General features: G+C 44.6%; 1 protein-coding gene across 2 annotated transcripts; it reads left to right on the top strand.

Moving 5' to 3' along the window:
* The first annotated feature begins 133368 nt into the window (after positions 1–133368).
* Positions 133369–486251, top strand: ATP2A3 (ATPase sarcoplasmic/endoplasmic reticulum Ca2+ transporting 3). Of its 2 annotated transcripts, XM_069226687.1 has the most exons (22): positions 133372–134941; positions 212520–212537; positions 225851–225933; positions 282265–282369; positions 283874–284012; positions 294951–295031; positions 303244–303329; positions 320763–321227; positions 387109–387197; positions 413200–413302; positions 416394–416525; positions 420415–420540; positions 434006–434224; positions 436685–437020; positions 439288–439508; positions 446229–446431; positions 450894–450979; positions 465338–465471; positions 467080–467197; positions 467430–467547; positions 471500–471575; positions 480788–481003. In XM_069226687.1, the coding sequence occupies exons 1-22, from the start codon at positions 134824–134826 to the stop codon at positions 480864–480866; spliced, it is 3135 nt and encodes a 1044-aa protein (XP_069082788.1). In that variant the 5' UTR covers positions 133372–134823; the 3' UTR covers positions 480867–481003. The 2 variants fall into 2 exon arrangements, with proteins under 2 accessions (XP_069082789.1, XP_069082788.1); XM_069226688.1 differs by lacking the exon at positions 471500–471575 and having other exon boundaries at positions 133369–134941; positions 480788–486251.
* Positions 486252–576716: the final 90465 nt, after the last annotated feature.

Here is a 576716-nt window from a genome sequence, read left to right as displayed (position 1 = left end):
AATGAACTGTCTCCTTTACCACAGCTCACGCTGTCAAATACCAAAGTATACACTTGGACTGCTTCGATACCCATGAAAAGTAAAGGTTCATTTGTAGTGACAGTGAACCATAAGAAAAGAAAAGTACAAGCAGTGATCTATGTACTCCAAGATACAACGGCAAATACCTACTTGCTTAGTTTGAGCACAGATGCTGACACAGGACTAATTTCAGTGAAGTACAACATGAATGCTCATCACAAAATAGAAGTCAAATCCCTTCATTGTTTCAAGATTCAGAAAGTTAAAGACCATGAAAGTAAAACTGCATATCAATGAGGATGTCCATTCTGTTGCTCAGAGACATAGATGAGTTGCTTTTCATTTAGAAGAAGCTGTTGAAAAAGAACTTGAATCATTACTCAAGCATGGCTTTATTGAACATTTCATTGGTCCAGCACCATGGGTTTCTCACATAGTAGCAGTGGCCAAAAAGGACCATGAAGGAGTTGTGCACATATGCGTTGACATGTGGCAAGCAAACAAAGCGATTCAACGAAAGTGACATCCAGGGCCACACATTGCTGACATAATCACGCAATTAAATGGTGCCAAAATCTTCTCCCAACTTGATGTGAATAAACGTTATCATCAGTTAGAACAAGAAGAAAACGGTAGATATTTTACAACCTTTGCTACACAAGTTGGTTAGTTTGGGTAAAATAGACTTAGGGCCTGATTTAGATCTTGATGGTCTTACAACCAAGCTGCACCAGCAGCAGACCCGAGAAAACCGTCAAGTTGACGGTCTTCTGCCCACCATACTTAGATGGTACAGCTCTGCAGGTGTTGTACTTACGGCAGATTGCTGACAGAGGGAGATGGCAGCTGGACCCAATTGACTTCATACAATGGCATGGGCTATGAATAGAGCGAAGGTACTCACACACACACCGTACCTTAGGCATATGTGTCCCCCTGCACTACAAACTACACAACACACCACATACAACCACCATCCATTACAATTCCAACACAATACCAGTGTGTTCCTATCCATGTCTGACACACTCGTGTCCTCGACATATGCATGTCACAGTAATTTAAATAAATTACTGTGACACGTATGTCTGCAGTGGTCCCGAGCCAATGTGCAGTGTCTCCCCAATGTACACAGCCAATGTGGGTTCCCTACCTTCGTGTCCAGCGATGGGGTGGTCTTGTTTTCTCCATGGGCGGGAGGGTGTTGTCCAGTCCTGTCCTTTTGAAAATGGGAGTGGAATCGAGATAAAAGGTGAGTTTTCACCCCTTTTCCCACCAATCCGCCAAATGAGGCTTGGCGGTCGGACCACCTCTTTTTGTTTCTTGGTGAGGCACATCCAGATCTGCACAGCGGTAAGTGTGGCTGGAGTCCCGCCACCAGCCACTACTTCCTCTGGTGCCGTGGCAGGGGATGGGAATCCTTGGCGGACTTGGCGGGACTGGGGCGGTCTTTCGGCTGTGTTCCCACCAACATCTACATCTGGTGGGCAGACCGTGGAGCCGGCAGATGGGGTTTCTGTCTGGAAAATTTTGGCGGACCTGTTACTGCCAAGATCTAAATCAGGCCCTTAGTTTTGGTGTGTCATTGGCAGCAGAACTTTTCCAAAACCTCATATGACAAATCACATAACCTGTTCTGAATGCCTTTAACTATTGCAATGACATACTGGTTTTTAAAGGTTGTTGGATTTTTTTTCCTTATGCAGGGTCATCCCCAATCTTTTAGCCTCCTGCCTCCTATTTTTTCTGATCTGTTGTTGTTGGCTTTTGAACTCTGAGCAATTTACCACTGCTAACCAGTGCTAAAGTGCATATACTCTCTGTCTTAATTGTATTGTTCATTGGATTTCCATGACTGGTATATTTGATTTACTGGTAAGTCCCTAGTACAGTGCACTAGAGGTGCCCAGGCCCTTTAAATCAAATGCTACTATTGGGCCTGCAGCACTAGTTGTGCCACCCACATTAGTAGCCCTGTAATCATGTCTCAGACCTGCCATTGCAGTGTCTGTGTGTGCAGATTTAACCTGCCACTTTGACTTGGTACCCACTTGCCAGGCCTAAACCTTCCCTTTTCTTACATGTAAGACACCCCTAAGGTAGGTCCTAGGTAGCTCCATGGGCAGGGTGCAGTGTATGTTTAAAGTAGGACATATACTAATGTGTTTTGTATGTCCTAACAGTGAAATACTGCCAAATTTGGTTTTCATTGTTGCAAGGCATATTCCTCTCATAGGTTGACATGGGGGTTGCCTTTAAATATGATTAAAGCGTAGATTCCCTGTGGGAGCAGATAGACATGTGGAGTTTGGACTCTCTGAGCCCACAATTTCAAAATACAAATTTTAGTAAAGTTGATTTTAAGATCGTGTGTTTGAAAATGCCACTTTTCGAAAGTGAGCATTTTCTTGCTTAAACCATTCTGTGACTCTGCCGGTTTGTGGATTCCCTGTCTGGGTCAGTTTGACTGTTGGGCTGTTTGCACCTCTCCCTAGACAGTGACACAAAGGGAGCTGGGGTGTAGCCTGCATATCCTGATGAGCCATCTGTCCTAGGAGGGAAGGGAGGAGTGGTCACTCACACCTGAAAGGGCTGTGCCTGCCCTCACACAATGCAGTCTCCAACCCCCTGGTGTGTGTCTGGGGCCTGGCCTGGGCAAGGCAGGATTTCACAAACAAGAGAGACTTTCCTTTAAAGTAAGCCTACTTCAAAGGCCAAAATGGGTAGAAGAAGGGCACCCAAAACCACAGACTTTAGATCACTTCTGGAAATCAAGAGGAACCTCTGCCTGGAGAAGAGCTGAAGAGCTGAGGAGAAGTGCTGCCCTGCCCGGGACTGTGCTTTGTGGAGCTATCCTGCAAGTGCAGTTGCTGTTTCTGCCTGGTGAAAGGGGACAAAGACTGGACTCCTGTTGTTGAAGTCTCAGGGCCATCAAAGACTTCCCCTGCCAGCACCTGGACTCTCTGCTGAGACTCCTGCTCTGCCAAGTAGTGCCCTTTCCAGTTCCTGGGGCCTTGACAGGTGAAGTTGGCAGACCAAGATTGAAAATCCACGCACAGACTGCCGTGCGAGGAAATTCCTGACGCAACTTCTGAGATGCAGCTGGAGAAACGACGCGCCCGCCGGTTTCGCGGCTGAAATCAACACTGGAAGATTGACGCATGTGGGTGGAGAAATGATGCGCCACACCGCTAACAGAGGCTGGTAACATCGCAACCCACACAGTGCGGTTTTGCTGATACCGTGCGGCAGAACTTTCGACGCAAACCTTGCTGGGCATGGAAAAACGATGCAACATCTGCCTGGACCCGAGTGCTTGCCCGGATCGACTCGTCGTTCTCCTGCGGAGAGGAAAAACAATGCACGCCGACCCGACTGGGGTAGCAAAGCTACCAAAGGGGTGAGCGTGGTTAGCTGAGGGTGATTCTCCTTTACACTGACTAGAGTGAGGGTCCTTGCTTGGACAGTGGGTAACCTGACTGCCAACCAAAGACCCCATTTCTAACATTGGTGATCAACGGTTGGGATTGGACTTGTATTTGTACTTGACATACAGTGATTAAGTGTACACTCCTGTTTTCAGTCCAGACCATTACGTGACCACATACAGTTTTTCTTTTTGTTCTCAGATGTCGTCCTGGATATATTGTTAATACTTGGACTCTTGTTAGGGGGTTGCACCTGTGAGGCCTTGACAGAATGGAAATCAACTTCTGGCACCTATTGATCTATACAATGAGGGAGCTAAAAGTATTCTGCAAGGAAAGGGGACTGGCTGTAAAGAAGAGGTCCAGAAGGAAGGCTCTTGAGTCAGCCCTGTTTTGTTATGAGTTGAAAAGCTGGCAGGCAACACTACCAGATAATTCTGAGGAGGATGACTACTCTGAGGAGGAGGGCAGTGGCCCTGAGAGGAGAACAGAAAGCGATGAATGGCGTCTAGCTCAAGAGCAGTGGCTGAGAGAGCTAGATGAAGAGCTTGAGAGGGCTGAGGCAGAGAGAGCCCTAGCCCTGGGAAAAGAAATGTTTGCAGCTCAAGAGATGAGCTGTGAAGAGCTGAAGCTGGAAGCCATGAGGGCTGAGTCCAGATCAGATGCTGGCAGCAGAAATCTTGTATCCAGTGCAGATGAAGAAGTGCACATGCCCAGAGACTTGGGGCCAGATGTAGTAAAGGTTTTTACCCATTCTGTGTCTATGGGAAAAAGTGTTCGTACCTATGGCCCTTGGTGCCCAACTTGAAGGAGGGCGTTGACACACACCAGGAGATTCAGGGGTATGAGGTAGCTCCAGTGATGCACAGGGTCCCTGAGGTGGATTGGGGAACTGGCATGGGGAGTCATATTCCTACTGGTGGGAGGGACACTCTACTGGCTCTAGGTGAGAGCCACAGGGAGAGGGGTTCCCCCCAGGTAGAAGTCCTGGTTATGGAGTGTGGAAACATCCCAGAAGAGTGTGGGTTGAGTGTCAGGGACAGTCAGGTATTGTCTCACCAGTCTCAGGAGGGTGATGTTGGGTACTTTTTCAAGGCTGAGTCACTGGATGGTTGGGTGAAGGGTAGTTTGGTTAATTCATGTGAGGGGCTGGGTGATGTAATTGCTGAATAGCATATGTCTAGTTTTATGCCAACACCCAGTGGAGTGTGAGTTCTCTGACCCCAGGGAACTTACACTGGAGACAGGCCTCTGGGTAAGTACCAGAGAGTCTGAAGAGGCATTTGGGGGTGCTCCTGAGGAGAGTGGTTTAGGTATTTCCCAACCAGGTGAGGTAGGGAAGGATTGCAGTGTCCCAGGTAGGTCCCAGTGTAGTGGGATGGGTGAGGGAGCCCATGTGCAGTCTCAGAGGAGAGGGAAAGGAGATAGGCTGAGGCCCAAGGTGCCCGAGATTCAGTCTCAGGTCCTGGAGGGTTCCATGAGGGAACACCATGAGGGGAGCCTAGCCTGTACTGTAGGGCCATCTGCTGAGGAAGACCCCACAGAGTCAGCAGAACTTGGTGGGGACTGGCAGTACCACTCCTAGTGAGGGGGTGCAGTAGTCCAGTCAGAGGGTTGAGAGGGGGTTGCAGACCCCAGTGGAGAACCTGGAGAGTCAGGGATCAGCTCTGAAAGCAGAGACCCCAAGGAATGACCTTGGTGAGATCATTTCTGGGTTGGGGGTAATCCAGACTCTGCCAGATGGGCAGGGGTCAGGAGACCTGTGCCAGCAAGACTCTTGTGTGGCCCTTGGGGATGGTGTGTCCCTTGTGGGGGGTAAGTGTGCTCCCCAGGAAGTCCTGGTGCGCCAGGCAATGGTTCAACCGCAGGGTGGTGCCTCTGGGTTTGATGGTCAGGTTCAGGGGTAAACTCCGACCTGATGGGGAGTAGGTGTGCTCCCAAGGAAGTCATGGTGCGCCAGGCAGTGGTTCAACCGCAGGGTGGTGACTCTGGGTTGGATGGTCAGGTTCAGGGGTTAAACTCTTACCTGGTGGGGGGTCGGTGTGCCCCCAGGAAGTCCTGGGTTGCCAAGCAGTGGTCCAGCCTGACGGTACAGACTGGACTGGAGGATGAGGTGCAGGGGGTAAACCCTGGCCTGAAGGAGGGGCGGTTTGCTCAATCACCCCCCCCGGTGTGATTTCCAGGGGTACTCTCCATAATGGGTGGTGCAGAACCCTGGGAGAAGGGGCAGGGGAGGGAGAGATGCACCCCTGACCCCAGTTCAATCTAAGGGTACAGACCCTGGATTGGAAGGCCAGGTTCAGGGTGTCCCCCCTGACTTGGAGGGAGGGGCTACTGCAAACAGTGCCCCTACCATGTTGTCTTCTGGGGGGCCACTCCTAGTTTGGGGGTGCAGGACCCGGGAAGGAAGGGCAGGGGGAGGGAAGCCTCACCCCTGGCCCAACCTGAAGGTACAGACCCCAGGTTGGAAGATCAGTTGCAGGTTAACATCCCTTCACTGGTGGGAGAATTGTGCAGGACTGCTTCTACAAGCACCCTGGCAATTCTGGTCTCTGGGGGTGGCACTCCTAGACGGAGGGTACAGAGCCCCAAAGGGGATACCAGGGTCAGGCTGTCATCCCTGACCTGGTGGAAGGGAGAGTGGTCAAAGGGTGCCAGGCACCTGGGGCTACTGCCCCCCAATCACCACAGTCACAGTGGTTGGAGAGCTTTGAGAGGCCTGGGGCCTGGCTTTCATCTCTGACAGCTGTCAGTGGCCACTGTGGTTTGCTATCCTTGTGGACAGAGTTGCCCCTGGCAGGTGGAACAAGAGTCAAAACCCGAGGGTGGAGTGGGCCGCACCACTGTGTTGGCCCTAGTGGTACTATCTATACCCTGGGATACCTATGTGAGCAAAGTAATGTTAGCTGCTGCACATATGGTATCTGCAGATGAGGAGAAGGGTTCCGCATGCGTTAGCTTATGGGGACCTGAGAGTATGGACAGAGGGATCCAAGTGGAGTCAGGAGGGCGTAGAACTGTAACATGCCCCTGCTGTTGTGGGCCTGGGTCCCTGTTCTGTCGCCCCAATCAGGTAAGTCCGTCAAGGTATTGGTTGGTCTCCCCTGGCTTTGGGCTGGTAGGGGGTCGTGTTGGACTTTTTTTTTCCTTATGCAGGGTCATCCCCAATCTTTTTGCCTCCTGCCTCCTATTTTTTCTAATCTGTTGTTGGCTTTTGAACTCTGAGCAATTTACCACTGCTAACCAGTGATAAAGTGCATATACTCACTCTGTAAATTGTATTGCTGATTGGATTTCCATGATTGGTATATCTGATTTACTGGTAAGTCCCTAGTACAGTGCACTAGAGGTGCCCATGGCCTGTAAATCAAATGCTACTAGTGGGCCTGCAGCACTGGTTGTGCCACCCACAGTAATAGGCCTGTAATCATGTCTCAGACCTGCCACTGCAATGTCTGTGTTTGCAGATTTAACCTGTCAATTCGACTTGGCAAGTGTACCCACTCGCCAGGCCTAAACCTTCCCTTTTCTTACATGTAAGACACCCCTAAGGTAGGTCCTAGGTAGCCCCATGGGCAGAGTGCAGTGTATGTTTAAGGTAGGACATACACTGATGTGTTTTGTATGTCCTAACAGTGAAATACTGGCAAATTCGTTTTTCACTGTTGCAAGGCCTATCCCTCTCATAGGTTAACATGGGGGTTGCCTTTAAATATGATTAAAGCGTAGATTTACTGTGGGAGCGGATAGACATGTGGAGTTTGGGGTCTCTGAGCTCACAATTTAAAAATACATCTTTTAGTAAAGTTGATTTTAAGATTGTGTGTTTGAAAATTACACTTTTAGAAAGTGAGCATTTTCTTGCTTAAACCATTCTGTGGCTCTGCCTGTTTGTGGATTCCCTGTCTGGGTCAGTTTGCCAGTTGGGCTGTTTGCACCTGTCTCTAGACAGTGACACAAAGGGAGCTGGGGTGTACCCTGCATATCCTGATGAGACATCTGTGCTAGGAGGGAGGGGAGGAGTGGTCACTCACACCTGAAAAGGCTGTGCCTGCCCTCACACAATGCAATCTCCAACCCCCTGATGTGTGTCTGGGGCCTGGCCTGGGCAAGGCAGGATTTCACAAACAAGAGAAACTTTCCTTTGAAGTAAGCCTACTTCAAAGGCCAAAATAGGTGTAAGAAGGGCATTCAAAACCACAGACTTTAGATCACTTCTGGAAATCAAGAGGAACCTTTGCCTGGAGAAGAACTGAAGTGCTAAGGAGAAGTATTGCCCTGCCTGTGACTGTGCTTTGTGGAGCTATCCTGCAGTTACTGCTTCTGCCTGGTGAAAGGGGACAAAGACTGGACTTTGTTGTGCATTCCTGCTTGTGAAGAAATCTCCAAGGGCTTGTCCTGAGCTTGCCTCCTGTTGTTGAAGTCTCAGGACCATCAAAAACGTCCCCTGCTAGCACCTGGACTCTTTGCTGAGACTCCTGCGCTGCCAAGTGGTGCCCTCTCTAGTTCCTGGGGCCTTGACAGGTGCAGCTGGGAGACCAAGATTGAAAATCCACGCACAGACCGCCGTGCAGGGACATTTCCGAGGCAACCTTCGAGACGTGGCTGAAGAAATGACACGCTGCTGGCTTCGCAGCTGAAATCAACGCTCCACAAGGAGTGCAGCTGGAAGATTGATGCACGCAGCTGGAGAAACAGCGCACCACACCGCTAACAGAGGCTGGTAACATCGCAACCCACACGTGCGGCAGGATTTCGATGCAAACCTTGCTGGACACGGAAAAATGATGCAATGCATGCCCAGACCCGAGTGCTTGCCCGGATCGACCGACCCGACCGGAGAAGGAGAAACAGCGCACGGTCTTGCTTGCTGGTGAGAATTCGATGCATTGCTAGCCCTTTTCAACGCACACTCGCCAGTGCGTGTTATTTTTTGCTTTTAAAATTAATAACTTGTTTTGTGTATATTGGATTTTTGTCGTTTTGGTCTTGTTTTGTTTAGATCAATATTTCCTTTTTTTCTAAACCTGTGTTGTGTCACTTTGTAGTGTCAAACTGAGTTACTGTGTGTGTTGGTACAAATACTTTACACCTAGACTCTGAAAATAAGCCTGCCTGTTCGTGCCAAGCTACCAAGGGGGTGAGCGAGGGTTAGCTGATGGTGATTCTCCTTTACCCTGACTAGAGTGAGGGTCCTTGCTTGGACGGGGGGGGGGTAACCTGACTGCCAACCAAAGACCCAATTTCCAACAAATCTACAAAGAAGGTGCGCAATAGAGCCCTCACACAATTACTCAATGATGCAAGTTTGACTTTTTATGCAGACTAGTGTGAGTTCAGTAAGACAAAACTGAAATTCTTTGGCCAAATCTTTTTTGATGGGGGCATGACACCTGATCCTGCAAAAGTACAAGCTTTGACAAATGCTGATGTATGTTCTTCCATTGGAATGGCCAGTTACTGTTCACGATGCATAAAGGACTTTGCCACTGTTAATGCTCCGTTACAAGTTAACAAAGAAAAGGTTTCTTTTAAATGGTCAGAAGAATGTGAAAAGAGTTTCAAGACAATCAAACATGCCATAGAAAATACTGCAGAAATGGCATACTTCAATCCAAAACTCCATACTGAGATTGTAGTTGACGCTAGCCCCATTGGGTTAGGCACTATACTTTCACAGCATATTGGACACCCAAATGCAAGACAACACATTGTTGCCTTTGTTAGTAGATGTTTATCTCAAACAGAATGTACTTACTCACAGCCTGAAAAGGAAAATTAGGTCGAAGTATGGGCTTGTGAACATTTCCATGTATTCCTGTACGGAAGGCCTTTTACACTGGTGACTGATCATCAAGCCTTGTGGACCATCTTCGGCAATCCAAAAGCCAAGATGCCTCCTCAAACTGAACAAGGGGGACTACAATTGCAAGTGTATAATTATACAATGGTGATTGCCCAGGAAAGGATCAAAATCCTGCTGACTACTTTTCGAGAGTGCCCTTTCATGTTCCTGGTACTCCTTCCAAAGCATCTGAGGCGTACATCAACTTAATTGTCAACTGAAGTACACCAACTGCTGTATCATTAGCCCAGATTGTCACTGCTAAGAGTCATGATAGTGACCTACTCAAGTGAAAAAAAATAATTACACATCAGTCATGTAACCAACACGCTTGACCTCTCAGTAATCTTGGTGAATATCAAAAGTACAAGAATGTCATAGATGAATTGTCCATAACTCAGGAGCGAGTTATTCTGTGAGGATCAAAGAGCCTGATTCCAGAAAGTCTATGTCAGTGGTTCCCAACCTTTTGACTTCTGTGGACCCCCACTTTATTATTATTGGAACCCGGGGACCCCCACTGAATCATTATTGAAATCCAGAGACCCCCCACTGAGTCATTATTGAAAGCTGGGGACCTAATCTGTTAATAATATTTAATTTTCTGGGCAGTTGCGGATCCCCTGAGGAGGCTTCGTGGACCTCCAGGGGTCTCCGGACCACAGTTGGGAACCACTGGTCTATGCCAAAAGGTGATAGAAGTGGCTCAGAAAGAACATAGTGGTATTGTTACTACAAAGAGAGCTCTCCAAGACAAAGTTTGGTTTTCATACTTAGATGAAAGAGTTGAAAAGGAACTCAAGACCTGTCACAAATGCCATTGCCTGTCAACCAAAGTTACTCAACATACTGTGAACATGTTAGAACCCCCTACGCATGCCTGGGAGTGAAAGCCATTGATTTATTTGGTCCACTTGACAATGGACATCATGTAATGGTGATAATAGATGATTATTCATGTTTTCCTTTGGTTGAAGATCTCTCATCCGCAACACATGAGTGAGTAATCAAAAAACTTGATGGCATATTTGCAACATGGGAGTTTGCAAATATGCCATATGAAATCTGACAATGTTCCATCCTTCAACAGCAAAGACTTTAAAGAATATCTGGAGCATCTGAACATAAAGCATCAAAAGATCACACCCTTGTGGCCACAGGCCAATGGACGTGTTGAGCATTTTATGAGTACACTAAAAAATCAGTGCAGCATGCAACTCTTGACAAACTCAGTCTAAAAACAGTGATGAACTCTACTTTCTGAGCTTCTCATTCGACACCCACCTCGACCACAGGTGCAAGTCCTGCAACTTTGATGTTCGTGAGAGCAATGGCAACCAGGATACCCCAATGGACCACCTAAAAAAGAGAGTAATGAAAACCCGATTCGTACAAGGGACTTGGTTCAAAAACAAAAAATGAAAGTCTATACAGACAAGAGGCGACATGCGAAGGACCTCTTATTCAGAAAAGGAGATTTGATGATCGCTCAACAGCTATGGAAAAGAAAATCTGATGTTCCTCACTATACTGAACTTTTTCAAGTAGTGGGAAGTCCCTTACCAGAGACTCTTCTCACTTCATGCTGTGTTTCATCGGTCTTCAACTTGAGATGGAGAAAGAAAGACTGATTTTGAAAACTCAATGATTGTTGCTGATTCATTACCATCATTTGCAATTTCTGACATTGAAGACAACCATTTACAGCTTCTAGTAACTAGATGGGGTCGACAGATCAAAGCGCCAAGAAGATTAATTGAAGAGATATAGTTGTACATGTTTCTATATATGTCGATATATGTGCCTGTCTCATAATTTTATTTCAAAATTGTTCATTTAACAGAGAGGGAGATGTAGTGTCTTGCATGAGTTAGAATGAAACCTTTCTAGCTCTCTGAGGATCCCGTATTGGCGTGTGACGTAATTGCTAGAATTGAATGTATGAAAGCTTGCTTTAGAATGTTGGAGTTCACTGGTACACACAGAGGAATAAAGACATGTGATTAACAGCTCCATGTGTGGCCTAGTCATTCAGCAGGTACCAGGCTGGGAAAGACGCTAAAGTTTTAAACTTTTGTTTAGTAGTTGATGATGGAACAGTTAACAATGGATGTGGCTACTTTTTTTATATGTTCTGTATTTTGTGGTCTTTTGCTCATTACAAGTCAATAATGTATGTTGAGGCTCCATGGAAAGTGTTCTTGCATTGCGGCGCAAACCATTTTCTGTCAGGCCCCATGTTGTATAAAGTCTTCATTGTTCCCTTTTCTTGTTAAGGGTTAGTTGACAGATTTTGTGCTGTCATATTGTGTTTTCTTTATTGCAAAATATTATCATTGGTTAGAGTGAGTCCCAACATCTTTGTTGTAGGTACATTTGCATATTGCACTATGTGCTGTTTAACTGGTGTGTGCATATGTCTGTTTCCATCTTGCAAAGAAGCAAGCAAATGCTGGCCAACCTTGAGTGACAGCACAGAAGGGCCACTGGGAATCAGAAGGCGTTCACATGGACACTGAGGAACCCAATGGCACTGAGGATGAGGAGTCTGGTGATAAGCCCACCTCCCTATTTTGAGGGCTCTGACTCTGGCCAGTCATTTGTGGTGACAGCTAAAAAATCAATCAGTACATCTGCACCTGTGATCACCATCCCTACCACTACCACCAGCACCAGCCTGGCTCTGCATACTCCTATACCAAGGCAGCACCCAGTCAGAACATGGACTGAGGTCTCTGTACCCTGGGCACCTATCCCCCTGCTCCTTTCCCACCAGCACTGGTGCCAGATGAGGCACTGAAGTTTCTCTGTGGGGTAGATGGCATTGCTGAATGCCGCCCAGAGTGTTAATCAGCAAATGGACACAATGATTGGCATTGGAGGGGACATCTACTCTGTCTTGTCTTCCTTACAGAGATGTTTTGTTTTGAAAGCACGAGTGGCTCATAAGGCACCAATGGTTCTGGTGGGACATCTGCCCCAATACCTTGGCCTGCCTCATTCCTCCACCTTAGCCAAACTCCGTCATGGCTGGTCCCAAGTCCAACTGTGAAAGGAGGAGGATTGTACATGGGGCTACCTATCACACCATGTAATAAAATAATCCTAGCTACAAACAAATGTCAACCAAAAGATCAAAAGCCAACCAGGCCTTGGGGAGAGAGGAATCCCTTCCATGGAGAGCTATGATGCTTTGTAGTGAAATCCAGAGAACCCTAGATGCCACAAAGCTGATCCACCTGCTTTCGACCAAGACCATCACCATCGGGACATGGAATATGAGGACCATGGCCTGGACAGGTAAGACAGCCCAAGTGTCAGTAGAGATTCAAAATACAACCTTGCCCTGCTTGGCATCAGCGAGACCAGGTGCACACAGTCCAGACAGAAAGACTGGCTCCAGAAGGAATGCTGATATACTCTGGACAAGAGTAGGAGAATGCCCCACATAGTCAGTGAGTAGCACTGATGCAGCAGCCAACAAAGATCTGATTGGATGGGAAGCAGACGGTGCCAGATTCATCACAGCGACCGTCCACACAAAGAAAAAGAGGATCAACATGAATGTTATCCAGTGCTATGCACCTACAAAAGACAGGCAAGAAGAGGAAAAAGAAGAATTTTACAACAGACTCAAGTCCATCCTGGAGACATGCGTTGAAGAAAGACATCACTATACTGATGAAGGACCTCAGTGCCAAGATTGGAAGTGACAAAACTGGTACAAAGACCTCATGGGCAACCATGGTGACACGAACGAGAATGGTGAAAGGCTCACAGATCTCTGTGCCCTGAGAAGTCTGATGATAGGCTGTAGTGTATTTACACACAAAAGAATAGAACACACAAGGCAATGTGGGTGTCACCAGACCATTCAACAGAAATTCATATTGACCCTGTCTGCATTGTCAAAAAGTTCTGGAAGTCCCTGCAGGATGTGAGATTGTTGAGAGAAGCGGATGTGGCGTAAGAACATCACCTTGTCATTGCTAGCCTAAAGCTTAAGCTGAAGAAAGCATGGAAACAACTGTCAAGACGATGCCAGCTATATAACACCACCCTCCTCAAAGATGCACAAAAACAAAGTGAAAACTCAGTCACCCTCAGTAACAAGCCCTGCAAGAACTAGAGGACGACAGATACCCAGTAAAAAGTCAGTGGGAGAAGATCAAAGAAACAGTGATATCAACCTGTCGGAAGGTACTGGGACCCAAGAAACATCAGCATAAAGAATAGATATCCATTCACAATCCTTGCAAAATACAAGTGAGAAAGCAAAAGAAAGCTGCAGTCAACACCAGCCAAACAAGAGCAGAAAAAGCAAATGCTCAAGGTGAATATACGAAAACCAACAAGGAAGCAAAGAGAAGCTTAAGAGCACATAAGCAAAGATTCATCAATGGTCTTGCCACAGAAGCCCAGGAAGCAGCAAGTCATGAAAACATGAAAGAGCTCTATAATAGAACAAGGAAAGTCTCTGGAAGACACAGCAAGCCAGACAGGCCCGTTGAAGACAAAGCTGGGAAGACAACCATGGATAACAAAGGCCAACAATGAAGATTAATGGAGCACTTTGAAGAATTGCTGAAGCAGCCCGTGCCACAGTTTCCACCAGATAAACAGCCACCTGACAAGGACTTGTCATTTGACAGCAGTAGACTATCCAAGAAAGAAATACAGCAAGCCATCAAACATCTGAGAAATAGGAAGGCAAAAGGAACTAACAACAGTCCTGCAGAGGCACTGAAGGCAGACATTTGGACATCAGTAAAAGGACAGAGAAGAAGAAAAGGTGCCGTCAGATTGAATAAGAGATGCCTGATCAAGATCCCCAAGAAAGGTGACTTGAATAACGGCGCAACTAACTCTTCTATCAACCCCAGTTAAAAACTTCAACAGAGTCATTCTGAACAGAATGAAGGAATAAGTCAATGCTCAGTTGTGAGAGTCCAACAAGCTGGCTTTTGCAAAGATGGATCCTGCACAGACCAGATTGCAGCACTGCACATCATCGTTAAGCAGTCAAAGGAATGGAACTACTCCCTGTATATCAACTTCATGGCCTATAAGAAAGCATTTAACAGCATGGAAAGAGAGACCCTTTGCCACTCCACCACTATGGTGTGCCAGATAAACTTGTAAGAATTATCAGGAACTCTTACTAGGAAATGACGTGCAAGATAGACCATGGAGGACAACTCATGAAAGCCTTCTAAGTGAGGATTGGAATCCGCCAAGGATTTTTGCTCTTGCCTTTTCTCTCCCTGCTCACCATAGACTGGATCATGGAGACATTCACAGCAAGGGGAAGAAATGGGATCCAGTGGACTCCTTCGATGCAGCTCAACAACCTGGAATTGCTGATGACATGGCCCAAATGCGAGAGAAGACTGACAAAGTGGCAGCCACATCAGCACAACTTACCCTCATCATCCACAGGGGGAAAACCAAGATCCTGAAGGCTAAGATGCCCAGCACAACTGCAGTCACTCTTACATGTGATTCACTGGAAGGAGTTGAGACCTTCACCAACCTGGGTAAGGACATAGACAAGCAGGGCAGCACAAACGCTGACATTAATCCAAGAATTGGCAAAGCAAGGGATGCCTTCAGTCAGCTACAGAAAATCTGGAGCCCCAAGAACCTAACGCTGCAAACCAACATCAGGTTTTTTAATACGACGTAAAACCTGCCCTTCTGTATGAAGCAGAAACTTGGAGGACAACAGGGACCCACCTGAGGAAAATCTTCTGAATTCGCTGGCTACCCACCATCAGCAACAACGTCCTATGGCAGCATACTTTCTAACTCCCTGTTCATGAAGAAATCATGAAAAGACCCTGGTTCTGGATAGGTCACACCTTCTGGAAGTCCACATCAAACACCACCAGGCAAGCCATCACCTGGAACCCACAAGGGAAAAGGAAAAGAGGAAGGCCAAGAAACACCTAGTGTCAAGGCCCTGAGGCTGACTGCAAGGAGATGAGCTACAGCTGGAGTCAGATTGAAAGAAAATCCCAGGATAGAGATGGCTGGTTGATGGCCTATACCCCAGGAGGGTGGTAGGCATAAGTAAGTAGAATGAGTCAGGACATCTTTGTTATAGGTGCATTTGCATATTTCACTATGCACTGTTCAACTGATGAGTGTCTAAGTCTGCTTCCAGCTTGCACAAGAAAAGGCAAATGCTAGCCAGCCTTCAGTGATATGGCAGGAGGGTCACTGGGAATCAGAAGGCACCTACATCGACAGTGAGGAACCTGGTGGTACTGAGGATGAGGAGGCTGACGACAAGCCCACCTCCCTAGTTTGAAGGCTTCGACTCTGGTCAGTGCCATGTGGTGGAAGCTGCAACATCCATTAGTACACCTACACTTGTGTACGCCATTCCCACCACTACCAACAGCATCACCCTGGGCCTGCCAACCCTTCAGATACCAAGCCAGCACCCAGTTAGAAGATGGATTGGGGTCTTCTTTGCCTTGGGCAGCACTCTCCCTGCTCCCTTCCCACCAGCACCGGAACCTGATAAAGCACTGAAGGTTCTCCATGGGATAGATGGCATTGCTAGATGCCATCCAGAGTGTCAATCAGCAAATTAACACACATCTACTCTATCTTGTCTTCCTTACAGAGATGTTTTGACAGCATTAGTGGCTCCCCAGTCAGCAATGGTTCTGGAACGCCTGCCCAACACCTCCACCTGCCCCACCCCAATCACTGTAGCTACTCTGTGTCGTCCTTCCCCAGAATTCCTAGCCCCTGTTGGTTCTGTCTGAGGAGGGAGAGGCCTTGTATAATGATTGGAGACAAAATCTAATTCACCATTATTTTTATTTTTTTATTAAAAAACACATTTGGACTGTGATAGGACAGTTTATCATCCCTCGGAGGCTTTGGATTTATTATTATTTTGTAATTGTTGTGGACATTATTTTTTTAATTCCCAGAGGATGATGATTGATGCTGTTTTTTTTTTTTTTTTTAAATAAATTCACATAAACGTATTTACTTTACAAACTTTGTGCTGTTTGGTGGTACCTTGTCTTGATTAAAATGTTATGTGATTGTGTTTTTGAAAATATTGCTTATGATAACCATTTGATTTGATTTTCAGTTATTGTTATTTCCTAGTGATGCATTGTAGGAGATGTCGTACATTACCTTTGTCATGTAAGGCATTCACAATGGGAGTGGTGGTGTGTTGGGATACTGTGTATGGCAAGCAGAGTAAGGGCGTGTATGACATCATTTAGCATTAATATTTGGGTGATGACTTGGAGGTACACCATCAGGTGTAGGTTTTCATGTTGAGTATGTCATACATTTAGTGTGTATACACCTAAGTTTATTATAATTTCAGGTGGATGTGTAGCCTGCCATTGCTTTTATGTAAAACATTTTAACACATAATATATCAGTCAGTGGGTTATTTGTACATGGTTATTTCACATGGTTGGATTGTGTGAGGTTTGTCCATAGACAGGAATTCAAGGGGAGCCTCATATTAGGTGTGTTTTGTAATTCAAACATGTCTCTTTAGAGCCAATACAAGTGTACTTAAACTTGAAAAAATATGATCAAGTAACGAATTTCTTATTATATGTTGTGTTACATGTTGTTATATATTTGGCTTCCCATTTACATTCCAAAAAATGTGAGGTACATTAGAGATTCGGGGGGGTGAATAGCAAAACTGTGTTTGATATGGGGGTATTGTGAGGCATCTGGGCAGAGTGGGAAACCGAGGACATTGGTGCTACGGTGAAAATAAAAGATTGTGCTTTAGAAAACCTTTGCAAGTTGTACTTATCTTATATTTTGTGCAGATAAGGCTGATGATGAGCCAGTTACGAAAATGAACTGGATTTAAAAAACATCACAAATGATTTCGTAATTTGCACAACTTTTGTCGGCAAACTATAGATTTGGAATACAATATTTATTAAGCGTTCAGTGCCAACAGTGTGGAGAGCTGATAAGTATAGTGGGGTCACTGTACCAACTGCACCATCTAGGAGAGTGTGCTCTTTTCCCTGTCCAAGACAGGCATCCAGTGTAAGCTGGAAACCTCCCTGGTGAAGGCCTAGTGGCCCATGTCTGCCCTTCCAAAGAGTGCAATCTGCTATCACCCACTCGTCCTGTGGCTGGGCACAGGTCCACTACCCTTACTGTTCTGTTGGAATTAAGGCAGCGGACTCGTCCTCAGGCCCTCAATGTGCCTGATCAACAGAGAGGGATCCATCTAATCCATAGGGAAGAAAGCATCCATTCTATATATGTGTCTAACCGTCATTCACTACTCAGAGAAGGCCAGCGCTGAGCCCCACTGATCGATCCCCTTGTCTACAAGATCATATAACTTCTCCCTGTTCCTCAAAGCAGAGTATTCCTCTAAGGCCTACAGCAGATTTCTTCCTAATTGTTTAATATGTTCGTATCTCAACAAGGTCCGATGCCAAAGTATTAAACAAGCCAGGCACTATACGCTTTCTGAGCTACCTTGATTTGTTACCTAGCCTAGTAGTTCAGCACTTCCAATGGTCATGTTTTCACAAACGTGCAGTTGTTTTTTTTTGGTCAGGCATACATTACCACAGGGATACGACTGGGCCTCTATATCCCAGTTATGACTATCCTTTACTACCCAACAGGCGGGGGCACTGTTTAATAGCTTGCTTTAGTTCCTTTGGCACCCTTGGTACTTCTTTGGCTACTGTTTACCTCAAAATTATTGCATCTGGAAATATTGGGTCAGATTCACAAAGCCCTGATTCAAAATAAGTCCTCCTGCGTTTCAATTATATTTTCAACTTGTTGGACATCCACAGACATCTCTTCAACTAATACTTGAAGTATAGGGTGGTTATGCATTTTGGGGAGTACCTTAGCAACCGATATTCACTCTAGACTACGTGTCACTGAAATTAGTATCTGCTCTTCATTTTCTTTTGCTTTTTACCTCAACAGGCAAAACCCTTTTCACCTTGGAGAGAAAAGTTCCCTCAATGAAAAAATGTGGCTGTACCACCCATTTCACCAAGGTATCTCAATGTGTTAGAAAATATGTGTAACTATCCTTAAAGCTACAATGGTTTTCCCACTTTCGTAAGTGCCTTAATGATTCTAAACTCCACTTACCCTGATACTGTGACTAAGGATATGGAATTTGGAATCACAAATGCCTATTTATGTGCACTTATGCTGGACCTGGGCGCACAAAAATGTTTGTTAAACAGGCCCAACATTTTAAAAATGCCAAAAGTACAAAAAACTTCGACATTGTCAGATTGCATAACATGCAAATTTTGTTCTTTTGTGACTCTCTGGTAAATTAAAACATGTCCGGATATTCAGGTAAAATCACTAGGTGCATTAGAATTCCTCGCTTTTCAATAATCACATATAGAGTTTGTACTGTTGTTTGGGTATGGCCATGCTGTGGCTGGCTCCTATATATATCACACACAGAACACACATGGGATTGGCACAGTGTATTGTGCACTTGCTTTTGTGTTGATTGCAAAGTTAAGTAAAACATAAATGTCAAAAACCTGTTTACATACAAAAAAAACAGCTGACCCTTTAAGAAAACTACGATGGATATGTGTACATAATGCAGCAGATGTTGCTTTGACGTCACTAGGGTAGGCACAGCTAGCAAAGGTAGAAAACAAGTAAAGCATCTGTTTTCAGAAGCCATCAATGAGAACGAAACCAACTATAAAAGAACATTGTGTGACGTGGCAAGATAAACAATATTGTTCTTTCATGGAGGGGTCCGAGTGGAGGAACACGATATACACAGAAGTATCCTCTTCTTATGATAGTCATTGCTACAAAATCAATATAGACACGTTAATCTACATGCTGTATCGGTATCTCTAAGCAAATATAAGACAGACATCACATAGAGGATATCTTTTGTGCAAGTCACATTTTTCAGACATTTTCATATATCGCTATGCAAATAGCTGATATATAAGTATATAGGACCTATGCCTCCATCTACAGTATAAAATTGCATATCGTCAAGCTAACATCACATACAAACTTGGGAAGAACTAATTATTATTATATAAATATATATACAACATATACCTTGAGGTACATACAGTATTATCTACATATACAGGGCCGACAGTTTTATGTCTAGTGCATTTCCCGAGGAAATGCCATACTTTGAAGTCTCCAGTCGTGTCACCTATACGGTAAATTAAACTACCACTAAACATTCTCCAGGGCTCCAGGTTTATCACAATGAGAAAAAAATGTTTAGTGACATATGAGCATGAACAGAGAAAGCAGGTTTCCGTATATGATTACAAATGAGATAACCCTTCTCAAGTTACAGAAGCCGCGATTTCCATCGGTAAAACGAAACATAAATCTCTGATGCTTCACACTCTGGTTGTGCCTCTATTTCATGGGTACTCACAAACTTTTTCTCGGGGGCCAAAATTGCAGTATGGTTTGCGGCCGAGGGCTACACTGAAGTGACAGCGGGGGGGGCTTAGAGGGGGAACAACCACCCGACCCCTTTTTCAAAACATTGCTAAACAATGCTGCATTTTGAATCCAGGTATAACTACAAACCTACAAAGAGGACATTTTGAAAAACATTTTTATTATCAGACAATAGTAATCTTAAGAGGCATGGCATGGTAATTCTTGTGAACAGGATATTCAGCACAGGCCCAATGCAGCACAGTTTTCTCTGAGTCTGGAAAATAGGTATGTCAAAGGAAGACATACTAAGAACTTATTTTGCACTTCATGTATCTTATTAGTGTTCTGTAATCTGGTATTATGTCTGAAACGGCAAGCCTTAAGAGCTGATCCAGATGTAAGTCTGTTAGCTTATTTCTGAATTTACTCTTCAAAAGTCCCATTGTGGAAAACTTTCGCAAACATATGTTGACCCAAACATACAAATAATTTTCTGGGCCACTGTAAAAAGAACAGGAAATTTGTCAGAAGGCACAGTGTTCCAGAATTCTTCTGGTGCCTGCCCCAAAAAAGATGCTTCGAGAGCTGAGTTGTGCTTGCGGTCTTTTCACGCCAATAAGTTCAACAGCATCAAGATTTCGTGCACTCACCATCCAGGGGTTTTCAACCAGCCTGAACAGGGGGGTGAGGGTTCTGAATTGAGAAAATCGCCTTTTGATCTCCCCAGAAATTTCCTCAAGACATGCACCAAGATTTAGCGTTGGGCAGCATTTCTTGTGCATTTGGAAACCTCTGAGTCACAGCCAACAGTTTTGGAAAGTGGGTGAAGTCAGCAACATCCAGTTGTTCTTTGAATAGCACAAGCTTACTTTCAAATGAGTAAATACCATTCATCATGGGCCACACAAGCTGTTGTTTGCCTTGCAGCATCAAATTAAGAGCATTGAAGTGTGCAAATAGATCTGAAAGAAAATGGAGCATTAAAAGCCATTTCACATCCTTTAGTTCTGGGAATGTTTGACCTCTGCTGTTTGTAAAGTGTTCAATTTCAGGAAGCAAAGCAATGAACCGCTCCAGAACTTTCCCTTTGCTTAGCCATCGCACTTCAGTGTGCATCAAGAGGTCTGTACTGTATATTCAGCTTCAGAATCCTGCAGCATAGCCTTAAAATGTCTATGGTTAAGGGCTTTGGCACGAATAAAATTAACAATTTTCACTGCGAGTTTTAGGACGTTATTCAGTTCTCCATGCTTTAATTTTGCACACAGAACTTCCTGATGAATAATGCAGTGGTAGTCTATTACAGGCTGTCCAGTGAGCTTCTTTTTAAGCAAAGATACAAAGCCTCTGTCATGGCCTACCATAGCAGACGCGCCATCTGTTGTGATGCTAACAAGACTGTCCAGTGGTATGTGATGTGTTTCGAAGTAGTTGCAGATACTGTCCAGAATATCTTCTCCTCTTGTGTGCCCGTGCAGTGGTAGAAGGCACAGGAGCTCTTCTTTGGGATGAAGCGATTGGTCCAAATACCTCACCCAAACTAATAACTGGGCCACATCGCCTATATCTGTGGACTCATCCATGGCAATGCTGAAGAACGGTGACTCTCTGACAGCTTTGATCACCTGCTCCTGGATATTTTCACCCATTGCCTCTATTCTGCGTGCACAAGTGGAATCCGATAGCTGTAATGCACCAATTTCTTTTAAAATGCTGGATTTGTTGCTATAGTTTTCAAACAAAATTTCAGCTGCTGAAAGGAAACATTTCTTCACCAGCTCTGCCTCCGTGAATGGCTTCTTATGTTTGGCAAGCAGGTAGCATATTTGGAATGATGCTTCTGTAACAGCCTCAGATTCCTTCATTTGGCAAAGGAAGAGCATCTGCTGGGAAAGAAGTGTTTGCTTTAACGATGCCACTTTTGCTGAACGCAGTTGTGAGTGCAATGGGAAGTTCTCACTATAACTTGCGTGTCGAGTTTTGTAGTGCCGTTCCAGGTTATATCTCTTAGGAACATTTACTTTCTCTTTGCAAAGCAAACAGGTAGCTTTCTCCTTTGGCCATTCAACAAACAAGTACTCTTCTTCCCATGCTGCCTGGAATGATCTGTGTTCACTCTGTATGGATCTGGGTCGTTTGCAAGGCTTGGTAACTGGACTGTAGGCCATTGGTCTCAGCGAGTTTGTGCAATGATTTTCAAGGGTCAGGAATCAGATTTTCCCCTCACAGCTAAAGGACCGACACCACTTCACGACCGACAACACTTCACGAGCGACCGATGGACCGACACCGCCTCACGACCAATGGACCAACACTGCGTCTCGCTACAGACCTCTGTGCACAACACCAAAGTAATATAAAGTGATGTGTAAAAGGAAACAAAGCATACCGTGATCTAACAATTGGCAACACACATGCTGGCCTTTGCCGATTCCCAGAGGACCATGTTATAAAAAGTATTTTTGCAATTATGCTTGCAACCTGCTAGGCATACTAGAGTGATAATGAGGCCAATGAATGTTATACGGGCCCCTTTTTAGAGACTGTTTTCTTTCAGCATGCTGGGTCACACAGCAATAGAAATCAACTGTGCACGAAATGCCAGGGGCCAGATAAAAAAAAGTGTATTATTGTAAGACATTTTCAACAGCCCTGGCTCTAGTAGTATATTCCTACACTAATCACAAGAGCCAAATGGGAATGTTCCAGAGTATATCCCTATCCTAATCACAAGAGACATTTAATTAGATGCAGCAGCAATTTATCAACCGCACCCCTGGGCCCATCACACAAAGTGTACCCCACTGGACACTTCACAAATGGTTTGATTTATATTGGGATTGTCATCTGATTTTTGGTAGTTTTCATGGGTGGGTGGTTTCTCTCTGGCTGTACTGGGTTGGTGGGTATGGGTTATAAAAGTAAGCATTATTGTTTGGAGGTCGCACAAACAAAGGTCTAACTTGGTGCCTAAGCATTACAAGACAAAGATACAGCAGCACAGTTCTTACCCTTGCAGGGTCCGGTCTATCACACACAGCGCCATCTGCTCTCACCCCTATCGCCATCTGCACACAGCGCCATCTGCACACAGCGCCATCTGCTCTCACCCCTACCCCAGTAACACACACTGCGCCATCTGCACACAGCGCCATCTGCTCTCACCCCTACCCCAGTAACACACACAGCGCCATCTGCACACAGCGCCATCAGCACTCTCCCCTACCCCAGTAACACACACAGCGCCATCTGCACACAGCGCCATCAGCACTCACCCCTACCCCAGTAACACACACAGCGCCATCTGCACACAGCGCCATCTGCTCTCACCCCTACCCCAGTAACACATACAGCGCCATCTGCACACAGCGCCATCTGCTCCCACCCCTACCCCAGTAACACACACAGCGCCATCTGCACACAGCGCCATCTGCTCTCACCCCTACCCCAGTAACACACACTGCACCATCTGCACACAGCGCCATCTGCTCTCACCCCTACCCCAGTAACACACACTGCGCCATCTGCACACAGCGCCATCTGCTCTCACCCCTACCCCAGTAACACACACAGCGCCATCTGCACACAGCGCCATCAGCACTCACCCCTACCCCAGTAACACACACAGCGGCATCTGCACACAGCGCCATCTGCTCCCACCCCTACCCCAGTAACACACACAGCGCCATCTGCACACAGCGCCATCAGCACTCTCCCCTACCCCAGTAACACACACAGCACCATCTGCACACAGCGCCATCAGCACTCACCCCTACCCCAGTAATACACACAGCGCCATCTGCACACAGCGCCATCTGCTCCCACCCCTACCCCAGTAACACACACTGCGCCATCTGCACACAGCGCCATCTGCACACAGCGCCATCTGCTCTCACCCCTACCCCAGTAACACACACTGCACCATCTGCACACAGCGCCATCTGCTCTCACCCCTACGACAAAGCCCCGTAAAAGTTAGCTGCAAGCGCTGACTTTTATGGGGCTTTGGCTTCCAGGATCGTCACGGTAACGCCATAAACAATGGCCGCCGTAAGTAAACATAGAGGAGGGCCGCGGGAGCATGCGCAAAGAAGCCACTGTTGCGCATGCTCCCGCGGCCCTCTTCTATGTTTACATACTGCGGCCATTATCATATGGCGTTTGTTGTGCGTCTCGCGGGCCGCCAAGGTAGGTTCGTGGGGCCGCTGGCGGCCCGCGGCCCGTACTTTGAGTAACGTCGCTCTATTTGGATGGGAGGAGGAAAAGACTTAGCGCAAAAGAATATTCCGCATTTAATGGTTTTAAGTAAGACGCAAAGATGAAGATGCCACGTAGAAGGTAATTGTATAAGTACTGTCAGTGGAAGGCCAATAGAAGTAATATAAAATGGTACTAAAAAATAAGAACAAAGCTTAAGATGACATCCTCTGGAAAGTATACAACGATCAGATAAATACACCCTGTGACCTACAGAATACTTCAGTCCAAGACATTTGGGGTGATCAACCTGGACTTTCATCTGAATCTGGGCTGCTTGTAAACTCTCTCTGACTTTATCACGGACCTGTTCGATGTATGGAACAAAAACTGAAGCCAAAGATACCTAGGCATATGCCATGAAGGAATTATCTCAGGAGTTATCCTAGGTGAAAAGAAAGCAGATGTTTTGGTAGATCTATGTGCATCATGCAAACTGTTCCTAGAGCAGCAAAGAAACCGACTTATGATCCTATAATGACAGGTTAATTACAGAAGCTGTGTGATTCATACATTCTGTCATCTCAGTTATCTGAGGATAAAACCATAAACCCTAATGATAAAGTCCTTGAAATTCCTACAGAAAAGTGCAGCTTTCTGGACCAGTTCTAAGAACGAGGAAGTCGTAAACTCAAACTCAGTTCTGATACCAATATATGTTAAGGAATATAGGCCCTCATTACAAAATTGCCTCCCGGCAAGTTGTAACCGCTGTGCGGCCGCCAATGCGGCCTCACTCCCGCAGTGCCCATTAAGACATCCCCGCTGGGCCGGCGGGAGGAAACAGAGTTGCGGCCGTGCGACGGGTGCAGTTGCACCCGTGGCGCTTTTCACTGTCTGCAGAGCAGATGGTGAAAAGACGCATGGGGCCCTGTCAGGGGGCCCCGCGACTCCCCGTACCGCCAGCCTTGAACCGCCAGGAAAAGGCTGGCGGTAGGGGGACTCGTAATCCCCTGGGCAGCGCTGCTAGCAGCGCTGCCCTGGCGGATTACTACCGCCGGGGCCATTGTGGCGGGAAACCGCCGGCCCCGGCGGTGCGACCGCGGCGGAATGACCCTGGAAGCACCGCCAGCCTGTTGGCGGTGCTTCCGTCATTTCAGCCCTGGCGGTCCTGTACCGCCAGGGTTGAAATGACCCCCATAGACTGGAATTACTGAATGATGCAGGATAAGGCATCACGTAAAGTGTTCCCAAAACCTGTTATAAAGTGAGCAACACATTTGAGTTGTGTAAAAAAGTAAACCCACTGGGTCTGATGGATGCTCTTGGCTTAAAATTCTGCCTCCAGATTTATGTAATTGTTTTTTATTTCAAATGGATGCTAGCCCCCTCAAAAGTAAATGTCTCCATAGTGGACGAGCTTCTTTCCTGGTCAACAACGCTACTTCTGTTCTGCTGAAGTCAAGATGCAGGTATTGTAGAAAATAACATGATCTAGATTATCTTCGTCTTGCAATTGAACATGTGCCATTCCTACATCATTCTCAGAAGTGTTTGTGACCACTATGAATTCTTCTCTGGATTAGTGTGTTTTATACTAAGTGCTTATGTAAAAGTCTTCTTTGATTCTTGAAAGGCAGTTTCTGCTTTCTGATGCCTGGAAGTCTATCTTTCAGATTCTGTTATTTAAAATCTGGGGGAATGGGAATGGAATAGATAGAGGAATTCTTAATTAATTTCCCGTAAAAATGTCCACCCAAGAAAACACTGGATTTATATAATAGGATTCAGTGAAGGCAGGCCAGCCCACCACAACTGCAGGGTCCATTGTAAATCCACCTGGGTTTAGAAAAATATGCGAATATTCAACTTCAGGTCTTTCAAACTTTAGTCATTTATCAGGTTTGAATATTAACTGATTTGAACTTTAATGACATGTCTATAGTAATCACAAACAGATCTGGAAAATACCAATATATTGTACATATCAGAAAAAAAAAAAAATCATAAACCTTTACAGCACTGCAAGGGCTTTGCTTAGGCTGAAAGGCATCACTCTATATTTAAAGTGGCTGAAAGGAGTACAGAAGGCCGCCTTCCACTAGTCGTAATCCTTAATTAGGAGCAGGTGATAAGCTCCTTCTAGGTCTGACTTGGTGAATACTCGAGCTTCTCTAACAGATTCCAAATTGTCCGTAATCAAAGGCAGAAGATAATGGTTCTCGATAGCAATTATTCAGTGTGCTATAATTTATGCAGGCTGTTAACTTCTTGGATTTCTTGGGCACAAAGAATAGAGGAGCTCTAACCAGGGATGTCAACCATTTTAATGATCAATTTTCAAGTGTTTCATCAAAGTATTGTCTAAGAACCTTCCTTCAGATTTGGAAAGTGAATATGTTCTCCCATAAGGAATCTTGAACCAGATTGACCCTTGGTTTCTCAAAGACATCTTTAACCACATGAGATGGTTCAGGAATGAAAAAGAGAGGCACTAAAGTTGCTTCTGATCTGGAAGACCTTGTCATTTTGTGCTTTGCTATCTCGGATTCAGTTTCAAGACAGTTCTTGTAATAGTCTCCAAATTAAGGAAAATCATCCTAGTCCTCCGATTCATATAAAGATTTTGTCGATTTAGCCAGGGAATACCCGAAAGGTTAACTAGGTGCAATGAAATCAAAGGATAGGCTTTCCTGATTATTAGAAATTGCAACCTATAAGGCAATGGTAAATTCATTGACTGGACCAGATGCCAATAGAGTTCCACCTAGAGTGATGACCATATCTCCTCTTTGTTTAATCAGTTTATTAATCTCTTTCTTTTTGGCCCACTGATGCACCATATAAATCCTGGTTGCTCCACAAGTATAGGCTTGATCGCTTCACGACTGTTTGTTAGGTGTAACTGCATAATGTGGAGCCATTTGTCCTCTCTCTCCACAGTATAAGAAAAGACCATCAGTATTTCACTTCTCTTCCTCTTTTAAGGGCCAATAATGTTCTTTCAGCTCAAGTGGTCTCTTCAGCAGGCCACACAAGAAGGTCCATCCTGAGTTTGTACAACGCTTCTTCTGCAGAATTCTGTAAATCAGGCCTCTCAAATATGTGAAAAAAGCTCAAAATGAAGTGGCATAATCATTTTGACAAAAATACTTTTAACTTATTGGGATTGCCATCCTATCTCAAATTTCCAAATGGAACTGGTGGCAATTCAAGGACACTTGTGTTCTGAGTTGTAATCCTGTTTTCTCACTTCGTAAAGACTTTAACTTAACATTTTGTTGTTAAATGGTATTCCCTTGTTAATATTGGATTAATTGATATCAATGAAAACAGTGATGCCTTTATATACACAAACAAAGACATATCACCATAGTTAGATTACCCTGTCATGACCTCTCTGTCACCCCCAGCACGTAGATGCGTGGTCAGGCAGGCTCTGAGACCTAGGCCTGAGGTTAATGACTGACAGGTCACAGGTGGGGTAACACTTAGCAAGCAACCAAATGCACAAACAAGAAAAACTTAGATGAGATCCCACAGATAGGCAGAAGCACCACACCGGTCCCAATAAAACACACATGGCCAGAGGGATGCATGCATTCCCAAAATCATCATAAAGTTAGATATCACATGTAGTTAGATACACTTAGCCAGTCAGAACACACCACACGAAGTGACCTTGTGCCCCTCAGATTGGACACCTGGACACGTACTAGCTGTCCCACATTGTGTCCACGCCAGGTCGAGGCCCACCTGCGTCCCCTATCTGGAAGTGCATTTACGACTCCCTGACAGCTGTTCTCATTTTAAAAAAATAAAAGAATGTCTTTTATGGTTTTATTGCACTCAGAGAAATATATAAAAACTTGCTTCAATTCGATGTACAATGAGAGACAGTCCTCAGGCTCCGGTTTTGTAACTGCTCGCCCGGCCGTAATGTGTAATTAACCAAACCGTTCCTGTTTTGAGAGATGCCTCTTGTCTTTTGTTTTTTTAAAGTAAATTCTCAATCGAGCAACACCATAAATCTTTGACTGGATCCATTAAGAATTTGGATTCAGAACTTTATTAGCATTGTAATCTCTCAAGCACTTGATGTGTGTTGTTCTGATGGTTATTGTTTTGAAGACAGGGCAGTCACTTTTAAAATCACTTTACCAGCCAGTGTTCTAACACAAAGCTAGCGAGTGTCCCCTTCAAAATGCCACCAAGTTGGAGGAAAAGGCCTGAGACATAAAAGAGCCTCTAACCTGGAGATGATGAAGGCAATAGCACTTTGGTTGCTGCAGAAGGTAGCCGAACTGACCACAGGAATAATGCACCAACCCCAGGGAAAATGTAGACATGAGAAAAGGAATCCTATACATAAGGTCACTGACGCAAAATTCAGAAGCATAATATACTAATGAGGATGGGGGAGGAGAAGTTTGAGAAATTTAAAGGCCCACAGTACAGCCTTCCTTGAACATTATGAAACAAAATGTAAGTTGACCCTGTAGTGACAAGCATTGGTGAAAGTCTGTCAGTCCACTCAGATGTAGTCCTTTTTTCAAAGATAAATAAATAAAATAAAATAACATTCTGATTCTTGCATTCACAAACAGAGGAAGAACAAGAGGAAATTATTAACCCAGGACTATGAAATAAGACATTGTTTCAACCCACATCACAAAGTATCCTATAAGAGTTTTCACATATGAACAAGTGGTTATTAAGGAGGTGGAATCCCTAAACAGAATAGGGACCCACACCTTGAACAATTTTTTGAGAGAAAAAAGATGGCCATATGCAAAAACACAGAAATAATAATAAAACCTCAGAATCTGCTTATAAGAATGAATGAGTCAGATCATGGAGTATGACTCTGCAGAGCGCCTAATTTCAGAGATTAAATCTATGGTCAAAGAAGCAGAAGCTAAGGGGTAAATCACTAAGAAGGAGACAGACTTCTTCACAGCAAAAGACCACCAAACACAGTAGTTTCATACACAACCACCAATCCACACACCACAGTGTCCTCCATTGGGCCACTCTATATTCTTTGTCACTGGCTTTGTCTTTGAAACTTTGTCCAAAGTCTGTGACTGTTTTTTTAGACCTTTGGTCACTTCTATGCTCTCTTATCTTAGGGATGCACTAAATATTTTGAACCTGATTTAAAATGAAAATTTTGACTCCGTTACTGAAAGTATTATTAGTCTCGACATCAAATCACTGTACACAAATATACCACAGGAATAAACCATGTGTTCATTGAGGATCCTCTCATCAGCAGTTCCTGGTCACACAGAACACCAATACAATTTGTGACACACTAAAACTCACTTCATGTTTGGAGGGATAATTTACCATCAAATCCATACGACATCCATGGGAAGTACATTTGCCCCAGTCTAGCCTGTCTACATGTTCACCACATTGAGGCAACAACCATTTCTATAGATATAGTAACCCCTGCAAAAACTCATACACAAGTAGCATATACACATTGATGACATCTTCATCATTAGAACAAGCAACAAAGATATACCTCTCAAATTCTTTACATGGCTCTACAGCAGTGGTCTCCAAACTTTTTAATGCCGCGCCCCACTGTTGAAAAATAAAAATCATCGGGCCCCCTCAGAATTTTTCACAATTACTTTATAAAGATGGCAATGTTTAAATATGTCTAGACCTATTTAAACATTGCAGTTAAGTAATGTTACCCTTTTAAAAATACAATAACATGCCTCTGCTTCAAGCAAAGGCCTGTTATTTGTAGAATACTGCTTCTGGCCAGAGTCTGGAGCCCCACCTGGGATCAATTTAGGACCCCCTGGGGGGGGGGGGCACCCCCCAGTTTGAAAACCTCTTTTCTACAGCCAAATGCCCTAATTTAGAGTTTGTTATCTGAGTAGTCTGTCATAAACAAGTACTCTGTCCACTTTATTACCAGTGCCTTATATCATAATGCACTTGTAATAATACAGACAGGATATCTGCCACGTTGGTGACGGACTACTTGTCCCCCAAACCTCTAACTCAGGCCTTAAATCTCTTTCTCAGGGTCACACACACTATCATCAGTGAGGAACTTGGGGCATATTTATAAGCCCGTAGCGCCACCTTGCGCCACATTAGCGTAATTCTTTTTACAGTAATGTAGCCCAACGAGGCCAAAACCCTCACGACATATTTACAAAGTGGTGCAATGCATGCAAACCTTTGCGCTACATTATGCCTGTGCCAGGCATAATGTATGCAAAGGTGGCGTTCCCCCATTAGGGGGGGCTGAAAAAATGGCGCAAGGAAATCTAAGGGATTTCCTTGCATCATTTTTTATGGCACTTTTAACGCCTGTTCAGAACAGGCGTTAAAAGGGGGCTTCCATTATTTACAATGGGCCCCTACGCACTCTACAGGAGAAGCAGCAATATTGTGGCGCTACTCCTGCAGAGTATATCAATAACATCAATAAAAATGATGATTTTGTCCCCTACCCTGCGCCATGGTGTGATGCATCTTAGATACAGTGCACACATGGTAGCAGTAGGGGGCGCTAGGGGGCGCAAAGAAAGTGGCGCTGCACTGTGTGCAGTTCCACTTTCATTAAATATGCCCCTTGGTTTCTTATTTCTAAAGTTCGTGTCAGGCATTGGGACACTGCCCACTGACTTTTATCACAAACCAATCTATAAGAACAGCCTTTTTGATTTTGACTGTTTTTATCCTGAAGCCGTCTGGGAAAAAGTGTCCTTTCAACAGTTTTTATCACTGAGGCAAAATAGCACTAAAATGAATTATTTAGATTTCACTAGTAAACTAGAGAACAGATTACACACCCTAAAAATAATAATAGATAAAGCAAGAAAGTGAGCACAAAATAACAATCATGAAGTCTTGCTAGAAAACCACCTTCAGGCAGAGAATGATGCAAGGATCATTACCAACACGTTTTGGCACATTCTCAACATAGAATCCTTAATAATGGAAAGACCACTTTTTCCCTTTAAAACAGGCATCAACTTACTTGTCATGTCTGTTCATTTCTGGATATCTGGCCAATTAAACCTAAACCAGAACCGGTAACGTCTACCCTACAGGGACTGCCTCCAGTATCTGGGCATTCTCCATCTGGAAGATGCAGTGTCTGTCAATTCACAAACCCATAAAGGAAGTGGATCTTAGTTTAACCATACCTTTACGTCTAACAAAACATACAAACTGCAGTTCAGGCAACATTGTTTATATGATCACATGCCACTACAGACCCAACTATATTATGCAAGTCACACATCAGAATCATTGAACACAAAAGCAGTTTTAGGTGCCTATGGATCAAAAGCCACAGCCAAAATGACATTAAATAGTTAGTACTGGAAAAGTTTAACATCTTTGGTGGGTCTGTCAATTCCTAAATGATGATTACTACAGAAGGCAAAAAGAAGGGTCTATAAGCCACAGACACTTGTTGTGACATTAAACAATGACATAGCACAGGGCCAACTTAATTCTCTGTAACCAGGCACTATGACCAATTGCCCTTGTATATAATGCATTCCTCAATCATTCTACCATATACTTAACATAATTTATCCCTTAATACAATGTTTGGTCCTTTTTACTTTGACTGCCCTATACAGTACAATCTCTCTACCGGGGTTCTCCAGTATCAAACCATAGAGGTGAGAGAATCATAGATATTTTTTTCGATTCAAATATGCAGAAATTTGTTACACCTTTTCCTTACTACTAATAATTTAGACCCAATCTTTTTTCATACACATTTATGTCACTTCCCTCCAGCACTTCCTAATATATATTATCTCCCAATTGACAATTAGATATCTACTACAATAAATCTAGACTACAATTCCTATAACATCTTGGTTTGTTGCCTAATATCTTCAATAATATTCCTAACAGTAGCAGTTACGAGGTGAATTTTTCTTTCATACTCCGAGGTGGAGTGTCGCACCATGCACAGCGAGTGCCTCACGTCACATGCATGCAATGGCTTACGTCATGCTATTGAATAGTTCTGGCTTAGTAAGGGCAGTGAGCTCCACTCCGCTGGTGGAGTTAACAGATTTTTTGGCAGTTTGGCCAAAAACTCTGCTCACCCCTGCAGCATAGCATAGCTCACCAGCATGTCTGCGCACTAGTCTGCAGCCCAGTTATGGGCCACACAGTGCAAGCGCAGACAGTCTGCGCCTGCGCTGTGTGGCCTATAACTGGGCCGCATGTTACACTCGGCCCACAACATTTGCCCCACTACGCCCACAACAGACTCCGCTTTGTGCCAGTGGGCGTGGAGCTTCTACAAGCTGCTGCTGACGGGCTGCACCAGTGCCAGCTTTGGATCCAGACCTCCCTCCTTTCATTGTCCTCAGCAGCGCGGGAGCAGGGGGCAGAGGAAGGCAGAGCCAGGCCGCTGGCAATGGGAACCATCCTGGACCCAGGCCAGGCCAGGCCCTTGTTTCGCTTTCTCTTCTGTGTGCACAGGACCTGGGCATGGACAGTATTTGCATATGGGGGGGCTGTGCTTGGAAAAAAGGAAAACGTGCAGTCACAGCTCTACTTGAAAAGAACCTGTCTCCCCAGAGTACCTGGGAAAGGAAGTGGTGTTATGGGGTACGATGTTGAGGCCAGCAGAGAGAACTGGAGACGGGGGAGCATCAGCTGCTGAGTGGTAGTCCGGCAGCCCCCACCAGATAGAGAATGTGTTGCCTGAGAGAGTGCCTTAGAGCCCAGTGGCAAGCCAGGCTAGGCACTTTGTGAAAATACCAGGCTGCTGGCAGTGAGCTGGTTTGCTGCTGCTAGTGCTGGGCCCCAAAGAAAGGAAGGTCTGAGGCTATGTGTAAGAGCAGAGGAAGCGATTGCAAGGCTGGTGCAAGACAAGGGCTGTGCTTGGCCCTTCGTAGCAAGTTTATGAAGGAGGGCAGTTGGTGAAGGGAAGTGTGCAGGTGTGGAGAGCAGCAGGCTCCAGGCGGGTGGGTCAGAGGTCAGTACAAGTGGCCTGAAACTGCAGCACTTGCTGCCTACAGCATACCACCCTGGGCTGAATGCACCTGATCTCGGAAGCACTAAGAAGGGGCAGGACGCCCGACTCGGCTTAGTGCTTCTGAGATCGGGAGCATTCAGCCCAGGGTGGTAGGGCAGGCAGCACTCCACTGTACGCAAAACTCTGCTGAATTCGACTGAGTTTGAGCCAACTCCACAGAATTCCGCAAAGTATGACTGCGTGAGCTCCACCGACCCCTAGTTCTGGCATTATGACTTCCCATTCCCAACTGTTAAATAACTTTGCTTTTATACTTCTATCACCTTAGACCACTAACCAAGCATATGTTTTTTCTTTAGGGCACTGCGGCCATACCAAATCTAGCCCTCTTCTGATAAAACTTCCAAAACAAATGGCGAGCTTTTAAGGAACCTGATTCCCAAAGAATATTCTATATACTGAGGGTCGGGAGGGGAGTAATGCCTTATGGGTATTTTTTTACAATACCACTATTCATCATCATACCTTATGTTTCTCTTCATAATTTTGTTTCTCTGGAGATGGGCCCTGTTCTGTTTTAGTATTTGTGTCTGGTACCATACTGGGATGTTAGCATCCACTTAGCTCTCATTAGTTCATTACACTGGGTTACACATTCTACTTTTTACTCCTGGTTCATTATTATTACTACTCCTGACCTTGAGGAACTAACTTGTGGTCCACCTCCCCAAATAAAAGTGAGAATATGACACAGCACAACTGCATTTATTATTGGGTATCAGAACTCCAACATACAATGTTTAGCAAAGGCAAGACAGCAGGCTATGTCTGAGGAGGAGTTGTTGACACCGCAGAGCCATTGGATGAAATTTCAGTGAAGCCGTCAACAATGGAAGTAAAAGCTCCAAAAAGGAAAAGCTGGATTTCCAGGCCGGCCGAGGATGTCATCATTAGTGAATAGCTGGTCATTGTCAAGCTTTTGGTCTTAGACAACGTTTTGGAAGTTGAAAATCTCTAGCTGGACAAAGCTGCAGACTGTAGCTGAGGAGGGCTCCAAGAGGCCGGATACCATCACTGGGAGATCCAGCTGAACAGGATTTGCTGCTGCAGTGAAGACCATAGCAGGAACATCTGACCGGCAATGCACTTTGGTGGATTGGCTGGCAGGTAAGTCCAGGTCTTATGTTGGTTCTCTAGGAAGGTTTTGTGGAAACATTTTCCAACTCCCAGTTTTTGAAAAAGTACCACCAACATCACTACCAAGGGCTTATGACCTGGGGGGGTCACCACTTTGAGGTTTAGGACTCACTCTAGCAGAGGCTAACATCAGGTTCAAGGCCTCAGGTGCTTGTTATGTCTCTGCAGTTCACACAGGAGGCCAGTCAGATAGCCCTGTTGGAGTCACTTCTGGTGGTCCTGGGTTCAAAGAGATGGTCCAGCTCTCCTTCAAGCAGCAAGGAAGCCCGTCAAGTAGCAAGACACTCCTTCTGAATCTTCCACAGGTCCAGGAGTGTACTGAGGAGAGGTTCTGAGGGATCAACATTTCTACCCAGTGTCAGACTGTGGAGTTAACACCCTGTCCTACCCCCATATCTTGTTCTCGATAATTCTTCCCTTTCCCTTCTAAGGTTTCAAAAAGTCTGGGGTGACAAAAGTCTGATGTCTGGGTCTTTTGCATGTGCTGCAGGCAAGCCCTTTGAAGTACAAATAAGGCAGGGCATAGCTCCGCCCCAACCATCTCAGCAGGATGGCTCATTCTGTCACAGCTAGTTCACTTTGTGCCACTGTCTAGGAGGAACACACAAACCCCAACAGCAGAGCCATTCACAGTCATGTGACCCAGGACACTGGCAGAGCCACAAAATGGTTAAGAGAAGAAAAAGCCAGCTTTCTAAAAGTGGCATTTGTAAAATTGTGGATTTAAATCTGACTTTACAACTAAAGAGGATTTTAAAGTACAATTCATTTGTGTCTCAACATGACATCTCTACCTGGCCCCAATTCAAAGTTACTTGTTTAGCAACCCAGTGTTAGTCAATGGGAGAGGTGGGCCTTACAGTAGTGAAAAGCGACTTTAGGAGTTTTTGACTAAAGTTGTTTTTCACTACCATGACATATAAAACCTAAACCTACATGTCCTAAGTTTTACATACAATATACCATACCCTGTGAGACTTTAGGGCCTACCATAAGTGTGACATATATGTATTAAGAAGGAAGGTTTAGGCCTGATAAAATGTTTATTTTGCCAGGTCAAAATAGCAGTTTGAAACTGCAGGGCTTAGAGCAGTCTGTTCAACACCTCCACTCAATGAAGCATAGACCTCGTCATTCTAGGGTAAGGCAGGAATAATCAACTAACACAAGTGTGTTTTGTTTTTTTCTCACATTTTTGTGATGTGTGCGGTGGTGCACTTGGGTGCAGTGTGCTGGATTTTTGGATTACAGAACAGATTTTCTAATGATGTGACCATATCATCCTGCTCTTTTTATGTACTATTAGCTTGTAGGAAGTCTTTTTTATTCTTGGAAAAAAATATTGTCATTTTTACTACTATTTTTATAATTTCAACCTTGAATATTGCCTCATATATTGTGATTATCTTTAGGTAAACCTCAGAACACACTACACCACATACATTGTGAAAAAATCTAGGGACCCTAAGGTTCTGAGAAAGGCTGTAGACTCAGTGCGAGTTCCTTGTATATCGCCATGGATGTTGACCAGTGGATGTGGGGATTGCTAATATTCCAAAAATCCCCAATTCTTCTTCTGCTCTAAGTCTTACCAGGTCAATTTCAATAAATGCCAGATGGATTGATGCCAGATATTCTTATGTCACACATTACTTGTTGGATCCCACCTGGCTTCTCCTGCAAATCCTCTTTTTAGTAAATGTGGAAAAAGGATTTCCCTAACAGCTCTGATTAATAGAAGCCCATTCAGACAGGTATGATGTCTGAGCTGAATGACGAGGGAACCCTATGATTAAGCATGCCACCAATGGTGAGTGAAGGTTTCACCTCCTATAAAAGGACTTTCTCAGAGTCGACCAATAGATTTTTCCAGTGCTTTTCAGCATGGGAGGGTCCTTCGTGATGGCGAAGGAGTAATGCCCCACTGGCCAAGAGTCAGCAACTGAAAAATAAAACAATATTTTGTTTCATTTTTCAGCTGCTGGCTCAACTGAGCCAGTGTGTGAAGGGAGGGGTGGGGCTGGGCCATGGGAGGGGGGAGGAGGAGTGGAGTGAGTGCACTAAGTGTGCCGGTCAGTTTGGCCGTTCGTTTTCAGCCAGCCAAACTGACATGCCCACTCAGGTTTCTCCAACCCAGCTGTGTTGCACAGCTGGGTTGGAGAAACTGCACAGACTCCCATGCAGTGTCTGAATGGCAGACCAAGCTGCTCAATTAATCCTGGTGCTTCTCTCATGCTGCTCTCATGCTAGCCATAGCATGAGAGCAGTATGAGAGAAGCACCAGGATTGCTGGGGAGCCTGTGCCGGTGTCCCATCAGAAGAAGACGTCTGGCAGCGTTGAGACAGGTGTGTTTTTTAGTATTATTAATCATTTGTAAGTGTTATTTATTGTCCCCTCTCCTGCCCACCCCTTCCATTGAGATTTGTGGCGACCGACGCTGCTTTTCAGTACAGCTTTCCCTAACTTCCAGAACAGTACGCAGGGAGTGAATTAGCAAAATTCACACCAGAATAAAACATAACTTGAAGCCTTCCAATGCAACCCTTGATGTGTGTAGCACCTTAACTGCTTCAAAACAGGAACTGAGGCCCAGAATGCCCTTGAAGGAAAAAAAAGTCGTAATGAGTTTTCATAAAACCACTGCAAGAGACTACAAGAGTCAATGGAGCAGAGGTCAAGTACACCAAACAGGTTATTCCAGTTAAAGCTTTTACCTCTGGGTTTTGTCTTTATTTTGGAGATAAATGTGTTCCAGGGATTTAAGCTCAAAGGCCCAAGTTGGTGGGGGGTACCGTGAAGTCAGATATGTCATCATCGAGTTCCAGTTGAAGCTACTGGCTTTAACGCCCCACATGTCAGTGATCAGCAGGGTTTCTAAGGTTCTAGAAAGATTACAAAAACAGCATTGAGAAGTTTTAATTTAAGGCCAGGGTATACTGGTTTATGGTGGCAGGGGCACAATGAGTAGCAAAACAGCTACTCAAGGGTGGGTCTTCTGTGTCACGAAAGGCAACAGCAGTATTTAAACCCTTTTAGGAAAGCACTGGGCAGCTGCTTATCAACTTTCTGTTGCACTGGCTTTTCACTGTAACTAGTTAGCCTACCACTCCTTTACCTCACCTTATTTGTTTTCTCCTTTTATGGTTCCTCAATTTCCTTGACCTCCGTTCCTATGTACACTGGCCTTTTTCTTTGGATTCTGTTTGGCTTTGGCTTCTATGTCTCTTTGACACTTTCACTGGTTTGGTTTTGTCTTGGGCATTTTACTGCACGTTTACCTGTGCGACTCTCTGCCCCTTTTTCCCCTGTTATGCTGACCTTGTTCTTTGGAATCTGCTTTGGCTTTCCCTTCTCGCTGTGTTTCTCCCACTCCCTTTCTCTGCTCAGGCACATCTTAAATACTTGCCTTAGTTTGGGGCTTACCAGCCTTACGTCCTCCAGACTTAGGTTTATTGTCGTCTGTCTTTCAGAAGCAAGTGTACAAGCATGCTTGGTATATGCCTGTTTCAAATAAAATGTACTTCTGGCTATCACTAAGATATTGCCTGTAGCTTTTTCAACTAGTGAGTCATACTACCTCCTGAGAGTTTTGGTGAATACCTGGAATGTGACCAGAGACGTAACACCAGAGAAAGCCGTACCAATGATGAGTTGGGTGTGCCGCTTGACCCTCTCTCTCCTTCATTCAGAGGTCCCGTGGGGGGGGATCTGAGGGGCACAACGTGCCCATGCTTTATTAATTATAGAAAAGTAGTTCCCCTTCTTTTTGTGAAAAGAAGGCCACTCTAGGTGGTTAATCCTGAGAGAGGAAATGCTTCAGCCGAAGCGTACATCAGGGGTCTGCTGTGAAACAAAGGGAGGGGCAGACAACAACACAAGCCTTCTTGCCAGGTGCCTGCTTGCCTGAAAGAAATGTTATTGTGTGTAGCTGGTCAATTTGCAAGGGTGCTTGGAAGGGTGATTGGCTTTGATTAACAGACTCACTTGAACTTTCCTCCTGACACATATTTATTCTTTTGAGAGGTATTATAAGGGAGACTCCAGCTAAGCTGTGAAGTATGTGCTTTTAATAGACAGTTACAAAAAAACGTTGCACTACATACATTCTGGGTATTCCTAGAATCTCTATTTGGAAGCACCTTTTTATCTTCAGCCTTTTAGCGCATTTTGTAGCACCCTCTTATACTGTATGTAATGTAAGCTTAGAATAATGACTTAAATATTCACATTGCTTTCTGTCAAAGACAGTGACCTTGTAGCACTGAATATAGATGAGCCACTATTCTCTACTGCACCAACCAGGAGTCAGTTCTGTGGCCCGCTGGTGCAGTGCATTAACTCACAAAGCTTTCGTAATGTACGATAGTGCATTTCCCACTCATTAATACAACTGGCATTTAATTTTCATTTAAGCTGTATGATATTTTATTTGTAGTTACCTGAAGGGAAAAGACCGAAAATAATTACCAGAATATTTTGTTTTTCAGCCATGCCTTTGACCACGCCCCCATGCTCACTCACTCAGCCCCCATTGGGTGTAGCATCACAGTTTCCATACTTTTTTAATGCACTTCAACCTCCGCCTTCATTCCACTACCTCTCCAGTGTCTGATCCTGTGTGTTGCTGTCTTATTACTACACACAGGGATACATTCTGGAAAATGAGACCTATTAGCTTTGGATGGAACTAAGCTAATTTCTGTAGTTGCCCAGATCACTTTGCCACTGTACTAGATTTAGCTCCACACTCTGGTCCAAGGTTTTACTTCAGATTCAGCCACATTTTTGGATCTCACCCTGGTCCTAGGTTTAACCTCAGATTCTGCAGTTTTTAGTTCTCAAAATACTGCTGGAAGCAATAGCTGGTTTATCCTCTATAAGGCCAGATACCCTTTCATTTGGGGCCAACAGAGCCCATTTTAACTGAGGTAAAAAAAGTCAGAACGGGCAAACCCAACCATATGTTGCATGTGTATTTGTGTGTTAGGTCTGGGAGGATCTTGCAGGCTTTACTGCAGCCATAGGTTCTGAGGAAACCCATAAAAACAGCAAGTATCAGGTGAGATACCACACAAAAGAGTTAAAACATACCATTTGAAGGAGATGGAGAGAGGGGTCACAGAGGCTACAGTCAAGGAGGACACCAGCCTCAGGGTAGGGTCTGAAATAGCAGAGGACCGGCAGCTGACTTCCAAGTCAGAGAGAGCAGAGGCCTATAAACAAATAAATAGAGGGGACCCCACATAATATTGATACATCACACTTGTCGCACAATGTTTATGTGTAGGAAACAAAGTTTATTAACTTATAGATTTATACAGAGTAATGACATTATATTAGGCTTCTCCAGCAAGTAGCATGTGATATACTGGTAGCCCTCTATCTACCTTTAACTAGTTCTCCAGTGTGCAGACCAGCTTCCTAAATTAGAAGCGTTTGCTTCATTGAATTCAAATGTGTATACCAAAATTGAGAAGCATGCTTATGAGGTAAAAACGTGTGCATTATTAGAACTTATAAGCTGACATGGAGAGACTTGATGCTAAAATGATTACCTTGGTGCCAGAGGCATTTCTGCTGCGGCTGTTATGTACCATCACATAAAGGCAATCTACATTGACAAAGCCTTGTTTACATTACTGCTGGTAATCATATCAGATGAGCTGATGTGCTAGCTGCTAATAATCTTACATAAGGTGGCCACTAATGTAATCTTTTCTGATGTGGTCACTATTATATTTCTAATAATATCAGAAGCTCCAGATCATTCTCATTGAAAACAAGTAGCTCTTATTACAGAAAATGTTGGAGACCCCTGAATTATATACATATGGCAACCATAAATCCATCTGATTCTTATGTTTATTTGCCACAGAACACAATGTTGCATAAATTCACTATTCAATATCCAAAAGTGATCATATAATGACCTTTGTCCAGAGGTAGTAAATACACTCCTGTGAGTCATATTGTTTTTGTGATGCTGCAAACGTGATCGCTTTGTCATGGAGTGGCATAAATACGAATTATTCAATTACCCGCAAATGAACATTTGAAGTGTTTTGAGGCTGCACCACTGAGTGAGTTATATTGCATATAAAGTTGTTTTCATAGACTAGGCTCACTACTAGATCAACTATATGGAAACATCACTTTTTGCATGTAATTACTTGTTTTGAATCAGACGAACATAAAGCAAAACACATGCTAGATTAGCCTTGCAAAAGTGAAGTGAGATTGTACCTGTGAAACAGGTTTCGGCTGTCACTTTATATGTTGTTAGATTTGACTATTTGTTAAGATAATTTCTGGAATTTGAATCTTAAACCACAAGATCTTCTTTCCTGCCTTTGGACAATCGTCATGAAATGATCAATTTTGGATATTGGATAATGAATTTATACAACAGATTGTGGTGAAGAGTCAGTTGTATTTATTGCTCCCATATGTATATAATGGCATGACTGTCTGTATAAATCTATAAGTCTAGTAAATGTTGTTCTCATGTACATATAAGTTGTTCTACAAGTGTGATACATCACTATTAGGTGGGGTGCCCCTCTGATTATTCAATTAATTTGCAACTTTGAATAACAGTGGGTATGTGGTATTAGAGGTGTGCACCCAGATGCCGGGCCTTATAACCACCTTACCCAAATTACATTTTAAAGCTGTACAATGGGTTAGTAGTTGCAGAAGACGGTCTCTGACAACATTGATTGCTTTGATTCCCTAATTTGAATTTACAATTCACACCCATAATTTTGGTCCCACTCTTTTGTTGTTTTTCTCCTTTGACGGTTTCATTGGTCTCTTTTCTCCCACTTTCTTATATTGATCTCTGTATTTGTTTTTGGATGGTTCTGGTGTTTTAACTCGGCTACTATTTTTTGATAATGCTCTATTTGTCCACTGTATTTTACTTAGTCGACTATGAATGTGTTTTTGACCTGGCTTTAGATTTACCCTTTTGGTTAGTGACTCCTTTCAGCTCTCCGGTGGAGGGAAGTACTGTTCATCTTCTTCGGTTCATGGGCAAGTTTCTGAGCTAGCCTGGTACATAGTTATAGCGGCGCTTCACCGCACACCAGATAAGCTACCTCATGTATTTCTATATTACTTGCTTATTATAGGAACTTTTCTTCTGTTATCTGATACTCACAGCCAGAGAGTCCAGCCCCAAGTCTTCTACCAACCACTCAGCACTCTCTAATCCCACACCCATTCATCCTCATTTTACAATCAGGTGTTTTCTACTTTCCTGGAGTGTGATACCGGAGGTAGCACCACCTAAAAGGGGAAAAAGGGGAGTTCCATTGCTGTCCTTTGGCCTAATTTGCAAGGATTGTGACAAGATGACAGATTTATGACCAATATATTGAAAAACGAATAAGCACTAAGGGAAGAGGAACAAACAAACATAGAAGAGTGACTAGATATAGACAGCAAAGAAAAGACTATATATACAAAAAGTGAAGAAGGACTGCACCCTTGTTGACAAGAATGAACAATTTAATTTCTCTGTTGATGCCAACAAGGATGCGGAGGCTCCCTAGTAGAGAACCCCAAGGTCCCAGTCCCAGATGCTGCCTTAACCTGAAGTTTCCTGAGCCTGAACTGGGCACAATGGGAAGGCTGACAGCAATAGCAAGGAGCATGTGGACTCTGAGGAGGAAGAACTGGATGATCCTTGGAGTAAGGGGAGAAAGGAGTGGTGGCACTCTCCCACCAGTTAAAGCCCTCTACCCTACCACAATCCAAGAAAAAACATTGGTAACCTGAAATGGGTAGAATAATGGGGAAGAATGCTGGTTTAAAAGCCAGCAAGTGATAATGGGTCTGTTGGTAAACAAGGATTATTTGACAAGTCAAGACATTTTTCTTTCATTTGACACTTTTGACAGAGCACTAGCGTAGCTTTAGTAATGCCTTTTCCTTTATATGAGAAGGCTCTTTTCTTGTCGCAGTGGAACTCTGAGGAGACAATATTATCAAGTTTAAAGAAGAAAAGAGAATGAACAACAGAATTGTTACGTGTATTGAGAATAATACAAGAAAAACACCAAGAAGGAGAAGGGATTTCACACACAACAAGCAGTAGGGGGAGACATCTATTAAGGAAGGAATAAAAAATGAACAGATAAAAAGATGAGCACTTTAGTTACTCTCAGGTAGCATGTTGTTCTCTTTTTTATTTTTACATTTTTGTGAATACTTAGGTAGTTTTCTTCTGTGGAGGAAATATTGCTGGTGGAAAAGAGGAACAAAAAAGGAGGTTTCCTATTCTCGGAAGCCTAGAAAGACAAATAGGGACCAATTGTGAGAATCCCCTTTCTTACGTATTCCTTCTAACCCAATCAGCCTGCTATTTAAAATTAATTATACTGTGATATGTTATGAATTATCATTTAAATACTCATAATATTCTTCCAATTCACTGGTGCTTCCTATCCAAATCATAATCACTATGCCAATGTACAATACACAGTAAAATATGTGATTTGTTGTTTATCCACTGCTGGGGACCAGACATGCCCCATCTATAAAAAAAAACATAAAATGTTTGGCATAGTACGGGCAAACCTGGACCCCAAAGGAGTACCCTATGTTTGGTGATACCATTTATTAGCATTGAGGAAGTATGCAGAAAGACACTATGGTGTCTTCCATGTTTATTAGCATTATGGCATGTGATGCGCTTCTTGCTCTTTGGTTTACTCTTCTTGTGCCCAAATAATGATCCATTGCTAGTAGGTCAAACTCTGATTTAACTTCTGTATAGAGACTGCAAATGTCCATTGTGACAAAAGTAACTTGGAGTTCCTATTTTAAATTTCTGGGCTTGCTTATGATGTCCTAAGTACCTTGTATGAAAGAAGGTAGTTTACACATTAATTGAGGATATCTATTAACATTTTCTGATAGATAGTCAGTGGCAGAACACATCCCTGAAGGTATTTGTCTCTCTGGTGGAAAAGGGGCTTCTGAAAGATCCTTAATAAGAATATGAATGCAGGGGTATCTAGGGTTAAAAACATGAACCTATCAGAATTCTAAGTCTGAGATGGGGGCCTTCAATCACCAGAGAAATTACTTTTTCTTTCATTTCAGTGATATTTGTGTGGATTGTCCATAGTAAATTGTGTGAGATGTTGTAATCATTAACATGTTCCTCTAAACACTAGATCCTATTCATTTCTGGGGCGGTCTATGTAGCTGTTTCTTACAAAGTCTGTTTTCATACAGTTAATTTCCTTGGATACTACTATCAAGAATTATATGTATTTACATCACTACCTAGCTTGAAAGACGGAATGAATCCAAATTTGTGTTGGAGGCCTCTGCCATCCATCAAATGTCCAAGTATCTTAAATTCAGACAAAACAATAGTGAATTCTTTAACTTTCAGTTTCTTGTTTCAGAGATAACATTGTTTGCCTGTTGCTGACATATCCTGTAATGTGTTTAGAAAGTGTCTCAGCCACATGCGAGAATGGCGGGAGTGTATTTATGCATCAGTGTTTATTTGATAAGACCTGTTTATAATATTACAATAACGTACCTCCCTTGGGTTTACATGCAATGTTTTTGCATCTTGCATTCAAGATGTTTAAGTAGCGCAAATAAGTAGGATACATGGTGAAGGCAATGTGTTATCACTAACGAACAGTTAGTTGAATGAGCACATTTAAGAAATAGAATAGGCAATGACCTAAAACAATTGTTATAACTGAGAGAATTTAGCCAGTAGCCATGGTTCTTCCATTTCTTAAGATCACTGAAAGGACTGTAAAACAGCAGAGCCTGTCTGTGTCAACTGTGAGGTTTGTTCTGTAACAGCAGGTGAGAGACTGCACTGATCAATTTGTAGATCACCTTTCTTTAAGCTTACATTAGGCCAGGAGGCTGTGCTTTTTAAAAATATGATTCAACAAAAAAAGAATGAGACTCATTAGAAAGCTCATATTCAAATCATAATAGCAAATTGTGATAACATTTTAGTTACTTTCCCTCAATAGTTTTCAAATAACACATTTATCAACTGACTTTATTTTTTCATATTTAGCATTTAAAGTAATGCAGCCCTAACTCAAAGGATCACCTGACCTCTTTGAAGAAACCATTTTTATTTAAGCAGGTGCTACCCAAACACAACATGTGCACATAGAGAGGCAATTAGTTTTTAGTATAGAGACTGTAATACAGAAATCGAGATATGTTGAGGGGAAGGACGGGAACATATAAGTGGGTATTTATAACACATCACTTTCATATTACACAGTTCTATATTGCATTTAATATGTACCACAATACAGGGTCAAATATCTAAAACACCTCCTACTTCTGAAATGCAGAGTCCAGCCACAGAGTACATAATTAATTCTCAAGCCTTTTCCTAATTTAGATACTGAGGGGTCATTATATTAATTAATATTTCACATTCTATCATGCTTTAAAAACTTGATATGCTTTGCTATTAAACATATATGTTTATCCATCCCTACCAAAACAAAGGCTAATATTTGCTCTGTATCCCCAAGCACACATGTATTCTAATTTTGTCAGGAAAAGTCATTTAACCTTTGGGCTTATACAGACCTCCACTGCACTATGTAAGCCCCCCTCAACAAAGAATTTCAGTGAGGTGTGGAACAACATTAATTCATCATACCTAATGGAGTGCAGATGGTGTATTTCTATACTGTTGTGATTAGTGTGCCTGCTAAAACAATCAGAGCTGCAAGGGCTCACTCAAAACTTTGGGAGAGGAAATGCATAATTCTGGTAGCCCATTCCTTTGACCATATGGAGTTTCCCGTAGTATTTAATTGAGCATATTTGTTTAAACATTTGAACAAAATCCTTGTTTTAAAGGTGCAGAAATAGCAGGTAACCACTTTGTATCTCTCACAACATTAGACACTAAGGCGGTCATTACAAAATTGGCGGTAAAAGCCGCTTACCGCCGTGCAGAAGACCGCCAACACACCGCCGCGCCGCAGAAATCCGCCACAGCTATTATGACCCACAGCACGGAATCCACCAAAATTCAGACACCCACACAAGTCCGCCACACCAAAGGTCAGTGATAAACTGGCGATAACAAAACCTCCACCGTCACGCCAACGGAAATACTCCCACACTATCACGACCCACGAATCCACGCGGCGGTCTTTCAACTGCGGTATTCCATTGGCGGTACACACCACTGCGCTCAAAATACACACACATATAGAAAACACAGCCACATTGGACAATTCCAAATACACACACCTGATACACATACACACACCACTCCCACACATCCAATACAATATAAAACACACACCCACATCACCCACAAACCCTTACGACCACAAATCACGAACGAAAGCCAGAGAGAGACACCACCAGCAACAACACTAGCATCCACAGGCACACAACACCATCACCCACAGAACTGCCACGCACCTCACACAACACCCCACTACATATAGGCACACTTATCACCACACACACCACCCCACACATCCCCTACACCACCCCATGGCACGGCAAAGACACCCCAGGTTCTCGGAGGAGGAGCTCAGGGTCATGGTGGAGGAAATCGTCCGGGTAGAGCCACAGCTATTCGGATCACAGGTGCAGCACACCTCCATTGCAAGGAAGATGGAGCTATGGCGAAGAAAAGTGGACAGGGTCAACGCAGTGGGACAACACCCAAGAAATCGGGAGGACATCAGGAAGAGGTGGAACAACCTACGGGGAAGGTGCGTTCCGTGGTCTCCAGACACCACCTCGCGGTTCAGCGGACTGGCGGCGGACCCCCACCTCCTCCCCCACAACTAACAACATGGGAGCAGCAGGTCTTGGCGATTCTGCATCCTGAGGGCCTCGCAGGAGTAGGTGGAGGAATGGACTCTGGTAAGTCAAAGATTTACTATTACATCACCCACCCTACCTGCATGCTATCACATACCCCCACCCTTGCCCTCACCCCCATCACTCCTACTCCTCACAAATGTCCCAACATCACAAACCACACATCCCAACACCAAGCCCTGCATGCAACAACAAAGCATGGACACCCATCACCAAAGCATGCCCACTGCACATACCCATACACCCCCCTAAACCATCATCACACAAGGTCCCACACAGGAATGCAAGCACTGGGGTACACGGTCACCCACCCATTGCACACCTTGACACACACAGATGCAATAATCATGCCTTTATACCCCTGCAGGACCCCTACCCAACGTCACCGGACAGGAGGGTCCACACATGTCCACACCACCAACAGAAGAGGCCCACAGTGATGACAGCACCTCTGTCCAACTAGATCTAGATGACCAGCCCGGCCCATCGGGGACCTCGGGACAGTCGATTCCCCTGATACAGTCACAGGCCACCACAGAGCTTCCCCCCTCTGGAAACACCAGAGCAGCACCCACCCAGCGGGCCCATACCTCCGTCCCCAGGACACGTCATTCAGCAGTGTGTCCACCACTACAGGGAACCCAGGCCAACCCACCAACCCAACAACAACAGGGACCTGGGGGCAGTGGTAGTGGGCACACGGTCCAGGGGACGGAGGCCCAGGAACACAGGAGAACTGGGAGGGCTGCTGTGCGACAGGTGGGCAGACAGGCCCAGGAACCCACCATCCACGAGGCCCTCTCCTTCATCATGGGAGCATACCACCACTCCCAGGAGATGATGGCAACGGTACTGGCCAAGTTTCAGGAGACCCAGCGCATGCAGGAGGAATAGTATATGGGCTTCAGGGAGGAACTCAGAACCATCAATTCCACCCTGGGCACCATTGTAGGGGTGCCAAAGGAAGTACTCAACACCAGGAGGGACACTGTGGCACTACAAGGGGCCCCTGACACTAGCCTGGACGATGAACTGCCCACCACCTCCACCGGCACTAGTGGACAGGAGGCATCGCCACAGGACCAACACAGCAGCATTCCACCCCCTGCAGAGGGAGAACCACCTCGCAAACGGTCCCTGAGATCCAGGAACAAGACAGAGAACGATGCCAAGACCCGTGCCAAGACATGTCATCCTACTGTCCCACTTTGTCACCCTGTCCATCCTTAAACTGCTCCAGGTCCACTTCCTATGCCCATTTGGGCAATGCACCTGTGAGACTAATAGACTGGACTCTGCCATGGATATTCTCCCGCCATCACCCCTCACCATTTTGCTTCCCCCTCCAATTTTGAGCACTAAAATAAACACCCTTAAAGCACAAAACAATCTGGAGTCTGTCTGTGATTTCGGAATACTGTATTAGCAATAACTGTGGCAAAAAGCTCTTTCATTTGTAGTGTCAACATACCTATGTCACACAGCTCTAGTCCATGAGGAATCAAAGCAGATGTCACACAGTGGGACCCACATCTGTGAAATCGTAAGGGAAAGTGACAACTCAGTGACCATACACTGGGTGAAAAAGACAGACAGTAGAGAGGTAGTAGTGTTTAAGTACATGTAGTAGGCAGGTTTGTATTCTTACCTGTGTCTCACTGGAAATATTGCTGGATCACTGAGTCCCTGTTGTCCATGTCTTCTTCCTCTGTTTTCTCGTCTTCACTGTCCACAGGCTCCACAGCTGCAACAACACCACCATCTGACCCATCCTCCTGCAGAAAAGGCACCTGTCATCGCAAAGCCAAGTTGTGAAGCATACAGCAGGCCACGATGATCTTCTTTGGGGAGTAGAATAGGGATCCACCTGTCATATGGAGGCACCTGAACCTCGCCTTCAGGAGGCCGAAGGTACGTTTGATTACCCTCCTAGTTCGCCCATGTGCCTCATTGTAGTGTTCCTCTGCCCTTTTCCTGGGATTCCTCACTGGGGTCAGTAGCCATGACAGGTTGGGGTAACCAGAGTCACCTGCAAATGGCGAGGGACAACTGTTAGACACACACTAACCTGGAGGGATATCCCCAGACCCAGACAACCATTCCCACTGACTAGCTTCCAGGTGCTCACCTAATAGCCACACACAGTGCCTCTGGAGTTGACCCATCACATAAGGGATGCTGCTATTCCACAGGATGTAAACGTCATGCACTGAGCCAGGGAACATGGCATTCACATGGGAGATGTACTGGTCTGCCAAACGTACCATCTGAACATTCATCGAATGATAACTCTTCCGGTTTCTGTACACCTGTTCACTCCTGTGGGGGGGGACCAAAGCCACATGTGTCCCATCAATGGCACCTATGATGTTGGGGATATGTCCCAGGGCATAGAAATCACCTTTCACTGTAGGCAAATCCTCAACCTGAGGGAAAACGATGTAGCTCCGCATGTGTTTCAGCAGGGCAGACACCACTCTTGACAACACGTTGGAAAACATAGGCTGGGACATCCCTGATGCTATGGCCACTGTTGTTTGAAATGACCCACTTGCAAGGAAATGGAGCACTGACAGCACCTGCACTTGAGGGGGGATTCCTGTGGGATGGTGAATAGCTGACATCAGGTCTGGCTCCAGCTGGGTACACAGTTCCTGGATTGTGGCACGATCAAGCCTGTATGTGATTATCACGTGTCTTTCCTCCATTGTCGACAGGTCCACCAACAGTCGGTACACCGGAGAATGCCACCATCTCCTCACATGTCCCAGCGGACGGTGCCTATGAAGGACAACAGCGAGCACAGAGTCAAACAACTCAGAGGTACATACCCACAGCTTACACAGAACACCATTCATACACAAAAAGTGGCCTGTATGTGTTTTGAGTCTAGGCCTAGGTATGTGTGACGCAGTTGAAAATGAAGCCATGCGGGCCCCTGAAATGATGGCTGCCTGACCTGTAAAGTGGGACAATGGGATGTGAGGTAACTGCGCTGGCGTTTTACACCGTCACGGTAGGCGGTCGAAGACCGCGGCGCAATGCTGCATTGGTTAACATTGGACCCTATGGGTCCCAGGAGCCAATGACGATGTACGCCGGCGGTGACGGTACGCACCGCCGCGGACGTGACCACCATTTTCTATCTGTTCAATCACTCGATACCTGATCTTCGACAGGAGAGGACCTACACTGCATGTGCTGCTGTGACCTCGGTCTGGAAGACACAATGGCTCGAGTGTCTGGGGAAAGGGCCCCTGCCTTCACCTTGGAGGAGTTGGAGAAACTCGTGGATGGGGTCCTCCCCCGGTACACGCTACTCTACGGTCCTCCAGACAAACAGGTAAGTACACTGGGAGCATGCTGTATGGGCTATGCCTGTGTGGAGAGGGGTGGATGTAAGAAGGAAGGGGGGAGAGTGCGGCATGCATGAAACAACGGTGAGTGCATGTGCCACATGGCAAGGGTAGGGATGGGGGCCAATCACTTTGACGGTGCAGTTGGTAATTACTTTCTCTTCCCCCTGTACAAATCATGTAGGTCAACGCCACCAGAAAAAAGATATTTGGCATGCCATCGCCAAGTACGTCCAGACCCTGGGGGTCTACCACAGACGGAGCACCCACTTCCGGAAAAGATGGGAGGACATTCGCCACTGGAGCAAGAAGACGGCGGAGGCTCAGCTGGGGATGGCCTCCCAATGTGGGAGGGGTGCCCGTCGCACCATGACCCCCCTGATGTTCAGGATCCTGGCGGTGGCGTACCCAGAGTTGGATGGGCACTTGAGGGCATCACAGCAGCCACAAGCGGGTGAGACACACTCGCATTCTGCTGACTTTGCGCGCAGTGTAGGGGTCTGGGTGAGGGAGGTGGGCTATGGGTTTCCCTAGGCCAGGGCGAGTTCCGTAGGCAAGGTCTCTCCGTAAGGCAGGCCATGTGGCACCCCAGCCCACCTCTGTAGAGTGCCAAGTACACCTAGTCATGCCCCCGTGTCATCTATGTGTGCAGATGTCGTCCTTTGCCTTGTAGGCCATTTCCCAGGAATTGAACAGTGGAGCCCAAGAGCGTGGCGTAGTGCAGGGGGCTTCTGTGTCTGTCGTGTCCGCCAATGGTAGCAGTAATGCACGCACTCAACATGTCTTTCTTCTGTCGTCCCCACCCTTTTTGTGGTCTCCCTGTTCTTGTGTGTATTAGCATCACCAGGCGGAGGAGCAGTGGCACCGGAGCACGAGGAAGCTGCATCCCACATGGCCATGGAGGGCCACACTACGGACTCGGAGTTCACCAGTGGGACGGGGTGCTAGGGGAGCTCCACGGCGGGGACAGGAGCTGAGACCAGTGACACGGACTCGTCCTCTGATGGGAGCTCCCTTGTGGTGGTGGCAACATCTGTGCCCCCCCCATCTACAGGTACAGCCGCCACCCACCCTTCCAGCACCGCCCTCCCAGCAGCCCCTCAGCCTTCGCCCCGTGCCCGCTCACCCAGGAGGGTGGGCATCACCTTTGCCCCAGGCACCTCAGGCCCTGCCCCAGTCAGCCCTGCTGCCCTCAGTGAGGAGGCCATTGAACTCCTTAGGTCCCTCACTGTAGGGCAGTCTACCATTTTGAATGCCATCCAGTGTGTAGAAAGGCAGTTGCAACAAACAAATGCATTCCTGGAGGACATTCATTCTGGTCAGGCAGCCCTTCAGCGAGCTTTTCAGACTCTGGCCTCAGCACTGATGGCAGCCATTGTCCCTGTGTCTAGCCACCCCCTTCCAACTTCCTCCACCCCAACCCAATCCCCTGTACCTCACCCTATCCCAAGCACACCTACAGACCAGCATGCACACACGCCAACACACAAGGTAAGCTCAGGCAAACATAAGCACCACACATCCCACAGGCACTCACGCAAGCATCACACACATGCAGACACACCAACATCCACTGCCTTCACTGTGTCCCCCTCCTCCTCCTCTCCTTCCTCCCTCCCTGTCTCGTCTACACTCACACCTGCATGCACTACCTCTACAGCCACTACGTCCCTCTCCAGCACACCCACCACCACACCCCGCTCACGTACAGTCACCACCCCCACTACCATTCACACGTCCCCTGTGTCCTCTCCCAGTGTGTCTGTGACGCCCCCTCCAAAGATATACAAACGCAGGCACACACCCACCCAACAGCCATCCACCTCACGATAGCCTCCAGCGCATGCACCTTCACCCAAAGTCAGCAAACGAACACCTCCTACAACGACAACCTCTTCCTCCACTCCCAAAACCCCTCCAGCTACCCTTCCCAGTGTGTCAAAAAAACTTTTCCTGTCCAACCTTGACCTCTTTCCCACACCTCCCCCACCCCGTCCGTCTGATAGGTCCCGAACTAGCACCTCAGCCACAACATCTCAGTGGTGCCTGTGGTCACCGGAATCTGGAGTGCACCGGCCACCAGGGCAGCCAGTGTGGCACGGAGCCACAGCACAGACAGACCCCCACCTGTGAAGCATCAGAAGTTGGCCAGTGCCTGGCGGGAGAGGGGGAAGACTCCAGCCACCAAAGCCGCTCCCAGGGGTCCCGGTGGGAGTGTGGAGTCAGCTCTGACACCTTCCAAGGTGGGGAAGGGCCACAAGAAACCCGGCAAGTCTAGGAAGAGCAGCACGTCTAAGACCGCCATCATCCCCGCTGCCCAGGAGGCCACTGCCAGAACAAGCCCAGCTGCCCAGGAGGCCACCGCCAGCACCAGCCCAGCTGCCCAGGAGGCCACCGCCAGCACAAGCCCAGCTGCCCAGGAGGCCACCGCCAGCACCAGCCCAGCTGCCCAGGAGGCCACCGCCAGCACAAGCCCAGCTGCCCAGGAGGCCACCGCCAGCACCAGCCCAGCTGCCCAGTAGGCCACCGCCAGCACCAGCCCAGCTGCCCAGGAGGCCACCGCCAGCACAAACCCCGCTGGGCCATGAAGGACTGCCCGCAAAAGCCCCGCTGGGCCATGAAGGACCGCCCTCAAAAGCCCCGCTGGGCCATGAAAGACCGCCAGCAAAAGCCCCGCTGGGCCATGAAGGACCGGCAGCACAAGTCCCGCTGGGCCATGAAGGACCGCCAGCAGCTGAGTCCCTGCAATGGAGACCGCCGTCTCAAGCACCGCTGAACAGGGCATCGCCGCCTCAAGCACCGCTGAACAGGGCACCGCCACCTCAAGCACCGCTGAACAGGGCACCGCCGCCTCAAGCACTGCTGAACAGGGCACCGCCATCTCAAGCACCGCTGAACAGGGCACCGCCGTCTCAAGCACCGCTGAACAGGGCACCGCCACCTCAAGCACTACTGAACAGGGCACCGCCGTCTCAAGCACCGCTGAACAGGGCACCGCCGCCTCAATCACCACTGGCTCATGAGCGCCAAGGGCACTGACGCTACTGAGTCCGTCAAGGGCGGAATGAAGCACTCTGGGCACAAGGTCCCCTCCAGAACCAGTGGAGAGATACATCCACTACCTCTGTCCTTAGCAGGATGAAGCACTCTGGGCACAAGGCCCCCTCCAGAACCAGTGGAGAGATACATCCACTACCTCTGTCCTTAGCAGGATGAAGCACTCTGGGCACAAGGCCCCCTGCAGAACCCGTGGAGAGATACATCCACTACCTATGTCCTTAGCAGGATGAAGCAGTCTGGGCACAAGGCCCCCTCCAGAACCAGTGGAGACTGTTATCAACTTGAGAGACTGTGGCTTTGCACTCCCCAGGATGGAACAGTGGGCAGACCACCCACTGTGGAGACTTGAGAGACTGTGGCTTTGCACTCCCCAGGATGGAACAGTGGGCAGACCACCCACTGTAGAGATTTTAGAGACTGTGGCTTTGCCCCACTGTAGAGACTTGAGAGACTGTGGCTTTGCACTCCCCAGGATGGAACAGTGGGCAGACCACCCACTGTAGAGACTTGAGAAACTGTGGCTTTGCACTCCCCAGGATGGAACAGTGGGTAGACCACCCACTGTAGAGACTTGAGAGACTGTGGCTTTGCACTCCCCAGGATAAAGCAGTGGGCTACCCACCCACTGTAGAGACTTGAGAGACTGTGGCTTTGCACTCCCCAGGCTAAAGCAGTGGGCAACCCACCCACTGTAGAGACTTGGGAGACTGTGGCTTTGCACTCCCCAGGATTTAACAGTGGGCATGTGGCCCCCTTGTGGATTTGGCGTTGTGCACTCAACCGGCATACTGTGTGGGCCCAGTGTTCCACGGACTTAATTGGAGCACTACCTGGACTACTATGCTTGGTATATATTTTGTAAATGGTGTATATATATATTTTTGCCTACTTGATTTGAATATATTACAATGGTTACACTCATTTTCTACTGTCTTTGCATTTTTCCGGGGGGTTGGGGGGTGTAACTGTGATGTATTAATATGCATTAGTGTGTGTGTTGTAGTGGGTGAGGGTGGTGGTGTTGCATGTGTATGTCCCTGTTTTTTCCCTCCCCCCTCCCCTGTGTCGTAGGTGAAGTACTCACCGTGGTCTTCGCCGCTGGCGTTCGTGCTCCTGGTAGAGGAGCAGGAAGACTATCGCAGGTAGAATTTGGAGTTCCGGGTCCATGGTGTCCTCGTTCCTCGTGGGGTGTGTAGAGGTGAGCGTTTTCCCTTCGAAATTCCCGTTTCCGACGTGTTTTTATCCGCGGTGAATCCGCCCCGGAAAAGGTGGCTGATTGGCCTGTCATAATAGTGTGGGCGGTACATTGTCTTCCGCCTGTCTGTTGGTGGTGACCGCCGCGCTGTTTGTTTGTACCGCTGTGGCGGTCGGAGTGTTAAAGTGGCTGTCTTTGTTGGCGGTTTCTGCCACGGTCGTAATTGCAAAATGTTTACCGCCGGCCTGTTGGCGGTCTTACCGCCGCTTTAACACCATCCGCCAGGGTTGTAATGACCACCTAAAAATGCCCATAGACATTATTTGACTTGTGACATGACTGAAATAGAGAATACATTTTTTAATTTAGTGGAGGAAAGAAGGAGAGATTTAGAGTCTAAGGGGGTCATTCTGACCTCGGCGGTAAAAGGCTCTTACCGCCGGTCAGAAGACCGCCATTCTACCGCCGCGGCAAACCGCCACGGTCATTCTGACCAACAACTGCCAAGCCGCCAAAAACCCGACATCCACAGAAGGCCGCCTCATCAGCGGGCAGCGATAAACTGGAGATGACCAAACCTCCACCGCCACGCCAACACAAACATGCCCATGCCATTACGACCCACCAATCCACGTGGCGGTATTTCAACCGCGGTATTCCATTGGCGGTACACACCGCCGCGGTCAAAATACACACCCAGGCTCCAAAACCCAGCCACATTGGACAATTTGAAATACACACACCTGATACACATACAAACACCACCCCCACACATCCAAGCAACTATAAAACACACACCCACATCACCCACAAACCCCCACTAGTTGGAAATCGGAGAGAAGGTGAGAGAGAGCGAGCGAGCGAGCACAGCAATCGAAAACCCCAACACACACAGGAACCCAACATCATCAACCACACCACATCTACGCACACATCACCACACACCACCACTCACATCACCGCAAACACCACCCCACACCTCATCCACACCACCCCATGGCACCCCAAAGACACCCCAGGTTTTCGGACCAAGAACTCCGGGTCATGGTGGAGGAAATCATAAGGGTAGAGCCCCAGCTCTTCGGCACACAGGTGCAACACACCACAATAGCCAGGAAGGCGGAGCTATGGCAGAGGATTGTCGACAGGGTCAACGCTGTGGGACAGCATCCCAGAAACCGGGAAGACATCAGAAAGCGCTGGAACGACCTACGGGGGAAGGTACGGTCGATGGTCTCCAGACACAACATCGCTGTGCAGAGGACTGGCGGCGGACCCCCACCCACCCCTCCTGAATTCACAGCATGGGAGCAAGAGGTCCTTAACATCCTGCATCCTGCGGGCCTCGCTGGAGTAGGCGGAGGAATGGACTCTGGTAAGTCTAGTCTCAACTACTCCCCCCCCCCCAACCACCAGCATGCCAACCCACCCCCCCACCCTCACCCTCACCCCAAACCCCCCAGCACACAGCCTCCCTGCCAATGTCTCACCAGCACAACCCACCCAACCCAAAACCAAACCCTGAATGCCAACACAAACCATGGACACCTATCACCTATGCATGACCACTGCACATACCCATCCCCCCCACAAACCACCCTCACAACTCCTGCCACAAGGGGATGCCAGCACTGGGGGACAAGGGCACCCACAAATCGCACACCATGGAACACACAGAAGCAATAACCATACTCTTTCACCCCTGCAGGGCCCGAACGCCAACACACCGGCCAGGAGGGTCCAGATATGTCCATCCCACCCCCAGAACAGGCCCGCAGTGAGGACAGCAGCTCTGTCGACCTGGAACCTGATGACCAGCCCAGACCATCGGGGACCTCTGGACAGTCGGTTCCCCACACACAGACACAGGCCACAGCAGACCTAACCCCCTCTGGGAATATCAGCACCGCTCCCACCCAGCGGGCCCATGCCTCTGTCTCCAGGACAGGTCAATCAGCGGTGTGTCCGCCACTACAGGGCACCCAGGCTGACCCAACACCCCAACAACAACAGGGACCTGGGGGCAGTGGTAGTGGGCACACCGTCCAGGGGACAGAGGCCCGGTGAAACAGGGCAACTGGGAGGGCTGCAGTGCGACAGGGGGGGAGGACAGGCCCAGGGAACCGACTCTCCAAGAGGCCCTCACCACCATCATGGGAGCATACCACCGCTCCCAGGAGACGATGGGGACGGTAATGGCCAGGTTCCAGGAGATCCAGGCACAGCAGGAGGAACGGTACATGGGGTACAGAGAGGAGCTCAGGAACATCGTCCAGGCCCTGAACCTAATAGTCACCACATTGCGGGACCATGTGGCACCCCAAAGCGCCCCTGTCACCAGCCCGGACCAGGAACAGCCTACCACCTCCGCCGGCGCTAATGGACAGGAGGCCCCCACACAACGACGGGCCACCAGAACCCCACCTCCTGCTGAAGATCAACCACCCCGCAAGAGGAGCCTGAGATCACAAAGGAAGACAGAGTAGGATGCCAAGACCCCCGCCAGCCTAAGATCCCCCCGGATGTCATTCCACTGTCCCACATCGTCACCCTGTCCAACCTTGAACTGCCCCTGCTCCATCCTTCCACAGGCATATGGACAATGCACCTGTGCGACCGAGAACTGGACTCTGCCATGGACATCACTCCGCCCCCACCCATCACCGTTTTACTATCATGGACCTATATGCAGCACTTTAAATAAATCACTTATTGCACTAAAAACACTCAGGAGTCTGCTTGTATTCTTAACAAATGTATTACACATAACGGGTCAAAAATGTACAGTTACATTGTGATGACAACATACCAATGTCAATTTGCTTTACTCCATGGCCGAACAAACCAGAAGTCACGCAGTGGGTCATACAGCTCTGAAAAGGGAAGGGAAAGTCACAATTCAGTTGAAAGGAACTGGGGGGAAACCCAGAAAGTAGAGATGCAGGAGGCCAGAAGTACATGTAAAATGACGTGGGGGATTCTTACCTGGGTGCTACTGAAAATACTGTTGTATGACCGTGTCCCTGTTGTCCGTGTCGTCACCGTCGTCTTCCTCCTCTTCACTCTCCACAGGCTCCACAGCTGCTACAACACCACCATCTGGACCATCCTCCTGCAGAAAAGGCACCTGGCATCGCAATGCAAGATTGTGAAGCATACAGCAGGCCACGATGATCTGGCACACCTTCTTGGGTGAGTACATTAGGGATCCCCCTGTCATATGCAGGCACCTAAACCTGGCCTTCAGGAGGCCGAAGGTCCTTTCTATGATCCTCCTAGATCGCCCATGGGCCTCATTGTACCGTTCCTCTGCCCTGGTCCGGGGATTCCTCACTGTGGTCAGTAGCCACGGCAGGTTGGGGTAACCAGAGTCACCTATTAGCTACACACGGTGTCTCTGTAGCTGTTCCATCACATAGGGGATGCTGCTATTTCGCATAACATACGCGTCATGCACTGACCCCGGGAACTTGGCATTTACATGGGAGATGTACTGGTCAGCCAAACAGACCACCTGGACATTCATCGAATGGTAACTTTTCCTGTTTCTGTACACCTGCTCATCGTCTTTTGGGGGTACTAAGGCCACATGGGTCCCATCAATCGCACCAATGATGTTGGGGATATGTCCAAGGGCATAGAAGTCAGCCTTCACAGTGGCCAAATCACCCTCCTAAGGGAAAATAATGTAGCTCCGCATGTATTTCGTCAGGGCAGACAACACTCTGGACAAAATCTTAGAAAACATAGGCTGAGACATCCCTGATGACATGGCCACTGTTGTCTGAAAAGACCCACTTGCCAAGAAATGGAGGACTGACAGAACCTGCACCAGAGGGGGAATTCCTGTGGGTTGGCGGATGGGGGACATCAGTGCTGGCTCCAGCTGGGCACACAGTTCATGTATAGTGGCTTGGTCAAGTCGGTAGTGAAGTATTATATGACGTTCCTCCATTGTCGACAGGTCCACCAGCGGTCGGTACACGGGAGGATTCATCCTTCTCCTCGCAAGTCCCAGCGGACGGTGCCTAGGAAGGACAACATGGAGCACAGAGTCAAACAACCCACAGGTACGTAACTACAGCTTGCACAGTACACGATTGTCAATGCATTGAATGGCTTGTATGAGTGGCAATGCAAGGCCTAGGCCTGTGTGACGCAGTAGTAATTAAGCCCTGTGGTCCCTTGTAATGGCGGCTGCCTGACCTGTGAAGTGTGACAGTGGGATCTGAGGTCAATGCGCTGGCGTGACACACCGTGGCGGTAGGCGGTCGAAGACCGCGGCGCAAAGCCGCATTGGTTAACATCGAACCCTATGGGTTTCACGAGCCAATGACTAGCTGCGCCGGCGGTCGCGGAACGCACTGCGGCGGTACGCACCGCCGCGGGCGTGACCGCCATTTTCTATCTGATTAATCACTCGAGACCTGATGATCCACAGGAGAGGACCTATACTGCAAGTGCTGCTGTGACCTCGGTCTGGGAGATACAATGGCTGCTGCCACTGGGGAAAGGGCCCCTGCCTTCACTACAGAAGAGTTGGAGAAACTTGTGGATGGGGTCCTGCCCCAGTATGCGCGACTCTACGGTCCTCCAGACCAACAGGTAAGTACACTGGGTGCACGTTGAATGGGCTATGCCTGGGTTGTGTATGGTGGATGTAAGATGGTGGGGTGGGGGGACAATGACGAGTGCAAGGCACGACAGATGAGAGCATGTGCCACATGGCAAGGTTGGGGAGGGGGGGCCAATCGCATCTATCATGCGGAAAATTGATGATATTTCAATTTCCACCCTGTACATGTCAAATAGGTCAGCGCCCATCAGAAGATCGACATTTGCCGTGCCATCGCCAAGGAAGTCCGGAACCTGGGGGTCCACAACAGACGGGGCACCCACTGCCGCAAGAGGTGGGAGGACATCCGCTGCGGGACCAGGAAGACCACCGAGTCACTGCTGGGGATGGCCTCCCAACCTAGGAGGGATGCCAGTCGTACCCTGACCCCCCTGATGTCCCGGATCCTGGCGGTGGCCTACCCCGATTTGGATGGGCGCGTGACGACATCACAGCAGACACAAGGGGGTGAGTACCAGCACATTCAGCTATCTTTACGCGCAGTGGAGGTGCCTGGGTGGGGGAGGAGGGCTGTGGGTGACATTAGGCCAGGGCGCTTTCTGTAGTGTAGTCCTCTCCTTTAGCCATGTCCCTGTGCCCCCGCCCCCCACCTCTGTACGGTGCCAGGTACAGCTAGCCATGGTCCTGCATCACCCATGTGCGCATTTGTTGTCCCTAGACCTGTTGGCCCAGTCACAAGTACTCAGTAGTGTATCCCGATTGCGCGGCTTAGTGCATGAGGCTCCTGTGTCTGTCCTCTCCGCCAACGGTGTTGACAATGCATGTACTCAACCTTTTATTATGTCTCCCCCCACCCTTTTTCTTTATCTTCTTGTGCATGTGTGCTTCAGCATCATCAGGCGGAGGAGACTTGGCACCGGAGCACGAGGGAGCTGCGACTCACAAGGCCCCGGTGGGCCATGGCACAGACACCGAGGCCACCAGTGATACGGAGGGCGAGGGGAGATTCACAACGGGGAGCCGTGGTGAGACCAGCGACACCGACACGTCCTCGGAAGGGAGCTCCCTAGCGGTGGTGGCAACATCCGTGCCCCCCGCCTCTACAGGTACAGCCGCCACCCAGCGCACCAGCTCTGCCCTCCCAGCAGACCCTCAGCCTACGCTCCGTGCCCGCTCGCCCAAGAAGGCGGGCATCTCCTTCGCCCCAGGCACCTCAGGCCCTGCCCCTGTTACCCCTGCTGCCCTCAGTGAGGAGGTCATTGACCTCCTGAGGACCATCATTGTTGGGCAGACTACCCTTTTGAATGCCATCCAGGGGGTAGAGAGGGAGGTGCATCGTAGCAATGCATACCTGGAGGGCATTCATTCGGGTCAGTCTGCCCATCAACGATCGTTCAATTCTCTGGCCTCAGCACTGACGGCAGCCATTGTCCCTGTTTCCAGCCTCCCTCTTCTAACTGCCTCCACCCTGTCTCTGTCTCCTATTCCTCTGCCTATCCCATCCACACCATCAGACCAGCCTGCACACACCTCAACACCCAAGGGCAGCTCATCCAGACATAAGCACCACAGATCACACAAGCATTCACCCAAGCAACACCCAGATGCAGACATGCCAACAGCCACTACCACCTCTGTGTCCCCCACCTCCTCGTCTCCCTCCTCCCTCCCTGTGACGTTTACACTCACACCTGCATGCACACCACCAACAGCCAGTACACCCATCACCAGCACACCCTCCAGTACAGTCCGCACACGTGCAGTCACCACCCCCACTGCCGTTTACACGTTCCCTGTGTCCTCTCCCACTGTGTCTGTCACCCCCTCTTCCAAGACACACAAACGCAGGCAGCCACTCACCCAACAGCCAACCACCTCACGACAGCCTGCAGCCCATGCACCTTCACCCAAGGACAGCACACCTGACTCTCCTACAACCACCTCCTCTTCCTCCACTCCCATAACCACTGCACCTACCTTTTACCTTGGTCCTAAAAAGTGTTACCTCTCCAATCTTGACCTCTTTCCCTCACCTGACCCACCCCCTCCATCTGCTAAGAGTCCCAAGAGCACCTCAGCCACCACCAGCCCGGGTTCACGTGTCAGCGTAGTCCATGGATTTTGGAGTCCCCCCTTTGCCAGCAGTGAGACATCGGTCAGCAGCAAGGGGACAGCCAGCCCCCCCCCCTGGAAAGAGGACCCGGAAAGTGAGGGGCCGCCGCGGGAGGAGTGCCACGGCTGCCCCCAAGGACCAAAGTTCGGACACTTCACCTGCCACAACATCCAGGGGAGGCAAGGCCCAGAGAGCCACAGCGAAGGAGGGCAAGGGCAGCAGGGCGGAGAAGACAGGCAGCAGGAGCGCGGACCAGGAGGGCCCCACAAGCCCCATCCCGGGTGTGAGGGAGGACACCCAAGGGCCCAGGACACCGTCACCGAAGGGTCCAGCAACTGCACGGTCAGAGGGCGACTGAGCAGGGAGTCCTGCCCAGGTCTGACTCCCTGGTATTACAGGACAAACACCGCTGAAGAGGGCCCCGCCGTCCAGAAAGGCACCGCTGAAGAGGGCCCCGCCGTGCAGGAAGGCACCGCTTGAAGAGGGCCCCGCCGTCCAGAAAGGCACCGCTGAAGAGGGCCCCGCCGTGCAGGAAGGCACCGCTGAAGAGGGCCCCGCCGTCCAGAAAGGCACCGCTGAAGAGGGCCCCGCCGTGCAGGAAGGCACCGCTGAAGAGGGCTCCGCCGTCCAGAAAGGCACCGCTGAAGAGAGCCCCGCCGTGCAGGAAGGCACCGCTGAAGAGGGCCCCGCCGTGCAGGAAGGCACCGCTGAAGAGGGCCCCGCCGTCCAGAAAGGCACCGCTGAAGAGGGCCCCGCCGTGCAGGAAGGCACCGCTGAAGAGGGCCCCGCCGTCCAGAAAGGCACCGCTGAAGAGGGCCCCGCCGTGCAGGAAGGCACCGCTGAAGAGGGCCCCGCCGTGCAGGAAGGCACCGCTGAAGAGGGCCCCGCCGTCCAGAAAGGCACCGCTGAAGAGGGCCCCACCGTGCAGGAAGGCACCGCTGAAGAGGGCCCCGCCAAGACAGGCCCCGCTCCGCTGGGCCCTTCATCTCAAGCACAGCTCCACTGTGCCCCGCCGTCTCAAGCACCGCTCCGCTGGGCCCTTCCTGTCAAGCACCGCTCCGCTGGGCCCTTCATCTCAAGCACCGCTCCGCTGGGCCCTTCCTGTCAAGCACCGCTCCGCTGGGCCCTTCATCTCAAGCACCGCTCCGCTGGGCCCTTCATCTCAAGCACCGCTCCGCTGGGCCCTTCCTGTCAAGCACCGCTCCGCTGGGCCCTTCATCTCATGCACCGCTCCGCTGGGCCCTCCCTGTCAAGCACCGCTCCGCTGGGCCCCGCCGTCTCAAGCCCCGCTGGGCCAATGACTGTGCCGGTTCTGTGTCGTGCCAATGTTCACGCTGCACTCGGCCCACCCTGCCTCCTCCATTGCCTTTGGAGACTGTTATCCACTTGATGGACTGTGACTTTGCACTCCCCAGGATATGACAGTGGGCAAGCCACCCATTGTAGAGACTTGAGAGACTGTGGCTTTGCACTCCCCAGGATTGGACAGTGGGCATGGTGGCCCCTTCTTGGATCTGGCGTCGTGGACTCATGTGGCTGTGGTGCCCCCCCTTCCCTTCCCCCTGAGGTGCCTGTAGTTTTGTCATCTGATGCCCCTGCAGTGTTCTCTCCAACGGACTCAGGTCTCCTGTGTGGGCTTTGCCCATGTGTTGATACACTTCGGCCCACGGACATTTGCAATTTCTGTGACTGTGCGGGACTTTCTGCCTCTATTTCTCGGTCACGCAATGTTTACATTTGAAATTTTTTCCATCATTTTCCTATTTTGACATGTCTTCAATGAACCTATTTTGTACATAAATGTTGTTTCTCACTTGAATCATATCTTTTCGTTATTCCGGGGGGTTTGGGTGGGGTCACTTTGACTTGGTGCTCTGCATTGGTGTGTAGATAGTTGGGGGGTGGGTGTGATGCGTATGTGTGTGCCCGTAACCCTTCCTCCTCCCCCCTCCCCTGTGTCGTAGGTGCGGTACTCACCGTTGTCGTCTGCGCCGGAGTTCGTACTCGTGGTAGATGAGCAGGTAGACGAGAGCGGGTAGGATGTGTAATTCGGGCTCCATGCTGTCCTCCGTCCTCGTGGAGTGTATAGAGGTGAGCGTTTTCCCGTTCGTAGTCTGTTTCTGCCGTGGTTTTATCGGCGGGGCTCCCGCCCCGGATGAGGTGGCGGATTGGTGAGTTGTGATAGGGTGGGCGGACATTGTCTGCCACCTGCCTGTTGGCGGTGACCGCCGCGCTGTTTGTCTGTCCCGCCGTGGCGGTCGGAGTGGTAAAGTGGCAGGCTCTGTTGGCGGTTCCCGCCAGGGTCAGAATTCCATTTTTTGAACCGCCAGCCTGTTGGCGGGTTGGCCGCCGCTTTATCACCGACCGCCAGGGTCAGAATGACCCCCTAAGTCTGAGTCAGATAAAAACCTTAAAAGACAACATAGGTGGAATAGAGAAGAAATTGAACATCAAGTGAAGGGAAACCTACCAGCGTTAGCTTAAGATTGGCAGCATAAAGGAAAGTTGTGTATTCAAATTGAGTAAAGCTATTTGGATCTATTGCTTACTGGAAAGAGTGAATGTGAACACACATTTAAGGTTAGAGGAAAGAGTGAATTATATTTAGATGGAAGAGATTCCGTAATACCTGGAGTATACTTTATTTATGGAGAGAGTGTGTAAGGGGTGGTATGGTACATGTTATTTAGGTGTAGTATTTCTGAAGATTTATCATGTGTAACATTATGATGATCCTGTATGGAAAACAAAACCTAGAACTAAGAGAGGTGTAAGTTCTGGAGAAGTAGTGGTAAATATTTTTGGTTAATTGATTCTATCTGTAGGTGTAATTCTGAATGATTTGAAAATTAGAAGCTTGTCTACCATAGTGAATAAGCTGGCAGTGAGTACAGACAATTCCTTGTTGCTTGTAAATACTGAGATGGTAGCGATAAGATCTACGGTGTGGCAGAACAGACTTCTATTAGACCTTATTCTCGCAAGTGAGGGGGGAGTCTGTGGGATGTTAAAAGTTCAGCAATGTAGTACTTACATCCCAGATGAAAGTATGTATCTAGAGAAATACATTCAGAGCATTACTGGGTTGAAGAAGGATTTGAAGGAATTGGAAGCAACAGGTGCATGGGAGGCTATTGGGAATGATTTGCTGCTGTAGGCAGACGGATTGGAAATTTGGGAATTGGAATTGTGGGTTCTATTCTGAACCTGTTGTTGTTTATTGCCATTTGTGCAATAATAATAGTTGTGGAAGAGAATCAGTGTAAATATTATGATGACATTAAGTGTCTGGAGGAGGTTAGATGGAAACTGTTGAAAACTACAAGGATCTAGTCAGTCTCATTAAAGGATTTTATTATGATTGTGATGACTTAACTCGTCATCAGAAGGGGACTGGGAAACGCATAACTTTGGTTGCACCATCATGTGTTACGGAAGTGCCATAACCATATAATTGACAATACATATATTGTGTGATTTAATGTTACTAATGTAAAGTGGAGTCCAAGAATGTATTACTAAAGGTGTATTCACAGTAGAAAATTTGAAGTTCATTTATATGTGTGTTCTAATATTTTATTTTAACCTTCTGAATCGTAATACTTATTCATGTACATTTATACTTGTTGAAATGTAACATGGTGTATCTGCCTATAATCATGTTTCATTTATGATTCTTGTTTCCATTCATAATTGCAAGGTGCACTAATATTCATGTATTTTGAATGTGCCTTATTAAGTTAGCATAATTGAAGGCCTGAAACATTTGATTTCTTGTATTTAACCTCAACATGGAGTTTTGCTCGTATTCCAATTTGTTTTCTTTGCAGGAACGTTTGTGCAGGCCTACAGTTAATGAAAGGCAAATTGTGTATTTGAGATAGTGAGGTACTGGAGGATACTTTTGCAAGGAAAAGGAGTGCCAAGGAACTGGGAAGAAAAGACTCCTGTTTGTGTACCAGACACCAAGAGACACTCAAGGTTGTCCTGATGTTCAGTTCATGGGATGTGAGGTTCCATGGGAGTTGCGAACTTCAACTGTGCAAGGAAGATGGAAAACTACTGGGATTGATTTTTTTAAAATCTGTTTATTGTTTTACATTAGTAACCAAAGAAAGAAGCCATACATAGGATACATTGCATGTCATGGGAAATATACCATACATAAATGCATCAATCATCATTACAATATTTGATACAGTATAGAGCATCATGTTGAATGAAAAAAAAGACAAAGAAGGTATGTAGCTTCAAAAGCCCCAATTCCATGTGATGGCAGGGGGGATAAAATGAGAGATGGGGGACTAGTAGCAACGTGAGTGTGTCATCTGCTTTGGCTCATTGCAGTAATGTATTTAACCATTTGTGAATGTCTAAAGCCATTGAGGTTTCCATTGCATTGCAATCTGTCTTTTAAGGAGGACAAATGCTAGGTTAATGTAGTGGTGCAGGTGTTCATCACCCTTGGCTCGGGGTGAATGCCCAGGAGGCAGGACCCTGGGTAGGCTCCAAGGTGTGCTCCGATGTTTCTAACACTATGATCATGATTTTAATCCATGTACAGTTTAAGGTGGGACAGCCTGCACTATATGATAAAGCCCAGCATCTGCCAGCTTACATCTTGGGCATTCCGGCTTGGAAGTGGGGTATATTTTTCTGATGCATAGGGGAGGGAGATATATTTAATGTAAACAGTTACGCTGTGTATAGTGGAAATGTGGATTCTAAGAGTCTTCTTTGACGCCCTGGAGCAATCACAACCAGTCCATGTTAGACAGTGGTTGATAAAGTACCTCATTCCAACAAGGCAGTGATTTGCCTATGTCAATCAAGCTGTTAGACAACAGAACCTCGTATATAATTGAGATGGCCCGGCGCATGCAGCTGTATGTGAGCAAAATTTGGAGGGAGAGCAAGTGAGTTGGTTCTGTTGTGCCACTGCTCCATGTGGTTCTTATTACATGTTTGATTGCTTGATATGTTAAGAAATGTCCACTGCCATTTGGTATGTTTCCTTAATGTCCTCAAATACATTAGAACGTCATCCTGAAAAAAATCAGCTAATGAGTCAATTCCCTCATCCCTCCACGGCGTCCAATCATGTTGACTAGCTATGTCTTGTATACCTGGAAGGTGTATCAAGAGGATCGCTGGCGAGTATGGGATGGTAGGTGTTGGGCCATAGATGTATGCCTGCAACATAATTGTGTCATCATCATCAAACTCGATCCCTTGTGAGGCAGACAAGGGTGATCCTTTTAACCAGGTATAAACACTCAGTGCGCCTAGTGGGTGATCGGTTGATCATCCAGCCAGCACAGAAGCCATTGTAACAGGACGTCTGCATAGTATAATTCAAAATTAGGATGCCCATTCCCCCTGCAAGAAGTGGGTGCTTTGCCATTCCTAGGGCCCCCTATCGGTGTCTTGTACCCAATATTAGGTCTGATAAAAGTCCATGGAATTCCTAGAAGAAACTTTTAGGGAGTATTATCGGCAAGGAAGCAAAATAATACAATAATTAGGGAAGAACAAACATTTTGGCAATCGCCACTCTTTCCATTGGGGGCAGTGGTAATAAGCCCTTATCGATCTCTCCACCTTCCTTAAGTTACCCTCCTCTTGTGCCCCATTAGTATAGTAAATCTGGACTCCTAGATATGTCCATGTATCATAACACCATTGTAAGTGATGTTCTGGAGAGGGGTCCCTGTAGGGTTCCGGGGTGGATGTCAGAGGGGATACACAAGTTTGGGCCAATTGACTCTGAGACCCAATACAGCTCCAAAGTCATATAGTGAGCGTATCAGCTCCAGGGGTGAGGTTGCAGCATCTTGCAAGTAAACCAGAGCATCATTTGCATATAGCAAGATAATGTGCTGTACATCAAGTTTCGGGATTCCCCATACCCACGCTCGCAATCATAAGTGGCAAGCCAATAGCCCGATCGCAACTGCGAAGAGCAATGAAGGCAGTGAGCAACCTTGTCTTGTACCTCACAAGATCGGAATACTATCTGAAATCAGTTGCCCCATTCATACCCTGATGACAGGTTCGGAGTATAAAGCACCCACCCAATGAACCTCTCACCAAAGCCCATACGGTGTAGTGTGGCTATTAAAAAGCCCCTGCATATGGCATAGAAGGCTTTTCAATATCAAGAGATACCGCAACCCTAATATACGCTTCTGGGGGTATGTCCTGAATAATTAGCAATAAACGCCAGATATTAGGGAAAGTGCTGCGACCTAGTATAGCGCCCGATTGGTCCTCCGGGACCAAGGTCCCCAATATGGGAGCAGCCTATTGGCTGATGTCTTACCTAGGATCTTACAGTCTAGGCTCTGTAAGGATAATGGACGATAAGACTGTACGTCCCAGTTTAGGCAGGACCACTATCAGTGCCTCAAGTAGTGAGTTTGGTAGCTGACCTTAAGAATGGGCCTCATTTAGCACCTCCAGGAGGGGTTGAGCCAAATGTGTTGAAAAAGCAGCATAATATTCAATGGGCAACCCATCCGTGCCAGGGGTTTTGTTTATAGCCATCTCAGTGATAGCTAATTGAATTTCAGATAATTTAAGTGGTTCTTCCAGTTTCTCTCTTTGCAGTTGGGATTAAAACGGCAGCGTAATATCAGATATGTCTGTAGTAAATCAGGGTTAGTTGAAGTAACATCCCCATAATGTGCGCAGTAATAGTCACAATACACATCATCTATATCCGTTAGTGACATGGCCAATGCGCCGTAGCCCCGTCAGATTGCACTGATCGGCTGTTGCTGCTGTGTGTCCTTGAGTAGCAATGCCAGCAACCTGCCCGATCGGTCACCCTCTGCATGTTGTCTAGAAAGATGGTATTTGTAGTCATGCTTACCCAGTCTCGTCTCTGTCTCTACATGTGAAGGTCATGGACCAGTGAATAAAAAGAGAACTAACGTTCCAGTGGGTGGCCCAGTCTCCACACATCATGGAGCCTACATTGAGTCAACCACTAGTTGAAGTGTTGTGTCACCTTGATTCCCTATGTTTCGCAGGGGAATAGTAGGAGCTATTTAACTTCTAGAACGTGGAGCCCTTGCTTGACTTTGGAGTAGGATACCCGGCGGCACTGAACCTCCATTGTGTAGTCTTGTATGCTGTGATTGTGGCATTAGCAAACAAACACAAATGATGGACGGAATGCAGAACCAATCAAACATTCACCAATAGTCACAGATCTGGGATAAATCCTTTAATTCTTTTGCCTACCATGCCACCCCAGTTTGGACCCAGCCATATGCAAAACAGTCTTGACCCTGTTCCCCATGGGAACAGCCCAGCCTGAACTGCCAGGCCAGGTCCTCTCTGGGACAGAAACAAGCATCCTGGGACCAGTTTCAGGGTATCACCCTTCATCAGCCAGGCTAGCTTGAATCCAGTGGCATAGTGAGCCCGGTACCCACCTCTGGGCATACCAGGTGCACTTAGGGCAGCAAATGGAAAAAAACACAAATGATGGACAGAATGCAGAACCAAATAAACATTCACCCCACAATCACAGATCTGGGTTTAATCCATCAGTTCTTTTGCTCACCATGCCACCCCAGTTTGGACCCAGCCATATGCAAATCAGTCTTGACCCTGTTCCCCATGGGACTGTACAGCCCGAACTGCCAGGTCCTCCCTGGACCTGAAACAAGCATCCTGGAACCGGTTTCAGGGTATCACCCTTCAACAGCCAGGCTAGCTTGAATCCAGTGGCATAGTGAGCCCGGGACCCACAGCTGGGCATACCCAGCGCACTTAGGACGGCAAAAGCAAAAAAATACAAATGATGGACCGAATGCGGAACCAATCAAACATTCAACCCCCAGTCACAGATCTGGGTTTAACCCATCAATTATTTTGCTCACCATGCCACCCCAATTTGGACCCAGCCATATGCAAATCAGTCTTGACCCTGTCCCCACTGGAAAAAAGTCCAGCCTGAACTGCCAGGCCAGGCCCTCCCTGGACTGGAAACAAGCATCCTAGGACTGGTTTCAGGGTATCACCCTTCATCAGCCAGGCTAGCTTGACTCCAGTGCATTGGGAGCAAGGGACCCACATCTGGGCATACTCTTTCCACTTGGGGTGACAAAAGCAAAAAGAACCAGTGATGGACGAACTGCTGAACAATTTCAAACATTCACCCCTAGTACAGAGATGTGGGCTTAAATCCATCGTTTTTTTGCTATTTCACCAAGATCGGCCTTCCATATCTTCTGCTCTGCGGTGAAGGTGGGCTACCTCCTTCTCCACCCCCTTCGGTTTCTCCTGTAGTTCTTGCACTGTAGGCCGTGTTGTGGCCAGTGTGTATTACGTGTCATGTACTCTGTCCATTAGTCCGATGGTCAGCTCATAGCAGGTTCACATCGAGCAAGTCAGTATCAATCCGGGCCTCCAAAGACATTTTTGTGTCCAAAATAGCCTGCAATATTTGGTAGAGTGAGCTTGGAGAGTTACTTCGAGTTTTTGTAGGCTATCAAGGGTTCTGGCTGAAGTTGGGGTGGTAGTCTTTGCCTTGCCATTGGCCAGTGAGTTAGTGGTCCTAGATTTCCCCATCATGGTGGGTCTAATTGAGTGATTCCAGGTGCGTCTGATGAGCGTCGAACATAGTTAAGGCTTGGTGATCGTATCTAAGATGTTCAGGGTCAGTTTCACCAGTGAGGGTGGCATCAGGCCAATTTAGCTCGAACACCTACTGGCTGAGGCTCCAATGGTCAGAGGCAGCCAGAGCGAATTGGGTGGCTGGGCGTTTAAGTGGGAGGCCAAGTCGGGAAAGGACCCCACAATCTCCCCCAGGCTGCAAAACAGGTGATGAGCCTCTCTGTGTGTTGCACGGGATGGAATTGGGTCGCCAATTTCTGCTGGTACTCTCGCAATGGCCCGGTGTAGATGTTGATACCTGGGTACTCTGTTTGTATAGGATAATCCCCAGGGTATAGTTATAGCACTACCAGGCAATGTGTAGCAGTTTGGTTTCATATGTGTACGTTTTAAATGAAATCAAATCACCCCGTGACGCTCAGCACCTTATGTTCCACATCAGTTGGTGATTCAGGGAATGATTTCCAGCTGGAGAAGCAGGAAATGATCTCATAAATGCACTTCACAATGACAGTTCACCCTAGTAGAACGGCGGTACACCCCATCTCCATCTATCATTTATGTCCTTTAGTTGATGAGGAAACCTAAAGCAACGTCTTGGTAAAATAATGCTAGGCCAGGTCTCTCAGGTAGTGAAGGATAACTTAACCATGCACTGAATATCTATGTTGCAGCAAAATAACAATGTTGGGTTTAAGTTCATATATATGTAGTAGCCCATCAGGGAAAATATTTTAAGGCAGATGTAGTTTAGGCGAGTAATGTGCAGGGAAAAAAACATCAGAATTAATTAAAGGGTGTCATTTACACTCCCCTCCTGCGCATTTCAACTCGTAGGGCTCAGAAAGGCGCTGTGCAGGCAGGACAGGCTCACGTCCTATTTGGAGTGCTGTGTGGGCAGCAGCCTCAGACAGCCATAGGGATCCCAAAGAAGTGAGGGCTGCTTAAGAGGGGACTGTAACAGATGGACAGGCCACGGCCTCTGTGTCAAGCATGCGGGAGGGACATTTTCCCCTGTGTTAACTCGCTCCTGCCTCTGCGTTTTCTGTTGTGCATGTCCCTCGGTGCCCGGGCTTCCTGCATCTTGGGGGATGATTCCTGCTTTCAGGCTCTGAGCGTGGTCCCCCTAAGAGGAAGGGGGATCCCCTTCGCTTCCACAGTCTAGACTGGAAGCATCCGATCTCACAAGTCTCTGTCCCCTGGAGAGTCAAGTAGGCAGTGGCCTCCGAAATATGCGGGTATGCCCCTGATGGCTGAATCAGTCTGGGCTGGGATGAGTCAGTTAAGTAGGCCACGGCGCTCGAGTTACGCATGTAGGAAGGCTATTTCCCCGTCCACGCTCTACTTTGCCAGCTGTGCTCATCCCCCGATGCTTGGATCCACTGCATCTCGGGGATGATTTTCTCTCCCAGGTCCAGCGATTGGCTCCTGTTCAATGGCAAAAGCTCCTTATCGTGAAATCGGTCAAGAGGGGAGATGTCCGATCCTGTCAAGCTGTCGCAGGCCCGGATTGGAGTTGTCCACTGTCAGCTTTAGTCCTCATTACAACCCTGGCGGTAAATCCCGCGTACCGTCGTGCACAAGACCGCAAACACACCGCTGCGGCAGCGGAATTCCGCTACAGCTATTACGACCCACAGCTCGGAATCCGCCAAAATCCAGACACCCTCACAAGTCCGCCACACCAAAGGTCAGTGATAAACTGGCGCTAAGAAAACCTCCACCGTCACGCCAACAGGAATACGCCCACACTATCACGACCCACGAATCCACGCGGCGGTCTTTCAACCGCGGTAATCCATTGGCGGTACACACCACCGCGCTCAAAATACACACACATATACAAAATACAACCACATTGGACAATTCGAAATACACACACCTGATACACATACACACACCATTCCCACACACCAAATCCAATATAAAACACCCACCCACATCACCCACAAACCCTTACGACCAGAATTGCGATAGAAGGCCAGAGAGAGACACCACCAGAAACAACACTAGCATCCACAGGCACACAACATCATCACTCACACAACATGCACGAACCTCAGAGAACACACACAAACACATCCCCTCACACATCACAACACACACCACCCCATACATCACCCACACTTCATCATGGCACCTCAACGACACCCCAGGTTCTCTGACGAGGAGCTCAGGGTCATGGTGGAGAAAATCGTCTGGGTAGAGCCAAAGCTATTCGGATCACAGGTGCAGCACACCTCCATTGCAAGGAAGATGGAGCTATGGCACAGAATCGTCGACAGGGTCAACGCAGTGGAACAGCACCCAAGAACTAGGGATGACATCAGGAAGAGTTGGAACGACCTACAGGGGAAGGTGCGTTCCGTGGTCTCAAGACACCAGATTGCACTACAGAGGACTGGTGGTGGACCCCCACCTCCTCCCCCACAACTAACAACATGGGAGGAGCAAGTCTTGGCAATACTGCATCCTGAGGGCCTCGCAGGAGTAGCAGGAGGAATGGACTCTGGTAAGTCAAATCTTAACTATTATATCCCCCACCCTACCTGCATGCCATCACATACCCCCACCCTCACCCTCACCCCCATCACTCCAACACCTCACACATGTCCCACTATCACAACCCACCCATCCCAACACCAAGCCCTGCATGCAACACCAAAGCATGGACACCCAGCACCAAACCATGTCCACTACAGATCCCCACACAGACCCCAAACCAAATATCACACAAGGACCTAGACAAGAATGCAACCACTGGAGTACGGGGTCACTCACCCATTGCACACGATGGCACACACAGATGCAATAATCATGCCTTTACACCTCTGCAGGACCCCTATCCAACGTCACCAGACATGAGGTTCCAGACATGTCCACTCCCCCCACAGAAGAGGCCCACAGTGATGACAGCAGCTCTGTACAACTGGACCAAGATGCCCAGCCCGGCCCATCTGGGGCCTAGGGACTGTCGGTTCCCCTGACACTGGCACAAGCCACCACAGAGCCTCCCCCCTCAGGAAACACCAGCACAGCACCCACCCAGCGGGCCCATCCCTCTGTCCCAAGGACACGTCAAGCAGCAGTGTGTCCACCACTACAGGGAACCCAGGCAAACCCACCACCCCAAGAAAATCAGGGACCTGGGGGCAGTGGCAGTGGGCACACGGTTCAGGGGACAGAGGAACAGGGAAACAGGGGAACTGGGGGGACTGCTGTGTGACAAGGGGAGGACAGGCCCAGGGAACCCACTCTCCAGGAGGCACTCCCCAACATCATGGGAGCTTACTATCATTCCCAGGAGATGATGGCAACGGTACTGGCCAACTTTCAGGAGACCCAGCGGCTGCAGGAGGAACACTATCTGGGGATCAGGGAGGAACTCAAGTCCATCAACACCACCCTGGTCACCATTGTAGGGGTGCTGAAGGACCTTGTCAACACCAGGAGGGACACTGTGGCACAACAAGGGGCCCCTGACACTAGCCTGGATGATGAACAGCCCACCACCTCCACCGGCGCTAGTGGACAGGAGGCACCGCCACAGGACCACAACACCAGCACCCCACCCCCTGCAGATGGAGAGCCACCCCGCAAACGGTCCCTGAGATCCAGGAACAAGACAGAGAACTTTGCCAAGACCCCGCCAGGAAATGAGACCCCCCTGAATGTCATCCTACTGTCCCACTTTGTCACCCTGTCCATCCTTAAACTGCCCTAGCTCCACTTCCTATGCCCCTTTGTACAATGCACCTGTGAAACAAATAGACTGGACTCTGCCATGGACATTCCTCCACCATCACCCCTGACCATTTTACAACCCTCTCCACTTACTAGCACAAAAATAAACACACATCATTCACAAAACAATCTGGAGTCAGTCTGTGCTTTCACAAAGGTCTATTTTCAATAACTATGGAATATAGCAATGTCAATTTTATTGTCAACATACCGATGTAACACAGCTCTAGTCCATGAGGAAATATAGCAGAGCTCACACAGTGGGACCCACATCTGTTAAATGGAAAGGCAAAGTGACAAGTCAGGGTCCATACACTGGGTGAAAGTGACAGATTTAGGATAGGTCAAACAATAGTATGAGATGTGGGAGGCAGTGATATCTTCTTACCTGTGTCTCACTGGAAGTATTGCTGGATAACGTTGTTCCTGTTTTCGATATCCTCTTCTTCTGCCTCCCCTTCTTCACTGTCCACAGGCTCCACAGCTGCCACAAGACCCCCAGCTGGACCCTCTTCCTGCAGAAAAGGCACCTCTCGTCGCAAAGCCAGGTTGTGCAGCATACAGCAGGCCACGATGATCTGGCACACCTTCTTTGGTGAATAGTAGAGAGAACCACCTGTCATATGGAGGCACCGGAACCTGGCCTTGAGGAGGCCGAAGGTCCTTTCTATAATCCTCCTAGTTCGCCCATGTGTCTCATTGTAGCGTTCCTCTGCCCTTGTCCTGGGATTTCTCACTGGGGTCAGTAGCCATGACAGGTTGGGGTAGCCAGAGTCACCTGCAAATGTCGAGGGACAACTGTTAGACACACACTAAACTTTAGGGACAACCCCATACCCAAACACCTATGTTAACTGTGTTGGAAAAGGAGTACTGACAGGACCTGCACTAGAGGGGGTATCCCTGTGGGATGGCAGATAGTTGACATCAGGTCTGGCTCCAACTGGGCACACAGTTCATGGATTGTTACACGATCAAGTCTGTAGGTGACTATTACGTGTCTCTTTTCCATTTGTCGACAGGTCCACCAGGGGTCTGTAAACCGAGGCATGCCGCCATCTCCTCACCTGCCCCAGCGGACGTGCCCTATGGCCGAGAACAGTGAGCAGAGAGTCAGCCAACAATGAGGTATTACAAAATGTCATTAGCACACATAAATTAATCCGCAATGTGCCAGTTACTGTCTGTATGCAAGGCCTAGATAGGTGTGACACAGCTATAATTAATGCCATGTGGGCCCTGAAATGGCGGCTGCCTGACCTGTAAGGTGGGACAAGCGGATATGAGGTAACGACGCTGGCATTCAACACCGTTGCGGTCGAAGACAGCGGCGCAATTCTGCATTGGTTAACATTGGGTCCTATGGGTCCCAGGAGCCAATGACGATGTACGCCGGCGGTGATGGTACGCACCGCCGCGGACGTGACTGCCATTTTCTGTCTGTTCACTCACTTGATACCTGACCTTCGACAGGAGAGGACCTATACTGCAAGTGCTGCTGTGACCTGTGTCTGGAAGCGACGATGGTTCATGTGTCTGGGGAAAGGGCCCCTGCCTTCACTTCGGAGGAGTTGGAAAAGTTAGTGGATGGGGTCCTCCCCCAGTACACACTATTCTACGGTCCTCCAGACAAACAGGTGAGTACACTGTGAGCATGCTGCATGGGCAATGCCTGTTTGGAGTGTTGTGGATGGAAGATACAAGGGGGGTAGGGGGACTGAGGCCTGCATGAGCGGACGGTGAGTGTATGTGCGTCAGGGCAAGGGTGGGAACGTGGGCCAATGAGTATGATGGTCCGGATGGGTAAAGATTTTCCTTTTCCCCTGTACTATTCCTCTAGGTCAGCGCCCACCAGAAGAAGGATATTTGGTGTGCCATTGCCAAGGATGTCTGGACCCTGGGGGTCCACCACAGACGGAGCACCCACTGCCGAAAAAGATGGGAGGACATTCGCCGCTGGAGCAAGAAGGCGGCAGAGGCCCAGCTTGGGATGGCCTCCCAATGTGGGAGGGGTGCCCGTCGCACCATGACCCCCCTGATGTTCCGGATCCTGGCGGTGGCGTATCTAGAGTTGGATGGGCACTTGAGGGCATCACAGCAGCCACAAGGGGGTGAGTACAGTAACAATCATCTGAGTCTGCACGCATTACGAGGGGTCTGGGTAGTAGAGGTGGGCAGTGGGTTCCCCTAGGCCAGGTTGAGCTTGGTAGGCAAGGTCCCTTGTGAGGCAGGCTCAGTGGCACCCCAACCCCACTAGTGGTTAGTGCCATCTACACCTAGTAAGGCTCCTGTGACTTCCATGTGTGCAGCAATCGGGCATAGGCCTTGTACCCCATGGCCCTGTGAATAATCTAGGAACCATAAGTGCATGGCGTAGTGCAGAGGGCTGCTGTGTCTGTAGTGTCTGCCAACGGTAGTGGTGTTGCATGCACTGAACATGTCTTTCTTCTGTCTCCCCCCGCCCCTTTTTGTAGTCTCCCTGTTCTTGTGTGCAATAGCATCATCAAACGGAGGAGCATTGGCACCAGAGCAGGAGGGAGCTGCATCCCACTTGGCCCTGGAGGGCGAAACAACAGAGTCTGAAGCCACCAGTGGGACGGAGGGCGAGGGGAGCACCACGGCGGGGACAGGAGCAGAGACCAGTAACAGTGACTCCTCCTCTGATCGGAGCTCCCTTGCGGTGGCGGGCCCCTTTGTGCCCACTGCATCAACAGGTACAGCCGCTACCCCCCCTACCAGCACCATCCTCCCAGCAGCCCCTCAGCGTCTGTCCCGTGCCCGCTCACCCAGGAGGGTGGGCATCTCCTTCGCCCCAGTCACCTCAGGTCCTGCCCCAGTCAGCCCTGCTGCCCTCAGTGAGGAGGCTATTTACCTCCTGAGATCCCTCACTGTTGGGCAGTCTACCATTCTGAATGCCATCCAGGGTGTTGAGAGGCATTTGCAACAAACAAATGTATACCTGGAGGGCATTAATTCTGGCCAGGCAGCCCAACAGAGAGCATTTCAGGCTCTGGCCTCAGCACTGATGGCAGCCATTGTCCCTGTGTCCAGCCTCCCCCCTCCAACTTCCTCCACCCAGACCCAATCCCCTGTACCTCAGCCTATCCCAAGCAAACCATCAGACCAGCATGCACACACATCAACACACAAGGGTAGCTGAGGCAAACATAAGCACCACACATCCCACAGGCACTCACACAAGCATCATACCCATGCAGACATACCAACATCCACTGCCTTCACTGTGCCCCCCTCCTCCACGTCTCCCTCCTCTCTCCCAGTCTCATCTCCACTCACACCTGCATGCACAACTTCTTCAGCCACTACCTCCATCACCAGCTCGCCCATCACCACACACCACTCACGTGCAATCACCACCCCCACTACCATTCACACATCCCCTGTGTCCTCTCCCAGTGTGTCTGTGAGCCCTCCTCCCAAACTACACAAACGCAGGCACACACCCACCCAACAGCCATCCACCTCACAACAGCCTCCAGCCCATGCACCTTCACCCAAATTCAGCAGACTACACCTCCAACAAGCACTACCTCTACCTCCACTCCCAAACCCTCTCCATCTACCCGTCCCAGTGTGTCTAAAAAACTTTTCCTATCTAATATTGACCTCTTCCCTACACCCTCCCCATCCGTCCCCTGGGGCCAGGATTTCAAGGTCCCAACCCAGCACCTCAGCCACCACATCCCCAGGCACAGTGGTGCCAGCAACTGCGGGCTATTGGAGTGCGCTAACCATCAGGGCTGCCAGTGCGCCACGTAGTGAGGGCAAGGACATTCCGCCACCTGCAAAACATCCCGGAGGGAGAAGCAAAAAACACCTGCCACCAAGGGCTCAGGGAAAACGAAAGGCGATAGTGGCAAGACAGCTGCGCCACCATCCAGGGTGGGGAAGGGCCAGACGGTGAAGGGCAGGTCAGGAGAGGGCATGGTGGGACAGACTGAGTGACCAGTGTCACACCTTCTGTCCCCGTCGAAGCCAACCTGTACGGCGGAGAAGACCGCCACCTGCACCGCCACCTGCACTGCCACAGAGCCCGCCACCAGCACCGCTGCCACAGAGCCCGCCGCCAGCACCACTGTCATTGAGGCCACCACCTGCACCGCGCCACAGAGCCCGCAGCCAGCACCGCAGCCACAGAGCCCGCTGCCAGCACTGCTGCCACAGAGCCCGCCGCCAGCACTGCCGCCACAGAGCCCGCTGCCAGTACTGGTGCCACAGAGCCCGTCGCCAGCAACGCTGCCACAGAGCCCGCCGCCAGCACCACTGCCACAGAGCCTGCCGCCAGCATCACTGTCATTGAGGCCACCACTTGCACCGCCGCCACAGAGCCCGCAGCCAGCACCGCTGCCATAGAGCCCGCCGCCAGCACCGCTGCGACTGACACCGCCGCAAGCACCGCCAGCGGCCCCGCGACATCCTGAGCCAGTGGCACCACCGCAGACATGGCTGCCATCCCCAGTGGTAATTCGTCCGATGAAGCACTGTGGGCACCAAGTCCCCTCCAGAACCAGTGGAGTATCACACCCACTACCTCAGTCCTTGGCAGGATGAAGCACTCTGGGAACAAAGCCCCCTCAAGAACCAGTGGAGAAAGACCTCCACTACCTCAGTCCTTGGCAGGATGAAGCACTCTGGGCACAAAGCCCCCTCCAGAACCAGTGGAGAAAGACATCCACTGCCTCAGTCCTTGGCAGGATGAAGCACTCTGGGCACAAAGCCCCCTCCAGAACCAGTGGAGTATCACATCCACTACCTCAGTCCTTGGCAGGATGAAGCACTCTGGGCACAAAGCCCCCTCCAGAACCAGTGGAGAAAGACATCCACTTGAGAGACTGTGGTTTTGCACTCCCCAGGATAATCCAGTGGGCAACCCACCCACTGAAAAGACTTGAGAGACTGTGGCTTTGCACTCCCCAGGATGCAGCAGTGTGCAACCCAGCCACTGAAAAGACTTGAGAGACTGTGGCTTTGCCCTCCCCAGGACGCAGCAGTGGGCAAACCACCCACTGAAAGGACTTGAGAGACTGTGGCTTTGCACTCCCCAGGATAATCCAGTGGGAAACCCACCCACTGAAAAGACTTGAGAGACTGTGGCTTTGCACTCCCAGGATAATCCAGTGGGCAACCCACCGATTGAAAAGACTTGAGAGACTGTGGCTTTTCACTCCCCAGGATAATCCAGTGGGCAACCCATACACTGAAAAGACTTGAGAGACTGTGGCTTTGCACTCCCCAGGATACATCAATGGGCATGGAGTCCCCTGGTGGAGCAGTGGCGTTGTGCCTTCATCAGGCTGAGGTGCCCCCTCTCCCCCTGAGGTGCCTGTTTATTTTCCATCTGATGCCCCTCCAGTGTTCTCTCCGTTTGGAGTCAGGTATCTAGTGTGGGCCTCGCCATGCATTTTGGGCCCAGTGGTCCACGGACAATGATTTGGGCACTATCCGGACTTGTGTAGTTGGTCTGCATACTTGTATATACTGTATTTATAGTTTTGACTACTGGATTTTCATTGATTACAATCGTTCAAATCAATTCCTTTTGTCCTTGCGTTATTGAAGGGGGGGTGTATGTGGGTGAGGGTGGGGGTGGGGGTGTTGCGTGTGTGTGTCACTCTCTTTTCCCTCCCCTGTGTTGTAGGTGCAGTACTCACTGTGGTCGTCGCCGCCGTCTCTTTAGCTCCTGACAGAGGAGCAGGAAGACGAGTGCCGGAAGGATCTGCAGTTCTGGCTCCATGGCGTCCTGGTTCCTCGTGGGGTGTGGAGAGGTGAGTGATTTCCCCTTCTGTGCACTGTTTCCGCCGTATTTTTGATTGCGTTGGTTCGGCCCCGGAAAATGTGGCGGATTTTCATCTTGTGATAGGGTGGGAGCTACATTGTCTTCCGCCTGTCTGATGGCGGTTACCGCTGCGCTGTTTGTTTGTTCCGCCGTGGCGGTCGGAGTGTTAAAGTGGCTGTCTATGTTGCCGGTTTCCGCCGTGGTCGTAATTCAATTTTTTTTTCCGCCGGCCTGTTGGCGGTGTTACCGCCGCTTTAACACCGACTGCCAGGGTTGTAATGAGGGCCTTTGTGTTTCCCTTTTTAGGTCAACCATTGCAGCACGCATGCACTGCTTTTCCGATGTGTTGGTGTGTATCTGGGCTTTTAACAATGCCCACCTCACGCCCATCACTACCACTCGTTCGTGGGCTTGCCCTTCAAAAATCCTTTGATTACATTGGTAAATGGTTTACCTTTGTCCCTCCGTGGGGAGGTTTAGTTACCGCCTTGGCCATCGCCCCTGTTACATGGCTAGTTACACTTTTGCCGATAAGTTTAATTGCAAGCAAACTTTTTTTCCTTTTGTGTATCTCTTCGCGCTGATGCTCATGGCGGCCGTGGCACTGTGGATCGGCTCCTTTATGTGGAAGTGTTTAACTTTCAATTTTGATTTTATGTGGCATGAAAAGTCGGGTTAGGAGTTTATAATGCTAATAGCTCTGACTGGAGCAGATGCGAGACCCATTGCATTGCAAATGCTTGTTTACAATCAGCCGCTACACCTCAGTGCTGCTCAACTTATATATTTGCATTGCCTTCATGGAGGATAAAGAGAACTCAGCCACAAACTCCCCTTAAAGAGTCATTTTTTCAAGGGCATGTACTTGTGGTGGTGCAGATTTATCCTTTTTTAGTTGAATAGCCTTTCACTCCCTTTGTCCATCTCTAATTTGACAATGGAAAATAGATTAAATTAAATAAGGAAAGCAGACTGAAGAAGACTTCAGTTCCTCATATGAGAAAAACTGTATAAGAGAAACATTTTTGAGGATCCAGGCAGAGCAAGAATAACTGTATCAGAGTAGTTGCTGCAAAAACAGGAACTAAGATGTAGCTTCAGAAAACAGGAGCTGGAAAATCCTCTGATGGAGCAACGAGCTGGATCAAACAATGTTGTGATGCACAAAGGTGATTCACCAGCCACTTTTTATACACCTAAACTAGAAGGAAATCAGCATAAAGCAGGACACAATTTGCCAACAGATTGGATTGGCCATTAGGAATAGTGGGCCTGATTCACAAACTGCATTTTTGAGTAAGTGTACACTTTTGAGTAAGTTTACTACTCTTTGGTATTCACAAACTGCACTTTTGTAGCAACTTACACTTTTGTGGTATGTCCTGCATGACACATGACCAACCACTGGCACTGCAACACTCACCCATAGATAATAATGAAGGTAGGAACTTGCAATAAAAACCCATAGGAAATAATATTAAATTAACTAAAATATTTAAAATAGTTATAAATATCAGTATAAATAAATGTTAAGAAAATTCAGATACACCAAATATTTCATTGCTGGCTGCAGCGGAAATAACCTCGGTGGGACAAACATGGATGGCACTAGCTCTTGAAGCAGAGTTTGAGATCAGCCGTTTGGACTTAAAAAATCTAACACATTTAAAAAAGGGTGGTAATAAAGCATTTTCTGAAAAATGGCACATGACAGGTTCCATCCACTCCTTTGCTCCCCTGCCCCATTTAGAAGGGAAGGAACCACTTCTTTACAACATATGAGACTGAGCAGACCTTGCCCACAAAAACTATTTCAGGGCAGGCATCCACCATAGACTCTCAATACAATACAAGGCATAGAGCTGATGAACAGGAAAAAACACAGCGATATCCCTTGTGCCATTGACGAAAACTCCAAGCACGTCAGAGACATTGCATGTTTGTTTTTCAGAAATAAATCCCAACTTTGGTGGTTCCCTTATTGTGACAGCACACATTATGCACCCGGTATACAATGTAGCAATATTGCTCATGTTAGCATTTCATTATTGTTAGAAATGTGGTCTTTGGTTGGCAGTCAGGTTACCCCCTGTCCAAGCAAGGACCCTCTCTCTAGTCAGGGCAAAGGAGAATAACACTCAGTTAACCCCCGCTCACCCCCTTGGTAGCTTGGCATGAGCAGGCAGGCTTAACTTCAGAAGCAATGTGTAAATTATTTGTACCAACACACAGAGTAATACAGTGAAACAGTACAGAATGGACACCACACCAGTTTAAAAAAATAGGTAACATTTATCTAAATCAAACAAGACCAAAAAAACAAATATTCAACATACACAAGTCAAGATATGAATTTTCAAAAGAATAAGAGGCTAATTCCTCTCTGGCAGGACGCAATGAGTGAGATTCGCCCCATACCTCGCAGAACCCACACCCACCACCTGCGGAGTACCCAAAGGATCCTCCCTCAGCCCCAAGCTGTTTAACGTCTACATGGCCCCGCTAGCCACCATCATCAGAAGCTTCGGAATAAACATAATCTCCTATACCGATGACACCCAACTCACCCTCTCCCTCTCCAATGAACCAGACAAAGCCAGACACAACTTCCACAAGGGCATGAAAGCAGTCACCACAGGATGAGAGATAGCTGCCTTCAACTCAGACCGAGGAACTCATCCTGGGCCCCCAACCCAATGCACAGAGCAACTTCTGGTGGCCACCCACCCTCGGTAACCCACCCACCCCCGCCAGCCACGCCCGCAACCTCAGAATCATCCTGGACCCCGACCTCAGCATGAACCATCAGATCAACGCAGTCACCTCCACCTGCTTCCGCACCCTCCGCCTCCTACGCAAGACCTTCAAATGGATCCCCCTTGAGCACAGAAAGACCGCCACGCATGCCCTCATCACCAGCAGACTGGACTACGGCAATGCAATCTATGCTAGAATCAACAAAAAACTCACCCGCAAATTGCAAAACATCCAGAACGCCGCCACCAGATTGATCCTCGACCTACCCCGACACTGTCACATCTCACAACAGCTACGCACACTGCACTAGCTCCCTATCGAAAAAAGAATCACTTTAAAAATTCTCACCTATGCACACAAAGCCCTCCACAACACCGGACCTGCCTACCTTAACCAGCGACTCAACCTCCATGTTTCCCACAGGACCCTACGCTCAGCCCAACTCACCCTCGCAGAAGTACCCCTCATCAGGAAAAACAGAACAGGATGATGCTCCTTCTCCTACCTCGCCGCCACCACCTGGAACACCCTACCCATCCACATCAGACAAACCACCTCCCTCCACAGCTTCACGCAGGAACTGAAGACATGGCTTCTCTAATCCACCTTTGGTACATGCTACACTCCCACCCCCAGCGCCTTGAAATCCTAACAGGCGAGTAGCTGCGCTCTACAAAATCTGATTGATTGATTGATTGAATCCTTAGAAAACAGTGAAAAAGGCTGTTGTTACACAAAGTACCTGATTAGTGTAAAAAATTAAGCTGCACGGGTGAGCGTGCGCCAGAAAAGGGTAATGATGCCTCGATTCCTTACTTGCAAGTGAGGCCATGTGTTGTTTCCTTCTCTGGTCAGGTCGGTGATGCGTCGCAAGAGTGCAATGCATCAATTTCGGGTTGACTTGGACGCTCAGGGACGATGCGTGGAAAATCCGGTTGCATGGTATCAGAAAACCGCGATGCGTGGGGTTCGCGTCATTATCCGCCTCTGTAAGCGGTTGTTGCATGTCGTTTCTCCAGCTGCGATGCGTCGATCTTTCAGCTGCGATGCAGGTGGAGTGTCAATTTCAGCCGCGAAGCCGGCGGCGTGTCATTTATCAGCCGTGTTGCGGAAGATGCGTCAAAAATGTCCCTGCACAGCATTCTGTGCATGGCTTTTCAGTTCTTGTCTGCCAACTTCACCTTTCAAGGGCCCAGGGACTGAATAGGGCACCACTTGGCAGGGCAGGAGCCTCAGCAGAGATTCCAGGTGCTGGCCGGGAAGTCTTTGATGGCCCTGAGACTTCAACAACAGGAGGCAAGCTCAGTTCAAGCCCTTGGAGATTCTTCTCAAGCAGGAGTGCACAACAAAGTCCAGTCTTTGTCCCCTTTCACAGGCAGAAGCAGCAACTACGGGATAGCCCAACAAAGCACAGTCACAAGCAGGGGCAGCACTTCTCCTCAGCAATTCAGCTCTTCTCCTTGGCAGAGGTTCCTCTTGAATCCAGAAGTGATCTAATTTTCAGGGGTTTTGGGTCCAATACTTATACCCATTTCTCCCTTTGAAGTAGACCTACTTCAAAGGAAAGTCTCTGTTGTTCACAAGATCCTGTCTTGCCCAGGCCAGGCCCCAAACACACACCAGGGGGTTGGAGACTGCATTGTGTGAGGGCAGGCATAGCCCATTCAGTTGTAAGTGACCACTCCTCCCCTCCAGCCCAGATGGCTTATCAGGATATGCAGGCTACACCCCAGTTCCCTTTGTGTCACTGTCTAGAGGAGAAGTGCAAAAAGCCCAACTGTCAAACTGACCCAGACAGGGAATCCACAAACAGGCAGAGTCACAGAATGGCATAAGCAAGAAAATGCCTACTTTCTAAAAGTGGCATTTGCAAACACACAATTTAAAAACAACCTTTACCAAAAGATGTATTTTTAAATTGTGAGTTCAGAGACCCTAAGCTCCATATTTCTATCTGCTCCCAAAGGGAATCTGCACTTTAATGATATTTAAAGGCAGCCCCCATGTTAACCTATGAGAAGGATAGGCCTTGCATAGGGAAAACCGAATTTGGCAGTATTTCACTGTTAGGACATATAAAACACATTAGTATTTGTCCTACCTTAAATATGCACTGCACCCTGCCCATGGGGCTACCTAGGGCCTACCTTAGGGGTGCCTTATATGTATGAAAAGAGAAGGTTTAGGCCTGACAAGTGGGTGCACTTGCCAAGTCGAATTGGCAGTTTAGAACTGCACACACAGACACTGCAGTGCCAGGTCTGAGCCATGTTTACAGGGCTTCTCATGTGGATGGTACAACCAGTGCTACAGGCCCACTAGTAGCATTTGATTTGCAGGCCTTGGGCACCTCTAGTACACTGTACTAGGGACTTACTAGTAAATCAAATATGCCAATCGTGGAAAGCCAATTACACATACATTTTACATAGGAGCACTTGCACTTTAGCACTGGATAGCTAAAACAGAGTCCAGCACACATCAACAACCTGGGAAACAGAGGCAAAAGGTTAGGGGAGACCATGCTAAGGATGCCAAGTCTAACAATTATTTATTTAGGTGCTATGTAAAGTGCCATATTTTCCTCTTGTAATACCTTTGGGAAGTGGTGCATCCAGAAAGAAAGGAACAAACATTTACACTAAATTTATGGACATGCCCTTAAAGTCCAGTTTGTTGTGAGTCACTTTGTGCCTGTGTATCTTTAGAAGTGCAGTTTGTGAATAGCAATGTGCTTACTCTGTTATAGGTGGGTGCATATCGCTCCCTAAACCTCTCCTTAAACTTCCCTAAACCCTTCCTGCTATTGTAGTACTACTAAACGTCCTGCAAAATGCAGTTGTGATTAGGGTTATCAGTAGACCCAACCAGGCTGATCTGTGACTTAATTTGTATTTATTTTCTTTGTGTTACTAGATTGCAAACAATACTGAACTCCATTGTGACTGGACTAGGGAGTACATGATATCCTAAACACCATTGTGCCTGGACGAGGGAATACATGAGGGAGAAGTGATGATAACACTTTCATAGTCCAACTTACCTTGCAAAGATGTATTTTGTAATTATGTAATTCCTCTTTCTCTACTTCCAAGGCACCACCTCCAGTCCAGGACTGGTTTCTGTAAACTATTGCACCATGGCATCTCATCCAAACAGGATTGGCTCCTCTGCTAGGGCAGAGGAGCGTTGCCCCACTGCCAGCAGCGGTAGCAGCAAAACCTTTACCAGAAAACGATAATAAACCGAGTTTTTTATCATTTTCTGGTAAAGGGGTGGGGCCATGACGAAGATGAGTAGTGCGGGGGAGTGCACATCACTCCCTCTCACTGTGCATGTATGTTTCACCAGCTGTCTCGGGCCGGCCAAACACACATGTGCAGTAGACTCTCTCCAGCCTAGCAAGGAAGGCTAGGAAGAGCCTGCACAGGCTCTCAGTCTGCCTGGGAGCACCCTGGCTGGGTAGCGTCAGGATTGGCCGAATGACAGACTGGGAGCCTGTACCTGCAGCCTGTCTGGAGGGGAGAGGAGCAGTGTGGTAACGGTGGCAGCGACGATTCAGGTGAGTTTATTTTTTATTATAAATCCACCCCCTTTAACCCCCCACCCACCCACGTGCCCTTCGTCCCTCGTTTTCACCACGAGGCGCTCCTGCATCCAAACTGGTATTCTTTGCTAAATCACTGGGTTTTACGATTGAATGCTTGCTGCCTCACATCACAAAACTAGCAGAGCTTAATATTCTCCCCATTAACTTCAGAGCAATAGTCCAGACTGTGGTCCTCTCACATCTTGTGACAGGCAACACATTGGTTAGGCCTCCTTCAGTCCACTTTCATCCCCAAGCCATTCTCCATGAAGCAGCACATCAGATGTGATATAAATCAGACTACGTCAATCCAGTTTTCAGAGACCATCCCTATTGTCCTCTTGAAGCCAAAATTTACTTCAAAATGACAAACTACACACCTCAGGAACAGAAAGAGAGGCTAGAGAAAAACTTACCTCCTAATAAAATTTCAACAAACATTGCAATGCCAATAGGTTTGGCTCATAACTAAAAGTGTGCCTTCAGTCGTTTATGAGTTATAAGTATCATACATGCACTGTGTCACTCATCCTTTCACTCATGCATCCATTCATCCATACCTTGAGGCATTCTGGCATTCGCCCACTTACTGATCCACCACAAATCACATACACAAATTCAAAAGGTATAATAAAGGTTAATTAAAACAGTAAAAGTAAACAACACAAAAGCATGCCTAAACCTGGTGGCATATTCTTAAAATAAATATTAAATCTATACACAACAGTGGGCCGACATTTTGCAATGGTTTTGTACATAGTGTAACTTTGTTTTCAAGTTCTAAGCAGGCCGCAGGGTTTGAAAGCAATGCATTGGTTTTCTGATTTCACATTAGGAAATTCACCACTAGATGACTACCACTTTCTCTCCTTTTTAACACCAAAACTTTATGCTTTTTTTGGTGCAAGATGGTGGTAGGCAGAAGCCACATTAAAGCTCAGCTCGTTTTGGGCTTGAGGGTCCCAGAAATCCTCAAGCTAAGCCAGAGCCAGGCCTCTAACTCTAGCCTAGCTCAAGACTTTAGTGGCTTGCCCTCCTCTAGCACCATGTTTAAAAGTAGTGTCAGTGCTATGTGGTGACTACAGATATAATGAATGGCAAGCAAATTGCTTTGTCGCACTGTCTAGAAAGCTGCAGAATTATGTCATAAACACAATTAAAAAAGGAAAAGAAAGAAATTAAAGGTGGTCCGTTAAAGGAGAAAATTGAAAACTAAAAGACTGGCCTACCAGGCCTGGTATTGAAGCACACTCAGTTTGAGGTGATTGGGCTTATGCGATCAGCCAAAATGCCATCAATCATCAGGCAATTCAGCGAATGGCTGAAATATGCTGACCAATTGCCCCATTGAATATGCTTTTTATGGATAAGAACAGGATTTAGCTTCACCCCGATGTCATAACTTCAACTTATATGTACACTAGACATTTCATATAATGTGTGTTCTAGCATTATTTATGTAAAGTGTTGCACTCTATTTCAGTAACGAAGTGCATTCACAGTAGAACTTGGAAATCATATACAGTGTGTGCCTTAAACATTAAATAAAATGTAATCATTTGAAGTTAATTAGAAACCATCTCTGCATTAAAGAAGTGTAAAAAAAGGAATTTCTGTAGACGTGAGCACTGTTTTACAGCTCAGTGAAAGAATGTAGCTCTCAATCGCATTTATGTTCATGTATTCAGATGTAATGCATTTATTCTAACTGTAACATGGAGTTTTGTTTGAGATCATGTAACTGACATTTATTTTATTTGAAGTCAAATGTGAACACAATTAACACAACTTTAAATGTGAATTTGTGAATAATATTCTAAGGTTGACCTAACAAGGCCTGTATTTCTTTCAACGTGTGAAACTGTTTTCCATTTCAGCTTGTGTGTCTTTTCTTTGCAGCTGCATTCACATGAAATGTTAGTTTGAAAATAGATGTACCATTGTGTTAGTAATAGAGAGCTTGGGAAAGAGACATTGATGGAAGAACATGGAGAAACTGTGTGAACTGACAGTCTCTTGTTCAAATTTGTTACCAGCGATGTCCATATGACAAAGTACAACATAATTCTCAGGACTTGTCTCTTAAACACTATGAATGTTCAGTTTACGTGAGACTAGAAAAGAGAATGGAGCTCCTGATGGCGTGATGATGGGTGTTACCTAACTGATTTGAGTGACATTAACCAGTGTTTTCACAGGTTGATTTCAGACACTATCCCTTTAGACTTTGATAGGTATCTGACTTTCTCCTTGTCCCTATGCTTTGCGGAATGTGGCTTAGGGTAACACTTAACTCTCTCTACAAGGCTCTTGACCAGGCTTCTGATTTGCTGACACCTTCTACTTTTTCTTATTTGCCTATGCATATATTTTTCTCTTTTTGCCATAATTTCTTGACTTTTTAAAAATTTTCCCCATTACTATATAGATTATCGGCCGGGGGAGGAGGGGTCACGCGACTCCCCCTCTAAAACAATTATATTATAAAAGACTGGGCCCCAGGGAATGGGGTCCACAGGGCTGAAATATAGATATTAAGGCCTCTGGGACCTGGCCATCTCTCCTGGGTGCCCTGCAGGGTACCCAGTGTGTAATGGGACCACAGGGTGAGCCGAAGGCCTCGACAGTCCACTTCCTGTGGGAGCCGCCATTGCTGTCACAGAGCGGGAGCTGCTTAAGACAAAGCTTCCTCTCTGTGTGAGCAATTGTTGCCTATGTATCCCTGCATCTTTGCAGGGAGGGTAACAGAGGAAACCTCCGCTTACAGCAAGTGTGAGTGTGTGCTGCAAGTGGAGTGTTTGCTATGACTTGGTGAGAGCTGTATGTTCTGAGGGGGCACCCTAGAACATAGGTGGAGCAGGCCCTGGGGGGTAGCGGTCCCCAGGGCCATTATTGACCCCTTAAGGGCCCCTCCCCTCCAACATATAACTTTGCCCTGGGGAGATGGTGGTGCCTCGGTCCAGAGGTCCACAACGGACCACCTTGAATCTTTTATTGTGACCCTGGGGATGTGGCGGTCCCTGGGGTTGTTTGGGGAGGTGCAGCACAGCCCTCCCTCTATTGTACTAACTTGCTGCGGTCCCCAGGGCTTAGGGAGCCCACACAGGCCCCCTCGCACAAACTTGATTTTTAGCCTCAGGGAGGTGGTGGTCCCCGGGGCTTTTGGGGGAGGCCGAGTCTAGGGGCTCAGGGTGACCCTACCCTGACACCTTTTCTTTTTTGTTCACTTTTTTATGGGACGTGGTTGAAGCCGAGTCCCAAGATGGCTGCCAACACTTCCTTATTGAAGTGGTGGCAGCCAATCAGATATCAGCAAGGGGACAGTTGGATCCACAGAGGATCCGCTTCCCTAGATATCTATATTTTTTAAACTCTAACATCTCCAAAACTACTGAATGCACTATGAAAAACACGCTTTCTGGACCAAGAGCTGTCTTTCTGCCAAATTTGGTGTAATTATGTTCAGCGGTTTGGGCAGAAGTTGTGTTTAAAAATTTGAAAAATCCCATTGGCGTACAATGAGTAAAAAGTGTTTTGGGGCCCCCCTTTTTTCTTGTACCTTGCTTGACAGATCACCCCAAAACTTTCAAGACAGCAGCTGAATTGACCAAAGTATAAGTTTAGAACATATCGTGAAGTTTTGTCAAACGGTGCCAAAGTTATTGGCAAAACAAAAAAACGCTCTGGCTATGGAAAAAAATGGTCCTAACTATAACTATCTACTAGTGACCAAAATATATATATATATATATATATATATATATATATATATATATATACTCAAACACATTTCTCCAACAGAAGAGATATGCCAATACGCCAATTTGCAGCATTGAGAGGCACTTTATTCACAAAATTCTGACAAAAATTACCAGCGTTCTTTCCTTTCCTGAAGCGTTTTGGCTATCCACAAAAAGCCTTAATCATAGGTACTTGGTTTAGTCAGATTTGGAAAACAACCACGTGGTGAGATGCTGAAAAATGCGGAGAGCCTGTGTTGGAATTATATATATATATATATATATATATATATATATATATATATATATATATATATATATATGTATTTTTTATGAATTGAAACTTGGTAGAAAACTTAATTTGTGAGGCCACCCTAACACGTTTTAACAAGCATTTGCAATGCAATGGGTCTCCCGTTTGTTCAAGTTAAAGCTATTCTGGCTTGTAGTCTTTATTATTAGTTCATCAGTAGGCTGTTGCCTACTTTATTGTTCATACATTTGTCCACAAGACGAAGTACAGGCATACATACATTTCAATTATGTACAAAATAGGTGGCAAAATAATTTACAACTCCTAAGGCAGCATAATAAGAATCGTCATAGTGAAATCTTCTATCCCCAAGGTTTGTCAGAGGACGTAACCAACACAAAATACTCTTGCCTCCTACAGTAATCTATGAGATTCATGTAACAAAATGCTTGCCTACAGACCTTAACACAGACTAATACCAATCTACCTTTAAAGGCACTTCACATGTGTTTTGCACTATTACTTAGCAAGGCCTCTTGCCTTTGTTGTATCTTTTCTTAATAAACAGATCAGAGCTATGGCATCAGACAAACAATCTAACAAGCATTCTAACAATTCTTCCTCCAGGATTTGTCAGAGGGGGTAACCAACAAATGTTACTTGTGAGATTTCATATAACAAAATATCTGTCTGCAGGCTGTAACACAGTATAATTACAATCTCTCCATAAATACCTATTGGCCTTAGCATGTAGTTTTCACAAAAAAGAATTCACTCCTGCTGCCTTTGCTGTATCTTTTCATAATGAACAGTTTAGGCCTGTAGCCTTGATCATTAGCTTGTCACCATAACCTACGCATTCCTGCTATATTGAACACAAGATTTCCAGCTTGGCAAAAACTGCGATACAAGCATGAAGTACACAACGTTTGCCCAATCAAATGCTGTACTCAGGAACATCAACATGTGAGTGAAGCAATAGCCCTCTCTAAATAATGTGTCTTAAAGCTCTTTTTCTGCTGGCCACATATGGTCAGGTGGACAGCTGCACTATGAAGCGAGACTTTAAAAAAAACAAAAATACTCCAAGACCGTTAATCAAGTGGCAGAAACGTTCAACCAATTCTCTAATTATCTCAGCCTCAACTCAAACCTGTTGGTATTTTGAAGGGACCTAAAAACTCACCTTTTTTAACATAGCTAGATATCTAAAACTGTTCTCTTATTTGTAGTCTTTGCACTTATATTTACCTCTATTAATTGTGAAGCCTTCTGTTGTTCGTGCTTCTTGATATGAGCTAAACATTAAGTAAATATATTTCATGTGTATTCTGTGTATAATTATTCATTATTCATTCTATATTTAAGTTCTGTAATAAATATTTTATAAATATTGTGCATTAAATTGCATTTATTTTTAATTAACACGTGCTAGACCTGGCATCCTTGGCGTGGTCTCCCCTATCTTTTTTGCCTCTGCTTCCTATGTTTTGACTCTGTGCTGGACTTTGTTTTTGCTGGTTTTGGTATTCTGGGATCTTTACCACTGCTGACCAGTGCTAAAGTGCAAGTGCTCCCTGTGTAAATTGCATGTGTAATTGGCTTTTCCGTGATTTGGCATATTTGATTTACTAGTAAGTCCCTAGTAAAGTGCACTAGAGGTGCCCAGGCCCTGTAAATCAAAAGCTACTAGTGGGCCTGTAGCACTGATTGTGCCACCCACATGAGTAGCCCTGTAAACATGGCTCAGATCTGCCACTGCAGTGTCTGTGTATGCAGTGTTAGACTGCCAATTCAACCTGGCAAGTGTACCCACTTGCCAGGCCCAACCCTTACCTTTTTATACATATAAGGCACCCCTAAAGTATGCCCTAGGTAGCCCCATGGGCAGGGAGCAGTGTATGTTAAAGGTAGGACATGTGCTGGTGTGTTTTTACATGTCCTAACAGTGATATACTGCCAAATTTGGTAATCATTGTTGCAAGGCCTATCTCTCGTATAGGTTAACATGGGGGCTGCCTTTAAATAACTTTTAAGTGCAGTTTCCCTATCTATGGGAGCAGATGGAGATATGGAGTTTGGGGTCCCTGAACTCACAATTTAAAAATAGAACTTTTGGTAAAGTTGTTTTTTCAATTGTCAGTTTGAAAATGCCACTTCTAGAAAGTAGGCATTTTCCTCCTTAAACCGTTCTGTGACTCGTGCTTGTGTATTCCCTGCGTGGGTCAGACTGACAGCTGGGCTGTTCGTGAATCTCCAGTAGACAGTGACTCAAAGGGAGCTGGAATATAGCCATCATATCCTGATGGGTCATCTGGGCTAGAGTGGAGGGAGGAGCTGACACTTAAACCTGAAAGGGCTATGCCTACCTCACACAATGTAGTCTCCAACCCCTTGGTGTGTGCAAGGAGCCAAGCATGGACAAGGCAGTATCTTGTCAACAACAAAGGCTTTCCATTGAAGTTTGCCTACTTCAAAGGTAGAAAGGGGTATAAGTATTGGACCCAAACCTCAGATTTTTAGATAACTTCTGGACTCAAGAGGAACCTCTGCCAAGGAGAAGAGAAGAAGAGCTGGAGGAGGAGTACTGTCCCTTTGCCTGCTACTGTGCTTTGTTTGGTTGGCCTGCAATTTCTGCTTCTCCCTGAAAAGAGGACAAAGACTGGACTTTGTGGCATATCCCTACTTATGATGTGTCTACAAGGGCTTGGACTGAGCTTGCCTCCTGTTTTGAAGTCTCAGGGCCATCAATGACTTCCTCTGCCAGTACCTGGACTCTCTTGCTGAGACTCCTACCCTGCCAAGTGGTGCCCACTCCAGTCCCTGGGCCCTTGAAAGGTGAAGCTGGTTGAACCAAGACTGAAATCCATGCACAGGAGCCGTGCGGGGAAACATTTAATGCACCACCTGCAACCCGGCTGTAAAAACACAGACCACCTGAATCGCGGCTGATGATTCGACACACCACCTGCATCCAGGCTGGGAAATCGACGCATCACCTGCACTGTAGCTGGAAAAGCAACGCAACACCCGCTTGCAGCTGCTGAAATCAATGCAAGCCCCAAGCAGCACCCGCTTGCAGCTGCTCCCCGTGTGGCTGGATTTCGCATGCATCATCGCTGGGTGTCAACATCAACGTGAACCTGCCCGGACCCGAGGTGCCCGTCCGGAAATCGACGCATTGCTCTTTGCAGGAGAGGAAAACAACGCATTGCCTACCCGACCGGAGAAGAAAACGACGCAAGGCCTCACTTACATAGCTGACTTTTTTGATGTACGCTCACCCGTGCAGATTTATTTTTGACGCAAACCAGGTAATTTGTGTAACATCAACACATCCATTATTTTCTATGGTGTAAGACTCTTTTTAATATAAAATTTTAAATGTAAAATTCATAACTTTAATTGTGTATGTTGGATTGTTGTTGTTTTGGTCTTGTTTGATTTAGATAAATATTGGCTATTTTTCTAAACCTGTGTGGTGTCCATTTTGTGGTGTTTTCACTATATTACTGTGTGTGTTGGTACAAATACTTTACACATTGCCTTTGAGATAAGTCTGATTGCTTGCCAAGCTACCCAGGGGGTGAGCAATGGTTATCTTAAGTGTGTATCCCCATTGCCCTGACTAGAGCGAGGGTCTCTGCTTGGACAGAGTGCAAACTGACTGCCAATCAGAGACCCTGTTACTAACAACAGGTTTGCGCAGCTTTCACATATTTCCATTATGCAATAATTGGTGGTTATTTTCTGCATGGTTTTTATACAGTAACTATTTCTGATCTATTCTATGCATTTTTTTTTAATAGACCATGGTGTACATAGTTTGGTGTTAGGATCCAGACACACAAAGTCTCACTGATTGCTCTCTTGGCCACTGGGAATGACTCGCTGATGTGAATGGGATCTCACGCCATAGTTTTCCTGTTTAAAACATTTGTTTTCAGTCCAAAGTAAACCCCTAACTTCTCTGGACTGTGGGATGTTGGGCACTGAGATTCCTGAGAACCCCACTTGAGTTTGTAAGTGCACAGAAAAGAAATGCCCATGGTTGTCCTCATCCTCAAGTTTACCACTAGCCATAGGTCTTGAATGTCCAGCAGGGCTGAAACAGCTGCCAGAGGTCATGTCTTCCCACGTTTGTGTAAGTAACACAGAGAACACAGACCTGGGGAAGTTTAAAGTTCTGTAAACTAGAAACAGACATCAACAAACCACAAAGACGAGCTCTCGCCACACTGCAGTCTCTGCTTTCGGGAATTACCTTAGGATGAACGACTGTGATTCATGCATGGGAAAGTTCATGAGTGGTGCACCTCAGCTTAAGCACATGGGGTAATGTAAACATTTGCATTCTTGGGCTCAAGCTGCTGCTTTGCAGTTGGATTATACTTCTGCTTTCCTGCTGCTGTCAGTAGCTGCTGTTTGCAGAGTTCACATGTTCACGTGGAATGTATTTTAACCTTGATTTGCTTACCAGACATTAACACCCACAGATTGGAAACATTTGTCTGCTCCTCATTTAGGTACCTAGGCCCTGTTTTATACTTTTTTTGCACCGCATTAGCGTCATTTTTTGACGCGAAAGCAGCGCAAACTTACAAAATACAATTATATTTTGTACGTTTGCACCGCTTTTGTGTAAAAAAATGATGCAAATGCGACGCAAAAAAGTATAAATCAGGGCCCTAGTGCACTGAGGGAAAAAGGTCCCTGAAGGAGAAAGTGTCCCCAGGGCGGCCGGTTCTCTCCAGCCAATACCAGTAAAAAAAAATGTTTTAAAAACCCTCCCCCCAAAATACACACCACAAGCTCACACTCTCTCTTTATCTCTCAATCTCTCAGTTTCTTACTTCACCATAACATTTCAAACAGTTGCGTTTACCATAGCGCGTTTTGCCAGGTATGTGGTTGAGATTGTAAGAAGAATGGAAGTGGAGGTGATGGTGTGTGTTTCGTCTCGTGGAGCTAATTTCTTTATTAGATTTCTTTTTTTTTTACAGTTATGTATAATGTGACGTTTGTCCATGATGGCATCAGAATACATATGCGGAGGTACAAAAATCATCTACTTATAAAACATTATCACCAGTGGTTGAAATATATCGAGCCAAGGGCTTGGGAGCAGCCTTCTCTGTTTTGGGGCAGATCCAACTAGTTTTGTAAGATTTTCCCTACAACAGGATTTTGGTTTAAGACTTACAGCACATGTTGCAAACCTAAGACCTCTTATGTACTGGTTGAGACTATGGACAAGTGACCAGTTGGATCTCACTTCAGGAACTGAAAGAAATGGACAATCCTATCAGTTTACCTTGGTGTAGGTATGTGAGATCTTGAGAATGTGGGCCAGATTTACAAGAAAGTGGCGGATCAGCTGTGATACGCCACTTTTCTTGTGCCCCCGCACCCCTCTTAATGAGACCATATGTGCGCCGTATTTATAACCTTGGCGCACATTACGACAAAAGCATCATAATTTATGACGCTATTGTGTTACTTTGCAGGATTAGTGCCATAAATTGTGGGGCTAATCCTGCAAGGTAAATGGAGGCGCATTGAAAGTAATGGGGGCGTCATTTTAATGCCTGCACTGAGCAGGCACGTTAAAAATGATGTTAAAATGGTGCAGTGAAATGTTGTAAATTTCCTGCACCATTTTTATGGGCCTCCCGGCCCCGGAACACCCCCCTTGCATACATTATGCCTGACACAGGCATAATGTTGCGCAAGGCGTTACAAAGTGGGGCAATGCAAGCATTGTGCCACTTTGGAAATATGGTGGAGAATGGCTTCCTTAACATCACATTAGCGTAAAACAAATGTGTGGCACTTAGAGGCACTACGGCCTTGTAAATCAGGCCATATGTGTTTGGTTTTCCTGAAATTTAAGATGGACCAGAAACTATCTCAAAAGATCTTAAGCCAGTGATTAAATCTAACTATTAACAATTTGTAACTGATAGGTAGCTCGGAGTATAACATCTGGAGGTTTAACCAAGACGTTTTTGGACTTTAAAATCGCCACGGAGTTTGAAATATTTTTAGACAAAATTGAGGCTCCTGAAGTAAGAACTCTGTATGTGAAATTTAGGACTGGGATATTACCAGTAGATATTACCTTTTTTTGTAGTAGATGGCGTGTAGCCCCTACAAATTGTTACATTTGTCCTGTTTGTAAAACTGGTGCAGAAACAGAAGATTTGTTATTCTTTTGTGCTACGTATTACCATATAAGATGGAAATATATTGTTTCCGTTTGCTGGAAATTGGCAATTAGGTATCATCATTCAGTGCAGAGGATATTTAAATCAGACAATAAAGAATTGATAGTTTTTACATTGTCTGTATTTTTTATTCATCAAGCGTTTAAGGCATAAGGTAAGCACAGAAGTCTAGAGTTTCCAGAATGTACCTTAATGTAATGTCTCGTGAATATAATGCTTGTGGTCATATGTTTTTACTTTTTTATGATGACCTCTCCTGCTTGCTTTTATGAATTATGTATTTTATGTATTTTTGTATTTTTACTGGGGGTTTCCACCGAAATAAAAATAAAAATGAAACAAGTAAACCTATATACAGAGTCCTTTGGACTCTGCTGGTGGGGTGTAAAGTAGGTGCAAGTGGTATTTAGATCTGTTTTAGCACTGTCCCCCACTATGGAGCCCACTGCAAGCCCACCCCCCCTTTAATAAAAGGAGCTATCAGGTTTTTGAGAAGATGTACAGGTACAATGTGGATCCATTCTGCTTCACTCCAGCTGGTGAAAGGAGCTTCAAGATCTGGGTTAAACATAATTGGGGCCTGTTATTGCCTGGAATAACCTCTCCCACTCATAATTCTATATTTCTCAGGGAAACCTCAGAGCTCCACATGTAATGTGGAACTCTGAGGTTCCTCCGCTATCAGTAACTTTGAGGATGTAGAATTACTCCCTAAAAATCTGAGACACTTTTAATGGGTCCTAAAGAATTTATCACAATTTGTTCTTGGTGTCTGTTTTTACAAACTCCTAAAATCAGCTCTTAGCTAGTGAAAGAATTCAGAGATAAAAAAAAAAAACTTTGTGTATGTTATTCCCCACTAGCCTAATCTGGTACAAAACTCTCACACGCCGTGCCCAGCGCGCTTTTTGCACCAGGTATTAACAGAATCATTGAACTGAAGTAATCCAGATACACCTTTTTGCGACTGCTATACAGACCTTGTGCAGGTCCCCTTCATGGAGTGTAAGATCAGGGCCGCTGAATTAACTATTCATGGCTTGGACCACAGTACACCCTTAGTTATGGATCAAATGGCCAGATGTACTAAACACGTTTGTGCTTGCAAATCCTGCAGTTAGCAAAATCACAGGCTTTGTGAGCACAAAAGTGTAATGTACGTGTGCTAAACCCATTTTGTGAGTCGGAAAAGACATGCCCAACTTATAAAATTGATTCTGCAATCCATTCCGAACCACAACTATTAGGGTGTGAAAAAAGGGATAGCCCCTTCTGGTTGCGAGCCACAGCGCTATTTATCAATGGTTGCGACCACAATTACAGACTTAAACCATTGATAAGTTACTGACACCTTGAAAGAGGTAGTTTGCTGATTTTGAAAGGGAAAGGTGCGTCCCCTTGTGACTACTCCCCCCTTTCGGATCATGTTGGGCGATCTGTTGTGCAGCAGGTAGTAGCCCAATGAACCACTGCCCGCTTCACCCAATCTATTCCCAAATGGAAAACATTTTTTAAAGCAGCACTCTTTCCTTTAGGGAACACGTACTACCATTAAAAAAAAAAAATGTTTCCCGTTTACTAATGTAACCATGTCGATGAGGGTCTGCTGTTCCTTGCAGGCCACCATCCATGTGTGTGTAGCTAATCGCAAGGGGTTCCAAATAGCGACCTGCCTAACTAATATTCGTTAGGCAGGTTGTACTGCGATCCTCTTTGACTGAGGCTTTTGCGACAAGATCTATCATTACATAGGTTGCATCTCAAAACCAGTGGCAGGCACAAAAAGGCAATTCGCAGTTTGCAACCACTTTTTACAACTTGTCTCTAAGCACAATAGGCCCATAATGTGCTCTCCCGAGAGCAGATGCAAACTTTGACAGTTAGAGTTTGCTAACACCACAGGAAAGCCGCACCCTTCAGCACCAGCAAAGAGATGGTTCTGACTCCACACACAAATGCGGAAAAATTCATGTGGAAACGCTGCTTTTGCTAGTTATCTCCATTTAGAGGTCGAGTTATGGTAATGCCATGCATATAATTTAGGGTAATTCAACCAATCTGTAGGTAAATTTACCACTGATTTTCGAAATGTGGAGACTGACTGCAATTGTTGGAGCAGCCAGGTTTACTAATAATCCCAGAATGAGTCCCAGCAACCTCCCCAAAATGTACTGTTTGTGATGCTGGTAAGTATACCCTAGAGCGGTCCTGAAGTATGTAGACCAGACAGCGTGTGTTGCACACTGCGCATAAATATACCTCACCTAGTCAAGTGCTTATGCTGTTAGTATCCGGCGTGCAACTGCTGAGCAGCCGTGCCTGATGCTTTTTATTTGCCACTGTACGCAGGTATCACAGGATGACCCCTGCCACTGCCTAGGAAGTCCCTCCTTAATTTTAATTAAACAAAACATCACAAAATCAAACACTTCACATGCATGAGCATATCAGGCTGAATGCATTCTGCACAAAATAGGCATTTAGACTAGACAGTCTTTGAGTCGGATGGATGGCGCCAGATTGCTTCTCAGATGGTATCTCGTGCGATCCCCCGGTAGCCTGAGTCTTGTTGAGATGAGATAGATGTATGACCCTTGTCGGAGAGCCCACTGGGGGTATCTGTGGATGTCGCTAGTGGATCCTTGGAGTCCTCATCCTGTGCTGATATGTTGAGTGGTGAGAGCGTGGGGGTATCACCTCTGAGTACAGAATAGGCAGACATGGGGTGTGTTTGAATATCATTAAAGTCTCCTCCTGCTGGACTGCAGAATGAGACGTTTTGGGTGGTTTCCTCGTCGTGTCGCCTGGCTGTGATCATGATGCCTCTTCGTAACGGAGTTTATTAAGGAAAATCAGGGCCAGACTGACCTGTTATGGTGATGTTATTCGATTTGTCTTCAGGGTTCGATACTGTTTCCCATTCCATTTTGCTTAACAGACTCAAGGGGATTGACATCAGAGATGAGGCTCTGCTTTGGCTAAAGTATTTCATCAAGGACCTCTTTCCCCCTTTTACTTATTCCTCCAAGCCAATTGTGTGTTGCATGCCTTATGCTTTGGTCCCCTCTTTAATATCTATCTGGAGCCACCTGTAAAATTAGTTGAGGCATGGGGTGTGTGGGAGGTCTCCTGTGCAGACGACACCCAGATCTTTTTGGATTTCCAAGAAAACGTGCTAGTAACTCTGAGTTCCTTTAAGCTTTGGTTGGAGGCAGTGGTTTAATGGATAAATCTTAGCTGCTTAAAGCTTAATTGATTAAAAAATGAAATTCTCTATTTTAGCACTAAGGCATCTCTGGATCCCAGTCATCGAAGGCCGACAGAAATGGGTGCCCCCTCTTCCAGGTTCCTATGTTAAGAAACCTAGGTGTGACATTTTATTCTAATTTTTCACTTGAGCCCCAAATCATGGATATCACTCCCACTTGTTGTGCCATGCTTAAGTCACTAGAAAGAAAGCTACACCTTATTCCAGAAGACTTTTGCAAGATGATTATCCATGCTTTGGTTACGTCCAAGCTGGAATATGCCAATAGCTTGTATTTGGGTTTGCCAGCATACCTACTTCAATCCTTACAAACAATGCAGAACTCCCCTGCTCGCTTAATCCATGAGTTTTGGTGTCATGCCCACTACACCATCTTCAGTGGCTTCCAGTCTTCAAGAGGATCCAATTTGTTTAAGGCCCTTATATCTCTTTTAGGGCCTTTATGCAAAAAAGGTTTAAGACCTATTGTCAAGTCAGATTCCAGAAATCTGATTACCTCAAACTGCTTCAACTGCCTCACATTCGTAAAGCTGGAAGAGGAAACAGATCTATTGCCTTTCTCGCTTCTAAACTGTGGACTGCCCTATCTAGAGGGCATTTAAGTCTTTGGCTATTACTCTTTCCCTTTTTCTGACCCCTTTCCCTAGCGCCGGGATGCCTCTTCGGAGGCAGCTGTTGTATTTGTTGTGTAGAACCCAGGGATGTTGCTTGAATGGCAGTCTAAATTTGCTTCCTGAATATTAGTCTTTAACTAACACCATGTCTCCAGGGCGAATGCTGGACTGGGAAGCTCTTTGAATAGCACTTGCTCTTTGATTGGTGCTTGTTCTCTTTTGATGGGATGTGGAGTCCATGCCAGGTGATGTGGGATTGTGTCGGTTACAGCATGCCACATGCTAGCATGTCCTGGGGCTTGCCCTATGATAGAATGGGGAGTCTGCAGATATTCCGTTAGGAATGCACAGATGGCTTTTTTCATCAGCTAGTGTTTGGCATGGGCGATGTGTATTAGTTTATTAAGGGTGCACATAATACGCTCAACAACCCCATTGACTTAGGGCCAGCGTAGAGGCACTTTTCAGTGGTGGATACCCCAAGACTGTAGCTAGTTGGTGAACTCTTGACTCTGAAATGGCGGTCCAATGTTAGTTTTGGGTGGGTGGCTATAATTTTCTCTATCTTGGGGATGATGTTGATTGCAGCTTGAGAACCTACCAGCTATATCTCTGGGTACTTGGTATAGTTGTCGATCAGAACAAGGGTGTAGTGCCTGTCGGGAGACACCCAAAGTCCAGGCTGGCATATTCCTAGGGCTTTTGGGGGCCTGGTTTAGTGAGTATCGAGACTGGTGCCTCCAGGGGGCCTGAGGCTTGGCACCATTTGCAAGATCTTATGGTAGTCTCAACTGTCTCGTCCATCCGTGGGAGCCAGTGTTTTGTTCTGAGGCGGTTCTTCATTTTTACTATGCTTTGGTGGCTACGGTGGGCAAGCTGCACAGCTTGCTCTGCCAGGCTGGCAGGGATTACCAGACAGGGTCCTCATAGGAAACACCTGCTCGAGTCGGTCATGAGCTCATTGCACATGTTCAACATTGAGTCTAGAGTCTTCACCTCAGGAGTTGTGTGGAATCGGTGTTCTTTGAGTGAGTGTCACCTGCCTGACTAGATTGCTGCGATGGCCAGTTGTAGGCACTCATATGTTTCTGTTGCGGTGCAGATGGCATACAGAGACAGAGGCAGTGGTCTTGATCTCTACATAACATATCTGACATACTCTTAAATGTCCTTGTCTGTCCTCTGGGTCCTTGTCCTTGTCTTTCTTCTGGGTATGGCAGCACATGGGTGTTGGGACAAGTAGTCTATGGGATTGTTGCCACCTGGTTGCTATTCCACCCAACAGTAATACTCCTGCAAATGGAGCATCCCCTTTTCTATGCATGGTGGGAGTTTGGATGCAGAACCTTGGAACAGGGGTATGAGGGGTTTGTGCTCAGTGGTTACAATGAAGGGATGGCCATAGATGTATGAATGAAAATGCATGAATGCCCAATGTATGGCAATAGCCTCCCTTTCAATTTGCAAATACCTCAGTTCCATGGCAGTGAATTACTGACTGGCATAAGCCACAGCAGGTCAGTCTCCCTGGTGCTGTTGTTGTGTGTGGATGGCTCCTGGCCCTTTCAGGCTTGCGTCAACTGTGATGGTGGTTGTCTTTAATGGGTCAAAGTATGACAGGGTGGTATCCGCTGAGAGTGCCTTCATTGTCTGTTGGAAGAATTATTCCTGTGCAATGCCCCATGTCCATGGGGTTGTGCCCTTTCTGAGATCTCAAAGAGGCTGTATGAGGCCTGTGAGGTTAGGTATGAACCACCTGCAGTAGTTAACCATCCCTAGGAAGCTCCTTACTTTTGATACATTGACTTTCACTTTCTCCGGCTTTCACTTTCTCCGGCTCCAAAGCCATTCCATCTGCAGAGAAGGTGTAGTCAAAAAAGCTGATCTGTTGCTTTAGGAATTTGCACTTTCTGTGGAGTGTGAGTCCTGAGCTGCTGATTCTTTGGAGCACCCTTTGCAGGCACTCATGATGTTCTCTCATAGATTTGGCGAATATCGGGATTTTGTCAGTGACAATGATGACGCCAAGTAGCCCCATATGCAGCTCATGATTGTATTCTGGAATATTTTGGCTGTGCTTGATATTCTAAAGTTGAGTCACTGGTAGCGCTGGAGGTCCATGTGGGTGGAGAACATGGCTATGTTACTGGTGGTACCCCAAGCACAGATCTACTTTAAAAAACCATTGTGACCATCGTCAACAGTGGGAGTTAAATGGTGCTCTCGCTTGATTGTGACATTTGGAAGCCACATGTCCACACAGATGCTGATTTCTCAGGCTGTTTATGCTTCTTTGCTACTACTATCGGTGATAGCCAGGGCATGTTGCCGGTGACTTTTTCGATGATCCCGGCACCTTCTAATTTGTCCAAATCCTCCTTCACCTTGGGTCTGAGGTGGAACGTGATGCGCTGATGTTGTGGCGCCACTGGCTATATGGAAGGTCAAAGTGCAGCTGCACAACTTTGTCTTTCAGACAGCCAATTTCTTTGAATACACTCTCAAATTCCACCAGTATGTGTGACTGCTCCTGGAGTTGCACACCAAACAGAATTGACATTAGGTTCATTGTTTCAGCAGTGTGGCCACTCACTAGAATGCCATGACCTCAGTCTGCCACATAGATGGTGGTGTTGATGCTTACGTCCCCGTGGCACATTGATGACTTGAAACTCCCTAGCATGGGCATTGTCTGACCATATGCAAAAACTCTGATTCTGGCTTCTCCATGCATTGCGAGATTTGGCAGTGCATGATAGGTGTCAGTTAATATGAGGTCTTTGGAGCATCCGGTGTCAATAGTCGCTGTGACTGTGTGTTGACCCACTTGGAGTTGGCACTGTGTGAGTGGTCTGCATTTCACCATGTTGAAAACAGTATGCACTGTGTACTTGGCAAAATCATCATCCATATCTTGTGATTTGCACATGGCTTCGACACCTGTGTGAACTGTTTTCTTCAAGGGTTTGCATTTGGGGGATTGGCTGTATTTTCCACATGCTGTACATTTTTGGCCGCTAGCAGGATAGACACTTCATTTGTAAGGTTCTCCTCCCCAATATCCACATCTTGCTGGCATTAGGTGGTCTCTTCAGGGGCTTGCTACTGCATCGTGGTTGGATTGTGTTGACAGGCTCTGTCTTGATCACCCTATAGAGAGCAACATCCATATACGAGCCTTTGATAGTTCTTTTGATCTTCCTAGTGTAAGGACGTCTTGGAGTGATTTGCCAGACACTTGCAGTATGGCTTCTCTCAACTTGGGGGACATGCAGCCTTGAATATTCTGGCCTCTGATCACCTCTTGCTTGTCATGGAACCCAAAGGTGCTCACGAGTTCTTTGAGTCTGCCAAGAAAGACGTCAAGCGACTCTTCGGTTCTTAAACTTCGCACTTGTATAGCGCACTACTCATCCGTTAGGGTCTCAAGGCGCTGTAAGCATACCGCTGTGGAACCCCTCCTGGCTTTTCCCTGTGAGGTGCCCACTCCTGGGCACCTCCAGGCATCCAAGCACTGTCAGGGCCGTTGTGGAGATTAAGCAAGCTATTGCCCAGAGTTACAGAGTGGGATCCATTAATTAGATTAGGCACCAAGTTGAGAATTATCTGTTCCAAGGGAATTGGGCCCAAGACCCGCTGAGGCGGGAACTGAACCCTGGTCCAGGGCCAGATTTCTGCATCTGGGTCTGACACCCTAACCATTGTGCCACACTTCTCTTGTCAGGCTTGTCTAGAAATGAATTTCTCGTAGTCCCTGTTTGCCATTGGCCGCATTTTGGCTGTGACGAGTGTGGCATCCGTTTTGGGCATCGCCTCTGTGAGGGTTTTATACACTTTCTGGATGTCTTTGCCTCTTAAGTGTAGCAGGAGGGTGTGGTGACATTCTGCTGCTATTTCTGAGTCTTCAAAGTAGAACTGGAGGCGCTCCACCCAATCTCTCCTCTTGGGCGCTTGTGAGGAGGGTGTGCCCTCAATGATGAATGGCTGTATGGTGGGGATGGCGGACATGCAGAGTGGTATTAGTGGTATGCGCCCGTGCAGTTGACCCTCATGGGACCAGTAGTCAGAGGGAGAACACTGCGCGGCACAAGCAGTATTTCCATTGAGGATGCGAAACAGACGCCTGGTCAAGGGACAGAGGGCAGTCTATGTGTCAAAACAGGCTTCCATGGAATCCTTGGCATGTATAGCATTACGTGGTCATGGCGTAAATGGTGTCTGAAGGGGCACGTACTACAGACATTCAAGACACACCCATGTCCCAGATGTAAGGTCACCAAAGTTTTTAGAGCATCCACCTTGATTTTAATGGATGCCTTGGCAGTGTGCAGTGGAGCTGACGGTGGGGCCTGCCAGCCTGGGGTTCTCTCAGCAGGTGGAAGTGCCTGGTTGTGCACAGCTCGGTTGCCACCATCACCCCTGCTGTTGATTGGGAAGTTAACAGCACCACACTGTTGACGATATTTCTCTAAACGCTTCATTTTCAATAGCATCCAGCTATATAGCCTGCCTTTGGTTCAGCTCAGACGTATGAAAGGCAAAACCAGCCATAAAGGATATGTGTAGATGCCTGCAGCAGGCGCCCAAACCACAGAGGTGTCTCACCAGTTTACATGGAGCTCATTTATTCCTTCAACCCAAATAATGTCTTCTGCTAAAAGTCTTTGCTGTGGTAACCGGAAGACGTCCGTGGTTTTCTCACGAGATTGAAATGCGCGATATTTAATTGGAGGAGCCATGAGAATGTTCCGCTGGTGTCCTTGCAGCAGAACAGGAAGTCCGACTGGATTGTACATTATATAATTCTAATCTTGCAAAACATATGACGCTGTGTGTGTGTGGTCAGGGCCCGAGGAGGGAACTGAGGTTCCAAGAAAGTCGTCTCCAGAGGTATCGCTGGTGACAGAGGTTCTCTCCATTACGGCGGCTGTATTTGGACAAACTTTGTCTTGCTTGTGGTGCGCACAATGCTGACAGGCCTTCAAAAGATAGCTCCTTGACTTAGCAGCTCACACTGGACCGGTGTTAAACTTTTATGCATTTGTTTTCGTGTTTTGCCTTCAGACTGCAAGAATACGAGGGAGATGTTTTACTTACAACACAGCGAATGTCTATCACCTCGGTTGCACCAGCTTTGTCTCTAAATGACATGTCAGCAGTAACCATGTGGAAGATGGGGCACGAATCAGACCTATAATATATAATGTTCCTTAGTTTACAAGTTATGTAGTTACAACATCCTTAATTTAGTGTCATCTCATTGAATCTGGTGCTAAATTTTTAAAATAGAAACCTTCTGAAAACAGACTCAAGTCCAGGGCTAGACTGGGGAAGCAAAAGCAGTCCTGGGAAAAATGCTCAAACCATCCCCTTTCCCTTCCTCTTCTCGCATCCATTCTTTCTCTCTCTCTGCCCCTCTCCCTTCCTCTTCTTGCAGCTCTCACGTCTCCCTCCACCCCCGCTATCGCTGTTTTTTTTAACGACGGCAAAGTTTGATGAAGTACCCAAGTTTGATAGATTAAATTCACATCGGCCCAAGCAAAGATTTCTGCATAGTTACATATACATTTACTGTAAACCACATTGCTTGATAATCGCACCAGGCCATGTTGGAGAATGTGTAAAAATGTTTCCGCTGTAAGTTTACATTGTGGAAAGCTTTTCTAGGAACAATGGCAAAATAATTTAATTTTTCTTTGCAAATTTACTTCTGCAGAACCTTTACATTTATGCACCGAAAATAACACTCACTGTTGTCTGCAAAGTATATGTCACAGAGAACCATTTTATTAAAGTTAAATAAGAGTATGTGAAACATAATTTACTGCAAAGGTCAGGACTTTTACATAAAACTACAAATCAAAAAAAACATGTTATCCCTTCATAAAGATGCAAAGCTTTGCATAGATTTTTGTGTAAGATGCTAAAAAAGATTTTAAAACTTTTAATGATGTAATCAGGCCTGCAGGTGTCTTGAATGCATCCCTTCTCATACTGGAAGGCTGTATAATGTTACTTTATGTTATCTATATATTTATAGTGTGCTAATGACTTGTATCACAATGCTTTTAACAGTCCTGTGGGGCCCGCTTGGTGGGCTTACTGGAAAAGCCCAGGTCTTCAGTGTTGGAAAATTGCCCTCTCTGAAGGGTCACCCAAAACTTTCTGCCTTGCTCCTCCTCTTTTTCTGACCTCGTTTTTGTTGGCTTTAGGACTCTAGGCACTTTATCACTGCTTACTAATGCTAAAGTGCATCTGCACTCTCACTAAAACATGGTAACATTGGCTCATACCCAATTAGAATATTTAACTTAAGTAAGTCCCTAGTAATGCCCACTGGATGTGCCCAGGGCCTATAAATTAATTGCTTCTAGTGGGCATGCATCACTGATTGTGCCCCCCACATAAGTAGCCCCTAACCCTTGTCTCAAGTCTGCCACTGCTAGGCCTGTGTGTGCAGTTTCACTGCCACTTTGACTGGCAATTACAAATAATTGCCAAGCCTTAAATTCCCCTTTACGTCCATATACTTATAAGTTTTACATGTCCTGGTAGAGAAAAATGTCCAAAGTTGTTTTCACTACTGTGAAGCCTGCTTCTCTCATAGGCCAGCATTAGAGATTCTCTTATATGCTTCTAAGTGGCAACTTCTGATCTGAGAGGAATAGACTTTTCGTATTTGGTATGGTTGGAATGGTAGTAAGAAATCCTACATACTGGTGAAGTTGGATTCTATATTACTATTTCAGAAATGGCACTTTTAGAAAGTAGACATTTCTCTGCTGCACTTACTGCCATCTGTGTCTTACAGCCTGTCTCCAATCCACTTGGTCTGTGCTGGTTGACAGCTCTCTCTGTGCATTCCACCCAGAGAGCCGTAAACACAGGGCATTCAGCTGCATCTGCATTCATCTGCATACAGATGGGTTTCCCTGGGCAGGAAGGGTGGAGAGACACTCTCTTAAACTTCAAAGGCCAGTGACCTGCCCGCACACAAAGGATTGATAATTCCCCCCAGGGCTCCTGTGAGATAGGGCTAGGCTGAAAGAGGAACTTGTGCACTTCAAAACCAGTCTTTGAAATTTCCTCCACTTCAAAGGCACTTTTGGGTACATATACTGAGTCTGTGACCTCCCCATATCAGACACGTCTAGACCTAAAACTGGACTCTATAAGAGAGACTGCCTGGCTGCCCAAAGGACTCATCTGGACTGCTTTGCAGGAAGGACTGCTGGCCTGCTTGTTGGTCTACTGAACCCTGACTCTGCTGGAAGGACTCAGTCTTCCTCCTCAAGTGCTCTGTAAGGATTGAGCTTGCCTCCTGTTCTGAGGTCTCAGGTCTATCAAAGACTTCACCAAAGAGAAGGAAATCCAGCACGTCGGAAAATCAACGCAACACCTGCAAAATTCGATGCAACACCTGCAGGTTCGATACAGCACCTGCTCTGCAGCTGAAAAATCACTGACTCACCTGCCAGATAGATACAGCACCTGTTGACTCTGCTCAACGTGTTCTGCGTTTCCACACATCGTCCCTGGGTGTAAAAATATCCCTGCATCGCACTGAGGAACCAAGGCTGCACGCATTGCCTTGCAGCATTGAAAGAAACATCACTTTTGCCACACCGGAAAAATCAACGCATCGCTTTACTTTTCTATGCATCTCTTCCTCTGCGGCCCCTCTGCATCATTATTCTTGATGCATCCTAGGTACAGTGTGTTAAAAGGATACAACCACTGATTCTTAAGGATTGAGACTTATTTAAACCTTTAAAAAGTGATATTTTGACTTGTGCATATTGGATTTTTGTCATTTTTCCTAAACTGGTGTCAAGAACTTTTTGTGGTGTTTTTACTGTGCTACTGTATGAGATATTGCACAAATACTTTACACATTGCCTTTTAAGTTACGCCTGCATGCTATGTGCCAAGCTACTGGATGGTGAACAAAGGAAAATTTAAATTGTGTTGAGACTTACCCTGACTAGACTTGTGGTCCCTACTTGGACAGGGTGCCTACTTCTGCCAATTAGAGACCTAATTTCTAACATTCATCACCTTGCGGAAGAGAATGAGGCTCTAATGTGTTATGTGAGGGGCAGAGCTGAGGTTTCTGGAAGGATTTTGGAAATTGAAATTGTAATTATATGCCACTAACTACCCCTGATGAGTCATTGAAGTGCTTTACAACCCAAAGTGAGTAGTCAGTCCATTTGGGTATTGGAGTTAGTTGTACATGCTAATGCAAACTATTCCATGCATTAGTTTCTTTGTGGTACATTAGTGACTTAAAAGTGATCATTAGAGGGGATTATGTGAGAAGCAAATGATTTAAAAAAACTCTTGAAGACAGACAGTCTTGAGATTTAAGAGTAGTTTATTTAAAGAAGAGGCATATGAAATAAGCAGAGGTACATTCAAAATAAATGAGGGAAATAGTAATTCCTTCAAGTCCATGCAAGATTTTAAGGAATACAGCAGGTATTTTTTTTTTGCGACAGGATGCTATCTGTATATGTAAACCTGTGTAAAGAAACTTTTTTAAATGATGCTCTAAACTAAACTGACTTTTTTAAAGACATGGCAGCTACTCAATGCAGTGCAAAAGCAAGCCCATCCATGCTGAGATCCCTATACCAGCAACCGTGTGACATTGAACAGCCTGGTACCCATAATTACTATTTGACAACACCGTCATCGCTCCACTGTATGCAATGCATGCAATATTTTCAAACATAGGGCCTGATTTAGATCTTGGCAGAGGGGGTACTTTGTGATGGATATCCCGTCTGTCGAAATCTAAATACCATAGAAAGTATTAGTATTTAGATTCAGCGGATGGGATATCCGTCACCGTTGCAACGGAGTAACCCCCTGCTGAGATCTAAATCAGGCCCATAATGCAAACTACAGTAGTATATTTAATACCATAAAGTACAGTTACAGTTTATGCAAATCACATTACACCATACATAATTACACATACAAACATGTTATATATAACACCCACCAACCTAAAAAATAACAAGGCAGCTGATAAACACATTACAGCAATCAAAATGTAGTCCATGGTTATGTAACCCATTCAATACCTGGTTCAAAAGGTGCTGTGCCCTGCGTCCACCTGAAGAGTACCCCCACAGAACAGACATGTCCAGTAGAATAGATGGGTCCAAGGTCACCTTGACTCTCAAGCATCCACCCTCCCCGTACCTAAAATAAAATCTTAGACAACCCACCACTTGGAAATGCTACATGAAATACATGTTTGCTTGCTTTCTTTTACGGTGCATACATTTGTTTACTGTGGTAATTTAAAAAACAAAACAATAGACCAGTTTTATGTACTCATATGTTAGAGAGTGTTCAGCTCCCTCTGAAATCCTTCAGCTCCTTGCAATATTTAACATTTTATGTAATGAAAGTGGAAACTATGTTTGCTTTTTTGGGAAATGTAATGAAATTATTTTACAGAGTGGTGCAACATTAAAATGTTTGAAGACCCTCTAGATGGAGTTTCTTGAAGTTCATCAGTATTTTTGATTATCTCTACTTCCATGGAATGGGTGAACTTAAAGAGGAGAGCAGAACTCTGAGGATCAGATAGGAGCTTCCTGAGTTTCAAAGGGTTTTGTTTGGGGATTTTGGACCGACCTGCCTCTGTTTTGATGAGAATAGATCATTGCACCACCTTCAGGGAAGATAGTATGTTAGAAATGGGATCTCTAGTTGGCAGTGGTTTGCACCCTGTCCAAGTAGGGACCATCACTCTAGTCAGGGTAGAGAAGCTACACAGCTAAGATAACTCCTGCTCACCCCCTTGGTAGCTTGGCACAAGCAATCAGGCGTATCTCAGAGGCAATGTGTAAAGTATTTGTACACATACACAGTAACATAGTGTAAACACCACAAAAGTACTCCACACCACAAAAGTACTTCACACTAGTTTAGAAAAATAGCCAATATTTATATGAGTTAAACAAGAACGAAACAACAAAAACCCAACACACACCAGCAAATATATGAATTTTTAAAGATTAAGGGGGTCATTACAACCTTGGCGGGCGGCCACACTCCTGCCGCGGCCATAATGAGATCCCCGCTGGGCCGGCTGGGAACTCGGCCGCAACACAGGAGCCGGCTCCAAATGGAGCCGGCGGTGTTGCGGGTGTGCGATGGGTGTAGTTGCACCCGTCGCGCTTTTTTTTACTGTCTGCACAGCAGACTGTGAAAAGCTGCACTGAGCCGTGGCAGGGGTGGGCAGTGCAGGAGCCCCCAGGGGTCCTGTGACTTCCCTTTCCATCAGCCTTTTCATGGCGGTTCTTACCGCCATGAAAAGGCTGGCGGGAGGGGGACACGTAATCCCCTGGGCAGCGCTGCAAGCAGCGCTGCCCTGGTGGATTACTCCCGCCGGGACAAAAGTGTCGGGAAACCGCCGGTCCCGGCTGTGCGACTGCGGCGCTTCCGCCGCGGTTGTAATCCCCCCTGGAAGCACCACCAGCCTGTTGGCGGTGCTTCCTCCAAAACAGCCCTAGCGGTCGAAGTCCGCCAGGGTTGTAATGACCCCCATAATCTCAGTAAAGTGGTTAGAAACACAGATGTTCCAACTATGGCTATCATAATGTTTTGATGGAGTTGTTCCCAACAGTCCAACGTCACTCATGAGGGAGTGCAAGCCGGACACAAAATCGCATGGATCCCGGGTACAGTATCTTTGGAAAGTGAGGAAACAAACACATTGCAGGGAGTCGGGGAAGTGAGGCGTTGCCGGTGCAGCGTCAGTTCCTTACTGCTATCGGGGGGGGTCAGGTATCAGTGCCTTTACTGCTAGGCAGGGGAGGTGAGGAGTTGGTTCCTTACGGTTGCAACGGAGGTGATGCAGCGTTGGTGGCGAGACGCCGTTTCTTTATGATTTGGCGGGGTAGATGAATTCAGCAGGTCAAGATGCAATGCATCGACTTTGCGGTGTCGCAATCACACTGTGGGGCCACAGGTGCTGCGGCAGAGTCGCTTGTAATAGATGTTGGTGACACAGAACTTAGGACTCACACTGTGGCAAGACTTCGGAGGTGGTGCAGCGGCATCGGGTCTGCAACTTCTGTCACGGTCTTTGCACTCAGCGGGTACCATGGCTCCGGTGCAGGCAGCGGCAAGGAGTCAGACATCAGTGCCGGTTCCGAAGTCGCTCTGCAGTCGATGTACTTGGTTTCTTCTTAGTTACACCAGAACTCACTCCTAAGGGCCCAGGAACTGGATTTAGCACCACTTGGCGAGTCAGGATTCTCAGCAAGAGAGCCCAGGTGCTGGCAGATGAAGTCTTTGATGCCTCAGAGACTTCTAACAGGAGGCAAGCTCAGTCCATGTCCTTGGAGAACCTTTGGAAGCAGGGTGCAGAAAGCAAAGTCCAGCCCTTTCACTCCCAGGACAGAAGCAGCAAGCAGCAGGCCAGCACAGCAAAGCAACAGGCAGAGTGGCAATCCCCCCTACAGCATCTACCTCTTCTTTCTGGCAGAATGTCCTCAGTCCAGAAGGATTCTAAAGTTGTGGTCTCAGAGGTCCAATACTTTTACTAATTTCTGCCTTTAAAGTAGGCAAACTTCAAAGACCCTGCTTTTCCAGCCCTGGTCCCCAGACACACTCAAGGGGGTTGAATACTGCTTTGTGTAAGGACAGGCACATCCCTGTTCAGGTACAAGTGTTAGCTTCTCCCACCACTCTAGCCCAGGAAGACCCACCAAGATATGCAGGGCACACCTCAGCTCCCTTTGTGTGACTGTCTAGTGTGAATTTACAAACAGCTCAACTGTCATCCTGACCCAGACGTATATTCCACAGACAAGCAGAGGCACAGAATGGTCAAGCAAGGAAATGGCCACTTTCTAAAAGTGGCATTTTCAAACTTACAATTTAAAAACCAACTTTATCAAACTATGTATTTTTAAACTGTGGGTTCGGAGACCCCAGACTCCACAGTTCTGTCTGCTCTCACTAGGAAATTATACTTGAAAGATATTTCAAGGCAATCCTCATGTAAACCTATGGGAGAGATAGGCCTTGCAATGGTGAAACACGAATTTAGCAATATTTCACTATCAGGACATGTAAAACACACCAGTACATGTCCTACCTTTTAAATACACCGCACCCTGCCCATGGAGCTGCCTTGGGCCTAACTTAGGGGTGACTTACATGTAGTAAAAGGGAAGGAAGGTTTGGGCCTGGCAAGTGGGTGCACTTGTCAGGTTGAACTGGCAGTTTAAAACTGCACACACAGACACCGCAGTGGCAGGTCCGGGACGTTTACAGGGCTCCTCTTGTGGGTGGCACAAACAGTGCTGCAGGCACACTAGTAGCATTTGATTTACAGGCCCTGGGCACAGATGGTGCGGTTTACTAGGGACTTACTAGCAAATCAAATATGACAATCATGGATAAATAAATCACAATACCATTTAGACAGAGAGCACTTGCACTTTAGCGCTGGTCAGCAGTGGTAAAGTTCCCAGAGGCCTAAAGTCAGCAAAAACAGGAGGTCAGAAGCCAAAAAGACAAGGGAAGCTTCACCAAGAACTGACAGGTCTAACAAGTGTCCCCCCTCAGCTGAAAGTGGGAAGAACTACCCACCTCTTCGGAGTTCTCATCACTGAAGCGGAAGAACCTGGACAGACCATCAGCACTGGCGTGTTCTGTGCCACGGCGGTGTTCCACAGTAAAGTCCATTTCCTGTAGGGAAATGGACCATCTCAACAGTTTAGGATTCTCACCACTCATCTGCATTACCCATCTGAGGGGCCATGCGGTCTGTCTGAACCTTGAAGTGAGTCCCAAAGAAGTAGAGTCTTAGCTTCTTCAGTGCCTAGACCACAGCAAAAGCTTCCCTTTCTATTCTGCCCCACCTCTGTTCCCGGGAAAGTAAGCTCCTACTAATGAAGGCAACCGGTTGATCTAGGCACCCTCTTTGGTTAGCTGTGAAAGCACATCTCCCACACCATGCTCTTGGGCACCTGTCTGCATCACAAATTTCTTTGAGAAGTCAGCAGCCTTGAGCACGGGTGCTGTGCACATGGCCTCCTTCAGGGTGTCAAACCCAGTCTGGTACGCCTCTGTCCAGATTACCTGACTGGACTTCTTCTTGGAAGTCAGTTTTCTCAAGGGGGCAACAATGGTGTCATACCCCTTGATGAATCTCCTGTAGTATCTGGTGAGACCTAAAAAGGCTCTCAGCTCTGTCTGAGTCTTGAAGGATGCCCAAACTGGAATGGTTTCAATCTTAGCTTGTAGGGGCACCACCTGGCCGCTCCCTACATGGTGTTCCAAGTACACCACAGACACCTATCCTATCTGGCACTTACTGGCCTTGATAGTGAGACCTGTACTCTGCAAAGCCCTCAACACTTCCAGGAGATGGTACAAGTGGTCCTCTCTGCTAGAGCTGAAGACAGTAATGTCATCCAGGTAGGCGGCACTAAAGTTCTCAAACTCAGCCAGGTCCTAGTTGACCAGCCTCTGGAATGTGGCAGGGGCGTTCCTCAACACAAAGGGCATAACACAGAATTGGTAATGTCTCTCTGGCGTTGAGAATACCAACCTCTCCTTGGCCCCCGTGGTTAAGGCAATCTGCCAATACCCAGACGTTAAATGTGCTGAGGACCTTGGCAGCTCCCAACCAGTTGGTGAGCTCATCAACTCGGGGAATGCAGTGCGCATCAGTCTTAGTGACAGCACTGAGCCCCCGGTAGTCAACACAGAACCTTAGTTCAGGGGTGACACTGGCTGCAGCAGCCCTGGGGACCAGAACCACTGGGCAAGACCAGGGAGTGTTGGAGTGTGCAATCACCCCTAACTCCAGCATCTTAGAGACTTCCTCTTTGATGTTTTCTTCACTCTATCAAACACCCTGTAAGACTTGTGGTTAACAGGTAGGCTTTCCCCATTGTCATGAGTACACCATTGGGTGACTCCTGGGGTGAGCGAGAACATAGAGGCGAACTGTCCCAGTAACTGGTGACAGTCCCTCTGCTGCTCTAGGGTCAGAGCAGGGGAGAGGTTCACACCTGCCACTAAACCATCATGCTCTTTTGAATACAGAGGTCAGGGAGAGGTTCACTCTCCTCTTCCACCACATCATCCATGACCAACTGCATGGTCCACTCAGACCTCCTGAAGTGCTGCTTGAGGTGGTTCACGTGCAGGACCCTCAAAGGGTTCGTAGGAGTCTGCATGTCCACCAAGTAGGTGACATTGCTCTTGCGCTTCTTCACCTCTAAAGGCCCAGACCAACAGTCTTTGAGAGCACAGGGCTTTACTGGGGCTATCTCCTTCAATTTATGGCCAGGTTGAAACTCAATCAGAGTAGTATTCTGGTTGTACCAGCGTTTCATGTCCTTCTGGCTAGCTTCAAGATTCTCCTGGGAAAGCCTCAGGAAGCGGACTGTCAGATTCGTGAAGGCCAGCATGTAACTGAATACATCTTAGGGTGCCTTCTTGGAGCTTGCTCCCAGCTTTCCTTTACCACACTGAGAGGCCCTTTCACAGGGTGCACATACAGAAGTTCAAAAGGGCTGAAGCCAATCCCCATCTGCGGTACCTCCCTGTAGGCAAACAACAGGTATGGTAATAGGAAGCCCCACTTCTGCTGCATGGGTTCTGAGAGACTCATGTTCATGTCCTTCAGGTTACGGTTGAAACTTTCAACCAACCCATTGCTTTGGAGGTGGTAAGGTATGGTGAACTTATAGGTAACACCACATGCGTTCCACGTGGCTTTCATGTACAATGTCATGAAATTGGTACCTAGGTCAGATACCACCTCCTTGGGGAAACCCACATGGGTACAGATCTCCACAAGTGCCCTGGCCACAGTGGGTGCTGTCACTGTCCTCAGAGGGATAGCTTGCAGACACCGGGTGGCATGATCCACCAAGACCAGGATAAACTTGTTGCCCATGGCTGTCTTGGTCCCACAATGTCAGTGCCCACCCGCTCAAAAGGGATGCTCACAACAGGGAATGGTTGAAGAGGAGCCTTGTACCTCTTCCCAGGTTTGCCACTTGTCTGGCAGGTTTGACAGGTCCTGCAGAATGCATCTGAGGCCTTCATCATTTGGGGTGAATAGAGGTGTGTGTGTCAATCCTGTCAAAGATCTTGTCCTGCCCCAAATGACCTGCCAGTCGCACATCATGAGCCAGATCCAGTAGGAAGGCTCTGAATCACTGGGGTACCACCAACACACAGGCTGCCCCAGGCTCAGCAACCTTAGGCTTGCTATACAGGAGAACATTCTCCCAATAGATCAGGTGAGATCCAGAGGTGTCAACGGCTGCCTGGGACTTGCCCTGCTTCCGAAGGCCCTCAAGAGTGGGGCACACCTTCTGCGCTCTGCAGAACTCCTCCCTGGTGGGGCCTCCTTCCTGCTGCCAATGGCTCAGCTCAGGTACGTGCCCCAGTTCGGCCACTTCCTCCCCTGGAGGTTCCAGGCATCCCCCTCAGGTTCAGCCTCCTCCCAGGCTGTGAGAATCTCGGGAGTGTATTTCCCCCACTCCTTGCCCCTCCTCCTTCTGGCAGGCACCTGGGCCACTGTTTCAGGCTCCATGTCCTTCTGATCACCCTCCCTGGCAGCCATAGACCATGTGGTCATGCATGCGCAGCCTTGCAATCCTAAAATCTACAAGTGCGACCTGAGCTCCACCTCCTTTCAGGCGGCATGCTCCAAGTCATTCCCTAGCAGACAGTCAACAGATATGGATGGACTCACAGCTACCCTCAAGGAACCTGAGCTAATCCATTGACAGCAGGAAGGAGGTCCCATTCAAACATTGACGCTGACTGTTATCTACTGCCATAACGTGGTGGACCACATTAGGGGTTACCTGCTCCTGAGACACAAGATGACAGTGGACAGTTGTCATACTTGCTGCTGTGTCTCTCAGAGCCTCCACCCTCCTCCCATTGATGGTCACCCGCTGCCTGTACTTTTTTAGTGTTGTCAGGCATGAGGGTTCTCTGGACCACCTCACCCTCACCCATGGATTCTAGGGTTAACTCAGCTGGCTCCTAACCACCAACTGGGGCCAACTATTTCCCAAGCGCTACACTTGCCACCCCTAGTGTCTGCCCATCAGTGGGGGACTGTGTCTGCCTGGGACACTTAAGACTCCCTGAAACGTTCTTCCTGATTACAGGTGAAGCACTTGAGGGGCCACTTCCCTGCAGGCTTAGTTGGAGGGAACCAACTTTTCTTTTCAGTAGGGGGTTGGGAATCCTTATCCTGAGAGCTGCTTTGGGGCCCTTTATCCTTGTCTCCTCCCTCCTTTTTCTGTTGGGGACCCTGCCCAACCTTGGCTGAGTCTCCCACATACAACTTCTGTTTGACCCTGGTGCTGACCCAGCAGTCCGCCTCCTTGGCAAGCTTCCTGGGATCAATGAGCTTGCTGTCAATCAAGTGCTGACGCAGCTCTGGAAAACAACAACTAGACAAGTGCTCCCATGCAATCAACTTCTACAGCCCCTGATAGTCTGTTACCTCACTGCCATTCACCCAACCATCTAGTGCTCTGCAGAAATAATCAACATACTCCACCTAAGTTTGAGAACCAAGTTTAGTACTCTCCCTAAAATTTAGCCTGTATCTCTCTAGGGTGAGACCATACCTCCTGGTCAGAGTGTGTTTCACGGCACGGTACCTTATCTGATCTTCTGCTTCTAAGGCCATTAGCTGTCCTTGCCCTCCACTGAGAAATACTTCCACAGGCCTGCCCTCCAGTCCTTCTCAGGGACCCTGTGCACTCTGAGTACCACCTCATAATCCATGAACCACTGCTCTATGTCATCCCCCACAACAAAATCCTTCACCTCATCCTTGGGTATATGTACCTTCCCCTCAGATTGCACTAAAGAACTGCTGCCGCCATCTGTGCTGGATCTGCTTTTTAGATTCAGCGCCTTCAAGCTCAGCACCTGAGATAAAAGCAATTTATTTTCTTCCATGGTGATTTTCTCTTTCTCTACCTCTCTTTTGAACCTGGCTAATTCGAACTAAAGCTCCATCTCATGTTTCAGCTTGAGCTGCTCCAGCTCCATTTGGAACCTCCTTGCCTCCCCCTGTCATCCAGCTCCTCAGGTGTCAAAGCTGTTGAGGAAACACTGCTGCTTCCTCCCAGGCAGATCCTGATTTTCCCCAAAATCATCCTGCAGGTGTTACGCCTCTCCCTCTACAATAGCATTCTCCTCCCCTGTGCGCTCATCAGCCTCCTTTGATGCCAACCAGGCCCTCAGTGCCTTTTGCAGCTCCTCCTTTTTAGTGAGGCCTTTAATGGGACATTTGAGCTTCTTGCAGAACTTTATGAGCCTCCCCTGCTCAAACACCATCTCTGCAGCTCCCACTGATGGCTCACCAGACTGAGACATGATTGTGACTCAGACTTAAAAGTTGCAAAAAAGAAAAAATCAAACCAGTATTTTGTGGTATATTTGTCTGCGATATGGGAGTAGTGTACACCAATCACTGTATGTCAAGTACCAATATAAGTCCTATCCTCAACGCTGATCACCAGTGTTAGATATGGATTCTCTAGTTGGCAGTGGTTTGCACCCTGTCCAGCTAGGGGCCCTCGCTTTAGTCAGGATGAGGGAACTACGCAGCTAAGATAACCCCTGCTCACCCCCTTAGTAGCTTGGAATGAGCAGTCAGGCTTATCTCAGAGACAATATGTAAAGTATTTGTACACACACGCACACACACAGTAACACTGTGAAAACATCACAAATGTACTGCACACCAGTTTAGAAAACTAACCAATATTTATATGAGTTAAACAAGACCAAAATGACAAACATCTAACATACACAAGCAAATATATGATTTTTTAACAATTAAATCTCAGTGAAGTGCTTAGAAACACAATGGCAGCAACGGGGGGCTGTCATAACATCTTGACAGAGTAATTCCCAACAGTCTAACGCCACTCACGAGGGAGTGCAGGCCGAACATGGAGTTACACAGACCCCAGGTACAGTACCTTTGGAAAGCGAAGAAACAAAGATGTTGCATAGAGTCGGGGAAGTGAGGCGTCGCCAGAGCTGGTGCGGCATCAGTTCCTTGCTCCTACCAGGGAGGTGAGGCGTCGGTTCCTAACTGCTAGGCGGGGGGAGGGGTTGGTTCCCTACGGTTGCAGCGGAGGTGATGTGGCATCAGTGGCGAGGTGACAGCTCCCTACGATCCGGCGGGGTCGATGAAACCAGCAGGTCAAGACACAATGCATCAACTTCATGGTGTTGCATTCCCACCATAGGGCCAAAGGTGCTGCGGTGGAGTCGGGTGTCACGGGCATCAGTGACATGGCACTTGGGACTCACGCTGTGGTGGATTTCAGAGGCGCTTCAGTGACGTTGGGCCTGCAGCATCAGTCACAGTTGTTGCACTCAGAGAGGACCACGGCTCTGGTGCAGGTAGTGGCACAGACTCGGACAGCAGTTCCAAAGTTGCTCTCAAGTCAATGTACTTGGTTTCATCTTGGTTACACCAGAACTCACTCTCAAAGGCCCAGCAACTGGATTTCACACCACTTGGCAAGTCAGGACTCTCGGAAAGAGAGCCCATGTGCTGGCAGACAACGTCTTTGATGTCCCTGAGACTTCTAACAGGAGGCAAGCTCAGTCCAAGCCCTTGGAGAACTTTTGGAAGTAGGATGCAGAAAGCAAAGTCCAGTCTTTTCACTCCCAGGACAGAAGCAGCAGGCCAGCACAGCAAAGCAACAGGCAGAGTTGCATTCCCTTCTACAGCCTCGAGCTCTTCTTCCTGGCAGAAGGTTCTCAGTCCAAAAGAATCCTAAAGATGTGGTCTCAGATTTCCAGTACTTATATTCATTTCTGCCTTTGAAGCAGGCAAACTTCAAAGGAAAATCTTTATAGTGCACAAGACCCTGCCTTTCCTGCCCTGGCTCCAGGGGGTTGGAGACTGCTTTGTGTAAGGACAGACACAGAATTATTCAGGTGCAAGTGTCAACTCCTTTCCACCACTGTAGCCCAGGAAGACCCATCAGGTTATGCAGTAGACACCTCACCTCCCTTTATGTGACTGTCTAGAGTGAATTCAAGAACAGCCCAACTGTCATCCTGACCAGATGTGCATTCCACAGACAGGAAGAGGCACAGAATGGTTAAGCAAGAAAATACCCACTTTCTAAAAGTGACAATTTCAAACTTACAGTTTAAAAACCAACTTTAACAAAAGATATATGTTTAAATTGTGAGTTCAGAGACCCCAAACTCCATATTTCTGCCTGCTTGAAGGATATTTCAAGGCAATCCCCATGTTAATCTATGGGAGGGATCAGCTTTGCAATAGTGAAAAACAAATTTAGAAATATTTCACTATCAGGACAACACACCAGTCCATTTCCTACCTTTTAAATACACTGGACCCTGCCCATGGGGCTACCTTGGACCTACCATAGGGGTGACTTACATATAGCAAAAGGGAAGGTTTGGGCCCGAAAAGTGGGTGCACTTGCCAGGTCAAACTGGCAGTTTAAAACAGCACACACAGACACTGCAGTGGCAGGTTTGAGACATGTTTACAGAGCTACCCTTGTGGCTGGCACAAACATTGTTGAAGGCCCACTAGTAGCATTTGATTTACAGGCCCTGGAGACACATGGTGCACTATACTAGGGACTTACTAGCAAGTCAAATATGCCAATCATGGATAAACCAATCGCCAGTACCATTTGCACTTTAGCACTGGTCAGCAGTAGTAAAGTGCCCAGAGTCCTAAAGCCAGTGAAAACGAAGATCAGCAAGGGATCAAAACAGGAGGTCAGAAGCCAAAAAGAAAGGGGAGGTCTAACAGAGTGGAAAAGTGATGTAAACTTTGCACATTTCTTTGGCAAAGTTACCTACTTCTGAGATTCTGACTTTTCCTGGTCAGAACAAGACATGCTTGTAATGCCTATGTTGTATGAGGCATGCAAACTTGTTAGAGGGAATTTGGGATTTAGGCCAGTGTCTTATTAGTGTATAACCCACTCGTTTCAGATGTTGATGATCAATAGATTTTGTTCGAGGCATGGAACATGAGTTCGCCAGTATCATGAGTGTTAATGGTCAGTGAGGCATTGTTGTCTTCCGCACTTTGGTGACAAGCAGCAAAACTCCTAGCTTTCCCAGTCCCAGACATCTGTAAAATTCCTGGTAGATTTAAAGCTAGACTTGTCTATGTTGTGTGTGTCAAGCCTTTTAAGGTCGAGCGAGGCACTAAGCATGTTCTGTCTGCAAGACATGCTGTATTGAGTCTATGGGCTTTACCTATGTGCACTATTGCAATTTGTTCTTTGTTGTGCTTCTCTTAAATACTTCCTTTTTATTGGTGCATGTTTCTAAATGCTCCTCCTTTGTGTGCTTACTTTCCTCCCAGGCAGTTTCACTAAGAGACCATTTTTGTTGGCCATCACACTACATCACGTGCGTTCACGCTTCCTCCTCTTACAGCATGTGATGGCTCCTCCTCCCTCCTCCCATCTGGGCATTGCAGCCTTAGTGTTCTTTTGGTTGTCCATGGCAATGTGCTTACACCACACCAGTGAAAACACTGTGTTTAGAAAGGCACTGAAGGTTTCAAGTTTCATTTGTTCTTGTGCCTCTGCTCGGGTGCTGCCAACTGTTTCTCTGGTCCTAGTGGTAATTCCTCATTTTAAGTTCTCTAGTCAGTGCGGCTAGCACCTTCTCAGGTCCCAGTAGTAATTCCTCATTCTAAGTCCTCTAGACAGTGCTGCTAGCTGCTTCTCGGGTCCCAGTGGTAATTTCTCATTCTTAGTTCTGTACATAACGCTGCAGCTGTTTTTACGGTCCCAGTGGTAATTCCTCATTGTAAGTCCTGTAGACAGTGCTGCAGCTGCTTCTCTGATCTCAGTGGAAATTGTTCATTCTTAGTCCTGTAGACAGTGCTGCAGCTGCTTTTCTGGTCCCAGCGGTAATTCCTCATTCTTAGTCCTCTAGACAGTGCTGCTAGCTGCTTCTCTGGTCCCATTGGTAATTCCTCATTCTAAGTCTTCTAGGCAGTGCTACTAACTGCTTCTCTGATCCCTGTGGTAATTCCTCACTCTAAGTCCTCCAGACAGAGCTGCAGCTGCTTCTCTGATCGCAGTGGAAATTCCTCATTCTTATTCCTCTAGACAGTGATGCAGCTGTTTCTCTGGTCCAAGTGGTAATTCCTCATTCTTAGTCCTCTACAAAGTGCTTCAAGCTGCTTCTATGATCCAGTCGGTAATTCCTAATTTTAAGTCCTCTAGACAATGCTGCAGCTGCTTCTCTGGTGCCAGTGTTAATTTATCATTCTTAGTCCTCTACAAAATGCTTCAAGCTGCTTCTATGGTCCCAGTGGTAATTCCTCATTCTAAGTCCTCTAGACAGTGCTGCTAGCTGTTTCTCTGGTCCCAGTGGTAAATCCTCATTCTTACTCCTGTAGACAATGTTGTTGCTGCTTTTCTGGTCCCAGTGGTAATTCCTCATTCTACATTGTCTAGACAGTGCTGCAGCTGCTTCTCTGGCCCCAGTGGTAATACCTCATTCATAGTCCTCTGGGAAGTGCTGCTAGCTGTTTCTCTGGTCTCATCTGTAATTGTTCATTCTAAATCAGTGGTTCCCAACCTGTGGGCCGGGGACCCCTGGGGGTCCGCAAAGCCTCCTCAGGGGGTCCGCGACCGCTTAAAAAATGTAATAATATTAGGTCCCAGCTATCAGTAATGACTCAGTGGGGGTCCCCGTGTTCCAATAATGATTCAGTGGGGGTCCCCGGGCTCCAGTATTGATAACATGGGGGTCCCCAGAAGTCAAAAGGTTGGAAACCACTGTTCTAAATCCTCTAGACAATACTGCAAGCTGCTTCTCTAGTCTAGTTGGTAATTCCTCATTCTACGTCCTCAGGGCAGTGCTGCTAGCTGTTTCTCTGGTCCCTGTGGTAATTACTCATTCTAAGTCATCGAAACAGTGCTGCTAGCTGCTTCTCTGGTCCCAGTGGTAAATCCTCAATCTTAGTCCTGTAGACAATGCTGCAGATGCTTCTCTAGTCCCAGCGGTAATTCCTCATTCTAAGTCCTCTACACAGTGCTGCAGCTGCTTCTCTGGTCCCAGTGGTAATTCCTCATCCTTTGTCCTCTAATCAATGCTGCAAGCTGCTTCTCTGGTCCAGGCTGAAATTCCACATCCTAAGTCCTCTAGGCAGTGATGTTAGCTGCTTATCTGGTCCCAGTGGTAATTCCTGATTCTAATTCCTCTAGACAGTGCTGCTAGCTTCTTCTCAGATCCCAGTGGTGATTTCTCATTCTAAGTCCTCTAGACTGTGCTGCTAGCTGCTTCTCTGGTTCCAGTGGTAATTCCTCGTGTATAGTCCTGTAGACAATGATGATGATGCTTTTCTAGTCCCAGTGGTATTTCCTGCATTCTAAGTACTCTAGACAGTGCTGCAGCTGCTTTTCTCCTCCCAGTGGTAATTCCTCATTCTTAGTCCTCTATGAAATGGTGCTAGCTGCTTCTCTGGCCCCAGTGGAAATTCCTCATTCTACTTCCTTTAGACAGTGCTGCTAACTGCTCCTCTGATTCCAGTGGTAATTCCTCATTCGTAACCCTCTACGAAGTGATGCTAGCTGCTACTCAGGTCCCGCCATTATTTTCTCATTCTAAGTCCTCTAGACAATGCTGCAAGCTGCTTCTCTGGTCGTTTTAGAAATTCCTCAGTCTAAGTCCTCTAGGCAGTGCTGCTAGCTGCTTCTTTGGTCAGAAGTGGTAATTCCTCATTCTAAGTCCTCGAGACAGTGTTGCTAGCTGTTTCTCGGGTCCCAGGGGTAATTCCTCAGTCTTAGTCTTGTAGGTAATGCTGCAGCTGCTTCTCTGGTCCCAGTGGTAATTCCTCATTCTAATTCCTCTAGACAATGCTGCAGCTGCTTCTCTGTTCCTGTCAGTAACTCCCCCATTCTAAGTCCTCTAGGCTGTGCTGCAGCTGTGTTTCTGTTCCCAATGGCGATTCCTCATTCTTTGTCCTCTAGGCAGTGCTGCAGCTGCATCTCTATTCATACATCCACTACGCTCCAAACCAAAACACATAGGTAAAATACATTGTCATTTACACTAACTCTCACAAAAGCTAAATATATTGCATTGCAAATGCTTGTTTCACATGGTGGTAAAGACTGGTTGACAAGGAGGCCCAATGAGAAATTGTTTAAAAGGAAGGTGAAATAACAAATGAGTCAGGAATAGAGCATAAGTCACAGACAGGATCATGCACGTCCCTACTTCAACTAAATGCTTGTTCACTGCCCAGGGGGAAGGTGTGATACATTCCTGAGTTGCCATTAAGAATGCTACTCCAGTCGAGTAGTAGATATATCAATAACATAAGCTAGTGTCTAACAGAAGACCACAAGGGCCAGAATGAGTGAGATCTTGTATATGGTTCCTTGAATGAGTACGTTGTGTCTCATTGGTGATGCATCTTTAAGGAAGTTAAAATAATGTAAATCAGATTATCTGTGTAGCCAGATGATGGGCTACAACCCGCTCTGTTTGGCCTAGAGGGTGGGACTTAATCAGTCCAATGTGAATGTTTGCTGGTGTATGGTCTACATCTGCTGGACTCCTGGACCCTGGTAACCAGGTGACTGGAAGAGTAATATAACATGTTAGGTAATAAATAATGCTGGACGTTATTGCCAGAATGCATATAGATGAAAGAGCTCTGTGAAGATGCTCCCCTCCACACAGCAAAGTAGGAAATGTACCAGCTCCTGCATGGGTTAACTCAAACCAGAGTACTGTCCGGGGGTGTCTACATGGAGAGAGGAGCTTCGGTTGTGCTATGTGCTCAGTTAATGCACCTCACAGTACTGCATTACTTCCCTTTCATGCAGGCAGTGATTTCAAGCATATTGACACCACGAGCTGTGAGATCATCACATCAGAGAAGGACTCTACTCCAATGCTTTTACCAACCTAATGACAACTGTGTTACAGGACAGCAGGTTCTAGTTCATTGCTTCCTTCTAGAAACCGCGGTCATCTAGAACTGCACTTACAGAACCAGCCGAAGCAGAGAGAAAACGCTGTAGCTGTGCTGGAGAGTAGCTTAAACTCCAAAGCAGGTTTCAAAAAAATCCTAAGACTGCATTTTAGAAGCATTAAATAATAGGAAGACTTTGTCAGCAACAAACTCTCCGGGTATGTACAGGCTCGGGGTTGGGTGGAGAGGGCTCACGATTCCCCAGGCCTTGCACTTTATGAGAACCCCCTGCTTATACTGCCAATTATATTTATACATTTGTAAGTAAAGCTGCGCTGTTTTTAATACAGAGGCAGCTAACTTGGTTAATGGCACTTGTTTTGTTTTGTTTTTTTAAGCTTTGAAACAGGTCCTCGTCGCATGAAGAGCTATGTTTCAGTCTATCGACCCGGACCCCACAACAACTTCTGAAATGCTTGCGTACTTGCTATGCTATGCCATATACAGCACCTATCTAAACATTTGAATACATATGTCTTTTTTTATCTCATTTTGCTTTTCAGATCTCCCATTCACCTCTGGCTGGGTCCAAAGAGCTCAGCTTCCAGATCTCAGGTACTCCACAAATAACACTTACACCACAGTATGTATCTTCTAAGCAAAACTTTGCTTTGTGATCTCGTGCAATCTTGGATCCATTCAGCATTAGGAGGTGGTAGTGTGTGAACACTTCAATGCTGTAGTAGTGTCTGTGACAATGAATGCAGCTGTTCAGATGAGCGGGCCAGTGTTGTGGAGTGTGTTGTAGGTGAGGAGTTTTAAGTGTGCGCTTGCGTATTGGGAGCCAGTGGAGTTACCTGAGGTGTGATGTGGGCGAGGCGTGGGAGGTTGAGGACTAGTTTATTTGCTGTGTTCTGAACGGCCTGAAGTCTTCTTATGAGCTGGTTGGTTATTCCTATGCACCAGGTGTTACCACAGTCCAGTTTGCTAGTGATAAGGGCATGTGGAATTATTTTCCTTGTGCTGTCCAGTAGTCACTTGAAGATTTTGTTCAGCGTCCTCAGGGTGTTGAAGCAGGAGGAGGGAACTATGTTGATGTGGGTGACCATTTCCAGTTTGTTGTCTACAGTAATTCTGAGGTTTCTTGCTTGTGAAGTGGCCATGGGTGTGGGTCCAAGGTCTGTAGGTCACCAGGTGGGGTCCTATGGAGGGGTGTATTTCCCGAAGACCACCACTTCAGTCTTGTGTTCAGTCTGAGGCAGTTGGACTTCATCCTGGTGGCCACTTTGGTCATGCATGTGGTGAACTTGTTCCTGGTGTCGGGTGTTTTGACCAAAGGGGACAGCATAAGTTGTGTGTCTTTGGCATATGTGAGAACGTTTATGTTGTGAGTCCCGACAGCATCTGCCAGTGGGGCCATGAATATGTAGAAGAGCTTACATAATGTTACCACCCTTACCAACTCTGGTTCAAAGTGTGCTTAGTTCTGCTAGGCCCTATGCTATCTATGTGGTGGGGGTTTCACCTGCATGTTGTTGATACACAGATTGACTTAGAACCCTGGGAGGACATGAAAACCAAAAACAAATCAATGCCTGCTTGTCATTCCCAGGCATGGATGCACCAGAGCATGTTTTGCCTGAATACTCATCACATTCCTGAAATCAGTGATTTTTTTCCCTACTGTAAGCCCTTTCAAAACGACCGTTTTGCATCGGGTTCACTCTCAAACACTCCTGAGGACCAATTGCCTATAATCTTCTGTGACTTAAGTGTTAATGCATTTTTTTGTCTCTCTATTTCCGTGGACTACTTTCTTGTGGAGGGCATCATCATGAAAAAGTACTGATAACTGTGGGACTCTGTCTCAAAATTATTTTTAACAAATACGTTGTAATCACCATCGCCTAACCTGCTTGATTATTGTGGGGATCATTTTCTGTAGCCAAGTAGGAGATGTCCATATGGCAACTCATCTTTGCTCTTATGGGCAATTATAATGGGACGTATTTTTGGTGTTTTTTCTGTGACCTCGTTTTCATTTCGCTTTGTTGTGTTTATTTACGTGCTTTTAGTCCTTTTCCTTCCTAACAGTTTGCTCTAGTCCTTTGTTGTTATTTTTTTCATTTGAACCAGTCCACACAGCAAAGTGAAACAATTTTAGGTTGGGCAGAAAGAGTGTGTAATTAAGTTAGACAAGCAATGAAAGAAAATGAGAATTTAGTAGCTATCTGTTCTTTAGATTGGGATAACTCTACTCGTGACATGGGTGGTTGCAGGCTCTGCCAAGCCCAGTTTATTTTTCCATTAAGTAAAGCATGACTAATTAAAAGCCTTGATTGGTTCAGGCTGCCTGAGAGCTTCACATTTTCAGGTCATATTTCCTTGCACTGGCTGGCACATCATTCCACCTGAAGCGTACAGAGCTGGCTTGGCGCTGGATCAAGCATGACATCAGGAGAGAGCCCCTGCCAAGTGACAAGAATGCCTTAATACGGGCAATAGGAGCATTTTAGACAGAACGCCTGACTCCACAGCAACGCAGCAGCTGTGTCAAACCACACGGGCCCAGCTCTTCCTGTTGCGTTGGTAAAGACGCGCTTCAGAAGGCATGTGATCAACAGTTGCAACAGCCTGCAAAGTTGTGAACAAGGGCCCGGTTCAGAAAAAATATATACATTCGAAGATGTAATCTCCTCTTGAAAATTATTTTACGAATTGTCAACAGCACCCTGGAATACTGTGACAGGCACGCATGTTGAGGGCGTCCCCTCCCAAGAAAGGTTTTTGTGAATTACGTTGTTGTCGTTGGCACTTCTGACTGAACAAAGTGGGATTGTAAATAGATTACAACGGTTCTGTGTCAAACGGCAGCAGGTTTGTGCACAACTATTTTTTTTCTTTTCTTCACCTTACGGGCAAATATTTTAACCCATGGAAAAACGTGCTCCCTCACACCCCCACGAAGATTTGAAGCCTTCCATTCTCCAATTGGCCCCAGGGGGCGGGTGTTGGTGGAGGGGGGGCAGGACCAAAGGCATGGCTAAAACAATAAAATGTTCTGTAACACTTCTACTGGTCTTTCAACATCAAGTAACTACATATGAAATGACACACCTTAAATGAAAAATAAATGAAAGTTACACTAATCTGTACAGAAATGAATTCTGGTTGGTACAGTGGGGAACAGTGATGACCTGTTGTTAGTGTTACGAGATCCCAGCCTATGACAGTAACGGTGAATATGTATCTCCTTATTGTGAAATTTACATTGCACGCGGTTTAAGACAGGCTGCTGCAAAGATAGATAAAGTGTTTCCAAAATATAGATCTGAGTAACATGCGCACTGTACCAAGTGCTTCATTTGTAAGTGAATAAGTGCCAGTGCCCGAAGCTGTGCTCGGGGGATGCCATTAAAAATCAGTTTACCGAAAACCAAGGCTACATAGTGTTGAATCCAGCTCAGGCCTCTTTAATCCACTGCCAGACACTGCTGCCTCTTTATGACACTCTTGCAGGTCCCTGCTTCTCCCTTCCTGCCCATTTCCCATCTTTCTCTTCTTCCTTCTTTCCCATAGGTGTTTTTTATCTCTATTGTGAGCAGTCAATAACTGATTAAGAAACATAAGTGCTGATCCTCAAAAAAGAGTTCTAGTGTCCGCCACCAGTACCACCAGCTCAAATTAAGCACCGACTGCCCCTAGAGCAAACATATTTCATAACCGTCTATAAAAAGCAGAAGCTACACAGCTCATCAGGTCACCTTACAATTCCTCTCAGGAAGAATACTCTTCAAGAGGCTTCATCATTAAAGCCAATTCAGGCTTTCAAGCAGCCTTTATATTTGCAGAGTAACCAGTTGCGCACATTTCCATTCCTTTCATGCAGCAGACAGTCTGGCAAGAAGGCTTGTTTCTTGCTCAGCTCTGTCCCTCCCTCGGCTTCACAGCACAGGAGACTCTCTTCTCTTCCACTTCAGCTGAGGTACTGCAAATGTCGGAATTAGCTTTATCGGGACAGTTGACTGTTAATATCAGGTAGGTGAACTGTTTCTGTCAAATTAAAAAAGTATGGCCATGTTGTGCCTCTCAGAGCCTGCCCACTTCGACCTCTGCTAATACTCTAGAAAATAATTTACTTTGGCTTTTGACATGACCATACCTCTGACCATTTCAAGGATGAGACTGGAACAGAGGGAAGTTTGTTAGCGGTCACCAACTGATTCGTTTGTGGGCATTCACAAACTTTTAACCCATATCAAATTTTGAACCACCCACTCCCTCACATGGAAATTAATCCTGCAGAGTAATGTGCTGGTATGTGGTAGTAATATTCAGGAGACAATTGATTTATGATTACAAGGCAGTGCTTAATTTGAGCTGGTGGTTGAAGGTGGGGGTCACCAGCACTCATTTTTGGGGACCTGCACTTATTTTTCCTTATCAGCCTTTGACCCTGGGTGAGAGTGAAAAGCACACAGGGGTAAAGGAAGTGGAAGACAAAGACTGATCAAATGTGAGAAAGGTATAAATCAGAAACCTGCAAGAGTGCGATAAAGGAACAGGCAATATCTGATGGTGGAATAAAGAGGCATGGGGTGGAAATAAGATTACTCAGTCCTCGGATTGGGCACAATGACATACAATAATTGAGACTGCTGACTTCTGAGCAAATTTTTGGGCCCTGGTGCTTTTTCTTTTGCAAATTAAGCACTGATGCAGGGTATCCTTTAGTGACATCATTCAGAGCAAAGAAGCCCTCTGATGCATGGAATACTGTCTAAAGCAGTTTTAATTTGATACAGTGAAGAAATGCCCTAAAGAAGCAACTTAAGAAACACAAGGTGGCTGTAGAGACTATTTTTGCATTTGCGGACTAGACCCATAATCTCAATTTGTAGTCAGTTGTGTGGACTGAGCAATGTCTGAGTACTCTCATTGTATGTCCGTACACTTGTTTCACAACTAAGGGTGGGCAGAACCCACGAAATGTGACTCCACGGAATTCTGCTGAGTTACAAACAAACTCTGCAAGATTTCGCAGAGTTCCTCCAACAGATGGAAATAGGCATGTTGTACTGCTTGCGCTGTGATTTAGCACTCAGAGTGTGTTCCGCGCAGTAGAATCAGAGAAAATGCCAGCACGCCACAGGGCATAGCTACTCAAGTCGATTTTGCTGCCGCTTGAGTAAATCCACAGTATTCTATGAACACTGATAACTATGACTGAATAGCGACAGACTTTCCCTAGAAAACGTGAGTCAAGTATTTAGGTAGCACCAAAACAAAATTGGAGTCAAAAATTCAAACAATAAAATTACTAAAGCAATCTAGTAAATAGAAAAAAATAATAAAGAGTAAGCAAAAGTCAAAATGACAAAAACTAGACAAGGGAAAAAATTGCTCATAGGATACACCGGGAAGGTAAAAGTCAATGATAGGCTATGTGCATTACCAAAAGTGACCTTCAAAGGCTACTCTTGCATCCAAAGTGAAAAGAAATTACCAGCAACCTAATCTGCCTCACAAAGGCTAAAATAATAAGGGTATAGTTGCAGTGCAGAATTGTACACTCAAATGCTACCAATCTTCTGGGGGAACCCAGGCCACACATTCCAGTGGGAGACAGGTTTCTTTACCCCTCTGCTTCGTTGTCATGTCACAAATCCAGTCCAAACTTTGTAAGAAGTTGCACACTTTCTTCCGGATTACTCCTAAGATCCCAAGCTGCTAGGTAGAGCATCCCAGATACTATGTCTCATATAGAAATAGGATACAGACTCAACCACTCTCTACAGATAGGGTTCCAACACAAGCCCAGTTCACACTAATCTGCTGGTTCTTCTCCAAAGATGCCCTTCTTGTCCTTTGTCTCCCTGGGATTACAACCTGCTGCTGCCGGATTTTCCCAAACTGGCAGCTGTAGGATTTCGTCATTTTTTTATGTTCTTCCAAGTCCAGTTGTTTTCTGATTTGCTGGTGGTGAAGGCTGAGAAATAGCAGTACCTCAGCAGTGGTTGCTGAAGAGCCCTGAACCTACCCCTGCTAAAACCCCACAGTGGGCCCATCCCAACTTCTGCAGCAGTTTCCTTGGCTCAAGGTAAAACTATCCCACAATGCACAGTTCTTGAAAATTTCTAAGATGGCAGAATCATTTCCACTATTTGTGCTGTGTCAACCCTTTCTAGAGCTGGTCTATCTAAATGAGAACTGCCTCTCCCCTCCAACAGAACTACCTCTCTCCACCAAGCTGGTTTATGCCCAGGAGCCCATTTGAATATAAACAGAGCCCCGCCATTCTTTATGCTGAAAATTGACGTAATCTATTCTCTTCCATCGCCTCATGTTCAAAGATAGCTACAGAGGGATGCGCATCTATTTAACCTCCCCGTTTCTCCTACTGTCCGGAATTTTCCCTAAGGCAGCTTTCATAAATGGCCTTTTTTCCGATGGGCACCATTCATATTTCTCCTCCTGCTGTGGGGAAATCTAAGTACTACCACTGATGGAGAGGAAGCCTACCAGAACTGGTTTGGAGACTGCCTATGCTTCAGGCAGAGATTTACATTTGTTAATAAAAATAATGTTTACCATGTTTATCAATTAATTAGATGAGTAGCGGTATTAGAGCGTGGGGTATTTGATTTGTCTAGCCTTTTGTAAGCCAATTTTTTAAAGTTTCACTTGTATTCTTAAAGCAGGCCTTGACAAAATTGAAAGGCTGCTTTGGCCTTATGCACTAAGAAGCCTTTTGATTGTTGTAGTAACTGAAGAGACATTACTTTTTTTCATATATAGCATGTCTCGCTTTTACACATTACACACCCAGGACTTGTGGGTTCCAAGTCACTACTTTAGAGGTTATTTAAATAATTTTACAAGTAGACTTTTCAACATTTCATAAGGATTAACTTTGCCAAGTGCTGGCTGCAACATTTGGTTGCAGCATTTCAATGTTGCGGGAGCAGCCCTGGCCCTACATTTTCAAGCTACAAATGAGGGGGGTGCAAGTCTACACAACAGTCATCATTTACATGTATTTGTATGCCACTGGTGCACTTTCTGCAGCATTCTACTGACGCCTTAATTAATAGTCAGATATGAAATTTAAATCAGCCATTAATACAATATTTGAGGGCTATAGTATATGCATTGGTAGGTGTTTAGCAGACTGTGTGGAATTTGTAGGGCACAGGTTCCTGTGCTAGTTAGGCAGATACCCAGGACACTGTACCTTCTGCAGACAGCTACGTGGTGCATGTTGTACTTTCCAATTATGTAAAGAGGTTATGCTTCTGCTAGTAAAACCTACAGTGGCAGGTTTCAGTCCTCGTGGGACATGTCAGGGACTAATATATCTAGTGCAAAGATGTTTATGAGTAATCTTCAAGTTAATTGTCCCCATCACAGAAAAATAGCTCAAGGTGCTATTGCAACTCCTGCAACATCTGATTTATCTTACAGGACACATAACCCAGCCCTTGTAAGATAGTTAATGGTTTAAGTTGTCTAATTCACAGATCGACTTGTAACTTGGTTGTAAAATGTTCCGCTCTAATAAATAACTCAGAGGGTTAACGTGCTGCGAAGATATGCATGCACCTAGCTCAGCAGATCATCGATTTGCATACTCACAAGAACAACTCATTCTCTCATGTTTTAAAAGTTGACAAAATGTGTACATTTAAATGTGGCCATAGTTGCTCCTACAACAAGGAGGTAAGACTCAATGGACTGGGGACATGCAGCTTGCTCTCTACTAAATGGCAAACAAGGGGCATTGAGGCAAAGTGGCCCATCGCATGCGGCGGCAACAGACTGTACCATATATATTGTAACTGTAAAATATAGCTGCCAAGAGGCCCTATGTCAAGAGAAACACCTTGTGTCAGTCCTGACGTTTTAGCCACAGGCAGACTGAATGCTAGGATGTGTTTCCATTTTAGTATTAAGAAAATTAAAAACAGACTAAAAGCAGTTGCATTTAATGTGTTTGTGACTATGTTGCCTAGAATACATTAATTGATGTTTAGGTTTTATTGGCCTGCGTGTCATTTACATTTTTTTCACAGTACTAGAACATAGATACAAACACAGATTGAGAAGACCAGTGTATTTAAAAGAGTGAAGTGGGGTTATGGTGGCCACCTCACTTCAGGTCATTACACACACCCAGGGACCACCACCTCCCCCAGACATTGAACAAATATGATGTGGGGGAGCGAGTTCCCCCCAGCTTCCCAGGGGCTGCCACTTCCCGAGTCTTAAAGTAAATATCATGAGGGGGGCCGCGTGGCCCCCTTGATGCCCTGGGGACTGCCACCTCAACAGGGCTTAAAGCAAATATTAGGCAGGGGCCGTGTGCCTCCCCCTTTGCCCCAGAGACAACCACCTCCCCAGGGCTTTCATTAAATGTAATGCACGGGAGCTGTGCGGCCCCCCTGCTGCCCCGGGAACCCTCACCTCCCCGGGGCATGAAACAATTATGATCTGTGGGGGGGGCGTCCCCCTCGATGCCCCGGGGCCCGCCATCTCCTCGGGGCTTAAAGCACACATTATGCGCTTCCCTGGGGACCAGCAGCTCCTTGGAGTGTTAAACAAATACGGTGCGGGGACATGCCCCCTCCTCTTCTGATGCCCCAGGGACCACCACCTCTCCCGACTGTTAAATAAATATGTTGGGGAGGCCACGGGGGTGCCCCAGCTGCTAATCACCTTCCTGGGGCTTAAAGCAATTAGGGCCCTCCATGTCCAGGGGACTACCACCTCCCGGGGGCTATACTAAAAGGGTGACAGGGGTCAGTTTCAGACCCCCGCAGCTCCGGGACCACCACCTCCCTGGAGCTATGCTTGTTGCAGGGGGGCCCTACGGCCTCCCTCGAGGAGCTACTGATGGCCCTAGGGATCTCCACCCCCCCCCCCAGAGCCAGCTCCTGCTATGGCCTGGGGTGCCCACCCGCGGTTAGTTCTCTTTCTCTCTCTCTCTCTCTCTCTCTTTTCCATCCCATACTGGAATGGGAGAGAGAGAGATAGTCATTGCAATGGTCTCTCCATACAATGTTTAAAAAAGAAAATAAAGTAAGGAGTCACCTGTGGCATAATGATTAGGGTCACAGACTCTCGCACTGAAAGTTGAGGGTTCTAGTCCAGGTGTGTCTGAAATTTTAACCTAAATTAAAATAGGGAAAAAGCCACAAAGTTTAAGTTTCATACTGAAAGGTGATCTCACTCTTTTTAATTGACACACACATTTGTCCAAAAATATCTTATTCCAAGTATGTCATTCACCAAAGGCTAAAAAAACTCTGTCTCTCCCTCTCACTCTCTTTCTATCTCTCTCTTTCTCAATTTCTCTTTTTCAATCTTTCTCTCACTCACACACCTACTCAGACCCCTATGCACCCACTCACAGACTCACTCACATACTCATGCACCCACTCAGACCCTTGTGCACGACTGACAGCCCCACTCACGCCCTCACGCACCCACTTACAGTCCCACTCAGACACTCATGCACCCACTCAGACTCTCATGCACATAGACCCACTGAAACCCTCAGCACCCACTCACAGACCCACACCGACACTGACGCACCCACTAAAACATTGATACACCCACTCTCATACCCAGGCACTCCCTCACCTACTCACGGACCTTCTCACACACTCACTCACAGACCCACCCAGACATTTATGCACCCACTAAGACACTGATGTACCCACTCTCACGCCCAGATAAACACTCTCACCCCCAGATATACCCTCTCACACCTTTTCTCACACCCAGAGAGACAGACTGCAGCCAACTCCCGCTGCGCACAGCTAAAGGACCGTGCGCAGCTTGGGGTTGGGTGGTTAAAGAGGTTTGCCACAGGGTCTGGCCCTCACCATGCACTGCTAATTACCCCACAAATTACAGCACTCATTACATATTTGATAACATCATTAACTATATCAATGTAATATTTGCAGTCAAATTTTTTACCAAATGAGTTATAGTTACTTGGGATAATATTAACAGGTGAATTTCTATGGTTTCATAAGTTTACAATGTGAGCCTAGCTATAACGTCCCTGTAACACGTGCGTGTCTGAGAGAGAGAGAGAGAGACTGCCTGACAGAGGGTACCATCCTATCACATATAGGGCAACTTAGGAGCTATGAATTTCTTTCCTAAAAGCTGCACTGTGAGCAGCTGCGTGCGCGACCAGCCTCAGACCCTGGAAGATTAGAGAAAACACAGAGAAAGAGGCGTGAATGATGACACATCCTTTACATAGTTTAGCCGTCAGTCTGCTGAAAGATAGAGTTGGGCTCAGTTCTGGCCAATGGGAAGACGGCAGGACGGTGTTCAGGGCGTAGTTTTTCAGCGGTCAACCAATCATGACGCGGCAGATAGCCTGCACAGCTGAACCAGGGCTGGGGATTTCTGCAAATAACCCACAATAAGGAAGGCGGGAGAACTCTTTACAGTGCGATAAGCATCGGTGTAAGGAAACACCGAAGTGGTATTTGCAGAGGGAGGAACAGGGCAGGGCTGCGGGTTCCCTGGTAAGGCGTGGGCGAGGCGAGGTCTTGCAGAGAAGTACACACCTGGTAAATGAGGTACAGAGCTGCTCTTGGACTGCCGATGGCGCTGGGCAGGAGGGTAAAGAAACACTGAAATGAGTGCAGCTCCTGGCAGCCCGGGGCTACCAGTGGCAGTGACGCTGACATGAGAGAAGACAGTAGACGCTGATGTGACAGAAAAAAGCAGGGGGCAGTGGGCTCGTCGCTGCTTGCATGCCACTCGTGTGGGGGTACAGGAAACACGTTCAAGGAGGGCTGATGGTCAGGGGAGGTCTGTAGATAAGGATGCACTAACATTGCTCCAGAAGTGCAAAGCTGCGAGGGCTGCACACATTAATAACTGCCTTTCTATTCTGAGGTAAAACTGCACGTGAGAGCTGCAGCCTCTAGTCAGCACAGCTGGTTGCGAGAATTACAGACCGGGGCGTGAGAGCTTAGACGGGTGGACAGGGCTCCCTGTGAGGGCTCGGCTGCACTGACTGAATGGAGGCTTCAAACTAGTTTGGGGGCGCACGGAGTGAGGTCAGCTTAGGAAGGTTGCAACGACTCAGGCTGCGAAGGCAGGGGGTTGTAAAAGTGATTGTGAGGCGGGTAGCAAAGTGTGGGGCAGTGAGTTGCACGACGTGGGAGCTGCTGGGCTGGCTCTGGGGGCGTCCTCGCGAGGGCTGCAAAGATTAGGAGCTGCACATCCTGCGTGCTTCAGTTTGGGTCTGAGAACTGGGGAGCAGCTGTGAGAACAGCACACACTGGGTGATGCACAGCTGGGTGTGAGGCTGCACAGACCGGAGGCTGCAGGGACTACTGAGAGGACTCTCGGGGCTGCAGTGCCGCTGCACATGGCTAGTGGTGGCTCATTCAGCTGAGCGGGCAGCACAGGGTTAAAGTCGCACAGCTGGCTGTGAGGGCTGCAGGGCTGTCACCCGCCGGGACCGGCCTCTCACGCTGAACTTGCACGGCTCGGGGGCTCTGACAGGCAGCAGCACTTCCTCTGAGGTGTGCGCAGAGGAGGGCAGGGCTCTGGGAGAAAGAGGCGGATCCCGGCCCCGCACACACCTTTCGGGAGAGGAAGTCAAGGTGCAGCAGGGGAGGAAAGTTGCAGAGCTCTGGGGGCCCGGCAGCGAACAGTCACAGTGAAGGTTCTCCGAGAAGACTCTGTTCTCTCCCCCCTCCGGCTGCAGGAAGAGAAGACCTCCATGTCTGTGACAGCCTGACAGGGAGACCCCACCGAAGCGCAGGAGGGCGGCATCACCCCGGAGGATAGCCCGCTTCAGGGGCCCCCCTGCATCGCCTGGAGTAGGAGTGCCCCCGGCTGGGTCGACGGCCTCTGCACCCCGAAGGTGGACCCCCGGAGCCCGCCATGGAGAACGCGCACGCCAAGACGGTGTCCGAGGTGCTGAGGTACTTCGAGGTGAACGAGAGCTGCGGCCTGAGTCCCGAGCAGGTCCGCCGGAGTCGGGAGAAGTTCGGCCCCAACGGTCAGTATGAACTCCACGCGCGCCCACCTCACTTGACCCCGCCTCACTTACCCCCTCTTACTTACCTCAGGGTGACCCTTCCGTGAATCCTCTGCAGCAGGTTATCCCGACTGATGCCCCCATTATGAGGGTCCAGAGATGCCCTTTTTGGATAGGAGGGTCCCAGTGGCTATTTATGTTGATGTGCCGTTGTGCCCTCCATTTTGGGATCGGAAGTCCACTTCTTTCAACCCCAAACACCCAATTTCTGGGTAGCATAATAATTTCACTTTTGGGTTTCCATAATTCAGTTGTCTAAAACCCCTCGATGTTCCCCCTTTTAGAGAGATCGCCACAATGACTCCCTTTTGGGTTGAGGTGGTCCACTAACATTATCTTTTTTTGGTATCCTGCAGTTAATCATCTTCCTGGGGGTGAAGGATCCACAATGTCCCTTTTATGGATTCCAAATGCCCCCTTCTTAGGATAACCACCCCCAGTAGCCTATTGTGAATGTAACACATTAATTTTTGTGTTCCCTCAATGTCATTGGGTTTCCCCATGGTCCACGTATGAGGATCTCACATTTGCCCCTTTTGAGGTCTCAACATATCTAATTTTAAGAAGCTTCTGCAACACATAATATTTATGGGTTGCCACACAATGTCCACCCATTTCGTGGACATTTGACAGTGTCTCATTAGCAGCTCTCACATTGTTCCACAGTCGCCATATGTCTCACAAATCGCCATTTTTTAAAGTCCCACAATGCCAGTTGAGTGCCCATCCCAAATTGTCCCCATTTTGATAGCTACAATGTGTCACTTTTGTATGGAGGGGTAGAATGGAGAGAGAGAAGTTTTGCAATGTCCTCATTTTCTATGATGTTTCAAAAGTACCCCATTTATACAGTCTCAAATCCCTCCCATTTTGGAGTTTCTCAGTGCCCCTTTTTTGGGTGTTCAATTATCCCATCCTAAAGGAAATCTCACAGTGCTCTCTTTGTTGGCAGGACACATATTAACCATCTTTTGTGGTCTTACAATGCTGTAGTGTATGGGGGTCCAAAATGTCTCAAATTTTAGATGATACTACACTATCCAAGTTATTTGTGGTTCTCACAAAGTTGCAATTTTGAAACCCCCAATATACTCCTTTCTAGACTCCCACTGTCCTTTATTAGGGCACCTTAGTGCAAACTTAATGGCTTCCTTAGTATCTTTTAAAAAAAAAAATTATTTCAATGCCTCTTCAGCCGCAGTTTTGTAATATTCCTTGGTGTGGGGGGAGGAGGGTTGGTGGCCCCAAAATGTGTCTGATTGGGGAATTCAGAATGTCCTCCTTTTTGGGCCACATTATATAGCATTTTATCGTGGCTTCAAACATTGACTTTTTTATTTTTGGACGATTCTGTGTTCCTGAAAATGTCCCATTATTGAGAAAGGAGAGAGACAATGTTCCCTTTTTGTATTTGTGGTGTTCCCAAAATGGCTCATGTTTAGGAGGTTCTGCGCTATCCCCTTGAGCCTTACATTGCCCATAGCAGCATCCTTAAAATACTCATAGACTTAATCCCACTGTGCCTCTTGATGGGATCACAAAGTGTCGCTATTGTGGTTTCCACAATTCTAATATTTTGGGTTGGATAACTCCTTGTCATGTTCCATGGCTCCTGTAAACATGTTGGACTGTCCATTCTAGTCACAAGTGTTAAAAGCTAACGACTGAAATTGGGTGCAAGTTGGAAACTGCTGAAATTACACCCGTCGAATGGGCCTCCTTCAGGCTTGTCATTGTGGGAAGTCCTTGACATCTTGTGTTGACACCTAGTCTGCGGTATAGAGATTAATGTGACTTCCTTTGACAGACTGGCTTATTTTGTTGAATTTAACTCTCTGCACTGTGGCGTGTTGCAACCTACATTCAACTTGATGCTATGTGGGATGCTACAGCCCACATTAAACTTAATACACTCAGAAGTGCTGCAGCCCACGTTCAAGTTGATGCGTTGATGGTCTTGCAGCCCACCTTCTCGTGCTGCAAACCGTTACTTGGGAGCTATCGCTCATCAGCACCGTGGGTGATATACCTACATTACTCTTTAGAGTGAAATGGACATTAGTATAAGTACTCCTAGGCGTGTCTATAATGTGCAATAATTATGAACTTTTCTACATTGGAAGGGTTGACTTAATAGTATATAACCCTAGAAGTCACACTGTGCTTTCACTTGACAAAAATGAACAAATGCATTGCGTTCACCTGTGGGTGTGAGGAGGCTTTTATGATTTGAGGGTCGGTGCAACTCCTTTCAAAACCATCTATTGGTGCCGCAGCTGACACCAACCTGGGGTGATTCAGTCTACTTTTACCTTGGTGGGTTGTTGGTAGTGCAGCCTTCTTTCATTCGGATGCTGTCATGTGGTGATGTTATGGTAAATGTTCATCGTGTTGCTTTGGGAGTAAAAATAGCATTCACCCTGATGAGCTTCAGGTGCTGCAGCCCACATTCAACTTGCTGCACTGGGACTGATGAAGCTCGCATGCAACTTTTTGTTCTGGTTTGAGTGTTGTGATGCATTCCTGCTTCAGCGTGATGAACTATGGGTTAATTTATCCAACATTTATCTTGAAACAAGGTGGGTTGATGCAGACCACATTCACCTTGATGCACTGCAGCATGACACAGTCCACATTCACCTTGATGCACTGTAGACTGATGCAGCCCACCTTGCACATCGTGCACAACGGAGTGTTGCAGCTGCATGTAACCTATACTGGCGAAGGGTGAGGACAATGAATCTCACTTTCACCCTGAAAGTGATCACTTGAGCTCGGAGTACGATGAGGAAGCAGTACATGTTCTGGAAACGGAAAGCTTTTTGTGGCCTATGGCGTCTGTTATTACTTATTTACTCATGATTAGCTACCCTTGATTTGTACATTATTGATTATTCCTCATGGAACCCTTGTTCTATAAGACTGTCCGCGTCATTTCCTCAGCTGCGCAGACAATGTGTTTGAGTCGTGATCCCAGGACTTTGATGGTTTGTAGCCCATGCTTCCTGCGGTTAAGTTTGGGTTGGAAGATTTACTTGTGTCCAGAGGTTTATTGGGGAAGCAGCATGTTTAAGTATTCTAGACTTTTCCCCTAGGCTCTGTAGATAGAGCTTAGTACTTTTCAACTGATTCTTTAGGGTCATGATGGAGAAGTAACCTCAACTTAGGGGTCGCTTCTTCGGGGTCAGGTGTAATCTGATTGCCCGATTTTCGATCTATTTGATTATCCGTAAAGAGGATCATTTTCCGCATGGTGAGATGAAAGTTTGTGCTTTTAATAATGGCGCTGATCTGCTTTGAACAGGCAGTAGTGCAATACTTAACCATAAAAGCAATCCACACACGGACGACTTACAAAGCCTGAAATTGGTCTTGCTCGACTTGCCAAACTGATAGGAAGCTGGCGCAGACCAGAGAAGTGCGAGTAGGAGAGGTTCTCTAGACCTTCTCACCATAGGAGACCACTTGGAGGTTCTCATGGCGTATCAATCCTCCTACCTGATGAGCCAATAGGGACCGAACTCAACATAGATGAGTAGTCAAGCAAAACTATGTAGACCATGATGTCCAATTTTAGATGGATGTGCAGCACCACTCCACCAGTGCAGAGTAAACTACTAGGAGAATCCCCTTGCATAGTCTCCATTTTTAGGAGGGCACAGAAGTAAACCTATTTAAACCAGTACACAATGAGCACAACTAATGAGTGACTTGTAATAGTTGTAGCTGAGTAATAAATTGTTTAAAGCGATTTGGAACTCTGAGTTCTGCAGCTATTTTATAGCCCATTTTTTTGTCCAACACTCCATTGAAGGAGAGAAGGAAGTACTGGAGGCATTTAATTTTTTTCTTTCAATGTAGAAATGTTACATAACAATAACATTAGAATTTTGCCCTTTACTGCAATTTCAGGTGAGTTTTGAGATATTGTAGAGTGGATTTCTTTTGACTACGTGGGATGAGTATGCCCAGACATGAGTTCCTGGACACTGTGTAACTGGAACCAATCTATACCTGTCCAATAGGTCCTAAGTAGGGGGAAAACAGTCCTGGGTTGCTTGAGTTCCCTTTCAGGGAGGACCTGACCTGACAGGTCGGGCTAGACTCTTCTTATTGGAGAAGGGATGAAAACTGATTTGCATATGGCTGGGTCCAAACTGAGGCGGCTTGGTGTGCAAAATAACAATGAACTGGGATGTAGCCCGAGTGATTACCAGTGGCTGAGATTAATTCAAACATTCCATCCATCACTTTCTTTATATTTTAGTTTTTATAGCACTCCTCATGTTACTGGAAGACTTTGCTAATTTTAGATCCCCAACCAGCCAGTTAAAAAACGCTCACATTTTGCAGCAGTTGAATAGTCTCGCCACTAGATTCTCTAGTAGAATCCTCTGTACAGATAGACAATTCTTCCAGTGGTAGAAATTCCAAGTAGTGTTTGGTGGGAGAAGTAGTCAGTAGACAATTGCTGAATGTACTTACATGACATGGAGACGATCTTTATGGAAGATTGGCAAGAGATCCTGTGAGACCAGATGAAAGAAGGTTGTAGAACCAAAATCGCATTGTCCTTCAGGACAAACTGTCCCAAGATGTTGGGGACACTGGACACCTTTGTGGAGAAATTGAAAGATCGTCCCGTAACAATCACATTGAATGGATAAAACTGAACCCAGAGCGAGGCAATGAAATGTATGTGGCTGATTAGCATGTACACTATGCTGTTACTCCACACAATTCTTTGTGCCTAATAAATTAGGAGAAAGAACAGTTCAAATCCTGGCGTATTTGGTTGCAATACCATTGGAAGAGTTATATTTATTCTGTCCATCAAAGTTTTTTTTTGTTTTGTTTCACCACCTCATTAGAATAATGTTGACCTGACCTTCCAGGCAGCTGATGATAAAATGCTGTAAACGTGAAAGAATTAGTCTAGAAAGCATTACTTTACTTAGGCATGAGTGATTTTATTGAGTTATGTTATTGTAATAGGTATCGTCACACGTCTTTTAACAGAAATTCGAGCATTACATGCAGTGATGGCTTAGGGCTTACCATAGTTTTTGGTGGTGCTCTGCCACGACTGTAGGGATTTTCTTTCCGAAATAGAGCTTTTTGAGTGAGTAGTGTAAATACCAAGCAACACACAAATGACACTGACGCACATCCCAAGCTCAGACCATATATGACAGCACAAAAACCAGGATCTATATGAACAAGAAGAATGAGATAATGAAGAAATGTAATAATGAGGAACCCATAATGTCGAAACGCTTATGAGGAAAATTCGGTTCAAAATTGCAATAACAAGAATGAAGCAACAATTAAGCCGATTGCGATAACTGTAAAAATGTTTGCCAGTTCTGATACTTATGTGAAATACATCCTAACCCCAACTCCTAACCCTTTTCTTAAACTGTTGCTTATATTGATAAAAATATATGCTTATGTTTTTATTCTTACATAAGAATACAAAACTGTCATACTACTTTTTAATACAATTCTTATTACTGATTGCTTCATTTTTGTACTTTTTCTCACTTTGTACTAAAATTATAATACACAGTCTATAACTTACAACTCAGAATATGGTGAACTATGCCATGATTTTCAGTGTGGCAAATCCTGGGCATGGGTAGATGTAGCTCAAATGTTCTTATTGTTTCCACAAATTAGACAAAGTTTCATTCTCGGCCATCTTCTAGTGCTCATCGGTTTCCCCAACAAGTGCCTGCTGCTAGGTGATGTGAATTGCTTTACCTATTTGGTCTCCTGTACATTTCTGCCACAGTGGGCTGTATGATTTGATTTTTCTTTACTGATCTGTCATTCTGGATTCTACCTTGGTCACTAGTCATTAAAAAGCTCTTTTCTTCACTGGTGTGATGTGCTTCTCCAGTAGCCTGTACTTGCACGCATGTGTAACACCGTAACACAAAGTAGTGCAAAGGGAATGTCTGAACTACAGGATGGTCTCGACTATGGTTCCACAGTTGCAGAGTTTCTGCTTCAGAAGGGTACATGGCTGAGCCATGGCTGAGCCAACTGAACTCTTATTCTTGATGGGGAGCAAGCAGCATCCACCTGTACCCACTGACTGTTAAAGTGGGAGCAATTTTATGCATTCAGCACTTTTGTCTGTGGTGAAGGCGCCCAGCGTCTCTACTGCAGGTCTGTGAGGTTATGGGGGAGAACTGGACTCCTATGGTGGTTCCAAGGGGCTTCGTTAGGATCTGGATCATAACTGGGCCTCCAGAGGCTTCCTAGTTTTTACACCAGGGAACCCTAAACTGGCTTTGGGAGGTGGCCTCGTCCCTCTTTGGGGAGCTTAAAATTAAGACTACTCCCTGGATCTTGATTCACACTTTGCACCTCTGACCTCTTCCTCTGCCCCAGTGTATCATCCTTAATCAGAGCATGCACCAGAGCCAACACGATTCCCTAACCCTATGGAGTAGTCCTCAAACAAACGAAGGATGTCTCCCTTACGTGTTTCTTGGTCCTTTCCATTGATATTAGTGTGGTGTCTTGTAGCCCCTTCTGTAAGACTTGACAGGCATGGAACGTGCATAAAATGGCTGCTGTTTTACAGCCTGATCTTCTGGTGTTTTTGTACAAATGTGTTTTAATTGTAAAGTTTCTGTGTCCTTGGTGGTTGCATTGTGTTCCTGATATTCTGCTTCAGAATACTCAGTGGGTCAATCGTCTGGCAGGAGGTCCATAGTCGTACACCTCTACGCTGTCACTTTTTCCGAACCCACGTCTGTGCTGACTGTTGAAGCTTTGCACTTTGGTCGGGATGCATGTGGGACACTGGCAATCTGTCAACTTACCAGCTGTCAGATACTTATTGCCAAACCAAAATCACAAGTGCTGCTCTTCTTGCCATTTCAATAGCGAGATCGGAGATGGCTTGAGGACCGGTGTGCGCTGTGCTCTCGTGCCCTCTGTATTAGGGGGTGCTTTGTTTGGGATTTTATCATGTACTGTGGATTGGTCTCAATGTAAAGATGCCATCCACGTTTTCCACATCCTGAGAGCCAAAGACTATAGCTATCCAACTTATCATCCTAATTCCTTACTTCGGAGACATAGGAAAAAGGGGAGTAATGCTATAAAGAGTGAAAGAGGTGTTGTTTGACAGTACCAGACGTAGCCGTCCTTACATCAGCAAATGAGACCTCTTTGCTCTTTCCAAGCAGATTCTAACCATACATAGGATTATATAGAGTGGTGGTATAGAGCTCCGAGCACTTCAAACCTGCACAATTTCTGCCTGCTACACAACAGCAGACCATTTAGACTCCTCCAGGCATGTAGTTTCTACTTTCAGTTCTTGTGCCACAATGGCCTTAGGATGAGGGTCCATTCTGTTTAAGGAAGTTTTGGCAAACAACTTTGGGTGACAACCCCTGGCATATTTAGACAGCTGCAGATGTACTTCAGGCACCTCTGTGCATCCTTCAGATGCTCTGGACATACTTCAAGCACCTCTGTGCACACTTCAGGTACGCCTGGGCTTACCTCAGACACCCCTTGGTATAATTCAGGCAGCTCTAGGCATACGTCGTGCTGGTCTGGGCATATTTAGAGCGCAGCATATACTCTGCAGTGAGCTTTGTGCATGCTTCAGGCAGCTGTGGGCATACTTAAGGCGCCTCTGTGAATGCTCCAACTAGCTCTTTGCATATATTATACAGCTCTCTGTATACTTCATACAGCTGCAGATGTACTGAAGTCGGCTCTTTGCATACACTATACAGTTCTCTGTGTACTTACAGTCGGCGCTTTGCATACATTATACGGCTCTCTGTATACTTCGTACAGCTGTAAACGTACTGCAGTCAGCTCTTTGCATACACTATACAGCTCTGCATACGTTGTACAGCTGTAGGCGTACTGCATTCAGCTTTTTGCATACCTTAGGCAATTCTCCGCATACTTCATACAGCTGGAGATGTACTTCAGTCAGCTCTTTACATACATTATACAGCTCTCTCTATACTTCGTTCAGCTGCAGATGTACTGCAGTCAACTCTTTACATACTTTATACAGCTCTCTGTATACTTCATAGAGCTGCAGATGTACTGCAGTCAGCTCTTTGCATGCACTATACAGCTCTCTGCACACTTCGTATAACTGCAGATGTACTGCAGTCAGCTCTTTGCATACATTATACAGCTCTTTGTGCTCTCTGTGTACTTCATACAGCTGCAGACGTAGTTCAGTCAGCTCTTTGCATACTGTGGGCAGCTCTCTGTATACTTTGTACAACTGCAGATGTATTGCAGTCAGCTCTTTACATACATTATACAGCTCTCTATAGATGTCATACAGCTGCAGATGTACTTCAGTCAGCTCTTTCCATACATTATACAGCTGCAGACGTACTTCAGCCTGCTCTTTGCATACATTAGGAAGCTCTCTGTATACTTCGTAGACGTACTTCAGTCAGCTCTTAGCATTCATTAGGTAGCTTTCTGTATACTTTGTGCAACTGCAGATGTACTTCAGTCAGCTCTTTGCATACATTATGTAGCTCTCTGTATACTTTGTACAAACGCAGACGTACTTCAGCCAGCACTTTGCATACATTATACAGCTCTTTCGTACAGCTGCACATGTACCGGAGTCAGCTCTTTGCATACACTATACAGCTCTCTCTGTACTCCATAGGGCTGCAGATGTACTGCAGTCAGTTCTTTGCATACACTATACAGCTCTCGCTGTACTTCATACAGCTGTAGATGTACTGCAGTCAGCTTTTTGCATACACTATACAACTCTGTATACTTCGTACAGCTGCAGCTATACTGCAGTCAGCTCTTTGCATACACTATACAACTCTGTATACTTCATACAGCTGCAGATGTACTGCAGTCAGCTCTTTGCATACATTAGGCAGCTCTCTGTATACTTCTTACAGCTGCAGACATACTTCAGTCAGCTCTTTGCATATATTAGGCAGCTCTCTGTATACTTCTTACAGATGAAGATGTACTGTGTGAGCTCTTTGCATACATTATACAGCTCTGTATACTTCATACGGGCTCACCTCTATGCCTATTTCAACCAGTTCTGGGCATACTTTCATCACCTTTGGGCATACTTAGCCAGATCTGCGTTAACTTCAATCAATGCTGGGAATACTGCCATCAGCTCTGGGATACTTCAGCCAGTTCTGGTTATAGTTTCAGCACTTCTGTGCATATTTGACTCTGTTCTGGGTATACTTCTAGCACCTCTGGGATACTCCAACCAGTTCTGTATATACTTTCCCCACCTCTGGGCATATTTCAGCCAGTTCTGTGTGTACTTTCACCACCTCTGGGCGTACTTCAGCCAGTTCTGTGTGTACTTTCACCACCTCTGGGTGTACTTCAGCCGGTTCTGGGTGTACTTTCACCACCTCTGGGCGTACTTCAGCCGGTTCTGGGTGTACTTTCACCACCTCTGGGCGTACTTCAGCCGGTTCTGGGTGTACTTTCACCACCTCTGGGCATACTTCAGCCGGTTCTGGGTGTACTTTCACCACCTCTGGGCATACTTCAGCCAGTTCTGGGTATGCTGCACCAACACTGGACATACTTCAACCGGTCACGGTATACTGCCTCTGGAAACAGGTCCCCAGCAGTGGAAAGGGTAGTGCTGAAAGCCATGATGCAGAAGTGTGACATATGTCAGCACGCCCATCTCTTCATCAGCCCTCCTGGGACGTGTGAGCCCTTTATGCACGTTTCCTTCCCGTCGCACTCCCCAGTTTTGACGGTCCACGGATGGAGGAACCCTGCTGTGGGCGCTTCAAGGTCCTAATGAAAGATGCTTTGTGCGTAACCGGTGGAACAATGCACCGGCGTCCTGTCACGTGGACTTGCTCCGACCGCCGCCTCGCCTCCTACATGGTGTGTGTATATATTTCAAGGTGCTGTTTAGATAACATTTTGGGACGCCGTAGGCCTTGCCAGATGTTCTCTTGCGCTGTTACCTTTCTTTCACTTAACAATGACGGAGAATGGGACTTTTGTTAATTTGAAATACATTTCTGCTTCAGGTCACTGCTCAAGACGCTGCTGACTTGCTGCATTGAGTACGTTTCATTTTTACGCTGCCAAGTATGGGGTGTTAAATTCCGGTCTTCTCCTTGTTTTGATGACTGAAGCTGTGTAAAAACAGTGTGGGTTGATGACCTCTCGGGCCTAGTCACTGGATACTTTGCATGCACTCACTTCCTGGTGGGAGTCGAACACGCAGCTGGGCCTTTATGCAAATCAAGATCTCACAGGGGTGGCTGAAGGAAGACTTCCTCTTTGTAACCTGCAAATTGTCGCCTGCGTGCACAAGTTTAGTGTTTGAAGTAGGCAACGTCTGACCCGTGGCTAGGCAGCAGCCATCTTTGATATCTTTCTGATGCGCACCACAAGAAGGAGCTGCCCCTCCGTGCTCACATCGCTGTAGGCCATTGTTCAGCCCTGTTACAGAGCTCTAGAATGGACGGAAACTTTCCAATGGCGTCGAAAAAGAGCCCAGCAAATCTGGATTCACTTTTTTGCTGTGAGTGTAGTAAGCAATTAAGTCAGGGATGCCAGCCCTGAGTTCTTCAGCAGAGCATGTTCTTCAGTTTTGAAATGTAAAAGGCGGGACTCGATGTGAGGCAAACATGTTTAAATCCATATTTTCTTACATATATAGTGCATATACTGCAACGCGAGCTCCTTTATTTCCTCAAAGTTCACTAATGGACATTTTGTTTCTGCTATTTCACGGCATACCAAATCGTGTCCATTTGAAACTGTTCTCAAAAGTTGTCTTTTGTTTTAGTATGAACACAATGAAGTGAATTTATAACTGCACTTCCGTATGTCAAGCTGCTAAAGTACTTTATTTGAGGACTATAGTTACAATTGTAAACTTGTGTAGGTTGCATGTCCTATTGGTATGGCCTTCTAGACTGCTTTCAGTGCTCCTGTACTTCCTGCTTACATAGGCTTTTAACTATTATATTACTAATTTTAGCTCTGCCTGTAATTCAAATTTCCTGTCCTACCTGTCTAACTAACTTTGTGACTCTGTCTGTCTACCTTTGCAACCCTGCTTATCTATGTATTCTATCTGTCTTTGCCACTCTGTCTGTCTATCTTGGCAACCCTGTCTATCTGTCTACTCTGTTTTTGAACTCTGTCGGTCTACCTTTGTTCTATTTATCTCTCTATTGTCTTTGCAACTCTATCCATCTGTTTACCTTTGCAATCCTATCTGTCTACTCTGTCTTTGCAAATCTATCTATCTATACAAACATCTCTATCTGTGCAACTGTCTCAGTGTATGCAAATCCACCTGTCTGGTTATCTATCTGTCTTTCTTTGCAACACCGTCTGTCTCTTTGCAACAATGCCTACCTTTGTTTGCAAAACTATCCTTGCAACACTATCTTTGCTATAATATGCGTTCTTTGCAATACTATCTGTATAGCCCTCATGATCTGTCTTTGAAAGCTTGTCTATCTGTTTTTCCAACCTGTTCTAGCTAGCTGTCTTTGTAAGCCTCTCTAGCTAGCTGTCTTTGCTAACTCTCTATTTGCAAGAATGTTTTACACAAATATTACAAAAAACACTAGCAAAGGCAATAGGCTGACCACCAATGTTATACCAATTGGCTTTTTTAGGTCTGGTGTTAACCAAGACCTTTTAATTTTATTACATTTATGTGTAAAACATAGTTACCTAAAGTGGTTTTCAGCCAGACTTCACCCATTAGTCTGTTTTTATTTCACAAACATTTTAATTCCAGCCATTGCAGCATGCATCATGAGGCACCGGGTTAGCACAATTCAGCCACTGTCTGACTTCACTTTGAGTTACAGCATGCAGGTCCAGATGTATGAATTTTTGTTTTGCAACTCGCAATTCGATCCATTTGGGAATCGCAAATTGCGAGTTCTAAAACAAAGTGTACAACAGTGTTAAGCACAGTGTTTGCGATTACCAATGGGGTCGCAAATGACCTACCTCATCAAAATTCATGATGTAGGTCACAATTTGCGACCCCTTTGGGAATGGCTAGCACTCATACGGATGGTGACCTGCTGGGGACAGCAGACCACCATGTCTGTGACTGCTTTTCAATAAAGCTTTTTTTATTTTTTTAAATCAGTCCATTTTTCTCAAAGGAAAACGTGATGCATTTCAAAAAGAAAAATTTAAAGTTGTCTTTTTTTAATTTTTTTAGAGTGGGCAGTGGTCCGTGGGACCACTGCCTGCTACTCTAAAAAAATATTTTCACTGCCATTCACAAAGGGGAAGGAGTCCTGTGGGGACCCATTCCCATTTGTGAATGGGTTAGCACCAGTTTGAAATTGGTGTTAACTGCGGTTGTTTTGCAACCGCATTCACGGTCACAAAACAATCATACATACCATTCAGATTCAGTATTAGGAAAGGATACCCTGAACACACCCCTTCCTAAAACCGAATCGCAAAACCCAAATTGCGATTCGGTAACAATCTCAATTTGGGCTTTGTACATCCCAAAAAGCATTTTTGTGGTAACCGTTTTTGTGGAAGAGATGGACTGTCCATGTAGATGGTCGATTAGGACCTCACGGTAAGAGAAGTGCCACATTAACCACCAGTAAGTAAATGAGATGCCAAAGTAAAGGAAAAAATCTAGTTAAAAAACATAACAAAGAAAAATTGGGGAACTATTTTTTATAAATTGCTTAGGGCACAGACTGTAGACCATCCAGAACACCTCTGCAAGACTCGTACTCGATCTCCCACGCCGCAACCACATCACACTACACCTCTGGAAACTTCACCGGCTCCCCATTACTTAGTGCAGCCAATTCAAACTTCCCATGCACACATTCAAAGCCCTACACAACTCTGGACCAGAATACCTGAACAGCCGCATATACTTTCAGTAATCCACCAGACACCTACACTCTGCCTAACTCTCACTTCCACACATTCCCAACACCTGCAAAAGCAAAACTGATGGTTGCTCATTCTGCTACATTGCACCCAAAACATGGAACGATCGCTGAACTCATCAGAGCGTACCTCTTACTTCTTAAGTGCCACAAGAAGCCGAAGACCTGGCTCTTTGTATAACGACCTTGGGGACTACAAACCTACACACCTGCCCAAGTGCTTGGATACCCTCTTGGGTAATTAGTGTGTAATCAACATAACATAGCAGCTGGTAACTATTCTATCCTTCTTCTGCTTTGTGGAATGTTTTTCTTTGTTATTTGTGGGTTTAACAGCTTTTGGATAGCAAATTGTTTATTAGAATAGAAGTGAAGTAATGGACATAAGAGACTTGGATGCCTGAGATATGGTGGTATTCTCCAGGCTGGATAGAAGGGGGAACCTGGGTGAACTGTCAGGCTGGAACTGGCTGAGGGACTGTTAGTTTAACCAGTTATGAAAGCAGCCGCAGAGAATATTTCTAGTAGACATATAAGTTGCTGCTGTCTAGAAAGAATGCTCTTGGGAGCTATGCCAGGCCAAGGTGTACTTCACAAATTTCTTGTTACATCTGCTTGTGAACCTATGGTTTTTTAGCCAACAGATTTGGAAAATGCATGAAATGGTCGTCAAATGGGGTAGTCGGGGGTAGCAACTGCTGATAACATCCTGCATTGTGGAAGCCCTGATTTGGGGGGGAGAGAGAGAGAGACTGACTGACTATATGTCTTATACACTTAAGGAAACCTCTTGCAAAAGAAGCAGGTAGTTATAGCGAACCAACGTTGGATGGGTCAGAAAACTGTTTATGGTGCTGGGAATAAGCTGGGAGACCATAGGTAGCTGTCCACCCACACTCACCGTTGTCCCCTTCTTTCTGTCCTCCCAAAGTCCCAGACTCCAGGCCCTCATGCCCTGCATCGTCCTCTTTGTTGCAGTACCCTCGTCTCCGTGACTCCCAACCCCCTTGTCCTCACATCATGCACCATCGCCCCACCTTGTAGCATTGAGTTCCTGCGACTCCTGAAACTGTTTGCTCTTCCCATTTGCCCCAACAGCATTCCCTTTGTTAAGACCTTGCATACTGGAGCCTTGGAGGCTCACAGCCAGGGTAAATCCCTAGTGCTGGATGTTCCACCCTCATAACAGCCTGCAGCAGGGAATTGTTACTGGTGTTGGGCTGTGGTGCTGAAACTGCATCTCGGGCAAAGTCGCACCAAGTCAGAAAACTTCCCATGACTTTGTCAAAGGATTGCTTGCTATGGGCACGCATTCTGACTCTGCTGGTGAAGTTGAAGCTTTGCCTGACCCTAGAACAAAGCTCCTAGTGCTACTCCTTTCAGGCGTTCTTTCCATTGACACTAGAGTTGTCTTTGCCATAGCCCATTCCTCTCCTCTTGGCCTATTGGGTGCTTCCGCGTGTTCAGGATTTGCATATTGTCTATCAGTAAGGCTCGCCTTATCTCAAGCCGCTTACCCCTTATCCTCATTGGACTAACATGGTGATGACTTCCAATTTACCATCTTCCACGACTTCAGCAAACACGTAACCACACCTATGTCCTGAGCTTGGCCTGCTCCATTCTTAACCACAAAACAAAACAACTTTTCTTGTTTGAAGACACAGCTGAAGCCCAACAGGTGGTGTTACACGCTCGCCTCCTTTTTAGGTATATTTTTCAATCTTTAGAACAAAGGTTGGAAATGTTTTAGTCACCGTTCAGGAGTGATCTGACATTACACAGTCTGGGTCTCTTTTAGGGCTCTGAGCTCCCTTCGAGGGTGGGGGCGGTTGAATTAAGTCACAGCCTGGTCGATGTGCCTTTGTGAGGGGGCTTCCAGTCACATCCTTGGACCTCTAGGTGTTTATCTTCTCGGATGGCGTTCAGTTCTTTTAAGCTGGTGCCTTGCGCTTTTAAGTAGGGATGTGCGAAACTGCAGTTTTCTTTAACACCCTTCGCAAAGGTACTTTTCAAGTTTACAAAGTTCACAGTTTTTCGCTTTGTTATTGGACTTTTGTATTCGTTTGTTTCGTTATTAATTATTCATATTTAATAATAGCTGAAAGGTTGTGCATAAGATATACTTTGCAGAAAGCAGTATTTCCTACACAATGCTATTTTGCATATAAAAGCTGAGCAAAAAGTACATATGTAGAGAAACATTCTGAATGTATTTTTTACACATTGACTGGGAATTACGACAGTAAATCCCAAATTTCACAGTTGAGAAATGGGTCCTGAATGTTGGGCATGGAACTAGAAGCCCCAAATTGCAGTTCCGGTTTATATCATCCTGTTCAAAATCCCTCAATTTCCAGGGGGGCTTATCTGCCAAAATAAAGTGCTTGCAAAAGACCAGTTAAGCGCTATGTAAGAAGCTGAAGATCTATCCGCCAGATCTGTGCGCCCACTCTCCTCACTCCGTGCCGTGCTGTGCTGACGAGCATCACTGCGAGCCCAGTTCTCCATTCACAACCGGCTTCTTGGAAAAAGCTCCTTGACAGATCCTTGCTGTGATGTCTGAGGCCTGGATAATTTCACAAAACAATTATGCTTTTATGGCCTCCGCGCTAGTTATTGCGCAGTATTTCTTAAATTATGAACTGTCATGATCACATCCTGCTGGGAAGATGTGCAGGGTCAATGTGCAAAGCATGGGCAAGCTATTGTTTATTAGAATGAAAGGAGATGACTATTTATAGATATTACAAACATTGCCTTGGTGAATTCTGCTCGCCTGCTTTTTTTTACCGAGCAGTCCTAGTGTGTCTCATGATTACTATAGAAGAGTGCAAGGTGGGCCGAGATTTTCACGATGACCTGGAGCTATGACATCATTTGCAAGTAAATGTGGATATCCTTAAATCTGGAACTGATCCTGCGTTGGACAACCCTGCATAAGAGGACCCTAGAGACCGAAACTTGGTCCAGTGGGTAAGCTGTTAGACCAGAGTGCTAGCCCTAATTTCCTCACTTGACCAAATTGTGTGACTTTGGGCAACTGACTATCTTTCTGGGCCTAGAAACAGGCTCACCCCCACAATCAAGCACTACATACCAGACTGTGCATTTACTCTGCAGGGATCGCGGAATAGTGTTGGCAAGAAGTGATAGGAAAGACTGAACATACGCTTTTTACAACTGCCATCCATGGCCTGGGGTGTACTTTTAATATCAACCCTGACATTTGAAAAGCAAGGTTAACGAACGTGTTCGCCCTGAAGGCATTTGTTCCCACTCAGAATGTAAGAAACCCGCAAAATGCTCTGCTCTGGCAAAGTACTTTTAAGGTGACTGCGAATAACAGACTTATCTAAGGAATCTTATCACGATAGAGCACTTTTTCATAAATTGTCACATTCTGTTATTTTAACATTTTTCAGCTCTTGAGTTTGCTTCAGCTACCTTAACTCGCTCGGATTACTTTCATTTTTATTACCTAGAATGTCAATAATGAGCACACTAGACGTTTTTCTTTCACTTGTTCACTAACCATATGAATGCCTGCATTTTTCTCATGGTAGTTAAAATGCTTCGAAGCGCTTCCATTTTCAGCAGACAAGAGAGCAGAGGCAGAAGGAAATAAGTTGGTCAACCTGGGATCAAACCGTGATCAAGCAGGGTTCACCCAGAAGAGCTTTGCATCAGTGCTCAAAATACAAGGAAAGGTAAACCTAGGCGTTGTAGGCACCCCAAATTAGTTACATCTAAACCCAGATAGGCGTATTAAATGTCTTTGGGCCTCGTGCTCCATTTCAGTAACAGCGTGGAGCCTGACCGCATCTACTTCTAAAACATCCAGAATGTAAAAGAACAAATTATTAGCATTGTTGCTTTAAGGAGAGGGCTTTACAGATATCTAAAAATACCCTCATCTGCTTGCCGCAGTTCGTGTTTTCATAGTGGTTTGGAACGTGTGGGCTGACCCAGCCTGCACCTCCTGAATATGCATGTGCATGTCTGCTAGGCAGCGCTGTGCTTTTTACATACATTTTTAAAAGCAGTTAACCACGATTATTTTTAATGGCTGAAGTGACGCACCTATCTTTAGGGGACAGGAGGTCGGGGCTGAGGTGGAGGTGCTTTCGGGGATATATGGCTGCTATACAGTGCCTTGTGTGCTGCTAGGAAAGCTCAGCAGTTTGAGTGCCTGCTGCAGCGACCTGCAGTTCATGTTTGTGTTGCGGCCTTACATGTTAACAGGGTAATACAATTGGTACACCTGGGCCTGAGAGCAATAAAGTCTGTTATTTAAGCTTCAACAGACAATTCAGCCTCCTAGTTCTACTGCTATTTCTGTTTAGAGGTTGAGACTATTTAGGTGTGGGATTGGTGTACACATGCCTTCCCTCGCCACCACCACCAGATCACTTCAAGGTCACCATGAGAGAGACGGGTGTTCCCATCATCACTCCAGCCCTAAGACTTAACGTGCTAAACGTAAAGTGCTATTTCTGGTGAACTAAGGTGATAGTGACTTTCTCAAACAATTATTTATTTCCGACCACTGGCATTTTGGCCCATTTTAGGGCCAATAAGTTCTCCAGCAGAACAAGCTTCCATTGGTATAGCAGGTGCAGTGTCCATGGGTTCCAGAGGGGCCCACTAAACCCCGATTATTGGTGGGGGCCCATTTCATTCCTTGCAGTAGGGCTCAAGACGCTCTGGCTATTCTGCTGGACAAATCTACGCCTATTGTGATGAATTGCTGCCAGAGTGGCTGGTACCCTTTTTGGTATTTATCAATATTTTCCATATGCCCTCCCAGCGCCCACAGAGGCAGCCATCTTTAAGACTCTCCACGTGGGACCTACTCTCGGAATGATGGCGCGTGGCTTGGCTGGAGCATGGCACACAACCAGCATGTATAAAGAAAAAGAACAGCTGTGGCTGCAATATTAGCTTCCCGATCATATAGCATCTGGTCACGTAATCCTCAACGTTCTGCCCAACTCTATGGTATTTGTTATCAAACAGCCTTTTCAAAGGTGAAAAACAGAGGCAACCCCAATGGTTCAAACCTGAGATAATGGGTTGCCCAAAGATTAGTCCACTTTTGTATACATGGATGGATGGTGTCTGAATAAGGGTTGCGGAAGATGGCTTTATCTGAACACATTATTGCGTACCCTGGGGCCGGTGTATGCAGGTATTGAGAACTGGCAAAACCCACCTCCTGAGGGTCAGGAAGCTTTGAATTTCCTGCAGCTACTGCCTGCAGTGCGGGGAGGCTGGTGAGTGCGAGACCAACCCATGAGGCATTAGTGATACTGATTGTCACTGTGACAGTGTCGCAGCAGCCACAGCACTTGCCATGCAGCGGAGTACACTTTTCAAGGGAAATCCAAAACGTCTCAATTTGATCTGTGTAACTGGTTACTCGTTTACAGTGTTCTTGGGTTATAGGTTTAGACTGGTCTACAGTCTGGGTGTAAAACTGAAGAAGACTCTGTTCCTGAATTTTCCACTGGCGGTCAGTAGGTTGTTCTACTGCTATAGCATGGTCTGTTTATGTCTCTTGTCCAAGTTTGTTTGGTGACCTTTTTCTACTTTGGACATTGTTCAAGAGATCGTTCACTTCCTGGTTTGTGACCAACGATGATCAGTAGATTGTTCTGTAGTTGAGGCGGACCATAAGAAAAGGCCCTCTTCTTTGTTCTTGTCCATTGGTGGTGAGTAGGCTCTTCTTTTGTCATAGGGCTTTGCTATAGCATGTTCTGTTCATGGCTCTTGTCCAGGTTTGTTTGGTGGTTTGTTCTAATTTGGATGTTGCTCAGTAGACTGCTCTGTTTTCTGGTTCTTGACCAATGGTTCTCTGTAGCTGAGGCATACCATTAGGGAAGGCCCTGTTCCTGGTTCTTATCCTTTGGTGGTCAGTAGGCTCTTCTATTGTCATAGGGCTTTGCTATAGCATGGTCTACTCGTGGTTCTTTTCCAAATTTGTTTGATACTCTGCGCTACAGTCTGAATGTTGCTCTAGAGGCCAGTCTGTTCTTGACTAATGATGATCAGTACATTACAATTGAGGTCTTCTACTAGAGAAGACTCTGTTCCTCGTTCTTGTACATTCATGGATAGTAGGCTGTTCTGTTGTCACAGTAATACGCTAGAGCAGAGTCTGTTCATGACTCTGTCCGAGTTTGTTTGGTGGTTTGCTCTACAGTGTGGATGTTGCTTTAAAGACCGCTCTGTTCTTGGTTCTTTCCCAGTGATGACCAGTAGATTCCATGGGCTGTTCCATAGTTGAGTTATTGCATTGTAGCAGGCTCTCTTTCTGGTCATAGTTTGTTAATGGTGAGAAGGCTTTGCTTTTGTTTTTTTTTATTAGTTTGTGGTGTGGTACCATGAGAAGGTTCTGTGAGTGCTGGGCCTTTGTGTGAGCAGGATTGCCTTTCCTCTCACGTTAGCTGTGTTTAAGATTTCATAGGCATTGAGGCATGTGTAGGAGAGTAAGACAGCACAATAACCCTTCATGCTTCAGTTACTGAAGGTCACTGGTTTATTATAAGTCTACCCTAAGGTGTCTAATAAATCCCAGGGCTGTGCTTTCCGGCAGTGTGGGCCCTATGCGCAAGCTCCATGTAATGGTATGTTAGGTAGATTTGTAAGGCACAGCTAATCAACCGTATCCATCTGTTGCACTATTGCGATCACTGAAGATGAACGTTGAAATCTTGGTTACAGCTGCTCCCTCTTTGAGGAAGCCATTAAGAAATGCCAGCCTTGGGTGCAATGAAGGGCAGCCTTACACGACTTTCGGTGACTTCCCCTCTTGGCCGCATCTTTTGTAGCCTCCATCCTATATTGATTTTTTTACGCTCTTGTCTTTCTGCCTGTGTACTCTTCCTGGTAGGAACATGGCCTATCCCAAAATACAAACACCCAAACAGGGGTTTAACGCAGGTCCCTGCAGCCCCTACAGTGCAGGGGGCTCCCAAGCTTTTATGGGGCCCCTCAATCCTCCAGGGTCCTCCAACCCCAAGGCCAATGAATATATTCAGGGTCCCCTCATCACATTATGTAGGTCATCCTTTTGCGTGACACCACTGTGCACAAAATGGCTTTTGTTAGACAATCTGTGAATGGGCTTTAGATTTTAATTATGCAAAGGACATTTGGAACTGGTCAAAGAGCGCCCATTTTTATTTAATTGATGAACTAGACAGCCTGTGTCCAAAAGGCAATTTCATTTTATTTACAGTGGTAATCAGCAACTGAAGTTTAATTGTAAATTATTTTGTTGATCTTTTCTTGCAACAGTCGTGCAGATTTAGCACAAATAATAAAAAACTCATTTGTCCTCCTTGTATTGGCTTTGTAAGAATGAAAGTTCCAGTCATTCTAGCTGGGATTCTCACACATGACCTACAGCTTGTAAAGTGATTTCTGTAGCATGTACATATACCCACTGAGCTATATTTTTGGATCAGCTCCGTGACGGGTGCAGTGTGACTTCAACCTGAAGCATATCGATTAGAAATATGGCCTGAGGTCATTTATGGTATCCAAAAGTAGGGCAAAAGAGCCGCCTTGGCGGCCCAGTTTTATCAAGGTAAATTGAGACCAGGAGCAGCAGTCTGATCCAAGCCGTGGCTCGTGTTTTCTTCTTGTATTCTGGGCTGGAAGTACTCAATACTCTGCCTGCCTGCTAAATGAAGCCTTACTAAAGAAAGGGCGCAAACCCAAAGCCCGCTTTGGAAACCCTGACAGAGAGGGATTTGTTTGGTCCATGCCCTGGCTTCGCTTGTAATGGGATCCGACCAAGTTCCCCACAGCTACTACTTCTGATTACTCCTGAGCCTACATATCCTACTTGATTCACTTTCTCATGTCAGTACTATGGCTCCCTAAAGAAGTAAAATTTGCATTTTCCCAGTAGTCCCCCTGCGTTCCGCCGCATTGAGGAAACGCCTCCCAGGCCTTCCGCAGCAGGGTTACAAGTAAGGCAAATTTTGAATGTGGCACAAAGGAGATGGCTGCACCCATTCAAAGCAGCTTTGTGTGTGACGTTTCATTTGTCCTTGCTTTTAAATACTACTCGAAGCTGCCTTTTTTTTTAATGTATTTGGACCTAATGTGATCAGCAAAAAAATACCTTTAAGAAGCACTAATGAGAAAGGGGATGTGCCTTCACCTACATGTGGATTTTCTTGACTACAGTATTTGATTTGGCATGGGTTGTGTGCGTCCATTGAATAAGAGTGCTTGTATCTCACTTTTTGCTGTGTGGGGAAGTTTATGCTCCATACAGAATGACCAAGTTGATTATGGTTACGAAGAAATGATCTAAGGTAAAGAATCTGTTTCCTACAAAAAAGTATCACCAAAGCGTTAGGTCTGGCATATTGTTGTAACAAGCATGTGTTAAAACCAATTTGCATTTGACAGTGAATTATTACACCATATTCAAAGCCTGTGGAGAAGTATTTTGTTACTTGAGATTTTACAGATTACCCTAGAATGTGAGGTGTTTTGACGTGGGTTACCTTGTCCGACAAACCCTGAGGGTAGAAGATTTGCAGTATTAGAATCCTTTTTAGGCCAAACTAAGAGTGGTTGTATGTTTTGTCAACAGTATTTTCACATATATTTATAATGTTACGACTGTGTGGGTTTCTTTGTAGGAAAGCTTATGTTCAATATAGCAGGTATGAATGGGTTACAATAACAAAGCAGATACTGCCCGATTAGTTCCTTGGGGAAAGTTATGTCAGATGATATAAGTCTGATCTGTTCCATATGAAAAGTAACAACGGAGAAAGTAAGACTGACTTATGTATTATGAAAAATATATGTTAAAGCAGATAGGCCTTTAACCTCTTTTGTGAGGATGCCAACCCGTTCCCGACCGTGCACCACTTTTACATTGTGGCCATCGGCAACAGGCCAACGACTACCCAAGCAAAGAAAATGCTTCTGATTAAAACACTGGGAGAAATGTCTTAGCAAAAATTTAAACTGTGACACCACAAGTTTGATTTATTATTTGTCTCGCTGTAACAGCATTGTGCACAGTGTGCTGATGTCACAGCAAAACAAAGTGAAAGTAGACTGTGCTAATTGTTTAGTACGCTTTAACGTTTGATCTTTGTGGGTAGGGCATAACCCTGGCCCTGGGAACCAGTCTCTGCAGGAGACGTAGCGCTGGAAAGGGAACAATGTTTCTATCAGTGGTGGCTGCCAATGAATGGGGGTGGCGGGCGGGACGGGGCAAAAGTTGGGGGGGGATGGTTAGAAAAAAAAACACTTACCTTCTTAGGGAGACGCGTTTGTCCCCCCTCTGCCCTTGCCTTCTTTCTGGGTACACACCAGCATGACAGCAGCATCGGTATTGGTCTGAGCGGCCTGCTTTGACGATCAGACTGAGAGCGGGAGCCTGTGCATGTTCTCCACTCACCTGCGCAGTACAGCCGGGTAGACAACATGCAAAGTGTGCATGTCTGTTTGGCCGGCCCAACTTGGCCGGCCAAACAGTCATGCTCATTTTGTGATGCACATACCCCTCCCCAAGCCCTCTCCACCGCAGCCCCGCCCGCCCCTTACTCCCAGGAAAAATAAAATTATAATAACCTAGCGTTATTATAATTGTATTTTTCCTTTTCCTACAGTCCAGTGGGGTGACGCTCCTCCGCTTTAGTGGAGGAGCCGCCCCTGGTTCCTATCCCAGTGCTGTCTTTGGCTAGTCTATCCCTGCTTGGGGATCGCCCTGAAGGACCATGTCATGGATCTGTGTTATCACATCATATTAAAGCCTGTAGACATGTAATTGCTTCATTATATCTAATAGAATACCTTAGGAAAGTGTTTAGTTTTGGTTACCACTTTTGTCAGACTGGGGGTAGAAAATAAGCACTATGACAATCATTGCTAAATCCTGTTAGGAGGGCCTGACAGGTTTAGTTGTCTGTCAGGTACTTTTAATTACAACTATTCATTCAAAAATATATACATGCTTAGGTAATACAGGTGTGTAGAGTCAGCCCTCTCCTGCAATGGTCTATTTGATTTTCATTCACATCCGCCTTCCACCCATGACAGCATGGAGCAATGAGTCCGTCTACTTCAGCAATTGGTTCTATTGCCCTGTGAGTGACTGCATTTTGCCTAACAACACATGTACATTCACCTGAAAATGGGTGCCCCTGTCCCAAAGCTGCTTCAGAGACGCACATTGATTCTAATCATGGAGGCCATGTTGGGTATACAAAACAATAATACACTATATGTACACTACTATTATAAAAAGGCCTGTGGTTTATTAAACTTTTTATTGTAATCATATGACTGCCAAGTTTAGGCTGCATTGTGTTTTCTCTTTCTTCTTTTAATATACCTTGAAAATATGCGTTTTATTGCAGATTGGTAAGTAGGTGGATGCAAGAATAATAGAGTGGTTGAATGAATGGATGCCTGAGCGCAAGGATGAGTGACAGAGTGCATGAACAATGACGTATTGAGTGCCTAAACTTAGCAGTGACAAAATAGACACTTTGTTGTAAGCCGGACTCCTTGGTATTGCCAGTACGTATTTATACTGTTCTATCAAGGCATTTCATACATTGTATTTCCACATTTACGCGTCATTACTGTTTATCCCCATTTAATATCTGAACTTTCTTTTGTCACAATTTCACCTCATTACTGCCTGTTCTCAGTTACAATGTAAACATTCGGGACACTGCTATGCAATTTCAGCTCCAGACATGTTCTAGTTTCATTACAGCTCATTCAAGAGTATAGCAAGACTTGTTTCATATATGCAGATACCCAAAACACGTCAAGTGCCTGATGCTAAGGTGCCTGATAATTTTGTTGTTCTGTTAAACCAAGAGACATCATTCTACTGGACACTACTCCATATATTTCCTAATCTTGTCATGTGAATCTCCTGTCTAATGATGTTCGTGAGAGCCCAGAACACTAGTGTCACATGCCTTCTAGCTCCAAGAGTACTCCTGTTTTGCAAAATAACTGCCTCCTGGTCTGTGTACTCCCTCTAGTAATTAGCTCCAGATATTTATTTGTTGATTCTAAGGTGGTATTCACAGCCAAGACTATTAAGACTGAGAGTACTCTAACAAGTGTAATGTTTTCAAAATTAGTTGACGTGAGTTGATTTGCTAGTAAATACTTGGTCATTAGCGATAATGAAATGTGATGAAGTGCGGACATTGGAAACAGAAGGTGAAGGTGTGTCACTTCTGGACATAGACTCACAGGAGTGCATGTTCAAAAGTAAGAAAACAGTACCTGCAGACGCATGTGGTCAGTGGAAGCTCACTGACCACAGGAAGCATTACTTGACCAAGCTCTATGGCACCAATGAAAATTCGAAGCCTAGGAGGAAGATGAAGGCAAGGAGAAGGTGCTGACCAATAGGAAGCAAGCAAATGAGAGTGATGTCAGAGCCAACCAGTGGTAAATAAAGGTGAGTAATGGGTGGGCTCCAAGCCTCTTTTGAGAGTTTTTTTATTATGTGAGATTTTGAAAGTGCATTGCAAGCACTGTGCAGGCAAAACCTAAATAAAACATAGATGGGGCTCTTAGCACTCTGATTACTTTCTGTTTCGCCCATCCTGACAAGTGTGACCAGAGGAAGCAAAGAAAAACCAGATGTATCACCGCTGCCCCAATTCACCCCTACTTTACTTTAAAGGGTTTGCCCTGACATATCAGTTTCACTTTGCAGCATAGCAAAGAGAACCGTACAGGAGATTTTCTTGACTATAAAACCAGCTCTGCTGCTCTTTTTCTGGTCTAGCCTTAAGACAGGTTTGGCTCTCTTGCCAGTTTCATGTTTTCCCAAAAAATAATACAACATTATGTATATATATATAGAGAGATTTTCAAGCAACACTCTTTCACCATTGATCTGCTCAAAGTGACTCAAACAATGCTCATCCATGCAACAGCACAAAGTATAGTTCAACTGACCAACTTGCTCCAGCCAGTGAATGCTTTCACTTTGAGTGTCTGCATTTTTCTCTTGCATATATGTACATGCACGTAAAAATAGTTCCCCAAAAATAGAACTTTTTAGACACTTGTAATTCACAATCTCTGTGTATTTTAGGGTGTCATCAACCATTTCCATAACACTCAAGACATTGAATATAAGTTGCAATTTCAACTTCTCACTATACATCAGCTCTGGCATATTTATTTATTGGACAGAAAACGAGCACAAGTCATTATAGTAGCTTCAACCTTTCTAGATTGAAGCCTCATCCCCTCAGGTTTGCGATTGATACTTTAAGCACTTGTATCTAACTTGAGAGGGGCCTCTAGGATCTTCGTGTGGAACTGTAATTTCACAAAAGCATTTGAATACTTTTGCATCTGAGTAGAGAAGCACCTCTAGGATTACATTGAGGAACTGCTTCATGATAGAATTTCAGTGCTTTTGAATCTGATTTGGGAGGAATCTCTAATAATAACACCTGGGACTGCAGGCTTGTGAACATGAACATATGTATTAACCTTTCATCTAGTATCTTTCACTAATGTATTGCTCCACTGACACGGGCCATCCTTTTGTAGGATACAGAGACCCTCACCCACAGAGGTGGTATGCTTCACCATTAGGTCCTGTTCTTGGTTGGGTTGGGAGAGCAACACCCAATGGGCATCCTTACAGAACTCTTAGGAGCTCTTTTATCCTTAGTTCAATAAAGGCCAACTGGTCCACTGTACTACCCAAGATGAGATGTTCTCTTGATGCAGAGGGCATAAAGACTGGGCTAAGGTATCGTAAAAGAGTTTATTAGCAGTTGGGTCCCACGGCAGGTTAAAAACAAATAAAGGACTCACCAGGTATGGTTATCGTTGGAGACACTATGAATATCTCCAAGACATAGGAGTCTCACCTCTTTCTTATTGCGGGAAAGCATCATTTTACGTTACACCGCTGGAGAGGCCTCAGCCGTGATGAGCACAAGAGTAACTTTTTCTGTGGGGTGATTCCTTTCCCATCGCATCCCAGTTACGTTTGCTTTGCTCACATGTTGGAGGAAGAAACTGCTTGGTGAAATGAGGAACTGGAAGTCTGTGTAGTGCAGCAGCTGGTTCCCTCTTCTGCTAGCCTTCCTGCTGCAGGTTTCAAAATGAATTTATGCTTTCAATAACACTAAAACTGCAAAACAACCAAAGACTATTGTCAGTTGTCTCGCAGTGAGGGCGGCCCACACTTATTCTCCTGCTGTGGCTACTTGTTTTGATTTCAACAATGTAATTTTTTTGTAGCTCATGTTGAATGTTTTAGTTTTAACCTGGGATTACGCAAATGCACTGAATGCCAGAAGTGATATTGCACATTCGTTGAATCCCTTGTGTGCGAAGGCCCCTATTTGCTGTTAATCTCCTATGGGAACGACAACTAGTGTAAGCCATATATAGTAAATTACCCCATAGACCGGGGGATGCAGCGACAATAGCAAGGTGTCTAACTGGTGCGTGTTTCTAATGCTGCATTTTGCTGGACAAATTCTTTGTTGCGCTCCCACCCACCCCCGTGTCTCCAATTTACCATGTCACCAAACTGGAGGGGTCTCGGGTGCTAACAGGGGTTACCTGTGTTGATCTGAAAATAATTGCGTCTTCATGATGTGCTCTAACCCTAGTTTTGTGCCTGGAGCTGCACCCTCAGGGCAGCACTTTCTCCACTTCAAATGACTGCTTTTCAACCTGGCCTAAAAATACCCGAAGAATTTACAACTTTCCCCAAAATATACCAGGACTGGAGTTAGAATAGTAAATACGTCTCTTGGAGTATTTGGCGAAAAGTAGCTCTTTCTTCATATATTCTAGAACTGGAGTTAGAATAGTTAATTTGATTTTCTAGTGTTAGCCACGCCCACTGCTGCCCTCAGGGCACAATTCGGAGCATGAAACACAGAGGAGCTGCAAGGAAGGGAAAACAAATCACCTACTTCCTGTTCCAGACACCTTTCCTTTGTACAGCAGCATTTATTGGCTGGTTCTTTTCAGCATCCGAATGCACGCAACAACTTGTTTTATGTATGCAAGTTCTGGGTCGAGGCCTTCATTTGCTAGATGAACGCATTTATTTTTTTATTTTTTGGGAATTGCATATACACGGTATAGTGGTACATGTACTTACAATGCAACTGGCATGCATACTGTTCTAAATATTTTACTCTAAGCAAACTACCAGTACAGCAGCTCCCCTAGCTGCAACTCCTACTTGTTGGAAACATTATACCATGTAGTTGCAAGGCCCAAACTGTAGGACGACCATATTTTCAGAATCCAAAATCACAACACTGACTAAGGTGCGTGCTCACCCCACCCCCCTCCTCAAACCAGAACATGCATTAATATGAAGAAAACGTTTCAAGACACTGGGGCAGTCCTTTAACAAGCAATGGCAATGCCAGTAGGTCTGGTTTTAAAGGAATGTTGTGCTGCAACGTGAAGCATTACAAGTAAATAGCATGGGAATAGATATGTATTTGTATGAAAGCGAAAACTGTAGAATAACATTGGTGTAGGTTAAAAGGTCAAGTAACCATTGAACAGTCAAGCCAGACCTTAAAATCCATTTAGATTAGCAAGTGCCCACCTTCTATCTGTGCTACTGCCAGAGAAGAACACCATAAATTGTCTAGTTAAGACACTTTAATACAGACCTGCCAACAAACACTGTGCCACAGTGTGACACACGATATCAGCCCCCATCACACTGTCACCAGTGAGGAGATGATATCACACAGGGAAAATTAGCTGAAAACCACTGTAAACTGTGGTTGTCAGCTTGTTTTCGGAGGCTTTGAACTGCTGATGTACACACCAGGACAGGGTGGGGGTAAAAGTGCTACTTAGGTACCTCTCGGCACAAGGCCCTGCCACCTCCAAGGCCCGCCCCTTCTCACTGTGAAATCTGTATTTAAGTTAGCAGGTCTGTTACAGCAATACAGTGTCATGTGTGTGCCCCTCTAAAGTTCAAGCACTGACAGCTGGATAAAGAAACAAAATCACCACAGCTGTGTGGAGGAAAAGCACTTTTTGTTGTGGAAGTGCACAACCTTTGCCCAATCAAAACATGTACAACAAATACACGCAGACATCCTTCAATGCTTACTGTGGGAGGTCATTCCAGAGCATTGCTACAGGTGTTTGTGTGCTATAGTGCCATAGTACTGTAACTGTCTGCATTAATTGTAGTTGTGCACCCTGCCTTTAGCGTTGCTCTGCGGCTCTTTCCCCTGACTGTGGCCCTGCTCTGTTCTCCAGCTTGTGCCCCTGTTGTGTTCCCCAACTCAGACCCTGTTCAGTTGCCCCTCTGGTCCTGCTCCACTCCCTGACTAGGGCTCTGTTATCTTGCCTGACTGTGGACCTATTCTGTTCCTTGGCTTGTGGCCCTGGTCTGTTCCTCAAATGTGGCAATTTCCTGTTGGCCAACCATGGATCTGTTCTGTTTCCAGATTGAGGCCCTGTTCCGCGACAATGGCCCAATTCTGACTGTGGCCCTGTTGTGTTTCACAGCTGTGGCCCTTTTGTGTTCCACGGCTTGTGATCCTTTTGTGTCCCCCCGTTTGTGGTCCTGCTCTGGTCCCCCGCTTATGACCCTGCTCAATTCTTCCAAAAAGAAAATAGGGAGCAACTATCAGAACAAACAGGTAGTAATGGAATTGCAGAATGATGCTGTCTGCTTACACCCACTCACCAGCACTATGTTTCTGTGAGTGGCATTCTCAACACATGGCTTCTGTGCAAGAGTTCTTTGACTATGAGCAATTACTGACCACAAAGATTACACAACGGAGCGACGATTTGATATCACATATATTGTTACATGCCTAAAATTTTAGTTTTACTTACAAAGTTGATGACTAAAATACTCCCAGATCTAAAACGTGTCTGACTGTCTTGGTAAAGGTAAGATGGCAAGAAGGTGCCAATAATCTGGTCGAGGGAGGCAGGGGTGACAGTGAGTGCAAGGTCCATTCCAGGTTTCTTCATGCACTGGAACATTTCACAGTAATTTCTGGATAACCTATCTGTGTGGCTTTATGTCCGACTATTCTGACTCAAGAGATACTCCACATCAAGGATGCTGCGGTATTGTCTTGGGTAATTTAGCTCTTAAAAAATGAGTAAACCCCACTTTTATAAATTAGATGCAAATGTTTGTGAAGCAATTTTAAACTTCGTGGCTTCAGGCGATGTGCCTTCCTGTGCCAAACCACAAACCGTTGGAAGAGGTCTTAGAAATATCATAACCATACAATTATGGTGGTTGCCCACCACGAAAGACCGCAGGCAGATTACTTGAGATGGCTGTAATTGGCCATTGAGAGGTCTTGTACACTGTGGTCCTTCCTCTGGGTGTTTAAATTGGTATTCCCTGGCAGTTTTATTCATACTTTTTCACGTTGTAATGTCTTGAGTCTGACAGCTTGTAACCAAACGCTTTGGAACTTTCCAGTCTACTATATTTTTCCACGTCTTGAACTTTTTCTGCTTCTTGGTCTCATTCACAGCAGGCAAGTTACTGACCCCATAGTTCTTTACTTTAGCCAACAGAAAACCTATATTATGGCTGCAATAGATGTTTCTATTGCTGGCTAGGTGATGTTTCACTGGGCAGCTCCCATACCAGTAAAGATGTGGCTGTGATTTTTAAAACAGCCTTCAGGCTAGAATTTGGAGTATTTAAAATATGCACATGGAGACTTACGCTGTCAAATGCTTGTAAGAGCAGAGTGTCTGGGGTTGGTCTATTAAAGCGGAGCCATACCAGTTACTCTGGATAGGCTCTGACTTTGTAACATGGCCCCATTCAGATAAGTGATATGCAAATGTATATCTGACAAATTTCAGGCTCTTTTAGTCCAGCAATGGACACCCTTGACGCAAGTGCGTTTTACAGTGCTGAAACGATAAAGTGCATCAGGTGTCTGAAGTACATATGCACTTTTAAACTTCTGGATAAGCGCAGATCGTCAGGCCCCTGTAATTAGCTGAAATGACAGAACACGGGTGGTGGCTTACAATGGACAGCAGACCACCATCACGGTCATTATATTTCAAACTTTGTTTTTTTAAGCACCCTGTTTTTATTGAAAGATACAAGACTGCTGTAAAAACAGGTTTTCGATTTTGAAAAACTGTGAGAGTTGGTAGTAGTCCCCTGGAGTACTGCCTGCTCCCTCCAAAATTGCCACCCTGATTCTCAAAGTGGAATGTGTACAAAGAGGACCAGTTCCCTTTGTGAATCAGTTTTCACTTCATCTTGGGAGTTGGTAACTGATCAATGCTTTGCGATCTGAGTGTATGCATTGCACTCCGGTTATTTTCTAAACTAACTTGTTTCAATGGCGGTATAATACATCAGCGTTTGACATTGTTCATTCATAAAAATTATCCAGTCTTCAAATCTTTTTGGACAGGTGTATATATCAGTGGAAATGAAAGGTCTGAATTTAACTCGACATCAAACTTCTACTTGCAAATTGTTTTGCATAATTTTAAATACAATCTATGTGCACTTTTTTTTTATTTCAAAAGTTTCATTAGATTATTGAGACATACAATAAATGTTCAAGAAACATCATTTTAGGAGTGTCTTCTCCAGTGTTTAGCACACCTGCCCTCATAAGCTGATGGTATGTAGTGTGTTACATTTGATCCCTGCATTACTTCCATATTCGAAAACTCTCTTTTTTGCATGTTTGTATTGCTATTATTTTCAAAAAGTCATGTTTTTGGAGATGGGTCAACAAAAAACACTAATATATATATATATATATATATATATGTTACTTTTCACAGCCCCCTTAGCCTAACGTGTAAGGCATAGTATTTACTTTCCAGGGACATCGTGCGTGCCATCTTAGTATGAGTATATCAAAATGCTTCAAGACTATCCTGTCTATTCACAAAGCATAGATGATCTTAATTTCTAAAAAAAACGTATTTTCCCTCTCACTAAATCTAATCAAACTCAATATATAGATAAATAGGTCATCTCTAGCACAATAATATGGGCATCGTTTTTAAATGCAAAATATTTAATAAAGTACACACTCTAGCTTAAAAATATATAATCTGTTCAGAGCACATTACCATCCTGCTTATTAATTCTTAAAACCAATCTTCCTTTTTCAAACACTAGCTTTTCTTCTCACGATAAAATTAGCCTTAGTGTATGGATATATCACGTTACACTCTAATGTAGGTGCCATCTTAAATACAACAATATTTCAAAGAAATGCACATTCCATTATAAAGCATACTGCCATCTCGCTTGTCCACTTATATAATAAATCTATGCATCTCACTGATTTACTTTTATACAAATTGATGATATCAATAGATGTTACATGTAAATGGGCCCTAATGGTGCTGTTTTATGAAAGATGGCATGTGTTGTACAGCATATACAGATACCGTATTGGCAGATATTGAAGTAACATATGTTGTGCAAAATTATATTTCTATACAGATTGTTAATATCACTAAGCTGGTGCATATCCTATACTGGATATTGAAGTGCACGCCATCTAGCATGTGTGGCACAATATACGTAAATACCCTACTGGCTGATGTTAAAGTGACATATGCTGAGCAAAGCTGTATTGCTATGCAGATTGTCAATATCTCTTAACTAGCACATATCCTATACTGGATATTAAAGTGACACGTGTATGTGCTGTGCATTAATCAAGATCTCTAGATGGCACCTCTCCACTACCAATATTAAAGTAACATTTACTGCACAAAATGCAATACTGTGCAAGTTGCCAATGTCTCTAGATGGCACATATCCCTACCCTGTTACATGATATATAAAGTGCCAAGGGCTGTGCAATATATATCCCAATATGCAAAATGTAATGCTGTGCAAATTATCAATATCTCTAGATGACACATATCTGATACTGCATTACCTAATGTCCCAGATACCCAATGCCATGCAATGCAGATCCCCACATTCAGAACCGCAGTCTAATAAATACTGTGGTGTCTCTCAACCATTGCCACGCTTCCCATTAAATATATTAGGTTATAGAATATGAGGCTGTTGGTTATAATATGGGGGTTAATGATACCCAAACACAACTTCTTACAAAATACCACCTCCAAAGTGCAAGTAAATCAACACATTGATGAGTACATAACACAAAATGCCTCATTATGCCAATGGCCACTACCCAGTCTCCACCTAAACATTACAGTACTCATTTTATAGCAACAGAATGGCATCCCTTGCTTTCATATTTTCCTATGTGACACAGGGGATATAAATAATGAGGAGGGTCGGATAGGGAGCAGATTTCATGTCAAGTCAAGAACAGAGAACTGATCATGGATGGGTCAGGAGACTTCCAAATATATAGCTTCTTATCTGGTCGTTGCAACCTGCTCTAGTACCAACGGAGTCCAATTACCTCCCCTATATATGCACATGCAGTTCTGAATCGAGATTGTGCCCCCATGGTCTCTCTGCTTCCAAGGAAAGAATCAGCCTATATATATATATATAAGACTTGAACAAAGAAATTAAGAACATGGTTGCAAAGTACAGGAACTTAAACCTCATTGATGAAACAACAGGAGATATACTTGTTCATCCCAAACCAAGACCTGGGAGATTTTATATGCTTCTCAAAATTCACAAAATGAACAATCCAGGCTGTCCCATCATCTCTAGCAATGAAACAGCCACTGAGAGACTCTCTTTATTTGTCGATCTGCACCTCCAGCCCATTGTCTATCATTTGTTAAGGACACCAGTCACTTTCTTCTGATTATTAAAAAATTAAACCAAACCAACACATTTGATTATGACACTTCTGGCTACATTGATGTTACATCATTATACACCAATATACCACATGATGATGGGCTTATGGCATTATCTGGAGCTCTTAATAAAAGAACAGTGAAAAAAATATCAACATATGTACTTTCAAACTTTGCAAGAGTTATTCTTAAATCCAACAATTTTACCTTCAATGGTAAACACTATCTGCAGATACAAGGAACATCCATGGGCCCTCGGATGGCACCTTCCTATGCAAATATCTTCATGGGCAAACTGGAGGACTATATACTTGAGAGTTCTAACATCAAACCACTGGTATGGCTACTATACATTGATGACATATTTAGAATATGGAATGCAGGAAGCAGAACATTGGAGCAATTTACTGCTTTTATCAACAGTATCCATCAAATTCACCGGCAGCAATACTGAACAGAAGAGTCATCTCCCTTTTCTGGATGTGATACTCACCATTCAGGAACAAAAAATTATAACTGATCTGTACCATAAGCCTACAGATCCTCATTTGTATCTAAAATGGGCTTCATGTCACCCACGCCACACTAAACTTAGCATCATCTACAGCCAAGCAGTCAGAATAAGATGCATCTGCAGCAATGAAGACACTTGTAAAGACCATCTACAGGAGCTTGTTACATTATTTAAAAAGCAAGACTGTCCTCTGCATATCATTCTGCAACAAATTGACAAGTCTTTGCAGTTACCCTGGGAAGCACTTACTTGGAATACCAACAGAAGCAACAAAAGTGACAGAATCCCATTTGTGGTTGACTGTCATCCATCACCTCCCAACTACAGAAATATAATACAAACAACTTTTCCCTTACTATCCACTTGGGAACAATTGCAAAACCTTTTTCCAAAACCGCCAGTCATTGCTTACTGCAGAGTTTCCAATTTATGATTGCTTATTGTGAGAGCTGTAACAAATGCAGGAGTTCCTTGTTGTGATTCTAAAAGGTGCATCACATGTGTATATCTTTTACAAACAGCATCAGTAACTAGCTCTGTTACAAGAAGGACCTATGGAATAAGACAGCATCTTACATGTCGCTCAACATGCATTATTTATGTGATTCAGTCCCAACGCCAAAGCTGTAAGAAACAATATGTAGGCCAAACAGTGAATGACCTCCGTGCACGATTCAGGAATCACAAATCAGCAATAATTAACAAGAATCTTGACCAGCCTGTAGCCAATCATTTTAACCTTGTGGACCATTTATAATCATATTTGAAGATTTTCCCTGTGGAACATGTCTTAAAGGAAGAACTACTGGGCATCAGAGAAAACTTCTGGATGTACCGTTTAAAATCACTGCATCCAGATGGACTGAACATCACTGACAATACCACTTGATTTCTCCATATCTGAAGAGTTCTCAGGACTGCATTGATTCCACATTCCGATTGGAATCTTCACTCATGAATCTTTTTGAAAATCCAGCAGTGTCAGCTGTGCAGCCACTGAGCAAACCATCTTGTACTACCTGAGGAAGGCGGAAGCTGAAACGTTGTAGTGGAAATATATATTTTTGTTCTTTGTTGAGATGATCTGTTTGAGTCACTTCTTTCTTGGATGGATAAGATGGAGATATATATATATATATATATATATATACATATATATATATATATATATATTCAGAATGTAATAAAAATATTTTTTAGGAGCAGGCACTGGTCCCACGGGCCACTATCTAATCTTAAAAAATGAACCTTAAACGTTGTATTTTCTTTTTTTAAATGCATCCTATTTTCCTTTATGGACAAGGGGCTGCCTTTTTTTTAAATGCTTTATTAAAAAGCAGTCCCATTCCGATGATGGCTGTAATTCCTAATGGGTCCCAAATTCCGACCTTCCTCGTTAATATTCATGAAGTAGGTCGATTTTGTGCTGATTAAAAAAAATAAAAGTTACATACATTAGGAATAGCGATTTACTTATTGTGATTCGAAGATAATCGCAATTATGAAATCAGTGTTAATAATGTTAGAAAATCTGTCCCGTAACCTTTTAATTTGTACCTTTTCTGCTGTAGTATTACTTACCTACATGACAGCATGTGGAAGGGGGAACGTTGGGGGTTTCCAAAAATAACTTAGGGGGATTCATTTCCCTGTTAACTTGAAATAGGGGTAATGATCATTTTCATCTAGATTTCTATTTCCCCGTAGGCCATACTGTAACAAGACCTGCCACGCATGAGCATCTGTCTTGGATCGATCGCTCTTTATCCACACAAGTTCCAAATTGTATGTAGGCATCTCTTGCAAGTCTTTTCTCCCAAGTTAATCACATTAAACCACCACAGCATCAATTGCATACCTTTTTTGTGCTCTGCTTTTTATCATGATCTCCACATAACATTCTTGCAAAAACTAAGAGGCAAATAACCATTATTAAAAAGAAATACAACCTCAGTAGTGCCAAGAACAGGGATAGCCCAATTCTCCTTAACATTATAGAAACATAAACAACAGGTCAAAGCCATGAGCCAGAGAATCTTGGTTGTTGATGTGGTTTTGTTCTCTTTCCATTCATATGGGCCCGACTTTTCCTTACTCCACGTTCTCCGAGTGTACAGTTTTGGTACTTTCTAGGTGGGTATCTGTCACTTAGGCCCTGCCCAGCTCCATTGTACAGGCAGAGCTGCTCCCAGAAGACCATGTTCATGTTGGTGCTCCGCAGTCCTGCTATGGCTATCGTATGGTGCAATAAGTGAAACTTCCTCCTTGGTCAAGTTTTAAATGTGCGTAGAGATGAGCTGGCATTCACATGGTAAACACTATTGAATTGCCTCCTAATCACCATTCATGGACTGTGCTTCCTCGTTCTCGGTTTATGCTGTATAAATACTAATCCATACATACACGCTCTAAAAGATGTTCTTCGTTTTATCAACAGCCCCTTTTGCAAATTCTGACTTGTGTGGTAGTGCCACACCTCACTCTTCCACTGAATTTGCAAATTACTGATTCATGTTTGTTTAGGAAGCTAAAGGCCTCGACCTGCCCATTTGCCAGAGGAGGTAGAATGTATTCAGCAAAATAGTATTTGAATTGCAGGTACTGCGGCTGTATTTGCCAGCTGACTTTGTTAGTGGAAGTGTTTATTGCACATTGTACTACAGAACAGCCCACACCCATTGTGCATCTAACTAGCTAACAGTAAAATGTCTTTCCTCATTAGCCTCGCACACTGTGTTGTGGGCCGTGTAGGCTGTCCAGGCCGTCCAGGTCCAGGTCTCCCCGTTCTTTAGGCTGGTCTATAGGCCTAAGTGGATCGTTTGGCATTGCCACGATGTTTCATCACACTTTAATGGGCTATCCAGAGAATATAACAGAACATATCAAAGCTCAAGCAGACGTCCTGAGATAAAGCAATATTCTGGAGTGCCTATTGTTGATTGTTAGACATGCAGGACTGGGCAAACATAGCTGCTGAGTTTCCCAGCTCCACGTGCGATGTGCTGCTCCAGTCCATATGTTTTCCTATGAATTCTGGGACTAGTAGACCTATTTTTTTAAATGAAAAAAAAAGTCTACAAGTCCCAGAATTCAAAGAAAAAACTTGGACTGGAGCAGCACATCACGCATGGACCTAGGAAACTTGGCATGACCGGGCAAAGGGAACAGATTATGGGGGTCATTCTGACCCTGGCGGTAGACTACCGCCAGGCCAACGACCGCGGATGCACCGCCAACAGGCTGGCGGTGCATCCATGGGCATTCTGACCGCGGCGGAAACGGAAAACCGGCGGTGTCCCGCCGGTTTCCCGCTGCCCTGGGGAATCCTCCGCCATGGGGATTCCGACCCCCGTACCGCCAGCCTGGCTCTGGCGGTTCTGACCGCCAGAACCTGGATGGCGGTAATGGGTGTCGCCGGGCCCCCTAACAGGGCCCCACCAAGATTTTCAGTGTCTGCCAAGCAGACAATGAAAATCGCGACGGGTGCAACTGCACCTGTCGCACCCCTTCCACTCCGCCGGCTCCATTCGGAGCCGGCATCCTCATGGAAGGGGGTTTCCTGCTGGGCTGGCGGTCGCCCGCCCGCCCAGCGGGAAAATCAGAATTACCGCGGCGGTCTTTTGACCGCGCAGCGGTATTCTGACGGCGGTACTTTGGCGGGCAGCCTCCGCCGCCCACCAAAGTCAGAATGACCCCCTATGTTCTCTACACTGGACGGTCCTTTTAAAGGGACCATCTGGTGAATATTGTCACAGTATAGCTCAAAACCCCCAGCTGACATTATCAAACAGACATTCTAGAATGCCGAGTGTTAGTGACTGTTAGACATGGAGGACTGGGCGAAAAGAGCATCTTTTTCTCTACACCTGATATCCCTTTTAAAACCACAGGAGGTAGATGCAAAGTATTGCAACACATACCAGCTTGGTACCCTTCGCATTGAATTATTTAGTTCATGTGTTTCTTACGTGCAGCCTAACAAAGCTTCCAAACTGCTGTGTATACAAAGCAGATTTCCTGAGATTTATTGTAAAAACTCACCTTCAGGGTTATACTTTCATACATACTGTATAAATGTAAGTTTTTTTCAAGGACGTTCTGCCACGATAGGCAAATGTCACTGTGAATGAAATGACGCCAGTGGGCTCCTTTAAGGCCAGTGCCTTTTGACGCTTTTCTCATCAGTCACATGGGTGAATGGGCATACATCTTTTGATGTCAACAGGACCAGTCCCTACACCCACGTCACTCAAGCAGCATAATGTGCATTAACCCCTTGGGTGCGAGTGTCTGACACTGGCCGACGCCCGCACTACCTCCCTGGTGCGGGTCACGACCATTTAAAAAATCCTCGGGTGCATCGCCCCTTTGTGAGCTGACATCACTATCTGTTTTCTCCACTGTAGCAGGAAGCGGTCATAAAGCCACTTTCTGCTCCGGTGGGGAAAACTGGTCCAAACGGGCCTCCACGATGTTCGGGAAGGCCTCATTTGAAAGGGGAGATTCTATATAGATAGATAGATCTATATATGGATATGTATATCTTTATATATAGATATGTATGTATGTATGTATGTATATATATATATATATATATATACATACATATCTATATATAAAGATATGCATATCCATATATAGATCTATCTATATAGATATGTATATCTATATAGATATACATATGTATAGATAGATATATATCTATATATAGATATGTATAGATAGATATTTCTATATATAGATATCTATATCTTTATATATATATATAGATATGTGTGTATATATATATATATATGTGTGTGTGTGTGTGTTATATATATATATATCAAGAGAGATCACTTTTGTCAATGTGTGTGTGGTTTCCCTAGGGGCTGCGATCGGCCCCAGGAAAACCGCACCCACATATAAAAGTGATGCACATACTTCAACTGACGCGTTTCAACTGTAGCTTTTAGGCAGCAATAAAAAAGTCAAGTATGTCTTGCAATTATGTTTCTGCTACAAAAGGATCTGACTTTTGTCTAGTGGCAGTTTTGATGCCATAAAGTAGCGCAGAAGGTTTATATACCTACTGCAAAGATCAAATCTGTATTTTATGTGAATAGCTGAGTGGATTAGTAAAGCGAGCCACTATCTGCTGTATAATACAAATGAAATGTATGTTAGAGGGGGGCTAAGGAGAGATGAAGGGCACTTTTGCTGGGTATTAGTGAGAGAATCCGAGGAGAATGTCATGGGAGTGGGAACACCAATAATGATTGCTGGACTGGGCGCTAGAGGCGCTAAAGACTGTGACGATTGGTATGTGACAAGGTGAAGTAATAGTGTGTATTTTTTTGAGTGTCTTGAGAGAACATGCTGATTGAGGGAAGAAACAAAGGTAAGTTGACCTCTACTGTTGCATGCATCACACACACACACACACACACCAGCAATTTTGTGACTGTCTATGTAGGCTAGTGTTTTAGAGTGACAGTTTAGCCAGTAGCAGAGATGGCATCTCGTTGGATGACTGCTGCTGAAGCCCTAACTCGGGTTATAGAGGACAGCTCTGACATAGAGTCAGAGGCTGAGACAGCAGATACTGAGACAGCATCTGAGGGATAGGACAATGGCGCAGACTGGTGTCCCATTTGATAAGTCCTCTTCCAGTGATTCTGAAGGAGGTGATGAGGAAAGTCCTGCTGTCCCTTTGCCAGCACAGTTTGTGCAGCGGGACAATGGTGGGTTAGCCCAAGCCAGAGAGCAGGTGCATGCAGCGGCAATCACAGAGAAAGTGCTCTCTTGGGAGCTCCCCAATTTAGTTAAGCCCCATATTCCACCGTCCAAATTGTATTGTGGAGACATCAAAATTATCTATCACATAACAACCTGGTTTTGTAAAGCAGGCCCCTGCGTTTTTGATCCTGGGCTCGGCAGTCATATAGGAAAACTTACTAAACCCAGACATTTCTGGAAACTAGATACCCGGGGGAGCCCACAGAGGTATGACTTGTGTGGATTTCCTAAAGTTTTCTTTCCCAGAATACCCTGCAAAGTGGAAATGCTGAATAAAAAGTATATTTTTTCTTGCATTTCTGTCACACAAACTACAGGAATATGCTGGGATTCACAAAATTCCTACCACCCAGTGTTTCCCCACCAGTCCTGATAAAAAACGCTATCCCACTTGAGTGCTTGTACCTAGTATCTTAGTCAGGCATGGATCACCCTAGGGTCAACAGTTGCCCTCATGTAAGGACCAACATTGACCGTTGTGTGATCTATTCCTGACACGGGCACTAGTCCTACCAACACAAGTGAGGTACCATTTTTATCTGGAGACTTGGGGGAATGCTGGGAGGAAGGAAGTTTGTGTCTTCACTCAGATTCCAGAACTTTCCATCAACGAAATGTGAGGAAACCTTTTCTTGCCAAATTTTGAGGTTTAAAAGGCTTCTGGGTAACAGAACCTGGTGAGAGCCCCACAAATCAACACATTCTGAATTCCCCTAGGTGTCTACTTTTAAAAAATATATAGGTTTGCTAGATTTCCCTAGGTGTCGGCTGAGCTAGAGGCCAAAATCCACAGCTAGGTACTTTGCAAAAAAACAGGTCTGTTTTCTTTGGGAAAATGTGATGTGTCCATGTTGCGTTTCCTGTCGCGGGAAGTAGGCCTACCCACACAAGTGAGGTGCCATTTTTGTCGGGAGACTTGGGGGGGAAAACAGAATAGCAGAACAAGTGTAATTGCCCCTTGTCTTTCTCTACATTTTGTCCTTCCAAATGGAAGACCATGTGTAAAAAAGAAGTCTATTTGAGAAATGCCCTGTAATTCACATGCTGGTATGGGGATCCCGGAATTCAGAGATGTGCAAATAACCACTGCTTCTCAATACCTTATCTTGTGCCCAGTTTGGAAATACAAAGGTTTACTTGATAGCTATTTTTCACTATTTATATTTCACCAAATTAATTGCTGTATACTGAGTATACAATAAAAACCCATTGCAAGGTGTTACTCATTTATTGGCTTTGGGTACCTAGGGTTTTTGATGAATCTACAAGCCCTACATAGCCTCACAACCAGAAGAGTCCAGCACACATAATGATATATTGCTTTTAAAAACTCTGTCATAGCTGGAAAAAGTAATAGAAGAAAATGTGGACAGAAATGGCTCTTTTTCACCTCAATTTCAATATTTGTTTTTTTAGCAGTTACTTTATGTGGGAAAACCTTGAAGGATCTACCCCAATGATCCCTTGCTGAATTCAGAATGTTGTCTACTTTTTAGAAATGTTTAGAAAAGGGCTCAGCACTGGAGGGGGGGGAGGCAGTACCAACTGCTAAGGGGAGCAATTGGCCCCTGTCCCTTGCTCTATGTCATGGCCTTACTGTGTATTTATATGGAAGGCGGTTGCATGTTTTTATTATATTGTGTTGTAATTGCACTTATATGTGATACTTGTTGGGAATATAACATTAATTGAGTGGTGTAAGGTGCGTTTCTTGTCTGTCAGTGCTGTACCAAGAGCGCCACAGACTCTAATGTAAAAACATATATAAAAACCTGGAAAGCGTTTTCTCCTAGAGATTAAATCAAACCCTCTATACGTAACAAAGGCACCTACTAATTAACTGCGCGGATCATAATAATTTCCTATATACGAAATGACCTCAGTGTTTTGCGGTTTAACTCCATAGGTATTTTGAACGTATAGAGGCTGCAGGTCGGTGGGTGTGTGATGATGGAAGGATAAACAAAACAAAAAGGTAAAGTAAAGATCAGCTACAACTGAGGTGCAGCGGGCCCCTGCTACCTCTGGTGCCACTGCACCTGTTGCACCTTTGTCAGCACCCGCACTAAGCGTGCATGAGGAAAGGAGCAGGCGTTTTCTGGTCTTTCCAACACCTAACCTATCAAAGCATTGTCAAACAGAAAATGGACAACGCTTTACTCATCCCGGATAGCACGCCTTTTAGAATAAAAGTGAAAAAGAACAAACTAACTTTTTTGATTTCCTTTTTTTGGTGGCGTCAAGGCGGGTTTACTCAGCAGCAGTTCCTATAGCAGACAGTCCTACCATCCCCAGGGTGTTTTGATCTCTCTGCACTCCCCTTAGTTTTATAGCTTCTGCAAGGGCACTGGAACAGCTGGAGCGCTTTGACTGCAACGGCTTCTGCATGAGAAGAAACTACCCAAAGCCAGACACTCCCATTTACATCGTCTGTCAGGCGCTGGAGGGGGTGAATTTCACCGACAGCCGTAACCAGGTGTGGCAACTACTCTGAGACCACATTTTCAACAGTTACTGAGACCACCAAGCGAGGACTTTGCCTAGCTGGTCTTTAAACAATGTCTATCCCTACAAGTCCATTCTGAATGAACACGACTTCATTCTTAGGAGGCAGGACTTAATTCCGAGGAGCCATTAATTCCTTTTAAAAAGGGAGAACTTATATCTCATGAGGCGGGGATTCATTCTGAAGAAGCAGGGACTCATTCTGAGAAGGCTAGACTTCATTCTGAGGAGGCAGGACTTTATTCTGGGGTTGCAGGACTTTATTCTAGGGTTGCAGGACTTCAGTCTGAGGAAACAGTAATTCCTTCTAACAAGGCAAGACTTCATTTTGATGAAGAAGGAACTCATTCCTAGGACACAGGCCTTCTTTCTGATTAGGCAGGAATTCATTGTTAGGAACCTGGGATTCCTTTTAAGAACACAGGAATTCATTCTGAGGTATCATAAATTACTTCTAAGAAGGCAGAACTTTTGAGTGCTTTCAGCAGTGTAGGTCCCAATACTGACTCTTTCAAGCAGTGCCAGATGAGCTAAACTACCCGACGGGCCAGTTCAAAACTGGTCCTACAACAGCGTCAATTCCGGCTCTGCCTTAACCAGCTGATACTGTCGCTCTACACAAGGCAGGCCTTCTCTGAGTACTTCAAATCTTTAAAAATAAGATCAGGACAACTTTGTCTGCAGAGATTGAGAGAGTTAAGTGATGATGGCGGTGCTGAACCCACTGCTACTGGACTGATCCTGTTGTGGTGGAAGGCCCAGCCACAAGTGCCTATCTTCACCCTGCTCCGGTGTCGGCTTATAACGAGTAACCCAGAGACTCTCAAACTGATATTTCTGAGAAGTGTGGTCCATCTTTATCCATCATAAGGTAGACCTAGGGAAACAATAGGGGAACAAGGTTTGGCCAAGCCCCACCCACGTAACCTGGCCCAATAAACAGCCATAGCACTACATCTCTCCAAGGCAAAAGGACATTAAAGAACTGGAGGAGAATTAGTGGAGTCACTCTCTAGGAAATCATAGTAATGAAGATCAGAAGCAAATCATCTGATAAATCAGAGTTACCATCTGGCTTCATTTTATCAAGAGCATCTTTACCCAGTGCTTCTCTTGCAGGCTATGGCATCACTCACACTGTGGCGTGTAGATATAGGTAGAAAAAGAAACCTACAAATCCCAACCATGATTTAAAGCCAAGCTTGGATGAAAATGTTGTTGAAGACTTATGGGCAGATGACAACTCATTGAATTTTCTTGGTTTATCCCTTGTACTACTTTTGTTATGGCTGCTGTTTGACTGTGCAGTGTTTCATAAGATCGGATATACAGGATGTCTGCTGTAAGATGCACTTTATGGGTGCCTGGTGAAAGATGGCTTTTAGAGTGGATTTTCTTTTGGAAGCCTACTTGTTTGATGGACTTGGGTCTTTCCTTCTTCAGACTGAGTTGCTTTAATTTAATTTTGTTAGCAGGCAGCAGAACTAATTTTTAGGTCTAGGTGAGAGGAACTCAAATCTAAGGGCAATTGGCATCAGATGGCCAAAAAACACATGTTCTAAAAGCACAACAGTGTAAATCTGAACTAAAGTGGAGTCAACGAATGTCTGCACCAGAAAGAGGTATTTCAACCAAATGAATGCTTAATCCACTAACCTAAATGGGAGAGTAGTATTTCTGACCCTGATCTGCCTAAGAGTTGTAAGGCGTTTGTTTCAGTTTATTAAAGCAAACACCATCTATTTAGTTCAAACTATCCAGTTCGTTATTTTATTGCCTTACAAATATACAAAAAGCAGTTTACACAAAGTTTGAGTTCTGCATCTAAAGACTTCAAGTAGATGCCTGTTTTTTTTTTTTTAACAAAGGGAGAAACTGTCCTGGTAAGTATGATATTTAAATTAAAATTATCAGGTTGAGAAGTTTATTAATACCATATCTCCTGTTTAACCATTTGTGTCCCACAGAAAATACCATATGTCAGTTTATTCTCCTCACATTTATTCTGAAGCTCTAACAGCAAAAAAATCATAGAAGTACAAAAAGTCTCCGCTAAATAAAAAAAATGCAAAGACTTTCAGTGAAGTTATATTAGTCATAGTTGTTTCTGTAAACTTTGAATATAACCCTACCCAAGTAGCCTATCTCTAGCCCAAATCTGAGCTTGATCCGCATTACCTCAGCTACCAACACTGGGCTCATATTGTTTGCAGCCATTTTAGAAAGGGGCTATTTTTGAAGGCAGACTATCTATTCCGAGCTATGTATCCCACCGCATTTCATAGCTGAAGTGTGTCTTCCAAGACACTGCAGCTATTATTAGGAGCAGCTGTGTCAACATTTTCAGAAACTGGCTTATCACTGAAGGGAGCTTGTGTTGTAGGCCCCATATTTTCCAATTTATTTGGAATCTACTGCGTGCTTGAGTAGGTCAGCTACACCTCGATACAGTTATTAGGTCGAGCGCGCAATCGCTTTGACCAATTGTAATCAATCTGTGGGCTTTTAACCACACCCACCGCACACCCATCACAGGCACTCGTTCATGGACTTGCCTTTCCAAAAACCTTTGTTATCCTTGGTAAATTCTTCGTTTGTCCCTCCATGGGGCAGTTTTTTACTGCCTTGGACACCCACCCTGTTACATGAATAATAACAATTTTGCCGATACGTTTGACTGCGAGCGAACTTCTTTTTCCTTTTGTGTCTCTTTCATGTTCATGATGGCGGTGGTGCTTTGAATCCGCTCACTTATGTCAGCTGTTTTACTTTTCATTTTCAATTTATGTGGCAAGAAAAGTCCAGTTAGGAATTTACAATGCTACTACTCTAACTCGAGCAAACGCGAGACCCATTGCATTGCAAATGCTTGTCTTTCAAATTTTGATAAAGCTGTGCGGTGCGCTTTTTTTGCATTTGTTTATTAACAGTGGATGTGTCATCACAGTACAACTTAACTAAAAGATATATTGAACTATATTTTACTACTCATTTGTGTTCACATTTACAGCCAGTACCTAAGGTCTTGCGATAATGTTTTCATTTACTTGTGTTTGTGTTTATTTTATTTTTGGGGTTATTTTGTTAACCTTGATAGCACTTTTCGCTGCAGATTTGTAAACATGCTCGTTTGGCAAGCACTAAACTGACATTTGTGATTTTGAAGGACATGACATGGAAAGTGTCCTTATGAAAAGTGAAGGACAGATCTGCCTGGTGATATCCTAGCAGGGTGGATCTCATTTTTGGTGGTTCCGGTTGCTAGGTGTGTTTGCATGTAAACAAAAATATTTGCAGGACAAATTGCATGTTTACAGCCAATAGTATGTTTTAGACTTGGACACCTGAAGGGTCTGGCTGTGTCTTTTTCTAGCGTATTCTTCACAGGGTCATGAGGCGTTTTTGTTGTTACAAAATATTGCTCAAGCCCAAGAAGACTGGGGTAATATGCGAGTGTGTACTGCCTGGATAAGCTGAAGGTCTGCAGTGGATGTTCGCAACATTAAAAATCTGTACAGTTACACCGTGTGGTATTTTTGTTCAATACGTGCTGCAGTTTTTAACTACCTTTTCCCCTTTCAATCCTTGTGGTTCTTTCATCATCTAAATACATTTTAAAACTAAGTAATCTATTTGTTGAATGGCCTGGATCAGGGTCACCCCATTGTTTTGTAAACCTGGAAGCAGCCTTGACCTTTCACGTCTTCTGCAATCAGCCAGAGTTATGTGTGAATCTGGCTTCTGTTCAAACTTTCAGAGCCAGATGCTGACACTCCAAGGCACTGTTAAAACTCACCAATGCTTGCATTCCCCTTTTTAAAATAAAGGCTGGAATTAGTAGCGTTTGCCAGCTCCAGATTTGGGGTGTCGCTTTTTTGTGATGGAGGCTGCAGTTGGCTCTACCTGGTTATTTTTGTGCGAATTTACAAGTTTTTAAGTTGCCTCCACCAAGTAGCAAAGATGATTGTTGAACATCTAGGTCTTTGATTATGTAACCTGCTGTCACCTTGGAATCCACTGGTCTTTCAATGAGTCACACTGTTGTGGATCATTGAAAAGGCTTGTTATGTTTAATAGTGACCTTCAGATGAAAATAGGATGCACTAATTAATATGTAACATGAACAAGGCAGTCTACTTAATATGTCACAATCGAATATGGACAGTTAATGCCTATAAAGAAATATATTATCTTTCCGCTGTCCTAAACTAAACTGAGTTACACAATAATAAATTGTGCATGAAGTACCACCTGGTGTGTTCGCATCAAGCTTGCACATCCACTTCAAGAAGACAAGGTATAATTACTGTTCCCTTAATCAAGGGAAACAATTGATGTATCTGTCTGTGATGGTCGAATATTCAGCGGAGCACTACAGATAATAAGCAAGGCAGTCTTCGGCTTAGACTAGACCCCGATCCTCCAAGCAGACAGGACACATGCCCCAGTTTTTAGCTACGATGAACTATAAAATATTGAATTCCTGCTGTACAGATCTGCTTACAACCTCCATCTACCCACTTTGAGCTCGGCACCCACCTTCACGCATGTGCCAGGCCAACGAGAACTTTTGCCTTACTGATCTGGGCCAATGCCCAATCTTCACAAGAAAATACGGTATTTTCTACACCAACCTTTTCCTGGCCCAAGATCTATTTCCATTAGACATCTTTGAATGCAGCAGCAATCTCAAAATGATGTAATTCCCTTAAAAAAGAATAGTTGTTTTAAACTGTTTCAGTCACGTGTTCAATTTCGATTTAATAATTTTTTTAAGCTACACAGATATTCACCCTGTAACAGGCTCATTCGGGTCCCGTCAGACGATAGCCGAAGGGTAGCAACCACAGGACTATGGAGAGTGCACCGAGGGTACCCTGCCCTGAACAGATGACGGGCCAGTTCCGGCGTCGGTGAACGTAGTACTCTAGAGTCTTTTTCGTTGCCCCCTTGATGAGCCGCTATCATAGTATTTAAGGAAGCCATTGGCCCGCTTAGACATGCAGACCTCAGGCCATGGTATGTAACGTTTTGCTTCAGCCCAAAAAACAGCCAGTGATGCAAAAAGGTCATCTCCAACCTTAGCTTTGATCATGTTACAGTTTTGCATTACTTCAAAACTACAAAGCAAACTGATTTGGCACTATTTTTATGTGTAATAGGTAACATACAGCAAATACATTTTGCTCCACTTTTGGAATAAAAAAACATTGGGCCAAGTTTACGTTTTCTTTATCTTTTTACTATGTAAGCAGCATGTTATAATTGGGTGGAAGCTTATTGAAACCTTCTGCTCGGAAGTACAGTTTTTAAACATATCTTTTGGACTTGCCTTTTTTTTTGCAGGGGTTTCCCCAACTTTTTGCCTTCCATCCTCCTGTGTTTCCTGACTTCTTTTTGCTGACCTTAGGAATCTGCTCCCTTTGCCACTGCTTACCAGTGCTAAAGTGCTAGTGTTCCCTCCTTTAAACATTGTGACCTTGGTTTACACCCAATTTGCCTATTTAGTTTACTTGTATGTCCTTAGTAAAGTGGTACTACATGTACCCAAAGCCTATAAATTAATTGCTACTATTGGGCTTGCAGCAATAATTGTGCCACCCACTGAAGTAGCCCTTCAAAATTGCCTTAGGCCTGCCATTGTGGCCTGCGTGTGCACCTTAAACTGACATTTCGATCTGGCAAAATAAACCTTTTGTCAGGCCTAAACCTTCCTTTTTAATACACCTACACTACCCCTAGGATAAGCCCTGGGCAGGAAGCAGCGTATTGAAGAAGTTGGACATGTGCCTTAAGTTTTACATGCCCTGGTAGAGAAAAACTCAAATATGTGTTTCATTATTGCAAAGTCTACCTCTTCCATAGGATAACGTTGAGTTACCTTATTGCATTTAATAAGTGCTAACGTTCAATTGGGAGCAGATAGGAATGTTATTTGGTGTCTAAAAATATTACAATTTAAATGCCTCCTTAACGGTAAAGTCAGATTTTCTGTGACAATTCTGAAAATGCCACTGTTACGAAGTTGGCCTTTTCTTGTTGTAGCCATTTGGGGCCTGCAGCCTTTATCCTGGGTCACAAAGGAGAAATAGATGTTGACAGGATGTGTCATCTCTAAATTGATGAGAGGGAGGAGCTGTCACAAACCACAGTTGCATATCACATAGGCTCAGCCTGAGTATACTCAAAGTGTTTGACACTAGTGTTTTGTGACCCCAGACAAGCTGGTGCCAGTGCAGGTAGGCGGACAATTTCAAGCACCTCTGGGGGTGGAAGCCTCTAGAAACTTCTCCTACTTCAAAGTCGGCACCAGGTATAAAAAATGGATTCTCCAACCCATCTCTTCAGTAACCCGCTGGATCTGTAAAAAACTCAGATGGCCTGCTGTGCTGCACTGCAACAAGGACTGATACTTTGTTGCCTTGCTGCCTGATTGAGAAGGACTGGGCCTGCATCTTGAACCCAGGCCCACCAGACTAACTCCAAGGACTAGTTGGTTGGCTTTCTGATTACAGCCTCAGGAACAGAAAAAGCTCCAACCACATTGAACACAGCACCTGGACTCTGTCGGCTGTGAGTCCTACATACTGTGGTGCCACCCCAGTCCTGGACCCTTTGAAGTGGGACTGAAGGTGTTCTGCCAACCCAGCTGTCATCCTGTGAGCAGAAACAATGCAGCATGATGTATCTCCTCATAGTCACATCAGAACTGCTAGCTGTGTGATGTATTCCTTACGCAGAAACTTGCATCGCAATCCGCAGCTCCACGGAACTGCCACTTAATGACACAACCTTGACACAGGCCTTTGTATTGCAAGCCCCTCATCTACGGCATCTTCAGCGGTGATGCATGAGTTCACATGGCAGTTCCGCAGCATCCTCAGAACTTTTGCACGATGCATCCTCAAAGCAGGCCTTCGAATTGCAAACTTCTTGTTGATGGCACCCTCTGCAACAGTGCCGGACCCCGCATCACAGATTCCTTGGAACCTCCACTATGTGACGCCTCTTCGACACAGGATCTCACAATACTCCGCAAACCAGGATTTAAGGTACTTTGTTCAGCGGGCCTAACTTGGTCCCTGTATCTGCGGTAGCGAGCAAAGTAAGTGTTTATTTTCTCTATTATTTTCATTTGTATCCCCCTGCGCTCCGCCCCATCCCATCCACAACTGATTATCACTGTTTGAGGTGATGCCTTAATGCTTTAAACATTGCCTCCAATTTAAGCCTGACTGCTTTTGTTCCAAGCTACCAGAGGGGTGAGCACAGGATATTTCAACCTGACAGAGATTGTGGTTACTGCTTGAGTAGAGTTTCACCCCCTCAAACAGTAACCCAATTTCCTACAATATCACTTCACCACCACCATCCAAAGAGTCATCACACAGGGGTGGAACCCTCCTGTCTTAGATAAAGCTACCAGAAAAGAGCAGCACACCTAGCGCTGATAATTCATTGCCCACGCCTGTTGTCCAAGTTGAATCAATGCACAACCCCCAACAGAAATGAAACACAAGACCACACCTTGTTGGTGGAGAAACATTGCTGAAGGTTCATTTGAAGTAGACGAGGTAATGGGTTATATTTTGGGCAATCTAAGGAGGACAGAGATGATAGCACCTAAGATGCCTGAGTATCCACCAGGCATTGGAACTATCCTTGGTCAGGTGCTTAAAACTTCTGAGTTGGTTCACCCCAACTCTGGACCCTTTAGCCCAGAAATCAAGCTTGCATGTAGCGGCAGAGTGTTACCAGGAAAGCCCCCAGTTTGCTCTGGCTTCAAACTACCTGTGGGACTAAAGGGGCTTTCATCTTAGGGTCCTGCCATATAGACTCCAGGGGAATTAGCATGAAGCACCCCTTTTGAGCTCCCTCAAATGATTGCCTTCTGCACCAAGATTCTTTGGATCACCAGCTAACTCCACTTGCAGCACACAAAAATGTACAGAGATGTACAGAGAGGAGGAAGTCAGGTAGTGCAGGTATACAACTGCCTCTCTGCTGCTCATCACTCCCCAGAAGTGACCACAGAAGCCTCGCTCCTTACCGTGCTGTCCTAAGGAGAAACTCCACCCACCCCAACCTGAGGTATGTCAGGGGAGGGTTGGGGATGTGCGTTTTGCAGAGGAATGTGGTACTAAGCCCACCTGCTCACTTGCTCTACCCATGATGCAGACAGCCACACTGTCACTCAGTGCGTGTCCTCAAACTCCATGAATTCTTGTTAATTTGCGTGCTGTGGCTCGTGATTAAAAATATATGTTCCCAAATCCTCAAGTCAGTGTGGTCACAAAACCTGTAAGCATTCTGAAATAGAATGCTGACAATTTTTTTCTGGCAATAGAAAATATTATTTTGTGTGCCTTGTATTCTGTTCCTGTGATTCTGAGAAAAGAACATGGTGCAAAATATTTCATCCCCAGTACAGATAATGACGCTTTTGCTGAATAGCAACTGATAAGAAAACATTAGAAAGTAAAATGAATAAAAAGAACAGAGCATGATAACTGGGTTAAAGGGCACAGGCCGCAAGTCTAAGCTAAGCTATCACTGTGCCCAAGCGACTAAATAAAATGGAACCACTACACCACTTCCCTATTGCTGGAACAAGCTGCAAAGTCCAAGCCCTAATGCTAAAAATGCTCTAATTAAGAGTGTAAAAACTCTAAAAGCATGGCGAAAAACATACATAAGAGACAAATGTCCAAATCGACAAGCCAAGTAGGCCAGTAGATAGGCCGAATCAAAAGGCAATTTGGTGTCACATTTTACTTTTTTTGGAAAAAACTCAGTGGTCGAATTTCAACAATAGTCGTGTTCTTGCAGAAATCTCCGGTGTCATCAAGGAAGATTGAGACCAGGCAGGATGTACTTTGGCAGGTGACAGGTTGATTGTGTTTAAGAATTTTATATATATATATATATATATATATATATATATATATAGTCACTCCTTCCACAGACCTGTCACCTCACACGGTGCCATCCAGTATCAGCTCCCTTCACAGGGTCACCTAGTGAGAGGCCAGTGTCACATGAAGCAGGGACGATGAGCTGAAAACCACTGTAAATAGTGTATTTTGAGCTTGTTTATGGAGGCTTTGGACTGTGATGTCCATTTATGGGTGTAGAAACACCCCAGAATATGAGCACCAACCTCAGCAAGCATTTTCTTTTTTGGAATAGGGGATGCAGAGGCAGAGAGGGGGAAAAACTGCCTTTTGGTACTTCTCAGCTCGAGGCCCCACCCTCTCGAAGACCCAGCCCCCTCCTAGCAGTGAAATTTTCTGGTTTGAGCGTGCAAACGCTCTGGCATGTTGTAATCTCTCTGTGGGCTTTTAACCACCCCCACTCTTACTATTTATTCTTTGTTGCGCTTGTCTTAAATGCTTCATTTTTATTGGTGCATTTTGTGTGCTGAGTTCCCTCCTAGGCGATTTCACTAAGTGAACATTTTTGTTGCCCATCACACTATGTCACGCTTCCTCCTGTTTCGGCATTTGATGGCCCCTCCTCTGGTTTCGGTTTGCCTTTCATCCCAGCCGAGATCCTTTCTAGACTTTCACGCACGGAACCAATAACTCTCATGGCGGCCGTGGCGCTCTGAATTGACTTGCTTCTGTCAACTGTTTTACTTTTAATTTTATGTGGCAAGAAAAGTCCAGTTAGGAATTGACAACGCTATTCGCTCTAACCCGAGCAAACGCGAGACCTATTGGATTGCAAATGCTTGTTGTTTTAATTGGCAGATCTGCTTACAGCACAGTAGTTGTTCATGTGTCTGTCTCCAAAGTGTATTTTCCGGCCTCCAATCGCCCTTAGATCGGAGTCGCCGACACAGTGCTTCAACACTAGTGCCTTACTGTGGTGGGGCACCCCCAACGTTTGGTTACAGCACTGGGCCCTTGCGCACGCAGTTCTCTTCTTCTGCTTCTCTAGGACTGCTGAAATTATGCGGCATGGAAGGTAAATTACATTATATGGCAGGGTTGACTAGATTATGCAACAGACAAAGCAAATTATGTGGCATAATTTAGCATTATTTCAAGCATTATTATTTTGCCACCTTGCCATTTTAACAGACGTTAATACTGTCTGAGAAAAACTATTTGGAACCGGGCCCTGTATGATCCTTCGAACTCAAAGACCCGAGTAGAGCTAAAGATGTGTTGTTCGTTAGATGTCTCCAGGCCCCTGGACGCCTGTTACACCTGCAGAGGCGTTTCACCACAGTGTTCATTTTATATTTACCGCATAGACCAGGCAAGAGGTGCCCGAGGTGCTTTTTCAAATCTCGTGGGTTTAACTTTCCAACAGTAGCGCTCTTCCTCATTTTAGCAGCTCACTCAGGGCACCTGGGGGGAAGCCTTTTTCCATAGCGACCCTTCTAGCAGAACAAAGCCCCCCTGTGCTATTTTCTCAATGGCCGACATGTCTTGGAAGGCTGCGGCGAACACTGAGGCATATTTTTTTTCTTTTCTTTTACTTTTTCCACTGACCTGAGCCAAAACGATTGTTGAGATACAGGGCTAAACAATCGTACTGTCAGAGTTATGTTTTTCCAAAGGAAAGAGAAAAAAAGGAACCGGAGCCTGGACATGAGTGTTTCCTTCAGTGGCCGGGGCCCAGAAGTTGCAGACAGCTTTGTATGCCTGTGTGTGTGCTTTTAGATCTGGGTGTGTGCCAGGGGTGGTGTGTGTATGTGTGTGGGCTTTGTTGCAGGCTACTGTGCTCTGGCTCCAAGAATGTGCCTGGGCAGGCCTGGCTGGTTTGGACTCTTGTTTGCGCTGGGAAATCCCGTCATCTTGAAAGGGAAACCCCAGGCAGTGCCTCAGAAATGCAGCTAAACTCGATAGCAGCTAAGTTTTCATTACTTAAACCCCATAAGAAGGAGGGATCTTCTCTGCCCAGCACTTTCTCTCCTCCCCCAGCAATTCCGCAGGCAGCAATAACTCCAGGAAGGTGGAAGTAAAATACTCTTGTTTATGGGATTTTGGGGAATAACAAGTGAAAAACGGTGTGTCCGCCCTTATTTGCACGTTATTGCTCCATGAGATTTTGGCGAATTTCAGCAGCTGAAGTATCCTGACGACTTACTCCCAGGTGGCAGAGTTACTTACATAAATTCTTCTAACCCCAACTGCAAACAGACTCCGGAAAACCACGGGGCACGTTTTGGGCCCCCTGGGCTTCTCCCCGTTGCAATTATTGAAACCTACTGCTGATAAGCTGGAGCTTTGAAAACGTCCTTTAAGTCTCGCCTAAGCCAGTGCCTGAGCTGTCTGTTGGGAGGCATATTGTTAGCTTACAGTCTGAACTTAGAGTTCACCCACCCCGTTGCTTACTATCGGTTGGCTTCATGGCCACTCACATTTGCTTGCTTCTTGCCACTTGTGAGGCCTTTCCTTCCTCTTCTGCTTGTCCTGCCCTTGGAGCATAGATGCATTAATGTGTCCTTACACTTCTATCTTTTTCAAGTGCTGCTGTTTTTTTTTTCTTTAAACACTTTGAGAGTGCATGTGTGTTAGACCTGAAAGCCTTAGGATGGTCACCCCTAACTTTTTGCCTGCCTTCCTCCACTTTTTGGATACTGTTTTTGCTGGGTTTAAGACTCTGCACACTTTACCATTGCTAACCAGTGCTAAAGTGCATATGCTCTCTCCCTTTAAACATGATAACATTGGATCATACCCAAATGGATTCTTTCATTTACTTATAAGTCCCTAGTAAAGTGCATTATATTTGTCCAGGGCTAGTAGATTAAATGCTACTAGTGGGCCTGCAGCACTGACTGTGCCACCCACTTAAGTAGCTCCTTAACTATGTCTCAGGCCTGCTATTGTAAGGCCTGTGTGTGCAGTTTCATTGCCAATTCGACTTGGCATTCAAAAGTACTTGCCAAGCCTAAAGCTCCCCCTTTTCTACATATAAGTCACCCCTAAGGTATGCCCTAGGTAACCCATAGGGCAGGGTTCTATGTAGGATAAAGGCAGGACATGAACCTGTGTAGTTTACATGTCCTGGTAGTGTAAAACTCCTAAATTCGTTTTTACACTGCAGTGAGGCCTGCTTCTTTCATAGGCTAACATTGGGGCTACCCCATATACTGTTTGAGTGGTAACTGCTGATCTGAAGGGAGTAGGAAGGTCATATTTAGAATGGCCAGAATGGTAATACAAAATCCTGCTGACTGGTGAAATTTGATTTAATATTACTATTTTTAGAAAGTGAGCATTTCTCAGCACATAAACCCTTCTGTGCCTTACAATCCATGTCTGGCTGGGTTCAGTTGACAGCTTCCTTTTGCATTCACTCAGACAAACCCCAAACACAGGATGCTCAGTCTCACTTGCATACATCTGCATTTTGAATTGGTCTTCCTGGGCTGCTGAAGTGCAAAATTCATAGTTAAGAAATAGTCCCACTGGATAGATATGGATTCATAGTGAACACAGTAATATTCCGATAGACCTATGAGGCCAACTCACAGAAAATTTGCACTGGTGCAAAATATAAAAGGAAAAATCATTACACTTTTTTCCTTGCATGGTAAGGAATAAGGCACAAAATGTACAGAGAAAAGTATTGTGAATTTCTGTGTTATTTCTTTTGCCCCAGTGCAAATCTTTTGCTCGTAGCCAATACCTTTTTCTCCATTCCATATTACACCTGCAGTAATATGGTGCAATTAGGTGTGCCATTTTTAGGTCTAGTTTCTACACAGCGCTTATGCTGTTTGTTGCAAGGTATAGTATGGTTTACCAAGAACATAGTGGGCTTTGAGGCCATCCATTGCTTACCAATAGTAGGCTTTCATGCCATTCTCATTTGCCTGCTTCTTATTCGTGTCTCAGCTTGTCAATCTGGTGTTTGTTCCTCCCATTGGGCGTTGCATCTTTACCATCTCTTTGATTGGCTGGCATTTCGGATTCCCCTGCCTTCTTTTCAAGTGCTACTTTTTAGGGCCAAGCGTGCAAGTGCTGTGACCTGTGGGCTTTTAACCACGCCCACTCTTGCTATTCATTCTTTGGTGTGCTTGTTTTAAATGCTTCATTTTTATTGGTGCATTTTGTGAAATGTCCCTCCTTTGTGTGCTGATTTCCCTACCAGGCAATTTCACTAAGTGAACTTTTTTGTTGGGCATCACACTACGTCACGCTTCCTCCTGTTACAGCGTGTGATGGCCTCTCCTCCGGTTTGCCTTTCATCCCAGCTGCGATCCTTTCTATGGCAACTGTTTTACCTTTCATTTTCAATCCATATGTCTAGAAAAGTACAGTTATGAATTTACAGCACTAATAGCTCAAAGTCGAGCAAACACGAGACCCATTGCATTGCAAATGCTTGTTTCTTTTGTGTTAAGCACACCATGAGAATGCATGCTTTTTCAGAGGTACTTCTATCCCCCTGCACTTGTGTTGTTCTGTCACTCGAGATCTTCTAGCCATCCCCTCCCTGTTGTGCTCACCCATGTGCTTCTCTCCACTGCCTCCCTGTGCCCTCTGTGCTGCTTCCCCATTCCATGCAATTCTTCTCTCTCCCCTTTGATCCTTCCCCTCACCCTCTGTATTGCTTCTCCTAACCCCTGCGTAGCTTCCCCATCCCTCCTGCGCTCCCCTAACCTCCCTAGTGTTGCTTCCACTTCCCTCCAGCCTCGCTATGTTGCTTCTGTGTCCCCCTGTTGCTCCCCTTGTTGCTTCCCTTTTTGCTTCCCCACCCTGGTCTCTTGAAAACAAAACATGCTTTCCATAATTTGTTTTCTTTTTAGTTAGCTATCCAATTTGGATCGGTAACTAAAAAGATAAAAAATTGGCTGCGTCCTTTTGTAGGTGGGCGCATGTGTGGTGCACGTACCTACACAATGACGCGGTGGTGGCATCAAACTTTAGTCACAGTGCACAGCAGTGGGAGTGATGGGTAGCGTGGCCAAAAAACATTGGCTAAAAACTTATGGCGAGACTCAGTTGCGTTCCCAAAGCTTGTTTTTTGGGCCAATGCCATATTTCTGTGACACAGCCCATAGTCGTTTGTATTATTTTTATTTTACAAGACATCCAACAGGCTGGGTGAATGTTTTGGAAAAAGATTCAGTACCCTTAACATGTCTCACTCCCGTCACTGGGTTTCAGAGGCGCTCCTGCTTACACTATACCTTCTTGAACAAACACGTTTTCAAGGTCACGTCATTCCTTCCATGGACCCCACTGGGTCTGCAGTTTCTGCACTCCCTGACTCTAACACGGAAAGCTGAGTTCTCTTTCTACTCCTTGTGCTACAGTGGGTTCCCTTCTTCTCTCAAAGCTACTTCCAGACAGGCACAGACTATACACACACACACACACACGCACACACGCACAGACTGTAACGCAAGCAAACACTTCAGATAATGGTTGAAAGACCATGCTTTGCACACAAAGGTTTGCATGGCATTGGGGTAAAGGCCATCTGCAGCAATCACTCAGTTGGTATTGAGGCAGAAGATGTACTTAGCATGACACTTAAACTGCATAAGTTTGCAGTCTTGGCTATTAATGAGGACCAAAGGGCTAAATCCTGTACAAAGTAAATTAGGTGCTTGTAGTGATTTTACCACAAACTGATGCATGGATGAGTTTTGCACTAAAATATACAGCAAAGTGACAGATTTGCTTTATGGTAATTACATGTCTGCCAAAAGGTGGCGGGGCATCTCAGCACTTGAGGATGGAACGTTGAAGCCCAATCTCCATGTCAACTTTAGTTTCTTCTTCAGTACTCGTCAATGGGTGAACGGCTCTGGAATCCTGAATAAAATTATCGCTGACACAGAGTTCATCCGGTAAAAGAAGGTGGTTGTCTCTTCCACGATTTCCTATGCACTACAAGGTGTAGTGATTCAGCTTTAAGGTGACACTGTTACTACTCATCATAATATCAAATATGAGGTTTCAGCTGGCCAGTGGATGCGGGACATTATCATTCAGTGTCGTTAACCAAAAACCTGCGGTTAAGCTTTCCTAGAACTGGCTCTTATCCAGGCACGTGTCAAATCGAAGCTACCCAGAAATAATGTTGTCAGTCTGTAGGACACTGATTGTTCAGAAATGGTTGTGCATCTCTCTCGATTGCTAAAAATGGAGCAGCCATAGTCTTGTCAAGCGTGCCTACCACTGCCTTGGAGTGATGAAACCGTTTTTTGTTGTTTCACTGCAGTCTTCTAAAGCTTGGACTATGTGAACCCCGTTAGACTCTTCGAAAATCAACATTACACAAGAATTCTGTATTTTCTTTTCTTACTTGACTCCAATGCTGTGGATAATTGCTAGTTCGAGTGAGTTAGTCATCTATTGTGAAGTAGCTACGAAGGCAGATCCTTTTTTAGTTTGGACCAGGTCCAATTGATCTTGCATCATTGTTGCAGAACAAAAAACGACTGTGAAAAAATACACCCCATGGCTTCAGCGGGAAAGGGGGAGTAAGTGTGGGTTGTTTTTTTTTTTTTTTTTTTAACAATACCTGGTGAACTCAAATGCACTCCTACTAAAAAAGAGATCCTGTTACAAATCACTGGCGTTCTCCCATTATCCCATCGACAGTAGGGATGTTGGGACATTTTATTTATGCAATAGTGTACTTAGCGTCAGAAGCCTTTACGGAACTTTATAGAAAAGTGAGGATGAAGTAGGACATGTAACGAACATTTAATTTGTTGAACTTTGTACTGTATCATTCTAATACAAATAAAAGTAACAGGCGTGTAACTGTAACAGAAAGTAGAGGAATGCAACTACGATTTAAAGGAGTGGGGGCCTCGGTTACTCAACTAAATTGAGGCCTTGCCATTCGAGTTGATTAGAAAGACGAGAGTTTTAGACGGTTCCGGAAAAGCAGTTGCTTGGGTTGCTTCCTAAGTCTGCAGGCGGAAGCTCCAGGGGGCACACTTGTAATAAGCAAGTATTTCCGGAGTAAAGGCAGTGCAGCTGTGCTGACTGGCACTGAAAGTCCCTACTATAAGCTACTATGATCTACTATAATCTGGCAGACTTCCAAATGCATTACTGTGAGATCTTCTCGGTACCTCACTATTAAATGTATTAGTTTAACAGCTAGTAAACAATTCTAGTCACGGCTCGCAGCTCTCAGAAGGGGTAGGGTGGGTGCAGGGCACGGGTGAGGGGGGAAATAAATAAAATAAAAACTTACCAGCTCCGTTGCCGCTGCACCGCTCCTCTGTCCCTCATCGCTTCAGACACAGGCTCCCAGCCTGCCCTGCGGGCAATCCTGATGCTGCTCAGAACAACGTTAGGATTGTTTGGGAGCGTCCAGCCAGGATGCTGCCGGTCAGACTGGGACCCTGTGCCTGCTCTCTCCAGCCTGGCAAGACAGTGCCGGGCTGAAGAGAGCACAGTGCGCATGTGTGTTTGGCCGTCCAGAGACTGCAGGCCAAACATACATGCGCACTGAGGGGCGTGCACAGCCCTCGCCTCCGTCATTCCCCATGGCCCGCCCCTTTCACAACGAAAGGATAATAAACGCAGTCAATTATCCTTTTGTTGTAAAAGGTTTGCAGCGGCTGCTGCTGGCGGAGGAGGGGGGCGACGCTCCTGTGCCATAGGGCAGGAGCTGCCCCTGAACAATTCTGGACTTCAAGAGCTCAGTCTGAGAGGCACAGACAAGAAGTTGAAATGCCCTAGTGACATTACAATAGCATGTCAGACGGTTTGCTAAAAGTACATAGATTTAAATATGCTAAAAAAAACACACACTGTTGAAATGTAAATAACTCAACTAAAGGGGAGTTAGTATTTTTTGCAAAGTCACTAATGAGGGGGAACTCATAAATATGACACAGCTACAATGTAATAACCTACGTTTATTTTTTGAGGGCATAAATACAAAATACAAGACCTTATCCTGAAACCTCTTCTTCTTTCCACATCATTAAAAATTATATATCCTGATCTAGAGTTCACACTGTTGTCTCAAAACTCCTCGATTAAGAAATAAATTAAGTAATTGAATGAGAAAATCGAAGTAGCCAGCTTGTAGCTGAGGTCTTCCTAATATCACACCTATTATGAACATGAACATTGTTGCTTGCCTGTCACACTTATTGTGAGCATCCCCTATGTAACATCCATCACACATATTGTGAACATGCTCATTCTAATGTGCACATTTATTTATTTTATTTATTTACCGAATTTGTAAAGCGCAACACTCATCCCCTAGGGGATATCACGGCGTTGAAATCACTGAGAGCTTGAATGTCAAAGGCAGGGTAATACAGGGATAAAGGATACAGGAGAAAAGGCTACGTTTTTTAATTTTTTTCTGGTGGTAAATTGGTCATCCATAAGGTGGCTATCAAGGGGCAGTGAGTTCCCTTGGGATGCTGCTAAATAGGAAAAGGAGCGTCTCTCTGTCCTTATTTTTTTGGTACGCATTATTTTGGCTAGTGCTAGATTCTAGGATCTCAGATTGCGAGATAGTTTGTGGAGTTCTAGTTTAGGGTGTGGTATTACTGGCCCTAAATTGTAAAGTGCTTTATGTTTGTGGCAGAGAATTTTCCATTTTTATTTTTTTTGCATGGGCAGCCAGTGAAGAGTTTTTAAACAGGTGGGGGGTGAACTGAATCTATCTATATTGTAAATGAGCCTGGCTGCTGCATTTTGGATTATCTGAAGGCGGGAAAATAGATAACCTGCCATGCATATATAAAGCATATTCCCGTAGTCCAGTTGACTTGTAACCAAGGCCTTGACTACGGTTTTGCGCAAATCCATGGGAATCCAGCAGAAGAGGTTTCTCAAAAGTTTGAGTATTTCCAACCATTTACCACATGTAGCATTGACTAGCGCTTGCACGGATAAGGAGTTATCAATCAGAACCACAAGGTTTTTTGCTACTTTCTTAGTCGCATCACACTTATTGTGAACAAACCCATTTTAACTATTGTGAACACGTCCAATCTAACATGCCCCTCACACCTATTGAGAACATGCCCGTTCTAACGTGCACATCACCCCTATTAAGAACATACCAAATACATCTATTGTGAACAGGCCCATTGTAAAAGCCCATCTCACCTGTTATTAAAACGTCCATTGTAACATGCCCCTCACACCTATTGTGAACATGCCCATTCTAATGTGAACATCACACCTATTTTGAACACACCCATTAGACCTATTGTAAACACGTCCATTCTAACATGCCCATCTCACCTGTTGTGAAAACGTCCTTTTTAACATGCGCATTACGCCTATTGTGAATATTCCCATTCTGACCTATCCATCACACTTATTATGAAGATGCCCATTCTAACGTATATCTCACACCTGTTGTGAAAGTGTCCATCTCACCTATTGTGAACATGCCCATTACACCTATTGTGAATATGCCCATCTCAACTATTGTGAACATGCTCACTGAAGCATGCCCATCACGCCCATTGCCTATTCTACTTTTTGCCCACCTCCAGGCATAATGTTGCTATCACAGTGCAAAAAGTAGGCATTTACATTTTAACGTGAAATTGTTCATGATCACTAAAGCAGGCACTTATCATCCAAATCCCTAGGGGCAAAAAGAAGAGTTAGTATTCAATCATTGGTAAATTGTGTCAATTTATGGTGGATAGAACTCACAGTTTGACCAAATGTTAAATGTAGATGATGCAAATCGTGCTATGTGAACTGTAGTCCCAGTAAAGGTCAGAAGATGGGCTTTCGAATGGGCCAGACAGAACAGTAATGTAATTGTCTTTGTTCATCTTGTACACCAGGTAAAAGTCTACTATTTTCTAACTCACATTTGCCCCAAATATGTTCATTTATTGATGAGAATGTTATGTGAATGTGTAAAGCACGCTATCACCTGGGAGGGTATGAGTGCGCTGAGTGGGTGTATGTGCCTAGCCCTTCCTATGGTAGGTTGGTTAATTGAAAAGCCAGGTCTTTCACTTGTTGTGGAATTCAAGAGAGGAGAAGGCTCTGAGGTGGAGTACAAGCTCGCTACATGCTTCGGGAGAGATGTACAAGAATGTCCGGCCTCATGTTCTCATTCTGTGAATTTGTGGTATGTGTTCCAGTAGGAGTCCTGCAAAGCAGAGGTGTCTGGATGGTTGGTAGAAGGAGATACAACAGTTCAGGTAGGTGTGGCCTGAGTTGTGTAGTCCCTTAAATGTGAGTGTTAGGAGTTTCAATAGAGTGCATGTGTGTATCGGGAACCCCGAGTTCCCCGTGTTCCTCAAGGTGTAATTGTTAAAACTGTAAGGGCGAAAGACACATATTAGGGGCGTCCAGTGTATGTGTAGGAGGACCTGTTCGACACTAGATTTTCAGAATAAGCACTGATTGCGTAACTTATTTCCTTTTAAGGGTGCTATAAGTCTGTTCTTTTGTGGCCCTGAGCTGCACACTACATCATAATGTTAAAACCTGCATTCTCATAGGAAAAGCAATGTCTGACTCAGTCCAAAGAAATTCATTATAGCTAGAATTCATGGATTTAAAAATATTCTAATTGTAATAAATTCACAAATTTCTAAATGCTGAAGTAATCATAAGATCTGTTTTCTTTCAAATCCATTTCAGGGAAGTGCATAGTATAAAGTGCATTTCAGGTTACCATCAGAAGTGCGTCAATATTTACATTTTCACAAAAAGTTAATCAATCTAAAAGCATATTTCAAATGGGACTGTAAACTTAAGACCATGCTTGATAATTTGCAAATAAGCTTTCAATTTATGAATTGATGTGCCAATTTGCAAAATTATACCTTATTTTTTTCAGATCCCTATTGGAGAAATGTACTGTGGCTGTTTATCTCCTACCCGCACAATTCTAACATTGTTTGGACACCAAAAGCTGGTGATAGTGATCCACAATTCTACACATATCTGAATGAGCAGGAGTTCCTCCTATGGCTCCTCTCCCATCTTCTCTCTGCTGACCCCCAGCAGTTCCCTCAAGACCCACCTCCTGAACCCACCTTTCCATGCCTACCTAAACATAGGCATTCTATTATTAAATATAATGGCCTTGGGTCTTGTAAGGCCTTCTTAACGAGTGCTCCAATAATTCTAGTGGGCAGAGTAACAGCAGTTACCAGATCCATCGAAGTTATGAGGTCTGTGAAAACAGTGTGATCTGCTGTGTTTCCCCCTGATCTTTGGTGGTTACAAATTGCGAGGAAGTGATGGAGAAATATCAGGTGAATGTGACTTGGAATTACCATCCACTTATTCCCAATTTCTCAGTGAAACTTCAGGGTTAGACTCAGAATAACTAGAAAGTCCACACCCCTGTAGTTACTGGGGTGCCAGATAAAGCTACTTCTGGGTTGAGTGGATTACCGATTATCTGTCTGGAACACTTGTAATGAGCCACTTCCATACACAAAATGACTGAAGTAAACCATATTGCTCAGATGGAGCACATTAGTATTCATGTTTCTCTCAAATTGTGATATTTTTCTCCTATGACCACCAACTGGCTGTGCAAACGAAGTAACAACAGAGCTAAGGGGTCCTATCAAAGCTTCATCACTGTTCCATCAAACTATAACTAGCGGTGTGCGAAATTCACATAATTTTCTTTTGCATAATTACATGGAATGATGGAAAAATTACACAGGATGGAAAACATGCATTTGGCGCAATATTTTAGTGTAGAAATTCTTCGTTGCCTGCATTCGATCTGGACATGAGGGTGTTTTTCGCGATTAAAAAGGCACAGAAAGCATAAGTGGCTCAGATTCAGGTAGTTTGCGTCGTCCCTGTGCACTCATGTTTAATTTTTATTGTGACCGGTACCTAATTATGCAGTGTGGCGTTATAGCATAACTAAGTACCAAAATTACACTAGATTACACTCGCGCATAATGGAGAGTTTAGAATTATTTTTTCCAGTTATGACTATAATTAAGACGTGCCAAGACGCCACTTTTTGTGAGAAAATTATCCTGCAAAAAAGGTCATCAGAAATAAAAGAAAAGTCTAAAAATATTTCACTTATTTTACCAAAAAATATATCAGCAAAATAGCAATGTGACGCTTTCTGATCTGTGATCTTTTCTCTTACATTTTGTTGTTATTTCTCACAGAATTTCAGGTTTGCAAATGGGAAGTTCAACAACCTCTAGCCCACATTCCTATTATCAATAAGGTCAAAACTGGGAGCCCTGTTATGCCGGATGTTGGGAGCTTGTGTCTGAATGTTTTATTATGCTTGGCGGAGGTTTTTAGAGGAGGTGCTAGTGTTTCAAGGACTTGGGTGCCGACAGTGGGGGTATCCTTATTTTGCCCGTAGTTATTTTTTTAATGTGCACTGTCTGTGTTTTAATGTCTGTGCTTGCTTTATTTAATATACACCTAAGCAATATTTAGTCCGGAACCAACACAGGCTTTGGGGCAAAAGAACACCCTGGAATCGTACGCAGTTAAAGCTGTGAGTGTATTCCATTTGTACAGACAAGCCAAGTGCAGCATCACCCTGCAGAGCACGTGCACTTCTGTATTACCTTTTCTGAGATAATGCCGAATGCACTGTTGCAGTTACGCACAGTAATTACCCTAGATGTGCTGAAAGCGAATCGAAGTCCCGTGGCGTTTAGCGTGGACAAACAACATTATGGTAAATGTCTTCCAATCTATTAAGCGTTTTGTGGTCTTGATTGTACAATTGACTAGGTTTATTTAACCCACGAGACCCACTTCACGTTTGTTACTTAACTAGAAGTTGCCTAGCTTCCGCGTCTCGCTCTAAACTAAAGAAAAAGGCGCGTTTCTTGCGCTCACCGATGAGAAGCGCTGATAGGGCGCGCGCACTTCCTGCCTGAATGTTTCCACTCGCGTCGCCTTTCCGCTTCTTGACAGGCATGTGGACTGCGGCTTATCTCCATCTTTGAGTGTTGATGGGGTGGAGGGTGGGGGAGGGCTATCATCTGCTGTCCTTTGTATAACATGTTGTGCTCTCGCGCTAGTCTGTATTTAATGTGATTTGGGACTAAGTCAGAATGCTAAAATTAGCCCCCGGGCCTTCAGTCAGCAGCACGCTTCTCTTCCCCATAGCCTTCGCTCTCACCATCAGCACGCGCAGCCAGCGGAAGTTCTCTCATGCTCGAGACTTCGATGGTCCTTCTTTCCTGCAGATTATACATTTTTGATTCTTTATGCCTTTTTAAGTTAACATGGAGGCTTTCATATTTCAGTATTCTTAAGCACTCAGCTGTGCATCGGTTATCGCTTGAACCAGAAGTTAAATGTTTGTGTTTATGAAATGTCTTCATTTCATAAACACAAATCTCGCTCCATCTCGCTCCTCCCCTTCCTGCCAAAGTCATAGAGAAGACTGTCAACAAGCAACTTACCAACTTCCTTGAAGACAACAACCTACTCGACCCCTCTCAGTCCGGATTCCGAGCCAATCACAGCACAGAAACCGCCCTCATCTCAGTCACAGACGACATCAGAACTCTGATGGACAACGGAGAAACAGTCGCCCTCATCCTCCTCGACCTCTCGGTTGCCTTCGACACTGTCTGCCACCGAACCCTAATATCCCGCCTCCGCTCCACCGGTATCCAAGGACAGGCCCTGGACTGGATCTCCTCTTTCCTCTCCAACCGCTCCCAAAGAGTCTACCTCCCACCGTTCCGCTCAGACCCCACCAAGATCATCTGCGGCGTCCCTCAAGGCTCCTCGCTCAGCCCGACTCTCTTCAATGTCTACATGAGCCCCCTCGCCGACATTGTACACAAACACAACATCAACATCACCTCCTACGCCGACGACTCTCAGCTGATACTTTCCCTCACCAAGGACCCCACCAGCGCCAAGACCAACCTGCAAGATGGAATGAAAGATGTCGCAGAATGGATGAAACTCAGCCGTCTGAAACTGAACTCAGACAAAACGGAAGTCCTCATCCTCGGAAACACCCCGTCCGCCTGAGACGACTCCTGGTGGCCCACGGCCCTTGGCACCGCACCAACCCCCTCAGACCACGCACGCAACCTCGGATTCATCCTGGACCCTCTTCTCACCATGACCAAACAAGTCAACGCTGTATCATCCTCCTGCTTCGTCACCCTCCGCATGCTCCGAAAGATCTTCCGTTGGATCCCCGCCAACACCAGAAAGACTGTGATCCACGCCCTCGTCACTAGCCGCCTGGACTACGGTAACACCCTATACGCAGGAACCACTGCTAAACTCCAGAAACGTCTGCAGCGAATACAAAACGCCTCCGCCCGCCTCGTCCTCGACATACCCCGCAACAGCCACATCTCCGCCCACCTGAGACACCTGCACTGGCTTCCCGTCAACAAAAGGATCACCTTCCGGCTCCTCACCCACGCACACAAAGCCCTCCACAACAAGGGACCTGAATACCTCAACCGTCGCCTCAGCTTCTACACGCCCACCCGTCAACTTCGCTCCGCCAACCTCGCACCCGCCGCCGTCCCTCGCATCTGCCGCACCACGGCAGGTGGGAAATCCTTCTCCTACCTGGCGGCCAAGACATGGAATTCCCTCAGGACCACCCAGGACCACCTCTCATTCCGGAGGCAACTCAAGACCTGGCTCTTCGAGCAGCAGTAACCCCCTCCCCCTAGCGCCTTGAGACCCTCACGGGTGAGTAGCGCGCTTTATAAATGTTTTTGATTTGATTTGATTGGATGCATTAGTATGTGTGAGGTATCAAGAGGAACGCGCGTTGTCGATCTTGAGGGGTGAGGTTCAGCGGAATGGGGTGCTAGAAAGGGGCGATTTGATATTCAAAGGGCTGAGATGTTCACAAGGATAGACTGTGCTGAATCCATGTCACAATCCTGCAAACACTGCCTGGTCTGGTGCACGTCATCCATATCACATTGCCTATTGCTGCCTTGGATGCCTATGGGTATTTTAGGATTACTCAGAAACCGCTCCCTTATTTACAACTGCCACCCCCCCCAGCCCTTTCCTTAACTCTTACCCTAAGCCTTTCCTTTACCGACACCTTTTCTTTACTATTTTCTTTCACCGAAACCTACCCATTACCCTAACAGGATTTCCTTTATTCCCACCACTACCTAAACCTTATCCCTACCTAATTCTAAGCTTATTATTACCCCAAACTCTAACTTTGCCCATATGTGGGGGGTAAGGAAATTTACTTATCATTAGCCCTCTCACCATTACACCTAGCTGAACCCTAAGCCTACCCCTGCTTGGTAAACTAGAATGAACCCCTTGCCCTGGGTGAGTGCCCCCGCATGGAGAACTGGAATCCTCACTTTTAATTGGTCCCTAGCACCACACTAATATAGTGTGTCTTCCAAGCCTTCTCTGAGCATATCCCTGGTAATGCGTGGTACAAAACCTATTTTGTGACATGGAGGGGCACCCCATGTGTGCCTCAAAGTGCACCCTGGACTTTTGTCCATGTCCTGGGTGCATCCCATAAAGCAGTGGTGATGGTGGTGGTGTGCTGTATTTTGTGAATCCATAGCATGACTAGACCTGTGTCTGTATGTCGCGGAGAGGTGAGCCTACTGGCCCTTTGCATGTATATTACACATCTACTTTTACTAAAACCCAGAACCTTGTGTTGACATCCACTGTACATGTTGAGTGCCGGAATGTGCAGTGTGTAGCACATGTATGGTAGTGGGACTCTGTGTGTTGTCTGAATCTGAATACTGGGGCCAGTTGGACTCCTTTTGGATGCCTCTGGTTTAACATAGCTCAAAATGGAGGATGAGGACAACTTTCCCAAACAGTGGTAGTGTATTTCCTGCATTCCTCTGACTGGAGGTTGGCGACCGAGACACCAAAGTGAGGGAGAATGGAGTCAGGGATACCTGTAGAAATTAAATGAGGACCTTGCTAGTTGAGAGATGCTGGTTAACGCTTCCTGGGAATTACCATTTGGTAGATGATAGGGGTGAGGAATTGGACCACAGTTTCAATTGCTTGAGATATAGAGGTTCCCGGGGAAGGGGAGGAGGTTTTTTTGTGTGCTTCTAATTACTGCTTCAGGAAGGCTGCTGCAGGTGCTGAGATCGCACACCCCTTTAAGCCCTTATTTTGGATACTCCTGCTTGGAATATACTTCTTTGCTATCAGCTGTGAGAGACATCAGCTTGCAAAAATAATGTGTCTAAGAAGCAGCCAGAAAATAGCATCTGAAGGAGAATCAACAAACTGGTTCTAAAGCCTTAGACAGCGAATCCTTCTCTCCTGTCTGAAAAAAAGTATAAAAGTAGAATATGAACTACCCCACTTTGTTTAGTTCTTAAAGACCAAGGAAGAGAGTACTCCACAGAGTAGTCAAGAGCTGCTTTGTAACCAGCGTTGGTGTCAGTCTGTCTGACAGCTAGTTTCCCAGAGGTCACCTGAAGTCTGTACTTTCTGCTGGAAATGCTGGGAGTCTGCCTGGAGTGCCTAGAAACCTGCCTGCCTGCTGAGAAAGGGAAGGAGCATGTCTTGTCCCTCAGGTAGAGAGACTGTCTACAAAGAGAAACTATACATGTTCCCAGCATGAAGTACACCGCAAGAATGCTACCACAGAGAGCAAAGCCAAGAGTGACACTTGTTGTGAACAGGCCCCCAGTCTCTTTGAACAGTTCCCATGTGAGTTTGTAGCACACAAAATACATGTGTATGTCAGCCCATGTCAAAATCGCTGCTTCTGTGTGCATATAGGTATATCTATAGAGGGTTATGCCTACTAATAACTACAATAAGTGGCATGTGTACATTTATGTATAAATATGTTAATTATGCTTATTTGAAACCATAAAAAATGTACCACAATCAAGCAAACATCATTTGTAAAACGCAACGCTATCACTTCTAGGGGTATCTCAGCGCTGAGGTTGCTGCACCTGTGTCAAAAAGCCAGGTCTTGAGTTGCTTTCTGAAGTCTGCCAGGGAGGGTGTTGTTCAGAGGTGGGGGGAGGTAATTCCAGGCTTTCGGGAAAGTAGGAGAATGCACGGCCCCTGCTGTGGGTGGGATGGATTCGGGGGACTTGTGAGAGGGCAAGTGAAGAGGAGCGCAGGTGTCTCATGGGAAGATGGAAGTTCAGCCGATGGCATGTGTGAGCATCTTGAATTGGCATCTTTTCTAGACACGGAGCCAATGGAGTTTCCTCAGGTGAGGAGTGATGTGGGTACACTTGGGGAGGTACACTATGAGTTAGGCTGCCATGTTCTGTATTGTCTGGAGTCTTCTGAGGAGCTGGGAGGGGATGCCGGTGTAGTGTGCATTGCCGTAGACGAGGCAGCTGGTGATGAGGGCTTGTGCAACAGTCTTTCTGGTGTTTACTGGGATCCATCTGAAAATCTTGGAGAGTATGGGGAGGATATGGAAACAGGAGGAGGTGACTGCATTGACTTGTTATTTCACGGTCATTTGGCTGTCCAATATTATGCTGAGGCTGCAAGCATGATCAGTTGGTATGGAAGTGGGTCCGAGTTCTTCTGGCCACCAGCTTTGGTCCCAAGCTGAGGTGTTCTTTCCAAAGATCAGTGCCTTGGCTTTGTCGGACTTCAATTTGAGGCAGCTGTCTCTCATCCAGTTGGGTATGTTGGTCATGGCGTTGCGAAAGGTGGCTTTGGTGTTTGAGTGATCTTTGGTGAGCGAGAAGATGAGGTGGGTGTTGTTGGTGTAGGAGATGACGTTGAGTCCATGGGCCCTGATGATGTCTGTGAGGGGGGTCATGTAGTTGTTGGACAGCAAACCATGCAAATATTGCTGCTTCAATGTACATATGGGTATTTACATAAAGTGGTTTTATCAGGCAAACATAATTTTACCAAGCATCATGTGTATTTATGTGTATATGTATCAATTATTTACATTTTGCGATTTAAAAAAAAAAACATAAAAAATCCTGTCTGTCCTTCCCATCCCTCCTCCCTTTGTGTCATCCCAAATCTTTCTGACTACTATGAATTCCCAAACATCCTTCCCAATCTTTCACCCCTCCTTTTTTCCTTTACTCAAAGAGCAAGCACCCATGACCACTACCTACAAAAGACTTACTGCTTACCCTTTGCAAATAAATGCCATTATATCCCTACTTCAAACTCCACTTAACACACATGATATCAAGAGCACACACCCGAACACAATTAATGCACAAGAAGAAAAAAAAATGGTACTAACCTACAAACTATTAACCTTGGGTTCTGGTGTAGCATGCTACTCGACAGAAAAGCGATTCAATGCCTCGCCAGGGGTCATAAGCGCTATATAAATACATTTACAATTACAATTGTATGTCATACTTTTGTACTCAAAGCCAGTCTTCGGAGTTTTGCTATGTTGAGTAGGTGATGTTAACTTGTATCCTATTCATGCATATTTATACTTTTAATTCTCTTTATTTTTCTGTTAATTTAACCTATCAGCTAGCAACAATTATTTTAGCTTTTTTTTAACCGTGCTTGATCTCCAGGTATGCAGAGGTATTGGTGTTCCCTTGTTTCATCCTCCTGTGCATTTTAATCTTTAATTATTTAAGATTATGTAAAGATCCTTTGCCATACCATCTACCCACAATAAGGCTTGTTTTTTTCAAACCATTGTTAATCTTCGGGTAGAACAGTGGAACTAGCATGTTTTGAGCTCCAGTTTCTGTTTAGTCGCCATTTTCTACATGACCACAAATTGTTACAAGGGAACTGGTTAGCAATACACAACTTAAGCGCTCTTTCTTCTTGTGATAGGATGCCAGGACAAACAATGCCTCACCAGGTGCCAGTGATTCACGTCCTGCCAGTTCACATAAAACTAATTCAGGGAAATGTGGAATTCCAGTAGCAAACTTACAGTTTCCCGAAATGAACGCAAGTCTGCAGTAACAACAGCAAAGCCAACATGTGAACCGGTACTGTGTGGCCAGCACTGGACTTACAGGAAGGGTTGCATGCTCCTGGGTGCCCCTTGCAGTAACACTACACTCTGGTAACCAATCACAGTCCATTACTAATACTGGAAATATCCAGCTACAGAAAGGGAGCTTTGTGCCGGACCTGGTTGCGGCCTGGAGGGCTGGTAGCCAAGGGCCTGGAATTCTAAGGCTTTCCACGAACCAGGAAATATCAAGGACTGAATGGATATGTCAAACATAGGGGCACATTCTTGACAACCTCTCCTAACAAACAAATAAGTGGAAAAGGTAGTAAGACCAGAGTCTGAAAAATGATACTAATATTGACCTTTTCAACAGCACGCTCAATACGCAGAATGTACCCTTGGCTTTGGGTCTGTTCGTACGTCCTGCGCGTTACACACAGATCTCTGCAGCGAGTATTCAGCTCACTGAGATACCGTTGCGAGTGGTGAGTAATACTTCCTTCCATCCTCAACAAGAGCAATTCTAGGAACCTATGTTGTGTTCACACCATTTTTTCTTCAATTGTGATTAACACCTCGAATGTGGTCAACCGATTAACACCTCGAATGTGGTCAACCAATCAAAAAGCTTAGATTAAGACCTATAACTACTCTTTTTGTGCCACAAGCCAGCGCTTCAATAGTTTCCAATACTATATTATCTTAAAATACTCATTGCACCATCATTAAACCACTTTTAGTTTTTGCAGTAGTTTTTTTAAGCACATTTAGACCCAAGATTTGCTTTTGTTTGCAGTACTCCTGTAGGTCTTTAGCTGCTCTCTGCTGTTAGAAGTATGTAACTCCAACTTAGTAACATTTCTGTTTCATATAGGGAGGAGTTCGCCTTGCTTTAACTAGGGAAAGGAAAACGCTGAAAATTGGGCCAGTATGGGACACATTTTACCATTTTGGAGACAATTCGGAAATATGAAAAAATCATGCCCATTCGCACGACAGATCTGACCAATGGCTCTCACAAAACAAATGAATTTGTAAGTTCTGTGAGTTCTGTGCCTTACTTTCTATGGTATATATATTTTCCTCAGTCCAGCATCTGAGGCATGCTGATGATAGCCTTGCAGGCTTCTCTGAAGGGTACACCCAGGAGCACTCTGTTGATGATGTCTAGTGGGGTCTGGCAGTGGTAAACAGTGCACACATGGTTCTTGGTGCATTCCCTTTAGTGTAACAAAGACTCTCATGCTCTCTCTCCTCGCTTCCTGACGCCATTTCTGTTTCAGTCTGCTATTGGTTGGCCACTTAATGATGACATTTCCATTGATTTATAGGGTTGCACACACCTTCCTGAGCAGTTCTTGGTGGCATTTCTCGTCTCATCTTATTTCTCAATGGAATGATGTTTCTTGCCGTTTTTTCAAGCCTCCTCAGCTGATGGGCATCCTCGAAGAGACGGAAAATGGCAAGAGCCATGCCACAGCAAAGGAAATTGCTTGTTAGGTTTATAAAATACCATTCCTTATGTAGGGACAAACTTGTAGCCAGAATCTTAAAGCGGCCATCCAGTGAATGACATCACAGAAGCACTCAAAATCCCAGCCTACCCCTCAACAACATTCTGGATTCCAGTGTAAATTGTATGAAATGGAGGACTAGGAGAAGAGAAGTGTGTTTTTTTTTCTACACTGGATGGCTCCTACAGCACAAGGAATGGGGAATGGGAAAGATCAAGAATGGAGCATGGTTTTTATTACGAGTATGTCAGACACTGGTTTCTGGCCTAGCAGGACCTTAATTGCTGCTAAAATTGAGGCATCCAGGTTATTAATCTGTTTAGGTGCAATATAAAGCATCAATTGCATCTTATGATAACTCGAGTGCTAATAAATACTGAAAATTAGACAACGAAATATTTTTTACAGAAATAAGCATATTAGTCACCCTGCCTAGAGTCCTGTCAAGTGGGATGGTTCTCGACTTCCCACATTCTTGGAACAGTGTTGGATTGTTTTTTATAGTTGTTTTAATAGTTTTCTGAATCAGAGTTAATCACATTTTTTTTAAACAAATTTAGAGACAAAAAAATGGTACATGCTTTTTACATCTACTGGGCCAGGCGATGCCAAGATACACCAGATAGGTCAGTCAGCCTTAGAAGGGCAATAAAATTAGCATCAGTTTCCATAGTGACACCTGCAAGTTCTAACTAAATGTCTTCTCCAAAGATGTAGAATGTGGTGATATGGATCTGGTTTATGGTAATTAAATCAATTTTCGTGCCTGACCTCATGCTTGCTGTTGCTGGAAACTTGCTTGGCATTTAGACTAAACAGACTGGCCGCTTTCCTAAAAGTATTTATATTTGTAAGCTTGACTTACACCAGCAAATAGCTTGATTTATGAGTGAAAAACCACTTTTCCTGTTTAGGGACAGTAGTTTTTCATGGTTAAAAGCATTAAGGCAAGTCATATGCTTTTGGTAAATAGGAGAGTGGACATACTATTATGTTATTTGGAACTAGTACTTTCTCAGTGGAAGAAAACATGAAAAATGTTAGCACGTGTAATTAGAGCTCTTGTGGCATGTAAGACTAGGCTTATCATTATACTTGTTTAAAGGTGTAATGTGTGCATAGCCTGGCAGTCTTTGTGAATTCTAAAATTCATGAATCTGCAGCGATGCGAGATAATAAAACTTCCAGTGCAAGTTTGACTTTTTATCAGTGGCGGCTAGTGGTGCGCAGAAGGGGCTCGGTGCCGTGCAGTGGGTAGGGGGAATAGGGAAATAAAACAAAACATAAACTAATTACGGAAAAAAAAAACACTTACCTTCTCTCCGCCGCACCGCGCTGCTCCTCTGCTGGCTGCAGGCAGGCACAGGCTCTCAGCCTGCCCTGCGGCTAATCCTGATGCTTCCCAGAGTAGCGTCATGATTGGCTGGGAGCACCCAGCCAGGACGCGCACAGGCAGACTGTGTTGCTGGGCTGGAGAGAGCCCTGTGCGCACGTGTGTTTGTCTGGCCTGAGACAGCAGGCCAAAGACACATGCGCTCGGAGGGAGCACTCCCCCCTCACTGCTCATCACCCCGTGGCTCCGCCTCATTTACTAAAAAACGAGAATAAACATAGTTTATTAGCATTTTTAGTAAAAGGTTTGCAGCTGCCGCTGCTGATGGCCGGTGACGCTCCTCCGCCCAAATGGAGGAGCCACCCCTGCTTTTTGTGAATGATTCAAACAGCCACAGTCACGCCTATGCTCGAAGTTTGTGAAATAACATTAGCTCGATAATAACTGTGACATTACACCATTTCCCCTTCCGATTTGTAAAACCGACCACAGTGTTGCAGGACAAGGAATACTTCCAATAAATGCATAAGAAGCAAACACATCATCATTGTTGAAACAGTATGTTTTCGTTTGGGCAAATGAACCACGTTGGGAAAGTTATAAACTTATACGGAAGATGAAAATATGATTTTACAATTGTGGCCCTAATTATGAGTTAGGTGGAGTGGAATTACTGTATGGAATCATCTTCCTCCTCATTCTTAGTGGGATGGTTTTCATCGGTATCTGAAGACTAGACCCGATATTCCTGAACGGTATTTCAGCTAAATCACCGTACATGCAAAATAAACAGCTCGATGTTTCTCACTGAAGGCATTTCCAAGTGAGGATGTTTTATAGATTGTTGATTCCTCGGTATAACACTGCATTAGTAAGTAGGGAACAGGTCGTGGGAGATATTATCTGGGTGAAAAATAAAAATGTAGTGAAGCTGAGTAACATTTTATAGTCTTCACCTCTCGGCCGAATTTTATGCAAAATCTAGCTGGTTTATTCGCCCACCTTTCACTAAAAGGCGCATAAAATTCCTTCCTGTTCAGACCAGTGTGGAAAACAGGTCTGGAAAGTCATAGAGTATGCCGAAGTCTGCCGACAACACCATTCAGCCCCACATACAATGTTGCAAAATGTCATCCTCCAAGCTCTGTTTATTTCAGGGGCGTAAATTCGGCCTGAAGGGTAGCCTGTTAAAATAACACAAAAGTGAATTTAGTGCACGTGGCAGCTGACATGATCCGGGCGGTGTTCAGTAAAGCTTCCCCAGTCAGACAGGTTCTGCAAACCAGAAACCTCTCCCAGGATTCATGGTCTCGCAGAACAAAAATGCAGCTTTAAAACTTAAAGGGCTTGAAAAATATGAATGAGCACCCCTCGATGATGACCTCCTATGATTTACATACGTTTCTAAACTCCTGGAAGCTTACAAAGCTCCCCAGCACTATTTTGTTATTTGTACAGCACAAACTTACAATTCACAGATTTCTTGGCATACTCCTATTCCCGTATGCTCTCTCCCGCGTACTCTCTGCCGTGCTGAGAATCTCTAAATAATGTGTAAATGTCTATGAATGTCTACAAAGATAGCTTTTTTCTCTTCACCACATATCCAAAGCCCTTCTCCAGCGCTTCATTGCTTAAAGGAATATGTACTTGGAAAATTCTTCAAATCCTGATTCTGTGGATAAGAGTTTGGACATTTAGAATGCACCATTTGCTCTTCATAAGCTGCTGTTTGTGACATGGATGAAATATATATGAATGTGTTATACAGAATTTTTAGAGCTACGCTTAATTTGGGCTCTTTTGTACTCCTGACAGTTCTGAAAATATAAATTTAACACACCTCTTTCCATTTCGTTCTAAGGATAAAAAATACACAATGAAATCAATTTACAGAGATTGTTTTCAGGTGTACAAATGACTGACGTCCAAGAAAGGTGATGCTGAAATTTACATATGCACCTCACAAACGTGCAGTGCATATGGGTAGGTGACACCTACCTATGTAAAGACATGCATGCATGCACACACTAAAATCTACATGCCTATACAAAATTTGCTAGCTGCTCTGCTGTGGAAAGTCGAGAAGCAAAGAACACGCAATGAAAATTAGGTGACCACCTTCAATTCTGTGATATTATTTTTTTGTGTATGCAGGACCCTGTATCTCCTCGTTTGTTGTGTAGGGTGAAGCTAGAAGTGTACATAATTCAGCCTCTGAAATGGTGGGAATCAAAAATCCTTTGGTGACTCATTCAGTTCACCACAGGAGGCTGGTTCATCTTTTTCCTCGCTTAGGATATGTATTGTGGGAAAGTGAGGTTCCCTTCACTTAAAAAAGAAAAGAGACTGTTTGGCATCTGTCATGGTGGGACACTTGCTTCTTCATAGAATAAGGAATTGGACAAGCAACATGGCCCAGGAGTAATGACGATTACAGGTAAGTAATCCCAGCACTATCCATTGTGGTGCTCTTTGAACCGAATTCTACATAACTGAAGGTTTGTTGTGTCACCTCTGGCATTAAAATGTTTCTGTATTCACGTAATTCAAAAAATTACTTTCACTTCAATGGAGTTGATTATTTCTATCAAAAATATCCAAATGTATGACCTTTTAATCAGGTATTCGGGGTGGGTTGTAGATTTTATCTAGGCGAGATTCTCTGGTTTAAAAACCTGCTGACCAGAGCTCGGGGAGAAAAGTTTCACAATCTCATGAGACCACCTCATCGCCAATCAGTATGTAATTTTAAATCCAAGCTTTCTAGTATTGTTGCATACCATTTTTCTGTTCATTTTTTTATTCAAGTAATGAATAACTAATGAACATGAACTCTGACTCTTCATATGTTAAGGACATTGATTTTCACCTTAACTATTTCCAAATTCTCTGCATATAGCCCCTGTCCTTTCTGCTCCTCTTGTCTCTCTCACTGTGGTTGTTGGGTGGTGGGCATTTTTGGGGACCAGGACTTATTTTTCACTGTCAGACTTTGACCCCAAGGAAGAGGCTGAAAGGCACAAAAGGAGGAAAAGAAGGCTTAAGAGAAAGATGGGGAATCACAAACAAAGGGGGGCAACGGGATTAAAAAGAACATGCAGTACTTAGATAAAGATACAGGAAGTGTGGGGCGGTGGAAGACAGAGGCATGAGGTGGACTCAAGACTAGGCATTCTTGGTATTCAGCAACCTCAGCATTTGGCAGCACCAGCAGGGGGCTCCTAAGAAAAACTCACGAGTCCCTGTATTTATTAATTTGACAAAATGAACACTGTGATTTTCACTGCTGTTCTTTGTGGAATCCACGCCTATATTGTGGGAGCAGATATAATGTACAGCCCATCAAACACTTAAAGGATGATGGGAGGAATATGTGCAAATAGTCTAACAGCTGGCAATTGCCTAGCATAGCATTACAACCCATCATTGTGTTGACTACCTTGCCACCTCAAACTGGACCCAGCCAAATCAGCCTTGGTCCTGCACCAACAGGATCAGTTTAGATGGAATTGCCAAGCCAGGTCCTTCTGATCTGGACCATAATCAATTCAATACGAGTTTCATTCAATTTGAGCCTCTTCATTTAGGTGCAACTTGCTTCCAGTAGCACAGTGAGCATAGGACCCACATTTGGGCAGAACTTTGGGTATTAAATTAAGTACACAACATTTCATTGAAGGTATGTTTGTAAATAGTCTGCCCACTGGCAATCACTCTGACTAGCAGTCCAACCCATCCTTTTTTTGCCTACAATGCCACCTTAGCTTAAACCCATCCATATAGAACTTATCCTTGGTTCTACTCCAATAGGAACAGTTCAGCCTAAACTGACAAGCCAGGTCTTCTCTGAACTGAAACACAAACAACCCATGACTGGTTTTGGCCCATGCCATCAGTCCCCATACATGGGGCACTGACTGACCACAGGCTCCTTATAGTAAGCATTTAAGATCATGTTAAGTAAGTGTGAAAATGTTGATAATGTGGAATATTCTTTGTATAGCAGCTTCTTCCAGGCACACGGAAAATTGAGCAAGGAAACATGGAGCACTTAATTACTTAAGATGTGTCAAATGGAGTAAATTTCGAAGAATCATATGGCATTCTGAAGGGTTCTAGAAATGTATTTTGCCAACTTCTTTCATCTCACTGCTGAACTTCAAGTTGGCTGTTGGATCTACTCCTGATACAGTACATTTTAAAAAAAGAATGTATTAAAAAAGTGAGGAGCGCAATCTCTCTTCGAGGTTCCTAATGCCTCAGATACACTGCAAATCTGACCCCTAACTGGGTACGCTCTGCTCCTTTATATATGTATATGTTTCATTTCATTTATGGTAACACTCATTCTTTCTTCTTCAATCACGCTTACTTATTCACCTTGTCTGCTTTCACACAAATGGTTTGAACGTGAGATGGCCTTTAAGGCAAATTACTATTTTATGAGTAGTCTTGTGTGATCCAAAGGCACATGAGATGACTTAGGTATTATCTTAAGAACACATTTGTGTCTTTATAGTCACATTACCTTTTTCAGCAGTAGAATTGTGATCCAGTTGAAAATGATAACATTTAAAATACAAGTTAAGGACAAATTTGTTTGTAACTATCAGCTAAAACCTCATTCTGAGATTCTCTGAATTCCCACATCGGCTTTAATGCGAATTACAGGCTGAATCTGGATTCTGAGATGCTCCACAATACCGGGTTGTCTGAACTCCCATTCACCAGGTTTTACATGGTGAAGTATGGCCTCAGAAAATGGCCTGGGATGTGGGAATTACATATGTAAAAATTTTATAGTAATTCCACATTCCACAGGACACAATTCAGAATAAATTAGTAACGCCACACCCAGAAAATGTTGCACCTTGTGTTATTTAGAGTTGCAGGTGTAGTGTCATCACAGTATCATCACATTGGTAGTCCCACAGTGCTTGGAATGGAGATCCTAGTATTACCACATCAGTAGTTCCACAAATGCTTGGACCAAGGGCCGTAGTGTGCAGACAGCACTGCTGCACAAGACCCTCAGGAAGTATCCTGGATACCTAAAATTCGCTCTGGGCCAGATGGCTTGCGCTATGTTAACTAGTAGTTCGATTCAGGTGAATTCATTAATTCAAGACATAAAAACATGCTATCACTGGATTGCTCTAAATGTTGTCATTTTAATTAATTTAATGGTTGTTGACACTTGCAAAGAAAAGTCAGTCGAGAAGTTCCATCTTTGTTAAATAACTAAATGCTTCTTTTTTTCTCTTTTCTTCCTTGCATGGCGCACTCTCTCTGTGACCCGATTGTGCATCTACAGAACTGCCTGCTGAGGAAGGTATGTTTTAGTGTTTCCGGTTACTGTACAATTTCTCATTATTATTCTCCTTTTTGCCCTTTTAAGAGATTTTAGTTAACTCACATCTTGAATATGGTAAGCAAATGGTAATCTTGATATGCAAATTTTCAATGAACAGTTACCTTTTTGTTTAAAGTGGATTGTTTCATTCGCATTATTTTAATTAGCATAGCGTTGAAGTAATGTGATAGGAAACTGTCCAGTTGACTACTTCAGGTCAGCAAAACCGTAAAGCATGTTAATGAATGGAATATGTATTAAACGGGACTGTAAAAAGTGTACCACTGCGGCTCCATGAAACAGCCACTTGAGAAAGCTGTCCTTAAGTAGTACAGTCACAGCTTAACTTAATCGACAGTTATGTAGATACTCCTAACCCAGGAGGTACAGTTGCACTCACCTCTACCTAAGTATGCACTGCTCACTCTTCCCTATCTCAAGCTAGAGGTACTGATCCTCATAACTAAGAGGTACTGTCAGACCCTTTCCTGATACAAGAGGTACTATCGCTTTTATTCACATCCCATGCAGTGCTGTATCGCTTCCCCATCTCTAGTGGTGCCTTCACACTCCACCCTACCTATTACCATGCTTTTGCACTCAATCCTAACTTAAGACTCAATAATGAGACTCCATCTTCCCTCCATGCATTTCCTTTTGGCATCTCCTGTGTTAGCTCCGTCCCTCACCCCTCCTATGATCCATCATTGTTAGCTATGTCAGAGTGATGCTCCACATATCTGTAATGTAAGGCACCACAGCCCTCTTGTGTCCCTATAAGAGGTGAAGGGATGTTTTGCATCATGCATGCAGCTGCTGATCCGGGGCCTACACTCATCTGAAGATTGTTTTCTGAATTAGTGCAGTGTGCATAAGCTTCCTGTTTTAGTGCATGGGTTCGCTTCACCTGATTGGAAGGTTTTGTAAAGAGCGTTACAAGTGAAGTTCAAAGATTGTGAGCATGGTGACCGAAATTATTTTGTAGTGTGCAAGCTTCTTGTATAGTGTATCTAGATGTTTGGATAAGGTAAATAGTCAGTTCTGATAACACACGCCTTCAGTTTGACAAGAATTCCACTTGCACAAAACAATTTGTTTAAACATTTTGCTTCCTTCTGATATTTAAATATGCTGAGGTCTGCGGCCTAAATGCCACTCTCTTATTTTGCTTAAATGCCTTACTCTTCCTGATATGCAAACTCCAGTGGCAACATTGCAGAGTTTAGTTTTTATTTTATTAAAGGCATTTAGTGTAAAAATCTGCCTGTAGTATTAACATGAACTGAATAGAAGTGCTCACCTCTCACATCTGCCATGTTTCTGCCACTTTGGTGGCTCGTGGCAAACACAGGACTACAATCCCTAAAGTGGTTATATATTCAACCAATGTAAAACTAGCTGACTACATCCATCTTTGGTTGATATAACGGGGATGAATTGAGGAAGTCCTAGGTTCCTGGGCCTCCTAGAAAAGCCAAGTGCTGTTCTCAGATGTTGACCTTGTCCAGGCAGTTTACTTCTTTCTGATAAGGAGGTGAAGGACCTGTTGTCCTCACTGAGAATAGGTCAGGCCATTGGACTCCCGGGGCGTTCTGTTGTGTTTCATCACACATGATCTCTTTACAGTACAAGGAAAATGAGAACAAAACGACTCAGCAGCTATTATCCAAAAGTTAAGTCCTTCGCCATCTTTGAAAAAGAGTAAATCACATCAACGCCCAAGAGATCAAAAGGCAACATTTTAGTAGGTTTTGTTGTGATAGTGTGAGTAGTGTTAGGTATGGCTTAAAATGATTCCCATTCAGATTGGATATAGCACCAAAGCAATCAGAGACTTAGTAGAGCCTGGCTGTGGCCTACAAGTCCGGGATCCTGAATAATTTACCCAATTCATAAGAAATGAGGAGGGCACCTGATTTCCTCAGCCAATTTCCCGGTTGTACTAAACATCTTTACCAAAGTTAGACCAGTAAGCTCACCACATTCTTTCTGAAATCCAGGGAGAACAGAGATTTGAGTGAACAAGTTTGAAGAAAGAGGATGAGTCTGTGTGCTCTCTGCTGTTTGCACGGCTGTGCCCCACAAGAAGTGAGAGGTTTGCCTCCTCTGGTGCCACCTGGTACTAGTGAGTAAGAAAAAGAAAAAATACTAGGTTTATTATTAGCTGTCGCCTTTCAGCAACTAACACGAATATGGAAAGCCTTTACAGAAATATCATTTAAAGCCTGGTGGTATGAAATCTGTTATAATCATAGACTGGACACATCTCAGATGCATCCTATATCACTTGTTTTAAAAAGAAAGGACTTAAGGAATTCAGTTACCGATTTCCTTAGTGAATCTGTCAAATCATCCTTTGCCCTCTCACCTGATGCGCACAAAGTTCTTCAACCTTCCATGACTTCCTTTTTATGATGCTTTTAATTGTATTATATTAAACTACGCTGTATACATCATTATTATTTCATATCAGACTACATTTCTCATGACCCATGTACATTCCCTTTTCCCTCCCCACTCCTTTTTGCTGTTTTCCCTTTTCTAATAAATTGTTGAATATATCATGACTGCACTGTACTAATCATAATAAACACAATTTTAAAACTTAAAAAAGGACTTAGGAACACATTAACGCATTGGCAGATATGGCCCACCTGTTAAAAATCAGCAGACCTTCCTTTGGCCAATCCTGTGGTTCCTGTGCCTAATTTCCCGATGGGAAACTGTTTACTTTCTAACGGCAGAGCATCAATTGGGTCTATTGTCAAAAAACTTTAGGTAGCAGCCCATCTTCCAGGGAACCACTGGCTTTAAGGTATCAGAGGTTCTGCAGTATTTAGACAGTGGCCTTCAAGTGTTCATTTTTCCTGGTCTGGAACAGGGAAACGGCAGTGACTCACCCTATGCCCTCCTTCTTGGTACCACTCACCTCCAGGTGTACTAGAAGAGTACTACTCCCAGACCATCAGGATCAGGGATTTTTAATTCGGACTTCTTTCTGAAAATAAAAATAAATAAATGGCACTCTTCAGACATGGCAGATGTTCAACATTACTTTCACTGAAAGCGTTGCTGCCATGCAGGTAGGAGTGCTTTGGATGAAAAGCTGGCAACAAGCTGGCAGGGATCGTGGGTACACTGCAGTCGGGGAGGGCATCCGCCACCCCAGCAGGTGAGCTGACCAGCAGCCCTGTACCAGCTCCCTTACACCCTTGGACCAGTTTTGATTTCCACCAGAGTTTTCTGTGTTCTTTAGTGCTTATGTGCTCGCATTGATTCAATGAAAACGATTAACTTTTCATAAATTTCCACGAAATTCTACCTAAAAAAGTTAAAATCGTCTAAAAATGGAACAGACTCAGTAAAGCATTGATGATTCCAGCTGCTTATATGCCTGTTCCAGAAATTGTTATAAATAACAAAGGAACCACAGAGTCATCTGGGACCCTGGGTAAGGTTATGTCAGAGAACATAGTGGTCCCTATACCTATAATATTACAGGCAATTACAATAATCCAAATGGTTATTTTTTATTGATTACATTTACCAAATATTTAAGTTCCAGCAATCCATGACAGCACGGTGGATGTGTAGTGAGAAACATGCTCGGTGCTCTTAAAAATGCAATGCACACATGACAAATAGTGATCTAGCATGTGTATCATAAATATGAACATTTTGTGACTGTCTATTGAAGAAATGGCCTGTGTTGTTTTTTTTTTATGATACACACTCTTGATTACTATTTGTCCAGTGTCTATCATGTTTTTAAGAGCACCGGGTACGTTTCCCTCTACACGCCCATGCAGCCAACACTGATATCCCGAAACTAAATATTGAGTAAATGTCATCAATAAAAATAACCATTTGGTTTATTGTAATTGACGACAAAATGATCAGCTTACGGCCCACTGTGTTCTCTGGTCCAAAAAAGTGTCTTAGGGCCTCATTACGAGGCTGGCGGGCCGACCGTCGGCCTGCTTATGGTGCCAAGGCCAATGTCATCACACAGAGGCTGCCCGCAGCACCCTTGGAATGCGCTATGCCTGCTGTAGCAGGCGGTGCGCATTCCGAGGGTGCTGAGCAGGGGGGCCCCTGCACTGGGTTTCCACCAGCCTTTTCAGCCATGAAAAGGCTGGCAGAAATTGGACACGAGTATGAGCGTGTCGACGCTGAACTCAGCGCCACCATGGCTGTCCATGACTCCAACCGCCATCAGCCCGTTGGGGACCATGTCCTGACGGGGACGGCTGTGGTGGCCCAACTGGCAGGATCGTAATGTGGTTGTCAGACCACCTGGAGTGTGATGGTCCGACTGCCACCGCGGCATTGGTGGTCCTCAGACCACCAATGTCATAATGAGGCCCATAGTCCGGAGGTAACTCTGTTCTCTGGACCTAACGCACCGTCTCTGACTAACTGTGTGCACATGAAATTTCCATAAACAGTAGTTGTTTTTTCACCTTTGCATCACATTACTTTTTCCCCCAGACTTGCATTAGTCTGTACACAAACCCTTGTTAACTTTCCTCCAATTGAATTTTGGTTGGAATGGTTACCCATATTGCTCTCAACTTTCCCTTTTCTTAATTATTTTGTGGTTACTGTGAGTTAATTTCTCTAGGTCTTTGGTAGATAATGATTACAGGACAGTGTTTGTGGCTGACAATGCTGTTTGCCATTTATGCCTCGTACAAATGTACGGCCATTGGATTACCATGTTACTCTTGCTAGATCTCTGTTGCTTGGGGATACCTAGCACACCACAAAGGGGAGTGGAGACATGGATGACCAGGTTTGTTCTAAGAATTGAACTTCAACCTTCCAACTTCTTTGCCTAGTCTCCTCCGTTAGCCTTCCATTTACGTACCAATTCCAAATAAATTTGCCGAAGACAATATAATGTTGTTCGCTTGACTATCATGTAGACACTCTAAATATGTTTTGTAGCATCTCCAGTTGTTTACATAGTTTGCACACACCTTCCTCCCACAAACTAAAAGGACCTAGGCTGATCTTTCTAGTTCAGAAATGTGTCAAAGATGGGCATCTCCAGCATTCCTTCATTATTGCATGCTCTTAGTAAGTACATTACTAAATAGGACTTCTGGGTTACTCCGGTGTCGCCAGGTTTCACCAGTTTCTTACAACTATGATTAATTACCTCTCCTCTCTATGCCATACAGTTCTTCATAACTGCAGGCTTTGATCTCGCATTGGGTGTTGGCCGTGCCGCTTCACCTCTCCATAGTTTTTTGACATAACTCCTGGTGATGATTCAGTACATTGTCTGCATCTTGCTCAACAGGTCCCACCTGGTGTGAACAGCACAAAGATAGTGTTGTTTTGTATTTCACTTGTTTGGAGACAGTCCTGCAAGTTTCATGGTGCTGATGTCCCGCTATCTGCTGCATAATTGTTTTAAAATAGGTTTATTAACTCTGATGGGCGCATACAACACTTAACACATTAAAATTCCTTTGGATAAAAATAGCATGTCTCACAAGATTAATTTAATTGTTTAAACAATGTCATATCACAATAATCCACTAACACCATATGTACATTTTCAAGGTCGATCGTTGTCATTTAAAAATCACTTAAAGACAAGACGAATATTAAACTCCTCCTCCCTAAGTAGTAATTTCAGGGTACTTTGTCTGGATATTACAAATTGTGGGCAGCCAGGCAAGAAACTGATGACACCTCGTCTCGCTAACCATTACTCACACCATGAAGTATGAAATATTGCAGCATGAAATTAGTCTGTCCTGTAGCCCCACTAATCAGAACCTCTTCAAATGCAGCCTTGGCAGAGAATTAGGAACATTATTATCTTGCTGCAGCAATCTCATAAATTCATTGTGACTCCCATAAATGCTTGTTTAACTACCCTGCCCTGGTCATATCCTCTAGACATGACTGTTCAACCTCTGGGACCTGGCAGAAGTCGGCGTTGTTCAACCACATTCTTTAACCACACCTGTTTAAGTGGTGACCGACTCCCATTGTCGGTGCCTTCTGCGCTTGATCGGAGCCAAAAGGCTGATGCGACTCAATTCCCCATGAAAGCGTCCAACTTGAGCGGTTGATGTTTGTCAACGCTGCTGAAGGCTTCTTCTTGCCTTTGCGATGCCAACCAGGATCTTCATTGTTCTCTTTGGGAGCATGCCAGTCCGCCTTAACAGTCAACTAATTGTACCACCGATGATGTCAGCGGGCAAAATCCACAGGAGGTTTAATGTTCACATCGAATGTGGAAAATACACGTTGTCGTCTACTTGAACACTCTAGACAATAGACTCCATCAATCCAGTTTAGTGGTACTATTGATGAGAGGATTACACCACTTAGAATGTCTGTTTGCTGTCCATAAGAGGAAGTGGTGTTCATCCCAAGCCAAAAACTATGAAAAGTATCATTATGAGTCTCCAGAAATAAAATAAGCAATGGTGTGTCTCTCAGTGTCTAAGAAAAGAAGCATGTTTACGGTATGCAAAACCAAATGGAGCCTTTAGAAAAGAACTGTTGGTGCCATAAACATGTATATATGCCGTGACAGTGAAAATAAATGTGGCCCCATGATATGTTGTTTAGAGCAGTTACATTAGTAAACATGAATTCACACATTTATTACTACACTGCAAAGGTCAGTTAGGGTTTATTACCAAAGTACAGCAAATGTGATGTGAGAAACATTTCACTGCCTCACAGACTGCATGGAAACCACTCTCCTTAGAGTCTCTTAAGTGTGGTTCTTGCCTTGCTGCGGAAATCCTGATTTTGGGTTGACACATTTGTCAAAACAAATATACATGAAACAATTCCATGGCTTAAAGCATAAACGCAGATGAGCAAAGTCTAATCTCTTTTTGACTTCCACTGTTGAGGGAGGGAAAGGGCAAGGGCGTACTCATGAGAGGCCCATCCTTGCATTCAACAATGGTAATAAACCGCATATCACACTCTGCGCACATATATTTTCCGTAGCAAACATCTCAGCTGTTTGCATGAAGTTGGGCATTATGGTGGCAATTTTCCCCTTGACATAGTCATAGAATATTTCTGTAGGAAACATTTCAAGAATTATGTAATTTCCATGTTGTTCTATCTTAGTAAAAATAGCAGCTCTCGCAGCCTTCGATGTCCAGCCCAACTAGAGCAATAGTATATCAAATTCATAGTTGCGTGATAATAATAGTTAATATATAATAATCGTTATTTAAATATTTTGTTTGTAACTCTTTAGAGATTAAACAAATGTTATGGCACCCATATAGAATCCAATAATATCAACGGTGTATCAAGGCAGCCAAACATCCATCAATGGAGCCAACCGAGAGAGGCACTCCCTTTAGGTTATTTGGCCACATTAGTTATCACATAACATAACATGTGTATTTGTAAAGCGCACGTTCACCCGCAGGCATCTTGGCGCTGAATAACAGATGTTTATTGTTACCCAACTCAATGGTACTCGTTGCGATAAGGTTGAGTATCTTGGTTAACTGCCAGTTGTTGAAAACTAAGTATACCATGGGAAAAACAGGTGCCAGTTGAAAGAAACATCAAAGCAAATTGCATGAAAGTGCTACAGAAGTGAAAAACAAATTCAAGAGATGCTAGTATTTTTGTCTGTCAGTAGTGGTGGTCACTAGCCTCTCACCCACTGTTACCTTCCTAGCACTGGGGCAGGCTCACTGAGCTCTGTGGGCACTCACAAGGGGTAGACCCGGGCATGTACCAAAGATCCAAGACTTAGGGAGCAGAAACAGGCTTTTCCAACCCCCTAGAAAGGTCATCCTCCAGGAGCACAACTCAGATATTGTAGGAGTTAGAGATAGCAGGGACCTCATAGTGTATGGGCACATGTCTCTTAAAAGAGACAGCTGTCTCCTATCAGATAGTCCTCTTATGCCTTCCTCTTCTTGACTGCCAGCCTCGGGGACAAATCAGAAGATTGATGGGCCAGTGGAGCTCCATTTATATGTGGCATACCTCAGCTGCTCCCTCCTGTGTTGTCGCTCACACAGCTGCTCATTGGTTCCTGACACATTATGCGATCACATGATACATTAGGCATCAACCAGTTAGTTTTTAAATTCTTTCTGTCCCTGGATGCAGAATGAAGCCAGGCACCACTTGGATCCTCAATTGAAATGAGCCCTTATGCTGAATTATGAGACCGGATCAGGAAAGCCCATGCTTGGCATCTGCGATGGAGTACCTACACATTCCGAATATTTTCTGATAGATAAGCAGACCCACCATTCTTTTGAATCCTACCTCAACTCCTTGAATGATAGTGACTAGCAAATACCAAACCACTGTACGATCCATCAGACTCCTTCCTCCCCCATCCTCTGAATGGCAGTGACCAGCTTGTACCAAACTGTTGCATGACACATCAGACTCGTGACCCAAGGTAAGTGCCATAAGCTGTTTCATATGCAGGTTAGTGTCCCGACATCTGCTGGTACTCTAAGCCCAAAGTAGTGCAGCCTTACAGACTAAAGACCAAAGATTGAAATACTGTCTCAGACTCAATCAAAGATGGTTCATGATCCTCCGGTGGGCATATTACACAGTAAAAACATGGAAGGCAATACTCTCCATGGAAAGTAGCTCACGCTCAGCTTAACCTGCAGCCATGTTGTACTGGGGTCAGATACTTATATATTGTGCCTCAGATCATCAAAACTGATTTGCTCAATGAATCATGGACTAAGCTGTGTAAAACAATCAGGCATACTGATCAGGGGATTGGGATAATGTACTAAACCATAACTAGGAGCCAAAGAGACTACTGTGAGCCAGTGTTACCGGTTCAGAACGGAGTAGCAAGAGCTATCCCCTCTTCCAGCAATGAAAAAACTGAAAAATGATGGGTAGAATGCTTGAATTAACCTCAACCACTGGTGAATTTTCAGGACCACATACTAGTACATGATTTTTTAGCACTCCATTGTGCCCCAGACAGGCACTTGCAATATACAAGCAGCCTTGCTCCTGATTCAGTGGAACTAGTCCAGCCGAACTGGCAGGCCTGGTTCCCTCTGAACGGGAATGCAAGCAACTCCAACTTGGGCCTTTTCAGTAGGTTGTAGCTTAACACTGGCTTACACAAACAAGAATTAGCAATGCAATAGGTCTTGCGTTTGCTCGAGTAGAGTTATTAGAGTTGTACATTTCTAACTGGACTTTTCTTGACACATAAATTGAAAAATGAAAATGAAAAGTAAAACAGACGATTCAAAGCGCCACAGCCGCCATGAGCATGAGCCCGAAGGAGAGACACAAAAGGAAAAATAAGTTTGCTCGCAGTCAAACGTATTGGTAAAAGTGCAATTATCCATGTAACAGGGTCGATGGCCAAGGCGGTAACAAAACTGTCCCAAAGAGGGACAAACATAAAGCATTTACCAATGATAACATAGGGCTTTTTGAAAGGCAAGCCCATAAACGAATGATAGTGATGGGTGTGCGGTGGGCGTGATTAAAAGCTCACAGATAGGTTACAACAGGCCAGAGCGCTTTACAAATTGATGAGTGGGATGGTTGGATTAAACTCTATGGCAGTGGTTTTCAACTTTCTTAAGGCTGCGCCCCCCCAGTCGAAAAAAAATAATAATCAGGCCCCCCTCAGAACTTTTTACAATTGTTCTGTTAAGTTGGCAATTTTTAAATATGTCTAGACTTATTCAAACATTGCTGTTATGTTCTGTTACCTTTCTAAAAAAGCAATTAATGTTTTTTCTGCTTAAAATAAAAAAACTGCTATCTGCATAATGCTTCTTTAGGCCAGAGCCTGGCGCCCCCTCTGGGATCACTTGAGGCCCCCCTGGGGGGGGGGGCACCACCCAGTTTGAAGACCCCTGCTCTGTGGTAATTTTTCATGCCGCATTCTAGCCCATTGTTCTTTTGCCCACCATGCCACCTCAGACTGAAGCCTGCCAAAAACCAAACATCCCCCTCCCCGGAGTACCTGCTCCCTTCCAGTAGCACCAGGGCTTTCCAGGGCTTTCCTTTCTTAGAGAATGAACGCCTGGTACTAAGCCCTGTCAAATGCCACAGCTAGGGATGGGTGAGTGGACTGCACTGCGCAGCATCCCCGTTGAACTTTGATATGGTATGTACCATTTCTGAAAATCACAGTGCTGTTTGAGTGAAGCCTAGCATGAGCTACTTCCTGTAAATCCGCATACTGAGCGCTGTCCCACCGAATAGCCTGTTTCAATTGGAAATGTAATATATTTATAGAAAGTCTCTGTTTCCTAGGTCGGTTTTTACCAAAAATGTTTACACCTGGAAGCTGCAGTGCAGACCTTTCCTTACTAAATGCTTTCCTTACTCGCCCTTGAGTCGCCGTGCTAAAAATTTTGGTAAAATGAGTTAATATTAAAGTAAGCACGTTTTTGTACTTATTCAACTATCAAAATGAACCTTAATTAGACTGAGATTAATTGTTTTTTGGATTGCTCAATAGTGCCCTTTCTATTTAATAATTATAATAATAGCAGTGAGTAATTGAATAACCTACCTGAATAGGATGATTGTTCCATCATAGCACCTGTCAAGACCAGGAAGGATACAGAGACCTGCACTGAATACACTGAGATGTCTGGGGCACCCATGTTATGTTATGGGCATTTGTTATAGCACAAAAAGACTCGCTCCCAAATGTGTATCTTAGTGCTTGGCAACCAAAACAGCAAGTGCAGCTAGACCAGTTAGAACATTGATGGATCTTGGCACGTGCAAATGTGTAAAGGAAGCTTGTTCCAGTGAAAAGGAGCAAGATATGAAAAGGATCTGCCACCAAATCTGGAAGTGAATCACCCTGGAGTCACATGAGAGAAAGCAAACAAATGGCTCATTATAACGCAATGTGGAATTGCCAATAGGGTCAAGAGACAAAACAGTAACCATATTTCTTTCAGGGCTTCGCTTCATATGCCTTGCATCCTAGTTTCCTTGCAGCCCCCAGTGCAGAGGGGAGGTCAGTGGGCTTGAGCTGGAGTGGTGCAGTAGTGCCAAACCCAAGAAAACCTGCATCTCAAAAGTCAATTCGGGTCCCCAAGAAGCTGGAAAAGGGGTTGTTGATAGAGAACGGGGAAGCAACAGATAGTCATGGGGATGTGTATTGAGAAATAACAGGTCGCATATCCTAAGTAGGATATACCCTGGAGCTGGCTACCCAAGCAGCCAGACCAGATTCTAACGGATGGGTATTGATACTGGATTGACCTGTGGGCTGACTCTTGATTGCAGTCCAGAAGCCAGACATGATGTGAATGAAAACTAGTACCGGGCCTCCCACGCGCAGGCCCCAAAGAGTGCTTCAAAGAAACAAGCTGGAAAGGCAATAATTATTGAGGCAGGGAACCCATATTTCATGTGATATGCAACATATCCTGATAGTGACCACCATTCATAAAGTGAGCACGCTCTGGAGCATGACACATGTAATCACAAATATATAGCATACATTCAATGGGAAGGATTCCCGTTAAGGTAGACCAAGGTGCCATCATGATGGGGTCATATTTGCAGGTCCAAATTACACGCCCGCAAGTTTGCAATTGCACTAGTTTTGCAAAGTAGCTGGTGCACTATCTGAACCCAGTACAACATGGCTGCAGGTCAAGCTGAGCGTGAGCTACTTTCCATGGAGAGTAGGCCCACCACACAGCTCTTCTTACCCAACTGCTGAAATTACAGTAACATAACTGGGGCTAATATACAGGCTGGATGGAATGGGGTCCGCTTGCCATACATTTCCTTCTCATTACTTGCTAGCATGAGAGCAGGGCAAGTGGGGCTGGCATTTAAGCTGAGAAGTGCTCCAGAGTTGTGGAGAGCTGGCATTTGCGCAGCTCCTTTTCCTGCCACCCGAGATTCGAGCATTGCAGGTCAGGCTTACATTCTGGCTGAGTGGGACCAACCAATCACAAAGAGCAGGGTGCCACACATCACCAACGCCAGCTCAGGTGAGGCTGAAAAGAAATCCTGAATGTTTTCCCTCCACATCAGGAAACCAGCAAGCCAAATGCCCCATCCTCTACCTGAAAGGAGGACATCCAGGTGGGTTGAGAGTACAAGTCATTCACAGCCTACAAGCCCCTCAGGTGACCATGTCCAACAGCAATAGCCGTAGCCTTCTCTATTTCGACAGATAAGTTGCTCACATTTTGATGTTTCCATACCCCAAAGTATGTGCAAGGAATACAACACCCCCAAGTGTATCCTAAGATGATATTGTAAGTCACCTCACTTTAAAACCCTGGAGGTCATTCTTCTCCATTTGTGCCCCCACTGCTTTCCAGTGCACAAGTCCCTGCGTGCCTCAGCCCCCACCGCCTACTTCAACAGAATCCAAGTGAGGACTTGTGCCCTGGCGTCCTCTCTGTGCCCACACCAGGGGCGTAACGCAGGTCCCTGCAGCTCTTGTTGTGCAGGGGGGCTCCCCAATCCTTAAAAGGGGGAGAAGGGGCGCATTTTGCTAAACGCAAATGAATTTCTTTGGGATATGGGAGACTTGGGGGTCCCTCATCACAGGCATTTTTCTCTGTGTGCTGCTCACTCAATTCTGTTTTTCTAGTGCCGGTCAGCCTCTAAATGAACCACCATGACTCTGCTGTTATATAACTGACATGAGGCAACCTTGGTAAAGAAACCTCTGTTATGACAAACCACTGTCACGGCGCCCACTCGTGCTTGGTGCGAGATAGGTTAACATTCTAGCTCTTGCAGGCAGTGGAGGGTCAGTGAAGTGAAATATTCTGGTTTCCTTGCCGACACCGAGCCAAAGGTGTAAGGCGTGGCCTTGTGGGGCGACACTACCTCCTACCCAAGATACCTTTACATTCATTCATATTAATTAAATTATTGCGGCGTGTTTTCACCGAAATATCTTTTAACGAGCTGCTACGTTGCCACCTCTCCTTTGCATTTCCTGCCCTATCAGATGTTTGCAGTCCAATAAGCGAAAAGTTCTTTATAGTGGTTCTCAAATGGCAATCCATGAACTGTTACTCTTAACGGTGGTCGGCATATGTTTGTTTGAGAGTATGGGGATCTCACTATTAAGCTAGAGTCATCCTTGGCCATATTTGCAGTTGATGTGGCTTCCTCAATCGGCGCAGCCAAGGCAGATCCTGGCTTAAAATGATTTGTGGAAGGCTGTGCATCCTTATCTGTGTTTGTCTAACACCGTGTAACGTCATGGAGATGAGAATTCTAAAGGAGGGCATTGCACAAATATGGCTTCATATCTTTGTTTGTTTTTCCAGGGAAGTCCATATGGGAGCTGGTGTTGGAGCAGTTTGAAGATCTCCTCGTGCGCATTCTCCTTTTGGCTGCCTTTGTGTCATTCGTAAGTACCACGCTCCATCCTAGCTCTCGCCACAGAAGCAATAATGTGTTCCCTAGCCCCTGACATCTGTTAATAATGCTTTAGATAATACTTGTAACAATACTTGGCTAGGAATCTGATGCAACTCCGTGAGGTGCCCATGATCTCTTGGGTTGGCGTGTGGCAGCTGAGATCCTAGAGGAACAGGCTTAATTTGTGAAATAAATTAACTTATAAATACATCAATAAATAGTGCAGGACTGGAATGTTTCAGATGTCAGCTACAGTGGAGCACGGCTGGCAACCAAAATCACCACTAGTGCAAATATTTAAACCAGCTGACACACTCTATGCAGGCATAAGAATGGGCCTAGTGTGAGCATGGATGGGAGGATGGCACCCCACCCTAATTGAAACCAGTCATCTAGCCTGCAGCCCACCCAAGAAAATGCCTTTGTGACTGAATGGCAAGTGTGACGCTGCAGCCATTGCCAAATACCATGGTTGCGGTATACCTAGACTGCGAAAGCATTGTCCATCCTCATGGCTCTTTTGTGCATCACCTATATTTCTTCTCACTTTATCTCCCTTTTGCATGTTGTTTTTTTATCCCTGCTTTCTCCCTTTTTCACAGGTTTATTGTCTTCCTCTTCCTCCTTTTCTGTATTCTTCTTGGTCAAAGTATGATGTTCAAAAATAAATCCTTGTTAAAAAAAGAAATGAGCGCCGGTGTCCACAGCCTGCAACCTTCAGCACAAATTAAGCACTATAACAGGAAGGAGGCCACTGCACAGAGTTTCACAAACGTGCCAAATGGAACAAAACCTGCATCCAAGAGTGTATTGGCATCCCCACCAAGCCTGATGACAACAAATTTTCAGCGGGCATTTTTCCCACCCACTCACTATTTGTGTCAATTGTTTCCAACATAGGCGCTGGAAGTAATGGTGTGGGGATGCCACAATACAACCCCAAAATAACCAGAATGAGCAATAAAGATTCCTTTACATTTTGTTTTATTTTGTCACATTTGCTGTGCATTCAAGTACAAATGTAAGGCTACTTGGTGCTGCTTTTTTTTTTTAACAAGGAAGTGAGTGTTTACTTCTCTTTCTCTGACAGCAAAGTGAGAGGAGTTTGTAAAGTGAACAATCTGGCTGCAGTGCAGTGTCCCTGAAAGGAAAGATTGTAGACAGTCAGTTTTTTTTCCTAACATAATAAATAGTAAATACTTCTAAATTAACTGTACAAATATTTCATATAACAGCAAGTAAGAAAGCCCTTTGATGTGATATGTAATTCTGAAGTATGATGGAAACGAAGATTTTAATAGAATCAAAACAAATCAAGAAATGTTTATTGGTCATGTGAAAATGATAAATTTTTGCTGAAGCCCTATTTCCACATATTGTTTGTGCGCTAAGTATCACTAAAACTCCTTGTCCTTGCAAATGGTATGCCCATTTAAAAGAAAACATGCGGACTGTAAATGGCAGTGTGCCACCACACCTGTTTTTAGTAATATATGTGCACCGTTCGGTTGCAAAGTGCCCTCATACTGCAGCCTCACCACTCTCCTGCTGAAGGGATGCGGCGCGTTAGCCACACTTTTCCTTTGTGTGGCACTTGGTTTCGATGGCAGCACCCCCACTCTGAAAGTTATTTCAGAACCATTGGTTTCCAGATTTTATTACAGATGATGTGCGGCTTCCCTTGCGCTAATTGCGGCAATGCTGGTGATAAACGCGCGCTTTTGTCAGACTGCTAAGTATAGCAGATTCGCCTGAACTGAGCCATGTGTGTTTTTTTAAATTAAATTGGGATTACTCTGAGGAAATTGTTGACTTTCCAGCCTTTTTATGGGCAACCCGTTGTAATGGGTTTATTTAAAGTGCATATCCACACGTTTATAAAAGGATTTAAATTCCTTGCTTAGCAGAATAGAGCCTGGCTGTGGGCGTGGGTCCTAAAATAGTCAGGTTAGCCGTGGTCATGGTCTACAGATGTACAGTGCTCTGGAAGTACAGCCGATTCAACTGAAGTCCTGTATTGTAGTTGTGCGCACTGAATGCCTTGCAGAGGAGCCGTCGGCATGGCTCTGTGAGTTCTGCAGACGGTGCTGTGTTGATAACACCTTTAGGAATCGCCATTGCGAGAGGATGTGCTATTTTGGAATGAGAGGCAGATAGAACGCCAGTCTCTCCCACATGTGCCCTTGGAGCATCCTTACATCTGAGAATCTGCGACAGTATGAACCATTGCATAGATACCACTAAACATACATTTCGCACTGTCTGAAATACCACTACTCTGGCTACGACAACATAGGAATTAACATGTTCGTTGGTAACCGCTAAGATAAGATTTAGAAAAAGTGGTATTGGCAGGTTTAGAATTGGGGTAAGGTGTAGTGGTATGTTAAGGAAAATAGGTAGTGTTAGGTTTTTTGGAATTGAATCATAGGGTAGGCTTAGCCCTAACATTTAAGGTTAACCCTAGTGTTAGGTTGGTATAGAGTTTGCTTCTGGTTAGGCTAAGGCTTAGGTTTAGGGTTAGCCAAGGTTATAGTTTAGGGTTTAGATCGAGGCTTGAGGTCAATACGATTACCCTTGCAGTTACCCCATGCAGTTTAGTGATGTTCTTTATGGTGCTACTTTCAATTTAGTGTATTCTGTGTAGCGTTATCTCAATGCAGTTGGGTTCTATTTAGTGACCTACAACCACATCCTGTCTCATTGATATAATTTTCCAACATTCTCTGCTGCGATCAGATGGACTCATTTATATAACCATCTAACTTCCCTGTGATGATCAGGTGAGATCAGACTGGCTTCTTGGATTCTGAAGACGTGGGGGCTGTCACAACCTCTTATGAATGCCTGAGGTCTTCCCAATGCCCTGGTTAGTTTTATATATAAATTGCAAAAATAAATTGCTGTATCTACTTCTTATTACCAAAAGTATTATTCACTGAAAGAAATACTAAATCATCAAACTCTGCGGCATTGCTTTTTTTTTTTTTTTTACAAATCCAGAGTCAAGCAGAAGACATTTCAATGGAAGTGCAGCCGCTTCAGGTTCATGTGCCTAAAATGTATTAACTTTATTTTTTTTTAAACGAAGGCCTGTAGAATTTAGGATGCAATTGATTCCGTCCACCACTGCCTCGGGAATGCTCTATTCTCAGCATTTCTGTGGCAGCCACCTTATGTCTATTCTATGTCCACTGAGGCCTTTTTGTTTATTTGAGGGGGTAGATATTAATGTACATCAGTTCTGTCAGTAGAAATACTTAGCGAAATGAACCTTTTGACTGAAAAAAGTGATTAGAACTTGTAATAACATTTACTTTAATGGACCAATCCCTGTTCTGCTTTAAAATGTACCTTGAATTTCTTGGACTCTGTATCAAGAGTGTTTTGATTGCACTGTCCTCTTTAAGAGGTGTGATGACGCGACTCTAGTGGTCAACAGTTATAAGGTGTGACGAGTGTCAAATGGCCACAATTGTGGCCGGTTAAATGTGTTTTTTTTATAAAGAGGCTGGCGATTTGCTGATGAAAGAGTTTCGAAGAGCAGGGCCGGGTCATGGAATTTCCAAACAAGGATCGAGCAAATAATGAGAATCGATACCCAGGGGAAGCAGAACAGTTATAGGGTGGAAGAATGGCTTGTAATATGACTTCTAGGATACAAGGAAGCCACATGCACAGGAAGGGTGGTCACTTCTGGTGGAAAGCAGCCACGGGTGAGCCCGAGCGATGGGACAATAAACAGGATCTGGGAAGCGGAAGTTTCTTTATTGTTTACAAACTTAAAGAGAAACCCACCTACTGTGTTGTGGCCAACGCCGAAAGCCATGTCTTCAAAACAATAAGACCAGGCCTGAGACCCAATTGGAGGGGGAGGTATTCTAATTAATGTGATGTAAAATCCAATGGTCTTTGTAAGGAAGTAGTCGTGGGAAGAGAGGGGTGGGAGATTGACACTAGGGCCTTGCTCAGTTGAATAGTGACAATATAAGAAACAAGGGCAACACGATCTCGGATTGTATGGAAAGCTGCCACAGTAGGAGATTAGGAAATATTTCTTTATGGATATTGTACTTTTAACGTGGTCTTAACCTATAGTAGAAATGCAAGAAATAATGTTTTCATAGAAAAATCTGAAAGAAATTGAATATTAATAGTAGTAGAAGTACAGAGGCAAATTATTTTCAACTTCTACAAGCAAGCACCTTTAGGTGCAGTATGCCTTAAAGTTTAATGAAGCTCCCGGAGACATGGTGTTTAAGCAAATGTAAAGTTATTTCTTTTTAGTAGCCTTTGCAGATTTTGGAACACCACAGTTCCTTTAAAAAAAAGCTGTGCGCAAACTGCAAATTGCTGATTGCTGCGCATCTTCCATATTTTGCACATTTTATGTTTTGCAGTAAAACATAATGCTTCATGATGTAGTTCAGCTCAGCATCATGCCACATAGCTAGGTTCACATAGAATCAACCACCCTAACGAGGTAAATTGACACCAGTAGTAAGCTGTGACAATTGCTGGTGAGCAGTCTGCCAAAAATCTTTTTTAGGTCGAATATTTCAACACAGAATTTTAATTACTACCATAAATACACAGATTACTTTGGTATATACCATATTTTAGCCACGTGTCCAAAAGTAGACCGAAGTGACTGACTGACTGATGAAGCATACTGCTAGTTAAGCTGTAAAGAAATAGAAATAACACATTCACTTGGCGCAAAAGGCAAATCAAAAGACACGGGGCGAAAATAATCTTCCTGCAAATGCTGGTGTCAGTTTTATCAAGACATCAAATTGGAAAAAAAAGGTTATTTTGTCAATTCTGCAGTGCGCTCCCTGCCCTAGGTGCCGTATACTTGCACTGTCGGCAGCCCAGGGGTACTAAGGAGTCATCGTATGATGACATGTTCTAGGTATTGTGTTCTTGTCCACCTATGGGTGGGTGGTTGTGTCATGTTCAGTGAGTTACAGGTGTGTACATTTTGTTGTTGAGAGCTCTGCCAATAGGGCGTTTACCATTTGCTTGTGCAGCTCTTAGGATGGCAATACATACGCTCCCTTTCCGTGGTGTTGGCATGTGGTCTTGTGTAATTCCAGAACAGTGAGTTTTTTTTTTTTTAATATTGTCCTACCAAAATATAGTATCCCTTGTCCATGGTCCCGTGAATACCTGTGTTTTCCATTTCTTCTACCGGGTTTATCTTCAGAACGTGAATTTAGCCAGAAAGGCCACTTAGCGCTCTACATGTCTACACTAAAATGACTTAAATGCAGTAGGGAAGTGGGGGATTGCTTGCTGCTGTATATGTAAGTTGGCAGTGCACTAAGAATGGGAACAATGTAATACCATGAACCCCAAGCTGAAGCCCAGTGCCCTCGCTCCCGAGTATCGGGGTTCCTGACTGGTATGTCCTCCTTTTGACTCTGAGTGGTCCTGATGCGCAGTGACAACAGGACCTTTTGCGCCCCTGCCCAGACAGGGAAGGTTGGAGGGCTGCTCTTCTGATTATTGTTGCAGAAGGTATTGAATTGCACTAGCACTTTCTTCATTTTAAGGGTTTTCCCTTAGTATTGGGAGCCTGCATTTTTGTGAGTTCTTCCACACCACAGCTTGCATTTAGCAGTGCACAGGACGGACTGCACCGGACATAACTTGATATCCCCTGGCCCACCTTTTTATCGAGGGGGGACATTGGAGGTTTATTAGTTTTCAAGGTCAGTGGATTGAGACTGGACTGGCTATCCCTTAACCCTTGCGGCTTTTTTCCGCTGCTTTGGTTTGGTGCTACAAGGGGGGTTGTATTTGTGACATTTAAGCCGGCATGGGGTCTTTTATAGCTGTCAGCACACACAGTATTGGCCCCTATTTTAACTTTTAGTCCATGCCTAGCTATGTCGTTTCCTATGGCAGGGATTTGTATGTATTGTTTCTAGACGTTATAGTTGTTGAGACATATTTTAACTGTACTTCCAGTATTCTGTGCTTTTACTTTTTAATGTATAAAGATAGAGTTGTTTGCAATGATTTTAAGTAATGGTGCAACAGAATAAACTTTGAAATTTGAGCTTTGATTCACCAAGTGCTGTGTAATTGCCATTTTCTCGCTAAGGAATTAAGGTACTGATTCTGGAAAATATTGTTCCAATGTGCCATGTATAATGCACAGTGGTCTTTAAATAGTTTAAAATATTCTTTGCAATGCAAAATCATGAGGTCTCCAAACATCCTCACCATGATCCGGCCTTGCAACACTACTTCACGCTCCCTGTTTGATCCGTGTGATAAGTAGGGAGTGACGTTCTTGACTGATGGAGCTGCTTGGTCCTCGGAAGTCTTTGGGTGATCGCTTAACTGGTTCTGACAGAGTTTGCCTCTATGCACTTTTCCTCCCCGATGGGCCACACCCATTTGTCTGACAAGCCTCCTGGATAACTCACAATGTGGCCCTCCAACTTATAGACCGGTTGTGAAGGAGTCTGTCTGGATCCAGTCCTCTGATTGGTTCAAGTCCAGGGTCACTCCAGCAGAGACAGACGGAACAATACTTAAAGCGTGAGGTACCTTATATGCTAATGCAGCTGGAAGCCATGTAGAGCTGGGAAAGAGTCAGTCATATCATACGTAAGGATTGCCTTGCTGGGCCTTCAAAATGGCACCCCCTCAAGTTCACCGCCCTTACCTCGACTAACCTTTACTTCACCTCTAGTACCTTGTCATTTACAACGCGATGAGGCCATTATGTCTTACAAGGGATAGAGGAAGGGACCAGTCGAGAGAAACCTTCATGTATTCGTGGCCCCCTCTCTCTCTGGACAACTGAATTCCAGATGTTTTGCAAATCTACTCAAGACAGGCGCTCCAGCTCCAATAGCTTTTGGTATGGCTCTAGTTTATTTTCTCTGCATAAAATTGTACAAATGTATAGTCATTTGAAGCATTTTCCCGAGGTTCAAAAACCTCTCTCCTATCATAACATCAGCCTACTCAGCATCTTTTGAAAGCTGACCCCCTTGTGTGGAAGGTCTAGTTTGATAGGTGATGTTGTTTAGATCAGAGGTAGAGCTACTTTGTTTAGAGTCTAGCTAAAGGCCCAGGAAACCTGATTTGACCAACTCTGCCTTATGTTTTTCTCAGATTGGTAAATAGAAGACTATTAAATTGGGTAATAGTAACACCAGTGATTTAGAGTGCTTCAAAATATCAGAAATTAGTATGAAGCGCTATATGAATTTTTTAAATTAATATTATTATTTTTCAGTGACTTCCCTAATTCTAGTCTTTTGTTTCTAGTAGTCCTTGATTTACAAACGGAAGAGGGGAACAGGTGCCTTTGTTTAGAACACCAATGTCTTTCAGCACGGAAACATATATGGCCTCTGTGAGACACATAACATGATCTAGTCTGCCGCTAAACAATATGTTGGTCTACCCTAACTTCTGTGGTCACAATCCATCACTAAACAATGTGCTAGTTTGTTCTGACTTCACTCTTCCAGTCTATACCATCACGAACACTAATCTACTCTAACCTAACCAGCCACTATAAATATCATCTTTCACAAAGAGTACACTGGTCTACTCCAGTCTCCCCGGCCATTATCCATACATTCCATCACTAGACAATGCACAAGCCTACTCTATACTAATTAACCACTCTTAATACAGTCTTGTACACTATTGCCTGTTCTAACTAACCGCTATAAATATAATCCATCACAAACAGTACACTGGTCTACTCCAGTCTCACCTGCCATTAAACAATACATTCTGTTGCTAAACACTGCACTAGTCTATTCTAACTAACCACTATTAATACAATCTTGTATTATCCACTATAGCTTTACTGTAACATAGCATCTCATCCTTGACAAAGAACCCTATTTGGTGTGTTTTATAGAAAGAGTAGAATCCTTGAAAGACATTCTGTTTTTAGTCTATTAGCATATGTTAAGCAACAAAATGTCCACTTTTAAACAGATACCTGCTGAGTGCTTGAATAAAAAATACAGTGGTTATGATTGTCTGTACAAACAAGACTTTGTAAATGCCTAAAATAACCAAATCAGCAACATTTTAAGATTAGAACAGCAAAAGATTGTGAAACAAAACAATAAGATTCTAAACATATGCCTTCAAGTTCATAGCTCACAGTCGTGTATTAGAAGAATTGTAATTTATGCACCGCAAGTAACAGTGGGCCCTGTGACAAAGCACACATGTACATCAATACAAATCTGGGATCTGCATGTTGCACATTGTGATGTAGCAAGTTCACGAACCACCAGCTCTGTTATCATTAGTATATGCGCTTGAAAATTGTGGCACACAAAGGTCTCTGCAGCAGGTGCCTTAACGTCATTATATACTTTAAAATGTTATAACCAATGAAGTATGCCAGAACATAGTTACTGTTATGTTTGTCCTTGTTTCCTATATGTTTTGTGTCAGGGTGTTTAAAAAATGAATAGGTAACTTGGCTGTCAGGCTACGCTTTTCTTGACTCCACCCCTTTCTGCTGCCACACCTTGACCCCAATATATGGCATCCCAGAGTATATTTTTTTCCCACTTCCAGCACTGCACAGCACAACAGACGTGACCCCTATTGGTGTGACAAAACGCATTTGGTTTGCACAAGCTGTTTCCCTGACATTTTTGGAAATGCTGAGCTACCTTTAAACGCACTGTCTCACTCCCACCTAGCAGACCTCATCCAGCCACTCCTGGCTGCCACATCTTTCCCTCAAAGCTCCTTACGGCACTAGCCGCATCCATTCTACCTGAGTCACACCTTTACCCAAGACAGAGTGGCCTCTTCAAACCAAAGGGAGACCCCTACCCCCAGCCCCCCACAGAGAAAGGCAGATTCGCACTGTGGAGACCCTGGTGCCCCCGCCATTTACGCCGTCTTCACTTAAGACGGCGTATATGGTCCCCAGACGTGGCAGTCAGCCAGTCCAGCATCACTCACCTTCAGAGTGATTGACTTCGCGGGGCCTGATTGGACCCTGCGCCATCAATCACAGTGTGAGCCGCCCCCTTCAAAATCCTTGTACAGCTCAGAATTAAAACACATGACCCGGCAGCACCGTACAATGCTGGATGGGCACGCGATTGTCAGAGTGTTACACGAAGACGCGCTTCTGACAGGCTTGCATCTGTTCAGCGCTGCTAGACATAGCCATTTCACTCAACGTGCTTAGCACCGGTACTCTCCTCCGCCGAGGCGACGTTCATTACTCAAGGGCAGAAATTTCACAAGTGCCGGTTCTCAGTGCCAGTGAGTTCCGGCTCATTGAAAGCACTGTGAACCATCATTGAACAATACTCTAGTCTCCCCTAACCTCGCCGGCCATTATCCATACAACCCATTGCTAAACAAGGCTCAAGTCTACCCTAACGTAACTAATCTCGATTAATATAATTTCCCATTAAGCAATACACTTAACATCACCGACCATTTTCCAGTGCATTGCATCACTAAATGGTCTACTCTAAACTAACTACCGTTAATACTAACTACCGTTAATATAAGCCATCATTAAACAATACGCGAGTCTGCTCTATCCTCACTGGTTTGTTATCTGTATATCCCACTGCTAATTAATGTGCTAGTCAATTTTAACCTAACTAGCCTAGAAATGCATTGGTCTGCTCTCACCTCTCTAGCCACTATTCAATAAGACTCATCTCTAAACAATGTGAAACACAAAGAAATAACATGTCAACAGACCACGTACCGACCACTTTCACACAGGACAAAGAGAACCCCAGAACCGTAAAGGGTCCCCCATTTTGAAAGCGCCACAGGGTCATGCACACAGTAGTAAAGCACTATTCAAATGCACGTATCACAACACGTTAGCCTGAAAGCTGTTACGACATGTAGCATTTGAGAGTGCACTGTGCAGGGGACTCCACCCATGTGTGATCACTGGTGACTGTGCGCACTTGTTGCTGCGCACCTGGCCGCGAGCTCTCCTGACGTCATAAGACAGCGGAGCGCCTGCTACTTTTGTAAGTAACATCTGAGGGAGGAGTGCGCCCCTTGGCTGCGCCTCTGAGAGCAGGCCCCGCAGCCGGTGCCCTCTGAACATGGTCAGATTATTCCACGGCGATGACATCTGTGGAATGCTCCAGTGGAAAACCCTGCAACCTAAATTGGTTACAGCCCTGGCCCAGCGTAGCCATATAAAGCAGGACCCTATAAACAAGGCGCGTTCACCATGGCAACAATCTTTAAGCTACAAAAATAACTTTCCAAAAATCAGATGTTTCTAAGAAAACGAGTTCCTTCACGCTCCCTGTTTGATCCGTGTGATAAGCATGGAGTGACGTTCTTGACTGGCTGAGCTGCTTGGTCCTCGGAAGGCTTTGGGTGATTCGCGTGACTGATTCTAAGAGTTTGCCTCTATGCACAGTTCGTTTCCGATGGGCCACGCCCCTTTGGCCTCCTGAAAAACTCACACTGTGGCCCTGTTCAGCTCGAGTTTAAAAGGGTCTGTCTGCCTCCAGTCCTCTGATTTTATCAAGTCCAGGTTGACTCCAGTAGAGATGGACTGGAAAATACCTAAAGTCTAAGGTTCCTTCCATGCTAATACATATGGAAGCCAAGTAGAGCTGGGAAAGAGTCAGTCATATCATACATAAGGATTGTCCTGCTGGGCTTTCAAAATGGCACCCCCTCAAGTTCACCGCCCTTACCTCGACTAACCTTTACCTCGCCTCTAGTAGCTTGTCATTAACAACGCGATGAGGTCATTTATGTCTTACAAGGGAGAGACGTGTCCAGTCGAGAGAGATCTATATGTATTAGTGGCCCGTTCTGTCTCTGGACTGCTGAATTCCAGTTTTGCAAATCTACTCAAGACAAGCGCTTCGGCTCTAATTGCTTTTGGTATGGCTCCCATAGTTTACTTTCTCTGCAAAAAATTGTACAAATATATATTCATGTGAAGCATTTTCTTGAGGTACACAAATCTCTCTCCTATCATCACATCATCCTACTCAGTATCTTTTGCAGGCTGACCACCTTGTGTGGGTGTATAGTGTGGTAAGTGATGTTGTTTAGATCAGATGTAAAACTACTTTTTTAGACTCTAGATCGGGGGTCTCCAGCCTTGTCTGTAATAGGAGCTACTTACTTTCCATGAAAATTATTGAGTACTACTAATATTACTGGTGTTTTAATAGTGACCACATCAGACAAGATTACATTAGTGGCCACCATATGCAAGATTACTACCAGCGATCACCTTCGTGCATCCGACAAATTTATCAGCAGTAATGTAAAAATGTCTCTCCATGGGTAATACACAACATGCATAGCAGCAAATCCTCTGGTACCAAGTTAATAACATTTGTTAAAAGTCTCCCCAGTGCCACATGATTTTATCACTCAAATATCAGATGTAAATATGTTTTCGAAATTCAGCCGTTATTTCCCAAACAGCTATTGAGTTATGAAGATAAACATATTTTGTCTCAAATATAATCCCTCAATTTTGCTATACATGTAATAATTCGGCAAGCAAAAGCTTCTAATTTAGTAGGCTGCGCTGCACTAGAGGAGAGCTACTATCAGGTAACTGGGGAACTGCCAGTATCTCACGAGCTACTCATTGGAGAAGCCTATTCTAGATAGAGGCCCAGGAAACCTGAGGGGCCTGCTCTGGCTCCCGTGGCTGGCACAGGCATGAAAGCGGGAGCATATTTTGTGGAATAAAAGAATGTAGACCAGATTTAGACCAGCTCTGTCTACACTCTGAATGAAGCCCTACATACCGGATGGCTCACAATATGGTGTCTGCCACTAGGCTCTAACTTGAGCAGTATGCATTAAGTAAATAAATGAGCTAGATCAAATCTAAAACAGCTCTTTCTAGACTTGGATGTAGGCCTGAGAAAACTGATGGATCTGCTCTGTCTCCAAGGCTCGTGGCTGGCATCAGACTCTCTATCTGGAGCACAGTACATTATGCACTTACTGCAGACAAGCCAGATCTAGAACAGATCTTTCTGGCTTGGATGAAGAACAGTGAAACCTGATGGCTCCAGTCTGACTTGAAGTCTCTGGCCACCTGGGGCTCCCTAGCAAGAAAAGCATTCTTTAACTAAATAAAGTAGATAGATTGTCTCCTGAGCAGGTCCTTGTAGGCTCTTGATCACAGTCTGGAAACCCATTGACTACAGTGGAGGTCTCCGTAGCTGCGCCATTATGATGTCTCATGAGAAGGACAGCTTCTTGAGGAGAGATTGTGAGCTTTGGGAGGACATGGTTGCCATTCACGGTGATGGGTGTGTATTGTTCAGGGACTATGCATTTTACCTTTGCGTTGATGTGTGGACAGGTGCTGCTAAAGATATATTTGCAGTTCTTGCTTGGTCACTGTTGTGTTGATCTCATTCAGGCAAATCATTGGGCCTGTCGCTGCTTGTCAGCAGGTTAAACAGCGCTTTGCAAAGTTTTGAATATTTACATGTACCCAAACCCTGACGAATGCTGCTATTTATTCCTTAGCGTGGATATAGCAAAAATGCAAATGTATAAATGCAAAACTAACAGTCCTTTGGTGAGAGATCCCCATCGCGCTTGATGCAGAAAAATAAAATACACATTTAGATAGGGAGCAACAATCTTATTCGCTTAAACTATCCAATATTTATTTTAATTGCAGAACATAATTATTGTCCCGGAAAATCCACTTTGTGATCATTGTTCCCACTGATTCTCTTTGTGATCATTGGTGGCATGACCCTCTGTCTACTCACTGGCCCCGCTGATCCGCTGAAATCATTGGCTGCTCGGATGCACTGTGATCATTGCTTTCTCTGATCCGCTGGTTAATCAGTGGCCCTTGTGATTCTCAAGCTGTTGTATGGCTCATCAGATCTGTCGTGTGCTGAATGGACCATTTCTAGGTCCCCGCTGGTCTCTCTGATCCACTATGATCATTGATCCCTCCTGAGCTTTGTTTGCTCATTGATCCCTCTGATTCACTATGTGATCATTGTCCCTAATGGTCTACTGTCTGATTATTGGAGCCTCTGATCTTCTGTCTTGGCCTCTCACATCTGCTTTCTGCTCACTTCCCCCTCTGATCCACTATCTGCTTATTGGTCCCTCTGATCCGCTGTCTGATCATTGGCCTTTATGGTCCATTGAGTTTTTTTATTTCCCCCACTGATCTGCATACTGTTCAGGTTCCAATGAGGCATCTTTTTTCCCTGAGTAATTGCTACAGTGCCTGAAACCAGTGCTTAATTTGTAAATAAAAACATGCCAGTGCTCAAAGCCCTTTTCATAAACTTGCAGCTGCTGCAATTAAATGTGCGAGCACTGAATACTGAGGCAGCATAATCCTGAAGCCATCTCGGGCCTCTTTAATCCATTTACAGCCACTCCCTGCCCCTTCAGCTCACTCTTGCAGCTTTCTGCTTTGTCCCATTGTGACGCTTTTTCGTTTTTCTCTTCCTCAGTCTTTCCCATATGGGTCTTTTGCTTGCAGTAAATGGTGAGGCAGAAAAAGAAGTGCCGGCCTCAAAAATAAGTGCAGGTGCTCTGCATTGGAAACAACAAGCACAAATTAAGCACTGCCTTAAACGCCCACCGGGCCTAAGCAGCTAACGCTTGGAGATGCTGTTCGTTGTTTATTAAGTCTGGCTTGACAGTGCAGCTGTCTACATCTACTTTTACCAAGTCTTTAAAATATGCATAGAGTGGGATTTTTCTTCACCCAGAAGATTATTTCTCTCCAATGTCATCTTTTGGTTATTTGATGTATTATGCCGCATCCTATGACATGGTGTATTACATTGGTCCGGAACTATTTTACTTCTGAAATGTACAGTTACATGTTAAATAGTTTTTTCTTTGTTTTTTTTCTACTGTTTTAATCAGGACTCTAAGTGCAAGCTAGACCTATTGGCTTTATCAATGTTTGCTTTCACATGATGAGGAAAGCAACGAGCTGGAGCTTAGTCAATGCTTCTTTCATGGCAAATTTTAACCATTCAACCTTACTGAGTATTTGTGCTTTTATGCTTATGCCCATTTCCCCTCAGCCAGACATTCTATCGAGAAAGTGATTAGACGGTTAAAGTCAATGTGTGTCTTCTCACCGGAACCATTCTGAGCAGTATGGGGTCTGCAGGACTTCTTCCAAACGGCGGTGGCATCATGTACTGGAAATCCCATTTGTGTCATGGGGTATAAATACCAGAGCATGAGGGCACAGCAGCAGGGCTCCCCGTGGTTTGGCACCACAAAGCTAACGAGTGGGAGACATTCCAAGTAATGTGTCATTTTCCTTGAGCTGGCTGCTAACGACTGGGCTTCTAGCATTGCAGTGCTTTGTGTGGGAGGCACCATTTTACTTCTGCTGTTAAAAGCATCTGCGTCAGTTTGTTGCAAGTATACACTGATGTATACTTGCCAAAAGCTGAATGATATCGCTGTGCAGGCTCCTGTGACAGAGAATTTACCAGCGCTTGATCTGAGTTAATGGTTGCAGGTGTGGCCCGCATACATGCATTTTTGGGGACTGGGACTTATTGTTCATCATCAGACTTTGACTCATAGCAAAAGAGAGAAAGGGATAAAAGTCAGAAAGAGGATGGAAGAGAAAGATCGAAAACAATGACAAAGGGAGAAAGCAGGGATGAAAAAGAATCTGTAAGAGAGAAAGGGGCAAAGAGTGTCTGGTGGTGGATGAAAGAGGTATGACGTGGCATCAAGACTAGTATTTCACACCCCTGATGTTTGATGGCACCATCGGAGGGTTTGTCAACAAAACTTTGAGCCTCAGCACTTATTCTTTTTCAGATTAAGCCCTGGAACAGACCTTGTCATAGTTGGACTCTGCTTACAGAGAGAGACCATCTTAGCACGTAAACAGACAGTGCATGTTGTAAGTGATAAGCATGCATTTATACTTTGATGCCTGTCATGTTTTGGCAAATTAAGCGGCGACATATAACAAAACACTACACCCACAGGTAAATATTATCATTATACTACAAATATATGCTAACATATGCCTGGAGTTAAGGAAATCGCATCCTGATTTTTTAACTCCCCATGCTGTCTTTCTCCCCAGTTGGTGGCCTGGAATTCAAGAAAGACATTGTTGAAAATGGCCCTTTTTGCAGGGTTATCCACAAAAAGTTTTGCTTCTGACCTCCTGTTTTTGATCCTGTGCTGCATTTCGGTTTTGCTGGATTTAGGACTCTGGGCACTTTACCACTGCTGACCAGTGCTAAAGTGCAAGTGATCTGTGTCTAAATGGTATTGGTGATTGATTTATCCATGCTTGGCATATTTGATTTACTACTAAGTCCCTAGTACAGTGCACAGTGTGTGCCAAGGGCCTGTAAATCAAACGCTACTAGTGGGCGGCCTATAGCACTGATTGTGCCACCCACATGAGGAGCCCTGTAAACATGTTTCAGACCTTCCACTGCAGTGTATGTAGTTTTAAACTGTCATTTCGACCTTGCAAGTGCACCCACTAGCCAAGACCATCCTTCCCTTTTACTACATGTAAGTCACCCCTAAGGTAGGCCCAAGGCAGCCCCATGGGCAGGGTGCAGTGCCTTTAAAAAGTAGGACATGTACCGGTGTATTTTACATGTCCTGATAGTGAAGCGCCTCTAAATTTGTTTTTCTCTATTTGCAGGACTCTCTCTCTCATGGAGTAACATAGGTATTGCCTTGAAATATCTTTTAAGTGTAATTTCCCAGTGGGAGCAGATAGAGATGTGGAGTTTGGGGTCTCTGAACTTACAATTTAAAAATACATATTTTGGTGAAGTTGTTTTTTATATTTCAAGTTTGAAAATGCAACTTTTAGAAAGTGGGTATTTTCTTGCTTACCTATTCTGTGCCTCTGCCTGTCTGTGGAATACACGTCGGGGTGATAGTTGGGCTGTTTATGAATTCACTCTAGACAGTCACACAAAGGGACTTGAGGTCTGCCCTGCATATCCTGATGGGTCTTCCTGGGCTATAGTGGTGGGAGTACTGACACTTGCACCTGAATAGGGCTGCGTTTGACCTTACACAAAGCAGTCTCTAACCCCCTAGGGTGTGTCTGGGCCCAGGGCAGGAAAGGCAAGGTCTTGTGCACTACAAATATTTTTCTTTGAAGTTTGCCTATTTCAAAGATAGAATTGGGTGTACATAGTGGACCTCTGACCCCACAAAGTTAGAAACCTTCTGGACTGAGGACATTTTGCCAGGAAGAAGAGCTAGATACTGTAGGAGGGACTGCCACTCTGCCTATTGCTTTGCTGTGCTGGCCTGCTGCTTTGTCCTGGGAGTGAAAGGAATGGAATTTGCTTTCTGCATCCTGCTTCCAAAGGTTTTCCATGGGCTTATACTGAGCTTGAATCCTGTTAGAAGTCTCAGGGACATCAAAAATGTCATCTTCCAGCACCTGTGCTCTCTTGCTGAGAGTCCGCGACTTGCCAAGTGGTTCCAAATCCAGTCCTGGGACCTTGGGGGTGAGTTCTAGTACAACCAAGAAAAAAAACAAGTACATTGACTTCAGAGCGACTTCAGAACTGGTGCCGCTGTCCAAATCCATGCCATTGCCTGCACTGGAGCACTGCACTGGAACCATGGTCCTCATTGAGCAACCAACTCCACAGGTCCAACATTGCTGCAGTGCCTCGAAAGTCTCGCCACAGCGTGAGTCCCGAGTGTGTGTCACCGACATCCGTGACACCCGACTCCGCCGCAGCACCTGTGGCCCCATGGTGTGACCGCGACACCTCAAAGTTGATGCCTCTAGACCTGCTGGATTCATCGACCCTGCTGGATGGTTCACAACTGACACCTCTCAACCGATGCTGCATCACCTCTCTTGCAACCGTAAGGAACCACCCCGTGAACTGATGCCTCACCTCCCCTGCCTACCAGTAAAGAACAGATGCCGCACTGGATTCTGTGACACCTCACCTCCCCGACTTCGTGCAACATCCTTGTTTCCCTGTTTTTCAAGGTACTGTACGTGGGGTCCTTGCGACTCTGTGACCAGCCCGCACTTTCTCGTGTCAGACTGTTGGGAACGACTCCGACTAGACATCGTGATAGCTTCAGTTGGAGCTGTTGTGTTTCTAAGCGCTTTACTGAGATTTAGGGCCAGATGTACCAAAAGATTTGACCAATTCTGTGTCTATGGGGAAAAAGCTTTTGTACATATGGCCCTTAATCTTTAAAAAATTGTATCTTTGTGTATGTTAAATTTTTGTCATTTTAGTCTTGTTTTATACAGATAAATATTAGCTATTTTTCTAATCTGGTGTGGAGTCCTTTTGTAGTGTTTTCACTGTGTCACTGTGTATATGTGTGTGTATGGATACTTTACACATTACCTCTGAGATAAGCATGACTGCTTGGGCCAAGCTATCAATGGGGGTGAGCAGGGGTTATCTCAGCTGTGTGGCTCCCTTACCTTGACTAGAGTGAGGGTCCGTACTTGGACAGGGTACAAACCACTACCAACTAGAGACCTCATTTCTAACAGACAGCATGGAGATCCACTCACAGGAAGCACCATTTGCTTTATTTTTCCACCTATAAAGATGACTGCAGGCAGGAACCATGGGGTTTTCTGTTTGTATTATCTGTAAAAATGGAAACTGTGAGCAATAATTATAGCTCAAGGACACTCACAATGCTTGTTTATGTTTTACACTGGCACCTTTACAGCTGAAGGCTAAAGTGTCTGTCTTTTATATGAATAAGTATTGGCAAAAGCCAATAGATCTGGGGTTCACTACAAGCCTTTTGTTTTGTTTTTCCATGTTTGTTTTCATAAGACTTTGCTACGGGATTTGCAGGCTCGGGCCAGTATAAAATAAAAACATTTGCTAAAAGCAAAAATATTTTTGGTCTCAAAAAGAACACATTGTCATCGTAGCCCTTGGTACTGAAGGGAACTAATTTGTGTGTGGATGTTCTCTATTTGAAAGAGCAGAACACTTTCGCTCACAGTGAAGTTAGGCAATGGTTGAAGTGGGCTGATCCATTGTCTTGTGCAGTAAACTGTAGTGTGTGTAAGAAGAATGACTGACACAAAAACTGACCAATCGATGGAGGGCAGGCCAAATAACCCCCAAATATATATATTTATTTTACCATGACCTATATATAATATACTTTTAGTAAAATCAAAAGCTCTTGGCTAATGCCACACTTAAAAAGGCAATGGGCATTCAGATCCTGGCATATGTCTTACTGTTGTTGTTGATCACATGACCTCTGCAGGGTAGCTGCTCCTGACAAGAAGGCAATCAATGGCAAACCTGGGTGCATAATATAATAAAGTGCATGTTCGCCACATGAGGCTTTTGTAACTGTCGCCCACACGGATGTTTATTGTTGCCCAACGCAATGGTACATGGGCTGCCGAGGACCCCCACATTTTGTGTGATATTTTCTGTTTTCTCTGATGTCCTAGCCAGCTAGCGTTGAGTATTCCATCACACCCAGGGAAGAGTGCCACCTATCTCTGCAAAGCCTACGGACAAAAGGACATTCACCCAGTGTCTGAAGGCAGTAGGTGCATGACTTTTAGATACTGCGGGCACCATAAGCTTCTATAATCTTTCAAAACAAATCGAGATTAGTGGTAACAATGCGTGCCTACACCACGACTCTCCCGTCATCTGCCTTAACCATGCATATGTTTAGACCACGCATATCTGTGGTTAAGGCAGAGAGCGGTGTGCGGTCTCGCTGTGCGGATGGGTGGAAAAGAACAAGATAAGTAAGTGGGGCTGGGCTTAGGGGGTAGTTTTTAGGGGTGGGGTGGGCTTAGGGTTTGGGGGTCGGCGTAGTTTTAAGGGCTCAGGGCTCCGGGGATAGCGTCGTTTTCAGGGGTGGGGGCCAGTTTTAGGGCTCAGGATGGGGTGCAGGGATCAAAGTAGTTTATAGGGCAGGGTTTTAGGCTTCAGGGTGTGGGGAGGGGAAGAGCTAGTTTTAAGGGTAGGGCAGCTCAGTTGTAGGGCTCAGGACGGGGTCAGTTTTATGGCTCAGGGTGGGGGGAGCTGGGTACTTTAAACTGCAGGGTGGGGTGCTCGGGGTAGTTTTACAGGAAGGGTGGGGTCAGTTTTAGGGTTCAGGGTGGGGAAAAGCGGCAGTTTTAAGGGCTGGGTGGATTGCAGGGCTGGGGGTATCAGGCGTTAGGGCAGGATGGGGGCTGGCAATTTACCAAGCATATTCCTTTACCTAACATGCTTTTATAACAAAATTTGTTGTAATGCATGCTTGGTAAAGGCATGCTTTGTAAAGATGTGGTCCTAGTTCTGACCCCGTTGTTTAGGCATGCGTGGTTCAGGCATGCATGGCTGTGTCATAGAACCGTCAGCAAACCTTGTAGATATCTTCTCCTCACTCTGCACCCTTGAGTTCCTCTCTGTTGCCTATGGCATTAGCTAATATTTCGACGGTCAAGTCAGGTAGGTTCGGTGACAAAGGCAGCCTTGACTTGTGTCCCTTCCAAGCCTCATTGGTGTGCACCTAACTACATTCACTCTGATATAGGCTTGTTGTAAAACAGTAGCTTGCTAAGACTCAGAATCAAAATCTCTGTCTGAATCATGTGTTTCTTAAAATGTGTAGCACTTGCATCCAATCGACCGTGTTGAATGCTTTTTCAGCATTGAGTGACAACAAGAAGGTGTTGCCTGGCATTCTCTGGACTTGTTTAGTGATATGTATAAGCTTTTTGATGTTGCTGCACTGGCAAGCTTTCATAAACCTGACTGGTCCGGGTCTATCATTGAAGGCATAAGAGGGTTAAGGTGCACTGCTAGTATACTAGTGAAGATTTTTACATCAAAAGCAATATGGGCCTAAAGGGCGAACATAGGCTTTGGCCTTTGCTTGGTTTGGGTACAACTATTTTGATAGCTTCTCTTATCAAATCAGAAATCTCCCATTTCAAAGCTGTTGAATAGATTTGCTAATATCGGGGCTAATTCCGGGCAGAACATTCTATAAAATGTGGCAAGATAGCCAACTGGTCCTGGAACTTTGCCTGGTTGAGCTTGGCTATAGCTGAGACAACTTCCTCAGTGGCTATGGGATCATCCACCTGTCCCTGCCGGTCTCTGGCTGTTGGTGATTGAAGACTGGAGTCTATGTAGGACTCATAGGGAGACTTCTCCTCTTTCATATACAAAGTTTGGTAGAAAAGGCTAAAAGATCTGGGTATCCTCTTTCACTAGTGCTCCCTCGCGAGTGCAGATTTCTGATACCCGTTCCCTGTTTATTTTGGCCCTTAGATGGGAAGCTAATAGTTTACCCACTTTATTGTTCAAAACTAAAAAAAAAAAAAATCTTTGCATAAGGGCATATTTAGCGTTATCTAAGTCGAACGTGTTAAATTGAATCCATGCCGCAAACATTTTCTGCCATGTTATTTGTGATGAAGTCCAATAAGTTCTAATTTTAAGTTGAGTGCTGTGATTCAAAGAATTTCCTTTTCTCCTCCTTTCTTGGTCTTTTCATATATGCTGCTTCAGATATAATTTTGCTCATAAGAACTCCCCAGAGCATCTCATGTTGCTGCTAGGAGAGTAGCTTAAATAGATCATTGTGTACCAGGTATTTGTAATGGCCTTCCCTACCTTGGACTGTTGCATCTTGGAAAAGGCATTCATTAAGCTGCCATGAGTGGTCCCTGAATGTGGAAGTTATAGTGTGAGGGTTAGTGGCGCATGATCTGAGAGGGCCAGGGGGCCAATGGAAATGTCCTCTGTCTGAGCCAGAACCCCTGGACTCAAGGGGAAGTCGGCCAAACTGGTGTATGTCTTCTGGGCGTTTGAGTAATACGTGTAGTCTCTTTCTGCGCCATGCGTTTCTCGCCACACATCCACCACAGCCACCTCTGCCAACCAACTCTAAATTATCCACTAGTTGTTCCCACTGTCATATCTCTGTTGTGAGCAATCTTTCAGTCCATCCATCACCACATTTAAGCCTGCCCCCACTATCACCTCTCCCTCCGGGAACTAAAAAATTGTGGAGATTGCGGTTTAAGAAACCACTTCTGACCCAAATTGGGGGTGTATAAGGAAGCTAAATTAGGGACGTATAAAGAAGCTAAGTAGCCTACATGTTATGTTCACCAGCGTTTTATCAGTATCTCTCGAGAAACACCTGCTGCTGACTGACTGCTAGCATGAATCAGACCACCTGTGACATGGTCTATTGATCTTCCAGCTTCTCTGCGAGACACTTCAATATGTGGCTACACCAGTGGTGGAGCATCCTAAATACCTTTGGAGGGTGGTTCCATGAATATTGAAAAAGACCCAAGTGGTTTACCTGCATGGATGTGAGGACCTGATGGAGAGGACTGAGAACCGCTTGGATCAAGTGGGATTATTCAATACCACAGAGCTGGGTTTTTAGGAGGGTCGTTGGGCTGTGTCTCTTCTAGTCTGAACATATAATGTTCATGAGTAGGGTGGCTTCATTTATATGAATGTATCCGCAAGTTCAACATGCTTGTTTATGGCCTACTAATACAGGTTTTTGAGTTCTCTTAATAGGAAAGTGATAACAGATTCACATCATCGTTCCTTCTTCCTCCAAGGGAGTGCTGAGCAGAGGATCATGGACTAAAAGGTTTTGTTTGTTGATTGCCCCCTTTTTTTGGTTTCCTTAAATTCTGTCTTCCCATTACTCAGTGTGCAAGTGATGCTACTGATGAATCTCATCACAAGTTAACTGTACTGCCTTCAGTATACAAGTTCACTTGCACCCATGACACATTTCTCAATACAATATCCAAATGTTGTGTGACAGCCGCTTTAGGCATGGAGGAGCTGATAAGGATTGGTTCTGGGTCTCTACAGGGAATGTGTCAGGGTTATCACACACTGCCATTGACTAATGGAGTCTGCCTTCTCACTGTCACTAACCTACACAGCCTTAGGAGGCTTCAGTGGCAATAGTTTTAAAATGATAGTTAAAAGTAGCTGGTATGGTAACCAACATTAAATGTGCAATCCTCTATTTCTTATTCTGGAAGGTAGAGTCATCTGCAAGGCCATAAGAAAAGAGCTAAGAGGCCATCCCGAGTAGAGAAAGAAACAATTCTCTTTGCCCACTCCTGCAAATCTAACATTTACCATCAACAAGCTCTCTAGAATATTGCTTTGTTTGATTACACCTGCTGGGGTTTTCAGATGTGCTGTGACATCTTTTACTAGATGGCCTTATTAAACATTGCTCTTACCTCTGATTTGTAAATTACTGCCTGCCTTACTCAGTCTTCTTTTTCCCTAAGAAATTTGAAAAGCCCCGAATGTGAGCAGTGAGCTGTGAGCTTTAACAACGTATATAAATTCAAAATGTTCTCCTACTGTAAAATCAACTTTTGTGATCCTAGAGCAGGGGCGTAGCTTCAGGGTGCGGGTGTGTGGAGTGTTAAAGTCCCCCTAATAAATATAGCTTCTGATGAATAGTTGGGTACTTGTGCTGTTCGTCCTCTATGGTGAGTTGTCTGTTGGATTTCACCTGGGATTTTTGTGTCCACACACTGTCAGAATACACATGCACTCACTTCCTGTCTGTTTTGAATGTCCTCGAAAATGCTGATTTTAAAAAACAAATATTGTGTTTTCTCTCTTAATACTCCTGCCAATCCACCTTCCACTCCCTTGCCGCTGCCTCTTGAACCCCTCTCATGCACCCTGCTTGTTGTATAATGTATTTTAACATTATATGACAACGTGATTGTCGAGAAATCTGAAGCTCACGCCCCCGCCCCCCAATCTTACTGACCAAGCTACGCCCCTGGTACTGAATGATCCAACACCACTTCGTTTGAGAACTTGAATCACACAATTCTTTTGCTGCTTTAAGGCTATGTAACGTGGCCTATATACAGGTCTTGCACTTTGTTGTTGCTGTTTTTCAGACCATGACCACTCAAATGTGGAGCATTATCTTGTTACGAGCACATAACATCAAGCCTCTGCTAGCTGCCTAAGGTTCATGCTTCCTTCAGAGTCGGATTTATGATAGCCGTTACAATCTCAGAAGGATGGTGGACTCTACGCTCAGTTGATCTGTCAAATGCCTGCAATTCTCAGACGCTTTATGTCATCTGTTCCCGGAGACTTTATTTCCTTAATGCTTAATTCAAGAGCTGAGCATCCGTGAATATAACTCCAAATATATTGAATGTCTCACCTCATGCACTCTGCCCCCTTTCATTTCTCAGCATTCTTCCAACTTCCCACCGACAACATCAAGTTCTGCTTCAGATGCAAGATTCACTATTACTTTTTGGCTTTTAGGCAAACTTTTTTAAACTTTTGTCTCCGTTGTTATATTTATTGTGAAATTAACCATTTTTCTCAATTGTTCACCATTAATCTCATGTGTTGGTCGGTAATCCCACAAGATATTAATAAAATATGACAGTGGGTGATCTGTCTGAATGTTATTTACTTTTACATCTTTGTGTTTACCTAATACTACAATAGCAAAAGAAAAGTCCCATTAATACAAAACCATTGAAACGCACGAATAACGCTCACGATTTTCATGGAAAGAAAACGTTTAAAATCCCTGGTAGTATGCAAAACCAATAACGAGGTTAGCCACCGACTAATTTTTGGAAATTTGACCTTCCTACAGTGTCACCTGAGATTTTTGTGACTTTTAATTGAACGATATGTTTGTTAGCTGTGGAACTCTGTACATTTTACCCCTGCAGTGGTAAAGTGCATGCGCTCTCCTTTTTAAAACACAGTAAAATTAGTATACACCTGATTGGCACCTTTAATTTTCTTATAAGTTCATAGTATATAGTCCCCTGTGCCGAGAGTGTGCAAAGTTAATGCTACTAGTGGATTGCAGCACTCATTGTGCCACCCACAACAGTTTCACTGCAGAAAATGTCTCCAGGCCTGCACTGCAGCCTGGGTGTGCAGTTTTAGACTTCCATTTTGCCCTGGCAAAGTAAATATTTTGCCACACCTATACCTTCCTTTTTTATTTTTAATGCTTATATCACCCTTAAAGTAGGCCTTAAAAGGATATAAAGCAGAGTGCCTGGTATCTAAAAGTAGGGCATGTATATTTAATGTTTTATATGTCCTGGCAGTGAAAAGCCTACAATGTCATTTTTTACTGTGCAAGGCTGACTCTTGCATTTAATAACACCGGTTTGTAGTATTATATTTGATAACTGATAGATTTAGTTTGGGAATAGCTAGAAAAATGGTCCAAGGACTCATTTTAAGAGTAAATTAGATTCCAAATTAATGACTAAGTTGAATTACTATTTTGGAAATTGCACTTCAAGAAATTTGTCATTTTTCTGCCTAAGACTTTGCTTCAAGTGTTCAGATGTCGCCTGATGGCTCTCCTTTGGTGAGATGTATATTGCTCCCAGACAGTGGAAAAAGGGTTCTGGGTGTGGGACTCCTCCTTTGACAAGATTGTATGTGGCCTGTGCTTATCTCCTTCCTGAGCTTCAACTGATGCTAATCGTGTCATTAGCAGATGAAGCTCACACACCTGCTTCCCTTTTATGGTTCTAGTCAGGCCGACTCCAAACCCAGTGGTTGGGGAGGAACTGACTAGAGCTGGTTTAGGTTGTGGACAAGGGGTTGCCCTCCATTCACATTCACAAGTTTAAGGCACTGGGCATAAAAGTGGACACCACAGACCTCTCTCCAGAGAATTCACAGACCTGTGAAGAATCAGAAGGACTGCACTGTTGTCTAAAGACCCAGAAGGAAGACTGGGCCTGCTTGCCACGAACCCACAACACAATTTATAGCCTCCTTCCCTCTTTGCAAGGGCCCAACTGACCAGCTTCAACTGGACCTACTGTAGGCCTTTGCTGAAGTGAGTCCTAACTCCCAAGTGTGGCCTCCCAGGTCTTTGATCCCTTGGCTGGTGTGGCCAAATTCCAAGAGGTGGGAATTAGAAACTTTTTTCCAAGTTTCAGCCTGGAGAACCAATGGAAACTGTGCTCGCGGTCAAAGCCACAGCCATTCACAGTGAACCACCACTGGGTCTCAACTTGCCAGTTTGCCCTTCTGAAGGAGAACCGACTTATAAAGAAGTTTCAAAGTCCTAATGCAGGGGGCTTCCCCAGGACAGACGCTCAATAGCATCCAGTCGATGTTGAGGCCTTCGGACTTCGCCCACTTAGAGCTTTCTCTCTTATGTTGATGACCGCACTGGAACCACGCTCTTCAGCAACCTACTGTTGTTGAGCCACACTTCAGATCCAGCTTGCAAGTTGCCTGCCAACGACCCATTGATGACCCTTTTTCCTCCATAAAAGTTTCTAAGTCAGAAGATAATCCTTCTACTGGGGCGAAACTGGTCCATGTATTCGACCTACACTCCACCATGGTTAGCCTTAATTTTTTATTTTAACCCTGCCTAGCCTATTGTGACCAGGCACCTGCGGGTGGCGCTTTGTGCTTTTTGACACTATTTTTAATTTAAACTTTAAGAATTTGTATCTCTGGCTCTACTTAATGGATTTTTGTTGTTTTAGTGTCATTTTGTTTATTACAATATCTTCTGTTTTCCTAAATTGGTCTGGTGTTGTGTTTTCACTTTATTAAGTTTAAATGCTGCATAAATACTTTACACATTGCCACTAAGTCAAGCATGACTGTTTTGTGCCAAGCTTCCAGAGGGTTGAGCACAGGCTTATTTAGTGACTTTTATGGTTCATCCTGGCAAGGACTGAGATTATTATTAGAAGTAGGTTATCACCCCCTTCAACTAATACTCCAATTTCGTACACTAATGAAATGTGGGCATTCCACCACCATTTTCTGGATATTACTGCACCACATCACTGGGAACCGTGTATGTAGTTGCTGTTTCCCCATGTTCAGTTTTCAAATATGTCTTTGGAACACTTTGCACAAAACTGGCAACAGTATAATTTTTTTAGTGTCCGCACTGTTCCAGGAGAAAGCGTTTGTGCTTGAAAATATTAAACTGCCTCCCACAGAATATGAAATCTCATAAAACTCTGGAAAACATGAAACAATCTGACATTGTAGGGCTATGCATTTATGTTGCTTCAGTACACATAATGCATCCAGGCAAGTACAAGTTACCTGATTCAGAAAAGTACTGGCTACTTTTATGAAAAAATCAAGAAGTCAGTACAGTCATCAGATTAGCAATTCCTATGATCAGTGTTGGATATTATTTTGCCATAACAGTCTACTGGTGATCACTGACCAGGGGAGCGTCACAAACCCAGTTAAGACAATCTGAGACCACCGTTTACTCATGTTACAGGGAAATGATTAAGGCAAACGTTTGATGCAGATATTCATCACTAAACTTGTGACTTCCAACATTCTCACCCGAGGGTAAGCTGCCAACTGGTAGCCCCACCCATCTGCCTCAAGTTGCTCAAACCTTTATGAGATAGCAAATTCTCCTAGACACGTGTGAAGCCAAACACACAATCCAGCGTTGCAACACACCAACCCACAAATCACAAATTCCTCAACACATCCAGTCTGCATTTATAAAGGACGACTGAGACATTATTCTCATTTTTCATTCCATCTTTGTTTTATTATCCTGCCCTATAAACCATCCAGCTGTATGTAACCTCAAATAAAAGGAATCTTTTTGAGCCTAGATTGAGGCAGTTTTAACAGTGACCAGGATTCCTTGCTCAACCAGCAACATTTATTGTGAAATCCCTCTCAAGGTTGTGGCCACCCTAACACTACTATCTTGTCTAGCATGTTTAAGCACGCCACTATATTGTGAGTTAGGCTTTCTCTTCCATTCTAAATATGACTTTTTATTATCTTCATATTATGGCACCAGTTGTGTGCATAACCAGCTTGCTCACATGCACGTCCCACAGTATGTAGCTTCCCACCATGTCTCTCACAGGCTGGCGATATCATTGGATGATGTGAATGTGAGCAGATCATTAGTGAACCCAATTTGAAATCCAGCATTGCACCAGCGACATGCAGTCCACATGGACACTGCACAACATGACCTGTGCTCATCAGTCTTTGTGCGGCTACAGAAGCCCTAGTTTGTCCCAACAGCAGAATGGGGCCAAGAAGGACTTGTGAATGGTTAGAAAAGCCTGAGACGCCAGTCATTGAAGGCTGCTTCAGCTGTAAAAAAATTTAAGTAATGTTAGAGGTCGACTGTTATAGCCCGATTAGTTTAGATGCATCTATAAGTTGTCGTCCATGTAGCCTTGTAAAACAGCACTTTATAAAGAACTTTTTGTAATGTTACAGACATTAAGTAGAAATAAATCATTTATTCTAAAATAGGATACATGATTTAGGGCCTCATTACAACCCTGGTGGTCACCGACCGCCAGGGTTGAAGTGGCGCTCGTACCGCCAACAGGCTGGCAGTACAAATCACCATATTTTGACCGCGGTGGTAGTGCCGTGGTCACACCGCTGGGACTGGCGGTTTACTGCCATGGATGTCCCGGTGGTCAGAATCCACCAGGGCAGCGCTGCTTGCAGCGCTGCCCTGGGGATTTTGACTCCCCTTACCGCCAGCCTGTCCATGGCAGTAGACACCGCCATGGAAAGGCTGACAGTAAGGGGAGTCGCGGGGCCCCTGCACTGCCCATGCACTTGGCATGGGCAGTGCAGGGTCCCCCAGGCACAGCCCCATCGCGATTTTCACTGTCTGCCTGGCAGACAGTGAAAAGCGCAACGGGTGCTGCTGCACCCGCCGCACCGCCACATTGCCGCCGGCTCCATTAGGAGCCGGCTGCAATGTTACGGCCGACATCCCCGCTGGTCTGGCGGGCGGAAACTCTGTTTCCGCCCGCCAGACCAGCGGGGATGTCCAAATGCAGCCGGCGGGTTTCCGGCTGCATGGGCGGCCGACTGGCAGTTCAGCCTTGGCGGTTGGCCTCGTCCTACCGCCAAGGTTGATATGAGGGTATTAGTGCTCAAAATTCAAATTCATAAATACCTCCTACTAATGGTACACAACATTATTAAGAATATGTTTATACATTCCTTGAAACCAATTAATAATCGTGCTTGGACATAGCAGATCTCATTGGACTGCTATAGCATTGGAGATGCAAAGGCATTCTTATAGGTACTTTTATTTTATTATAAAAACATGTCATTGATCATAACAAGAATGTCTGGCAGTGCCTATAATACCTTTTACACCGGCTTAAAAAAATCTATAGAGTTAAATTACTGCATAGCAAGTATCATGCCAGTAGGCATACATGAAAAGTGCAATGCTTTCTTACAAATTAGTACGTCATGATTTTAAAATAATATCCTCAAGTAAAGTTTCCTCACTGCTGGGGAGGAAGGACAAGTAAAAATCTGTTGAGTTCCACAATTTCAGTAGCTCTGTTCTAAAATCTCCATCATTGGTCCTGGTGCAGATTGCCAAACCAGCCTCCAGTAACAGACAACAGTGGTAAAATCCTATGCAAAACAGTAAAAAAGCTATCAAATAAAACTGTGGTTGTTATGACAGCACTTACTCTTTACTATTTGTGAATATTGTAAAAGATGGACCCATAATCTAGACGTTTTAAGTTTCTATTCCACTTAAAGCGCAGCTATTAATGGCACGTTCCAGGAGGTCACAAACTTTAATATAGTATAATAACCCACCGTCGAAGGCTATAGCAGTTTTTAAAGGCCTTGAACTAGAGGTGTAGGTCTGGGATGCATCTGGGATATATACTGTGGGAAAGGGCCTTTAGCAACCAGTGTAGCCTGAGGCAGAAGAGTTATAATTCTATTGGAACATTCCATCTTTTCTAGGTATAATGTTCTAAATTAAAAACTGAGAGTTAGAAAGACAAGAATTGCATTGTTGGTACCCGCCATTATTGGGCCTTCACCACTCCACAGTCTTTAATGGAGCTCTCAACATTCCAGTGTTCTAATAAAAAGCTGCCCGAGAGATTAAGAAGACAATTACTAAAAAGAGAATGCCCGAGGCACTGGACACGCCGTTTATAAACTAAAAAGGAGATGCCCTTGTAGTAGACAAAGCTGTTGAGCCGCATATCCTTCCATCAGCTCCCCCACAGACGTGCCAAGGCTGGGTGACTGTATCTGCTGCATGGAGCGTAGGCAGCTTGTATGAAAGCCACCCCTCCTGCCCACCAGTCTAGAGCGCAGCGCGATGATGTGCTTTTAATTGCTAGTTTCTCCTTGTTCAGTCTCCCAAGATCTCTTTGGAACAGGAGCTGGCGACAGTATCAATTTTCTATTGTTCGCGCCCTTCCAGGAGAAGGAAACCTTTGTGCCTGAACATGATATCATGCAGCCTCCCACGGAGCATGAACTCTCGGGAAGTTTACAAAGGCTGCAGTCACTTTGCCTGGAATCCACAGTGTGTTCCTTTGCACCTTGTGCTACATGCCTCTACACTACCCTTAACAGTACCTTCTATACCACTTTACGTTTATTTTTGTATTGATTAACAGTATTTTTCTCTCAAATAGAGCTTGCCACATGATCAGTTTGTAAATAAAGGCATTAGGAATGTGTTTGTGCGCGGCTGGGTCCTCTGGCTAGTGAGAGACTGGAAGAGGAAGATCATGATGTCAACAAGACTGAAACATCAGTACTTTGAGGTAATGGAAGTGACATCACACACCATTTCAGCCCCGGATGACATAACAGGAATGACTCCTTCGCCCATTTTTGCCTCTCAACAGCCTCCTATATTGCTGCCACGTGTCTAGTAGAAGGGCAACGGATGGATCTTCCAAAAATATATTAAAATATGTTTACTTTTCTGTGGCTGCTTTCAGGGCCTCGGATATCCGGTGTACAGAGATCAGTGTCAGGGGCACTAATGGGCATGCCTGGGTCAGTAGCTGCTACCCTTGGATTACCTTATTGGCGGCCATGACTGGGACAAATGGACTATAGAACCAGCTATCAGGGGACAGAGAGAACAGCAGAACAAGGAGACACAGGAATAGGAAGACTCCTGGTATGAATATACCCTAAGACAGGGAAAGAACAATAGTTTCAGACATGAACCTTTCAAGCCACATGCAAAGCTGAACAAAGATTCTGACCCACGTTTTCAAAGGTGACATTGATGGATATAAGAGCCAATGATCCGACACAGCTAACTAGTTAGCATGGGTTAAGTGAAAAGCCTTCAGTTCTGACAATCACCTTCCCCATAGACCATCTGGCATCACCAATTTAAATCCCCCACTTTATAGACCGCATCCCCCACAGCTATAAGTGCAAGGTGGAAGGTCTGTGAACCACATCTCTCACTATATGAGATTCTGGGCCGATTTAGAGTTTGGTGAAGGGGTTACTCTGTCACAATGGTGACAGATATCCAAACTATAAATCAAGCCCTCTGTCCAGAACAACTGTAAGCTATACATTTCAGAAGCTCACTATAATTCACCACACAAAATAGTTATGCACATGCTACACTTATTTTTCATTTCATTAAGTGGATTATGACCTAATATTGCTTCATATGACTTTTAATTGTAGTTGTGAATTATTTATAAATGCAATGCAACTAAAGAACAATGGGCTCAATTTATATGTTCGTGGAGCGAAAACCCTGTTGCAACAGTAACAGCGTTACCTCCCCACCAAAATGATGGTCCGCCCTGCCTATTTAGAAGTGAGCGAACCATGGTTTGGTATCGGCAGAGACAAGTCTGTCTCCATCATGGTCAACCCCCTCTGATGGCCAGACAAATTAACACCCATCGGAGGTTTGGCTAAATAGCCACCCACCTTATTTAGACGGGCAGACATGTAGCCATTTTTCAATGCTCATCACTGCCAGGAAAAACCTGGTGATCAGGGGAATTGAAAAGTGCCCTGTGCCCAACTTGCCATTTCAGGAAACTCCTATGGTGAGGGGTGCATTGTGTTTTTTAATTTCAAAAAGAAAATCCCACAATTCACACCATTCTGCCCTCAGCTGAAAATCCATGCAACATTTCCAACATCTCCATAGTGACACATCCTCCAACATAAATCTTACACATGTTTGCTAAATTAAAGATTTTAAAAATAGCTTATGACTTGGCGGTGGTAAGCTAGCTACTACAGCTTTTGATAAGTGATTGCAGTCTGTTAGTGCAAGTGTACAATACAAAGATACTATCAAAGGAAATGGACATTATTTTTAACTACATAGACCTGGTTCCTATATTTCCTATTCCAGGTTGTTTGTATAGTGCCTACAAGAAGCTGGGATCAAGACTTTTGCAACATTTACCTAGAGGTAGCCTCTATGCACTTCTTTGCAGACGTGTTCTGAGTAGTGTAAGTTACTCAGTGGCGTTCCACAGGGGTCAGTAATTGATGTTCTGATTTTGAGCAGAAAGAATGCCCATGGAAGACTTTGAGGTATCCTGTTTCCTTATCTGAGATTTTACAATGGCAGTGGGTTTCTACAGTACAAGAGTAATATGGATAGAATTCTCGAGGGCTCGCGGAAATCAATTACTTTCTGGAATATTTTCCCTATAAGAATTACTAGTTGTGTTACACTAGCAAAAGTTTTTTTTACAGTGCTCTCTATACCACGTACAAAACACAGTGTGTGAGATCCCACACTCCACTTTTAAAGAAATACATTCCATACTGAATTCTTTGGTTTGGGCTGGTAAAAGGAGTAGTGTAAAATTATCTACCCTCAAAATAGACCGAATGGAAGGTGAATTGGGACTTCCTGATCTAGAATAATACCACATCACTGCCCAGCTTCAGCATGCAGCATAGAGATGTGATGTGGAGGAAAATTAGGAGAAGAGGCTACTGGAAGAATGTTATGTAGGAGAGATGGACCCTGTATTGTTGATGCTGGGGTGGCGTTGCTACCCCATGTGGTTCATCACAATGCTGCGGTGTGGAACACTGCGGTGCTCAGAGTGATTAGGCATTCTCTGTTCTCAATACCCCTGGAAATCTAGTGGCCCTGTGACATGTCTACTATGCGGTGGTGCGAGGGCAGATGCACCACACTTGTTGACCTTTACCCTGGGGACAATTTTCGTAGCTTTGAGGGGGCAACACTCCTGTTCAAGTGGGATTGGGATGGTGCCTACAGTATGCACAGCTATCTAGGACAACAAGGAAGTTTGGGAGAATTTTCCTGTGGTCCCCCCGGACACTGAGGTCCTGGCCATGTTATTAGAGATGGGCAATGCCGTGGTGCTCCAAGTTTACAAGGCATTGAAAGCTAACTAGCACAGGACAGTATAGCTGGTCCGAAAGACATGGGAGTTAGAGCTGGTTACACCGTTAAAAGATGGGGAATTGAACCATACCTGTGGCCATGTCCAACAGATTTCTAGTAATGCCTGATTCAGGTTGACACATTTTAGTTTCCTTATCTTCCTTTTTTGTCATCTTGGATATTGTCTAGAACAGCTGTCTCCAATCTCCTCTGCAATAAGAGCTTCTCAGGATCAATTAAAGTCTTCATGAGTTACTAATAGTAATAATTTGGTAACAGCGAGTACATCACACAAGAGTACATTAGATGCCAACCCATGCGAGGTGGCCAGTTGTGATCAAGCAGAGTTGCCAACAGTGTGAAATTTAAGAAAGGCTTTATCAATTTGGAGTGCTCCTAAAGGTTCTGTACATGACAGCTGTAGTTGCAATGCTCCTAGCTCCAAGGTCATAATTTTAGTGGTACGTCTTCATAAAGCTCCCTAAAGTTTATCATTCAAATATCAGCATTAAATATATTTTGAAAATCCAGCCACTTGTTTCCAAATATCAGCTTAGCTTCTGAATTTTGAAAAATAAAATATTTTATCTCAGTGTACGCTTTATAATTTTGGGATACATCTTAAACAAAACAAAACCTTCTATATTCGTAGGATGAGCTGCTCACATGAGTTACCTTCCAGTAGCTGCAGAGCTACTAGTAGCTGTACAAGCTACTTGTTGGAGAAGCCTTATCTGAAATATAGCCTGGTAAGATGTCTGTACGCCTTAGATGTGGTTAACAAGGAGCTGATTTCTTACATATTACCTGGAATTATGACCAATGGCGAATGTACTGGCAAGCTGTAACTAGTAAGTTTCATGACTTTGTGGGTTAGTGTATAGAACAGTTTACAATGTATTGTTTATTCAGTCTTATTACTAAGTCCACAAAATTGCTGATTATAAATACAAATTTCCTCTGTTGGGCTTGGTGCTGGCAAGACGTCAGATTGCCATACACTGGCTCAAACCACGCAGCCCCACCACGGCATCTTAGGAGAAAGCCCTACTGATATGTGGGATTGCAGAAGAAGAAATGGTCAGGCAGATAAAAACAAACAATATGATGACTTGGATACATGGTCCACAATGTGTCATACATTGATGGCGGCGACTGAGGGAAAGGGCTGGGAGATAGCACTGCTGTATCTGGATGACTGAAGTTACGAAACAATGTTGAGACTCATAAATAAGTTATAATGGTCCGTGCTTTTCAAGTGATCCTGTAAAAACTGTTGCAATTACAGTTGTTACCTACAAAACACAAAAAAGGGAAACTTAAAAAAAGAAGTTGGCAGGAAGTGAAGTCAGTGCTGATCAGATGGGCACCTGGTGTCTCTTTCAAAATGCACAGACCCTTGCATGAAATGAGGTTATTTTAAACTGACCAAATCAACTCGTTTGAATATCTATAAAGTTCACAACCAACCAATGGCTTGTACAGTGTTTTGCTTGACTAATCAAGAGCGTGGATTTCAGGGTGTCGTGGGCTACACTCCGTTTTTGAGTCTCCCTGGGTTGTTTCTAGGAAGCAGTTGAGACCCTGGGATGGGACGGGGTCTCCACTCATTTCTTGCAAAGCTAGATGCTGTCACCATGAGTAGATGAGAGCCTGTGTATAAGAGGAAGTGATTTGCAAATCCTACAGGGTTTGCTGCATAGGACACAGGATATAGACTCCCTAAAGGCGCTGAGATTTTGTGGCCCATAATTACAACCATACTGTAAGCTGGTCACAAAGTGAGCAAGCATTGACACTGCCTTTGGAATGTATGTGTGTTTTTGGTGACGTTACAAAGAAATGACATTTACATATCTGTCTTTATACTGAAGGGGCAGAGGAGCCTGCAATGCTTGACATTCACCTCCACAAGGGCTTACAATTTAATTTGTGTTGCCCCGTGTGCTTCTGTCCTTACAAGTTAGTTTCAAGTACTTTACACTGCACTTTTAGGTAAAGCATACTAAAAACACAGGCAAAAGGATAGTTTCAAAAAGTGAGTCACCTGACTCAGTGAAGAAATGTTAGTTACATTTGATGGGATTTCAAGTATGGACTGTGGGAGCAGTGATGGTTCCACAGGAATGAGGACCTGATTTCGATCTTGGTGCCGGGGAATGCTGTGTCACAAACTTGACGGATATCTCATACGCCGTATTACGATCCCATTACATCCTGTGGAGATCATAATGCAGCGGGTCATCAGTTTCTAACTGGCAGGAAAAGAGAAATGCCCACGAAGTCAGTCAGATTAACAGGAGGTTAAGCAAGATTTCCAATGGGCAGCATTGTTCTGTTCACCAAATCACCTGAATTGCAGGTTCCATTCTCCCCGGACCCTTTGCCATTTGCGTGAACAGCTTGTACTGAGGTATACTGTGTATTCAGCACTTTGGCACCAGTCAAAGTCTGTTTTTCAGTCACTCACACATGGCAGAAAGGTCAACCCCCATACAAATATCCCATATTTTAATTATGAGTAAAGACTAACCTTCTGGAGATATAGTTTACAATGTAACGTCATGGAAGTCTAGGCACAAGAACCTTATGGGAATCCAGGAATTAGGTAGTTCATGCTCTATGTCCACAAGATTATCACAAATTCTCAATGACCGAATATTGTACAGTTTTTTGTAAGGGTGGGTGCAATGTTTCCTTACGCCCTCCGAATTGGTGGAATGTGGTGAGACTGCGTTCTGACCAAATTCTCCCAATCGCTGGATGAATTTTTTGCCCCGAGGCTCCAGGAATGAAAACGAGATTTGGTGAACCCTAGAACCATTTGCTAATATGAGGGATCGTTTTAGAAAGCTGCTTCTCAAGTAGATCTGCTGCTGCTCTAGTGGATTTTCCACTTCAGCTGCAGTAAAATAAACTCAAATGGCTGCACGCTCTTGCACACTGCATGGTGCAGTTCGTGCAATGTGCATATTTTCCACCCGTTGGCGGAACTCTGCGAAATCACGTAGACTTTTTGTGTAACTCCATGAGTTCCTCCCACCCCTACTCTTTTGGCTACACTGAAACTCCTGAGATGTCTCCTTAGTATTCATCTTTGTGAACGGTAGTAATGGGATGGCATTATTGATCCATGCACTGTGTCCCAGGGAGTTGATTATTTAAGGGTCAACATTCATGCATATTATAGAACCAGAGGTAGCAACTGCTATCCCTGGCTAGCCCTTTGATTGCTGCCGCTGAACTTTGAGTGGTCCTTAAGGCCTTGTTATTTTATGTTATGTTAAGTGAGCTTGGTATAGTGTGACAAATCATCCCCAAGGGAATATCACTACGTTAAGGTGAAAAGAAGAGAAACAAGAAATTAGAATAGCTAGGTTTAAAAAAGTTTTTTGAAGTGGGCAATTTAAGAACAGTCACGGATGTACTGGGGGAGTTTGTGCCAGTGATGGGGGCCAAGGTAAGGGAAAGAATGGCTGCTGTGTTTGACTGTACGAATACAGCAGGGGCAGAGAAGGTGCTGGTCTTATGGATCTTAAATTTCCTGTAGGACGATAGTGGTGAAGTTTGTTATGGAGGTAAGCAGGAAATAAAAATGGAATTCTTCACAAATTTGTGTGTATTTGGCAGTAACATCACGAATTTGGCAGTAACATATGTTTAGTTCCAGTAAATTCCATTCCTTGTCCTTTCAGTAACGCCTTGGTAGCAATAGAAGGCTGCAATGGAGCTTTGGGTGGGACAAGGAATCAACCATGAGATGCCATCATGGATCAAGGGGCGTGTGATGTCACTTCTGACACCAGTGATATTTTGGCGAAGTGCCCTGCACTGATGTATTGGCCCTATTGAGACATTCTGTTCTTGAAAGAAAAACCATACATCTCTATTCCTCTACAAGCCTTGGGATGGGAGTCTCCTCCTATTTCAGGAATATATATAGGTATACGTATACGTTTTCAGCCATTTTTTTCATTGTATTGATGTGTGATTTTATCAGGGAGACCCTCTCACAACACAGTTATTTACCAGCCAGGCGGAACAAAAGAGAGGAAAAGGGCAAACGCAAAAGGGGCTGGCCCACTACAGCCAGGACAGATTGAAGAGCAAAACAGAATCACAAAAATGTAAGGGGTACGCCCTCACTGCAGGTCCACCACAGTCACAAAGATGTGGGCACAGACCATGGGGCCTCGAAAGGACAGGGTAGTGTTGAGCGCTCCAGGGACAGGTACACAATTGGCCGGAAGGGGAAAGGGGACAAAAATGGGATTGGGAGAGGACGGGGCAGTACATAAAGGGCCAGTTGAAGGGGGGAGGGAAGCTCTGGGTCATTGAAAGTGCAAAGGAGAGACAGGGCAGGCCCTCAATGTTCAGATCCACCCTATGAGGGGTGGAGGGAGTATCACTAAAGAGAAAGGAGGGAAAGGCACAAACCTTCAAAGTACAGTACCAATATGTCCAGGAAGAGGGCATTAAATGTTAATGAAAGTGCATCAATCATAAGCACTCTTCCTGTATTATGAGGACACATTACAGACCGTGTGCACTTTCCTCGTCTGTGCCACAGAGCAGCTTTAACTGGACCCACCAGACACACACTGAGTATGTACCACAGTGAATGTGATGTCCCCAGCACACCTGCAAACTCATGCTTGCACTGGGTGCAGCACATCAGTGAATCGCAGACTGGCTGATTGAAAAAGCTGATCTGTCACTCACTGTGCAGACGGCAACCTGGTTTGTTTTTTAAATGGAGTTGAGACCCCCGTGTAGGCGCGTTCAGTGTGTAACTGAACCTACCTGCAAGGGGAGGTCTGAGGCAGGCTCCAGGACCCCCTTTCATCTTTTTCAAGAAGTACTGTATCTTCACTGCATCAACTGTGTGCCTTCTCTATGTGGTGCACAGTCTGTGCACCTCCTGATGGTATATTTGCCTCTGCACCAGCTTCTATAAAAATCTGTGAATGCAGAGGCAAAGATTTTGTTCTCATTTGCATTGTGGCACATTCCCATGCAAATGACAGATCTCCTTGAGATGATGCAGTTCTGCATTTTTGCCTGTGTGATCCATATTGGCCCATCGCACCCCCGGGGCACCCTTTAACAAATTGAGACCATGTGCTCTCTGCAGTGGAGAGCTGACCTGAGCATGTTTTACTCTGTTTTGATAGGTTGGTTGAGCACTTGTGATATCGTGGGAGAGATGCCACATATCGCTGTTTTACAGTTGCAACAGATACATTCTTTCCAGCCAGGGTGATTTTGTGAAAAAGAACACTTTAATAGGCTTTAAATATATACAAATAAGATAAATGACACTATTCAAAAAAGCAACAGAATATCATAAAATAAACAGAGCTCCAGTCCTGGGACCCAGTGTAAACTGTTCATGATCACTACGTGGTTTTGTGCTGTTTTTAATTTCTTGAGAACAGACAGGATTTTGGTCTTCCTGCCAAAAGCAACGTTTCCAGCTTAGCAGTATGAAATCACCAATTGATTGAAAACCATAGGAAAGTTACTTGAAACACACATTATAGCACAATCCACTTGTTGGGAAAGATAACAAGTTTCTTCCTTAGCAAAGTGGTGTGTCTCATTGTTCATCGTAACTACCAATGTGTATAAGTAAACTTGCTTTGTTTCCAAGTTTAGGATTCGTGTTGCACAATGCCTTACTGGGATATCTCACGATCCAAGCATGCTAGCGACACCAGATCAGTGGCTCAACATCTAGGAAGTGAGCCCTTGGAACCGAACTAGAGTAGCCATGGTCTGCCCCACAGTGGGAACTGGAAGATGGACCCAAAGGCATAACACAGACAAAAAGGACCAAAATGAGCCTCTTCAAATTTCTGTACCAGGCTAGCGTGCAAGCCAGTCAGGTGTTGGCCACTGCTCTGTAGGCACGTTCAGCTGAAAGCAAGAATAGATCATGCTATTCCAGGGGTAAAGGGCAAGGGGCAAGTGAGTTTGGGTCTCACAAAGGTGAAACGCGAAGCAAGAATTTGTAAAGTGAGATAACATGTTTAGCAGCTAGAATCACCACCTGCAAATTTGGATGGATTCTGGCTGCACCTTAAAGCTACATACGTACTATCACCAACAAAAGTCTCATTAGAGACTACTGGTTGGTGAGACCAGTTTTAGATCTCTCCTACCATAAGATACTCCACCCAGGTCCTAAAGAATTCTATAATTGTAGTTTTTGTGTTGCTTGGTATTTGTGGCCTCAAATGCATCCTAAAAATGGAATAAAAATGCCAGTATTGTATCAATTTACACTTACTTGGGTGTTTTCATCATTGTAGATGTGAACAGTAAGAACATAAACTGGAATGGCATCAACTTTAAGGACATACTCTCTTGCTTCCCGCCCCTCCTTTCTTCAGACTCTGACTTTCCATCCCTCCACCACTCAGGCTACACTCGCTCACTAACCTTCATTGTCTCACGCTCTGCCAATCACCCTCTTTGCTCATTCCATTAACCATGGTCTTCTGTTGCTTTATGTTACCGTGCAAACAGTGGGGGTTGGCACTTATTTCATTATAACGCCCTCTAGGACGTTCAGTAACGATGATGTCTAAAAACAAAAGGGCTGTGGCTGCAGTGGTTGAGGGGAAGCCATGGGCTCTTCTCCAAAGCATACAGGGGGCCTTTTCGTTGTTGAGCACTTCTGAGTCACCTCCCATCTGGAGTAGAATTCCTGTGGCGATGTATTTTGAGTGACCTCTCATTTTAAGGCCTTCCATGTTTGCAACAAAGTGGAACGCTTCCAATCTGAGAGCCGATTTGTTTATGATAGGCTGGCCAGCCTTAAAAAAGATACCAGCACTTCCTGCGCAGCGGTGCAGAGAGGTTTGGAAAACATGTTTTATCAGGAGACAGATTAATATTTATGGAGAGAGTATTACGCCCCACTAAGTCCCCTTAAGTCTATATTTATGTTGGGGAACAGAAATAGCCTGGTGGATTGGTGCCCCATCGGTCTTTGCTACGTGCCCTGGGACCTGATTGACATTTTTCTTTGAGGTTCTAAATCCAGAACATCTGACCTAGTTATGCTTCCCAATAAGAGCCATTCTTATTCGAACTGTAGGAAGACTACAAGAAATTGATGTTTATTACATAGATGTCGAGTCACCAAAATTCCAGCGGTAGCAAAAGTGAGATCAATCCTCCTTTGACCCAGTGGATGAGAACAGAGGATGAATCCCCTGCCCTGCCCTCAGCCTCCCAACAGCTTTCTATTTGCAGCAGGGAGGTTACGTGAAGAGCAATGGCCGTATGCTACACTAAGTAACCACGTGCCTTATAGCTCTATGTACTTTCTGTTACTGACACTGCTTTTAGTAGTATTGAGGTCAGGGGTATCAAACCTCAAGCCAAGGGTAGCTGCTTGTACACCTGGCCAGTTCTGAACTAAATGGTGTGCATGGTTTCATAACAAAACTAAAGTGAGTATTGTAAATCTGCATGTCCACTTGTATTTATCACCTCATGCTGGACCTGCCCGTCCAGCAGCTGGTTAGGGGGCGGGGAGAGTGGGCTCATTTGCATGGGGACATTAGGAGGTGTCCTTGCTGGAGGAGAGACCAAGAAACGGAGTGAGGGTCGGAATAAGGGGTCATTAGACAGGAACAAAATGGGAAAGGTATAAGCTTGTTAAAAAAAAAACATGCACGGAGGCAGGACTAAAGTAATGAGATCATAAATAGCTGGGTAATCGAGGGGAGAAATGACCGGAGTGGCACGCTCCAGATGCACGACTGAAAGAATGTAGAGCAACTGGGTCAGGGTGAGGGCTGTGACTGGGCAGAGTTCAATGGGAAGGTACAGCCTGAGTGCAGCCCTTGCCACAGAGGAGAGAAGGAAGGCAGAATGCAACCGTCTGGGGCATGAAGTAGCTGGGAGAAGGTCAGTGCGCTGCCCAATGCTAAATATTTAAGGCAGATGACTGGCACAGGACGGTCATTTGGGATAGAGAAAAGTGAGGAGAGAACTGAATTGGCCCCCTTGATCAAACTACTGAAGAGACCTGGAAGGGAACACAGGACGAGCAAGAGGTTGCTTGGACACTTTGTGAATATGTATGCATCAGTACAGGCAGCTGATTATCCCACCCAGTAAGTGATGTGTAAAAAGCAACAATCAGGGCATATCCTTTAGAGAGGAGTGGGTTTAGTAGTCCTAACAGTGGCTGAATATGGAGACAAGCGTCTAAAGGAAGAGAAAGGAAAGGAAAAGCTGATCTCCCAAATGCTGACATGTGGCAACATATCATTAGCTCACGCAGGCATAATTCACATATTTTTGGGAGTTTCGTATTACGCTTGTTACCTGTAGGCAGTGCTTAATTTGTGCTTTTTGTTTCCGGTACTAAGCACCGGCACTTATTTGTGAGGGCCGGGGCTTATTCTTCAGCCTCAAGCAATTGCTGCGAGCAAAAGACACATATGAGAACGGCGGAAGAAGGAAAAACTAAAAAGCGTCATAAAGGGAGAAAGTAGAAAGTTGCAGGATGAGCTGAAGGGGCAGGGGTGGCTGTAAATGGATTGAAGAGGCCCGAGATAGCTTCAGGATTACGCTGCCTCAGTATTCAGTGCTGGCAGATTTTATTAAAGCAGTCTAGTGTTTAAGAGAAGAGCTTTGAGCACCGGCACCTCTTTATTTACAAATTAAGCACTGCCTGTAGGTATGCCACTTTGCATAATTACTTGGCATTCATGGTAAACAATTTACAGTGAACGCACGTGAACAACAGGATGTGAGCAGTTGTTGCTTGCAGTGCTTTTGTTCAAATGCATCTTTGCGCCAAAAATTGTTTGGGGGGGGATGCATTTTACACTAAAACATAGCACAAAATGTTGCATTTCACGTAACTACGCATAATTTATTACATGAAAGAAAATTACATGCATGTCACAAGGTTAAACGAGGGAAAGGGAGAGGATGACAGGACTGAGTTATCCACGAATAAAGATAGAAAGAAGAGATGATTACCTTGGAAAAACATATTGTCCTGTAGAGGAGAGGGATATGTCAGACAGACAGGTCAGACTGAGCTTTTGAAGGTTTTGAAGGACCAGCCATGAAGGAGATTGCCTTACAAAGATGACAGTGCGATTCCATAGGAAAACGGAGGAGACAGAAGTGGATAAAATAAGATAAAGAGACTAGCAATGCCTAGTACCAGTCTGTATGGAGAGATCCTTGAAATAGTGCAAAGGGAATATGTTCAGAAATAGATTGGTGGATGCCTTGGAAGATGCTAGAGTCTTGCCAATGAAAACACATGAGCTACTGCCGCAGTTGGCAGTTGTTGTTTGACCTTGATCATTACTTGAAACAAAAGAATGGGGATTTCAAGGCATCGGGTTGCACAGGGGCATCACCTTACTGTACTGGGTCCCCTGATAATAGGTCTGGATGCAATGATCTGATGTACCTGATAGTAATGAAACTGGTAACAAAGATAATGGAAGGTTTACAAGAATCCATGGCTAGAAGTGCTGGAAGGTTTCTGGTCATGTTAGTGGTTATGCAGTTTTGGGCATGTTAGTGGGTATGCAGCAGTGCTTAATTTGTAAATAAAAACGTCCTGGTGCCCAGTGGTCTCCTGTGAAAGACACAGCTGCTGCAATTAAATGTGCGAGCACAGAACTTTGAGGCAGCGTAATCCTGAAGCCATCTCTGGCTTCTTTAATCTATTTGCAGCCACTCCCTGTCCTTTCAGCTCAGTCTTGCAGCTTTTTTCCTTTTTGATGCGTTTTCGTTTTTCACTTCCTTCGCCTTTCCCATATGTGTCTTTTGCTCGCAGTAAAAGCCTGATGCAGAAAACTAAGTGCCAGCCCTCAAAAATAAGGTCTGGTGCCCCCTACCGGAGACTACCGGCTCAAATTAAGCAGTTTTTAATATAAAATATTTGAAGGGGGATATGATGAAATTGAAATCTAACTATGAGATTTATAGTAAGAAACCATAAGACTAAAGAGGCTGTACTATAATTTCATTTTTGGGGTTTATTGTTAAAGTATTATGAGCATGGGGAGGCCATTTATCTGTGCTGCTGGGACATTGTGAGTCAAACATCTTCACAACACAGGACGTGGACATAATAAGCTGATAATGCCATGATGCTCCAGCCAGTTACAGCTGTTAGTATTTTTTGTTCATTGTCACACAGTTTCCCCTGATACAGTGGACAAAATATATAGCAATGGTAGGTCTGCATTCACGTAAAGCGCAGTGACATTTCCACAGTGATTGTTGCTATGGATTACCCCCCAGACAGTGATTAATCTGTAAAAACAAAAAAAGGCAGTGGACGACATTTCCGTAGCAGAGGCCATGCTGCATACACCTCAGAATAGGAACCAGGGGTATTCACAGTCAAAAAGCAACAATGGTTCACTGCGGAATTACTTTCAAAGCTTTCCAAGTACTTCCCTTATGGTAAATCCAAAAGCACTTAATGCAACATATGTCCATGTTATCATCTTAATAGATCAGTAGCAGTTTTTTCACACAAAACATGCCTTTAATCCAGGTATTTTGCCAAGTTCGTGCAGAAAGCATGTGCTTCTCGTGATCACACAGTGCAGGGTACAAAGTGTACAAGGGTATGTATACAGAGTAAGGCAACTGACCAAGGGGTCATACAGGTGGGTGGCAATCACTGAATGTAAAAAAAACACATCCAGCATGTGCAAAACAAAGGTGACCCTGGACTAGAAGCCCAAGTGCCCAAGTAGTTTTGACCTATATAAGATTAAAAAGTCCTCATCAAGGAGTTTAGTAAGTGGACTCACAGGGGGTGCTCTGGGATGGAATCAATACTGGAATAGTTGTTGTTTTCTAGGAAACACAGTAATAAGGCGAAAGACTGAGTTAAACGTCTGGGGAAAACTTGCCAAGACCACAGAGCACTGGCGAGCTAACAGTCAGTTTAAAAGGAACAGTATCCTTTGAGTACCTAGAAAAAAAGCTTAAAATTGGATAATTTTAGAACTCGGATAGTTGCCAAATCATGTTGAGCATGGTGAGAGTGACACAAATGAATGTTTTTTACAATGATAGAGCCACATTAAAGCCTTAAAAGGAGGGTGAATGCGATGAGGAAGCTGGGAGTCTGTTTAGCTGAGACTGCAGTGCTTCGCATGCGGGCACTTATCATAAATTAGTGCCCGTCGGTCACCGACACTGCAGCCTTCTGCAGCGTGTTCTGAGTGCAGCTTGTCTTAGCCTTTTCATTCAGTGTACTCTCTATTTTGTTTTATTTTGATGCTTGCATTTTGGTCATCTGTTTCTTTTCACAGTAGCTTCTTTTCTCAGTCCTTTGCTTGCCTCATGGGTGATCCACATTTTCTATGTAACCTTTGCTTTTTAACGCATATGAACTTGCTGAATTCGAAAATTATTCAGCTGGCATTTATATTTGTTAAAACTATGTTTAAGCCATTTATTGCACAACACCTTGAGAGATGCCTGTCCCTTATTTATTTTTCAACTAATGGTATTTACAAGATAAGAAAGAAAATTTGCAGCTAAAAAGAATACCCCAAAGGTCATTATTCTTGTGAATGAACCGTTTCCAAGATGAATGCCATTCCTAGAATCACAAAGCAATATTTTTCTCAGGTAAACTTGCACTATTGTGGGCTGCTGTTCTTGCTGATATAAAAACTGTAATCCATTATTTACAAAGTAACCTTTAAGCTTGTAATAGTGGATATAAAGTCGGACTACCTTATATTTGCCAGTCTAGGGCCAGATCTATTCTCTTTTTGATATGGGATTTCCTTGGGGAAAATAAGGTGCACTTGAAATTAGAGACAAACATTCCTATTGAATCCACTCCTCAATACACTTTCCATATACCCAATGTCCTTTCACCATGAATGTCATTTACCAAGTTATCCTACCTAACCTGGTGAATGACATTTTGGATGAGAAATGTTATCAGGCTTTTTGTAGAATTTCGTCTCTGTCGTGTCATTTGTGTGTCCATTTTTGGATACAACTCCTCTTCCACTATTTTATTTCCTCCCCTGGATCTTTTTGAACACCTGGCTCCTTTTAGTATGTTTATCTTCTTTGGGGAGTTGGTAGCTCCCCAAAACCCCTCATTTTCTCCACCAACCTTTCCCCAGCACCCCCACCCCTATCTCTTTTTAGGTCTGGCTTGACAGTGCAGTTTTCCGCAAGAAATTTTACCAGTACTTTAAATTATACGTAGTGTGCGCTTTTGCTCTGCTCAGAGGAGTGTTTATCTCTCGCCTCATGCAGTTTGCTTTGTGGTGTATCATTCCGCCACCTGTCGGGAACTTGAATTTCAAAATGTGAAGGATTATTTTACATTCAAACGTTGACATATTTTTCATTTTCTATATTCTTAATAACGTGCAACATATACAGAAAGCAATATCGTTTGTATTTGCTGCGGTAGGCCTTTTTAAAATATGTTTTACTCCAGACTCACAGTTTGCCTGCTGGAGCTCTTAGTATGTACGATACACAAGAATTGGCAAGGCTAATAAGTCCGACTTTAGTGTGCGAACACCAGCATGTAAATATGCTGTTCACTTAACTTGGCACACTAAATGCAGTCTACAGGCAGGATAAGGGATGACCCTGGAACGTCAAGGAGAGTAAAATATTGTGTGACATCACTTCCTCTATCCGAGGCATTTTGGTGAACCGACGTCCAAAGATACACTTTGGTGTTTTTCTGCAAAGGAGAATAAAAGGGATCCACAAAACGTATTTGGCTTGCATGTACTGAAGCTGGAGGCCATGCTCGTGTGGCCCCTCCCGCAGCAGTTGTTAGGGTGATATTTACCTCAGTACTAGGAGGCGCGCGCCTGCAGCCTCCCCGAAGACAAACAAGGGAGCGGAGGCGTGTGAGGCGGACGCGCCTTTCTCAAACTTTACTCACCAGAGCTGTAAATGTCCTCCCGCCGCGGTGGGAAAACCTACAGCCTAGCAACAGCGGTTCAGCAGGTTGTGGAAAATGTCACGGTTTATTGATTTCAAATGTTGCCCAATATTTATTTCACTTTTTTTTTCCGTTGGACTTCTCTGCAGATTAGGAGTGGTGATGAAAGAATATCGGACAGTTCCCACCTCATCCCATTGGACACAAGCTTCCGCATCTGAAATAACCAAAAGGTGGCGCCTAGCACTCTGTAAAACGGTGGTGCTTAACCTTTTGACTCATGTGGGTGGCCACTTTAGCGTTACCGGAACCCAGGGACCCCCACTGAATCATTATTGGAATCTTGGGACCCTCTCTGATAAGCTGGGGATCCCGGCTTTAGATTCATTTGAAGCCACGCATCATCCACACCATATTCTGTTTGATGCACCTGCCCTGCACCCACTAATCATTCTAAGGATGCTAATTTATTTTTTATCCTCCAATTTCAAATTCCTTGAAATTTTCTTTCCGTTTTAAAATTCGCAATTGTACTTTTAGCCACTTGATTTATGCACACTTTATTAATCTGTTAATTTTAATTTTCTAAGCGGTCACGGACCCCCTGAGGAGACTTCGCGGACCCCCAGGGGTTCCTGGACCACAGGTTGGGAACCACTGATGTAAAAGATCAATAATAAATATGTCCTCAGAGGGAAATTGCTATTGGAAGATCCCAAGTGAATTTCTGGGATGCACCAGTGCTCTGTAAGTGGTACAGAATCCTAAGAAGAATGTGAGAACCCCCAAATGTAAGCACTCTCTGCTGACGAAGGACAAATATCCTGAAACATGAGTCTAGAGATACACAGCAGTGGCTGCACCAACATTGGCGAAAACTAAAGAATTTCAAATAAAATCAGTCTTACCATGCACTGCACTTACCACAATGCATCTAGGTGACTTGTGTGCTGGTATGCCAAACAGTGTGCTTCCTCCCCCTTTTTGATAATGTGGACAGGACTAAAAGGCGCAGAAAGGGCCAGAGGGTAGAAATACGAGTGCAAAAGGAACAGTAAAAAGCAACATCATGACACATCTCTTCATTTGGGAAAGTACATTTCAAACATGGACTAAGATAAAACAAATTCTGGCGTGGTGAGAAGAAAAAAGTAATAGCTGGATGGAGTTTCTACATAGTCAGTATGCCACTATGGCTTTCAGTCACTTCTCTGACCTGCAAATCCCATTAGAAGACATGTTTGTTGGGCAGAAATCTTTATAGTCTCTTGATCGTTCTTCAACCTTACAACATTTCTTCCAGTGCTTAATTTGTGAAAGAAAGAGTGCCGGAGACCGAAGCTCTGCTCAGAAGTCATTGGCCAGTGCAATTAAATGTAGGTGCACTAAATACCAAGGATGGCACTCTTAAATCCACTTCCAGGCACTCCTTGTCCATTTTTCTCCCTCTTTCAGGTTCCAGCACTCTCCCTCAGTTACGGTTTTGCCATCTTTCTCTTCCTTCATTAGTCTGGTCTGATGCACAAAATAAGTGATGGTGCCAAAAAAATGTGCCGGTGCCCCCCACGGCTCAAATTAAGTATTCATTTCTTCCCACCTCTGTAATCTTCAAGGTTTAGAATATTTGGATTGTCTTTCCTTGTGTGACATTGGTCTTTTGATTCAAACATAATAATCCTCCACTCAATAACCTTTATGCATTTTAAGTGATCGGACCGTTGTTTGTAGCTCTCTCGATTCCTTTCTACCCTCTCAGTTATACATTCTCTAATCCATTGTGCTTTGCATGGATGGGTTTGGGCTGCAGCCTCATTTACAGTGTTGTAATCAATGAAAATCAAGCAAATTGTAACAGAAAATAGCATCTATTGAGGTGGATGATTAACCCTACCAATAAGCAACCTGTTGCCCGCAGATCTGAGGTTCAACTACCAGAAGCGGGAAATCTAACTGCAATATATAACATCCTAGTGGGAAATGCCCAGAAGGAACTGGAAAGCATGATGGGGAAAGGATATGGGAAACCTCGGAACAGTAAAGAGAGACTTCATAGCAGTCCTGTGCATCACTCGTGCTTGTAATTGGTTTTCCTGTGATAGCCCTTGCTTATCTCGTTGGAGCTGGTGACTGCAAGGAATAAACAACAGTACTGTAAGTAAAAATAGACAACATAGTAACTGCAACAGTGAGATTGGTCAGTTCTCGGTTTTCTTTTGGTGTCCTCCTTTGGCTGCAGAACATTGGATCGCCTGTTGGCTTTGTGTTACCAGGTAGGACCTCTCCTTTCCAGGCTCCTTTCCCCCAGACCTTGGTCTCTTTTACAGATGAGTCTTATTTTGGGCAGTCCCACTCCTCAATGCTTTCCTTCCTAGCTGGGTGTCCATGGGACCATATCTGGCCTCTGATGTTTCCTGATCCTACTGGGTGGATCTCAGTTTGGCCGCCTCCTCTCTTGGTCCTTCTTGCAGCTTCTAGTTTGTGAAGGCCCAGCTCTCCTCCTCGGTCCATACTGTCACTTGTTTCTTGCCGTGTGCTGAATTGAAGATTACCCTTGAGTATATGAATGCATTTATGTTACTGCAATAGTCGGCCGGATAAAGATAAGAAAGGGTCTGTTTCAAATTGATGTTTGAGGCACGTTTGCCGCATGTGTGCTCCCACCAAGACCACCTGACATAGACACTTTGCACGTCATTTTCCTTGGAATGAACAGGGCCTAACTAGTTACTGCTGCACATCTCCCCGGAGTCTGTCAACGTGTTCATCTCAGCATCTCCCTCTTACTCTGTCACTCTACTTGTTGCTTTGTTCTTACAGTTAAAATGTCTGCTTTACTCTCCTTTCGTCCCCATCACAGCGTCTTTCTCTGGGGACTTCCTTTCACTCTCCTCCCCTGTTGTTACTTGCCTCTACCTTTCCATCTCATTCTGAAACGTTTATTCGTTCTTTCACTCTTTTTCCTCTCAGCCCTTCCATGACTTTCTGTCAGCCTTTCCACCTCTATCACTGTCCCTCTTATTCTATATGTATCTTTCAAAATCCGCCTCCGCTGCCGGATTCTTTTCGCTCCAGCCACGATGTACCTGTTGTTTTCATATTTGTTGCCACTAACCCCCTATCACGCTGCCTTTCCTTTTGTATATGTTTTCTCTGCAGCCCGATAGTTTCTTCTCCTGAGGGAGCCACGCATATCTGGCTCCATGGAATGTACATTCTCACAAAATACAGACCTGCCTCTGAAGACTAATAAGAAATGATTCTGTAATAATGAGAATCTACTGTCAGGACTCACAGCCAACACTGCTCCTTGCAGCTGCAAAATGATACAAAGAATATAGAACTTGTAAAGCGGCCACCAACCTCGCCTGTCCTGGCACTGCAGGTTCGATAAAGGGGTGCAGTTAAAATGTAAATGTGGCAGGATGGAAGGGGTGCACTCCTTTTTAAAGCCACACTCAGAATGTGAGCAACCCGTTTGGAGAGCTACACCCACCCATAAAAACAGACAGGAAACTTTTTATTAAATATATAAACATACATTTTGCACAAACAGATAAAATATAAAAACCGTGCTATTTGAAAGATGCAAGAGCTGTGATTTTGTTTTCCTGGAATGAATCGCAGGTAGATCCCTCAAGGCCTGTGCTTCATGTTTCCCAAAAGATCATTATGTATAGGGGGCTTACAGTCCGCCCTCTTCACCCGTTGGTCTGTGAAGTGCCAGTCACATTGTGCTTCCATAGCCGCAGCATGGCACGGTGGTCGGCACACGTCAGCCATTGGCTGTCTTCACTGACAGTGCAACATTTCAGTGCAACGTTTTACTTTTGCATGTGAGCACATTATCCTGAAATGGAAAAGTAATCAACTTCAGTTCCTTTTTCCTCTTCCCTACCATGTGTTACTTCCTTCTTGCTTTCTCTTTCTTTCCTCTTGTTTTCCTTCTCTTTTGATTTTTGGTTTCTTTTTTATTTCCCTTCTTTCTTTTTCTTTCTTTCTTTCCTTTCTTTGTTCCTTGCACTCTTTCTTGCCCTTTGTCTTGATTTCTTACTTTCTGTTTTCCCCCTTTCTTTCCTTAATTCTTTCTTCAATGTTCCCTTCCTTCACCTTTTTCTTGCCGTATTTCTTTCTTTCTGTATTCATGCTTTTTTTACATTCTTTCATGTCTTTTTTCTTTCCTTTCTTTGTTTCTCTTCTTAGTTCTTCTTTCATTCCTTCTTTCTTGCCTCCTTTGTTTCTTTTTGTGTTCTGTCTTTATTTCTGCATTCAGTCCTTTCTATCTGTCCTTTTTTCTTTCTTGCCTTGTTTCTTTCTTTCCTTCCTTTTTTTCTTCAAGCCTTCTTTCTCAAAGGCAAGAGACTAGCAGCCAATGCCAGACGGATTGGCTTTTTTTAGGTCAGTATTAGTTAAGACCTTTTGTTTTTACTAAAATTGTGTATATAATGTAGTTACTTACAGGGCTTTTTAGCCAGATTTAATCCATTGGTCTGTGGTTGTGTCATTTGCACTTGTCACAGGGCAGTGTGTCAGCTCACTTAAGCCACTGGGTGACTCCACTACGAGTAACAGCATGCTGCCCTTTCACAAGGAGCACGTCATCACATGGAGTAGTTACCTTCATTGCCAGTAAGTACCATGGCAATGTGTGCTTCTTTTTAAACCAAAAAACATTTTTTCCTTCAGCCATTAAGTTTTTTTTTACCTTGATGAGGGCCCGGCAGCTTGTTCAACAATAATGTTTTGCAAAAACTATGACAAAACAAAACAGAAGTTTATTAGCTGTGCCAATGTTTTTTGAAAGCATGCTCCCCATTTTAGACAGTAGGCAACAGCATGTTCATTTTTTTATTTTACATATTTAATTTCTGTTGCATATGTATGAACCGAAATAGATACAAAAATAGAGGTTTACCAAGGCCAGGCCTGTTGGCTTTGCCAATGGTTGTTTCAACGGAAATGGGTGAAATGCCCTGGCGCCGCCAGTGGACCTGGGAGAATTCAAATGGAAGCTAGGAGACCCCGTCTGTAGTGAAGATTAACTGCCCTGTGCTGTTTATTGAAAACACTGACTTGCGCACAGTTTGTAAAGTCATCTACATATTGAACCACTGCAATTATTGGTGATCCCATGTTTATTCCTAATGAGTTGATCTGAAATGTCAATATCACGGTTTCTACTGGTTGATGGTAATGTAGTACCTTTTATTGTAAGTAATATGTGGACTTTTTTTTATGTTGTCTCATATGTGTTAGCTGGTGGCAGGTTATGTGCCATTTTCTTTCTTTTTTTTGTTTAGAATTGCAGACACACTTTTAGAAAAATATTAACAGACGAGCTGAGACCACTTTGTCTAATTGGGGGCAGTTTACCTGACAACTATTCCTTCAGTGCACCAACCCAGGAATGAGGTGATCACGGGATACAACACAGTACACCAACCCATGGGCTGTGGTGATCAAGGTGTACAACCAGGGACGTAGCTTCAGGGGGGCTGTTACACCCCCCTAATAAATGTATTTTCCGGGTGTACAATGCAGTACACGGGCATACGGCCTATAGTGATAAGAGTGTACAACATAGTTCACTGATCCACAGACTTTGCTGATCAGGGTTTACCATTTTTAGGTCAAGCACGCAAGCGCTCTGACGTGTCGTAATCTATCTGTGGGCTTTTAACCACGCCCACTGCACGCCCATCACCATCACTCATTCATGGGCTTGCCTTTCAGAAATCCTTTGTTATCATTGGTAAATGCTTTACGTTTTTCTCTCCCTGGGAAGGTTTTGCTACCGTCTTGGCCATCTACCCTTTTACATGGATAATCGCATGTTTGCTGATACATTTGACTGCGAGCGAACTTCTTTTTCCTTTTTTGTCTCTCCTTCGTGCTCATACTCATGGCAGCCTTGGCGCTTTGAATTGGCTCACTTATGTCAATTGTTTTACTTTTTACTTTTCAATGTATGTGGCAAGAAAAGTCCAGTTAGGAATTTACAATGCTTATAGTTGTAACTCGAGCAAACACAAGACTCATTGCATTGCAATTGCTTGTTTTTTCTGCAGTTTTACATAGCGCAACCTCGACCCAAAGGTATCACAGCGTTTTATATGAGCATCAGTTCTGTTATATAAAGGCACATTCATTTTTCGGTACCCACTGGGAGATTGAGTGATTTGCACAGAATCACAGGATGCTAAGCTCACGCCGAGCCTCCAAAGTCGGCAGCTGTGGCCCTTACGCCTCATTCTCTCCACAGTGCAGTACACCCCACCCCCCTTGCTGTGGCGATCAGGCCGTACAACGCAGTACACCGACCCACGTACTGTGGCGATCAGGGCGTAGAGTGCAGTTACCGCAGCCCGTCGTGTTGTTGCTGAGGGGTTAACCGGCTCCCTGGGCCCCAGCTCTGGAGAGTTGCACAGACTGAGATTGCTGGAGGCGCGGGGGAAGATCGGTGACTCATCCCTTCAGTACACGGGAACATTTTTTATAAGAGTTGCCCTTTTATTTGAAGCATCTAAGAATAAAAATGTGCTGTTAAACCCGGATACCACATTGCGCGAGTCTCTGTATAATACTCGGCTTTCAGCACGCTGCCTGAGCCAAGGTATTATCACGCACAGCTATTCGTGTAACGGGACGAAATGTAAAACGACTTCCAAGGAATGGTACTTGCTGCTTGCGGAAAAGAATAGACATTGTGAATGGGTCGAAAAGCGATGCCAAATATTTTATCGTTTGTAATCTTCTTACCAGCAGGGCTGGTGAGGAGACATTTATGGGATATCAAAACACAAAAGTACTCGGGCACTGCAACAAAGCATTGTCAAAGCAATCAGTCTCACTTTGCAAATGTTTAGCGTGCAACGTAATCGGCTGTGGCAAAGCTCAACCGACCATGTTTAAAATGTAGAAAGCAGTGAAAACACTGCTTGTACTGTAAAGATGACCGCCGCGTTAAGTGGCGCAGTGTGTTTTGCGTCTTCATGTGAATTGCAGCGACATGGCTACATATGCACATCACATCCTGCAGCGTAGCGGCCATCTTGAAACAATAACAAATGCTTTCACTGTCCTCTATACTTTAACATTGCCGGTCACTGCTATTGGAGTTTAAAAGCGCCCGGCAGTCGGTGCACGGCCAGCTTTAGCTGCCACATGAAGAGGTGCAGCACTGGAGAGTACATCAGGACAACATCTAGGCCATCACTAAGGCTGTCATTAGGCACTTGCTACGCCGCAGAGCATCAAAGGGAGGGGACGTGAAAGGTGAGACGCAGATTAAGAACATCTAGGTCACCATCAAGGTTGCCATCTGACACTTGCCGTGCTCCTGAGGAGCATCAGAAGGGAGAGTGGGAGTGAAGAGATGGGCTGAGTTGGGGGTGAGAGGGCAAGTATTGAAATATAAAAGAACAAAAAAGTAGTTCTATGACATCAGAAGGTGAAGGCTACACTCTAGCCAATCAAAGCCAAGAGTAAACAAGCTTTGCTCAATTGAGAGACAAACAAAATAGGGAGCACAGCAAGAAAGCCACCAATCAAATGTAGGGACCTGAGATTGACAAGGAAGCCATCTAATTATGAGCGGGTGCTGGCTTTGTGTGGTAATGTATACAGTTGTGTCTGTAACAGATAGCTGGAGGTTTTTGTTGTGAGACTGCAAACAAGGAATGTTTTAGGGCCTTCTAAAGGCCACAAAGGTATTTGCTTTCTTGATCCCTAGTGATCAAATGTTCCACAGTCTACCAGTCCAGTAACAAAAAGAGCCTGCACCAGTGTGTGTGCTCTTGACTCCTGGGGTGTTTCATGAACGTAGAGTGTAATGCTGTGAATGCATGGGAGGTTCAGATTTCTCTTGGCCACAGAAAAGTCTATGGATCAGATAGAGGCACTGGATGTACTTCTGTTGTCAGCCAAAGCAGATCCTGCATGCCGACCATATGCAGGTCCGGCTCTAGCGCTGGTGGTGCCCTGTGCAATAATCTTTGGCACCCCCTCCCATAACCTCCTCCTCAAATCCCCACTCTACCACCGGGTAAAAGTGCCCCTCATCTCTCTATAGCGCCTCTCTAACATACATTTCGTTTGTTTTAAAGCTCACTCTAAAGGCTGTCTTTACTAATCCATTCAGCTATCCAAGAAAGTACAGATCTGTCCTTTGCAGGAGGCATATTAACTCTCTGCGCTACTTTATGGCGAGTCAAAACGGCCGCTGAACACAATTCCAATCTCTCCTTCTGCTGGGAACATTATTCACAAGAGTCATCTTGACAATTTTATTGTTGCCTGAAAGCTGAAGGCACATGGATCTCTGCTTCAGGTGCTTTTAAGTCACCCCCCCTTGAGTGAGCGCCCCCGCTAGGTTAGCGCCCAGTGTGGCCCCACCAAAGCCAGGCCTGACCATATGTGATAAAATTTTCCGAGATTTTTTGACAATCCCGAGAGCAAAGTGAAGTACTTGCTGCAAGATCGCCCAGAGTTAGGCAGCCAGGTGAAGATATAAGCTGTTACAATAGCTGAGTCTGGAGAGGACACATGAGGCCACCGTGGACGCGGAGCCGATGCAAGAAAGTGCTGGGCACCACATTGACGTGCCGATGTAGCACAACCCCAGGGACTGGACTTCCGTGCCTGTCTTCCTGGGCGCTCACATGTAGGTGAGCAAGAGCGCAGTACCCAGCTTCAGGTGACCATACAACAAATATCTGCTTACCATCAGGTTGACTATCAACCAGAACCACACAGCGTCCAGGCAGAGAAACGAAATAGTTGGCAAAAAAACATACAATGTGTGAATATGCTCGGTTCCATAACCAAGGACTCAGTCTAACCTTTAGCAAGCACGCTGCATAGAGCTGCATGGTAAAGCGTGGGTCACAGAACTGGGATCTGTGTATACTTATGCAGACAATTTATAAAAATGTATTTCGAATGTACAAATCCATAAAGCATACATAAATATGTAATTTGTATAGAAGCATAAAGGAAAGTGATTAATAATATAAAACGCTTGTAAAACACCACTTTCAGTTCATTCTCTACACGTATCTTTTGAGGGGCAGACACAATTGTCCTGTGCTTTCCATCACATATTTTCTCTCCACACATGTAGAAAGGCAAAGGACAGTTTCATAATGCTGCTGTGCGCATCACCCCTAATCTAACACATAGGTCCTCGCCCTTTCATCCATGCCACTTGCATCTGGGAATGCAACAGTGCGGTTAGCTCTTCCTGCCTGCTCTCGATAAGGCTGGTTTGGTTTTGCTGCCAGTAAATTACATTATCCTTCCTTCTCGATCAACCATTCTCATGTAATTTGGTCATTACCGAGGCTCAGAAAGATCCTCTTTTTGTGTTTCACAGTGGCTCGTGCCCCCATCTCACAGGCATTGGGTTTCAGCTCAGAAAACAGACTTGGCGTACCTCCTAGAGGGTGTAAATACTTGTTGTGCGGATGGGTTTGCTATCGCACCTATTTATAATGGTGTTCATGTGCACATACCAGTAAGGCACCCTAGGGCGCATTACTTTTTCATGATATCTGCCTTAGAACATACAGTAATAAGTACGATGTTATTGGCCACACGCCTAGCTTACTGACCCAAAACCAGCTATGTTCCAAATAACAGGAATCCTATAACCAAAGGCGCAAGAAGTCTCTATGGATTCTATTCAAGCCTCTCTATCAAACCAGTGAAGAGTGTTCCTATTTATTTAAGAGGACCCTCACCCACTAGAACCACTAGTGGCATGCTTCATCCTTGGGTCCGCACCCAAAATACCTAGTGTACTTGGGTGGGCTCTAGGCTGTGAGACTGCAGTCTCTTTAACTGTATTAGTGACAGCGGCGGCTCCTCTGCTATGGCGGGGGCACCTAACCTCCCCCGCCAACAGCAGCAGCTGGAAATTTAAAAATATAAACGATAATAAACAATCCTCCATGGGGGATGTCAGGAATGTAAGGGGAGTGGTGTGCACTTCCTGCAGTGCGCAACACACATGCGCACTGAGCTCTCTCCAGCCCGGCACTGTGTTGCCGGGTTGGAGAGAGCAGGCACAGGCTCCCAGTCTGCCTGGGAGCCACAGCGCTCAGGCCAACCCTTACACTGCTCTCATGCTGCCAGCAGCATGAGAGGAGCATTAGGATTGGCCCCAGGGAAGGCTGGTAGCCTGTGCCTGCATTGAGTGGAGGCGGAAGAGCAGCGATGTGACAGGTCAGGTATGTTGAAAAAAATATATATATATTTGTTATGCTGTTGTCTTTGTTTTGAGCCCCCGCCCTGCCACTTTGCCCCGACAGGAGCCGTCCCTGATAGTGAGAGTTCTATGTCTGAAATTGCATGCAGGTCTCCTGTGTGTTGTAGACTTTAATAGAGGAAGCTTTGCCAAGATTAAAAACACTATGTGATGTTGATGCAGTTTTTTATGGACTCCTACATCAATAGGTCTACATATTTCATCTATATACAGTTGCCAGTAAGATCAGATGGCTTTCTTCAGGAACAATTCTATATGCAGGCTTAATTATTCAATTTCTGAGACTAAACACTGCTTGTGTAGTCAATTCATTTTGTGCATCATAGAGTCCCTCATAATGTTTTGGAGGTGGGCAGTCCCTATTGTCCCACTCGTCAAGGGAGACTTGCCCACTAAGGACCTAAGCATGTCCATCTTGATGCAGGGCTTAGAGGTCCATGGTGGGCAAGTTTCCTTAGAAGAAAATGTGACAATAGTGTCCGCCCACCTTTAAGGCTCTGAGGTGCTAGAGTCATGCCAGAAAAATCGACCACTGAGGAACTACCCCTTTAATGATTGGAAATGTAAGGCATGCATTGGATGCTTTGGATCTTGTCTTTATAACTCAGAGTAGTAACCCTAAAGATAGATGATACAATAAAGGGATCCCTAAATGAGAGCAGCAAAACCAAACATTGACCTTCCTCCCTACAAATTGACATCACACAGGAAGTGTATGAGTCTTCAGTTATAGAGGGTGATACCTGAATCTTGTACTGTAGATATGTCATGATCACTTGGCTGAGCTGTGATTAACATGATCATATAGCATTGAACTTGGCCTCTGCTTGTGCATGCTCGCCTCTTCTCTTGTCCTAATATTCTCTCTTTTGTTACAGATTCTTGCTTGGTTCGAAGGTGGAGAAGAGTCCTCAACGGCCTTTGTGGAACCTATTGTCATCATGTTGATTTTGATCATCAACGCTGTAGTGGGTGTTTGGCAGGTGTGTTACAGCCCCGATCTGCACTTTATTGCCTATTGACTGCTTCTAATGCTTGACACGACTGAACACTGCATACCGCTCTATACCAAAACTACTTCTAAAGAGATCTTGTAATTCTAAGTACTTTGTCAGTATTGATCTCAAATCTGTATTCAATAATATTTTTAAATGTGTGATAGTAACACCCAACCTCCTTCAGAAAGTGGGGGAGACCCGGACAGCCAAATTCTGCTTCAGTTTCTGTTGAATTTGGTATCGAAAAGGCCAAAAGTCTACACACATACTTGGCCTCTTTCTCACTGGGATGTCTTTAGTCCCAACTTCCCACTGACAGGACGAGTGCTGGAACTGGACTTCAGAAAGCAAAGATGGGTCTCCAAAAACGCAGTCACCGTGATGGCCTTATGCATGGTCTTGTTTCCCAACATGGAGCAACAGGCAGTTCCTTCCTGCACTATTAGGGTGCTGTGTGTGTCATTACAAGTATTAGCTTAGGTGTATCAGAGAAAGGTCTGCCAAGCATGGACTGTGACTAGGCTTCCTCTAAGCATGATTACTAGGTCTGGCTGAAGAGAGCTTTTCTAATACAAAGAAACCTTTTAGTAATACAAATGATAATAGAAGAAGACGATCCTGACTAGCTGTGTTCAATCTGCACTGCCAGTCTGGGTATTGTTAGTTTGCGTTTCATTTTTAGGAGATAAATGAAGTTCATTTTAAAGGAGAGAAAACATTTCTCTTTGTCCAGTCCTTTATAACAGTAGTTGTTCTAGAATGTTCCTTTGTTTGATATCTCCTTAGGCTTTGAGATGCACTGTGCCATCATTGCTTGAGTTTTGACAGATACTGTGACATCTTTGACCGGAGGGGCCCCTGAGAATGAAATGCTAGCACTGAAAGAGACAAAGTTCAGGAGTCATCTTAAGGTCTTTGAAAGAGGGTGTAGTATATAAGTAACACTGCACAGAGTGCCTGCGTGAGCAGCCAGTGGGTGTCTGCAGTAGTTTATTTTAAAGACTGTAAATTATTTAAGTACATTTAAGCAGTTATGTATCTCAATAATTAAGTGACTAAAAGTTGATAGGAGATGAGCACAGTCGGGTGGTTCTAATTTCACAATTTCCTTACCCTCTGTAGCACCCTAGATTCTACACAATCTCCAGCTCCATCTTTGCTCTTACACTGCAAATTCAGGGACTATCTTGTCATCATCAGATGCATAAGATATCTCTTACACCAGCTATTATGCCACATGTGCACCTTCCATCTGTTACTTGCACAACCAATTCGTTCATTCTTTTCTATACAAACATGGTCTTACACACCCTATCTTGCAAAAACTATTCATAAAAACACAACCTTGTGCTTAACTTGCAGAAGGTTTGCACTATGAGCACAAAGTCAGCCATATTGACTGTCACTAAACCTAATATATCTGTAAGTAAGCATGTAACCTGGATAGGTCGATTGATGACTAGACCATTAATACTTGCACTGCTTGCAGGAAAGAAATGCAGAGAGTGCTATCGAAGCCTTGAAGGAGTACGAGCCGGAAATGGGCAAAGTGGTCCGTGCCGATCGGAGTGGGGTACAGCGGATCCGAGCCCGAGATATTGTGCCTGGTGACATTGTAGAAATTGCAGGTACATACCAAGTAGACAGACATTTTCAATGCATTCAGTTTTTGAGCTATTTTACTTGTATTTTGATTATGTTGATGGTGATCACTTCAGGTGATAGTCTATTGATGAAGACGAGCATTTACTAGAAAGATTTCCCTGCTCTTTGTCCATCCAGCTTTCTCCCCAGATCCTGCTGGTCGTAAGACACCCGTTTCAGTTTAATTCTGACTCTGAAGTCTGGGAGTGTAATTGTCGGATGCTATTGCTTCCTAAACACTCCATATGTAGCCGTGGTGGAGCCATGAAGCCTACTTTATGGATGTCTAAATCAATCTGTTAATGTCATTGTCTAGACAGTGAAAGTACTATAGAAACAAATGACTTTAATAAATTCGTAAACTAGGTAAAATGGTGAGTAGTAGTAAAAAAAACTAACTTTCAATCTTTGCACCAGATTTAGTATCCACAAAGAATGTAGGACTTGAATCTTTAGAGCTTTCTTTTTACCACTAAGTTAGCCTTCACAAAAAAGGTGGGTGGTCTCCAGTGGCCCTTATCTCTAGCTCTGAAGTTAGACTTTACAAAACCTAAACCTGCAGGTTCATGCCCCAAATGTTCATCTATGGAAGATCCAGGACCACGTAAAGCTTTGGAGCTGCCACTCCTGCTGGGTTCAGTGCAAGTCTACGGGGATATAATGAAACAAATGATTTCTGTCTAGATGTTAATGGACTACTCAAACCAGTTTTTTTCTCCCCATGACATCCCTCTTGTTTTTCTGGCTATAGTTATCTGGCTGATGGTGAAAGATATTTGCTTTTGTAATTAGCATGATTTTTGATATACAAAGTTGAGTTTTTCTGAGGTCGTGGAAGGAAAACTGTCTCATATCCCAGTTCCTCACATTGATAGTCTGGATTTTTAAAAGCACCCAAATGAATTCTTGTGTTTTGGCTGGCCATGCTGAGCATGTGCTGCTATCACTAGAATTCCTGTGACGTCAGTGCTTTCACAGTTAGGTTTAAGAGCTACAGGGCTGTAATTGTTGAAGTAGGCCATAGGATGCCAGTCCCCAGAGGTGCCATATGCCTTAACTCGTTTGTGTTTTGGGGCAATGGGAGGCTTGACATTTTGGATGCTTTGAGCAGAGTCTTTCTCCTGTCCCTCAGCACTTCAGGCAGGCAGGTAGGTTTGAGGTCCAAGAGAAGAACATTGTCTACTGTAGCCTCAGCTGGAAAGGGAAATGAGCACCAGGCTGGGCCTACATTCTACAATGCCTTGTCCGGTGCTCTCAAATGAATGTGAAGTACTGGCAGGAGAATTCAGTACTTATGATGCGGGGAGCTGGACAATGGTGGAGCTCTCAATTGCAAAGGAGGTTTCTTTTAAATTTGAAGTTTCTGGCCAGTCACAGAGAAGAGCGCTGTGCAGTCTTCTTGCCAAGCTATCATGATGGGGGCAGGCTTTGCAGGAAGGAATTTGGTACAATCTGTGCCCAATCCTGATGCGTTAGTGGCAGTGCAAGTCGTGGTCAAGCACGGTGGTGCTGATGTCGGCACTGCCCTGCAGATCATGACTTGCCTTTCCGTGGCAGGGACCCTGCCAAGAAAAGGCTGGTGGAAAGGCAGAGATGGGGCCACAGGGGAGCCCCTGCACTACCCATGCCCATATTGTTGGCAGTGTAGAGGCCCTCCCATCAGCACACTTGGAATGGGCACTGTCTGCCAAGGTGACAGTGCGCATTCCGAGTGTCCTGGCGGCACCGACAGTGTGCGGACATTGGCCTCAGCTCTACCTGAGAGCCAATGCCACTGCACTGTTACCGCCGGCCAGCCCGGCAGGAACTTCATGATACGGCGGTGGGGAGGCCACAGGCTTGGCAGTATCCTCCCCACCACCGAATTGGCTGTCCAGCAGCCGGACCACCAAAATCAGGCCCTCAGTTTAGACTTTAGGTCTAAATATGGACTTCAGTTCTAACTTAGACTTCAGGTCTAAGCTTAGAGTTCAGGTCTAAACTTAGACTTCTGATCTAAAATGATTGAGGGAGATTATTTAACCTACAAAGATGAGTGATACAGCCCTGCTAGCGACTATGATAGCTGGTCCCAGTGGTCTCTGGGGGTAATGAATTAAAAGATTAAAAAGATGAATAAGGAAAAAAAAACAGTATGCTACCTAAAGCTTGAGACCTTCATCCTTAAATCGCACAATAGCGTATACACCCATCCCACGTTCAACAAAGCTCCTCCAAGTAAAGAGATTCTAGATGTTCTAACTCCGTTCTGAAGTGGTAGCCTGGCTGTCCGAGATGAGAGTTAGAGCAGTGGTTGTGAAGGTGTTTTGACTTACAATGTAGAAAAGCAGGAAAATACACCCAGCATGAAAAGCGCATGCAAATGTATGCACATTATTTTGCATGCATTTAATTTCTTTTGCTGTGCATACCCACTTGCTGTTTCCATGCCCACAGGACGATTCAGCTTTTTGCTGCAATTTTTAACTAGTTTTTTCATGTCTCGAACCACGGGGGATGGCCTCCACTTATAGTTTGGGAAACAAAGCAAACAGTGCTTTTCTTTTCATAATTTGACATTTTTATTTATTTTACAAAAATCTGATTCCAAATCTTCTTCTATTGAAGATGCTAAATCCTCAATAAATCAACTTTTCTTTGCATTTTTAGCTCAGGTAGACGCCACATCCCTGTTGATTTTAAATGCTACTGTAAGACAAAGGGACGATGTAGCGAATACACCGTAGTGGAAGCATGGGAACAGGAATTAGGCTGGTTTCTTTTTAGCAGGTATTGGTTTGTCAACTCTTCACTAACAAACTTTGGTTTACATGTGCATGGCTGATGTGATTGCTTGGAAGCTACATTGCTGTCAGGTTTGCCGTCATCATACTTCGTTTACAGCTCATAGCAGAGAGCATCTTCTGTCCTGTCGGAAACATAAAGTACAGCACAACACTGGGACTGATGCATATGGATAAAATGTCATGAAATTTGATGAGCTCTAGCCAGGGAACCATATGATAATTTGTTTTACTGTGTAGGATAAGGCTTCCGGGATGTAACTCGAGATCTGATGGTACAGAAGTTGGAGACGGCATGATCCTGGAGTCAGTGCATGTATTCATGGTTTATAGAACATGTAGTGCCAGTGTTGTTGGATCAGGGAAAGCATTTCCAGTGACACTCATCACACAGCTGTTTATGTTTTTTTGGGTTATGCATCAGGGAGGCTGGAAACTGCAACAAGGTGCTAAATGGAGGATTATTAACTAGCGTAGGAGAGCTCTTAGCAGGGACATCACTGGAGGACCTCCGGTGCAGTCCGCAAACACAGCCCGCGCTGGCACCAGGATTTATATGGTTAGTTTACAGATCAACAGTTGTTTGCCTTATGTGGTAGAGGTCCGAGTCAAAGGTAGGACATAAGTATACTCTATAATGGGCACGCAAAATAGATTTCTTCACTTTTCCATTTACTGTGCCAATCATAGAAGCTGGATACTGATACTGTTCAACTAAAGACATTCAATGTCCACCCATGGGGCAAAGTTCATCTTCCTTTTTGATTCCCAGTTTCTGTGTGAACCTAGTCTTGTTCGAAAGAAAAAAAAAAGAAGAAAACATTGAAACTTATCTATTCATAAGTGCACGTCTGTCCCATTCACAAGCATTCTGGCCTACCCTTTACACAGGACAGGGCGTGAAGAGCGCATCTCCCATCAATGGAGTCTGCAACTGAGTAACCTCCATGCAAGCCTCAAGAACCTTCTATTGGGTGCCATATTTGTGGGAGTCGGGTGGTGGTGTTGAGCATAGAATTTAGATACTCACTTCAACAGTGCTATGGAGCAGTAACTGTCACAAGCTTAGTCTGTACCAAACATCATAAATAAAAAATGAATACATTATTTGAGTGACTACACTCTACACACATGCATGTATTGTTGGCACTGCTTGATCCACATTGCTGGCGGGTGCTCTGTAAAACAATATGTGTATAATGACAAAATAGGTTATTTTCAGTGCAGCTGGTCTGATTAAACTGCATGCTAAGTCATTAGTAACTTCCCATCTGTTGCTTAAGTCCCTTCTCACCTCGCCTGCTCTCCCCAGTTCACCCACCCAGACAAAAAAAGCTCCATATTAGGGCCTATAATGCCATAGGTGATGCATCGATCCAGCCATGGATGGAAGAAGTCATTAAGCTCCCCTTGTCTCTAATTGTCTTGATTTGTCGGAGTGGTCCTTTGTATGGCCAGTTATTGGATCAACGACTGGAAATAGTTCCAATAAATAGAGAGGAAAGACATGACTACCCCCTATCATTGACATAGATCACAATGCACATGCAGCTGTTTGCCTATATACTTAGAGATGCAGATGGAATAGCCCACTGCACGATAAACAGTGGGCTAAAAGTGTCTTTGAGCACAGATGCTCGTTTTGTATTCACTACCACTTAAAAAACAGAAATAAAATGCTCCCAATTATAACACATGACAATTTCAAACCCAGTCCAGGGATACCCTGTCAAATTTGCCAACCCCAAAGTTTTAAAAAGTTGCAATGCATGTTAAATCATGGAAGGACAAGCTCAAATTCATGGATATTTAAGGCATGAAACATCATAAGCCATGGTACTCCAAAGAACCACTAGAGATGTTTAAATCTATATTGTGTGATCAGTCTAAAGGAGTAAATATGAACTATATAAGTTAGCTGAACAAAAAACAACAAGGTAAACACATGGGATAGCATATGCTTCAAAAGAAAGGGTAAACATTTGGAGAATAAATGTATACAAATCACAAAAGAAATAAAAATAGTGTACACATAAACTGGCTAAACAGGATGAGATAAACCTGCGAACAATAAAAGGAGATGAATTTCAATGGTAATCTAATATTGGCCCGATCACCTGCTGGCGATGGCAGTAACACAGGAGGCATAAATGAATGCATATAATCCTAAAACCATAAAACAGAACGAGAGACGGTAAATCCTTGAGTGTTTTTTGATTCATTGTGTATCTGTACCCTGAAGTCACTATTTGACTTCCGACTTTATTCTCCCCTTGTGTCCACATATACTTATAGTTGTGGCAGAAAATACACCATAGATGGCTTTATCTGACTAATTTTAAGAATCTGGCTTTTCCTGTACTGTTGTTAAAGATAGGTGGAGTGCAGTGCTTTTTGATTGCCTTCTCATTGAGTATACATCATTATCACTGGCAGCACACGATTCAATCTAAACTAAACAGCAGTATTGCATCTAAGGGAAATTTGACGCTTAGAGTGAGTGGCCATGCTAAATGATGTATTACCGGGCCTGGAAGAGGCAGTGTAAGAAGTCAGTTGCTAGTGGTTTTCTTCTTTAGCTCTCTGGTCTAAAATCTAAAAGTTTGGATTCACAAACATTAAGGGCATGTTTAAGTGCCTTTCCAGTATGGTATAGCATTATGTTAGAATAAACCAATTTTAGATGCAGAACTAGATGTCGCTGCATAGAGGTCCCATGGAAATTCAGCAAACACTGATAGTCTTGTCGGTATTCACAAACTTTTCCAAGCACGTTATATCCCGGATATAGTTGTAGGCTTGCTCATGTCAATCGCAGAATCCATATTCAGAGTGTGAATGAGGAAAAAATACCCCAAAACACCTACAAAATTGGTGGGTGTCTAGAAGAAGAAATTTTTCTGCAAAGAAAAAAGTTTTCCTTGAGGAGAAAAAGGTTAAAAAAATAGCAAGTAAAATACTATTTTGCTGATTATTCATACATGTTAATGTAAGAATGAATACTTACGCATGTGTAACTATTCACATGCATGTAAGTGCTGCTGGAAAGCTGCGTCGGCTACCGCTTTTCAGGATAACTCATAGAAATCTTTGTGAGTGCCAAAAATTACACTACACCAAAGACAGGCACAAGTCTAGGGGTCTAGATTTATACATTCTGTTGCCTCTTCTCTTTGCTGTGAACCAGCAGATTTAATATCACATTAGTCATCATAAAGACACCTTCGAAAGTGCTGTTTTGAAGTCTACTTCCTTGTGCTTATTGTGCCTAAACAGTGAAATAAAAAAGAGGAGACCTGCATATACATTCTATAGAGTCCTTGATTTGTAGAAACAAGCATTGACCAAAGCCAGTAGGCGTCACCTATGAAAGCTATTGACTTCGGCAATGATCTGTAGCTAAACTGTGCAGCATGGCTAAAAACAATTTAAAAATCTCTGATGAGGCCAGCGCTAATGAGATTTTTAAAGAGAAACAGTGCATTAGCACTGGTCTTGTAATAGCATTTTCTTTTTTTCTTTTTAATTGTATTTAGCCATGTGCTCCCCATCCCCACTCTCCTGTCCTCACCCTCTCTACACCCTCCCTCCCCCAGGTCCTTCTCATCAGACCTCCTTCCCTCTGTGTTGCTTGTGGAGGAGGCAACATGGAGGGAGGGCAGTAGAGAAGGGTGCAGGTGCAAAAGAGAACCGCAAGGGAGGATGGAGCACATGTACAATGGAGGACGGGCTGGAGGGGCTGGGGCAAAATCACACACAAAGGAGAGTGGGTGCGAGGGGCTGGGTGAAGCACACGGGCATACAAGAGTGGGCAAGAGCACAGTGCAGACGAAGCACAGTACAAAAGAGGATGGACAGAAGGGGCTGGGCAGACAAACAGGAGGCCAATGGCAACATAGTGTGGACGAGAGGCACTGGAGAAGAGCAGAGACAACGGAGGGTGGGCAGGAAGGGCTGGGGTAGCCAATGGCCAATGGAGGTTGGGCAGGAGGGGAATGCAGAGGAAGACTGAGGGGGAGACACAAATGAGGGCTACAGCTGGAAAACACATGCACTCTCGTAGAGTGTTTAAATAAAAAGAAAAAAGTAGCACTTGAAAAACAAACAGTGGAAGGGCACAGTGATTCATCCTTGCTCCAGAGGAGAGACAGACACAAACGAGGAAGGAAAGCCTATAGAAGCTGAAAAATAAGAACCAAGGAAAGGAGAGTGGCCAGGAAAGGAGAGCCAACCACTGGTAAGCAGTGGGTGTCCTCTAATCCCACTGTAAGGTAATAAACATTCTTGCAAAACACTACTAATGAGCTGTCAGGCGAAACCTAAAAATAAGTACTAGTGCTCAAGGTTTTATTGGGCAGAGGCCTCTGGAGTGCTGTTTTCCCTGTCTGACACTTTGTGAGAGACCACACGCAGCAGTCAGTTGCTGTGATATGCGTCAGGTTTTCATGTTTTGAAGCTGCTCGTCAGTGTGATTTTGGTGTGGCTGAAGGTGGCATTGTTGGTCCTTTCTCTGCCGGAGGAGCTTAGTTTCACTCCTTGGCAGAATACCCAGGGAAGTGGGATGGTTCTGGGGCAGTTGATTGCAGTTTTGCAGAGGAGGGGTGACTGCTTCTTCCTCAGTGGGAGTAGTCATGTGTGGAAGGGCGTCAAGTGTGAGAGGATCTCTGTAAAGGAAGCGTGTGAGGGTTCGAAGTCACATGTAGGAATAGAGTGCCTGTAATCTCTCTGCTAAGCTAATATGCTGCAGTTTTTCTCATGTTCTCATAAAATAGGTCCCTGATTTTTTTATTTTTATTTTGGCATATGTAGCAAAATGTTTTCAGCAGCTACCCCTTTTGTAGTCCTAATCTTTGACACATTTAGAAGTTTGGGATTAAGTGTAGGGTTGTGTGTATCAAGTACATATTACAAGTAGTTTTCCACCCTTGAATTATTACAGTTATTATACAGTAGGAATTGCTTTTACACAGTGGAAAGGGAGAGAACTGCCTCCTATTAAAAGAATGTGTAGAGGAAGGGGCTTCTCAACAGGTAAACTATTTCCCCTATGTGGATACAAAAAAAGCTGCATTGTCAAATGCATATATGCGCTTTATTTAGACATGCATCATTTTTTTCACATCGGAGGACCCCAGAAAAATGATTAACTCTCATAAATTTGCTGGTCTACTCCTGGGAGATGTTATGTATGTATCTACTCCAAACCTAGGAGTAATCCTTTGGTAGAAAATGACTAACACTTCCACCTAGAGTTTTGTTGATTTGTCTCTTAATGTTGCGCTTTGTGAGATGGGACACAACTCTGTCCATGTCCTGCATATGGTGGCAGCGGGTATAGGCTTTTCGAGGGCATGGGGCTAAGATGCGCCTGCCTGCGTTTATGCTCTTTCTTGAGCCTTCAGGGGCTTTGAAGATGGCTGGGAATGAGCCTCAGGAGCCTGAGTTGTGGTCTGTCAAGAAGGGTGGCCCATAGAAGCGCAGCATGCGGTACACGAGCAGTGACCCAGGCCGGGAGATAACTTTTGCATCCCTGAGGTCCCCGATGGCCTGACCTAATTGTCCGTGTGGCCTGGCGGCTCTTTAGAGTCAATCTTTGGAGTGCATCCAATGATGTGCTGTGGCAGTAATTAGGGTTTCAAGCTTTACTTTTTGTACCTGATGTACAGTGGCTGCTCTGGAGGGTAAGAGTTGTCCTCGGGTCTAGGCTTCGCGGCTCTGCCACCAGTTGGCTTTCTTGGATGCAGGCAGGGGCTGGTGTCGGTTGCAATTCTGCTCCACAGTGCTTTGCTCTTCTGCCAGAATCATTTCAATGTCATGAATAGGTCTATAAATATCCCTCTGTCAATCATTGTGTAGTTAAGGTGTTACTTTTTCAATAATCTTGGTGTCCATTATCACGACTTTAATATCCACCAGTTTTGATGCTCATCATTGTTGTCTAGGAAAGCTATTGTTGCCGATGGCTGCATCCTGAGAGATACAAACTGGAACAAACTCTCTGGAAGGAGGTACCCCAGGGACAGAACACTCCTTCTCTCCTACTCACACTCCTCTCATTCACTCTTTCACTTCTGTACGCTCGCTGCCAAACACATTCCATTAGAACTAATATTGTGTACTAGGCGCTGTCATCAATGTTACCCATTTCAATAGCACTCATTTTACTAACATCAGAAAGGCTGACCCGGAATTTGAATTAGTGACCTGCAGATCCTGGAATGTTTCAGTGAAAAACTTTTAACTCACTGGGCTAGCCCTCCTGCCACACTCTTAAGAAGTTAAGTGAGATTGGATCGTTAGTGTCTCGCTTTGTAGAAAGGACGCATTTGCAAACGTACAACTCTAGTATGTTAAACTTTCATTGTGGTGTTTCCTATGCTGGAAAATGTAACTCTAAACGTGCTCAGCAGTTGAGTCCCCCCATTTGTCCTGCTGTGACATCCTTTCTGTCCACTCCGTGAAAACCTGGCCAAGGAAAACAAACGACCCTTCCCGCCCCAACCTGTAGTTCTAAACGATATTGACAATGTTCTTTTAAAGATCAACGTTACAGCACGTACAATGATTCTACTTATTTACGAACAATCTGTTCTATTACAACGCGCAACAAGGAAGGCTATAATATTTATTATTATTTTATTGTCAGTGAATCAAAAATTGCAATTGGGTATCTCTTACCAGCCAGTGATTTACAAAACAAATACATGAAGAGAGTTTGCTTATTGTAAATGAGTGCCCTGCATAGGGGAATCCTGGGTTGTTGGTGCATTGACCTAATTTAACATCGTGTTTCTCAGGGTACAATCAGGTAAACATCATCAGTCTCCTGTGAGGGGAAAGTGCTCAGTGTTCCTATTTTGCCTGTTTTCCATTTCTGTAACTTAGTAACTTAAGGGTAACCAATGTTCGTCCATGAGGGCAATATCCTTGATGTTTTCATGGCATCCACATGTCGTGCACTTTACTCAGTGGGCCTGATTCTAGGAGCTATTTGTGTGTGCAAGTTCTACTTACATACAAAAATGGCTTGCTGTATGAATGAAAATTCATGTTTGCTATTTCCAAATCCTGAGTTTGCACTCTTAAGGAATTTAAGTATTCATAATAGCCCATATTTGTGTTCAACTATGCATCTGTCAATTCTCCGGGAGGCGTGTGGGTTTGAGAATGGAAGTTTTGGGTCTTAAATGACAGGCATGGCCAAGAATGCATGGAAGCAACAACAAACTGTGTGTGTGGATATTCATACATTTGTTTTTGACCCATTCTCACCCTGGAAAGCTCTCAGATACTAGATATTACACAACTAGATTCCTTGCCAGGGTGGAAATGGGCTAGGAACATCTCCAAAACTGATGAAGGTCCAGGGAAAGCATTTTTTCACAGTGAAAAATATTTTCCCCATTGAGGAAAAATACGTTTACATACCTATGAAGGCATTTTTCACATGCACAGTTGTAGTTTGTGCACGTTGGGGGACACTGAGAGCTCTTCGTAGGAACAGAAGGAGGAATTCACTAAAGCTGTCCAGGAGTATTTGTGGAAACTTCAACAGATGCAGATTTTGGGAGTACTGTTGGAAACCTTTTAGTTCCCACAGTTCCAAATGCTTAACCAATGCTAGGTAGTAAACCCACAAGTGCTTACATCTGATGTGCACAAAACATTGATTTACATAGTCGTTGGTTATCCCAAAACTGTGGCATTGTTCCGGCCTTCGAGAAACACCCCTGATGTAATGGCTACTTCACAAAGTTGAAATATGTATTTATTTAGATAAATCTATGTACTGCAGACTGCATAGTTGGTATGAGTACACTCCAGACAGGCAGTCGTCTGCTCATGCAAGAATGGTTGTCGAGTACCAATTGGTGATGCTTTCAAGTCACACACAGATGCGCCCTCTAGTAATAAGAGAGGCGGGATGCTCAGGCAGCATTTCTTGATGAATCACCCACCAGCTGTAACAATGAGAAGTTTGTGGTTCTATAACATACCTTGCTGTATATCTGGAACAAGAAAGGTCAAGTGTGCAGATAACTCTAGGAGTTTTTTCAATGGAGTGTATGCAGTTTTGTGGAGTCCTGACTAAAAGAACCACCATTTAAACTGGAATGTATTATTTTTCTCATGTCTTAGTTGGTGACAAGGTCCCAGCCGATATCCGCATCATCGAGATAAGATCCACGACTCTTCGGGTGGACCAGTCAATCCTCACAGGTAAAGGTGGAGGGGTGGTGTTTGTTACAGCTTCGCTGCCAAGTGTGCCTACTCCTGGGCTTAGTTTGAGCTGCAGCTCTATTAATGACACAGCACAAGTGAGAGGTTGATGGGTGGTTGTTACAGTAGTGAATGGTAGCTCTCTCTCCATTCTAAAAGCATATACCTGTATGTATGTAAAGTGACATACTCATCTTCTCTTGTGTATTACATGGGGACGGGACAGGACTGATTTTTCTAAAATGAGTATCCACAGTCTCCAATCCTTCTTTCCTTGAAAGTGTGAATGAACTGCCCACGGTTCTAGATTTCAAGCTCACGAGGGAAAACCACTTAGGCTCTATAGTTGTCCTTCTTCTGTTGGTTGATGTACCCACTATCTAACACTACCCAGTGACATCATCAAACATAGCAACTTTCTAGAATGACTATTGTTGGTCATTGTTAACAATGCAGCTCTGGGTACAGAGAGCTGTGCTTTTTACTCTGCGCTGGATGGCTTATTTAAATGAATTCATTTTTACTGCTGATGATCTTGTACACGTGTCGGGGGCATCAATTTGACATTGACGAAAGAACCACACAGCCTCCAGCCAACAGTGATACTTGTAACTACTAAGAAGATGAGAAGAAATGAAAGAGGAACTATAAAAGGAGAATACTGAAAACTAAAGGACAGTCCAACCAGCCCTGATGCTGAAGTACAATAATTTTCAGGTAGATGTGCAAATGTGATCAAAAACTGCCATAATTCACAGGCTAACTGAGCAAATGACTGATGTGGACTGAACCAATACCCCAGGCAGTATGCCGTAATTAATGGAACCAGAGTGTAAATGACACTCCGACCGATGGCAGAAGAAGGCTGACCTAAGGGCCCTCTTTCTAGCTATTGGGATATATTCATGTAAATGAATGTATGTATTAAGTGATGACTACTTATTACAGATTCCTTGTAGACAGCTAAGCCTCTCATGGCTTCCAAGGAGATTCATTGTTTCATTGTACATAGACCACTGCTAAGTAATTTGACATAACTTTTCCCAGTGAAGTGATAAGGCCTATAGCTTCTACCATTGGCTTGACTCTATAACCAACATAGGCTTACTGACGTGAGCATAAACTAACAACAATCGTGCATTCGGTTATAAAACTACAAATATATACAGAATTACAGCTGACAAAACAATAAGTAACCATTCTCAAAAGGGCCCAGCAAGAATCATCAAAGTGAACATTTTCTACTTCCAGGGTTTGTCCGAGTGGGTGTCCAACACTGAAACACTTGGCTGCTATGATATTCTATGAGATTACTTGTAACCAGACAGCTATTTACAGCCTGTAACACAGTGTGATGATAGTCCTCTATTAGAAGTTTGTTGGTTTTATGTTTAGAATAAGTAAGCCAGGCATGCTGCTTTTGTCACACCTTTTCATGATAAACAGACCAGACCTATGGCATCTGGCATATCTTTTCCCTGCACACTAAACAAGTCTATATGGCTTGTCACCATATGCAACTCAGGCCTACTGTACTGAGCTCAAGCATCCCACAAGGCAACCATCCGGCATATACTCATCAAATTACAAAGCTAAAAATAAATACAGTTTGCAAAGCAAAATACAGTGCAAATCCTTTGTACCCTCAGTTTATCAGAGTAAGGTACCCAATACAAAGACCCTTGCCTATTATGGTAATCTGTAAGATTCTATGTAACAACATTTCTATTTGTAGGCTTTAATACGAAGTAATAACAATCCATCTTTAAATACCCATTGACGTCAACACATGCTTTTCACAATAAATACACAAGACCTTCTGTCTTTTTTGTAGCATTTCATAAAACCCAGATCAGGCCTATAGCCATGATCACTGCCTTGATGCCATAACCAACTCAGTCCTGCTATGTTAAGCAGAAGCTTTGCCACAAGCCAAAAAGTGCAGTACAAGCAGTCTTTTTAGGGGAAGTACACAACTTCGACCCAATCAATTCTCCTATTCAGGGAACCCAACACGTGGGAGGAGCTTAAGTCCCTCTGTCCTCAGTATTCCAAAAGCTCTTTTTTGTTGATCCGATGAATTCTATTGAGAGATGCTCTGTCGAGGTAGACTTAAAATACATGTGATTACTGTAACACTGATTCAAGGTAGACTTAAAATGCATGTGGATTACTGTAAACCTGGGTATCACATGCTGCTCTCAAACACTCAGTTAAATCTGAAGTTTAAAGTTAATGATGTGAAGGAAAGAGGATATATGCTGCTGCCAGAGAAAAACAAACACCGTAATTTATCAACGTATTTAAAACACACTGACAGTGCATGTGCTCTAGCTCCATCCCACTGTAAGCTTGATATTTGCTTCTGGCTGGTGTGGGTGGATAAATAAAAACAAAATAATCACAGCTGTAGGGAGGAAAAGCAACTTTTTCTGTTGAAGCACACAACTTCTGCCTAAGCAAAACATGTACTCCCATCCACCAACATGGGTGAAGGCAAAGCTACTCTCCGTAGTGAAAGCTCCTTTTAGGTTGATTCTGGAAGGTCTGGTGACTGCTGCACTGTCAAGCCTGAATACAAAATTTAGAGCCGATTCTGCACATGTGCTGATGGCGAACCTTTCCACTGGAGCAGATGAGTGTACAGTAGACACGATGCGGTTAACTGTACTGAGAACTTACAAAACGTGCATTGTGAGGAAGTGCAATATCTTCTGCTAATCTTGGTCTTAGACCCTATACAACAAAATAGTATGCCACTTGCTTGCCAGGCTGCTGGGCGGTGCACTGTGTTTTGCAAAACAATACACGATGGGTGCAGCAGAGCTCAAACACGCATGTGCAGCATTAGCGAGTCACTGTTCACAGTGCACACGATATAAGGTGGTAGCCCAGAGGTATATGTAGGTGCAGTAGTGCTGTGGATCTTCACCCATCCGGCTAGTTTTTGTATATGTTTGGGACAGCCAGTCACCTGAGTTAAATATTATGGCTGTCTCACCAAATTTTGCAAGGCGGGGGGAGGTATTATTTTTTGTTGCACCATAGTAAGGGGCACGGGTTTAGTTCAGCTGCTCTTGTTGAAAGCATTGCCACTTATATACATGGTGTTCAGGGCCACGAGACTGGCTTTTATAGTCTCTAAGATTGCTGACCACAGAGGTGATTTAATGCCTCTTTCATCCATTGCATTAACTCATCATCTAATACTTCACCTGTGATGAATGTGAAAGCAATTGTCAAGTGCGCTTCATCACCCAGCCAAACATCCCTTTAGCTGCCCCATAGGCTGAACTAATTGACATTTTAATGTAGTCTGCTTAATTTGTTATGAGTGATGCTTCAGACCCATTTTGAAGTGGGTCTGCTGTGTGCAGGAATATATCCGAAAAGGAGCTCTTCGTGTCCAATGCATATCAAACATGCAGTTGCAAAACCAGTAGAACTGGCTTGAATTTTGAGACCTGATTAGCATATTAACAATCCTGTTGTACTGAAAAAGAAAACATAACATGACTGCTTTTTGTCTAGAATGCATTTGTGACATAACGAACTTAATGTGTGATGATTCCGGGTACTTTGAGATGTAAAATAGTCCCTCATTCATTTCAAGGCAATCATGCCACAGGAGGATGTCTTATACACTAAACCGCCAATAGCATAAGGTGGGACAGAAATACCCCTCTGGGTGGTACATTGGTAACCATATGTCTTACTGTCAGCTGAGATCAGTAGTTAATTTGTGCCAGTGATTGGTAGTGAGCATTTTTTATTCTTTATAACACATGGCCACAGAGTTACACTTGCAGCAGAAAGCATTAGTAATTGGTCTCTTGCTCCTTCATGACAATGAGCATGGTTGTCAAATGTAGAATGCATGTGCACTCTGTAGTGTGAAAATAAATTATCCAGTATATATAACAGCTAATCATTTGTTGCAAAACTTAGACATGCACTTCAGTGGAGGTCTCTATAACGAACTATAGTTCTTGTGTGGTATTATACTTGATACCTCCTTATGTGTAATGAACTGTACCCCTTCGAAAACACAAACATGATGCATAAATGTCCATATTCCGCTAAGGACTATTGATTTCAGGAAAACAGTTCTGAGAGTCTGACAAACTAGTTTTTAACTTCATTGTTAAAAAAGCAGTTGTAATCCTGCTCCCTGATCTGTGTTTTAAATTGTAAGCTGGCTCTGGCAGCAGGCAGTGTGAAAAAAGTCAACTGTAATAAGTTATTGCAATTTAGCAGCTATGTAAATGTGTTATTAAAGGTGACTAGTGAGTTCAGAACATAGCTAGTAGTAAGAAAATTGGAGACATGCTTCTGTAAAGTTATTGCAGGATAAAGGACCTATGCTGCCCTTGAAAATCCCCAAACACATTGGAATTCAACCATATAGTGAAGATCGTATTCTCCTATATAGTTATGGATATACAAGGTAACTTGTAATACCCTCATCACATATGCTAGAGAGTACTTTATTCCTTATAATACATGGTCACATCGTTAACGTCCTTCAGCCCTTCTGTATTAAATAATGTTTTGCCCCTTCTCCTGTACAAGATCTACTCATTGCAGGCACATAGAATTATTCACAGATTTGATCTCTGAAATTAAATGCACCACCATGCAATTTGTAGTTTGTTAAACAAAGGTATTTGACTGAACTTCAGAATTGCAAAAAATAAATATTACTATAAATATCTCCATCAGAGAAGGTGGATTTACGTGAATGTCAGATTAGAGAAAGGGGCCAGAAAATCAAATAATTACTTAATTTTTAATTTACTTTCATGTTTAACTTTAGTGACTTCAAGAGTAGCGCTGAATGATTTAAATATGTTAAAAATACATTATCACTTTAAATGTAAGTGTGTCAGCCAAAACGGTGATTTCTCAAATATATCAGTAATCACCGCATTTCTCTTGGTCTGGGATCTTCATTGTGATGTAGTTGACATTTTGAAATTAGGCGTGTTCAAAGTTGCAAAGGAGCAGCTTTACATAACATAAGAAATAACAGGCATTTGCAATGCAATGGGTCTCGCATTTGCTCGAGTTAGAGCTACTAGAGTTGTAAATTCGTAACTGGACTTTTCTAGCCACTTAAATTGAAAGTGAACAGTAAAACAATTGACATAAGTGAGCCAATTCAAAGCGCCTTGAGCGCGAAGGAGAGACACAAAAAGAAGTTAGCTCGCAGTCGAAGTATGGGCAATTGTGCAATTATCCATGTAACATGGACATTCTGCAAGGAGGTAACAAAACTGCCCCAAGGAGGGCCAAACATAAAGCATTTACTAATGATAACAAAGGATTTTTGAAAGGCAAGCCCATGAACGAGTGAAAGTGATGGGCGTGAGGTGGGCGTGGTTAAAAGCCCACAATACTTACAACAGGTCAAAGGGCTTGCACGCTCGACCTAATAAAAATGGACAGCTTTAGTGGCCATGTCCAGCAGTGACAAATGTTGCTGCTGCAGTGAGGCGACCACTTGGCAAAACTGTGCCGTGGCAGACTTCTCCTGTGCTCTACTACAAGCACCTATTGCCTCCCCAACATAGTCTCAAGATACTTCATCTCCAATAGTCCCCACTTCCACACAGCTTCACAGTCCCAGCCTTAGTCGCACCCTGTCCTATCACAAGATACTCATCCTTGTCCCCTTCCCTCCCAGATACTGCACCAGTCCTACTGGGTGCTCCCCAGCACCTCTGACTTGTTGACCGTGGTAGTGTTGCAGACCCCATCTCCTGCTCCAGGAAGTCCCATCAAGAGAAACCCTGGAATTGGAAATTACCGGAGGTGAGGGGGTGCTAGGAGTTTTCACTACGCCACAGCAAACTGAGTAAATTTCACCCACCATAGTTAAAATAGAGAAAGGCCATAAAGCTAGCTTTCGCCAATGATATAAGCTACTTACTATTCCATTCTCCAATATGTAGACTCTACTTTGAAGTATGATTTGGTGTTGGTGAGTCATACTGGCTTGTAATTCCAGTTTAGCATTTCTGTCAACACAATCAAGGTTCGAAGGGTGGCTACAGGTTTGCATTATTCTTGGCTGGGACCCCTGGAGCGACTGGACTGTTTTTTTTCTTTGACCGATCAGTGGTTTCTATCTTTTTCCACAGCCTAGACTATTCTTCCATTATACTGTTGCGTGGTCCTTTTTGCATGGTGATTGCTGTTTATTTGGCAGCTTGCCAAGGTTTTCACTATTTTTGGTACTTTTTGGATCAAATACAACAAGGCCTTGGGCACTGCTAGAACCTAATCTTCCAGGAAGAGGAGTATAGTTTCCAGTGATACATGTCTTCTTTACTTTTTGGCACACATTGTCAGTTTTAATTTTTTCACTTTTACTACTAGTGGGAGGTCGTTGACCCCGCCCAGCGCAAACTTTCTTATATCTTACATAGGGGTTTGTGCTGCCCCCTACTGGGCTTCTGTCTATGGGATAAACCCACATCGAGAACTTTTCAGCCATCTGAGGTTGGACCTCAAGGATAATACTACAGAGTATTAATGTTAGAATGAATTATAAAAAATGGAGGAACCTAGCCAATGTAATGTGCAGTACAAAAGGGTCCATGATCAGAGTACACGAAGGGCACAGACTCCGCTGCCCCTTGTCAAGCAATATCACCTCGGAATCTTTACAAAGCACCTGATTTTATTTATTTACATTCGTGTAGGGTGCGAGCTTGTCACAAAGAGAGAAAGGGAAGTGAACTTAGAATAAAACAGTAAACACTCGGAAGCAGACTTTGACTGTGAGCACAAATAGGCTAAGACAGACTGCTGTTGCTCAGGCCTTTTCCTGGCAAGTTACTGAAAGATCTTTCCAGCATCATCCCCCCTCCACTATTCATCATTATTATCACCCTCTGACGTGAATACACCTTGACTGGGGCCTGCTGACTACATTTACTTATTTACAAATCCTGCTTCCAGGGATGCCCCAGTCCTTGCAGCCTCTTGGTGGGAGCCCTTGGGCAGCCTGAACTGCACCATTAGAAGGACGCTGACAGCAAGAGCTGAAGCCCAGGTCAAGCACATCTGGAGAATGGTTGACTACAGAGCAGCTGCATGCTTTTTATGGTTGGCAATAAAAACCCTCACCAGGCACCAGACCAGCGCGAGATGCTGAGGCTGTGTTGTTAGAGCCTCCGACCTGTACAAAGGAATGACTCATGGCACAGTCCTTATTGGGTGGTGCAACCAGAATGTGGAACTCCTTACCCCACAGCTATGCACCACCAGCCCACTGCTCGTCTTCAAAACAGAGCTCAAAGCCCTTCTCCTACATAGATATTTTGGCCAGGTGCCCCATTAGACATCCTCCCCCATAAAAATGTGCCCTCCCCAAGACTGAGACTACTCGCGCCACCTCTGTCTCGCTTACCCTGACCTTGCTGCCACTACCTGTACTACCCACCTCCTCCAACAATCTGTAAGTCCTTTGGTAACGACGAAAGGTGCAACTAGCCCTATGTTTTTACGTGGCACCTTGTGGCTAATGACCGCGACCAGCAACTGTTTGTAACTTTGTATCTCTTGTAATGAAACCTGTTTTATTTTAAAGCACTCTAAAACCTTTGGGCGATGTCCACGCTGTAAACAAATGCAAAATAAATAAATAAGGACAATGCATGCGGAATGGAAATCTTATGAATGACAGAAATTAACAAATGAGTAAAACAGTGCACTGAAGATGATTCCTGATGTAGATTCACATTTTGCCATTGATGGAGAAGCATCAGTGACTAGATAATGATTTTGTTTGACTAAGAACTATAATAATATGTTGAATAGAAAGACATAGAAAACAGTAATAATAAAAATCGGTTTCCTTCCTCTTGTTTCCTTTCCTTGGCACTGCATAGATGCCGTCAGTGTGCCTGTTGGTGTTGTCTTAATTAGGCAGTGATTCAATGCATATCATTTCTAATTTGGTCGGAATGTAATAGTTTTCACCATTTATTTGCATTTCCTAAAATATGCTTTCTCTTCAGCAGAACACTTCACCCTTGCTGTACTTGTTATGTCCTGTTGTGCAGTCTTTGCATAGGTCAGCATTCATCAGTTACTTTGCTTCGTGGCACTTGATAATGTGAATGGTTGTTGGATTGTGACAGGTTCTACACCTGACCCTGAACAATAGAAAAGTAACAGCTTTTGTCTTTGTTGGCCTCTGCAGGTGAATCTGTCTCTATCATTAAACACACGGATCCTATCCCTGACCCCAGAGCTGTCAATCAGGACAAGAAGAACATGCTCTTTTCTGTAAGTAAATGCAGCAGCCATCGACAGCTATGCATTGGCATGGTACCATATACTAAGCTGACCTTGACAACACTTTCCATTGAAAATGGGGGATTGTTAAGGTATGTTGGGGAAATATTGAATACACTGAAATGAGTTGTGTATTTGCCGATAAGTCATACTAAAGTTGAGCACTGAACTCAAAGGATCCCTCCCACTATTGATTTCTCCTGGCTTCAGATGGTTGAATCCACTGCCCTCCAGTGGCAGGACCCTGAACTACTTTCCAAAAGTTATAATACCAATAGTGCCTGTGTTCATGCTGCCTTTTTTCAGCCTTGGTCCTGAACCATGCTACCTGGCATCACCACTACCCACCTGTGCATTTTTATACCCAACGCACGAGGATAGTGGGACTCTGTGTTAGATTTGATGTTTTTCTCTTGTTGGCGGTTCATGTAGATCCTTTTTCTTTGGTTCTCTTCGTTCATTCCCTCGGTACTGGGTACCTTTCTTTACACAACAGCACGTGCATTTTTTTGCATGTTTCCAGCTACGGCTGAACTGTGTCGAAGTTCCCTGCGAAAAACAAGTCACAACTTTCACTCTTGAAAAGAAGTCTGTGACTTTGGACAATAAGGAATGTTCTATTGAAGAGGCTTCGTCGCAGACAGAAGCACCAAACCCCAGAAAGACCACAGCCCAGCGTTGCGTCTTACCCTGTTAGAGTTGACATCTTCGTAGGAGAAGGCCCATTAGAGATAATCTGTTTGATCGATTTAAAACGTACCCCTCAAGTGAGTGGCTATTCTATCTGCATTAAAGATTGGGTAGTACAATGTATACAGCTATTGCCTCACTCCTACAGGATATAGTATATATTTCTACTTAATTACTATCAGTACAGTTGTAGACTCTCATTATGAACTGTGTTTGAACAACAATCATCTTACAAATTGCTGTTGTAACATCACAATTTAGGAATGTCTCCTTATATGCTCAGGAGTTAGATCATGTGCGGTTCCAGCCGGACCCCACCTGGCTCTGAGGATGCTGATTATTCATGGCCCTTCTGTCAATCAAGAGTTCCAAGTGCATATCCTTTTAGTGTCTTCATACAGCGGCAATCCTGGATAAAAGACTGTTTCAAAGAAATGCTTCTTCAGAGAGTCGAGCAACCCATAGGGCAATGATAGCTCCCTTCAAGACAGGCTGTAACTGCAGGACTATAGGTAGAGATGATACACATGGCGTCATAGCCTTCTATATATCCACAATGTCAAATTCTGGTCCACAGTTCAGAAACAGCGCGGGGGTTTCAGTTTCCAGAGGCTGCCAGAACTTTAAATGCCTATAAATGCCCCTGCTCATTGTCTTTAAATATCGGTTCTACCCCCGAAGACAATTCTCCTGGTGGGCCATTGATGATACTTTGATACGTCATAAAGTGGCTCCTCCTAGTAGTTTTTGGTGACAGTGGATGCCTCAGAGATTGGCCATGGTGGTTTTTTGGGTCCAGATTGGAGTGGTCTATGGGCCACACTCTAACAGACCCATGACATGTATTCATTTCAGTAGAAGTTAATTCATCTGTGTTTTGAAGATTCCTTCATTTGAAGAGTCTACTGATCGAGATTATAAAATTATCCACCGGGCATCACTTCTGGGTTTATTCTCCATATGTCTCGCATGTTGCATTTACAGCGAAATAACACAGTTCAGAATTTATTGTAAAGTATTGAGTGGGTTGTCCTAGATTATTCAGGTAGCTCTGTGGTACAGTAAGACTGGTCCCTGCTGCCCATGATGATTTTGTAGTGAATTAAGCTTCTCAAGGATTATTAACACATTAGGTGTCCCTCTTTGCTGTCCTCAATAATATGCAACATTCTGGCCAATTGACCCTTATCATAATGAAATTCCCATTTACTTATTGAGCAATCATCATCTATTGATTTTATTGAGAGCAAACAGAGGCACACTACTCTGAGAAGGTTAATCCAGAGAAGTTTCTAGTTTGTGGAATTGGGTGGAACTCCTTAGTCTTTTAGATTATGTTCGTGGGTGGTCCTTTTCACTCCCATAATGCTGAATTTCAACAATGAGCGAACAATTCAACTGTGACATCAGTGACAGGATAACCTTTGAGGAACATAACTATTTCACATAACATCACATCAGAACTCGCATCTCACCTCATGGAACTACCCTGGCTCTCGAAATACAAGTATGCTCAATCCAAACTCCTGACACTCACATTCAAGGCACTACACAACTCTGACCCTCACCTACCTGAACAGTTTCATTTCCTTCCACCAATCACCCATACTCCTCTTCTTCACAGGACTTCTCCTTGCACACATCCCAAGCATGCACAGACCCAGATCCGAAGCATTCACTTACATCACTCCTAAAGCGTAGAACGACCTCCTGATCCACATCAGAGCCTCCTCCTCTTGTCTTGAATTCCACAATAACCTGAAGACCTGGCTTTTCAATTTACCAACCTACCATAGGCAGGGCTTGGCACCCACACCTGTTCAGTGCCTGGATACCCTCGCAGGTGAGAGTGCGCTTTACAAATACACATAACATAACTATTTAAATACACTAACTTTGTGGGAATGCAGTTTGGAACACTTGATGTGGACTTTTCGGTTAAACCATTATCTGAAAACATGTCACTTTTCTATCGAGAGATCCCTGTTTGGTAAATGGCAAGGATATGTTGTCTCAGATATCACTTGTAGGAGGCTGTTTATCTGCGCCCTTATGTAATTCTCTTTTAGTCATTAAATAGCAATGCAGAGACCCATTGTGGGATTAACCCAGCAACTGAATGCATCACTGTTGGTGCTTTTTGCTTGCTCCTAATGACTTAACTTGAGGAGAAGGCATTTGAACATGGCATTAGAAAATATGTATGATCTCCGGTAAAAAAGATCCTTTTTTAAATTAAATATTTATATCTAAATATGAAACGTTAGTTACTATCTTTCTGTGCAGTGATCATGTTGCACCCTTGTTCATCACAACATACACTGTTTTTCCCACTGGTTCACTGTTAGGAGACAGCTTGTAGCCTATAGTTAAATAATCTATAAGTGAAATGCACATGTTAATGTTTCTGGCTCTACCCTCTACCCTTGTATCATTCTCTGAGATCTGACCCTCATTTGGTGCTCTGTTGCTTCCTAGCTAGGGTTGTGCTCTTTCAGCAGCGTTACCCACACACATATGGCTGGCCCACAGAGGACCGTGTGCCCCCAGGTTCATCATTGGATCTGTGGAAGTGTGACAATGTGCCATATGTACAGTTAGGATTAGTAGGGATCCACATCCCATGTCTGCAAGCAAGTGGACAGTAGCTGGATCCAGAGGTATGCAAACAGAAATGGTCACACTTGGCCAACCACCATACTTAGCATGAGCAATGCAAGAAAATATGGTCACCCAAGTTACCAGAAAGAAATACCGCCCTCTTGAACGTTTACATTAGAGCAAACATTATTTATAACAATCAGGGAAAGGAAAAACTGCTTAAAGTATACACAAGCTAAGCTGTACACAATACTCTGTTTATCATGTGTACATATATTAACTATATAATGTATAATGTAACTGTATGTCCGTGAACAGGAGCCTGGTGGAAATAATTGCACTGACTGTGGAATACTCCTGACCTCCAACCCCCCAACCCCTCCTGACCCCAGACTACCTGGAACAGTGGAGTCCATTGACTCACTTGCTGACTGATGGAGTGTGCTGTATGCGGAGTACGGTGCAGAGTGGAGGTAAAACTGCACCACTGCAGGGCAGGACAGGAACCTGTGGGTGCCAGGTAGTGGGCCGGCATATATGTGTAGCCATGTCACTGTTGGAGATGGTGAGCTCCGAGTGATTGTAAATCAAGTCTTCATTGGCTGTTGGGGCAGGTACAGCGTGTGTTGAGCACCAAGGGCAGGTGTCTCTGTCAGGACCTGGTGGGAGTCATGTGGACATCTCTGGTCCCACAGGTATTCTATGGGGCTGGAATCAAAACTGAAGCAATGGTGAGTGCTGGCTTTGAGCTAGTCATGGGCAAGAACTGGTGATCGCCTGCAGCTGCTGGTTGCCCCTCTTTCCTGGCCCAGGTGTCCCCTGGCATGCCAGGAGTGTGAACACTGGCCTGATCTATCACAGAATGGAAGATGCTGTGTGTGTGGTCCGGGTGTGCATTGGTTAAGTGAAGGCGGCCTGGCAAGGAGGCTGAGATTTTGGCTCCAAGGGCTCGTGGTACACTTGCTTATTGTTAAGGGCATCCAATACTCCGTAAACTAGAGGATCTGGCCTCCTTCCTTGTTCACGTTTGTGCTAAATCTATTAATACTACACTGTGACCTATGTATTTCAAAATGGACGGATAGCTATTTTCTGGCAATTGTATTTTATACATACTTGTGCTGTTAATGTGCAAAAGGAAGGATAGATGGATGGATGAATGGATGAATGAAAGGATGGTTGATGGATGGATGGATGAATACTGGTATTGGCTGCTTAAGTCTGGAAAAGCCTACCGTGCCCCCGCAAAGATCTACTGTAAGGGAAGGTTTTTCCCATAGGTGCCTACTGCTCAGACAAAGTGCAGGTGATAATGGTGTGAAACTGAAAATGCAGAGTAGATTTAACTGTAAGATCTGCTTGATGCCATTGTTAGACCTGACACGCTGCAGTAGTGTTTCCCCAAACATTTCTGCTCTGTCCCCATAGGTTTTGCTGGTTCTCTCTTAGGGCACTTTCCCACTGTCAGTACAGTGTGAAAGTGCATGCGCCTTTCCTACATATGTTAAGAAGTGGTGCTCCTCTGTCTGTGTGCATTTGCACCAATGGTGTTCTTAAACATGAGCCCATCCTTTCACAGCCGGCCTGTGTGTGCGCACTTGCTCCTAAGGTGTTCTTAAGCATGTGTCCAACCTGCCATTGCAGGCTTGCAGATGCCCAAGGGCACATATGTACATGGAGTGAAGAATACACATGTTTGTTTTCACTACCTATGGGAACTGCTCTTCCCATGGGTTAACATGGGGGAAGTTACTGTTATTCCTAGCTGCTATGGTGAATTGCAGTGGACCAGCTTCATAATGTTTCCTATCATTGGATTTGTCCTGATAAATCCCTCCCTGTGGTGAAGGTGGTTTGGTTAAAAGTAACTTAGAAATGCCACTTCTAGAATCTGGGTATTTCAATGCTGTAAGATGCTTTGTGTGCCTTTTAATTCAACTGTAGTTCACACTGGAGGCTGGGGCAGCACATCCGTGCATCCCCCAATGACAGCTATAAACCTTGGGCATACAACTGGAACTGCAGACCTCTGCCATTTGAGGGCCTGGCTGGATAGATTGGAGGTAGAGGTTTTGACACGTTGCCTCTCAGAGCCAGATCATGGCCCCACAAAACATTAAGATCTGCATTCCATGGCCCCATGGCAGACAAGAGTGCACTTTAAAGGAGACATCTGTGGTTCAAAGGGGAACCCTCTGAACCACCCCAACTTCAGAGGCACACTACAGTATAACTACTGGTGCCACACTGCAGAAAAGTGTATACATGCTTGTGGGGATGCAGAACTGGAGCTACTGGACTGCATTGTGCACACTGCCAGAGGAATCTGTTGTGCATGAGGAGGAATTACTGCCACTTGAAGGGACCACACACTCTTCCTGAATAGTGGCTGGTGCAGACTTGACTATCTGCTGCTGTGTGGCACCCCAAAGTGTGCTCTCCAAGGGCTTGTTGGTTTGCCCCCTGTTCTCTGGAGGAGGTCTCAGAGACATCAAAGACCTCCAGCAAGGGACTTACACCTTCTAACTGTGACACTGAGAGAGCAGTGCCCTCTTAAGTGCCCATATCATCTGCGGGATCCACCTTGGTAGCAGTGGTGTGAGCGTGGAACCAAGTATTGTGCCTGTTGACTGGATTGCCTGGTGCAGAGCCCTAAAGGAACTGCCCACATTCAAGGAGTGTGGCCCTGCATCATGGGGCCTCGACATGCATAAGCATCTTGTTGGTGGGTGAACGGATTCACCATTTGGAAAGACCCCGCGTGGCCTACTTTGTCAATGGTGCCGCATTTCTCTTGTGTGACAGGCCGACTGCATACTCACTGCGGTACCTCTGAACTTTCACCTGTGTGTGAGACCATAGTTGTCTGGTGCGACTCAAGTCATTGCACACGAGACATTGCCAGAGAGGTATGGAATTGGTAACTTTTTGTGCGTGATTGTAACTGTCTGGTGCGACTCAAGTCATCATGCACCAGACATTCTGCCTTATTTTCAGGGAGGTACTGAATTCGTAATTCTTCGTTTGTGAACGGAATGGTCTGGTGTGACTCAAGTCATCGTGCACCAGACGTGCCTCATTTCCAGGGACCTAGAATTGTAACTGTTTGCTTGTGTGACTGGAATTGTCTGGTGCAACTCAATTCATCATGCACCAGATGTTGTGCCTAATTCCCAAGGAGGTGCTAAATTGCTGCTCTGCACTGTGTGTGATCAGAACTGTCTGGTGCAACTCCTACTATTGCACACCTGATGTTGCAAACTCATGTTCCAGATTGCCTGGGTGGGACTTTGTTCAACGTGTTTCCTATGGGGCGCCTCCTCCTTCCATGAGTCTCTCCTGCTTTATCTCTCATTCATTGATTGCTCCTTCTGATGCCCCCAGTGCCGCGGACCAACAGCCATCTCCTCTCCTGGCCCCGACAACTCCTTGTTACCAGTTTGTATTGACGTAGTGGGCCTTTGTGGCGAGAGTAAGTGAGTGGGCTATAGAACGCTTCTGAGAGTGATGGGAAGCAGGTCCTGTGGCGTGGTGACCCCCACCCCCTTGTGCTTCGCAGAACTAGGCAAGTGCCTGGCGGCACTGTGGGGCATCCTTTGATTGAACTACCCAACGGGAGGCCAAACCTCCATTTGTCGACTGCCACCTGAAACTGCCTGTTGACCATCCCACCACGTTTTTTCCTGGGACCCTGAATAAGTGTGACTCCGGCCAGGGTTGGCCTAGTTTTTCCAAGAGAGAAAGGTTTCCCTCGACTCCAGTCCATGGGGGGTGGAGTAGTCGGGGTTGACTGAAGAGTATAGTAGGGTTTGGGCCACGGGGTCTGTGAGTACAATATCTACTGACCTGCTGGATATCAGTGTACCGCATTAGGGTGTTGTGGTGCCGTGTGTGCCTGTGTGTGTGCCATACGAACCTGCCTGGTATCTGTAGCACAGGGTATTGGTGCTGAGTGAGTGTACAGGACTGACTGCCTATGAATTACAATACTACACGGTGGTGTTGCACGACACGTTGATTCTTGACAAGAGTATATTATGTTTGACATTAGTTTTACCCATGCTGCCCCGGGGCTATTTAAATGTGCTATAATTACCTATGTGTGCACATTACCACTACCGTTGTGAGCCAGGGTGCACCCTCTAACTGTGTGGGATTGAATTAGGATATTTACTTGGGTGGGTCTTGTGCTGACAATGTTTTGCACAGTTTGAGGGTCTGGGATCTCTCTAAGGTGTACATATTACTGATGTCATTTTAGCTCGGTTGGGCCTAGTACTGCTAGTGATATTTCCAAATGTCACTAGCATAAGCCCAGAGATACATGATGTTCATGTTGTGTTAATTAATGTGTGTTGAATGCAAACTTTATTTACATACACCTCGTGTGAAGTCTCTTTTGTGATGCTCAGCATAATTGTGAGTGAGTGCTGTGCTAATGCTTTACACATTGACTCAGTGATAAGCCTGACTCCTCAGTGCCAAGCTACCCAAGGGTGAGCGCAGGCAATACCAAGAGTGTAATCATCCACCCCTGACTGGAGTGGTAGGCTCTGCCTGGCTAGGCCCTCGCCTCAGCCAACCAGATCGTGCTGCCTCCAGCATCCATCTATGTCCCACCCAGCTTGAACACTGATTCAGGAATGGGGCTACTAGTCTGTCTGGTCATACCACTGGGTAAGGCTGTGGTGGAACACTAACTGACCTGTGAATCCACTGGCAAATTTACTAGGAGTATTGGCACCCTGTTGTTAGCCATTCCTCTCCCATGTATCACTTCTCAAAGGCTGTGGTGGAACACTCACTTACCTGTGAATCCACTGGCAAATTCACTAGGAGTATTGACACCCTGTCATTAGCCATTCCTCTCCCAAGTATCACTTCTCAAAGGATGCTGAGGTTACAGAATGTTCAGGCTATTCTTTGCATGTGTTTGCTGGTATGGCAGTGGATCCTATATGTCACTCTGAGACCTCATCTCTAACCTTTTGTGACAGTCCATAGAAGGGCTAAAAAGAAGTTACACAGTCTGCACCTATTTATCACATGATGGAAATAAAAGGTATTTTGTCTGCTTAGTCTAGAAGGATGGTGAGGGGGAAGATATGATGCAGCCATTTAATCACTCCAGCAGGGTAAATGGAGTAGGGGCAGTTTTCATTAGAATGTGGAATAGCTAAGACAAGAGGCCCAGAAATGCTTGTTGAGGAAATGTTAAAATAGACAGCAAGTGGATTCTCTACAAATTGGGAGGTAAGGATGTGGAATCACCTTCTAGTGGAAACGGGTAGTATGATAATAACATGAAGAGCAGATTGTGGGCATGTAGAGGTGAAGAGACGTCAAGGGAGAAGAAAGTAGACTGACAAACAGGCAAGACTATAAGTGCATCCTTAATTTCATCTGCCCCGCAGACTGCCTGTAAGTCTGGCACTAGTGTTGTTTACCCACACTTAGTTAAGGGAGAGTGACATGACAAGCAGAACACTAGATGGAAAGACATTAGATGTGTTCTTCCGCCTTGGTTGAGTGAGGTAAGGGTGATACTTGCTAATAACCCTACAACCACACTCGTGTTAGACATCAATAGCTGTCAATTGTCTTTCCTCAATAAAGTGCCATGACCTTTGGCTTTCCTGCATAATTGCAGGACGAGCAATTAACAGGGATTGAGGGTCAGATGTACAAAGCTATTTAGCAGTTGCAAACAGCCAAATTTGCATTTTGTGACCGCTAAATGGCCTTGCACCATATACCAATCCTATGTTGTGAGTCATTGACCTATTACCGACTCACAAAATAGGGTTTGAAACTCGCTATAGGGGTATGCCAAGGGCGTCCTTTCCTAATAACGAGTCACAGGAGGATGTATGAATGTTTTGCGCTCGCAACACAATCCCAGTTACCACCAATTTCAAATTAGTGGTAACCCATTCGCAAACCGGAAGGGGTCCATAAGGGGACCCCTTTCCCTTTGTGAATGGGGGCACAACATTTTTTCAGAGCAGGCAGTGGTCCCATGGACCACTGCCTACTCTGAAAAAATGAAAAGGTAACTTTTTCCTTTAAGGAAAATGGGCTGCATTTAAAAAGAAAAAAAAAAAAAAGAAAAAAAAACTGTTTTATTCAAAAAGCAGTCACAGACATGGTGGTCTGCTGATACCAGAAGACCACCATCCCTGTGATTGTGGCCATTCCTAAAAAGGGCCGCAAATTGCGACCTGCCTCATGAATACTAATGAAGCAGGTCCCTTGCGACCCATTTGCAAATCACAAATATTGTCTGAGGCACTGTTGTACATCAGCGTTTGTGACTTGCAAAATGCAAGTCACAAAAAATTGCAATTTGCGAGTCGCAAAAGTTGGCCGTTAAACATCTGGCCCTAAGACACTTAGCAGAAAGTGTTAACTAACTAATGTTTTTGTCCTGATTTGTAGGGGACAACGCTGAAGTCACACTAATCACTGTATTTTGGTATGTATTCTGACTTCCCACTTGGAAGGACTTTTTGGGAAAAGCAAACTAATTTGGTCACTGGACACCAGTGCTTCTGAGCCCTTCATTTCCATGTTAGCTCCAGGCTTTAATAGGCATGAAACTGGAAACCCCTTCTGGGCAGCGATAATTGAATGACATAAATGAGCCTGTGTTTGCTTTCCGAATAACTTCAGATCTATGTAATGCTTATTAGTAGGTACACATTTTAACGAAAACGCGTTTTTTTTCAACGTCTGGCCTCGAACTCAGTCTAAACAAAAATGCCTGGAGTCACTGGGGGCGTCTGTCGGTGCATGTTTCATCCCAGGCCTGGTGGCTCACCATGAGCTCCGTGAGCTCTCGTGAGGTGGGACGTGATGACTACGCCTTTTAGTTGACTACACAGTTACAGCGGGGTCTCCAGCCTAAAGAAGCTGCTTCCTGCCCCTCTAGTACCGCAGGGTGGTCTTTCAATGGCGGGGGTGCTAATTTGTGCGAGTTATAAGGTAAATTGCTATTCTTTAAAATGGCGCGGGCAGTTTGTGATTGGGGCAAAAGTGTGGAGTTTTCCATTAGTGATGTAATTATAGCAGATCAGCATCAATATTCCTGAAACCATTTGGTGGCGGGGCTTTCTGAAATTTGCGGACCTGCTCTTAAATAGGTGTTACAGTCAGAAATGTCTTTTTACAACAAACTTGTGCATTTCTTAGTTCTGTTTATTTCCTTTTTCGTTTTGATCAAGATCTTCTTATGTTATGGCTGTTTTCTGTAACCTTTCTGCAAACACTGAGCTCAATTGACAAATATTGCTATGCTAGAAGTTGTATCCTACACCTGATTTACTTGGAACTTACTCCTAAGTTTCCAGCCCTACAACACACATACTTGTGGAAACGCCATTGTAAATTGGACCCCCTAATTAGTACTGTGCTTCAGTTTCATTCTTAGCTGAGTTCTTCTTGTGCATTTGTCTCATTAAAATAGGTTATGAATTATGTTTCATAAAGAGCTGTAAAAGTCATATTAATTTATTAGCAGTCATCATCACAGCTCCCAAGTTGTCTCATGTCAGCTGTGAGTAGCTAAGCCAATCCTGATATTTACTGCAGGTCTCAGCACACAATGAAAAAAGCAGGACTGGATCAACTAGTCGAAGATGAGAAGGTACAACTTTAGAACTTAGTGCCTGATTCACTAAAACAGGCTGCTAGAAGGCAGAGTTGTGCTAAATTAGGATTGCTCTACATCGGAGTAGATGTCAGCATGTTGGGGATGGATTTAACAAGGAGTACCTATGAGTTTTAGATTCACAGGAGTATTCTAGCTTTTCTAAATCTACTGATGTGAATTTTCCACTGGGCAGAATATCCGCTAGAGTAAGTAATGCTGAAAAGTGCACTTAGTCATTAAATTGTATTTTTTCTAAAAAGGGAAATATTTTTCTCTGATAAGAAAAAACTTCCAATATAGCTCCATGAAATATGGGTGTCATCCCTTCGGTTTCTAACCTTGGAAAGATATTGATTCCTGCGTTTCATGAGAGTAAATTGTTGTGCCTTTCCATGTCGGCACACTACCTTGGAAAATATTAATACCTACAAATGTATAAGTTTAGAGGTGAACACTGTTTTTTCGGTGTTACAAACCACAGAATGTCCCATGCCCAGCCCCAAACCCTAAGTTTACACTAAGGGCAATTTTTTAATCTAAAATTCCACAAATTCTGATTCTGCCGCCCAGAAGGTAAAATTTGCCATGTCAGATTAGTTTTTTGTTCTCTTTGGTTCTACTTAGCTGTGCACAAATATTCATACATGGGGCCCTCTTTATATATTCAAGCCTAGCAAAGGAAAAAGGCTGCAACAGCAAGAGTTTGCTGACGTGTCACGAGACAACATGATTGGACTGTGGTATTTGTTTTATTGAATTGCCCCCTGTCTCCACCATCTCAGCAGCCATTTTCCAAGACTGACACTTAAGGATAAGACTTATAAGGACAACATTGAAAATTCTGTCTGCCCATTGCTTATGCCTTCCTTTCTCTAATTGACCCCTTTTTTGCCCTGCATTTTGAATTCATGTACTGTCTTTGTCTCCACCGGCTATGATTGGAGTCTGTTCCATGCTCCCACTGTCTAATCTTTATTGAAATGTTTTCTGATGTTGTTCCTGAGCTCTCAGTCCACGTACCTTACAGCATAACTAGTTTCATATCCGAGTGCCAAAAACGCTCCCCTTGACCCATGTGTGGCTACATTTTATACCATGTGTGTCTTTTCATTATCGCCAGTGGCTCTTCACATAGGTTCTCTTTAGATTAATTATGTGAATATATCTTTTCAATATCCTACAACCTGGCATTCATCTGGCTATCACCAGACACCACCGCCTGTCCTGTTCTCCATCCTTACACCCACTGTACGCTTGTTTTGTATCTTGAGGTTCTTTTTGGAATGACTTGTGGTTTAAACAACGCCCTGTTTTGAGCCCCTGAATAATTATCAAACATTTTCCTTCTAGAGATGGGGCCACCTTAAATAGTTACAATAAACCTCTTTTTGTAGTGATGATACCTCCCCTTATGGGCTACAACTTTCATCTTTCTTTCCATAACGTCTTGCTACATTATTTAATTGCATGACATTCTTCATGCCTCCCACCCCCCCACTGTTTCTCAGTAGTTTTGGGCTCTAAATGCAGGAATTTTCTATATCTGAGATGACCATTAGTTGCTAACTTTTTGGTCAGTCCTCCAGCTCGGTTTAAAATCAAGCTACAAAGAGGACCTAAGCTTAAAATTACTCCAAACTGGTAGCAGTTAGTAAATGCCAGGTGTAGTGGTCTTCCACCCACGCAAATTTTGTAAGAAAATTCAATTTGAAAATGTAATAAAAATGATTAACACGCATTGGCAACACTAGTAGGTCTTACCTTTACAAGAGCTATTGGCAATGTGCTTTGCCATGTTGTACACCAGTGTGACTGCTGTTCGGCATGGCTAAAAGTTAGTGGTGTGGGGTGTCGGAGTGGAGTGGGGGACTAGAGTGTCATAGAATGGATTTGTTGGAATGTCGTAGAGTGGAGTAGGAGGAGTAGAGTGTCATAAAGTTGAGTAGAATTCAGTGGTTTAAGTGGCAGGGAGTGTTGTGGAGTGGGGTGAATAGGGTGGTGTGAGTTGGAGTGGATTGTGGTAGCGGGATGGAAGGGATTGGAGTACATTGGATTGGATTGGGGTAGAGTGGGGTGGATTGAGTGGGATGGATTGGTGTGGGGTGGGTTGGATCGGAGTGGGCTGGATTGAAATGGGGTGAGGTGGATGGGATTGGGGTGTATTATATTGGATTAGGGGGTGGTTTGGATTAGAGTGATGGGGCTGGGGTTGGGTGGATTGGGTTGGTGTCGGTGGATCAGATTGGAGTGGGGTGAATTGGGTTGGATTGAAGTGGGGTGGGCTGGATGGGTTGGATTGGAGTGGGGTGGACTGAACTGGGATGGGGTGGATTGGATTGGGATAGAGTTGGTATGTTGGAGTAGAGTATGGTGATTTGGAGTGAGTTGGGTCGATTGGAGAAGGGTGGGTGGATTGGAGTGAGGTGGGTGGATTGGAGTGTGGTAGATTGAAATGTGTTGTATTGGATTGGGGCGTGGTGGGCTGCAGTGGGATGGATTGGATCGGAGTGGGGTGGAATGGATTGGATTGGGGTGGGGTGGGGTGTGTTGGATTGGGTACGGGTGGAATGGAGTGGAGTGGGGTGGACTGGAGTGCTGTGGGGTAGATGGATTGTATTGGAGTGGGGTGGACTGAACTGGGATGGGATGTGGTGGATTAGATTTGGGTGGACTGAACTGGGATGGGATGTGGTGGATTGGATTCAGGTGGGTGGATTGTTGGGGGGTGAGGTAGGCTGGATGGATTGGATTTGGAGTATGCTGGACTGAACTGAGATGGAGTGGGGTGGATTGGATTTCCTCTTTTGTGGTGGGGTGTATTGGAGTGGGTTGGACTAGGGAGGGTGGATTGGATTGGAACGGGGTGGATTGGACTGGGGTGGATTGCATTAAGGTGAGGTGGATTGGGCTGACGTGGGGTGAATTGGACTGGAGTGGGGTGCATTAGGGTGGAGTGGGGTGCATTAGGGTGGAGTGGAGTGGATTGGAGTGAGGTGGAGTGGATTGGAGTGAGGTGGAGTGGATTGGAGTGAGGTGGAGTGGATTGGAGTGGATTGGAGTGGATTGGAGTGGATTGGAGTGGATTGGAGTGGATTGGAGTGGATTGGAGTGGATTGGAGTGAGGTGGAGTGAGGTGGAGTGAGGTGGAGTGAGGTGGAGTGGATTGGAGTGAGGTGGATTGGAGTGAGGTGGAGTGGATTGGAGTGAGGTGGATTGGAGTGAGGTGGAGTGGAGTGGATTGGAGTGAGGTGGAGTGGAGTGGATTGGAGTGAGGTGGAGTGGAGTGGATTGGAGTGAGGTGGAGTGGAGTGGATTGGAGTGAGGTGGAGTGGAGTGGATTGAGTGAGGTGGATTGGATTGAGTGAGGTGGATTGGATTGGATTGGGTTGGGTGGATTGGTTTGAGTGTGGAGGATTGGATTGGATTGGATTGGTGTGGATTGGATTGGATTGGTGTGGATTGGATTGGATTGGATTGGATTGGATTGGTGTGGATTGGATTGGATTGGTGTGGATTGGATTGGATTGGTGTGGATTGGATTGGTGTGGATTGGATTGGATTGGTGTGGATTGGATTGGATTGGTGTGGATTGGAGTGGGTGGGGGTAGATTGGGGTGGAGTGGATTGTGGTGGAATGGAATGGAGTGGGATGGATTGGGTTTGAGTGGATTGGAGTGGGGTGGATTGGAGTTGGATAGATTAAGGTCGTTTGTAGTGCTGTGGATTGGACTGTAGTAGGGTGGATTAATGTGGGCTGGACTGAAGTGGGGTGGATTAAAGTGGATTGTATTGGCTTGGGGTAGATTGGATTAGAGTGAGGTGAATTGGGTAGCGGTGGACTGGATTGAAGCGGGGTGGGATGGATTGGAGTGGGGTGGATTAGACTGGAAAGGATTGGAGTGGTGTGGGTTGGTTTGCGGTGAGGTGTTATGGATTGGTGTGGGTTGGGGTGGACTGGATTCTAGTGAGGTGGATTAGAGTGGGATGAATTGGGATGGAGTGGTGTAGATTGGATTGGGGTGAGTTGGATTGGATTGGAGTAGAGTAGAGCAGATTGTTTTGGATTAGAGTGGGACAGGTTGGAGTGGAGCAGGTTTGAGTGGGGAAATTTGTTTTGGATTAAAGTGAGGCAGATTGGGCGGGGCAGACTGAAATGGACTGGAGTGTGGCAGGTTGTTTTGGATTGAAGTGGGGCTGATTGGAGTGGGGCAGATTGTTTTAGATTGTAGAGGGACAGAGTGAATTGGAGTGGGGCAGAATGGAGTGGGACATATCGTTTTGGATTGGAATGGGGCAGACTGGAGTGTGGCAGATTGTTTTGGATTGGAATGGGGCAGAAGTAAGTCGGGCATACAGGTTTGGATTGGGCCAGATTGTATTAGCGTGGATTGAAGTGGGGTGGATTGGGTGGTCTGGGGTGGATTGGATGGAAGTGGGGAGGACTGGATGGGAGAGGGATGGATTGGATTGGAGTGGGGTGAATTGGGATGGAGTGGGTGGATTGGGGTGGGGTGAGGGGGATTGGATTGGAGTAGGGTGTATTGTTTTGTATTAGAGTGGGGTGGATTGGAGTGGGGCGGATTGGAATGGGACAGATTGTTTTGGATTGGAGTGAGGCAGACCTAAGTGAGGCAGATTGTAGTGGCACAGATTGTTTTGAATTGGAGTGAGGCAAATTGGAATGAGGCATATTCAAGTGAAACGGATTGTTTTGGATGGAAATGCGTTAGATGTTAGATAGAAGTGGGGCGGATTGGAGTGGGGCAGATTGTTTTGGATTGGAGTGGGGCAGATTGTTTTGGATTAAAGTGAGGCAGATTGGGGTGAGGTGGACTGGAGTGGGGCAGATTGTTTTGGATTGAGTGGGGAAGATTGTTTTCGATTGCAGTGGGGCAGGTTGGAGTTGGGAAGATTGTTTTGGATTGGAGTGGGGCAGATTGGAATAGGACATATTGTTTTAAAGTGGTGCAGGTTGTTCTTGATTAGAGTGGGGCGAATTGGAGTGGGGAGATTAGATTGCAGTGCGTTGGGAGGACTAGAGTATGGGGGATTGGTGTGGGGTAAAGTGGGGTGGATTGTAGTGGGGCAGATTGAAGTGGGGTGAATTAGGGTGTACTGCATGATTATATGTTAAAGCATCATTTTCGAAATTACACATAAAATAGAAACAATGTCACTTTGCAATATTTCAAACAAGTTAATCGTCATCTTATGAGAAGAATGCGCACGAGCAAAAACAAACGAAAACATGATTGGAAAGTGAGAAAAGACGGCTTGGCAAACTAAAAGAAAGTTAGCTTTAAACATTAAAACTTTGCAATTTTGTTTGCCTGCGGGACACATTTTTGCCAGTCATAAACCTTCAGTTTGCAGGGCCCTAGAAGTTAAAAAGAACTAAATAGTCCGTAGATCACGTTGGGGCAGCGGACGGGCGCTAATTAAGTTGAATCAATCAGTGCTTGGTCCCTGGTCCACACAGAGGAACCAAAATGATGCTAGGCCTACCTTGAGGAATTACGAGGCTGTGAAGAAGAGTGTCATGCAAACCAACAAACAGTGCGCCACAAGCGGACTCCAAGCCCTTTACTGTACATCAAAGACTCTAGCAAGCGAGACGCATGCTCCAGCGCATACACTCGCAGGCTCGACCCTGAAAATGAAAAATACCCAGCTGACCTGCTAATTCCAGCCCCTCTTGTAACTGATCCAATTTCCAATCAATGAAAATGCCACAGTAATCAATATTATCCCCACAGAGTGAACATGGATTGCTCTTTGCATTTATGTTTTGTTACCCAGACCTTTGAGGAGATCATGTTGAGATGGATATCTCAATCACTGCACTCATCTAACAGGTAAATAACTATTAAACTGAACAGAGCAAAGCTCTCAAAATAATTAACAGGTTGAATAAATAACACTGAAAAGGAACTGTTGAAGTTTTGATTTCTTGATGGGGTTTTTTCAAAACATCTCTATTATAAGCAATTGGGATTATTTTTCTATTTTGAAAGAGACCTCTTTTATTAGTTTGTGAACTTTTGTGACTTCATCACGTTTCGGCATCTGGACTGCAAATTACAGAGGCCTGTGTTATCTTTTGCAGCTCTTCGTTTTTGTGCATCACACTTTTGCAACCCAAACCTTGCATTTTATGTTTTTTCTCAGCGGTTCAATTGAAAGTATGTATATGAAACTGATGTTTGAGACCAAAGTGATGTAGAGGTGGAGTGGCATTTTATATACAGGGTGGCTGCACTTGGCAGGCGAAAGTATGTTCCTCACTAAGGAATAAACAACTAGACTGCCACGAGGCTATTGGTTAAGTGCTTGAGGGGATGGTGGGGGAAACGAAAGGTAAAAGGAAGCCTTAAATATACCGATCCCTTGTCCGCACTCATGGAGTACATTGAATTCACTGAAGTTGGAAACTGGTTATCTTCTTGCCGTAGAGTCGATGTAATAACGCTTTCCTCTTTCAGGGTACCAACATTGCCGCTGGGAAGGCCACTGGGGTCGTGATTGCGACAGGAGTATACACAGAGATTGGCAAGATCAGAAATCAGATGGCTGCTACTGAACCCGAGAGGACCCCCTTGCAGCAGAAACTGGACGAGTTTAGCCAACAGCTGTCGAAGGTCATCTCCCTCATCTGCGTGGCTGTCTGGGTTATCAACATCGGACACTTCAACGACCCTGTCCATGGCGGGTCCTGGTTCCGAGGGGCTATTTACTATTTCAAAATTGCGGTGGCCCTGGCAGTGGCGGCCATTCCGGAGGGTCTGCCCGCTGTCATAACCACGTGTTTGGCCCTGGGCACCAGACGCATGGCCAAGAAAAATGCCATTGTGAGGAGTCTCCCCTCTGTGGAAACGCTGGGCTGTACTTCAGTCATCTGCTCTGACAAGACTGGAACTTTGACCACAAATCAAATGTCTGTCTGCAGGGTAAGTTCACTAGTCCCTTTTTTGACATTTAATAAAGTTGTCTTTTTTGTTCTTGATCAAACATCTGTTTGCCCAGCACTGACTCGGCGGTAGTGGCCATGCTCTCACTCTGGCCTAGTGGGCTGCCGGCTGGAGGGAGACACTTTCAGGGCTTCCAGAGCATTTACCCCTAGTGGGCTGCAGGCTGGAGGAAGGAAATCCAACAGGCACCTCACCATACCTGACTTAAAGCTCCTGTACCCAAATATTTATCAAATGATACATTTGTTAGGGGTGTGTGTCACCACCTCCCCCCACCTCCTCCCACCCCCACGAAGCTGCGCCCCTGCCATGAAGGCTCTTATGCCTTCATTCTAGTAACCGCCTCCTAAGGTGTGGGAGTGGTTAGAAAACGTTTGCCTGGGCTGATTGTTCTTTCTAGCCCAGCCTAACACCAACTCTTCAGCCCAGCAGGACTTTCTTAACAGAAGTGTTTGTTGTGGACTACTGACATGTTACCAGTTCTAAAAGAAGAGTATGGTTACTTTTATAATTCCAGAAAGCACTGACAATCAACAGAAAGCCCCTATCGAAAACGATTAACGAACCCAGCCTAAATTATACTCTTCTGATCATTGGCTGTTCTCCATATGTGTGGTGGAATTGATTTACGTTAAAGCAGAGTTATTTTATTCTCTTTTTGTGTGTCTTTTTTTTAATGTGTTGGCTAAGTCCAAAGGAGCTCTGAACATAGGACGAGGATAATGCAGAGTTACGTCAGTTTTACATTGCGGGGATATAGTCATCTGCATAGAAAGGAGGTAGCAGAAATGTACTACGCTTTGTGTAGTGTGATGTGTGCACCTTGTCCGTGATGGCTCCTGGTTTCCTTGTTCCAGGGTATGCTCCCGGCAGTAAGGGGGATAAGAGAAACTCCCATTTAAGAGGTGCTAGCATCTCAGAGATACGTTATTTGTATCCTGACAGAAGAAATCCCAGTCATTGTGGAAAGTTTGTGATAAATATTTGTTAGCCAAATTAGGGAATCAATGTGTTTTCCTCTTCAGATGAATGATATTCATATAATAAGCATTTAGGAATCAGAATAATTTAGGTTAATTTGCATAGATCTGAAGGAAGATGTAGGTCTTACGTTACGTCCAGTGGCTCCAGCGGTGTGGTGGCAAGTTCCTGGGAGCCCCCTCAGTACTACACCCTGGCCAGAGGGCACCTCTCCATGTCCCTAGCAGGGGGACCACCTCAAGTTTTGTTATTCCACTGGTTATGTCTTACATTGTGCACGGGAACGCAGTTCTTAATTTGAACTGGTGGTTTCTGGTGCAGCGCACCAGCACTTATTTTTGAGTGCCTCAAGTATTTACTGCGAGCAATAGACACTTATGGGAAAGACGGAGGAAGAGAAAAAAGAAAAAGCGTTGCAAAGGGAGAAAGCAGAAAGCTGCAAGAGTGAGCTGAAAGGGCAGGGAGGGGCTGTAAAGGGATTAAAGAAGCACAAGATGTCTCAAGGTTGATGCTGCCCCAGTATTCCATGCTCACACATTTAATTGCAGCAGCCGCGTGTTTCAGAGGAGAGCTTTGGGCACCGGCACGTTTTTTTATTTACAAATTAAGCACCAATGGGCAGAAGAGGCCTATAATCCATGTGGTCTTATTTCAGAGTCAAGAGCATAGACTAAAAAGGCTCTTAGAGCTTGGTGGTGCTTTGAGAGTGATTTGAAATAGATAAGACTGACTGATTTCTTTGAATGTATCACCACAGATGTAATACAGTAGAATTTCTGCTGTATGTTAGCTGCAATGGGTAGCCAGTGCAGCTTCTATAGGATGTGGAGATGTACCTTAATTCCTTGTGACTCATGATCATGCAGATTCATGCATGGTAAATGGTCCTATTTTGTGGCCAGGATGATATATTGTAATCTGTTAAGGAATGCCTTACACGCATTAGTGTGGGGCTGAACTAGGCAGGGCAAGTACAGATGCGAGGAGGGTGGTGGTGGGAAGGTAAGGCTTGATTTTAGCATTGACACTGCTGAAACCATGCTGTTTTAGTAGCTGGGAAGCTTCTTGAGGTTGAGGGTATTTTGCCGAAGAGAGTGTTGATGTAGGAAGGTGGCTTGATGCCCTTACAAGAGTGGAAGCCTTGAATAAATTGATTATATTAATGAGATTAGCTATAGACTGTTTATGCATTTTGTCAGATTGTGATGTGCCAAGGTGATATTGTGTTGTGGGCTGGTTTGTGTGAGAGACTTTAATCTAGTAAATGAAGTATTAATTTATGTGTGTTTGTTTCTGTAGTAAACGCGTTTGGTAAGAAGTGAGCTAATGTGTTTTTTCGCTTCCTATAGATCATTGTTCGGTACGGTAATTTTTAAGGACAAGACAGGGTTGGTATTTCAGCAGCTTTTTGTATTATGTATTTTTGTGTTGCAAGACTTTCTATCAATTGTGTTTTTAGTCATTTTTTTGAGGCTACTAATTTCCCTCTTGCTTGCATTCTGCTCCAGAGTGCATCAAGGTGCTATGAATTTGGGCTTGATATTTTTGGTGGTGGCTACAGCGTGTCCTTCTGCTGCACGTGGTAGGGCGATTTCAATGCCTCTTCTGCATCTCGTGATATTAAGAATTGTAGTGAGAGGAGTGCTTGTTCAAGTTGGTTGCAGGGAAAGATTTTAATAACCTAGTTAATGATCTGTGTGGGTTTTGGTTGGCCCTTGTGTAGTGGGGCACATATTTGGAAATAACACAAACTAAATCCTGTGGAACACTGTCCCAGAAATCTCACCAGACAGTGTCAACCTTGCAAGAGATAAGACATGGTATCCTGTACTCAACCTTACCTTAAACTGTTTTAAAAACTAAACCCCTGTCATTCACATTATTATAATAATAGGTTGGCGGAACCATATGAAGAACAAGGCAGGCACACTGCAGAGTGATTATTGTAATGGAATAAATTCAAGTGAAGGTGACTAGCACAGTGATCTGGTAATCGTGAAAGTAAGTAAGTAGATTTATTGATTTCGTTTGTAAAAACCACATCAGGAAGTTAAATACCGGGTTGCTATACAGAAGCTAGAAATCACATTAGTCGCAAGCTTGACTTGAACTATGAATGCACTTCTGCCATAAATATACACCATTGGCTCTCTTCACTGTAAATGGGAACATTTTGGTTGTGAGCAAGTGCTTGTCCACATAGAAAGTAGAGTCCAATTAAAAACAAGTCTGGTGGACAAATCTCTACTTTCCTTTTAGTTTTATTTAATTTATTTTTGTTTCTTTAAATTGCAGGTTTTTTGTGCATTGGTCGTGCTGCTTCTCATCCCACCGTAAAAAATTAAACACGAAAATTGCAGGCTTGCCAAGGCCCAAATTAATGACTTTGCCAATGCTTGTTCTCTTGCTGCTTAGCTCGAGGGTTATATCCAGCAGGATAGTCCAGAGTGGGCTGCAATGTTTATAGGAAGGTGGGGATAGAATACATATTTGCTTTTCCTGGAACCAATGCAAGGCTCAATAATATGTTTTGTAATAAATGGGAGCCTTCAATCCTTGTATAAAAGCCTGTCTTTAATTTCCTTACTTCAGGTGACTAATGATGCACCTAGTCGCCTGTAATAAGAAATGAAGTAGTCGCTCAACTTTAATCATTTATTGCAGTTGAGTTCTGACACCACAATGGCTGCTGATTGCTGTGGAGGAAAGGCAGACACAGAGCAATAAATTAAAGCTACATTTTAAAAAGGGAACGCAAAAGTAGCTTTTGCTTCTTCTGCTCTGCTTTTCTAGATAAGCAGTGATATGCAGAAAGGAGGTATTTATGAGAACATATTTATTTTCCTGACTTTAGGTAGTTATGGCACATGTGCATGTTTCCATTATCTTTTTGCATCAAATATATAACTACTTTTAGGTGTGCTTAATTTTTTTTTATTCTTCATGTTTACAAATATTCTATCTCTTTCACATGGATTTCAGAGTTTTGTGGGAAGAGTGATGGTGATGCCAAGTATTCTAAGTCGTAAAGTTCCCTGGCTGTACTTTATATGGATACTGCAAGTCACCTTGGGGTTCCATGGCATTACAAAGGAACTCGACTTTCAGCCTCACTCTTGTATTTGGTGTAGGTACACCTCTGCAACTTGCAATATCTTAATAATGTAGAGTTAAGTGGTGCTTTAACCCGTATATACAGCACTCCATACCACACTTCTACCAGCTCCAAGCTATTACCCAGTTTAATGATATTCTTCGACCCTAAAAAAAATGGAAGGCTGACTCTCCTTTACAGCGAAGCAGCGAATAATCAACTCTCTGAAGGATCGTGTCAGCTTTGAAGTAAAGTAACTTGTTCTTAGCTTTCTAAGCCCTATATATACCTGGAATTCGCTCCTTTAGGCCACGTAGGGCATTCACCTTGTGCCAATAGATTTCTGCTAACTCTAGATAACTTCCTTCTGTTCAGTTCCTCGCTGCCATGAGTCCTAGCAATGGTGCATCTGATTCGCGGATGGTTTGTCACTGATCATTGTGCTTTGAGCTGAGCAGTTCAGCGTGGGGACTGTGTGGGAGTCGGGGGTTTGTGAAGGGTGAGCACTCATGTGCCCGGGCTCTGTGAAGGTGATTGATCTCTGTGCCTCGGGTCTAGAGTACGCTAGCTGTGTTTGTCAACCCCGGGTGGATGCTGTGCCTTCGGGGGCGGCTGCCGCTCGGCTGGATGTGTAGTTTCCTTGGTGACGTACTGTAGCAGAACAAGTGGCCCGTATTACATCTGCATAATGAAAGGAGTGGGAGGATAACGGCATTAAAAAGGAGGGTTCTCAAGTCACACGGGGGAGGCGAATCTCAAACCGGAGGATAATTCATTAACCAGTGAATTGCAAATTGATACCGAGTGGAGCAGCCGGTCCAGCTGCCTTGTGCTGCCCCCTGCAGGCGAGGGATGCTGGTCACCCCACTGATGTCCAGATTCCGAATGCCCCTGAATTAGTGGGCAGTGCTTTATATGTAAAAGAACGAGGTCGGTGCCCAAAGCTCTGCGCAGAAGCCCGCTGCCGGTGCAATTGAATATCGGTGCTCGCAATTATTGGATCCATCGCAGGCCTCTTTAATCCACCCCCAGACACTCCCTACCTCTGTATCTCATTCTTCCAAGGCCCCTGTTTTGCCTATTTGTTTCGGTTCTTCCCTCTTTCCCTTCCTCCGTATTTCCGCTTTGTTTTTTTTCTCTCTTTTTCTCTGGGTAAATGTGGATTCAGAAACATAAGAAGTGCTGGTCACCAAAAAACAGTGCTGGTGCACCACCCCGGCTCAAATTAGGTACCATGTGTGGGTGTTGATTTTATACTCCTGGTTTTAGAATTTCTAGGTGCCATAATTGGAACCAATCATGAGCTTCCCCTCCAAAATATAAAAAAAAAAAAATAGCATGTGTATGTTGGTGCCTCCCCTGAAAAAATCCACGTTTATCCATAATTAGCAAGCGTGTTCCCGCTATAAATTTTGCTAGTTTGAGCTGCCAAAATTGCCCTGAGGTGAATTGTAGCTGTGCAAATTTTAGTTCATCTGGCAAATCCCCCATGAAGGATTCACCACAGTACTTGGAATTCTGATATGCATGGTAACAGGAGATACAAACACATCTTAAATTCTCATGACAATTATAATTAGCTCCTATGACAATTCATCGTTAAAAAAGACTAATTACTGGGCCCAGTGGATACCTAGATCCTTATCCCCACCTACGCCTTTACTATTAGTAATCCTTGCTATTGTTAGTAGTATGCAAGCTTAAATCCTATGTTGAATGAAGCTGGTAGGGCTGTGTCTATTGTTGCTACACTCCTTTGTGTGAAGGCTCCATGCAGGAGGAGATGAGCAGCCAGGATGCAAATCGGATAAGAATGTTTATGATTTATAAGTAACTCCTTCACTTAGGATGTGACTGGATTTCACTGTATGGTGGAGGATTGGTCGACCGCCATTAAGCGCATGATCTCACCCAATGAGCAGGATGTCCTGAGACACCATACTTATTTACTTCTTCCCACAGAGGTGGGACTAACTTTTAACTTCAACACAATATTGCGTGTAAATAGCATTTATCATGTCGAATTTGCTAAATAGGAAACTGTGAGTTAAAGGGATTGTGCAGACACCACTCGCATATCGAAGAGGGCACCCTTAGCTGCACAACGGGCAGGAGCCCCATCCCTTCCACTGGAGTAGTTGAAAGTGCAGCAGCATTGGGCTAGAGTATGTCAACATCATCGGAATGCGCGAGGAAGGCTTCAGGGGCTATTAACTGGTGCGCTCCTGGACTAGATCTCTTTGTCCCTTCTAGAGCATCTAGGACAGCTAGGACTCTAACCAATCTTCACCCACCCACCGTCCCTTGTTTGGTGGGGGGCCATGGCAGCAAAATAGCGGTGAATATAAAAAATTCAGACTCTTTGACTGGACTGACTCCTGGGCGGGGTGTTATTTGTGTGGGCACTTGGCTGGCGGGAGGGAGAATTGACCAGCCGGTGATCCTGGATTCTCTTGCCTTTACCCGCAATGCCTGATTGGAACTTTAGGGGCTGTACCTGTGATAAGGTACCACAGCAGGGCTGATGCGCTATGCCCTGCCCTGGGATTGGTAGTACCCTATGGGATGGAGTAACAATGTTTGCGTGACAAATGCCTTCTACCGATTGTCCATGGATGCTGGGGATGGAACCCAGGGGATGGTGCAAGTAGGGGCCTTCTGGCACAATGCGCACTGTAGGCTTTACGACGATGAGTTCTCGAGAATTATGTTTGCTTACAAATGTAATGTGTCTCTGTGCCTAATATAACCTTGTGTGTAACCTAAGGATTTCTTGCTTTTGCGTTGGATCTTGTACAAATTTAATGAAATCTAGTGTGTGGATGTGAATAAAGTGCTGCATGTGGGTAAATCACAAACTTGTTCTGGATCTTCGGGGGAGTGAGTTGCATGTTGTGTGCACACTATGGTTCAACATTATACAATTTGGTTATGTGAAGAAGCCAGTATGATAATTTGGGATGGTTGGTTGCATAGTCAGCAACTTAGCTAAAATAAATCATTTGGTTCACCTATGGATGTCTTAACGTTATGGAATAAGATGTTATGTGAGATGTTATATCTCCATTTAAGCTGGTGATGGCATTTCAGATACACGGGGAAGAGCATGATATTTGTTATTTGTGATATTAGAACTTTGCATGCGAACAGGTGGAGATGTAAATGTACAAATGTATTTAGAGATTAACCCACTCCATGTGCTAAGGACCATATAAAATGAAAAGTTTGTTCTAAGGTTCTAGATAACATGCATTGCACTAATGTTAACACACACATGACACTGCGCCGTTTGTCAATGAATTCCAGCTTTATTGTAAGTTATACAATTGATGTGCTTTATCTTGGTCTACTAACGAATGGGTGCAGTGAGATAACATCTTTATTATGCCATGGGAGACCTCCCGTTGTGACAATACTCATTGAATACTTTGTAAAAAAGACCTATTGAAGATCATATTCAATTGTGACTCCGTTTCAATTATTTGATATGCCCTTTATATCTCCTAACCCAATGATGACTGGATAATAGACATTACATAACTTTGTATCCATTCTCTGACACTCTATTAAATATTCATGCTCTGTTCTGGTGGGCTTTCATGTACAAAAATAGCATCAAACCAGATTCTCTGAAATATTTTCACAATATAGTAGAGTTCTGAGTGGAAAACATCATCGTTAAAGTGCCAGTGATCCATGTATATCGCCATAAGTGAATAAGGTGAACAAATCAGAGGTTTTAATCCACTTTTTAAAATTAAGGCGGAAATTTGTGCTGTTCCTAATTGGTCACAGCAGGTCAGTGTGGCGGCCCGCTTTGTGAGGCTACGCTAAGAGTAACTGCACTTGAATGCCTGCTCTTGGACTGCAAGTATCCCTCCGTGCTTGCATTGTATTGTGATTGCATTTAAATAGCACTTACTACCCATGATGAGGCACTGAAGTGCTTTAAGGGAGGTAGCAAGCTACTCAAGAACACAATGTTAGTGTTTAATGCAGTGGTTATTAGTTATTGTTGGTTACTAGTTAGTGGGATTCGCCTTGCACTCTAAGGAAACCATTTACTCCAGTTTCTTTGTGGTATATTAAATTAATAGGAGTGAAGCATGATCAACACGGTGACTTCATGCAAATGATGTGGTGAATAGGTGGGCTAGGGGATATTAGGTATGGAGAGAGTACAAATGAGTAATTTCAAGTCAAGATAAGTATTATTGGAAACCTAGCAGGAGGAGGCCTTTGAGCTGGCACGCAATCTGACTGAAACTCTTGGAAGCAACATTGTTTGCATGTGCCATTGTATGTATTGTAACATTTATATAGCACTACCTCTGTGTGAGGCTCTTAAAAAGCTTGTCCACGTGGGTCTCACACTACCCCGGGTTATGTTAAAGGATGTAGACAAGCCATGTCATTGGAAAATGTGCTGCCTTAAAATGAAAGTGTGCCATCACACCATGCTTGCTCCAAAATGCACTACCGGGGGCATACCACACCCTCACCACTCTCCTGCTGAATGGGCGTGGTTCGTTTGCTACAGTTACTCTTTGTGTGATGCTTTGACGTTTCATGAGTCCTGTGAGGGTTGCAACATTGATGGCAGCACACTACTATGAAAATGGTTCCAGCACCACTGGGGGCGAGCAAGCAAAAATACCCTGCCTTATTAAGATGGCACCTTGTAATACCCAGGTTATGTACGTCTTTAAGTCACCTAGCAGAAAATATCTTGCGTCACTCCGCTCACGTGCCGAGTTTGCACGCGCAGCCCCCTTAAATTCCAGGGGACGTGGCTCGAATCTGCAATGTGTCAGAAGCCATTAGGCGAAGATGAAGTGTAAATCTTTCTGATATTTGCTCGGGGCCGTCATTTCGGCAGCAGGGAGGAGGCCTGAGGTTAATATGTAACTGCTGGGAGTTCCCTGGTTAAATAAAGGTGAGCGCTAATGGTAGGAACATGGATATTGTTCATGGCTTTGCAGACCTGCTGGACGTTTAAATATTTACTTAATAGCAGCAGCAGGGGTTCATTGAACACTCAGGCATCCTGTGTTAGCTCGCTGCGTAAACAGGCCCGCTCCATATGGGCCCGGCTTGGACAGCGTTTGCTTCTGTCCCTGACAAATGGTATGCAAAGTTCCATTTTATCTGGAGTGTTGCGTCCCCCTGCCCGGCAGGACTCGGCGGTTGCTGAGGAAATGTTGCCAGACTCTAATGCTCTGGGGCGTTCCGCGCCTTCAGGTTTACCGGGCTAGTGGTTTCCTTCTGCCAGACCGTCCATTGGCTTGGAAGGCTGCCCGGGCTTCGACGTCATTCTTTGCGTCTTTATTCTGCGATTATTTCCTGGCAGTGCGCATCCGATTTGACGTCATTAATTCATCTACGACACATGTTCAGTCAGTTGCTCCTGCCATCAACACCAAAATCTCCTCATGAACAGTGGTCCTTGAAACAAAAGTGTCTGCAAATAGTAGTGTTTGCATTTTATTTGCAGTGTTTGTGTAGCACAGACACGCACTCATGGCTGCTCCAGAGAGTCTAACTCGACCATGGGGGCTGCAGACAGCGGCAGCCTACCTCAAAGGGCTGCAGGTGCAGTGGCCTGGGGAAGGGGGTTGGAAGTGGGCAATGGTGCGAGGGGGACCTGCAACCCAGTGATGTTTGCCTTCCACTGCCTGATCTGAGGGTGTGGAGGCCAATATTCCGCATTAGGACCCATGACACTCCTGGTGCGCTAAAGACCTATGGGGCAGCTGGGAAGGTCTATACATACGTAAATAGCTAGAAAGCCTTAACCTTGCTAAAGAGGTAGGATTTCAGACTGAGTCCGTTCCAGTACTTGCCAAACTCAGCTACAAGACACAGAGTAAAAAGGATTGACTTCTATAAGAGCATACATGCCAACATTTTATAATAGGTTAGCGGGGGGTTTTGAAAAACAAATCGGGAGAATTAATTTTCCCCATTAATACCAAAGCAGAGGCAATTTCAGGTGGGAGATAGCTAAAATAAAGCTATTTTGGGCTTCGAAAATCAGGAGTCTCCTGTCTGAATGGGGTCTATTGGCATGTATGCAACAGCGGCCCTTCCAAGAGAAGCCACCTTCTGCCAAGTACTTGTATCCCACCAAAGGAGAGCTGTTTAGCACACTGCAGCTAATGTTAGGTTAGGCTGTACGGGTGATTACAGGGGAGGAACAATGTTGACAGAGAGTAAGTAAGATGCAAGGCTATGCACAGCTTTATGTAGAAGACCAAGGTTTTTAAACTCAACCGTGCTTCACTGTAAGGTAATGGAGTGACAGTAACTCAGGGGCAACATAGTCCATCACTGTCAGCCTCAAAATAAATTGGAATACATAATTCTATAGCCCTTAGAGCATACACTGTCTTTTATCTGGGAGACCTCCAAAGACGCCATTGCAGCACTTGGTGTTGGAAATGACAACAGCATGGACCAGGCAGTGGCGGCCCATCCTTTAGGGAGGAGGGGCCACGCCCCCCCACCTTTTGCCCCCCATGAAGAGTGTCTGTCAGGCTGAACAAAGTTCAGCCTGACAGACACTCTTCATGTTCAGGTCAGGCAGCCAGGAGCAGACATGCGCGATTTGCGCAGACTCCTGGCTGACTGAGCTGAACTTTGCTGGGCTGAGGATATCACAGCTCCTATGGGCTTGACCTCCTCGGCCCAGCAAAGGTGCCTCGAGGCCCTCCCCTGGGTGACGAGGAAAGCATCACCAATTGACTCTCTCCCTGGGCGCTTCAGGTTTAAGCCCTGAAGTGCCCAGGGCGAGTGTCAATCAGTGACACTTCGTCACAGAGTAGGGTGGGGTCAGCAGTCTCACTGACCCCATCCCACTCTGAGACGAGGCTGGGACTGGTGCCTTCCCTCATTGGCTGACGAGGGAAGGCAACAGTCCCAACCCTCCTGGGACCTGGAGGCCGAAGGTAAGTGTGTGTGTGTGTGTGTGTGTGTGTGTATGTGTGCGATTTTTTAAAATGAAAGTTTGGTGCATGCATGCATGTTTGAATGGTATGAATGTTGTTAATGGATGTGCGTGCGTGTGTGAAAGAATGAGTGTGTGTGATGTTTTAAATGAATGTTCGGTGCGTGCGTGCATGTTTGAATGGTATGAGTGTTGTTAATGGACGTGAGTGCGTGCCTGTCTGTGTGTGAAAGAATGAGTGTGTGTGTGTGTGTCTGTGACCCGCCCGCCCCCCTCCCTCCGAAAGCTGCCGGCCGCCACTGGGACCAGGGTGACCCCTATCCAGCAATGGTGTTTGTGTGCGGCTCATAGTTGAAGGTAACTCCTAGGTTGCTCATTGGGTGAAATAGTGACTCGTTACTAGCCAAGTGTAAAGAGCCAATCAGTTCTAGGGACAGCACACCGGTCCTAAAAAGCAGGGACTCCATTTTGATAACGATTGAGGGTTGACGCATTACACCATATCCAAAGCAGGGCATTTCTGAGTCAGTCAACGAGGGGCCTCTGATTTTTGGATCATCTGAGATTTGAATATGTAGCTTGGCACCATTAACATACTTCCGGTACCCACAGGTAAGAGTGTTCGGTATTAGTGAGCAGAAAACGGTTTGCTTTAGAGAGATTCTGGGGTCACATAGATGTCTGTGGTGCTGACCAATAATAAAGTTCCCAAAATTCACCTGATAGTCACAAGCCCAGTGTTGACGGTGATGTTGATTTGTTATTTGATCTTATGCAAAAGTAGACATATTTCTGTTTTTGAAAATGCTTTCCTACTCTTCTGATGAGTGAATATACTTTACCCGGTTATTTCAGTGTGTGCACAGTGTCTTTGCCAACATTATGAGGCAAACCACTATATTGGTATAACATGAGGCAGTCATGAAACAGCTGTAACAGCCACCTTTTCATGTGCAAGAGTAATTTAACATGTTATATATTATTATATTATAATTATATAAATCATTAAAATTAGTATAATGGTACTTATACTACTTTGATCGTAAAAGATTCCTTTAGCACTATGTTTGAAAGTCTCCTCTGCTCCAGACATAAATGGCTTGAAAATTGAATGCACCTCATACACAACTGAATGTCCAACATCCACCTGATGTTTTTAATTTTTTTTTTTAAATCTGTTTAATAAGCATAAGCAACAGTACATTCCACTTACTTAAAAAAGAGAATGAACATCCTCTCTTCTCATGTACATCTACACGTATTTGTAAATTTTATACAATACGGTTTCAATTTAGCGTACTGGCATACAACTTAAAATTGTACAACTTGTAACAATATTCATGTCAATTATTATTCTTAGGTATATAAAGTAGCGTCATAAATAATAGAGGTAACATTAGGCTGTAAAGGCAAGAGAGGTATCTTTACTTTACGTGTGTATAATGGAATTAATAGTGGGGTCGAGTCAGGGCTAACGGGTTAGTAATACACGAATGACATCCACCTGATGGTTAACCTCACCAAGATAGAAATGCGGATATATGCAACAAGTAGTCTAAACCTGGCTCGCCAACATGAACCTGGACAGAGTCGCACCTGATCTTTCATTAAATGCCAAGCAACTTGAATTTGCGTTGCCAATCTCACCCTGAAAGAGCCTATCACCCAAAAAAGCCAAAGAACTTTCTACTAACTCTTTATATTGAATAAAGGGAAGCCATTACTCTCAGAAAACAACTTTATAACTGCTGTGTATGCCCCCTTACTGCTGCATCTGGATAATGGCTCAGCCCTGCTAAACAGACTCCATCCCGGTTCCTCCTTCAAGGAATCCTACATGCTGAAGCACACTCATGTATGGATATGGAGAAACATGAGCACATCACCCGCCATAATGAAACTCTTTTGACTTCCTTAGCTAGCCATGACACTGTCAGACAGGAGACAAAAAGGTAAATAAAAAAAAAAGGTAAAAAAAAAACAGCAGCCTTTTTTAGCTATGCTCGCAGGATAGAGAAATGACGTCTCCAAATCCATCAGGAATGTCCCATCCTGCTCCAATTAGGAACGTGAAGCAGACTCCCCTCATTAAAACACTACATCAGGGGAAGTAACAATCCACAAACAAGCTACCTCTCCGATCAGACGTGTATTTGCCTTTGGCTCTGTACAGTGCTCTGCTGCCTTTCAGCTAAGTTGTCACTATATAAATACATACGCTTTCTAAAAATGTGCTACTTTAATAGAAGCTTACAGCTTTATTAGGAGGAGAACTTAAAATTTCTGTGATGCATTTTGGGAATCCGCACCACAGAGACACACGTTTATCTACCATTCACAGGTAAAACTAGTGCTTAATTTGTGCTTGTTGTTTACGGTGCTGAGCACCGGCACTTATTTTTGTGGGCCAGGCCTTATTCTTCTGCCTCAAGCATGTGCTGCGACCAAAAGACGCATATGGGAAAGACGGAGGAAGGGAAAAACGAAAAAGCGTCACAAAGGGAGGGAGTAGAAAGCTGCAAGAGTGAGCTGAAGGGGCAGGGAGTTGCTTTATATGGATTACAGAGGCCCGAGATGTCTTCAGGATTACACCGTCTCAGTATTTCATGTTCAAACATTTAATTGCAGTAGCAGCGTGTTTAAGAGGAGAGCTCTGGGCACCAGACCCTTTTTATTTACAAATTAAGCACTGGGTAAAACCGGAGGCTTTGCTTGAGGTAGACAAAGTGAGTGAGACAGAGAGAGCTGTTTTTTACGTGCTTTGTGCATGAGTGTCTTTGATTCTGTCTGTTGTTTTTAGAATGAAACTTGTGTTAAACTGTAGGGTTATTCCCCATTGTTTACATTTTTCAACTGGTGTTTTCAGTGAGCCAAATAACTCTCCTAAAGAAGATTCTGCGTGTAGTTTGTAAGATAAAAAGAGCTTGAATTTAGTAGAACTGTTACTAGTTGTAGCAACAGCTGTAGAATGGTTGGTCAATTTGCTCTTTGGTTATTTAAAAAAACAATCTTTGATGGGCAGTATTTATTTTTCGTTTTCTCCTATGTTAAGATGGACATTTTTGTTGTATTCGTTTTTAGGACACAGTAAGCCAGTCATTTAAATCTTGGCATAGGGAAAATCTGTGCTATGTAGTAAATTGCCTGACAATGTCATAATATGACTATGAGAATATATGTGTCTACTGCCTTTTATTTAATGAACCTTACCCTAGCCAAAATAAGTGGAAAAGTCAAGTGTTGCCCATGGCCAGATCCGAAACCTCAAGCCAGGAAAGAATGTTTAACATTATCTACTGCAAATATGTATGTAACGTCAGCTCACACTTTCAAGTTCCACCAGGGCTGCTCAGCCTTTCATCCTTGGATTAAAGCAAATCCCCATTTCCAATCACATTACAAAAAGAAAAGAACACAACTCATCCCTCCACATTACTACTTTTCTACATGTGGATACTATTCACAGGCAGTAGTGGGATCACTGCGGCTCCTATGCTTGATTAATATGGTGGGCTAGCATATTGTGCACTATTTAGAGGGTAGACAGGTTTGTAGTTCGACGTGTCTATAGTGTGCTTCTCTGATACAGGAAGTTTTTGGTTTTCTAGGAGAGAGAAGGATAGTTGAGAAGTAGTTAAATTTCCCTCATAAAATATAAACTTTGTACAAGGTGCAGCACACTCATCCGCGGAGCTATCCCTCTTAAACGTGAATCCAAGACTAAGAATTTGAAAGTACACAATGATCTCCAGATATTGCTTCAAATGCAGTACCCCTCTCCTAAACTCGCTTCCAGCCCCGGATTCTGCATCCACCTCTCCCACCAAGGTGCCAGTGCTCGTCTTATCTGTTTGCTCAACCTTCCCCACGTCTATTCTGTGTGGCAGTTCCATTTTCTCGCGCCCCTTGCGCGCTCCAATAGCTTCCTGACATGTAGCCTCCCTCCTGGACATGTCCATGAATTAACAGACAAATGTGTTCACTGTACAAAACCCAAACCTATTAGCTTAGTAAAGAGCTTGCGACTTGGTAAGTGGAGGTATTCCATCTGTCTCCTGGCCGCCTCTAGATGGTCATCTGATACCCCAACTTACTGTGCTCCTTAGGCTATTTCATTACTCAAATTAGGGAAATCTCTAGGCCAATTTTCTTGAGGTGGTCATTCGTTATTGTTTCTCAGAGTATTTTACAGAACAGTTTCAGAAGAGTGGGATACTCCTCTTAAAGCTCCCCAAGGGTGATAGTCTTGTTTTGCTGATCAAGGGCTTCCCTTCTTATACTGCGCCTGACAAGAGGTTGCAATTATTACTGTAATTGCATTTAAATAGTGCTGCTGAGGCATTGAAATTCTTTACACCGGGCAGCATTCTACTTCAGCTAGTTGCGAGTCAAGTGTTATTGGCTATTGTTGGCTATTGGGATTAGCTTTGTGTGCTCCATTCCATGCATTCACTCCAGTTTCTTTGTGGAGGATTAAATTAATGAGTTACTTCTGCTTATTAGGTGGGAGAAGATATTTGAGTTTATGCAGATGGCTGTTAGGATTAATAGGTGAGCTATAGGAGATTACAAATTGTTAGGATGGTGGGGTGTAATAGAGATTAAGGCAAACATGCATGTGACCGAGTATGTTGTGATCAGAGAGAGGAGGGCTGCAGGGGGTGGAAGGGAAAGAGAAGGCATTTGGAAGGCATAAGGACTGATGGACAATGTATGAAGATCTATGGCTAATGACTGCAAACATTGAAAATGGTTGAGTAGATGTCTTCTGATGCTCGTCCTCAAGTTTGGCTCTTAGTTTTAATTGCAAAAAGCAAAGCAGGATCAATTTGGATTTGTTGGGTTTGACATCACACAACATGAAGGGGGAGGACACCTACACCAGACAAAGCAAGTACATTGCCTGCATTTCTGTAGCTGGAGAGTGGAGATCCAGACATTTAGGTGAGGAGGACGGTGACAAGGCTCTCTTCAAAAATTCAGTGGAGACTTTGTAGCAAGGGGCTGTTGGTCTGACTCACTGAAGCACTGTCCTTCGGAGATGGTAAGAGCGAGAGGTGGGACTGCAGATTCTAATGTGCACGGTGGAGGGGACCTTTAGGTGAGGCACATTCGTTTGTCTTCGTTGATCACGCCTGACACCTCTTTGTGCCTCTGTTGTGGGTGCTTCAGGTTGGAGTTTGGAGACTATCCTGGTGTGAGGGGCATCACTCTACACAAAGGCTGTCTCTGGAACAGCAGCCTGAAAAATACATTTAAAAGAAGGACCGCCTCAAACCGGTTCTGAAGCCTGAGACAGTGGATGCACTTGCAGGGTGAGTTAAGTAAAAAAGATGTTTGTACTGGATACTGAGTTTATTACACATCTCAGAAATTACGTGTGATTTCTGATGTCTACAACATGTAGCTATGACCTTTCTCTTTTGCGAATGCGAGTGACAGCACCAATATTTGGGATATTTCTGTCTTCACAGCTCTCTTGTTTTGACCAACACATAATGTAAATGTAATCAGAAAGTTTTTGCTAGCAAAAGTCTTGAGAGGGGGATTGTGCATCATGAAGAATTTAAAGCCACTAAGTGCTGTTCGAAATCGAAGCTCAGACTAAAAAGGGGAAATTGAGAAGGTCTTAGGTCAGTCATAGCAAACAGTGCAATATAGGGGTTTTGGTTCAAAGGGCCAGTCATGTTTCAAGGTGTGAACATGATAACATATATAACAAACTGTTAGAGATGCTGTATACCAACTTAGTGTACAGACTTGTTGCACACACAACTAAGGGACTGTGCCACACAACTTCTTACACCCAATTTCTTCTTCAGATGCAAATGATTACTAGTATGTTTCAATATGAATGCTTACTATCCAAAAGCATTAAATCAATGAATATATTCAATTTGGTTTACGTTTCCTCGTTACATCAGAAGATAACAAATAAATGAATGAATAGATGGATTGTGGAATTGCTGGATAGATGGATTAATTTGTGACCAAACAGATGAACGTTAAACTGAAAAATGGACTGATGGGTGTATGGATACATGAATTCATGGTCAATTAATACATTAAAGTAGAAATGATTGCATGACTGTAAATTCTTAAATGATTGTTGCACGTAATGTTTCAGTGGCGACCAGATCTTGTAAAATGAATGTGTCATGCAGTGCACTTACTGCCCAGCACAACTCAGACAGGGCGAGCTCAAAATACATTTTCACTCTACACTACTTTATACATTCCAAGCACTAACCATCCTCATAGTAATTGGGATATGCAAGAATTACAAAAATCTGGGGAAGACATTCATTGGGGGGACAAAGAGCCTAGAATAGCGAGCTCTTCCATGATATGCAAAAACATAGACGGCGGCCAAGGCATCCCAGACTTTGAGGTATACTACAACGCTGCACAGCTGAGAATGGAGTATGAGTTGTCATTACGAGGATCTGAAACTTACTTTATCCATGTGTGCAGGATACTGATAGGACGCCCATCAAGAGACTTGCTCTGCTTGCTTAAAATAATGGACCAACAGTAGCATGTGTATGAGAAATGACATACAACACAAGTCAAAACATGGGGGGGCACAGCATTTCAAAGAACTTCCTTTTTATCATAGAAATCCATGGAAATTAAAATTTGAACCAACAAGGAGAGGAAAGACATACAAACACTGGATGGAGGGAAACTGCCAGATAGTAGGTAACATGGTCACCGAGGCAAAATCGAAACAATTGAATAATGTAGAAAAGACGTCCATGTAAAAGAGAATTAGACACTACATGGCACACAATTAGAACACTGGCTCTCCACAGCCGTACTAATAAAAGCAAGAAAGAAAGACTTAATTGAAGAACTTTATAAACTTTTCATCACAGGCGAATCCATAAGAGATTTAGTATACAATATATATATATATATATATATATATATATATATATATATATATATATATATATATATATAAAATGGTAACACCACCACAGTGGCCATGAACAAAAATCTGGGAGAAAGCACTGGGAAGAGAATTCCACTCAGGCCAATGGCAGAGTAACTAGAAGTGTACAAAATAGAGACACAACATATAGGCCCTCATTAGGCCGCCCACCAAGATTTAACCGCCGAGCGGCCGCACTCTCGCCAGCCCCAGTTTGACATCCCTGCTAGGCCGGTGGACGGAAACAGAGTTTCCCTTCCGCCCGCCTGCCCAGCAGGGATGTCTGCCGTAACATGGGAGCTGGCTCCTAATGGAGCCGGCGGTGTTGAGGCTGTGCGATGAATGCAGCTGCACCCGTCGCGCTTTTGGTGGGGCTGTGCCTGGGGGCCACTGCACTGCCCTTACCAAGTGCATGGCGGGAAGGGGACTCGTAATCCTGGAGGATTAAAACCGCCGGGACTACCATGGCAGTAAACCGCCGGTCTCGCTGGTCCGACCGCGGCGCTTCCGCCGCGGTCGTAATGAAGCAGATTGTACTGCCAGCCTGTTGGCGGTACAATCGCCAAAACAACCCTGGCGGTCTTTGACCGCCTGGTTTGTAATGAGGCCCATAATCTTTTGTTTAACTGGTATAGAAGACAACGTAGATTACGTAAAATGTTCGGAGGGCTACATATGCATTGCTAGAGGAAACGTAGAGGAATAGGAGACAACATATACATATGGTGGAGCTGCCCAGTGCTAGCTACAAACTAGAAATAAATCTTAAGTGACATAAGGGTAGTAGTGGGATATCCAGTGCCGGGAGGCCCAGAAACCATAATACTAGGACTAGAGAACATGGATGGCTTAAACAACAACGATTGTGCACTGGTATTGATTGCACCAAAATGGAAAATGACATCACCTCAAACTTTAATGGCATAGTCAAGAAGGCTGTGGACAACACTAGCAATGGAGATGCTTACCATGCACTTGCACCATGACAGGAGTAAAATTAGTGCAAAATGGAAACTTCTGACAGACTACCTAGAGTCTTGATGAACAATTCTTTCCTACCCCAGAACACTCTGGTCACTTAAGCTATATTGAAATTCCTGACAACGTAGAAAAAAGGGGCATAATATACCATGATAAACAATTAACAAATGTCATGACGTGTGTTGAATGATAATTGCATACCGGTAGGCCTATTGGCATAGATAAGGGTCAATTATGTCAAAGTAGTTGTTGGTTATGTTTACACCGTAATATGTTCAAAGAAAAACTAATAAAATGTCTTAGGGGGCAACATAGAAGAACTGCATCATTCCTGGGAGCACTCACACTTTCACTTGTGTAGCCAAGAAAAATTTAAATCCCGTTTTGTTTCTTTGATTGATCAGTGAGATCACCTACCCTGCTAACCATGACCAGTGAGCGCACGCACAGTGTTCGCACTGACCAGTGAGAACACACACTGCGTACACTGATTAACTGGTGAGAGCACCTGCAATGCAAACACTGACTGACCAAGGAGAACATACACTGCTCAATGTGGAGGAATTTGTGTGGCCAAACACCAGGGCCTGAGCACAGTTTGGACTTCACTCCTATTTTGAAATTGGGTGCAAACAACTCTTTGAACCCGATTTCATTGTTTGTAACGGAGCCGATAAACAATTTGAATCTGTCAAAAGTGAGTGACATAGATTGACTAACCTTAACATCTACTAACCCACCGCCCTTTCTACGCGTAAAGATGGCATTAGAATATGGGTTTTAAGTGGACTGTGTCTCACGTTCAGTAATAATTAAAAGCAGACAGTGAAATGGGCCTCTATCGGGGCTTATGATGTGCTTAACTTTACTGACAAAAACTCTGGATGGTGTCTGCACAAGGAATGTAAAAAACGTTAAAGTAATCCATGTCCGCTTTTTAATTCCTGTTTATATTTCATGTTTTACTTAAACTTGCAATGCCAAAAACTGCTGGTTTTGCTCAGCATGCTGTGTTTCTGTATTTTTTCGTGTAGCATATTACTCATGTATAGTGCATCCTTTTACTGAGTCGCCCCTCGGTGTTTATAATGTGTCACGATTGAGAGCTGGGAGTTGTTGCTGAAGGCGGTGCTAGTTTCTCACACCGACTGTCAGTGAGTCAGGAAGGAGCTCAGAATACATGGTCGCTCACTCCTTGGCCTCTCTGCAGAGCAATGGTCCCCTGTTCCAGATACAATTGTGATTCTGAGCAAACCTGTGTGAAACAGGTACACATTTGAAAAAATATTGGCAGGGTGGCAGTAAAAGAAAACGCATTGTTCACTGTTGAGTGGGCAAATTGCGCGTTTTAGGGTGATCACTTGAAGGAGATGGGAGAAAGTGCATTCAGGAATTGAAAAGAGGGTGCTGCAGGGGAAAGAGAAGAGTTGTCAGATACCACTTGGGAGAGGTGTGGGAGAAAAGGGGTCACATGTCTACCACTGAATGAACATAATGATTGGGATACTCCGAAGACCACTGCCCCTTCCGCAGGCCTCAGTAATGCTTCATACATAGTCTCACAACTTCAAAATTGAAACATTTTCAATATTATTTACAATAAGATCATTGTTGTTACTCATTTATCTTAACCAGCTAACTATTATTGACAAAGACAGTAGTTCTTGCTGGTTTAGTCGTGTTTTATACCTGGATGCATTGACAAGAACCTCAGAGAGTTACCAAATTAGCTGTCTGGTGGCACATTATGGGAATCACAGAAATTTAGTTTTGTTTAGGCCATGCGTTTAATTACACAGGCCACTCCCATTTTAGAGACACCCCCCTTCACTTTTCCATCCCACTTAAAGCAGTGATTAGAATGATTGTGGGAGCTCTTGTTGTTTTTAACAGGCAATTCTGAACATTGAAGCTGTTGAAGAATCTCTAGAGGTTATGTTGTAGGGTGATTCTTGCCAGTGTTGGGCAGTAGGTTTCAAGAGCACTGGATTTTTTTCAGTTTCTTATAGCGTACTCTTGTCCCAGGGTCATCGCAGTTCTGTGCAATAGAACCACATTATTGTCACATTTTTCCAATTGCAGGCACAGCGAGGTTAAGGGCTTGATTTAGATCTCGGCGGAGGGGTTAGTCCATTTTAGCATTGATGGATATCCCGCCCGCCGAAATCTAAATCCCATTATATCCAATGAGATTTAGATTTTGTTGACCGGGATATCTGTCTCTACTGTGACGGTGTTACCCCTCCACCAATACCTAAATCAGACCCTAAGTGATTTGCCCACAATCACAGGATGATAAGCCGAAGCCGGGATTTGAACCTGGGTCCCTATGTGAAAAGGTCAACACCTCTACCCACGAGCCCACTTATTCTCCCCAATGCATACCAAGATTATATTTTTGGCGGAAAGAAATTAAGTGAAATTAACTGTAATTAAATGAAGTGACAAACATAATGCACGAATTGACGTAACAATTTCCTCCAGGCAGTTCAAAGAAACTGCTGATCAATTCATGTCGTGCTTTTAAATTGATTTTATTTGGTGACTCTTTGGTAAAGAAGTAAATTCGATGACAAAAACATTTACACGAAATAATGAGGTAAACTACTGGTAACGTGTGAAGGGAAACGCCCTAAGGTGTTTTTTCAGCGCATGTGAAATGCTGCTTTTTTGTTTGACTGGACACGTCACTGGTGTTTCCAGTCTGCACCCGCAGCAGCACCCCGGGCCTGTCCTTCAAACGATGCCTGCGCTCAGACCCGTTTTCAGTGCTCAAGAGCCCTCGGAGGCGGGGCCTGGGGCGACAGGCCTTGCCAACAATGAACAAGGCTCGCTTTGTGGCTTGTATTGCCGATGGTAGTTTAGGGTAGAAAGCAATTTAATTAGGACGCCTGGAAAACCATATTTAATTGCTTCTCATACAAAGCTAAGGGCTGGCTAGTAATGGGGTGGCAGAAAGTGGAATTCGTTTAGTATTTCCTTTTATATCCTTATGGAAAATAGTTCTCGTCTTCTGACTGCCACTTGAGTTCCAGGACATGTCAACCTAGAATTCGATGACATCATTTCGAAGGCCAACCACGGCACACTTTTATGGAGGAATTTTAATCCTTTCGTTGTTTGTTTTTTTGCTCGCGTTTTTTTTTCATGTCTGTCTGAAAACAGCCTAAGTGTTTTGTTTCCTGACCTTTTGTTAATAAAAAATGGTACTGTAATAGGCATGCTCGTGCCATGCAGGTTCAGCAGCTTCAGAAGCATTGCACTGCCCAAGGGTAAAGAGCTGTTCGCCCTCCGGAAATGAGTCTGTTGTTTAGCATATAGTGAAGTTAATACGTAAAACGTGGATACGTCAGTTGGCTTTGAAAAGGAAAGTAATACAAATAAATAGTGCAGAACGGAGCCTTGGGGAACATGCCTCTGGAAAACCCTAGTTTGAAGCAGTGAGAGAAGCACAGTTTGTAATAAAATAGTTGTACATTGAAAGGAATATGCAAGTTGACATGAAAAGCCTCTATTAATTAGAGGCACATGGGCCTACATTTCAGCATCCTCAACAGAAAAAACTACAGTCCTAAACAATTGCACCTTATGGCAGGGGCAGCTCATCCGTTTCCTTCCTGGTCAGTCAGGCAGTGACAAATAAAATGATAATTAAATCATGTTATTATCATTTTATTTTCACGGTCTGACAGCACGTTTACAGTGGAGCTGGTCCTGGCCATAAGGAGGAGGAGTGGTGGGCACTGTAAAGTGCACATGTCAGTTTAGCCGGCCATCTTAGGCCGGCCAAACCGACATGCGCACTTAAATTTTTCCAACCCAGCTATGCTACACAGTTGGGTTGGAGAAATGGCACAGGCTCCCTGTGCCGAAGTGAGTGTCAAACCAGCCCTCTCAGGGCAGTCCCGGTGCTGCATTCATGCTTGTTTTAGCATGAGAGCAGTGTCTGAATTGGGAGCCTGTGCCCCAGTGACTGCCGGGAGAACGACAAGAGATGGAGGCGGCCAGGAGCGGCAGGCAGGTAATTTTTTTAAATTATTATTTTTAAACCCCACGCTGACAGTAAAACCCCTGTCCCACCACCCTTAATTAGTAACAGCCACCACTGCCTTATGGTCAATACTTGCACTTTGAGATGCCCTTGCTGCCCAGTTGAGCCGGTGGGATTATGTGTACCTGCATTGGTACTGCCCCCGATTCTGGCCTTCTGGATGGAACTGGTGCCTGTTCTCAATGAGATTTTGGGCACTTTACTGACCTGTAGTGCTCTCATCCTGCTGCTGTGCTTTGTAGCTGATGTCCCCCAATGCAGGCAGCGGTTGGTCGCACTACTAGTTATACGGGCAAGGTGGTGGGTGACCAAATCTTAGATCTAAGGTCCTGTACCGAAGATTGGTGACTAACTGCGTGATGTAGTTTTTTTGAGAATACTGAGGTATACGCAGTGCTGCAACTGCCAACATCTTGCATGCAGGATACTGGGGTCCTTTAAGGAAGTATATGTTGGGCGGGAAAAAGGTGTGAAGTACACTTCTGGCCTGGGATGATTGCCACAGATATTAATGTTGATGGTTCATAGTACTGTACAATTCTTTCCTGTGTGATGGAGGTGATTCTTGATGTAGCTGCTTTGTGTACAGGCGTCTTAAAACCATATAAAACTGATACTTTATGTTCTAATATGTCACTAATTTTCTTCGGCTACTTTGGAATAACTTTCTACTCAACTACATCGCTCATTGCCAACTCCAGCAGGCACCACCAGCTAGTAGTTTCTGCAAAGCATGCACTCTTAGCATATAATGCCTACTAGTATGGATGACATATGACTCCTGCGCCTTTTAGTCCTCATTGTCTTAAGTATTATGTCCTATAAATTGATTTGCACACTTGTATGATTCATTGTCTCTGTATTATATGTTTGTGATGCAAAGTGCTCTGACATTCTACATACAGTAACACTATAAAATAAATGTGAGAGAGGGACTCAGGAGCTATCAAGTGCATCCACTAGGCGTGTTAGGGTTACCTGGTATATCTGTATCAATGGTTCCCAGTAGTTGCTGACCATCTAGCCAGTTTAAGATCCACTGATCTGCAGTCTAAGATTATAGTTGGGGTTTTGGTTTCCTGGAAAAAAGAAAAATCAGGATTGAGACAAAGTCTGCTTCTAGCAAGTAATGGATGATCTGGCCACTTCAGAATCTGGGAGAGGAAAGTATCAAGGTATAAATGTATTAAAAAACGTTGTTTTTGGTCCTACTAGAGCTTTGTATTTGGATATAACAAATTAATATATTTTAGTAAATTAAGTTATAAAGGTAAATAATACATATTAGCACCTGAAACATACCTGCTTTTAAAATACATTATTCCATTTACTTAGTGATAAAACAGACCAGTTGTGTGTATGTACAAACAAAAGCACCAGATTACCATATGGTGATGACCCCTACACCATATTGCAGCTTTCCAAAAGATCTTGCTCTTTAAAGAGTCTTAGGAATTACAGTGAACAAGGCATCTGTGCTCAAGAAAGGGCCTGACATGGTCCAGGCTAGAAATCAGAGGTGTCTGAGAGCCCAGAGATGTCCATCTCCTGCAACGTGTTGTCTCTTAGGCCAGCTGACCATAAATGAGAAGCAGATCAAACCACTGATGTCCAAAGAAGGATGCACGTTTCAAGGAGATGGTCGGTGCACTATTCACTCTCTGTCTTGATGGCTTGAGAACACACCGTCTTAAGAAGCCAACGTCTTAAGAGCAAGCTACTCTTAGAAAGGTTGCTGGATTTAGGGACTGGGAGGGAAGGCATCATGTTTGCAGTAAAACCTTTGTTCAGGTTCCCCAGTGGATGCCGAGTCCAGTGCTTTTCAGTGAAACTAATGTAATGTTTTTTAAATAAGAAATGGGTACCTTTCTCTTACTGGGTGTGATTGAAACAAATAAACACTCACAGCCTTCTTAGTAATGCATTGTAGTTTACCTAGTAGTCAACTTTAATTTGGCTTAAAGATTAATTAAAATTTATATATTTTTTAATCAGTTACATACATGAACTCTATCCATGCATAAACCCATTTTCTCTCATTTAAAGTGGCCTTTTTAATGTCTGGCCATACTCAGGACAAATACATATTAAGCAGCTCCCTTGGGTGTTGTCAGAAGATTGGTGCCAAATTGGCAAAAGGAGCAACTAATATGGCCCCTTGCTTTAAGAGAGGGTGGCTTAACCCCACTGTGCTTAGGGAGGCAAATCCTTGCATCAGTCCTCTTTTCTACCCATTGTTTTTATAGGAGGGTTGTGTAGTGTCGTGAGACCATGTGCGCTAGAAACCTTGTGGTTCTGAGTAGACTCAACAGAGGAAATACTTAACATTCTGGGAGGTGTTAAGGCGTAATCAGAGTGAAGTATGTGATTGTCTGCTGAGGAATAAAGACATCTGTTACAGACTTCCATATGTGGCGTGTTCATTTGCATGCTCCTGGGCTGGGGTGGACGCTACAGGTTGGAGAAAAGTAGGTATTTTCTGCTTCAATACAATATATTTTTGCAAAGAGTCAACAGTTTGTATTTTGACCCCGTTTTCATGTAATCACTTGAAATTTCTGCACTAACCATGAGATGGTTTTCTTGGTTCTTTTTCCCAGGGCTCTTTCAGATCGGATTGGAGACATTCCTAATGATCATGTATGACCACAGGTTCTCCCTGGAGGCACCATGCATGCATGGAGTGAATGTGTGGAGGCTGCTGAAACTATCTCTTTTGCTTGTAATACTAAACGTCCCAACCCCCCTGTGGTCACTAAATTAATTAAACATACTTGATTTTAAAGATAATAATTTCTTTGCTTGTAACTCTTCCAAACTAGGTTGAAATTCTCACTTCTGAGCTGCACAGCAATCGTGTATTTTTTTTTAATAAGCTCCATTGCCTAAAATCAAAACTTACAATAAAATCCTGTGACTAAACTCTTTCCATTGCTGCACACTTGCAGGGCACAAATTCAGAAATTCTTAATTTTCCCTGTAAAGATTATGCCCACTGAAGACATAAATGATCATCCAGATGGTCGTTTTGTTAACACGCAGAGAACTGAAGCTTCATGAAAGAAATTGCTTTCTGTTTGGCAGGGCTAGCAGTTAGACCGCTGGAGCTTCCAATAGTACCTTTCTGGGTATAACCGTGGCCTACAAAAGGTTGTGCGTGAGCCAGACCTGCCGGGGAGGCTGGTCTGGGGCCAGCTGGGTTCCCGTGCCTGCTTGACACAAATCACTTTGTACCCTGCATCCCTTATAAGGTAAACAGTGGAGCAGGTTTCAGCAGAAGACATTCTCATTGGATAAGAGCCAGCATCCTTCAGTAAAAAGACACATCTAATCACAGCTTCTAGAGGTCTTAAAATGAGCGTTAAACTGTTTATGCATCAACGTGCACCTAGTTCCTTGAGTCTGTTGACTTTGACAGCCGGCACATATTTCATCTGAAGATTTATGAAATTCGTGAACCCCATTCTATGAAAGCTCATAAATGTTGTGTAATCTGTGACTCGGCCCTGTTCTGTTGCAAGCTAAATGCAGATGTGACAAACAAAGAAGCCCATCGTTGCCATGACTTCCATGTTATGCCTTTATTCAGCTTTCATAAATAAACACTGTATACCACTTTTTGTATCAGCTTTAAGTATATTGACAGTGCTGTGAAGCGTGATTCGTCCTTTTGCAAAAGGAGCAGGAATCCATCATTCACAACGATTTCATATACACTGGACAGGAAAAGAAAGAGACTGTTTGGCCAGCGAATAATCTAGGTAGAATTGGAAAAACAGAAAAACAATTCAACAGGAACCGGGCATCGTTTCAATGGTCACAAGAGGTAAGGTTAGGATAAATTAGAACATGTTAGCATTGATCAAAGTAGTTTGGGATTAGAATATGATAGGTGAGGCTAGGTTTAAGTAGGATAAATTAGGCTACAATAGGTTAGGTGTGGTTAGGGTGGGCCAGGTTAGGTTAGGTGCGTTAATGCTGGCCAGGACACATAGGCTGGGATAAACTAAGACTGGTTACTTTAGCCTAGACTAGTTTATGATAGATGAGCACGTTAGTGTGGATGAGTTTAGGGTAAGTTATGTTATGATATGAAAGTCAATAATAGGTTGAGTTTGGTAAATTAACCTAAGGTAGGTTAGTACTGGTTAGGGTATCTTAAAATAGATCACCATAGGGTAGGTTAGGTGAGTTTATGACTAGGTTATGTTAGGCATTGCCTTTGATGCATGTAAGGTAGGGAATTTATGGTAGTGCTTGAATTAGAAAACGTTTGCTGAGTGAAAATTGGCTAAAACACCTTCCTATTTGTACTAATTTTGTGATCCTAGACAATTTTTTAATGCACTGCTGTTTTGTGTAGTTGCTAAACCTGTAGGCATCTGGAAGTGTATTTGTGTGCTATATCAAAGCATGTTTATGCACTTTAATAGATTTGTTTTGCTTATCAATAGGCAGTAATAACATACAGGACTTACAGAGGGCACTTACAAAATATTATCTTGACTGACACTTTGCAACATGGCAGAGCGCGAGTTATAGATGCCTTAGGGCCAGAGTTATAGTTGCTTGAAGTAACTCTAACTATAACTGCTGAATTTATATGGTTTTCAGCAAGTAAATTCAGAACCTAACTATAATGTCCGTGTAACCTTTTTTTTTTTTTAAGTGAATTTCTATGTTTTTAAAAAATTCTATTTCCTAACTATAATGTCCATGTAACCCTTGTTCTTTTTCAGTGAATTTCTATGGTATTTTTATCGCGAAGTAATTTTGACTACTTCATGTTAATCCAACCACCACTACTCACAGCCTGTGGCCATGCACAGCTTGTCTTGGCTGCAGGGCCAGACCTGCCCTGCAGCCAGGCCCTGTGGCCAACCCCCAATAACCACCCAACTCGTGCTACGCATGGCCTTAGGCCATGAGCAGCATGGATTGTCCATAGGGCCTGGACTGCAGTGAGACTCTGCAGCTTACCCCCTAAAACCACCCAAACCCATGCCACATACGTCCAAAGGCCGTGCGCAGTGGGGGTTGGCCACAAGGCCTAACCTTCGGCCTACCACCCATAACTATCCAACCTCATGCCACTCATGAAGTGCTTCTTTGTATGGTGGGGATATGATCATATTCCTGTGCATCAACAACGTGTCTCCAAAACCGGTGGGAAACACTTTCAGGGGAGTCCTTTTAATAAGGTGTCCATCATCCTGGGAAAATGGTGGTAAAGCATTGCATACCACTGATATATACGGTGCGGCGACAAATGACTGGGCTTTTAGTTCACTTTAAATACTTTTAGTTTTTAAAAGGCAGAACATGATCTCTATTCACAGTAGCGCATGACAAGAAAGAACACATTCGTCACAGTCACTACATGAGATTTTGCGCTAGAGAAAAGCAAGGATGCAAACACTTCCATCAAGGATTATAGATAACCTTTCAAGGTGGAAATGTAGAGAAAAAACATTTGCTTTGCCTTGACCATGCACAAAAGATTAGGATGATTAGTACTTTACAGAAGTGAATCTTCAACTTGGGCACCTTCTTTGTTTATATTTACAAGTGCTTCCCGTTGAGGTTTAATTTCTTTGAAATGAGCATCATGCCAGAATAAATTATGCCTTGCGTATTTATCCAAGAAGAGGTCACAATTTTTTTTTTCAAACATGTCGGGGACTGCGGGGAAGTCTCCAGGCCCTCATGGTCCCAGCCAGTTCCCTGCCTCTTGCAGTAGTCTGCTTTGCTCCCTCATGCACAGAGCTGCTGGAAATGCAGCTCCCTGTGTGCGGGAGCAATACTTTCATATGTTTCCCTGCTTGCATGTCTGCAGGCAGGGAGTCAGAGGAAAACTCCACTTCCAGCAAGCGGGAGCATTTTGATAGGTCCCGCTTGCTGGAAGAAGAGTTAGTGTTTGATTTTGCTTGTTGGGAGCTGTCACAGCTTCCGCCAAGCAAAAGCAGACCGCTATCTTCAGACGATGGGTGCCTTGGGGGATAGCAGAAGCCAGACCTGGGGGGTGGTGGTCCCCACGGCCACAAATGGCTCCGGAAGGGGGCTAAATGGGCACTTAATAAACCAAAGGTTACAGAGACATTATAGTTATGTTCTGAATGTACTCGTACAAAACCTTAGAAATTCACCAGTTATGGTTATAGTTATTTCAAGTAAGTATAATTTTTGCTCTTAGGTAACTGTAACTCACACCCCCACCATGAACAGTATTTTATGAATAATTTTACAACAAATGTTACAGTGATATTATCAATGATGTTATGAAAGATGTCATGAGAGCTGTAATATATGGGGTAATTAGCAGTGCATGGCGAGGGCGTGAGTTATAGTTACCTTAGAGCATGAGTTTCTAAGGTTTTGTACGAGTAAATTCAGAACCTAACTATAACATTCCTGTAACCTTTGTTTTTTTCAGTGAAATTCTGTGTTATTTTTATGTAAGATAATTTTCATCACTATACATTAATCCAACCCTCGCCTTTTGCTGTGCGTGCCGGCGGATGGCTGCAGGGCCTGGCCTGCGGCCAGTCCCTGTGGCTAACCCCACCTAACCACCCAACCCTGAGAGAGAGAAAGTGAGAGACTGAGAGAGAGAGATAACAATTTAGGCTTTGAATAATGATATTCTTAAAATGAGATATTTCTGGACAAATTGAAAAGAAAAGTGTTTTTGTCAATTAAAAAGAGGGAGATCACCTTTCAGTATGTAACGTAAATATTTATAGTTGAAAAGAAACTAAAGCAGGAAATTACCACAGACTGGAACCCTAAACCTTTGAGTGTATGTCTGAGACCTTAACCACTAGGCCAGAGGTGACTCCTTATTGTGCAGTGTCCAGACTTAGCTATGACATTCACCCCCAACCCACAGATTTTGAGGGGAAAAATATTTCAGTGTTCCATCACTAGGAATGTTAACAGTGAAAACACTAGAAAGTAAAAAGACACACAGCCAAGCGATGGATGGAAGAGAGATAGACTGAAAGTGAGAGATTGAGAGAAATTAAGAGAAAGAGATTGACAGAAAGAAGTTGAGAGAGAGAGGGAGAGAAGGTTTTTAGACTTTGATGAGTGATATACGTAGAATTAGATGTTTTAGGACACATTAAAGGGAAAAGTGTATTTGTCATTTAAAACAAGTGAGATCACCTTTCAGTATAAACCTTTAACTTTTAAAGTTTAACATAAATCAAAGAAGGGAAAAGACCACAGACACACCTGAAGTAAAACCCTCAACTTGCAGTGTGAGGGTCTGTAACATTAACCATCACACCACGAGTGACTTCTTACCCTGCTGTTTCCAGACATACCTATGCCATACAACTCACAGATGTGATAGAAAAGATATGTGAATGTTCCATCACTAGGAAAGTTTAACGGTTAAAACACTATTGAATAAACAAACACACTACCAAGGAATACTAGGATTTGAACCTTCATGCTACTGAGTGACATCACAAGACCTTGACCATTAAGGCCATACGTGACTTTGTTCTGCTGTGCATCCAAATGTAACTATAACATTCATACCAAACATCTTGCTAGTCTGACCCTGTGAAGCCATTGTATGGAGAGACCATTGTAATAACAATCTCTCTCTCTATCCCTTTCTCTCTCTTTTCCATTCCACTATAGGATTGAAGAGAGAGAGAGTGACAGGACCGTGTGGGGAGCCTCACATCCTGCGGGAGCCAGCATTGCTTCCACAAGCAGGTAACAGCTTTAAATAGCAGCTCCCTGCTTGTGGGAGCAATGTTTTGGTCTGTTCCCCTGCACACAAAGATGAAAACTTTACTTTCTGCAAGTGAGAGCTATTTGACAGCTCTCACTTGCAGGAAGTGAAGTGTTTTCTCTAACTTGGCAGGAGCTGTCAAAGGAGGTGGTGATCCACTCCCGAGGAGGTGGTGGTGCCCATGGCTGTGGGGTGGGGGGGGAGGGGGTGCGCGCCCCCCCACATTACATTTGATTAGAGCCCTGGGGAGATGGCAGTCCCTGGGGCAGTCAGGGGCGGGCAGCCCCCCACATTACATTTGATTGAAGCCCCGGGAGGTGGCGATCCCCGGGGCACCACACAGCCCCACACTTTATATTTCATCAAAGTCCCAGGGAGGTGGTGGTCCCCAGAGCTGTGGGGGGCCTTGCCCCCCCTCTTCCCGCATACTTTATAAAAAGCCCTGGGGAGGTGGTGGTCCCCGGGACATCAAACTGCCCAAGGAGGGGGCGCTATGTGCTCCCCTCCTTTATTTCAATGTGCCCCAGGACCTGGCTCACCTGGGGGCTTCTTAAAAACAAGAACAGGAACCCACTTTTTTTTTTTACATTTTTGTCTGGAATCCATGGATCTACCACAAATTTGCAGCAAAAAGTTTTTTAAAAGTTATTTTTTTTGGCCTGCTGGGGTCCCTTTAGGACCCCAGCACCAGAGCTAAGGGGTCAGGGTGATCCTACCCTGCCCTTTTTCTTTTTTTAATCTTTTTCTGTGGGACTTGGCTGAAGCCGCGACCCAAGATGGCTGTCAAAACATCCTGGTTGAGGTGTTGGCACCCAATCAGAGCTTTGCATTTCCCTGCTCGAGCTCATTATTATTGGCAAACCTTTTGGGCCTCTAAATATCTATATTCAATTTACTTTTAATATTTAAAAAATACTGACCGGATTTACACCAAATTACAAAAGCACTCATTCTGCCAAATTTGGTGTATTTCCATTCACCGGTTTGGACTCTAGTCATGTCTAAAATGCCTATGGGAATTATACAAGGAGACTCATGTTTTTTTACCCCCTTTTCCTTGGGCCCCGCTTGATGGATTACCCCGAAACTTTCCATGTACAACAATATTCACTGGAACAGTTTCTTTGTGAAGATTCATCAAACGGCACCAAAGAAATAGGCAAGTCAAAAAATGCGTTTTCCAATGGAAACATGGTCCTAATTATAACTACCTACTGGAGAAAGCCAGTAGGTGTGTGTGTGTGTGTATATATATATATATATATATATATATATGCTTGATGGCATGTGTAGCTGTAGCTACACATGCTATGCATAGGTCCTGCCATCTAGTGTTGGGCTTAGAGTGTTACAAGTTGTTTTTCTTCGAAGAAGAGTTTTCGAGTCCCAGGATCGAGTGACTCTTCCTCTTCGGCTCCATTGCGCATGTGCATCGACTCCATCTTAGATTGTTTTCTTTCCGCCATCGGGTTCGGACGGGTTTTTTTTCGCTCCGGTATTTCGAGTTGGAAAAGTGCTACAAACTCTCTAATTCGTCGGTATTGTTTTGATCGCGTACCATCTATCATCGACACTTCGGTACCGGCGGATCCAACTCCTTTACTTGCCCTTTGGGGCACCCGCGCGCAACTCGGGCCTGGTCGAGCCGACCAAAAGCCTTGTCGAAGCCTCCTTGGACAGACCCCGTTTCGCTTCTGCCCTCGGTGCCACGCCAAGTTTCCATATACGGACCAACATCTTGTCTGTAACCTGTGTCTATCTCCAGACCACCGAGAGGATAGTTGCAAAGCCTGCAGATCCTTCCGCTCGAAGAAGACTCTACGAGAGAGAAGAGCACGAAGGTTGGAAATGGCATTGAGAAGCACCGAACGTCTTGACTTGGAAAAAGAGGAGATTATGCACACCGCAGTCTCCGTTCGGGGGTCCGAGTCCGAGGAGGACAGACCAGTCACGGCAGGACAACATGCGAGTACGCCTACCCCTGTCCAATCCAAGCCCAAACACAAGGCCTCGGGAACGCCACTGACGGAAGGCCATGGCTCCACCCGTAAAAAGACTTCTGGTGACCAAGTAACAACTTCAGCACCGAGAAAGGCCACGCCTCCGAAGCCTTCGGACTCGAGCCGAAGCACAGGCTCCAAAATAGGCAAACAGCGATCCATCGAGTCGAAGCCTCGAAAATCCCTCTCGGAGCCGAGACCAACATCTACTCCAGGCCTTTTGATCCCGAGGAAACTGGCTTCGGAGCGGAAAAGACCAATATACACAGAGAAGCATGGAATTTCCAAACAAATTAAAGAAAGCCATAGATTTTCTTAGGAACTCACGCAAATGGAGGAATTTGATGAAAGGCAGGTCAAAATTCAGATTCATAAAGACACTGGCAAGATCCTAACTGCACCTCCTCTAAAAACAAAGAGGAAGCTGGCCTTTCTAGGACAATTGGACACTTATCAGCCACCAGCTAAAGTGCCAAAACCCAAACAAAAAACGATACCTTCTCAATTCTCACCTCCTCATTCTCCTCACCTGACTGTCTCTCCACTTACTACCCCCGCTGCACAGTCTCCAGTACACTCTGCAGATTCACACCAAGATAATGTTGACCCATGGGACCTCTACAATGATCCCATTTCTGATAACAGTCTAGACTGCTATCCTTCAAAACCATCACCCCCAGAGGATAGCACCTCATACACTCAGGTTCTAGCTAGGGCAGCGTCATACCATAACGTAGCCATGCAGACAGAACCTCTTGAGGATGATTTTCTCTTTAATACGTTATCCTCCACTCACACTACGTACCAGTCCCTTCCCATGCTTCCTGGCATGTTAAAACATGCACATCAGAACCAGTTAAGGCAAGAGTCATCATTCCTGATCCAGCTTTCATAACCCAGCAGCTACCTCCCGATTCCGTAGTTGTCAGTGCAGCAAGGAAAAGGGCTAACTCCCAGTCGTCTGGTGATGCACCGCCACCAGATAAAGAAAGCAGAAATTTCAATGCTGCTGGTAAAAGAGTAGCATCGCAAGCAGCTAATCAATGGAGAATAGCCAACTCCCAAGCACTACTGGCTAGGTACGATAGGGCCCACTGGGACGAGATGAAAGATATCATCCAGCATCTCCCCAAGGATCAACAAAAAAGAGCCCAGTAAATAGTCAAGGAAGGGCAGGCTATTACAAATAACCAAATTAGGTCAGCTCTAGACTCCGGAGACACAGCAGCAAGAACAATCAATACTGCGGTCACCATTCGAAGACAAGCATGGCTTTGGTCGTCAGGTTTTAAACCGGAAATCCAGCAGGCTGTCCTTAACATGCCATTTAATGAAAAATAGCTTTTTGGCACTCAGGTTGATACAGCCATTGAAAAAATGAAAAAAGACTCTGACACTGCTAAAGCCATGGGTGCTCTTTATTCTACACAGTACAGAGGCTCATTTTGAAAGCCTCAATACAGGAGAGGTTTTAGAGCCCAAGCATCTGAGGCATACACCTCACAATCAAAACCGTCTTACCAGCCTCCGTACCAAAGAGGTGGGTTTCGAGGAACTTACAGGGGCCAGTTCACCAGAGGTAGGGGAAAATATCAGCCCTCAAAGCAAACCTCACACACAAAACAGTGACTTGCTCCACATCTTCCCTCACCACACTTCCCGTGTGGGAGGAAGACTGCAAAAGTTCCACAGACACTAGTTACTCATTACAACAGACAATTGGGTATTATCCATTATCCAAAATGGTTACTGCATAGAATTCACACAAATTCCTCCGGATATACCTCCAAAACCACACAAACTCTCCTTCCAACACATTTCAATGTTGCAAACAGAGGTACAGTCACTATTACTCAAACAAGCCATAGAGCTTGTACCACATCATCAAATAGGAGCAGGGGTTTACTACCTGTATTTCCTTATTCCCAAAAAAGACGGAACATTGAGACCAATACTAGATCTCAGAACCCTCAGTCTTTTCATCCTATCAGAACACTTTTACATGGTAACACTACAGGATGTAGTCCCACTGTTACAACAACAAGATTTTATGAAAACATTAAATCTTATTTAATTTTCACATACCCATCCATCCAGCGCACAGGAAATATCTCAGGTTTGTAATACAAGGAAAACATTACCAGTTTAAAGTGTTACCTTTCGGGATAACAACAGCTCCCAGAGTATTTACAAAATGCCTTGCTGTAGTCGCAGCCTACATAAGAAGGCAACACATCCATGTCTTCCCATATCTCGACGACCGGCTAATAAAATCCAACAGCCAGACACAGTGTCAACACCATACACATTATGTAATACAAACCCTACACACGCTAGGGTTCTCAATAAACTACCAAAAATCTCACTTACAACCAGCGCAAGTTCAACAGTATTTAGGAGCCACATAAAATACGCAAACAGCACTTGCAAGCCCAAGTCCACAAAGGATACAATCATTCCACAATATATTACCACAAATTCAGTCAAACCAACAGTACACAGTCAAGATTGTCATGAAACTGTTGGGCATGATGGCATCATGGATCGCCATTATCCCAAATGCAAGACTAAACATGCGGCCCTTACAACAGTGCCTTGCAAAACAATGGTCACAGGCACATGGTCAACTTCAAGATCTAGTGTTGATAGACCGCCAAGCACACATCTCGCTTCAGTAGTGGAATTCCACAAATTTAAGCAAAGGGCGGCCATTTCAAGACCCTGTGCCTCAAGCCACACTTACAACAGATGCATCAATGATTGGATGGGGAGAACACCTCAACAATCACAACATTCAGGGACAATGGGACAGCAAACACAAACAACTTCACATAAATCACTTAGAATTGCTAGCCGTATATCCAGCATTCAAAGCCTTTCAACCTCTTCTCGTTCACAAACACATTCTCATCAAAACAGACAACATGACTACAATGTACTACCTAAACAAACAAGGAGGGACCCACTCATCACAACTGTGCCTTCTTGCACAAAATATTTGGCATTGGGCAATACACAACAACATTCACCCTGTAGCACAATACATTCCACGGATACACAATCAATTAGCAGATGTTCTCAGCCGAGATCATCAACAAACACACAAGTGGGAAATTCACCCCCAAGTACTTCAAACATACTTTCACTACTGGGGAACACCAGACACAGAGCTATTCGGCACCTGCGAAAATGCAAAATGCCAAAACTTCACATCCAGGTTCCCACACCCTCTATCCAAGGGCAATGCTCTATGGATCAACTGGCCAGGGATATTTGCTTATGCTTTTCCTCCTCTCCTGCTCATTCCATTTCTGGTCAACAAACTGCGTCAAAACAAACTCAAATTCATACTTATAGCACCAACGTGGGAATATCAACCATGGTACACAACATTGTTAGACCTGTCAGTAGTACCACACATCAAACTGCCAAACAGACCGGATCTGTTAACACAAAACAAACAACTGATCAAGCATCCAAATCCAGCAATACTCAATCTAGCGATTTGGCTCCTGAAGTCTTAGAGTTTGGATATCTACATCTTCCACCAGAATGTATGGAAGTAATTAAACAACAAAGAAAACCCACTACCAGGCAGTGCTATGCACACAAATGGAAAAGATTTGTTTTTTACTGTCAATCCAAACAAATTACCCCTCTTTCCGCATCGCTACAAGACATTGTAGGTTATTTACTTCACCTGCAAAAAGCAAATTTGGCTTTTTCATCCATCAAAATACATCTCACTGCTATTTCAGCGTATTTACAAAATATACAACACATGTCTCTATTTAGAGTCCTGTTATCAAAGCCTTCATGGAAGGGCTAAAACGTATCATACCACCAAGAACACCTCCAGTGACTTCATGAAATCTCAATATTGTACTCACACGACTCATGGGTCCACCATTTGAACCCATGCATCCGTGTCAGATTCAATACCTAACTTGGAAAGTAGCATTCCTCGTTGCAATCACTTCATTATGAAGAGTTAGTGAAATATAAGCATTCACTATTGAACAACCCTTCATACAAGTACACAAACATAAAGTAGTACTTTGCACAAACCCAAAATTCATACCTAAAGTGATCTCACCGTTTCATATCAATCAAACAGTGGAACTTCCAGTCTTCTTCCCACAGCCAGACTCAGCAGCAGAAAGAGCGTTGCATACATTGGACATTAAAAGAGCTATAATGTATTACATTGACAGAACAAAATAATTTAGGAAAACAAAACAGTTATTTGTGGCATTCCAAAAACCATATACTGGAAATCCAATCTCAAAACAAGGACTAGCTAGATGGATAGTAAAATGCATCCAAAAGTGTTACCTAAAAGCCAAAAGGCAGCTATTAGTAACACCAAAATCACATTTCACCAGGAAAAAAGGAGCAACAATGGCCTTTTTAGGAAATATACCAATGACAGAAATTTGTAAAGCAGCCACTTGGTCAACACCCAATACATTTACCAAGCATTACTGTGTAGATGTGTTAGCAGCACAACAAGCAACAGTAGGACAGGCTGTACTAAGAACACTATTTCAAACAACTTCAACTCCTACAGGCTAACCACCGCTAATGGGAGGAAAACTGCTTTGTAATCTATGCATAGCATGTGTATCTGCAGCTACACATGCCATTGAATGGAAAATGTCACTTACCCAGTGTACATCTGTTCGTGGCATGTTCCGCTGCAGATTCACATGCGCCCACCCCCCGCCCCAGGAGCCTGTAGCCGTTTAAGTTACAACACACATTTGTACATATGTATGTATATATATATATATATATATATATTTCAATTCCATTTGCATGGACATCTCTTTTCTTTATACTCTATCACTTCTACCTTACCCTCTGCGGGAAAATAATCTAAGATGGAGTTGATTCCCATGTGCAGTGGAGCCGAGGAGGAGGAGTCACTCGATCCCGTGACTCGAAAACACTTCTTGGAAGAAAAACAACTTGTAACACTCCGAGCCCAACACTAGATGGCAGGACCTATGCATAGCATGTGAATCTGCAGCGGAACATGCCACGAACAGATGTACACTGGGTAAGTGACATTTTCCATATATATATATATATATATATATATAAATATATAAGTGTGTGTGTGTGTGTGGCAGTACAACGTTGTATTCAGTAACACTGTGCCTCCTTTTCACTTGTTCATTATTAGATACTTGCATACTTATCCACCCCTCCCACTGCCGTACACTGCACCCTTTGCTAAATCACCGCTCTTTCCTTTGACTTTCAATGCACTTCAACCCTGGATTTTTCAACTGGACGAGTTTATCGCATACAGACATATCTTTTCACCACCTTGCCCTGTTTGATAGTGAATCCAAATAATTACACAAAAAATGATTCTTAAATTATTAGAAAGCTGGGCCGAAGACAGAACGCTTCTACCATGGCACCAATGAGGGTTTCGCAACGAAAGAGAGACCATTGGCAAAATCGGTGCGCTGAATATTTTAGCCCAGAAAAGCAAACACCAGAAGGGATGCAAACTATTTGCTTGTTTTCTAGATTATTCTTCCATCTTTAATATATTAAATAGGCCTGTCTTATAGGCAATCATTGTTTCCTGTGGTATTCTGGAATAACTGTGCAGATCAATGACTCTATTACATTGGAACACATGGGGGGTGTTAAAGGTCGGGTACGGGACTAAAATGACTGCAAAAATACAAATGAATAGACTAGGGCTGCAGCAGGTCTGTGTACTAGCACCGAATATGGGCTACAGCATGAAGGGGCCAGATGCTTACCACCAAAGCTGGGGCCATGCACCTCCCATTGCTACACTATGCTGATGATGCAGTTATCCGTGTCACCACGCCAATAGGCTTGCACAGGGATTTACAAGAAATACACACATATAAAAAAATTAATGAGCTCTATGTAAATTTGACTAAAACATACCAATGTATATCCATGGCAAATTTAGGAAATGATTTATTTGAAGCCTGGGTTGTGAAAAAGTAGTGTGAGTTAAATCTACAATCGTTTGCACGTGTGGCGGGATAGCCGTGCCAGTCCGTGCCAGCCCAAAAACAAATTTACAAGCGTTAAAAGTAAAAAGTGCTCATCTAAAGTACACCATAGGAACAAATTTTAGGAGTATACACAGCCCCTCAGTGGCACCTATTCTGCAGGTGATAAAGGCCAAGTTCCTACCTTCAATTACATGTGGTGTAATACCATTTGGACGGAGTGTGCATTTAGCAGTAGCAAACAATCTGGTAACTTTTTGAAATACATATAAGGTCTGTCCACGGCCTGCTGTCCTAGCCAGCTGAGATTAGAGCTGAGGCTTGTGAAACCCAAACTAATCATAGACTCATTATTCATTAAATACTGTTAACGACAGAAGAGCGGCCCTGAAAGTTCACTCAAGGACAAGCAATGGGAAGAAGTCTCAGCCGTTGGTACAGCTGGAAATGTATTATCAACTCGAATACATTCGATTAATGTTTAATATAAAATAACAACAGACTGGCCCATCCCGAACCAGTATGATACCATCAAAACTCGGATTAAAGAAGCGATGCACATTTTATCCTTTGGCATTGATTATGGAATATTTAGCTCACTCAAAAAAGCACACTTTGTTTTTGAAAAACACACTTCTGTAACTCTGCAGCCTAATTAACCAGAGCTTTGTAAATAGAAATAAAACATTGGTACATGATGCTCCAACTTCAGCTGCTTCCAGAAACAGACACCAGAGACAGCCGGAGCACCGATAACTAGTATATAGGTGCTGTTGCCTTTGTGTCTGTATCACATCTACTTTAAGTGTGCCCCCCCGCTTGAAAAAGATTCCATCAAATTGCTGGAAATGTAATATTGGAATTACAATTGTTGTAAATGTATATGTGCAAGGTACTGACATGAGCCTTGGGAAGAATGACAACGTTTATTGAACTTACATTGAGCATTTTAAAAGGAAAATCAGACGGTACTCGTCATGCCAAATGTATATATTGGAATTAGTGGGTCTGTATTAACATCATACACGGTATGTAATAGTTGTGATCTTTTTTCAACCCCATCTTAACTATAGTTTAATGTTGAGCAGGCTAAACATTTTTCTTATGGTCTGTTTAGTTGTTTATGTTCTTATCAGAGGCACATATTGTTTTTAATAAACTGAATTAATTTTCTAAATACTCTCTATATTTTAATGATTTTAAGTAGTCATCAATAAAATTTCAATCAACATCATCCTCCACTGGCCACTACATAGCGCCTTTCTAGGCCATCAGCACCTTGGTTAGCCAAGCATTGAAACACATGGGTGGTTGTTTGTTGAGAACCTCAACTGGGTAGTTTTGCGTTTTTCAGGAGGTCTTGTCCTCTTTCTGATGAAACCTGGTTTGATAATGCAAGTTAGCTCTGCCAGATCTCTGGTTTCGGTTGGATATGTAGGGTGTGAAAAGTCCTTGAATGTATATATGGCCAGTGATCTCCTGAGCTTTGAAGGTGGTGCACCAAAGTTTGAATTATATCTATTGCACCACAGAATGCTAGTGGAGTGCTTTAAGAGTGGAGATGTGCTTTGATTTATTTAAATTGAGGCATATTTGCACTGTTTGGTTTTGTATACTCTAGTTTTTCAGTTGCTTTTTGTGCACTCTGATTATCTTATTGTAGTCGAACAGGCGACAGCACTAGCTCCCTGGTCCGTTTATTGCGGTGTGGGACATACAGCATCTTCCTCAGGAGCCTGTGATAAAGGATAGTATTTTTCACCTTCATTGACTTTTTTGATCAAAAGAGAGATCCTCATCCACTTAGGACCTGATTTAGAGATTGGCAGATGGGTTACTCCTTCCCAAGCTTGAGGGATATCCCGTCCACAGTATTACGCTTTCCATAACATATTATGGAATTTTAATAACGGCATATGGGATATCCATCATTTTTGTGACTGGGTAACCCCATCCTCTAAACCATGCTCGAAAGCTCTTAACTGTTTGTGTAATGTCAGTGCAGTGATTTAACTCCCCTCGGGCTTCATGAGGCATTTGTTCATAGCAACATCTGTAAACGAAAACATTTGAATTTTGGAGCGCCAGGCTTCTACCAGCCATTAGAAGCACTCCATTGTGTTCAATGGAGCTCCCAACATTCCAATGTTCTTATATGTCATTAGCTGCCCATGAATCTTCATGGAAGTAATATGTCATCTCTGTCATCTCATTACCTCTACCGGTTCTGAAACCTGACTGTCTGCCACAGAGGATGTTGTTTGCTTTGACACATTTTTGCAGTTATCACATGGCATCACTGTCCAAGATTCCGCTGATGAAAGGGAGATTTGAGATGCTTAATTGTTTGCTAAGTCCTCAGGGTCTGCTGACTGCTTCTTCGATAATGGAGTTAATATTATTGTGTTCCTTAAGGTTTTGGAAATAGTCCTTGTTGAAATGAGGCATCTCTCTTACCATGTATCTCCAAAAGCAGAGGATGCATGTTTTCCTTCATGGTAGCAGCTCAGCAAGGGGTTGCAGAAGGTCTGGAGGTCTTCAGCTTGCTTGTGATTTTAACAGTGTGGTCAAGGCTGATAGTGGTCAAGGATGTAAAGTAATTTTCAATTTTGAGAGGTTGGATCTGAGGCATTTTTGGGCTCTTTCACACATCTGTGTAGATTTTGAAAACCTTATTCTCTAAAAACATCTTGAATGTCTCAGGGCATTGATCAGGGACGACAGGAGATTCTTTTAGTACTGCCTTTGTAAATTATCAGTTTAACACCTTTCTAGTGTGGTTTAGAGCGTGGTTGATCCGATTTGCATAATGTTTTTTCTATTTCTTCTATGTAGCTGTTACTCATGGTGGTTTTGAAGGTTTCTCCTTTAGCTATACGTTGGGATTTTTTCCATCAGCGTTCAAACTTCTCTCCTCCTCTTTTCATGTTGGCCAGCTCTGTATTGAACCATTTGTATGTCATCTTATCCACTGATGTGGCTTTTTTTGTGCTGAAGCGGTGCCATTACATCTTGCATATCATTACGTTTGGTAATGCCGTGCCAAAGGTTTTGGGAAGAAGACTTCACACATGGGGCTGTATTTAGTGTGACAAAGCAATGGAAGGGTTTGTGAAGTTCCACAAAGTTTGCTAGCATTTATCTCTTTTCCAGTGAAGAGATCCCTCCCTCTCCACTGCAAACACACATTTGATACCAATAATGGTAATAATACAACTGCAGAAAAATACCATCTGACTTACAAATTCCTCACAGTCCCATCTGCAGTGGTCTTTGGCACCAGATCACGATTCTTCTCTTCAGCAGCTACTAGTTACATAGCCATTTAATTACCACCAAAGTAGATTTTGGGTAACAATAATTGCTGCGAAACTGATCCTATGTGATTTGGTTGTCCCAGTCATGGCTGTAGAAAATAATGCAAATCAACCTCTTATGTCAGTGTTAAGTTAAACCACATTCGACCAAAACAACTTGTTCTAAACCATATTTTTGTCACATTATTTGTAAGGTAACTCGCTCGTTTGGTTTCTAGGTTGGTAAAGTCAACAGGCTTTCTGGACACAGCTGTTCATACATCCTTACATGCTATTGCTTTCCAGAGCTCTTGCCTTGTGAAGAGTTCTACTGGGTGGTAGTACTGACCGTGAAGTGCAGCCAATCCTGTAGGCATGCCATCAACCGAGGTATTGTGTACTATAATGTCTACTTATTACAGGAGTCAAAATGATGCCTGGTTGATTTCTGTCAATAATAGGGGAAGACATTGAGTCAAAGGCAGGTTTCAGAGAGGCACTTGATTGTCTCCCTTGTTTACAGATCTATGAACCTGGCACCATTCACAAACGATGATGTGATGTTGCTTTGTGTGCCCTAAGTGGCAGGGGTATGTCCAGATGTGGGCCCCTTGCTCGCTGCGCCACTGGATTCAAGCTAGCCTGGCTGATGAAGGGTGATACCCTGAAACCGATCCCAGGATGCTTGTTTCCTGTCCAGGGAGGACTTGGCCTAGCAGTTCGGGCTGGACTGTTCCCATGGGGAACAGGGTCAAGACTGATTTGCATATGGCTAAGTCCAAACTGGGGTGACGTGGCGAACAAAATAACGATGGATTAAACCCAGATCTGTGACTGGGGGTGAGTGTTTGAAAAGTTTCAATACTCCGTCCATCATTTTATTTTGTTTTGTGATGTTGCTTTGTGCACCCTAAGTGGCAGGGGTATGCCCAGACGTGGGTCCCTTGCTCGCTGCGCCACTGGATTCAAGCTAGCCTGGCTGATGAAGGGTGATACCCTGAAACCGGTCCCATGATGCTTGTTTCCTGTCCAGGGAGGACTTGGCCTAGCAGTTCGGGCTGGACTGTTCCCATGGGGCACAGGGTCAGGACTGATTTGCATATGGCTGGGTCCAAACTGGGTTGAAGTGGCGAGCAAAATAACGATGGATTAAACCCAGATCTGTGACTGGGGGTGAGTGTTAGAAAAGTTTCAACACTCCGTCCATCATTTTATTTTGTTTTGTGAGTTTACCGTTCACAAATCCCACACCTACCTGTAAAAGCTAGAAGCACAGCACAAAATGGTAGCAAGCTTTAATACTGGAATGGCAGACTCAACCTTCCATCTTACTAAAAAAAGGTAAATTCACTGTCAGAAATTGGTTAATAATAGCATTTGTTATTTACAGCACTTTGAGACAGCAAAAGTTATTGCTAGCTAGGGAGTTCACTAGACAGCTAAGCTAGAAATGCATGACATAGTGTAATTGAGCAATAATGAAGTAGGTCCTTATACATGGTCATCTGACCATTCACAAATCCCTGTCCAGACAGTGTTCAGTGTCAATAACAGAACAGGAGAGAGTATTTTACACAATTTCTCTGGTAATGGTGTTGTCTATCTAGAAATGGAGCCAATTTGCAAACCTTTATATCATTTGCTATGGTGCTAAAGAGCATCTCAGTGTAAATGAATTAAAGCATGCATAGGTTTACTCCTAAGAGCTGTGTAGATTTAGTCTTGTTCTTTTTGACAAGCACACCATAGTCAACAGCATTTGTAATTGTCTTTGGGGGTACCAATCAACCGTAGCTCTATGGCTATGTATTGTCCATACACAGAATAGGCACCTTATAAAAGCATGGCTTGGTATTATACAAAGCAATTCATGCCAACAAATACAAAGACAAGATATTTAAGGATAGTCATATGCAATTCTAAAAAGGTTTAGTTACCACTGAAGAGAAATTCCCTACTTTTGGACCTGCCCCTTTTTTGCAGGGTCATCCTTAAACTTTTTGCCTCCTTCCTTCTATTTTTTCTGACCTGTTTTTGTTGGTTTTATGACTCTGGGCACTTTACCACTGCTAACCAGTGCTAAAGTTTATATGCTCTCTGCGTAAATTGGATTGTTGATTGGTTTATCCATGATTGGCATATTTGATTTACTAGTAAGAGCACTAGTAAGTGCACTAGAGGTGCTTAGGGCCTGCGAACCAAACGCTACTAGTGGGCCTGCAGCACTGGTTGTGCCACCTACAGTAGTAGCCCTATAACCATGGCTCAGACCTGCCACTGCAGTGTCTGTGTGGGCAGTTTTAAACTGCCAATTCGACTTGGCAAGTGTACCAACTTGCCAGGCCTAAACCTTCCCTTTTCCTACATGTAAGGCACCCCTAAGATAGGCCCTAGGTAGCCCCATCGGCAGGGCGCAGTGTATATTTAAGGTAGGGCATATGCAAATGTGTTTTATATGTCCTAACAGTGAAATACTGCCAAATTCAGTTTTCACTGTGCAAGGCCTACCTCTCTCATAGGTTAACATTGGAACTGCATTTAAATATTATTAAAGTGCAGATTCCCTTCGGGAGCAGATACAGATTTGGAATTTAGGGTCTCTGAACTCACAATTTGAAAATACATCTTTTGGTAAAGGTTGTTTTTAGGTTGTGTGTTTAAAAATGCCACTTTTAGAAAGTAGGCATTTTCTTACTTAAACCATTCTGTTACTCTGTCTGTTTGTGGATTCCCTGTCTGGGTCAGTTTGACAGTTGGGCTGTTTGCACCTCTCCTCTAGACAGTGACACAAAGGGAGCTGTTGTGTAGCCTGCATATCCCGATGAGCCATCTGTGCTGGAGGGAGGGGAGGAGTGGTCTCTTCACACCTGAAAGGGCTGTACCTGCCTTCACACAATGCATTCTCCAACCCCCTGGTGTGTCTGGGGCCTTGCCTGAGCAAGACAGGATCTTACAAACAAGAGAGACTTTCCTTTGAAGTTGTCTACTTCAAAGACAGAAAGGGGTATAAATAGTGGACCCAGAACCCCTGAAAATTAGTTCACTTCTGGATTCAAGAGGAACCTCTGCCAAGGAGAAGAGCTGAACAGCTGAGGAGAATTGCTGCCCCTGCCTGTCCTTTGTTGTGTTATCCTGCAGTTGATGCTTCTGCCTGTGAAAGGGCAAAAAGATTGGGCTTTGTTGTGCATTCCTGCTTGAGAAGAATCTCCAAGGGCTTGAACTGAGCTTGTCTCCTGTTGTTGAAGTCTCAGGGCTATAAAATACTTCCCCTGCCATCACCTGGACTCTCTGCTAAGACTCCTGCTCTGCCAAGTGGTGCCCTATTCAGTCCCTGGGCCCTTGAAAGGTGAAGTTGGCAGACAAGAACTGAAAATCCACACACAGACCGCAAAATCTAATGCCAAAAATACTACATTAAATGTCTGCTTTACGAGTGTTTACAGGTTTCTTTGCTGCTCATGCTTACATTGGTGAGGTCCGAACTACAAAACAGAACTGAGTTTATCATACTCATGTTGAATTGTTTCTGAATAAGTTCGAATGGACTATTTGAGGAACTTCCTACCACAAAAAAGACCTTATAGGGCCCATCCAGTGTAAAAGAAAAAACTATTCTCTTCACCCAGCCCTGCATCACGAACAACCACCAACAGCAAGTGTTCTAAAATGTTGTTTGGATGATGTCTGCTTGGGTTTTGGGATGCATTGTGATGCCGTTCACTGGAATTCTGTGCTCAGTTGAACCTCGAAGAATTTTAAGATTGATGAATATTAGGGGTGCAGCCTTCCATACAGGATAACTCGACATTTTCCTTCATTGTCCTCACCTGACCTGCCTCTGAAATTTTAATATAGCATTACAGCCCTGCTGCCGAGGGTTATAACATTTATTAAAGGTTCCCATCCTGAATTAAAGGCCTGAGCCACATATGATGGCTTATACCAAGGGTGAAGGCCTTTAAAAACTATTGTAGCAAGAGGCTGAAGGACTACAGTGGTATCATAACCTTACACCCACTGAGGGTGGACTATTCTAAATTAAAAGGAAAAAGGAACAGAAAGACAAACATTGGACTGTTAGAGGAGAAGGTCTGTATCAGCCATTATTTGCCATGAACTACTCCATTGCCATTAAGGCATCTTCAAACATTCCAATGGACTAATATAGCCTTCTAGCCAACTGCAGGGGGATATACCAGTCATTTAAGACCCGCTCCCACTCCAGCACTATTGGCCTGAGTTGAAAAGAAAAATGGGTGGCGAACACTGGAACATTCCTTTTTTGAAGTTTTAGAATTTTTTTATTGATCATAGTTATAGAAAATATACGATAATAAACATTCTGTAAGAGAAGCGGAATTATTCTCTAACATAGAAAATATTGTATAATAGAACATCATGGGGGTCATTCTGACCCCGGCCGGCGGCCGAAGCCGCCGGCCTGGCTGGGACCGCCAGAATACCGCTGCGCGGTCAAAAGACCGCCGCGGGTATTCTGGGTTTCCCGCTGGGCTAGCGGGCGACCGCCAGAAGGCCGCCCGCCAGCCCAGCGGGAAACACCCTTCCATGAGGATGCCATGCCGAATGGAGCCGGCGGAGTGGAAGGGGTGCGACGGGTGCAGTTGCATAGCAGACACTGAAAATCTTGGTGGGGCCCTGTTACGGGGGCCCCACGACACCCCATACCGCCATCCTGTGCCTGGCGGCCAAATCTGCCAGGAACAGGATGGCGGTATGGGGGTCGGAATCCCCATGGCGGCGCAGCAAGCTGCGCCGCCATGGAGGATATCCCAGGGCAGCAGAAAACCGGCGGTACACCGCCGGTTTTCCGTTTCTGACCGCGGCTGTACCGCCGCGGTCAGAATGCCCAAGGGAGCACCGCCAGCCTGTTGGCGGTGCTCCCGCGGTCGTTGGCCCTGGCGGATTTTACCGCCAGGGTCAGAATGACCCACCATGTCTATAAAAATACATGACGACCTATGTAGAATGAATCAGAACATTAACCAAAAGGAAATGAACCAAAGTTCCCGTAAGATCAATAAGGAAATTAGAAAATACACTGGGCCGTTCCTGATTAGGCAAAGTGATACGACACAAAGGGGCACTGCTCCGACTGACTCGTAATCTGGCACTTTGAATATTGAAAAGGAAAAAAACTATGGGTACAGCAGGAATACTGGGGCTTACTTCATAAACAAATACGTGAGCTCAAAAGAGAGCCAATGGTTTCAACGTATGGTATATTTTATTTTGCCAGGCAATGTCACAAATATTTTGCAGCGGGGATAGAGTCTTTCATGTAACATGGTATCGGTTCAAAACAATGCGGAATCCCAGGTGTGTTCGAAAGGTAGTAATGATAGGGTAAGAAGATTGTTTTATTGCCATGTTTCTATACCCTCAGATATGCTTTGTACCGAACTAGGTACAACGCTGGTGTGTTGTAGATTGATGTAGCAGGACATTCAGATCCCACATACTTGGGTGTGAGTGAAAGTATTTGCCTGGAAGTGGGCATGGTAAAAAGGACATTTCACTTTTCCTTGAGCTCATTTTGGTGCATGACCGCTACATGTCTGTGTGCTATTGGCGAAATCAATGTGTTTACAATATGCCACCAAAAGAGTATTGGGGCCGTGTTTGCAAATTCGATCCATTTTCTCTCCTTCTGCACGTTGATTTTTACTTTTCAGAAATTGTATCATTTGACTGGTGGTATTTGCCGTAGCCTCTCAGAGTAGGTCCAATGGTGTAATGCAAAAAGTTGTCCTTGTCTGCAAATAAGTTGAAGAGTTGCAGATATTTTGTCCACCAGCAGTTTAACTGCCTGCCCTTCCAATTCATTGAGGTCAAGTCAGCGCTGTATAATGACCAATGGCTGAATGGAGAGATCTCTGGACCTTACGCACCCATACTATGTTCCGAAGTGAACAGATTGCTCATGAATCTAATGCAGATTTAATTGGTGAATACAGAGCTGTGACATCATCACTGACATTTCTAGTAATATGTCGTCAGTGGTCAGTGAGAGCACACACATACTATCTGGGTCTTTCAGCACGATCTCCAAGTGCAGATTGGGCACTTACATTTATTTTCAAGTTTTCCCCCATACTGACATTTTGTTTTGTGGAGCCAACATTGTGTAGCTGCTTAATGAAAGGGTGGCAAAATTTAGCGGCAGGAGAGTGGAACTATGCCATGTTTTGTGGATAACCACTGTCTATTCAGGTTCTCTGAATGCAGATGTGTGATAGACATGTAGTGCAAACGTAGCTGTAAAGCAACAGATCACTTAACAAGGAAAGAAAGTGGGTGTCTAACTAGAGAAAAAGAGATTTCTCTTCATTTGCATCACCTAGACTAGGAGGTTGATGTGGTTACTTCTGCACCAGTTTTTCCTTATAGGGGAGAGTGTTCAACTTCTTGTTTGGAAATTTATCTCAGTTGGATATTCTGAAAATCTTTTCTTCTTCACTCTTTTCATTGTCCTTGGCTTTTGCTAAGTTCATGCAAGAAATACCAATTTTTAAGAAGTACAACTCTATTTTTCCCGTCTCTTTGTGCTTGCCAGGACTAGAGAAAATTATTTTCATGAGGCCCAGTGCATCATGGTGAATAATCTAGAAGATGCTCATGCTTTAGACATAGTGCGTGGCTTGTGAGAAGAAAGTGCCTCCTACCCAGTGGCCAGAACATGTGCGACAAAGGGCTTTTTCTCTACAATTCTATCATGCTTCTGGTCCCTTTATGCGTCACAGTACAGTCTTGGATAACTGATGTCTGATAAAAAAACTGATGGTATATGCTGGGGACGCTTTAACCAGAACTCACCTCTAATTGTGTGTTACAGAATTATAAAATGTCTTAAGCATAAAAGGAGGTCCGAAACAAAAGCAACAGAACCTCGGACTCGCTGATTCACTCCTATTAGAATATGCAGTATCCACATTCTGAAATACAGTGTATAAAATTCTATTTCCTGATCCGTAACAGTGACAAAAGCCAAGCACAGCATGAAAAGATTAGACTACTTCTACCATATGTGGGTACAGATAGGGCATAGCTGAACTCTGAAAAAACGGAAGTCCTCATCCTCGGCAACACCCCGTCCGCCTGGGACGACTCCTGGTGGCCCACGGCCCTCGGCACCGCACCGACCCCCGCAGACCACGCCCGCAACCTCGGCTTCATCTTGGACCCTCTTCTCACCATGACCAAGCAAGTCAACGCCGTGTCCTCCGCCTGCTTCCTCACTCTCCGCATGCTCCGCAAGATCTTCCGCTGGATCCCCGCCGACACCAGAAAAACCGTGACCCACGCCCTCGTCACGAGTCGCCTGGACTACGGCAACACCCTCTACGCCGGGACCACCGCCAAACTCCAAAACCGCCTGCAACGCATCCAAAACGCCTCGGCCCGCCTCATCCTCGACGTACCCCGCAACAGCCACATCTCCGCACACCTGAGACACCTGCATTGGCTCCCAGTCAGCAAAAGGATCACCTTCCGTCTTCTCACCCACGCACACAAAGCCCTCCACAACAAGGGACCGGAATACCTCAACAGACGCCTCAGCTTCTACGTCCCCACCCGCCCCCTCCGCTCCGCTGGCCTCGCACTTGCTGCCGTCCCTCGCACCCGCCGCTCCACGGCGGGTGGGAGATCTTTCTCCTTCCTGGCGGCCAAGACCTGGAACTCCCTCCCCACCAGCCTCAGGACCACCCAGGACCACTCCGCTTTCCGGAGACTCCTAAAGACTTGGCTGTTCGAGCAGCGATAACCCCCCCTTTCCCCCCTAGCGCCTTGAGACCCGCACGGGTGAGTAGCGCGCTTTATAAATGTTAATGATTTGATTTGATTTGATAGTTGGAAGTTTAAAGATATCCAACCATGATTATTCTTACCAGATAGGAGTTCTGAATAGTCCAGTATTTCAAACATTACTTTAACATTTTTATACTCTGAATATTATTTTTATAAAAAATGGAGCGATTTAGAATCGCATATTGTACAATTTGTTCGCTACAAACTATTTATATTGGACATGCCAGGATCTTCTAGGTTAATAGAATGCTCCCTGAGCTTTCCTGAAATCCTTACAAGTCTTTGTAACATCATCTCTGTGTTCTCAAAGACAAATATTCTTTAAAATCTAGCACTAACAGTCCAATATTTGTGCCACTGACCCTCGTGATAGCTTACAAAGAAGCTAATTTGTGCCTAATCAGTGTGTATTCCTTCTTTTCACATTGTGTCTTTAAAAAAAAAAAACTTCATTTATATAGAGAAGACGAGCCCGAACGGATTTTATTTAAACATTATTTCCTGGTTTGTGCACATATATCGATAAGTTTTCATGAAGTGTAGCATCAAGGTTTGAATACTTGTGGTAGGATTTGTGTCCAACCTGCAAGTTTTCAGGTATGGATCCTGGCAGAGCCTAATTTGCATTTTATCCCACAGGAGTTTATCAATTGAGTATCAATTGTGATTCAATTAAAATATTGGCATGCCCCAAGTTCTCTTATAAAGTACTATGAATAAAAGAGTACCCTTTAAAGTTGTTATTAGGAGAAGGGCATTTACTCTTTCTAGAATTTCTTGTTATTCCTATTTTGTCTTTTTCTTGGTTTGTTATTATTAGTAGTATTAAAAATATGATATCTTCTCAAATTGCCTATATCATTATTATTTTGATTAGTTTAATTATTATGAGAAGTACCAAAAAAGGTGAAAGCAGTAACATACCAGTTGCAACATGGAAAATGATTGTGTTTATTAGTATCATTATCACTTACAATCATATTGCAATTGTTGGTGGTAGTAGTAGTAGTAATCTCCTAATTATGAACTGTACAATTGGAAAGTGAAAGTAGAAACATATCACTGAAATCATTGAGGCTTACTACTGTTATTAGTATTATTAGTTCATGCCAGTAATAGCATCTTGTTGTTGTTGAAAGCAGAAGCGGACCATTGGGCACATGACAACTGTGCATTGCCAGATCAGCACTTTAAATTACAGTGTAAGCTAGTTAGCATCATTTTAAATTGGTCTTTTCTGCTATAGTCTAACTGCTTCACAATGCTGTTTATTAGAGACTGTTAGAATTTGGGTTTCTGGTTGGCAGAGCTTTGTGCCATGTCCAAGCAGGAATCACAATAATAGTCTGGGTAAGTCGGATACATACCCTAAATTAACCTGTGCTCACACTGTGTAGCCTGGTACAGAGCAGGCAGACTTAATTTTAGAGGCAATGTGTAAAGTATTTGTACAACACTTCAAAGAGTAACACAGTGAATACACCACAAAAAGACTCCACACAAAGTTAGAAAAATAGATTATATTTTTATCAACAAAACAAGACCATAATGACAAAAATCCAATAAGTAGAAGCTGTGCTATTCATTTTATGAGAAAAAACTTGGTTGTAGTGCTTAGAAGCATAAAGCGCCAATCGGGGCTATCTGGTCGCACTAGACCGGGTCAAGTCTGAAAAGTCAGGCTGAACGCCATGGGGTGTGTGTCAGGTACAGAGGGCAGCAGGGCAGCACAGCAGAAAAACAGTTCTTCCAAAGCAGCCGTTTAGAGTGGCAGTCCTTGTAGCAGCACAGCAGTCCTTCTTCCTGGCAGAGTTTTTCACAGGTCCAGCAGTGTACTGAGTTGCTATGGTCAGAGGTCCAGTACTTATACCTAGTTGTGCGTTTGAAGTGGGGGTGACTTCAAAGAAGGGTCTTTGAAGTGCACACAGGTCCTTTCCTCCTTCACTGGCTCCAGACTCACCACAGGGTGTTATTCACCCCTTTGTGTTGGAGCAGGACACCGCCTTTTTAGGTATCATGTCAGCTCCTCCTTCCCATCCTGCCCAAGATGGTCCATCAGGATGTTGATGGCCCATCAGTCACACATAAGCTCCATTTGCGTGTGGCTGTCTAGAGGGAAATGCACAAAGCCCAGCTGTCACCCAGCCCAGACGTTTATTGGAGACATGCTGCAGGCACACAGGGCTAAGAGCAGGAAAATTACAACTTTCTAAAAGTGGAATTTTCAAAATTGTAAGAATAAATCAAATTTTTCCATTAAAGAGGATGTATTATGACTATTGTATAGGTACTAAACATGACATATCTACTCTTTCTGAATGAGGAATTACAGCTTATTAAATGGAATAAGGAATCCCCAATGTTACCCTGTGAGAGGGGTAAGCCTCCCAGTAGTGAAAAAACGAATCTGGGATTTTTTCCACTACCAGGACATGTACAACTTAAAAGTATGTGTCTTGCCCTTAATTACATAGCATCCTGCCCTATGCGCTACCTGGGGCCTACCATAGGGGTAACCTATATGTTGTAAAAGGGGAGTGTGAGGCTTAGCAAGAGGTTTTAAATTCCAAGTCGACATGGTAGTATAACTGCACATACAGGCTCTGCAATGGCAGGCCTGAGACATGTTTAAGGGCTACTTGAGTGGGTGGCACAAGCAGTGCTGCAATCCCACTAGTAGCATTTAATTAACAGATCCTGGGAACTTTACTAGGGGTTTATAAGTAAATTAAATATACCAATTGTGGATGTACCAATCAAACCATTATTAGGCCAGGGAGCACATACCCTTCAGCACTGGTCAGCAGTGGTACAGTGCTCAGAGTCACAAGGCCAAAAAAAAGAAATCAGCAAAAATGTGAGGCAAACAGGCAAAAAGTTTGGGGAAAAACCACCATAAGGCTGTCAGTTCTAACAGAGGCCAATATTTTTACTTAGATCAATGGTACTTATTTTATTAGTCAACAAAGGTGAAAGACTGAGAACTCCCCCACCCAAATTAAAGTTGGGGATTGGAGGACTGCATGGAAAGTGGTGCAACATATACAGATTTTTTAACTATAAAACGAATTGTATTTTTATTAAGAAAACACTCAAACAATGCATTGTGTAACACAACAGCAGAGGAAACCCAACATGGCTTGTCAGTAAGGTATCCGGAAACTTAATATTATCCTAGACAGAGTTAAAGGTTTCTGAGTAACTTCGTGCCCTCTACTTACAATTCCTCGACTGTGTCAGCATTTGTTCCGCGCCCCCCTTTCTCCTCCCCAAACCCTTGATTGAGTTCTTCAGGCAGTGGCTGTGCTTATACACGGTCTCGTTCATGACTATGCAGTTGTCCATTGCCACTTTCTATGTTGCTCATGACCGAACCTCCTGCAGTTTCCACAGCACCACAATTCACTTTTTGGCTTTCATGTATGTTTGTGCCTTTAAAGGGGCAATCTAACGAACAGAAAAAAGTAGTTCTCCTTATCCAGCCCTGCACTGTGAACAATCACAAACAATAGGTATTTTAGAATGTTGCTTTGGTTGATGATTACTGCTGGGGTTTTGAGATTTGTGACATCATTCACCAGATGGCCCCTTTAACAGTCTGTCCCAGTGACACTGCTTTTGATCAGGTTTAAATGGCTTGGAGGCGTCTATGAGTCATTATTCTTCTGCCAAGACCGGATTTAGAAAGAGGAATTTCCTGCAAGCCTCAGGTGAAGAGTGTTCTCCATTATCCCGTTGCTGTCACATGCGTCTTGGAACGCAGAGTGCTCACCTGATGCTCTTGCCAGATGCAGGCAATCCCAAGGTCCTTCCTTCATAGATCTGTCCTACATGACTTAATGCACCCTTCAGTTTCTGAATTTTTCCACTTTTCACCTAAAATTAGTCCCCAGTTTGACACCACACTAAAACACATTTCAGTGATCACACCAGCAATACATTTTGGCACTGCCGTTTTAATGGGGCAAGGTGATGACAGAGATTTGCATAAATCAACATGTTCCCATTTGCATTTATTTGAAAAAAATCCTTGGAGCATTGTCCTTGTATGAAAACATGAAGGCAGGTGGTGGTGGAAGCTTGTGGTTAGTGGGTTATGAACAAACACTAAACTGTTCGTGCTGTTTTTTACATTATTATAGATATATATTTCTATGAAAATGCAAAATTGTTTAGCGGGAGTGGACAGGGATGTGACAGTTGGTTCCTGTAGTTTCAGGATAGAAAATGTTAATCGAGAATGTTAATCTCTAAAAGTAGATTTTGAGGGCTCACTTGAATTATGGGTGGGAGAGGGGCCATTAGAGAATTTACTGGGAAGGAAACTCCGTGTGCTGATGTGTTTTATGTAGGCCAATGGCTGAAAACACAGTGTTCTCCTGCCACGAAGCAATGTGGCACCCTCGCCTTATGACTGCTAGTCAAGTAAGTGAGCTGTAGAGGCCTATTCTATCAAATACGTAAGCTGTTGTACCTTTTTCCTTAAACTAAGATAATATGTTTCTGCCGTAATTATTTTAAGGGCACAAAGATAGGTAAAAAACAGTCGAACTTCGGTGCAAAAACAAAATGTGAATGAGGTCTATAAATTGCCATTTCACTTCAAATAGCTTTTTTGAAGAAGGGCCAAGTGCAAGCATCTGGCATCAGAATGAGCATAATTATTCAATAGATAGTCATTCAGGGTAGTGTTTTTGATGTGTATGGTGGCACTGGAGTAATGACCCTAGCCAGCATTAACAGTTTGCTTGTCATAGAAGTGAGGGTGACCAGTCTTTCCAGTAATTGGGTCTCACCACTTTCAGTAATTCCATGACTATTGAGAATGTTTTAGTTTAGTATACCCATGCTGAGTTGCTACAGGCCTTCAAAATTCATAAAGAATTACACAACAGTGGAATTACACATTTACACAATTAATGCTGTAGCATTATATCACAGCACTTAATGATATATAAGCAATGACCTTGAAACATGAAGAGAATCTTTATTTTTAAATTAATGATACCATGCATTTTCACTGCATGCTTAGTGAGGGAGTTAAAAAGGCTTTACTTCAGTTCTAAGCAACCTAATCTGTAAAGTGTTATTTGGCAGTGAGGGTCAGAGAAGTGGATGGTTTGTGGAAATCATGGTGTACAAGGAGTATTGTTCTGGTTTTGAACAAATGAAGAATGAGAAGCCTTGTTTTGTAAGGTTAAAGCCCAGATGTGGTGGGGTGCACCAGCATGATCTTCGGGAGCTAAGGCAAAAATGTCATGCCATATGGGATGATGAAGGATTTGAAAAAGATATAAGTTACCTGTCTTTGGGCGTTGCTTATTATTTTAGATCTTCCCACAGTAGACCAGACCGGCTATTGTCATAAGATGGGCAATGTACAAATATTCTGATGATGAACATTCTCTAATCAGATTGAGTTGGAAGGCAAGAGAGAAGGAACTGTTAGAGTTGATCAAAGTGATAGGGCCTGTGAGCACTGTTGGAGAGAAGCATACAGCCATGTGCATTTCCTGCTTTTTTTTATTCAGGACGTTGTGATATCAGAACTGGTTCTTCAAAAAAGACAATGTTTGGACCCTAATGAGGGGTTGTTATGGATTCTTGTGTGTGGTACTAAGCAGAGGTTTCGAATAGGGGGAGATTTCACGTAGGGGAAGTGAAGAACACCAGTTATGCATACTTAGATGATTTTATAAGGGGACAGCCAGTAGATCCCTCTCCAAGTGCTACAGGTGGAAAGGCCTGTGGCCATCGGTTTAATCTCGGTTACCAGCAACCATCAGTGTCCCAAAGCGTAGTGAAGGTACAGGAGGCACTCTTGACTATGGGTGCAGTTACATTCTGAGTCTTGTACCCTACAAGCAGAACCTTGAAGAAACATGGAGAAATGTCACTGGAGTTGCAGATTTCCACACAGCCTCAGTGAGCTACATAAGGAATGCCGGAAAAAGTCGAACAGACTATGTATGGCACAGTACTGTGCTTGAGTTGGAGGTACAGCCAATCATACAGGGTGCTCAATAAACTTAGTTTTCCATCGCAAAAATGAAACTTGTAGTTTGTTTATTATATTGAGTTCGAGAATTTCACAAATCTCATTAACTGCTTTAAGAGACTTATTTTACCACAAGATTCTCTGGGTATGTCCACATGCTTGTCATACAATAACAAAAGGCCCGATTTAGACTTTGCTGGAAAGGGTATTCCATCGCAATGGGGACTCAGTACCCCTAAAGCCAAAGCGAAGTCTGACCAACTCATTTAGAGTCAGGTGGATCTTTATTATGTAGACGGTCAGACTACTCTATCTCCACTGCCTACATACGCCTCAGATAGCCTGAAGGAGTAAGGACCACCAGAGGTTTGGCCATGTGTATACCCTTCCTATTTAGAGTAGGCAACCACAAAGCCAGATTTCACTCTCTGGCCCTATGGTAACTATAACTCTCACTCCTGCCATGCACAGTTTTTTCTTCATTTATTTGACTGCTATTGCTTCATTTATGTTTTTATTAAAGTTATAGAAGTTGTCATGAGTGCTGTAATATCTGGGCTAATTAGCAGTGCATGGTGAGAGTATCTGTTATAGTTACTTTAGGGCGCAAATTAGAGTTACTTGAAATAACTCTGACTATAACTGCTGAATTTCTATGTTTTTTTACCAGTAAATTCAGACCCTAACAATAACATCCTGTAACCTTTGTTTTTTTTTTCCAGTGAAGCTTTATGTTCTTTTAAATTTTGTTTCCTAACTATAATGTCCCTGTAACCATTGTTTTTAAAAAAAGTAAATGTATAACCACCAAACCCTGTGGCCAGGCCCTGTGGTCAAGTCCTAGAACCACCCACCTCCACGCTCCAAGGCCCTATACCACCCAACCCTGTGGCCAACCCCTATGACCACCCAACCCCGCACTGCACATGGCCTTCAGCTGTACATGGCGGGGGTTTGCCACAGGGCATACGGCCAACCCCCAGCCACTCAACCCCACACTGTGCATGGCGTTTGGCCATGTGTGGTGGAAGTTGGGCGTAAGGCCTGTCTCTCTGGGTGTGTGAATTGGTGTTAGAGGGTGTCTCTGGGTGTGAGATTGGCTGTGAGAGTGGCTGGGTGTGGGAGTGGGTGTGAGAGGGTCTATGTAGGTGTGAGAGTGGGTGTAAGAGGGAGCACTTTCTATTGGTTACTTTGTAAGTGCTACCTCGTTGGGTGAAAGGTCAGCACAGGGGAAGGGGGCCCACGCGGTCCCCCTCTCCCAGCTGATCTCGGGCCCAGGGACCCCATACACCTGCCTTAACTGCTGAAGGGGGGTGTAGGGCTGCGTGGCTCCCCTCTCCAGGCTGATCTATGCCCCAGGAACCCCATCCCCCATGACCTGGCCTTCACAATGTTATTTTGAGTGAGGACGGGGGCCTTCACAGCCCCCTCCATGGGCAAATCTCGGCCCTGGGCACCCCAGCTCCCAGGCCCAGCCATGACACCTAGGTGCCCTCCCAGTGCACTCACTCACCACCATTGGAGACCGCACCTGAATGCCCCAAAGTCCCAGCCAGCTCCCTGCCTCCTTGCTAAACTTTTAGCTCCCTCTCTGTGAGAGCAATTGTTTCCTCTGTTTCCCTGCCCGCATCTCTGCAGGCAGAAAATCAGAGGAAACCTCAGCTTCCAGCAAGCGAGAGCTGTTTGACAGCTTACTTGCTGGAACCGGAGTGTTTGCTCTGACGTGGCGGGAACTGTCAAAGCTCACACCAAGTCAGAGCAAACAGCTGTGTCCCGGGGGTGGGCACCACTGGACTTGGCAGAAGCCGGCCCTGGGGGGGTGGTCATCCCGACGGCCATCTATGGATTCTCAAAGGGGGCTTTAGTAAAACAAGCGCGGGAGACCACACTTTAAATTTTGTTTATTTGTGCCGCAAATTAGCTGCAACTTTTTTTTTTAAAGTGCTTTTATGCCCTGGACCGGTCCCTCTGGGACCCCATAGCTATCAGAGCTAATGGGTGAGGGTGTCCCTACCCTTGCCCCTTTTCATTTTTTTCCCTTTTTTCCAAGATGGCTGCCAACACTTACTGGTTGAAGTGTTGGCAGCCAATCAGAGCTCTGCAGATCTCTGCACGAGCTCTTCTTACTTGCGAAGTCGTTGGGGAGAATTTGCTGCCTTAGGTACACATATTTGAATTTCCTTAAATTTCTCATAAACTTCTGAACAGATTTACACCAAATATCAGAAGGCGTAATCTGTGTACCAAAAGCTACCTCACTGCCAAATTTGGTGTAATTCCATCCAGTGGTCCGGGCTGTAGTCGTGTTCAAAACTGTTATGGGAAGGATCATGGGAAATGCATGTTTTTTTACACCTCTTTTTCTCAGCCTCCGCTTGACGGATCATCTTGAATCTTTATTTAAGCAACAAAAATCACTGGCACACTTCTTTGGAAAATTTTGGAAAGATTCGTCAAACGGCGCCAAATAAATAGGCAAGTCAAAAAACGCTTCTTCAATGGAAACATGGTCCTAACTATAACTACCCACTGACGATAGCCAGTAGGATGTATATATCTATATATATATATATATATATATATATATATATATATATATATATATATATATATATAATAACTTTACGTTATAGCTATAACTTTTCAATTTCTATGGTTTGTATAGTTTAAATTGTTTGTTACAGGAATAATAAATTACGTTTTCCTAATTATAATTATTCTTAAATCTTTGTTTTTTTCATTACATTTCTATTTTTTGTTTGTAAAACAACTTGTTTCTAATCATAAAATGTAGTTTAATATGATATTAATTCTTTAAAGGCTTTTTTTTGGTGCAACGGTACTTTCGAGAAAGTTCAAAGTTCATTATGAGTGTAAGTGTCATCTGTGTGATCATTTTGTTTTCACTTGTTTCCTAAAACGTACTGCTGTACCTCCATACATTTTTAAAATGATAATGAGACCAAATAAATGTTTTTCATTTAAGATATGGTTTCAGGGTTTCATTGGTGGCTTTAATTTCATATGTGTTAGTTTTGCAACTGTAGGTTGCATTTGTGAACTTTAGGGGTACAACAGTAGTACCAGGATACGACTGCTTTATTTCACTTTTGAACAACAGCATTTCATTGGCTTAGAATTCTGTCAATTGTAGGAAACATAAAGTGTATGCCCCTGAGCCACATTCAGTTTGATATCTTCAAAGGAGAAGGTTGTGCTATTTGGTTGAGGGAATATCTTCCCTTCTGAAGCCACGTTTCAACTTTTGAAGAATTGTAGTGGCTGAAGAAGATGATCCTGTGCTGTTCCAAGAGGAGGGAGCAGAGGTGGAGCAGAGGAAGAAATGAAAGGAATCCATTTTATGGGATTTTTTTCATTGCCACCTGGAGGGAAAAACGTGAATTCAAAACTTGTTATATGCAACATATGTAATAAAGTTATTTTCTGTGCAACATGAAGTGGTAAATGTTTGGTACTACATGAATGAGAAAACACCTGCAGTCAGTTCATTCCTCTAGGTTGGTGCATGCAGATAGAAGGCATCTGAAAGAGAAGGAAGAAGCGGAAGGAAGAGCATCAGCAGCAACCACTTCTTTGGTTACTGCAGCCTTTTAGACTTTTTCTGCTTTGTCAGCACCTCCACCACCACCTGCTGCCTCTGTCCCTTCAGCAGCATCCATCGGCAGCTTCTCCATCACTTTGTGCACCTGTACCTCAACAAGTACCTGCTCCTAGTACTGTGGTGCCAATACATCTTTGAGACAGAATTGAGAAATTGTAGAGCAATATGGCACTACAGCAACATACTCTTTCCTCTGGCATGATGTCATTATCGCAGGAGAGAGAAATATGGCTATCCATCATGAGCTTTTTGTGGCTCACCAGTTACCTTCTCAACTGCCTTAGTTTTTTGCTTTTGTTGTCCTCCTGTTTCCTGTTGAGGCTATTGTTTTGGTTGGTCATGTTGACCTTGTAAAGAAAAAGTTCCTGTTTTAAAAATAAATAAATGAAGAAACAAAAGTTTTTTTCAGAACTAACTAAATATCTCAAAAGATAAAAGAAGCTTCTATCAATATTAAACATATTTTTTCCTGTATCCGAAATACTAAATTGTAATTAATATAGATATAAATGGTAAGTGTAAGGTAAGTTAAACATAGGCCTTATGGATGCTTCACAGTAGATGGTAAGTTACTAATAGACTACTACATAGCTATCTAGTTGTATTGAACAAAGATAGAAAATCCACCATTGTTTTCCTTTTTATGTGTTCTCAAGCAAAACTACCATTTCTGTTACACTTCTATGTCATCATTTCGGACATTTACAGTTCAAGAGGATCATATGGTAGTAGTCGTCATCATGAACTTTAAATATTTCAGCATGCTACCAAGTTAGTAAGAGTAGATGATGTAATGTAATACCTTTGATGGTATGTGCTGCTAAGCCAGTAGGAGCAGAAAATACAGAAGATAAATAAGAGCTAGTAGCTTTATGCAGATAAGCAGTAATTACTTTAATAGCAAAGCTTTTCCATCTACCTGCTTGATCACTTACACAATGTATGTTCATAAGTAGTATATTCACATATTCCATTTTCATGGTGAAGTCTATCACCTACAGATTCTTTTATGTAATTTTAAGTTTGTAGTTCTTCCTTATTTAATTGACATACTACGTTATCTAGATTATTTACCTCTTTTTTGACTTGGTCCATTGCATTTTGAACCTTGTCCATAGCAACCATAGTTTCAGTATCAATAATTAGTTGTCCAAGTGGGTCAGCAGTCCTAAGTGTAGAAGTACTATCAGTAGATGTATTGCATTGAATTTCTTCATTAATATTGTTTTCTTCTTCTATTTCTTGATTGAGCATTTTAGATGCACCTTCATACCTTTGAAAGCAACCTATAAGATCTTCTTTGTGCCATGGTTTAAATAGTTTAAGTGCTAAATAGTAAAATTATGGTATTGCAACTTAGTTTACATTTACTAATAAGAGTAGGTTTGCTATGCGGTATTAAATATTAAACAACCATTGTCACCTTCTGCTCGACATTTACCTGTGTTGATACCGTCTGTCACATTGTTTCTATATGTGTAGAACTGAGCAACTTCATTAAGGCATAGTTTTTCTAACAATGTACTTCTGTTTGGGTACTATGTGCCCAACATATTTTTTTTTTTTAAATGTATTTGTTTTGGGGATGAAAGTGTACAAGGTATTTAATTTCAGACAGGGTTTATAGACCTTTTCAACCTGATGATGACAACACTTAATTTTATTTCTTATCTAGTTTTCTATTTGTTTTCATTGTCATGTGACCACATAGGTGTGGGTCAAATGCCTTTCCCATACTTGTTAAATGTCATTGCCTAAAACTAGTGTATTTTTTTAATCTCATTTTGTTTTTTTGCTACATTAGTGGCCTAAATTGTATTCAAACCAATAATTGTTCTCCTTTCAAAATTAGGTTTTTGGTGTGATGTAGTTTCCTAAGGGCTAATCAGCTAACTTGTTATATATTTGTTTGTCTGCCTCTGTGTTCTTCACCTTGTATGTCAGTGTATGAGCTAGATGATTTGGGTTTGGTTTGTTGGACACAGTTTAATGTCCTGGGCCAAGCAGCATGGTAATAAAGTAGATGTTGAAAATAATTTAGGTTTTAAAGGAGTCTAACATGGATTAGTGAAAGACGTTTGAAATTAAATCAGTTACTCCTTGTACTTTCCTCTCTTAGTAAATGAGATCATCCCCACTTTATGGTTATCCACTGTCATGGCAACAATATAGGGGGCTTAAGTGGAGTTAGATTGGAAATTGAGATGAAGGAGGCATTTTCCATCTTAATGCCTAAGTTTCTGAACACACGTTTTGTGCTCCCAATTTTTTATCAGAGACAAAAGTGGAAGAAGTCAACTACAAATGCTGCTAAGTTTGAAAAGATTCGAAAACACGTGAATAAGGCAGTGTCAGCATTACTTTGCGATCATAAAATGTCTTCCATTTTTCATCTGAACTACAAATATGTCAATGCAGCACTTCATTGTTCTGATGGTATACATTTTCCTACCCATGGAAATCATTTTGTCATTTCAGAACTTTAAACGCGGCTTGACAAACCTATATAAATGTGTTTAGTTAAAAAAGGCTCTTTTAAGAGCCACCCTACATCATGTCTAATTTTATTTTGTCATACCTATTTGTTTTATTTCCATAACTACTGCTGTAATTTCAAGGAAGTATTGCAGTACATTATAAACTTTTTTTTTAAATGTATAAATTATTAAAAATACTTATCCCTGACTCATTTCTTTCTATGCATTACAAAAAGAGTAATAAGCACACATTACAAAAAGAGTAATAAGCTATATTTTACCATAAAACAGAGAACAAAGACAAAGTGTGGCATAAACAATATGGCTGCCTTTTTATTTTTCAAGGACTTTTATTACTCAGTAATGTTATGTTTTACCATTGCCGTGTACCGCTGTTAACGACAAAGGTACTACAGTATACCACGACCCAATATACCATTAAGTGCTTGTTCCTTATTACTTAAAAATAAACAAACAAATCCAGATCAGATAACAAAAATGAGCCTTTCCACATCAATATCTACTTTCCGGCTAAATTTCATGTATATTTGTTCCACCATATTGCCACTACATGTGTTTTAAGAGGTCTATGGAAAATGCAGGGGTGGAAAACATGTTTAGGGGTCCTCCTTTATTCTTTACACCACCTTAACTAATTACCATGAGACTTTCCCTTATCAGCTAATGTAGACAAAAATAAAATTCTGCAAGCTTTTGTGGAGATTCATCACTCTGTGACAACAATATTAGCATGCAAAAATCTGAGGAATCCCTAGCTTACAGAAACCTAAATATTATTACAGACTGACTACTGCTACTGTGTAATGTAATATATATATAAATATATATATATATACAGGGAGTGCAGAATTATTAGGCAAATTAGTATTTTGACCACATCATCCTCTTTATGCATGTTGTCTTACTCCAAGCTGTATAGGCTCAAAAGCCTACTACCAATTAAGCATATTAGGTGATGTGCATCTCTGTAATGAGAAGGGGTGTGGTCTAATGACATCAACACCCTATATCAGGTGTGCATAATTATTAGGCAACTTCCTTTCCTTTGGCAAAATGGGTCAAAAGAAGGACTTGACAGGCTCAGAAAAGTAAAAAATAGTGAGATATCTTGCAGAGGGATGCAGCACTCTTAAAATTGCAAAGCTTCTGAAGCGTGATCATCGAACAATCAAGCGTTTCATTCAAAATAGTCAACAGGGTCGCAAGAAGCGTGTGGAAAAACCAAGGCGCAAAATAACTGCCCATGAACTGAGAAAAGTCAAGCGTGCAGCTGCCACGATGCCACTTGCCACCAGTTTGGCCATATTTCAGAGCTGCAACATCACTGGAGTGCCCAAAAGCACAAGGTGTGCAATACTCAGAGACATGGCCAAGGTAAGAAAGGCTGAAAGACGACCACCACTGAACAAGACACACAAGCTGAAACGTCAAGACTGGGCCAAGAAATATCTCAAGACTGATTTTTCTAAGGTTTTATGGACTGATGAAATGAGAGTGAGTCTTGATGGGCCAGATGGATGGGCCCGTGGCTGGATTGGTAAAGGGCAGAGAGCTCCAGTCCGACTCAGACGCCAGCAAGGTGGAGGTGGAGTACTGGTTTGGGCTGGTATCATCAAAGATGAGCTTGTGGGGCCTTTTCGGGTTGAGGATGGAGTCAAGCTCAACTCCCAGTCCTACTGCCAGTTCCTGGAAGACACCTTCTTCAAGCAGTGGTACAGGAAGAAGTCTGCATCCTTCAAGAAAAACATGATGTTCATGCAGGACAATGCTCCATCACACGTGTCCAAGTACTCCACAGCGTGGCTGGCAAGAAAGGGTATAAAAGAAGGAAATCTAATGACATGGCCTCCTTGTTCAACTGATCTGAACCCCATTGAGAACCTGTGGTCCATCATCAAATGTGAGATTTACAAGGAGGGAAAACAGTACACCTCTCTGAACAGTGTCTGGGAGGCTGTGGTTGCTGCTGCACGCAATGTTGATGGTGAACAGATCAAAACACTGACAGAATCCATGGATGGCAGGCTTTTGAGTGTCCTTGCAAAGAAAGGTGGCTATATTGGTCACTGATTTGTTTTTGTTTTGTTTTTGAATGTCAGAAATGTATATTTGTGAATGTTGAGATGTTATATTGGTTTCACTGGTAATAATAAATAATTGAAATGGGTATATATTTTATTTTGTTAAGTTGCCTAATAATTATGCACAGTAATAGTCACCTGCACACACAGATATCCCCCTAACATAGCTAAAACTAAAAACAAACTAAAAACTACTTCCAAAAATATTCAGCTTTGATATTAATGAGTTTTTTGGGTTCATTGAGAACATGGTTGTTGTTCAATAATAAAATTAATCCTCAAAAATACAACTTGCCTAATAATTCTGCACTCCCTGTATAATGTGTGTGTAACATATAATCAGACATATATTTGCATGTTTGCTTAAAATATATAAATCTGACTTTGTATGTAAATGTGTGTATATATATATATATATATATATATATATATATATATATATCAACCATACATACACTGTAAGATTTAAGTATTTTAAGCAAACATTACTTTGTACAGAAAAGTAGTTGCACACATTAATGTGTGTGGCAAGATGCCGTCTCTGTTTTGCCTTCTGGCCCATTCGTCATCTGTGGTGATGGGGCATAAGGGGTGCGGTTGAGACGGTTACCAGGACAAATAGTGCCTCATCTACCCCCACTTCCTCCTAAAGAGACACCAGTGTCAGGGGGCTCTCATCACATTCTTCAGGGTAGCACCATCATTTTGTGTTATGCCACTGACTACGTTGTCCTAATATTCCTTGCGTTTCTTGTATGCTTCTTTCAGTTGTGTATGTATCCACATCCAGGTTGCTTTGGGGACATCCGCCAATCAGTGCTCATTCACAGAATCTATACATTTCACAAAGTGCAGGCTACTTCAACGGAGCCCAGCTTTGGCAGTTCTAATGAATCCCCCACTCGTCAACCTTGGTTTTTAACAACTCGAAATATTCAAACTAGTGGGTTCAGCCAGAGTTAGAAGTGGGGGAGGTTTGTTGTGTTATTTGCTCATTTTAATCCTGAAATTTTCTGTCACAGGCTCAATCAGCCTGGTGAATGCTGGACCAAATGGTCATTTTTGCAAAAGTTGGTGGTGTATCATTATCATCTAAAAAATCAATTAATGTCATAAACATGAGTGGACTGAGAATCTGGTATCAGAGAGTACACAGTGATGTCATGCACAGTGACTGTATCTGGTAGACCTGTGTATATGTATGTATGTACTGCTATTTATATAACAGGGTAGCAGTACATTGTAGGGGTGCGGGAAAATGATGAAAAATTGTATAGCTCAAGTGAGGAGTTAAATCTTTCGAATTACACAATTACATGTCGCATATTTAACATTTTTGGGCACAAGGAAATTAAGTGATTTGCCCAGAATCAGAACATTTTCGTTCGAAGCATCCAAATTAGGCAGCTTAGTTACTAGACAACAGTTTCTCACTAGGCTGTTCCTGTAAAACACTCCAGGACACTTAGTGTTTTTGTTAAGTAGGTATTGTGTTGTTGTGTCATCCTGAATCTCCTGTTTTCCCAGCACAAGGAAGTTTGCAATCTCACAGTTGTACATATGAACCTATGGTACACAATGTGCTTAACAAAGAGCAGTGCTATTAACTAACCGAGGTCTAACGTCACTCTTAACAGGGCTATGAAGATTTTCTGTATGTGTTTCAATTGTATGGCAAGGCGTATAATCAATTAATCATCAATATGAAAATTAACTGAAAACAAGTCTCCTGCAGGACGTTACACTGCATGATGCTCATAGTCACCTACTGTCCATTTCTTTCACAGATGCTCATTATTGAAAAAATCGATGGAATTAATTGCAGCCTCCACGAGTTCAGTATCACGGGGTCGACCTACACGCCTGAAGGCCAAGTGTAAGTAGCTGTATTACCTATTATGTGGTATCTTTCTACCCTATGCTTTAGACGCAATAATAACACAGAGTCAAGTGCCTGTGATACAAGGAAATGACGAGAAGGAACAGCGACTCTTTCAGTTGTATCGGATCCACAGGAATGAAGGCTGGAAGTTTGATCCTATCAGTTTTTTGGGGTACAAAGAAATAAAGGGTTGAGCTGTGACTCAGTAAGTTGAATGGGGTACAATGGAATGAAGAGTGGGAGCTGCAAGTTCTTCAGTTGTATGTGATACACAGGAAGAAGGGCAGGCACTGTAATCCCTTTAGTTGTATAGGGTACAAAGGAATAAAGGGTGTAAGTTGTGAGCCAATAAGTTGCATAGGATAAGGGGAAATGAAGGACAGACGTTGTGATCTCATTAGTTGTATTGGGCTCAAAGGAATAAAGGGCAGAGCTGCAACTCAGTAAGTTGAATGGGGTGTGGAGGAAGGAAGGGTGGAAATAGTGACCCGATCATTTGCATGCAGTACAAAGGAATGAAGAGTGGGAGTTGTGATCCCATCAGTTGTAAGGGGTATGAAGAAATAAAGGGTGGAGCTGTGATTCAATAAGTTGAATGGGTATGAAGGAATGAAGGATGGGCCTTGTCCCCATCAGTTCTATGAGGTAGAAAGGAATAAAGGGTGGAGATGTAACTCAATAAGTTGAATGGGGTTTGAAGAAATGAAGGACAGAAGTTGTTAACCTATCTGTGGTATGGGATATGAAGGAATAAAGGGTGGAGCTGTGACTTAGTGAGTTGAATGGGGTCTAAAGGAATGAAAGCTGGGAGTTGTGACTCCTTCAGTTGTATCAGCTAAAAAAGGAATTAATGGAAAGGTCTTGCTATCCCATCTGTTGTATGGGGTATAAGATTAGCTGTGACTCCATCATGTGTACATGACAGAAAGAAACTAAGGACTGGGTCTGCTATTTCATCAGGTTTAGGTGGTGCCATGGGTGGCCCCTCCATTATGGAGGAGGAGCGCCGCTCCACTGCTGAAAGGCAGCAGAAATCAGAAAAATACATTTTCCTTAATAATCAATTTTCACAAGCATCTTTTATAGACCGCTCGTTAAGCATATATATCCATTTAATACCTTTTTTAAATTAATTTGGTGTGTTTGTGCGTCAAGCATTAGAGAGGCTGCAATTCTTCACACGCCTTGGGATGTGCACAATTCATAATTAAACGAAAAGCATGGCATTCCAAAGTCTTACGCTGAGTGCTTCGGTCGCCTTCCATTAGATCTGAAGTGATGTGATGAACTCTGACTAATTCACCCTAGTGTAATAGACTTTCTACATGCATAGCCAGATGTGCAATTTCAAAATTCTAAGTTTTCCTGGCAAATAATATTCAGCTACTACATAATGCATAGCTTCTTGGTATCTGGAAAAACAGGATGGGTATGGTACGATTAGAAACCCTGCTTGTTTTGACATCTTCCTGTCCATCTAACCTCTTATTGTTTAGTTATTCTCTGCTGTTTTTGTGTGGGTCACTCCTCATGCTTTCTTGTGTTTCTTGTGATAAGTCTTTGTGCCTGATACACAGAGGAGATACATGTGCATCTCTACTCAGATGAAGATCTCCTCCTATACTTTGGTGTAACTTTCCACGTTTTTGTTATTCACCATTTTTGAGTGGAGATTGATACCTAGATGTAGTTTTATGAGTGTAAGGTTACCACTAGTAAAGTTTCATCTGTTCATGGGGATCATCACCAGGGTGGAGACATATGCATTGTAATAATCTCACTTGTTTGAGTGTATTTTGTATTAGCATGTCACTTCCAAACTTAGATTTCTCTTAACCTAACTCATTTTTGAGTAATTATTCCCAATTTTTCTACCACCTCCCCCTCTCCCCCCGCAGTATCCCCCACAATTACACAAAGCAGTATACTTGAGGCGGCATAGATTTCCATTGATGTGTCAGAGATCTTAGCACAGAAAAGATAGAATAGGCAGAGGTGGAGCTCTCTGGCAGTAGCCTTGTGATTTGCATTCTGTGGCATGCGAGTAGTACTACAAAATCAATGTGTGAATCAGGCCTCTTGTGTTTTTCTATATATGGTGAAGTCTAGTTCCTTTCTAGGCAATGAAGCTTGAATTGTTCATAAAGATAGAGGTGTAATGAGTAGAATATACAGAAATTGAAATTCCAATGTTATGGAACTAAATCCGCATCGATCTTTTAGACGCAGATGTTGGTAGAGGGTGTACCTTTGGAGCAGGTTAAAAGCTTTGATTACTTATGCGTAAGACTGGCTGATAACCTTTCTTGGGCTCCCCAGATAGGGAAAAAGTAGAGATATTCTATCACAAAGGGCATCAGCCATAGTAAGAAAGTATAAGGCCACTTTGAGAGGAGCAGTATCATCAGCTCTTGAGGCATATAGGGCCAAGGCACTGGCAGGGACCACATATACGGCAGAAGTTTGGGGCTGTGTCAACTTATCCCCACTTATTCAAACTAACAATTAATTAATGAGGTCCCTATTTAGCCTGGCCCCAAGTTTTTCGCTTACCCCTTTACACTTTGTTCTGGCCCATAATAAAAGAGAACTTGTGGTGCTTATAAAGCCTCTACTATACTGGGTGCAATTATGCACGATGCCTGAATTGGCACCTTATGGAGAGGCTGTAGCGGATCGAATTAGTATTGATAAAAGCCTGTGTACCCCATGGATCAACCAGGTAAAATATCTCTGCGAAATAATTTAAATGGAGAAAGTGTGACTTTTCCCAAATACAATGAACAAAGCTAAAAGCAGCGTCTAGCAAAACAGGAAATGGTTCATTTAATTAGACATTTCAGCCGAGAGGGCAGTTCCAGGACTGGGGTCTGAGAACTGTCTCTCATAGAACATCGAAATGACCCATGTTTTATACATCTCTAAACATTCTTTTTGTGTTAAAATATGGAGACTATTGACAAGGAGTCACAGATAAAATTTCCAGATAAGGAAAGCAGGTGTGCCTCAACCTGTCGTGGACACTGTGAGGGTCAGCGAGTATGTGTCCAGATGTCCGTCCTGAGGGGTGCGTGGTTGCTGCGTGTGCTGTGTGTGCTGTGTCCTGATTGGCTAAGTGTATCGAACTACATGTGGCATTTAACTTTATGGTATTTTGGGAATGCATGGTCCCTTTAGCCATTTGTGCTTTATTGGAGTCAAAGTCCAGGGGCCATTGTAATGTTGCCTATCTGTGGGATCCAATCTGAGCTTGTGTGTTTGTCTGTGGGTTAAATGTTACCCCACCTGTGACCTGTCAGTCATTAGCCTCCATGCCTGGGTCGCAGAGCCTGTCTCACCACGTACCTACGAACTGGGGATGATGGAGAGTTCATGGCGGGGGATTCCAATAGGAGTAATGTGACTTTGTGTATGGAAAATGTATTATTCGTGTATAAAGGTGTTTTATTGTTGTGTGTATTGATTGAGCCGATGTCAACACCTATGTTAACAACTGAAAAATGTTTCCAGCACAAATGCACTCCTTGGTTTGAGTCATACTTAGTTAGATAGGATAAGACCACCACAGGCTAAATTCATGTACACAAAGTTCAGGGTTGGTTGTCTACCACTAAGATCCTTCACTTGTAAATGGGATAAAAGAAGACCCACTCTAAGAGTGTCCTCTTTGTCCGCTTCTTCAAGAAAAAGAGGAACACTTCCTCTTCTTCTGCCCAGGCTACGGTTTCTCTCAAAGAAGGTGAATTGTCTCAATCTGTAAACTCATGGCCATAGCACATTTTTGGGAAGCACATAGACTTTTAAGATGCCACTTAAGGGAGCAAATTGTGTATGCAGTTTCCTGGTTTTTCCTTTGGGCATGGAGGATTATATCAAATAAAGTGCACAAGAGACTTAAGGCCTGATTTAGAACTTGGTGGATGAGTTACTCGGTCACAACCGTAATGGATGTCCTGTCCGCCAAAATCTAAATCGCATTGTATTTAATGGGATTTTGATTTTAGCAGTCGGGACATCTGTCGACGCTGTGACGGAGTAACTCATCCACCAAGTTCTAAATCAGGCCTTAAGTTTCTTGTCCACTTTATTTGATATAATCCTCCATGCTATAGTCATCAGGTCCCCAAGTTCTAAGCTGGGGCTGTGCTGCTTTTTAACTAGTGTGCTTTAAGTCACTTTTTACAATTGTGCTGTAGTGCTTTTTGCTGCTTCCTAACAACATGCACTTTTTATATTGTCTTGTCAAGATATTGTGTGATATAAATTGTGTGGTAGAATATCTTTATCCTTTAATTGTTTGTAACACTTCTATGTTTTTTTATAATCCAAAACAAAGTATTGATTGATTGAAATAGTTTGTTTATATCATCAACTAAAAATTGTTGAAATTTGTCTGCACTCACCATGTGAAAAAGACTGTGCAGGCCGTAGTCCTGTAGTACAGGGGGTGCTTCATGAGCAACAAAATGGACCCCAGTGTTTTTTGCAAAACACTGTCCATGACTAGTACTTTCTAGCACTTTACATAACACATTTCATAATCGTCAATGTGGTAGAAAGCTTGACACCATTTCGAGGTAAAGATACAATACATTACATTGACCCAGTGCACAATACCCCCTCTCTTACCAAAAGGTGCTAACAAAACAGTTGGTGCTCAGCATTGCCAAGCACCTAAGACTGCTAAACATTGTATTCTTTTGATTGTTTCCTTATTGCCATAACTTTGGGATTCGGAGTCCAAGTTAACCTTTCAGTTACAATCTGTTCTCCTATTATTTGAGTTTTGTGTTCTCTGTTCCTTTGTGTAAAATACTGTGAAACAGTTTATACACTCTGCATTATATTGTTTTCACAATGTTTGTGTACTTGGTAACATCTGTTATTCATATCCCTTGACCTTTTTTAAAACATTTGCTACTCCTAAAGTAACAAAGTGCCATTATGTCAAAACTATGTATAAACACTAGGCTAAGCATTTCCGCTTAAGTAATGGTCCTGTATGCTTCTTTCCTCGCGGGACACTTTACTGTGCCCATTTGTTTTACTTCTCACAATGCCAACTCTCTGTAAACAGTTGTTGCTGCAGTGGGTAGGAGCAAGGGTAGGGACTGGAACAGATGCAATGGCTGATGCATTCTAATAAATGGCACGTAATGTGTAGGGAAACTCTACTTTTTACTGTGTGCATGTGTATGTGGAAGCAACTTGCAGAAATGACAAAAATAAACCATATGCATGTTGATTCATTTAGTAAAAATGTTGTGTGGATTTAAATTTAGACTTCAGTTTCACAAAATGGCCCTTTCCCAATTTAGAAATTTCGGCCTTCGGGGATGGGCTCCCTGGGCCTCTGGTGGCTCGAGCAGCTCCCCTCCGCATGTGCACTATTTTTGGCCCCAGGGGTGGTCTCCCTAGGTCCTGTCATGGCTCAAGGAGGGGGAACCGTCTGGCCCACCGCCCCTTATATGCAAATGTCAGCCCCAGGATTGGGCTCCCTGGGGCCTTTAATCGCTTGGGAAGGGTGTTCCCTTCCTAATTGCGAGTCACAGTGCGATGTACGATTGTTTTGTGACCATAAATGCGATCCCAAAACAATTGCAGTTAGCACCAATTTCAAATTGGTGCTAACTCATTCGCAAACGGGAAGGGATCCCCATGGGACCCGTTTTCCTTTGTGAATGGTAGCAAAAATATTTTTTCATTTTTGATTTTGAAATGCATCCCGTTTTCCTTTAAGGAAAACGGAATGCATAAAAAAATAAATGCTTTATTCAAAAGCAGTCACAGGCATGGTGGTCTGCTGTCCCCCGCAGACCACCATCTCTGTGAGTGCAGCCACTCCCAATGGGGTCGCAAATTGTGACCTGCCTCATGAATATTAATGAGGTAGGTCATTTGCGATCCTTTTGGGAATCGCAAACAGTTTGAGGTACACTGTTGTACATATGGTTTTGCGGCTCGCAATTTGTGATTCGCAAATGAGTCGCAAAACACTGGGTCATACATCTGGCTCTTAGTCCCTGAGACCCATAATGATGTGCCCCAGCTCTAAATGTTGTACAATCCTTATTCACTCCACACTTTATGTTCCGTTTTATTTGGTTGTCATACATTTTCATAATTTTATCACATTCTTCATCTGTTAATCTTTTGTAATTCAATAATTTCATCAAAAGTTACCATTGTGTGTGAAATATCATTGATATCTTTTATCATTTTATTGACTATATTATGCCATATTACGCCATTCCACATAGTCTGCCTATTACTAGCTTGTGGACGCACTATGCCCCATGGCTTCACTTATTATTCTCTTATGTATAATTCCCTAAATACTTTCACCAGAGTGACCCACAGCTTCAGCTATTGTTTTCTGCATATGATACACATGTTTTTGTCTGTAAAGGAACATAGATTTGTGAGCTGAAGAGGATAAATGATGTGAGTGTTCATTGTTGATCCAATAACTGAATTGTAAATAATTCAAGCTGTTCTGTTTCTTCGGGCACAATTCCAGAAAACTCAGCTTGTGAGTAATAGTTCTGTAAGTTGTGAGGGGTGGCAGCTCCACTGAACAAATAAACACAGTTCTTGTCAGGGTGCACCACAAAAATGGCTAAATAAACCTGTGCATAACATTGGCACAAAAGCAGTCCAGCTTATCTTACAGACAATGTGTACAGTATTTTTGCAGCACTCAAACAGAAATAATATGAAAACACAACACAAGAATAATCCCAAACCAATTTAAAAATGAGGATATTTTAATAAACAGAATTACACAATATAGTAAAATTTCAATCAGTAGAACTGGAGTATTGATTTTTTAATGAGTTTTTAAATTTTCCAGTGAAAAAACACCAAAAAGTACAAAGTGACAGTTCTGGTTATTTGGTCATGCTAGACCAGGAAAATATCACAAGTTCAGACTGACCACGATGAAGTATGGACAGAGTCTAGGACCAAAGGCCTAATTATGAGTTTGGCGGAAGGGATGACCGATCAACCGAACGTCCGACGGGGAGGTTTCCACCCATCAACCCAGCAGGAAAGTGGTGGCAGCATTGTCACTGGCTCGTAATCGAGCCGGTGGAAATGCTGCCGCCTACAGGGGGTACCAGCAGTCTGGCAATGCTCACTGTCTGCACAGCAGACATATGAGCTTTGCAAGGGTGCTGGGCAGGGGGACCCCGGTGGCCCCCTTCACCTGTTCTCCGCCAAGCTTTTCATGGTTGTGAAACTGCCATGAAAAGGCTGGTGGAGAGCCAGGTCGTAATCAGAAGGGCGGCGTTGCATGCAGCACCGCCCTGGCTGATTGCAACCTGCACCCGCCGTCAACCTATCGGGATCACTGATCACGGCAGTACCCTGGTGGTCTAACTGTAAGGATCATAATGTGACGGTCAGACCGCTACAGCAGCGGCAGTGCTGACCACCACCGAGAGTTTGGTGGTCTAGTGACTGCCAGACTGAAACCGGGCCCAAAATTCGTCCCACTGTGGGTTGTACCATTTTGTCCTTGGTGCTGCTATGCGAGGGCCTCCGTCGGTCGGCGCAGAGCTGCATCAATTCCAGTGAAGCAACTGATTAGGAGCTGCTAGGTGATGTGGTGCGAGATCCTGTGTCAGCCACTGCTGCGTTGGTCTTGGCAAAGCAGCTGATCAGGAGCTAGGGGTGCTGCAATACAAGGTCCTGGATTTCTGCACCACGTGGCATCGGTTCCAGTGAAGCTGCTTGGTGCTGAGTTGCGAGGTCCAATGAAACCTTCAGTAGCTTGGGATTAATACACTCTGACTCTAGCCAAGGGTCCAGTACCTTGGGGACACCACATGGGGAAGGAGGGGGCAGATTAACTCCTATAGAGGCCTGCAAGGTTCTGTTGGATCTGATCAGTTGGTAAGCAGGAGAGACCTCTGAAAGCTTGTTGTGTTCCTGTAGCTCAAATAGGAAGTCAGCCAGCTAGGCAGTTTTACTTGGTCCGTGTTCTGATGAGAGGTTCTGATTGTGTCACTTTTATCCAGCCTATAGACAAGCAATGTTCCCATTCTTTAACTTCCCCCTTTCCTGGATTAGTGCCAAACTGTTGAGGGTAACAAGCAGGTCTAGGTGTGAGTTGCATTTGGCAGGGGAAAGAGCCCTCAGAAGTCAGGAAGGGGGGGTCTAAGTCCTGAGGCTACCAATTGAAGCTCAGGAAGGGATGAATACAATCCCCAAGGACATCCTGCTCAGGAGAGCAACACCCTGCCCCACACCTCGGGCCCTTTTGTCCCCATGTCTGGAAGGAATACACAAAACACCACAGGGGAGCCCATCATAGCCATGTGACCCTGGACACGCAGAAAGGCACATTTGGTTTAGGTAGAAAAATTCCAACTTTCCAAAGTGACATTTTCAGAATATTAACTTAAAATCCAACTTTATCAGTAAAAAGAATTTTGAATTACCATTCATTTAAGTGCAATCAGTATTTCCCTATCTGATCCCAACCGAAGTTATAACTTATTAAGGGTAATAAGGTAACCCATTGTTAGTCTATGGAAGAGCTAGCCCATCACCATTGAAAAGCAACTTTGTAAGTTTTTCTCTGTCAAGGCATATAAAACGTAAATACACATCTCCTTACTTTTTAAATACCATGCAACCTGCTCCACAAGCCTTTAGGACCTACCTTATGGGTGACTTATAATTATTATTAAGGAATTGTTATAAATGGAGTCTTTGGTTGGCAGTCAGGTTACCCCCTGCCCAAGCAAGGACCCTCACTCTAGTCAGGGTAAAAGAGAATCACCCTCAGCTAACTGCTGCTTACCCCCTGCGTAGCTTGGAACGAGCAGCATGCTTAACTTCAGAGCGCTAGGTGTAAAGTATTTGTACCAACACACACAGTAACTTAATGAAAACACCACAAAATGACACAACACCGGTTTAGAAAAATAGAAAATATTTATCTAAACAAAACAATACCAAAACGACAAAAATCCACAATACACAAGACAAGTTATCACTAAAAATGCAAAAAGAGTCTTCATGTAACTTTAAACACACACTAACGCTGTTAGTGTAAAAATGTACCTTGGGCGCATCAAAAATAACCCCGCTCAGGCGAGTGTGCATCAAAAAGGGCTTCCGATGCATCGATTTCACTCACGAGCGAGACCTTGCGTTGTTTCTCCTTTCGTCGGTTCGGCGTGCATCTGTTCTTCTCTCCACAGGAGAGCGATGCGTTGATCCGGCCAGGCCTTGTGTAGTTTTTACACACCAAGCGGTGTTTGCATCAGAAATCCAGCCACACGATGATCCGAAATCCACGCAGCGCGGGTTGCGATCTCACTAGCCTCCGTCAGGATGCGGTGCGTCATTTCTCCAGCCCCGGGCGTCGATCTTTGAGCCGCGTTGCAGGCGAGCATTGATTTTGAGCTGCGAAGCCGACGGGACGTTGATTTTTCAGCCGCAGATCAGAGTCGCATCGATCTTTTCCCTGCACGGCGGTCGGTGCGTGGATTTCTCACTCTTGGGCTGCCAGCTTCTCCTTTCAGGGTCCCAGGAACTGGATGGGCACCACTTAGCAGAGTAGGAGTCTCTCCAGAGACTCTAGGTGCGGGCAGAGAGAAGTCTTTCTTTTCACTGAGACTTCAAACAACAGGAGGCAAGCTCTAATTCAAGCCCTTGGAGAGTTCTTCACAAGAAGGAAAGCAACACAAAGTCCAGTGTTTGTCCTCTAGCACAGTCAGAAGCAGCAACTGCAGGATAGCACCACAAAGCACAGTCACAGGCAGGGCAGCTCTTCTTCCTCAGCTCTTCAGCTCTTCTCCAGGCAGAGGTTTCTCTTGGTTTCTAGAAGTGTTCTAAAGTCTGTGTTTTGGGTGCCCTTCTTATACCCATTTTCTCCTTTGAAGTAGGCCTACTTCAAAGCAAAGTCTTTCTTGATTGTGAAATCCTGCCTTGCCCAGACCAGGCCCCACACACACTGGGTTGGAGACTGCATTGTGTGTGGGCAGGCACAGCCCTTTCAAGTGTGAGTGACCGCTCCTCCCCTCCCTCCTAGCACAGATGGCTCGTCAGGAAATGCAGACTACACCCCAGCTCTCTTTGTGTCACTGTCTAGTGAGAGGTGCAACCAGCCCAACTGTCAAACTGACCCAGACAGGGAATCAACAAACGGGCAGAGTCACAGAAATGGTTTAAGCAAGAAAATGCTCACTTTCTAAAAGTGTCATTTTCAAACACACAATCTTAAAAACAACTTTACTAAAAGATGTATTTTTAAATTGTGAGCTCAGAGACCCCAAACTCCACATGTCTATCTGCTCCCAAAGGGAATCTACACATTAATCATTATATTTAAATGTAGCCCCAATGTTAACCTATGAGAGGGACAGGCCTTGCAACAGTGAAACAAATTTAGCAATATTTCACTGTCAGGACATATAAAACACATTACTATATGTCCTACCTTAACCATGCACTGCACCATGCCCTTGGGGCTACCTAGGGCCTATCTTAGGGGTGTCTTACATGTAAGAAAAGGTAAGATTTAGGCCTGGCAAGTGGGTACACTTGCCAAGTCGAATTTACAGTTAAAATTGCACACACAGACACTGCAGTGGCAGGTCTGAGACATGATTACAGAGCTACTTATGTGGGTGGCACAACCAGTGCTGCAGGCCCACTTGTAGCATTTGGTTTAAAGGTCCTGTGCACCTCTAGTGCACTCTACTAGGAACTTACTCGTAAATCAGATGTGCCAATCATGGATGAACCAATTACATACACATTTTGTAAAGGATCACTTGCACTTTAGCACTGGTTTGCAGTGGTAAAGTGCCCAGAGTAACAAAAATAGCAAAAACAGAGTCCAGCACACATCAACAACCTGGGAAACAGAGGCAAAATGTTAAGGGAGGCCGCGCCAAGGATGAAAAGTCTAACAGGAATATTTAGACCTGGCTAAAGTTTTTGTTTTGCCAGGTCAAAATGGCAGTTTAAAAACGGCACTACAGGTTGCAGTGGCAGGCCTAAGACATTTGACAGTACTATGTTGATGGGTGGCACAGGTGCTGCCACTCACTATTAGCATTGCATTTACAGGCCCTGCGCATAAGTAGTACCATTTACTAGGGATGTATAAGCAAATTAAATGTACTAAGTGTAGGTTAATTTTACAATGTTTTTAATGGCAAACCCAAGCACCTTACGATTGGTCAGCAGGGATAAAGTGCACAAAGTGCTATTGCCAACAAAAATGGCTTCAACAAAACAGGGCAGTGAAGGCAAAATGTCTGGTGGAATACCACACCAAGGATGTCAGGTCTAACAAGTTCCAAAGTTCTTGGTCCATGCAAAGTAGAATACTGTGAATATGTTACAACACAAACTTCAAGAACTCTAGAAAAGGAAGTCCTTAAGACCAAACAAACAATAGCTTATATAAGGGGGGATAGGTTCCAGCAAAGCCCTCCATCCTACTGCAATTTCGGAGCTCAGGAATATGAAACAATCCATCAGCATATAGTATTCAGTGCCCAAGTGCCTGATGCCCAGAGTCCGGTGGGAGACCTTGTGTGTTCCATTCAAACAGGCTCTATAGACAACGCAAGAAGAGAGGCGAAGAAGTGAAGAATGTGCTGCTTCTCTTGTTTCTCCTAGGCAAGCAGCCATCTTTCATCTTGCTATCACTGGTTATATGTCAAAGATTTTCACAATCACCTAAAGATAGAGGGATCACAATAGAACAGTCTTCCCTATTCCAGTGCTAGATATCAGTAGGGCAAATGTAATTCAGATAATGCTCAGAAATCTTTGCAGTTATTGAAAACCTAAACTCATGTTGTGCCAGTTTACCAGAGGTCAGTAGGCATACTTTACCTAGGGAAGTCAATAGGCTTTGAAACTTAGCTTCAGTAGTAAAAGACCACGGAGCAGGCAATGAAAAGAAGTTAGAGAACTTCCTTTCACCGTGAAATTGAATTGATTATGAAACTAGAATCCTCCACGTTTCGCATGTCGAGCACGTTGTATTTCTGCTCCTCATCTTATTTGCAGATTTGAACACGACATCATCATCTCACCTGATCACTGCAGCACCAAACATTGATTGTTTCTTCTTTAAATTACTTGACAACATATATAGGGATAAGATAAGAGTCATTGTCCAGTCTGTTCCTTTGCAACAGGTTTGTTAAATTGCTTTTTGAGTGGTGTTTATTTTGTTCACATTCTGGACAGAGACCTGTTAAACCTCTCTTATCATGCAATTTTGAACATTTTTACCACATGAATCCATAGGAACAAACATCTAAACGTGTATGCCTTAGTACCTACTTCTCCTTCTGGAACTGCGGCTTCTTCATGGTTGTGTAGGGTTATATATGGTATGGCATGGCACGGCATGGCATGGTACCCGCAAGAGGATAGTCCAGCACTAAGTCAAACTCTTTCCAGAAACAGAGATAGGGGGATCACAGAAGAAAAGCTAATAGAATAGAAGAGCAAAATCAATTTGAAAAAAGGTAAAAGTTTTCTAAGTAATGTAAGATTGGTTCATGGCAGTGAATTCTCTAAAATGCCAAGGAGCATTTGTTATAACTTCCAGGAGCCATGCAGTTGATTTCCTGGTGTAGCGCTACAGTAAATTTTCCGTATCCATCAATGTCGCGGTCAGGTTGTAATTTGATCAGCATCATGGGTACTTTTTGATTGTTCTATTGTTTTTAATACAGACCCTCATCTTTGGCCTTTTTAATCGTGATTTATGCTCATGCTGAACAAGTTGTGCTTGGTCATTGGCTCATGGGAGTGGAGCAAAAATGTGGGCACTTTTGAAAGGGAGACCAGCTGTAGGGTGCTGAAGCATCTTGCTTTTTAACATAAGTGCACTAGCTAAACCTCTTTGTACACATGTTTCTGGTCTTTTGCCACTTTGGACATCCAATCAGTGTTCGAAAGCTTCAACAGCTATACGATGTAACACACAAGAGTACAAGTATGTAATGAGATTATAGTCCATTCAACTTTTATGGTTGTGTTAAATGGAGAACTCAACTCCTCTAATGGCACAGGAGATAGTCATGCGTTTTAGAGACTGCCAGAATGGAAAACGTGGATAGGATTAGGCTACCACAACCTCTAATTTTTTAAGATCTTGATGGACTCTGTGAAGCGTGAAGTACATTTAGGTATGACATAACAAACTACAGAGAACATTATAGAGGCCTATGTGGCCAGCACATAAGGCTCAGCCTAGTCTTCGTGATACATTATAGTTCATGGGTATTGAGTCTAAAAGTTCCTGATCAGAAAACCCTTCTTCTAAACAAGATTGATCAACATACTATAAGAATGCAGTAATGTTCTGTCTCTGTACCATAGATTGAGTTCTATTGGAGATTACAGCCAGCATTGGCAGCCATCTTAGTGATGTAGCTTGGTGTACATCACAGCTATGTACAGCAAGTCAGGGCATGGTCCATATGGGCTATGATTTCCCTGGACGCTGCCCTTAAGCTGCCCTTGAGCAAAGACATCTGTCATTTCATTGGTCTTCCGCAACAGCAAGCTATCCACCTTGCACCTTTAAAACCAGAATTGTTGCAGGTGACTGATAGGTAACCCTAAGGCATGTCTCCAGCTGCACGTGATTGGATGAGAATACCTCAGAGCAGGGGTCCCCAACCTTTTCATTAATAAGAGCTACTTATGTTCATGGAAATAATCCAGAGCTACTAATGTCTTTAGTGTTAAACACATCAGATTACATTAGTGGCCACCAATGCAAGGTCAACAGCCGTGATCACCTCAGTACAGGTATGCAAGCAGTAAAGTAAAAAAGGCTGTCAATCTGGAATTCCTCTACAATGGTAATGCATAACCACCACAGCTGCAATGACTCTTGGCACCAAAGTATTCTATTAGTAATGTGCCAAATGCTGTATGAGTTATCATTTAAACATCAGTTTTAAATATATTTTGGAAATTATGGATTCTAAAAATACACAGATATCAAATTTGATATACCTTTATTAATTTAAGCCAATAAAAGTTTCTAGTTTAGTAGGCTGTGCTGCACACTGGAGAGCTACCCACAGGAGAACTACCAGTAGCTCAAGAGCTACTCGTTGGAGAATCATGCCTCAGAGAGATGTTTTATAAACGTTTTAGAACTTTTTTGAAAGTTATGAACTCTTTGTAAAAATTACACGATTCCAATTGGGTACTAGAAATTTTCTGTTCGAAACAGCATTTGTAGAACTGGAGCAAAGATTTCCCAATATTGACTTTTCAAGTAACCTAACAATAGTCTGTAAAATGGATTTTGTTCTGATTGAATAAATGCTTGTGGCATGGAAACTTTAAAGTGCAGGGTGAAAGGCGCCTTTGTTAAAGCAATTTTAACGTGACATGGCTGTGCCAAGGATAGGTGCCTGTTCTATGCTGTACCAGTTCTGACTAGTAATACCACGTGCCTTACGGAGAGACAACTATTTTAAAATAAGAAAGACATGCATTTAATCTCATGCCGGAGCTTCAGGCTATCCAAGTCTTGCACTGATCCATACAAGGTATTCAGAAAGATGTGAAATTATGTTCACATCGGATAAGGAGGGTCTTTGCTGCACAAGACTCTGCATCCCCTTTGTATGGCATTAACATGCTTGCTAAAATGTCATTATTCTGTCATAGCTGTACATTCTTCAATGAGGCAGGATCTGGCACTTCCAGTTTGCATTCGTATTGTGTGTAAGGGCGATTGCAACATCATTTAATCTTGTTCCTGCTATACAAATATGCACATAAATGCACTTTGAGCAGTACCTATTAGTAAAATGCAGGGAACTGGCGTCAAATCAAGCAGTTAAGTACGTTGTGATTGGAGGGGACATCGGAGGAAATGAGGATAAAAAGTAAATGCGCAATGTGCTTCTGGATTCTGCTTGCAGAAGTTCTAGCTAGTACAAGCCATGATCGGGAATCTGGCTTACTTCTTAAGCCTGGATAACTCTTTTTATTGACCGTCCTTGGAGGCTTTCTTCCCAGCTCTTTGGCAGCCATTGCTCTGGTGATTGTAGCGGCACTTGTGCGATCTGTGTGACCTCAGTGTCCGCGTCTGCTATCGATAGTGCCTGCTCAGTGCTCTTTCTTTCCAAACCAAAGTAGCAGTTTCTTCCCCTGTATCCCAAAGCCTTTCATCTGCCTCGCCCTCCACCACCAATTAACTCCAAAGTATTTGCATATCTCAGGTATCTTTATCCACCCAGTACCTGATTTCTCTTATGTGGTTCCATCATCTACCTTCAGCCATTACCCTGCTAGGTAGCACTGTATAGCTGTAAATTAATGAGTAAATATTGATGTAGGATGGAAGGACTATTGCCTGGTAGAGGGTTACTAGGACACAGCAGTTTGAAGAGAGCATGGCCCATCAGACTCTTTCATGCCTGCCGTCTCGACACTAGCAACATCACTCTGCTGTTTCTCAATCCTGGCTGTCCTTCTTAGATGTGCAAGCTGCCTTCGGTTAGGGTAGGAAATGCACAACGGGTCCAGGAGTAGGTTGGCGTTGTAAGGAATCATGGAGGACCACAACTGAAATAGGTTTGGGAAGGAGAAGGCCACCATGATTAGAAGGGACCAGGGACAGAATAGTAGGTAGATGGTAGAGGAGAGGTCACATGGGCGAATGTTTATATATGAAAGTTGTACAAACAGTCCTCCAATATAAAACCACATTAAAGCTGCAGTATTTAATCAGTGAGTTGGGCAATCACCACTGAAACATGTGGTGCTCCCCAGCTTGAATTTCCACAAGCACGAACCAGCATTCCATCCTTCCATGAGCAGTAAACTGAATGCCATTAAATTGGGTAACAGCAACATCTGTTGTAAAGCACTACATCAAACAAGCTGACTACTTTAGATTACACAAACACATGCGTTCTTTGACTGCCATGTTCTATGTCTAGGATCATGCCTTTTTAGGTGTCGCGTTAACCAAGCCCTTTTGTTTTTATAACATTATCTACATATGATATATTTACTTACAGTGTCCTACAGCCAACGCTCTTCATGTTTTGGTCTTTAGCTGTGTCACTCATGTTTTCTTGTGCCCACTACAGTATGCAGCAGAGGCAGTGGATCACCCCACTTTAGCTATGGCTAACTTCACTGCGAAGAATGTAATTCTGCCGTTCTCACAAATGGCACATCCGCCCTTAAAGTAGTTCCCTTCAGTGTCAGGGACTACTAGGGGAATGTGTGCCATGCCTTGTTGGTATTGGTGAGTGCTCAGCTACTCCAACAACAAAAAGATGTTGCAGAAATCACAACGACAAACCCAAGAGGCATTCACAAATCCAGAGGCTGGTGGGCAGTACCAGATCTGTTAGCTTTGCTCGTGCTGGTTTTCTTCTTGAGGCCTCTGTAATCGGGTTTCACCTTTTATGCCCATTCCCCCCTCTGGTTGTTGTACGTGCGGCACAGGAAAAAGTATTATTCATTTAATATTCTAAAATGCCATAGGCTTTCAGAAAATGTTCTGATACACTTTCCATTTAGTTCAGTTTGTCTTACTCTACCAAACTACACTGTGTCACATGTATTAGCCTGGTGTTGTGTATTCATAGCTTTCTATTTTCTGTGGCAATATGGTATTCACAATAGTAACAATAACTTCAGGAGAGAACTGAAAACATTTCTGATCAAGTAGAACTTACTCAGATACAATAAACCAATTTAAAGTCGGCATTTTCCTTCATGGGTCACCAAATGTATCTATCCCAAAACATGCAAAAAACCAAACACTGGCAAGCAATCCTATCTCGCCAGAGTAACCTCCCCCAGCCCTTTTTGATTACTTCCATTTTGTGGTACCCACCAACCCCTCTACTAAGTACAGTGCTAGGATGTGTCTCGACTCTCAAGGCAAAGTTTATGCTTCCCAAATACCCTTTGTAATGAATACGAGTGTATTTGAATCTAGTGGGTAGGTTTTGCCACCACAGCTTTTCTTTTCCCGAGCCACAACTAGACACGCCAGATCGACAACCTGATTTGAGGATTTGCCACTTGCAGTGGCGTTGTAGGGCTGTGATTGGTTGTTGTACACCAGTTATTTGATGGAAGGTGTAAGCCAGTTTCCTCACATGCACAGCCTTTATGCCAAAATATGTGCATGTTACTATGAGTTCCTCAAGGTTTTTACGAAGTCCACATGTATCAGGTGTGTTACTTCCAGTGCCTACATGTGCTTGTGATCTAGCGGGATGCCCTATTTTAAAATCCACTAACAACTGGTAGAACAACATGTACTCCTGGAGAAAAACAAGGACTCTTCCTCTCCTATCATGGCGGCCTACAAGCACTCTTCCTCTCTACCATGGCTACCTCTTATGAGAAAGTACCAATAAGATGCATAAATTATGGAAGAATCCTGATTAGGGTGAGTTTGCCAGGTTAGTAAAGCACAGGCACTGGACCTTTATTACACTCTCACTAATAAACATCCTAATAATATGGATGCTAAATAGAACGACTCCAATGTTTTATGGGGCATAGTGCTACAACCATTATGTATACTACTTGTTAGACCGGACAGCCTTAGGGTGGTCACCCCTAACTTTTTGCCTGCCTCCCTCCACTTTTTGGACACTGTTTTTGCTGGTTTTTAGACTCTGCGCACTTTACCACTGCTAACCAGTGCTAAAGTGCATATGCTCTCTCCCTTAAAACATGGTAACCTTGAATCATACATGATTGGACTATTTAATTTACTTATAGGTCCCTAGTAATGTGCACTCTATGTGCCTAGGGCCTGTAGATTAAATGCTACTAGTGGGCCTGCAGCACTGGTTGTGCCACCCACTTAAGTAGCCCCTTTTCCTTGTCTCAGGCCTGCCATTGCAAGGCCTGCGTGTGCAGTTTCACTGTCACCTCGACTTGGCATTTAAAAGTACTTGCCAAGCCTAAACCTCTCCTTTCTCCACATATAAGTCACCTCTAATGTGTGCCCTAGGTAACCCCTAGAGCAGGGTGCGGTGTGGGTGAAAGGCAGGACATGTACCTGTGTAGTTTACATGTCCTGGTAGTGTAAAACTCCTAAATTTGTTTTTGGACTACTGTGAGGCCTGCTCCCTTCATAGGCTAACATTGGGGCTGCCCTCATACAGTATTGAAGTGGTAGCTGCTGATCTGAAAGGAGTAGGAAGGTCATATTTAGTATGGCCAGAATGGTAATATAAAGTCCTGCTGACTGTATCTGGTAATCCCCGCGATCCACAGAAAGAGACTGTCCATGCGCCGGAAAACGACGCAGAACTTCCCCGCTTGAAAAATAACGACGCAAGTCCGTGTGTGCTGGGGAGAAATCGACGCACACACCCTTTTTCCACGTATCTCTTCTTCTGTGGCCCTCTGAGGAGATTTTCCACTCCAAACCAGGTACTTTGTGCTTGAAAGAGACTTTGTTTGCTTTTTAAAGACTTAAGACACTGTATATCACTTTTCAGTGATATCTCTACAAATTCACATTGCAACTTTATTCGTTTTGACCTACAATTATCCTGATAAATATTACATATTTTTCTAAACACTGTGTGGTGTATTTTTGTGGTGCTATATGGTGGTATTGTATGATTTATTGCACAAATACTTTACACATTGCCTTCTAAGTTAAGCCTGACTGCTCGTGCCAAGCTACCAGAGGGTGGGCACAGGATAATCTTGGAATGTGTGTGACTTACCCTGACTAGAGTGAGGGCTTTTGCTTGGACAGGGGGTAACCTGACTGCCAACCAAAAACCCCATTTCTAACACTACTGATTCTAAATCAGTAGACTCTCTGTATTAATGGGCCCTTGCACAATGCCGTTACAGATCATTAGGTGAAGATTTTACATACGTTTATGTATTATTTGTGGTGCTCAATGTATATGTCTGGTTATTATGGAGTTTATTCCTAAAGCTCGCTGAATAAAAGCTAAAAATATTAAACTTTCATTTGAAAATGGTTGACAATTTATCTATTTGCCCTTTTTCATTGTTTGTTTATTAATTTTCTGTATGTTGTGTTCTGATAATTTGAAAGTCACACATCACCCAGGAGTGTCTCCAGGCACCTAAACAGGGGGTTGCCCTAACTGGGGCCTATTGGAATAGCAACACTTCCTGTTGCTTGTGAAATTCTAAGATGGAGTTGGCAGCTCTGATGTGTAAGGGGAAGTTGCCTCAGGCTTTATGAGCCAGGTGGGAAGAAGCAGAAGTGGCTGGTTGGTTTATGGGAGTTTATATGACTGTTCTAATATTCAGTATCTTGCTTGTATAGTGCTTTGTCTGTGTGTGTGAGGAGCTTCAAGAGCGCACCTTTATGTAATACGAGTCAGTGGCGTTCTTTGAGGTGTTTTGATATGTGAGTGAGGAGTGGGAGTTTCAGAGTCAGTCTGGCTGCTGCTTTCTGAATGACCTGGAGTCCTTCAGTGAACCACAAGGTGATCCTTGCATAGAGGGCGTTTCCGTAGTCCAGTCTGCTCATTATCAGGGCTTGAGCGGTGGAGCTTAGGTTGTTTATCGGAAGCAATCTGAAAACTTTCTTGAAAAGCTTGAAGGTGGGTAAGCAGGTGACAGAAGTGACCTGGTTGGAGATTGTGATATGAATATCAATCACAATCCCTAGTCTCTTGGCTGAGTTTAATGGGCTGGATGTTGGTCCTAGTTCTGAACCTGAGGATCACAGAGAAGTGTGTTTTCTGAAGAGGATCATGTCTATCTTGTCAGGTTTGAGTTTTAAACAGTTGGACCAACTTTCGACTTGGGATATGCAGTTGATAAATTTCATTAGGAGTCAGTAGAGAGGGAGAGGATGATTTGGGTGTTGATGGTGTAAGAGGTGATGCTGAATGCATGGGCTCAGATGATGCTGGTGAACGGGACCATTTAAATGTTGAAGAGCATATGGCTGAGAAAAGAGCCCTGAGGGATGCTGCACATCAGGTTGGAGACAATAGAAGAGTGTGTGGCAGGACTGAGAGTTTGGGTGTATCCTTTGAGGAAGGAGCTAATCCATTAATGTTGTAGATGCACTGGATGAGGATTGGGAGAGAAACGGTGTTGAAGGTGGTCAAGAGGTCAAAAAAGAAGGTCCCATTGTGTCCCCCCTTGTCCAATCTTGTCCAATATTAAACAAATGTCATCAGAGGCCATTATTTGGGAAGTCTTGGTGCTGTGATTAGGTTTGAATCCAGTGTGGGAGGGGTCATGAAGGTTGCTTGCTTTGAGGCTTGCATTGAGGTGGTCAGTCATTTGCTTGTTGATCATTTTTTCCAAAACTTTAGCTGGGTTGGAGAGGATTAGGGTGAATCTTTATTTCGCTAGTGTCTTCAGGTATGATTGTATATTTTTTTACTATTAGGAGTAGAAAGATGGTGGCATTTTTTCCTGCAGTCCGGGAAGGTTGCTGACGTGTTGTTGAGGATTCAAGGGTTGTGGAAATTGGGTGGAGTCTTTTGGTGAAGATGAAGTGGGGAGAGAATCCAAGGAGGTTTCTAATGTGTCATTGTCTAGCAATAGATAGCATATTGCACCAACAGGGACAAGGGAAATGTGAAATAGAGCTTAGACAATTGAGGCCATAAACCTGCATTCAAAGTACAGAGATATAGTGATCAAGCATAGATATGGACACACTTAAAGATAAGGACCTTTACAGATTATCAGACCAGACGATTCTAAATAGCTTGTTGGATCATAATCAGTGATTAAAGGGGTTAGAGAGAGCAGGGGAAAGTGACGGTTAAGTAGTAGTTTCAGCTCTTTTTTTAAGGAAAGCAATGAAGGCATAGCCCAGATTGAGGACAAGTAGAACTCCAATCTTGGGGTACATTGCTAGAGTAGGTTTGTTCCAAAGAATGTTTGGTGTTAAAGACAAGAGTCTTGAGGAGGGGTGTTCGAGAGCTGCAGACCTTACAAGATTCCCCGAAGTTCTTCAGTTTCATGCTTGCATCATGTAAGAAGTCAGAGTGCATAATTTCTGTTCCAGACAGGCCAGTTTGTAAATGGATAGCCTTCAATTGGAAACCTGCTTAGGAAAATCAGCAGGGGATGTATGCAGTCAATCCAGTCATTCCCATATATGATTATGACCACAGCTTGAATGGTGACTTAGAGGGGGCAAGATTATTTTTAAGAATGTCTGAAGAGAACTAAGGATTAGCAAACATCTTAAAGGTCTTTTTCCTGCATGAAAGATTTTATTTCATGGATGAGTTTTACTTGGTAGTTGGTTTTATTGGCAGTATTGTTAATGTGTTTGTGTTGGTGGAGGTGACTGTCTACAATAAAGCCAAGAGAAGTATAACTTTTCTACGTTGAACTAGGATGGAGAAATGGAAAGGCACAAGGCAAGAACTCAAATTAGTTGTGGTTTGAGGAACTGGGATTTTGTCCACGATTTAATGTATTAATGTCTTGGCCAAGAGCAAGATATCTTCAGGGAAGCAAAAGTGCAAATAATCTTGAGTGTCAGAATCTTTAATGATCCTACTAAAAGGTTCCCAATAAAAGTAGAAGAATGCAGAGGTGAGCAGACACCTTGGAGTAAAAACTAAAAAAAATGTGAATCTTGAGAATGAATCTCCTATCTTAATCTGTTGAGAACATATGATAAGCTAGAATTCAAAAGGTTCAAAGACCATGTCCTCAATTGCAGGTGATTCCTTGAAGTTTTTACTAGCTAGTCATGTGTGTGAAAAGCCGCCAGTAGAGCCAGCAAGATCAGCAAGCGCAGGTCACCCTTATGAAGGGTCTTCAGTGCAGTTAGTGGTCAGTAGAATAGCAGTTCCATACTTCCCCCAGCTTCAAAACCAGATTTAGATCATCCAGCAATAGGTTACCTTTTCAAACGTTTCAATTGTTTGCTAATCCAAGCAAGGATCAAAAGACCTAGCATGGCACAGAAGTTGTTTAGCTTTCTTAGTCAGCCTTGACTTTTTTTAAGAGGATAGGACGTGTCCTACTTTAAGACAGTCTAAAATACATTGACAGTGTTGATTTCATGTGGTGTTAGGGGCATTTTCAGATCCTTGACTAAAGCTGTAGGCTATCAACCTAAGAAATGGAAAGTGGGTTTGAATCAAAAAAGTATGAAAATGTGGTCTGTGACATCTCATTGAAGAGGGATCAATTGTTTTGTGATTTTCTAGACTTGAGGTGAGTGGGATTGTTGGGGGTGGTTTTATTGTCGCTTGAGTGTTTTTGACTTTGGTGTTAAAGAAACTGGCAAATTCCTACCATTAAATGTCTGGGCCACCCACAATAAAGTTTGAGATAGGATTAGCAGCTCGTTTCACTATTTAACTCAATTTCTTTGGGTGTTTTTTAGACATTTAAATTTGGGGTTTCAGGTTGGTGGGTTTTGCTTCAAAAATAGTTTTTTATAGGCTCTTTGGGCAGAATGAAGGCTATGTAAGTTTAGGAATCGAGAAGTTGAGCCAACTAATTTGCTCCATAACTCTGAAGTTTGTATTTCTTTAATTTGTCCTGTATTTCCTGTGTTTGCCTTGCAGTAGAGATGATTTCTTGGTATTGACTGTTTTCTCCATCTGAGAATCAAGGATGTTGTGGAATTCATATATGGAGCTTTTGTAACTGCTGGTAGCATCATTGACATTATGAGTGCCTAAAACGCAAAGAAGATTAGATGAAATGTGGGAAGCCAAGTTATAGTGGTTCATAGTTTCACAACCCCAGATTTTAAAACTTATCCATCATCCTCTGCACACATAGTTGAAGAAGGAGATAGAAAAGCAATTTGAAAATGGTCAGACCAGTTGACCTAGACTCAACCATTGAAGAGTTGGTTGTCATTGTTCAGAAAGATAAGATTTACTGTGGTTCTTTTGATGTTTGTGGACCTAAGACATTGTTGGACAAAGTCATTATCAAGAAGGAAAGTAAGGAGATGGAGACCGTAGAATTGTCTACATAATCACAATGCAAGTTGCATTTGCCTCCAAATCTATTGTCCGTGAACTGAATCAGCTGCAAAGTAATATGCTCCATACATTGCTCAATAGGATTTGTTGTTCCCTGGTGGTTAATTAGGTTACTTCTAGGGGGTTTGTAGGCAAATGCCTTTAATTCCACAATCAGACATGAGGGGAAGCTTCAAATTTGACATGCTTGTATTTTAATAGGTTTTTAAAGACCACAATTATATCATCCCTGGCCTTGCTTTCTCTATCAAAAAAGATGTTAGACTAATACAGTGAGATACGCAGGTCCATTTCAGGTTAAGAGGTTTAGTTTTGCGAGACTCAGTGAGTATTACAAGTTCAGTTGGCTATCTCAACCAGATCTTTTGCTGTCAACCTACAATTATAGAGAAGGCACCATAAGGTGGAGGTTTTGGTCTTCACATTGTATTCTACAGGAAACATAATGAGGTTTTTGGGTTTCATCCTTCTTTTGGCAGTGTAATTATTAGGAGTAGAATGCTTCTTTATGATCAGCAGAGGCAGCCCATGGATGTCAAGATCACCATCATTAATAGGACACATGATGGATCCTATCGACCAAGTGCATGATTTAGGATATAGAGAGTGAAGGGACAGTATTCAAGTAGATCATTCATTTCTTCTGGACAGGGTGGAGGGACAATCTTACCGGCATGTGGTAAACTATATTCATTGTTTGGAAATCCACTCAAATATGTAACTACAGTATGCAGTTAGATTTCACAAAATATGAGAAGAATTTCTTGCTCTTCGAAACACGTTTTATTTTTGTCCACTAAATGAAAAGGAATCAGCAACTGTGTTTGCCACAGCTGACAAAATCTGTACGTTCACTACTGGGACATGGCAATTTGTTGTTCTTATTTAAGGATCCCTTTGGGTGAAAGTGGTTTGATATTGTTGTGAGTAGATTGCTGTGGCGAGAGCATGGTTTACTAAGCCTATTGACTTATATCTAATGGATGAAGTTTTGCCTGACTGACCTGGTCAGTGCATTGCTCCACCCTGTAAGTAGAGCCCTTTCCCTGGCTCCTCTGAACTCCTGACCCCTGTGGAATTAAAGGCCTTTGCCTACAAAGGCCTTTGCCTACAAACCTTCCTCCACCCGCAGGCTTCTGCCTGTGCCTCATCACTGGTGTTTAGTGGGAGAGCTCTGCTCTCCTACTAGGCTACCTTCTGCCTCTCTCCTCCTTTTGCTTTGCTTTGCTGTCTGCTCTGCTTCACTACTGTCCCTAAGTGCTCCTTTTCCACGTGTCTCCACTTGGGTCCGGCATTAAGTAGGCACTTGACTCACCAAAACCTAATCTAAAAGCAAGAGACGCAAAACTGCTCTCTGCTCACCATAGGCAACAGGAGCAATATTGACATGAAGAAATTAAACACCAATAAATACACGTCATACAAAGGAACCAACATACACAAGTGGTCAACGCAATGGATTCCTTAAATTGGAAACCCCTGCCGGCACAAAATGTTAGACAAACAAGACAGCAAACATCATATGAGAAAGGTAAAAAGATGTGGTACTCATCTGTGAGGAGCAACATGTAAACGAGGCTGCACAGACTATGGGGGTCATTATGACTTCGTGGACGTTTTTTACTGTCCGCCGAAGTCCTGCAGTCAGGTTGCCGCCATTGCTGCCACCTTCCTGCGGGCCCCATTAAGAGTTCCCCGCTGGGTCAGTGGGCGGAAACAAGTGGGCGGAAACAGTGTTTCCACCCCCTGGCCTAGTGGGGAATGGCTTACAACGTTCACACCGGCTCATATTAGAGCCGGAGGCAATGCTGTAGTTCGTAGGGTGCACCAGCATCGTCGCGATGTTCACTGTCTGCAAAGCAGACAGTGAACATCGCTATTGCGCTGGCCATGAAGGACCCTGCACTGCCCATGCCAAGTGGCACCCTGGGGTACCTCATCTCCTCCAGCCTTTTTCATGGCAGTACTACCACCTTGTAAAAGCTGGCGTCCTGGGGGGGCTGGGGGGGTCGTAATCCCCAGGGTGGCCTGTGGAAATGAACTGGCAGTACTGGCCATCCCACCACAGCACAACCACCACAATCATAATGTGGCAGTCAGTCCACCGCCAAAGTGGGGCATAATGACCTCCTATATGTATTGATGGTTCTAGAATGTTTCTTTATGATGGTTATTACTTCCAAGTGCTACGTGGAGTAGCATTAAAGGAATAATGTATAATAGTAGTCCCTGGTCTTGTAATGAAATATGAATGACTTACGATTTTGGTAAATCTTTTGTATCCCTAACTGTTGTCAGTTTTCCTGGGCCTCCTTTCATGTGTAGTTAAGACAAAATTTAGTTAATGTAGCAAAGAAGAACGCGTAGGGGAACAAATCTTTTGTCTACTTGTTTCTTCTCCACTATGTTGTTCTGCAGTATTTTGAGTGTGATCTCATTAGTTCTAGTTTGATGCTGATTACATTACGAAACAATTCATAAAGATATGGGGTGGAGCTGGCTATGAGGAAAATCTCAGGGTCATTCATTTTAACAAGCCCTCCCCTCCTTGAATTTGGTCTCACTTATTCCCTTGCTGCTATCCTTGTAGCTGATCAAACCGAGTTATTGCTGGACCTGAAAACATCCAGGTGGATGAGCATCACTCCACCGTCATTGGTAGCTGGTAGACATGCCCATTTGTACCCTAAGATTTGATAGAGGGCCTGATTTAGAGTTTGGTGGACGGGTTACTCCATCACAACGGTGATGGATAGCCCATTCGCCGAAATATAAATCCCATAGGATATAATGGAATTTATATATCAGCGTACAGGATATCCATCACCGTTGTGAAGGAGTAACCTGTCCGCTGAACTCTAAATCAGGCCCAGAGTTTAGAAAGCATTGCACTATTTTTTAAATATAGCCTTAGGCATGCACCTGCCACCCAAAAACAATGTACTTTGTTCACTGTAAGCTCTGCATGTTCAATGTTAAAGCATGCTGTACTGATGCCTCGTCTCTTAACGCAGGTTGAAGGATGATAAGCCCATTCAGTGTGGTTTATATGATGGCCTAGTGGAGCTGGCAACGATCTGTGCTCTCTGCAATGATTCCTCGCTGGATTATAACTCGGTAAGTTGGAGTACAACTCTATATAGATGCCTGAAAATTGTTAAAGAATTTCCTACAGCCGTGATCGCATTGCTGCAGATTTTACTACTGGGCAATTTCAGGGGGGGCATCTCTGACCTATGTCTCCAACAGGTGTGCCAATATTCAGAAATAAATGTTCCTACCACTCACCACAAATGGATCACCACTCATGTGGTTAGAGCATCTCACCCAACCAAATGTCAATGTTAACCTTCAAGTTCTATGTCCATGACCTTGACTATGGCAAATGAAGTTTTTCAGTTCGGTCAAATTCTGAAATAGCATTATGTCATCTAAATTATTCTCACATTATGCATTTAAGCCCTACTTTAGGTCTACATTTAGCATTTCTAGTTTGTTGTGTTGTGAGCATATGAACTTTCTCCTGCTTCATTCATTGATAGCCCTGTGAACCACCGTTTGGCCACTTAATTGTGCTGTTGGTATCCAATTAGGCGCAGGTCAGATCCTTTATGATATTCATTAATCACAACCCTGAATCTGAATAGAATTCAATTCAAAGGATTTGATTTGATGCAGGGGGTGGTCTGTGTGTCAGGATGATCAACATTCGGTTGATACGGGCTGTGAAGGATAGGGCTGGGTCAATGGAAAAGCCATGGGACAATTGGAGAGTGTGGGGATGAAACCATCAAACCAGCGTTTATTTAGCCAGCTTGGTATCTACTAGCTTACTGCTACTGATAAGGATGAATTCTGTGTTTGTGGACTTTTTTTTTGTTTTGGTAGAAGAAGGACATCCAGGATTGCCTGGAATGAAGGTAGTGTCTAAGTTCACATTAGTGGTTGGTTGTCATCAGTCGTAAATTACCAATGCTTTCTCCTCCTTTGGAAACACACATAGTAGGATGGTGGAGGAGGGTATGTGCTATGTCTCAGCTTGCTGTAGTTGTTTTGCGGCAGTAATGTACCTAGTTTTGGAAAGTAAATTAATGTGTGCTCTGTTATGTTCCATTGAGAGTACGGAAGGGCCCTTTAAAGATTAACAAATGTTTGTCATTTTCCGGAATTTTTAGTCTTCCATTGCGCCGCAACTTAATTGTGTTTGCTGCTGGTGTGGCCTTTCTTTATATAGAAGTTTTTAGTAATGGTGAGGATGCTTTTTCATTAAGCATTTTGATCATTAATGAAAAATATGAGGTTTGTTTTGGTTTTGCCACCTTTAAGAGTTGTATATGCAACTGCTTAGAGGGTTTCTTGTGAATTTCCAGGGTTTCTCAGGGTGTCTCTTTTGTGCATTTGTGTGCATTCTTTGAGACTGTGCTGGTTTGGTAGATGGATGTCAAGCTCCCTGTTCCATCTCTCTGCAGCTGCATTCCTAAAAGCACTTATGATTTGTCAATGGTTTCCATATTGATGCAGTGCCCATTAGTATTTCGTACCATATCAGAAATTGGGCCTAAGTGGCAGTCTGGTTAGAGGGAGACTCTCACAAGGACACCCATGTGGGAAAGAATTGAAAAAAGCATGCCTTATTCCTTTCCTAGTGCAACTGCTACTGTTGACATTTTAGGGTGGCGTAGTAATAGGTTCAGCAGAACTTGAAGGATAGTGGCGCTGAACTCTCCTCACCTACACATCAATACTGTTTCACCTTGCAGTATCCTTTGCTTTCTTGATAGTTTGCAATATTTTCTTTCTGTGGCATACAGGAGAAAATAGACATTTTGTTTAGTGTGCCATGCATGTAGGGTTCTGTAGGTTGGCGGTGGGCATGTGCTGCACTAAGTACTGACAATACAGGGTGGGGGAGATCAAGTGCCTCTTGGTGTGTCACCCTCTAAAGGTATGAGTTGGCTCAGAAGTACTAATGCTTGAAAAGGAAATGTCAGGATAATCCCGTATGTTTGTGGGCCAGTAGTGGCCGTGGATGTCGGGCTTTCAGGGGAGACATGGTGGATAACAGGAGCAGACCAATATCTGGTCGATCCTCGTAGGCGATTTACTAGGCAATAAACCATGTATGGGTCAGGCACAGAGCATTAAGGAGAAATTATCGGTGAAGGCCTGTTATTGACTGCAGCGCTATGAATCTTATGGAGTATCTAAGCTGAAGAGGAGCAAAAACGGCTACCAGTCAGTGACTGGAAACAGCATGTAATGTTGGCCTATGCATTGTCAATCACCAGGGTCTGGTGAGCTGTGCTAAGTGTTCTGAACCTGGGTTGCCAGGATGCAAATTATTTATGTTAAAGATGGATTGCTGATATTCAGATTTAAGAAGGTGTATTGGAACAAAGGAATCTGGCAGTATCCTGTCTAAATAGGAGAGTTATTGGATTCTCCAGTGATGTATTATCTAGGGATAATGTTGACCACGGCCCTCACGTCTTGCTGACTGTCACCATGTAGTTGCGCTCTAATATTATGTTGCGAAAAGGGCAAGTGTGTCTTCATTTACAGCCAATGGATTTGTATGGGGAGGAGTCATCTAGCTTTGTGGGAGTGGTGAAAGTGAGTGAGGGTGACATTGTTCTAGCACAGATATTCTCGGGGAGTACACTGGAACTGGGACGTCATGCTTCTTGTTCCAAAAATGATTAAGAGATCCTATTACAAAATGAACATGTAAATATTTCAACACAGTTATCTATGTTGTATATATAACTGAACAATGATTTTTGTCTAAATTATACATTTTCAATTTGTTTCCATACAATCATAAAATTATTTAATATAGATTATGTATTGACCCATAACTATGTGTCGACAAAATGGTATAACTATTATATTTTCAGTGTGGAATACACCACAATTTAAAGTCTGGAAATAAATGCAAAAGCCACTGTGGTTAGCCAGTGATCAAAAACACTATTAAACTGAAATACGGCTTACATTCATACTTGACCTCCTTTATGTAAAATATGAATTGGTGACTTTGTAAGTAATTAATTGCCAGTGGATCAAACAACTGTTATCTTGGCTGTTTTATATTTAGGCATTTGGCATATTATTCATATAAAGATAGTGTTTTTATTAATCATTATTCGCTCCTAATTTAGAAAGAATTCATGGTTGGTTGACTTGTTTCTTCTTTAACTGATTTTAGTCGAAAGGAGTCTATGAGAAGGTTGGTGAAGCTACAGAAACAGCCCTCACTTGCCTTGTAGAAAAGATGAATGTTTTTGGTACGGCCGTCGACAATCTGTCCAAGGTGGAGAGAGCCAATGCTTGCAACTCTGTAAGTAGAATTTTGTTTTATTTTTGAGCTGCTTGTTGAGCTTTTGTGATCAGTCTACAAGTGCGACAGTGAGTGAGTGCTCCTAGTATTGTGTGTGTAGGGTGGTGGGGCTGAAGATAACATCTATACCCATTGAATTTATGTCACATTGGAGAGAACTGGGACCGGAGCCATGAATGAGCACCTCTGCCTCTGAAAGTGCTAGGGAAGGACGTTGGTGCCTGACAGGCTTTTAGGAGGCAGAAGCCGACAGAACTGCTCTGTCACAAAATTATGCGGTGGCACAGCAGGAACGGCAAGAGGTAGTGAGGGAAGGCAGAATAATGCCCTCGAGGACTGGTGAGATGTTCCACTCTATCCCAATGTCTCTAGGCCTTCCGCTCATCCTCAAAGTACTGCCCTACTCCTTCAGCCAGTAGACCACTCAATTCCACTGACTGGCTCCAGTGACTGCCCACATACCAGTAGGGTTGTACTTTGGGGGGTGGGGTAAGTTTGCATGCAAATCTACCGCTACTGTGCAATAAGTCCATCCCAGTACAATTCCGTTTCGAGTTAATCCTCATGCAATGGGGTATTCCATGTGGAACTATTTTTCCATTTTTATAAACACACAGAACACTAGTTTCCAAGGGATTTAACCTGCTCTAAACAAATGGTAAATGCATGCTGTGGTGTGGTGTGATTGTGGTGAGAGAGAGGAGTGGGGAAAATACGGAAGATAACTTTTATTCTATTATGCACTCTCTGTCAGAAAAAATGCAATGAATGAGGCTTGATTGCTATTGCAGCTAAATCATCAGGCGATTTTTCTGGCCAGAGTTACAACCCAGAAAAATTGGGTCTGTTTCTTTCACACCCTGAAAAACAGATGTGGAAAATCTTATCAACATAGATTCAGGTGGAGTAATATTCCATGTGGTAATTTCACTCTGCCTGTCTCGGAATTAGGGCCTGAATGGTAATGAAGTGACGGAGTCTAGTGTGCTGAAATTCCTCCAAAGCTAGTGTGAGCTCGGAGGTCCTTGTGAAATGAACACATTCATGTACACTAAACTGTTTTGAGGCTAATGCTGAAACAAGCAGAGGTGTGCAAAGTCTTCTTTCACTAGTGAGTTTTTAAACGTTCACAGGGTTTTTATTTTTCACATAGTTTTCAAAGATTCTTTGTTTTAACAAACGTTTGTGCCAATTGAACCTAGATAAGGTAGAATTGGGTGGTAGAATTTCTCCAGTCACCAGCTACTCCATGGGATGAATGCGGCACCTGAGAAAACCTTGCTGGAAGAGGACTCCTGACACCTGCTGGCAGTGAGAGACTGGGACTGCTTTTTAGTGTCAAGTGATTAGTCCTTTGTTTAAGGGGCACAAAAAAGCAGAAAGACCCCTGATTCCAAGAGGGACCAACTGACCAGAGAATGCTAGACTATGCAGGAAGCCTGGCTAGAGAGAGAGAGACCCGGTGCTTAGACACCTGTATTGAGGAGGTAGGTGCTGCGGGACTGACCAGGAGAAACTCTTCTAGTGCTTGAAAAAAGCTGAAAGGAAGTCACACCCAAGGTGGGTAAGAAAACCAGATTTCTCCTGGTTGAAGCTCTTTTCCACACTGAAAGCAGGTTCAGCTGTACCTCACGGTGAAGGTATCCAGTCTTGTGGAGCTCTACTCAAACACACCTTCCAGCCTTGCCCTGTTTAAGGATTTGCACTTCCAAAAAGGTTTGAAGATAAAGCCTTGAACTGGGTAGAGGTAGTAAATCTTTCCAACTCAAATGAATTTGGTGGCTGTGAAATTCTGGTTTGTCCCACTCTGATCTTTTGGTGCCACAATCAGCAGCTTCAGCGGGATCTCGATGATGAGATATCAGACTTTGAGTGGTCCTCACCAGCCACAGCCTTGAACCTTGTCCCTCTAGAAGAATTCAACATCCACCTCAGAGATTAAGTCTGAATGGGACTACCCACTTAGTGTACCCAACATCTGCTTGCATGTGGTGGACTAAATTCACACCTAAGTTCTAGTAAACTCAGAACTGTTGTTTTTGATAGACCCTTTACATTTTGGCACATTTTGCATTTCAACATTACAAAATCATATTTCTAGTTCACCTTAACCTATTTTAATTATCCTGATGTCTTTGTTTATTACACTTATTTTGTAACTTTGCTTAGGAATTGTACTGTGCTGCGGTGTTGAAAATTGTTGGTACTGCTTGAACCTAACATAGACTTCGGTGGAGATTGCCTGCTACATGTGCCATATTTACCACGGGTTGAGCAGAGATAATCCCAGAACTACGATTCAGTCTAACCAGACTGAATGTCTTGAGTTGGCAGGGGCATCCTTCTCCCATACTAATAACCCCCTTCCTGATTGTTTTAGTATGTGGTTTTACTGTTTGGGAACTAATTAAATTGCTGATCGATTGACTGTGATTAAAACACACTTGCACAGTGTTAATGTTGTTTTAAGTCCTGGAAGTTGATTTCTCAAAACTCAGAGGAAAGGGTATGGAATACGACTTTTTTTTTATTTTGTATTTGCAGCAAGATACGTTAAACATCCTTAGAAACCTTTTCCCCTATTTTGATTAAAAAGACTACAAATTGCAGTTTCACTGGTTCTCACCGGGGGTAAAAATAGACAAAAGTATCATAATTTTGCAATTTTATGAAGTGCCAAATTATTAAATTTTCAAAGTTCCATCAGCAGGAGTTAAGATCAGATAGGCTGAGAAAATGGCCAATTTCTAAAAACTGCTGAAGTTCTTTTCCGCTGTAGCCGCAAGACATAAGTCCCAGGAAGGCGAGTACAGGCTGTGTGCTCTGCGACAGGCGGCCTGCATATGACTTTGCATCTTCTCGGACAATGCTTCTCACAAATTCAATTAAATGTTCTGCTGGGTAGTCTTTGAAAAAACAAGGATCCAAATGTTCAGTGTGTAAGCAAAGCCACCCCTCTCTGCAGTTCCTGTTCAATGTCCTTGTAGCTTACAGTACAAAGTATTTGAAATAAGATTGTGCAGAAAGAACCTCCTGCTTTTTTAGTCTCCATTGTGAGTTCAAATTACCCTTTCTTGTTTTACCACTATGAAACGTGGCCCTGTTTGTTTTAGGTCTGGGTTACTCAATCGTTGTTCAGCAGAACAAAATGTAATTCTGTCTCTAAATGTAGCAGGTGCGTGCATGTTTGAGTGGTTGACATTCCTGGGTTGGGAGGAGAGGGTGAACACCGAGCCTTTCTGATGTAGAAAACCGCACTTTCCAGTTTAGTAACAAGAGGCAAATAGAGAATCCCCAAAGTTTGTTTTGGAAGGAGGGTTTGTTTACATCCGCTAAAAAATTTCCATTATCAGTTATGGTTTCTTTGGCTCATAAGAAAACAATGTATGTTTAAAACAACTTCAAAATGTCCTTTACTTAACAACTACACTTCCTTACCACGCAATACCACACCAAGTCCTAAACACTGAAACAGGCAGGAATCCAGGGAGCCACATTAACTATTTATTTACTTAGATCCCCACTAACATTGCATTTGTGGTTTGCATTTTATGCAGGTAGATGTTCTGCACATAGGCTTTGGGCAGATGACCGCAATCTCACTATATTTGGCTGTGGACCTCCCACATTTTGTGTTGTGCCACGGATCCCATGTTTGGTAACTCCAATCCCTAAGTGACTTTGTTGAAAATTGTTAGTTTATCACACCTTTTCTGCGTGAACATAAAATATTTTGGATTTTAGAACGCCAAGGTGGTCTAAATTTGTTTTATTTTGGCTTAGTCCTCAGATTTTAAGACCTGGTAATTTTCTAACATGTTCTTTCCATGTTGTTTATATATTCAAGTCTTTGAAAAACTGAATTGTTGTTGGATTTTGCTCCTGCCAGGTTATCAAGCAGCTGATGAAGAAGGAATGCACCCTCGAGTTCTCCAGAGACCGCAAGTCTATGTCGGTCTACTGCTCCCCCATCAGTGCCAGCTCAATGTCCTCAGGCAACAAGATGTTTGTGAAGGTATTGTAAGGAGGCCAGGCCAATCAGGCAAATGCATAGCTGGGATACTGACGCAGCGGGTATGGGGGAGCTAAGTATGTGGGTATTCCAGTGAAAATTCAACTGTGTAGTCTATAGAGCTATGCACGTTTCCTAAAGAATAGTTCAAAAACAGCACAGAGACCAAATCCTAACTAACCATCCTTTAGCAGAACATCACACCTGCTGTCCCCACTAAGTAATAAGCTACACCCCCTCCTTTTGACTGGGTTTCCTACTATAGTTATGACTTTGCATTCTGACTGCCTTCTCTTCCACTTGGAGGCCAAGGTCATTTTTACCCTTTATCTTAATTTACTTACCTTTGGAACAGAAGTTGTGTCCACCGGCCCAGCCGGGTGCGCTCAGTCATTGCCGTTCTAAGGGGTTCGGGTCCCTCAATTGCGGCACAGCAGTGGCGTACGAACATACAAGAGGGCCTGTAGATAAAAGTGCTGTCAGGGTCAGGTCTTCATATGGCGTCTACAGGAAGCTGCATTACGGTGCCACCACAGGGGGCCACCCGAGGGTGCCAAATTGTAATAAATGTTATAGAATGGCCTTGTCTCTACAGGAGGCGGGATGCCGAGACAAACAGAATGTAATTTTGCCTGACATTGCAAGGCTGCGACAGATTTGTGTGATTAGAAAGGGTCAGTGATGAGGTGCACCTCACAGCAACCTTAACTACATACGGATTTTTTCAGGTTTATAATAAAGGAAATATTACAAACGTTAGTAATATAACACTTCTACATAACGCCTCCACACAAAACAACAGAATGATAAAAAAATGCAAAAACACCTTGGGGGGGGGGGGGTGAATTAAAAGTGAATAAGCATTGTCTTTACTTGCCTATCTAGGGCTCTTGAAAACAATGATGATGCTCAGATCTTGTGTATTAGACCTGCCCCTTGGTGGCGAGTACACTTTGTGACCATTGCCCTAATGCTCCATCCTTTAGAGTTTAGGCCTGTTATTAAAACATTTTGAGACCAGGAAGGCGAAATAAAATGTTGTGTGCGCCGAAGGCGTGGTTTTCCCTGGGAGGCAGGTAGATTAGATAGAATTTAGGCAGAGTGGTGTCAATTGATTGTATTTCTAGCAAGAGAGATTGAAAAGCGCCGGAGTTATCTTCTCTTGTTGTTGGGTTGTTAAGTCTTCCTCTGACCAGAGATCGTAGGTACAGTGTGGGACTTTTGGCCATGCCTCTGGAGAGATTTAGTAGCCAATTGATCTTTTGGGTCTCTGTTCCTTGTCGCAGTGGGGACGAATGTAGAACTTTGACTGACTCTATAATCCGAGCTTCTAGAGTTTGATCGAAAAAGGAGGGCGGTGGATGACCTGTTTTTGATTTGACTAGCATTTCAAGTAAGACTGCCACAGTCACCTGCTTCCAGCTGCGTAGCTCCAGGGGTAGTGTTTGGGGGGTTATTCTCTCCTAAAAATGTATTCTCTACTAATTAGTTGGGTACAAATGCTTTCAGTCAGGTAATGTGAACTGTGTCGGATTTCACCTGTGATTTTTACATGCCTCAACTGTAAAAACACACACTCGTTTCTCTATTTTTTGGAAGGCCTTAGAAAATGTTGATAAGTTTGAAAAATATTGTGTTTTAAGTACCCCTAACAATCCAAACCCCTCTCTTTTTCCACTGCCCTTAAGCCCCTTTCATGTCCTGCTTCTCATGTAATGTGTTTTAACAGGATGTCCCAGGGTGATTGTTTTGGAAATCTTAACACCCAGTCATGCTGATAAAGCTACACCCCTGCCTACTTCACTGAGAACAGAATGGCGAGAGACACCATAGCAAAGCAGTAGGGAGGCCAAATAGGAGGGGTGCAGAACAACCCCCATCAGCTGCAACCACATAGAAACAATGGTGCTTTTGGTACTATGAAGATGAAACCTATTTGGACTAAGTTAAGAATGCAGTGTTCAAAGAAGGATGAAAATTGACCGTCCAAAGCTTTTTCCAAAATTTTAATTGGAAATGTAAGAATGGTATGGGCCTGACGGTTTTTGGCACTGCCGGGCCAGATTTTTTATATTTGTTTTAGTACAAGTACCACAAACGCATATCCAGCAGGCAGAGGCCCTAGTGATTGAGAAATTGCAAGTGCTGGTACAATTACTGCCAGACGTAAGTGGAAAATGTGCACCAGACAAGAGTCCAGTCAGGACCTAGACTTAATTGCCTGAGCTGCTAACAATTTCTTTAATTGAGATAGTTTTAACATTGCTCGTTAGCTACTGGTATCAGTGGCCTAACAAAGGCCCCTGCACTCCTGTGGTACAGGGGGAGGGCCATGAGCTCCAGAGGGCCCCTCAGCACAGTATCTTGGCCTGTGACCTTCTGTGTGAGTTCGGGGGAGGGGGCTCCATGTAATTTGGAGGGGGGGGGGGCTCAACAAGTTTCGTTACGCCACTGACTGGTAGCTACGTGTAAATAGTTCTCCTGTGTGCAGCCCAGCCAACTAAATTCAAAGCTTTCCAAAAGATATTCAAAGATATTATGTGAATGATAAATGATGAAGCATTAGGAGACTTATCACTAATAATATGCCCTTGATATTGTTACCTTGGTGCCATAGGCATTGCACCTGTCATGTATTAACCTTGTAGAGGCATTCTACGTTCACAAAGTCTTCTCTACATTACTGCTGGCACTCCTTCACTGGAGTGATCATGGCTGGTAATCATACACAGGGTGACCACTAATGCAATCTTCCCTGATGTGTACAACAGAAACAATATTACTAGCTCGCCATGAGTTTTATTCAACCTAAGCTTTTATTAATGAAAAGTTTGGCGCTCCCTGGTCCAGACAAAATATTTGGATAGAAGTAATGGCAGCTCATCCTATTGTCATAACCCTAGTTGTAGTTGAAGATTTACCCTCATTGTGCACCCTGAGGCCTTGCATCATTCAGACTATGACCCACTTATGTAAAAGAGGGGCGAGGGAGTGTATTCCTCCTCATTTTACCGCTCTCCCACTCTCTCCCTTTACATACACTGCATTCCACTTTTCGGGTGTGTAGTGTTAACAGCATACCCAGTGTTTTTAGTGTTCTGTTTTGGGTATGCTTTGTTTCTGAAAATTTCGCTTTACTGACTTTATTTTATTTAGCATTGTGTATTTTTTTAAATCTCTGCTTTATTTTAACTGCTTCTATATTTGTTGTAACTCCTATATGCGCGTTTCGAATTTTAGTTTCGCAATTAAAAAATACATTTTTTAATCAAAACTTTGCACGAGGGTTTTTGAACATTGGAATGTATATGTTCAGCAGGAAAAGGGGAAACCCAGCTGATTAAATAGAAATACCAACTAAAGCCATCACATAGCAATAACCAGTTCAAAAAATCAACTTTTATCAACCGCAGCTATTCACAGCATGATCCAAGAAGACATTTGTTATCGTCTAAATCCAGTGAAACCTAGTTGTAGTTTGTCTAAAGGTGTATTTATCAGACTGGTGTCCCACACCTCCTCCTCACAGCACTCCAAAGATCACAGTTTGGGCTGTTGCACTGCGCAGCTCCCAGGTGCAGTGGTGGCTGGTGACTGAAAGACGGAATTGCACCTTGTGAGTGAGCCTCACTACCCACGTATTTCCATTTACCTACTCACCCACTGCCTTTGGTCACCTACCCATTTACTCATCCACATTGTCATCCACTGCCATTCACACAACTCTTATACACAGACACCCACATTTTCTCAGCCACTCAGTCAAGCCCTGCAAACACTTATTCAGACAAACACACATTGCCTCACCCATCCAGTATCCAGCAGTTTCAGCGATAAAAGGTGCACGTTTATTTGAGCTGCAGTTTACATGTTTAATATGACATATCACGTCATTAGTCTGCAGAAGAAATAAAACGAGCATAACTAGCCATGATAAATTACTGGAACCATTACTGCCTTTGAGAGACGAAATCATCTACAGAGGCAGTGAAGGGAAATGAGAGCTGAGAGAACAGATTTTTTTCTTATTGTCTGTAAAAAAGATAGAGCTCCAACTTACTTGTGTGCAGGGTTATCTTTGGCATATTTATGACTTGAGGTCTTCAGGTCACACTCCTGTCTCCCAGAGAGCCCTGGATGGAGTTATTTATTGTGTTTATTCCATTTCTCTGCCACAGACTGCTTGTAATGCAGGAAAAGGGGATTTTCTTTGCGCAATGCCACGTTCTTTTAATAAAATGTGACCTGTGGTACGTAGACCCTTCTGATCACACCCCACCATTTGAGTAAATAGGAAAGGGTGGATAGTAATATCTGAGTGACATGAAGTTTTCAGGAACCCGGACGGAACAAAAAACGCTCCAGGCGGAGGAGGCGATAAGCCAGGGACGTCACTGCGCTCTGAGAAAACGTAAGGGCTTAGCGTGGGCAATCCCTGTCAGCCCTACTGTGCAGCTTTCAGCCACATACTGACGCAGGCGCAGTGGGGCTTTTCAAAGTGCACAACTTTCACTCGGAAAATGTGCAGAAAATGTTTTACTTTCATCATGTAATTAAATATATGCTTCACTAGAGAGGCCAGAAAAGGCTAGGGGCGCAGCCCCTTAGCCTTCGAACACCAACTGCCCCTGCCCAGGTGTCTGAGATCCATATGTTGAAGCCACCTGTCTTTGCATGACCTAACACATCTTATAAGCATGTAGGCTTGTTACACACACGTGCTTGAAATTGCCTGTATTTTCACTCTCCCTGCTTGGAGAAACCACAGCAAGGTGTCTGGAAATACACTTTTCACGAATAGTTGAGCAGCGGAGTTTTTAATTTTTTTTGGTATTTATATTTTGCGATTTAATAAAGTTCAGGGTGTGCCCAAAGGCATTAGAAATGTTTACAGGAGATCAGGAAGATCTGCACGATTGGTTTAGAATGTAATCTCGGGGCACAGCCTGGTCAGTAAGATTGGGGGTTTGTGCGCTTCCGATTTTTACAATTTTAACATTATACCACAAGCAGGACGCATGAAAGGGGCTTAAAAGGCAGTTAAAAGGGAGTGTAATGCGGATTGGCAGGGGTACTAAGTGAAAGAAATTACAATATTTTTCAAAATATCTAATATTTTTGGAGAGAGTGTATATTCTTTTTTGTCAGTCTGTATGTAAAAAGCTCCGGTGAAATCTGACAGACACCTCACCAAACCCAAATAAAAGCATGTGTACCCAACTATTTACCAGAAAATGCAATTATTAAGGGCTGTAACAGCCGAAATGCCCCCTGAAGCTACAGTGCTGTGTAATCTTTCCTTTATTGAAGTTGGAAATAAAAAGATTGCCATTTAAGTGTGAGGAGGTTGACACTTGAAACTTTTACCCATAGTTAATGTCAGTTTTTGAAGAGATATTGTGTAATCTGTGTAAGGCTTTTTGCCAATGGTCCCTGTTGTGAGTAAAAAGTAGTAGATCGGTTTTGAGTGATCCCTTTCGAGCACAGTGGCATTGGTAGAGTGGGAGACTTTCCAGGAACTCTCTTAGAATCTGAAATTTGAAGTGTTTATTGCCATATTTTGATCAGTTTGGAGGATAAGTGAGTTTGAATTAGTTTATTCCAGTTTTACCAGTGGTCTTTTGAGAGGGAGGTGGAATCGAAGAGGGCAATATTGACAGCTACTTGGAAATGCCAAAGAAGAAATGTGGGCAGCCCTGCAGTATAGGGCACAAAATGAGTTTAGAATAGTGAACTATCCTGTCCCATTTTACTTGCATGTGTTTCCCTACCTCTTCTCCAGTCAGGGGGAGCACTACAATATGCACACATCCATGAGGACCAGACACCTGGAGAAGTTCAGTGGTTTGAACACTGGTACCCTTTGCTGCACCCTTCTACTGCATGCCCATAGGGCCACATTAATTAATTAATGAATGAGGGGTATTTGTAAAGTGCAAAAGAACTACCACGGAGGATAAAAGGAACATGCAGGGTTTGAGCTGTTTTCTGATACGTTCTTCATTGTTCATAAACTGAAGGACCGGGGGTAGTTCATTTCATGCCTTTTCTGATAAAAATGCATGTTACCTGCCTCCTCCTGGACAGTTTGAGCCTCAGAATGTGGTAGAGATTAGGTGGAAGATCTCCGGCTTCTGTTTATTGTGCACGGTTTAAAGCTGCTGGTAAGATATTTGGAGCCTGTATCAAAAAATGCTCTGCCTGCAAACGTCACAGATTTAAAGAGGATATGTTTATCCCCATGTAACCAGTGAAGGGCACTGAGTTTGATCACTAGTGGTACCGCTGTGTTCTGTACCACCTGGAGACCGTTGATCGGGTCTTTTGGAGGTTCCAAGTGCAGCCCTGCGTTTATTTTCTGCTAACCTCCCTGTGTGTAATGTAATGCTAGTGTGGCAGCGCCATCTAGAGGCTGTAGGATTGCCTGCACCTAGTGTGTGTAGTGCTGAGGTTAACAGAACTTTGTTATTAAGGAATGGTTTCAGCCAGCCAGCCCCTCATCAATTTATCTGTTGAAATTCGCATTTTTCTTTCTCCAGTCATTGGTAATTAGTCAACCATTGGCTTACTTCACTGTGAGTGAAACGTTCGGCTCTTTCACATTCTTTCACATTCTTACGTCGAGCAGTTAGTTCTCTTCAGCACCAGGGAATGTGTGCGTTTTAGGACCAAAAATTATATTTGCTTTTAGCTATTTTTGGCTATAGTATTGGCAATGTCCCAGCAGCTCCATCAACAATAAAATAATTAAAAAAACAAAAAACGGAGGAGGGATTGACAAAGTCAAAAAGCAGGCAGCCCATACCAGACCTTGCTTGTTTCAGTTGGATAATAATAAAGTCAATAGTGCAAGCAGTCCATCAATAAATGACTGCCTACAAGGAGCTCATTTAGTTTCACTATGCACTTAGAGCTGCATTCTGATGTACTACTACAAAGTTGCAGTGTGGGCTTGCTGCTTGGGCGAGGGTACATGCTTCACGTTCTTTAACCTTTAGCATGTCACAAAGCAGTAGATGTAAAAACAAAAAAACCCTGATGACTGTAGCCTTTGTAATAAATAGGTGACAGGAGTGTAACATATGCCCTCGCAGCACAGCCCCTCTTCCCTACCACCAGCCTTTATGGGGGTTCTCCATTAGGCCTAAGTCTATGATTACAGCATCTCACCATGTGTGATCCCCTGTACTGGAAAAAAAAACATAATCACTGTAACAAGTTAGTACTGTTGAATCGTGACGTCACAATGGCCCCCACTGAGCGCCTCCTGTATCACTAAATGTGGAATGGGCGACGGGTGGTGCTGCGCGTTGTATACCCCCATATTAGCAAGAGGCCACAGACGGGATTTCGGTTAAAAACCCTTTTTCAAAGAAAGAATAAGGGAATTCTGGCAACACTGACGGACTGAACTGAAAAAATGCCTCCTGCTTTACTAAAAGCCCTCTGTAAATCCGGCCAGTAGGGACCAGCTCTCTTGGCTGCCTCCTGCTTAATAAAGTAATGCGGGGGTGGCATGAGGCGCCCCTGGACTGCAATGTCTGCACGGTCCTGTCCTGTCCTGTCCACAGGGGCCTGTTCTCCAGCGTTGTTGGTGGCAGGGATGTCTGTTCTTGTGGCAAGCGTGCATGCATAGAAAAGGCACTGTCGCGCCCCCTTCGTTTTTGTTTCTAAAACAGACCGACAAATCTGTACACGTCTTCTAATGTAAAATGCCACTGTTTTTCCTATTCCTACACCTCTCCAGCCAGAATTCTAATTAAGCTGTTTTACCTACCCACAATATTCTTTTATCACATAACTGAGGCCGGTCTCTTGTATTACTGTCTATACAGGCTCGGATCAATTTCAAATCAGGGGATTCGCTGTGCATCGAATAGACATGCAGATTAGGATGGCCTTTGCATATTTGGCCTTTTATATTTCTCTTTATATATTTGTACTTGAGGGATCAAGAAATGGAGTGTTGCATGCCCCTAGCAAGGCACTCGGCCTCTGCCCTTATGTCTTTGTTGTTGGTGGTTTATTACATATATTACACATATGATTGCATTATAAGTGTAAACCCTTGTTTTGTTCTCTTACTGAAACGCTCTAACAGAAGATGCATGTTCTTGTAGGAGACGTTTTACGGCATGGGCAAAGTGGGCAACTGTCCAGGGCCTCGCTTTCTATGGGGCTCCCTGGTAAAGTGATTGGGGCAGTCAAAAGTCACACTAAAAGGCGGCATGATAATGATTTGTATAAAAAACAGATTCCATTTAGGGCTGGCGTTAGCCAAAATTCTATAATTAAAAAGCAAACGTGCACAATATACTTAAAGGAGCATTCAGCCAACTTTTTTACTCATTAACCTGTTAGAGTGTCATTCACTTGTAGCACTTCTTATTTCCTTCTTGCTTTCCACCTTTCTTTACTTCTTTCTTCAATCTTTGTTTCTTGCTTTGATTCTTTCCTTCCTCTTTACTTCTTTCCTTTTTCTTTCATTCTTTCATTCCTTTTCTTTCCTTCCTTTCATTCATTCTTTACCTTTTTAGGGTCGAGCCTGCGTTGCATGCACTCGCGCATGCTTATCGCAGCAAGACTCTTTAGTTATTAGAAAAGGGCTCGGAGCCCTGTCAACTTCACGTCAGTGTGTTTGATTGGTTCATGGGCTTGCCTAGTAAAATCTGCTTGCTTTCATTAGTTGAAGGCATGCCCACGTCATGCCTTTTCCGGTGGTTAGCCCTCCTCGAGTGCAGCGACCAAGTACAGAAAACATGCGAGGCTCGCTGTTTTCTGTCGGATCGCGGACTACTTTTTCTCTATTTTCCTAGCTCGATTTCGCTTGGCAGAAGTCGAGCGCTTACACATTTCACTTTTTTTTACGTACACAGGAGCACTTTTGCCGATAGATGAAAAGTCGGGTTAGGAGTTTACAACGCGATCAGCTCTAACATGAGCAAACGTGAGACCCGTTGCATTGCAAATGCTTGTTTCTTTTATCTTGTCTTCCATTCTTACTTTCCTTTTTGCTTTCATTCCTTCTTTCCTTTTTTCTTTGATTCCTTTCCTTCTTTCTTGCTTTACTTTTTTCTTTCATTCTTTCCTTATTTATTGGCTTTTTTAAACTCCTTTCCTGCGTTCTTCCTTTCTTACATTCTTTCTTTCCTCTTTTCCTTCTTTCATGCTTTAATTCCTTCTGTCCTTTCTTGATTTCCTTCTTTCTTGCTTTCATTTAGTCTTTCTTGGTTTCATTCCTTTCTTGCTTTCCTACTTTGTTCCTTCTTCCCATCTTTAATTCTTTCCTTCTCTCTTTCTTTGTTACTTCTTTCTGACTGTCATTCTCTTTTTTCATTCTTTCCTTCTCTTTCTTCTCTCCTGCTTTTATTCATTCTTTCCTTCTTTTTTGCTTTGTCTTTCTAACTTTCTTTTCTTCTTTGTCTCTGTTATTTTTTCTCTCTTGTCTTCTTTCCTGCCTTCCTTCTTTCCCTCTTCTGTGCTTGCATTCCTTCTTTCTTGCCTCCTTCCTTCTTTCTTCCTTGAATTTCTTTCCTCACTATTTCCTTCTTTATTTCTTGCCTTCTTTTGTCTTACCTTCATTCTTTCCTCCCTGGTTCTTTCTTTCCTCTTTTCCTTTTCTCTTCTATCCTCCTTTATTTTTCTTGATTTCCTTCTTTCCTGCTTTATTCTCTGTTTCCTTTCCTTCTTTCTCTTCATCTTTCTTTCTTTGTCAAATTCAAGAGGCATACATCTTCTGGCACAACAATTGGCTTTTTTAGGTCTGAGTTAGCGAAGACCTTTTGATTTCACTTAACTTATGTGTGTGACATAGTTACTTATTGGGGTTTTCAGCCACACTTCATCCATTTGTCTGTGGTTCTGTAACTCACATTTTTCTCCAACCCACTCGAGCATGCATCAAGGTCAATGTGTCACCCCACTTGAGCCATTGTCTGACTTCACTATGAGTTAGGGCATCTTTAGCCAATTTTTCCTTATACTGACAAATGCCTGGCAGCTTCCCAAACAACAGAGTGTTGCAAACACCATGACAAAACAAAACAAGAATGACTTAAAGGCTGGCGGACGATGTCAGACCTATTGGCTTTGCCAGTGCTAGTTTAATTCTACAGCTAGGCATGCATGAAAAAATTGCCTCATTATGAGTGGGCAAGAATGGCCCTCCATCTATCCTTATAAAGCAGATTCCTCTGGAATCAGTATTCAACATGCAGATCAGTATCTCCTCTTATGTGTTTTCCCCATCCAACTCAAGGGGTCGGGCTTAACAGCTATTGAATTGGCCTTGAAATGTAGGACTCCCTGTCACTGTCTCTTGTAGCCTGTAGAGGTCTCCTGGGGGTTGCAGTTCTACAAAGTCAGGTCACCAGCAAGAGAAACAGGCCTGTGGACCACAACCCCATGAAGATCAGTCACTGTAGCAAACAAACCAAGCTGGTGCTGTATTGCACAGTGACAAGGTCCATGTAGTTAGTCGCCCAGTGCTCTGGGGGCCTGGTAGCACCCTCAGGGCCCCCAGCCCCTGCTCAAGCTACTAGAGCAGGGGCGTTCAAGACGCTACTGATTTCAACTCAACCCTATAACTCACCTATGTCTTTTTTACCTCTCTTTACACATCTCTCCTCCACACCTCTGCCGCAGTCTCTGTTTACCTCACAATCCTCACTCTGTTCCACCTCTTTCTCTACTTCATCTGTTTCTCTAATGTCCTCCTTTCCCCTCTACACCACAACCCGTTCTTCCCTCCATTTCTGCCTCAAGTCTCCCTATCTGATCTGTATTTCTGTACCGCTTCTTCATTTTGTCCCCTTTCTACTTTACTGCTCTCTGCATAGTGTCTCTCTGTATGCCAGCCTCTACTTCTTTCTGATTTTACCTCTTTTTAACTTGCCTTGCGCTTTATCTGGCACTTCTCTACAGTCCTTCTCCCTGTCTCTAGCAGTCTTTCTAGCACACACTGAAACCTTCCTCCTTTACCTATTTCGTCTTCTTTCTACCTCTGCCTTTTCTTGGGGTGTCCTCACTTTTCTGTCTATGCCTTATGTCTCTCCGTACTTTATCTACTGGTACCTCATCTGTATCTCCATCTCTCTTTTCCTTGTACTGTACCTCTCAGCCCTTCTCTTGGGTGCACCTCCTCCAATTCCTCTTACTCAGGAGTCCGAGGTAGCTGTCTAGCCAAACACTGTAAAAATAGAAAGATAACTATCTAGGCTAGGGAAAAGAAAAGGGAGAAAATTATCAAAGTTTACCTGATGGAATGATGAAAATCTTCACCGGAGTTCCTGATTTTCTCTTTGCAGCAGGATTGGCCATATTGTAGGGAGATGCATTTGTTATTACGAAAAACAGTCAATCAAGACTACAATTTCAAGTACAATGTGCTTATGTCTAATTTTAATCTTATGCACTAGACCACTAAATTACCCTTACTGCATCTATGATACAACAGGAGGAATTTCTTGTAAAATGTTGTTGCAAATTAGAACAATATCTAGATCCACGTGCAAAAGGAAATGGCTAAATCAGTGTTTGTCCAAGCTTTCTTTTGGTAATATTTGGCTGACAGACACCAGGCAGCTTGGGCTTTCAGCCTTTTTTGCACGCCCTTCTTTAAGAACGTTTAACTTGTAATTAAATATTGTTTATAATCACAAGACATTGGATTAGAGGAAAATTCAAAGTGGTTCCAAAGGAGGGACCCACAATTTGGGCAAAATATATCTTGCCCAAGTCCACAAAAATCCCTAAGATGTCCCTGACATATGAAGAACACTCTGTCACTACTCAATTGCAGCAGACTTAGACAGAAGTTGTGTGCCCCTCTGTAGTCTCAGGTAGTGTCGCACACACCACAGCAACAGCAAGCTGAGTTCATCTGCAAGTGACAGCGGGTCAGTGCTCCTGGGTCGTGGGGGAGGGCATACTCCTGCTTTAATGAGACTCCTAGATTAACAATAAGCAATGGAAAGGCTTACCTTGGCAGCACTTGCCAACAGGGCGATCCCTTCTCAAATAACATACTTCTCCTAGGTCTATGGCTGAGAGATTAATTATTCAAGCATGTTTTTCAGATTGCCGCTTGTGTCATGTTTAGGTCGAAACAGATGATTTTTTTGTGGTTTAAAATGGTTTAGCTGCAAGCATCCCCATATCATGTTTGATACCTGCAGCCTTTCCTGCCTTCTTTTTGGCATAAGAATTACTGGGCTTGTAGTTTGCTTTTCAGCATTGTGCATTTGACCTTCAATATCCTGTTGTGCAAAAGTTGCTCTTGGCTAAACAGCAAGTACTGGCTGAAAGTGTCTAGCATGTCACTTTGCTACTTAGCAGCTATTAAAGGAGTGGGAGGAAACTTCAACAAGTCTTGATGGACTCAGATGCCCCATCTAGTCACTTTTTTCTGTGTGATTGCAATTTCCTGCACGTCTGACTTATTTTCCAGATCTATCTGTTAGTTTTCATACTCTTGCTCTCCTGCTGCATTCCATTGTTATGAAAATTTATGTAGGCCGTTTGCATAAAGTAGACCTTTGCATTAGTTTTGCACCCTATCCATAACATTGAAAAGGCCACTGGTTCTGCTGTATGTAAGCTGCTGTCACTACGACTCCCTAATCCTAACTTTAATATTGATACAAACGCTAAACCTTTCTCTAATTCCAAGCCTGAATCTAAGCCAAACAGTACACCTGAGCTAGATTCATTTTGAATAATTGTAAAGGAGAGCTACACTTACCATGACCCAAATGCTAACCGTGACTTCAATTAAAATCAATTTATTGTAATTACGTGGCATTTAAAATAAATGATTCATAACTATAACCCTAACCATAACCCTAAGTTAATTTATATTTAAGACAATAAATTACCTTACCATAATCGTAATGCTAACCCTAATTTTTAAGTAAATTGATTAGCTAAATGAGTTACCCATTTCTTAATCCTAATATTAACCAAAATCTAAAAAAGAACACAATACTATAATCATAATCCATAAATAGATTAAATATAGTCGTAAAATAACTCTCAGTGCGATACTAAACCAACCCTACTCTGTTAAATTAAATTATAACCAAAGAAATAATCTACATTAAGGTTATCCCAACCTGAAAAAAAGTTTATTTAGATGAAGATATATAACAATAAATGTCATTTCTTACTTTAAAAAACAACAATACTAATAGGGATTATGGTAAAGTAAAGGTGCACAGATTCAGTGGCAGTGCTGAAATAATAGCGTGCACATGTGACGTTGTCGTAGTAATGGAGATCAACTAGTAGGATCACATTTGGTGCATTGTCACTCTCTCCAGATGATCTTCTCTGGTTAAAATGCACATACTTTTTGTATTGATAATGTCCTCTACTCCTAGATAAGAGATCATGCATTCTACGTATTCACAGACTTAAAAAGGCATTTCACCTTTCCTCCTTAATCTGTTGTTTTGCTTCTACATTATAGGGTGCACCAGAAAGTGTGATTGAGCGCTGTAACTATGTACGTGTGGGAAATGCCAAGCTTCCTCTGACGCCATCTGCAAGAGAGAAGATCATGTCCAGGATCCGGGATTGGGGAACTGGCATTGATACTCTGCGTTGCCTGGCTCTGGCGACAAGGGACACACCACCAAAGAAGGAAGAAATGCAGCTAGAGGACGCCACTAAGTTCATTGATTATGAGGTGAGTTCTGCACGAGCACAACTTTTAATCATTACTCCAAGACAGTAAAATGGCTTGGATATATTCAATTTCTGTAAATTCCTGCCAAAGTTTGCAAGCAGATTGCATATTAATAAAGACATCAGCATGTGGAGTAAAGGTTTTTAAACAGCAGTTTTTTTTCCTATACTTATATTTTCTCATCTTTGTGCTAGTCATACCCATACTTCCTTGTTACCGCCACTGCACACCCTGGTTTATACAACTATCTCACCATTATCTATCCTATCACTTGTTGCATCTCATCCTGTTAGATATAAGCTAGCAAACATATGTGTGAAAAACTGGGTTATCTTATGGTTTCGATGTATAAACCCATGCATATATGGGATAGGATACCTTTTCTATGCATAACGGTTCCTGTATTGACCTTGTCAGACAATATTTTCACTGTACGACTTCAGTTAACCACTGATATGATGAGATCTGTTGAGAAATGTGATTTTATTGCTGCAGAGTCACCTATTACTGAACATATGTGGAAGAACGATGTTGTTCCAGTGTGAATTTATGATTTGATAGGTGAGGATTGCTGGTGAGCGCTAGAGTGTTGTAGCTAAGTCGCTGCCAAGAGAAGAATCATTATATCCTAAACATCTAGGTTAAGGGCTCTTGCTGCAATCCAGAGTAGGACGAAACAGGTTGTAAGGACAGGTTCAGGTGACTGGACAGGTGAAGCAGACTGTGAGTTAGAAGAGGCTCTTGACCAAAAGTCTGCTTATTTCTAGGCAATTATATGTATTTGTGGTACAATTCTAGAGAAGCTTCCAACTTTAGATGTCATTACTGCTTATGAAATATAAAAAGAATGGATAGAAATGGAGTGAGTGAGTAAGAAGGTAAATCAGGGTAGGGAATTGCCCCGGCTGTATGTAGTGTCTTATAAGTGTGTTACGAACTGGGTCTCTATAAGGTCGAGACTTGCGCTAGGTTCACTGGGAAGCCAAGGATGTGAAAGGAGCTCAGAGTGCCTGAAAGTGTGGATGGTTTGGAGCCATGCATGGTACGTGGTTTTCTTGGTGGTTGTTGTTCTAGTACAAGCAGACAAAGTGTATATGGAAGAAAGATCATGATCATGAAGGCGAGATTCTTGTGCAGCACTACTGCAAACTACATTATGTGTTTGGAATCTGGCGTTAGAGACCATAGGCTTTGAATCAACTGTGGAGGCTTTATTAAGTAGAATAACAAAATACTGATTACAATTATTAGAAAAACATGGGAGTTGGCACTTAACTATGATTTTGGCCATTGGTGGTTTCAAGTAGAACATTTTTGTTTGGGATCTCCATAGTGCCCCATCACAAACAATTTGTTGTTTGTGGCTGATGCAACACAGATCTGTACATTGTCTTCTGTAGTACAGGTGTGACCAATTAAATGTGTAGGAAAGCTAATTAGCCTTTGTGGTCTGATAAGGAAATGCCTTTAGTAAAAACCACAAAGCCCTGCTGTAGGTCTGACAGATGGACAGGGTGCTCTCAGGGTACTCCTCCATTCTCATTGCAGTTAGGGCTCAATAATATGATTTGATGAGCTGTGGAAATACCTGAATATTCTCATTTAGGACTATCGACACTGTCACAGCAAACTAGGGAAATGCTTTGTATTTCTAGTGCAGTCGATGTAGATCCTTAGAGATATAAACATATATGGTATTTCCATAGCACAAGCCTACCGAAAAGGTGCTGTACAAGATCAAAGACAGGCATAAATTCAGCAAGTGTTAGGAGAAGTATGATGACCTTATGTGAATTTACTTTAAAAAAAGAAGACAAGAGACAGTTGGCAAAACAGGAATGGTTAGTTTAATTAAATGTTGCGGCTGGGAGAGCAGATACTGAAATGGGGTCTGAGGACTGTCTCTCAATGTGCATCAGTTTGGAGTAGAGTTTTATACATTTCTCTGAGTGCCATAAAATAAGTAAAACATTCCTTTCTTGTTTAAGAATGCATACAGTTGTCATGGAGTCATAAATAAGGTCCTGATAACAAATGCAGATGGGCCTCGACCTTGCGTGGACACAGTGTAGGCCAGCAAGTATGTGTCCAGATGTCTAGCCTGAGAGGCATATGGTCGCTGCGTGTTGCTGTGCGTGTTGTGTTCTCATTGGTTAAGTGTTCCTAACTACATGTGGCATCTACCTTTACTGTGTTTTTGGGAATGTATGCACCCCTCCGGCCATGTGTGGTTCATTGGGCCCAATCTCCTGTGACTATTGTGATGTTGGTGCACCTATCTGTGGGATCTGATCTAAGTTTCCTGTTTGCATGTTTGTCTGCGGCTACATGGCACCCTACTTGAGACCTGTCAGTCAGTGACCTCAGGCCTAGGTCTCAGAGTTATATTTTTTTAACATCGTTGGAATGAGAGAGTCTAAAGAGCTTGATGTTAAACACTTTGTTTTATCCTCTTTTCAGACTAACCTAACATTTGTTGGATGTGTGGGGATGTTGGACCCTCCCCGAACAGAAGTGAGCGTCTCCATCCAGATGTGCCGAAAGGCTGGCATTCGGGTCATCATGATCACTGGTGACAATAAAGGCACAGCCATAGCCATCTGCCGGAGGATTGGGATCTTCTCAGAACACGAAGATGTGACGGACAAGGCATATACTGGACGGGAATTTGATGACCTTCCGCCAGAGAAACAACGTGATGCCTGCTGCACTGCCCACTGCTTTGCCCGCGTTGAACCATCTCATAAATCCAAGATAGTTGAGTACCTGCAATCCTTCAACGAAATCACTGCAATGGTGAGCCCTTCCTTGTCAGTTATTTGTAATTTCTGGTGTTTATTGAACCAGTTGTTGATGGTGGGTGTCTAGTTTATGAAATGGATCAAAGGAAGCAAAGATTTGCTGTCTCTGAATGTTAGTCAAAATAGGTTGTTTGTAAGTTTTCTTCTTGTTGAATTGTCAAGTGGCCAAGAAGTCCTTTGTGTTTTACTTAGGTGGAAACGTCCTTGCATCCTCCAGAAAGTAGGAAGCTAGTTTTCTCTTCGCTTTAATTTCTTTATTCTCTTTGATGAGCATTTCACCCGTTGCTGTCCATCAGCTCAAGAGTCAAGCTGCTGGCGTAGAGCAGTACTAGCACAATTAAAGTCTTTGCTTTACTGATCAAGGACGCAATAGGGTAAAACTGAAAGCAAAAGACTTGAGTCCAGCCTGTGTTTATTATAGGGCAGGTGATGTACAATATATAAATTGCTTGCATAGTCCTTGCAGCGGGCAACAAGGTGCTGACCCATTGATTTGAGAAGTGACAGGAGGTGATCCTGGCACTAGTAAAGAGTAGTAAGGAGTTCAGTTAGAATGAGTTAAAAGTTAAGGCTTAAAATGTTGTTCTTTGGTGAAGTTGAACCTTTTGTGATACTCCTCCCTATGCTTACAAGAGATTGCCATAACACTAGCGTTCATAATTATCATTCAGATGCATAACCCTTCTTTATTTTAACATTGTATGTATTTCCCACGTCTACAGTCTTGAAGTAAAGTCGCCAACAGCTACTGCCAAGTTATCCAATCCATAAATGAGCCCATTGAACGTGGGCAGTAATGCTCCGTCACTGGTTGCAAGCATGCTGCAGCCAAATGAGACCGCGTTCTGCATAATCCCCTTAAGGTCTTTTTGGGAGGTTTATTTTTCTAAAAAAGAGAACCACCAACATGCACAGGTCCACACGACCATGTCATCCAAGTTTTAAATCTACTTCTAGGTGTTGGCAACATGGGCTTGGAACTCAAACTCCATTTCCTCCCAGCTGCATAAGGAGCAGTGTAACCTAGACTAACGCATCCTTTTGGACACTCACAACTACATATCTCCCACTTTATTGGAATAACAATTGTATTCTGTTTTATTTTTGTTTTTGGACCATGTGAGCATGTTCTGTACTGTCAATTTAATGTTTACAGCTTGTTTTGTGGATTCGAGTTCTGTGAATGTTGCGATTTATCTATAGCATTGGCAGTAACATATTTTTTCATTCTCCATGGCTTGGCAAAGAAGCAAGAGGGGTACAGGGAGATAAAGTTATGTGCCAAACACAATTTGTTTAGATGAGCAAATAAGTATTTCCCCTCTAGGCTTCTTGATCTGGTTATCTGGAGTTGTGTAGTAACATTACATCTTCCAAAACTGGCAGATGCCACCTCCGCTAAACTGTTGGTTTACCTGCCTTTTTAAGAGCTGTTTTCTGAACGGACACCGACTCAGCCTCTCTTACACCCCATGACTGGTCAGCTCCCAGCATTTATTACCGGCATGACATCAGAAGGTGTCCCCTTTTTAGTACATCTTTCTGACATTATGTCCCCCGTGTTCTTTCCTGCCCTGGATTGCCATGCACAACATCGCTGCCCGGGTAGTAAAAAAAAAAAAAAGCAACCACAGTTCCCCACATTCCGGGAGCTAATTGACAGCACGTCACGGACATTCATTGTACATTTTGGAAAAACAAATGTACTTTGATAATATGCATTTGAAAAATGTTAGAAATGCAGAACCTATTACACACTCATAGTTCGTGATTAATATCGTATTACAGATAGCATCTTCTGGAAATGGTTCCACCGTGAACCCAGGACATTTTCATGTTTCTTTTCACAGCCTCTTGCTTTGCAGATAGTTTCTTCTGCTTTCGCATAATAAGCGATGCCCCTCATTCAATTACTGAGGGTAGGTGATTTGTTGCTGCCCCTTTGGCAGACAATATCCCTTTTGGACACCAGCATGCACAAGGCAGCAGAAACAGAATTCATTAAGAAAACTCTACCTTGTGGATGGGATCTCCAAATACGTTGTGGAGGTTGCAGCCTTGGCAGGTGAGATGATGTCCGTCAATGAACCTTTAAGTGAGGTCATCCATGAACCTCTAAATGAGGTCATCTACATTTAACTTTGAACTAGCCTCATCCTAAGAGGACTAACACTCCCCTGATCCATTGGATGCCTAAAATGTTATATCATGCAGACAACAGTGGTTGTTAGATGTTGCTGTAAATGCATTTGTTTATTGTAGACCGGCGATGGAGTCAATGATGCCCCTGCCCTGAAGAAGGCTGAGATTGGCATAGCCATGGGCTCTGGCACGGCTGTGGCAAAATCTGCAGCCGAAATGGTGCTTTCAGATGACAACTTCGCCACCATTGTGTCTGCTGTGGAGGAAGGCCGAGCAATCTACAACAATATGAAACAGTTTATACGCTACCTCATCTCGTCAAATGTTGGTGAAGTCGTTTGGTAAGAACTTCAGAAAAATTATTTCTGATAATATAAAATGACTAGTGTGATGTCCTAATGTTAATTGTTACAGGCAAAAGGTATTCTCTCCTTCCAAATATAAATGAAAGGGCTTGCTTAGCTACTCATTGAGACATACACCAGTACAGTTATTTCAACAGAGGATTTCATTGCCTTGAGAGTGTGGAGTGGAATTGTTTGTGAATCTCCACAGGACAACTATGCCTGCACTCTCACAACTTTGCATTCTGTATCAGACTTCAGTAATATTAAAAGCACAAGTTTTTATCAGATTATTTTAAAAGCAATTTAGACCTAAATACATAGTGGTACATCATGCATTCGATTTATCTTAGGGAAAGGATGAACATCATGAGTTAGTGAGTGTTCACTTCTAAATGTCTTTTTATAAATATTTTATTCGATATCAAAGTAAGTGCATTAAAGTAACACAAGCAATAATGCACCACACATTTTAATACACACCTCAATGTATTGACTACAACCTACTTAATAGCCACCGTTGTCTCCTCTCATTTTATTTATATTACAAAATACAAACTCACAACCGAACAGTGCTACGATGCCAAACTCCTAGGAGATTTACACTATGCAACTTTTAAATAACAGTCACAATGGCAATTAAGGGTAAGGAACACACATACTGAATTACCATAGTTATAAGTCTTTGAAAGGTAACCATACACCTTTATACTTGTATCCACAATTGCGTCTGTGGCACTTAACCTTTTCATATTTGGCAAGGCAATTTATTCTAAAATCCATTCTTCTGCCATCAGATTTGATCAAGAACTCAGCACCCGCTTCTTACTGAATATTGTGAGCGACACATGAAACCATAGCATCGCCTACATCATGATGCCCCACCAAAAGTGGAGACCTAACTAACCGAGTACCCACAAGAAAGTGTGATTGATCAAACGCCATAGCCCAAAATGTGGTCACTCATCTGTGATCAAATAGCATAAGCCCTAATGTCCATGTAACCTGCGGACATCCAAAACTGGAATCGCATGGGGCAAACTGAAATCCAGAAGAGACAATTCCGTATTATCTGTTGTGCTAATCTCAGAGGAAGATCTAATTGCCAGGCTGCATAATACCCATGGACGTCACTTAGGGGTCCCCAGGAGCCACAGCTTGCCCCTTGCAGCCCCTGGCACTGCCTTTGCTACCCTTGGCCTCATAGGTGGCAAAATCAGTGCCAGGAACACAGTGGCAGCTCGTCCTTATGGAACTGTGGTTCCTTGTTTTCAATCAGTTTTGTATTGCACTAAAAGTGAATGATATATTATTCACTATTAGTGTAATAAAAAATGGCGTACAATTAGCTGGAATATGATCCTCCTTAGCTGCTAAGGTAAGTAAAAAAAAACTTTTAAGTGTATGCTGTGTGCATGCTTGTGGGCGAGAGCGTGCTTATGTAAAAGAGAGTGTGTGTTTGAGTGAATGTGTGTATATGTAAGCATGCATGTGTGAGTGAAAGTAAAGGTTAAATGGCGAGTGATGTCACCGCCGCTCCCTCTGCCATTTTGTTGAACTGACGTCCATGATAACACCTGGAAATTGTGCCCATAACAACTCTTATTAATGGACCCCTAAACCTTGACGCCATTTGATTCTACGTATTTTGTCAGCCTCCCCCAGTCACTCACTGACTTTACCTAAAAGCAATTTATATGTAACACATGGGATTCTGTAATCCCTGTATAAATGTCTGACAGTAGTTTATAATCGGCAACATGTAAAGCACCAAGTTGCCGATTGTAAAGACAAGACTTTGCAACTCTACAATTATAAGGTTATTACAATCGAGTTCTGATGCCGCAATGCCTGCGGCCAGAGCCAGCAGCTGATGTGAAAGGCAGGTCAGTCACAGAGCATAATTAAACCAGCTATTTAAATCAGCAAACGGAACACAACGTTGCTTTTCTTTCTTCTGCTGTATTTCAGTAGCTTACTATGACAAGCAGAGACAATATATTTACATGTTCTGAGCTACTGCAGCTTTTTTTTGGAAAAAACACACTGACTTTTATTAAACTGTTTGTAATAGTTATTTGCAACAAATACCTAACAGGCTTTTGATGTGTTTAATTTTGCACTAGAGGTTTTACTTTTATTCTTCATATTCGCAAACATGCTGGCTCTTTCATATGAAAGTGCTAGGTGCCACGGATTTAATTGGTTTGTGGGAAAGGTGATGGCGTGACCATGAACTATATGGGATAAAGTACCCCCTGGCTTACATGATAAGGATATTGCAAGTCACCTTGGAGTTCCATAACCACTGTATGGTTGTGGAAGCCCTCTGTGATTTGCAGTATCCTTGTAGTGTATGGCAGGGACTACTTTATTCATTTATTATTGACAATATAATCCCCGTACAACTATGTTGTATTTATGGACACCTCCCTCTCTCGGCCCCATCCCTGTGACCTAGGTAGAGAGCCACTGAGCTAGGATTTATTGATGCGCTAGGTTGTGTTTATTATTTTAAGAGAGTCAGATAGATATGTGGTCAAGTGGTTCCTTTTCCTCTGGGACCCCAAGGCAAACTGGCAGTCATCTTTCCTATTTATCTTATCAAACAATTCTCTTCCTTCTTTACCAGCCAGAGTTCAGGAGTAATGTGGCCCTTGAGAAACAATAAGGCAGGAATCAGTAAACACTCATTACCATGGTTGTACACCCTATCTTCTATAGTGCCATCACTGTGCTCGTTGGTGCCATGAATTTCTTCAACATGTCATCAAAGTGCTCCGTCTTTCTCACATGCTGGGAGTGTTGCCTGTGTCTGGCCTGCCAGCCCTTGCCTTTTGCCACAACCTTCCTATTCCGTTCCTCGTGCCCACAGTGTCTTCCTGTCTCCCGGGACCACTGGGGTCAGTAGCAGCACTGCGGTCTCCCCTCACATGGTCCTTCTCCCTCTCACTTCCTGGCGCAGATGGGTGCCGACGTCTCTCCTTGCTAGCCACTCTCTCTCTGTTCTCCACCTATTGTGCATTGTCCTGTTCTGGTGTCTCCTAGTTCGTGTCGTCCTCTCTCGTGTTCTTCTCCTCCATCCAACGCTTCCACCTTTCTCTCCACAATATTTGATGTCATCACCATCCATCACATAACGTTGTCGCACCCATCTAGTGTGCAGTGGCTGTCTACAACGGGGAGTATCGTGGTAGCCATTTTAGGGTCCCCAGCCTCCCTGTCTACCTGATCACAAACTACACATCCCAGGAATTTCAGGATTAAAACTGTTTTTCTATTGGATTAATCTTCTGTTTACATTTGATATGCTCAAATCTACCAAGATCATACCCACCCTCAACTTTTGCAAATTGAGATTCTCTGCCTTCATCCATGGTTTCTGAAATAACATTTTATTTTTACATTTAAGAGCAGGATTTTTCTAAATAGAGGGTTATGAATTTAAGAATTATTTTCCACCCTTTTTGCACAAATACTACTTCTAAGCCATAGCCACCTGAGACACAAGAAGAGGAACCCTGTTAATCTTTTGAACCCCTCTCCATTAGAAATATATATTCTAAAATAATAGGAGTGACCACCTGGTCGTTCACCCTGCACCCCCACAGTTGTTAAGAAGGGTCAATATTTAACTAAAGATGAGATGTTTGCAGTGAAATGTCATTGTGATATTTTTAGGTTGTGAGAAATTAAAACCTCTCACCTTTGTTTTCTGAATTAGTTAACATTCCATCAGTTTTGATTTGTATATGTTGGTCTACAAGGGCTTCATTTCTTTCTATTTTCTCTCATAACTGGACAACGGGCCATAAACTCTTAATATCTTAACTGATCACAGGAGTGGTTACGTCTGAAATAAAGATTAATAAATCATTTTCAGAAAACAGCATTGTGGCTTACCCTTTTGCACATACAATTTCATGATGAATATCCATCATTTATAGAATGGTTATAGCAAACTATACTATAGTGACCATAAAGTCGTAAATCATAAGAGGAAAGGTCTTTCTAGTCCTTCCACTTAACAAAAGTGTCTCAACTTCTTTCTACATAAAATACATGCTAATTTTGCATCTTTAGGCAGTTAAGAAAATTGTAGATCCATTTTTGTCAATCATTGTCTTCAGATTTCACCAGTTGATTTGGTACAATGTTTTCTCTGCATATATTAAGAGTATCTTTCCTCACTATTCATAAATACCAAATTTGCCACCTACCTAGCGCTATTAGCAAAGAAGTGTCCCTTAATGTCTGAGTCTCACCCAGAACGTCCAGGTTTTTCTACATAATGAAGGGATTTGTCGATCTTCCTTCAGGAGTGGCAGCAATGTGGTGATTCTGATGCAATGTCTCTACGGTGGTTCAGAAAACGATGGGCTGAGTTTCTCCACGCAGTGAAGGGATGCGTCGATCTTCCTTCAGCAGTGGCGGTGATGCGGTGGTTCCGATGCGTTGACAATGCAATAGAGAAGCACTTGTTCCAAATGCGCTCCACCGGTTCTACTCCCGCAGTAGGGTTGATGCATTTGTTGCTGCTTCCAGCAAGCAGATGTGTCGATTTTGCCGGTGCAAGTATCTGCGTCCACTTCCAGTGAACCAGGCACAGGAGCAGGAGTAGAGACTTGGATATCCCTGAGTCTCTAGCAACAGGAGGCAAGCCAACAAGCCCTTGGAAATCACTTTGGGGTGCAAGGCAGGGTTCAGCTCTCCGTCAGCAAAGTCAGAGAGCAGCAAGCATCAGGACAGCACAGCAGAAAAGCAGCCCTTTCAGGCCGGCAGTCCAGCAGCATGATAGTCCTTGATGCATCACAGCAGTTCAAATGAAAGAGTCTAGTTGTAGGTCCAGAAGTGTCTGTTCTGGTAGGAACAGTGGCTCAAGCCTTATACCCAAATCTGCCTTTGAAGTGGAGAGGTTGACTTCAAAGAAGAGACGTTGAAGTGCACAGGTATCCTTTCTTCCTTAGCCCTGGCTCCAGACTGTCAGTAGGGGGTAATTGGCCTTTTGCATGGGCACAGACACTGCCTTTTCAGGTATAAGTGTCATCCCCGCTATCCTTCCTGCCCAGGAAGAGACTTCAGAATTCAGATGAATGCAGATGAGCACTTAAACGCACCTAGCCTTCCTGTATTTGTGGCTTTCTAGAGGGAATGCACAAAGTGTAGCTGTCACCCAGCATAGGCATTTATTAGAGACAGGTTGCAGGCACACAGAGCTGTAAGAGCAGAGATATGCCCACTTTCTAAAAGTGGCATTTCTATAATAGTAATGTTAAATCAGACTTTACCAAAAAAGACGATTCATCATTACTATGCCAAAGCTATGACACATGATTCAGCTACTCCTTTGTAATCAGGAATTGTAGCTTAAAAGTGTATTAAGGAATTATTAGTGTTAACTTATGAGAGGAGTAGGCCTCACAGTAGTGAAAAACAAATGTAGGTGTGTTTCACTACCAGGACATGCACAACTTAAAAGTACATGTTCTACCTTTTACTTGCAAAGCACACTGCCCTATGGGCTACCTGGGGCCTATTTTAGGGGTGACATATGTGTAATAAAAGGGAAGTTTACAGCTTGGCAAGGGATTTTAGATGCCAAGCTGAGTTGGCAGTAAAAAGCCTGCACACACAGGCTTTGCAGTGGCAGGTCTGAGACATGGGTAAATGGCTAAGTAGGTGGCACAATCAGTGCTGCAGGCTTACTATTAACATTTAATTTACAGGCCCGGAGCACATATAACGCCCTCCACAAGGGAACTTACAGGTAAATTGAATAAGTCAATTGGGTATGATCCAGTGTTGCCATGTTAAAAGGAGGGAGCATATACATTGCTTTTAATTTATGACAAGCTAATACCTTACATGTCTAACAACTACATTATATCTTAGTGGTATTGCAAAAAAGAAAGCTTGTCAAACTATGCATCGTAGCCACAGCGGAAGGCTTTTGTTTTGGAAATGAAACACATCATGGACATAACATGCCTCTGTCAAAATGATTGGAGTCCTTCCAAAAGGCCATCTACTTGAGAAAGCAGCAGAGCTCGAACCCCATCACCTGTCAATTCATCAGAGCCTCAGTCACATCCCCATAGAAACACCAGACTGACACGAATTTAAATGCACTTTGTATAAATCCTGTGGCAGAGCACTTCGACTCACTATGCACGGTTATAAGAGCTATTCCCGAACATCATTACATATATTAGAATTTACTAATTGAGTTCAGGACTTTTCCAGCCTCTGGATCAATTTTCATTGTTTATTAATTCTCATTGCACAGCTAGGCCCTGCTTGGACCAGGCAGCTCTGTGCTCCACCCCACAGTCTCCCTTCACCAATATCACACTAAGTTCCATCTTTTCAGCTTACTAGGAGAAAAAAAAACATAGATCACAAAGAACAAATTGCTGAAGGAACTGTATGATTAAAACATGGATAAAGCTTCCTTGGTTCCGGTGTTTTTTAAAAAAACTTCTCTGACAGCATTTTTGACAGTATGAGCCCTTTTTTCTATTTACTTCTTAAATTGCCTTCTGTATTTACATGTTCCTCACCGCTTTATAACGTGTTTTATGGAATTCAAATGCACTTTTTTCAATTTACTGAGTGTCTTTATCCGGTAGAAATACTTAATGAAATAAGAAACACCTGTGATACATGTAAACATTCGATTTAATTATTTAATTTGTGATGTACATTTTCAATTTCCAGCATTTTCCTGACAGCTATCCTGGGTCTTCCAGAAGCTCTGATCCCAGTCCAGCTTCTCTGGGTAAACTTGGTGACAGATGGACTTCCCGCGACTGCCCTCGGGTTCAACCCTCCTGACCTCGATATCATGGATAAGCTCCCACGTAACCCAAGAGAGTCCCTCATCAGTGGCTGGCTCTTCTTCCGTTACATTGCCATTGGAAGTGAGTATACATGTGGCAGGCAAAATGTACAGGATGGAAACGTACATCAAGGAGCCCACCTGTGTTATCAGTGTGGGAAATAGTGCAGACTTCCAGTCTGTGTGATTGGAATGCTCAGCATAATAGGAAGATTTGTCGTTTATGCAGAATCTGTATTCAGATCACCTCATTTACTTTCACCATTTGTAGGGGGCACTTTTCATTGAAAACACAAAGGCACCTGCCCAGGTTATTAAAGATAAACAGAGAAGAGAGATTATTTGTGTGGTTATTGGTTGTGCATGGTCTGATACATTGAGCTTGCTTCCATGAATATGTGGGATTTAACCATCGAAATTCAGGAGTAATTCAGAAATTACATCAAGAGTAAACCATAAATGCTCAAGGAAAATGTTTGTGTGGGAAGCTCAAAGTTACTTTGGTTAAATGCTTATAATGTCTGAGATTAGCCCTATGTCTTTATGTATCAATGAACGTGACATTTGTACATTATAGAAAAACATTTACAATCTTGACCAACTAAAGAGGACTGAAGAAAGACAGCTTGTTTGGAGTAGACAAGAAGCTCTCTCTGTCACCTCATGTTTATCATAAGACATTATCACTGTGACCGTGATATATGGTTTAAGTAATAAGAAAATTACATTCCATCAGTTATAATCAAAAGGTCAATATGTGAATTAAAATCCCATTGGAAAACATGAGTCCAACAATGGGTATGAGAGCATATCAACATCTGGAACATGCCTGTTTCTAATAACAACACATTTTGAATCCCAGGAGCCACAATTGACAAGCTTGGCTGCAGAGAGGTCTGTGTGTTACTTCGCTCTAGGCCCAGACCCAATTCTGAAGACTGGACAAGGAGCCTGGTCTGCAGTTAACTGGACTGTAGCCTATGGTAGTACTGTTTATGCCATTTGCCCAACTTGTATCAAATCAAGACCTCACCAGCAGCAAACGCAAGTAAGAGAGAATGGTGCAATCTATTCAGTGCCCCAAATATTCTGGCCTGTGCAGCCAGCTACGTACACTTGTTCATGCGAAAGCTCTCGTTGGAAGACAATACCATAATATAAATACTTCAAGAGTAAAGCATAGTAGTGTGGCTGTAGGCCTGATGAGTAAAGCAGTTGGCAGAGTCCTCCTACTTTGAATACTCCAAGGTAACAAAACTATACCCCGCCCTCAGAATGATATATTTGTTTTATTGATTTAAGGTTTTCCATAGTGAGACTTGATCTAAGGGCACTGGAGAACTTTACAAGAGAGCAGGGCATGTCCAGGATAAGAATCATCATACAATAACCAATTAGCAACTGAACAACCAAAACCAATATGCAGTTTATATCCACAAATAGACCGTCCCAGAAAATAAGTAGTTTAGCAATACCAACAGGGAGAGCCAAAGGGTTGAAAGAGGTTAGGCTGTCTGGGCCAGACAAGGTATTGTGACGAATCTCCTGTTAACCAAAGTGTCTCTCAAATAAGAGGATTTTGAGATCCCTTTTAAAGTTGACCAGGCAAGGAGCTGTGTGAAGAACTGGTGGAAGGGAATTCCACAGTGTGAGAAGGACTAGTGGAAGGGGGTTTCCACAGTCTTGTTGGGCTTTTCAGAGAATGATTGTTTCTGTAGCGTTCTTGTGATTTAGCCAGATGCAATGTGTCCCCACAGGACCAGGCTGCAGTGGACCCATAGTGAATACCGTGCTTCTGAAAAGAAATAGAAGGGTGCTCTTTGCACTAAAGAAAATTGGTGGGAGCACACTATTCTCTACCACGTAGTAATTTCTTGGAGACGAGCATAGTCCTAAGTTGTCAGGATTTAACTACTATCCCTTCCAGGTACTTCAACAGAGTTGCAGTTGTTACTTTTGACCAACTAAGGTTTAAAACATATCTCTGAATGTCGTCCCCAATATTGGCAACGCTTCATGTCATCTGAGAGTCTCAAGTAGAGGTCAATATCTACAATGCACAGCAGGATGGTGGCAGGGACCTTTGCATTACCACCTACAGGCAATAATGGGGAACATGCTCACCTTGTTTACCACCGATAAACAGAACTTCTCTTAATCCATGCCTTACCCCTACAGGGTTCTTCTGAAAGCCCCACATCTGCACAGCTCAGACTGGCAGCTACCTCATGGGCTATTATCTCTAATGAAATGATGGTTAAAAGGCAATTTCTCTGAAAACAAAACTCCAGTTATTTGGCAATAAGATCTTTCATTTTCTTGTATATGGCCCCATGGTACACCAAAAATGCAATACTTAACTAGATGAACATCCTTCTCCAAAGCTGGGAAGGAAAGCATATGGTATTTACATTTCAGTGTTCCAAGCTTGAATGAATGAATATCCAGTCAGGCCACTTCCTTGTGCTTGAATTCCCAGGCCATATTGCATAAAGTATGCATTTGTGTTACACAAGCGACAAGTTTGCTGCAAATGGATGGGCACTCTTTTTACACAGTGCGCAGTTTCTGTGAAATGCCTCCGATGTCTAAATCAAAGTTTGAAAGAGTACATTTGGAGTGGGACTGAGTGAGACTCCCTACATGAAAACCTCATGGAGAAAGCAGGCCCCTCTGGGACATGAACTGGCAAGGATCGTTCACCAGAAAGCCACTTCAATTGTTTTGTGAACCACACCGTACATCAACATATGATTTATCGCCAAGAAACCAGTTGATGTGCTCGCGCTTTATAAATGTAGTAACGAAAGATAACATTCTATAACCATCGATCACTCTTCAGGCCTATTAGGGGAACAAGAATGTCCTTCTCACACGTAATGAGGTTCAACAAGAGGCCCTAATCAACAACGACCTGTCTTTAGCTGTGGCCTACTGTGATATGTCTAAAACACGAAAATGTGGCTGGTCAAGGTGTCATTAGCTGCCTTGGATTGGATCCATTTCTTCTTCCTCCTTAATGTCAGGTATGAATTGGGTTGCTTAGAATAATACAGTTTAGTTGGGAGAGTCATAGGTATCCTCCCTTGCTTCGCTGCTTTATTATAAATAGCACGTGCATTAATCACAATGAATTTGGTCAATTATACGTCAATGACAATGAAGTCGGTCAACTGCTATAGCATGCCTAAATCATTGATGAGAAATTTCCTGGGAGAGTAGAAGTGGCTACAGAATGTAATTCATTCTTAAATGAGATCATTCAACATCCTTTCATGAAACCCACTCAGAAGCAAGCTGAAGTGCTCCTGGAGTGGTCTCTTTTCATTAACTACTGTAATGGGACAGGCACAAGTATCACTCTAACGGGAGGTCCTGGCAATCGCGGGAATCACCAAATTAAAATGTAGTCGAAAAACTAAAGAATGCAGGTGTTGTTTCAAGGGAGACAAAAATTCCTACACGCAGCGGCTTGTGAGGAGAGATTTCTGTTTCCTAACCTTAGTGCTAGCTTCCCGAGGCAGACACCAAGACAATGTGACCCTGGCATTGGCCTGAGACCCTAACCATACATTATACAGATTATAGTTTTTCTTCAAATGGAAAATAGTGTTCGATGAAATGAGTGCTTTTGTTTCCTTTTGCAATACCTTTTTACTATCGTCACATGCACCTTTGGGGACCAGGTATTTAAAAATGTTCTGAATACCAACAAACATATGACCTTGTGGGTATTCAGCACATTCGCAAGGACCACTTCCCTGGAAACATCTGTGTCCCTTCCCTTCTAAATAGTAGCAGGAACCTCTGTATTAAAAAACCTGTAGGTAATTCTTTTGAGTCGGAGTTTACATCTTTTCAGCTATTCATATGTATGTATTGAAACAAAGTTAGACTCTGGCTCATGTGATCCTCATCCAAACTATGGTGGTATTTATATATTTATTAATGCATTTTGTAGAGTGCTGCGTGGCAGTTTAGTACCTTTGCAAAATTGATAGAAAGGAAACTCCGTGACATTAATAGCCAAACTAGGTCTCATGGGTAGCTGAGTCCGGTATTCTCAATGAAAAAAACTTGTTCTATGTTGGGACCAATTAAAATTTCTTCATGTAGTTAGATTCAGCTCTGAGTTTGGGGTTAATGGAGTTTCTAGAGCTCAGACCCTAAGTCTGCTGTGATATACTGTTATGTTTAATCCTCCGGAATGATCCCTGGTGTATCAGCTGGGCCAACAAAGAGTGAAGCTACAGTAATAATATATTAACTAATAACCACTGGAAACAGAGAGGACAGAGGAATAAAGAATGAATAAAAAAATGACCATTTTTAATTAAAGATAGCTGTGCCGACCGTAATTATAGTCTGTGGTGCTGTATATCACTTAAGCGTCTCTATGGATTTTTTTTTCTTGAGCATGGATAAAAGGTTCAGGCTACATGCAAACAGAGGGATATGACTTGCCAGTAGGTCATGCTTAGAAGTTTTCATGAAGTATAATTCTGTGGTGTGTGCGTGATCACAGCCTTTTCTCTTCCTTTCAGTTTATGTTGGACTTGCGACAGTGAGTGCTGCGACTTGGTGGTTCTTGTTTGATGAGGAAGGACCAGAGGTTACCTTCTACCAACTGGTAGGTGTTAAAACAGTTCTATATTTGAGGCGCCACCTTTTTACTGTTGCTCACTTTTACCTGCCTGTAAAAGGGAGAACATTCATTGTCGAATCAGTCCTTGGAAAAATGACATCTGTTCAGGCTGTTGCTGAACATTATATTAGTCCAAATGAAATATTAGTTTCAGAAGAAGTACAACATACCAGAACTGGCCCCATTATTGAAGGAATCTTTCTTAGGCCTGGAAAATTCAGTGGAATTCTGTGGAGGCAGAGTTCTGTGACCTGCGGAGTCCTGAATGCACCCGTTCTTGAAAGCGCTGAGCAGGGTCGGGCTTGAATTCAGGCCAGGGCCATAGGCAGCAAAAGCTGCTGTTTCAGCCCTTGTTTGTGCACCAGTGTACACAAACAAGGGAAAAAAAAGAAAAGAGATGAGGACTTAGATGGGTCCTCCAGGGGGTCCTCGTCATCCTTCCCAGCGGCCTCGCTCTCTGCCTCCCTCTGACCCCTGTTTCTGGGCTGCTGGCAGAGGGAGGCCTGGCTATGGATCCATTGCCGGTGCACATTGTAGCCCAGATATGGGCCACACAGCACAAGAGCAGACTATCTGTGCTTGCACTGTGTAGCCCATAACTGGGCTGCAGTGCGCACCGGGTGAGCTCTGCTCCAATTGTGGGGCAAGCAGAGTTTTTGGGTGAACTCCACACTCCAAGTGGAGTGCCGAAAACTCTGTCAGCTCTGCCAGTGGGGTAGAGCTCACCACCCACCCCTAATCTTGGTGAAAACAGTAGTGACTGGCATTTAAGCAGGTATTGATAGGGGCCTCTATTGACATGAATCTAATGTAACCTTTCTTTGACATTCCATTGGGAATAACGATTTGCCTCAGTTTGCAATGCTGAAATTCAGGCCAAGAGGTCATAAATGTAATTTGTTAGCTCACATTTTAGAACATTCAATCAACTTTTAAAGGACCTACAGTATAAATCTCTTCAATGGTTTTCTGGTTGCAGTTTCCATATTGCCAATTGATTTGTTAAGCTTTTATATGACTATTTCACACATACACTGCAAAACTGAATCCAGAAGATATCTTTCCCCAGAGGACATAATTATTAATCATGATGCTGAGTGTATAAGGGAGGAGAGTGAAAAAACAAACCCTTGTATCATGTGAATACAATATTTCAAGATTGTTACTTTTAGAAGACCAAAAAAATGGGAATTTGACATGTGACCTTGCGACTTGATATGTTCACGCAGCCTTCTTTGACTTCTAACATCTTTATGGTAGATGGCAGAATGTTTTTTATTCCATAGATCTTGAAACAGAGTTCCCTGATACTCAGACAGAGTAATTTAACACAACAGTTTAATATGATAGGACTACTTTCGGCGACTGGACCGTAGAATCAATTTAAGCAATGAGAGATGTACTGGAGGTGCTGCTGGATACCTTGAGGTATGGGAGTGGATGCCGACACTATGGTGAATAATAATTTTATGTAGAAAAACCATCATAAATAAGAATTTGCATAGGGGGCGTGGCCAACTGACAAAGATGGCAGCAGTTTAATTCCTAGTGCTCCAGCCCGTGGCCAGGCAATCTGTCTCATAAACCCCCACAATAGTGCCATCCTGCCCTAATGGTTGCAGTGCTGCTGCCCTGCCATACCCTGACAATTATTGTAGCCCTCCCTGCCAATTGTGTCTGAGAGCCTCGCTGTGAAGTCGTGCCGCCTGAGCCTGGGGCGGTGAAATGGCAGCCTAATGACTAGCGAGCGCATGGTGGAGCAGGAGCTAAGACGGAAGCCGGCGCCTTCTTCAGGCAAGGTGAGGGCTACTGCCCCTGCGATTGAAAGCACTGATCCTGTGAGGAGCCGGGAGGTGGCAGACTGCTCTGCTGGTAATTGGCACTTCTAGTGAGAGAGGGCTGCGACCCCAGTGGGGAAGGCAGTACAGCAGGGGATCAACAGGCTTAATAGGGGAGACCCGGGTGCTGCGCTGGGTGTCTCATCGCGGACTGCCAGACACGAGGAGGGACGATCCGAGTTGCAGTCCCATTGGGAGACTCGCTGTGGAGCGGCTGTGGCCCAGGCGGCGGGCCTTCTATGGGAGCATCATTGTCAGGCTGTGCCGTATGGCCTCACTGCAATAACAAAACTGAAGATCATCCTGGGGTGAGACCTCATAGTGCATCCCCAGGGCCTGACTGCTCCCCTGTATGCCCCGACTGAAAGAACAAGGCTGCTGGGGAGTGCCTACTCCCCCACTCCTCCTTCCACCACCTTCACCAGCCTGAATAAATCTGTCTACATTCTTGGGGCCCTCCCATAGAACTTACTGCCCTACATAAGCACAGCTGCGATGGGGAGGGCCCACCAAGCGTAGACTTTTCTTGAATATCCACTAGCACTCAGGCTCTGAATGGCTGGTGAATAATTGAGACACCCAGGGGTACGAGGTGAAAGTAATCCACTGTGATCGCCTGGACCAACCACAGCCATGAGATGGGGGCCCTCCCTCCCAGCGTCCTGAACACTAAGGGGGTCATTACAACCCTGGTGGATGTCAGAGAACTGGCGGTAAGACCACCAACAGGCTGGCGGTCTTACCTTGGTGTATTATGACCATGGTGGTTACCGCCATGGTCATCCGCCGGTTCTCCGTCCTGCCCGCCGGGCTGGAGACCTGGGTCTCCAGCCCGGAGGCCGTCAGTATACCACCGGCGGTATTTGGACCCGGCTTACCGCTGTGGATTTCCAGCAGTTTCAACCGCCATGAAATCTATGGCGGTAAGCACTATCAGTGCCAGGTAATTCCTTCCCTGGCACTGATAGGGGTCTCCCCCACCCCGACTCCCTCCCCTACACCCCCCACCAACCCTGCCACCCCCCAAAGGTGGCAGGGCCCCCCTCTCCACCCCGACCCCCAACATAACATTACTCACACACACCCGACATGCATGCAGGCACCACCAACACACACACACCCCGACATACATGCCTACATCCACACACACAGTCAGACACGCACACCCACATTCAAACATACACGCACACATCCATACAGACATACCCACAGCCATGCACGCACTAATTCCCACACACACAACGCCCCCGCAAGCATACACGCACTCACACACCCCCTCTACATACACACACGCACACCCCCATGCACGCACACAACACCCAACATCCCCCCTCCCCTAACGGACGATCGACTTACCTGGTCCGTCAATCCTCCGGGAGGGTCGGGAGCCATCGGGGCAGCTCCGCCGACACCACACCGCCAACAGAACACCGCCGCGGCGAATCACAGGACGTGATTCGCTGGGCGGTGTTCTGTTGGCGTGACGGTGGAGGTGGAGCAACCTCCACCCATCACTATGGCTGTTGGCGGCTCTCCGTTGGAATAACGACGGAGAGCAGCCAACAGTCATAATACGCTGAGCGGCAAACCGCCTGCACAGGCGGTCTTCCGCACGGCGGTCCCTCAGCAGTCTTGCAAAAAGACCGCCGAGGTCAGAATGACCCCCTAAGAGTGGTCACCAGGGACTTCCAGTGTTTGGAACCAGCTGTCCAACTCGGGGGCAACGAAATCAAGGAACTGCAGCCCCAGGGCCTCTTCCTCCTCCCCCCCACAGACACTTATACAGTGAGTTAAAGACACAATGCAGTGACACCACAACTTGCATCATACTTGAAGATACCTGCCCCTTCTTTCCGGGAAAGCCGGGACCGCCTGATCATTATAATGAGTCGCACAAAATCTGCCTCAGGTGGATGAGATGCCCAGTCTCTTTCCCGGTCCACTCCTTCAGAGGATTCACTGACCCCCGTCTCCGGAGGACTGTATCCCCCCATGGACATAACTGCCCGAAATGGACAATTAGAAATTATCCTTCAGGAAATCCGAGACTCTTGAGTCTCACTTGAGCAACAATTGGGGACCATCACAGCAGACATCACGGTTCTTAAAAGATGACCTGGATGAGCAATTGTTATCCACTAAAACTCAGAACCAAACTGAACACTCTGCGCAGACTGCACAACTGCGTAAACAAGTGGAGTACCTACAAGAATGAATAGAAGACGCAGAGGGGAGATCACATAGGAGTAATATTCACATACTTGGAGTCCCGGAGGGAACAGAGGACCCCCACCCAACTCAATTCATAGAGGGCTATCTAAAATTGTTATTGGCCCTGCTGGAACTTTCAAACCTGTTCGCCGTGGAGAGAGCCGACAGAGTGCCCATGAGGAAACCAATACCAGGTTCACCACCACGCCCTATGGTGGTCAAATCCGAAACTATAGAGACAGGGACGCACTGCTGTGAACGGCCCGGAGAAGGCACCTCTCTGCTTTGCAAATTCCATAGTCTCACTATTTCTGGACTACACCCTTGCAGTGCAGCGCACGCATTCCACCTTTCAAGAGATCACAAAACGCTTGTGCTTGATCGTTCTCAAGTACGCTCTGCTGTTCCCAACCAGGCTTAAAATAATCCATGAGCATCAGTCCTTTTTCATTGACCTACCAGATGAGGCATGTGAGTGGCTGGACAGGTAGTCTCCTGACTCAGCAGGACCAAAACTACAGAAGACTAACTCACCCAAACCACAGAGGGCTCCCAGAAAACACAAGACAAGAGGCACCTGTGGATCCGGCATGAAAACAGCACCTACTCAGCAACAGCCCCTGCAGGGCTGGCAGGAAGCGATACACTTTGGAAACGTCTTCAGACTTTCAAAGAAACCCAGCGGTTCAAGCTTCTCGTGTGGCAGTGTCTCAGACTCAGCAGGATGACTTTATTCACAACGGTCGCTCCACAAATGTCACATGACCATTTCATCGAAGAGGAATAAGAGCAATATAAACAACCCCTTTTCTCTGCTACAGACTCTGGATCGCTGCACGTAGTGTATATGAGCAATGAGGGGTTTGAGACGAGTGGCTGTTTGAACTCTTATTACTTGGTCGAATGTTGAATGTACACACGGTGCCCCCATCCCTTTTTTTTCTGGGATGCCTGACTTACGCCATGCTTGTGTATTTCTGGGGGTTTACTGATTCTGCCCACTTACGTGTAAACTATGGTCACTGGGCCCAGTTGACCTAGATATGAGGTTCAGGCTCTCATTTCTTACACCTCCTAGGAACACTGCCTTAGGTGGCACTACCCTTACCACATAGCAGAAGCACCTGTTCATCATTAGTTGCTAAGTTCTGGTTGGTTTCACAGTTTGGTCCAACAAATGGTTCTTGATGGACTAAGTATTTGTTCCCTTTTATTTTGAGGATGGACATTTGAGGTCTTTCACCATCACCGATCATCATGAAAGAAGGCATATTGTGAATGAGTGTGAGAGCATGGGCTTTGCGGGAGAGGAATTATTATATAGTTTGGATAGATGTCACACACACCAAATGAATACAATATAGTCACTTGGAATGTGCAGGGACTGGGCTCAGTATATAAAGGCAGTACTTGCGCAATTGAACAGGCATCGAGCACATATAGGGGGTCATTCCTACTTCGGCGGGCGGCGGAGGCCGCCCGCCAAAGTTCCCCCGCCAGAAGACCGCACCGCGGTCAAATGACCGCGGCAGTCATTCTGACTTTCCCGCTGGGCGGGCGGGCGACCGCCAAAAGGCCTCCCAGCCGCCCAGCGGGAAAGCCCCAGCAACGATGAAGCCGGCTCCGAATGGAGCCGGCGGAGTTGCTGGTGTGCGACGGGTGCAGTGGCACCCGTCGCGATTTTCAGTGTCTGCTAGGCAGACACTGAAAATCATTATGGGGCCCTGTTAGGGGGCCCCTGCACTGCCCATGCCTGTGGCATGGGCAGTGCAGGGGCCCCCAGGGGCCCCACGACACCCGTTCCCGCCATCCTGTTCCTGGCGGTTTTTACCGCCAGGACCAGGATGGCGGGAAGGGGGTCGGAATCCCCATGGCGGTGCTGCGAGCAGCACCGCCATGGAGGATTCTTTGGGGCAAGGGTAAACCGGCGGGAAACCGGCGGTTGCCCTTTTCTGACCGCGGCTTTACCGCCGCGGTCAGAATTGCCCATGAAGCACCGCCAGCCTGTTGGCGGTGCTTCCGCGGCACTCTGCCCTGGCTGTTTTCAACCGCCAGGTTCAGAATGACCGCCATAGTGTTCTTACAAGAGACTCACCTCACAGCAAACGAAGCTCAACAAATGAGCAGAAAAAAGTGGGAACAACTGTTCCACACATCCTACTCTGCCTTTGCACAAGGCACGGCTGTATGGCTCTGAGCTAGTGTGCCATTCACCGTGTTGGAAACTAGGCTAGATGCTCAGGGCAGCCTGTTGTGTTGGGTTGCATATATGCATCCAATATAGCACAGGATGCATACTGGTCCCAGATATCCTCAGTCCTAGTAGACTGGTCAAACTATCCCTGGGCGTTGGCTGGTGACTTTAACACTGTTGTTGATACCTTCGTTAAGTGCTCCCACCCACTATGCGCATCACAGTCTTGTATGCCAAGCAAAGGCACAGAGAAACTGGATAAATGGCTAGGACCTGTTGGATGTTTGGCGTAAGAGACACGTATGAGACAGGGAATACTCCTTTTACTTCCCCTCATGCATTGCACTCACGTTTATATAGACTCCTATGTCCGGCACCCCTCCAATCTTTCATAAAAGGGACCACATATCTGGGGAAGACATTATCCGATTATAACCCTCTAGAGGTGATGCTTTTCTACATATCAACACCGATTCCAACCTGGTGTTTGCAACCAATCCAACTGGAAGACTGTGTATTCAGGGAGACTCTTGTGCGCCTCCCCCCGTTGACAGAGTGGGTGATGATTTGAGGCACCTCAATCGCCACGGTGGTAGGACCCAGGTGGGAGGTTGAACGGGACCTTTTATGTATAGAAAGCAAACATAATGCATTAGAAAGGGTGGAAGGGAAAACACTGAAGCTTTACGTGCATTACAGGAAGCCTGTATTACACATGCCAATCTCCTTGAGTGTCTCTGCTTCCTAGATTATCACACTTATATGCAAAAGACAAACGCAGAAGCAGACAAATCAGGGACCCTTCTAGCACGCTTGATACAACCCACCACCTCACCCACCCAATAATGTCCATCAATAATCCTCCCTGGGGGTGATCACTACACAAAGCAGGATCAATTAAGCCTTTAGGGACTTCTGTACCAAACTGTACACTGCCCCACACTCCCCAAACCCAGTAGATGTCACTAGGTTTCTTGACCAGATCACACTACCAAGAGTATCTGTTGAGGACAAGGAGACCCTCGGGCTTCAATCTTGGCTAACAAGATATGGGGGGGGGGCATAGGAGAACTATCCAGAAACAAAACATCTGGTTCGGATGGGCTGCCAGTCAAGTTTTATTCGATCTACTGGGCAAAATTAGTCTTAAAGCTGGAAAGACTTTACAGTGCCTGGTTAGATGCAGGTACCCTTCCACCCACCGCCAGGGTGGCATTGAAGCCTGGCAGACCTCCCCCTGATCTCTCCTCATACAGACCTCTGTCTATTCTAAACACAGCATATAAAATCTTAAACAAAACTCTTGCCTGGAGGCTTCTCCAGCATCTTTTACATATAGACCAATGTGGTTTTGTCCCTGTCGCAGCACTTCTTTTAATATACACTGACTTTTTTGTATAATGGAAACAGCACGGAAGAACTATCCATATGTGGGCTGCATATCACTAGATATCTGTCAAGTTTTTGACACTCTGGGATCGGATTTTATGGTAACAGTCCTGGCACAGAATGACATTTCCCAGGCAAATAACCGATGGGTATGTCTCTTATATTCACAGCCCACTGCTAGAGCAAGGACTGGTGGCCTGATTTCACAGTCACTTATCGGGGGACCAGGCAAGATTGCCCTGTATCACCCCTAATATTTGTGGTGGCGATTGAACCTATAACACAACAGCTCTGGCAGAGCTCCTCAAGTGTGGAAATACCTATAGGCGGCACAACAGACTCTATATCTTGTGTGCCGATGATATAATCCTTTACCTCAAGGTCCTCTGAAGGGGTCTGGAAGGAATCATCCAAGTACTTAATTCATTTGGAAGGATATCTGGTCTTCACATTAATATAGACAAGTCTTGTGTCTTCTTCTTTTCCCCCACTCCGGTGACCCCAGGCTGCGCCTCGGCCAAGCAGACCTCTAGATGACGTCCAACCTGGCGTCCCCCAAAATCCGATACCTCACTATACAGGTGTATCAGGAATCTTTAGATTAACTCCCTTAAAACAAAAATAGCTTTCTAGATCACCTTGTTTTGTCTGCTGCAGGTCGTTTATTTATTGCGAAAATGGTTATGCTTCCAAGACTATTGTATTACTTTACAAAGCTTCCAGTGATAATACTGGCATGGGTGTTCCCATTGCTGAACAGCATGTTGGTGGAACTCGCTCGGGGATTGGGATGCCACAGAATTAGCCTCCCCGATTGCAATTGCTGTCAGACGGCGTGGAGTGGGAGCCCCAGAATTCAAGGCCTATTGTTGCGCAAGACAACAACAGTGGTTCTCTTTCTGGCTCACCGGGCACGACCTATCAGAGATTGGTTGCACACCGGTACAATTGAACAAAAGCCAACTACATAGCCTGCTGTGCCCTGGAAGGGTGTGGCCCCGGCACACACCTCTATTACTACGTGTGGCTCTCATCTATTGGGAGATGGCACAGAAATACACTGCTCCCATGCTTCCATATGCACCGAGTGTCCGGCTGAGAGGGCTCCCCTCAGATTCCGACATCTTAACAACACTGTGACTTGCTACTTGGGAGCATGGAGGCGAGTTAGCGATGGGCTCTTTGGTCCATGACAGTACATTAATGCTGCATACTGACTTCATACAATTGCATGGTCTCCCTCCCACTGTCTTTCTAACACACTCATTGTTTGCTATATGCAGAAACACTTATCACCGGATGGGTGCGAGCCACCCACACACAAACTACTTCAGGCCCTATATTGCCTAGGCGAGAGCAGACATCTGTTCCAATGGTTGTATCACGGTGTTAGAAATGGGGTTTCTGGTTGGCTAGGGTATGCACCTCAGCCAGGCAGAACTTACCCACTCTAGTCAGGGCAAGGGAGTTACACGTCCAAGATAACCCCTGCTCACCCCCTTGGTAGCTTGGCACGAGCAGTCAGCCATAACCCAGAGGCAATGTGTAAAGCATTTGCACAACACACACAACACACGTGACGCAATATCCCCACCACAAAGGAAACACAACACCAAATTATATGAAAATATACTGTATTGTACACAAGGCAATTATCAGACCAAACATCACCTAGCAGTACTATCCTGCTACCTTAGCAGTTGTCAGAACGTTACACATTAGTTACTCTGCAAATTAGCAGTAGTCACACATAACACATAGGTTACTCAGTATTCTGCAACATAAGCAGTAGTCAGGAAACACGTTATCACATTAGAACACTTGTCATAAGAATATCATAAAATGCCCATAGTAGGAACATTAGAAAACATATGGCAAGTTAGAGGAATACATATCAGCAAGCATGTCCATAAAAGGAACATTTGCATACACACATGTAAAAACATCAAACGCAGGTAGGTAATATATGAATCAAACAAAAGTCTGTAGAAAGAACTTTGGATTGCAACTATATTGGTCCTTTAAACAGTACCTGGTTGGATGAAGGCACCTCCAGTGCCTAGAAGGCGAACAATGGGGCTCCCGGCGCTCCTATGCGCAAAACGGGGGCCTCCCTTATACTCTGGGGTCAGAGGAGGGTGACATGCACCTCCTCTCTTTTATAGACAGGCCCCTCCGGGGACCGTTATTACTGGGGGCCCCCCAGGGCCTCAACCAGCCCTCACGAGGGGGGCCAAAGCCAGCAAAAACAACTTAGGGCAGGAGGGGGGCACCACGCACCCCCTCCGGTTTAATGACAGGCCCCTCTCGGGACCCGCGATCTCTGGGAGCCCCCCCCGGGCCTCCACTGGCCCTTCCACCAAGGGGGGGGCACAATAATGCCCGTTTTACCTAACAGCAGAAAAGGAGCATCCTTCTCCTAACGCAGAGGCCAGGGGGAAGGGGGCACTCCCCGCGCCTTCTCCTGGTCCTGCTGTGAAGCCACAAGAAGATCAGACCCCTCCTGGGGCCCGAGCAGACACTCGCCTGCACCCGATGCGGTGCGCGAGTGTTCTTCCAGCTTCCTTGGGCCGCTGCGGTGATCTTATTTAAAGGGGCACAATGCAGTAAGGAGCCTACAAGCTCCCAAGGCTCCATAAGCGCGCTGCAATCAGCGCTATGGCAGCCGCAACCACGGAGAAGCACCCCTCGTGAAGAAATGGATGCAGGGGTCAGGGGCCACAGCACCCTGCCCCTGGGGAGCAGAATCTTAAGACAAGGTCCTCAGGTGGAGGGCCCAGCTACAGGCCAGCACAAGGGAAAGGCAGCAAGTGGCAAGTCCTTCACAGTGACCAGGCAGGTCACAGGTCAGCACAGCAGCAGCAGTCCATGGCGATTCCTGGTGAGTCCTTTCAGCCTTTGGTGTCCAGTTCCAAGATGATTCCAAGAGTCTCCAAATTGTGGGGATAATTCCCCTGTACTTATAGTCAGTTCTTACAGTGTTTTACAATGGTAGGGAGAGGAGGTTCCAGCCAGTTACAACTGGTTCTGGGAGTGCCCCCTCTCTCCTTTCAGCACAGGCTCCAAACATCAGTGCGGGGTTAACGACCCTATTGTGTGAGGCCAGGGCACAGTCTTTACAAATGCAGGTGTGCCCCGTCTCTCCCTTCTCTCAGCCCAGGAAGACTATTCAGTATGTAGATGCACCTCAGTGACACCTCCACCCTCCCTGTGTACAGGCTGTCTGAAAAGGATGCACAAATCCCCAACTGTCACTCTGCCCAGACGTGGATTGGAGTCAAGCTGCAAAACACCAGAGTCATAAGCACAGAGAAATGCTCACTTTCTAGAAGTGGCATTTCTGTGATAGTAATAAAAAATACACCCACACCAGTAAGCAGCATTTATTATCACCATCACAACCATACCAAACACGCCTACGCTACCCCTCATAAATCAGACAATACCCCTTACACATAAGGCAGGGCATTTCTAATGCAATCCTATGAGAAGGCAGCACTCACAGCAGTGAGACACCAAGTTAGGCTGTTTGTCACTACTAGGACAGGCCATGCAATATGGCACATGTCCTGCCTTTCTACATACATGTTACCCTGCCCATAGGGCTAGCTACGGCGTACCTTAGGGGTGACTTACATGTAGTAAAAGGGGAGTTCTGGGCCTGGCAAGTAAATTTAGATGCCAGGTCCCTGTGGCAGAAAACTGTGCACACAGGCCCTGCGTTAGCAGGCCTGGGACAGGTTTGAAAGTCTACTTCAGTGGGTGGCGCAAGCAGCGCTGCAGGCCCACTAGTAGTATTTAATTTACAGGCCCTGGGTATAGAGATACCACTGTACAAGGGACTTATAGGTAAATTAAATATGCCAATTAGGTATAAGCCAATCATACCAACTTTAGATAGGAGAGCACCTGCACTTTAGCACTGGTCAGCAGTGATAAAGTGCTCAGAGTCCTAGAGCCAACAGCGAGAGGTCAGAAAAACCAAGAGGAAGGAGGCAAAAAGACTAGGGATGACCCTGCGTAAGGCAAAAATTCTAACACACGGGATCAAAGCGCATTCAGGGACACCCCTTCATAAATTAAAACTCAAGTTGGAAGAGGACTTGAGCCTTGAATTCTCTGACTGTGACTGGGCTTGAATCTTAGAAAATCCCCACAAAAAATTGCGTAACACAAGATTCCACCTCATACAGCTTTTTATGTTGCATAGAGCATATCAAACACCACACAGGATTAACACAATATCTGCCCTCAGCACAATGGTATGCCCTTCTTTAAAAGTCCCAATGTTGACTTAATACACATGCTTTGGGCCTGCCTGGATCTTACCCCCTACTGGACAGGTATAGCTACAACTCTATCAGTTATTACAGATTTAAACCAATGCAGCACCCCATCGAATGCCTACCGGGGTTATAAAGTAGTGCTTTGATGTGCTAACTTGGCCCTACTACTAGCAAAGAGGTTAATAACAAAAAATTGGAGATCCTCAAGGGCCCCCCCAAGTGCCTCTTCGGCGGCAGGAGATGGAGCACTGGGGACTGACTGAGAGTGCAGCCTTGCGCAGGGAGGAATTCAGGGGCCTCCTTAAAAGGACCAATTTTGCTTTAACTGGATGCACTTTTGGAATCCCTCAAAGTACAAGATACAGACCCCTGAAACGGAGACTTAGGAAAATATATTCACAAAAACTTAACACAAGTTCAAACCACCCCCATGCCCAAGACCACTGCATTTATTTATCCACTCGACTCCACAAAGTCCTTATTATACGCCTCCCTACTAGTAATAAGACATGTGATTATGCTCTCTTCAGTGACAAGTTGAGTTAATTAGAATGGTGGGGGGGGGACTGGGATGCTTAAAAGGTGAAATTATTGGAATAAGTGACTAAGTGCCCGATACGATATACAAGATGTTATCTAACAAAATGATTTCATTTCTTGGCACAATGTAATTGTTAATGATTATTCTGTAATGTGACAACACATGCATATATACCAAAAAAACAACGTTTGTGTTAAAAAAAAAAAAAAGAAGAATTTGCAAATACCAGCAATTTATGTAAATAGTAACCATGTGGAGAAAATTATTTTTTTACCATCCTGACTTAAACTAACTCTACATTTATTCAAAATTTTGAATTTATCTCTAATCTGAATCCTAAATTATAGCCTCACATTCACCTTAACACTATCCCTACTCTGTTATTTTTTAAGTTAAATTTCAATGCCATTTTGTATTTTTTAATGATATTTTTCAGTAACAATGGCTATTGTTTTCATAATACACTAAAAGTAACATGCTGTGAGATTCAATTAAAAAAGGTGTTTTTTGAACGGTGGAGAATCAGCCAGTATTGTGGATTTTCCACCATTGTAAATTTAGGGCAGGGGGTGGGAAACGGAGTGTAACAGACTGCAAAATTCAGTAAACATCCACTAACTTGTATGCTTTGTTTTCATAAACATGCTGCAGGTAGTCTGAAATTTCCAAAATGCAGGTAAAACTTCTTCTGCCTAGGCTGATATAAATTCCTTTCCAGCGTTGGGAATGAACACACCCACATTTCATGGGGATTTAAGCAGAGGTGTTTCTCCACAAGGACAAATTACTCCTTAAAACACATGCACAGTTTCTTCAAAATGGTTTTATCTGTATTTCTTCATAAACTTTTCTTCATAATGACATAGACCTAAGCCCAGGTAGTAGATAATTAAAATCAGCTAAATTACTACAACCTAGTTTCCATCCATCAAGATGGGACATCCTGCTGCAGGGATTTGTTAGTTGTGCTGTGTGACCTTCTTTGTTGAGGGGGATTACTGGGTCGCCCCACTGGACATCCCTGATCCTGGAAGGCTTGAGAAGTCTAATCCCAACCTGAGGAATTTAGGGATCTGAAAACGGACGAGGGCAGCCTACCAAAAAAAGTTGAGCACTGCTGCTCCAGGCCTTGAAGTGTGTAAATTCCCACTGCGCATGGCTCCTTTTTCCCTCAATTGTGTATTGCAATAACTTTGCTATCTTTGTGCTAAGCTTTCAGTACCATGTGTCGAGTTGTGGGTCGGCAGCCTTTGCACCTTTGTACGTCCCCAAATAACAGGCCATGCAACGGTTCTTTCAATACCCATGAGTGGAGAGATTTCTTGGACCGAGTCATGTCAATTGTCCTTGGTTAAGGACACATTTTCTCTTGAATAGCGGAACCATTTTAAGTTCAGACAACATATATTGAGATGGAAAGCATGTTTTCTCCAGACATAGGCAAAAGTGCAATTAAAGGCAAATAGACAATAGCATTTGCATTGCACATTCAACTGTTATTTGAAACGCCTCTGAGATGGAGATAACTTTAAAACAATTTAGGCTTCTGAAACGTTTATCCCTGGCAATTTGATGTTAATAAAAAGCTACCAGTGAATTATAGTTGTTCCTGGGGGCTCTTACGAAATGTCCATCTGCAGCATGTATCTTTCAGTCATAACCCCTGTAGTATTTACACATAACCTTTACTAACAGTTGATGTTTAAGTGAAAAAAGCACCTTCTTCTGGGAAAGTATTGCAGTTTCACCTAATGTACTACCATTATTAAGTGAGAATATGTGTGCCCTTCAGTGCTTCCTGACTCTCCCCATCTTCCTTTTCTTTTTTTGCCATCATTTCTTTACTGTCTCGCTTATCAATATCAATTGTGTCTTTGTCAATAGAGACACTTTATGAAATGCACCGCGGACAACCCCCTTTTTGAAGGAATCGACTGTGAAATCTTTGAATCCCGGTATCCAACCACAATGGCTCTCTCCGTGCTGGTGACCATTGAGATGTGCAATGCTCTCAACAGGTACACACTTATGTTGGGATTGCTGAATGCCGTAAACTAACCTGTTCTAAGACTATGATAGATAGCCATCACTGGCAAAGCCAATAGGCCTGGCCTTAGCAAGCAGGTGTGATAATTCACTGTTTTTCGTTTTTATTGCAAAATATAGCACAAAAATAAGAAAATGAAAAAATCTTGCCTCCTAAAAACGGCAACTACATGCTTGCAATGCAAATTTTAAATTTGAACAATAACCTTTGCATATAATTTTATTAGAATTGTATGGGTGCTTCCCAGCTGGCAGGTGAGCTTAAAACTGCTTCTGGAAGTATTTTTTATTTTATTTTCAATGCACATCTGAAGAATGCCCCGTTGCTTGCTATTGTTGCAACAAAACATTACTATTGACTTTGATTTTCTATAACCTGAAGACATAGTTTAAAAACACAAGGACACCCAAAAATACAGTTAAAGGATAACAAACAAAAAGGGCACGATAATTGGCAAAGTAAAAGAGTGGCCAACCTCCCTAGCATTAAGTGCATTTTAGGCAGATTTGCATATGTGGCCAGGTAAATGTACTCACAGTCAAGAGAGCCTAAGACTGAAGTGGGTTAACATACTACTCGATGCTTAGTGCTCTGGTGGCCGGAAGCAAAATCTGAGTGATAACTGCTATTCTGACAGTGGCTACTTGTGGGCTCTGTTACGAAAAGGAAGTCTTGGCTGTGTAGAATTATTAAATCTGGATTTCTCATTTGTCATGTGAACACATTTTATACACATGGCATGACCGGGTTAACCAATGGCAATGTTTTTTTTTACACTAATTTATATGACATGTGAAGTCTAACACCAGGCCAATAGGTTGGAGACTTAGAACATTGTAAGAAATCCTCTATAGTAATTCTTGACCTTCATGATGAATATTCAGCACAGCCAGTGCTGGATTTAAAGGATCATAATCACACCAGGTTTTCATGATATCTACACAATATTTACATACACTAATTCTAAACAGGACCATTTACATTGTGAGTGGTTATTTTTTAAACCTGAGGCAGTAGTGTCATTTTATTATGGGTTAAGTCTGGATAAGACAGTCTGTTATCTAGTCATCTATGTAAGAAAGTGGAATTTATATCTGAATTACAAACCATTTTTCGATGTTTGAAACTTGATCGTAGTTGAACATTCTCCAGATCTATTTCTGAAAGCCCCTATTTGACCAAGGTTAAAAGGGGAATCAAGCCTGTTTTATTTCTCAAGCATAGAAATGTATTTGTTTATGTCGTTCCCTGTCCATTGATGCATTTAGCGCTGACATTATAGAATGACTGAGGAATATGGCGACTAGAACAGACTGGTATTCCTTATGTGCCTTGTACATGTTTATGTACCAATTGATGTCAACTAAATGTACTTTTAAATAAAGTTGCAGACGAAATTGAAAGAAAAGAATAATCACCCTTTTTCAAAGTTAAGTGAATCACAGTACAAAACTATGCCCTTTAAACTGTAGTGTGCACCCTGTGACAGCTGGACTATGAAAATGTCAATACACAAGCAGTTGTGATTTTCCTAATTCTGAGATTTCCTGTAACTAATACCACTGTTCCAACCTTGCAGTTTGTCAGAGAACCAGTCCTTGCTACGAATGCCCCCGTGGCTGAACTTCTGGCTGCTGGGGGCCATCGTCATGTCCATGGCCCTGCACTTTTTCATCCTCTATGTGGAGCCATTGCCTGTAAGTGATGATGGGTGGATTTCTTATGGGTCTTTCAATTGAGGGAAAAAGCTAATGCAGGAAATGAATGATATGTAAAGTGGGTATCGAAGTCACTAGTGTGCTTTGGCTCATGTGTCTTGTGTTATCTTTAGCCAACCGTTTACAGATGTTGTTGAGTTGCTTGTTGATAAGAACATGATTTTGTTTGCCTCATGTTTCAGTGATTAAAACCTTATCTTTCTGTCTGCAGATGATTTTCCAGGTCACACCACTGAACTGGCACCAGTGGGTGGTAGTTATGAAGATTTCCTTCCCAGTCATCCTGCTTGACGAAGGACTTAAGTACCTCTCCCGGCACCATTTAGAGGGTAAATGTGCATGCAGGATATTTTTCCTTCTTGTTGTCAGCTAACTGGCTTATTGCTTTTCTTGCTTAGTAGGCACCTTCACTCACTGCCAATGATAGGATGCATATGTTCAAGTGCTGGTCACATCTGCAAACGTCCAATGGTGGGACTGCACTCTCTGCCTGCTGTGATTCATGTCATGCTTTATGTAATTGATTAAGTGCCACTAGTTGTACTAATGGCAAAAAAAATCATCATCCAGTGGAATTCTGGACAACATCCAGTCTTCTTTCTGAAAAAGACTTCCCTGCTCTCAGACCCAAGGTAAAGGGGAGTTTGAGTGAGAGACTAGTGCTCCCTCCTGATGCTTGGACAGCAAAAATTGATGGGGAGAAATATTTTAATTAATCTATGCCACTAGCAATTACTCTGAGTGCATTACTTGCAGTCTTCTTTCAGCTCGTCTTCCTGTAGCAGGGAACCTATCACATGCAAATCAGCTTTGGTTCTGTTCTGATAGGAACCGTTTAGCAAGCACCGTTAGTTCCTTTCTAAGCAAACACACAAGCAACCTCTGATGGAGTTTTACCTTGTTGCTCCTCAGTGAGGTTCAGCATGAGCCCCTGTAACACAGCAAAAACAGGACCCACATATGGGAAACCTACATTACTTTGCACTACACACAAAATCACCTTCAAGCGTCTCACACACGCATACAAGGCCCTCCACAACATCTGACCTGCTTACTTCAACCACTGCCTCTCCTTCTACACTCCGACAAGACATCTCTGCTTCGCCCCTGTCCCAAGGATCCATAAGAACTCTGCTGTAGGACGATCCTTCTCCTACCTCGCGGCACAGACCTGGAACATGCTGCCTCTCCACATCAGGCGAACCCCCTCACTGATCCAGTTCAGGAAGGACCTCAAGACCTGGCTCTTCAACTGATCCACATCCTTTCCCCCAGTGCCTTGAGACCCTCCTCGTGATAAGCCTTGCATTATAAATACCTGATTGATTGACAGTTAGACAGCAAATGCTTCAGTCTAGCTTCCCAGGCATATATTATAGCCTGTAGTACTTAGAAGTGGTGGGAAAAAGAGAGCAGATATTTTATGTCTGTAAAGGCAAACATTACATGACAGGAAGAGGGACATGCTCTTGTCAAGAGAGCAATACTTTCTTGGCCTAATCTCTAACATAAACAATTTAGTTTTTACTTATTTCACATGTTTTCATGTAAAACAGTAGTCACCTTTGCATTATGCCACTCCTCCACCATGTGTTGAAATACTTTAGGAAGAAGTAGAGGAATCACTACAGTGAAAAAGTGAAAAACAAATAAGGCGGAAGCGCAACATTTAAACCTGAACTTTATTGAGAAGCTCATTGACACAGAGTGAAACTGCATAGACTAGTACTACACCCTAGCTCCTCAACAGCGCCCAGAAAAGGGCACCCGAGTGGATTATGAATACTGTCAATACAGAACCAGAAAAAGTTCATACCCATGCTTTGGTGAGGTTAGCTGGGATCCATTGTTTCTCCAGTATTGGTGTACCTTTCATAGATTCCCATGCTTGCATCATCCCTGCTATCGAGGTGGGAGTCCCACTGTATATTTTAAAGCAGTGGAAGTAATTAACATAGCTTACAATGGCAAAAAACATTGACTTTAGTAGCTTATCCACATCATTTATAAAGACGCAAACTCCAGCCAATCAGAAGACAGCACCCTTTAGAACACTCCCAGCAGAGGTATCATCCCTCAGGTTTTCTACTGCACATTGTGTGAGAGGGAGTCTCTCTGCGCTCAGCTCAGTTCTTCAAATTTGGTTATAACAAGATTACTTCAGCTGTGTTCCAGTATATCAGAATTCTTGATGAAAAGGCTCCTTAGACTTTGTGGGACCTGTGGAAAGAAGAGGCTGCATTTGGAAGACCCTCATAAAGAGAGCACATACTGCCTTCGTCCAGCCCACAAGGTAAAAGACCGTATAATCTGCAGGACCTTTCTTACCAAAACTCTCAAAGATCGAGAGGGAAGGGTTTTGCTTTGGCTTCAAGAGTTTAAAGCTAAAACTGTTTCTGTCTCTGAGGAGGACAATGAGACTGCTGTTGCCTCAGAACCAAAATCCAAAAAGAGAGAGAGGCCACACCACTAGTTACCAGAGGGGCACAGTATAGCCTTAAAAAAGACACACCATGAGTCTTCAAAAGGCTGCTCTCATGAGGAAAAGGGAAAAAGGACAGAATCTAAATCAGACCCTACTACACTATATATAGCAGTGCCATTAAAACCTACAAAGTCCTTCTCTGAACCATTCTTGAGGAAACATAAGCTGACTGGAAAAACATTGTCCAGCTAATCAGGAGACAACACCCTTTAAAACCCTTCCAGTAGAGGCATCTTCCCTCAGATTCTTAAGCACCAGTGTGAACAGATCCTAAATGCCAAGAAGGAGAGCCTCTAAGGGGAATCTATGAAAGTTTCCAATACCGGAGAAGAAGAACTACAAGTAAGTAACATATTTTTTCTCCAGTATTGGAGTATCTTTCATAGATTCTCATGCTTGAATCAGAAAAGCAAGCAGTTATAAACATATTTAATAAAAGTATGCTATGAACAAAATAGCGGATGGTAGGTACAAACTTGCACATTTATTTATACTAAGCTCATCTAATTGGAAAAGATGCCAAAGTACTGCTCATCCCACAGTTGCATTATTGCTGTGAACCGCATCCAGGCATTAGTGCTGGGTGAAAGTATGTCTGTTTTCGAAGTTGCAACACACGCTTGATAGGTGCTCCAACTTACAGAGCCGCCACTGTTGCAACTGCTTCTGTAGAATGTGCTTTTGCCTTTTGATGAAAAGGCCTACCGGTCTTAGAATTGCAGAATTGTATGGCTGCTGCAATCCATCTTGCTATGGTGGCTTTAGTCACCGGACCCCCTTTATTATGGTTTCCATATGCCACAAATATTTGGTCCATATTTTGAAGATTTTTTTTGTAGGTTGCAAATAGAATTTCAAACATGATATTAGAGCAGCACTGACTCTTCTACAACTAATAAAAACACAGAGGGACACGTTTTCAAAGAGCACTGCCGCTGGCCCGACAATTGACCCTTCTCATTGCCCCAATGATTGTAGCTTCCCAGGAGCCATGCCCCTTATTTATCACTCAGTTGCTCTCACGCTCAGTTTGTGCTCTACAAATACATAGAAGAGTAAGTCACACGAACTCTTAAAATAATTTTTGTGAATTGGACCCTAGTTTTGGCATAAGAATATGATCAATACAGCTTCCTAGTAAATGAAACATGCAAGCTTTTTTGATCAGTGTTGGATTTTGGGGCTTTTTTTCTATGCCATGCCTCCATGCTTCTGGATTTTCAGACGGCTTTCATTTGTAATAAATGTTTTCAGCCATGCTATCCCAGATCATTCAACTTTATGGCTAGTGGATTTTTACAGTTGAAAAAGACCCTAGAAATTATTTCTAAAACTTGATGAGCACAATTATAGTAGTCTTGCTTTTTCACTCTATGGTTTGGCTTCTACTCACCACATCCATAGACAGGTGAAAGACAAAGTCATACAGATTCTTTTTATGAGATGGGGTGCCAGAGTCCTACCCCTCACCAGAGTGCCGGGGTATTTTTCTGCCTTGTCATCTCATGTCTCCATTTTATTTCTGGTCAGTTGTTACGATTATACAACGTAGTGACTTCCGATGAGAATTTACTGTATGTATTTTTTGGCACACTGCCTTCAGCTCATGCCTCACCGCTAGACCTGCACTTTGCCACACCGCTAAATGCATTTTGGAAGCTGCTGCTTTTGAACCATAACACATGGTCCTATATGAGAATGTGTCAGCACACTTCTCTTGTGCACGTCATCCATGTCTCTAACTGCTCAAGACCGAAGGATTGTCTGTTCAAAACCATTGTTCCATTTTTTGCCAGGAATTCTCAGCACAGTAAGCCAAGTGTGGGACAGGAAGCAACATCAAGAACCCTGCGGGAATGAAGAACAAACTGGGTCTGCCTTCTTTTGTGTGCGATTTGTTTGTCATCTGTGTTCAAACCATTTTTGTCAGTATTTCCACATGTCACCTTCCGTGTGAAGATGGAAGAGTGTATTGTGGTCTACATCTGAGAGTCAGGAGATTTTGCATGCTTGTACTATTTTGATGCAGAGTGAACCGGTCTTTCTTTAATGAGACATAACCTCCTATATCTCAGAATATAGTTATATGATGTGTTGACCTGCGTGAAAACATATTTTGTCATCAATCAATATTCAATGTCTGTTTTTATGGGTATGGGTGAGTAAGTCTGGAGGCTCTGATGCAGTGTGGCACTACTCACAATTACTAATATTTCAGCCTCTGTAGAAACAACATGAGAAAGGTGTTAGGATTCAGCAGTTGATCCCTATCACATCTGGAACCTCTGCAACTCTAAGATTATTAAAAATCTGGGTTTTGTTTGACGTTCTCTTGCAAGCTTGATTACAATGGACTATTTAACTCAAAATTAGAAGCAAGATGGAAACTGATCTATTTTTAAGATACCCTAGAGTGATCCATCTGACCGTAATCTGTTTGACAATGTAATGCTTAAAGGCACGCTGCAGTGTTGGGGGATTCTGTTGCAGACTTGGAACAAAAAAAGAAAAGTAGTGATTGAGCTGAATGACTCCATTTAGATAGAGGCCCTTTGTTTTTCAGGTGAAGGTTTTGGGAAAGATGAGTCCAAAGCTCAGATTAATGCTTTTTGGGGTTTGGTAGATTCCTACCTTTCTGACTGTCATTTAATATTGAGCCAATATTAAGCATTGACATTCAGTGGGCTGGATCTTTCCCACTCGCTGAGCTTCGGATACCTGATGTACAGATAACTCTAGGGGTGGGAAGCATCTGACCCATTACAAGTTGGCCTTGAGGTTCCACTGAGAAATAAGGAATTACAGGGTGGGGAATCGGTAGTTCCTGGCCAGATTGCCCGTGTAATTCATAATTTTTCCTGTACTTTCACACTGGGACTTTTCAACAGCTGAATTCTCAATGTGAAAGTTAAGAGATCTGCAGCGTTTCACTAATTTAATAGTTCTGATATGGCCGTAACTGATGCCCTCAGCCCCATTGGAATTAAGATGGAATTGGAATTAAGATGCCACTCATAATCAGTGCCTAAGTGTCCAGTTATGCTTGAAGCATCAGTACTGCAAACCATTAGTGTCACTGGGCTCATCCTTCTCCATAAAGCTGTTCTTTGGTCATCAAATGACTCCACCTCCTCCAACCTCCAAGTATGAAGATCTTACCTAGTCTATTAAAGGAATACTATAGACAAAGACCAGATGGTCAGAAAGAAAGAAAATGTGTGGTGACTCCCAGATAGCCAGAACAATTCGTTTTTGGCTGTTCCTATTGTACTAATTACACCTTTGAGAACAAAGATGGTAGTATATGTGCCTTGATAGAGGCAGCAAACAGCAGGTGGGAGAGACAAAAAATACAGCTGACCCAACCCAACAGTTAAATGAGAGAATTAGTATCGAGCAGAGTCTACCGAAAAGAAACCTCAGTCTTTGCCCGGCCACAACAGTGTAGCATTGCCACCAAAAAATGAACAGCCCTCTGAACAAATGCTACTCACACACACACACACTCGCCCAACCTCCCAATAGATCCCTAGGTATATGAGGACTGGCCACTGCACATAATGGAGTGTGTGTTTACTATTCTAACTCTGTCTCTTGATACTGGGGTAGGTTATACAGGAGACCAGTGCAAATGGGTACTATGCTTTTAGTTTTTTTGGTACACTTGCTCAAAAATACCTATACACAGAATTATGGTACTAAATCTGCCAGTGTAGTGGATTTGCTACAGTCAAATGTAAAGTGTGTTTCAGGTGAGGCCTTCTGAAATGTGGTAAACAACCACAAAACTGTAACCTTGTCGTCCTTTACAAACTTTCTCAACGACTCATTTCCACATAATCTGCATACCAAATATTATGGTGAAAAATGCTGATGCAAGTGGAAAACTGAATATGAAAATGACTGAAAATTTACTATTTTGAAATGCTGTAAAGAAAGTGACTACTATGTGCAGAACAAAATGTAGCCCCAGCCACATGGGACAACCATTCCACCAATGGACAGTTCCCTGGTTTAACAATAAGCTTTGGCATAGAAATAACCAACTTTCCTAAAATTACGTTGCCAAGTAGAGGGATTTTGTAAATACCAAGAAATGGGTAACAAAACGTATTTTAGTACCACAAACTGATGCCAATCAGTTACTTAAGTTAAAGTGTCATTGAGTAGAGACAACAAATGTTGGTTTTTGAAGTTCATCGAGATGGAAATGACAAATTAAAAATTCCAAGTCTGTTCTAGGGTTAGTGCTGTCAAAAACTGGAATGGCTACCTTTCAGAGTGGGTAGAGGTATGTGGATGGGCAAATGTGTCCCTCCCCTGCAAAAATGTTGATTCTATGTAGACAGCAATTTCACATGTAAAGCTGTGAGAACCTTCTTATATTAGCTTGCTAGTGGCACTAATATTTATTTTCTCTGGAGTCTTGCATATCAGAAAACAAGGACATCAGATTGCTTTACATAGAAAAGAAAGAAATGTAAGTAAAAATATAATTAGACACAGAGTATTGGTATTTTACAGATTAGAATGTCAGGATTGAATAACATTATATATAACAGCTTTCCTAAGGGAGGAGCTGGACAGGGGGTTGTCACTCTCCTGCCCTTTGTGTAGTTTTGCACTGGAGCATGAACCAGGGGTCCCTGCACTGGTGCAAACTGGTTTATGCAAGGAGGGCACCAAATGTGCCCTTCAAAGCAGTCTGGTGGCCCTCAGAGGCAACCCCACCCCAGCCCAGAAACACCTATTTCTAAATAAGAGGTGGTTACACCTCTATCTTACAGGAAATCCTTTGTTCTGCCTTCCCCTGCCTGAGTTAAGCTTAGCAGCAGGACGGCAGAACAATGTCTGGGGTCAGCAGCACGGGCTGGCATGCAGACCATGCAAGGCTGTACTGGCAGACTTTGGGGGGTCCCTTGGGGATCCCCCAAAGTACATGGTATCATGCAACAAGCACTGGAATCGGTACAGTTGCATGATTCTGACTTGTTTGATACCAAAAATGCCTATGTTCGGTAAAGCCACTATGTAGTTGGACAACTTGTGTTGACTAGTGTCCACTACATACCTTAAGATGGCTTCTTCGCACTTACAAAGCCCAGGAAATGAAGGCTGGGGTTTGTAGGGTCACCTCCGCTCATGCAGGGGTGCCCTAACACTTACAACAATGCACCTTGCCCTTGAGCTGAAGGCTCTACCTTAGGGGTGACTTACAGGGTCAGAGTGCCATGACCATGGTATAAGGCAAACCTTATATCTGGAGTAAAAGGTGCATATACCATTTCACACAGGCTGCAATTGCAGGCCTGTAGTCACAGTTTGTATGGCCCCCATGGGTTGCATAATACATGCTGCAGCCCATAGGGGACCTCTGATGTACCAGTGCCTTAGGTACCTAAGCACCATATACTAGGGACTAACACGGGTGCACCAGTATGTCAATTGTGAGGTGTAAAAGGTACCTTACAACTAAATGTAGGGGGGAGATCACTGATACTGAGGTCCTGGTCAGCAGTATCTCAGTGTACTACAGCCTAAACACACTGACACCAGGCAAAAAGGGGGGGGGGGGTAACTGTGTCAGGAAGACGCTGCTTTCCTACAATGATTTTAATGGCCTTATTTACGTGGAGACCAAAATATTGATTTTGGAGTCTTTTTTTAGTAGATGCAAAGGAATGCATTACCCCCAAAAAAATTTAATATAATCTACTGAATTAGTCTCCCTCAGTTCTCCTGACAAGCAGAGTCTGCCTGGGTCAAACCGACTAATCAAAGCTTACACTTCACCAGAAGCCTGCAGAGTTAGGCACCCCATCATCTACATTGATTGTTTTATTTTAAAATGCTTGTATTGTATCAGTTACTGATGCCACCTGTTAGATATTTGGGTTTCTGGTTGGCAGAGATATGCACCCTGTCCAAGCAGGAACCACAATTCTAGTTAAGGTAAGTCACAAAACGCCCTAAATTAACCTGTGCTCACCCCTTGTTAGCTTGACACAGAGCAGTCAAGCTTAACTTAAGAGGCAATGTGTTAAGTATATTTGCAAAACTTCAAACAGTAAAAGAGTGAAAACACAAAAAGATACCACAGCTGATTAGATGAATAGAGCTTAATTTAACGAACAAAACAAGACCAAAATGACAAAAATCCAATAAGTAGAACTTGAGATATTGAGTTTTAAATAATAAACTGAAGAGTAGTGCTTAAAAGCATAAAGTGCCAACTGGGGCAATCTGGGTGTGTGTGGGACCAGGTCAAATCTGAAAGGTCAGACCTACCGCGATGGAGTGCAGGTCGGATAAATTGACCAGCCTTGGCCCACTGAAAAAGCACCTTCTTTGCATCAACTTGGAAGGGGATGCAAAGAGCAGAGGAGGTGATGCATCATTGTCGATCCTTGGGATAGAGGTGAATTGTTATCTCTGAGCCGTGCAAAGTCGGAGATACATCGGAAATGGAGGTGATGCTCCGTACAGTCAGCAATGCAATGTACTTGATCCTCGCAGCAGTGGTGATGAGTCAGCGGAGATGTGCCAGTTCCAAGCAGCGCAATGGCATTGATGCATCGATTCCTGGCTGGAGCAGCACTTCATACCCACTTCCAAGGGCCAGGACTGGATTGACACCATTTGGCAGGGAAAGATTCACAGTTGGTAGAGTTCAGCTCCTGCAGTTGATAAGTAGGAAGTATTTTGCATCCGTGAGACTTCAGAAAACAGGAGGCAAGCCAGCAAGCCCTTGGGGTCACTCTGGTTCTGGGTTCAAGTGATGTGGGTCCAGTCCTTCCCACCGAAACAAGGAGGGCAGCAGGTCAGCACAGCAAGAAAAGCAGTTCTTCAGGAGCAGCAGTCCAGCAGAGTGACAGTCTTTGTAGCAGCACAACATTCCTTCTTTCTCGCAGAGTATCCACAGGTCTAGAAGTGTACTGAGTTGGTAGGGTGAGAAGTCCAGTTCTTATATCCAGTGGTACCTTTGAAGTTGGGGGGACTTCAAAGAAGGGCTTTGAAGTGCTCAGAGATCCTCCCTTCCTGCCCTGGCTCCATACTCACTACAAGGGGTTAAGCAGTCCTTTGTGTGGGGACAGTGCACAGCCTATTCAGGTGTGAATGTGAGGCTGTGCCCAGCGCCTCCCTCCCATCCTGCCCAGGATGGCCCATCAAGATGTGGATGGCCCATCAGTCACACCTAAGCTCCCTTTGTGTGTGACAAAAGTGGCATTTTCAAAATTGTAGCAATAAATTTGACTTTACCATTAAAGCAATTCCATAGGTACTAAACATTACAGGTCTACCCCTTCCCAATCAAGAATTACAATTTATTACATTTAATTAGGAATCCCCAGCGTTATCCTATAAGAGAGGTAGGCCTCACAGTAATGGAAAACTAATTTCAGAGTTTTTCACTACCAGGACACATAAAACTTAAAAGTATATGTCCTGCCTTTTAATTACATAGCACCTGCCCTATGGGCTACCTAGGGCCTACCCTAAGGTTGACTTATATGTAATAATAAAGGTGTTTAAGGCTTCACAATGGTTTAAATGCCAAGTCGAAATGGCAGTGTAACTCTGCATTATGGATGCAGTAGCACACCTGGGAGATGTTTTAAAATGCTTCTTATGTGAGTGGCTCAAGCAGTGGTGCAAGCCCTAAGGCCAATAAAATTAAATTCAGCAAAATCAGAGGCAAGCAGGCAAAAAGGTTGGGTAAAGAACCGCCCTAAGGCTGACATTATTAACTTGAACCTCGTGGCATCCTGTCTAGTGTAGGCATTTACACCTTGCTGTGAGCCAGCACTATGTAAGAAATAGAATGATCTTGATGTCTAGGGTCTGGCAGTGAATATGAGTGAGCTGATGATACGAATATGGGTATTTCTCCATGGTGTCATTTTACAAGCTGTGACAGTATTGACAAAATCATTATTCTGTGGTAGTAAGTTGTTTAAGACATGCCTGTTTTCCAAACATGTTAAGCTTAATTGAAATACCAAAATACTCTTCATGCAGTGTTCACACCCAGCCTAGCAAAAACATTTCAGTTGGAGCAGACTCTAAGCTCATGAATGTTCAGATGGGTAGACTTGTCTGAGCACATTGTACCCATGCAGCCATTGTATTGTTTGCAGACGTCAGATGGAAGTGAAAGTGAACTGCATGTGTTTTGGGTCTGGCCTTTTCAAGCATATGCATTCCACAAAGACTTTAAGGTTCACTCAGGTATGTGATGCTTAGAGCAGACTGGGAACCAAAAGCAGCCCTGGCAAAAATGGTCAAGCCAGCCCTGCTCCTTTCCTTCTTGTTCCCTTGTTTATTCTCTTCTCTCTCTCTCTCTCTCCCCCCTCCCCCTCCCTCTCCTTCTCAGGAATTTAGCTAGATCAAGAAAGACTGTCAGATACACTAGCTGATTTCAGGACAAGGCAACACAATGGTGGGCTTTCTCTATGTAGGGCAAAATGATTTCTAGAGGAGGGGTTAAGTACAAACAATAGAGTTCTTGAAGGCTTGGAGGTAAACAAACAGGTTGGAACAGGCAGTGAATGTAGAATACAAGCAACAAGACAGAAAAAGCAGGGAAGCAATAGAGATAGATCTTACAAGAAACAGGAGCACATTAATCCCAGAGAGCTCGGGGAAACACCCAGCAGCTCCTAAGGAGAAGGTGCACTGAGTGGTTCTCTGTGCCATAGATTCAAGACTTGGAATCTAACTGGCATCCTTGGAAACAATGAAATCAGAATAATTATATAATCAGAAGGGCAATAGAAGGTACACAGAAACAGGAAGTGGGTTTGGGAAAATCCGTACTGGACTAAGAATCAGCAACTGGACTGGAATGCACAACACTGAGTATAATGGAACTCTGCTCACTAACTAGGATCAGGGTCAAAGCAAACAGGAAAACAAAGAGGCAGGATAAACAAGAAACAGGCAACATAGACAAATAACTAATCAGAATAGGAACAAAGAATCAAACAACAATGAAAACTGAAATCAAAGGCAAAACTGGAGTATAACTTGGGGATCACACAGAGAGCAAGAAGACACAGCAGCATAGTCAGCTGCTAGCTGCCGCACCCTGCCCTGACAGAGCTGAATAGCTGGAGTATCAAGGGAGGAGCATCGGTGCAAGGAGACAGCCAGATGGAAGCAATCAATCAGGTGCTAGGAATCAGAGAACCACCAATGAAGGGAAGGCAGAAGAGGGACTTAAAAAGGTGAAGAATGGGAAAACCAGCAGGCGCATGACAAAGCACAGGAAAGCCAGAAGTGAAATAAGAGGCAGAGCCAAGGGAGTGAAAAGTCTAAAATGCAGATATGAAGAAATCAGAAAGGCAGTGGGATCCAGTAATCAAGGTAGAGAAGAGAATACCACCACTGGGACGTGATCGGGGTAGGGTTTGGTGAAAGAAAGGACTACAGGGATCATGATGCATCAGGACAGTAGTGTACTGTAATATGAAATGTATCTGGCAAGGCAAAGTGCATAACATATACAGGGATGAAGTCAAGACTCCAAAGGGACTTAATGAGACCTGCCTACATTTCTAAGTCTCTCTCTCTCTCCCTCCCTTTCTCCCTTGAAGCATTTCACCCATGCCTGAAGTAATTTCCTTGAGAGTCTGGAGAAAGTAACAGAAGTGCCAGCACTGACCCCTGCCTTACAATACTGACCTAGTGATGCATCCAATGACATGTTAAATGCTTCCGTCAGTGATGATCTTAAGTGCAAGAAATGCCAGACCCTTTAGTATGGAATGCAACATTCTCATTTTCCAACGTGTACTTTTCTAGAATTATTATTTTATTACGTGATGAGCTTGTTGTTTCAGGTGCTCATGCTCACTCTAACGTAGGTGATTATGTAGCAAAAATGCTCGCAACATTCATGGCCATCATTTAAGGAAATTGTGTATTTCTCTTGTTGCCCTGGGTATTGGATCAATGCTCATTTACAAAATTCCTACTTTGGTACTTGACAAAGGCACCATCTCCACCCATGCTTTTAATACGCCACCCCCGTCTCCCCTTGAGACCTATAGGGGGCCCTTGATTACATGGATGGCAAGTAATGGTATGACAGCTATTGCCGTACAGCAACAGTGATTTTCCTATTTTTCCTTCCATCTTTGAAGGGCCACCTGGTGGGAGTGATTTCCTGCGGATGCACCCGGGCCTTGGGGAATCCCAGGGGGTTTCTTGTTACAATGCATAAGCATTTGTTAATGGCTACAGAATCCCTGGAAATTCCCATGGGCCTGGGGCTCCTAGGACACTGATCAATCCAAGGATCAAGGATTGCTTCCGTGGACTGCACGTGTACCACTTGCCAAAAGGGTAATCCTAGCGATTCCTTTGCCCACTCCACACTCATGCTTATTTAAGCGGGTGTCAGCAAGGGAATCCTCAGGGATTTGTGTGCACCCTATGAAAGGTAATCCATTAGAATACCAAAGTGTCTTGATGTTCAAGGCTAGTAGGAGCCACTTGTCTCTACCCCATACTGAAGGAGTGTCCCAGGATTTCTTCATCTTCATACACTTGTGCAGTAGGCTGGTGGGTGTAATCTCCAGGGATTTTCGCAGCTCAGCGAGGGAGAGTTTAGGGACCACAGCAACCCCACCACTATTCTTCCACCCCATTAGACCATGTCATAACTGGATCCTGATCTGACTGGGCATTGGAGGGTTTCTAGCAGTTGCAGAGTCGAGGATATCACCATGTGATTTATGCTTATCTCAGGCTGCAGCACTGCCTTGAAATAGATGTCTAGGTGGCAGTAACTTGGGTTCTAATACTGCGTTTGGGGAGTGGAGACGTAGTGCATATCAGTGAGGTCATGACAGAATGTTGCACTTTTTCTGTAGTGAGTTTATGTAAGTTAAAGTGGTATAGAAGAATCCAATGCTGCGTGAGCATTATCAAACCGCGTGGTTTAGGTCAATAAGAGAATTGCACCACTGGCTTAACAAATCTTGTAAAGCTATCTGCGTTGGGTTATGTAAATCAAGGAATCCTCCTTGGTGGGTTTGATAGTTTTAACCAGTGGTTGTATTTTCTGCTCTTTCCCACAGGAGAGGAGGAAAGGCCGTTCTTGAAGCACAGGCAGAGGAAGTTGTGAATAAAGGAACTCTAAGTTGTAACTCAAACTGAAGTCTCTCAAGTTCAAACATCAGCAGAGCCAGCAGGAGTTGCATAGGTCCGACTATCAGGCTAAAGTGGGTGAATTGTCAAAAGCAAAAGATACTGATACATTTGTTTGTAGCTTATTTCTATACATAACGGTGCAATAACTGGATTGCTAAATTATGGGCTAGGGACAGGACTTTAAACATTCAAATCTATATGAACAGCTCACTTTGAGAGCTGGAACCTAAAACAAGGTTGAAAGAGCAAAACCTTTCTTAGAATTCAAAGTTTCAAGAACATGTGCAGATGGTATGAGGTGGGAGAGGCCATGGTTGTTAAGACCAGTGACTATGTTAATGATTTGATGCATTTCTAAGGCAAATCAGTTGGACCCATGGTTCTTGAATGGAGCATCATCTTATGCTGGTTAGCGAAAGCTGTGTTCCAGTAACCAGAGACAGCGAGACCAAGATGCGCTGGACAAGATGTACATAACAAGGCCTGAATGTGTGTTGCCACTATTTCAAATCAGATGGCTGAGACCCACTAGGACGACTGTCTACGAGTTATCATTGTTCTTCTTCCAACATTGATTTTCTCCCAGCCATGGTGTCTTAATAGTTGGTATACTGATGTTACATAAAAATGGGGGGATGCTGGGGGAATCATTTGTTGATTAGACCATGTGTACAGCCTGAAATTATGACCATCTTTGTATAGTTTGAAGATGCATTATTGTTTTTAGAGATTTTCCAGGAGGAAAAGCATGACTGTTTATGATATACTGTATTCCACAGACCTGCTTTTAGATGGATATGCTCCCTGGGTAATTATTTCCTCCTGCCTTTGTCTCCTATTGCACATGGCAAATGAAACCTGTGCTGCCCTACAGAGTCATAGAGCTTTGGATGGCTTTCCAGTTATCATCCACCCTGTGAGTGTAGTTCATTGAAAAACAAACCTAGACTGCTGACCTTTGTAGTATAGCAGTAGGATCCACAATCTTGACTATCTGGGCAGTTTTCAGCAATCAGTCTCTCTGATTAGTTGGGGGACACATGCATCCATCATAACAATCTTCATAGCCCCGTCAACAATAAGCTGCAGAAGAAATGTCAATACGTACTGTGTATATGTATATATATATTAGTATATATTTTAAGAAAACTCACCAAGTGAGCATCTCCACTGACTGGAATCCTTGTATTGCAAATTCTTATTTCGCACCAGTGAGATTTCTGAACTTTTTGTGGGAAGACAATCTGCAATGTGAAAATCATGCTTCGCATATAAATGTCACTTTGTGTAGCCAAACGACAAGGCCCCATTGTAGCTCTCGAACGAGTGCCTTCCTTAGGTTGTGTACCGTTGGTGTCCTTCATTGCCCGCTCTACTGTTACTTCAAATCTGTTGCATCACTACTCCATAAGTTCCTTCGATACCAAAATGTGATGCAAATTCAACAATTTGCTTCACAGTTGCAACTTTGTGTTCGTTTTCCGTGTTTGGAAGCATCCTTGCTGTTATTGAATAAGTGTGTCAGCTTCATTTTGAGCATGCTAGAATCTTGCATCACCACCATCACCAGGCCTATGGGAATGTACACACCTGTCATACTACTGAGACGATTTCTTTGTACAGAAGACAACTGCATGAGATGTGACTGTAATTAATATATACTGTATTTAAGAAATTTAATATGTTTCTTTTAAAAACAACCTGATAGAAATGGTAACAGGAAAATAGTTGACCAAAAATATTATTCTGCTTCTTTGTTTGATTTACTTCATGTTTCATGTGTTTGAATTTTAGAGTTGACCTTTTTTGACTTTTAATTGATGGTTATGTAGGTTGAGCGATCACTTTAAAAACGAAAACTACATTACTTAATTGGTAGGGGGATTTATTTTTATTTTTATATTTTTCGGTTTACACTGAACACTGCTCATGCATTATGAACTTATGTTATCACTTTTGCAGGTATGAGTCATATTTTATTTGTGTGGAAATGATAAAGTATATTTTAAAGAAGGCAAACAACCAGTTACATTTATTTCCATTTAGTAGATTTTTTTTCTCCATAATAGAATGTCTTTTTTGAGTTAACTCTGTTGCAGCAAAGCCTTCTAGTCCGGAATCTAGGTATGTCTGGCAGGCCCACGAGTAAAAAAAAAAGCAACAAAAACGGACTACAATGAACTTTCAAAGAACAACATAAATATCCCTTTTACTACAATTCGACAACATTCCACTCGGACTTTTTGAAAACTGCCTGGATGACGTATTTTTCAAACACCATTTCAAGAGTATTTTTTCAAGCTATACTGCATTATTCTTTTGCGGACTGCCTGTTAAATAAACGATTATCATATTCTTAGATGGAAATACTCTAGACACTGCTGATATTTTAGATTCTGCTACATGAAGGATATAAAATGAAAATAAACATGAATAGTGCAAAACTCACACAGTGGTTGACTGAAGGGAACGTTTTGACTAAAGTGTGCATATTAGTTGCACTGCATTGATACATTTGCAACGGAAAAATGTAACTGTTGGGTGTTGAAAAATAAAATGAAAAAGGATAATTGTGATGCATACTTCATAACACTTTCAAAAGCCTTGTAATACAGCCATAACTTGCAGGCCTAGCAGAACCCTGGTTATGTTTAAAGAATCATTTTCATGTAAATGGCTGACTTGACTAAATCTGAAAAGTCCATCAAAGATATTTTTGTTTAAAGACACTGTCCGCTATTTCTTATTTAATAACCTATTACTTTCCCCATTTTAGCAAAGAGCGCATCGTGTAAGGCTCTGTTGCACGCACGTGCCATGGGTTCTTTGAGTTGCCAACTAGTAATACTTATCTGTCAGAGTACAATCGCCTTGTCAGATTGAAATTGCAGGCCCACCAGTGCGTCTTCAACTGTAAAGCAGAATTGCCGAGTTCTAGTTTGAAGGATGGAGCACTCTTTACATACATTTGGAAGGAGAGTAAACCAATATGGAATCGCCTATCAAAAGTACTCTTTGAAACGAAGCACCATGCAAGCAGGCGCACTTCATTTGCTCGCCCGGGTTGCCATCAGAAAAGCTCTTTTCACATTTCAATCTGCAGAAAAAAAGAGGAAGTTGTGCTTCTAGCCAATAGCAGAGTGCCACGCTTCCACTTGTTCCCACAGCTTTCATGCTTTGAGATGGGCAAATTATATGCTGCAGTAAGAAAAATACTGAAGAAGTTCCCTATTACATAGGAGAAATGAAACATTAGCCCATGAAATCACGTGATGTCGTGGATGCCTTTTCTGGGTATCATTAGCAGAAGATAGCAGGGCATCTTGTGGTCCACCAGCCTTTCCCGAACTTTCAACCAATCACAGAAGGACAACCTTCACTATTAATACATAGAGCGGTCCTTCTGTAAGTACCTACAGCATCATCCGATTTGCTGTAAATGATGGGAAATCTGTTCCAGTCGCCAGTCTGCTTGGATATGCATATCTCTGGCAGTGGCTGCTAAATTCAATTTTGGCTGCCTGCTCTGCCTTTTTACCGCTCTTAAAATAAGGCTTTTGTTCAGCACAGAAGCTGTAATCTGAAAGACATGGAAGTCAGGCTATATACGGACTATGCATTATTAAGCATGTATAATGACACACGTCTTGAAATACATGGAAAGTAACTCCGGTCACTGTTGTCCCACATCTTTGCTCAGCCATGAAAATGATAAAAATACCTTGAAATGTAATAACGATAGTGTCTGCGACTGTCAATAAAGTGGCTCAGTGCTTATAATGGCATTTCTAAGTCTTCAGCTCCAACATTCCAATGTTTCTCTTTCTATTTCTTTCTTTTTAATTTAGAAAATACGAACCTCAGTGGGTGGAAATGTTCTAAAAGCCTTATAGTGCTTCTGCCTTGGTCTACAGCAGTTGTCAAACGGCCTCTCTCTCATTATGGGCCCCGGCCTGTGGCTTGGGTCTATTACTCTGGTACAGGACCCTTAACTGCTGGTACAGCCCTCAGTAGCGGGCTTAAGAGTGCAGTTGTGCGCTGCTAGTATTTGAGGCTCTCGCTCTTAACAGCAGTGAATTTCTGGTCTGCTGCCAGCGTTTGTCGTTCACTTTTATTAACACGTAGATTCTGGCCTGCCAACAGCGTTTGAGGCTCTAAGATTTAACAGGACAGTGTGGTTATACTGCAAACATTGGTGACTTTCAGTTTGAGTAAAGGGGTGGTACTGGCATGCGAACCATTCCTGGGATTCTGCATCCTAATATGAGTGCATGTCTGACCTGCTGCCAGTGTTTGGGGCACTGGGTGCTTGTGGCAGTGGGTTTAACACCGGCTGCCTCTATTTGAGAGACTCAGTGTTAATGACTGTAAAGTTCTGATCCGTGTCCTGTGCTTGGAGCTCCCAGTTTGTATAAAATTGGGATTTCGATCTGTTACCGTTGTCGGGATCTTCGTGGTTTAGGGGCCAGGAAGTTCTGGTCGCTTTCTCTCTCGTCTCTGATGAGGAACTGCTAAGCTGGGGCCCCTCAAGGAGGTGTTTTCTGCACTTTAGGGAGACTTGTGAATGTGAGATCTATCTGTGGTTCTCCTGCAAGTGGTGGTAAATCGCTGCCTTTATTTGTGACTAATATCTGTGCAGCAGTTTGACTTCTAAAGGTGTAGTTACATTAGAAGAGGAAGTGTTTTGACAGTTGTACTCCGTACTTAATCTATAATTCCTTTCAGTTTTTTACTTTTACAAAAGTCATTTTGGCAATGGCATTAATCCTAAAATCTGTTCATAGCGTGGAGTGTGGCATTTGGTTCTATGTCATAACTCTTTAATGAAGTTCAAGACAAACGTCCTCTTTTTTACTGTCAATATATGGATGTTGGAAACCCTCCATATGCTCCAGGGCCACCATACGTTTGATTTACACTAATCCTGTGCTCCATGGATGAGAAAGGCGATAGTTCAAATGCTGTGACTTCCTTGGTGGTTACACACTATGCTTTGAAAGTGCACTAGCTGGAGAGACAGAAAAGAACTGTGCAACTGTTTACATTCTCCATGAAGGTAATAGCAGAAGAACTGGACGCCCCCATTCGTTCAGCATTTATTTGGGCTCCATAGATCAGTGAGGTAAATCACCTTTTTAATTTTATTTTAGGAGCTTGAAAGCGATGCCAGTAAGCCTATTTTATTATACAAGAGATATTTTTCCAATGACTTGCTCTTATGATTCCTAAAGTGTGTACTTGATCTACTGTAAATAGCCAGATGCATTGTGAAGGCTCAAGAAAGTTCAATGTATTCACATGCTGTAGGTTTGATCCACTTTGTGCGCACAATGTTGAGGTGATTGTTTTATACTTATGAAAATTATAGAAATAAAAACAATTGTACTGGAACATTTGGTCTCTGCGTCTTTTTGTAAAGACATTTAATTTACTTTCAGATAATAACATTTGTATCCAAATTATCCAAAAATCGTATTAAGTTTCAAGACATTAAAAAAGTTTGTCTCCCCTCCCCGATAACCGCGCTCATACCCCCAACCCACAGCACCATTACATGATATTTAGCATTTCTAGAAAATTACACTGAGTTCCAGTGGCGGCTCCTCTGCTATGGTGGAGGAGCGTCACCCCCCCACCCCCCTCTGCTGGCAGCAGAAGCTGCAAAGCTTTCACAATGAAGGGATAATAAACAATAATTATGTTTATTATCCCTTCGTTGTGAAAGGGGTGGGGCCATGCGGTGACGAGCACCAAGGGGAGTTCACAGAGCACTCCCCTCAGAGCGCATGTGTCTTTTGCCAGCAGTCTCAGGCTGGCCAAACACACATGTGCAGTGTGCTCGCTCCAGCTCGGCACTGTGTTGCCAGGCTGGAGAGAGGAGACACAGGCTCCCAGTCTGCCTGGAAGTGCCCAGCCAGGGCACTCACAGCCAATCCTGACACTGCTCTGAGCAGCGTTAGGATTGGCCACAGGGCAGGCTGGGAGCCTGTGCCTGCCTGCAGTGATGGGAGCAAGTGGAGAGGTGCGGTAGAAGCGGAGCAGAGGTAAGTTTATTTTTTATTTTTTAACTTTATTAAAATTCTTAACCCCCCCCGCGTGCACCGCCCCCTATAATCCCGGCGAGCTGCGACTGCTTAGTACCAATGGCAGTAATAGTAGCCCCTATATGACTGTGATGCCTCACCCGCCACAAGCTGGTGGGGTCTCACAATTCCAGTTCATTCAGAGTGTTTTACATAGTGATAATCAAGGCATGTCACTTTGAAGGCAGTCCATCAATAAACATTAAAATGCTCCCGGTCATTTCCTAGGTCAAATACAAGTATTTCCATTGACATCAAGGACCAGAGTCTTAAGGACCATTTCGAGATGTCAGGTGTTTCTGTCCGTTTACAATGGGCAGCAGTTTCCTGTTTCACTGACAGGAGCTTCTATACTATCACTATCCAACCCTACAGAGTTAGGCCTTCTTAGTTCGCTGGTCTAAGGTCCAAAATCGGCACGGAGCGTTCCTGAGGTATCAGCAGTCCGACCGCATTTTTAATACGATTAAACACCTTTTGTGAGTGGGTTTACATTTTTGGACGTGACCACCAATGTGCAAGTTCGTTCCACAGCCCCTCCAACACTTGTCATCTTAATGTGGGAAACATGGTTGAGTTTTTTTCGGTGTTAAGTATCAATAATCTTGTTCCATGGTTTCCCTACCCTGGATACTACACGATATTTTCAGAATATTTTACCACAAACATTCTCACGGATCCTGTGTAATCTGTCTTCTTGACATTTTTCCCCATTGTTGCACATAGGACCTCCTGGCATTGGTTTTAGTACTGCATAGATGGACGATAAGAAGCCCATGATGGTTTCCTAATTAAGGGACAGCTCTACAAAGGCCGTTAGGTCTCTGTAGGTCAATGTATTCCATGGAGAGAGGGCACAGTGTCTAAAGTGGAAATACCTCTCTCTGTTGTTTTGTTTTGCAGCTTTAACATCTAACTTGCATTGGTGGAATTAATTAACAGGTCCCTCAGCATAATAAAACCTCTCCTATGCCAACTTGCAAATTATTTATCGCCCAACGCTGGGATGAAATCAGGATTACTATGTAGTGGGGCTGAGGTTAGCTGGAAAGGATATAAAATCAGTTATTTAGGTAAATGTGTCCTAGACTTCCATGAATGGTCAAATCACATCAAGCACATATGCTACTGCAGGTCCTGCCTTTTTAGGAAGTGCCAAAGTACCCCTGGGTGGGGGTATGGTGATGGGGGTCTGCCCAGTATAGGCAATTCCAAGATGGGCCCATAGTTTCAGTTTCTTAGAGTGACCATTCAATGGTTATTCTCGTTTTGGCAACCATATAGAACTTCCATACGTCAGCAAGGCCTAGTCCTCCTGATCTTCCCGCTATATGAAGAACAATTCTCAAGATGCTCGGTTTTAGTTTTGCCATGTGAACTTGTTACTTTCCTTCTGTCATTGTATGCTATCACACTTGGATATCGATTTTGAGTAGAGCCTCAAAGAAGTAAAGCAATCTCAGGAGTATGTTCAGTTTCAAGGCCACTAGCCTGTTTATCCATTATATTTACATTGTGTCCCATCAATTCAGGTCATGCCTATTTTTTATTGCTCTTTTTTGCCCATATAAATGATGTTATTTCCGCAGCCATGCTTTTAGTGACTGGGTTTACTTTAATTTCCCTTAGCTCAGATTTGCTGAAGTTTACATTGAAGCCCAATACTTTACCAAACTGCTGCAGAATTGGGATTAAAGCACGGTTTCATAGTTCATCAGTCTCAAAAGAATGTCATCGCCATATACGTGTATTGAATGCGAGGCTCCCCCCAAATCCATGCCCTTGATTTGTGGGTGTTGTCTACTGATTTAGGTCCGAGGTTCAATGGAGTGTGAAAAATGGTATTGGGACAGAGGGCGACCCTTTGCTGTTCCTCTAGTGAATCTTATTTCTTTCATTTCCCCCATTTATTGCTACCTTTGATCTTGGGACTTTTTAGTCTGGCTATATTTAGTTCTGCGAATCAGGGCTGAATCCTTCTTTTTCGGTACCTGCAGGAAACTCCATTCCATGCGGTTGAACACTTTTGCTGTGTTGACTATTAGAATTAGCCTAGGGATGGATCTCCAATTGGATGTTTCAAATAGAGGACCTGTCATGAACTGTCAAATATTGGTTGATTTCTTATTAACCCTGACTGATCAGGATCGATCAAATATAGAATTGTTTTCCAATCTGTTCATTAATACCTTCATGTAGATTTTAAAATGAACATTCAGCATTGAAATCAGCATGTAGAATGCCTATTGCTCTTTTGAGGTTACCTTCTTTATAAGACAGTCATTTCCCAGCCTGCATCGAGAATTGGTGACATTTAGATACTTGGGTATCAATCCATACCACTCAGCTGTAGATCTCCAGGAAGGCAATAAAGGCACAATTTTCATTTTGGTCAAAACTACTATTGGCCATGGGCTTGATAGCCCTAATCAAAATGGCAGTTGTCCCACACTGTATTTTATAGTTAATCTCCTTCTGGCACAACTTTGGTCTTTTTTTAAGGGTCTAGACATAGCATTAGGGTGAGTTCATCTGGCACAAAGGATGCCGACCAGTTGCACTCTCTGCCCTCAAACTCCCAGTTGAAGCAGGAGGACTGGGACTCTTGGATTTTGAACAATATTGCCTATTGGTGCAGTTGCACTGGCCCACATGCTGGCTGGCTACTTACTACAAGAGGCCGGCTACTCTTCAAGAGACGCGAATTCTGGTTGGTTAGACCCTGTGCTTTTTCCACAAAATGCCCATCGGCATGTTTCCTCCCATTGATATCCACTGTGCTAGTTTGTCTTCGACATTTAAGAATTGTCATTAAGCACACCTTTCACTATGCCCCAGCGATCTCAGTCCATGGGCTGCTGATCAGCCCCTCTGACATCTATCCATTGCATTGGAACCTCTAGGCAGGGTGTGGTATCTTTACACTGTTGGATCTATTCAATGCTAGGGAACAGCATATGTGTGAGGCCCTGTTGACTGAATTTGACATTCCCCTAGACCACTTCCTTAACTATATCCAGATCCAACGATCACTGCACACTTTATTTCAAATTCAGAGCTCAGAACACCCCGTCAAGAAGGTGACCCAACTGTTCTATACCATGGGAGATGGTAATAGATTTGACCTTTGGGCTTTATAAAGCCCACATTCAGCACTGAGACCAGACCAGAAGTCCCTTACAAACAAAATGGGAGGGTGCCATAGCCAGACTCGTCCATGACTCAGAGTGGCAACACATATTGTATTACCCACACACAGTTTTTCATAATACCCATTTTAAATACATCCAGTTCATTATCCTAAATAGGGCATACCTTACACTGCTCTGAATTTCCAAGATATACCCAGGAGCACCTGCCCTTTTTCCCCATTGCCATGTACAGGACACAGACCTGCTCCATGCACTTTGGTTGTGCAGGCCGCATGCATGCTATTTGTCAGGGATCATAGACATATTGCACCATGTTACAGGGAAGAGGCTAGGTAATTCCCTAGAGAGGTTGATACTGGGTATTTTCCCACGCCCAGCAACGAATAGTGTCACAATAACATTTAAAGATTTGACCCTACAGCTTGCCAAGAGACATATCGCAATAAATTGGAAAAGCACAATGGCACCAGGCGTCTAGACTTGTGGCAGAGTAATTCTGTGGTAAGGTGGATCCACACAAGTTGAGAAGACTTACTTTATTCAGTATGAAAGAAGAGCATCTTTACACCTATCAGTTGGGCTCAACTGAGGCACTAATAAAACCACATTCTAATTCTACCCCAACATTCTACAAACGAAAGCAACACTACTTAGATCATGTATGCACCACACCTACGCCACTAAAAATAAAAAAATAAAAATAATAATGAAAATAATACAGTATAACATGCACAAAAATACAATTTTCCATACCCAACCAATATGTAAAATAATCAACAGTTAATACTATACAAAATCCTTCACTTTCTCATGTACTCTTTATGGTCTGTCACTCCTGTGAACTCCATTACTATTTTATCTATCTACAAACTCTTCTCTAGAATCAAAAGTATTGTTCCTCTCATATGAAATATAAGCCACAAAAGGAACATTATTAGACACTTGGGCTCCATTCATATTACTATCAACAGACTACAATGTTGTTGTCACGTTTTGAACTCACATCAATATTTGAACAATCTGCACACCTAACCTCCAACTCCCCTTTAAACACATAAATCCTCCTCAGATTCCATATTTTTCCTACCTTCAACTCTCACAGTTCTACTAAAAACCTTGAGTACTCTTACAGGAGTTGGCCACTTAGTGAACCTCTTATTAGATACATTAAACATTTTCACTCTCACCAGATCACCATCCTTCTATCTAGAATCTGCAAGCATTACTTTAGAACTTCTAGCTTTCAGTTTTTTTCCTATTTATATCCACAAGCTTCCGGAGCTTAGAAAATATAATCTCAACATCATCCACGCTCTACCCCCTCAGCCACAAGGCATCAACTTAAAACCCAGTTTCTTTCCTCACAACTTTTCAAATGAGGCATCCCAGTATACCATCCAAATTAGGAGATGTCCTGTATGTCAAAAGTGTAGCTTATAAAGCTTTCCTCCATGACAATCCACTCTTTATAGCCAGTTGAAAAGATTTCTTAATAACCCTATTAAAGGGCTCCATTTGACCATTGTCTTGAGGGTGATAATTTGACCTGGTGCTATGGCCTCGCGAAATCAGCAGTGGAAAAATATTTGGTCTGGCACGCATTGAAACTTGTTCATGAAGATTCAGAAGAGGGTGTCTATCTACCCAAATTTCACTGCTGAGACTGCATAAGTCTACACATAGATGCAGTTCACCAGACTCTTTATGGAAATGACCACAGGAGACACACATGGAGAAGCCTCAGTGGGTTCAATAATTTTGTTTTGCATACAAATCATCCAACATTTGTTTGTTTGTTAGGATATACTAAGGGCACATTCCTTACCTTGTGCCTTACAGGTACCACTCCTTCATTGAGTATAATCTTGTGCTTGAAGCAAACAAATGTCACCAATCTCTCTTGAAACACACTGGCAAAAGATGTACATATTTGTGATACAAAATCCTCTTTTCATTGATCTAATGTTATCCCATAAACAGGTGGCAAAGACATTTGGATCTAATCATATACCCATTTCCTGGTGATGAGGCCACCCTAGTATAGCATCACGTTTGGTTGGTAGATATATTTTGCCCCCTTGTGCTTCTTCCCTCAAATTTCATATCTGCCCATATATATTCCTCCTAATCAATATTGTGACCAGAGTATCCACCAGGTTTTATATCAGGAGGAAGTAATTTCTTGTCGCACAATGTTTTAATAAATAATGCTTTTCCTATGATGTTATACTAGGCACAAGAATCTACCATGGATAGTGGTTTACCATCAGTGAGCAACAAACATTTGGGAAAACGATTACATTACTTGTCTTTCACACAGAGAATAGAATTGAAATCTACAGCATCCTCTCCCCTCTAATCATAAATGAGGCAATTAACCTTGTTAGATAAACAAACTTTACATTCTGCCAAAGTTTCCCCATTTTCCTTGCTTTTAATGCAAACTTTATCCAAAGCCAGATTTCCCACATGATATGAATTTCCATATCGTAAGAAATTGATACTATTTTTCTCTCATTGCTTTTATGCAAAAATTATTTCCTGTTCTAAGAATAATTAGGACTTCTTACAATACTGACATCCAAACAAGTAACCAGAGACATAATATTGTGGCCCCTAATTTACAAACTTTTCAGATTGCTCAATGCCCTTGGCAATGTTTCTAATAGCACTTAACGAAGATTCTGTTCCTGCCCATAGTTTTTCCTGAATTTTCTTACTTTTTTTCTTCACCATAATGTAGTCCCTCAAGATTTGTTCATATGTAATTGCTTCAAATTCACCCTGTTAATGTCCGTGAAGCAGACACGTAGACCTTGATTAAGAGGTCGTTGCTATATTCTGACCCACAAGTAAACACCTGTTTATGCATGGGATGGAATTAGGGGTTGGTACATATTTGAAGCATTCAATAATTATCAGAGGTGTTAAATATCTCAATTGTTGTTAAATTTCGGCAAATCAAACCTGCCACTATTTAACAAGGGAATATCATACGGCTTTCACCATACTATGTGGATTTTGGTGCATTAAACACAAAAATCCGCCTGTTATTCCTCACGAATTTGTAATAGGTGTTATTTATTGCATCCAATAAATAACATACCTCATGGTATCATTGTTTATCACATGCAATAAATAACTCTTAAACTCATAATCAGGGCTGTAGTCCTCAATTGACTCAACCTCTGTGTGAGCACAGGAATACAATTTAAATCTATCCATCACAGTATTAATTTCCCTTCCAAAGTGAATGCTCATTCTTTAAATAGCTTGGAGAAAAATATTCATATCACCGGCACCTTCCAAAGAAGGTAGATTTTTTAATTCTTTCAAACTTATTCCCCCTAGACATTGCTTCAATAATGATAACTTCCTGTGAATAGAACAATCCTCCCCTTCAGATACTGCCACATAGGCCATAAACATGGGATACCACAGTTCCTGCTCCAATTGTGATACCCCACCTGATTGTAGAAAAGGAGATGGAGCTGTGATGCTTGCCATGGTGAGACTAAAAGCACCCAAACTTTCTGTATGGAAAAGTTAATATTTCCTTTTCGTTTCTAAAAAAACAATCCCAATCCAAAAAGCCAGTCAATATAAATACAATAGGGGCCATCACTGCTGATTCCAATCCAAGATGGCTACTGATTCAGGTGCAGTACAAATTGTAGGGTATTATTACAAAAGAGTTAGAAGACATAACGAACATCACTAAGATGGCTAACGGCATACACGAGTCATGCAAAGCTTTTCATCCTTGAAAACAACTGTGGGATATGAACGGATTTTCAGGAACACCCAATGGCAATAAAATGGCCGCTGAAGCATGAAAGATGTGCACGATTACGTACTTCTAAGGGCACACCCACAGTACAAGATGTAGCCCAGTTCTTGCTGTCTCTGCAGACCATTAAGCTCCCAGCTGGAAACTCAGTAGGAGATGCAGCAGGCCAATTACCACTGCCACTGCAGACTGCAAAGTTTCTAGCAGCTAATTCAGCTCCAAAGTACTGCTCAATTCACTCCAAGGTTCCCAAGGCAGAATAGCACAGCCTCCGAGCTCTGTGAACCGATTAACAAATCAGCACGCCAACTGTTTCCAGGTGTGCGATGCTTTTCCAAGTTCCTGCTTTTTGCCAAAATATGTAGTAAAGTGGGTCTGCATAAGTTGAGAAGACTTACTTTATTTAGTGTGAAAGAAGAGCAACTTCACATCCACCAGCTGGGCTCAATTGTGGCGCTCTTCAAACCACATTCTTATTCTCCTGCAACTTTCTAACATTAAAGTAACACTACTTATATTATACCTACAGCAGGTTCGAACATGGTTGACACCCAAGAGAGTATTCTTCCACAAATAGGAGGAAGCAGGTTTGCGGAAACGCCTAACTGCACATGACTGGGACATACTGGCAAATACCTTTTCTGTTTGTATTAAGGATGACTTTCCCCTCTGACGTTGCACACTACCATGGACACCAAAGATCTTACACCTCCGGTCTAACACACGTTACATCTAAGGCTGGCATACTTGGTTACCCATTATAACCGATGAATCTAGGCAGACCAAAGGACAGACGTTGGCATTTGTCAAAGTTTTGGCCCATCCAGACATGAGGCAGTGGTGTGGAATGAGACGGGGGACGGACCCAGAGAGTCCAGGTAACAACCTGTGGGTGGAGAGAGGGTATTATTGCAACAGTTTACAGGGTTATGCGTATAATTGTTGCCACCTTCGCCTCAGTTGAATGTGAGCTTCAATGTACGACCCATGAATTGAATATTATGTTTAAACTTCCAATAAAAAGAAATAAATATATAGAAGAGTAATGTCTGCTTATCCCATGGTGTCTGTTACTGGATCTCAGTCCCAGAAGGTATTGCAAAGAGAGGTCAACTGTAGGGCTAGTAATGAACCTTTTGTAGCATATACCTGTGAGCCATTCCAGACCCGGGCTTTATTGGAAGGGAGTTTCTTAATCTACCTTTTCTTCCTATGTCACTTTTTCTAGATCATCTCTTATTTGCTAAGGTAGAATTTTTAATTCTATCTGGCTTACAAAGTCAGTTATTTGTTCGGGTCTGAGTTTTGAATCTGTAAAGGTTTTGGTAAAACCCATAAAAGGCTTCTTATGTAAAATGCTCTGTGTTAAATAACTAGCTATATAATCTGGGCTAATATAGATGAGTTCTTGATGTGTCTCAACCTGGCTGCCAATAGTTTATTGGTCTAATTGAATTTGTGATAAAATGTTTGTATTACTTAAGAAGAGTCTTTTCGCAATTTACTGTTAGTGTTAGGTCTATTTGGGCCCTTAATCCAGTCACTTTTCTCAGAAGTGATACATTTTCCTCTCTTTGTATTGCTGCTCTTTTTATCTTTCAATTCCTCATTCAATTTAGCGTATACATAAAGGCCCACATGCCTTGATGTGCTTTAAGTATAAAAAGTCTGCCCCTAATATCCACAGTGAATGCGTCCCCGGCCATGGGTGGTTTGACTGACTCGACTGATTAAGTGCAAAATATTCCTCTATTTGATCATTATTTCAGCCTCACACAGCCTGTCCTTGGATGGGCCAAACCGCCTCCGTCGCTAATGTTTCTGTGTTTCTCTCATGTGAAATCCCATATGGTCGAAGCATGATCTGATGCAGTTATAAGGCCTGTCTCAATTTTGCTTATCTGTTGGAGCAACGACTGTACTTTAAACCATGGAGTAGCATCTGTGGCTGCGTGAGAAGAATGGGTATTCTTTTGTTGAGAGGACTTCCCACCAGACATCTTTGAGGCCCATGTCTAATATACAATCCTGTACGGTCTGTGACATTCTTCCTCCTGTGTACCTATTCTGTAGACATCTGTTTAATTTAGGGGTGTGAACCAGATTGGCATTCCTTGTCACCTTTCCTTTGGTATTGTCCTGTAGAATTCCAAAAATCATGAATCAGTGCATTTCTTGCTGTGCCTTCGGTACATAGAAAGCTACAGTGGTGACATACCTGTTTTATAGTTTACCTTGGGTGATAGCATAATGCCCTCCTCTTGTTTAAAATACAGTCTCTACCCCTTCTATTGGGCAATGCCTGGGCAGTGCTACAATGACTCCATTAACTTTGTTGCCTTAGAGTGTAACAAGCAACAGCATGTGGTATGCCCTTTAGGACATTAGCCTTGTGTATTTCAGTTCTATGTGGGATTCCTAGATGCAGACTGTCAGGTTTGTCCCTTAATATAGCCCTCCATAATTTGTCTGTTGACTGGGGAGTTAAATCCGCTAATGTTCAATGCTGCTAGTCTAACCATTGGGGCTTATCAAGTAGTAACTGATATTCATCAGGGTAGTTTTGAGTGAATATTTGTAGGCGATATTGGTATTGTGTTGACATGGTGCATGAGAAGTGGTTATTACTCTACCCCCATGAAGATCTAAATTTGTTACAAGTAATTTTTACACAATGGGCCTTATTACGACCTTGACAGAGGGGTTTTCCTCCATCACAAATGTGGTAGATATCCCGTCCCCCATATTACGATCCCATCATATTCAATGGAGTTCGTAATATGGCAGACAGGATATCTGTCACTTTTTTGATGGAGGAAACCCCTCCATCAAGGTCGTAATAAGGCCCAATATTGGTTGTAGTTAGAACATAAAAGGTGGATGTCGGGTGTGAATAGACTAACACTCATGTTGCAAGCTTTTCCCTCCCACCACCACTCTTTAGAATTAATCCCTTACTATGTATTTCTGTCATGTAAATGTGCACTAGAATCACAGTTTGGTACCAGGAACTATAGCTGCATGGTCTGTTACTTATTCATTGATTTGCCTCTGCCTCATCTCCTGATATGAGTGTTGTCTTCTATCTTTCCTTGCTTTCTGGGCTGGAGTTCCTCAGATTGTTGGCCTTCAAAATGGGGGTTTGTGGTTGTCAATCTAAGGTATTCTTTCCCTCTTCAGTTCTTCTGATCATGTGTTGTTTGTCATTGAATTGTGAAGATCAGTGCAAATGGCTTGGGAGATGTCTTGGAAGAGATGCATTGTACATTCTCCAAAATTAATTTCTTTGTGTTTGTGTGCCACTCATAGACTTCTCCCCCTTGATTGCAGATGTGCTGAGCTTTGCGATCTGTTTTGTAGGACTTGCATTTTTGCTTGATACCCTCGACTTCTGTCTGTATCCGGAGGTTCACTTGTCTTCACTTGTAATCTAGAGTTCAGCAATTGCATGCTTTTTTAGAATTGGCCTTCTTCCTTAAAGGTTGAATGTTTCGGATAATTCTGCAAGTATAGATTGCATATCTGCCCTGATGGTTTGTAACTGCTCCGTGGTAATTTATCTTGCATGTCTGTTTGTCAAATCATCAATTCCTCTTTAGTCAGGGATGGAAGGCCAATTCTTTTAAAAGCATTCCAAATTAGAGCTGGCTTTTGGTTAGGATTGATGTGGCTGTCCGAAGCTGTCCAATGTCTTTCCTCCTGAAATTCCAGCATTTATGATCATGCCTTGAAAAATATAGTAAGTTTATTTGGCCCCTTGTTTGGATGCATAGAGGTGACTTCATTGATTCAGCTTTATTGCTTTGTGTCACTCAAGGGGTAGGGTGATATTAAGAACCATGGTTACTGTGGTGCTTAACTCTTGAGCAGAAAGTCCCTTTAATATGATGCCTTGATCCACCCACCACAGAGCATTACAAACAAGGGTGCCCATGGGGCGGAACTCAATCCAGCTCCTGTCATTCAGTAGTCTCTACCAACTGCTCCCAGGTGGTAGGAGTAATTCTCTCCAATTGAATGTTAGAACTGGCTAAAAATGAGGCACTGCTGGACATATTGTCAGGTTCATGTCCGTGTGCAATTTAGAGGGTTGGTGTCTTGGATCTCATGATTATGAGATTTATAAGTTGCTGGCACAGAGAAGGTTGAGGCCTCCATTCACCACTCCCTATGAGAGAGGCCGCTGCCAAGTTTGGCACCTGGGAGCAGTAGAACGGGGGAACTCTGCATGCACATCAGAACCCTCCCTCACTTTTTTCCACATTGAGTTCTCACTTTCCCCTGCAGGGACGACAACAGCTATACATCCCACCTGCTTTACTCTGCACTCACAGTGGATCCTCAAAGTGTCCAGGGTCGCAGCTGTGCAGGCCAGGGGTGCATCTCTGCTTATTCAAGATGGTTGGCTGTCTCTTAGTACCTACTAGAAATGTGATCAGCTCATTCCTCTGATTGTTCTTTGTGTTATGGGCATCTGTTCTGCTTTCCTACATATCTCCTATTGGAGCTTACAGAACCTCTCTGGAATGCACTTCTGAGTTCAAAGAAGACCTTTATTGTTGTTAATTCTCCCCCACCCACAAGTTCTTGAGAGACGAAATTAGTAGATTTCAAGCACACGTAGTCGTAGCAATGAAAGCAAAATATATCACAGTACTTCTCATTTGCAATGTACACAGCAAATATATGTATGATTATAGTATAGCAAAGCATAAAAGTCAAATTCATCACCGTATAGGCAAGGCGGCAGGGCCATTCCGCTCTCAGACTGGGTTGCGAGGTAAACACAAAATCTACGTGCTCTTATCAGCTAAGGTCTGGTGTGAAGAAAACAGCTTGGTTCATCTTGTGGAAAAACACAGCTTGGATTCTCAACTGCAATGTCTAACTCCACGTTAAAGCCAATAGGCAGCTAACCTAAATATCAAATGTAATGTCTAATGTCATGTCAAAGCCAATAGGCATCTAACCTAAATATCAAATGTAATGTCTAATATCATGTCAAAGCCAATAGGCAGCTGAACTGAATACAAAATGTAATGGCTAACTCCATGTCAAAGCCAAAAGGCGGCTAAGCTGAATACAGAATATAATGGCTAACTCCATGTTAAAGCCAATAGGCAGCTGAACTGAATACAAAATGTAATGGCTAATGCCATGTCAAAGCCAATAGGCGGCTAAACTGAACAAAACATATAATGTGCTACTGGTGAACATTGAGCAACTAATATGCACAGTGGTGAAACACAAAGTCATTGGTCAAACACAATTAATAGAATCACATTCCTCCCTATGACCAATTAATTTTTGTTTCACATACCTCTTATTTCAAACAAAAAACATCAACACAAAAAAAAACATTATCAGCAAATCAGATTTGAATGATCAAAGCAATCACTGTAAAGCAATGGAAGTGGATTAACATATTGATCTCATAACCTTTCACATCAGATACATCTACACAGAAAAGACTGAAACGTATATAGTCTGATTGAGATAATAGTGTCTCTAAAATAGCAATTTGATGTAGCATGAGTTCTACTCATGTAAAGGTGCACGGTCCACCTGAAAGGTTTGCTGGAAGGTAAGTGAAAGTCAGAGTTCCACACGAAAAAACACAGACAGTTAACTGTTAAGGTTGCTCAGTTCCAGTGGAAGAACGTAATCAAACAAGTTGAACTTGAACTGAAGGCACCATTTGCGCAAAATGGATCCATGGTGCTTGTACTTTACTCATTCAGGATCAGGTTGGGGGTTCAGTCCCTTCCCTGACCCCACACGCACACACCCGAAGGGAGACCACACAGCACACTGTGGCAGTGGCAGGGACAGTGGCGAAACGTGGTAGGATCTGCATTGAAAAAAGTATGAGTTTTCTTGCAAATAACATTTGTCATCTGAAATGTGCCCTTCCTCTTCCTTTCCTTGTTTTATAATCAGCAGGACGTTTTTGGGGCCCTTTATTATAATTTCTGCAGGTTCTGGAGGGTCACTTGGGGCTTCAACCCACACCTCAGCACTGAGGTTTTTATCTACTGCGCCACAGCTTCCCTTTTCTTGCACTGTCAGGAGGGCTGGGGCAGACTCCTTCTTTACCAAACCTCCATTCACTGCATTTTTGACAAGTTGGGCCATTCTGTCTCCAATTTGTATGAATGAATCAGATTATTTTCTAGTTATCGACATAATTTTGATTTCTCCTTGGTAATCTGCAGCAATCACTCGCCCTAAAACCTGATCAATTTGCAATATCTGTCCTGGTAACTTGCCTCTCTCCACCTGCTCTGTGACTGCTTGTGGGACAGATTGCTCTTGTGCGTGCTGCACAGTTTTTATCAAATCTAGGGGAATGTGCATCTCTCTCATATCTGCCCACCTGCAAGTGGCTTTTTCTCCCAGCTGTCCACATTTCTGGTGCACCCACTTAGCCATCCCCACTAAGTCAGAATTCTGAGTGGACACTTCAGACTCAGAATTTTTCTCTTTAACATCTGCAAGGGAATTGAAACAGTTATGTACAAGCCATGTGGAAAACCAAACGGCTAAACCATTGGCAGTGAACCAAGAATCAGTGTAAAAATGACACATCTCAAACAGCTCTTGCTTTAAAATCTGACACACATTGTACAACGCTGTTCCTTCTACTGTGCTAGAAAACAACATTTCTGTCAATGAATCATTAGTCAAGCAAACATGCTTTTTATCCTCAGGGGACACAAATTCAAATGGTGCACTCAATTTCAGTGGTGACTCTTTTACCTGTGGTACTCCCTGCACCCTCTCCGCATCCTGAAAAGGGGCTTGTGGCACCTGTTCATGTAGGGCTGCAGTGACTCTAGCCCTGTCTTGCATGTACCAGATCCAGTGTATGATCCTAGCTAGGGGCACTCTTTTCTTCCCCTGTCCCCGATTTACATGTAAATCAGTGTTTTTCTCTTGCACTGCGCAGAAACCTAAAGTCTGCATTATTTCATTTGCCAAATCACAAGCGCGCAGCTGCTTATTTTTTTTCCTAGTGACTTTATACCAAAGTGTTAAGATTTCACTCAGATGAGGGCTATACTGTTTCCAAAAATCAAACAAGCAAATGAAACTCGGTGTCTCTTGCTTAGTGCAAACAGTAAGAAACTCTAAAATCTTTTGTTTTGCCAAAGACTGAGGGATATTTTGTTTTATGCCCGGTACACACAGAGGCTCAGACTGGCTCACAGTTGTCTTAACCCCCTCATTACTGGAATGGGGAAAAGACAGATTCTTCTAAAACAGCAGTTTTATAGATTTCAGCATTATCTTGCAATAATGTGTTCTGGCTAATTTGCTCACGTAAATTCTTATTTTCATGTTCTAACTGCCTACATCTCTCCTGCATTTTTCTGTAAGCAGATAAAAGTATCCAAACCCTTCTGTCAAAAACAAAAGGAACATCATTGCTATCAAAAGGCACATTTTCTAAATATGCTTTATCACAGCAAGAAAACATGTTTCTCACAGCACCTTCAGGCAGTTTAACTACACATGCATTATCAAACATGGTCTGCCGTGCTTCTGTAATTCTCTAAACAACAAAAAACAATTGCACTTTTAAGATTTGCACGCAGAAATCTCCAATTTGACTCTTAAGACTGCTGACTACGCCATAATGTTCTGCTTTCCTACATATCTCCTATCGGAGCTTACAGAACCTCTCTGGAATGCACTTCTGAGTTCAAAGAAGACCTTTATTGTTGTTAATTTTCCCCCACCCACAAGTTCTTGAGAGACGAAATTAGTAGATTTCAAGCACACGTAGTCGCAGCAATGAAAGCAAAATATATCACAGTACTTCTCAGTTGCAATGTACATAGCAAATATATGTATGATTATAGTATAGCAAAGCATAAAAGTCAAATTCATCACCGTATGGGCAAGGTGGCAGGGCCTATATATTCAGCTTCATCTTTCTGGGGTCTGCGAGTTGATGACTCCGGTCAACTGCGAGAAAGAGATTATCTACCCAAACGGGAAACTGGCAACTGACGTCTAGCTCCAACCTGAAGTCAAGCAGATTCGAACCCACTCACTGTAGCCCAGAGTCATCCTTAAAAGCAAACTCAGTGTGAGATTTGAACGACCTTGGAGAATGGCCAGTTCTCTGAGCCATTCCGCTCTCAGACTGGGTTGCGAGGTAAACACAAAATCTACGTGCTCTTATCAGCTAAGGTCTGGTGTGAAGAAAACAGCTTGGTTCATCTTGTTGAAAAACACAGCTTGGATTCTCAACTGCAATGTCTAACTCCACGTTAAAGCCAATAGGCAGCTAACCTAAATATCAAATGTAATGTCTAATGTCATGTCAAAGCCAATAGGCAGCTAACCTAAATATAAAATGTAATGTCTAATATCATGTCAAAGCCAATCAACTGAACACAAAATGTAATGGCTAACTCCATGTCAAAGCCAATAGGTGGCTAAGCTGAATACAGAATATAATGGCTAACTCCATGTTAAAGCCAATAGGCAGCTGAACTGAATACAAAATGTAATGGCTAATGCCATGTCAAAGCCAGTGGTGAAATACAAAGTCATTGGTCAAACACAATTAATAGCATCACAGCATCTCTGGTGAATCAGACCATACCAGATGTGTTTCCGAATGCATCTCAGTCACAGTCACCGCTAATCTCAAGTGGGGGGGGGGGGGGGGGGGGGGTCAGGGGATTAGGGAAATAATGAAGAAAAAACATACCTGTCCTGCTGCTGATTCTGCCTGCTGCCTTACTTCCTTTCTCTCCTGCTCCTGATGGTGTTCCAGCAGTCCCTTGGACACTAGTAGAGGCTTCCCATGCAATTCTGGTGCTGCTGTCATGCTATACCTAGCATTAGAGCAGCCCTAGGGTTGTTCTGAGCTGCTTGGTCTACCGCTCACACAGTGCATGGGAGTCTGTGCTGTTGCACATGTCTGTTTGGCCGGCCTAAGATGGCCCACCAAAATGATATGCACACTTTTAAGTATACTCCAGTGACTCCACTCAACTCCTCCCCCTCTAAAACCCCGGCCCGCCCCTCCCTGCACCCAACCCTGTGGGCCACCTACCCCTCCTCCCCTGGGCAGGGATGGAAGGGGAATCGCTTCCCCTTCTACCCCGAACCTCCCCAGTGACGTCTGATGATGTCAGTGCACTATCGCGCGATGACCTCATTAGAGGTCGCCTCAAGCTCAATCTGATTACTTTCCTCGGTACGGGTGCAGGGGAGGTTAAGGAGACATGAAAAGGAAAGGCTTTCATGTCTCTCTGAATATCCAGGAATGCCCACTAAACACCAGGGATTTCTTTTTTTAAATGGACATGAGGGGAGCGGCCCCTTGGGCAAGGGTTGCTTCCCAGAAGGGCAATTATGTTTTATGCCATTTCTGCCCCCTCAAGGGGGGCAGAAGACCCTAGATGCCAGGGATTATATACTTTTTTTTTTACTGGAGGGAAGCGGTCCCTTAGGCAAGGGCCGCCCCCTTGAGGGTTAACTTTATTTTAGGCCATTTCTGTCCCTCTTGGGGGCAGAAACCACTAGGGATTTTTTTTCTATACAGATGAGAAGCGACCCCTTAGGCAAAGGTCGCTTCCCTGGGGGCAATTTTATTTTAGGCCATTTCTGCCCACCTTAGGGGCAGAACGGCCTATTTTTTTAGGCCAATCTGCCGCAAAGTGGGGCAGAAACCACTAGACACCAGGGATTTTTTTTTGTGTGCCAATTTCACGCAACTGGAGCGACCCCTTAAGCAAGGATTGCTCCCCTGGGGTGCAAATTTATTTTAGGCCATTTCTGCCCCCCTTGAAGGCAGATCGGCCTATTTTAATTAGTCTGACCTGCCCCTAAAGGTGGCAGAAACCACTAGACACCAGGGATTTTCATTTTTTTATTTTTTACAAATGGGGTGCGACCCCTTAGGCAAGGGTCGCACCCTTGGGGGGCAAATTTATCTTAGATCATTTCTGACCTCTTGGGGGCAGATTGGCCTATTTCGATTAGGCCGATCTGCCCCCAGGGGGGCACAAACCACTTAGGCTCCAGGGATTGGTGTGTGTGTTTTGTTTTGTGGAGCAGCCACTTGGGCAAAGGTCGCTCCCCATGGGGGCATGTTACTGTTGGACATTTCTGCCCCCCTTGGGGCAGATTGGCCTATATTTGTAAAGCCCATCAGCCCCCAAGGGCGCAGAGAGCCCACCAGAGACCAGGGAAGAATTTTCTTCAAAAAAAGATGGTGGGGGTATGGCCATACCCCCACCCCAAATAAATAGGGACAAAGTTGTTCTGTCAATCGATCGGCATATGGGGCAATTACCCCTGATCCACTCCCTTAGTGGGGAGCAGAAAGCCTACTAAATGCCAGGGAATTAAAAACAATAGTGGGGTGGTGGCTACCAACCAGTATGGGCATTGTTATGCCCCCACCCCAACTGGGGAACAGTCTTTCAGCTCTCTCCCCGCACACTAAAAGATCCTATCCCAATGGCAAGCACAAGGACATTTGATTATTTTGGGTTTTGGTTTTACATATTGCCCCTTGCCTTTCTCCAAAAATTTTCCTTCCAAATGTAAGACAGTTTAAAAAAAAGACGTCTATTTGAGAAATGCCCTGTAATTCACATTCTAGTATGAGGATCCTGGAATTCAGAGATGTGCAAACAACCACTGCTTCACAACACCTTATCTTGTGCCCATTTTGGAAATGCAAATGTTTCCTTGATACCTATTTTTTACTCTTTATATTTCACCAAATGAATTGCTGTATACCCGGTGTACAATGAAAACCCTTGGCAAGGTGCAGCTCCTTTATTGGCTCTGGGTTCCTAGGGTTCTTGATGAACCTAAAAGTCCCATATGTCCCTGAAACCACAAGAGTCCAGCAGACGTAACGGTATATTGCTTTAAAAATTCTGCGTTAGCTGAAAAAAGTTATAGAAGAAAAGGTGGACAGAAATGGCTCTTTTTTTTCCACCTCAATTTCAATATTTTTTATTTTAGCTGTTACTTTCTGTAGGAAAACCTTGACGGATTTACACAAATGACCCCTTGCTGAATTTAGAATTTTGTCTACTTTTCAGTAATGTTTAGCTGTCTGTGACCCAGCACAGGTTTTACACCCATTTCGGTCACTAACTGGAGGAAGGCTGAAAGCAGAACAAATTGTAAAAATTGGATATGTTCCAGTAAAATGCCAAAATTGTGTTGACAAATATGTTTTTCTGATTCAAGTCAGCCTGTTCCTGACAGCTGGTAAGATGGTAATTTTAGCACCACAAACCCTTTGTTGATGCCATTTTCAGGGAAAAACCACAAACTTACTTCTACAGACCTTTTTCCCATTTTATTTAAAAAAAAACACATTTGTAACTATATTTTGGCTAATTTCTTGGTTTCCTCCAGGGGAACACTCAAACTCTCGCTACTTCTAGAATCCCTAGGACGTTGGAAAAAAAAGTATGCAAATTTGGCATAGGTAGCTTGTGTGGACAAAACGCTATGAGGGCCTAAGCGCGAACTGCCCCAAATAGCCAAAACAATGCTCAGCAGCTGAAGGGGAAAAGTCCTGGAAGCGAAGGGATTAAAGTCAAATGGTCAAATTAAACATCAATATGGATTGCATAATTACAATTTAAATTTGGGTCTAACTCGATCATCTTAGTGAGGGAATCATACAGTCAGTGGGTTGCAGAGTTGTGAACTTACCAAAGTTTAGAGTCAGAAAAATTAAGAAGACCTATGTTGAAGCTTTTAGAGTAATTTTGGCAGCAGGTGAGGATCGGGTGGGAGTTACTATCAAGGTAGTAACTTAGTTTTTAAACTAACCTTTTTTTATTTTTATTTCTTATTGTAACCAGTATTTACACTCAACCTGCCATAAGTTCCTTGTAATGTTTTTTTTATGAATCTTCACGAAACTTTCTAAAAAAAAGCCTCTACCACTTCTGCTCTATCCTGGAAAGTTTTGGACTGATCCATCAAGCGGGGATCAAGAAAAAGAGGGGTCCCAAAATTCTTTTTCCCCATGCATTTTTTCATGGGAAAATTGAATGGCAATACCATAAAAACTGCTCAGCGGAATTGCACCAAATTTGTCAGAAGGCTAGATTGTAGTCAAGAAAGCATTCTTTTTGTGATTTGGTGTGAATCTGTTCTGTAGTTTTTGAGAGATTGGGACTCAAAAACATTGCATATTTCATGCCGAAGCGGATCCATGGAAGCTGACGAATCTAGAGATAAGATTTGATTGACTTCCACCACATCGACAAGATGTGGTCACAGCCATTTTAGGGCTATGCATTCAGTCACTTGTCTTGACAATAAGGTTAAAAAAAACATATAGGGGGCAGATAGGGATGCCCTGCCCCCCTGGCATGGTTGGGGAGCAGAAGGTCTCACAGGATGAGGAATGGGGACAATTTTGTTTTTAGAATTTGATCCTAAATCTGCAAAGGATCAGGAAATCTGCATTAGAATTAAAAAGAAATTGTGCAATAAAAAAACACCCCTGGCATGAGTCAATATTTTTACATTTTGGGGGCGTAGGGCAAGTTGCCCCCCTCCCATAGCCTTGACTAGTCCCCAGGGATCTAATTCACTGTGGTTACACCTAAACATTAAAGGGAAGGGGGTACGCAATCACGCTCCAGGAACCCAATTCCCCAGAGCCGACACTTAAAATTAAAGGAGAGGCAGTTCTTCACCCCCTCCCTGAGGCCCCATGGACCCTATCCTGTGCAGCCCATGGGGCTTCTTGCAGGGATCCTGTGGGGCTGCAGAGGCTCTAGGGTTCCCCAGCAGCCTCCAAAACCAGTTGCAGATGTGGGTGTCCCACATAATATTACAAAACATGAGGGGCAGTAGCCACTCTTGTGTTCACTGCTCCAGAATGGAGTTCTCAATATTGCCCTATGAGTTTTATTTTGCTATTTGTTTATCTCCTAATAGTGCCCTTAAAGGGGGTAGGAACACCACCAAGCATTTTATTAATGCTATGAGGGGGGCCCAGGGAGTACAGCAGCCCCTGGCAACATACTGAAATAGTAAATCTCCAGAATCATGAAATCCATAACCCCAGTAGAGTTTATCATATTTTTTTAAAGCACTCCAACCAGGAGCTCTATACTCTTCAGCTGAAGTGCACAGTCATCTTGTGGTTGTGTTTAAGGATGCATTTTGTGGGTTGAAATGTTATAATAAAGACTCAAAGGCAAGCTTTATTTTTTAAACGTTTTTTTACATGAAACTATATTAAAAAATGTATGACAATCATTTTCATTAAATAATTTTATTTGTGAATTTATTAATGTGTTTGGGCTTAGATACAGGTATAGTTATGGAGTACAGTTATAGGTCTACTTTATATATGTAGATATGCTGACTCTTTGAAAAAGCCAATAGCCCACATTTCATATTTTGGTGTTATGACTCTTTGAGAAACATCCTTCTTATTTTATCATCACAAAGTCAGCCTGTAGTGGTTGGGTGCAGGGTCTAACCGAAGAAATTGACTCCTACTTTTTAACGTGTCTTAAAGATACACCTGCTTACTCTTCAAAGTTGTCACAAATACTTCTTTGCTCTCTCTTGCACAATGCTGTCCCATTACCCTTTAATATAATTATGCTGACCGGATATATTAAAAAAAAAAATTGGTAAAAACAAAACCCAACTTTTTACATCCTTTTTTTTACAACAGTTGATTGGTTGCTCTACATTTGATAATCCAACAAGAGGTGTAGCCATTCCAGTATGAAGTATTTCATTGGTGTGTCTAAAACTTTGCTCTAAAAGGGGTTGGGTACTACAGGGAGCTGGGTGCAGGGCCTTGCATAGAGTGGAATAGCATAGAGTAGGGTGGAGTGAAGTCAAGTGCCATAGAGTGGAGTGGCGTGGTATGGAATGGAACAGCATAGCGTGGAGTGGTGTACAATAGCAGAGAGTCTAGTGGCATAGAGTGGATAGTGTGGAGTGGCGTAGAGTGGAGTTAGGTAGAGTGAAGTGGCATAAAGCTGAGTGGTGTACAGAAGAGTGTCCTAACCTTGAATGGCATACAATACAGAAGTGTAGAGTGGAGTAGCTTGGAGTGAAGTGGAGTATAATGAAGTGGCATAAAGTGGAGTGGCATATTGTGGAACAGCATAGAATGGAGTGGCATAGAGTGGAGTTGTGTAGACTGTAGTGGGATAGAATAGTGTAGCGAATAGTGGAGTGACATAGGCCCTAATTACAACCCTGGCAGTCGTGTTAAAGTGGCGGTAATACCGCCAACAGGGCGGCGGTAACAAAAATGGAATCATGACCACGGCCGAAACTGCCAACACAGACAGCCACTTTAACACTCCGACTGCCACGGCGGTAGCAGCAAACACCGTGGCAGTAACCGCCAACAGCCAGGTGGAAGACAATGTACCGCCCACAGAATTACAACCCGCCCATCCGCCATCTTCTCCGGGGTGGTACCAACGCCATCAAAAGTACGGCGGAAACAGTACTTTGAAGGGAAACCACTTACCTTACGACACTCAAGGAAGAACCAGGATGCCATGGAGCCCGAGCTGCAGGTCCTTCCCATGCTGGTGTATTTGCTCATATACCAGGAGCACCAACGCCAGCGACGACTACCACGGTGAGTACTGCATCTAGCACACAAGGGAGGGGGAGGAAAAAGAGAGTGACACACACAAGCAACACGCAACACCCCCACCCCCACCCTCATCCCCAACACCATACACACCAACACGTGCAACAACATTACATATACACCCAGTAACCCTCAGGAATAACACAAGGACAAAAGGAATGGAGTCAAATGAGTGTAATATTAGAAATCCTTAGAAATACGACATAAATAAATGAACAGTATGTACAATATATACAATATATAAAAAATGAGGGACTATGTCCACACAAAAATAGTCCGTGGCCCACTGGGCCATAACACGTAGGCCAAGCCCACACTTGACTCCTGCCTCAAGAGAACACTGCAGGGGCATCAGGTTGAAAGCACACAGGCACCTCAGGGGAACGGGGAAGGGGGGGCAGCTCAGCTGGAAGATGGTAGTACGCCATTGCTTCTGGAGAGGGCTCCATGCCCACTGCTTGGTCCTGGGGAGTGTAAAGCCACAGTCTCTCAAGTAGGTGGTTCGCCCACTGCTAGGTCCTGGGGAGTGGAAGGCTACAGTCTGTCAAGTGGGTAGTTCCTCCACTGGTTCTGGAGGGGGCCTTGTGCCCAGTGTGCTTCATCCTGCCAAAGATAGGGTGAGTGGATGCCTTCTTCCACTGGTTCTGGAGGGGGCTTTGTGCCCAGTCTGCTTCATCCTGCAAAGGATAGGCTGAGTGGATGCCTTCTTCCACTGGTTCTGGAGGGGGCCTTGTGCCCAGTGTGCTTCTTCCTGGCAAGGGGGGACTGAGTGGATGCCTTCTTCCACTGGTTCTGGAGGGGACTTTGCGCCCAGTGTGCTTCATCCTGCCAAGAATAGGGTGGGTGGATGCCTTCTTCCACTGGTTCTGGAGGGGGCCTTCTGCCCAGTGTGCTTCTTTCTGGCAAGGAGGGGCTGAGTGGATGCCTTCTTCCACTGGTTCTGGAGGGGGCCTTGTGCCCAGTGTGCTTCTTTCTGGCAAGGAGGGGCTGAGTGGATGCCTTCTTCCACTGGTTCTGGAGGGGGCCTTCTGCCCAGTGTGCTTCTTTCTGGCAAGGAGGGGCTGAGTGGATGCCTTCTTCCACTGGTTCTGGAGGGGGCCTTGTGCCCAGTGTGCTTCATCCTGGCAAGGAGGGGCTGAGTGGATGCCTTCTTCCACTGATTCTAGGAGGGGCTTTGTGTCCAGTGATGCAGCAATTGGGGGGTGCCAGGTCACAGTCCCTCACCTGGGTATCAGAGCATCAAGATTTGCAGTGGCCAGGATGCATGATACTCCATGGAGGCAGGGCTACAGTCCATCCGCTGGCGACTGCGGCTGCACAGTGGTGGTAGTGCCGGTGCTGGTGGGGGTGCTGCCAGTGGTGGGAGGAGGCTCCAGCCCTTCCCCTGCAGCCTCGGACAGCTGCCCACTGGGTTTGCTGCTGCTGACAGTAGTGGTGCTGGCCGTGGTGCAGGTGGCGGTGCTGGTGGTTGTGCTGGTAGCCACCAGGCTTTCATCTGCAGGCTCAGATGGCTGAAGTGCCTTGACTGGTGTTCTGTGCCCCTTTCTGCCCTTGGCAGATGGTGATGTCACCTTGGGTCTGGCAGCTGTAGTCTTTGACGTGGCCTTGCTGGGTGGTTGTGGCTCCTTCTCCTTGCTGGATGCTGTCCCCTTCTTGACCTTGCCAGGTGGCGAAATCTTCTTGGCCTTGGCAGGGGTTGGTGGCATACTGTCTGGGCTGACGGGTGTCCCCTTAGAGCCTCTGACTGCTGCAGAAACCACAGCGGACGTGGACTTGGTGGCTGAGGTGCTGGGCTGGGATCTGGCAACCCTGGCCCGAGGTGAAGGACGGGGGTGGGGGTAGGGAAGTGGTCAATGTTGGCTAGGAAAAGCTTCTTAGGGACATTAGGGCAGGAAGAGGTTGAAGGTTTGGGAGTGAAGGAAGAGGGAGTGGTTGTAGATGGCGTCAGTCTGCTGTGTTTGGGTGCAGGTGCATGAGCTGAATGCTGTTGTGAGGTGGATGGCTGTTGGGTGGGTGTGTGCTTGGGTTTGTGTACTTTGGGAGGAGGGGTCACAGACACAGTGGGAGAGGACACAGCGGGCATGTGCATGGATGTGGGGATGGTGACTGCCAGTGAGGGGTGTGTAGTGATGGGCGTGCTGGTGATGGAGGTAGTGGATGAGGATGTAGTGCATGCAAGTGTGAGTGGAGTTGCTACTGGGAGGGAGGTGGACGGGGAGGATGAGGGGGACCCTGTGGAGGCAGTGGATGTTGGTGTGTCTGAATGGGGATGGTGCTTGTGTGAGTGCCTGTAAGATAAAGTGTGGTGCTTGTGTTTGCCTGAGCCACTTCTGTGTGTTGATTTGGGTGAATGCTGGTCTGAAGGTGTGCTTGGGATAGGCTGGGGTTGAGGGGATTGGGACTGGGACTGGGTAGAGGAAGTTGGAGGGGGGAGGCTGGAGACAGGGACAATGGCTGCCATCAGTGCGGAGGCCAGAGCCTGAAATGCTCTCTGTTGGGCCGCCACACCAGAGTGAATTCCCTCCAGGTATGCATTTGTTTGTTGCACATGCCTCTTGACACCCTGGGTGGCATTCAGTATGGTTGACTGCCCAACAGAGAGGGATCTCAGGAGGTCAATAGCCTCCTCACTGAGGGCAGCAGGGCTGACTGGGGCAGGGCCTGAGGTGCCTGGGGCGAAGGAGATGCCCACCCTCCTGGGTGAGCGGGCACGGGAAACACGCTGAGGGTCTGCTGGAAAGGCAGTGCTGGTACGAGGGGGTGGCGGCTGTACCTGTTATTGAGGTGGGCACAGAGGTGTCCGCCACCACCAGGGAGCTTCCATCGGATGAGGAGTCGCTGTCTGTAGTGTCCCCTCCTGTCTCTGTCATGGTGCTCCTCTCGCCTTCCGTCCCACTTGTGCCCTCACCATCGGTGGATTCGGCCTCCAGGCCCATGTGGGATACAGCTCCCTCCATCGCTGGTGCCTCTGCTCCTCCGCCAGATGATGCTAATGCACACAAGCACAGGGTGACAAAACAAAAAGGGGGGGAGAGACAGAGGATACACTTGGTCAATAGCAGCAACAACACTACCGTTGGCGTACACAACACACAGGGAGCAGCCCTATGCACTAGGCCATGCACTACCAGTTACAAAGATAGTCACCAGCCAATGGGGTACAAAGCATAACGACATCAGCTGCACATCTGCAACAAACAGGGCCCTGCCCAGTAGTAGATGCCCACTAACACCATTGGGGTTGGAGTGCTTCAGAGCCTGACCAACAAGGGACCTATCCTGCCATGTTTGGCCTAGCCTAAGGGCACCCACAGTCCACATACCCCACACAGGTAAAACCTTAACGTGCACAAAGTCATGATTCTGAATCTGTACTCACCCCCTTGTGGCTGCTGTGATGCCCTCAAGTGCCCATCCAACTTCGGATAGGCCACCGCCAGGATGCGGATCATCAGGGGGGTCAGGGTACGACGGGCACCCCTTCCTTGTTGGGAGGCCAGCACCAGCTGGGCCTCCGCTGTCTTCCTTGCCCAGCAGCACAGGTCCTCCCACCGTTTGCGGCAGTGGGTGCTCCGCCTGTCAAAGACGCCCAGGGTCCGCACCTCCTTGGCGATGGCACGCCAAACGCCCTTTTTATGGTGGGCGCTGACCTGCATGAAAAAGACAGCAGAAAAGGGATTGATCATACTGTCCAGACTGTCATACTCATGGGCCACCATATCCCTCCCATCCCCTTACGAACATACATTGACCACCATACATGCAGCACTCTGCCCAGGACCCCTCAGCCCCCCACTACATGTGGCTTACACACACAGCACTCCATACATTCATGGCCCACGCATCATGCTCACAGTGTACTCACCTGTTTGTCTGGAGGACCAGAGAGTAAAGTGTACTGGGGTAGGACCCCATTCACCAGCCTCTCCAAATCCTCGAAGTGAAGGCAGGGGCCCTTTCCCCAGACACATGAGCCATTGTTGTTTCCAGACACAGGTCACAGCAGCACTTGCAGTATAGATCCTCTCCTGTTAAAAGTCAGGTAGCAAGTGAGTGAACAGTTAGAAAATGGTGGTCACGTCTGTGGCAGTGTGTACCGTCACCGCCGGCGTACATCGCCATTGGCTCCTGGAACCCGCAGGGCCTAATGTTAACCAATGCGAATTTGTGCGGAGGTCGTTGACCGCCGACCGCCATGGCACACAACGCCAGCGGAATGACCTCATTTCCACTTGTCTCCCCCGAGAGGTCAGGCAGCTGCCATTTCAGGGGGGCACAGGCCATGGCACCTAACTGCGTCACAGCAGACATTGGCACATCAACTGACTCTCTAATTCACATACTGTTTCTGTAAAGGAAGAGATGCATCATTATTTCAATAGATGTGTGAATATGACCCTCTGTTCTCCGTTTTTTCCCTAGAGTTCAACCACTGAGGATGAATATGAGATGGAGACATCCTCCCGTGCACAGACCCCTGGTGGATCTGGTGACAATGGAGGACAGACACATTATCCTAACCTACAGACTTGATAGGGCCACAATCGAAGAACTGTTTGCCCATTTGGAGCCAGACCTGATTTCAGCTATCTGCCAGCCCACGGGTATCCCCCCTCTAGTGCAGGTCCTGTCAGTGCTCCATTTCCTGGCAAGTGGTTCCTTCCAAGTGACAGTGGCCATGGCATCAGGGATGTCACAGCCTATGTTCTTCACTGTGTTGACCAGAGTGTTGTCTGCCCTGCTGAAACACATGTGCAGCTACATCGCATTCCCCCAGGTAGAGGATTTGGCTACAGTGAAAGCTGACTTCTATGCCCTGGGACATATCCCCAACATCATTGGTGCCATTGATGGTACACATGTAGCATTTGTCCCCCCGGAGGAATGAACAAGTGTTCAGGAATAGAAAAAGCTATAACTCTCTGAATGTGCAGATGGTGTGTTTGGCAGACCACTACATCTCCCGTGTGAATGCCAAGTATCCTGGCTCTGTGCATGATGCCTTCATTTTGAGGAATAGCAGCATTCCATATGTGATGTCTCAACTCCAGAGGCACAGGGTGTGGCTAATAGGTGAGCCCATGGTCCCCACCCAGTTGATGTAGGTATATGGGTGTGGGGTTGTCCCTATGGGTGAGTGTATGTCTAACAGGTATCCCTCGAATATTTGCAGGTGATTCTGGTTACCCCAACCTCTCATGGCTACTCACCCCAGTGAGGAATGCCAGGACAAGGGCAGAGGAACGTTACAATGAGGCACATGGGCGAACAAGGAGGATCATTGAAAGAACCTTTGGCCTCCTGAAGGCCATGTTCCAGTGCCTCCATCTGACAGGTGGATCCCTGTACTGCTCACCCAAGAAAGTGTGCCAGATCACCGTTGCATGTTGCATGTTGCACAACCTGGCCTTGAGACGACACGTACCTTTTCTGCAGGAAGATGAGCCTGGAGATGGTCTTGTGGCAGTGGTGGAGCCTGTGGACAGTGAGGAAGAGGAGGCAGAGGAAGAAGATGCGGACAGCAGAAGTACACTCATTCAACAGTACTTCCAGTGACACACAGGTAAGACACTGTAACTTCATTTTCCATGTAGTTTTGTGTTGGACATTGTACATGGCAGCCTTATTTTTCATATTGTATGGCCACTTACTGTACCCTTTGACATCTCTATTTTCAGATCTATGTGCCCCACTCTGGCTCCTGGTGTGTTCCCTGCTGCCCATTACAGGTCATACCTATGAATACATGACTGTACAGTTGAATTGCAATGTTTACAGCTTGTTAAACGAATACTTATTTGAATCAATTGACAGACTCAATACTTGTATTAGTTCCAAGAGTGTTTATTTATGTGCAAATAAGTGGAGGGGGTATTGCAGTGGGCTGGGTTGATGATGGAGAAAAATCCAGGGTATAGTCCAGCCTATTGGTATCACAGGTGCATTGTCCAATGGGGCACAGGAAGGGGAGCAATAGCAGTTCAAGGTGGACAGGGTAACAGAGTGGGACAGAAGGGTGACCATCAGGAGAGTCTTGTTTCCTGGAGGGGTCTTGGCAATGTTCTCTGGCTTCAGCCTGGATCGCAGGGACCGTTTGCGGGGTGATTCTCCTTCTGCAGGGGGTGGGGTGCTGGTGGCCTGTTGGTCCTGTTGTGGGGCCTCCTGTCCACTAGCGCCAGTGGAGGGCTGTTCATCGGTGTGGCTAGTGTCAGGGCCCCTTTGGCGTGCCACTGCCTCCCTCATGGTGTTGGCCATGTCAGCCAGCACCCCTGCAATGGTGACCAGGATGGTGTGGATGTGTTTGAGGTCCTCCCTGATCCCCAGGTACTGTCCCTCCTGCACCCGCTGGATCTCCTGCAACTTGTACAGTATCTGGCCCAAGGTCTCCTGGGAATGTTGGTATGCTCCCAGGATCCCTGCAAGTGCCTCGTGGACAGTGGGTTCCCTGGGCCTGTCCTCTCCCTGTGGCACAGCTGTCCTCCCAGTGTCCCTGTTGTCCTGTGCCTCTGTCCCCTGAACAATGTGCCCACTGCCACTGACCCCAGGTCCCTGATCTTCCTGTGTTTGTGGGGTTGCCTGGGGTCCATGTAGTGGTGGACACACTGCTGATTGACGTGTCCTGGGGACAGAGAGATGGGCCCACTGGGTGGATACTGTGCTGGTGTTTCCTGAGGGGGAGGCTCTGTAGTGGTATGGGACTGTGGCAGGGTAACCAACTGTCCAGAAGTCCCCGATGGGCCAGGTTGGTCATCGTGATCCAGGTGTGCAGAGCTGCTGTCATTACTGTGGGCCTCTTCTGGGGGGGACTAGATGTTTGTGGCACCTCCTCTCTGGGGACGTTGAGTGGGGGTCCTGTGGGGATGTAAATGCAGTGTTATTGTATCTGCGTGTGACATCCTGTGCATGGGTATGTTTCCCTTTATGGTTGTTATTGGCATGGCAGCTTTGGCTTGTGTGAGTTGTGAATCAGTTGGCTAAGTGATGGTCAATAGTGTGTATGCTGTGGTGATGGATGTCCATGCAGGTCTGTGATGGGTGTCCATGCATTGTTGTTGCATGCAGGGCTTGGTATTGGAATGTGTGGGTTGTGATGGTGGGGTGTATGTTAGGTGGTGGAGTGATGGGCATGAGGGTAGGGGTAGAAGTTTGTGATGGCATGTAGGTAGGGGGGGATAAAGTAGTAAAGATTTGACTTACCAGAGTCCAGTCCTCCTTCTATTCCTGTGAGGCCCTCAGGATGCATGATCGCCAAGACTTGCTCCTCCCATGTTGTTAGTTGTGGGGGAGGAGCTGGGGGTCCACCGCCAGTCCTCTGTACAGCTACCTGGTGTCTTGCTACCACGGAACGCACCTTCCCTGGTAGGTCATTCCACCCCTTCCTGATGTCATCCGTTGTTCTTGGGTGCTGTCCACGACTCTCTGCCATAGCTCCATCTTCCTTGCAATGGATGTCTGCTGCACCTGTGATCCGAATAGCTGTGGCCCTACCCGGATGATTTCCTCCACCATGACCCCTAGATTCTCCTCAGAGAACCTGGGGTGTCTTTGTGGGGCCATGGGTGTGGTGTGAGTGGTATGTGTGAGGATGTGTGGGGTGATGTGCTGGGGGTGTGCCTTCAGGTGCGTGGATGGTGTATGGGTGATGGTGTTATGTGGATCAGATTGGGTGGGTGCTCCTAGCTTGTCTCTCTCTCAGTTGGCAATATTTGTTTTCGTTATAAAGGATTGTGGGTATTGTGGGTGTGTGTTTTTTAGTGTTGTGGGTGTGGTGGGTTTGTGGGTGGCAGGTGTGTGTAGTTTGAATTGTCCAATGTGGTATCGTTTTGTTAGTGTGCGTGTATTTTGAGCGCAGCGGTGTGTACCGCCAATGGTTTACCACGGTTGAAAGACCGCTGCAGTGATTCGTGGGTTCTGATGCTGTGGGTGTATTTCTGTCGGCGTAACGGTGTGGGTTTTGGTACTGCCAATTTATCACTGACCTGTGGGTGTCTGTATAGTGGCGGATTTCTCTGTCTGGGTCATAATACGGGTAGAGGTATACCCCGTGGTATCTTGGTGGCCGTCATCACAGCGCTAGGCGGCATTTACCACCAAGATTGTAATGAGGGCCATAGAGTGTAATAGGGTAGGGTGGATTGGGTGAGGTGGAGTGGCACAGAATTGAGTGGCGTGCAGTGGAGTGGCATAGAGTAGAATAGCATAGAGAGCAGTTATTTAGAGTAGAGTGAAATAGCACAGAATGGAATGGCATAGAGTGGTGTACATTGAAGTGGTGTGTAGTGGTGCAGAGTGAAATAGAACAGAGTGGATTGGCATAGAGTTGAGTGGCATACAGTGTAATGGTGTAGAGTGGAGAGACATAGAGTAGCATAGAGCAGACTGGCTTAGAGTGGGGTAGCGTAGAGTCAAATAGCATTGATTGGAATGGCGTGGAGTAGTGTACATTTGAGTGTGGTAAAGAGTAATTGTGTAGAGTATAGTGGAGTGGCATAGATTGGAATAGCACACAGAGGGGGCGTAGAGTGGCATAGAGTCAAGTGGCATAGAGTGAAATAACATAGAGTTGAGTGGCATACAGTTGAGTGGAGTGGCATGGAATATTATGGAGCACAATGGTATAGAGTGCAGTTGTGTAGAGTGGAGAGGGATACAGATAAAGTGGCATAAAATGAAATCTCCTACTGTAGAATAGCCTAGAAGTGGTGCACAGTGGCATAGAATCAACTAACATAGGGTGAAGTAGCATGGAGTGGAGTTATGTAGAATAAAAAAAAAATCAAAAACCATTAGCATTTATAAAGCGCGCTACTCACCCGTGCGGGTCTCAAGGCGCTAGGGACAAAGGGGGTGGTTATCGCTGCTCGAACAGCCAGGTCTTTAGGAGTCTCCGGAAAGCGGAGTGGTCCTGGGTGGTCCTGAGGCTGGTGGGGAGGGAGTTCCAGGTCTTGGCCGCCAGGAAGGAGAACGATCTCCCACCCGCCGTGGAGCGTCAGATGCGAGGGACGGCGGCGAGTGCGAGGCCAGAGGCGCGGAGGGGGCGGGTGGGGACGTAGAAGTTGAGCCGTCTGTTGAGGTATTCCGGTCCCTTGTCGTGGAGGGCTTTGTGTGCGTGGGTGAGAAGTCGGAAGGTGATCCTTTTGCTGACTGGGAGCCAATGCAGGTGTCTCAGGTGTGCGAAGATGTGGCTGTTGCGGGGTACGTCGAGGATGAGGCGGGCTGAGGCGTTTTGAATGCGTTGCAGGCGATTTTGGAGTTTGGCGGTGGTCCCAGCGTAGAGGGTGTTGCCGTAGTCCAGGCGGCTCGTGACGAGGGCGTGGGTCACGGTTTTTCTGGTGTCGGCGGGGATCCAGCGGAAGATCTTGCGGAGCATGCGGAGGGTGAGGAAGCAGGCGGAGGACACGGCGTTGACTTGCTTGGTCATGGTGAGAAGGGGGTCCAAGATGAAGCCGAGGTTGCGGGCGTAGTCTGCGGGGGTCGGTGCGGTGCGGAGGGCCGTGGGCCACCAGGAGTCGTCCCAGGCGGACGGGGTGTTGCCGAGGATGAGGACTTCAGTTTTTTCAGAGTTCAGCTTTAGGCGGCTGAGCCTCATCCAATCTGCGACGTCCTTCATACCCTCTTGTAGGTTGGTCTTGGCGCTGGCGGGGTCCTTGGTGAGGGAGAGTATAAGTTGGGTGTCGTCGGCGTAGGAGGTGATGATGATGTCGTGCTTGCGTACGATGTTAGCGAGGGGGCTCATGTAGACATTGAAGAGTGTCGGGCTGAGTGATGAGCCTTGAGGTACGCCGCAGATGATCTCAGTGGGTTCTGAGCGAAACGGAGGGAGGTAGACTCTTTGGGAGCGGTTTACGAGGAAGGAGGCGATCCAGTCCAGGGCCTGGTCTTGGATCCCGGTGGAGCGGAGGCGGGTGATTAGGGTGCGGTGACAGACGGTGTCAAAGGCAGCCGAGAGGTCGAGAAGAATGAGGGCGACTGTTTCACCGTTGTCCATCAGGGTTCTGATGTCGTCTGTGACTGAGATGAGGGCGGTTTCAGTGCTGTGGTTGGTTCGGAATCCGGTCTGTGAGGGGTCGAGCAGGTTGTTGTCTTCCAGGAAGGTGGTCAGCTGTTTGTTGACGGTCTTCTCTATTACTTTGGCTGGGAAAGGCAGAAGGGAGATGGGGCGGAAGTTTTTCAGGTCGCTCAGGTCAGCCGTAGGTTTCTTTAGTAGGGCGTTGACTTCGGCGTGTTTCCAGCATTCGGGGAAGGTAGCAGAAGAAAAAGAAGAGTTGATGACGGTCTGGAGGTGCGGGGCGATGATGTTGTCGGCTTTGTTAAAGATGAAGTGCGGGCAGGGGTCCGAAGACCCCTAGAATGACAATGGGGTAGCGGAATGGCACAAACTGGAATGGTACAGGTTGGAGTAGCGTGGCTTAGCGGTGAGCGGTGTGGAATTGAGTGGCGTAGAGTGGAATGGTATACAGTTTAGTGGCATAGAGTGGAGTGCTATGGAGTAGAGTAAAGTGAGGTAGAGTGGAATAGAATAGAGTGAAGTGGCAAAGGGTGGAGTGGCATACAATGGAGTAGTGTACAATAGAGTTGCATAAAGTGGAGTGGCATAGAGTGGATTAGAGTAGAATGCTGTGGTGTAGGAATGAGTGCTAGAGAGTAGAGTGTGGAGTGGTGTAGAGTGATGTGGAGTGGCATAGAGTGGCATGGCATAGAGGGAAGTGGCGTAGAGTGGAGTGGCATAGAGAATAATGTCATACAGTGGGGTGGCATACAGTGGGGTGGCATAGAGTAGAATGGCGTACATTGGAGTGCATAAAGTAGAATAGCATAGAGTGGTGTACAGTAGAGTTGCATAGCACGGAGCGGTGTAGAGTGGAATAGCGTAGAATGGAGTGGCGTACAGTTTAGTGGCATAGAGTGGGATGCTGTTGAGTGGAGTGAGGTAGAGTGGAATGGCGTAGAGAGAAGTGGCATAGTGGAGTGGTATACAGTGGATTGGCATACAGTCCTATGGCATAGAGCGGAGTGGCATAGAGTGTAGTGACACACACTGGCATGGAGTGGCCTACAGGGGAATAGCTTGGAGTGAAGTGGCATAGTGGAGTGGCATAGAGTGGAGTAGTGTACAGTAGAGTGGCGTAGAGTGGAGTGGCATAGAGTGGAATAGAGTAGAATGCTGTGGCATAGAAATGAGTGCTATAGAGTGGAGTGGTGTAGAGTGCAGTGGCATAGAGTGGAGTGGCATAGAGTGTAATTGCATAAAATGGAGTGGTATAGAGTGAAGTGGTGTACTGTGGTTTGGTGGAAAGTAAAGTGACATAGGTTAGAGTGGCTTATAGTGAAATACCATAGAGCAGAGTGGCAAAGAGTAGAATTGCGTACAGTGCAGTGATATATAGTGGACTGGCATAGAGTGGTGTGGCATAGAGTGGAATAGCGTAGAATGGAGTGGCATAGAGAGAAGTGGTGTACAGTGGATTGGCATACAGTGGAGTGGTGGAAAGTGTAGTGGCATACAGTAGCATGGATTAAAGTGATGTATAGTGGAATAGTGTAGAGCAGAGTGGCATAAAGTGGAATTGCATACAGTTCAGTGGTATACAGTAGAGTGGAGTGGCATAGAATGGAATAGCATATAATGGAGTTCTGTTGAGTGGCATAGAGCGGACTGATGTAGAGGGTAATGGTGAAGCATGCAATGGCATATAGTGGTATAGAGTCATATACAGTGGAGGGACGTACAGGGGAGTGGCGTGCAGTGGAGTGGCATAGTGAATTGGCATAGAGTGGAGTGGTGTAGAGTGGAATAGCACGGAATGGCTTACAGTGGAGTGGCTTAGAGTAGAATAGCATAGAGTGATGTAGAGTCCAGTGACGTAGAGTGGAATAGCGTACAGTGAAATAGTGTAGAGTGGGGTGGCATAAAGTGGAGTGGCATAGAGAGGAGTTGTGGACTGGCATAACGTGTAGTGGCGTAGAGTGGACTTGCGTACTGTGGAGTGTCATATTTTGGGTGGTTAGAGTAGAGTTGGATACACTGGAAATACATAGATTGGAGAAGCATAGAATGGAGTGGCGTAAGGTGGAGTAGCATACAGTGTTCTGGTGTACAGTGAAGTGGCTTACAGTGGAGCGTAATTTTTTAGATTGGTGTAGAGTGGACTGCCGTAGAGTGGAGTTGCATTCACTGTACATGCATAGACAGGAGTAGCATACAGTGGAGTGGCCTAGGGTGGACTAGCATAAATTGTTGTAGTGTACAGTGGAGTGGCATAGAGTACAGTGCCATGGAGTGGAATATCGTACTGTGGAGTGGCGTATAATAGAGAACCGTCTAAAGGAGTAGCATAGAGTGAAAGGTTGTAGAGTGGAATAGCACTGAGCTGAGTGGTGTACAGTGGAGTGGCATAGAGTGGAATACCATTGCATGGAGTGGCATAGAGTAGAGTGGCATACAGTGGAATGGCATACAGTGGCATAAAGTGGAGTAGTGTACAGTGGAGTGGCATACACTGGAGTGGCATAGAGTGGAGTGGCATGGAGTGGAGTGGCTTAGAGTAGAATCACATACACTGGAATAGCATGGATTGGAGTGGTGTGGGGTGGCATAGAGTGGATTAGCGTACCGTGTTGTGGTGTACAGTGGAATGGTATAGAGTGCCGTGTTGAGAGTGGAAAATCATAGCATTGTGTCACACAACCTAGAGGCATGGAGTGGCGTAGAGTAGAATAATGTAGAGTGGAGTAGCGTAGACTGGAGTTGTGTACAATGGAGTGGCAGTGAGTGGAGTGTTGTAGAGTGGAGTGTTGTAGAGTGGAGTCTGATGAAGTGGTGAGGAGTGGTATAGAGTGGAATAGCATAGAGTGGAATGGCGTAGAATGGCATAGAGTTGGGTGGCATACAGTGGAATATTGTTGAGTGGAGTGGTGTAGAGTGATGTTGCATTGTTGAATAGCATAGAGTGGAGTGGTGTACAATGTTGTTGTGTGGAATAGTATGTGATGTAGTAGAGTGTATTTTGGAGAGACATAATATGAAAGTGGCTGAACAGATTTAGACAAAATTTGGCAGGAATATATATTGAGGGGTGGAAAGGATTTTTTTTGGTATTTGGTCTTAATTGGTCAAGTAGTAATAAAGGTATAAGTATCAAAACCATGATATAATGTTCCGTTGTTTACTGCCGTAACTTTGCAGTGTACCATGGTATATGCCAATTACAAGGCAGTATATGAATGGCTAATGGCTGTGTTTCTAAAAGTAAAACACAGCCATGTAGTTTACACCAAACTTTGGCTGTGTTTCTGGGTTAGAGCCTTAGATATAGGTACGGAGTAGGTTTTAATATTGATCCCCATTCATTTCCACTTTATTAAAATGTTACAAGGTTGAGAGAATAATTAATATTTTTCTGTATACTTTTAATAACGCTTATGCACTACCATTCTCATACCAACAAAGTACAGCAGTAGTTTGATGAGAATTAAAAAAGTATGTAAAAAATAGAAAAATACACTGCAGAACACTATGGGGGTCATTTTGACCCCGGAGGATGGCGGAACACTAGCGGTAATACTGCCAACAGGCTGGCGGTGTCCCGCTGGTGTATTATGACCGTGGCGCATTCGCCACGGTCATACCGCCTGTCCTGCCAGTATACCGCCAGGCTGCAGCCGGGCAGTCGTAATCCGCCAGGACAGCGGGGATTATGAGTCCCCAACCGCCAGCATGTCCATGGCGGTGTTACCGCCATGGAAATGCTGGCGGTAAGGGGGACTCGGGTTGCCCCTGGGGGCCCCTGCCCTGCCCATGCACTTAGCATGGGCAGGGCAGGGGTCCCCAGGCACAGTCCCATCATGCATTTCACTGCCTGAATTACAGGTAGTGAAATGCGTGACAGGTGCTACTGCACCCGCTGCACATCAACATTGCTGCTGGCTCGATTACGAGCCGGCTTCAATGTTGATTTGACTTTTCCGCTGGGCCAGCGGGCGGAAACGCTGTTTCCGTCTACTGGCCCAGCGGAAAAGTCATAATAGAGGGCCAAGCATACCGCCAGCACTGGCGGTATGTTGGCTCCCACGGCTTCGGCGGTCTTTTTACAAGACCGCCGAAGTCGTAATGAGGGCCTATATTTGTGAAATATAGTATAGTATGGTGTAATTTTTTTTAAACAAATTATTTTTGTAATATTTCTAAGTAGCACAGTACTTTCTAGATAGTACCGCTGTACTGGGTTAATTTATTTTGTAAAAAAGTAAATATGTTAAGAACTGAAAATTCAGTGCAGTACAATATGTTTTGTGAAATATAGTGAGTAAAGTGTTTTGTTTTTTTTCAACTTTTTTACATATTGCTTTTTTTTTTTTAAACACTGCAGTACTTTCTAGGTGGTACTGCAGTACTCTGTGACTTTTTCAAATATATAGAAACTTGTAAATAATGTTCCTTACCTATTAACACTTTAATTGGGTGATAATAGGTAGGTGAAAAATATCAAACTTACTAGTTACCTAGATCTAAAACCCTAACCCAGAACACAGCCAAAGTCTGCTTAATACAACATGGCTGCTGTTGACGTTTGTAAAGGTAGTCATTAGCTAATCACATAAAGCCTCATCATAGGCATGTACATGGAGTACAGCAGCATAATATATCATTAAGTTTTTGTCACTTATAAATTTGAAAATACCTACCCTATTTACCTGTACTACCAAAAAGGTTCATCTACACACCACAATCTATAATCCTGCCAATATGTCATGAAAATCAGACTGCCCTGCGAGTATAAAGTCTATGGAAAATGCATTAGTGGAAACACTTGTTTATGGCCCTCCTTTTACTTTGCATCCCTTTGACCAATCACCATGAAACTTGCATCATCATATATAGCAAAAGCTATAGGTCTTCAAAGTTTATTGGAGATTCATTAAATGGACGCTAACTTATTAATGGTAAAAAATCCAAGAAATTCCTATCACTGGGAATCATAACTATAACTACCTGGTGGCTACCACCACTCTGTAATTAATATTTAAAAAAAAACATATATATATATATACACACACACACATATATATATATATATATATATATATATATATATATATATATATATATATATATATATATATATATATATATACACACACATATATATAGATAGCTATATAGCTAGATAGATAGACAAAACAGAAAACTTTGAAATCGATCAGAATAATTTATTTGGGTGCTCTCAGCCACTGTAAGACAGTTTGGCCAAAGACCTTGATCACGCATAGGGAAACATAGTGATGCAAACCTTTAAAAGCTTGTGACTCCAAACCAATCGTGACATTGCTGTGAAAACATAATAGTGATATAAAACGGACTAGATACATGTTAATATTAATAAGTTCGCCCAACATGTGTCGGCCATTTTACTACGTTGAATTACTCATTACAGAACATTTGAGACCATTGTACAAACATTTAAAGGTCCATTTTACCAAACAAGACTGCCAGGAAAGCGGACCAAAATTACTGAATAGTTCAGAATTTCATGTTGTGAAATGTACACCTGGGATAAGTATATTGCAGTTCAGAGTCTACAATATCAAGGATATATAGCACGCCTGGGATAGATCCTGTAAAGATTATATCACTTCAGTTCCCATCATTTCAAAGATATTGTCAATAACATGTAAAGTAACGAGCATACATCAGAATACTAAAGTACTCAAATGCCAAAATGGCAATATCAAAATTACAATGTACACCTGCAGTAAGTCCTGAAAGGCGAGTTTCACACCATTACAAATCATTTCAAATAAACAATATATATATATATCTTAAGGCCTCTTGTACTTGATGAAAATATCACAAATGAAGCTAATGCTTATTACCACCATCCCAGAATATGATCTGGTGGAAACCTGCAAATAATAAAGCAAGCCCCACCAAACAAAGGCTATGATAATTCTTTGGCTTTGACGGGCTGAGATGTTAGTTTCAAAACCAAGCTCCACTTGGCAGAGACATGAAACAGTAAGAGTCAAGCCCACTTGAGCACAGCATATCAAAGCAGCAGGATTTAGAAAACCGTCACCAATTGATTTATAAATCATATGCTAAGGGCCACACACCTGTCTAACGGGGCCCAACAAAGCGGTAAAGTCCACAAGGCTTAACATTGAGGTCTTGTCAGACTGGATTTTAAAATTAGAGTAATATCCTCTCAAAAAGGGTGCACCTCAGCTCAGAACTCAGAATTACCTTGTATATTACAGCACTCATGACATCTTTGATAACATCTTTGATAATATCAATGTAGTATCTGCAGTAAAATTATTGAGGAAAAAAACGTGCATGACGATGAGACATGAGTTATAGTTACCTTAGGGCATGAGTTATAGTTTCTTGAAATAATTCTAACAGTTGAATTTCAATGGTTTTGTATGTTTAAAGTGTGAGCCTAACTGTAATTTCTCTGTAAACTTTGTTTTTTTTTAAGTGAATATATATATTTTGTTTGAGTTTTTTTTGTTTATTGTAAAAACTAAAGGGTATAGTTAGGTGAATTTCTCAGTAACAACGTTGGTGTTTTTAACTGAAAAAACACAGAAATTCGGCTTTTACAGTTAGTAGCACTAACTATAACTTGCTATCCTACAATGCACTGATTATGATCCCACATATGACATCACTCATGGCATGCTCTATGACAGTTATGACAACACTTATGACACCTCAAATTACATCATTGATGACATAACTGATGATATCATCCAGAGATTGTGCTCGTTTGTTGTACAGTTTACATTGTCGCCTGTATCTTCATATTCATTTTCTACACAATTTTTTACAACTTGGGTCCAGCTAATGAGTTTAAGTGTTTACAAATGCATGTGCTCCTAATGCATCGTAGCTGTGTAGAGGTATTGAACACATTATACATGTTTGCATTCATGATAATCTCTGTATGCAACTGAAGGTTGACTTGTACTCATTATGCTGCACAGAAGTTTTTTTGGTTCTGCATAAAAAGTTTTCAACAGGAGGAAGATTCCATGTAGTAGATTTTAACTTTTGTAAGCAGCCTTGAATTATTAAGGAGAATTTGGTCAGCATGAATATTTATGCATAACATAGAAGGCAATGTGGGACAGGTGTCAAGATATGTATGTGTGCTAGTTTTGCTAGAAAACATGAGCTATATGTAAAGTTTTCACCAAAGTGTGAAGGGTGCAGGTAGTATGTTCTTTAGCACCTTGAGATCAAGGTTATTGTTTGGTAAATAGAGTTTTTTTTATCACTGTTTCATAGAGTGTACACTGTTTTTAGTACTTTTTACTACTCTGTGATGTATTTCTCATGAGACTTTCACTATCTGCAAATAGTGAGGTATAGAATAAACTGTCTCCATAGAGTGAATACTGTTTACAGTCCATACTACTCTATCCATATTAGCTTTACTTCTCAATATAGGTTAGTGAGTGTCGATTTGATATAGATTAAAAGTGCATGTAGCAGGCTATTTGTTTTGAACTGACATTCCCCATTTTGGCTTTTTCTTAACAGTTGTATAGATATTAAAAACAACAGTCAATTAGTGTTTCCCATATATCTGTGGTAGATTGTTAATTTGACTCTGCTACCTGAAAGTGTATACTATAGGTCGAGTGTTGCATATAATGTGTGTTTTCAGCATCTAAGTGGGTTGTTTCTGTGGTGGCAGTAGTAATGGGTCTTTTACTCCTGAGCTATTTTGTACTTATTGTCAGACCTCTTTTTTTTTTTTTTTAAGGGCAAGAATTTTATATTTTATTTATTTATATTTTTTTTATTGCATTTATACGGAAACAGTGACATAACATAGCATGAAGGTACATGTAATCCATGCCTCATATGCAATTTCGAGACAGAACAACAAAAATACTGGAAGGGAAGGGTATAGGCAGTACATGTCCATGTATCCACAAAGCAAAATTATCATAGTTACTATATGATTATAGAAGTTAAGTAAATTAACCCCACACACGCAGTCTATATGGTGTACATCTAGCAAAATCTGACTCCATATTGCATGGGGGCGCCCACCTGGGTCACCCATACATTCAAATATGTAGTGTGTTGGATTATGCGCATACTGTCGCAGTCATGCATCGTGTACAGGGGAGGGATTCGAGCCTATCTGTGTAGGCCCCAAGGGAGTAGCAAGGTCCGTTAACATTATTTTCCACTGTGACGCTATAGGATATTTGCTCAGCCCCAAAACCTCCTCACGTTTAAGTGCTGTGCACTCTGCTTTTGCCCAGACAGTCAGTGATCGTACCCATGCTTCAAGTACTGGCAGTTCAGGGGATCGCCATTTACGGGTACTAAGGCACCTGGTCACAAAGAATCCCTGATCTAGAAAACAGGATGTTGCTTTCAATTTTTCCCCCCTAGGGAACAATCCCAGAATGCATGTCTCCCATAACCGAGGTAAGGGTCCGTCCACCCAGCGCACTAAGGCCCTCATTACAACCCTGGCGGTCGGAGATAAAACGGCGGTAATACCTCCAACAGGTGGTGGTAAAAAAAATGGAATTATGACCACGGCGGAAACCGACACACAGACAGCCACTTTAACACACCGACCGCCAGGGCGGTAGCAACAAGCACCGCAGCGGCAACCGCCAACAGCCAGGCGGAAGACAATGTACTGCCCACACTATTACAACAGGCCTATCTGCCACCTTTTCCGGGGCAGTACCAACGACATCAAAAGCACAGCAGAAACAGTACAGAGAAGGCAAAGGACTCACCTCTGGAGACTCGGTGAACAAACATTACGCCATGGAGCCCGAGTTGCACATCTTCCCCATGATTGTATACCTCTTCATGCATCCCGAACAGCAACGCCGGCGAAGACGACCACAGTGAGTACTGCCGCCTAGCACACAAGGGAGGGGGAGGAAAAAGAGAGTGACACACGAAACACGCAACACCCCCACCCCCACTCGCACCCTCAACACCATACACACAAACAGATGCAATAACATCACATATCTACCCCATACCCCTCAGGAATTATGCAAGGACAAAAGGAATCGATTAAAGTGAGTGTAATAAGATAAAACAGTAGAAATTTGTGCTTCAAAATCAAAACTGTATATACATATATACAAATGGAAGGACACTGCCCGATCCTCAATGTGCTTGGGCCACAGGGCCACTACACATAGGCCAAGGCCCCACTTGACTCCTGCAACAACACAAAGAGAACAATACAGGGGCATCAGTTCGAAAATACACAGGCACCTCAGAGGGACAGGGAACTGGGGGGCACCTCAACCGGAAGATGGTACAAGACCACTGGACCTGGAGGGGGCAACATGCCTTGTGTGATGTCCTGGGGAGCGCAAGGCCACAGTCTCTCAAGTGGGTGGTTTGCCCACTGCTTGGTCCTGGGGACTGCAAAGCCACAGTCTCTCAAGTGGGTGGTTGGCCCACTGGTTCTGGACGGGGCCTTGTGCCCAGTGTGCTTATCCTGGCAAGGAGGGGGTGAGTGGATGGCTTCTTCCACTGGTTCTAGAGGGGGCCTTGTACCCAGTGTGCTTCATCCTGGCAAGGAGGGGGTGAGTGGATGGCTTCTTCCACTGGTTCTGGAGGGGGCCTTGTGCCAAGTGTGTTTCATCCTGGCAAGGAGAGGGTGAGTGGATGGCTTCTTCCACTGGTTCTGGATGGGGCATTGTGCCCTGTGATGCAGCCCTTGGGAAGTGCAAGGTCACAGTCTCTCACCTGGGTGTCACACCTACAGGATTTGCAGGGTCCAGGACGCACTACAGCCTATGGAGGCAGGACAACAGTGGTGGGGGAAGGGTCCATCCCTTCCTCTGCAGCCTCGGACGGCTGAACCGCCATGGTTAGTTGTGGGGGCTCAGAAACAGCTCCAGCACCAGGCCTCCTGTCCTTCCTGCCTCCAGGTGCAGGCCCCTTGCCCTTCCCTTTCGCAGCTGGTGGTGCCTCCTTGCCCTTCCTCTTTGCAGCTTGTGGTGCCGCCTTGCCCACCCCCTTGGCAGCTGGTGGTGTCTCCTTGCCTTTCCCTTTGGCAGCTGGTGCAGGCACACTGTCAGTGCTGATGGCTGGAGCCTCTCCCACCTGGAGTAGCTGCTGACATTACTGTGGCAGTGGACTGGGTGGCTAAGGTGCTCGCCTAAGTTCTGACCACCCTGGCCCGAAGTGAAGGATGGGGGGGGAGGGAAGAGGTCAACAGTGGTGAGGAAAAGCTTCTTAGGGACACTGGGGCGGGAAGAGGGTGGAGGTTTTGGAGTGGAGGAAGAGGGAGTGGTTGTAGGAGGTGTCTGTCTGCTGTGTTTGGGTGCTGGTGCATGGGCTGGGAGCTGCTGTGAGGATGGCTGATGGGTGTCTGAGTGCTTGTGTTTGTGTACTTTGGGAGGAGGGGGCACAGACACAGTGGAAGAGGACATAGGGGACGTGTGCATGTATGTGGGGTGGTGACTGCCAGTGTGTAGTGATAGGCGTGATGGTGATGGGGGTAGTGGATGAGGTTGTAGGGCATGCAGATGTGAGTGGAGACGCTACTGGGAGGGTGGTGGACGGGGAGGAAGAGGGTGACACAGTGGAGGCAGTGGATGTTGTTATGTCTGCATCTGGATAGTGTTTGTGTGAGTGCCTGTGGGATGATGTGTGGTGCTTGTGTTTGCCTGAGCCTCTCCTGTGTGTTGTCTTGGGTGCATGCAGGTCTGAATGTGTGCTTGGGATAGGTTGGGGTTGAGGTGAACGGGACTGGGTAGAGGAAGTTGGAGGGGGAAGGCTAGAGACAGGGACAATGGCTACCATCAGGGAGGAGGCCAGAGCCTTGATTGATCTCTGTTGGGGCTCTATGCCAGAGTGAATGCCCTCCAGGAATGCATTTGTTTGTTGCAAATGGCCTGCCAGCCCCTGGATGGCATTCACTATGGCTGACTGCCCAACAGAGATAGATCGCAGGAGGTCAATAGCCTCCTCAGTCAGGGCAGCAGGGCTGACTGGGGCAGGGCCTGAGGTGCCTCGGGCGAAGGAGATGCCCACCCTCCTGGGTGAGCGGGCATGTGAAACTTGCTGAGGGGTTGCTGGGAGGGAGGTGCTGGTACAGCGGTGGCAGCTGTACTTGCAGTTGGGGTGGGCACAGAGGTGTCCGCCACCACCAGGGAGCTTCCATCGGAGGAGGTGTCGCTGTCCCAACTGTCCCCTCCAGTCCAACTGGTGCCCTCACTGGTGCCCTCACCGTCGTTGGATTCGGCATCATGGGACATGTGGGATGCAGCTCCCTCCATCGCCGGTGCCTCTGCTCTTCCGCCAGGTGATGCTAATGCACACAAGGACAGGGTGACAAAACAAAAAGGGGGGGAAGAGACAGAGGATACACTTGGTCAATGCCAGCAACAACACCACAGTTGGCGTACACAAACACACAGGGAACAACCCTATGCACTAGGCCATGCACTACCAGTTACAATGCTAGTCACCAGGCCATGGAATACAATGCCTAACGCCAATAGCAGCACAACTGAAACCCACAGGACCCTTCTCAGTAGTGGATGCCCACTAGCATATTTGGGGCTGGAGTGCATCAGAGCTTGCCCCACATGGAACCTACCCTGGCATGTTCATCCTGGCCTACGGGCACCCACAGGCCCACATCCCCCACCCAGATAACACCCCACCACCCCAGTCTCCACTCACTCCTGCATGCAATACATCTCATCCACTACCCCCATCACCATCACGCCTATCACTACATGCTCCCCACTTGCAGTCACCACCCCCACATCCATGCACAAGTCCCCTGTGTCCTCTCTCACTGTGTCTGTGCCCCCTCCTCCCAAAGTACACAAATGCAAGCACTCAGACACCCAACAGCCATCCACCTCACAACAGCATCCAGCCCATGCACCTGCACCCAAACACAGCAGACACCTCCTACCACCACTCCCTCTTCCTCCACTCCCAAACCTTCACCCTCTTCCAGCCCCAGTGTCCCTAAAAAGCTTTTCCTCTCCACCCTTGACCTATTCCCTGCCCCTCCCCCCATCCTTCACTTCGGGCGAGGGTGGTCAGGACCCAGAATAGCACCTCAGCCATCTAATCCACGGCCACTGTCGTTTCTGCAGCCTCTGCAGTTGTGAAAGGCTCAGAGGAGACACCCGTCCACATAGCCAGTGTGCCTGCACCAGCTGCCAAGGACAAAAAGGGAGCACAAGCTGACAAAGCCACAAATGGAGCACCACATGGCAAAGGCAAGGAGGCACCACCAGCTTGCAAAGGCAAGGAGGCACCACCAGCTGGCAAAAGCAAGGAGGCACCACCAGCTGGCAAAGGCAAGGAGGCACCACCAGCTGGCAAAGTCAAGAAAGAGCCACCAGCTGCCAAGGACAGGAAGGGACCACCAGCTGCCAAGGGCAATGGCAAAGGCACAGGCGCCGCAGGCAGGATGGATATGGAGCCTTGTGCTGGAGCAGCATCTGAGCAAATAACACCAGCCATGGCACTTCAGCTGTCCAAGGCTGCAGGGGATGGGCTGGGGCCTCCCCCCACCACCGCCAGCACTGCCACCAGCACCGCCACCAGCACTGCTGCCAGCGCCGCCACCTGCACCGCAACCTGTACCGACACCAGCACCACTGCCAGCAGCAGCCCCAGTGGGCAGCCGCCAGAGGCTGCAGGGGAAGGGCTGGAGCCTCCCCACACCACTCGCAGCACCGCCCCCAGCACTACCGCCAGCACTGCCACCAGCACCGCCACCTGCACTGCCACCAGCACCTCTGCCAGCAGCAGCAGCCCCAATGGGCAGCCATCCGAGGCTGCAGGGGAAGGGCTGGTGCCTCGTCCCACCACTGGCAGCACCTCCGCCAGCCCCACCACTGACACCACTGAGCAGCCGTCACTGCCGGCGGGCAGTGTATAGTCGTGTCTCCATGTGCTGTAGTACGTCCTGGCCCCTGCAAAAACTGTGGGAGTGACACCCGGGTGAGAGACTGTGACCTTGCACTCCCCAAGATCTGCATCACAGGGCACAAAGCCCCCTCCAGAACCAGTGGAAGAAGGCCTCCACTCACCCCCTCCTTGCCGAGATGAAGCCCACTGGGCAGAAAGACCCCTCCAAAACCAGTGGAAGAAGGGATCCACTCACCCCCTCCTTGCCGGGATGAAGCACACTGGACACAAAGACCCCTCTAGAACCAGTGGAAGAAGGACATCCACTCACCCCCTCCTTGCCAGGATGAAGCACACTGGGCACAAAGCCCCCTCCTTAACCTGTGGAGAAGCCATCCACTTGAGAGACTAGCCTTACACTCCCCAGAACCAGGCAGTGGACAAACCACCCACTAGAGAGACTGTGGCTTTGTACTCCCCAGGACCAAGCAGTGGGCAGACCACCCACTTGAGAGACTGTGGCTTTGCACTCCCCAGGACAGATTGATGGGCATGTGGCATGTGCCACCCCCCAGGAGCAGTGGTGTTGTACCATCTTCTGGCTGAGGTGACCCCCTTCCCCTTCCCCCTGAGGTGCCTGTGTATTTTCGACCTGATGCCCCAGCCGTGGGGCCTTGGCCTATGTGATATGGCCCTGTGGCCCACGGACATTATGGGCTGGGCAGTGTCCCTCCATTTGTATGTATTGTAGATACTGCTTTGTGCTTTCAGGACGTATTTCTGGAACTTTATATTATTACACTGGCTTTACTCACTTTCTTTTGTCCTTGCGTTATTCCTGAGGTGTACGGGACAGATATGTAATGTTGTTGCATCTGTTTGTGTGTATGTTGTTGGGGGTGGGTGTGATGCGTGTTGGGTGTCACTCTATATTTCCTCCCCCTCTCCCTTGTGTGCTAGGTGCGGTACTCACCATGGTCGTCTTCGTCGCCGTATTCCTGGTGTAGGAGGAGGTAACACCTGTAGTTCGGGCTCCATGGCGTCGTGGTTATTCCTTGAGTGTCCAGAGGCGAGTTGTATCCCTTCTGTGTACTGTTTCCCCCACTGTGCTTGTTGCTAATGCCTTGGCGGTCGGTGTGTTAAAGTGGCTGTCTGTGTGAGCAGTTTCCGCCGTGGTCATAATTCAATTTTTTTAACCGCCGGCTTGTTGGCGGTATTACTGCTGCTTTATCACCGACTGACAGGGTTGTAACGAGGGCCTATGTTATTACAGTAATGTTTTTTTTTATTGTTACAAAACAGGATATGGTTTGCAAACTCTTTGTACAATGTGTGTGAGTATTAAATGGATAAATATTTAATTGAAATTGTTTATTTGCTCAGTTATTTGGGTGTTTCTCTTATCAGAATCCCGAGGCCTAATTACTCATTCTCATCCACTTTGACGGCTGGAACTACTTTCGCTGATGCATTTGAAGAATTCTATTCATGACAGCACCAAAGGCAACATTTGCCTGCAAAGCATTTTCTGTTTAATTTTTCCCAATCCTTTTTTTTTGTCTGTCCGACCTCTTTTATTTAATGTCCTTGTGTCAGCATACATTTCAAGTGTGCATGTTTTTTTTTGTTTCTCTGCCGCCCTTTAAGTAATGTTATTGGCGTGATTTTCATGTACAGTATTGCTTTCACGATTTACAAATTATGCTTTGATTTGAGCCTTTTTTTGTTATTATGTAACTGTACTGTATCATGACACGTCTGGTGTCCGGGTGGAGTAAATATTTTTGCAAACGTTGCCGTTGCACAACCGGAGTTATGCAATCCCATTGCTTGTGATTGGAGTCTCTCAAACTCAGAAGCAATGGCTTGGAAGGGTTTGGGCTGCAACCTATGCCTCTTTCAGTGCTCGCCCCCAAACATGGCTACCTGGCACAGCAAGCAAGTGATGTACGCATTCCTTTCTGAAAATAGAAAGTGAATCTTCGAGTCAATGCTACAAGAGTTATCAATATTTCTAGGTGAAATATCCACGCATTTTTATTAAATTGACTGATTAACTTAATATGAGTAAAAATGTAGTCGACTGTGCAGTCTTAAACACTTCAAAAATCCCAAGAACGGTTTTGATCCTAAAAAGATGGTATTTTATCATCTAACATATCAGTACAGAAAATAGCAAGACATGTTGCTTGACCCTTCTTCAACTCCCCCTGCTGTTTTGATACATATATCCAAGGCAAAAAAGCTCTATGACGCGTTTTTTTTTTTTTAGCTTAATGCCATCTTGCACAACAGTTCCCATTGCTGTACAACATGTAAAAAAAGATAACAAATACAATAGATTTTGCTTTTCCAATGCTTGTTTTTAGGCGTCGGTACTCTCAAGAGAGGATCGAGAGAAGCTAATGGGAGACTCACAAGACTGTAGAGTTCTAAATGTTATTGTCCTCTATTCAGTTACTTTTTAAAGCTAATCTATAACAGAGCAGCGAATAAAAGATGGTTGGAATTTATTTTTTATTGTTTTTTAAAGTGATGGCTCTTGCGAGGTGCTCGGGACAGCCGGATACACAATCCCATGCATGTACTCCGAGGGGGCTATACTTACTGTTTGGGTCTTGCGACCCACTCATGAGATCGTACATTTAAAATTAACTTAATTATAGTGTATTGATTTCATTTTCAACAAAATCGAACAATACAAAAGTTGTTTAAGGTAGAAAAATTAATTGTGTACTGTTCTATAGAAGATATAATGGAAGTGTTTTTTTTTACAGTCTCACAAGACCCCCCTAGACACTTATGAGAGGACCAGGAGAGGAAGCACACCCTAAGAAGGATTCTGATTGGTTAATATGGATGTACACCAAAAACGGGAGCCCTGCTCATACACACAGTCTAATTTTCCTCAGGGTAAAAAAGTAAAAAGCTTTTTATAGTGCAACACTCACCCACCACGGTTGCCCCTTGGTGGCATACTTCATCATATGATTCTTCCCATTCCGGTGCGGAACGTCAGGTATTGCAAACAATGGGTTACACAGGAGCACTGTCTTAGATGTGATCCACCCGAATGATGGAAGGTAGAAGTTGGAGGGTTTCTTTATAAGGCTGAAAATAAAAATACCTGATTGGTAGGAAATATGTATGATTTATTCTGTCCTCCAGGTGGTATGATTGAAGACAAAAGTAGAAAGTGAAAGTGAAAACATGGGTTTAATGACCCTTCTACTTTTCTAATTCAGTAGATATGTTTCTGCCACCCTTCCCTGTGGCTTTCATCAGGATCATGTATCTCACTCCCTGAAACAACTCCTAATTATAAGTTCAAAGTCTTATTACCTCATACACTCTGCATGCACATCAAGAAACCATACACATACTTTGTGTGTTTCGTTCCATAGTATATATAAAAGCACATTTTGTGCCTCATAGGTACCTTGATGATGAGGCCAGCCTCTAGTCACATTGTTGTCAAGTTCTCACCTGGCAGACTCACCTAGAATCCCATCACAGATAGATAATTGGTGGCTCTCACGACCCACTTGCAAGAGTTCATGAGAGCTTGCGACAGCCAGGGAGGCAGTCTATCACTTTCAGTCTGAAGAGGCAGTGCTTCTTGGTTTACTCTTGCGAGCCTCTTGCAGGATTGTACTTTTCATAAGGGAATTTGCAATTACACTGAATATATCTTGATGTAGTATGGTAAATGTATATACACCATACTGCTAACAGTGTGTTTAGTTAATGAAGTGCAATCCATTATATATTAGTGGGGAAAAATACATTCTTCTGGCCTCATTATGAGTGTGGTGGTCTGAGTACCCAATTACTACCCTGGTAAGTGAACCCGACAGCATGATGGTAGTCAGAGTTGTAGTGCACTGAATTCGGCACCTCCTGGCTGATTACAACTCCTGTCACCATCAGACTTTCCTTGGCGGTCTGACCGGCATGGAAAGGCTGGTGGTAAGGGTGTGCTGGGGGCCACTTGGGTGTCCCTGCATTGGCCATGCCCATGGCATGGGTCCCCCTGCCCAGAACCACTGGAATGCATTCCGAGGGTGCTGGTCGGCTCCCTCTGTGCTACGAGATAGTGCTCTGCTTCTTTAAAGGAGCAGAGTGCTATCTTGCAGCACTGTTCCTGCCGGACTGACTGGCGGGAACACTTAATTGCAATGTTCCCGCCACTCAGACCGGCGGTGGTGTTCTCCCTGTGAGTATGGCGGTCCCTCGGTGGGATCGCCAAACTCTTAATGAGGCCTTTAAAATTATGGAAAAAAAACACAATCTCAGAAAATCAACACTGTTATATAGCACACATTGATACTCATGTATTTGTTTGAAATCCATTTATTATTATTATAAAAAGTTCAATCATTATAGTTGTTATCCTTGGTAGCCTATACATTGACAATGAAATATTGTTACTGGAACTATGGTTGTAGAAATATAAAATAGGATATTGGAAGTTTCTAGGGTAATCTTTGCTTTAGCGTAAGAGAGGCATCATCACATACAGTCCAGCCAGATTAATTTTAAGGTAGACTGTGTAGTGACCAGAGTTGATTGAGTGTCCATGATGGAGAACAATAGTCACCGTAGTCTATGTTTTCTTGTCAATTGATATCTGACCAGCTTGAAAGTTTATATCAGTATTGATTTTGCTACCATCAGCTCTACATCTTTGTAGTATGAGATATTTAGAACTGTGTATTAAAAACGATGTAGACAACAGTTGTGATGTGGAGTCAGAACAGGAATTGCTCAGTACAGCTTTCACAAATAGTTTTTCAAACAACACTGACTCACATTCTGGTACTGTAAGGTACACAAATTGCTCTGATTGAATGTCTATTCTGTCTGAATAGTGACAGTTTACACATACAAATAGTTTGTTGTAAAGAAATCATTAATTGCAATTCCCTCATTTTCTAACACATTTAGCACTACTTCTTGTTCATCTTGTTTCACGTTCAAAATGAACTGTGTACCTCCATTACAGTGGTCAACTATATCATGTATAATGCAGTAGAGTTACGCCTGTGTTTTTTTCAGTCTGTACTAAGTTGAAAAGATTTGTCAAAGCTTTACATAAAGTTTTCTTTGTGTGTTGGACAATGTTTTTCAACGACCAGCTGTAGGTAGAAAACAACATTAACTACTATATTACAGTAATATGAAACTCCAGAAGTGTTAGAAAATGAAAAACCTATTACATGGCTGACCTCATTCGTTTTTACCTTTTTTGAAGTCTCTGTAGATTTTTCACTTTGTTTTGAAACATTTGAAACATCTGCACTCTCAGAGCTTTTTTGCTTTCTTTAAGTTGGTTGCTTATCAACAATGGGATATGAGCTCAGAGGAAGAGCATAGATCCCTTGCAAGTGATTGTACTCTATCACACATAATGAATCAGCATTTACTCTGCTCTCATCTCATTAAAATCAAGAATGTGCAACCCTGACAATATGTATATAAATATATATGTTGTCACTGTTCTTCGGCGTGGTCACTCTGCACCAGATCGCCGGTGGTGCTGCTTGTTGAACGCACGCCACCGCGTTCTATAAATCCACACTTTACCTCAATACTGTAATCAGGAAGCAGCACTCCGTTATATTATATGTTTGGGTGAATTCACGGCAACAGAGTGAAGTTGCTGTAATCATGTATCTTTAATTTAAATTTATGATTTTATGTATACAATTGTGAGTAATTATTCATTTGGATTGGATTATATAAATGTGGGAGATTTGACTATGGTGACAATATTGAAAAAAGATGATCATGTAAAAAGTGTATAAATAATGAATTAAGATGGCGTCTGGCAGGCCGATGAAGGCAGTTATGGCGAAACGCGTTCCTGTCGCGTCTGAGCAATAAAATTTAGGAAGACACGCTCCGGAGGGCTGCTTCCTGATTATAGTATTGAAGGAAAGTGTATATATATATATATATATATATATATCCAGAAAAATGGTGTATTTAAATCGCACACCAAGGGCTGCACATCATTCAATACCAGCTGGTAAAATACTCAAAAAACCACTTATTATCGATAAATTCATCGGCTGCTATTTATTGAAAAAAGATTAGATTGCAGGTAAATCACACCAGCAAAAGTTGGTACAAAAAGCACAAAAAAAAGGATCGACAATGTGCCCACCATTCAAAAGACACACACGCTGTCCCAACCAAATGTCTACGCGTTTCGGCCGAAGCCTTCAACAGGACATATATATATATATATACACACACACACACACATGTATATATATAACCTACTGGCGGTCGTCACTAGGTAGTTATAGTTAGGACCAATTTTTATTAAAAAAAATGTTTTTTGTTTTTCTAATAACTTTGGAGTCGGTTGACAAATCTTTACAACAATTTCCAAGAATATAGAAATGCTCACTTGAGCTGAATTCTAAATGTTCCAGGGTGTTACATACAGTGTATATGCATATGTGCACTGCAGTGAGGAGAGTAATGTTGTTTTCATTATTTTCTGTCATATATTTTCTTGTCATTTATATTTTTTTATTTTGACTTTCAGGATTATTTTTTTCTTAAGAGATGTCTACTGGTAAAGACATGGACATGTGATGTGACCAGTGCATCAGTGATTTCTGCTATCCCTTAAATTCACTTATGTGAATCTCAAATAGCGATTTTTACCGAATCGCTATTTGGAATTCGCAAAATGCGATGTAACAAGGCAATCGCAGAACGTTTTGTGATTTCCCAAAATTTGCAATCGCAAATAGCGATTACCAAATAGCAATTCGGTAAAATAGTGAATCGGTGTTTGGAAATTGAAAATTGCGAAATCAGTATCCTGGAGCAGCCTGCTGACATCACAACCAGAAAGTATTACCAGATGCCATAGCCGCAGGAACAGGCAGAGAGACCCAGCAGAGCACCAGGGAGGCACTCAGAAGAGTCAGCCAGGACCAGGAGACACAATGGCCACTGATGGAAATGGCAAGGACATACAAGGGAGTAAAAGACAACTGAAATTCAGTGAGCAAGAATTGGACGTGCTCACGGAAGAGGTGGTCAGGAGCCATGACCAGTTGTTTGGGAAGAGCATGTCCCAGAAAGTGAGAAAAAAAAACTGTGGAAAACATTCAGACCAAAATCATCGCAGTGGGTGTTGCGCAGCGTACAAGTAAGGAGATACGCAAGCGCTGGTACGACTTACGATCACGTGCTCAGGAGAAGGTAGCAAGCAGGGTGAAGGAAGCAAGGAGCACTGGTGGTGGACCATCCACCCAGACTCCACCCACCACCTGGAAAGACATGGTGGAGTCAACACTGCTGCCTGAAGCAGTAGGTGGTGTCACTGACATAGACACCTCAGGCACACCGGGCACCAGCAAAGGTAAGGGCATGTACAAATGTGCCTTAGAAAATTTCAATGACACCATGCACTGTGAGAAACAGTCCATGCCACATTTTCCATTCAACACAACAATGCCTTATGGGAGTGGAAGTCCATACCCAAAAAGTGTATCTACAACTTAAATAGCAGCATTGTGTAAAACCAAACAGAAGCAACACAACAGACAATTAGAGACACTCTGCCAGGGAAAATGTTTAATACAAAAGTAACTGTGTCATGACATGCAAAAAGAACATCATGAAGAAATGCTGTGCATTGTTTTTGCAGATGTTCTTGCACCTGAGGAGCAGAAACTGAAACAGGGGGAAGAATGAAAGCTAGCCACAGTCTGATACCAACATCATTGAGTCCATCATACCAGCACCATGCAGATGCAGGGGAAGAGTGGAACCCCCTCCCTGAGTTTACTCAGGACTCCGACGAATTACAAGAAGGAGTACTCACACCACCTTCAGATGGTAGACGCACCCACAGACAGCAGTCCCTGTTCCCGCACCAGTATACTCCCCTCAGGAGGCATTGGTGAGAAGGCAGACAGAGCACGGAGGAAGGTGAGGGCCCATCTCTGTTTGGTGGTCTTGAGGCATCCATGTTGAAGGTGCAGCGCCTACAATGTAAATACATGAGTTCAATGTACAGGCAATTTGTGTCTCTCAATCACAACATGTGCAAGCTGCATGATGGACTGAAGCTGCAGCCATTAAGGAACTCTACACTATAATGCAGCAGGAGCATGTCAACCACCGTAGGCGCCATCACCAATTAATGGGTAGGTTGGACGGGTTCAGCAGATCTGTTAATCGGCTCGTAATGCAACTACTTTGCTATCATAACGTGCTGTGGATATGCAAGTGGAAATGGCACATTGCAGTCGGGACATTGCACGAGGATTGGTGCAAGTAACCAATGTATTGGAGACAATGCAGACAGCCCGGACTGCTGCAAACAGCGATCTGGGTGGTGGCAAAAGTGAGGAGCTCTCTAGCCGCAGCAGTGTCACAGCCCATGTAATGGATCCTAGGCGTTACAGTTCCAGACGCTGTATTGCTTCAGAAACTTCAACAAGATGTGCAGTTGAGCCCACCGAGCATTCTAGCAGAGTGCATGGATGTAAAAAGTAATGTGGAGAAGTTCAGAGCCTTGCATGTTTTGTCGCAATGCATTGATACTATGATGTTAATAGTATGACACTGTAATTGGGAACTGATTGTGTCTTTGGAATACCTATGTCCTCTTCACACAGAATTGTCCTGAAGTTAAGGCAATAAATGTGATACCTGTAGGAAAAATGAAACAAGATGTGGTATTGTCATTAGTTACATCAGAAATAGTTGTGCGTAATCTCTGCATGTCTTTGCCTGCCGTCTGCTGCCCTATTTCGGTCTGTTGGGGGAAGGGGTGGCAAGGGGTCATAATCCTCATCAGAGTCTGTCTCTGTGGCTTCCATTAGTATGCCTCTTGTCGTAGAAATGTTATGCAACATTGCACCTGGCCACAATTTTGCAGGTGGTCTCCGAACTGTATTGGAGTGGTCCTCCACTTTTATGCAGGCACCGGAAGCAACTCTTCAGCAGGCCAAAGGTCCTCTCAGTCACGCTTCATGTCCAGCTATGTGCCGCATTGTATCACCGTTCACTTGGCATGCAGGATTGAGGTACGGTGTCAAGATGAAGGACCTCACTGCATATGCACTGTCTCCTAGAATGACAGGACTGTGATATTAGTTATTGTTATCTGTGACATCACTTATACAATATTCAGCATTGTTCTCTGTTACATTATCAAATAGGTATCCTTCACCAAACCCCCCAGCAAGAAGTCTTGTGTACATTCCACTGTGCCTAAAGATGTATGAATCATGTGTGCTACCACTAAATCAGTTATGATGTGGGAAGCATTGCAAATGACCTGGATTTTCATTGAATGGCTATTTTTTCCGATTCCTGTAGATATACTCTGCTGCAATGCAGCCAATGATGTGAAAATTGGGCTACCTGATAGAAATTTAATTTAGTTAGCTGCAAATCCTGTGGGGTGTTGGGGAATTTTATGTGCAGATTAATTTTTGTTAACATAACATTGAGGAATGCATTAAAGAAGCGTGAGAGTGCACTTTGAGACTCACCTCCAGCTGCTGCTATAACCTGCTGATAGCCTCCTAAGGCTAAGAGGTGCAGACAGCATAGCACCTGCACATGAGTGGAAGTAGAATTGGTTCTCTGTGTGTGTCGCTGTCGTTGGGGATGTAAATCTGTTATTAAGTCCTGTATCATGGCAGAGCTTAACCTGCATTTGTCAAATATTTCCTCCGCCTTCTGATCCCAGAGAGTAATGCACACTCTGAAAAAGTGCTCCTGCTCCTCCTCCCTCTCCTCAAACCTGCCAGGATCCTCATTCTCCTCACCATGACTTAGATAGAGTGCAGCCATTGTTGAAAAGGGCAGATGCATTCTGGGCCTCTTTATATTAGTTGCAATTGTTTACCACCTGATATAATTTTGTGGTAAATTGCACATGCAAACTCCCCATTTTGCAACTCGTCCCAATTTGCGACTGCTTCATACATTGAATTACCATTTGCGAATGCAGAATACTTTGATACATCTGGCTCTAAATGAGGACTCCTGTGTCTTTTTCTTCTTTGGGACCAGAATGTTATGCTCTATTCATACATTTAAAATAATATCTGAAATGTGTTTTGGACGCTTTAAGTTATGATGATGTGTTATGATTTCTATTTATAAGTACTTTTGAATTTCCACCCTTGGAAATTTTGTTAATTGCATCTTAGTATGTTTTTGTGTTTTCACTGATTTGTGGTATTAGATAGTATGTTTTCACTGTCTATGGGTACAGCGTTTGTTTTTAAGGGTGGCGGTGCACTTGGTTTTTGTGAAATGGACGTGAGCAGGATTGGATAGATTGAAACACGTCGCCAATAAATGTTTTGAGTTAGGCGAGTCCTGGAGTGCGGGTATATTTTGTGTCTTTGGATACGTTTGAGACACAATCCATCTTCGGTATATTTGAGCTGGACTCACGCCTGCTGCCCGCATCAACCCTGACTGGTGGAAGAAGACCGGGTGTGCAAGACTTTATATATTCCCTTTTCAACCCCTAACCTCACCTACCCTTAAGCCCTAAAAATACCCCTTCTACCCAATACCATTACCCATCCCTAAAAACCCTCACCACCCACATATTCTCACCCACCCTACAACTTAAAAAAAGTTACCACCTAAATACCCTGACCAACCCATAAACCTAAAAATACCCTTACCATCCAAATACACTTTCCCACCCTAAACCCTAAAACTACCCTTATCACCCAAATACCCTCACCCTCCCTCAACCCTAAAAATGCCCTTACCACACAAATACCCTCAACGACAATAAACCCTAAAAATACCCTTCTCTACCAAATACTCTTACCCACCCAAAACCCTAAAAATATCCTTACCTTCCAAATACCCTTACCCAACCTAAAATCTAAAAATACCCCTAGCACCCAATACCCTTACCCACCCCTAAACCCAAAGATACCATTATCACCCACATACCCTTAACCACCGAAAACCCTAACCCAAACCCCTAAAAATGCCCTTGCCACCCAAATACCTATACCCACCCTAAAATTATTAATAATTGTATTATTGAATTTGTGCTGAAATCCTTGTAGGCCTTAAGTTAGCATGAGCCGAAGCTTAGCTGCTTGGCTCTCATATTAAATGTATTTTTCCTATCTTGCAGTGTGCTGACTCGCAAAAGGACACGACCTCATGTTTGCTTCAAAACTAGAAGCCGAATGTAACCATGCTAGATCCGTTCCCATGCATTTTTCATTGCTTGTAGGGTGATATTACAACAAAATGAAACAGTGTAGATTAATGTAATGTACAAGGTCATTCAAACCGATGAAGACAATGGAGCTACTGACCAAAAGATGTGCAAAGAATTACAGAAAGATGAAATCATACCGGACGTGCCACCTCTGAAGACATCGAATAGGGGAACCAATGAGAGATTTGTAAAATAATATGGGGTGAAAGTTAGGTGACCTAATGTTTTTTCTGATAGGTTAAAGATAGTGGGGTATAACAAATGTCTAATAGAATTTTAGGGGAATGTACAATGAAAAAGGGTTAAAAACCCATGACACGGGGAGCCATGGAGGTGGGCTAGGGAATGCTATTGATTTTTATCCAGAAACTTTGTCACTCTGTTTGGTGACTTATTGGTTCACCTAGAATCATCCTCGTCCTTAGATATGTCCATTTTACACTTTGCCTCCTTATGAGGGAAGTGCCCCTTTTGCCCCAGAGCTGACTTCTGCCTGATGGCGATTTGACTGATGTCCTGAAGACGAAGACTGAGCCTGTGCGCTGAACTAAACTTTGGAGGGTAACTATGACAATACAATTGTGATTTGTCTGTTTGCTTTTCCTTTCTAGGTACCAACTGCTTACTTTTGACAGAGACCATAGTTAGATGTCTTCCAAATTGGTGTTCTAAATCGTTTTGCATGAAGCCCAACATGCTAATGCTAATCAGTGGTTAGGACAGGGGTTCACTAAACTGACGCAAATAGACAAACGACCGAAGCTATGCTTTGTTGAACTGACGCGTTATTGACACTCTGCTAAATTGATCTATGTTCACGCCATGTTATGTTCTTATGTTTGTGATTCTCACCTTAATGAAATCTTACCAAAGTTGCCATATCGTGACTATGCTATTATGTTTCCTGGTTTTGAGACTGACACACCTGCTTTTAGAATTGTAAACAATAGGGAAGAAAACTCATAAAAATCTACTAAACTGGTGTGGTTATTCATGACTACAAGGTCATGGTAGTGTCTTGAAATCGATTAATGCCTTTGACTAAAGTGAAATGTATCATTGCAATAAATATTGATGACATTATTGACGTATTGATTGACATATTGATTAGCTATCTCGTCCTAAGGTGTCTCTCAACTGGGTCAAAAGATTCATTGGCCTAAAACGAGTCCTGATGTATAATAAATTATCATAAAGGGACGCGTTAGCATTCCCATAGAAAAATCGTTTTTTGACTTGCCTATATCTTTGTCATTGTTTAACAAATCATCACAAAACTTTCCCCAAAAAGTGCCCTGATAATTTGTGCTGTACACTAGAGGTTTCAGGGTGATCCCTCCAGCGGGGGCTGAGAAAAAGGTGGGTAAAATTTTTTGCGTTTCCCATGGTAATTCCCATAGGACCCCTGAACATTTCTACAGCCCAAACTACTGGATGTAATTACACCAAATTTGGCAGAAAGCTAGCTTTTGGTATGCAGAGTACGCTTTTGCTTATTGGGTGTAACTCCATTCAGTAGTTTAAGAGAAATTAAAGGGAAAATAAATGTGTATATCTAGGGCTGTGGATCCTTCCAGATGACTTTGCGAATAATGAAGTTCATGAAGGGAAATTCACAGCTCTGATTGGCTGCCAACACTTCATCCAGGAAGTGTTAGCAGCCATCTTGGGACTCCCAACAAAAAACACCAAAAAAAGGAAAAGGGGCCAGGGTAGGGACACCCTGACCCCTTAGCTCTGGTGCTGGAGTCACAGAGCATCCCAGCCAGAGTGAAAAAGCACTTTAAAAACAATACTGCAAAAACAAGCATGGTCTCCTGCACTTGTTTTTTGATAAGCCCCTGGGTGGGCCAGATCCCAGGGGTATTGAAAATATAAGGAGGAAAGTGCACAAGGCTCTCCTCCAGGTTTATATTTGCCACCTTCCCGGGGCTTTGTTCATATTATGTGCGGGGGGCCCGCCCTCGGGAACCACCACCTAAACAGTAAAATCATGTTGGGGATAAAAGTACATTGATGAGGGGGAGTGTGGCCTATCGCAGACCTGGGGACCGCCCCCTCCCGGGGCGTGATTATAATTGTGTGCAGGGAGGCCACCCAAACCCCCCACTCCGACAGCCCCTGGGACTGCCACCGACCAGGGGCTTCATTGTAATTGTGTGGGCTAATTCCTAGGTGGAGGGGGACCCCCGTTGAGGAGCCATACATGGCCCTTCGGAGCACCAACCCCCAGTGCCTGCTCCTGCTATGTCCTGAGCTGCCCACCCCCAGGACACAGCTGTTTGTTCAGACTTGGCAGTAGCTTTGACAGTGGAGATGCAGACAGGGAAACAGAGGAAACATTGGTGTCACAGCTCCCTCTCTGTGACAACAATGCTTGCTCCAGCAAGAGGCCTGGAGCCAGCTGGGACCACGGGGCCTTCTGGCTCCCCCATGGTCCCCAACCATGGTGACTGGATGCCCTAGGGGGCACCCAGATGACATGGCCAGACTCTGGGTTATGGGGTCCCCGGAGCTGAGATCGGCCTGGGGAAGGGGCCATGTATCCCTCTTCCCCCCCCAAAAATAAAATGTTTAGGCCAGGACCCGGGGGTTGGGGTTTTTGGGGCTGAGAATGGCCCGGGGAGGAGGGCACACAAATCTCCTCCTCCAAAAAATTATATATTAAGGGCACTGGGGGATGTGGTCCCTGGGGCTGAGGATAGCCTGGGGAGGGGGGCACATGACTCTACTCTGCAAAAAAAATATATATTAAGGCTGGACCCCAGGGCCGCCATTGTTTGGCTCCCTCCACCCCCCCAAAAAAAATGTAGAAGGCCGGCCTCTGGGGAATGGGGTCCCTGGGGCAAAGATTAGCCCCGGGTAGGGGGGCCAAGCTCCCCCGCCCAAAAAAAGAAATATATATTAATGCCACACCCTGGGGGATGAGGTCCATGGGGCTGAAGTCCACCAGGGTAGGGGGGCAGCGTAGCCCACCCTAAAAAAAAATGTTAGAAGGCTGGGCCCCAAGTAACTATAACTCGCACCCTCACCATGGACTGCTAATTACCCCACAAATTATGGCACTCATGACATCTTTGATAACATCATTGATAAGGTCAATGTATAATATCAATGTAATATCTGACACAAAAAACTGTGCATGGCAGGGGCGTGAGCTATAGTTACCTCTGGGGACGTGTTATAGTTATTTGAGATAACTCTAATTATCACAGGTGAATTTCCATGGTTATGTATGTTTGAAATGTGAGCCTAACTATAACGTCCCTGTAACTGTTTTTTAAGTGAATACCTCTATCTATCTATCTATCTATCTATCTATCTATCTATCTATCTATCTATCTATCTATCTATCTATCTATCTATCTATCTATCTATTCCTGATATATACCTCCCATGTTGTTGTAAAGGCATGTGTGGTGAAGGCATTGTGCAGTAAAAGCCATGTTGTGAAGGATGGTTCCCCCAATGACAAACATCACCAGATGTCTTTAGGTATTCTAGTTTGCTGTCATGTTCCAGAGGCAACATAAGTAGTCTGTGCAATGTAATTCACTTAATGTTGTGAGCAGCTAGTCCATTAAGACCTAATTACGAGTTTGGCAGTCTCAGGACCACCATGGTTGCGGTGGCGGTACTACCACCAACCGGCTGATGGTGAAGACCGCCAAATTATGACCATGGAGTTATTCACAACACAATACAGCCAAACCACTGCCGGCACCGCCACTGTGGTCAGTCCACCACAAATTACTATGGTGGTCATTACAACCCTGGCGGTTGGTGTCAAAGTGGCCGTAAGACCGCCAACAGGCCGGCGGTAAAAAATTTGCAATTACGACCGTGGCGGAAACCGCCAACAAAGACAGCCACTTTAACACTCCGACCGCCACGGCGGTACAAACAAACAGCGCGGCGGTCACCGCCAACATACAGGCGGGAAACAACGTACCGCCCACACTATTATGACAGGCCAATCCGTCACCTTTTCCGGGGCGGATTCACTGCGGATAAAAACACGGCGGAAACAGGAATCCCGAAGGGAAAACGGTCACCTCTACACACCCCACGAGGAACGAGGATGCCATGGACCCGGAACTCCAAATTCTACCTGCAGTAGTCTTCCTGCTCCTCTACCAGGAGCACGAACGCCGGCGGCGAATACCACGGTGAGTACTGCACCTACGACACAGGGGAGGGGGAGGCAAAAAACAGGGACACACACACACAACACCCCCACCCTCACCCACTACAACACACACACTAATGCATATCAATACATCACAGTTACACCCCCCAACCCCCCCGGAAGAATGCAAAGACAATAGAAAATGAGTGTAACCATTGTAATATATTAAAAGCAAGTAGGCAGAAATATATATATATATACACCATGTACATAATATATACCAAGCATAGTAGTCCAGGTAGTGCTCTAAGAAAGTCTGTGGAACACTGGGACCACACGGTATGGGCGAGGCCCACACAAGATCCCCAACCATGACGGAGAGAACACTGCAGGGGCATCATAGAGCAACTAAACAGGCACCTCAGGGGGAGGGAAAAGGGGGGGCACCTCAGCCGGTTGAGTGCACGACGCCAAATCCACGAGGGGGCCACATGCCCACTGTTCCATCCTGGGGAGTGCAAAGCCACAGTCTCTCAAGTCTCTACAGTGGGTGGGTTGCCCACTGTTCAATCCTGGGGAGTGCAAAGCCATAGTCTCTCAAGTCTATACAGTGGGTGGGTTGCCCACTGCCATATCCTGGGGAGTGCAAAGCCACAGTCTCTCAAGTCTCTACAGTGGGTGGGTTGCCCACTGTTCAATCCTGGGGAGTGCAAAGCCACAGTCTCTCAAGTCCCTACAGTGGGTGGGTTGCCCACTGTTCCATCCTGGGGAGTGCAAAGCCACAGTCTCTCAAGTCTCTACAGTGGGTGGGTTGCCCACTGTTCAATCCTGGGGAGTGCAAAGCCACAGTCTCTCAAGTCTCTACAGTGGGTGGGTTGCCCACTGTTCAATCCTGGGAAGTGCAAAGCCACAGTCTCTCACGTCTCTACAGTGGGTGGGTTGCCCACTGCCATATCCTGGGGAGTGAAAAGCCACAGTCTCACAAGTGGATAACAGTCTCCACTGGTTCTGGAGGGGGCATGGTGCCCAGAGTGCTTCATCCTGCTAAGGACAGAGGTAGTGGATGACAGTCTCCACTGGTTCTGGAGGGGGCATGGTGCCCAGAGTGCTTCATCCTGCTAAGGACAGAGGTAGTGGGTGACAGTCTCCACTGGTTCTGGAGGGGGCATGGTGCCCAGAGTTTCATTCACCCCGTGACGGACTCAGTTGCATCAGTGCCCTTGCCGCTCATGGGCCAGCGGTGCTTGAGATGGCGGTGCCCTGTTCAGCGGTGCTTGAGATGGCGGTGCCCTGCGCAGCGGTGCTTGAGACGGCGGTGCCCTGTTCAGCGGTGCTTGAGATGGCGGTGCCCTGCGCAGCGGTGCTTGAGACGGCGGTGCCCTGTTCAGCGGTGCTTGAGACGGCGGTGCCCTGTTCAGCGGTGCTTGAGACGGCGGTGCCCTGTCCAGCGGTGCTTGAGACGGCGGTGCCCTGTGCAGTGGTGCTTGAGACGGCGGTGCCCTGTTCAGCGGTGCTTGAGATGGCGGTGCCCTGTTCAGCGGAACTGAGTTGGCAGTGCCCTGTTCAGCGGTGCTTGAGATGGCGGTCTCCATTGGAGGGTCTCAGCTGCTGGTGGTCCTTCATGGCCCAGCGGGGCTTTTGCTGGCGGTCCTTCATGGCCCAGCGGGGCTTTTGCTGGCGGTCCTTCATGGCCCAGCGGGGCTAGTGCTGGCGGTCCTTCGTGGCCCAGCGGGGCTTTTGCTGCCGGTCCATCATGGCCCAGCGGGGCTTTTGCTGGTGGTCCTTCATGGCCCAACGGGGCTTTTGCTGGTGGTACTTCATGGCCCAGCGTGGCTTTTGCTGGTGGTCCTTCATGGCCCAGCGGGGCTTTTGCTGGTGGTCCTTCATGGCCCAGCGGGGCTAGTGCTGGCGGTCCTTCATGGCCCAGCGGGGCTTTTTCTGGCGGTCCTTCATGGCCCAGCGGGGCTTTTGCTGGCGGTCCTTCATTGCCCAGCGGGGCTAGTGCTGGCCTCCTGGGCAGGTGGGCTGGTGCTGGCGGTGGCCTCCTGGGCAGGTGGGCTGGTGCTGGCCGGCCCCTCCTGGGCAGTTGGGCTAGTGCTGGCGGTCCTGTCCTGGGCAGCTGGGCTTGTGCTGGAGCTGGGCTCCTGGGCATCGGGGATGATGGCGGTCTTCTCCGCCGTGCTGCTCTTCCCAGACTTGCCGGGTATCTTGTGGCCCTTCCCCACCTTGGAAGGTGTCACAGCTGACTCCACACTCCCACCGGGACCCCTGGGAGCGGCTTTCGTGGCTGGAGTCTTCCCCCTCTCCCGCCGGGCACTGGCCAACTTCTGATGCTTCACAGATGGGGGACTGTCTGTGCTGTGGCTCTGTGCCACACTGGCTGCCCTGGTGGCCGGTGCACTCCAGATTCCGGTGACTACAGGCACCACTGGTCCCGGAGATGTTGTGGCTGAGGTGCTAGTTCGGGACCTAGGAGACGGACGGGGTGGGGGAGCTGTGGGAAAGAGGTCAAGGGTGGACAGGAAACGTTTTCTAGACACACTGGGACGGGTAGCGGGAGGGGGTTTGGGAGTGGAGGAAGAGGTGGTGGTTGTAGGAGGTGTACGTTTGGTGACTTTGGGTGAAGCTGTATGCGCTGGAGGCTGTCGAGAGGTGGTTGGCTGTTGGGTGGGTGTGTGCCTGCGTTTGTGTATCTTGGGAGGGGGCATCACAGACACACTGGGAGAGGACACAGGGGATGTGTGAATGGTAGTGGGGTTGGTGACTGCACGTGAGCAGGGTGTGGTGGTGGGTGTGCTGGAGAGGGACGTAGTGGCTGTAGAGGTAGTGCATGCAGGTGTGAGTGTAGACGGGACTGGGAGGGAGGAGGGAGACGAGGAGGAGGGGGACACAGTGGAGGCAGTGGATGTTGGTGTGTCTGCATGTGTGTGATGCTTGTGTGAGTGCCTGTGGGATGTGTGGTGCTTATGTTTGCCAGAGCTTTCCGTGTGTGTTGACGTGTGTGCATGCTGGTCTGTAGGTGTGCTTGGGATAGGCTGAGGTACAGGGGATTGGGTCTGGGTGGAGGAAGTTGGAGGGGGGAGGCTAGAGACAGGGACAATGGCTGCCATCAGCGCTGAGGCCAGAGTCTGAAAAGCTCGCTGAAGGGCCGCCTGACCAGAATGAATGCATTTGTTTGTTGCAACTGCCTCTCTACACCCTGGATGGCATTCAAAATGGTAGACTGCCCAACAGTGAGGGACCTGAGGAGGTCAATGGCCTCCTCACTGAGGGCAGCAGGGGTGACTGGGGCAGGGCCTGAGGTGCCTGGGGCGAAGGTGATGCCCACCCTCCTGGGTGAGTGGGCACGGGGCAAAGGCTGAGGGGCTGCTGGGAGGGCGGTGCTGGTAGGGGGGGTGGCGGCTGTACCTGTAGATGCGGGGGGCACAGATGTTACCGCCACCACAAGGGAGCTCCATCAGAGGACGAGTCTCAGCTCCTGTCCCTGCCGTGGAGCTCCCCTCGCCCTCCGTCCCACTGGTGAACACTGAGTCCGTAGTCTCGCCCTCCAGGGCCATGTGGGATGTAACTCCCTCGTGCTCCGGTGCCACTGCTCCTCCGCCTGATGATGCTAATGCACACAAGAACAGGGAGACCACAAAAATGGGGGGGACGACAGAAGAAAGACATGTTGAGTGCATGCATTACTGCTACCGTTGGCGGACACGACAGACAAAGAAGCCCCCTGCACTACGCCGCACTCTTGGGGTCCACTGTTCAATTCCTGGGAAATGTCCTACAAGGCTATGGATGACATCTGCACACATAGATGACACAGGGGCATGACTAGGTGCCACATGGCCTGCCTTACCGAGGGGCCATGCCTACGGAACTCGCCCTGGCCTAGGGAAACCCACAGCCCACCTCCCCCACCCAGACACCTCCACTGCGCGCAAAGTCAGCAGAATGAGAGTGCACTCACCCCCTTGTGGCTGCTGTGATGCCCTCAAGCGCCCATCCAACTCCGGGTAGGCCACAGCCAGGATCCTGAACATCAGGGGGGTCATGGCACGACGGGCACCCCTCCCACGTTGGGAGGCCATCCCCAGCTGAGCCTCCACCGTCTTCTTGCTGCAGCTGCGAATGTTTTCCCATCTTTTCCGGCAGTGGGTGCTCCGTCTGTGGTAGACCCCCAGGGTCTGGACGTCCTTGGCGATGGCACACCAAATATGTTTTTTCTGGTGGGCGCTGACCTACATGAAATGTACAGGGGAAAAAGAGAAGTTATTACCAACTGCACTGTCAAAGTGATTGGCCCCCATCCCTACCCTTGCCATGTGTCACATGCATTCACCGTCTTTCATGCACGCAGCACTCTCCCCCCTTCCTTCTTACATCCAGCCCTCTCCACAGAGGCATGGCCCATACAACATGCTCCCTGTGTACTTACCTGTTTGTCTGGATGACCGTAGAGTAGCGTGTACTGGGGAGGACCCCATCCACGAGCTTCTCCAACTCCTCCGATGTGAAGGCAGGGGCCCTTTCCCCAGACACTCGAGCCATTGTCTCTTCCAGACCGAGGTCACAGCAGCACTTGCAGTGTAGGTCCTCTCCTGTCGAAGATCAGGTATTGAGTGATTGAACAGATAGAAAATGGCGGTCATGTCCGCGGTGGTGCATACCATCACCGCCGGCGTACATCGTCATTGGGTCCTGGGACCCATAGGGTCCAATGTTAACCAATGCAGCATTGCACCGCGGTCTTCGACCGCCTACAGCGACGGTGTAGAACACCAGCGCAGTTACCTCACATCCCATTGTCCCACTTTACAGGTCAGGCAGCCGCCATTTCAGGGGCCCACATGGCTTCATTTTCAACTGCGTCACACATACCTAGGCCTAGACTCTACACAAATACAGGCCATCTTTTGTGTATGAATGGTGTTCTGTGTAAACTGTGGGTACGTACCTCTGAGTTGTTTGACTCTGTGCTCGCTGTTGTCCTTCATAGGCACTGTCCACTGGGACATGTGAGAAGATGGCAGCATCCTCCGGTGTACCGACCGTTGGTGGACCTGCCAACAATGGAGGAGCGACATGTGATTATCACATACAGGCTTGACCGTGCCACAATCCAGGAACTGTGTACCCAGTTGGAGCCAGACCTGATGTCAGCAATCCGCCATCCCACAGGAATCCCCCCTCAAGTGCAGGTGCTGTCAGTGCTCCATTTCCTTGCAAGTGGGTCTTTTCAAACAACAGTGGCCATAGTATCAGGGATGTCCCAGCCTATGTTTTCAACGTATTGTCCAGAGTGTTGCCTGCCCTTCTGAAACACATGCGGAGCTACATCGTTTTTCCTCAGGTGGAGGATTTGCCTACAGTGAAAGGTGATGTCTATGCCGTGGGACACATCCCCAACATTATAGGTGCCATTGATGGGACCCATGTGGCTTTGGTCCCCCCCACAGGAGTGAACAGGTGTACAGAAACCGGAAGAGTTATCATTCGATGAATGTACAGATGGTATGTTTGGCAGACCAGTACATCTTCCATGTGAATGCCATGTTCCCTGGCTCAGTGCATGACGCCTACATCCTGCGGAATAGCAGCATCCCTAATGTGATGGGTCAACTGCAGAGGCACCGTGTGTGGCTATTAGGTGAGCACCTGGAAGCAAGTCAGTGGGAATGGTTGTCTGGGTCTGGGGATATCCCTCCAGGTTAGTGCGTGTCTAACAGTTGTCCCTCACCATTTGCAGGTGACTCTGGTTACCCCAACCTGTCATGGCTACTGACCCTAGTGAGGAATCCCAGGACAAGGGCAGAGGAACGCTACAATGAGGCCCATGGGCAGACTAGGAGGGTGATCGAGCGGACCTTCGGCCTCCTGAAGGCCAGGTTTAGGTGCCTCCATATGACAGGTGGATCCCTATTCTACTCACCAAAGAAGGTGTGCCAGATCATCGTGGCCTGCTGTATGCTTCACAACTTGGCTTTGCGACGACAGGTGCCTTTTCTGCAGGAGGATGGTCCAGATGGCGGTGTTGTGGCAGCTGCGGAGCCTGTGGACAGTGAAGACGAGGAAGCAGAGGAAGAAGACATGAACAACAGGGACTCCGTGATCCAGCAATATTTCCAGTGAGACACAGGTAAGAATACAGACCTGCCTACTACATGTACTTTAACACTACTACCTCTCTACTGTCTGTCAATTTCACCCAGTGTATGGTCACTGAGTTGTCACTTTCCCTTACGATTTCACAGATGTGGGTCCCACTGTGTGACATCTGCTTAGATTCCTCATGGACTAGAGCTGTGTGACATAGGTATGTTGACATTACAATTGAAAGAGCATTTTGTCACTGTAATTGCTAATACACTATTTCGAAATCACAGACAGACTCCAGATTGTTTTGTGCTTTAAGTGTGTTTATTTAAGTGCTCAATATTGGAGGGGGTAGTGAAATTGTGAGGGGTGATGGCAGAGGAATGTCCATGGCAGAGTCCAGTCTATTAGTCTCACAGGTGCATTGCCCATGTGGGCATAGGAAGTGGAGCTGGGGCAGTTTAAGTGTGGACAGGGTGACAAAGTGTGGACAGGGTGACAAAGTGGGACAGTAGGATGACAATCAGGGTGGTCTAATTTCTTGGCGGGGGTCTTGGCATCGTGCTCTGTCTTTGTCCTGGATCTCAGGGACTGTTTGCTGGGTGGTTCTCCCTCTGCAGGGGGTGGGGTGCTGGTGTGGTGGTCCTGTGGCGGGGCATCCTGTCCACTAGCGCTGGCGGAGGTGGTGGGCAGTTCATAGTCCATGCTAGTGTCAGGGGCCCCTTGTAGTGCCACAGTGTCCCTCCTGGTGTTGAGTACTTCCTTCAGCACCCCTACGATGGTGCCCAGGGTGGAGCTGATGGTTCTGAGTTCCTCCCTGAAGCCCATATACTGTTCCTCCTGCAGGCGCTGGGTCTCCTGAAACTTGGCCAGTACCGTTGCCATCGTCTCTTGGGAGTGGTGGTAGGCTCCCATGATGGAGAAGAGGGCCTCGTGGAGAGTGGGTTCCCTTGGCCTGTCCTCCCCCTGTTGCACAGCAGCCCTCCCAGTTACCCTGTGTTCCTGGGCCTCCGTCCCCTGGACCGTGTGCCCACTGCCACTGCCCCCAGGTCCCTGTTGTTGTTGGGTGGTGGGTTATCCTGGGTTCCCTGTAGTGGTGGACACACAGCTGATTGATGTGTCCTGGGGACGGAGGTATGAGCCCGCTTGGTGGAGCTGTGCTGGTGTTTCCAGAGGGGGGAAGGTCTGTGGTGGCCTGTGACTGGGTGAGGGGAACCGACTGTCCCGATGTCCCCGATGGGCCGGGCTGGTCATCTAGATCAAGTTGGACAGAGCTGCTGTCATCACTGTGGGCCCCTTCTGTTGGTGGTGTGAACATGTGTGGACCCTCCTGTCAGGTGACGTTGGGTAGGGGTCCTGCAGGGGTATAAAAGGATGGTTATTACATCTGTGTGTGTCATGGTGTGCAATGGGTGGGTGACCGTGTACCTCAGTGCTTGCATTCCTGTGTGGGACCTTGTGTGATGATGGTTTAGGGGGTTGTATGGGTATGTGCAGTGGGCATGCTTTAGTGATGGGTGTCCATGCTTTGTTGTTGCATGCAGGGCTTGGTGTTGGGATGGGTGGTTAGTGATGTTGGGACATATGTGAGGAGTTGGGGTGCTGGGGGTGAGGGTGAGGGTGGGGGTATGTGCTGGCATGCAGGTAGGGTGGAGGATGTAATAATTAAGATTTGTCTTACCAGAGTCCATTCCTCCAGCTACTCCTGCGAGGCCCTTAGGAAGCAGAATCGCCAAGACCTGCTCCTCCCATGTTGTTAGTTGTGGGGGAGGAGGTGGGGGTCCGCCGGCAGTCTGCTGAACCGCCTGGTGGTGTCTTGAAACCACGGAACGCACCTTCCCCCGTTGGTCGTTACACCTCTTCCTGATGTCCTCCCGAGTTCTTGAGTGCTGTCCCACTGCGTTGACCCTGTCCACTATTCTTCGCCATAGCTCCATCTTCCTTGCTATTGAGGTGTGTTGCACCTGTGATCCGAATAGCTGTGGCTCTACCCAGACAATTTCCTCCACCATGACCCTGAGCTCCTCCTCCAAGAACCTGGGGTGTCCTTGCCGTGCCATGGGGTGGTGTAGGTGATGTGTGGGGTGGAGTGTGTGGTAATAAGTGTGCTGATATGTAGTGGTGTGTTGTGTGAGGTGCGTGGAAGTTCTGTGGGTGATGGTGTTGTGTGCCTGTGGATGCTGTTGTTCTTGCTGGTGCTGTCTCTCTCTGGCCTTCTTTCGGAATTTTTTGTCATAGGGGTTTGTGGGTGATGTGGGTGTGTGTTTTATATTGTTATGGGTGTGTGGGAGTGGTGTGTGTATGTGTATCAGGTGTGTGTATTTCGAATTGTCCAATGTGGCTGTGTTTTGTAAGAGTGTGTGTATTTTGAGCGCAGCGGTGTGTACCGCCAATGGAATACAGCGGTTGAAAGACCGCCGCGTGGATTCGTGTGTCGTGATAGTGTGGGCGTTTTTCTGTTGGCGTGACGGTGGAGGTTTTGTTTTCGCCAGTATATCACTGACCTTTGGTGTGGCGGACTTGTGTGGGTGTCTGAATTTTGGCAGATTCCAAAATGTGGGTCATAATAGCTGTGGCGGAATTCCGCGTCCGTGACGGTGTGTTGGCGGTCTTCTGCAAGGCGGTAAGCGGCTTTTACCGCCAATGTTGTAATGAGGGCCTATGTCACCTGCAGGACAGAGGAGACCATGTTTCCGCTGGACAGATTATGATGCTGCACACCACCAAGGTTTCCACCGCAGTCGCACCACCATGTAAACCCAGGCAGAAACAACTGTATAAAAGGAGACACTCACCTTCAGTAAGCCATACTTGTCCTGAGCCACCATGGAACCAGAACTACACGTCTTCCTGCTGCTCCTGCTCACCCAGTGACTTTGGGATCTACAATGAGGTTGACAACAGCAACCGTGAGTACACACACTTGTCATAAAATCACTTGACATTGTTATAAAATGTTAAAGTACCAACACACACAACATATCAATTGGGAATGGGTGGCGAGGGTGACACACACACACGTAACCTCACACTGACACTCACAGACAGCCACATACACACCTGCACGTATATAGTACACACACTATAGCCATCACACACACACACATCACATCAAAAACACACACCTACCACCAGAAACATAGCACTGGCACAGTCAGACACAACAACACACAACACCACCAAATGACACTACAACACCACAACTGCTAAACCAGCAAAGCTTTGGCAAGTATCCACAATAGACACTACCCATTGACAAATCACACATACAACACAACGTACCACCAACAGGGAATAAACACACGCTATCACACAACCATACAATGCAGCATTCGACATACCCCACAAACACACATCACAAAATATTAGACATACCATTTACCACACCCGCACACAGTCCAAGCACACAAACTACAACAAACACATGTCAACACAAACACCACTCAATACCATCACAACAACATGTCCCCAACATACACATGCCCATCACCCAACACACAACCATCTCTGGTAGACAAATGCACTGCACACAACCTCACATGCTGCCAAGACAAAACAGGTAGCACAACTACCACTGACACACACAAACAATGGCAGCCAGGAACAAATCTGCCATCAGAAAAGAAATGTAGGACAATATATATAAAATTGAAACCAACAACAGGTTGGTCCAAATATGTATTAAGGGAATAAATATTCTAAAAATGTTGAAGGCCATAGGCCAGTCCAAAATAACAATGTAGGTGCTGTGATGTCAGTGGGTGACGGTTGTAGCGGATTGTGTGTGTTATGTTGTGTGTATTGTGAATGTTGTGCTGTGCTGATATAGAGTGAATGCTGAGTGAAATGTGTATATGTGCCTTTAGTGTAAAAGAGCAAAATCTGTTTTTTTGGCTTCTCTGTGTATGTGAATGCTGTTCTGGATGCAACAAATTGTAGGTAGTGTAGGGGTGTGTTATATAGTGCAGTGAGTAGGTGTGTCTGGTGTGTGGATGTGTGTCACGTGTGGGGTATTCAAAATATCCAATGTGGTGTTGTGTTCTGACTGAAGTGAGTTGAGCCCGCTGCAGTTCACATGTTTGCCAGAGCTTTCCTTGTGTGTTGACGTGTGTGCATGCTGGTCTGTAGGTGTGCTTGGGATAGGCTGAGGTACAGGGGATTGGGTCTGGGTGGAGGAAGTTGGAGGGGGGAGGCTAGAGACAGGGACAATGGCTGCCATCAGCGCTGAGGCCAGAGTCTGAAAAGCTCGCTGAAGGGCCGCCTGACCAGAATGAATGCATTTGTTTGTTGCAACTGCCTCTCTACACCCTGGATGGCATTCAAAATGGTAGACTGCCCAACAGTGAGGGACCTGAGGAGGTCAATGGCCTCCTCACTGAGGGCAGCAGGGGTGACTGGGGCAGGGCCTGAGGTGCCTGGGGCGAAGGTGATGCCCACCCTCCTGGGTGAGTGGGCACGGGGCAAAGGCTGAGGGGCTGCTGGGAGGGCGGTGCTGGTAGGGGGGGTGGCGGTTGTACCTGTAGATGCGGGGGGCACAGATGTTGCCGCCACCACAAGGGAGCTCCATCAGAGGACGAGTCTCAGCTCCTGTCCCTGCCGTGGAGCTCCCCTCGCCCTCCGTCCCACTGGTGAACACTGAGTCCGTAGTCTCGCCCTCCAGGGCCATGTGGGATGTAGCTCCCTCGTGCTCCGGTGCCACTGCTCTTCCGCCTGATGATGCTAATGCACACAAGAACAGGGAGACCACAAAAATGGGGGGGACGACAGAAGAAAGACATGTTGAGTGCATGCATTACCGCTACCGTTGGCGGACACGACAGACAAAGAAGCCCCCTGCACTACGCCGCACTCTTCGGGTCCACTGTTCAATTCCTGGGAAATGTCCTACAAGGCTATGGACGACATCTGCACACATAGATGACACATGGGCATGACTAGGTGCCACATGGCCTGCCTTACCGAGGGGCCATGCCTACGGAACTCGCCCTGGCCTAGGGAAACCCACAGCCCACCTCCCCCACCCAGACACCTCCACTGCGTGCAAAGTCAGCAGAATGAGAGTGCACTCACCCCCTTGTGGCTGCTGTGATGCCCTCAAGCGCCCATCCAACTCCGGGTAGGCCACAGCCAGGATCCTGAACATCAGTGGGGTCATGGTGCGACGGGCACCCCTCCCACGTTGGGAGGCCATCCCCAGCTGAGCCTCCACCGTCTTCTTGCTGCAGCTGCGAATGTTTTCCCATCTTTTCCGGCAGTGGGTGCTCCGTCTGTGGTAGACCCCCAGGGTCTGGACGTCCTTGGCGATGGCACACCAAATATCTTTTCTCTGGAGGGCGCTGACCTACATGAAATGTACAGGGGAAAAAGAGAAGTTATTACCAACTGCACCGTCAAAGTGATTGGCCCCCATCCCTACCCTTGATAGGTGTCACATGCATTCACCGTCTTTCATGCACGCAGCACTCTCCCCCCTTCCTTCTTACATCCAGCCCTCTCCACAGAGGCATGGCCCATACAACATGCTCCCTGTGTACTTACCTGTTTGTCTGGAGGACCGTAGAGTAGCGTGTACTGGGGGAGGACCCCATCCACGAATTTCTCCAACTCCTCCGATGTGAAGGCAGGGGCCCTTTCCCCAGACACTCGAGCCATTGTCTCTTCCAGACCGAGGTCACAGCAGCACTTGCAGTGTAGGTCCTCTCCTGTCGAAGATCAGGTATTGAGTGATTGAACAGATAGAAAATGACGGTCATGTCCGCGGTGGTGCATACCATCACCGCCGGCGTACATCGTCATTGGGTCCTGGGACCCATAGGGTCCAATGTTAACCAATGCAGCATTGCACCGCGGTCTTCGACCGCCTACAGCGACGGTGTAGAACACCAGCGCAGTTACCTCACATCCCATTGTCCCACTTTACAGGTCAGGCAGCCGCCATTTCAGGGGCCCACATGGCTTCATTTTCAACTGCGTCACACATACCTAGGCCTAGACTCTACACAAATACAGGCCATCTTTTGTGTATGAATGGTGTTCTGTGTAAACTGTGGGTACGTACCTCTGAGTTGTTTGACTCTGTGCTCGCTGTTGTCCTTCATAGGCACTGTCCACTGGGACATGTGAGAAGATGGCAGCATCCTCCGGTGTACCGACCGTTGGTGGACCTGCCGACAATGGAGGAGCGACATGTGATTATCACATACAGGCTTGACCGTGCCACAATCCAGGAACTGTGTACCCAGTTGGAGCCAGACCTGATGTCAGCAATCCGCCATCCCACAGGAATCCCCCCTCAAGTGCAGGTGCTGTCAGTGCTCCATTTCCTTGCAAGTGGGTCTTTTCAAACAACAGTGGCCATAGTATCAGGGATGTCCCAGCCTATGTTTTCAACGTATTGTCCAGAGTGTTGCCTGCCCTTCTGAAACACATGCGGAGCTACATCGTTTTTCCTCAGGTGGAGGATTTGCCTACAGTGAAAGGTGATGTCTATGCCGTGGGACACATCCCCAACATTATAGGTGCCATTGATGGGACCCATGTGGCTTTGGTCCCCCCCACAGGAGTGAACAGGTGTACAGAAACCGGAAGAGTTATCATTCGATGAATGTACAGATGGTATGTTTGGCAGACCAGTACATCTTCCATGTGAATGCCATGTTCCCTGGCTCAGTGCATGACGCCTACATCCTGCGGAATAGCAGCATCCCTTATGTGATGGGTCAACTGCAGAGGCACCGTGTGGCTATTAGGTGAGCACCTGGAAGCAAGTCAGTGGGAATGGTTGTCTGGGTCTGGGGATATCCCTCCAGGTTAGTGCGTGTCTAACAGTTGTCCCTCACCATTTGCAGGTGACTCTGGTTACCCCAACCTGTCATGGCTACTGACCCTAGTGAGGAATCCCAGGACAAGGGCAGAGGAACGCTACAATGAGGCCCATGGGCAGACTAGGAGGGTGATCGAGCGGACCTTCGGCCTCCTGAAGGCCAGGTTCAGGTGCCTCCATATGACAGGTGGATCCCTATTCTACTTACCAAAGAAGGTGTGCCAGATCATTGTGGCCTGCTGTATGCTTCACAACTTGGCTTTGCGACGACAGGTGCCTTTTCTGCAGGAGGATGGTCCAGATGGCGGTGTTGTGGCAGCTGCGGAGCCTGTGGACAGTGAAGACGAGGAAGCAGAGGAAGAAGACATGAACAACAGGGACTCAGTGATCCAGCAATATTTCCAGTGAGACACAGGTAAGAATACAGACCTGCCTACTACATGTACTTTAACACTACTACCTCTCTACTGTCTGTCAATTTCACCCAGTGTATGGTCACTGAGTTGTCACTTTCCCTTACGATTTCACAGATGTGGGTCCCACTGTGTGACATCTGCTTAGATTCCTCATGGACTAGAGCTGTGTGACATAGGTATGTTGACATTACAATTGAAAGAGCATTTTGTCACTGTAATTGCTAATACACTATTTCGAAATCACAGACAGACTCCAGATTGTTTTGTGCTTTAAGTGTGTTTATTTAAGTGCTCAATATTGGAGGGGGTAGTGAAATTGTGAGGGGTGATGGCAGAGGAATGTCCATGGCAGAGTCCAGTCTATTAGTCTCACAGGTGCATTGCCCATGTGGGCATAGGAAGTGGAGCTGGGGCAGTTTAAGTGTGGACAGGGTGACAAAGTGTGGACAGGGTGACAAAGTGGGACAGTAGGATGACAATCAGGGTGGTCTAATTTCTTGGCGGGGGTCTTGGCATCGTGCTCTGTCTTTGTCCTGGATCTCAGGGACTGTTTGCTGGGTGGTTCTCCCTCTGCAGGGGGTGGGGTGCTGGTGTGGTGGTCCTGTGGCGGGGCATCCTGTCCACTAGCGCTGGCGGAGGTGGTGGGCAGTTCATAGTCCATGCTAGTGTCAGGGGCCCCTTGTAGTGCCACAGTGTCCCTCCTGGTGTTGAGTACTTCCTTCAGCACCCCTACGATGGTGCCCAGGGTGGAGCTGATGGTTCTGAGTTCCTCCCTGAAGCCCATATACTGTTCCTCCTGCAGGCGCTGGGTCTCCTGAAACTTGGCCAGTACCGTTGCCATCGTCTCTTGGGAGTGGTGGTAGGCTCCCATGATGGAGAAGAGGGCCTCGTGGAGAGTGGGTTCCCTTGGCCTGTCCTCCCCCTGTCGCACAGCAGCCCTCCCAGTTCCCCTGTGTTCCTGGGCCTCCGTCCCCTGGACCGTGTGCCCACTGCCACTGCCCCCAGGTCCCTGTTGTTGTTGGGGTGGTGGGTTATCCTGGGTTCCCTGTAGTGGTGGACACACAGCTGATTGATGTGTCCTGGGGACGGAGGTATGAGCCCGCTTGGTGGAGCTGTGCTGGTGTTTCCAGAGGGGGGAAGGTCTGTGGTGGCCTGTGACTGGGTGAGGGGAACCGACTGTCCCGAGGTCCCCGATGGGCCGGGCTGGTCATCTAGATCAAGTTGGACAGAGCTGCTGTCATCACTGTGGGCCCCTTCTGTTGGTGGTGTGAACATGTGTGGACCCTCCTGTCAGGTGACGTTGGGTAGGGGTCCTGCAGGGGTATAAAAGGATGGTTATTACATCTGTGTGTGTCATGGTGTGCAATGGGTGGGTGACCGTGTACCTCAGTGCTTGCATTCCTGTGTGGGACCTTGTGTGATGATGGTTTAGGGGGTTGTATGGGTATGTACAGTGGGCATGCTTTAGTGATGGGTGTCCATGCTTTGTTGTTGCATGCAGGGCTTGGTGTTGGGATGGGTGGTTAGTGATGTTGGGACATATGTGAGGAGTTGGGGTGCTGGGGGTGAGGGTGAGGGTGGGGGTATGTGCTGGCATGCAGGTAGGGTGGAGGATGTAATAATTAAGATTTGTCTTACCAGAGTCCATTCCTCCAGCTACTCCTGCGAGGCACTTAGGAAGCAGAATCGCCAAGACCTGCTCCTCCCATGTTGTTAGTTGTGGGGGAGGAGGTGGGGGTCCGCCGGCAGGCCGCTGATCCTCCTGGTGGTGTCTTGAAACCACGGAACGCACCTTCCCCCGTAGGTCGTTACACCTCTTCCTGATGTCCTCCCGAGTTCTTGAGTGCTGTCCCACTGCGTTGACCCTGTCCACTATTCTTCGCCATAGCTCCATCTTCCTTGCTATTGAGGTGTGCTGCACCTGTGATCCGAATAGCTGTGGCTCTACCCGGACAATTTCCTCCACCATGACCCTGAGCTCCTCCTCCAAGAACCTGGGGTGTCCTTGCCGTGCCATGGGGTGGTGTAGGTGATGTGTGGGGTGGAGTGTGTGGTAATAAGTGTGCTGATATGTAGTGGTGTGTTGTGTGAGGTGCGTGGAAGTTCTGTGGGTGATGGTGTTGTGTGCCTGTGGATGCTGTTGTTCTTGCTGGTGCTGTCTCTCTCTGGCCTTCTTTCTGAATTTTTTGTCATAGGGGTTTGTGGGTGATGTGGGTGTGTGTTTTATATTGTTATGGGTGTGTGGGAGTGGTGTGTGTATGTGTATCAGGTGTGTGTATTTCGAATTGTCCAATGTGGCTGTGTTTTGTAAGAGTGTGTGTATTTTGAGCGCGGCGGTGTGTACCGCCAATGGAATACAGCGGTTGAAAGACCGCCGCGTGGATTCGTGTGTCGCGATAGTGTGGGCGTTTTTCTGTTGGCGTGACGGTGGAGGTTTTGTTTTCGCCAGTATATCACTGACCTTTGGTGTGGCGGACTTGTGTGGGTGTCTGAATTTTGGCAGATTCCAAAATGTGGGTCATAATAGCTGTGGCGGAATTCCGCGTCCGCGACGGTGTGTTGGCGGTCTTCTGCAAGGCGGTAAGCGGCTTTTACCGCCAATGTTGTAATGAGGGCCTATGTCACCTGCAGGACATAGGAGACCATGTTTCCGCTGGACAGATTATGATGCTGCACACCACCAAGGTTTCCACCGCAGTCGCACCACCATGTAAACCCAGGCAGAAACAACTGTATAAAAGGAGACACTCACCTTCAGTAAGCCATACTTGTCCTGAGCCACCATGGAACCAGAACTACACGTCTTCCTGCTGCTCCTGCTCACCCAGTGACTTTGGGATCTACAATGAGGTTGACAACAGCAACCGTGAGTACACACACTTGTCATAAAATCACTTGTCATTGTTATAAAATGTTAAAGTACCAACACACACAACATATCAATTGGGAATGGGTGGCGAGGGTGACACACACACACGTAACCTCACACTGACACTCAGAGACAGCCACATACACACCTGCACGTATATAGTACACACACTATAGCCATCACACACACACACATCACATCAAAAACACACACCTACCACCAGAAACATAGCACTGGCACAGTCAGACACAACAACACACAACACCACCAAATGACACTACAACACCACAACTGCTAAACCAGCAAAGCTTTGGCAAGTATCCACAATAGGCACTACCCATTGACAAATCACACATACAACACAACGTACCACCAACAGGGAATAAACACACGCTATCACACAACCATACAATGCAGCATTCGACATACCCCACAAACACATATCACAAAATATTAGACATACCATTTACCACACCCGCACACAGTCCAAGCACACAAACTACAACAAACACATGTCAACACAAACACCACTCAATACCATCACAACAACATGTCCCCAACATACACATGCCCATCACCCAACACACAACCATCTCTGGTAGACAAATGCACTGCACACAACCTCACATGCTGCCAAGACAAAACAGGTAGCACAACTACCACTGACACACACAAACAATGGCAGCCAGGAACAAATCTGCCATCAGAAAAGAAATGTAGGACAATATATATAAAATTGAAACCAACAACAGGTTGGTCCAAATATGTATTAAGGGAATAAATATTCTAAAAATGTTGAAGGCCATAGGCCAGTCCAAAATAACAATGTAGGTGCTGTGATGTCAGTGGGTGACGGTTGTAGCGGATTGTGTGTGTTATGTTGTGTGTATTGTGAATGTTGTGCTGTGCTGATATAGAGTGAATGCTGAGTGAAATGTGTATATGTGCCTTTAGTGTAAAAGAGCAAAATCTGTTTTTTTGGCTTCTCTGTGTATGTGAATGCTGTTCTGGATGCAACAAATTGTAGGTAGTGTAGGGGTGTGTTATATAGTGCAGTGAGTAGGTGTGTCTGGTGTGTGGATGTGTGTCACGTGTGGGGTATTCAAAATATCCAATGTGGTGTTGTGTTCTGACTGAAGTGAGTTGAGCCCGCTGCAGTTCACATGTTTGCCAGAGCTTTCCTTGTGTGTTGACGTGTGTGCATGCTGGTCTGTAGGTGTGCTTGGGATAGGCTGAGGTACAGGGGATTGGGTCTGGGTGGAGGAAGTTGGAGGGGGGAGGCTAGAGACAGGGACAATGGCTGCCATCAGCGCTGAGGCCAGAGTCTGAAAAGCTCGCTGAAGGGCCGCCTGACCAGAATGAATGCATTTGTTTGTTGCAACTGCCTCTCTACACCCTGGATGGCATTCAAAATGGTAGACTGCCCAACAGTGAGGGACCTGAGGAGGTCAATGGCCTCCTCACTGAGGGCAGCAGGGGTGACTGGGGCAGGGCCTGAGGTGCCTGGGGCGAAGGTGATGCCCACCCTCCTGGGTGAGTGGGCACGGGGCGAAGGCTGAGGGGCTGCTGGGAGGGCGGTGCTGGTAGGGGGGGTGACGGCTGTACCTGTAGATGCGGGGGGCACAGATGTTGCCGCCACCACAAGGGAGCTCCATCAGAGGACGAGTCTCAGCTCCTGTCCCTGCCGTGGAGCTCCCCTCGCCCTCCGTCCCACTGGTGAACACTGAGTCCGTAGTCTCGCCCTCCAGGGCCATGTGGGATGTAGCTCCCTCGTGCTCCGGTGCCACTGCTCCTCCGCCTGATGATGCTAATGCACACAAGAACAGGGAGACCACAAAAATGGGGGGGACGACAGAAGAAAGACATGTTGAGTGCATGCATTACCGCTACCGTTGGCGGACACGACAGACAAAGAAGCCCCCTGCACTACGCCGCACTCTTGGGGTCCACTGTTCAATTCATGGGAAATGTCCTACAAGGCTATGGACGACATCTGCACACATAGATGACACAGGGGCATGACTAGGTGCCACATGGCCTGCCTTACCGAGGGGCCATGCCTACGGAACTCGCCCTGGCCTAGGGAAACCCACAGCCCACCTCCCCCACCCAGACACCTCCACTGCGCGCAAAGTCAGCAGAATGAGAGTGCACTCACCCCCTTGTGGCTGCTGTGATGCCCTCAAGCGCCCATCCAACTCCGGGTAGGCCACAGCCAGGATCCTGAACATCAGGGGGGTCATGGTGCGACAGGCACCCCTCCCACGTTGGGAGGCCATCCCCAGCTGAGCCTCCACCGTCTTCTTGCTGCAGCTGCGAATGTTTTCCCATCTTTTCCGGCAGTGGGTGCTCCGTCTGTGGTAGACCCCCAGGGTCTGGACGTCCTTGGTGATGGCACACCAAATATCTTTTTTCTGGTGGGCGCTGACCTACATGAAATGTACAGGGGAAAAAGAGAAGTTATTACCAACTGCACCGTCAAAGTGATTGGCCCCCATCCCTACCCTTGCCATGTGTCACATGCATTCACCGTCTTTCATGCACGCAGCACTCTCCCCCCTTCCTTCTTACATCCAGCCCTCTCACAGAGGCATGGCCCATACAACATGCTCCCTGTGTACTTACCTGTTTGTCTGGAGGACCGTAGAGTAGCGTGTACTGGGGGAGGACCCCATCCACGAGCTTCTCCAACTCCTCCGATGTGAAGGCAGGGGCCCTTTCCCCAGACACTCGAGCCATTGTCTCTTCCAGACCGAGGTCACAGCAGCACTTGCAGTGTAGGTCCTCTCCTGTCGAAGATCAGGTATTGAGTGATTGAACAGATAGAAAATGGCGGTCATGTCCGCGGTGGTGCATACCATCACCGCCGGCGTACATCGTCATTGGGTCCTGGGACCCATAGGGTCCAATGTTAACCAATGCAGCATTGCACCGCGGTCTTCGACCGCCTACAGCGACGGTGTAGAACACCAGCGCAGTTACCTCACATCCCATTGTCCCACTTTACAGGTCAGGCAGCCGCCATTTCAGGGGCCCACATGGCTTCATTTTCAACTGCGTCACACATACCTAGGCCTAGACTCTACACAAATACAGGCCATCTTTTGTGTATGAATGGTGTTCTGTGTAAACTGTGGGTACGTACCTCTGAGTTGTTTGACTCTGTGCTCGCTGTTGTCCTTCATAGGCACTGTCCACTGGGACATGTGAGAAGATGGCAGCATCCTCCGGTGTACCGACCGTTGGTGGACCTGCCGACAATGGAGGAGCGACATGTGATTATCACATACAGGCTTGACCGTGCCACAATCCAGGAACTGTGTACCCAGTTGGAGCCAGACCTGATGTCAGCAATCCGCCATCCCACAGGAATCCCCCCTCAAGTGCAGGTGCTGTCAGTGCTCCATTTCCTTGCAAGTGGGTCTTTTCAAACAACAGTGGCCATAGAATCAGGGATGTCCCAGCCTATGTTTTCAACGTATTGTCCAGAGTGTTGCCTGCCCTTCTGAAACACATGCGGAGCTACATCGTTTTTCCTCAGGTGGAGGATTTGCCTACAGTGAAAGGTGATGTCTATGCCGTGGGACACATCCCCAACATTATAGGTGCCATTGATGGGACCCATGTGGCTTTGGTCCCCCCCACAGGAGTGAACAGGTGTACAGAAACCGGAAGAGTTATCATTCGATGAATGTACAGATGGTATGTTTGGCAGACCAGTACATCTTCCATGTGAATGCCATGTTCCCTGGCTCAGTGCATGACGCCTACATCCTGCGGAATAGCAGCATCCCTTATGTGATGGGTCAACTGCAGAGGCACCGTGTGTGGCTATTAGGTGAGCACCTGGAAGCAAGTCAGTGGGAATGGTTGTCTGGGTCTGGGGATATCCCTCCAGTTTAGTGCGTGTCTAACAGTTGTCCCTCACCATTTGCAGGTGACTCTGGTTACCCCAACCTGTCATGGCTACTGACCCTAGTGAGGAATCCCAGGACAAGGGCAGAGGAACGCTACAATGAGGCCCATGGGCAGACTAGGAGGGTGATCGAGCGGACCTTCGGCCTCCTGAAGGCCAGGTTCAGGTGCCTCCATATGACAGGTGGATCCCTATTCTACTCACCAAAGAAGGTGTGCCAGATCATCGTGGCCTGCTGTATGCTTCACAACTTGGCTTTGCGACGACAGGTGCCTTTTCTGCAGGAGGATGGTCCAGATGGCGGTGTTGTGGCAGCTGCGGAGCCTGTGGACAGTGAAGACGAGGAAGCAGAGGAAGAAGACATGAACAACAGGGACTCAGTGATCCAGCAATATTTCCAGTGAGACACAGGTAAGAATACAGACCTACCTACTACATGTACTTTAACACTACTACCTCTCTACTGTCTGTCAATTTCACCCAGTGTATGGTCACTGAGTTGTCACTTTCCCTTACGATTTCACAGATGTGGGTCCCACTGTGTGACATCTGCTTAGATTCCTCATGGACTAGAGCTGTGTGACATAGGTATGTTGACATTACAATTGAAAGAGCATTTTGTCACTGTAATTGCTAATACACTATTTCGAAATCACAGACAGACTCCAGATTGTTTTGTGCTTTAAGTGTGTTTATTTAAGTGCTCAATATTGGAGGGGGTAGTGAAATTGTGAGGGGTGATGGCAGAGGAATGTCCATGGCAGAGTCCAGTCTATTAGTCTCACAGGTGCATTGCCCATGTGGGCATAGGAAGTGGAGCTGGGGCAGTTTAAGTGTGGACAGGGTGACAAAGTGTGGACAGGGTGACAAAGTGGGACAGTAGGATGACAATCAGGGTGGTCTAATTTCTTGGCGGGGGTCTTGGCATCGTGCTCTGTCTTTGTCCTGGATCTCAGGGACTGTTTGCTGGGTGGTTCTCCCTCTGCAGGGGGTGGGGTGCTGGTGTGGTGGTTCTGTGGCGGGGCATCCTGTCCACTAGCGCTGGCGGAGGTGGTGGGCAGTTCATAGTCCATGCTAGTGTCAGGGGCCCCTTGTAGTGCCACAGTGTCCCTCCTGGTGTTGAGTACTTCCTTCAGCACCCCTACGATGGTGCCCAGGGTGGAGCTGATGGTTCTGAGTTCCTCCCTGAAGCCCATATACTGTTCCTCCTGCAGGCGCTGGGTCTCCTGAAACTTGGCCAGTACAGTTGCCATCGTCTCTTGGGAGTGGTGGTAGGCTCCCATGATGGAGAAGAGGGCCTTGTGGAGAGTGGGTTCCTTGGCCTGTCCTCCCCCTGTCGCACAGCAGCCCTCCCAGTTCCCCTGTGTTGCTGGGCCTCCGTCCCCTGGACCGTGTGCCCACTGCCACTGCCCCCAGGTCCCTGTTGTTGTTGGGGTGGTGGGTTATGCTGGGTTCCCTGTAGTGGTGGACACACAGCTGATTGATGTGTCCTGGGGACGGAGGTATGAGCCCGCTTGGTGGAGCTGTGCTGGTGTTTCCAGAGGGGGGAAGGTCTGTGGTGGCCTGTGACTGGGTGAGGGGAACCGACTGTCCCGAGGTCCCCGATGGGCCGGGCTGGTCATCTAGATCAAGTTGGACAGAGCTGCTGTCATCACTGTGGGCCCCTTCTGTTGGTGGTGTGAACATGTGTGGACCCTCCTGTCAGGTGACGTTGGGTAGGGGTCCTGCAGGGGTATAAAAGGATGGTTATTACATCTGTGTGTGTCATGGTGTGCAATGGGTGGGTGACCGTGTACCTCAGTGCTTGCATTCCTGTGTGGGACCTTGTGTGATGATGGTTTAGGGGGTTGTATGGGTATGTGCAGTGGGCATGCTTTAGTGATGGGTGTCCATGCTTTGTTGTTGCATGCAGGGCTTGGTGTTGGGATGGGTGGTTAGTGATGTTGGGACATATGTGAGGAGTTGGGGTGCTGGGGGTGAGGGTGAGGGTGGGGGTATGTGCTGGCATGCAGGTAGGGTGAAGGATGTAATAATTAAGATTTGTCTTACCAGAGTCCATTCCTCCAGCTACTCCTGCGAGGCCCTTAGGAAGAAGAATCGCCAAGACCTGCTCCTCCCATGTTGTTAGTTGTGGGGGAGGAGGTGGGGGTCCGCCGGCAGTCCGCTGAACCGCCTGGTGGTGTCTTGAAACCACGGAACGCACCTTCCCCCGTAGGTCGTTACACCTCTTCCTGATGTCCTCCCGAGTTCTTGAGTGCTGTCCCACTGCGTTGACCCTGTCCACTATTCTTCGCCATAGCTCCATCTTCCTTGCTATTGAGGTGTGCTGCACCTGTGATCCGAATAGCTGTGGCTCTACCCGGACAATTTCCTCCACCATGACCCTGAGCTCCTCCTCCAAGAACCTGGGGTGTCCTTGCCGTGCCATGGGGTGGTGTAGGTGATGTGTGGGGTGGAGTGTGTGGTAATAAGTGTGCTGATATGTAGTGGTGTGTTGTGTGAGGTGCGTGGAAGTTCTGTGGGTGATGGTGTTGTGTGCCTGTGGATGCTGTTGTTCTTGCTGGTGCTGTCTCTCTCTGGCCTTCTTTCGGAATTTTTTGTCATAGGGGTTTGTGGGTGATGTGGGTGTGTGTTTTATATTGTTATGGGTGTGTGGGAGTGGTGTGTGTATTTCGAATTGTCCAATGTGGCTGTGTTTTGTAAGAGTGTGTGTATTTTGAGCGCGGCGGTGTGTACCGCCAATGGAATACCGCGGTTGAAAGACCGCCGCGTGGATTCGTGTGTCGTGATAGTGTGGGCGTTTTTCTGTTGGTGTGACGGTGGAGGTTTTGTTTTCGCCAGTATATCACTGACCTTTGGTGTGGCGGACTTGTGTGGGTGTCTGAATTTTGGCAGATTCCAAAATGTGGGTCATAATAGCTGTGGCGGAATTCCGCGTCCGCGACGGTGTGTTGGCGGTCTTCTGCAAGGCGGTAAGCGGCTTTTACCGCCAATGTTGTAATGAGGGCCTATGTCACCTGCAGGACAGAGGAGACCATGTTTCCGCTGGACAGATTATGATGCTGCACACCACCAAGGTTTCCACCGCAGTCGCACCACCATGTAAACCCAGGCAGAAACAACTGTATAAAAGGAGACACTCACCTTCAGTAAGCCATACTTGTCCTGAGCCACCATGGAACCAGAACTACACGTCTTCCTGCTGCTCCTGCTCACCCAGTGACTTTGGGATCTACAATGAGGTTGACAACAGCAACCGTGAGTACACACACTTGTCATAAAATCACTTGTCATTGTTATAAAATGTTAAAGTACCAACACACACAACATATCAATTGGGAATGGGTGGCGAGGGTGACACACACACACGTAACCTCACACTGACACTCAGAGACAGCCACATACACACCTGCACGTATATAGTACACACACTATAGCCATCACACACACACACATCACATCAAAAACACACACCTACCACCAGAAACATAGCACTGGCACAGTCAGACACAACAACACACAACACCACCAAATGACACTACAACACCACAACTGCTAAACCAGCAAAGCTTTGGCAAGTATCCACAATAGACACTACCCATTGACAAATCACACATACAACACAACGTACCACCAACAGGGAATAAACACATGCTATCACACAACCATACAATGCAGCATTCGACATACCCCACAAACACACATCACAAAATATTAGACATACCATTTACCACACCCGCACACAGTCCAAGCACACAAACTACAACAAACACATGTCAACACAAACACCACTCAATACCATCACAACAACATGTCCCCAACATACACATGCCCATCACCCAACACACAACCATCTCTGGTAGACAAATGCACTGCACACAACCTCACATGCTGCCAAGACAAAACAGGTAGCACAACTACCACTGACACACACAAACAATGGCAGCCAGGAACAAATCTGCCATCAGAAAAGAAATGTAGGACAATATATATAAAATTGAAACCAACAACAGGTTGGTCCAAATATGTATTAAGGGAATAAATATTCTAAAAATGTTGAAGGCCATAGGCCAGTCCAAAATAACAATGTAGGTGCTGTGATGTCAGTGGGTGACGGTTGTAGCGGATTGTGTGTGTTATGTTGTGTGTATTGTGAATGTTGTGCTGTGCTGTGCTGATATAGAGTGAATGCTGAGTGAAATGTGTATATGTGCCTTTAGTATAAAAGAGCAAAATCTGTTTTTTTGGCTTCTCTGTGTATGTGAATGCTGTTCTGGATGCAACAAATTGTAGGTAGTGTAGGGGTGTGTTATATAGTGCAGTGAGTAGGTGTGTCTGGTGTGTGGATGTGTGTCACGTGTGGGGTATTCAAAATATCCAATGTGGTGTTGTGTTCTGACTGAAGTGAGTTGAGCCCGCTGCAGTTCGCACTGCCAATAGTTTTCTGCCATGGAAGAACCACTGTCGTGATTTGTGGATCGTAATCTGATGGGAGGATTTTTGTTGGGCTGGTGGTGATGGTGGTAGACCCACCTCTTTTCAGTCCTCCAGTGTCCTGGTGGTTTCAGATATTTGGCTGTTTTTTGGAAGAGTTCACAGTGTGACTTGTAATATGGCAGTCGTATGACCACCAAATTGGCAGATTTTTGGTGCCCGCCACCACAGCGGTCTTACCGTCAGACCGCCAAACTCATAATGAGGTTCATAGTATAATATTTCCCTTTTGCTCGGTATCTCAGTTGACAATATTTGCCACATTTATGTGACTGGAATCGCAAAACTTGTTGTCTAAGAGCTCTGTTCTGAGACTCTTCTGGAAAGTTGCAAGTTACATATTGCTCAATGAATGACAACACTGACACATCAGTATCTTTACCAAGCTTTCACCCACATTGACATATGTATATGTGGTGCTCCTCTTGCTTTGTATTCTTTTCTCTGGAAGAAGTCCACAACCTCACCTATTTGTGGATTTTTCTGTATTGCAGATAAAATAAAAGTGTACCTTCAATCTGTGTTTGAAGTATCTACAACCATTTGCAGGATCAATGTTTCACCTGCCGATTTTAAATCAATCCCTGAAATATTTGCATTAGCTTGCCTGAGAAGGTGATGAAGATCATCCCACGCATACTCTGCACAGCTCAAAGTAACAAACCAGGTGGGTGCAACAAGATTGCAAAACACATATTTTAGCTCACCATGACAACAGAACCAATATTCATTGATAACACGTTGGCAAGCCATAACATTCTTCAAATTAGTTTCGAGTACCTCATTTTACCATATACGTTTTCCACAAAATCTCTCACAGCAATGTCATTAAACCATGCTCCTCATCTCATAACATGGCCCATGAAAGCACTGAGAGGTCACGCTCAAACAAAAGGTGGAAAATACATGGAATGTTTTGCCTAAAGTGGGGATCTTCAGAATACAATCTACTGGATCCTTATTCTGATGCAGGAAACTGTAGTGGACGTTCATCATAGCAACCACCTTGGCCTGCAGGAAACATCATTGGCAAATAAAGTGATTTCCCTCACACTTATTGATTCTGCTTTTGCTTGCTTCATTTGTGCAATTCTTAAGTATCATCCATCATATCTCTGGAATGTAGAGAGTGTATGCTTTAATATTCATATATTTCTTCTACTTCACCTAAATCAACCTTTTCAAACTAACCAGAAGAAGCCAATGTGGATCTTTCTGTTCCAAGACAGGCAACATGTTCCTCTACATCAATGTCTGTGTAGTATACATTTTCTATTTTAAGGTATTGTAACCTAACCCTAACCCTATCAATGCTGACAAGTTCCTGCCAATTTTGTTTCTCTTTGGGAGGTACTCTATTTACTAGAACCACTAGTGATTATTTTGTTCTTGATCTACCCCAGTAGTTTCAATATTCTTCTTCAAATTCAATGGCAAGTATTCAACTTTACCTTTCAAACCTTTTAGTAGTTTAGAAGTAGGTAACTCTTTATTTTTAGTTTCCATTCTAGCAATGGCTAGAGAGGGATTTACTTTTTGTATGAGAATAGCCTCATACACATTCAGGTTTTGAAGGTGAGGAGGAATTGGAAAAACTTACGTTTGTTATGAATTCCTCTAGCATGCATTTTATCATTGTCCAGTTTGTCAATATAATATTTACAGACAGTCTGGTTTATACACAAGTCAAACCTACCTTCAGCAATCAAATAAGGGGCAAGTTTAAACCACTGTATCAGATGACTTTCTTCTGTTTTTCACAAATATCTATTTTTGACTTGAGATTTGTAGTGAATTTGTGTGCAACAAACAAACTCCATGTCAGGAATTTCTGCAGCTGTTCTTGCAAATGCATTAATTTCCTTTTTAAAATTATCTAACACTGTGCTACTACTAGAATATTCAGTGTTGTTCTCAACAACCATCTCATTCTCTTCACTTGGCCTTTTAGGCCCAAATTATTGCACCTGAGTGTCATCTATTACAGAGCTGACTTCAGAATGAGTACCTCTTAATAGTATATCATTTATTTTTTGAAGCTGAAGAGCTGACCATTTTGTAAAATACAAATGCATAATCTTCTTACAAGATTATGTATTTTAGTGTGGTGCACAGATTGCATTCTTATATGGTGAAAAATATTGTCACAGATCTGCTGTGATGAGCAAGCCTATGAATGTCCTTGAAGGCTTTTGGGTTTTCTTACTACACAAGGATGAAAGCTTTGGAGTAGTTTCATTTTTGGTTTCGTAGCCCCCTAGCTGTATTTGTTTAAGAGTAGTCTAAGTTTGTCAATGTTGTCTTATGTTGCATACCTTTCCACCCAAAAACTGGATTTTAAGGAAGTTGACTTAATACTTTATTAGTTACTTCTTTTCCTACATTTCAAGGCACTAATTTATCTTTTTCAAATGGTGTACCTTCCTTGATTTCATATCCACGACCTTCTCTGTCAAATGCAAATATTAACTGATTTTCTTGTAAATAACTAAGTATATTTTCATTCTCCCTTGAAAATACTGCAAACGTTTGCTTTATTCACTTGAGCATTTTGGCAACCTTTTTTCTTCAGTGAATTAAGCAGTTTATCTAAACATCTCATTCTCTTCAAAATTAGAACAATAGCTTTTTTTAATACAAAAGCCTTGTCAACTAAACACTCAACAACATTTTTCTGGTTTTGCAACGCATCTTTTGCTTTTTACTGTTTTCGTGCTTCACATATTATTAGACACTACTATTCTAAGAAAGAACTTCTGACGTAGTTCTTTGAATTTCCTTTTCTTAAATTACTCTTAAAAATGTCTCTTTGTTTGGGAGCATTATCTTTTTTTGAAGAATATTATGATTTTTTGTTAGATGCAAACACATGTTTCCTTCTGCTCGCACCTGTAGAAGAAAGTTTACATGATGATGGTGTTACTTTAAAAAAAAAAGACTAAAGACTTCATTTGGACTTTGGTGGTCAAAATCCCTGACCGCCAAAGCCCAACCCGCCAGACGACCGCCAGTGGTGGCGGTCAGCAGACCGCCATTTTACGAGTGCTGGGTGCTTTCCACCATCATTGAGGCGGAAAGCAGCCAGCAGTCGTGTTGGCGGTAGGCGCTGCAGAGGCGGGTCCCTCGCCGGCACCGCCACACCAGCAGGACTCCGCCCGCTGTATTACAAGCCGTAATATCGCGTGGCTGAGTGTTGCTGGTGTGGTGGTGGCGGTGAGGAAAGACCACCAGGACCCATCCCCTTCCGGACATCCACTCAACTTAGGAGGTAAGTGGGCGTCCGAAGAGAGGGGTCTGTGTGTTTGGGTGCGTGTATCCATGTTTGCGGAAGGGGGTGCTGAATGCGTGCATGTATGTGCATGTGAATGGGGGTGTCTGTCTTGATGAATGTGAGTGAATGGGTGTGTCTGATTGCATGTATGCATATGCTGAATGGGTGAGTTTGTGTATGCATGCATGCGTGAAGGGGTGTGGGGGGTGTGTGTGAGTGTGTGAACGGGTGGGGGGGATGTGTGCATGTGTGTAACCAGGAGGTGGCATCGCCATCCTGCACAAAGACTTCATTAAGGTCACCACCAACACACACAACATCCTAGACAGCGCAGAACACATGCACTTCCTAATCCACATAAACAACAACACCACCCTCAGAGGTACTCTCATGTACAGACCCCCAGGGCCAAGCCCCCCCTTCTGTGACTCCATCGCTGACACCATCAGCCCTCACGCCCTCACCTCCACAGACTACATCCTCCTCTGTGATTTCAACTTTCACCTGGAGAACCCACCAGACCACAACTCCTCATTCCTCCTAGACAACCTCACCAACCTCGGACTCAAACTGATCACAGCACCCACCCACTCAGCAGGACACACACTAGACGCAATCTTCACTTCGAGCCAACACATAACCCACACCACTGAACTCCACTGGACCGACCACCACTGTGTCCACTTCTCCTTTGCCAAACCCCCCCACTAGCCCCCCACTCACCACCACCAACACACCATGCCCTACCGCATGTGGGACAAGATCCCCACAGATCACCTGAACTCCCATCTGGCACAGGAAACCCCCCACACCAACGACCCCAACACTGCTGCCCACAACCTTGTGAAATGGATCACTACCTGCGCAGACTCACTCGCCCCCTCAGAAAAAACATCACCACCCGCAATATCAAGAACGCCCCATGGTTCACTACTGAACTCCAAGACTCCAAGCGCAAGTGCCGCAAAGCAGAGAAAGCTTGGCGACAGGAACCCACAACCACCAACTTCTCCACCCTCAAAACCTCCATTCGCAATCATCACCAACTCATATGCACCACCAAAAGAGCATACTACAAGGAACGCATAGACAGTAACTCCCACAACAGAAAAGAACTCTTTACCATCATCAAAGAGCTCTCCAAACCCAAAGCCAGCAACTTAGACCCCACGCACACACAACTCCTCTGCGACTCCCTCTCAAACCATTTCCACAGCAAAACCCTAGACATACACAACTGTTTCAAACCACACTCACCCACCACACACACCCCACACCCGTCCAACACAGGCCCTCCCCTCACATCCCCCCCAACCTACTAACCACCTGGGCCCCAACCACCGACAAAGAAACTGAAAAAACAATGAATTCCATCCACTCTGGATCCCCCTCCGACCCCTGCCCCATCGCATTTACAACAAAGCCAGCCCAACCATCGCCCCCAAGCTTCGAGACATAATCAACAGCTCATTCGACACCGCCATCTTGCCAGACCCCTGGAAGCACGCAGAAGTCACCGCACTCCTAAAAAAGCCCAAAGCTGACCCGGACGACCTCTCCAACTACTGCCCCATTTCTCTCCTCCCTTTCCCAGCCAAGGTCACTGAGAAACTAGTGAACACCCGCCTATCCCACTTCCTTGAGGAAAACAACACACTCGACCCCTCCCAGTCTGGGTTCCGCAAGAACCACAGCACGGAAACCGCCCTCATAGCATGTACTGACGACATCAGAACCAGAGTCGACAAGGGCGAAACCGTTGCACTCATCCTCCTGGACCTCTCCGTGGCCTTTGACACTGTCTGCCACCATACACTCCGCATGCGCCTCCACAACACAGGGATTCGACACAAAGCCATACTGGCTCACCTCCTTCCTCACCAATAGAACCCAAAAAGTCTGCCTCCCTCCCTTCCACTCCACTGCCACCAAAATCATCTGCGGAGTCCCCCAAGGGTCCTCCCTCAGCCCCACCCTTTTCAACATGTACATGACCCCGCTTGCCAACATCCTCCGACCACACGGAATCACCATCTTCGTCTA

The sequence above is a fragment of the Pleurodeles waltl genome, chromosome 3_2 (genome assembly GCF_031143425.1).
Source record: "Pleurodeles waltl isolate 20211129_DDA chromosome 3_2, aPleWal1.hap1.20221129, whole genome shotgun sequence".
NCBI lineage: Eukaryota > Metazoa > Chordata > Amphibia > Caudata > Salamandridae > Pleurodeles > Pleurodeles waltl.
Note: the sequence above shows the minus strand (reverse complement) of the source record. Positions and strands in the feature narration are given on the sequence as shown.

What these genes read in the sequence shown, in the direction of transcription:
- ATP2A3 (XM_069226687.1), top strand. Translation starts at nt 134,824, where the DNA reads ATGGAGAACGCGCACGCCAAGACGGTGTCCGAGGTGCTGAGGTACTTC. An exon ending in TGACATTGTAGAAATTGCAG is followed by an intron (nt 284,013 to 294,950) that starts GTACATACCAAG and finishes CTCATGTCTTAG; the next exon opens with TTGGTGACAAGGTCCCAGCC. An exon ending in GGGAATGAAGAACAAACTGG is followed by an intron (nt 471,576 to 480,787) that starts GTCTGCCTTCTT and finishes TCTTTCCCACAG; the next exon opens with GAGAGGAGGAAAGGCCGTTC.